Raw genomic sequence first — 459,271 nt, 5'->3', positions numbered from 1 at the left:
CTACTACCGGTGCGATTCTTCCCTTCCAACATTTAAGTACTACAGGAAGCGGTAGTTACCGTTCCCTGAATAGATCTTTTCCTTTACCTTTTCCTAAGATTAGTCCCTATACCTCACAGGAATCGGATCTGGTTGACCAGATGGGCCAAGCAGCCTCTAGTCGGGTGACTTCGGTCCCTGAGGTTCAACCAGAAAAGATCACCCTTCCTGATAACAATCAGGTATCTGATAAATGTGTGGGAACAGAAAACGACCAGACTTTCTCGGATGGTCGGGGCCAGATACCTCTAGGGACGCCTGGTTCAGATTCTATCAGCGCCAGTGGTCCTAGAAATTCTAGGCTGGCCTCCTCAAGCCGGCCTGGCCGACTTGGACATGCTAGTCGCAGACATTCCGTGGGAACTTCGTCTCAGGGAGTGTCTGTGGTCTCAAAGACCAATTTACCATCATGCTTTACAGTCGCTGGGTTTAATGGCCTGGCCATTGAGACCCAAGTACTGAAGGACAGAGGTTTGTCTACTTCAGTCATTCCTACCCTTATTAAAGCAAGGAAAGCGACTTCCAGCAAGGTCTATTATCACACATGGAAGACTTATATTGCGTGGTGCGAATCTTCTTATATTGCGTGGTGCGATTTCCTCCACGTACCTATTCGGTGACTCGAATATTGGCCTTTTTGCAAAAAGGGGTTGAGCAGAAGCTAGCCTTGAGCACCATCAAGGGTCAAGTTTCAGCATTAGCAATCTTCTTTCAGAAACCTTTAGCTACCAAGTCCTTGGTGCGGAATTTCATCCAGGGGGTGCGGCACCTGGCTCCTCCAGTCCGCGCGCCCTTACCGCCCTGGGATCTTAATTTGGTTTTGTCGGTTCTACAGAAACCTCCCTTTGAAAACATCAGGGAGATTCCCTTGCTTACTTTATCCCAGAAGGTGGCCTTCTTGGTGGCTATTACTTCTGCTCGCAGGGTGTCAGAACTGGCTGCATTATCATGCCAGTCCCCATACCTAGTGATTCATAGGGATAAGGTAGTACTTCATCCTAAGCCATCTTTTCTTCCTAAGGTGGTTTCAGATTTTCATCTGAATGAAGATATTGTACTACCTTCCTTGTGTCCTCAGCCCAAGCATCATCGGGAACATGCGTTGCATTCCTTAGATATGGTTCGGGCAATCAGGGTATACCTGAAAGCTACGGAATCATTCCGTAAGACGGATTCACTTTTTGTGATCACGGATGGCCCCAGAAAGGGTTTGCCTGCATCTGCCGCGACCATTGCCAAATGGATTAGACAAACGGTGGTACAGGCTTATTCTATTAAGGGTCAGAGTCCTCCGTTCCCCGTTAGGGCGCACTCCACTCGAGCGCTCAGTGCTTCCTGGGCCTTTCGCCATCAGGCGTCAGTGGTCCAGGTATGTAAGGCGGCCACCTAGTCGTCGGTACATACCTTTACAAAATTCTATAAAATTGATGTGACGGCATCGGCGGATGCCTCATTTGGCCGCAAGGTTTTGCAGGCCGCAATTTGAGGAGACCGGTGGTCTACCTCGAGGGTTTTTTTCTGTTTGAAAAAAAAAAAAAAAATTTTTTTTTTTTTCTCTTTTTTGTTGAGTCTCATCATTAAGGATGAGCATTGTAAACTTCTAGTTGGCACCGGTTGGGCCTTCTAGATTGGGATTTGATTTCATTTTCCCACCCCTCATTTGTGATACTGCTCTGGGACGTCCCGAAGGTGGTGTATCACCGAGGACTACGTCTGTCAATGAGCGCTAGAGAAAAATGGATTTTTGTAAAATCTTACCGTAAAATCCTTTTCTCTTAGCTCATTGACAGACGTAGTCCCCGCCCCTCTGTTTTTTGAGTTGGGTTGGGTTAAAATCTCTAAAGACTGCTTTTTCACATAACTGATTTGCTGAGGCAGAGAGAGAGAGAGGATATACCCTCTGGGACTGCCCCTAGGGTGTGGCCAGAGCTTTTTAATTTCCTGTCTAGTCCTGCTCCTGTGGAGGCAACATAACCCGAAGGTGGTGTATCACCGAGGACTACGTCTGTCAATGAGCTAAGAGAAAAGAATTTTACGGTAAGATTTTACAAAAATCCATTTATCAGCTCAGAAAAGGGTCATGGGGAACCACTCCTACCATCAGGAGGATGCAGTTTGTCTTGTCTGCAGTGCAAGAGTAATGCTTGTTAACTCTAGGAGTAGAGCAAGAAGGTATAATTACATATACCTTACTTCGAAAGCTGCCTCTGTCTGTACAACTGGTCCCCAGAGCCTCTTTTCTAACATTCTCTGGCCAATGCTGCATGATGCCCTCCCATGTGATTGGACCTGGATGTATACAGGTCCAATCAGCCAAAGTGTAAGGAACTAGAAGGGTTAGAACATGTTAAGATGCAGTCTGTATCTCCCTGGTAGTTCTTTATGGTTGGTGCACACAGGCATCAGCATTGAGGAGGATGTCAAACACTGCATTAATCTCAGGTTGAAATGGTTTGCACTTTGAGATGCATGGATATTGACTTGTATAGAGAAGTAAAAGCACTAATTGATGCAACTATACACTTCTTCACTACTGCTCTTAGTCTTTACCTGCCATCACTCTTAATCCATTGTTATTTAACTTTTTAAACAGGGAGCTTTAAGTGTGACCACCCTTGATTATTACAGAAATTTGGTCCTGCTGCATTTTTTTTTTTGCAGCATATTGTATTACTGTATACACTAAAGAAGCAATAATAACTCCTGAATACAATTATTGCCAGAGACTAGAATAAACTGCATACACCTCTTCAATGGTGAAGTGTCCCTGTGAACTGGATGCCATTTTTGATATGAAGAAGATGATTGCTAGGAAAATGGCAAATCAGATGCTTTTAAAAATGACCTAGATAGTATGTCTCCATCTTTTACGCTCCTTTTCCTTTCCAATTCTACTAAGCCTTTCCTTGGGGGATTACGAACTGAGTGCTATATATGCTTTTCTGTATATTCCTAACTCCATCTCTTTGACAGGGTTCTTCCCCATCTGTTATAATTTTTTCATTGTGGGTTTGATGTACATTCCTCATGACCGTGTGTATGTGTATGTATATATATATATATATATATATATATATATTAGGGCTGAACGATGGTCAATGTGATATCGACTATCGTGCTGTGGGCGTGTGCGATAGTCACATCGCCGAAGATACGATGTAAGGCATAGGCATTAGGCAGGGGAGAAGTCGGGATGACTCACAGTGGTTGTAGCAGAACAGAGCCTGACATCCGTCCCACACGTTCAGTCTGCCTGCCAGCAGATAGCCTAGTTCTCCAGCTGATGGTAATATGATCCTAGAGTGAGGAGTTCAGCTCCTCCCCTGTAACCAATCAGCGGCTCTCAGCACACTGACACTGAAGAACTGGAAACAAGCTTGTATTGTAACAGCTCAGAGTGAAGAGTCGAGTCAGTACGTGTGGGACTGGATTGATGTCATGTCAGGCTGTGTTCTTCTACCTCCTGCCACCACTGAGTCCCGACTGTGCCTAATCCACACTGACTGTCACTGTCAATCCCTACAATAACATTAACCCTGGCCTGCCCTGGCTGTATGGTGCAATCTGCAATTACAATCAGAAGAAGGCTGCGCTGCTGCAATACTTCCATGATTTCCTCTCAATGTCGCAATATATATCGTTGGGGAAAAAAATATTGCAATGTACTTTTTTTCCAATATCGTGCAGCCCTAATATATATATATATACACACACACACACACACACACACACACACACACACACACACACACACACACACACACACACACACTGTTTTTATTGATTTATCAAGATGAGCTCTGCTTTCTAGTTCTTGTTTCTCACCATGCTAAGAAGGTACTGCCTTTCCTCCAATCTGGTATAAATATCTGTGACATCTGATGTAAATCTTTTGAATTTTTTTTTTTGTGTTCTTTGAAAGTATAATAAAAGATTAAAAATAAATGTCTCCACCCTGATCTCATATATACTACATAGTTTTTAATATACTACAATGTAAATACCTTTTCGCTTTTGTTCACTGAAGGACACAGCTCCATATCTTCTTAGACCCTTGGGCTTATACTGCTCTCCACAGTAGTAGGACTAGGTGGAAATTATTTTGGGTTAGCCCCTGGGGCAGTCCCAGGGGATATAGTCCCATTTCCTGCTATAGGACTTCAGTTTTTTTCAGACTAGTCAGCAGTAAGAACCTGGTTCCCTGGTGGGATCTGCGGTCCTGGCATTTTTTCCTTTTTAAATTGAATTTTTTTTCATATTATTCTCGATTCCTGTGCGAACTGCAATCAATTTGGTTCCTGTAAGACCTACAATCAACTACTGGACTGGGCGACGCACTGGATACCAGATGGTGTTCCCAGTCTTCCAGTGAGTGCAACCCAACTATTAGCTCTGTGCTAGGTTGGCCGCAACATAGCCCCACTAGATGGGGGCTGGCTAGCGAGTGAAACACCTCGCGAGGACGCATAGCCCTGGTCACGACAATTGTTACGGCCAGAGTCGCAGCGTAGTTCTGGCCCGCAGCACCCCTATTCCAAGATGGCACGGTGGACTGCCAGGAGTGGTGCCTGCTCAGTTCCCAGGTGTGGTGGGTAATGTGTTGAAGGGAGGTGGGAGCACGCCGCGGGCGGCTCTTTTTCTAAAGCTCCTGCGGTGAATGGCTGGGTGGGGGGTCCCTGTGAAGACCACCCCACCCACTGGTGGACTACAAGTACCTGTAGGGCCAGTCTGGGTCCCAGGTGCTGCCATTTTGTTGTGGATGGCTGTATACAGCCTAGGCGGCCATGTTTTAGGATTTTCCCATTGATGTCAATGCGGTGGCCATTTTCTTGTAGCCTGTGGAGCGGTGATGTGGCGGGTGGGCCTCTAGTGGCAGTGACAGTGCTTCCTCTGATCGCCGCATGGCAAGCACATTAGTGCTCTGTATCCAGCTTTGAATAGGGGGCGGTAAGTCGCTGTGGGGTATACAGCTCCTTCCTATGCTATAGCAGTGCCGCTGGTGTGCTGGGTCTTGCAGTACCACAGCGGTAGTGGTGTGAGGGTTTTTTTCCTAGCATACTAAGGGAGCGGCCCCTGAATTAACCATGGAGTCCCTAGAGCAAGTATCGCCACCTGACCCACTCTCAGAAGCTGTGGGACCCTCTGCATGACCTCTGTCATGGCCGCCAGGGCAGACTGAGACCCAGTCACTTGGGTCAAAAGTTAAGACCCTGCAAATGCAGCCTGACAAGAAGTGCCCCCTGCCTTCACCTGTATCCTCTGCCTCCTCAAAGTCTGATGTGGTTTTCTCTAGCGCTCATCGACAGACGTAGTCCTCGGTGATACACCACCTTCGGGTTATGTTACCTCCGCAGGAGCAGGACTAGACAGGAAATTAAAAAGCTCTGGCCACACCCTAGGGGCAGTCCCAGAGGGTATATCCTCTCTCTCTCTGCCTCAGCAAATCAGTTATTTTCTGTCTAGTTAGGAGTAAGGACCTAGATACCTTGCTGGGATCTTAGGTCCTGGCAAGAAATTTTTTTCTAAAAGGATTTTTGGACAGCTTTTTTTCTCCAGTGTTCCTGTGAGATCTTCAAGCAAGAAAGCTGAACTGGGCGACGGGCTGGATGTTGAGATCCGGTGGTCACCCCAGTTCAGCCTACGAGCGCGTGCAGGCCATAGCTCCGCGCTGGGTCGGCCGCGACAAAGTCCCATTAAAGGACTGAACCCGCGAGTTAAACGTCTCGCTGAAACGCCAAAGACCATGAGTCACGGCGTCTGTATCGGTCGACAGCCCTCCCGCCCCGGTGGAGAGGGGTACTGTCAGGAGTTGGTGCCCGCCTGGTTCCGGTATGGTGAGTAGTATGTTCCCCCTGTTTTCCCTGACGGGTTTTGTGGTGAACGCGGGCCCCTCTCTGTATGGTAAGAAAGAGTTTCTTTCTATCCTATAACATGTCACAAATCCTCCTACTTTGAGTGTGATTTTATGTGTGCAAAAGCCAGGAGGCTTGGTTTGGGAGCTAACAATCTATTGTATACATGTTTTAAAGATGTAATCTGTGGCATTCTGGGAATCTTATGGGTTAAGTATAAGCTACCTACCAGTCAGAAGCCATGGACATGTAGACTGCCTTCCAAGTCAGATCTCCAGCTAATAGCAGGCCTCCCGAACGGCCATGCGGTCCGCCAGGGCCGGTACCGCCAACCACGCCATATCCCCATGCAGAGAGAGTGTTGTGTGCCTGCAGCACACCGCTAGTCAGCACAGGCCGCCGCCATTTTTTTTGCTGGATCGCACGAGCCGCCATTTTGGCGTAGCCTCGTGTCTCCAGCATGGGGGCGGCCATGTTTGAGGTGATTCCACACCTCGTGGAGCTTGGGGGAGGCGCCGGAAGGCGTGCAGAGGGGCGGAGCCGCCTCCTTTCTTCCTGGGCAGCCAGCCAAAAGACTTCCTGTTTGTCTAAGACAGCGCTGTAAGCTGTTGCAGTTCAACTCTGAACATCAAGTGGTGAGCCTGGGGGTCTATCTCTCTCTCTCTCGATCGATAGGGATCCCTAGCAGGTAACACTAAGGGGTTTTTTTGTGGCGCTGAGGGTCAAAAAGTTTTTTCTTTACTTTGAATTATATCATCCAGGAAGTAACTGGAGTTATTATGGACCCTGCCACACATATTCCCCCACCTGTTTCCCTCGAGGGGGCCTCGGGACCCGCCGGTGCACAGAGTATAGAGTCATTTACAGCTATTATGGAGTCTATGGTGGCTCGGGTGGAGGCGGCCTGTCAGGGACGGGGGTCAAGGAAGCGACCCCCGCCTACCCCTATATTATCTGACACCTCTGACTCAGATTCAGAGATGGTCACTGCAGTTGCAGGTTCCTCTGCAAGGGCTGTTATCCCAGGTAAAGCCCCCTCAGACAGTGAGGAGGACGCTTCTTCTCCTGCTATAATTCAGGAAGAAGCATTGGTGGACGCACTAGTTGTGGCAGTGCAAGAAACCTTAAAACTTGAGGCTTTACCGGCAGAGGCAACTGAAACAGAAAGGCCTTTTGGGACTAATAAGCCCATCAAGACGGCGAAGGCTTTTCCTGTACCTAAATGTTTTGGTAATCAGATTAAAGGAGAATGGGAGCATTCTAAACGTACCTTTACTATTTCCAAGCGTATTGCTAGACGCTATCCGTTTGAGGAATCCATCATTAAGAAATGGACGGTACCACCAGTCGTGGATCCGCCTATTTCCAGGCTGAATAAAGCCACGGTTATTCCAGTGGAGGACACTTCGTCCTTTAAGGATCCGGTGGATCGAAAGATAGAAGCGGAGTCCCGCACTATCTTTTCTCTGATAGGGTCAGCATTTAGACCAGTAATTGTTATTGGTCTAGTTTCCCAGACACTTACAGAATGGGCGAAAATGGTACGCCAAGATCTTAGGGGAAAAGATATTCCCCAGGAGACATCTGATTTGATAGAACAGATCATACAAGGGCTACGGTTTATCTGTGACGCAGCCTTGGACACCACTCCCTTGTTAGGGCATGCATCTAAGTTAGCAGTGATCCTCAGACGTGTGCTGTGGTTAAAATGCTGGTCAGCTGACCTAGGTTCCAAAAAGACTTTGACCAATCTCCCTTTTCAGGGGAATCGTCTATTTGGAGCCAACCTAGATGAAATCATTAAGGATGCCACCGGGGGCAAGAGTACTTTTTTGCCACAGGCTGCAAAAGCTAAGGGACCTCGCAACAAGCGAGGACCTTTCTTTACTGCCCATAAAGGGCGCCCGGCTGGTACTCCCGGGAAAGGCAAGACTCCTCCAGGAGGGTTCAAGAAGGGCTGGTCGGACAAGCAGAGGACCAACCCAGCCAAACCCGAAGTAAAGGAGTACACAGCCTGAAGGTGCGCCCCCACCCGATTTCAGGGTGGGGGGACGTTTTCACCGGTATTCAGGACATTAGATCGAGCATCAACCACTACTACCGGTGCGATTCTTCCCTTCCAACATTTTAGTACAGGAAGCGGTAGTTACCGTTCCCTGTATAGATCTTTTCCTTTACCTTTTCCTAAGATTAGTCCCGATACCTCACAGGAATCGGATCTGATTGACCAGATAGGCCAAGTAGCCTCTAGTCGGGTGACTTCGGTCCCTGAGGTTCAACCAGAAAAGATCACCTTGCCTGATAACTATCAGGTATCTGATAAATGTGTGGGAACAGAAAACGACCAGACTTTCTCGGATGGTCAGGGCCAGATAGCTCTAGGGACGCCTGGTTCAGATCCAATCAGCGCCAGTGGTCCTAGAAATTCTAGGCTGGCCTCTTCAAGCCGGCCTGGCCGACTTGGACATGTTAGTCGCAGACGTTCCGTGGGAACTTCGTCTCAGGGAGTGTCTGTGGTCTCAAGGACCTATTTACCTTCGTGCTTTACAGTCGCTGGTTTTAATGGCCTGGCCATTGAGACCCAAGTACTGAAGGACAGAGGTTTGTCTACTTCAGTCATTCCTACCCTTATTAAAGCAAGGAAAGCGACTTCCAGCAAAGTCTATTATCACACATGGAAGACTTATATTGCGTGGTGCGAATCTTTAGGATTTCCTCCACGTACCTATTCGGTGTCTCGAATATTGGCCTTTTTGCAACAAGGGGTTGAGCAGAAGCTAGCCTTGAGCACCATCAAGGGTCAAGTTTCAGCATTAGCAATCTTCTTTCAGAAACCTTTAGCTACCAAATCCTTGGTGCGGAATTTCATTCAGGGGGTGCGGCACCTGGCTCCTCCAGTCCGCGCGCCCTTACCGCCCTGGGATCTTAATTTGGTTTTGTCGGTTCTACAGAAACCTCCCTTTGAAAACATCAGGGAGATTCCCTTGCTTACTTTATCCCAGAAGGTGGTCTTCTTGGTGGCTATTACTTCTGCTCGCAGGGTGTCAGAACTGGCTGCATTATCATGCCAGTCCCCATACCTAGTGATTCATAGGGATAAGGTAGTACTTCATCCTAAGCCATCTTTTCTTCCTAAGGTGGTTTCAGATTTTCATCTGAATGAAGATATTGTACTACCTTCCTTGTGTCCTCAGCCCAAGCATCATCGGGAACATGCGTTGCATTCCTTGGATGTGGTTCGGGCAATCAGGGTATACCTGAAAGCTACGGAATCATTCCGTAAGACGGATTCACTTTTTGTGATCACGGATGGCCCCAGAAAGGGTTTGCCTGCATCTGCCGCGACCATTGCCAAATGGATTAGACAAACGGTGATACAGGCTTATTCTATTAAGGGTCAGAGTCCTCCGTTCCCTGTTAGGGCGCACTCCACTCGAGCGCTCAGTACTTCCTGGGCCTTTCGCCATCAGGCGTCAGTGGTCCAGGTATGTAAGGCGGCCACTTGGTCGTCGGTACATACCTTTACTAAATTCTATAAAATTGATGTGACGGCATCGGCGGATGCCTCATTTGGCCGCAAGGTTTTGCAGGCCGCAATTTGAGGAGACCGGTGGTCTACCTCGAGGGTTTTTTTCTGTTTGAAAAATTTTTTTGTTGAGTCTCATCATTAAGGATGAGCATTGTAAACTTCTAGTTGGCACCGGTTGGGCCTTCTAGATTGGGATTTGATTTCCATTTTCCCACCCCTCAGTTGTGATACTGCTCTGGGACGTCCCGAAGGTGGTGTATCACCGAGGACTACGTCTGTCGATGAGCGCTAGAGAAAAATGGATTTTTGTAAAATCTTACCGTAAAATCCTTTTCTCTTAGCTCATCGACAGACGTAGTCCCCGCCCCTCTGTTTTGGAGTTGGGTTGGGTTAAATTCTCTAAGCACTGCTTTTTCACATAACTGATTTGCTGAGGCAGAGAGAGAGGATATACCCTCTGGGACTGCCCCTAGGGTGTGGCCAGAGCTTTTTAATTTCCTGTCTAGTCCTGCTCCTGCGGAGGTAACATAACCCGAAGGTGGTGTATCACCGAGGACTACGTCTGTCGATGAGCTAAGAGAAAAGGATTTTACGGTAAGATTTTACAAAAATCCATTTTTGGCCACTGCGGACACGAGTCAACCCCACTGGGTCTGTGTCCACGCTCCCTGAGTGCTCCGACAGTGAGGATGAATCCTCTTCCACTATGGCCGTGCATGAAAAGACACTTGTGAAGGCACTGATTGTATCTGTGCGGGAAACTTTAAAATTAGAGGACACAGCAGCTCCTGAGTCAGTTCAATTGGCACACACAGCCCCGTCCAAGGTGACTAAGGTGTTCCTCTTTCTTGCCTATTTCGATGAGATTGTTGCTAGTCAGTGGGGGTCCCTGAAATGCATGGTTAAAATTCCTAAGCGTTTCGCTAGGAGGTATCCTTTTTGAGGAGTCTTTTAAAGAAGCTGATGGTTCCACTAGCAGTAGATTCTCCGTCTTTTAGGGACCCTGTGGACATAAGAGCTGAGGCTCTGGTCCGATATCACTTCACCGTGGCGGGTTCAATTTTGAGGCCGGTGTTTGCCATCACCTTGGTTTCCCAGACCTTAACGGGGCGAAACTCCTACGCCAGGATCTGGAAGGGGGTCAACATCCACCTGAGCTGGCAGATCAGTTGACACAGGCACTACAGTATATCTGTGATACATCCTTGGATGCAGCCCCTTTGGTTTGCAGAGTATCTGTGACTACAGTGACCCTTCATGATATGGTTGAAGTACTGGTCGGCTGAGCAGGCCTCCAAAAAGGTGCTGACTGACTTTCCTTTTTACAGGAGACTGTTTGTTCGGTGCTTCTATGGAAGAGATCCGCTAAAGGTCTTACAGGAGGTAAGAAGAGTACTCTGCTTCCGCAGGTTGCGAAGAGCAAGGAGCCTCATTGTAAACATGGTCCTTTTTTTTTTTTTTTACTCGGCTCAAAAGCGCCCCTTTCATCCAGCAGGCTCGCAGGACAAGGGCTTTAAATCCACCCATACCTTCGTGGGAGGCTCCAAGAGACCCTGGGACAGTAAGTCAAAAGCGGGTTCTGCAGCTAAGCCTTCCTCTGCCTGAAGCGGTGCCCTCAACCGCATCTGGGGTGGGAGGACGTCTTTGTTTCTTTCTAGATCCATGGACCTCGCTCATTGAAGACAAATGGGTCCGTGAGTTGATTCGGTTTGGTTACAAGACCGAGTTTCGATCCTTGCCTCTGGCAAGGTTCTTCCCTTCCAACTTGTTGTGTCTGTCACTGGGTTGGAGGCAATGTCCTTATGGGGCGGTGCAAGATCTGTTATTACAGGGAGTGATTGCGCCGGTTCCAGAGTTGGAACATTTTCAGGGATTTTATTCAAATCTGTTTACCCTTCCCAGGAAGGAAGGCAAAGTCCATCCGATTTTGGACCTCAAGGCTCTGAACTACTTTGTGCGGGTTCAGAAATTTCAGATTGAGTCCATTTGCACGGTAGTGGAATCCCTTCATCAAGGGGATTTTCTGGCCTCTATCGATATCAAGGATGCTTACATTCATATTCCAATATATGTTGGACATCTGTGTTTCTTTTGCTTTGCCGTGGGAGAGGAGCGTTATCAATTTGTGGCATTACTTTTGTGAACACCCGCAGAGCCGAGGCCAAGACCAAAAGGTGCTGGACCCAGGGTTGGCCTTGCTCAGGCAGAAGGGGATTGCGGTACTGGGGTACCTTGACGATCTTCTTCTGCGAGATGAGTCTTCGTTGGCTCTAGAGGTCGATCTGGATATCACTGTGCAAATTCTGCACGAGTTCAGCTGGATGCTGAATTTTCAGAAATCAGCTCTGACTCTGTCCACCAAACTATAGACTACCTGGCCCTGACTCAAGATTCAGCCTCAGTGGTGTTTCTTCCAGAGGTGAAACTGCTGAAGTTGCAGGAGGCGATTCGGGTCCTGTTGTCCAACAATCGGTCATCTCTCAGGACTTTCAGGCAAGTACCGGGTTTGATGGTCTCCACCTTCGAGGCAGTTCTGTTTGCTCAGTTTCATACCAGGCTGCTGCAGAATGAGAATTCTTGTCTTGTCTCACTTGGAAAGAATCTCTATCATTGGCCAACCTGATTCAGTTTAGCCAGGATGCGAGGGGGGTCTCTACTTGCTGAAGCACTGAGGAACAGAGGCACCAAAGCAAAGTCCCTTCTTCCCTTGTATTGGACAGTGATTTCCACTGATGCCAGTCTGTCCAGGGGGGGTGGTGTTCTGGACACAGACTCTGTACTCCTCCCGAGTCCAAACACCTGGAGCAGTCTGCCGATCAACATCCTGGAGCTTTGCCTGTCCCAGTGTGGATGGATTGCCTGCAGGGGTGCCTGGTAAGGGTTTAATTGGACAATGCCACAGCTGTGGCATAAGTCACTCAACAAGAAGTTCAGCCAGCATTCTACGGTGGGCAGAACAATATGTTCCAGCCCTCTCTGCGGTGCACAGTCCAGCAGTGGAAAATTGGCAGGCAGACTGACTACCTTAGTCATCAGATGTTGTAGCTGGGCAAATGGCCTCTTCACCTGGGAACCCCTGATGTGGACCTGTTGACCTCTCATTTCAACCTGAAGGTTCAGAGGTTTTGGGGCAAGGTCTCAGGATTCTCTGGCTGACGCTCTGCTGGCCCCTTGGGGTCAGTATTGTCTAATTTATGCTTTTCCTCCACTAAAACTTCTGCAGAGACTGCTGCGCAGAATTGAGGTGGAAGGGGATTCTAGTCATTCTGGTGGCACCAGACTGGCCTCGCCGGTAGCCAATGCTCCTTTTCCTCTCCAGAAAAATGTTTTGTCTCAAGGACCAATATTCCCATCCTGCTTTAACGGCTTGCCTATTGAAAGTCTGAATCTGACCAGTCCTCTGTCCTTCAGCACCTGTGATTCCTACGCTGTTAAAAGGTAGAAAAATATACTTCAGGGAAGATTTATCATCGAGTTTGGAGGGCGTACAATACTTGATGTGACTCTTAGGGGGTGTCCCCATTCCTTTTGCGTGTCTGCCTGCTGGACTCTACGAGAAGTGTATACACTGTACTTTCTCTATCGCTCATTGACAGACGTAGTCTTCTTGATTCTCAAGAGCTGGGTTATGTTGTCTCCGCAGGAGTAGGACTAGGCAGAAAGACAAAACGTTCTGGCTCCACCTTAGGGGCAGTCCCTGAGGGTATATCCTCCCTCTCTCTGCTACAGGGAATCAGATTTTTTTCTGTCTAGCCTCCCTGCATCCAGGGGATGTCCTAGGGTCCATAGACATCAAGGACGCATATCTTCACATTCCCATTTTCGCAGGACATCAGCGGTTTCTACGCTTTTCCGTAGAAGAGAACCACTATCAGTTTGTGGCGTTCCCTTTCGGTCTCGCCACGGCTCCTCGGGTCTTCACGAAGGTGTTGGCACTACTGCACCAAAGAGGCATATCGATTCTAGGTTACCTAGACGATCTTCTGCTTCATGCAGAGTCTCCTCAGACCCTGCTACAAAACATAGAAATTACTATAATTTCTTTACAGGAATTTGGGTGGCTGGTAAACCAGCAAAGGTCATTTCTGGTTCCCACCCAGAGGCTCGAATATCTGGGTCTAATTCTAGACACACTCAGGACAAGAGTTTTTCTTCCGGTAGGGAAACTCCGGAAGATTCAATTAGCAGTCCAGTTGTTACTATCCAACAGCTGGTCTTCTCTTCGAACTTGCATGAGGGTTCTGGGGTTGATGGTGGCTTCCTTCGAAGCAGTCCCATTTGCCCAGTCCCATACCCGAATTCTTCAGCAAGAGATTCTTCTCAGATGGAATCGGAATCCAGAATCCCTGGACAATCAGATCCGATTGAGCAAACCGACCAGAGAGTCTCTGGTCTGGTGGCTTCGGTCTCCGATGCTCAGCCAGGGAAAGTCATTTCTGCCAATATATTGGACGATAGTGACCACGGATGCCAGTCTATCCGGATGGGGAGGAATTCTCGGTCAGTTATCTGTCCAGGGACTTTGGTCCCTGGAAGAATCCAGGTTGCCGATAAATGTATTGGAACTGAGAGCGATCAGACTTTGTCTGATTCACTGGACCGAGCAGCTCCAGGGCAGCCCGGTTCGGATCCAGTCGGACAATGCCACGGCCGTGGCTTATGTCAATCACCAGGGGGGCACCAAGAGTGTCCGAGCGGCCAAAGAAGTGGCTTGCATTCTTCGCTGGGCGGAACGATTTGTTCCAGCTATCTCTGCGGTGTTCATTCCGGGGGTGGAGAATTGGCAGGCAGATTATCTCAGCCGTCAGACTCTGGATCAGGGGGAATGGTCCCTCCATCCAGAAGTTTTCCACCAGTTGTGCCTACGGTGGGGCACCCCGGATGTGGATCTGTTGGCATCACGATTCAACAGGAAAGTACAGAGATTCGTGGCTCGCTCCCGCGATCCTCTAGCAGAGACCGCAGACGCACTGATCGCCCCGTGGGGGCAATACCAGCTAATATATGCCTTCCCTCCTCTCGGGTTACTGCCAAGACTTCTTCGCAGGATAGAGGAGGAAGGAATTCCAGTAATCCTGGTAGCTCTGGTCTGGCCTCGCCAAGCTTGGTACGCCGACGTGGTCAGACTGGTGGCGGACGTCCCGTGGAGACTTCCTCTCAGGAAGGACCTACTGTCTCAGGGACCGATCTTCCATCCTGCTTTACGATCGCTGGCTTTAACGGCCTGGCTATTGAGACCCAGGTGCTGAAGGACAAAGGTTTGTCAGCTTCAGTTATTCCTACTCTAGTTGAAGCAAGGAAAGTGACTTCCAGAAAGACTTATCATCGTACATGGAAGTCCTACATTGCATGGTGTGAACCTCTGGGATTCCGTCCACGGTCTTATTCGGTTAGTCGAATATTAGCTTTTCTGCAACAAGGGGTTGAGCAGAAACTGGCCTTGAGTACTATCAAGGGTCAGGTCTCTCAGCCTTAGCTATCTTCTTTTAGAAGCCTTTGGCTACTCATTCCTTGGTGCGGAATTTCATCCAGGGGGTGCGACATCTGGCTCCGCCAGTGCGCGCGCCGTTACCACCCTGCGATCTTAATTTAGTATTGTCGGTTCTTCAGAAACCTCCCTTTGAAGATATTAGGGAGATTCCTCTACCTACGTTGTCCCAGAAGGTGGCCTTCTTGGTGGCTATCACTTCTGCACGCAGGGTGTCAGAACTGGCCGCATTATCTTGTCGTTCCCCATATCTGGTGGTTCATAGAGATAAGGTGGTTCTTCGTCCGAATCCATCCTTCCTACCAAAAGTGGTTTCAGAATTTCATCTGAATGAAGAAATTGTATTACCTTGCCTGTGTCCTAAGCCCAGTCATCCTCGGGAGTTTGCTTTACACTCCTTGGATGTGGTCCGGGCGATCAGGGTATACTTGAAAACGACAGACTCGTTTCGTAAGACGGATTCACTTTTTGTGATCCCGGATGGACCCAAAAAGGGGTTGCCTGCATCTGCCGCGACTATTTCCAAATGGATCAGACAGACGGTGGTACAGGCTTATTCTATTAAGGGTCGGGAGCCCCCGTTCCCTGTTAAGGCGCACTCCACTCGGGCGCTTAGTGCGTCATGGGCCTTTCGCCATCAGGCGTCAGTGGTCCAGGTGTGCAAGGCGGCTACCTGGTCGTCGGTGCATACCTTTACAAAACATTATAAAGTTGATGTAATGGCATCATCTGATGCCGCGTTTGGCCGCAAGGTTTTGCAGGCCGCCATTTGAGGAGACCAGTGGTCTGCCTCGAGGGTTTTTTTCCGTTGGAAATTTTTCATTTGAGTCTCATTCTTTGTTTATAATGAGCCTTTAAAACTGCTAGTTTGGCACCGGTTGGGCCTTCTAGATTGGATTTTGATTTTTGTCAATCCCACCCCTCATTTGTGGCACTGCTTCTGGATGTCCCAGCTCTTGAGAATCAAGAAGACTACGTCTGTCAATGAGCGATAGAGAAAATCGGATTTTTGTAAGATCTTACCGTAAAATCCTTTTCTCTTAAGCTCATTGACAGACGTAGTACCCGCCCCTCTATCATTGGGTTGGGTTGGGTTAAATTCTCTGTTACTGCTTTAGAACAGAACTGATTCCCTGTAGCAGAGAGAGGGAGGATATACCCTCAGGGACTGCCCCTAAGGTGGAGCCAGAACGTTTTGTCTTTCTGCCTAGTCCTACTCCTGCGGAGACAACATAACCCAGCTCTTGAGAATCAAGAAGACTACGTCTGTCAATGAGCTTAAGAGAAAAGGATTTTACGGTAAGATCTTACAAAAATCCGATTTTGGATTTTATTTGAAATGTGGATGAAATTCATTTCTAGTAAATAAGTAATGAGCTCTAAAAAAAAAAAAAAAAAAAACATTTGGCTCTGGGCACCATCAAGGGCCAGATTGCCGCCTTGGCAATATTTTTCCAATGACCGTTGGCTTGTAAATCCTTGGTCACATTTTCGTGCAGGGGGTTCATTCACCATCTGTCTCCTCCGATGCGATCCCTGGTACCTCTGTGGGACTTCAATTTGGTACTTTCGGTTCTTCAAAAAAATAAATAAACCACCTTTTGAAAATATGAATGGCTGTGTTGTCCTGTTGGTCACCTTATCTGGTGCTTCACAGGGACAAAGTGGTATTATGACCCTGTCAGGCTTTCCTTCTAAGGTCCTCTCAGGGTTTCACTTAAATGAGGATATTGTGTTACCTACCATCTTTGTGTCCCTAAGCCAATTATTCTAAAGAAATTGCTACACTCCCTGGAAGTGGTTCGAGCGATCAGAGGTATACCTGGCCGTGACCGAGTTGATTCTTTACGGATGATTCTCGTAAGCGGAAGGCCAACTCTGCAGCGACCACTTTCATATGGATCAGGCAGATGGTGATGCCGGTCTATTCCATTAAGGGCCAGGTTCCTCCTTTCCCTGTCAAGGCGCATTCTACAAATGCACTTAGTGCCACCTATCATCAGGTGTGCAAGGTGTCTCTACATGATCCTCTGTATACACATTTACAAGTTTTGTAAGGTAAAATGTACTTGCATCTTATGGATGTTGCTTTTGGTTGCAGAGTTTTTGCTGGCTGTGGGGTTGCAGAGGCTTCTTGAGAGGTGTATTTTTTTTCCCTGGTTGGCTACATTTAGCCCTTGTTGGGGAATTATATATATATATATATATATATATTGTAACAGGAAGTCAGCTAAATCTGGGAATGTAGTCACAGGAAGGAGATACATTTCTACCTGATTTAGAAAGTCCATTAATTAATTTAGGGTGTTGGCTACAGAGCTAGCCAGCAGGAAGTTGAAAGGCCTTCACCTGTTCAGAATGAGGGAGTTAAGGCTCTATAATTTGTTCAGAGAAATTCCTATTGTTTGCTGCCTCCAGAAGCTGCATCCTGAAGCCATGTGGGCTGGGACCAGGAGGACAGTCAGCGTGTGCCTCCCGACAGGATGTGTGGGCCTGGGAGAAGACCCCCCGGAGTGATGTGTGCCCGGGACGGTAACCAAGGGTGAATACGTCTCAAAGGTGAGAAGACGAACTGTTGATGTGAAAGAAACAAAAGGACTGTGTTGCCCTGTGAAGCTATTATAAAAGGACTATTGAGTGTCCGCTGTAGGACAAGGAAGTCTGCCCGACGGTAGGTTGGAGACAGACACTTAGGCAGGTTCCAGTTGTGAGAAGGTAGCCGCCCACAGAGGCAAGGATTTATTTTCTGTTTTATTTTATTTTGGATGTTTTGCTGCATACAGCCTGGTGAAGAAAACACCATTTAATAAACCACACTGTTTGTTTGCAAGCACTTGTCGGCTACCTCTCTGGGAAAACGCACCCCCCAAGGGGTCATCCACACCCGCCACCGAGCTAATCCCTCACATATGGTGGAGGTATGCAGTGGGCATAAGCAGAGATCCCTGCAATGGAGTGCATATGTTTGATGAACTTTGTCTGGTGCATGAGATTGCACAATCTATGTGTGCAGGAGAGAAGATCCTGACAGAAAAAAAAAAAGTGTTTTAAAGAGACAGCGGTCTCAAAATTATTTGATGAACTTTGTTGTGTCTGGTGCAAGTGACTGCACAAACTGTGTGTGCAGGAAAAGAGATCCTGCAAGAGAGAGAAAAAACTACATGTGTTGAAGAGACAGTGGTCTGAAAATTGTTTGCTGGACTGTGAAAAATTTGTTTGTGGAGTTATTGAAGATGGGGCGGTCCAAACGCCTGAAAAATGCAAAGATAGATGAAATGAGAGACCGGATTCTATGGATGGAGGGGATGTTGCCGTCTGAACCAGCCCCATCCATGCCTAAAGAGAGTCTACTAAAGAGGAAGGTTGTCGTCCCTAGCAACACTGATGAAACTGCTATGGAGACGCAGTGTGCTCAGATGAAAAGTAAACTCAAAATGGAGGAGATGTTGAAACATCTGATTATATCAAATGCAGCTCAACAGCAAGCAAATGCAGCTCAACAGCAGGCAAATGCGGATTTTCAGCAGAGCTTTGCAGCTCAACAAAAGGCTCATCAAGAGAGCATGGCAGGCTGGAAACAGAGACGCCAGCAGCCAATGGAGGCCATCGGTTTGGAGGAAACCGAGTATGTGTGCAGGGCTGAGTTGGATGCCTTGCAACGGAAAATGGAAGAAAAGGAACAAGCCTTGGAATTGCTTAAAATGGAGCATAGAAACTTGCAGGAAACAAATGAACTACTCAAGTCTCATGTGTCACAGTGGGAAGAATCCACTGCTCTTCTTTTGGTCGAGTTGCAAAAACGCAGAGAGACTATAATGGAGAAAGATACCATCCTCATGGAAAAGGAAAGTGAAATTCAGACTTTGCAGAAGCAAAGTATGGTTGATATGTTGGAGTTGCGTAATCAGCTGGAAAAAAGTCTTCAGTGTTTGGAAGTTACAAAAATAGACCTGCAGGAGTCGCAGGAACAGAATGTCGCTCTGAAAACGACATTGTCTCTCAGCGACAACGAGAAAAGTGAAAGAGAGGCTAAATTACTGAGTACTGTGTATGAGCTCACTACTTTGAGCAATGTGGTAAATGAATGGCGTGCGGACTGTGAAAGTTGGAAAGGGGAAGCCCAACGTGTCCAGCAGCAGTTAAAGGAGAAAGAAGCCTGTGTGGCAGAATTACATTCTTATTCCCAGATGCTAGCCAATGAGGTGAAGGCTCTTATGCAGGGAAAAGGAGATTGTGAACATAAGAGGGAAAAAGTAGAGGCACAGCTTCTGGAATCGCAAGTCAAGGTGTCAGAAGGTGACCGATTGTGTACTAAGCTGTCAGAGAAGGCAAACCGACTGCAGGTTGAGTTGGACAATGTTACAAATCAGCTTTCTCAAGCAGACAGCAAATCTAGAGAAATTGCGGAAGATTTTTCTATCTTGGAATCGCAGCTGCAAGACACGCAGGAACTCTTACAGGAAGAGAGGTGTCAAAGGCTGAGTTTTAGCACAAAGCTCAAACAAATGGAAGATGAGAAAAATGGCTTCCTGGAACAATTAAAAGAGGAGGCGGAAGCAAAGAAAAACCTATCAGAGCAAGTCGCAACATTGCAAGCTCAGATAGCGGTTATGAAAAAACGCATGGAAGAAAGCGTTGGTTCATTACAGTGTGTTGAAGATGTGAAAAAGAAGTTTGATCAGATGCTTGGTGAAGAGAAGAATGTGTCTGCAAAATATGCAGAAGAACGCGCACGTGCAGAAACGGAGGTGCGTGATAACGAGAGCAAAGCCCTGTTCTTGGCTCGCTCTTTGGAGGAAGCTCTAGAGTGTAAGGCTGAACTAGAAAGTGTTAAACAGCTGCGTACAGAAATGGAAGAATTGGTCAGCTCCAAGGATGATGTTGTGAAAAGCGTTCAGGAGCTAGAAAAGTCTAAGCGAGCCTTAGAACAGCAACTAGAAGAGATGAAGATTCCGTTGCAGGAACTGGAAGAGGAATTCCAGGCAACAGAGGATCTGTCCCAAAGAGGGGATAGTGTGCCTGATGCAGTTTTTAAAAGGATCAGTGTTTTGGGGTCTGTCCTGAGTGAGCCTCAGAAATGTGACGACATGTGGCTTGAATCACCCCTTTGGAATAAACCGTTCCTTCAAAAACTTCAAGCATTGGAAAATGTATCATTAGAGCTTCAGCAAACAAAGGAGCTGAGTAAGAAATGTGGTGATTTCTCAGTTCAGGCTGAAAACCTAGTGGAGAAAACTAAGGCTGTTGGTGAAAACGTGAAGCAAATGAATAAGTGCCTTTCAGGGAGTGTTTCCAAAATGGAACTGGTGAAAGACGGGTGGCAGAAGTTTGATCGTGATCTTGAGATGCATTCCATGTGGAATTCAGATAGAGAAAAAGAACTAGGTGACCTTGAGCGGTCAAATAGTTCAGCAGAAAGTGCATTGAAGAAACCTGTAAAAGAATGTGTTGCAGTTCCATGCTTCTTCACTGATGCAGAGAGGAGGTCTATAATGGATACCACCCAGATCGCTGGGTTCAACTGTGTTGTTGCCTTTGACCCCTATGTTGGTGGAAGGAAAGTTGATGATGTTCTGGTTGGCTACTTCTGTGAAGAGTTTGGCAAGAAATATAAACTGAATATCAAATCAAATAGTAGGCCTTTACTGCGACTCGCTCAGGAGGGCGAAAAGTTTAAGAAGTTGATGAGTGCAAATGCTTCAGATCTGCCTATGAATATGAAATGTTTGAATGATATTGATATCTCTGGGAAAAGGAACAGGGGTCACTTTGAAGAAATGTGTGACAGCCTGTTGTCTCAATTGGAAAATCCTCTGCACAGCATCTTAGAGCAAGCAAAGCTCAAGAAGGAAGATCATTCCCTTTTACAACAAAAAGTCAATGATTGTGTACAGCTGTATGGAGAGGCAACTCAAGTCACAGAGGGATGTCAAGAGTCCCTACTTGGAACAAAGCTTAGTGAAGCAAAGGTTCTCAAAGTTTTGTGGAAAACATTTATGGATTGCAGAGAGAGGCGTCTTAAGAATGTTGAAGACATTAAGACTAGCCCAATTGAGTTGCCTATGGATCACGGTCCTCCATGGTGGATTGGACAGACGGTTATGAGGGACAAGCTGTCTGACATTTATGAGAAAGCTGTCAATGAAGATGACAGAAACGAGAAGGAGCGAAATGATGCCAAAAATGCAGTTGAAGAATGTGTATATGAGATGAGAGACAAACTGTGTGGCATTTATGAGAAATCCGTCAATGAAGATGACAAAACAGTTTCATCCGGAAGCTTGAGGATAATAGGAGGCTTATCAGTGAGTCAGCAGTGCTTGACACATGCGTGCCTGGAAATCTGTGTCCCAACCCTAGGGTTGAAACAAGAGGGGGGGGTATGTAACAGGAAGTCAGCTAAATCTGGGAATGTAGTCACAGGAAGGAGATACATTTCTACCTGATTTAGAAAGTCCATTAATTAATTTAGGGTGTTGGCTACAGAGCTAGCCAGCAGGAAGTTGAAAGGCCTTCACCTGTTCAGAATGAGGGAGTTAAGGCTCTATAATTTGTTCAGAGAAATTCCTATTGTTTGCTGCCTCCAGAAGCTGCATCCTGAAGCCATGTGGGCTGGGACCAGGAGGACAGTCAGCGTGTGCCTCCCGACAGGATGTGTGGGCCTGGGAGAAGACCCCCCCGGAGTGATGTGTGCCCGGGACGGTAACCAAGGGTGAATACGTCTCAAAGGTGAGAAGACGAACTGTTGATGTGAAAGAAACAAAAGGACTGTGTTGCCCTGTGAAGCTATTATAAAAGGACTATTGAGTGTCCGCTGTAGGACAAGGAAGTCTGCCCGACGGTAGGTTGGAGACAGACACTTAGGCAGGTTCCAGTTGTGAGAAGGTAGCCGCCCACAGAGGCAAGGATTTATTTTCTGTTTTATTTTATTTTGGATGTTTTGCTGCATACAGCCTGGTGAAGAAAACACCATTTAATAAACCACACTGTTTGTTTGCAAGCACTTGTCGGCTACCTCTCTGGGAAAACGCACCCCCCAAGGGGTCATCCACACCCGCCACCGAGCTAATCCCTCACAATATATATTGGTGTTTTTGTTTTTTTTTTCCCACACCCCTCATGTTGATACTGCTTTGGGACTTCCCAAGTGTTTAAGAAGATATGGAGCTGTGTCTGTCAGTGAACCTCTCAGTAAAAAGGATTTTACAGTAAGACAAAAATCCAGTGTTTTTTTTTTTATCCCCTATTTACTCTGACTAGGATCTGCTTCTAAAGTGTGTGTGTAACAGTGTTAAATTCGTAGACTCACCACACACAATCTGATGGTAGATCTAAAAGAAAATGTACAAACCTGTATTTTAGTGGCCTGCTGTGTTGGATACAAATTGATTGGGTCAGCCTATTAAATAGTTTTGGTAAATGTAATCTTGTACAAGTTCAGCCATATCATGATGTATATGGGTAAGCCTTAGAGCTTGGGGGATGGTGTCACTGCTCTAAGACTTTTTTTTACCCCACAAATATTTCACAGCCAAGGACACAAACAGAGCTTTACATAAAAAAGAATGTGTCAGTATATGTGTTGTTGTTTCTCTATGCCCCCTGTATCCACTCCTGTTAGAAATGTTGCATCCACAACAGTACACAAAGGGCAGGTCCTGCCTGAGTTCTCTGCTGATCTACAGCATACTTCTCTCTAAAACAGGGAGGTGTTTTGTAGTCCAGCAGTGGTAAACTCAAGCATAGATATTGGATGTGATTTACTGCATTTTTTTTTCCTTTCATCAAGACATACATGAATATTTTTTGTATGACCAAAGTTTACCTCTGAAGAGTCAGATCCTCCAACATAAATTTAGCAGCATTAAATTAATAGCTTCCAAAATATTTTATATACTGTACAAAATAGGCTGTACAAAATAGACCATACAAAATATACAGATATACAAATAACACAAAGTGCTTGTGCAGAGGTCTGAAAAGCATTGTCCTGCAATTATATCTCTGCAGACAAAAGTGTAGGCGATTGGATTACGAGTGGTATTTCTGTTTGGCCCCAGTCTGGAGTATTAGCGGATCAAACTGATAATGAAGGTAGCGGTAGATCTCCTCAGCCTTCTGCTGGCTCACTTGTCCTTTGGCGGAGAGCACATCTACAGAGCTGTGGAATGAAAGTAACATTACAGTAACCCATAACCAAACTGACACGAAGACATTGCAGTATGTTATTTCATTTGTTAAGTTAGATGAATAAAGTGCTAATTACCAAAGCATCTGAAAATAACTAGCTGGGTTGTGAACAGCAGGTGAAAAAGCATGCCATGTTATGGTGAGGCCTCATCATGCACATGGGAAGCTTGTAGCTATTTTATATTCCAAACCTAAAAATCCTTAGCTGCAGCTGTGGGTAGCAGGGAAGGCTCAACCGCTCCATGTCCAACCATTACTTGTTATTTTTCCTATCCCTCCATTTCTGCAAACGTCAGGGTGCATGAGGACTAAACAGAAAGGAACTTACACATTAAGGACAGGTTCACACCAGAGCATACACGCTTTTGCGCATTCCTGGCTGGTGCATTTTTTCACAGCCTATTAATTTTGATGGTCTGCCAAATGTGTGGGGAAAGTACAAAGACTAAAAAGCAGGTGTGAACTGAAACTGTGCCACAGCAAACTGCCTTGTATGGAGATGCCATACTGTTCAGTGGCTAAAGACACACAGTTTTTGTTAGCTGCATTTGGGGGCACCACCATTAACAAAACACATTTTTCTCACACCACGTATGGGTGTGAATGGGCCCTTAAACCCCAAAATAACATTTTGTTTTCTACAACACTCTGCTGCAGGAGATCAGCAGGAGTGAAATGAAAAAACTGGATTTTTGACTTACCGTAAAATCCTTTTCTCTTAAGCTCATTTACAGACGCAGAATACATATCTTGATATCCATAGGGTTATACTGCCCCCTACAGGAGTAGGAAACTAGGCAGAAAAAAAAAAAAAGTTCTGGGCAGTCCCAGGGGGTATATCCTCTCTCTCCCTGCTATAGGATGTCAGTTATGTAACAAAGCAGTGTCAGAGACTCATACCAACCCAACTCAAAATAGAGGGGCGGGTACTGCGTCTGTCAATGAGCTTAAGAGAAAAGGATTTTACGGTAAGTCAAAAATCCGGTTTTCTCTGTCGCTCATTGACAGACGCAGAATCCATATCTTGATATCCATAGGGACGTCCCAAAGCAGTGCCATAAATGAGGGGTGGGATAACAGAAAAAAAAATCCAATCCAGAAGGCCAAAACAGAGCCAACCAGAAGAACAGAGGACTCATCGAAACAAGAAGATGAAATCCACCTGAAAAAAAACAGAACCCCCGAGGTAGACCAAAGGTCCCCTCAAACAGCAGCCTGCAAAACCTTGCGGCCAAAAGAGGCATCCGCCAATGCCAGCACATCAACCTTATAAAATTTAGTAAAGGTATGAACCGACGACCAGGTAGCCGCCTTGCAAACCTGAAGCACCGACGCCTGATGGCGGAAGGCCCAGGAAGCACTAAGAGCCTGAGTAGAGTGTGCCTTAACAGGGAACGGAGGAACCTGACCCTTAATAGAATAAGCCTGCACCACCGTCTGTCTGATCCATCTGGAGATAGTCGCGTCAGACGCAGGCAACCCCTTTCTAGGGCCATCAGTGATCACAAAAAGTGAATCAGCCTTCCGAAAAGAGTCAGTAGTAGTCCAAGTACACCCTGATCGCCCTAACCACATCCAAGGAGTGTAACGCAAACTCCCGAGGATGACTGGGCTTAGGACACAGGGAAGATAACACAATATCCTTGTTCAAGTGAAGTGACAGTCGGAAACCACCTTAGGAAGGAAGGATGGATTCAGACGAAGAACCACCTTATCCTTATGAACCACCAGATATGGGGAACAACAGGACAACACAGCCAGTTCCGACACCCTGCGTGCAGAAGTGATAGCCACCACAAAGGCCACCTTCTGGGATAAGGTAAGCAAGGGAATCGCCCTAATATTTTCAAAGGGCGGTTTCTGGAGAACTGACAACACCAAATTAAGATCCCAGGGCGGAAAGGGCGCGCGCACCGGAGGAACCAGGTGCCACACCCCCTGGATGAAATTCCGCACCAAAGAATGAGTAGCCACTGGCCTCTGGAAGAAGATCCCCAATGCTGAAACCTGACCCTTGATAGTGCTCAAGGCCAGCTTCTGCTCAACCCCCTGTTGCAGGAAGGCCAATATCCGAGCCACCGAGTAAGAACGTGGAGGAACCCCGAGGGACTCACACCACGCAATATAGACTTCCATGTGCTATGATTGATTAAAGCGAGGAAAGCGACTTCCAGGAAGATCTGAGTAGGAATAACTGAAACAGACAAACCCCTGCCCTTCAGCACCTGGCTCTTAAAAGCCAAGCCGTCAAAGCCAGCGATCGTAAAGCAGGATGGAAGATCAGTCCCTGAGACAGCAGATCCTCCCTGAGAGGAAGTCGCCAAGGAGCGTCGGCGACCAGCCTGACCAAGTCGGCGTACCAGGCCCGACGAGGCCAGTCCGGAGCCACAAGGATGACTGGAATTCCCTCCGCCTCTATCCTGCGAAGAAGTTTCGGCAGCAACTTGAGAGGAGAAAAGGCATCAGCTGATACTGCCCCCACCGAGCAACCAGTGCGTCTGCGGCGTCCGCCAGAGGATCGCGGGATCGGGCTACAAACCTCTGCATCTTCCTGTTGAGCCGAGATGCCAACAGATCCACATCCGGGGTGCCCCAACGAAGGCACAACTGGTGAAACACCTCTGGATGAAGAGACAATTCCCCTTGATCCAAGGTCTAACGGCTGAGAAAGTCCGCCTGCCAATTTTCCACGCCCGGAATGTGAACTGCGGAAAGAGCCGGAACAAACCGTTTCCGCCCAAAGAAGAATGCCGGCCACTTCCACGGCCGCCAGAACACTCTTGGTGCCCCCCTGGTGATTGACATAAGCCACGGCCGTGGCATTGTTGGACTGAATCCGAACCGGGCAGCCCCAAAGATGCTCGGTACAGTGAACCAGGCAAAACCTGATCGCTCTTAGTTCCAACACATTTATCCGCAACCTGGATTCTTCCAGGGACCAGAGCCCCTGAGCAGACAGCCTGCCGAGAACCCCTCCCCACCTGGATAGACTGGCATCCGTGGTGACAATCGTCCAATAGATCGGAAGAAAGGACTTCCCCTGACTGAGCATCGGAGACCGAAGCCACCAAACCAGAGACTCCCTGGTCCACTCACTCAGCCGGATCCGATTGTCCAGGGAAACGGGATTCCGGTTCCATTTGAGAAGAATCTCCTTTTGGAAACTGAGCAAAAGGTACTGCCTCGAAAGATGCCACCATCAGCCCCAGAACCCTCATGCAAGTCCGAAGAGACGGCCAGTTGGCGGACAGTAACAACTGAGTCGTCGACCGAATCTTCTGGAGTTTCTCCGCAGGGAGAAACACTTTGGGCCTGACTTTGGATGCGTCCTTGGCCAGATAGTCCAGCCTCCTGGAGGGAACCAGGGATGACTTCTGCAGGTTCATGGTGATCTCCAAGTTTGACAACAGAGCTTGTGGAGACTCCGCACGGAGGAAGTCATCGTCCAAGTAGCCCAGAACCGATATGCCCCGCTGCCGCAACAGCGCCAGAACTGGGGCCAAAACCTTTGTGAAGACCCGGGGAGCAGAGGCGAGACCAAAGGGTAACGCCACAAACTGATAATGGTACTCTCCCACAGCAAAGCGCAGAAACCGCTGGTGTCCTGCGTAAATGGGAACGTGAAGATAGGCATCCTTGATGTCTATGGACGCCAGAAAATCCCCCTGATGCAGGGAGGCCACCACTGTGCGAATGGACTCCATCTTGAATTTTTGCACCCGGACAAAACAATTGAGCGCCTTTAAGTCCAGAATTGGACACACCTTGCCCTCTTTCCTGGGCACTGTGAACAGGTTTGAGTAAAAACCCTGAAAACTTTCCGCACAGGGAACCGGAACCACCACTCCTTGTTGCATCAAGTCCCGCAATGCCCTCAACAGAGCCTTTAGGCGATCCAGGGACAGTGGCATATTGGAAAGGAAGAATCGCACCGGTGGAAGCGATCGAAACTCGATCTTGTTTCCCGACCGTATGACCTCGTGAACCCATTTGTCTGGAATCCTGGAGAGCCACGGGTCCGGGAACCGGCGAAGACGCCCCCCCCCCCCCCCCACCCCTGATATGGGTGGGGGCGCACCTTCAGGCTGAAGTGGTCTTATCCTCAGGTCTGGAAGGACCGGATTTTTGCTTACCAGACCAGGGTCTCTTGAAACCCCCTGGGGGGGCTTTGGAGGGCTTCGCCTTGTCACCCGCCCCGGAGGAGCGAAAAAACTTCTTGTGAGCTGAAAAGGAAGGTCCCCGTCTGCAACGAGGTTCCTTACCCTTAGTAGCCTGTGGTAGAAAGGTGCTCTTGCCCCCAGTGAGACCCTTGATAATCTCATCCAAGGTAGCACCAAACAGGCGATCCCCCTGAAAAGGGAGATCAGTCAAGGCTTTTTTTTGGAAGCCGCCTGATCCGCCGACCAGCACTTCAACCAGAGCATGCGCCGGAGGACCACCGCCGAGATCGACACGCGCCGCAGTAATGGAGCAGCGTCCAGCGCAGCGTCACAAACAAACTGTAGCCCCTGCACCATCTGCTCCAGCAAATCTGCCACGGCAGGGGGGAAGACTTCTCCCCTCCAGGTCATGGCGTAACAGCTTGGCCCATTCCGTCAATGTCTGTGAAACCAGAGCAATGGTAAACACTGGCCTCAAGGCTGACCCTGCTAGGGAGAATATGGAACGGGACACAGATTCCGCGCTACGATCAACCGGATCCCAGATTTTAATGATATCGTCATGGCCGCCGCCATGAGCCACACGAGGGACTACAAGAAGGGGGGTCCCCACATCACTAAAAGACGATCGATCGGCAGGTAGGCCCTGGGAAGCCAGGGAGGAAGCCGTCCGCACCGTCGGGACCCCCCCACCCCCTTAGCGGCCTGCACGAACAGCCAGCCACCCCACACAAACACCCCCCCCTGGGGGGGGATGGAGGGGGGAGAGAGACACCACAAGAGGGGGGTGCACAGGGGAACAGAAGGGAACCCAGATTAGTGGTGGTCCGACCGTCCCAGGGAGGGGCCCGGGTCCACCCCAGAGTCAGCCATGAGGAGAAAGGGGGGAAGCATTTACTCACCATACCGGAACAGAGCGGGCACCACTCCAGACAAAACCCCTCGCCGCCCAGTGAGGGGGGGTGTCGGCCAAAGGAGATGCTGCAACTTGGCCGTTGACCGGTCGTATGCGACTCGGCGGAACGTTTAACCCGCGGGCCAGTCCCCGTCCAGCGGGACTATGTCGCGGCCAACCCAGCGCGGAGCTGGGCCTGCACGCGCTCGTAGGCCGGCTGGGGTGACCACTGGATCTCAGCATCCAGCCGTCGCCCTAGATCCGGCATAATTGCTTGAAGATCTCACAGGAACAACTGGAGAAAAAAGCTAACTAATAAAAGATCTAAAAAAACTTGCCAGGACCAGAGATCCCAGCAAGGAACTTAGGTCCTTACTCCTGACTAGGCAGAAAAAAAACTGACATCCTATAGCAGGGAGAGAGAAGGTATACCCCCGGGACTGCCCATAGGTGTGGCCAGAACTTTTTTTCTGCCTAGTGTCCTACTCCTGTAGGGGGCAGTAGAAATCTATGGATATCAAGATATGCATTCTGCGTCTGTCATGGAGCGACAGAGAAAAGGTTACACTGTATATCCAAAAGAAAGATGTCTGTTTCTATACAAATTCTTGTCTACATCCATGTACTCCATCGACCACAGTGGAATGGCTGTGTATGGTCTTTACTGAGAAAGACGTGACAGTGTCAACAAAAGGGATCAACTGCGAGATGGGTAGAGTGTTGTGACCTAAGGACAGGACCTTTCTATATGCTATGGTAGGCTGCCGATTGAAAACAAAAACCGATTGATATGGACCTAGTAGACCAGAGGAACCCCCACCCCAGACCAGTACAAGTCTGTGCTCTGTTAGGAGCCGGGCCATACAGCAGGAGTCTTGATCTGTATTAGTGAATTCACATAGAAATTGGGAGCTGTCCGTTCCCAGCTGCGGTAGTGAGGCAGTGTGGTGTGTGATTCAGCACATCACGTGGCACCCTTTTTGTTTTGTACAAACTTTTTTTTAAGTGTACAAAACGTACAGGTCATGCATGGCGATATACAGTTGTGTTCGAAATTATTCAACCCCCAATGCTGTAAAGGGTTTTAGGGAATTTAGTGTACATTTGTAATTGTATTCAGAATGAAATCCTACAAGGACTTCTTAAAGAACCATATGCAACTTTTGTAATACAGTAGTAAATGTTTCTTTTGTGAATTCTTCATTGACACAATTATTCAACCCCTTAAAGACTACCACTCTGAAGAACAGAGGTTCATTGAAGTGTTTTCAATCAGGTATTGAAAACACCTGTGGATGTCAGGGAGCAGCAATAAAGCCTAATAAGCACCAATTAGGCAGCTTTAAAATGACTGTGATACTCAGCTCCTTCTAGACATTTACTGGTGTGGTTACAAACATGGTGAAGTCAAGAGAATGGTCCAGGAAGACAAGAGAAGAGGTGATTACTCTTCACAGGAAAGGCAATGGCTATAAGAAGATTGCAAAGATGTTAAACATACCAAGAGACACCATAGGAAGCATCATTTGCAAATTCAAGGCAAAGGGCACTGTTGAAACGCTACCTGGTCATGGCAGAAAGATGATGCTGACTTCGACTGCTGTGCGCTACCTGAAGCGTAGAGTGGAGAAAAGTCCCCGTGTGACTGCTGAGGAACTGAGAAAAGATTTGTCAGATGTGGGTACTGAAGTTTCTGCTCAGACAATACTGCGTAATGAAGGCCTCCATGCCAGAACTCCCAGGCGCACCCCTTGCTGTCTCCAAAGAATAAGAAGAGTCGACTGCAGTATGCCAAAAGTCATGTGGACAAACCACAGAAGTTTTGGGATAGTGTTCTGTGGACTGATGAAACAAAATTAGAACTGTTTGGGCCCATGGATCAATGCTATGTTTGGAGGAGGAAGAACAAGGCCTATGAAGAAAAGAACACCTTGCCTACTGTGAAGCATGGCGGGGGGTCAATCATGCTTTGGGGCTGTTTTGCTTCTGCAGGTACAGGGAAGCTTCAGCATGTGCAAGGTACCATGAATTCTCTTCAGTACCAGGAGATATTGGATGACAATGTGATGCAGTCCGTCACAAACCTGAGGCTTGGGAGACGTTGGACCTTTCAACAGGACAATGATCCCAAGCATACCTCCAAGTCCACTAGAGCAGTGGTTCTCAAATCCGGTCCTCGGGACCCACCAACAGGCCAGGTTTGCAAGATAACTAAATTACATCACAGGTGATCTCATTTGCTTCTCAGTGATTGCAGTATTCTAGTCTGCATCCCCCAAGGTAATACTTAAAATCTGGCCTGTTAGTGGGTCCCGAGGACCGGATTTGAGAACCACTGCACTAGAGCATGGTTGCAGATTAAAGGCTGGAACATTTTGGAGTGGCCATCACAGTCACCAGACTTAAATCCGATTGAGAACCTCTGGTGGGACTTAAAGAAAGCAGTTGCAGTGCACAAGCCTAAGAATGTGACTAAACTGGAGGCTTTTGCCCATGACGAATGGGCGAAGATACCCGTAGATCGCTGCAAGACACTTGTGTCAAGCTATGCTTCACGTTTAAAAGCAGTTATAACTGTAAAAGGTTGTTGTACTAAGTACTAAGTTTGAATGTCACTTGGGGGTTGAATAAAACTGATAATGATGTGAGCACAGAAAAGACATTTGTGGTTATTTCATTATAAATGTTATGTTATATTTGTCTGACCTACACGTGCCTCTTTGATTTAATTGTAAGCAGGATGACTGAATGATCAAAATCAATGTCAAACTGGCCAAAACAATCAAATTCAGTGGGGGTTGAATAATTTTGAACACAACTGTACATCGCCGCTGTACATTACCATGCGATTCGGCACAGTGCGCTGCGTTAAACAACGGCCAAGACAGTGGAGCCCTGTGGGCGGCAATTTCGGCGGAGAGAGCCCCTCCTAATCCCCTGGTGGTGACTCCTGGATCCTTTCACTTCCTGATCGCCGCGTGTGTAGTGCAGATTATCCTCGTGGCTGCAGGTGCCCATTGCTGCTGGGTGGTGAGTCTGGTGTGTTCCTCTCCCTTTCTGCTGAGGATTGCTTGGTGCTTGTGCCTGGCGACCGGTTGGTGCTGCCAGCCCAGTGGGGGTTGTCCCTTTGCAGTGTTTTACACTTCTTGTGGAATTCCCCTGGTGACCCATTGAGTCTTGGAGCACATCTCCCACCTGATCCCCTCTCTGAGGCTTCAGGTCCCGACCATCCATCAATGCACTGACGGTGGTCCTGGAGTCCTTTGTGTTCCGGGTGGAGATGGCTTTCGGGCGACTGGCTGGCAAAAAGCGCCACTCACCTTCCCCTGCCTCATCTGATCCTGAATCTGATTCAACTGCCATGGACATGGGTCACCCTGCTGGGTCTGGAACCTCTTGCATTGAATCCTCTGATAGTGAGGATAATCCTCCACGTCTGCAACTGCCCACGAAAAGGCGCTGGTGGAGGCACTGATTGGATCTGTGTGAGAGACCCTGAAGATGGAGGTGCAGTTTACCTTTGGCACTCAAAAGCCATCCAGCGTGGAAAAAGCTTTTCCTTTCCCTACCTATTTTGACAGAATTGTTGCTAAAGAGTGGGGATGACCAAAGCGCTTTACTAGGTGTTACTCCTATGAGGAGTCCCTTCTTAGGAAGTGGACTGTTCCACCGGTGGTGACCCCTCCAGTTTCCAGATCAAACAAGGCAACCATGATTCCGGTTGAAGAATGCCCGGCCTTTAGGGATCCAGCTAACAGGAAGGCGGAAATTGTGGCCCGCAATATATACACTCTGGCTGGTTCGGCATTGAGGCCGGGATTCACCATTGCCCTGGTGTTCCAAACTCTGATCGAGTGGTCTAAGCTCTTACGCAGTGACCGGGAGGGAGAACAGCTCCCCCCTGCCTTTGCGGAGCAGGAGTCCCAGCTGGGCCAGGGGCTGCCATTTATCTGTGATACCTTTTTGGATGCAGCTCCCGTAGTGGCTCAGCTCTCTGTTTCGGCAGTGGTCCTTCGGCGTGACTTTTGGCTTAAATGCTGAGCTGCTAACCAGACTTCTAAAAAGGCCTTGATTGATCTCTTTCAAGGGGATCACCTGTTTGGGGCTACCCTGGATAACATCATTAAAGGTCTCACAGAGGGAAAGAGTACTTTTCTTCCACAGGCTACTAAGGGCAAGGAACCCCATCAGAGACATGGGCCCTCCTTCCCGGCTCAGACGTTTTTTCATCCCTCAGGGTCAACTGACAAGGGCTCGAAGCCTTTCAGGGCCTCCTCTGGAGGATCCAAACGAACATGGCCTGGCAAGCAGAGATCAGCCTTCTCCAGACTTGCAGCAAGGCTCCTTCAGCATGAAGAAGCGCCCTCACCTGTATCGGGGGTAGGGGGACATAGTCGCTGGTTTCCGGACCCATGGACATCCCTGGTACGAGACAAGTGGTCCACAAAGTCATTCAGTCCGGCTACAAGATCAAGTTTCGCTCTTGTCCCCCGGTAAAGCTTATATCATTCCAACTTGTGCCTGTTTACAGGGTCTGTTTGGGGCAGCCCAAGCCTGTTACTTCAAAGGGTAACTGTCCCAGTTCGGACTTCGGAAAACATTTTCGGGGTTTTTACTCAAACCTGTTTACAGTGCCCAGGAAGGAAGGCAAGGTGCATCCAATCCTGGACCTGAAGGCGCTTAATTGCTTTGTATGGGTGCAGAAGTTCAGAATGGAGTCCATTTGCACGGTGGTGGCATCCCTGCCTCTATCAACATCAAGGATGCTTACCTTCACATTCCAATATGTGCCAGTCACCAGCGCTTCCTTTGCTTTGGCATAGGAAAGGAGCATTATCAATTTGTGGCGTTACCCTTTGGTCTCCTCTGCTCCACAGATCTTCACAAAAGTATTAGCCCCAGTCGGTGCTAGCTTTGCTTTGCCAATGGGGGATTGCAGCACTGGGCTACTTGGATGATCTCCTTCTGCGAGCGGAGTCGCCTTCTGCTCTGGTGGAAAACCTAGAGATCACAATACGAACTCTGCAGGAGTTTGGCTGGATTCTGAGAAGTCTGCCCTGGTTCTGTCCACAAAGCTGGACTACTATTTGGGCCTGACTCTGAACTCGGCCTTAGCCAGAATGCTCCTTCCTCTGGACAAACTCCAGAAATTGCAGGCTGCAATTCCTCTCCTGCTGTCCAACAGATGGTCATCCCTCCGGACTTGCAAATGGGTGCTGGGTCTGATTGGGTCTACCTTTGAGGTGGTTCCATTTGCACTGTTCCATACGAGGTTCCTGCAAAGGGAGATTCTGACCACATGGGACAAGACTCCACAGTCTTTGGACAATCCGATCCGGCTGAGTCGGGGAACAAAAGTCCCTGATATGGTGGCATTGTTCTCCGGCACTTCCAGCTGGGCAAATCCTTCCTGCCCTTGTATTGGACAGTGATCACCACGGATGCCAGCCTATCTGGCTAGGTAGGCGTCCTCGGCAAACATTCTGCTCACGTGATCTGGACACTGGAACAGTCCAGACTACCAATCAATGTCTTAGAACTCTGAGCGATCAGACTGTCTGGACCATTGAACAGATCTGCGCATTCATTTGGACAATGCCATGGCTTATGTCAATCACCAAGGGGGCACAAGAAGTGTCCCAAAGTATTTCAACATAACGACCCCAAACACATCTCCAAAACGACCTCTGCCTTGCTAAAGAAGCTGAGGGTAAAGGTGATGGACTGGCAAAGCATGTCTCCAGACCTAAACCATATTGAGCATCTGTGGGGCATCCTCAAACGAAAGGTGGAGGAGTGCAAGGTCTCTAACATCTACCAGCTCCGTGATGTCGTCATGGAGGAGTGGAAGAGGACGCCTGTGGCAACCTGGTGAACTCCATGCCCAAGAGGGTTAAGGCAGTGCTGGAAAATAGTGGCGGCGACAAAAAATATTGACACTTTGGGACCAATTTGGACATTTTAACTTAGGGGTGTACTCACTTTTGTTGCCAGCGGTTTAGACATTATTGGCTGTGTGTTGAGTTATTTTGAGGGGACAGCATATTTACACTGTTATACAAGCTGTACAACTTACTACTTTATATTGTAGCAAAATGTAATTTCTTCAATGTTGTCACATGAAAAGATATAATAAAATATTTACAAAAATGTGAGGGTTGTACTCACTTTTCCTGAACCTCCCAATGTCAGCTCCACCCTCTGACCCCTCCAGGACCTCCTCTTTCTTAGCCTATAAAAGGCGACTGTCTGCCGAAGGAAGTGTCGTTGGTGCTAGGAATAGCTGCTATGCAGTTTAAACAACTGCCTTTAGAGAATATCCAGAAAACGGGCTGATAGTATAAATTACTGTCCGTTTTTTTACTATGGGTCCCCCTGGAGTGTACCTGCTTCCATGGGCTGGCTGGCACCTGTAGTTCCACGGCAGCCGCTGCAAGCATTTCACTATCCGGCCAGGTGACGTGGCAGAGGAGGGCCCGCTCAGTAGCTGGGGGGTTGCCTAGCAACCACGGGACGCTCACCGCTGATTCACAGCTGTCTCTGTCTAAAGGCGGTTCTCCTCCTCCCCCTCCTGCCTTCAGGAAGTTGGCACTGGCCAGTCTCCTCTCCAGCCTGTGTGTGTTCCAGCCTGCATGCTCCAAGTCTGCTGACTCTGCCCTGTGGTTCTTCCCTTTGCTTACAGAGCTTGGCTTCTAATCTTTGCTTCTTCTGCTTTCCAGCTGCCCTGTTGGTCACCCTGCCTTCCTTTTTAGCACTGAAGACTTAATGAAAAAGTATTTTTTTAATACTTTTTTTTGTATGCATGTTGATTTTTTTTTTTAAGTAAAAGAGAGCAGCACTTACGCTCTTCTCCCATAAAAAAGATGAAGGGGATAATGCTCAAAAGCATAAGGGGGCAGGACATGCCAAGTTGCAAAGTCACCATGTACTGGAGGGATTGCCTGTCTGAAGGGTCCAGGTCGCCTTCACCTTTACCTCATTGTAGTCGCTCAGTCCTGAGCCAAGAGAGGTTATGGCGCATCGTAAGGCCTCCAAGAAGAGTAATTCAGGGCGTAAGCACAGAAGATACTCTTCATCTTTCAGACGTCTTCACCAGACCAGCCTGAAGAGAAGACCTGTTGGGCTTGCTTGGCCCAGGTTGTACCAGGAAAGCTTGTTTGCGCTTGCGGCAAGGAAGCTGCGCAAGACAATGCGGTGGATGCGGGAAAGGTGAAATCCTATATTAAAGGCAGCTGTCAAGGAGGGGTTGAAAAGGGTTTCAAGGAAACCAGCTCACCCCACTTTGTCTTCAGCTTCAGGGGATTCAGATCCTGAAGCCTCAGTCCGTGTCAACTTGGATTGGGAGATGGGCTCTTATTCAGAATCAGAGATTGGCCGGAATCTCATGTATTTGAGTTCTCGTTGGTTCCTGCTTTCGTGGAAGCAGTGAAGGTGGCGAGGATGAGGCCTCCCCTCCGATGAACAAATGTTTACCTGATTTTAAAAAATCCGTTCCTTCCATTCCCCTCATTTCTGTAATTTAAGAAGTAGTGGAGGATAAATGGGCAAGGCTGGACAAGAAGCTGAATATCCATAATAGGGTCTCAAAGCTTTATCCTTTCAGCTCTAAAGATGTGGAGCAATGGGACACTACTCCTAGGGTGGATGCTTCGTTGCAGAAGTTGGCCCACCATATTACACTTCCACTGGAATATTCGGTCTTTTAAGGATCCCATGGATCACAGAATTGACACAGATTTAAAGAGATTGTATATGGTGGCAGGAGCAGCATGTAGACCGGCTATGGCGCTCACGTCTGTGGCGGCGGTCCCTAAAGTTTGGGTTTCAGAGTTGGAGGCCGAGTCTTTGAAGTCTTTTCCTAAATGGGACTTTGGTCTTGAAAGCCTTGTTGGCTCCTCCATTTAATCCGGCTTCCTCCTGCTCCTTGTTTTATTTGACCTTAAGGATGGTTTTCCTGATGGCCATTGTCTTGGCCAGAAAAGTCTCAGATTTATGTGCCTTCTCCGCTAGGGAGCCATATTGTCTGTTTCTCCAAGATGGCGTGGTGCTCAGACTGGTACCAAGTTTCCTTCCGAAAGTGGCATCTTCTTTTCATTTAAATTGGGAATCAGTGCTCCCAGCCTTTACGGTGGATAAAGCTGATGAGGAGTGGAAGAAGCTGGATTTGGTTTCCTCCTTATCCCCTTTACCTGGACCGGACTAAAGAGCTCCGCAGGCAGGATCTACTCTTTGTTTTCCCCGTTGGTCCAATGAAGTGTTTGGCTTTCGTCAAAAACCATTCAAATTGCATACAAATCTTCCCCCACCCTCTGAAGTTAAGGGACATTTGACTAGGGGTATGGCCGCTTCCTGGGCAGCGTATGCTAAAATATCGCTCGAGGTAGTATGCAAGGCAGCAAGCTGGAGCACGCCCAATACCTTCATCCGTCATCCGTCATTACAGAGTGAATGTGTGTCTCTTCCGTCTTCGGAAGCCTTTGGTTCTACTGTTATTTCGGCAGCTGTTGGCCATTAAATATATTAGCAGCATCAAGTGCTGGACTCTGTTTTTTTTTCCTAAATTGACTTCCCTCCCTTAAGATGATTGCTTGTTACGTCCCATGGTAGGCTGGCATGGTGAGGTCCAGGAATACGTAAAATGGTTATCCTTACTGTAATTTTCCTTTCCTGGATCCTCCCCATGTCAACCGAGGTTTCCCTCCCTAATGGTTTTCCGTCCCGAGGTGGGATATTATGAACACTTCTTTAGGCAGACAGCCAACCTTTATAGGCTAAGAAAAAGGTGGTCCTGGAGGAGTCAGAGAGGGCAGAGCTGACCCATGGTAGGCTGACATGGGGAGGATCCAGAAAAATAATTTACGGTAAGGATAACAAATTTCTGTATTGGGAGATACTGTACATGTATTTTCCCTTTGTGAATTATATTCTAAGACAGCACACTTCGCTTATACATTGAAAGGAGAAGTATAGCCAAAGCTCGTTTGGCTGTTCTTCTCCTGTGGATACTTCTGCACTCCTGTGACCAGTTTTCAGCAGACAGTGGGCTAAGGTCTGCTGTCGTCCCAGAGCCGGTCCAGGCTCGGGCAAGATTACAACAATCGGGATCCGTCCACATGCCTGGACCAGCACCCGGCTCAGCGAGCCGCTGAGTGCCTGAGTTGGTAATGCCTGCTCCCTCCATAGCCCAGCACTCCAGTGAGCGCTTTGGGGCAGAGCAGAGACTGACAGCAGCTCTCTGCTTACGGAGCTGTGAGAACCAAGTACATATTACAGCAGGTACCTGTCGGGAATATGAAGTGTTGGGGTAACAAAATTTAAATATTAAGGCTGTACTACATCCACACATAAAATGCACACATTAATGCAGCTCTGTAACCATTAATACATCATTGTGTGTAATATATATGTGGTTCAAGTATCTGAATTTGACCTGCATTAGCCTCTTGCAGTCTACTGTATAGCATAGCTAAGAGAAGCCAAATAGTGTGTGCAAAAGCAGAGTGCCAGATAAGCTCATTGGTGTTCTGCTTCTCTTCTCACTGGCTTGGGCCCCCAACTAAAATAATAAAAAATAAATGTTATACTTACCTGCTCTGTGGAATCGTTTTGCACAGAGCGGCTCCAAACCTCCTCTTTTGCAGTCCCGCTGCCGTTGCTCTCTTCTTTGTGTGCCATCAGAGCAAGCCACTTGCTATGTGGTCTTGCCCCAAAGCCAGTGCATCCACAGACGCACACACAGCATGGCTCGCCCCTTGCTCCCTCCTCGCAGGATTTGACTAACCGCAGCAGAAACCATGGGCTCAGAGCAGCCCCGATCCTCCTCTTCTCAGGTCCAGGCTCCTCCTTGGCAAATGCCCCCCATAGAAAGCTGCTTTTCATGGGGGCACCTATGCATGCTTGCTACCAAGCCACCCTGTCTGCATCCACTGACACAGAGCAGGTGGCTGACCCCCCCCCCCCCCCCCACACTTGGTACAGCATTTGCCAATGGCTCCTGCTGCTATCAATCCGCCCAGTGAGGGGGGAGACAGAGCGGCGAGAGCACACCACTGGGTTGAATCAGACTCAGGTATGTTTGGGGGGGGGGGGAATGGGGGGTTGGTTGGAGGAGATTTTGCTGCACAGGTGATTTTTCACCTTGATTGATGCATAAGGTGCAAAGCCTTAAGGCTTTAGTACTATTTCAGGTGAAAATGAAACTGCAGCAGAGAACGACCATGTTCTGTCATCTATCAGATACGGCAATGCTGTGTAAGTCAGAGCATAGCCAACGATTCAGCTTTTTAAAATAAACCCGTTTAGGGTTCTTTTTTGCTAACCTGTTCATCTGATAACCATTACAGACTCACCTGTTAGCCATGTGTCGGACTGAGCTGAAGTGGTGGCAGAGGTTGAGGGCGGTGATGTAGCTGACGTTGGGGATAGACAGGTAAAAGTTCAGTGCTTCTTGCTTGTGACTGGTCACCTGAGTGGGGACTGTGATTGCAGTGTTCTTTCTCCTCTCCAGAGAGGCCAGTTCCTTCAGTAATCCTGCTGTCTCCTCCTGACTGCAACTGAAGAGGATCTGGACCCCGGCGCTGATTAAAGAGGACAATAGGCTGTCATAATACTTTGTTCTCTGACACGGCCGAGATGTTTCTCCTGCAGATCAGAAATTAACATTACTGTCAGATGATAGTGCAAGAGTTGTGCTCCCTTAGTAATTTAACTAACTCAGCAAAGCCAAAAACCAAGAAAAACAATGGGCTTACAGGAAGTACAACATTGTAGCAGTTCTGTAAAATTACACATTGTAGCAAAGTACAACACTTAAATCACAAAAATTCGCAGTTTAGCATATTCGCAAATAGTTTTTTCCTTTGAGCCACCAGGAGGCACTTTAGGCTACCTTCCAAGTTTTTTCTCCTTTGTTTCAAAAAGCCTGTCAGAGCTCAATAGCTCAAGCTTATAAATTAAAAAAGTGTATTTTGTCCCTTTTCAGATGGCTTTGATTTTTATATTATATATATATATATATATATATATATATATATATATATAGATAGATAGATATATATAGAGATAGATATATATACATACATACATACACAGTGCCTTGCGAAAGTATTCGGGCCCCCTTGAACTTTCGACCTTTTGCCACATTTCAGGCTTCAAACAAAGATATAAAACTGTAATTTTTTGTGAAGAATCAACAACAAGTGGGACACAATCATGAAGTGGAATGCAATTTATTGGGTATTTCAAACTTTTTTAACAAATGAAAAACTGAAAAATTGGGCATGCAAAATTATTCAGCCCCCTTAAGTTAATACTTTGTAGCGCCACCTTTTGCTGCGAATACAGCTGTAAGTCGGTTGGGGTATGTCTCTATCAGTTTTGCACATCGAGAGACTGAAATTTCTGCCCATTCCTCCTTGCAAAACAGCTCGAGCTCAGTGAGGTTGGATGGAGAGCGTTTGTGAACAGCAGTTTTCAGTTCTTTCCACAGATTCTCGATTGGATTCAGGTCTGGACTTTGACTTGGCCATTCTAACACCTGGATATGTTTATTTGTGAACCATTCCATTTTAGATTTTGCTTTATGTTTTGGATCATTGTCTTGTTGGAAGACAAATCTCCGTCCCAGTCTCAGGTCTTTTGCAGACTCCATCAGGTTTTCTTCCAGAATGGTCCTGTATTTGGCTCCATCCAACTTCCCATCAATTTTAACCATCTTCCCTGTCTCTGCTGAAGAAAAGCAGGCCCAAACCATGATGCTGCCACCACCATGTTTGACAGAGGGGATGGTGTGTTCAGGGTGATGAGCTGTGTTGCTTTTACGCCAAACATAACGTTTTGCATTGTTGCCAAAAAGTTTGATTTTGGTTTCATCTGACCAGAGCACCTTCTTCCACATGTTTGGTGTGTCTCCCAGGTGGCTTGTGGCAAACTTTAAACGACACTTTTTATGGATATCTTTAAGAAATGGCTTTCTTCTTGCCACTCTTCCATAAAGGCCAGATTTGTGCAGTATACGACTGATTGTTGTCCTATGGACAGAGTCTCCCACCTCAGCTGTAGATCTCTGCAGTTCATCCAGAGTGATCATGGGCCTCTTGGCTGCATCTCTGATCAGTCTTCTCCTTGTATGAGCTGAAAGTTTAGAGGGACGGCCAGGTCTTCGTAGATTTGCAGTGGTCTGATACTCCTTGCATTTCAATATTATCGCTTGCACAGTGCTCCTTGGGATGTTTAAAACTTGGGAAATCTTTTTGTATCCAAATCCGGCTTTGAACTTCTCCACAACAGTATCTCGGACCTGCCTGGTGTGTTCCTTGTTCTTCATGATGCCCTCTGCGCTTTAAACGGACCTCTGAGACTATCACAGTGCAGGTGCATTTATATGGAGACTTGATTACACACAGGTGGATTCTATTTATCATCATTAGTCATTTAGGTCAACATTGGATCATTCAGAGATCCTCACTGAACTTCTGGAGAGAGTTTGCTGCACTGAAAGTAAAGGGGCTGAATAATTTTGCACACCCAATTTTTCAGTTTTTTATTTGTTAACAAAGTTTGAAATATCCAATAAATTTCGTTCCACTTCATGATTGTGTCCCACTTGTTGTTGATTCTTCACAAAAAATTAGTTTTATATCTTTATGTTTGAAGCCTGAAATGTGGCAAAAGGTCGCAAAGTTCAAGGGGGCCAAATACTTTTGCAAAGCACTGTATATATACATACACACTAGAATACCAAAAGTATCGGGGCGCCTGCCTTTACGCAATGCATTTTAATGGCATCCCAGTCTCTGTCCGTAGGGTTCAATACTGAGTTGGCCCACCCTTTGCAGCTAAACTAACTATTCTGGGAAGGCTGTCCACAAGATTTAGGTGGGTCTCTATTGGAATGTTTGACCATTCATCCAGAAGTGCATTTGTGAGGTCAGGCACTTATGTTGGACAAGAAGGCCTGGCTCACAGTCTCTGCTCTAACTCATTCCAAAGGTGCTCTATCGGGTTGAGGTCAGGACTCAACACCAACATCAGTGCCTAACCTCAGAAATGTGCTTCTAGAAGAATGGTCATACATTCCCATAGACACACTCCTAAACCCTTTGGACAGCCTTCCCAAAAGAGTTGAAGCTGTTATAGCTGTAAAGGGTGTATAAAGGCAGGTGTCCCAATACTTTTGACAATATAGTGCGTGTATATATATATATATATATATATATGTGATATCTGTACACACACACAATGTACATCACACCTGGTTTCAGGCGGTCCTTCTCCACGATCAAACAGACTCTGTCGAACATGCTCCGTAGATGCTGGATCCGTTCGGCCAGTTTACTCCTGTTCGTGCAGTTAGAGAATTCTGACTGGGATTTCCGTTCTACAGACAATCTGTTACTGACAATGTAATCGCAGCCCCCCAGGGAGCAAATTTCCACCTGTACCCCATGTGCACTCTTCAGGCAGGAGATGACCTCAGGCCCGGAGGAGATTTCCCGGCTGTCTGCTAGGATGCAGAGCCCACGGCTGGTCATTGCTGATCCGAGAACCTTCCCGATGGATGAGTCATTCATAGAGGAGGACATCAACATAGAATCGCCACCAGATTTCACAGAGGTATCTTCCAGCTGTGGGGTTTTATCATATAAAATTACTAGTGTTAGAAAATCAACCTGCAAGTGATACTTAGAGAGTTAACAGCAAAACCAGTACGCTGCACATCTAGGAAACTACAGAGATGTATAGTAACGAAGTAGAACTACTTAAGTACTGTACTTAAGTACCGAAATGCGGTATCTGTACTTTCCTAGAGTAGAATTTTTTTCTCCTACTTCTACTTTTACTTCACTACATTTTTTCGATGATTTCGATACTTCTACTCAAGTATTTTTTTTTTGTGCTGCATAGTTACTCGTTACTTTTAAAAAAATTACCACTGCCAGAACAGTAGATGGCAGGTTGCATAAAGCTCAAAAAAATGTGTATAATGTCATTTGTAAATCAGCGCATACGAAAATAAAGGCTGTGTATAATAAAAGCTGCTATACCAAATCTTTCCAATAAAAAGAAAATATGAAACAAACAAATAAATGGTGCTACAGCGCTTAAAGTGCATCAAGAAACTACTAACAAACACAGGTTAATCATTTGAATAAATCATTTGAAATAATAAAAACAATATGATGTTCAAACTTTTGACTTATTTCTTTAATAACTACATAACACAGTACTTGTACTTCTACTTTCAGTACTTGAGTAGAATTTTTTTTTCAAAACTACTGGTACTTTTTACTTTTAGTACTTAAGTAGCAAATTTTTTGAAAAAACTACTTGCAATACTTAAGTAAAAAAAATGTTGAATACTTTAGTACTTCTACTTAAGTAACTTTTTCTGCGAGCACTTCCACTTCTACTCAAGTAATTTTTTGATCGAGCACTTGTACTTTTACTCAAGTAGAAATTTCGAGTACTTTATACAAGTCTGGGAAACTATTTACTTTAGTTCAAGAGTGTAATGTTTCCCTTGAGATTTTATAAACATTATGCCCATTTTTTTAAAAATCTTTAAAGACATTCGCCTAAATTTCTGTAACATTGCTAACATGTAAGAACACACAAAGCGGAACTAAGCCTTTCTCTCCTTTACAGCCAAGGAAGCGGCCATCTTACATTCGGTTTGATTTGCTGTTGCCATGGTGCAGCACGTGATCAGTAATGACTCCAGGCATTAGATGGCTTGATAGTTCAGTTGAGAGCAAAAGCAACAGTGATAATCACAGCATAGCCTGAATGTAACTGGTTTAGGAAAAGTAAGATGATGAGTTTAGTTCCACTTTAATGCAGACTTTCCATAAAAATAACAGACATGCTTTATGCTCAACCAAGTATTTTAAAGAAGGTCTGATTTAAGACCAGAGTCCAGCTAAACAGCTAAGATAACAGCAGAAATATATAAATGTGAAAGGTTTAACCTGCCAGAATATGTGTGATTCTGTTCAGCCAGTCCTGTGATTCACACACCCCTTCCTCACTGCACAGTCAGGAGGGTGGAACCACTACAAGGAAAACACCTTTCTTTTGCAATGTTTATAATCTAAACAACTCATTAAAGATGCACCAGTGAGCTTTTACAGCAACCAGCACCAGAAATGAACACTCCAGGCCCTCCTCAGAGACCCAGTTATTGTCCCACTGGGTGCCTCTATATTGGCTCTCACACAGCATACAGAAATTGAAGTCAGGTTGTCACTCATGGCCAAATGTCAGTCATGTGACGCTGCTCTCTGCAGAAGTAAGAGGAACAGATTGGAGAGGACTTGCAAAAAGTCAAGTCAATCTAATTACCAGGTACAGCACTGTTTAGTGTTTTTGGGGTGTGCTTTGGAAACAGGTGAAGATGCAGATTATGAGGGTATCACACTGTTGATATACTTGGAGAATAGAAAGGTTCTCTTTAAAGAATAAAGGAAAGGAAATAAATACACTTGAAGTCATCTAGCAGTGACACAGAGCCTGACTGGCTGTCACTGTTAACCCATCCATAGTCTCAGTTTTGCCAAGCAGGGGATAACTCTCCCAATGCAAAAAGTAATAGTAGGAACGTTTGGATGGAAAAAAAATAGAGTTTTTGTAAGAACTTACTGTAAAACTCTTTTGTCTGAGTCCTCTGACAGTCGCAGTCTGTTCAGTATTCCTTCACCATTGGGTAATGGCGCCCTCTGCAGGAGCAGGCTAGGCAGTGAAAAGACTTCACAAAAAGCTTTACACATAGACACCTAGGGGGCTGTCCCTCAGACATTACCCTTAGCCACTCAGCGCTGCTCTTCAGTTTCGTAGCAAGCAGTACAGGAAGACAACTAACCCCAAAATAGAGGGGCGGGGGCTGCGACTGTCAGAGGACTCAGAGAAAAGAGTTTTACGGTAAGTTCTTACAAAAACTCTATTTTCTCTTACGTCCTCTGACAGTTGCAGCCCGTTCAGTATTCCTTCACCATTGGGATGTCCCAAAGCAATGCAGGTGTGAGGGGTGGGAAAGACGCAATCAAAGAAAAACGGCAACGTGTCAATAAGGCCAGAGAAAAAAACGGAGCCAACCGGGCAACAGAAGCTCAACAGGAGCCAAACCCAGAACAAAATTCACCCCAAGAAGAGACAGAACAACACGTCTCTTCAACAAACCGCCGCGCTTAAAACTTTGCAGCCAAAGGAAGCCATCACGTCAATCTTGTAGAATTTTGTGAAAAGTGTGCACAGATGACCAGGTCGCAGCTTTGCACACCTGAGCCACAGAAGCCTGATGGCGAAAAGGCCAAGAGACACTCCTGAAGCTAGGCAGCAAGAAACTGAAGCGCAGCACTTAGTGGCTAAGGGTAATGTCTGAGGGACAGCCCACTAGAGGTGTGTCTATGTGTAAAGCTTTTTGCAAAGTCTTTTCACTGCCTAGCCTGCTCCTGCAGAGGGCGCCATTACCCAATGGTTAAGGAATACTGAATGGGCTGCGACTGTCAGAGGACGTAAGAGAAAAAGCAAATTATGTGTTGATTTAGGCCTCATTCACATGGGTGAACTACAGCATACACTTCTGAGTTCCATGTTAACCCACACAGGAATGCACAGGTGTCACATGCAGGCAGTCCCATTCATGTCAACTGGGATGAATTAGCGGCATGGACACAGCTGCTGCTCTCAACTTGACAGCTGTGCAGGTGCATATACCCAAATGCAGACATTGTGCATTTGGGGACACACACCTGCACGGCTGTCAAGTTGAAAGCAGTAGTTGACATGAATAGGACTGCCTGCATAGGAATACACTGGACACATGTGCATTCCCATACAGGTAAACCCAGACCCTCAAATGGGTGTATGCCAAGTGTGTCCATGTACTTTAAGGGATGCACCGATAATTTTTTTTTATCGGTATGATCCAATGGCAAATACAGACACTTTACGGTGCGATTTGCGTCCATACAAAACGAATGAAAATAGGCAAGTATATTAGGGATGCACCAATACCAGTATCAGTACCAATACAAATTTATTTATAAGTAAAGCATAATAGCATGGTACATCTCATATAACCCAGAAGGTATATATAAAAGGAGGTTGAGGTTCAACAATGTTACAACAATAGTAACTATACGTGTATTATTTCCATTGATATTTGCAAAGCATGGAGAACATAGTTATATTCACGATACTAAATATTTGGTCCCTTAGAATGTTTTAATGTCTGCTTGTAGCAGAGATATTGGATGGTAAGATTTGGGGTAGTGAGGGTCTTTGCCAGGTTTAGGATTTACAATAATCATAGTTTCCCACATGGATTCTGGTAGGTAGCCAGTGTCATAAATGTAATTGTAGAGTGACAATATTTCAGGGATCAACACGTCAGAATATGCAGCATAAAAATCCAAAGGTATACTGTCAGAACCAGAAACTTTAGCAAAAGCAAATGAGGCTTTGGCAGTGGCTATTTCATCTGCGGACAGGGGAGCCTCAAGATCTGCCACCTGAGTCTCGGACAACTGCGGCAAAGTAATTTTCTGTAGGAAGGCTCTGGTTTCTAGTTGAGAGGTATTAGTTTGTGAGGAATACAGTGTAGCACAGAAAGATTGGAACTCTGCAGCAACCGAGGAGTCAGTAACACAGGCTCCCTGTGCATCAAAGATACTACAACTGGTGGTCCAGAGTCCTGGTGAGCCAGATATGCCAGAAGTTTAACTGCCCATTCGCCCAGTTCAAACACCCGTTGCCTACAAAAGAAAAGTTTCTGTTTTGCCTTCTCATAGTGCAGTTGGTCAACGATCCGAGTTTGGGATTTAAGTGCAGAAATATTTGCAGGCGTGGGGGGTCTAAGGTACAGGTGTCAGTTAGTGAGAACAGCTGATCTGATGCTTGTTGAAGGAGGATCTGAGATGATGCCTTCAGGCAGTTAATGCATCTAGAGAGGTTAGCCCGAACGTGTAATTTGAAGGCCTCCCAAATTATGTCTATGGTAGCAGATCCATGATTGGAGTTAAAATACAATAGCCATTCATGTGGCAGGTCATCTTGATCGGATAAGGCAGTAAACCAGAAGGGTGTAGATGCCAAGAATGGGGTATAATCTGTGGGGCTAGGCGGAACATCACCAAGTATAGAGCCTGGTTCGAAAGGGTTCTAGGGTGCAAGCCTGTCTCCTCCAATAGGGGGAGCAAAGATTCAGACACCACTAAGAGGTCTATACGTGACATTGTAGAGTGCGTTGCCGAGAAACATGAGAAGGCCCGGGTAGTAGGGTGTTTATATCGCTATGTATCCCTTAGTGCAAAGTCTTTGAACATCTGGCTGAGGCGGGTATTAGTGGGTGGCATAGGGAAAAGGGTCGGGTGTAAGCGATCTAGGATAGGGTTTAAGACCATGTTGAAGTCCCCTAGCCATATGGCCAGGATGGTAGGGTGCTGGGGCCATAAACAGGACACCCTCGTTGAATACCGCAGAGCTATATGGGGAGGGGGGAATGTAGCTGGCCAGAATCAAGTACGGTGAATCGTTTGTAAAATGCAGAGTGGATGTAAGTTTTCTACCTTTTTTTTTTAGTAAAGTCCTTCAGTGACGTTTTTTACACTATGAGTAGATTTCTTGTTTTCTACGGTTATCTGAGTTCCTAAATATTTAGAGGAGATTTGATGTGATAAAGGAGACATTGACAGCCATCCAGAGACTACTATATGCAAAGTGCCAGCGCTTAGGAAAATAATATACAATAAAATAAGCTGCTGCTGATAAAGGGGAGATACCTTTTTTTAAAATGATAAATAGAATATGTATCAGCACTGCTCAAAAAATATGTGCAAAGTTAAAAGTGACTCAAATATAAATAAATTATTATACCTTGCTATCTCAAAAAATATATTATTGATAATAATGCAAAAGTATTATATGCAGTGTCAACTGCGTGCTATCAATCAAAAGTGTCATACAGTGTTACTATTATAAATAATCATCCAATTAAATAAATATCCTGTGAACTCATATCTTATATAAATTATTAATGTACATCACTATAAAACAAAATAAATTAAAGTGTCCAGTGCTTAAGTGACTAAATCAATAGATAAATTCTCTTCCAAAAAGTGCTCAGTGCCAGTCTCTACAACAATAAATCTTCAGAAAAAGTGCTCAGTGCTTGTCTTGTAAACAAAAGACATCCAAAGTGCTGGTGCTTTATGGTGCGATCAGGTGCTCCCCTACTCACCAGACAGACAACGTAAAACAGCCTTATTATTGTATTCCTCACTGGTTTGGATCGCAGGTGGTCACCAGATAGCAGCACCATACACCGTTATTACTAAAGCAATCTCCAACTCAAAGATTAACAAAGAGAGAGAAAAGCCTTCATCGTGCAGTATATTCCAACTTTATTTTCAAGCTAAAACAGGTTACACTTACGACATTTCAGAAGATCATATGCGATTAGATTTCCTGGTGAGGGACGCCAAACATGGCCGTGCGTTCCACCCGCAAGAACCGGAAAGGACGTGGTACGTAAGATTGACGGCTTGACGCGTTTCGCTCTGCCAATCAGAGCATTCTCAATATATTTATTGAGATAGCAAGGTATAATAATTTATTTATATTTGAGTCACTTTTAACACTGTAACTTTGCACATATTTATTGAGCAGCGCTGATACATATTCTATTTATCCAGAGACTACTGCCTAATTGTGGTTTCATCAGCTTTAGCCTGAATGACCCTTTGCCGCTGGCAATAGAGTCCATTAACTCTGGTGAGCGCTTTTGACTCTCCCCTTTGGTGGTGGTTACACCTATTTGGGAACCTTCCATTCTGGACACGGAATCCCTTTTTGGAAGCGGACTTTATCTTCTGTTTGAACACATATTACTACTCGATATTCACATTTCTGAGGACTTTACTTTCATTTATACAGTGGTTGCACATTTGCATGGTTATGCATTTTTACAGTTATTTATATACTGAACACTGTATGTTCATTATATGTAGTACTTTAAATGCATGATAATTGTGTGCATCTTTATGTCAATTAATTTACACATAAGGTATATGTATTTAAGCATGTCACTTTTCCTCTTTTGCTTTAGACAATATTGCTGTATTGTAGTGCCAGCAGCTGTTTCCCATGACAGTAACGCAGTCATTTTCTATATATTTTCTCTATTTTCAGGTTGCTCCAGTCCAGTCATGTGATCTCCCGTGTCAGCCAGCAGTGGCCACAGGAGAGAGGAGAGAGTGCTCCAATGACGACAAGCAAAGCCTGCAGAAGTGACGTCACCCATAGCCTTCAATAGTCCATCCGTTATCAAGCATTTCCTCCTCTCTCCTGATGCCCTGTTGGCTGACACAGTGAAACGGGATGACATTAACAGACCAGAGCGGCCTAAAAATAGGCAAGTATATACATCTTTTTTTACACAGGTTAGCTAGTGTATGTGTTAGGAGGGGCAGGTTTTTTTTTTTTTTAATCTTTCTAAGGGGAGGGGCAGTGTTAAGAGTAGTAGTTGGGCTTAAGCTGGAATTACACTTTAAAGCTCATTGACCCCAGCCCCCTTAAGATAGATAAGCTCCAGAGACACTCAGGACATAATGTTTCTTTAATTGCAGCATGACCAAAGCTGAAAAAAAAAAATGTAAAAAGTTAATTTGGCCAGCAACTGTTTCTTATGTATTCATGATGCTTTCTCAAGGCATTCAGATGCTTTTCCGTAAGTGCTCACATCAAATTTATTGCTGATAAAAAGAAAATGTAGAAAAAGCAAGCCCTACGATGCGTTGTAACAATGCATGCATTATATGTGCGACATGCTACTGCTGGTGTGAACGGCCCCTACATGGTTACTCTTGGCAGCAGCCTTGTTTTCTCCATGCGGCAGTTTTCAAGAATTAAAGTAGAACTTCAGACAATCTCTTATTTCCTAGTTTTTGGCAGTGTGGGGGGAAGAGTCAGAACCTTTGCTGTGTCTCCAAGGGGAGATCCTCCGGCACTCCATCCCGCATTTTCCCTGGTATTTTATCAGAAAGTAAAGGGAAATTGAAAATGTTACATTTGACATCTGAACAGGAGATGAGAAAAATCTCTTTATAGAGGCGTCTGTTTCGGTGTTAAAGCGGAGTTCCGCCTTCCCCTCCACCCCCTCCAAAAATTAAAAGTCAGCAGCTACACATACTGTAACTGCTGACTTTTAATATTAGGACACTTACCGGTCCTGGAGTCCAGCGATGTCGGGACCGCAGCTGATGATTATATCGGCTGTCGGGTGCTGTCGCCGCCATTGCCGGTAAGGGAACCCGGCAGTGAAGCCTTGCGGCTTCATGGGCAGGCTCCTACTGCGCATGCGCGAAGCGCGCTGCGCATTCCTATTGGCTCGTGGCGGGGGGAAGGAGGAGTGGGCAAATCTTCAGAGGGACGCCGCCATATCCCGGAAGTGGGGAAGGGTACCTGTCAAAGACAGGTACCTGTTCCCCCCTCCCCCCTAAAAGGTGCCAAATGCGGCCCAGGAGGGGGGAGGAGCAAAATAGCAGAAGTTCCGCTTTTGGAACTCCGCTTTTGGGTGGAACTCCGCTTTTGGGTCTCCTGACCAGAAGAGGAAATTTACCTAACGGTTCTACAGACCACACTGAAATTCTGACAGAGGTTTTAATTCTTCCCCACTCTATCCAAAATAGAAAAGTGTTGTCTGGATTTCCACCTAAACTTTCATGACTTTAGCAAAAAGTAGAAGTAAAACATGATACTACCTTGTCTGGAGAGAGATTACTATTTGATGTCCGAAGTTTAGTGGTATTAAATGAGGACTGAGCTCCTGTCTGGAAGTCCAGCTCTTCGGACAGGGAAGCCTGAGCATTAATTCTCTTTTGGCATCGATCCTTCAAAGGCAAATCAAAGAATTCCTTCTTATTTAAAGCATCCACAGTCTTCAAGGAAGAGCTGTCCAGCAGCGGTTTGGCAGAAGAGGATGTATAAAGTGACTTTAGACTTGAAATGTTGGCTTTGGATGTTTGATGGTCAGAAGTTGCTTTGGTTTCCTCATCACTGGAATCATCATGGACAATAATTCTCCTCCTCTTTTCAGCAGGTCGTACCTTGTTGGTTGGTTTTGACTCTGTACCTTTAAGCTTTAACTGGCGCCTGGTGCAGTACTGTCTACGGCCACCAACAAAGCTGTCCTGCTGCAAAAGGTTTAGGTCCATTGTTACTTCCTCTGTGCTGGAATCCTCTTCCTCCTCTTCGTCATCGTCCTCTTGGACACAGAAACTGTCCTCCATGTAGTCCTCATCTTGTTCAGGAATCTAAGAGGTAAAGACAGAAAGCATTAAAGGACACATGCACAGAAGGATTTGCCATTGCGGACCTCCTCCTAAATACTAGTTGCCAGACCATTTGTGGCTTCTGTAGCTTTCTACTCACTGACTACTGACCTGAAACAAGCATGCAGATGAAAATGGTGATCGAAATCTAAACTGGTTGTAAACCTCAGACATAAAACATGAACACAACATCTCTCTCTATACTGTGTACTTGTCTCTATCCAGAGCACTAAGTGTTATTTCTGTCTAATGCCTCGTTCTTCTGCTATAAGTATGAGTAACGTCTGAAAAGTTTTCCTGACACCAAGAGAAAAATGGTGACAGGGGAGGGAGCTCCAGCTGAATGACAGCCTCAGCTCTGTTCCTGTGTGAAGGTAGGCGGGTATCTTCTCTTCAATCAGCTCTCCTCACTACTTCACTACCGCCCCCTGCTTAGCGCTGGGAGATCGTGTGTAAATTCTGCACTTTGAATAAATATAGGGGCTATATGGATGTAGATAAACAGCCACACCTTATGTAGGAGCATGTGTTTCATCTCTATGTATCACCTGAGGCCAGTCACTTCATGGGGTATATGTAAGAGTTTAAACTCTGATTTTTAAAAAAAAGAAAATTCTATTTACCTATGTATTCTCAACTCTAAAAAGTCCATTCTCCGGCTCTCAGCCTCCTCCAAATTTCCAAATTATTATTTTTTTGCTGCTGTGATCTGTCTCCCTGTTAGAGAGTGATTATGTTTATTCTCCATGGTCTCACTGTATGTAGGAACACCCTTCTCTTTTTCATGCTCCCAACATGGACTCTAGTGTGCATAGAGCCTGGCATGTGACAATAAATTGCACTGCTCATTCCAACCAAAGTTAGAGGAAAAGGAAAAGTTTGGAAGCTTTCAGAGGATGTTACAAAGATGTAGAAAAACACATTATGAAACGGTTTCGTAAAAAATAGAGTATAAGACCATTAAGTAGTGGATGTGTACAGTTTTTTTTTTTTTTTTTTTTAAGAATAAAGCTATTTTTTAGTGTACTTTTAAAGTTACCAGAATTGTATTGTTTTCGGCAGTTCATATCCATGACATATTGATTTTAATACAATAGACATGCACCTTTGTGGTCCAACTACAGTCGTCAGTTATCCATGTGTAATGCGCCTAGCAACTGCTGCAAAGCAAGGAATTCCAGGGGCCATGTCCACTGGCATAGGTCACATGATCAGTTGCAACTTAGGCTGGACATACACCAGTAATGGTTTTTTCTGTTCACCCAGTGGGATAAACAAATGAAAATGACTAGATTCCTCCATCTGCACACTGAATATAGATGGGGGAATTCCTCCCGCACTATTGTATTCTGACAGCAAGGACACATCCACGCGGTGATAAAACACTGAACAGCTTGCTGGTGGTGCTGATAGAGAGAAAATCTTCCAACAGTCTGGTTGTACATAAGTAAATTGATTGATTGACTTGTGTAAACCAGCCTGCGCATACATGGATCGGAATTCGACCAGTCCCTGCTGAAACGGCTGAATTTAGATCCATGTATGGCCAGCTTTAACCTCACAGCTGTCATTGAGTATCTATGGCCTGGGTGATAATCACATGGCTATAGAACCAGTCCAGTTCTGGTGACAATGCAAACGTTTCGATCTCTTATCACTTTCGGTCTGGGTGATAATGGACTTCTATAGGGTAAACTTCCCTAGCGGGGACACAGATAGAAATAAAGGCCTAACACTTTATCCAAAACTAAAAAATAAGTTAGGCTTTAGATGCATTTTTAATGTCTGATTTCACCTGGAAGGTGTTTGCTCACATTCTGTCTCTGACACACAAGGCAACAAATTGGGCTTCATGCATACAAGTGGTTTGGCCCATCAGCGTCAAATCACAGTGTTTTCGGGCACTTGGGAGGCAGCATCTAGTCCGGCCTGCCAAAATCTGACAAGCTGAAATGCATGGTGAATGGACGCTGTACCAAGCAGTACCTGCCTTAAAGGCCACGTGTGTTCAGTGACATATGTTTTGAATGGAGGAATTCTGATTCGAAGCATAGAACCCTAAACCTGAATACCGATCAGGGGAAAGTCCAGCTGCTGCATACTTCAGCCGGTCATAGAAGGGCTGGACAGTGTGCCTCCCCAGTGCCTGAAAAAGCCAGGACTTGACATTAGCAGACCAAACTGCCTGTGTGCACATAACCTAAGAGGGATGTAGGTCACCAGGACTTGAAGGAACAAACCATAAAACGGATAAAAAAAATCCCCCCAAAACCACCTAGATTAGGGATCTTCAAACTTTCTTAACAAAAACCAGTTTACCTTCCTTCAGATTTAAGGGGACGGGACATTATCCAATGTAAGCAGAAAATGCCCCAACATCAATGGGAATACATAATGCCCCATCATTTGTGTCAGTGGGAGAAAGATTGCCCCATCGTTTGTGTCAGTGGGAGAAAGATTGCCCCATTGTTGCTGTCAGTGGGAGAAAGACTGCCCCATCGTTGCTGTCAGTGGGAGAAAGACTGCCCCATCGTTGCTGTCAGTGGGAGAAAGACTGCCCCATCGTTGCTGTCAGTGGGAGAAAGACTGCCCCATCGTTGCTGTCAGTGGGAGAAAAACTGCCCCATCATTGCTGTCAGTGGGAGAAAGATTGCCCCATCGTTGCCGTCAGTGGGGTGGGAGAAAGATTGCTCCATCATTGCCGTCAGTGGGAGAAAGATTGCCCCATCCTTGGTGTCAGTGGGAGAAAGATTGCCCCATCCTTGGTGTCAGTGGGAGAAAGATTGCCCCATCCTTGGTGTCAGTGGGAGAAAGAGTACCCCAACCTTGGTGTCAGTGGGAGAAAGATTGCCCCATCGTTGGGGTCAGTGGCAGGAGATATGCCTCACTGTCAGGAACGTGCTGCCCACAGTACTGTTACTTGCCAAAGGCGGACACAAATGCGCAATCTCGCAATTGCCCAAAAGTTTTAGATGTGCTAATGCACGCATGCGCACAAATATTGATGTTGGCGCCAAAACAACATATAAAAGTGCAGCAGTTGCACTAAAGCTTTGCTGTCTGATCTGCAGCTGTACCTGAGTTCCTGAAACCTGATCCTGTTTCTTCTGTGGCTTGCCTTTTACTCCGCTTGCATCTCTCCCACCTTGACCTTGGCCTGTATCTGGACTTTCCTTAGGTCTTTGCCCACTGCCTGAATCCACGCTGCCGATCTCTGCCTGAATCCTGGATACTCTCTGCCTTCTGTCTTTGCCTGCTATTGATCGTCTGTCACCGACCTGGCTTGTCTGACCTCACTTCCTGTGTCTCTTGCTCTGCATGCACCTGCCTGCTGTCACCAGCCTGAAGTCTGCCAGTTCTACCTATCTGCTGTTACCTTCTGGTCCACCCACCATTTGGAAGACGATCCAGACACCCTTACACCACCACGCTCTCGCAGCCACTGTCACAACATCGGTGGTCCCGGAGCCGGGGTTGTATGAGAGGCCTTCCCTCTGCACATCGGGCTCAGCCATCAGGTACGTGACACTCACTCTTGGTGTCAGTGGAAGAAATAGTGCCTTGTATTTGTGGGCAAGGGCCAGATAAAGGGAAGCCAAGGGCCACCCCCAGGCCGCAGTTTGGAAACCACTAACCTAGATAAACCAAGTTAGGGCTGGCCATACATTATACTTATTCAATTTCCTTTAAATTTACCTTCATCTATGTAGTGCAAGGGCGTGCCTGGTTGAATACAAATCAAGTGTTTAGGTTTGACCTCATTATATGGTTTTGGAAAATCTAAAAGAAAACTGAAGAAAATTGTATAATGTATGGCTAGCCTAACCCCTGCTTCAACTCATTCTCACTACACGTGAAAAGGAAAAGTAAACTTATTGCTCAAAATTCCCTCCTCGGGGTGAACTCTACTCACCTGGGAGAACACGGACAAACTGTGTCTCTTATGTGTCAGTTTAAATTTATTTCCAACTGCTGGACTGCGTATGGATTTCATATATATTCCGTGCATCTCAGAGTCTGAAACAGAAAACAAATCATCCAGTTATCACTTGAAACTAAAAGCAGAAGGTTAAGGGGTGAGGAGTCTGATGGCAGTCTTCAAAGTCCTTAGCAAGGCAGGAATAGAATTGCTTTTTCTCTCAGCTAAAAAACCTCAGCCACCAGCTAAAACATATGCACCATGAGATTTTAAGTCCCGCTGACTGGCTCAGGTAACCAGCACTACTGACCCACCAAATCTTCTGCCTTTACAGCAAATACTTCAACATTCATTTATTTTAAGAGCACAGACATGGATGAAAGTAAGAATTTGCTTTGCCAGATGAAAGCAGCCTAATACACGACACCTTCACAAGTTACACCTCTTGTGTAAGCTGTGCTTTTAATGAGGAGAACAAAGTAAACCAATGGAAAGAATCCATTGCATCACGGGAGTTGAGCTTTATGTTGCTGGTTCACATGTGCTCACCATGAATGGAAGGAGAAGTAGTCACACACAATATAAAATGAAACTTATGAACATATAATGGGTAATCAGAGACACAATGGAAAAGGACCTAAATGTTAAAAATTACACTTTAAATTAGGTTATTTGACCATGTTAGGTGCTCCCAGGGTCCTTTTATAGGGAACCTAAATAAGGCAGCCAGTGCTGACATCTTCCTAATTTAAACAGTAATTGCATGATTGTCATAAAATGGTCCAGAGGCTTTAGAACTTGCGTCACCACATGGCATCAACAAGTAAGCAGATCATCAATCCTGGCTGAATGCTCATTCTGGGCCAGCTACTCAAAAGTATTGAAGCAGCCAATCACAAATCATTTTCACTAAGGAGACCATCAATACCAGTCTTCATTTTCAAGAAGAGACAGCAGTGGCAGCCTTGACAGAGGCTTCCTTTAAAATAAAGCAGCAAATAACCAAGGTGGAATAGGAGACAAAAAAAACTGTCTAAAAACAAAACCCTGAGGACACCTGACCTGTCACTTGCCCAGAGGACACTTTCATGTCTGACTTACCATTTAGGGCCTGGGACAGCTGAGTGTTGTCATTGAAAAACTCTACCAAAGATGTGTCCTGCGCATTGTCAGATTCCACACACTCATCTGATGATACATTATCTGCATCTTCTGAGGACAGCTCAGCCTCTTCATCAAGAAACTGCCTGGCTGCATGCTGGTAGTAAAAAAGAAAAAGACAATGAATACCTGGAGTTTCTATGAACATTGTAAAAGAAAAGCCAAAACCAAGATTGCTTGACATAAATGGGATCTATCACTGTCTCAGTCACAGCCATCTTCGTGTTCAGAGGGCATTTCCATCCCAGGGCAGGTAAGTTGCATCAGTGGGGTGGATGTACAGTTGCATATGGCTTCCCCCCCCCCTCCTTTTTGTATTTCATTTCGAAAGTACTGGCATTTTTTTTACTTTATATATGCACTGAAAGAACATATCTGGATAAGGAATGGTTAAAAAAAAAAAAATGGATTTTTGTAACAACTTACCGTAAATGCCTTTTTTCTTAAGTTCATCGACAGACGCAGCTCTATCAAGTCAGAGACTATAGGGTTGTGCTCCTACTATGAGAAATAGGCACTAGGCAGGAAAAAAGCTTAACCACACCTATGTGGGCTGTCCCTGCAGGCATAACCCAACACACCCTGCTATCATCAAATAGTTTAGTTGCAAGCAGTATTTAGAATAGAAAAAAACCCATTCACTCAGAAGTAGAGGGGCAGGTGCTGCGTCTGTCGAACTTCAGAGAAAAGGATTTTACGGCAAGTTCTTACAAAAATCCAGTTTTCGCTATCGTTCATCAGCAGACGCAGCTCCACCTAGTCAGAGACTATAGAGATGTCCCAAAGCAGTATATTCATGAGGGGTGGTAAGACAACGCAAATGGAAACTTAACTCCAAAGGCTAAACTTAGCCAACCAGGTTACATGGAGCTCAACCAGGAACAACTGGAGCTCACCCTGAAAACACAATACACCCTCAAAGAGAATCAAGGAAAAACAATTCTCTTTAATCAGCAGCCTGCAAAAACCTTGCGGGTCAAAGGAAGCATCCGAAGATGCCAACACATCTACTTTGTAGAATTTTGTAAACGTGCACAGATGACCAGGTTGCTGCCTTGCAAACTTGCAGCACTGACGCCTGATGGTAAAAAGCCCAAAAGGCACTCGGCGCTCTTGTAAAATGCGCCTTCACCAGGAAAGGAGGAACCTGACCCTTCAGTGAATAAGCCTGAACTACCGTCTGCCTGATCCATCTGGATATGGTCGCCGCAAATGCAGCCAATCCCTTACGAGATGCTTCAGTAAAAAAAGTGCATCTGATTTTCTAAAAGACTCCGTGGTCTCCAGATAGACCCTGATCGCCCGAACCACATCCAAAGAGTGCAACGCAAATTGCTTAGAATGTTTGGGCTTAGGGCAGAGAGAAGGCAACACAATGTCTTCATTCAGATGAAAATCAGAAACAACCTTAGGAAGAAATGACTGATTAGGTCGAAGTACCACTTTATTCCTGTGTATGACCAGATAAGGTGAGCGGCAGCACAATGTCGCCAGTTCAGATACTCTGCAAGCGGAAGCGATAGCCACCAATAAGGCAACCTTCTGGGACAATGAAAGCAGAGAAATCTCCCGAATGTTCTCAGAAAGAGGTTTTTGAAGAACAGAGAAAACCAGATTGAGGTCCCACTGAGATAGCGGGAACCTTCTCGGAGGAGCCGTATGGCGCAGTCCTTGTATAAACGTACGAATCAAAGCATGCGTAGCTAACGGGCGTTGGAAATATATAGCCAAAGCTAACACTTGGCCTTTGATAGTGCCCAAAGCCAACCACTGTTCAACTCCTTTCTGCAGAAAGGCCAAGACCCTAGCTATCGAAAACAAGAGAGGGTGCACCCTCAGTGATTCACTCCATGAAATATACGATTTCCACATACGATTGTAAATCTTCCTAGAGGTCGACTTCCTAGCCTTCAACAACCTAGGAATCACAGAGTCAGAAGGACCTCTATCTCTCAACACCTGGCTTTCAACAGCCATGCTGTTAAAGCCAGTGACTGTAAAGCAGGATGGAAGATTGGACCCTGAGACAACAGATCTTCCCTGAGAGGAAGTCTCCAAGGAGCATTGGCGACCAACCTTACTAGGTCTCCGTACCAAGACCGGCGAGGCCAGCCCGGAGCCACCAGAATGGCCGATGTCCCTTCCACCTCTATCCTGCACAGAAGCCTCGGCAGGAAGTTTCAAGGGAGGAAAGGCATAAAATTAGCCAATATTGACCCCAAGGTGCGACCAGAGAGTCTGTGGTGTCGGCCAGAGGATCTCAAGACCTGGCTATGAATCTCTGAACCTTCATGTTGAGGCGAGAAGCAAACAGATCTACTTTGAGAGTCCCCCACTGAACACACAGGAGATAAAACTTCCGTGTGGCGTTGTCTGATTGAATCTGAATGGGACAATCTTGCAGACGAGTCGTCCAATGGCTCAGACAAAGCTTTATTGCTCTGAGCACCAAAACATTTATCGGTAGTTTTGACTCTTCCCTCGTCCAGGTACCCAGGGCACAGTGCTTCCAAAGCACTCTGCCTCAGCCCGTTAGGCTGGTGTCCGTGGTCACCACTGACCAAAACAAGGGAAGGAAGGACTTGCCCTGGCATAGCGCTGGAGACTGAATCCACCACAACAGGGCAGACCATGTGTTGTGGCTTAACCGAATCAATGAGTCCAAGGACTTGGATCCTTGTTCCATTTGACAAGAATCTCCCGTTGCAAAGGTCTGGTATGGAACTGAGTAAACTGAACTGCCTCGAAGGTTGATACCATCAGACCCAAGGCCCGCATGCAAACTCGAAGAGAGGACAGATTGTTCGCCAAACAACAACTGAATCGCCTCCTTTAATCAGAGCTTCCACCAAAGCGCGTTCCCGCTCCGCGGCTGATGAGGACAGGTCCTCGTCACCATCAGAATGCAATGACACCTACCCCTCAGGGTGGTCTGCATCTGCGACGGCCATGTCTATCTCAGAGTCCGAAGACCCTGCAGTTGGAGGTGAGGGCGTTTCCAGCTGGCAGCAATAGCCATGACAAAATCTACCTTAGACATCAGATTTTGCAAAACTTTGGCTGAGATTGAGAACCAGAAGGTCCCGCAAATCGCTCCCAGGGGGGCTGCAGGTGAAATATTATCCTGGGACTCCATTTTAAAATAATTAAGCAGTGTCGCTTTAAGACAGCCAAAAACGCGGTCCCACTGCTATAAGTGTGGGCTCACAATCCCTGGTTATTATAAGATATAGCAGAGTGAATGAAGAAAAACCCACAGGGATCCCCAGGAAAATGTTACCAGACCACAGAGGAGACTTCCAGCACGATCTGTGCAAAAACGAAACTGACACTGACTGTACAGGAAGAGGAAGAGATAACTCAGCCTCTATATTTTAAATAACCATGCCGCATGCCTGTCTAGCCTATAGACCTCAGGAAAATGGCCGCTCATGCATTCTCAATAGGGGAATTATAGAAAATGGCTGTCCATATAAAAACTTATGGGAATAAAAATCATGATCCACAGCAAAAAAGCAGCCCCGTGGCGCACCATGCATTCTCCAGGACCCTCAAAAAGGGGGCCCAGAATAGGCATCGGAAGGTCCAAGCCCGGTAAAGCCAGTGCGGGGCCACTAAGATGCCCGGAATCCCTTCTGCCTCGATCTTGTGGAGAAGTCTTGGCAGAAAATTGAGAGGAGGGAAGGCGAAAATCAGACGATACTGACCCCACAGGCCACCAGCGCATCTGTGGCGCCCGCCAGAGGATCCCGTAACCAAGCAACACACCTCTGCACCTTTTTGTTGAGCCGGGAAGCCAACAGATCCACCTTGGGGATGCCCCACGGGAGACACAACTGATGAAACACCTCTGGATGAAGGGACCATTCCCCTTGGTCCAACGCCTTTCAACTGAGGTAATCCGCCTGCCAGTTTTCCACCCCGGGAATGTATAAGGTGGAGAGGGCTGGAACAAACCGTTCTTCCCACCTTAGAATGCCGGCTACCTCCAGAGCCGCCAGGACACTTCTTGTGCCCCCTTGGTGACTGGCATTAGCCACGGCTGTGGCATTGTCCAATTGAATATGTACTAGGCATCCCTGAAGATGATCCGTCCAATGTTTCAGGCACAGTCTGATCAGACAGAACCTCTCGCCATTGGAAGAGGGGGGCTGTCGGCCAGGAGGTATGCAGCGACTCAGGCCAAGACCTGGTTGTATGCTTCCTCGCGAGGCGTTTAACTCGCAGGCCAGTCCCTGTCCGGTGGGGCTTTGTCGTGGCCGACCTAGCGCAGAGCTGAGGTCTGTGCGCGCTCGCTGGCCAGACTAAGATGACTACTGGATGTAGATTATCCAGCCCGTCGCCCAGTCCGGCAGTTGATTGAAGATCTCACAGGAAAAAGCCAGGAGAAAAATTTCTATCTAAATAAAAAATTGCCAGGACCAGAGATCCCAGCAAAGATCTAGGTCCTTACTCCTGACTAGGCAGAAAAAAATTGAGCACCTAAAGCAGAGAGAGGGAATATACCCCCTGGGACTGCTCATAGACATAGCCAGACTTTTTTTCTGCCTAGTGTCTTACTCCTATAGGGGGCAGTTTAACCCAATGGTTATGAAGATCAGGAGCTGTGTCTGTCAATGAAAGAAAATAGCTTTTCTTTTTTATATGACTGGATTATATGCAGCTACAACACCCACTCCCAGCTACAGCTAGCTTAAGTTTTGTAGCAAACAATAGGGAGATCATATGAATAAGAATAGGGGCATGGGGTGTCCTGAGTCCTCTACTCTACCCCAGGAAACTGGTTAACTGGCAAAGTCAGAAATCCTACTTTCCTGATCATACAGTACAGGACACAGGCTTCTTTAACCATTTCAATACTGAGCACTTTTACCCCCTACCTGCCCAGGCCAATTTTCAGCTTTCAGTGCGGTCCCATTTGGAATGACAATTGTGAAGTCATGCAACACTGTACCCATATGAAATTTTTATCTTTTTTTGAGACAGATAGAGCTTTCTTTTGGTGGTATTTAACCGGTTCCGCACTGTCCAATGCATATATAGTGCGGCAGGTCGGCCCTCCTGCGGGAACCAACGAAGGGCTACTTCGGTCGCACGCCTGCAACTAGGGAGTGCTCCGATTGCTGCCTGACACCCGCGCCCCTCAGAGAGAAGAATGGTCAGCTATTGTAAACACAGCTCACTGTTCTTCTCTCTGGAATGATCACAGAGCGCCTGTGATCCTGCTAGATAGGATCACAGGTGTCTGATCATTTCACAAGCAATGCCACCATACAGTTACAATCACTCCCCTAAGCTCACATTTAACCCCTTGATTACCCACAGTGTTAACCCCTTTCCTGCCAGTGTCATTAATACAGTAACCGTGCATATTTTTAGCACTGATTACTGTAGTATTGTCACTGGTCCCCCCAAAAGTGTCAAAAATGTCAGTTAGGGGTCCGATCTGTCTGTTGCAATCCCACTAAAAAAAAATCACAGATCGCCATTATAAGTAAAAAAAAAAAAAAAATTACATAAATCTTTCCCATAGTTAGTAGACGTGATAACTTTTGTGCAAACCAATGAAAATACGCTTATTGCGATTTTTTTTTTACCAAAAATATGTAGCAGAAAACAAATTGGCCTAAAATGTTAAAAAATTTAGATTTATACTTTATTTTTTGGGAATGATATATAGCAAAAATTGAAAAATATTGTGTTTTTTTTTTTTTCAAAAGAAAGCTCTATTTGTGGGGAAAAAAAGACATCAATTTTATTTGGGTACAGCGTCGCACGACCGCGCGATTGTCCGTTAAAGTAACGCAGTGCCGAATTGCAAAATATGGCCTGGTCTTTAAGGGGGAAAATCATCCGGTCCAGAACTGGTTAATCACCAATGTTTTTTATTTTTTTTTGCTAAATGAAAAAAGACCGCAAATTTTGAAAAAAAGAAAGCAAAAAAACCCAAAAGTTTTGCTTAGTTTGTGTTAAAATTTTTTGCAAATAAGTATTATTTACTCTTCACTGTTGTGTGCTGATGAGGCTGCACTGATAATCAGGGTACTGATGATCGGGTGCCCTGATTATCAGTGTAAACAGTGTGCTGACAGCCTTGCCAGTTATGGTCAATCCTTTCCTTGCACAGACAGCGTGTGAGGAAAGGCCTGTCGATTAGCGCCAAGTCTGTTTACATGTGATCGGCTGTGATTGGACACAACTGATCACACGGTAAAGGGCCGCTGTTGACAAAAACCTCCTCCTCTTCTCTCAAAGACTCCTGGGACGTACAACACCATTTACCTAGGCCTGTGGTTTTAACTTTTACCTACAGGTTAAGCGTATAATAAAGCTTACCTGTAAGAAAAAATTATTATCTCCTACACCTCCACTGTTTCGCTTGTTTTTCAGCCAGTGACATCATCAGCGCATATGCATTGCACTCTGAATTGAGGTCACAGTCAATGTGACGTCAATCCAAAGCTCTGTGCCGCAGGTGCAACTCCCGTGCGCATGTGAGGGAATGATTTAATTGTGGACAGTCCTTTCAAAGGGCCAAAGCCTGCAAACCCAAAAAGACGACGATCTGGTAGACAGATTATTGAATGGGGCTGGGGAGGACCCAGCTGTCTTGGGACACTCGGGTACCAATGACAAAGTTAGAGGGAGATGGAGAGTACTAAAAAAACTATTTCAGGGACTTAGGAGCTAAAGGAGTAGGACCTCCAAGGTAGTATTCTCAGAAATACTACCTGTAGCTCAAGTCATGCAAGAGAGGCAGTGGGTGATTAGGGAAGTTAACAAGTGGCTGAGGAGCTGGTGTAGAAAGGAGGGGTTCAGGTTCCTGGAGAACTGGGCAGACTTCTTAGTCGGCTACCGGCTCTAGTAGGGATGGACTGCACCTAAATGGGGAGGGTGTAGCCGTACTGGGAGAGAAGATGGCCCAAAGTAAAAGGGGCCTTTAAAATAGGTGATATGGGGGGGGGGGTCCAGATGTAGAGCTAGCCAGCAGGAACCAGAGATCCAAAACCCAAGGTAGGTAGGCTGACAAATCGAAAGTGCAGCCTCATAACATCTAACAAGGATATACAGTGGGTACGGAAAGTATTCAGACCCCCTTAAATTTTTCACTCTTTGTTATATTGCAGCCATTTGCTAAAATCATTTAAGTTCATTCTTCTTCCTCATGAATGTACACATAGCACCCCATACTGACAGAAAAACACAGAATTGTTGACATTGTTGCATATTTATTAAAAAAGAAAAACTGAAATATCACATGGTCCTAAGTATTCAGACCCTTTGCTGTGACACTCATATATTTAACTCAGGTGCTTTCCATTTCTTCTGATCATCCTTGAGATGGTTCTATACCTTCATTTGAGTCCAGCTGTGTTTGATTATAATGATTGGACTTGATTAGGAAAGCCACACACCTGTATATATAAGACCTTCCAGATCACAATGCATGTCAGAGCAAATGAGAATCATGAGGTCAAAAGGAACTGCCTGAAGAGCTCAGAGACAGAATTGTGGCAAGGCACAGATCTGGCCAAGGTTACAAAAAGATTTCTGCTGCACTTAAGGTTCCTAAGAGCACAGTGGCCTCCATAATCCTCAAATGGAAGACGTTTGGGACGACCAGAACCCTTCCTAGAGCTGGCCGTCCGGCCAAACTGAGCTATCGGGGGAGAAGAGCCTTGGTGAGAGAGGTAAAGAAGAACCCAAAGATCACTGTGGCTGAGCTCCAGAGATGCAGTCAGGAGATGGGAGAAAGTTGTAGAAAGTCAACCATCACTGCAGCCCTCCACCAGTCGGGGCTTTATGGCAGAGTGGCCCGACGGAAGCCTCTCCTCAGTGTAAGACACATGAAAGCCCGCATGGAGTTTGCTAAAAAACACCTGAAGGACTCCAAGATGGTGAGAAATAAGATTCTCTGGTCTGATGAGACCAAAATAGAACTTTTTGGCCTTAATTCTAAGCGGTATGTGTGGAGAAAACCAGGCACTGCTCATCACCTGTCCAATACAGTCCCAACAGTGAAGCATGGTGGTGGCAGCATCATGCTGTGGGGGTGTTTTTCAGCTGCAGGGACAGGACGACTGGTTGCAATCGAGGGAAAGATGAATGCGGCCAAGTACAGGGATATCCTGGACAAAAACCTTCTCCAGAGTGCTCTGGACCTCAGACTGGGCCGAAGGTTTACCTTCCAACAAGACAATGACCCTAAGCATACAGCTAAAATAAGGAAGGAGTGGCTTCACAACGACTGTTCTTGAATGGCCCAGCTAGAGCCCTGACTTAAACCCAATTGAGCATCTCTGGAGAGACCTAAAAATGGCTGTCCACCAACGTTTACCATCCAACCTGACAGAACTGGAGAGGATCTGCAAGGAGGAATGGCAGAGGATCCCCAAATCCAGGTGTGAAAGACTTGTTGCATCTTTCCCAAAAAGACTCCTGGCTGTATTAGATCAAAAGGGGGCTTCTACTAAATACTGAGCAAAGGGTCTGAATACTTAGGACCATGTGATATTTCAGTTTTTCTTTTTTAATAAATCTGCAACAATGTCAACAATTCTGTGTTTTTCTGTCAGTATGGGGTGCTATGTGTACATTCATGAGGAAGAAGAATGAACCTAAATGATTTTAGCATATGGCTGCAATATAACAAAGAGTGAAAAATTTAAGGGGGTCTGAATACTTTCCATACCCACTGTAGTATGCAACCAGACAAAATTATGAGGTTTGTATGCCAATGCTAGAAGTCTGGCTAACAAGATGGCAGAACTAGAGCTGCTTATGTATAAAGAGGATTTCAATTTTGTGGAAATTTGTTTTTTCGTTTTGAATAGAGTGGGGAGGGATTAGAACCCATCAGGTTGTTATTGCTGTCTGTGCTCTGTTAGGGAGATTCGCCCTCTCTATTTGTCCAGTGTTATCATTGAAGGTGAAAGTAAAAGCAAACCCCACAATTTGGGTTGTTTCCAGAAAAGAAAGAAAGGAAATATTCCAATGGGAACACGAACGGGGACACTGGTTCGTGTGACCTGGGGGTCCCCAAAAGATTCCCTACTTAGCAGGGATTTTTTTATCACTTCCTGCTTTGCCTATGGGACAGGAAATGAAGGGAATGCTCCCCAATAGCACAAAGATGGATAATATAAACCTTACAGGGGTTACAACCCTCCTTTCCTAAACATTATGCTTTTAGTTCTGCTTTAACTATCACCTACCCCTTCCAGACTGACAATATTGCTGTCCAAAGATGCCCCCTGTGCTCCTTCATCCAGAGTGAGGGCACTCTAATACAAGTAATGTGTTACTGGCCAGAGCATCAGGTAAAAACAGAGGGGGGGGGGGGGGAAGCCTTAAAAAATAAAATAAATGCAGCCACCACATCCAATGATTGGTAAGATGCAATATATTACATTTTAGGTTTTGGTTTAATACTACTTTTTAAACCCAGTAAGATGACTCCTTACTGCAATTACTGCAAAATTGCTGAATGCCTCATCATTCTAGTTACTGCAAAGAGACTATCCTCGAACCCTGGACACAACTTTCTGCAAGAAGAAACGCAGGTCATTGCAATCAGGAATACATTGCTAACACAAACCCGCTTGCCCTTGTGCTTAGGTCTTCTGGCATCTCTCTGGTGCACCCCATGCAAAACTTTAGATTTATGAGCAACTGAAGGGGGCTCTGGTTCTTCATCATCTGAGAACACCTGCCAATACAGAAAAGATTAAAGGATTAAAAATCACAGGTTAGGTGCACTTGATGTTTCTAACAATTGAGCTTTATTAGCAGCAGCAGAAGACCACAAATCCCTTTCTAGTAGCAAAGGGAAAGCTGTAATCAAAGTAAGATAAATAGGAGAACCCACCCAGAGGACAATGTTTGCTGCCATTGTCCACCAGGAGAACATTTGGGGTTTTTAGGTGGTGATCCCCTAGCTTGTAATATGGTGACCTGTTTAAGGCCAGCTACAAAGACACGTGCAGCCTTTCAATATCCTTGAAAAGCTACAGAAAATTACTATTCTGAAAGAAGCGCTGTTGCTTAGCAACATCCAGCTATTGACAAATTTATTTTTTCCCACAAATTGCATGTATTTTTGTCTTTTATATCCTTCCTTTTCATTCCAAACCCCCCAGCTTTGTCTGCAATACACATCCTTAGATTTTGGTCTTTTAATAGAGTCACTCAGGTAATTGTTAAGACAACAGGATGGCACTCTTCCTTCTTCACATGGGAGGTGAACAAAAGGCAAATCCTGCCGTGAATTATTTAGTATTCATTCACAGCATATATGATTGTACTCAATTATATAGTGTTTGTACTACAGCATGTATACGTGTCAGCATACAGCAGATAAGGATAATATATAAAAAAAAAAAAATAAAAAAAAAAAAATAATCTATGTAGTTGTAATGTAGTTCACATGTGCAATGTTTGCGGTAAATGCCAAGGTGCTCACCCACAAAGAAATCCATACAAATCCAAAACCGGTATAGAGACACTCACCGGTCTTGTAGAGTTGATAGATCAAAACCACAGTGTCCATGAAGCTCAGTCCAGCTTTCTCAAAAACGTGTGTGTACTTTAATATTTATTTATGAATATTTATATTAGAAATATATTGGAAAACCAGTGTAAGTTGATTCTTAAATCAGAATTTTTTTTTTTAATATACAGGGAGTGCAGAATTATTAGGCAAATGAGTATTTTGACCACATCATCCTCTTTATGCATGTTGTCTTACTCCAAGCTGTATAGGCTCGAAAGCCTACTACCAATTAAGCATATTAGGTGATGTGCATCTCTGTAATGAGAAGGGGTGTGGTCTAATGACATCAACACCCTATATCAGGTGTGCATAATTATTAGGCAACTTCCTTTCCTTGGGCAAAATGGGTCAACTTGGGACTTGACAGGCTCAGAAAAGTCAAAAATAGTGAGATATCTTGCAGAGGGATGCAGCACTCTTAAAATTGCAAAGCTTCTGAAGCGTGATCATCGAACAATCAAGCATTTCATTCAAAATAGTCGACAGGGTCGCAAGAAGCGTGTGGAAAAACCAAGGCGCAAAATAACAGCCCATGAACTAAGAAAAGTCAAGCGTGCAGCTGCCAAGATGCCACTTGCCACCAGTTTGGCCATATTTCAGAGCTGCAACATCACTGGAGTGCCCAAAAGCACAAGGTGTGCAATACTCAGAGACATGGCCAAGGTAAGAAAGGCTGAAAGACGACCACCACTGAACAAGACACACAAGCTGAAACGTCAAGACTGGGCCAAGAAATATCTCAAGACTGATTTTTCAAAGGTTTTATGGACTGATGAAATGAGAGTGAGTCTTGATGGGCCAGATGGATGGGCCCGTGGCTGGATTGGTAAAGGGCAGAGAGCTCCAGTCCGACTCAGACGCCAGCAAGGTGGAGGTGGAGTACTGGTTTGGGCTGGTATCATCAAAGATGAGCTTGTGGGGCCTTTCGGGTTGAGGATGGAGTCAAGCTCAACTCCCAGTCCTACTGCCAGTTTCTGGAAGACACCTTCTTCAAGCAGTGTTACAGGAAGAAGTCTGCATCCTTCAAGAAAAACATGATTTTCATGCAGGACAATGCTCCATCACACGCGTCCAAGTACTCCACAGCGTGGCTGGCAAGAAAGGGTATAAAAGAAGAAAAGCTAATGACATGGCCTCCTTGTTCACCTGATCTGAACCCCATTGAGAACCTGTGGTCCATCATCAAATGTGAGATTTACAAGGAGGGAAAACAGTACACCTCTCTGAACAGTGTCTGGGAGGCTGTGGTTGCTGCTGCACGCAATGTTGATGGTGAACAGATCAAAACACTGACAGAATCCATGGATGGCAGGCTTTTGAGTGTCCTTGCAAAGAAAGGTGGCTATATTGGTCACTGATTTGTTTTTGTTTTGTTTTTGAATGTCAGAAATGTATATTTGTGAATGTTGAGATGTTGTATTGGTTTCACTGGTAAAAATAAATAATTGAAATGGGTATACTGTATATTTGATTTTTTGCCTAATAATTATGCACAGTAATAGTCACCTGCACACACAGATATCCCTCTAAAATAGCTAAAACTAAAAACAAACTAAAAACTACTTCCAAAAATAGTCAGCTTTGATATTAATGAGTTTTTTGGGTTCATTGAGAACATGGTTGTTGTTCAATAATAAAATGAATCCTCAAAAATACTCATTTGCCTAATAATTCTGCACTCCCTGTATATGTCCAGTTACTTTAGCATCCTTATTTGTTAAAATTTTGACATACACTATATAGCCAAATTAAAAGAAGACACAAGGGGGCACCAAATGCAATATTAGAGGGTATTTAGGGCTCCTGCAGAAAAAACTAAAAAAGTCAGCAGCTATAATAACTGTAGCTGCTGACTTTTCATATCAGGACACTTACCTAGGACGCTGAATCCAGCGGTGTCTCCACCTATGCTGATTTTTCAATTAGCTATCGAGTGCTGCAGCCGCCATCACCTAAGGAAAACTGGCAGTGAAGCAATGCGGCTTCACAGCCAGTTCCCTACTGCGCATGCCACGACAAACTCAGCCGGAAGTGGGAGCGGGTACCTGTCAAAACCAGATACTCGCTCGCCCACTCCCCCCAAAAGGTGCCAAATGTGGCAGGGGGTAGGCAGTTATAGGGAGCTTCCCCTTTAGGGTGGAGCTCCGCTTTTATTCAATAAAATAAACAGACAAATGGAAACACACAAGGATAAAAACAGGGAAAGCTTATCTGCAACCATATGGATGGAGTATGGCTGGTCCTCCTAGATGTAACTGCTGACAGCGTGTGTCAATGTGGAATCCAGTTCTGCCAATCCCAGAAATAGGAAAAACCACCCTGGAGGGCAGCATCCGGATGGGACACCATTGGTTTGAGATAGGAGTCAATAGCAACTGCTCGGCCCGCGTGCAAGAGGTCACATCCGGGTCCACTGCTCCAGGGTGGTTCTTCCTTCTTCCAGGATCAGCAGAACTGGCTTCCCCATTGGCAGACACACTGTAAGCTGTTACATCTAGGAGGACCAGCCACACTCCATCCATATGGTTGCAGATAAGCTTTTCTTGTGTTTCTAGAGGTTTGTTCCTATCTCAGGTGGAGCTGCCTATGAAGCAATACTTATAATAATTCATTGAACTGTATGAACTTAAAATATAGAATTAGTGGATCCGTACACTCTTGGACATTTTCTTGGACTTTCCACTGTTGGGGCTGTATATGTGAATAGGGTCTATAAACCATTCCTTGCGCCATAAATATACTTTTATTTGGAACACCATGGACATTAATATGGGGCCAACCCCCACCTTCCCACTTTGCAGCTAGAACAGCCCCAACTGTTTTTGGAAGGCTTTCTACGGGATTTTGAAGTATCAGTAGGAATTTGTGTTCATTCATCCAAAAAAGCGTTTGTGAGGTCAGGTACTGATTTTACTTCAAGAGGTGTGAAATCGGGCTGAGGTCAGAGCTCTGTGCAGGTGACTTGACTTTCTCCATACCATGCTTGTAAAACTAGGTGTTCCTGGAGAAATTTGTACATAGGGGCACAGTCATGCTGAAACAATGTTGCCCCAAAGCTGGAAGCACACACCTGTCTAAAATGTTTATGTATGCTGTAGAATTTACTAAAAACACCTGAGCTCAATGTGGAGAGGTGTCCACATACTTTCGTACATATAGGTTAGGTATGATATCAGGTGTCCATAAAATTTAGCCATATGTTGTACAACGCCTAAGCAGACAGATTCAGTTTGTTGGATAGATCGGTTTGTTGAATTAACATGTTAAAAAAAAAAAAAACAAGACAGGGCCCACACTGGCAGAAAATTGGGTAATGAGCTGGCTAAAAGGATAATACAATGTGAAGATCAAAGGAATAGCAAGAAATCTAGCAAAACCTCACAACATACAGAGCTTTTGTTAAAGCACGATCACTTATAGAAGTAATCTTTTCCTAGTGGAAGGACATCTAGGTTGTGTTTCTGTGGTTACCTTGTCAAGGTGTCCTGGTGTGGGCAACAAGGTGACAAAGATGTACTCAGTGATGAGCTCAGACTCCAAATGAGTATAAAGGACCCAAAGCATATTGCCCAGAGAAGGGTTAAATAAAGGGCTGACTGTTTCAGATCATAATATGTCCACTATTTGTTAAAAACAGCTTTTGGGGTAAATCGTCAGACTTGAATGGTTGAGTTAAAGCGTTTGTGACCCCAACACTTCATATTCCTGATATGTGCCTGCTGTACCATGTACTTCTATAAGAAAGTATCCTGTTCACTTTGTATTGCTTCCCTAATGTGAAATCCCTGGTGTTCCTGCCAGTCCCTCCACTCCTACTAAAAATCTGACAACACTAAGCAGGAAAGCACCCTGTGGTCAGTTCTCTAGCTGTGCTGGGAACTCAGCCTGCTCTCCAATGATCAGACTTGTCCTGACACCCCCCCCCCCCCCCGCACAGCCATTCACTGGGAAAGCTCAGTGTGCGGCTGCTTCTCCTCCCCCAGCTCTTATGCAGCTGAGAACAGAGGGAATGTGATATCATTTAAAAAAAAAAAGTATTTATGATGTTTTTTTTTTTTAATCTATACAAAAATGTTTTTGCCTTTCATTTCTATTTTAAACTGAATGGGTTGTTTTACAAGGTGATCATTTGAAATTACTTCAGGAATGCTACGAAGGGCAAATACTATTCTGATAAAGTGGTCAATGCTATTGTCAGCTTTATAGCTCAGTTATCTGAAAGCACTGGACTCAACTGCTGCATTAAGTTGCATAATTGTCCCATATCAAGGACACTTTGTATATATTGAACAGAACCTGTATTCCAGGTGAACACTAAGCTCAAAAACGCTGTCCAAGTCCCAGCTGTTTACATTAGTCCCAGTTTGTGTGCAGGTAGCACACGAACTACAAAGGCACCCGCCGCCCCTACATTGAGCATCTATTACCTCTAAATGGAAAGTTGGGCTGGCTACAAACAGGAAACCACATGGCTGAAGTCAAGGCAGGCTCCATCATGTACTCTAGGTAGAATTCCAGGAGCCAAACATGGGTGTAAATTGGCACCATGTATCCTTGACATCTTGCTTGGTTACTTTGCTTTGGTAACAATATAGCCAATTCTTGACTGTTTCACAGGAGCATGCCGCTTCTGCAATCAATCAGTTGGCAGGGCATCCTACTGAGAATCAGAGTTTGCCCTGCCATTTGTTTCACTATTCAGAGAACTTGGTAGCTTGGCTGCTTTTGGGTTTCAAAGTAAAATAGCTGGTACGTGGCAGGTAAATTCATCAAGGCTTTGCACTCTGTATCCGGGTAGAATCTGTTACATAATTCTTAGTAGCCTCCCTCTAAAGAAACAATGTGTACAAGTGGGACTGCAACATTTCAGGTGGTGCTGGAAATCGTGAACACAACGACCCAAATGTTTGAAAGGTTCAGTTTCAGAGATATTCAAAAGATAAAACAACCAAAAAGAACTTAGCCCATGGGACGTTTAGGAGTGGTGCATGAGAAAAATTAAACAGCGTATATAAAAAAGTACAAAAATGTAATACAGCATATTAAAACAGACTAACAAAAAATATGTAACATTGATTTAGCTCATAATCATGTCATCAAACAGGCCTAGAGAGGGAAGAGTGTCATCCCTGAGTCAGGATCTCTTTTGCCTGCTGTGAGCAGGGGTGACGCTGTTTCCTCTCTAGGCCGGTGGCCACTCTTTTCAAGGGGGTTTGTCGCAGCTTGGAGCATCCTTTGGTGTCTGGTCCCAGGTCCACCCTATTCCTTCAGCTCCTGGTGGAACCATCCCTATGGATTTTGCTCCATAACATTGGGATCCTGCTGCCTACACATTTAGATTATTTTATCTACATTATTTTTTATAGAGAAATTGGTAAAAAGGCGCTCGTGACCTAGGATGTTAAATGAATATTTCATATATTCATTATTTTTCATATATGATTTTTACAACATTGATATTTACTCATACAAAAAATCATATCTGGACTGTCTCCTGAAGCGGGCATTGCCACATGAAACGCGTAGAGCTTAAAAAGTTTATATCTTCATGAATGGTGCTTTGTTTCATTTTAAATAATCATGATCGCTACATGTGAGCTTACATGTCGAATATGTGGATACTGATGACATGATTCAGTAACAGAAGCAGTGCGCGGTCAATCCAGAAGGAAATGGGCAGGACAATTGACAAGCTTCAAGCTCATGAATCAATGACAAAACTGACAGCCACACCCCCTGAAACATTTTATCATCCCACTGTAGTGCAAGCAGGCACAGCCTCCATGAAACTGGAAACTGAGAAGCAGTGCAGCATCATTGCCACAAGATCACAGGAAGCTGCATTAGGTGTACTTCACTGGCAATTATCAATGGGTATTTGTGGGGGCTTTTTAGAAGGTCTAAGAAAACTAAAATGCAGACTCCTAGTTTGGTGCTGCAGCACATTTTTATGGGAGACCAAAGTTTTACTTTAAACAAGTCAATACAAGGTACTTTCACCCCCTTCCTGCTCAGGCCAATTTTCAGCTTTCACACTTTGAATGACAATTGCGCGGTCATGCAACACTGTAGGCAAATTACATTTTTATCATTTTTTTCACACAAATAGAGCTTTATTTTGGTGGTATTTGATCACCACTGGGTTTTTTTTATTTTTTGCTAAACGAATGAAAAAAAGATCAAATATTGAGAAAAAATACTTTTTTATGTTATAAAATTAAAACACTTTTCTTTTTTTCTGTTAAGAAATTTCGCAAATAAGTTTCCTCCTTCACTGATGGGCACTGATGAGGCTGCACTGATATGGGGGACTGATGAGGAGGCACTGATGGGCATTCCTGATGGGCACCACTGATGAGGCTGCACTGACTATCAGTGCAGATCCCCCCTATCAGGAGAGCTGCTTATTGGCTCCCCTCTACTTGCACCATGTCAGGGAAAATAGAGGAATGCTGATAACGGGCACTTCCTAGTAACGCTGTGATTGGACACAGCTGATCATGTGGTAAAGAGCCTACTTCATAGGCTCTTTAACGAGAACGGAGATGTGGTGTGTCAGAGAAACGCACCACACTACCGATCACCGCTGCGTCCATGGGGGCACGCGTGCGAGTGGCATATCCTGATGGACGTCCTATGACACCCAGTCAGGATAATGAAACCCCCCCCCCCCCCCCCACCTAGCAGTCATTCTGCTATAGGCAGCGCAGGATGTGACTAAAATTAAAGGAAGGTAAACTTACTGTGTTAAGCCTCCATCTGCGCTTTTTTGCTCCAGGCATCGGCGAGTCCACATCACACTCGCTGCTTGCATTCTAAAAAGTAAGAGTTAAATTAAAAAGGAGGATATCTACTGTGGAAGCTGTGACCACAAAGCCAAGCAGAGGGGACAGAGTCATCAGTGCGGCTTGTATGCCATTTCTTTAGGCTCTTGTAGATCTTTTTTCTACTACTAATTTACCATGCCATGTTTCAAACTGTGTTGAAGTGACCACCTTGATAGAGAAGCAGGGCTTTGCTTTGTCATGGTAGAGCTGCCCTCCTTCTCTTGACTGGTGATCTGAGGACTGGTGGGGTAATGATTAAGAATTCGGAGAGGTGGAGGAAGCACATATCCACAGAACAAATAAAAAGCAGGTTCTCAGATAGATTTCTCGCCAACTGAACAGCAAAGCAGTGACATCCCCAAATCGCACCCTAAATCTCAGACTAGCAGTAAGCGAAGACAATACTTAAACCCCACACTGTATATAGCAATGAGACAGAAGGTCTGCTATTTTTCAGGAGGACTTTAAGACAAAAACCTAGCTTTTCAGGGTTTTTTTATATAGTTTTAGATAAAGTGGAGAGGGATTAGAACACCTTTCCATGTTAAAATAAGTTTTTGTTTTTTTTGCTAGAAAATTAGTTAGAACAACCAAACAAATTATTTTTTGTTTTTAAAGTAGAGGCCGTAGAGAATTGGTGGGTTTTGCAATTGTTTTGTGACACGGTATTTGCACAGACATTTTTCAAACACAGTTTTTGGGAAAAAAAATACACAAAATTTTAATTAAAAAAAAAAAAAACACCACAATACATAACCCAATTTTTTTTGTAAAATATAAAAAGAGGTCACCCCGAGTATATAGATACCAAACATAATCTGATGTTCGCGGCAATACCGCACGTGTGGGATAACAGCCGTGTGTGTCCGACGCACGCATTCACCTTTGCGCGCTAGCACGGGGGATCGAGGGCACTTCATTTTTTTTTTTTTATTAACCGCTTCCATACCAGGCCAATTCTGGCACTCCGCTCCTACATGTAGAAATCCTCATTTATTTTGCTAGAAAATTACTCAGAACCCCCAAACATTATATAGGTTATCTGGCAGAGACCCTAGGGAATAAAATGGCGGTCATTGCAACTTTTTAAGTCACACGGTATTTGTGCAGCAGTTTTCAAACCTCTTTTTGTATAATGTGAAAGATGATGTTACACCAAGCAAATAGATACCTAACATGTCACGCTTTAAAATTTTGCACACCCGTTGAAAGGCGCCAAACTTCTGTACTTAAAAATCTCCATAGGCAAAGCTTTAAAAATGTTTACAGTTTACCAGTTTAGTGTTACAGAGGAGGTCTTGGGCTACAATTGTTGCTCTTGCTGCAACGTTTGTGGCGATACCTCACATGTGTGGATTGAGTGCTGTTTACATATGTGGGAGCGACATACGTATGCGTTTACTACTGCAAGCGAGCATGCGGTGATGTGTTTAATTTTTTTTTTTATTATTGTTTATTTTATTTTTTTTGTTTTTAAACTTTTTAAACTTTCCCTTTATTTTTTTAATCACTTCTATTCCTATTACAAGGAATGTAAACATTCCTTGTAATAGGAATACTGAATGACAGGTCCTCTTTATGGAAAGATCTGAGGTCAATAAGACCTCAGGTCTCTCCTACAGGCTGGAAAGCCTGAAATAAAAATGATCTCGGCAGTATTTACAACTGCCAGGCTGGGCGCGACATCGCAGCCTGGCCTCCAAGAGTCAGGCTCGGTTCACATATATGCGATGCGGGAAGGCTGCGAATTCGCAGCCTTTTCCCGCATCGCACACGCACCCCGGCAGTTCACACTGCCATATGCGATACGCTGGGGGTGTCAATGTAATCTTAACGACACCCCCAGTTTGATCGCATATCGCAGTGCGATCGTGCAGTTCGCACAGGATCGGATCGCACAAGTGTGAACCGCTGTGCGATCCGATCCTGATGCGGCTAGAAAAAAGGGTCCTGTGCGTGTTTGGAGCGGCTGCGGTGCGAATTTAGCCATACAAACCGTATGGCTAAACTCGCACCGCACAGCCGATCGCATGTAATGTCGGAGCAGTGCGCTCCGATATTACATGCGAACCCCGAACACGCACAAGTGTGAACCGGGGCTCATAGAGACTGCTGGGGACCATCTGGTCCTCGTTATTCTCTATGGTGTACTTCCGCCACTGGTGGATTCCTTCACCAGCTTGCCGATTGCACGAGAGAGCCGGTAGAGGCACTAGAGGGAGGCGGGAGGGGGGGGAGTTGACGTCCCCCCCCCACAAAAAACAATCAAGCGGCTGAACAGCCGATATGATTGTTCTTATGGTAAAGAGAATTGCCGGCTAAAAAAAAAAAAAAAAAAGCTGCAGGCATCATTCAGATATCCCCACTCAAAGCCCAGGCTGTCATATGACTCCATCGGCATGGAAGTGGTTACATTTATTTTTACATTTTCATTTTTTTTTTCTTATCGCTTTTATTGCTGTCACAACAAACAAAACAGCAATAGGAATGTATCCAGGTACTCTTAATGAGGATCTGGGGTCTAAAAGGACCCCAAATCCCACCTATGCACTTGGAAGCATTCAAAACACCAAGATCCGCATTTTTGAACACTTTTGATTTTCAATAAATGGTGCCCTCAAGATGCTGGTAAACTGGAAGTAATGTCACGTCGTTGCTTCCGGGTTACCATAGAGGCAACCCGATTCTGACTTTCTTCAAGTCTCCGACTAGCGCGATGTACATCCCCTCCCACTGCTTGTAATAACTGAGTGGTTGGTTAGCCGCTCCAGTCGTTATTACAAGAGAGCCGACCGCCGGCTCTGAAAAACGATACAGGGGTGATGCCAAGTCAAATGACGTACAGGGTACGTGATTTGGCGCCAAGTGGTTAATTTGCAGGAATTTCCTCACTTCCTATCTTGGCTATGGGACAGGAAGTGAAGGGAAATCTCCTCAATGGGACACAGATGGCAAAAAATAGTTTTGCCTTTAGTTCTACTTTAATATTTCTAGATGTTCTCTAAAAGGTGGCAAATTCAAACTTGTTGATTTTAGGTTCACTTTAAGTATTTTGACATAAATTAACAATCATTTACAGGGACAAGCATTTATTTGCTAAAAATAAAAAGGCAGACTTACTGTATTAGGCTCCCGTCTCCGTTTTTTTGCTCCAGGCTTCGGGGAATCGAAGTCACTCTCGCTGCTTGCTGACTAGGAATTAAAATTTGAAACAAATCAACACCAGCTGCAATAAGTCTATTGCTAATTAAAGCCTGTATGTTAAAGATTCTGGCCTGTATTATGGCAAAAGATGTTATGCTGCTTACCTCCGGTGACCTGAAGACAGCTGCTGCTGCCAATTTTCTTTTCCGCCTGAAAACAACATCATCCTCTTGCTCGGGGCTGCTGCCTGCGGAGAGATGGCAAACATCCCAGAACAAACCATGAGAAGCAGAATGAAAAGCTGTCGCTGCGGAGGGCAGCCACGATTAAACACAAAACCACCACCATGCCCTGTGGCTGCGCTAACAACACATCAACCCCAGGAGACAATTTGAACATGCGATTATTTCAAAGGCCTCCGCTGTTTTGTTTGTATCTGGAATCAAACAGTCCCATTCTATAATAGAACACATGTAAAGGACTAATAAGCCTACAATAAAAGTGTCAAATATTTATGATTTAACAATATTGAAGCTGCTCATGTAGTGATGTAAGGTGAATAGTGGCTTATAGCATATTTTCTAACAAAGCTGCCAAAACTATAGTTTTGTAATGTACACATTTATAGGCAAACAATGCTGTTGGGGTCCTTTCACACGGCACAATCCATTTTTTTCTTTCCGCTCAGGCACTTTTTTTTTTTTAAAACGGACACAAATGACACTTTTGTAGAGTCCGTTCCGTAAGTCCGTTTTTCATCCATCCGTTTGCGGATGAAAAACAGACATAATGTATGTCTATGGGATTGCAGACGTTAGCGGATGACATCCGCTGACATTCGTTTTTGCGTCCGTTCGATAGGGCATTCATCCGTTCCAAAAAACAGACATTGACGGGAGCGGATGAAAACAGATGTTAACAGATGATCATCCGTTTTTACATAGAGATGCATTGATATCCGTTTTTCATCCGTCAACGGATGGATGAAAAACTGACATACGGACGGTATGTGTGAAAGTGGCCATAGAGTTCTCTTCCATCTCAAAAAATGAAACTGAACGGAATGGACGCAAAACAGGTGTCAGCGGATGGTCATCCGCTAACGTCCGCAATCCCATAGACATAAATTATGTCTGTTTTTCATCCGCAAACGGATGGGAGGAAAAACGGACATATGGACGCCCGTGTGAACGGACCCTAAGGAGGCAAGTAATTATACAAAAAGTTACGTGTTTGATACAGTATCTGCAGAATTAAAGCTTTTGTTATCTGGCGCCTAGCATGAGATTTAGTCCGCTATGTTGAGTTACCACTGGCATTAAAGGAATAAAAGTGAGTAAGAACACCAAACTGTTAGGGATGAGTAAAGAATCTACAGCTCTGTGTTGTGTGACAACCAACATGCAGGAGAAGCAAACTTTGGAAAAGGGTTTTCTTTACAGAAGACTATATAGTAGCCAATAAATCCCTGCACTTTCATACATGGCTCTACTATGTTGTTAGACCAGGGCTTCCCAAACTTTTTTGGGGTCGAGACCCACTTCTTAATACAGTTATTTTTCAGGACCCACTTGCTTGTAATTGAGCATTGTAAAGCGCTACAGAATTTGTTGGCACTATATAAATGCAAATAATAATAATAATAATGCGTATTTTAAAGGGAGGGAGGTGTTGTAGTAAATTTATATTTTTAATTTACTACTTTTCAATTTATTACTGATACACTTGCCAGATGTTCTAAATGAGGGGTCAGAAACCTGTGGCATATAAGCGGAGTTGTCAGTAATCAGCACCCTCAGACCGTATAAGGCAGGCAGAGGATAGAAATCAACCACCCCAGGACAGTGATCAGCAGGCTATATGGCACTCACCCTCTTTCCTCTCCCAGCGGTCCACAGTGAAGGTGAAGCCCCTGTTTGCCCTATGCAGGGCCCAGCACACCTCACTCAGAATCTCCATGATGAGGAACTCTATGCTGGTCTTGGTGTCCCGGCTCTTCTCCTTCAGATCCTCTACTGGGGTCACAGAAGGTGCCATGAACTCCTGATACCGCCGGGCCACCTGGTCCCTCCTATGACACCAAGGCTGCCGTCTCTTCCCACTATAGCTGAGAGAATCCCAGTCTAGCCACCACCGCTGTCACCAGCAGGACCGAGGAGCTGGCTCTGCACCCCATGAACATATCCTACCTACTACATAACAGCCCCCATACGTACTCACTGATGCAAGTATCCTCCTGCAGACCAGTCTCCGTAAACTGTGTGGGTGGGGACCTGAATCTATCGCCATTTGACTGCTCTGGCTCTCTGTAATTTGCGTAGGCCCGCACTTCGTGATTTCCAGCTCAGCGCAACCCACAGTTTGGGAACTCCTGCACTAGACTATTTAATTACATCTACCTGCAGTAGCATGGTCTTTTTATTTAATCGAATCCCATCAGTCATCTTTTATGCCATGAACGTCTATTTACTTACACATGTAGAACCCTGGCTTAGTCACCATTCTAGGTACTATTTATTTTAATATTAACGTCCAGGTATATGGCCATTGTCATTGATGTTTTATTGGCTATACATGAGATGCAACACATTTAGTGCTCACAATCACTTGTTCCATTTACTAAATATTATATATGACAACCCTTATGTCCATTTGACCTCCACAGTTCTTCATATTAGAAAATCTAGACCACCTGTTCTATCTCTGAGGCTCCTATTTTGGCCGACCCCGTGTGTCAGGGCGCAGACGTACTTGTGCCCATCCGTCAGCGCACTTTCTCTGCAACTTTTGAGGGGATATGCAGAAGCTTTTCCAATTTTTTTTATTCTTGGTTGTGGGTTTGTGTTACTGTATACAGTATATAAGGTCAGTGTATAGATTGTTAAACTACTTTGATGTTTGGAACGTGACAAAGTCTGTGATAAATATATATCGTACTTTTTCATGTGTATGTATGTATTTATAGAACAACATTCAGCCAATGTGCCCCTGAAGAAGATGAAATCAGTTTTGTAGTATTTGAAACGCGTCGGGCCTCCCATACCCAATCAATCCCTCTTGGGATCTGGGCCCCCTTTGGTTGTTTTCCCTTTGGACTGTGTATTGTATGCCTTTTACTCCACAACCTTTTTTTATCGTGTACATTTCATTGCTTTGATTGTTTTGTATAATAAAGACTGTGCTGATTCCATTGTAGCCCCTTAAAGTCCCACAGAGGGTTTTTCTCCTATTTCCAATTGTTCTTAAAAGAAGAGGAATACACAAAAGAGATCTTCTGCAGGATGTGACACACCTGTCTTTAAAAATAACTCTGTGGACCTGGAAAGTCTAGAGATGCCTGCATGTGTACTCGTATCTTATATTGCTCCAGCAGACCCAAACTGCAGCTAAACTGAAATTCAAATGGCAACTTTAAGAACAGAGTTTCACTTGGCATTGCCAACCCCCCTACTGCACTTGACATTGCCTTTAACACCTCCTGTGTCTCCCTTTTGGCCCATTACAAACCTCTTAAGGGAGAAAAAAAATGGAGGCTACCTTTGTGTTTACATATCAAGTTCCCTGGAAATTGACCCAGACCAAGTATGCATATTTGGAAGTCTGTCTTCACTATTACTTTCCTCATCTAAGATTGTGCCAGGTCAGAGACTCAAAATATTAGGATAAGTTTACGCAAGCCTGGTCTTTCTGTTAAACAGATGTACATTAACAAATGCATCCATTTGAATTGGTTACTGAAGGCTGCCAACCAAAAAGCTGTGCAGCATTTTCAACAGCCCAACAGCATTTAGCGCAGTGCTATGCTTTGAGCCGCACTGAAAGTGTGCTGGGCGGGTGTGCTGGGATTCTATTTAGAATTAATAGCCCCACATTGCACTAACGTGTGTAGCAAGTGCTTCCACTCAACAATGATGTGAACAAGCCATTAAAGTCAGACACAAGCAGGCAGTTAGAAGAAGAAACAATGGCAACGTTAATTTTTTCCTATAGTGCAGGTATATGGCGTTAAACGGTAACCCCACTTTTGTGGAGAAAAAAAATAGCCAATAAAGAAAAAACAATCTAGTGTATACAATTGTGACACAAATCATATTGCAACTGAATGTTATTAAAGCGTAACTCCACTTTTGTTGAGAAAAAAACATTCCCCTCTAGGTGATCTCTGTACATTAACAAACTTGTTGCAGATTCCTACCTTTTGTTATTCTGAAGACATCATTGTTTGTTCCTCTGCGCTGAGTGGGTCTAAAGGGAGTGGTTTCAATTATCTATCAGCTGTAGGTCTCCAGTAAGGAAGGTCTCCAGCTGGGCCTACATCCCTTTAGACGTGCTCCTATTGGGAGTATCTCCCCAAAAATGACATTTTTATTGCATGTGGATGCCAGAAATCTGACTTGTTTCTTAGGCAGACTTCTGGGAAAATTGGCGAGCCAATCACACAAGCAGGAAATTATGTTTCTGGGGTGTGGTCAGTATACATTCTGTGTACAGAACAGCTCCAGGTAGCCATATTGCATTGCAATTTCAGATATTACAACAGCTGCAGATTGAAAAGGAAAGGTTATTTTTAATAACATTCAATTACAATATGATTTGTGTCGCAATTGTATACGCTATATTGTTTTTTCTTTATTTGCCATTCCCCCCCCCCCCCCACAAAAGTGGAATTTTCCCTTAAAAATGTCCTTTCCTTTTCAATCTGCAGCTATTGTAATTTTCTGAAAATGCAATGCAATATGGCTACCTGGAGCTGCTCTGTACACAGAATGTATACTGACCACACCCCAGAAACATAAATTTCTGCTTGTGTGACTGGCTCACCAATTTTCCCAGAAGTCAGATTTATGGCATCCCCTGCAACAAAACTGTCATTTTTGGTGAGATACTCCCAATAGGAACACATCTAAAGTGATGCAGGCCCAGCAGCTTTCCTCATTAGAGCCCTGCAGCTGCCACAGCTGATAGATAATTATGAAACCACTCCCATTTGACACACTCAGCACAGAGGAACAATGATTTCTTCAGAACAAAAGGTAGGAGTCTGCAACAAAGTTAGTTAAAGACCCTTGTGATGTACAGAGATCACCCAGAGGGGAATGTTTTTTTTTTCTCAACAAAAGTGGAGTTACACTAAGTATCCACAGGAAAGTGGAGTGAGCAGGGACAAGTGTGACATCAGTTCCTAGTGTTATAAAATATGTGGACACACATGCAGTCCATGTACCTACTTTACATCACAGACGTGCTTTAAGCCATTTTAAAGTGACTTATTAACTAGGAGATTCAAAAAAGTACCACATTATTAACAAGGTGAAGTAAAAAAAAAAATGCTTTTTTGGGATATATAAATATGTTGCCCTTTGTTAGGTTACATGAATTATTCAACTGAAGGATACCCAATTATAAAATTCTTAGTCTAGATATACAACACTCCTTTCACCCGATCCAATATGCAAGGTTGGCAAGGCTCCCTCTAGGCTCCCTTTTAGCTACCCCTTAAAGAGCAAAGGTACAGCCGAGGGGACACATGGGCCCTTGTCAAAGGGCAAAGTTTACACAGCAAAAGTAAGTGTAATCTGAATTTGAAGGTGTTTTGCGTTTTTGCTGAGCAGACCAAGTGGCTGGTCAGTGGTGATATGATAACAAAGGGAGAACGGTGGAAAACACAGCTGAGTAATCAGGCAATTCCAGAAAAATTTTTAAATATGTCCCCAGGCCCTTGAAGCAGACCTGGGTAACCTAAGCTACCTATGTATTGCTATAATTCATGTGATCGGATATATGCAAGTAGTTTAGACTAGTCTATTATTGCAACTATGGGCACCAGCATTTTAATAGTTTAATTTTTTTAAGTGATTACCTCTTCACAGTAGTCAGATTCCTGAATGGGTCTTCTATCTTTAAAAAGTCTTTCAGTTGCCGTAAATCCAGACCCTGATAACATCAGCGTAGATATTATAGAGAGCAGCACTGTGGTCATGTCGACACTTTGGTCTACTCTAGGCCATTTACAAAATGTATGGCTGCAGGCTATGTTTGAATGGCCAAGCATAGATGGGGGCAAAGATAGGATGCCAGCGCTGTCTACCAAACATACAGTTTGGTAGACTGTATGTTTGGTCTACCAAACATACAGTACTGTGCTGTTTTTGGCAGGGGGCGGCAGAATTACAGTAGAAGTTGTAATATCTGGAGAACTGATAGTAGTCTTTGAATGAATCCGGAATTAAATACAATGAAAAGGTAAACATCTATAGCTCTGAAATTAATAAAATGCTGGTGTCCAAACATAGGCTTTAGGCAATTAGAAAAATATAGTACGTACTAATTGTTACAGAGTGGTCATTCTTGGCTAAAGGTGGATTTGTGTCAGATCTTTTCTTATCCGATAAAGGTGAATTAATTTTCCTTGGCCCTGACTCTGGAGTCGAGTGGGTATACATTTCATGTTTAGCCACGGAACTGCAAGGAGTTTTGACGCTTTTGACTTTTTCCATTACTGGTGTTAAAAATGAGGAACCCATAGACGTTTCAATTTCCAAGATAGGGTTTTTAAACCCAATGGTCACTGGGGTTGACATATTTCCTCCTCTGATACTACTTTTAGGGGGGCTTGGGACTTTGAAATGTCCGGCTTCTTCTACACATCCATTTCGTGGCTGTACCTCTTCAGAGTTCTCTTCTTCTGAATGATCATCATCAAAAGAGAATCCAAGGTCAAAATTGACTGAAAACAACTCACAGGAGCCAAACTCCTCTTGATCCTCGGCCTGCTCCAAGTCCTTGGAGGACAAACAAGTCTCGTTTTCAGGTTCTTGTTCTGTATGGTCTTCCATTAATAAGGATGGATCAAACATATTAAAATTAACAGTGGTTAAATCATGATTGTGGTTAATATTTGTGAATGCCTTGCTTGAATTAGGTTTATCAACCTCAGAATATTTTTTATCTTCAAATAAGTCAAAGCTGTCCTCGAGACAGTCAGGAACAAAATCCAGCTCTGTTCCATCTTTATGCTGATGTATTACATTATCATTGCTCTGATAGGGGCTACGAGTTCGAGTAGTTTCAATGTCAGTCTCATCACTTTCAGTAATCTCTTTGCTGAAAATAGAACTCTGGACATCCACTTCCCCAATTTCTACTTTGCTGTTTTTACTTTGACTGCAAGTTTTAGGCAATTCATATTTTTCAGCACTCTCTTCCTTGCTATCGACTTGATTTTGGAAATGGGCAAAGGCATGTGTTTTAGGAGAGTCAGGGTTTTCAATATAGGTTTCATCCCCTTCAGTGTCAAAAATGTCATCCCAATGACTATCACTTTGAGCCTCTTGATCTTTGAGTCCATTTTCCTCTACAGTCTCCACATGATAATTCTCTTGAGCTGACAAAGCAGATAGCCCAGTTTCACAAAGCTCTGCTTGGGGAATAGAATTAGACTTTTTGGGAGGTGAAGCTGGTCTTTCTCTCAAGAATAAATTCTTTATGTGATTGTGGGATCCCTGTGCACTGCAATGTGCCTCCATTGATGCATCAGTGTTCGCTTTTTCACAAGGTAAATTTCTGCTTATGAAGGTATTCCTAGAAATGTCTACATCTTCTAAAGAATCAAGTTCATTTAATAAAGGAGGGGAACAAGTCAAGAATTTCTTTACACGTGATAACATATGGCTTAAGACCTGAGAGTCTTTTCCAATAAACTCTGAAACTGGATGATTATTTTGTGTATACTGGGTATAAAACAGATTATGTAAACCGTCCGAGGTGTCTTCACTGAAACTGTGGTACCCAGAGTCAGGCTTATTTGGAGATGCTCTGCTATGACCTTTAGTTGCAATTTTTGGAGACTTCAACCCCAGTCCATCAGAAGTTCCAAAAAAGCTGCCAGTTTCCATTTCATCTGCCACATCTAGGGCAAGATCTTGATCAGGACCAATCTCAGCATCACTGCTCACTTCCATTGCTGTGGCATGGCCTACTAATTCTGTATTTTCATATTCAGTGGAACAGGAATTAACTTTTTTAGAAGACTTGTATAGTGGCTGAAAATCTTCATCGTTTTCAATCAAGGAAAATGAAGTTGAAGTCTTGCAAGTTTTAGTTTTGACAGTAGACAACTTCTTTGAAGGTTTGGAAATTATAGTGGGGCCATCGCAACTATCTTGCTTAGACTTATGTGAGGGAAGCACATCAGCTTTATCCAAGAAAGCATTCATTTCTTTATCATAACTGCATCCATCCTGCAAAATATATGTACAAAACAGTTTTAAAGTACATGCAAAGCAATATTTTACACACGCAAAAAAAAAAAAAAAAAAGCTATATTCTTAGTTTTGTACCCCTGCCAACAAACCTATAAAAACGTAATATTTGTTATGCTATTCTGAATTCTCGTTTTAATGATTTAAAGTTTTCTTTTAACATTTCACAGTAATGCACATTTTTCACCACAATCAGGGGAGGACTGGGCCAGGGGGCAGGGAGGAAATTGCCCCCTGGGCCACTCTGGTGCTCCGTAAAAAAGCTGCACTGCTTCTGCCACAGACATGCCTAAAGGATTCCTGTTGAAGAGGAGTAAAAAGTCCCCACCGCTGACCTACTGAGTTCAGGATGAAGACAAGGACACAGCGCAGCCCCCCCATCATGGATGGTGTAAACTGTGTCTGAGCAGAGGCCGGTTCCATGCCCCACTGGAGACTCTTCTGCCCCAGCCAGCCCCAACCAGGCTGTCCCAGCTCCCCCCAACCGCCCCCTGCTGGCCAGGTCAGGAACCCGGATTCAGCCGGTAAGTAGAGAGTATCTAGAGCAGGGCTTCAGCTTAAAATGGGGGTCAGGAGGAGTGTTGGGAGAGTGTGAGGGAAAGTGGGAAGGGGGCCAAGTCGCTGCACCATGGGCCTCTGGTTTGTCCTTGCCTCCTGGGCCGAAAATCGCCAGTCTGCCCCTGACCACAATTATATAAATGGAGGATTAGGATAAAGATTGTTCAATCAGGTTTCACTTGTAAAGTGCACTATGCTGTTAGTAGTTCGTAATAGAAGAAAACATGGATGGAGGAGTTTGGGGTGGAGAAACTTGACTGGCCTGCATAGAGTCCTGACCTCAACGCAATAGAAAACCTTGGGGATGAATCAGAGCGGAGACTGCGAGCCAGGCCTTTTCGTGCACATCAGTGTCTGACCTCACAAATGCACTTCTGGAAGAATGTTCAAACATTCCCATGGACAGACACCTAAACCTTGCGGACAGCCTTCCCAGAAGAGTTGAAGCGGTTTTAGCAGCAAAGGGATGGCCAACTGAATATTGAACCCTACAGACTAAGACTGGGATTCCATTAAAGTTAACGTGTACAGGCAAGCGCCCCAATACTTTTGGTAAACTAGTGTACTTTGGAGGGAGGGGAGACATTGGGGTCTATTAGACTCCTAATATCTCCATAAAGAGTATCGGTCACCTGTCCAAGGCTATCTCGCTTGGGTTTGGTAACCCCTTGGGATAGCAGAAAAGTTGAATAAAAAATTAAAATGGATTAAAAACCAACAAACATTTATTGCCCTGTACACACTCACAAATGCAAATGCACACCCAGGGAGCGCATGTGCATGTAAATCATGATCACCCCACATGAAATATCGCCAAAAAAAGTTGCAGTGAGAGCAATCATTCTAGGGCCAGAGCTCACAGTTACCTCTGAACTGATGAGCTGTAAAGGCTTTTTAAAGTGTTGCCTATGGAGATTCTTGGGTACCATAGTTTTTCATAATATCATGGGCGCACACAATTTTAACACTTGATAAGTTTGGTAATGTTTTGCATGATATACACTCATCTATTATATTTTATCACAAAAGGTGTTTTTTCTAATGCGTTTGTGTGCACTAAAGTTTATTTAATATTTTTCCTGAAAACATGCTTTTGATAAACAATTGCACAAATATCAAAGAACAAAAAATGCAACTACTATCCTTATTCTACAAGACCCCTGCTTTTAGAAAATATATTATGTTCTGGGGATTTAAATTAATTTTATGTTCACAAATGCAGGCTTTTGGGTGTGTGCAATTAATTACAAAATTGCTCTAGTTACATAGTAGTTGAGGTTGAATAAAGACAATGGTCCATCCAGTTCAACCTGTGTAGGTGTGTGTGGCCATAATCATCTCTCATACCCCTTAATGTTCTGATACTTGAGATGTATGTCCAAGAGTCTTTTGAAAGTAGCCATACTTCCCGCAGAAACCACCTCTTGTGGTAGAGAATTCCACAATCTTGTAGCCCTAACAATAAAGAACCCCCTGCGTTGCCTGAGGTTAAAACGCTTCTCCTCTAATCGCATTGTATGTCCTCGCGTCTTCATGCAATACTTGCGACTGAATAGCTTCTTTTTCTATGCGGAGATCACCATTGAGGCATTGGTAAATTTCTATGTCCCCTCTCAGGCATCTCTTCTCCAGGGAGAAAAAATTAAGCGATTGTAGACGCTCTTCATAATTAAGGTCCTCCAAAATCTCTGGACTCTCTCCAGCTCCAACACATCCCTCCTGAGGACTGGCGACCAGAACTGGACAGAATACTCCAGATGCGGTCGAACCAGAGTTTTATAAAGTGGTAGGATTATAGTTTTAACTCTGGAATACATCCCCTTCTTAATGCATGCTAATATTCTGCCGTTTTGGCAGCTGCCACTTAACATTGCATGCTATTGCCTAGACTATCCTCTAACAAGACTACCAGATCTTTCTCCATTTTTGATTCCCCCCCCCCCCTAAAGTGTATTGTGCTTTTATGTTTTTAGTCCCCAAGTGCAAAACCTTACACTTCTATACATTAAACCTCATTTGCCATGTCGTTGCCCACTCTGTTATTTTGTTCAGGTCATTCTGTAGGATATCTGCCTCATGCTGTGAAGTTATTGCCCTGCCCAATTTTAGGTCATCTGCAAAAACTGATATAGAACTAATGATCCCGTCCTCAATGCTGTTTATGAATAAATTGAACAAGGTTGGTCCCAGGACTGAGCCTTGGGGGACTCCACTTACCACCCCAGACCAGTCTGAGTATGCGCCATTTATTACCACCCTTTGGATACGGCCTTTTAGCCAGGTCCATATCCAAGAGCAAACCTTGTGGTCGATGCCTGCCGACCTTATTTTATAAATTAAGCGCTTGTGGGGGAACTGTATCAAACGCCTCAGTGAAATCCAGGTACACCACATCCACAGGTCTCCCAATATCTAGCTCACAGCTCACCTGCTCACCTCCTCGTAGAATGCCAAAGTGGATATCAGAAAACAACAAAAACAAGCATACAGTGGGCTGGTATTTTTCCCTAGTATTAAGATTTTACTAACTGATTCTTTAGTGTCTTGATGTTTTTCTCAAACTTGGATGGGGATATTTACACTGCCTGGATCTTTGTGCACATCATTATTGCACTATATGATTTATCCTGATATATTCACTATGGCACCTTCTAAAATATCCAATGCAGTCATACCACATTACTTGCTTTTACTTACCACATACTTTCTCTGTTTTTAGATGTATAGATTAAACCCATATAAGCTCAAGTGGGGAATCTGACCCCCAGGACTGGCCCGACAGAAAAAATTTACACTTTAGAAATTTGTCAATATATTTCAGCCAGTTCAGTGTCCTTCATACAGATAGGATATAGAACCTGTATGTTTCTAGTGACATTTTTAATTCCCTTACATTCCAGGGAACTTCCTTCTTTGGATTTCGTTAAATATTTCACGCTATGCCCATTATAAATTTTCTTAATAAAGGAAAAGGAATTGGCAGCACTCCAGGTTGAGTCAAAATCTTGTCACGATTGTCATATTTGGATGTCCAGTCAATAAATCTGGATTTTGACTCAACCTGGAGTGCTGCCAATTCCTTTTCCTTTATCAAGTTTTCACGGAGGCGAGCCGGGGCATGCACCGGTGTGAGTGATCAGGCAATTACACCACCCTGAGCAGTGAGTTCTTGTCTCATAAATTTTCTTATTTGAGGTTTTCCTTCAACCATAGTTTGATATTCATTTTTATCTTTTCTGGGTGCTCGGCCCGAGTGGTGCCCTTCAATATTCCTTTGCCTTACATACCCCCACATAAAATCTTACTACTGTAAAATCTATGACTAATTTTAGATATTGTTAGTAGTTCTATTGGAAGGTCAGTTCCCACTGCCTTCCTCTTTTAGGAATTTACAGTTTTTTATAGATGTGACAACTCCGGTCTTCCTTCAAACTGTTGTCGCTCACTTCAGGGCGCTGAATGAACCCTGTAAGATCTCATATTTTTTTTAATCTTCACAAATCAAGGGTTAGAATAGCTTTTTTTCTAGGCAACAGATTTTAGGAAAGATCACACACCCAGCCAGAAAAACAAATAACTTCAATACAGAATACCAGAGTATTTTGAACACTCGAAATCGATGGGCTCTCTATAGTTTTTTATATATCAATTGAAAGACACAAGATGTGGCCCTGAGGGTAGATCTCTAGTCGCAAAATTCTTCCTTGGAGGCAAGACATACAGTACATACTCGCTAACTTGTACACTCCCAACCAAGATCAAATTAATACCATTATCCACTACCTTAGTGGCTAGGAAATGTATTTCTGTGCTAAACTGGTCTAGACTACTCACTGGTTTGCCGCTCCCACATCAATGGACTTTAATATATCAACCCATAACTTTATATTCCTGATATGTGCCTGCTGTACCATGTACATGTATAAAATAAAAAAAAGTATTCTGCCCTCTTTGTAGGTTACCTTTGTGTGAAACACCTGGGGTTCCTGCCAGCCCCTCCCCCCAGTTTCCTATTAAAACTGGCCACACTAGGCATGCGAGTTCAGTGTGGTCAGTTTTTTTTGGGTGTGCCGAGAACTCAACCTGCTCTCCTCCAAAGATCAGGCATGTGTTGACAAGCTTCTTCCCACGCACAGCCATTAGTTTCACCTGCTTCAGCTCTCAGAAAGAAGAGAGGGTATGTGATCACGTATAAAAAAAAAAGGGGGGGGGGTATTTATGTTATTTATGTTTTTTATTTGTATACAAAATGTTTTGCCTTTTGTTTTGTTTTTTTAAACTGAATAGGTTGCTCTATACGATGAGGGTTTACATATACTTTAGGACTTTCCTGTGCCAACCTAAACGAGTCAAGGTGTGCACACTCTATTCTTTGCATAGCGACTATACCTTTTTTTCCTCCAGCTCAAAAATCCTACAGCCTATCAACTGGTTTCTCGTTTGTCAATACACTCTGACACTTCAATTCTTTAGTTCTATCAGTAATATCCTCTGGTTTAACAACGGTATTGTAAATCAATCCCATTACCTGAACTCACACCTCACCGGACATAGAAACTAAATGAAAATCTCCTGCAGGATACTCTGTTTCAGCTATATGTGAAGCTTTAGCTCATTTCATCACCCTGATAATATTCCCCTTTCTCTACAATAGAAGGCTCTCAAATGTGTGTTGAGGAAGGGTTTAGCATGACACTAGATTGAAGTAATGTTGTTTGACCCAAATGTCCAAGCTTTTTGATCTGATTGCGCAACTTGAAAGGATTCCTGAATAAACACCAGTCTGCAGACATACTCCTCAAGGCTCGTACACACAAGTCAAAATTCGGCCGTAATTTTTCGTCTGCCCTGCCGATTTTCGGCTTGTTAGTATGATGCTTCCGACAACCGACTCCGACTTTTCGGCCAAATAAAATCTGGTGTGCAGGCTATAAAATTTTTGTCCTCCGTCAAAACATGTCCGATTTTCGTGCAGTCAGTACAGATTTCGACAGGGAAAAATCTTATGAGCAAGACTGGGCATGCTCAGAGAAGAAAGAACACAAAGAAAGCAAACCAACACATGACATCACTTCTGAAGTAGAATTTTGTCGTGCGGGAAAATTCGTGTGCAGTCTAGTCACATTCCAACCAACAAAACACCACTCTGGACAAAAGATGGACGACCGGTCGGCGGAAATTCGTTGCGTGTGTACTAGGCTTTAAACTAATACCAGAAAGACCTTGTTACAACTCCTAAACCAGGGCCTAGTCTCTAAGGGACTGTGTGCCAATAAATGTCCCTTTGACTTCAGACTATTGGCCAGAGCACTAATAGTATAGCCTCAATATTGATACTGAAAGATCCCAAAGGGGGTTCACACCACCCAAATGGAATAAGCCATTCAAATCATCTCATTAGAAATGTTATAATGTATTGAAACCCTTAGAGTTCACCACTCTTTTCTAACCTTCCTCATATATAGAGAGGGCAAATTGAGAGAACCGCTCTCCCAAACACCTCTTCCTCAGAAATTGCCATTTTAGAACAACCCTTCTTGGAGAAAAATTAAAAATATTATATCCCCTTTGTAATATGCTAACAGCCTGGGCCCAGATGTCTTTTATTCATGCTTTTATGCAGTTTTTTTTCATGCTTTTATGCAGTTTTTTTCAGATGCGCTTATCCCTTACAAGAGCCTTTATTGACCTCATCAGATGAGCCATTCCCCACACAAGCCCTTGAGACTTAGATTGTTGTAATCCTGAAATTAGGAAAAAGATACCTTTGCATGCGGCAGCTATCGCCCAGTATCCCTAACCAACACTGACATCTGTTTATTTAAAACCACTGCTACTAGACTAAGAACTTATTGCTGGTCTTATTCACTTGGCTCAAGAAGGATTTCCCCCTGGCACGAGGCCCAGGATAATACCATTAAGACCATCTCTCTCATGAAGTATGCCAAAGGTCCCTACATTTGTTATATCTGTTGATGCCAAAAAGGCATTCAGTAGAGTAGACTAGGACTTTACCTTAGCAAGATAGATCTGAGCCATACATCTTCCAAAGAAATGTTTACCTTCTATCCTTATCCTTCCACTTGCATAAGGGCTAACCGACTTCTCTCTGATCCTTTCTACATTCGCAATGGTAACTGTCAAAGTTGCCCATTGTTCCCCATGCTGTATAATCTTACCATGGAACATCTTGCAAAGGCACTATGTTGTAACCCTAAAGTTAGGGGGATGTCTAGCTGAGCATCAGTATTGTCATTTATGCCAACAATTTTTTACTTTATAAATTGAGGGAATGAATGTATGCGAGGAAGTCACAAGAAGTTTGAGCTCTTTGGAAGCTTAAGGAATACGGTTAATTATGATAAAATAAATTGTTTAAACCTTTCCCTATCGACATGGGAAGTTTTAGAATAAAGCTTAACTTCACTTCTATTGGCAGGATTGTGGCAGTAAATACAACCCCAATTCCAAAAAAGTTAGGACGCTGTGTAAAATCTACATAAAAACATAATGCAAGGATTTGCAAATCTCAAACCCATATTTTATTCACAGCAGAAAACAGAAAACCTATCAAAGGTTTAAACTGAGAAAAAGTGCTATTTTAAGAAAAAAAAGAAAAAAGGTAATATTTTAAATTAATGGCAGCAACACATTCCAAAAAAAGTTGGAACAGGGCAACAAAAAGCTGGCTAAGTAGGTGGTACTAACAAGGAAGAGCTCAAAGAAAATTGTGCAACTAAGCTAATTGGCAACAGGTTAGTAAAATGATTGGCTATAAAAAGAGCTTCTTGGAGAATCCAAGTGTATCAAAAGTAAAGATGTGAAGAGGTTCACCAATCTGTGAAAAGTTGCATCTAAAAATGGAATAATGTTCCTCAACGTGAAGTTACAAAGACTTTAAAATCGAATAATCTACAGTACATAATATCAGCAGAAGATTCAGAGAATCTGGAGAAATCTCTGTGTGCAAGGGACAAGGTCAAAACGCGATATTGGATGCCTGCGATCTTCTGGCCCTCAGATGGCACTGCATTAAAAACAGCCACGATTTTGTGATGGACATCACTGCTTGGGTTCAGGAATACTTAAAAAAATCATTGTCTGAAAACAGTTTTCTGTGCCATCCAAAAATGCAAGTTAAAGCTCTATCATGCAAAGAAGAAACCATATCTGAACATGATGATTCAAAACAATGCCATCTTCTTTGGGCCAAATCTCATTTAAAATGGTCTGTTGCAAAGTGGAAAACTGTTCTGTAAGTAGACGAATCGAAATACAATCTAATTTGACATTCTTTGTGGCAACTGTGGGCACCACATCCTTTCAACTAAAAAGGAGGGGGGCCTTTTGGCACACAGTTCAAAAGCCTGCATCTCTGATGGTATAGGAGTGCATTAGTGCATACAGAATGGGCAGCTTGGGTATCTGGGAAGGCACCATCAATGCTGGAATGCATATGCTCCCATCCAGACGTCTGCTGCCATCAATTTCAAAATAACCTTTCTTAAAATGGCAAATTTTTTCAGTTGAAACATTTGATATGTTTTCTATTGTGAATAAAATATGGTTTACGAGATTTAAAAAAATCATTGCATTCTGCTTTTATGTTGATTTTACACGGTGTCCCCAACTTTTTTGGAACTGGGGTTGTATCTGGGCATGTACATACCTTTGAACCGAACATTCTTGCCGATTTGAACTACAGCCATTTATTTGGATACGGGTGAGGACGCACCTTCATGCTGAAGGAGCCTTGTCCACGGGTCTGGAGAAGCCCGCTCTTGATTTTCTATACCAAGTTCGCTGGGATCCTCCAGAGGAGGCTCCGAAGGGCTCCGATCCCTTGTCAGTCGACCTTGAGGGCCGAAAAAAACTTCTTATGAGCCGAGGAGAGCCCATGTCTACGAGGGTCCTTGCCCTTAGTAGCCTGTGGAAGAAAGGTACTCTTCCCCCCTGTAAGACCTTTAATGATGTCATCCAGGGTAGCACCAAACAGGCGATCTCCTAGACAGGGAAGATCAGTTAAGGCCTTTTTAGAAGTCTGGTCCGCAGACCAGCATTTGAGCCAAAAGACACGCCGAAGACACGCCGAAACAGAGAGCCGAGCCACTAGGGGAGCCGCATCCAAAGACATCACAGATTAACTGCAGCCCCCGGACCAGCTTGTCCAACAGCTCAGCAAATGCAGGGTGGAGCTACTCCCCCCTAAAGCCTAGCCCATTCGGTCAGAGTCTGCGACACCAGGGCAATGGTGAATATCGGCCTCAGTGCCGAACCAGCCAGGGTGTACAAATTGCGGGCCACAGCCTCGCCTTCCCGTCAGCAGGGTCCTTAAAGGCTGGGGACTCTTCAATCGGAATCATGGTTGCCTTGTTTAATCTGGAAACAGGAGGGTCAACCACCGGTGGAACAGTCCACTTCTTACGAAGAGACCCCTTATAGGGGTATCACCTAAAAAATTGCTTAGAGACCCCAAGGGGACACTTTGGTCGTCCCCACTATTTAGCGACAAATCTGCCAAAATAGGAGGGGAAAGGGAACACCTTTTTCACTCTGGATGGCTTGTGAATGCCAAAAAGGAACCTGCCCCTCTGCCGCAGCTTCAGCTCCATCCTTCATCTTTAGGGTCTCACGCATAGCTACAATCCTCCTAACTATCTGAGGATTCAGGGAGCGTGGTCGCAGACTCAGCAGGGTGGCCCACGTCCGCGATGGCTGAATCAGATTAAGGATCTGATGAGACCGATGAGGCATTTTTATGCCAGCCCATCGCCCAAAAACCACCTCCACCTGGGACACCATGGACTTCAGGACCGCCGTCAGAGCATTGATGGATGGATGGATGGGACCCGGAGGGCCCCGCAGCCTCAGAGAAGGGATCAGGTGGGGAGCTGTGCTCCAAAGACTCCAGGAGTCACCAGAGGGACCCCACAAAAAAGTGTAGAACACTGCTAAGGGACAACCCCCACCGATCTGGTAGCCTACCCAGTTGCCAGCCACAGAGCACCAATTGATCTTCAGTAGATAGGGAGAGGACCCCACCAGAATCACTACCCTGCAGAAACCAGGCACAGCAGCTGCCAGGAGAATCTGCACTGCACGAACGGTGATCAGGAAATGAAAAGATCCAGGAGTCAGCACCAGGGGATGGGGAGGGACTCCCATGGCTGAAATCGCCGCCCAGAGGGCTCTACTGTCATGGCCGCTGCTATTTTCAATAGCAAACCACCGCAAAATGGCTGCCGGACTACACAAACATGACCATTATGCAGGAAGGCTACAAGTAAATGGCGGCCTCATGTGGCTCCCAGGGACCCAGGAGGGATCCCCAGGCCTCAGAAAACAGCACACGAAGGAAGCGGGGCCCTGGCAGGAGCCCCTACCAGGTACAGCCCCTCCCACAGCTGATCGCCGGCTGCGCACCCCCCCCCCACCTCCCCCTCCCTTTGCCAGCACTGTACCTTGCCCCACCCTAGGCAGTGGACAAGGCCACCCCATAACCGCAGCATCAGTGAATGGGGGGGGGGGAGATAGTCCACAGGAACCACCGGACCGATGAGGGGGTTGCCTAACAGGAAGGAGGGGAACTCAGGGGTCCGACCGACCCATTGAGGGGCCCACGTCCACCCCAAAACACACTGGGGGGGAGAGGGGGGACAGTTACTTACCATGCCAGAAACCAGGAGGGCACCGCTCCAGACAGAACCTCCTCTCCATCGAAATGGGGGGCTGACGGCCAGGAGGAACGCTGCGTCTTGGACCAAGACTCGGTCGGATGCGACCTCGCGAGGCATTTAACTCGCAGGCCAGCCCCTGTCCAGCTGAGCCATGTTGCGGCTGACCTAACGCGGAGCTGAGGTCTGCACGCGCTCGCTGGCCAGACTGGGGTGACCAATGGATCTAGATTATCCAGCCCGTCGCTCAGTCCGGCAGTTGATTACAGGTCTCACAGGAAAAAATCCAGGAGAAAAAAGATTCTATCTAAAAAGAAAAAATTGCCAGGACCAGAGATCCCAGAAAGGAATTAGGTCCCTACTCCTGACTAGGCAATAAAAATAAAAACCGAGTACCAATAGCAGAGAGAGGGCGTATACCCCCTGGGACTGCCCATAGGTGTAGCCAGACTTTTTTTCTGCCTAGTGTCCTACTTCTGTAGGGGGCAAAATAACCCAATGGTTAAGAAGATCAGGAGCTGTGTCCATCAATGAACGAAAGAGAAAATAATTTTGCCAGCTTTTTCACTTCTCTGGAACAGCTCATATCCACAGACAACAATGAAGTAGGGCGGAACAAAGATTTTTGTACTCAACCTGTGTCCCTGAGCTTCAAGAAAATTTTATTGCGACTACAAAAAAGTTTCCTCATCCATTTAGAGACACAGGAAACCCTTCACATTTAAGATATCCAAAAGGAGTCCAGCTGAGGGGTGAGCAACACAATTTCTAACAGGCTTAAGAACAGAACAGTATTTTCTTGCTCATGAAGGAACACAGAATTTCAGAGATTGTAATGACATTCAAAAGCAGTCCAGCTGAACGGTGAGCAACTAAACACTTACAGGACCCACTAGGGTCTAGCTGTAGCTCAAAGAGACATTGAATAGACCTTACGCCCAAAGCTGGTACCAGATGACACCTCCTCACCACCTGTTTTAACATCCCTTTCCACTGTGCCGCAGCTGCATTGCATGAAGGTGCAGGGCGGTTGTGCCACGGCCCTATTAACTTGAATGGATTGCGCTCGGTGGCATTAGTTCCCACTGAACACAGAAAGGGGCTCAATTTTTGCTCTGGCATGGGTATGGCCCTGAATGGCTGCATGTTTTTGTTTAGGTGAGCAGTCTGGGGAGATAAAACTGCAGCTCCACCTTCTTTTACTGCCCCCTGGCCACCCATATGAATAAATCTCATACAGGACCCATCCAGATTAGCAAATAGGAAAAACTGAATTTTTGTAAAATCTTACCTGTAAAATTCCTTTCTCTGAGTCCTCCGACAGTCGCCGCCTCTTCATATTCGTCACTAATGGGGTTATTGACCTTTGCTCCGTAGGAGTAGCTAGGCAACAGAATATATTAATATCAAAGCTTTTAGCATATCCCACCCCCAGGGGGTGGTCCCCTCAGTCAATACCTCCCTGCTTCCTGCACACCAACTCAGTTTCAGTAGAATAGCAGTAGAGTACATAAACAAACCCCAAAAGAGGGGCGGGGGCGGCAACTGTCGGAGGACTCAGAGAAAGGAATTTTACAGGTAAGATTTTACAAAAATTCAGTTTTCTCTTACGTCCTCCGACAGTCGCCGCCTCTTCATATTCGTCACTAATGGGGACGTCCCAAAGCAGTGTAGACATGAGGGGTGGGAAAAACAGCAGCAGCGCCTAAAGCAACGCAGTACCCACATCAGAGAAAGGAACCTTACCAAAGTAAGAGAACCAGCTGGGCAACAGGAAAACGTGCTCAACAGGAGCAACAACCCAGGAAAAAACAAGTAACCCAGGGGTAAAAAAGGCACCGCCGCACTAAGAACTTTACGGCCAAAAGAAGCATCTGCCGATGCCTGAACATCCACTTTGTAAAATTTCGAGAAGGTGTGAACGGACGACCAAGTCGCCGCCTTACACACCTGGGCCACAGAAGCCCGATGATGACAGGCCAAGACGTACTCAGAGATCTGGTAGAGTGCGCCTTCACAGGCACGGGAGGAACCTTCCCCCTCAAAGCATAGGCCTGCTCAATGGTCTGTCTGATCCATTTGGCGATGATAGAAGCTGACGCCGCCATGCCCTTCCGAGGTCCCTCAGGAAGGACAAAGAGAGAATCCGACTTGCGAAATGATTTAGTCGATGACAGGTAAACCCTGATCGCCCTAACAACATCCAAGGAATGTAAAGCCACCTCCTTCGGATGCTTAGGCTTCGCGCAAAGCGAAGGCAAGACAATGTCCTCATTGAGGTGAAATTCCGAGATCCTCTTCGGAAGAAAAGACGGGTTAGGTCGCAAGACCACCTTATCCAAGTGAATCACCAAATACGGAGACTTGCAGGACAAGGCCGCCAGCTCAGACACCCTGCGAGCCGAAGTGATCGCCACTAAGAAGGCAACCTTCTTGGACAACAAAGACGAGATCTCCCTGATATTTTCAAAAGGAGCATGTTGCAACACGGACAGAACAAGGTTCAAATCCCATGGAGGCAAAGGCTCCCTCCTAGGAGGGACCAAATGTCGCACCCCTTGAACAAAGGTGCTAACCAAAGAGTTAGACGCCACAGGACGTTGAAAGAGAACGGCCAGCGCAGAAATCTGACCCTTAATCATGGCCAACGCCAAACGCAGGTCCACGCCCATTTGAAGGAAAGCCAACACTCTCGATACCGAGTATGAGCAAGGAGAATACCCCCTGGACTCACACCAGGCAAAATACGCCTTCCAAGTATGGTAGTAAATCTTCCCTGAAGAGGCCTTCCTGGCCTTGATCAAAGTGGGAATGACCTCAGGGGAGAGACCCCTATCCTTCAGGACCTGGCTTTTAAACAGCCAGGCCGTTAAAGCCAGCGACTGTAAAGCAGGATGGAATATCGGTCCTTGAGACAGAAGGTCTTCTCGAAGAGGCAGACGCCACGGAGCGTCGACTGCCAAATTCACGAGGTCTGCGTACCAAGACCGGCGAGGCCAGTCCGGTGCCACCAGAATCACCGTTTTCGGTTCCGAGGCCAACCTGCGAAGGAACCTGGACAGCAGCTGAATCGGTGGAAAGGCATACATCAGGCGATACTGATGCCAGGGCGTCACTAACGCGTCCGAGGCGTCTGCCCGAGGATCGCGCGTCCTTGCCACGAACCTTTCCACCTTGTGGTTTAGACGAGACGCGAACAGGTCCACATCTGGGGACCCCCACTTAGCGCACAACATCTGGAAGACATCCGGGTGAAGGGACCATTCCCCCTGGTCCAGGGTCTGGTGGCTCAGATAATCCGCCTGCCAGTTTTCCACCCCCGGAATGTGAACTGCAGAGATCGCCGGAACGTGCGTCTCGGCCCAAGACAGAATGTCGGCTACTTCCCGAGCCGCCCGGGCACTCCTGGTGCCCCCTTGGTGGTTGATGTAGGCCACCGCTGTGGCATTGTCCGTCTGCACCCGAACTGGACGGCCCTGAAGCCTGTCCGTCCAACGCAGAAGACAGAGATTCATCGCTCGCAATTCCAGAATGTTGATCGGAAGGGAGGATTCCTCCTCCGACCAAGTTCCCTGGGCGGACAGAACGCCCAGAACACCACCCCAGCCCGACAGGCTGGCATCCGTGGTGATCACCGTCCATGACAAAGGACGGAAGGACTTGCCCCCCAACACCGCCGGGGATTGGAGCCACCACAAAAGACCCCTTCGGGTGAGATGGCTGAACGACAGCCGCAGATCCAGGGATTGCGGACGCCCGTCCCACTTGGCCAGGACCTCCGCCTGCAGCTCCCGCGTGTGAAACTGGGCGAAGGGGATCGCCTTGAAGGCCGAAACCATTAACCCCAGACACCTCATACACGTCCGGAGGGACGAGCACTGATTGTCCCTGAGGGACCTGACTTCGCACTGAAGCGTCCGAAGCTTGTCTTCCGGCAGGAAGACCTTCGCCTGAACAGAGTCCAGAATCATCCCCAGGTAGGGAAGACGAACCGACGGACACAACGTCGATTTTGGAAAATTTATCGTCCAGCCGAATTCCTGCAGAGTCTGCATCGTGATGGACAGGTCGTTCACCAGGCCCTGACTGGTCGCGGACCGAATCAGGATGTCGTCCAGATACCCCAGGACAGAAATGCCCTGGGCCCTCAATAAGGCCAGAACCGGCGCAAGCACCTTGGTGAAAACCCGCGGAGCCGAAGCGAGACAGAAGGGTAACGCCACGAATTGATAATGATCCTCCGCAATGGCAAATCGAAGGTACCTCTGGTGACCCTCGAAAATGGGGATGTGTAGGTACGCATCCTTTAAGTCAATGGAGGCCATGAATTCCCCCGGAACCAGGGCAGCCACCACCGAGCGCAGGGATTCCATGCGAAACTTGCGAACCCGCACAAAGCGGTTCAGAGCTTTTAAGTCCAGAATCGGACGTACTTTGCCCTCCTTTCTGGGCACAGTGAACAGATTGGAATAAAACCCCCGAAATCTGTCCCGATGAGGCACCGGAACCACCACTCCCTGGGCCCGCAGGTCCCGCACCGCCAGGTGCAGATCCTGCAAGCGCTCCGGAGGCAGCTGAAGGTTTGAGGGGAAAAATCTGCCCGCCGGCCGAGAGAGAAAACTCGATCTTGTATCCAGATCGAACGATTTCCTGAACCCACCTGTCCCGAATGCGGTCCAGCCAGGGTTGAAGAAAACCGAGCAAATGTCCCCCCACCCCAGAAACGAGTGAGGGCGCCCCTTCAGGCCGCATTGTTATGGGCAGCGGATCCGGACTGGCCGGACTTCTGCTTACCCGTCCACGGCTTCTTCTGGGAGCCTTGGCCTTTGAAGGGCTTGCCCTTATAGTGCAAACGAAAGGCACGAAAGGACCCCTGAGAGGGCCTAAACGAAGCATTCTTCATACCGCGAACAAACTTATTCTTGTGAGATTGGGGCAAGAGAGTGCTCTTACCCCCAGAAAATACCCTTTATCAGAGTATCCAAAGATTCGCCAAAAAGGCGAGATCCCGCGTAGGGCAAATTCGCCAGAGTCTTGCGAGAAGATTGGTCAACCGACCAACATTTCAACCATATCAGGCGACGGTTCAAGACCGCCACACTAGAGAGGCGCGCCGCCAAAGGGACCAAATCCAAGTCCGCATCACACAAATACATGACACCCTGATGAATCTGATCCACCATAGCCAAAGTTGTCGGCGGGTCAGAGTCAGCCACCAGAGTGCGCTTGAGCACCTGCGTCCAATCCGCAATAGCCTGGACTGCCATAATGGAAGCAAAAATAGGCTTCAGCATAGAACCAGCAACCGTATAGGCATGACGGGCCAGAGATTCCAATCTCCTGTCAGTCGGGTCCCGAAACACCGGGGTATCCTCAGCAGGGATCGCAGTTGATTTATTTAAAATCGCCACCGCGTGATCCACCTGAGGCGGTACACACCAACGCTCATCAGTAGCCGGTGTAAAGGGATAACGCAGCTTGAACCTACTCGGCACAGCAAAAGGCTTTTTTTTTTAAAATTGCGCCATTGCTCATCAACCGCGCGCTGAAATTCCGTAGAGCAAGGAAAAACCTTCGATGTTTTGCGTTTCCTCTGCGTCCCATAAGAGGACATCAAAGCAGGAGGATATGGTTCATCCTGCAAATGCAGCGTTTGCTTGATAGAAGCAACCAACTCATCCATGAGTGCAAGCTCTTCAGACGAGCCAGGGGAAGAATTATCAACCCCTTCCACCTCAGCCTCCCTGTCGGACCCCACAAGGTCCAGGGATGAGTGAGACCCTGAGAAGGGCACTCCAGCCATAGCAGCCCCATCGCCCTCTGAATCAGAGGAAATAGACACCCTGGGCCGTTAGTGGATCGATCAGCCACCAGCATCTGCACCTGAGCAGCTAAGTTAGCCACAATAGTGGCCAGATCAGCCCCCTCGGGGGAAGCAGCAGCCCCTTGGCCCCCCACCAGGGTGGGAGGAAACTTGCAATCCTGAGAATCCATGCACCAGCAAAATAATTAATAAAGGGTACTGCCCCTTTAGGATCGCGGCGAGCGCTGCCCACCGCACCCACTGAGTACACTGACCCCCACAGGGACAAGAAACTGGGCAAGGAATACAGGAAAAAAGGAGATATAAAACCTGGAGAGCTCACACAGGCTGCTGCACCGATCGCTGTCCCAGAGGAAAAGGAAGTGATGCAAGACTGACCGCCCCTATGAAGCCTCTGCAAGGCTACACAAACATGGCCGCTCGGCTGAGGAAAAAACCCTGGGCAAATAGAACATGGCGCTGACATGTGGTGATCGATCGCCGGTCAAAATGGCGGCGTTTGGCGCCAAAAAACGCTGTGCAGTACCTCACAGGACCTGCCACCATATTTTTGCCCCAGAAAAACGGCGGATCGCCGCACAGCATGCCGAAATTCTAACTGCTTCATATAACACCCAGCAGAGCGAGAGAGCCCCCCCCTCACAGCCCACACACAGGCAGCAAGTGCACACAGGAGCTGACAGGTAGCACAGCAGCCACACAGACATGCAGGGTCACACAGTCCCAGACTGACACCCAAAAAAGACAGGTCCCCACATAGAGTCACACTTACCAGTCCGGATGGCGTGGGGAGCCTGCTCCAGCGACCAAACCGCAGTACTGAGGACAGGGAGTGTCGCAAGCATGACGCAGTGGAGTTGCGGTGCGAAACCGCAATGGCGTCCAGTGAGGTAGCCACCTCACCGATAGCATCCCTGCAGCGAACAGGGATGGGTTGTTCAATGTGCCAGGGCAAAACCTAAGCTGAACGCTCAATGGCAGGCTGGGAAGCCCCTGGCCCTGAGCCCTGGGATCCAGGGTGGCCAGACTGAGACCCAGCGCCACACGATCATCTTCATCAGAAGAACTATCGCTGAAAATAAACAGCTAAGTAAAAGAAAGAGAAAAAACTTCAAATAAAATCAAAAAAGAGAAAAGTGGCTGAGACTAAGAGCCCCAGCACAGAAACAGCCTGCATACTCCTGAGCTAGGCATATGAAACTGAGTTGGTGTGCAGGAAGCAGGGAGGTATTGACTGAGGGGACCACCCCCTGGGGGTGGGATATGCTAAAAGCTTTGATATTAATATATTCTGTTGCCTAGCTACTCCTACGGAGCAAAGGTCAATAACCCCATTAGTGACGAATATGAAGAGGCGGCGACTGTCGGAGGACGTAAGAGAAATACGTTTTTGTTAAAGAAGCCGTGGCTGAGAGAGACACTCTCACAGACCAAAAAAACATCCAAAACGACCTCAGCCAAAAAGGAAGCCCGAGTCTCAACACCACCTAGATCTTATGTAGAAGCAAGAAAAAAAAAAAAACACTTACAGAATCAGGCTAACTAGTTCAGACACTCAAATCGCAAAAGTAATGGTTAACACTGGACACCTTTTAAAAAATAAATAAATAAATATCACAGACTCCGATGCCTGTCCCTCAGAACCTGGGCTTTAGCTGCAATTCCGTTAAAGCCAGCAACCATGAGGCAGAATGGAAAATCGGTAAGATTGACAGTCTAGCAGAATCCGTGGAACATCTGTCAGGACAGCAAATAAGGGTTTGATGGCCAGAGTGATAGTCCCTGTAAGTGGGCAGCAGGAATAAACCAAAGACTGGAGTACCATATTGCTCTTTTTAAGCAGGAAAAACAGCATAGACACTCCACACAGTAGATCATGTCAGATCAGTCTCACAGTACTAACCCTTACTGTGGCAAAAACAGCTGGAACTGGGAATAAAGTAACTGAAGCAGCTCCTGATGCTCTTGCCAACCTTGCCAAATAACTACGTGCGTTTTCAGAGACAGGACAAGCGCTGGCGTCTCGGAACCCTGAAAGCGCTCCACAGATAACCTACCAGAACAGAGCATGCAAAGAGCCCTACATGGATCCCAGTGCCCACAGGTCACTTCCAGGTTCTCCCTGCAGCATCCAGTTCACCAATGTCTGGATGTGGTACTCCAAAAAGACAGGCTGAGGTTGACCAGCACAAGGGACAAACTTCCTGCAGCTATGTAGAGACTAATCTTGATTAAAGAGATTGAAAAAAAAAAAGTGTAAGTCATTAACACGTCAGAGCTGCAGAAAAGACATCTGTCCTTTTAGGACCTTAGCAAAACTGGAAGCATGTTAGTTTTATGCTTTGTGTTGCTGAAGCCACAGACTAGAACAAGCTATTTCACAGAACAAAATAATTAGAGCTTCTAAATTTCAACAGCCTATATAAAAAAAAAAAAAAAACATTTTTTTCATGAACAATACCAGACCCAACAAAGAAATCGTTTGTTTTCAGTGATGTTAAAACATTTTCACAATTTAAGGGCTACCCCAATGCAAAGGGCAGACACAACAGGGCTTTTCTATTGTTAAACACAAAAACAGCAATTTGTTAACAATTTCCTCCCTCATTCACCTTGAACACGGAAAAATGAGCAAACAAGACCCTGTTGGCAGATGGATGCTGACAAAGCCTTCACCAAACCTAACAATTTTGCACTTCGCATTGTATAAATTATACAAAAAATGTAAACAGCATTAAAAAAAAAAAAAAAATGAAGGACTAAAACACACACTGTCCATCTTAGGGTATGTTAAATATACCCATACAGAAAAAAATACCTCATTCACTTTAATTGTGGCCCCACTAGACACACTAGTACATATTCATCTTTCCTTACCTTCCATGTGACAGCAGTGGTGTTTGAAGACTGGCCACTCCTCCGACATATGGGCTAGAAATACTAAGACCTGTGTAAATTTCACAAGCTTTGCCCAATGGAGTGGCTGATTGTAGGCCGGTGCAGGTGGTGCTCATCCACAGGGGCAATGCAGGTGGAGGAGGAAGTCAAGAGGAACCTCAATCCTCTAAACTCCTCGGCCACATTGAGGCAGCATCCAATTGGATGCTGGCATCTCATGTGACTTGGGGGCCATCTTGGGTCAGGCAGAGTCTATTTAAGGGTTTGGCATGCATTTCGCATGTGGATAGAGTAGGGACAGGTCACTCTTCTGTCAGGGACAGTGCTTAGCATCAGGGAGAGGTTCCAGATGAGTAGGGAAAGTGCAGGGGCAGGCCATCCATCCTGGAAGCCTCCCCACTTGGGTACAAATCGGCAGGCTACATTCCGCCCCTCAAGACCGAAGCAGTCAGCACACTTAAGACCTACTGCTACTACTAATCGCTGTACATCCTGTGAGTGCACCCAATCGGGTTGTCTTTCCGCCAGACATGTTATGAATTATTGAACTTCAATTTCAATGCAGTTCTGTGTTCTGCAACTGGATTCTAAATATTTACTGCCACCGCACCACTCTGCACCTACCCACAAGGACTGAAAAAAGAGAAAGTATGCACAGTTCGTGGAATGTCATTTAAGCAGACCTGTTGCTTTGCAACATTTTATTTTTCCTTTTAAGACCATACAGTATATTAAAGAACACCCAGTGCCCAATATGGAGAGGTGGACAAGCTATCACACAGAAGTGTCAGACGGCAGCAAAACCCAGAGCTCTGCAAAACAACAAAGAATTCCCTCACTGACTGCCAAACAGTTAAGTTTACAAAATGTATTCTTTTCATTGGGCAGTTGGTGGAATGAGCGATAGACATGCTTAAGACAAATTTGCTCTATTAGGTACCTGACCTTTAAAAAGTGCCCAAGGTAACAGGGCTGATTAATGGGCACCTTGTAGTGCCTGAGAGACCCGTGTTAGTTTTCAAATCAATCCTTGAATCGTGCGGAGCCTCTCTTGAATTCTAGTCCCAGACCGCACATGGGGCCTCAAATTTAAAGTTAAGATTAAACCCTGTCCTTCCATTATACTATTCTTTGCGCTGTCAAAAACTCTCAAAATAGTAGTGCCTCTACTACCCACTAAAGCTAATCACCAGCTGCCCAAGGCAATTTTTACTTTTTTACACGTTAAAACCCAGCATTTTTTGCTAGAAAATTGCTTAAGCCCCTAAACATCATATTTTCTGAAAGCAGAGATCCCAGAAAATAAAATAGTGGCTGCTGATATTTTTTTTTTATGTTACACGATTTTTGTGAGGTCATTTATCAAATGTAAATATTTAGGAAAAAATACACTTAAATTTTAATGCACATAAATACCCATTTTTTGGCAAAATATAAAAGATAATGTTGTGTCAAATAAATAGATCCCAAACATATCAAGATTTAAAATTGCGCACTCCCATGAAATGGCAATAAACGCCAGTAATTGAAGGGGTTATAAAGTCAGAAGGTTTATCTTAATGCATTCCATCTCAGCCGTCTGGGAGCCCCCTCTTCATTGGCTAAGACACAGTAGCAGCGCCATTGGCTCCCTCTGTTGTCAAAGTCAGTTAGCCAATGAGAAGAGCGAGAGGGTGGGGCCAAACCGCAGCTCCGTGTCTGAATGGACACATGGAGCTTTGACTTGGCTTGGGTGCCCACATAGCAAGCTGCTTGCTGTGGGGGGCCACTCAAAAGGGAAGGAGGTGGAAGGAGAGCCAAAGAGGGACCAGAGAAGAGGTCTGCCCTGTGCAAAACCAACTGCACAGGGGAGGTAAGTAGAAGGTTTGTTATCTTTTATTGAAAAAAAAAAAAAACAAGACTTTACAATCACTTTAAACTGTCCATAGGCAAACCTTTAAAAGCTTTTACAGGTTATTAGTTTAGATTTAGTCATGAATTATGGCCCTAGAACTATTGTAATGAGAAATTTGTGGCATAAAAATCAGCATTTACGTGTGTGTTGGATATACGCATTAGGGGACAGGGATGCTTTTCATTTTTTTTTAATCATTTTTTTTATTAAAAATAAAAATCTACTTTTTTTTTTTTTAAATTTAACTTAATGGTTATCACAATGGGGCAAACAATCTGCCTTGTGATGGCTTGGGCAGGTGACAGGCACACTTTATCCAGACATGAGGGGTCTATTAGACCCCCAATGTCTCCCCTGCCCTTCAAAGCAGATTATCAAACACAGATTGCGTTACAGCCATCACAGAGGAGATAGGGGAATGGATGTTCATCTCCTCTGCAGGAAGCCGCTCTAACAACTTGCCACAGGGTCATGGGCTCCTTGGAGAGACTGGAGAGCCAGGAGCCACATCCGGCAGCAGTGGACAGGTCCATGCCAGTCCTTTAAAGCCAGCTGGATCACTTTTACCCGACAGCTGATTACTGGGTTAAAAAAAGATATTTCCAAGATCATAGCTGCAGCCATGATACTAGTATTAACCACCTGCCATCAAAATGTTTATATACATATGTTGGACAGCAAGTGGTTAAGTAATAACTTAGGGATGAGGTTTATGGTTAAGAAGAGGCAAGGTTTAACCTCAGTGTTCAAAAAGTCAACTGCATTTTACCATTCTTAGTGTATTTTTTATGTGTAAATCTAAAAAATTGAAACATACTGCCTTCACAGCACAAAATATTGGTGCATTGGACTGCGCTCCGCTTACCTCCTCCCCTCTCATCTGCTCAATTAGCTGCATAACAGCAATGAAATTTTTACTCCGAACAGAGTGATCCACAAAGTGCGTTGGAAAAGCACGATTCTGCCACAGTTTCCACTCTGATAGGGACAGCTCATGGACACTTCCTGAGACTTGTTCCTAGGTAAGCAATCGTAGAAATCAAATTAGTATCTCACAAATGACTTCAGTATATTACATATGCTTGCATTGGTGTTCAATACTACAGCTACCGATATATGACAGCAAATTTGACCAATCTACAAAAAATAAAAAAAAAACAAGAGCTTCTGCTTATCAACACTATGTAGTTGTTTTATAGGTTCTGCCAGGTACCAATCCTATTAGAATATAAATCTGTAATGGTTGGTGAAAAATAGATTTTTGACTTACCGTAAAATCAATTTCTCGGATGTTCATTGACGGACACAGCTCTTGATCTTGATAACCATTGGGTTATAATGCCCCCAACAGGAGAAGGACACTAGGCAGAAAAAGAATCTGGCTTCACCTTTGAGAAATGGAAATGGACGCAAAGGAAGCAGACAACAGTTTCCGAGGCCCATCCGTGAGCACAAATAGTGAGTCAGACTTCCTAAAAGACTCCGTAGCTGCCAGGTACACCCCAATCGCCCGGACCACATCCAAGGCAATTTCCTTTGGATTTTTAGGCCTGGGACACAGGGAAGGCAACACAATGCCTTCATTCAAATAAAAATCAGAGACAACTTTTAGGAGGAACGACGGACAGGGACGAAGAACCACCTTATCTCTTTGAATCACCAAGTAGGGTGAACGACAAGATAACCCTGACAATTATGACACCCTGCACACAGAGGTGATAGCCATCAAAAATGCCACCTTCTGAGACAGCGCAAGCAAGGGGGATCTCCTGAATTTTCTCAAAAGGAGGCTTCTGGAGGACCGAAAGCACCAAACTGAGATCCCAAGGCGGCAACGGGGACCGCACTGGGAGGAACCAAATGTCTGACAAGGGTCGCTGGAAGAAGACCGCCAACACCTGGCCCTTGCTGGTACTCAAGGCCAATTTCTGTTCAACCCCCAAGGTCAAAATCCGAGCCACCGAAAAGGAGCGAGGATAAACACCAAGAGACTCACACCATGCAATGTAGGTCTTCTACGTATGGTGGTAGATCTTCCTAGAAGTAGATTTTCTAGCTTTTAACAGTGTTGGAATCACTGACTCCGGTAAACCTCTATCCAGCACCTAGCGTCAACAGCGACGCCGTCAAAGCCAGCGACTGTAAAGCAGGATGGAATATTGGTCCTTGGGACAGCAGATCCTCCCCAAGAGGAAGCTTCCAAGAAATGTAGGTGACCAGCCGCACCAGATCGGCGTACCAAGCCCAGCGATGCCAGGCCGGAGCCACTAAGATGACCAGAATCCCTTCTGCCTTGATCCTGCGTAGAAGTCTTGGCAGAAGCTTGAGAGAAGAAAATCGTAAATCAGAGGATACTGACCCCACAGGGCCACCAGTGCATCTGTGGCATCTGCCAGAGGATCCCGTGACCAAGCCACAAACCCTTGAACTTTTATGCTGAGCCGAGATGCCAACAGATCCACCTCAGGGATGCCACACCAGAGACACAACTAATGAAACCCCTCTGGATGAAGGGACCACTCCCCTTGATCCAACGCCTGCCGACTGAGGTAATCAAATCCGCCTGCCAGTTTTCACCCTGGGAATGTACAAGGTGGAGAGGGCTGGAACAAACCGTTCTGCCCACCTTAGAATGCTGGCTATCTCCTAAGCCGCCAGGACACTTTTCCTGCCCCCTTGGTGATTGACATAAGCCAAGGCCGTGGCATCGTCCGATTGAATACGCACTGGACATCCCTGAAGACGATCTGTCTATTGGTCCAGGCACAGTCTGATTGATTGGCGTTCCAAGACAGTGATCGGTAGTCTGGACTCTTCCAGTGTCCAGATCCCCTGAGCATCCAGAGACTGCAAGGTCTTGTCCAATTTGACCAGAATCTCCCTTTGCAGGGACCTTGCATGGAACTGTGCAAATGGAACCGCCTTCAAGGTAGACACCATCAGTCCCAGCAACCACATGCAAGTTCAGAGGAATGACCATCTGCTGGACAGCAGGACACAAATTGCAGCCTGCAATTTCTGGAGTTTGTCCAGAGGAAGGAGCACTCTGGCTAAGGCCGAGTCCTGAGTCCGACCCAGATAGTCCAGCTTTGTGGACGAAACCAGAGCAGACTGATGAGTCAGAATTTAGCCAAACTCCTTCAGAGTTTGTATGGCGATTTCCAGGTTTTCCATCAGAGCAGTAGGGGACTCCATTCACAGAAAGAAGTCGCCCAATTAGCCCAGTACCGTGAACCCCCATTGGCGTAACAACGCTAGCACCTGGGCTAACACTTTTGTGAACACCCGAGGAGCAGCGGTGAGACTAAAGAGTAACGCCACAAACTGATAATGCTCCTCTCCCACGGCAAAGTGGAGGAAGCGCTGGTAACCGGCACTGATTGGAATGTAAAAGGTAAACAACTTTGATGTCAACAGAGGCAAGAAAATCCCCCTGATGCAGGGAAGCCACCACCGTGCGACTCCATCCTGAACTTCTGCACCTGCACAAAGCAGTTCAGCGCCTTGAGGTCCAGGATCAGACGCACCTTGCCTTCCTTCCTGGGAACTGTAAACAAGTTTGATAAAAACCCTGAAAATGTTCCGAAGTCAGAACCAGGACAATCACTCCTTGAAGCAACAGGTCTTGTACTGCCCCAAATACACCCTGTAAACAGTCTGGAGACAGGCACAAGTTGGAAGGAAAGAACCTTGCCGGGGGAAAAGAGTGAAACTTGATCTTGTAGCCGGACCGATTGACAACCAGTGTCCACGAGAAGTCCACGGGTCTGAAAACCAACAAAGACATCCCCCCACCCCCAATACAGGTGAGAGTGCACATTCATGCTGAAGGAGCCTTGTCTGTGGGTCTGGAGAAGCCCGCTCTCTGCTTGCCAGAGCAGGCTCATTTGGATCCTCCAGAAGAGGCTCTAAAAGGCTTTGAGCCCTTGTCAAGTGACCCTGAGGGATAAAAAAAAAAACTTCCTATGAACCGAGAAGGAGTGCACACGTCTACAACGAGGTTCCTTGCCCTTAGCAGCCTGCGGAAGAAAAGTACTCTTTCCCCCTGTGAGACCTTTAATTATGTCATCCAGGGTAGCTCCAAACAGGCCATTCCCTTGAAAGGGGAGATCAGTCAATGCCTTTTTAGAAGTCTGATCCGCAGACCTGCATAAAAGACACGCCTAAGGACAACTGCCGAAACAGAGAGCTGTGCCACTAGAGGATGCCTTCAAAGAGGCATCACAGATAAAACTGCAGCCTCTGGACCCGCTGGTCCGCCAGCTCAGTAAAGGCAGGGGGGAGCTGTAGCTCTAGGTCACGGCGTAAAAGCTTACCCCATTCGGTCAGAGTTTGCAATACCAGGGAAATGGCCTCATTGCCAAACCAGCCAGAGTGTACACATTGCGGGCCACAGTCTCAGCCCTCCTGTCAGTCGGATTCTTAAAGGCCGGGAACTCTTCAACCAGGATCGTGGTTGCCTTGTTCAATCTGGAAACTGGAGGGTCCACCACTGGTGGAACAGTCCACTTCTTAATAAGGGACTCCTCATAGGTGTAACACCTAGTAAATCACTTAGGGACCCCAAGGGAATGCTTTGGACTTCCCCACCCAATAGGCAGGGAAAGGAAACATCTTTCCCGCTCTGGATGGCTTGTGAGTGCCAAAGGAAATCTGCGGCTGCATCCTCCATCTTCAAGGTCTCACGCGCAGATACAATCAGTGCATCCACCTTTTCATGTGTGGTTGCAGATGTGGAGGAATCAGCCTCACTATCTGAGGGTTCCGGGTGCAGGGTGACCCACGTCCGCGGCGGTCAAATCAGAGTCAGGATCTGAAGAGACAGATGAGGCAGGGGGCACTTTTTGCTTGCCCGTCGCCCAAAAACCACCTCCACCCAGAACACCAAGGACTCCAGGACTCCCGTCAGTGCATCAATGAATAGTTGGGACCCAGGGGGCCCCACAGCCTCAGAGAGGAGGTCAGGTGGGGAGATGTGCTCCAAAGACCCCATGAGTCACCAGGGGGACCCCACAATGTGTAAAACGCTGCACGGGGACAGCCCCCACCACGCTGGCAGCATGACCAGGCACAAGCACTAAGCAATTCTCAGCAGAGAAAGAACCCACCAGACTCAGGTGCCAGCAGAAGCGATTTAGGCCAAGACCCGGTCATATGTGACCTCACGAGGCGTTGAACTTGCAGTCCAGCCCCTTTCCAATGGGGCTATTTCAAGGCCCACCTAGCCCAAGGCTGAGGTCTGTGCGCGCTCGCTGACCAGACTGGGGCGACCACTGGACCTAAATTATCCAGACCGTCGCCCAGTCCAGCAGTTGATTGTAGATCTCACAGGAAAAAACAGGAGAAACAATTTTTATCTAAAAAAATTAGCCAGGATCAGAGATCCCTGCAAGGGACTAGGTCCTTACTCCTGACTAGGCAGAAAAAAAAATTGAGTACCTATAGAAGGGAGAGGGCATATACTCCCTGGGACTGCCCATAGGAGTAGCCAGATTCTTTTTCTGCCTAGTGTCCTACTCCTGTGGGGGCAGTATAACCCAATGGTTATGAAGATCAAGAGCTGTGGCCTTCAATGGACAATAGAGAAGTGAGGTTTTTGGGGATGTGGATACCAATCAAATTGAGATCAACATAACCTTTTCTACTTTTAATTCAGTATTTATCTTCTTTAATCCGAAACCGATGTAACAGAACTGCCAGCTCCATTTTTAGACATTGAAGGAAAAAAAGTACCAGACCAATGAAGTGTCAAAACTGATTTTTAGTTATTTCATAAAAACATAAAATATCCAAACGCATTTGGGGGGAAACTCAGCGAGCTATATGGGGTTCAATAGGTAGGACTCTGTGGAAAATTATAGGGTTTGTGAAATTTCTGACATTAGCCCATAACAGTATCTCAATAGCTAGTGGCAAAGCATTTGGCTGTTTGTGCCTAAGCGATTTGGGAGTCACTGAATCAGAGATCTACTTTGGCAAAATTGCCCTTACCATATATTCAGGAACTTTGTGTGGCTATGGAATCCTATTCAGCCTGCAGTTTTCACCACGTTAATGGAGTGAAACTCCCTCAAAAACCTCAGGAGACGGAAAGGTCTCTGAATTCAAAGGTCTCACAGGCTCTTGAGAGATACATCAATTAGGATATTGATGGCTGCTCATACCCACCAGCTTTTGCTTAAAGCTAAAATAATTCAGGGTGAACAGACCCCTTCATTACCAGTTAGATGGTAAAGTGACTGGTCATACCCACCATCCTGGTTTCTGAGTCTCTGAAGAGCTCAAACTGCGTTCTGGGTAGAATGACATCGGTTACCCTATCTGACTCTGTCAAACGATATAAACGGTTCCAGGTCTCAAACTCTGTATGTGTCAAAAGCCAGCCTTCTTTATTGGTTTCTTCCCGGCTAAAAACAGAAGATTTACGATGAACCAGGCTGGAACGGCGGTCCTTGGAGATGGGCCTTGCGGGGTCTTTGGCATCATAGGTTCCTTGAGTGATGTACATTTTATGCAAGGTGGGGGTTAATCCTTTTGGAATCATGCGAGGGCTTTCCTGGTTGAGATGAAAAATGGTGTCATTTCCCAGGATGGCCTTGTAGATGCTTCTCTTATTGCTCTGACTTTGGTTATAGGTCTATGTAGAAAAGAAAAGCAAGTTAGATTTAAGGAATCATCGAAACTGTAAGTGCAATTCTTATCTTTATTGAAGTGTTTTTAATAGTAATGCACTTTCCAGCCTTTCATTTCTTTATATGTGGACCCAAACATGTTTGGAGTGCATTAAAGGAGTACAACAGCTAGGGGAATATATGTCTCCAAGGGCTCATTCCATCTGAGTATCAGTGTCAAACACACCGTTCAAGCAGTGATCTGTGGTTCACTTCCTTGGATGTGCATGTAGTGTATTGAGCTGGAGATCCTTGGTCCATAAAGATGTTCTCACTATCTACTGGAGTTATATTCATCTTGGGGCTCATGATATACAAGCGTCATTAACGTCATTTTCTGGTAAGCTGCCACCTATCCTTGTGTGTGGACACTGTGGGGTTGCATGCAGCACGGGAATTTCCCAGGTGGTGTGAACTTATTCATTACACACCCGAAATTTAAAGACACAGAGACTTTATATTTATTTACAATATTTTTATTTTAGTGCACTTTGAAGCACTACGCACTTTGCACAGCCCATGTGTTGTCAACTTGAATTTATTGCATAGCCACTTAGCTGCTATTATATAGTCAAAGAGACTGTATGTGTTTCACCTTTATGTCACTAAGAACCTGTTCTCTTCACCAATTTTATGGTATATGGATATATTGATTATTCTTCATTGTTATCTGTTCATACTTTATATGTATGTTTACTCAACTGTAGAGCGCATTAGTATACATTTTTTCACACTTACCAGCTAGCATGCAAAACAACCAAATTGAACCTAACAATTCAATTTAAAATTACACATATATTTGTAAACTTTTGCAAACAAAGCCCTCTGTTTTAACATGAATTGTAAGACAGTGACAATTTGGTTGTTTTGCAGGCTAGCTGCTAAGTGTGCTGGGAAATCTTGGTTTGTGATGTGCTTTGCCCTTCCATGTGCACCGTACTGCAATCGCCAATTAAGTGAGTAACCGTTAAGTGTGCTGGGAAATCTTGTTTGTTTGTGATCAACCTGGTTCTAATGTCTACCAGGAGTGTACAAATCTGGGCAAACTGCTATATCAGTAGATAAAACACCTTCCACATGAGTATTTCAACAGTGTGCTTGGCCATTTCCCTGGGATTCAGTGGCAACATTTCATCTAGTGTCTAAAAGCCACATTTTTCTTTTTTGCTTTGTTTGCCTGGAGATCTTCCTGAAATTCCCATGTAGAAAATACTGCGCACCATCTTACTACAGTACATAATGTGTTAGTAGCTGGAATGTTAGTCCTACTATGAAAAAAAAAGCAGTGCTTTGTTAAGGCTACATAAAAACATTCTGGAGCTATGGAGGTGGCCAGTTATACAAGCAGCTCCTTTTATTAAAAAAAAAAAAAAAATGGCATAATACATTTCTTGCCTTGAGGCACTGTCCATATAAAAAGCCTGTCTTGTTTATACCAGTAAGGGGTCTACTTCCTTTTCACTAGCTCACATCACCTAGATTTTAACCACTCAAAGTACGAAGATCTGCTTTCTAGGAAGTGCTGTTTAGCGGCAAGAAATCCACTATGACAACACAACAAGTGACCAGTTAATTTTTATTGCTATAGGAATTGAGCTGTCATGTGGCTGAAATGATAAAGTCCTCAGTCCCTTGTGCTTTGTTATTAGACAGGAAGCACAGCATGCATTTTTAACAGATTAGTGTGGGTGCTTCCTCAAAGACATTGTTGCAAACAAATTTTTAAAGCCTGAAGGAAACAAGGTTTTTAAAGCAGGAAAAAAAATTGGAGCCACAGTTGACAGCAGCACAAGGAGCCATTCAGTTGTGCTGCAGTGCAAGGTGTGGAGTAACAAAGATTAATGAGGTTGTAACACTAAGAAAAAAAAAAAAGAAGATTCTGTTCCTTTCAAGCATGTTAAACCGCATAGTGCTTGTGTAGGTGTCATTTGTCCCTTTCTATGCTGATCCTGCCTGTTCCTGTGTCCCCCCCTGGGTGTTCTGACCACTGTTATCATGGCTGCTGATCCAGGGTATTGTGGTCATTTTACGTGCCTCAGTCATCCCACTGTGTTTAGAGCCTCTCCCTCCCCCCCCCCCCCATCACCCCCTCCCACCCCCATCACCCCCTCCATCCCCGTCTCTTCCTAGTGTGTGAGCCGATCTCCAAACCCGCCCCTCCCCTCCCCTCCTGGCTGTGAAGAAGAGGCGCTGCCTCGAAACGCGTAAGCCTGTACAGCTTCAGGGGACGATCTAATCCCGATCTTGTTGCTGAGGATTTTATATCTATTTGATGTGCTTTTTATAAAGAAACTCGTTTGTGAGTATTTTTAATCCATCATTTTAATAAACCTGTCTAAGAGATAATGCACTAGGCCGGTGCGCCCTTGTGTTTGTTGTCGTTTACAGTGTTATCCGGACCACCCTGGTCCAGCGAGGGGCTGCAAGGCTGAAGTATTATCAAGTTGCCGTGTCATCTGTTCTCATCTACAAGCCTACAGTCAGGTTGGATAAGAGGATTGCAGAGCGCAGGGAATAGGTGCTGCATCGACAGTACATTTGCTTGTTTGTTTCCTCCTGCCACTATGCCATGTTGCAGCAAAGTTAGTGCCAGCCCCTCTGTTATCACAAGATATACTACACAGTGTATGTATTTTTTTTTTTTTTTTAATTATGCAGCTAAATACCTTTTTTTCCACATCGCAGATGTGTTGTCATGTGACTGCCCAGCTGATGTCAGAGGGGAACCTCAGCACCCCATTCCCCCCCCCCACACTAGAGTTCTTAGATCAGGGAAGGAGTGCGGGGGTGATGTGAAAAAAAAGTATTTAGCTGCAGATTTTAAAAAAAATACATACACTGTGTAGTATAGCTTGTTATAACAGAGGGGCTGCCAGTAAATGTAATCTCTAACTTTACAACTATTTTACCTAAAAGATTAAGCCCGACCTACCCGCTCTTCTCGGCCTTTGCACAATATGACTACTATGCGGCCTTGACGTTTCCTTCCTGTTCTTCCCATTCTCTGCACCAGGCGGATTGGACTCTTCTGAGCATCAAAACAAATAATGAGATCTACTTCTCCAATGTCTAAACCTTCTTCTCCAACGCAGGTGGAGACCAGAGTATTATATCCACCTTCCCGGAACCGCTTCACCACCTGAGAAAACAAAATGGTTCTCACTGGCTGTGACAAATGCTTGATATAAGTTGGCCATTAGCAATCAGAACAGAAAGTGGTCATGTGACCGGTTATAAAATAAAAACAAAGAAAGATTCTACTGCTAATGTGATCACATGAACATATCTTTTAGACCTGCTCTACAAAAAACTATGCCCATACAGTCCAATCCTACAGAAAATTTATGAAGGAAGCTAAAACTTCGAGTTGCCAAGCAACAGCCAAGAAACCTTAAGAATTTAAAGAAGATCTGTAAAGAAGAGTGGACCAAAATCCCTCCTGAGATGTGTGAAAACCTGGTAACCAACTAGAAGAAACGTCTTACCTCTGTGGTTGCAAACAGTGGTTTCTCCACCCAAGTACTAAGTCATGTTTTGCTTGGGGTTTAAATACTTATTTTATTTACTGAACTGCAACTTAATTTATAGAATTCTTTTATGTGTTTTCTCAGAATTTCTGGTTGATATTCTGTCTATATCAATTAAAATACACCTATGATAAAAATGATAGAGCCTTCATTTCTTTGTAAGTGGGCAAATTACAAAATCTTCAGGGGATCAAATAATTTTTTTCCCTCACTGTATATCAGCAGTGTTTACTTCTCTCTCTAAAGCTCCAAGTGTCGTTTCTCTCTGGTGCTTATTCCGGTGTTAACAGCAGGAGTCACTTCTGAGAAGTTTTTTTGACAGGTGGATGGAGCTCAGCATGGAGCTCGTCTATTCACAACACAGCTCTGTATCCTCTTTTTGCTCCGGTTTGCTGTGTGGAGGGGGTGTGTGTGCGCCTTTTCTCCAATCAGCTCTCACACAGTAACTGCAGCTCTCTACCCCTCCTCTGTGATAATAACAGATGGAGAAGGATTTTAACACGATTCTGTCCTTTTTATGGGGTGTAGGAAAGAGAAGATTGCAGATAAACAAGTAAAACGTATGTAGAAGGATTTGTTTGATCTCTGTGTATCACCTGAGGCCAGTCACTTTATTGGGTATATGAGAGAGTTTACAACCATATTAATGCATAAAATGCATTAAGGTAAAAAAAAAAAAAAAAAACCTGCCTATAGAACCACTTTAAATAAGACATAATTCGCTGGTTATGGTCACTATCCTGACTCAATAACTCTTTTGCAAAAATGTGTGCTTCACTTTTCTCCTGATGTGAGTGGTTGCAGCTGCAAAACATGTAAAGCACTTTTCCAGAACGGGGATAGGAGGACTTTCCAGAGCTGGATTCCTGGGGCCGTCAAGCCAGTGACAACCTGAAGTAACTCCTGAAGAAGAAGTCTTGTCTGAGCTGTGTCCAGGGCTAAACCCAGAGGCTCCAAACAACTCAGTTCGAGGGCAGATTTCTGAAGGTTCAGAATCCATCCAAACCCCTATAACTTCTAGACTGTCAAAGTCACATTGTCCAACAGAGCCCACAATGGCTGTTACCTCAAGGGGCAGGCCCAAGTATAGGGCCCCACAGCAAAATGTTGTCCACAGTAGCCAGAACTTTCCTATATGCAGAGTGGTAATAAGAGACCTGGTAGTTTCCATGAGAAATTTCTGAGTTCAAAAGACCTTCAGAGGTCAGAGATTCAAAATGGGGCAGATGTACCCATTGGGTGTGGGAATGGTGAACAAGCGGAGAGTGCGGAGAGTGGAGAACAAGCTTGAAACTGTTCTATTACAGGTATACAGGCGGACTTTAACGACACAATTTGGAGATCAAAAAGTAGTATAAAATTGTAGTTTATTTAATCAAAAATAAGTATATAAAAAAAAAAAAGGACAAAACACAGTTGTCATCATACATACATATCCACAATATATATAAAGCAAGCACATTACAAAATATAAAACCAGTAGAACAGGACATGAAGAAACTGGAATAAAGGGACACTTGCTCCTGGTGGGGAGACAGGGGTGGTCGTATATCCCCCCACTTGATTACAATGAGGTAACCCAGTTCCAGCGATGGAAAATTGATACAGGTAAAGGGTCGACGCATTTCGAAGACCTTAGCTTTATCAAGACGAGGCTGTAGGTCAATCTTTATTTAAATTTGTCATTTGAGACCATTGTATGGGGCTATGGTGCAACTACCCCCCCATCGCCAGTCAATCGCCTGGTCGCTGGATTTGGCAGGGGGGGGGGGGTGCCTGCGGGAAAGAGGGGAACCTGCAGATCTGACCGTCCCAAGGAGGGGACCACTTCCATCCCAAAACCCTCCAGAGGGAGAGGGGGGGGCAGCTTTTCACCGTAACAGGGACAAGGCGGCACTGCTCCAGACAGAACCCTTCTCCTTTGCAATGAGGGGGATGTCGGCCAGGAGGAACGCTGCGACTCGGGCTGAGACCCCGGTCGTATGCGACCTCACGAGGCGTTTAACCCACAGGCCATTCCTCATCCAGTGGGGCTATTTCGTGGCTGACTTAGCACAGAGCTGAGGTCTGCGCGTGCTCACTGGCCAGACGGGTGACTACTGGATCTAGATTATCTAGCCCATCGCCCAGTCTGGCAGTTGATTGTAGATCTCACAGGAAAAATCCAGAAGAAGAAAATTTCTATCTATAAAAAAATACCAGGACCAAAGATCCCAGCAAAGAACTAGGTCCTTACTCCTGACTAGGCCCATGGGTGTAGCAGAATTTTTTTCTGCCTAGTGTCCTACTGAGCTGTGTCCGTCAATGAACGAAAGAGAAAACTAATTTTAAATATTCTCCTCTATAACCAAAAAAAAAACCAGTGTGTACCAAATTCATTTTCATACTCCTATTACCTTGTTAACCACTTTAGAACCGCTCACAGTAATACTACTGCGGCAGAAGGGTTCGTTATCGTCCAGCGACGTAGTATTAACGTCGTTGGACACTCCCCCTTCTGGGCGGCGCTTGCGCGCCGCCGGAGGCTCGCTCCCGCTGTTTTCATTCACAGCGGGAGTCGGGCCAGGGGAGGAGCAGCGGCGATCGCCGCTGCTCTTACCCGATCGTCGGGGATCGAGTCTGGAGATCCGCCCGCTGTGTGTAAACACAGCGGGCGGATCTCCATAGTGACAGGGAATGACAGATCGGACTGTTCAGCATAGCTGGACATCCGATCTGTCCATGACTCACACAGTCACCTCCCCCCCTACACGTCAGTAAGCACCAGGCATACATTAACCCCTCCCTCTCCAATAAAATTAACCCCTTCCCTGCCAGTGTCATTTTTACAGTAACAGTGCATATATATAGCACTGATTACTGCAGTAATGTCACTGGTACCCCCAAAAGTGTCAAAAATGTCAGTCAAGGGTCCGATCTGTCCGCCGCAATGTCGCAGTCCCGCAAAAAAAAAATCGCAGATCGCCGCCATTACGCGTTAAAAAAAAACCACCAAAAATGACAGAAATCTTTACCTTTGTTAGTAAACGCAATAACTTTTGCGCAAACCAATCAAAATACGCTTATTGCGATTTTTTTTACCAAACATATGTAGCATAAAACAAATTGGCCAAAAATTTTTAAAAAAATTGGTTTTTACATCTTTTTTGGGGGGAATTTCATATAAAAAAATGTTAAAAATATTGTTATTTTTTCAAAATAAACGCTCTTTTTTTGTTTATAGCGCAAAAAGTAAAAATCGCACAGGTGATCAAATACCACCAAAAGAAAGCTCTGTTTGTGGGAAAAAAAGGACGTAAATTTCGTTTGGGTACGGCGTCGCACGACCGCGCAATTGTCAGTTGAAGTCGCACAGCGCCGAATCGCAAAAAGTGGCCTGGACGGAAGACAGCAAAATCCTCCGGTGGTAAAGTGGTTAAAGTAGCGATATCACTTTGCTGTACACAGCCTGTGCAGACAGCAGAGATGTGGGAGGGGGCCCAAAAGCTCCACCCACTACAGTCTGCCTGCAAAAAACTAAGGAGCACAAAAACTGCTCCACTACACAGGGGAGAAAGCAGCAGTGACTGATATTTATTAAAATAAACTCGTGTACAGAGGAAAAGTTTCACATTGGATTATTGTACAGATCTGGAGGAAATGCACAGAGCACACCAAAATTTAAATATACATAGCGCATATAGTTTGACAATATTTGCTTATCCTTAAAGAACGACAGGTAAAGCAGGAATGGAAATGTTCGGCAGTACAGTACCAAAAAAATCAGTACCAGAGTGATAAAGGAAGAAGTTGCCCAACGCATAGGGCGGAGCCCTTGCTACCAGGCACAAAATCGGAGTTGAGGAAAGCAAATTTCCGCTTGCAGCCTGACCTGTCCTGTCATCGGACCTGTCATTTGGACATTATATGTGGACTGATGTGAATGTGCAATGTATATGTAAAGCGCTGTGTAAATTGACAGCGCTATACAAGTACCTGAAATAAATAATATTAATATGGAAAGGTGAGCCGCAGGATACAAGCCCGCTCTGTGTATTGTACAGCTTGCTTGCATTTATATTTGTGAGTGCTGTTTTTAAGGAAGTTGAAAATAACGCACTGTGGGGTGAATACAGAGAGCACTAGTAGTGTTTCTTTTTTATATACTAGTGGACAACAATTGCATTTTGAATACTGGAGCCGCCTCTTCTTAAATAGTTGAGAATAACAGAGTGCCAGTCACCTTAGGCAGATCCTAGCTCTTAAAAGGGGAAAAAGTGTGTTTGGACCTTGGTAATGCAAAGGTCCATCAGAAAAGGTGAGCGGTCATCTTTTGTCAATCTGGTGGTGGAGCTTCCCTTTATTTGCACTTGGGACTCACAGTGAAGGTCTTTTAGCGTGAAGATTGAACATACCATGTTGGGATGTGGACTTACATTTTGATGAATTTTGAACTATCTTAGTTTGTTGTGAAGACCACAATCACACTATCACTTTTGGAGATGTTTTTGTTACAGATGCCCTGGTCTAATTATACTTGGCACGGTTATTATAGCGCAGCACTTTCGCAATAATTTTAAAAGATCCTGAAGGCACACGACTCACCTCAAGCTGCTCTTTCTGAGTGTAACCTTTTACTCCTTTTCCAGTAGACGAATGCCCCACAAAGGTCATGACCCGGACTGTGGGTCGATGGCGGTTGAGCATTTCCGCAATTTCTTGGACACTGTCCCTGAATGATGAGAAGATCATGATCCGAGTATTTTCAGGAGATTTTCCAGAAGAGTTCTGCCCTGCAAAACAGTGAAAATATCGGTTTAGGTTCTCATTTATTTAGGTGATGGTATATATAGTAAAAGCCAATGTGTTTTGGGGGCTCAGTACTCTTTACCTCCCCCCCCTTCATATCTGGGAGTCCGTTTACATCAGAAAGCCTATAGGGCAGAGTGGGCTGTGCCCGTGTCTGCTCTGCATAAACGTTTGCAGGCAATGATGTAAATCGTTGTTTGTATTCTTTATATTCTAGATAAATAAACTGGCACTATAAATTAAAAGGGAAAGCAGGTAAATCTAGGTAAAAAAAATAGTGGAAGAGTGGCTGCCATGCTGCGTTCGGAATACAGGTAGGCCGCTTGGCACAGGTGCCATTCAGGGAATGCTTTACATTCACCTTCCTGCCTCTCCACCTCATCCAATCAGAGAACACATCCAGGGTCCTCATCCTGGTATGGTACATACTGTACATAATTACATTGTTCCAAGTTAGACCTGTTACCTACATAAAAATATACCATGCCTGGAATTCTTAAAATTCTTGCTTTCAGAGTCTTACTACGAATATAAAATGTAACTACCATCAGAACTTGTCTTTTAAACTCACTATAATACAGCCTAGAACAGTGGTCTCCAAACTGCAGCCCCCAAGGCTGGAAGTGGCCTTTTAATGCTTTTATTCAGCCCTTGGGGAACCATTCTATCTACTGACACCAAAACCTGGGCACTATTCCTCCCTCAGACACCAATGATGTGGTACTATTCCTCCCACTGATCTCATTGATGGAGAGCCATTCCTCCCACAGACACAGTTAGGGTACTATTCCTCCCTTAACTATCAACAATGGCGCACCATTCCTCCCACTGGCATCAACAATGGAGCACTATCCCTTCTACTAATACCAACGATGGAGTATTTTTTACTCACTGGCCACAATCTGGTCCCTTAAAACCTAAAGAACAGTAAACTTGCCCTTTGTTTAGAAAGTTTGGAGACCCCTGGGCTGGAAGATAGTTAACCTTGAAGCTCTATTCACACTTGTACCAATCCAAAATTGCGCTGACTTTGGAGTGAAACTTTGGATGGTTGCAACTTTGATACGACTTTGGCATTGACCAATGAAATTGGACAACTGTTGCATTGTATAACATTTAAGTTAGACTTTCATGCAACTTTTGAAGGTTAACATTGAAGTCTATGGCCCTCAAGTTGCATGAAAGTCAGACCAAAGTAGCGCATGAACCACTTTGAAGTCTCTACAACTTTAAGTTACACATATATGAATAGTTATCATTGGGGAAACATGGGGGAATGACTTTGATGTCCAAAGTTGCAAGACAAGTTGCACAAGTATGAATGGGGCTTTACAGCTATATTTTGACCACTTGCCGACCACGCTATAACCGAATGACAGCTACAGTACATTCGCCCAGCTCTGGGAGGGTGTCCTATGATGCAGCTCATCACAGATCAGGGTAAAGAGCCAATCACAGTGGCCCTTTATAACGTGATCAGTTGTGTCCAATCACAGCTGATCACGATGTAAACACAAGCCGGTTATCTGCATTTCTTTCCTCACGCTGACAGCTTGAGAAGAGGAGAGCCAGTATCCTACTTGTGTGAAAGGGACATCTGCACTGATAGTCAGGGCACGGATTATTGTCCTGATTGTTTGTGTAGTCCCAACAGTGGCCACCAATGCTGTCAATCCATGCCCACCAGTGCCGCTTATCAGTGCTGCCTGTGCCGCCTATCAATGCCCACCAGCGAAGAAGAAAAATTACCTGTTCGGAAAAAAAATGTAACAAACGATAAAGAAAAATATATTTTCAGTCTTTTTTCATTTAGCTAAAAATGAAACACAGTGGTGAATAAATACCACCAAAAGAAAGCTCTATTTGTGTGATAAAAAAAATGATAAAAAAAAGTTTCATGTGGGTACAGTGTAGCATGACCATGAAATTGTCATTCAAAGTGTGAAAGCGGCAAAAACTGAAAACTTGCCTGGGCAGGAAGGGGTAAAAAGTGCCCAGTAGGCACGTGGTTAATGAGAAACATCAATATTTTGTAAAAACTTGACTATTGGTCTTCTGGGAGGCTATGAATATGGCTTACCCTCGTAAGCGTGCCTTAGGTTGTTAACTCCTGCTTTAGAGATTCTACCACAAAGGTTCTGAACTGAGGAAGCGTCTGCCAATTAACAACATTCTAATTATTCTGCCCTCAGTCCCCTCCATAAAGGATCAATAGGAGCCAGGAGTGAGCGCTCTTTCTGTACAATTAACCATCTCACATGACACAATGAACAGATAATACAAATCGATTCCCTGAAATTAGCAGCTGTGAGCTGGCCTAGATAAAAACCTATAGTTCAATATTAGCCACAACAGACAAGCTTTGAAAGCACTATACAGACAAAGGATAGATGTTGTTTGAGTGCCGACAATGCCTTACAATTAGTGTACAAAACAAGTTAATTTTAAAAACAGGCATTTTAGAGTTTGTTGGGGGACGGGGGGGATCAAAATGTGTGATTACTACATTTTTACTCTTTATTGACTGATGCAAATTAGAGCATAAGAGACCATTCACATAAAACCTAAATATAGAAACCTGAGATGGAAATAATAACTTGCAATAAGGCCTAGATTACTTAAAACTTGATCAAATGTGAGACAATCTCTAAAGATTGACAGATCTACAAAATAAGTACAATATTTTTTTTACATGAGATATGTAGTATTTTTTTATGTTTCAAAAGTAACTCAAATCAAGGGAAAGACCCTTTCAGGCTGTTAGATTCTCCACACTCCTGTTGTTTTGCACTCACAAGGACTGTTAAGGAAGCCTTCCTGGGCACACTCCCTTGTACCTGGGCTGGTTCAGGGTGCTAGTGTACGTTATTCATTCACAGAGGTCTGTGAATGAACTACAAGTCCCATCTGCCACTGCGGCAGACAGACTTTTAGTTCTCAATGGAACACAAGTGCAGTTATTTTTGCATTCATAGTAGTCCATTGACATCTTCTCAAGCTCTTTAACTGAAAGTCCATATCTCCATATCTAGACACAGAGCCTGCAGGAGTCTGTTATTGCATCTGTGATTCACTGATCACTGCTGCATTATTTTGCAGGCTCCTGCACAAAAAAATTCTAAATAAACTTTCCTGCTGCAAATTATATTTTTTAAATGTGTACTTAACCTTTGATATTCATGGACCTATTGAAGGTGCTGCAAATTACAAAAAGAACCTTAGTGGTTTTCGAAATTAAATAGTGAAACAAGCAAAAACCGATGGTTTGTTATAGACTTTCAAGCATCTCCAAACAAAAGTAAGGGGAAAGACATTCGGGGCATGGTCCGAGCATGACAGACTGAGGACCTACTTTGCTTGGGCTCCGATCTCCCAACCAGCCCATCTCAGCAGTACAACAACATATGCCAGAGATATGATCACTAGTAAAAAACACAGAAGGAGAAAGACACACAAGCCTCCTACCTGGTCAGAGATCAAGCGCATCTTCCCTGGACATCCAAAGCCCAACACCTGGACTTGCATAGCAGCTCCGTGAGGAGAAGCACAAAGGTACTCCTCTCAACATGCTACTTCAGCTCAACCATCCCTCTCAGGAGCGTCAGATTCCTTTTCTAAGATACTGGAGATGCCCTGCGCAGCACAATCCCCCTCACCACTACCCATGAGTCTCGCTATACCATCTGAGTCTCGCTATATCATCTGAAGATGACACTGATCCCAGAGCCCTGATAAGAGCGCGGATAAAGGGCGCCCCCTATCAAAAGAGGACATTGAGGAGTTCTTCCTCAGGCTAGAAGACACACACAAATGAGATCCTTCAGCTCCACACCAAAGTGCATCAACTCCATGACTGGGTCCTCCACAGGGGTCACCAAAACAATTTGCCTCATGCCTTCTAGGACACAATTATTCATGAAACCCACTTTTTCTAACTTGTTCTTCTGGAACTTTCTGACCTCTCTACCATTGGCGGCTCCCTTCACACGCCCTCTTTCTTCCTTAAGAGCACCTCTGTACTGCTCAAACCTCACATGCCATGCAGTCTTCTCTGACCTATTGGATGCTCCTTTTTCTTCAGGAGGAGTTCAAACTGCTCTACCATCTACAAATAGGAAATTAATCTTTGTATTACTCTTAAATAGAGAGAATACACTTATTCACATATAAAACATCAATATGCTCTAGATATCAGGAGTCGGGATTTAAATTCCTGACTAGATGGTATTATACACCCAGACAAATCCATAAGATGTTTCCACATAGTTCAGAGACATGCTGGGGATGTGGAGAGGAAATTAGAGACCTGCTCCGTGTCTTCTGGTCACCCCTGTAGGGATGGTATTGGCCAGGTGATGAGCGGTGCCTGGTTTCCTCCAGATATGATGCTTGCCATTCAGGTCAAAGAGTTCAATCTTTGTTTCATCAGACTAGTGAATTTTGTTTCTCTAGGTCTGAGTCTTTCAGGTGCCTTTTGGCAAACTCCAGGCGGGCTGTCATGTGCCTTTTTACTGAGGAGTGGCTTTCGTCTGACCACTCTACCATACAGGCCTGATTGGTGGAGTACTGCAGAGATGGTTCTTCTGGAAGGTTCTCCTCTCTCCACAGAGAAATGCTGGAGCTCCGACAGGTGTAGCCATCGTGTTTCTTGGTCACCTCTCTAGGGCCCTTCTCCCCCGATCCCTAAGTTTGGCCTGGCGGCCTGCTCTAGGAAGAGTCCTGGGGGTTCCATACTTCTTCCATTTACGGATGATGGAGGCCACTGTGCGAATTAGGACCTTCAATGCTGCAGAAATTTTTCTGCACCCTTCCCCAGATCTGTGCCTTGATGTAATCCTGTGTTGGAGGTCTCAAGACAAATCCTTGGACTTCATGGCTTGGATTATGCTCGGACGTGCACTGTTAACTGTGGGACCTTATATAACAGGTGTGTGCCTTTCCAAATCATGTCCAATCAACTAAATTTACCACAGGTGGACTCCAATCAAGTTGTATAAACATCTCAAGGATTTTGGGTGGAAACAGGATGCACCTGAGCTCAATTTTGAGTGTCATGACAAAGGCTGTGAATACTTACGTACTTGTGATTATTAGGTTTTTACTGTTAATAAATTTGCAAAGATTTTAAACAAACAATATGTGAAACATATTTCACTTCGTCATTATGGGGTATTGTTTGTAGAATTTTAAAAGAAGATAATGAATTTAATCTATTTTGGAATAAGGCTGTAATATAACAAAATGAAGCGATTGTAGTAGATCCTCAGTACACCTTAGTAGATCCTCAGTACACCTCTTTCGAGAGCCGATTAGGACAGATCATGCAAAATTGTACAAAAACTTTTCCCGATACCACATTGTAAGATTCGAAATAGAGACTAGCATGCAAAAAAAAAATGGACGATCATTTGTTCGATAATCTCATAGTGTAAAGCAGGCTTTAGACACATTTATATTCTCTATGTGAAGATAGTACAAGCTCAGGTTTGTTCTGATGGTTCTGTACCCATGGCAATATACCTTGGAGCCTTGGCATGCTCTTCATCATTGTCGGTGTTGCAAATGTTCTCTGTATTCTGACTTTTTGATAAAGAATTGACAAAAAAAAATAAAAAAAATAAAAAGGAACACATTTTCAACTAACATGTTTTTGCCAGCACATTTTGATCAATGCCCTTGAAAAAAAAAAACCCACGTAAATCAGACAGGGCAAAGGCTAAAATCTGAACATTTTTTCTGTTTATAAAAAGTCAAATAGCAGCATGCGGTTGCTTAATAAACAGAATGAAAAAAAATACAAAGCTGTGAGCAAGAAATCTGCTGTGGTGTGTGTCATTTGCACTCTCAATTATAGTTTCCCCCTCCCCACCTACTGTGCATTTCAACCTCTCGTCTAAATGGATTAGAAAAAATACAGGTCGCGCCTGTGTTATCGGCACACAAAGTATTTTCTCACTGAATGCCTTTGTCAATTTGCCACAAAAGCCATTTACACAGCACAAATGATTCCAGAAAACTGTTTCCATCTTAAAACATATAGTTTCAGCTAACCTGATGACGAGGACAATGTGGTGACAAAAATGTATGGTGTCTAAAGAGTGGCGGACTAGAACTGCAAATAGTTTGGAAGGTAAATATGAAAGTCATGAACATATCAACATACGATTCCAGTCTCCAAACTGCCAATCAGACCTATTTTATCACTCTCATTAACAACTTCTCCTCCCGTCCCCGGCAACTCTTCTCTACCTTCAAATCTCTACTTTGTTCTCCACTGCCTCCACCCACTAACTCACTCACTACCCAGGAGATCGCCAATCACTTCAAACAGAAGATTGATACAATTCGTTAAGAGACCTCTGCTGCTCAGATACCGTCCACGCTTCACACTTCATGCCCAAAGGTACAATCACTACTTCCCTCATTCAACCCCACCACTATAGACGAGGTTGCTAAACTACTTACTAACGTCCAGCTAACCACCTGCCCTCTGGATCCTGTTCCCTCGCAAATGCTATGTTCACCCTCTGGCTCTATTCTACACACTCTAACCCACATCTTCAATCTCTCCCTCTCTTCTGGCATCTTCCCCAACTCTCTAAACAATGCACTAGTCAGCCCCATACTTAAAAAGCCTGGACCCAACCAGTCTTAACAACCTATGCCCTATTTCCTTGCTCCCCTTTTTATCCAAACTCCTTGAACGTCTGGTCTACAACCGACTGTGCGACCACCTTGCCGAGAAGTGTCCTCTTGATCCCCTTCAGTCTGGATTTTGGCCTCAACACTCCACAGAAACTGCTCTCCTAAAACTAACAAACAAGCTACTGATGGCCAAAACCAATGGACACTATTTTGTACTCCTACTCCTGGACCTTTCTGCTGCCTTTGATACGGTTGACCACCCCTCCTCCTCAAAAAACTCCATGCCTTTGGTCTCGGTGACTGTACTCTTCACTGGTTCTCTTCCTACTCATCCAACTGCACCCTTTAGTGTTACTTACAATTCTACTTCCTCCTCTCCTCTTCCCTTCTCTGTTGGGGTCCCCCCAAGGTTCTGTTCTTGGACCTCTCCTATTTTTCAATCTACACTTCCGCTCTGCTGTCAACCTCCAATACCATCTATTTATCCACCCTTCAGCTCACTCCCTCAGTCTCCTCACGTATCACTAATTTATTAGCAGATATATCCGTCTGGATGTCACACCACTTCCTCAAACTCAATCTATCCTAAACTGAACTTATAATTTTTCCTCCACCACATGCCCCTTCCCCTGATCTCTCTGTCAAAAATCGATGGCACAACTATCAGCCCATCCCTGCATGCCAAGGTCCTAGGTGTAGTCCTGTACTCTGAACTCTCCTTCAAGTCCCACATCCAATCACTGTCCAAATCTTGCCGCCTCAACCTCCGCAACATCTCCAAAATATGCCCCTTTCTAACCAATGACGCAACAAAGCTGCTAGTTTACTCCCTGGTCATCTCGCGCCTCGACTACTGCAATTCCCTTCTCATTGGCTTACCTCTACATAGGCTACCCCCTCCCCTTTAATCCATCATGAATGCTGCTGCCAGGCACATCCACTTTATCAACTGCTCAGTATCTGCTACTCCTCTCTGTCAATCCCTCCACTGGCTTCCACTAACCCAAGGAATAAAATTCAAAATACTAACAAAAACTTACAAAGCCATCCACAATTAAAACCTCAGCTACATCACTAGCCTTGTCTCAAAATACCAACCTAATCCCTCTCTTGGTTCCTTACAAAACCTCCTGCTCTCTAGCTCCCTCATCACCTCCTCCCATACTCGCCTCCAGGACTTTTCCAGAGCCTCTCCAATCCTATGGAACTCCTTATCCCAATGTGTCCCACTAGCTTCTACTCTATTAGCTTTTAGACAATGCCTGAAAACCCTCCTCTTCAGAGAAACCTATACTACTTACACCTAACAACTGTAATTCCATTTTCTCCATCAACTCGTCCCCCACAGTTAATGCAGTTAATGCCTTTGGTTTCACTTGATCCTCCCTTCTAGATTGTAAGCTCTATCGAGCAGGGCCCTCAAATTCCTCCGGTATTGAATTGTATGGTCTTCCCTCATATTGTAAAGCGCTGCGCAAACTGTTGGCGCTATATAAATCCTGTATAATAATAATCATAATCAGTCAAGTAGTTAAATACATAGTTAAAATATATACATGTAAATGGTAAAGAAAACAAAAAAGGGTAATTACATTCCACCAGTCTCGTAAAACCACACAACCCTGGCAGGTCTGTGACCTCCATTTTCACCACTACAGTAACAGTAGAATTTATAGTGGTTGTAAAGGCTAAATATTTTTTACCCTAATGCATTCTCTGCATTATGGTAAAAAACCTTTTGGGTACCATTGTCCCCTGCTGTCATCAATCAAATTCAGTGACAAGGGAGAGGGGCCGAGCCACACTGTGTGTTAAAGTGGTTGCAAACCCATACACATGAAGTGACTGGCCTCAGGTGTAAAACAGAGATGAAAGAAATCATCCTACATTAATTGTACTTGTTTATCTGAAGCCCCCTCTGCTCTACAGCCACTCAACGTCCAGAATTTTTAAAGCTTGTCTGAGCTGTCAGAGAAAAAAAAAAAGAAAAGGGGGACAGAAAGCTGAAATTACACACTGCATAACTCAGTGAGGAGGGCTTTGAGAACTGATTGGAGAGAAGGGGCACATCTGAGGCTGTCAATCAGCTAGAGATCACCCTCGTCACCTTTTTTCTTTTGGTGTCAGGAAAACTTGTCAGAAGACATAGAGAGAGGAAAGAAACCGCAGACAGAAATGACACTAAAGCCCCGTACACACGTACTGATTGTCGGCCGTAAATATTCGGCCACCGAACGATCGGCCGATTGTCGGCTTGTTAGTATGATGCTTCCGAAAACCGACAGCGACTTTTCGGCCAAACAGAATCGGGTGTGCAAGCTATACAATTTTTGTTGGCCGTCACCAGAACGGCCGATTGTTTGCCAGTCAGTACAGAATTCGGCCGACAAACAGCAGATTAGCAAGACTGGGCATGCTCAGAAAAGAAAAAACACACGGAAAGTTAACCATCACATGACATCACTTCTGCAGTCGGCTGTTGTTGGCCGACAAAATTCGTGTGCAGTCTTTCACTTTTCAGCCGACAGGACAGCACCGGACAAAAGACGGCCGATCGTTCGGCCGACATTCGGTACGTGTGTATGGGGCTTTAGTGCTCTTATTTGAAACAAGTACACACTTTAGAGGGATATGCTTTGTTCATATTTCATGTCTGAGGTTTACAACAACTTTAACAGACGCACACTGTGCAGCTCAGGATTGAGCCCGCATGAGTACTCCCCTCTAGCAAGCTGCTTACTGGTTGGGTGTGGGCAGGCAAAGGCAGGAGGAGCAAGGAGCGCCAGGGGGGAGGGGACCCCAGAAATGAAGGATCGGGGCTACTCTGTGAAAAAAACATTGCACAGAGCAGAAAGCAGAGCAGCGATAATAATATAAAGTCCTAACAATCATCTAATCAAGTGAAAAGGCTGTATGTATCAAAAACCATATGTGCAAATAGAAATGTATTGAAGAGGGTGCATCAATAGTCCAATCAGGTCCATAAAAAAAAAAAAGTGTTCTTGTGCAAAAAGTGCATCACTTGTGTGTTCTCAAAATTCTATGCTCCAGAATGGATAAAGAATTCTTCACACCCAACAGTTCACTGCCCGCTCACAAGCTGCTTACCAGTCTCTTCTGACCCCAATATGGAGGTCTGGCTGCACATTATTCCAGTATCCCCATAGGATGGAGATCAGGAGCGGAGATTCCAGGATGGCTTACCATACAACCAGGGTGATCAACAGACTCAGTTGGAGGGAGAGACAAAGGAAGAACTCCGTTTAGTAATTAAAGGTTCAGACTTTTAATGAAGGTTAAAACTACTTAAAAAAGGCAGGAGTAAAATTGCATAATACAGTCAAACACATGTAGACACCGCTGCGTTTGTAATAAGGAACAACGGACAGGGGCGATGAACCACCAGTAAGGTGACCGACTGGATTATGCCGTCAATTCCGACACCGTGCGCGCAGAGGTGAAAGCCACCAAAAAAGGCCACCTTCTTGCACAGCGTAAGCAGGGGAAACTCCCGAAGAATCTCAAAAAGAGGCTTCTGGTGGACTGAGCATCAAATTGATGTCCCAAGGTGGCAACAGAGACAGCACTGGAGGTGTCAAGTGCCTAACTCCCTGAAGAAAAGTATGCACCAGGGAGTATGTGGCCATGGGCCTTTGAAATAGGACCGCTAAGGGCGACACCTGACCCTTGATAATACTCAAGGCAAGGTTCTGCTCAACCCCTCGAAGAAAGGTCAAGATCTGAGCCAACGAACAAGAACGAGGATGAACCCCAAGAGACACACCACGCAATGTACGTCTTCCACGTATGATGGTAGATCTTCCTAGAAGTAGATTTCCTAGCTTTTAACAGTGTTGGAAACACCGACTCAGATAAAGCTCTATCCATCAGCACCTGACGTTCAACAACCAAGCCCCCAAAGCAAGCAACAGTAAAGCAGGATGGAAAATTGGTCCTTGGGACAGCAGAACCTCCCGGAGAGGAAGCTTTCAAGGAACGTCGGCAACAAGCTGCACCAGATTGGTGTACCAAGCCCGGCGAGGACAGTCCGGGGGCCACTAAGATCATTGGAATCCTTCCTGTTTCGATTTTGTGTAGAAGCCTTGGCAGAAGCTGTAGAGGAGGGAAAGCATAAATCACACAATACTGAACCACAGGGCCACAAGCGCATACGTGGCGTCTGCCAGAGGATCCCATGATCAAGCCACAAACATCTGCACCTGGAAGCCAACAGATCCACCTTGGGGATGCCCCACTGGAGACACAACTGATGAAGCACCTCAGGATGAAGAAACCACTTCCCTTAGTCCAACGCGCCTGCCGACTGAGATAATTCATCTGCCAGTTCCCCCCCCCCCCCCCCGGGAATGTGTACGGCGGAGAGGGCTGGAATGAACCGTTCTGCCCATCTTAGAATGCCGGCTACCTCCAGAGCCGCCGTGGCATTGTCCGATTGAATACGCCCTGGACATCCCTGAAGACGATCCGTCCAATGTTCCAGGCACAGTCTGATCGCTCAGAGTTCCAAGACATTGATCAGTACTCTGGAAAGGCTGGCATCCGTGGTGACCACTGTACGATACAAGGGGAGAAACCAGAGACTGCAGAGTCTTGTTCCATTTGGCCAGAATATCCCTTGCAGGGTCCTTGTATGGAACTGTGGAAACGGAACCGCCTTGAAGGTAGACACCAACAAGCCCAACACCCACATGCAAGTACGGAGGGATGACTATCTGCTGGACAGCAGGAGACGAATTGCAGCCTGTAGTTTCTGGAGTTTGCCCAGAGTCAGACCCAGATATTCCAGCTTGTGGACAGAACCAGAGAAGACTTCTGAAAATTCAGAATTCAGCCGAACTCCCTTAAGTTCGTATGGTGATTTCAAGATTTTTCACCAGAGCAGTAGGAGACTCGTTCACAGAAGTACGACGTCCTAGTGGCATAACAGTGCTGGCACCGGGGCCAACACTTTCGTGTTCGTGAAGATCCGAAGAGTAGAGGCGAGACTAAAAGGTAACGCCACAAATGATAATGCTCCTCTCCCACAGCAAAGCGGAGAAAGTGCTTGAGACCGACACATTGGAATGTGAAGGTAAGCGTCCTTGATGTCGATGGAGGCAAGAAAATCCCCCTGCAGAGAAGCCACCACCGTACGCATTGACTCCATTCTGAACATCTGTACCCACACAAAGCAGTTCAGTGCCTTGAGGTCCAGAAGTGGGCGCATCTTGCCTAACTTTCTAGGGACTGTAAACAGGTTTGAGTAAAACTCCTGAAAAAAACCCTGAAAAAACGTTCCGAAGTCGAAACCGGGATCATCACCCATATAGTAAAAGGTCTTGCACCACCCCAAAAAGAGCTTGAAGGCAGACAGTTGCAAGTAAGAACCTTACCGGAGGGTAAGAACAAAACTCGATCTTGTATCAGGAGCGAATTACCTCGTGGAACTTCTTGTGCTTGTACCGGGGAGTCTATGGGTCCAGGAACCAGCGAAGATGTCCCCCCCACCCCAGATACGGGTGAGGGCGCACCTTCCTGCTGAAGGGGCCTTGTCGCTGGTCTAGAGAAGGCGGCACTTGACTTGCCAGACCAAATTCGCTTGGATTCTCCAGAGGAGGCTCCGAAGGGCTCCGATACCCTGTCATTCGACCCTGAGGGACGAAACTACTTCTTATGAACCAAGGAGGACGGCCCACATCTACGACGAGGGTCCTTGCCCTTAGTAGCCTGTGAAAGAAAAGTACTCTTTCCTTCTGTGAGACCTTTAATGTCATCCGGGGTAGCACCAAACAGACGCTCTCCTTGAAAAGGGAGATCAGTCAAAGCTTTTTTTTTTTAGAAGTCTGGTCCGCAGACCAGCATTTGAGCCAAATACACACCGAAGGACCATTGCCAAAACAGAGCCGAGCCACTAGGGGAGCTGAATCCATAGAGGCATCACAGATAAACTGCAGCCCCTGGACCAGCTGGTCCACCAGCTCAGCAAAGGCAGGGGGGAGCTACTCCCCCTCCAGGACACGGAGGCAGAGTCTGCGACACCAGGGCAATGGTGAGAATCAACCTCAGTGCCGAACCAGCCAGGGTATACAAATTACGGCCACAGCCTCCGCCTTCCTGTCAGCCGGGTCCTTAAAGGCCGGGGACTCTTCAATCGGAATCATGGTTGCCTTGTTTAATCTGGAAACTGGAGGGTCCACCACCAGTGGAACAGCCCACTTCTTAAGAAGGGACTCCTCATAGGGGTATCGCCAAGCAACTCGCTAAGGGACCCCAAAGGGACGCTGTGGTCGTCCCCACTCTTCAGTGACAAATCTATCAAGGGGAAAGATTTGAGGGATAGGGAATTCCTTTGCCGCTCTGGATGGCTTGTAAGCTGCCAAGGGGAAACTGCACCTCCTTCATAGCCGCAGCTGCATCCTCCAACTTAAAGTCTCAAGCACAGATAATCAGTGCGTCCACCAGCACCTTTTCCTATGCAGTTGCAGAAGCGGAGGAATCATCCTCACAATCTGAGGATTCAGGGCATGTGATCACAGACCCAGCAGGGTGACCTCCAGGACCACCGTCAGTGCATTGATGGATGGGACTCAGAGAGGGGATCAGGTGGGGAGATGTGCTCCAAAGACTCCATAAAATCATAACTACCGAGACGTCCAAAAGCAGTGTCAAAAGGAAAATGAGGGGTGGGGGAAAATAACCCAAGGCTAAACATAAGAGCCCTTAACTAGGACACTGGAGCCTTAACCGAGTCCCAGGTGCCCCGTCTGAAAAATAAAAGTTTAAAGAAAAACTCCCCTCAAGAAGGAACAGCCCCTCTTAAACAGCAGCCTGCAAAACTTTGCGGCCAAAAGACGCATCCGCCGATGGCAAAGTACCATATTTTTTATATTCCATAAGACGCACTTTTCCCCTCCAGAAAATGGGGGGAAATGTCTGTGCGGGCCTTTGAAATAGGACCGCTAAGGGCGACACCTGACCCTTGATAATACTCAAGGCAAGGTTCTGCTCAACCCCTCGAAGAAAGGTCAAGATCTGAGCCAACGAACAAGAACGAGGATGAACCCCAAGAGACACACCACGCAATGTACGTCTTCCACGTATGATGGTAGATCTTCCTAGAAGTAGATTTCCTAGCTTTTAACAGTGTTGGAAACACCGACTCAGATAAAGCTCTATCCATCAGCACCTGACGTTCAACAACCAAGCCCCCAAAGCAAGCAACAGTAAAGCAGGATGGAAAATTGGTCCTTGGGACAGCAGAACCTCCCGGAGAGGAAGCTTTCAAGGAACGTCGGCAACAAGCTGCACCAGATTGGTGTACCAAGCCCGGCGAGGACAGTCCGGGGGCCACTAAGATCATTGGAATCCTTCCTGTTTCGATTTTGTGTAGAAGCCTTGGCAGAAGCTGTAGAGGAGGGAAAGCATAAATCACACAATACTGAACCACAGGGCCACAAGCGCATACGTGGCGTCTGCCAGAGGATCCCATGATCAAGCCACAAACATCTGCACCTGGAAGCCAACAGATCCACCTTGGGGATGCCCCACTGGAGACACAACTGATGAAGCACCTCAGGATGAAGAAATTACTTCCCTTAGTCCAACGCGCCTGCCGACTGAGATAATTCATCTGCCAGTTCCCCCCCCCCCCCCCGGGAATGTGTACGGCGGAGAGGGCTGGAATGAACCGTTCTGCCCCTCTTAGAATGCCGGCTACCTCCAGAGCCGCCGTGGCATTGTCCGATTGAATACGCCCTGGACATCCCTGAAGACGATCCGTCCAATGTTCCAGGCACAGTCTGATCGCTCAGAGTTCCAAGACATTGATCAGTACTCTGGAAAGGCTGGCATCCGTGGTGACCACTGTACGATACAAGGGGAGAAACCAGAGACTGCAGAGTCTTGTTCCATTTGGCCAGAATATCCCTTGCAGGGTCCTTGTATGGAACTGTGGAAACGGAACCGCCTTGAAGGTAGACACCAACAAGCCCAACACCCACATGCAAGTACGGAGGGATGACTATCTGCTGGACAGCAGGAGACGAATTGCAGCCTGTAGTTTCTGGAGTTTGCCCAGAGTCAGACCCAGATATTCCAGCTTGTGGACAGAACCAGAGAAGACTTCTGAAAATTCAGAATTCAGCCGAACTCCCTTAAGTTCGTATGGTGATTTCAAGATTTTTCACCAGAGCAGTAGGAGACTCGTTCACAGAAGTACGACGTCCTAGTGGCATAACAGTGCTGGCACCGGGGCCAACACTTTCGTGTTCGTGAAGATCCGAAGAGTAGAGGCGAGACTAAAAGGTAACGCCACAAATGATAATGCTCCTCTCCCACAGCAAAGCGGAGAAAGTGCTTGAGACCGACACATTGGAATGTGAAGGTAAGCGTCCTTGATGTCGATGGAGGCAAGAAAATCCCCCTGCAGAGAAGCCACCACCGTACGCATTGACTCCATTCTGAACATCTGTACCCACACAAAGCAGTTCAGTGCCTTGAGGTCCAGAAGTGGGCGCATCTTGCCTAACTTTCTAGGGACTGTAAACAGGTTTGAGTAAAACTCCTGAAAAAAACCCTGAAAAAACGTTCCGAAGTCGAAACCGGGATCATCACCCATATAGTAAAAGGTCTTGCACCACCCCAAAAAGAGCTTGAAGGCAGACAGTTGCAAGTAAGAACCTTACCGGAGGGTAAGAACAAAACTCGATCTTGTATCAGGAGCGAATTACCTCGTGGAATTTCTTGTGCTTGTACCGGGGAGTCTATGGGTCCAGGAACCAGCGAAGATGTCCCCCCCACCCCAGATACGGGTGAGGGCGCACCTTCCTGCTGAAGGGGCCTTGTCGCTGGTCTAGAGAAGGCGGCACTTGACTTGCCAGACCAAATTCGCTTGGATTCTCCAGAGGAGGCTCCGAAGGGCTCTGATACCCTGTCATTCGACCCTGAGGGACGAAACTACTTCTTATGAACCAAGGAGGACGGCCCACATCTACGACGAGGGTCCTTGCCCTTAGTAGCCTGTGAAAGAAAAGTACTCTTTCCTTCTGTGAGACCTTTAATGTCATCCGGGGTAGCACCAAACAGACGCTCTCCTTGAAAAGGGAGATCAGTCAAAGCTTTTTTTTTTAGAAGTCTGGTCCGCAGACCAGCATTTGAGCCAAATACACACCGAAGGACCATTGCCAAAACAGAGCCGAGCCACTAGGGGAGCTGAATCCATAGAGGCATCACAGATAAACTGCAGCCCCTGGACCAGCTGGTCCACCAGCTCAGCAAAGGCAGGGGGGAGCTACTCCCCCTCCAGGACACGGAGGCAGAGTCTGCGACACCAGGGCAATGGTGAGAATCAACCTCAGTGCCGAACCAGCCAGGGTATACAAATTACGGCCACAGCCTCCGCCTTCCTGTCAGCCGGGTCCTTAAAGGCCGGGGACTCTTCAATCGGAATCATGGTTGCCTTGTTTAATCTGGAAACTGGAGGGTCCACCACCAGTGGAACAGCCCACTTCTTAAGAAGGGACTCCTCATAGGGGTATCGCCAAGCAACTCGCTAAGGGACCCCAAAGGGACGCTGTGGTCGTCCCCACTCTTCAGTGACAAATCTATCAAGGGGAAAGATTTGAGGGATAGGGAATTCCTTTGCCGCTCTGGATGGCTTGTAAGCTGCCAAGGGGAAACTGCACCTCCTTCATAGCCGCAGCTGCATCCTCCAACTTAAAGTCTCAAGCACAGATAATCAGTGCGTCCACCAGCACCTTTTCCTATGCAGTTGCAGAAGCGGAGGAATCATCCTCACAATCTGAGGATTCAGGGCATGTGATCACAGACCCAGCAGGGTGACCTCCAGGACCACCGTCAGTGCATTGATGGATGGGACTCAGAGAGGGGATCAGGTGGGGAGATGTGCTCCAAAGACTCCATAAAATCATAACTACCGAGACGTCCAAAAGCAGTGTCAAAAGGAAAATGAGGGGTGGGGGAAAATAACCCAAGGCTAAACATAAGAGCCCTTAACTAGGACACTAGAGCCTTAACCGAGTCCCAGGTGCCCCGTCTGAAAAATAAAAGTTTAAAGAAAAACTCCCCTCAAGAAGGAACAGCCCCTCTTAAACAGCAGCCTGCAAAACTTTGCGGCCAAAAGACGCATCCGCCGATGGCAAAGTACCATATTTTTTATATTCCATAAGACGCACTTTTCCCCTCCAGAAAATGGGGGGAAATGTCTGTGCGTCTTATGGAGCGAATACTGAGTCTCCCGGCAGTGTCCCCTGAGTCCCGGCTCAGCCGTCACTTACTGGCATGGAGCCGCTACTTCCTGTATAGGGCCAGCTCACAGGCGGAGTGATATCAGATGCACTCTGCCTGTGACAGGATGAGCCATACACAGGAAGCAGCGGCTTTGCTCTATACTGCAGCCGCAGGCTTCCTCCCGGGCTCAGCCACAGACAATGCCTACAAGCAAATCTCTGCATATATATATGGGTCAGAATATATTTTTTTTTCTTGTTTTCCTCCTCTAAAACCTAGGTGCGTCTTATGGAGTGAAAGATACAGTATCTAGCCTATAGAATTTTGTAAAGGTATGCACCGACGACCAAGTGGCCACCTTGCAAACTTGGGCTATTGATGCATGATGATGGAAGGCCCAAGAAGCACTCAGTGCCCGAGTAGAATGCACTCACAGGGAAAGGTGGAACCTGACCTTTAATGGAATAGGCCTGAGTCACCATCTGTCTGGTCCATCTGGAGATGGTAGCCAAAAAAGCAGCCAGCCCTACTCTTGGTCAGTTCCTAACCACAAAAAGCGAGTCTGACCTACAAAAGGACTCTGTAGCTGCCAGATACACGTGAATCGCACTAACCACATCAAAGGTATGCAAAGCAAATTCCTTGGGAAGCTGGCTTGGGACACAAGAAGGCAGCACAATGTTCTCATTCAAATGGAAGTCAGAGACAACTTTGGGCAGGAATGATGGACAGGGAAGAAGAACCAATTTATCCCTATAGACCACTAATAGGGAATGCGGCAGGATAATCCTGCCAATTCCGATACCCTGTGGGCCAAGGTAATACCCACCAAGAATGTCACCTTCTGGGATAACTTAGGCAAAGGAATCTCCTAAATATAATGGAAAGTACTAAATTTAAATCCCATGGCGGCAAAAGAGACCGTACAGGTGGAGCCACATGTCGAACCCCCTGAATGAGGGTACGAACTAAAGAGTAAGTGGCTAGGGGTCACTGAAAGAATATTGCCAGGGCAGACACCTTTGCCCTTGATGGCACTCAAGGCCAACTTCTGATCAATGCCCTGTTGAAGAAAGCTTAAGATGCGAGCAACAGAAAAGGATTGTGGATGTGCGCCAATCGACTCACACCAAAGAAATGTACGCTTTCCACATACGATGGTATATCTTGCTGGAAGACGACTTCCTCACCTTCACCATAGTAGGGATTACTAATCTAGACACACCTTGGCTCAGGTGGAGTGGTGGGCGGACGGTCTGCTCCCGTGAATTCTGGTGGCTGTGTCTCCTGCTCTACTGTTGCGACGTCTGGTTTTCGGAGAAACGGAGGCTGGCTGGTTCCGCCCGCCTGGCGGGCGGGTGTTTGCATGGCTGTCCGGCCCCCTCTTTATGCTTTGCACGTCCCGGCTCCTTGGGTTAGCTGGCCGGCGAGCTTGAGATTCAGGAAGTGATGGGGGGGAAACGCAACCCCCTCACTTGGGACCTGTGACGTACCCATACTCAGCGGGGACCGACCTGCATGCTCACACACACACACACAGTTTTTTTTTTTTTTCTCTCATTGCAGAGACGTTTACATCTGTTCAACTGTTGATCATTAAACTGGGATATCATTTGATTTGATTTTATTGGGGTTATTTGTCTCAGTTCAATTTATATTTTAGTAGGTGTTGCGTTGACACCACTCCCATTTCCACCCATTTTTGGGAGGGGCTTTGAGACCATGTGACAAGCCCCTTCCTCTAGATCATATGCATCAATGTATTACTGTACAGTGGCTCTGAAGAGGGGATCTCCCCTCGAAACACCTCAGCCATTTGGAAGGTCCTATGGCGTGCTGGACACTGTCCTGATGACCTGGTTGCTTTGGGTTCATTGTAGAACGAAATGCTTTCAACAATTTCTCTGTTTGGGAGTATATTTCTTCTTATTTCATTTTAATAAACTCCATTTGGGTAATGCACAAAGTCGGTGCACCCTGTTTTTGTTCTTTATACAGTGTTCCTATTGGGTTTCCCCTGACCCCAGGAGGGCAGCAAAATCTGTGCTTATACCCGGAGCCATAGAGACCTACCGCCGCCACATCTGTGTTGAGCGCAGGAGAATTTATTTGTTTGTTCACTCTATCCCTCAGTACCTGGCTTTCAATAGCTAAGTCATTAAACTGCAACTGTAAAGCAGGATGGTAGATCAGCCCTTGGGAAAACTGGTCTTTTCTGAGAGGAAGCCCCCAAGAGACGTTTATGGCCACCAGACTGATTGGAAGATCCTCGCCCTTGATTCCTCACAGGAATTGCGAAAGAAGCCTGAGCCGAGGATGATACCGCCTTAGTGTGGCCCTTGGATGCCTGCAGCATCTGCCAGAAGAACCCGTGATCTCGCCACGAACCTCAGTATCCTTCTGTGGAGCCGAACCTGCTAAAGGAGCTGCATCTAGGACTGTGCAAGCAGAACTGTCTTGAAGGTAGATACCACCAGACTAAGAACCTGTATGAAAAATGGCAGAGAGAACTATCTGTGTGACAGCACCCGGTGAATCACGGCATGTGGTTCCTTAAGTTTGTCCAGAGGAAGGGCCACCCTGGTCAGAATTAGAATCAGACCTAGGCAAATAAATTCCCTGAAAAGGGATAGGGGGGACCTTAGGTAGTTCGGACATCACCTGAACCCATGCAGGAATTAAATCCGCACAATGAGACTCAGGACCTAAAAAAAACCTGAGAAGGACAAGCTTTGTCCCCCTTTCTGGGTACCCCCAAAAGAATAATTTTGTGGATCCCTTGACGCTCATGAAGGAGGTCCACGAGCATGCTGCCAGGATCTTCCCTGTGCCCTCTGCAATGCTGCACTCTCTGCAAAGGGACTCTCTCCTGAAGGTAGGACACACGTTAGGGGAGACTCTGCTGCGCACTCATGCACCTAGGGGGTCTCCTACACTGGGACCCCTCCAGACTATCAGGGCAGGACACATTATCCCCAGGACCCTTACAGAGTGGGGATAGCGGGGGAGACCCCAGGGGTCTCTGCTGCATCCACTGCCCTGGGACCCCCACACTACTCCAGGTCCAGACAGGGGGGGAAGGGAGTGGGGGAAGCCCAGCTCACTGAGGGATTTTTAAGGATGGGAGGAGGAAACCTGCAGGCAGGTACGACTGTCCCTGGACGTTACCTGCATCCACCCCAAACAAAACGCCAAAAGGGGAGAGGGGGGACTGTGCTTATCCTTCCATGGTGCGGGTAACGCTCCAGACAGAATCCTCGCCACCACCAAAGTAAGGAAGCTGTCGGCCAAGGGACTGCAGCGACTCCAACCCAAGCTGGTTGTATGCGACCCTGCAAGACGTTTAACTCGCGGGCCAGCCTTTGTCCATGAGGCTAAGTCACGGCCGACCTAGCACGTAGCTGTGGTCTGTATGCGCTCGCTGGCTGGGCTGGGGGGACCACTGGATCTAGATTATCCAGCCCGGCAGTTGATTGTAAATCTCCCAAGCGAAAAAACAAAAAAGATGTAAGGAAGGAAAAAACAATTGCTAGGATCAGAGATCCCAGCCGGGAGCCTAGGTCCTTACTCCTGAAGAGAGAGATAAGGACTCACCTTACCGATTGGAGGAGCGCCGAGAATTTGGACCCAGCATCACCATGGACACCATCCCTGTTCATATAGTTCAGACTAAGGGAAAATGGCCCCTGTGACGTTATCGGGCTACACAAACATGGCCCCCAACTGGAGACCAGCCAGACTAAGGGAAAATTACCGCCATCAGCTATACTAGACAAATTACCTAGAGCAGAGAGAGCTGCTCATGGGCGTAGCCAGGTGTTTTTGTTTTGCCTAGTCCTCCTCCTGGAAGGGGCAATATAACCCAGTAGTTGTGATTTATGGAGCGATGTGTACGTCGATGAACGAAAGAGAAACCACTATTAAAGAAACCTGGGCTTCCATAACACCTCAGCAGTGCCACAGGCTGATCAACTCCATGCCACGCCGTATGGATGCAGTAATTCATTCAACAGGAGCCCCGACCAAGTATTGAGTGCATACTATACTGTACATGGACATACTTTTCAGTAGGCCAACATTTCTGTAATATTCTAATTTTCTGAGATACAGAATTTTGGGTTTTCACTAGCTGTAAGTCATAATCCTCAAAATTAAAAGAAAGAAAGGCTTGAAATATATCACTCTATGTGTAATAAATCTATATAATATAGGAGTTTCACTTTTTAAATTAACTTCCTAAATTAACTGTTTGATGATATTCTTATTTTATGAGATGCACCTTTACATACACACCTGTAGCTCATCTTTATGCACAAACATCTCAATTAATGATGGTGAAAACTAAAAGCATTTTAGTGAGGTACTAGAAACCTACCCTGCTTATTCCAGGAATTAAAATGCTGTATTACAACTTCTTCCAGTTTCTTCAACTTCGGATGGCTGTAGATAAATGGCTTTACAACATCAAGATCTAAAATAAATAAAATAAAAAAATTAGATATGACCAAACATGTTCAAGTAGTGCATATAACTCAATCTAAATGCAGAACTAGCAGAATATTAGATATGCTATATGAAGAAGATTTGCCAGCTATGCAGTCAGCTGCCACTAGTACATGCAATTCTCCTTGATATATTAACACAGCAGAATGAATGCAACTTTTTCAATGTGTGCTGCCTCAACTGCAATATGTTTGCTGCGTCAAAAGCAGTATTTCTAGATGAAAAGAACAATCAGCCACTGGAAAACACTTTAAAATGCTACATTATTAGTGTAGACAAAAATTTATATAGAAAGCAGCAAAATTGTATTCTCAAGAAAAATATTTATCTGGGAATCGAAGGAGGAAGCATAATGATAGCCGTCTTTTTAGCCAGAACACATTGCTATAGATTAACGGAGCACGGGACAATAAACCATTCCTTTTGAAAAAGTGCAAAAAGACTTACATTAACTGTTTACATTCACATTCTCAGTCTTCCTCTTTGCACTTGGCTTACATGTACTTCAGTTCAGAGAGATCATTCTAAATGTAAAATACAAAGGCACCTACTCACATAACACAGGACTATATATGTTCCATCATTCAGTGCGCCAGCATGCCAATTTATTGGGAAAAAATAAAAAAAATAAAAACAGACATGACGACGAGGTCTATGCACTGACATAACAGAAATTAACAAAAAAAAAAAAATTCTGTAAAATTTTTTTGAGTACTTCAAAAATGGATACAGGATAGTAATTCAGGTACTTGCAGAGTAATCTGAAGAACCTTGGTCTCAAGGTGGCACCAGATAAGGCCTAACAACATTGTAAAACTTAAAACATTTACAGAAAACCAGACTATTGCAATGTAGGTCTTAGAAACAGATTCATGATGCTGAAAAGCCCATAAAACACTTACCAACCTAGTGGAGGGCACTGTGACACAGAAATGTAGAACCTTAGTCAGGGCTTTTTTTCTCAGAAAATAAGTGCAGGAACTCAACCATGACCCCCCCTCCCCCCCCCCAGCCCCAAAACCTCCTCTCCAAATTGGTCAAACAGTGGGAGGGTCTTAAAGGGCATTAAATACCAGGAGTGCATTATGTACAGAGTGCAGAGTTCGGCGGGGGTTACACACAGAGGGCAGAGTCCGGCGGGATTACCCACAGAGGGCAGAGTCCGGCGGGTTACCCACAGAGGGCAGAGTTTGGCAGGGTTACCCACAGAGGGCAGAGTTTGGCGGGGTTACCCACAGAGGGCAGAGTCCGGCGGGGTTACCCACAGAGGGCAGAGTTTGGCGGGGTTACACACAGAGTGCAGAGTTCGGCGGGGTTACACAGAGTGCAGAGTTCGGCGGGGTTACACAGAGTGCAGAGTTCGGCGGGGTTACACACAGAGGGCAGAGTTCGGCGGGGTTACACACAGAGGGCAGAGTTCGGCGGGGTTACACACAGAGGGCAGAGTTCGGCGGGGTTACACACAGAGGGCAGAGTTCGGCGGGGTTACACACAGAGTGCAGAGTTCGGCGGGGTTACACACAGAGTTCAGAGTTCGGCAGGGTTACACACAGAGTTCAGAGTTCGGCGGGGTTACACACAGAGTGCAGAGTTCGGCTAATCAGTTTCGTAGCAAGCAGTACAGGAAGACAACTAACCCCAAAATAGAGGGGCGGGGCCTGCGACTGGCAGAGGACTCAGAGAAAATAATTTTACAGTAAGTTCTTACAAAAATTCTATTTTCTCTTACGTCCTCTGAGTCGCAGCCCTTCCATATGTTTTGCACTATTGGGATGTCCCAAAGCAGTGCAGGTGTGAGGGGTGGGAAAAGACGCAGCCAAAACAGCACGGCAACGTGTCAACATGGCCAGAGAAAACTGAGCCAACGGGGCAACAGAAGCTCAACAGGAGCCAACCCCAGAACAAATATCACCCCAGGAAGAGACAAAAACATGTCCCTTCAACAAACAAACTTCCCCTATATATTGTTAGATTTTCTGAGGAAGCAGTGGTTTTTAGGGGAAAAAAACACCCAAAAAGCATTAAAAAAAACCTTAAGCGATAGAGACACATAGTCTTATACCATGTGATAGTTGTAAGGATTTGGGCAATGGTTCTAATAATGGTTCTTGAATAAGAAATCTTTTGAAGAAACGGCTTTGAAGAAGAAGGTTTTTCAGAAAACACCTTTGAAATAACAGTTTTGAAATAACGGTTTGGGATTACCTTTTTGATAATAGAATTTTTGACATACAAATTTTTGACTATGCACTATTATACACTCTATTCATTCAATTTTTCATTTTTATGAAAAGGCTACATCTGACTGGGTCATTGATGTTCTATTTGAGGGGAGAGCATAGATAAAATATTTATGGCCGATATACCAAATATATATATATATATATATATATATATATATATATATATATATATATATATATATATATATATATATATGATATGGATTAAATATGTATTTATGGATCGCACAGGTATCGGCCAATATTTTCATACATTTAAAAAAAATTATAATTTTTTTTTTTTTTTTTTTTTTTTTTTTTTTTTACTTGACAGGTACTCTTGTGGAGGGATCTGGGGTCTAAAAGACCCCAAACCCCTGCTCTGCACTTAAAAGCATTCAAAACGCCAAGTTTGGCTGTTTTGAATTCTGTAATTTTTTTTTCATCTGGCGCCAGTACCCAGAAGTGATGTTATGACATCACTTCATTGCTTATATCTTTAATTTGTACATATGTGAGTGGCATATTCAATAACATTTGTAAATGGAATTATGCTATGTGACATCATTTTACCCTTACATGAGCAATGATTGGAATATCGGCAATTTCGGCCAATTCCGAGGCCGATACAGATATATCGGCAAAAGTCAATTATCGGCCCTCGATATATTGGCCTTGCCGATAATCAGTCGATCCCTATTATGTATATTATGAACATGCATCTATTAGACATTGTTCTATTTATATTGATTTATTCATTTATAATACATACATTTATTCAGTGACAATTTTTTACTTTTCTTGTTTTTTCAATTTTTCTCTTTTCATGAACGCTTCCTCATTTTTCTATATGAAATTATATATAAAAATGTTTAAAAACTCTTCACATTTTCATTTCATTCACATTATTAAAATTCTCCTGGTCACATACTTATTATATATATATATATATATATATATATATATATATATATATATATATATATATATATATATATATATATATATATGGTGGAAGACTAAGTCTTATTTTTCTATCTTAATTTCAACTATTTTTTAATGTTCCCCTTTTTTTATTTATCTTTTCTGTTTTCGGTTTTATTAATTTTTCGGCTTCATTTCTCAATTTCATTTTCTCTTTTGTCATTTTTCTTTTTTGCTTTGTGGAGTATCTTGCTGCAAGAGGTATATACAGTTGGGCAAAAAAGTATTTAGTCAGCCACCAATTGTGCAAGGTCTCCCACTTAAAAAGATGAGAGAGAGAGAGGCCTGAAATTTTCATCATAGGTACACTTCAACTATGAGAGACCGAATGGGGGAAAAGAATCCAGGAAATCACATTGTAGGATTTCTAACAAATTAATTGGTAAATTCCTTGGTAAAATAAGTATTTGGTCACCTACAAACAAGCAAGATTTCTGGCTCTCACAGACCTGTAACTTCTTCTTTAAGAGGCTCCTCTGTCCTCCACTCGTTACCTGTATTAATGGCACCTGTTTGAACTTATTAATATAAAAAGACACCTGTCCACAACCTCAAACGGTCACACTCCAAACTCCATTATGGCCAAGACCAAAGAGCTGTCGAAGGACACCAGAAACAAAATTGTAGACCTGCATCAGGCTGGGAAGACTGAATCTGCAATAGGCAAGCAGCTTGGTGTGACGAAATCAACTGTGGGAGCAATTATTAGAAAATGGAAGACATACAAGACCACTGATAATCTCCCTCGATCGGGGGCTCCACGTAAGATCTCGTCCCGTTGGGTCAAAATGATCACAAGAACGGTGAGCAAAAATCCCAGAACCACATGGGGGGACCTAGTGAATGACCTGCAGAGAGCTGGGACCAAAGTAACCAAGGCTACCATCAGTAACACACTACGCCGCCAGGGACTCAAATCCTGCAGTGCCAGACGTGTCCCCTTGCTTAAGCTAGTACATGTCTGGGCCCGTCTGAAGTTTGCTAGAGAGCATTTGGATGATCCTGAAGAGGATAGGGAGAATATCATATGGTCAGATCAAACCAAAGTAGAACTTTTTGGTAAAAACTCAACCCGTCGTGTTTGGAGGAGAAAGAATGCGGAGTTGCATCCAAAGAACACCATACCTACTGTGAAGCATGGGGGTGGAAACACCATGCTTTGGGGCTGTTTTTCTGCAAAGGGACCAGGATGACTGATCCGTGCAAAAGGAAATAATGAATGGGGGTATGTATCGTGAGATTTTGAGTTAAAACCTCCTTCCATCAGCAAGGGCATTGAAGATGAAATGTGGCTGGGTCTTTCAGCATGACAATGATCCCAAACACACCACCCGGGCAACGAAGGAGTGGCTTCGTAAGAAGCATTTCAAGGTCCTGGAGTGACCTAGCCAGTCTCGAGATCTTAACCCCCATAGAAAACCTTTGGAGGGAGTTGAAATTCCGTGTTGCCCAGCGACAGCCCCAAAACATCACTGCTCTAGAGGAGATCTGCATGGAGGAATGGGCCAAAATACCAGCAACAATGTGTGAAAACCTTGTGAAGACTTATATAAAACGTTTGACCTCTGTCGTTGCCAACAAAGGGTATATATATATATATATATATATATATATATATATATATATATATAACAAAGTATTGAGTTGAACTTATTGACCAAATACTTATTTTCCACCATAATTTGCAAATAAATTCTTTAAAAATCAGACAGACAATGTGATTTTCTGGATTTTCTTTTCTTATTTTGTCTCTCATAGTTGAAGTATACCTATGATGAAAATTACAGGCCTCTCTCATCTTTTTAAGTGGGAGAACTTGCACAAATTGATGGTTGACTAAATACTTTTTTTCCAACTGTACGTTACTAATTGGTATCATTGTTTGCAATTTACATTGATAGCTTTCAGCTGTTGGATACTATTTATGCAGTCATTCCATATGCATGTTCATAGTTATAATTAAGCAAAATGTAACTTCGTGAAACTTGTCAACTATTTGGCTTATGTCCCTGATTTCTTTGTCTGTTGTCACTTATGAATAAATTGTCAACATTTTCAAGTCGGATTGCAGTCTTTCATCTTCTATGTGGAAATTGTTACGGGATTGCGGATCTGACATGCACCGACCTCTGATCATTGGATTGAATACACCTAAGCGGCTTCCTCCTTGTGAATCTAAAGTCGGAAGTCGGGCGGCTGTGTTCCTCGGATCCTGCCGATTAAAAGTGCTGTTTGTTCTTTTAAAATGTAAGTGTTTTACCGTTTACAATAAATGTTTGCCTATACATACTTCACCATGGCGGCTATTATTTTTTCATGATCATTGCTGGATTGTGGATTGTCCGGGCTCTCTATGTTGCGGTGTCTACTATCTTGCTGGTCTGAAGTTGAGTTGTCAAGGGTCCTGGTTGAGCTGATTGGATATATATCTCTCATGAGCCATATATGCCTGAATACAGACTTTTTTTGATAAGCGCAATAGCGTGATTTTTGCACCTCAACACGGTGGAAGGAATAATTACTTATTTAGCGGTGGAGGATTCTGTCTCTGTGCACCGATCTATACACCTTTGGACTTTTTATTTCTTTATGGACTCTGTGTTTTAATTCAATTTATTTACATTTTGGAGCCATTTATATCTGTTGTTTGCACGTTTGATTATTCATTAGCTTGACAGCTCATTTGCTATATACTATTTGCACAAATATTTTTTGCACGATTATTTAATTATTCATTAGCCTGATAGCTCATTTGCTATTTTTTGGGGTATTTGTTTTATTACATGTATCATATAGCGCAGGTTTGATAAAAAAAACTGAAAACGTTCTTAAGTCGGAACCGGAACAATCACCCCTTGAAGGAACAGGTCTTGGACCCAAACAGACCCTGCAGGTTGGAAGGAAAAAACCTTGCCAGGGGATAAGAGCGAAATTCGATCTTGTACCTGGACCGAATGACATTGTGGACCCACTTGTCTTGTACCAGGGAAGTATACGGGTCTGGAAACCAGCGAAGACGTCCCACCTTAATGCAGAAGCCTTGTCCGCGGGTCTGGAGAAGCCTGCTCTTGGATTGCCAGACCAGGTTCATTTGGATCCACCAGAGGAGGCCCTGAACGGCTTTGACCACTTGCCATTCCACCCCGAGGGACGTAAAAACTTCTTATGAGCCGAGAAGGATGGCCCATGTCTACGACGAGGGTCCTTGCACTTAGTAGCCTGCAGAAGAAAGATACTCTTCCCCCCTGTGAGACCCTTAATGATGTCATCCAGGGTAGCTCCAAGCAGGCGATCTCCTTGAAAGGGAAGATCAGTCAAGGCCTTTTTAAAAGTCTGGTCTGCAGACCAGCATTTGAGCAATAAAATACGCAGAAGGACCACTGCTGAAACAGAGAGCCTAGCGACTAGGGGGAGCTGCATCCAAAGAGGCATCACAGATGAACTGCAGCCCCTGGACCAACTGCAAATCGATTGAACAGAGCAGGTAAGTATAAAAATTTTCATTTTTGTAAAAAAAAAAAAAAAACAACCTCTAATAGAAACCTTGAAAATGTTCTTCTGAATGAACTGGTACAACCACTACTTGTAGAAGGCAAAAAAGCAGAAATAGAAATTATTTTGTACATTTTCAAATGACAGATTGGATCAGGAGTTTCAGAATTTCCTGGAATAAGACTGGTGAAAACACCAACTGAATGTAAACCCCCACCCCACACAAACCCCTCATTGTGAGGGCATCTTGGCAGGCTTAGTTAGACTTTGGAGTCTATAGCTTGCGCCAAAATGGAGGTGTGGATGTATTAAGCCTTGATTTGGAAGTTGACATCTTGGGAGAGAAAAGAGATCCCTTTGGCTAGAGGAAGTAGCCGTGGGAGTAGGAGACTTAGGCTTTTTCATATGTGGTATAAGTACTCCAGTGACTTTCTTCATGAATTCATTAGGAATTCCCCAAATAGGCATTCGTTACCAAAAGACATGCATAGAAGATGCTTTTTACAAGTGGGTTCAGCAGACCAAGCTTTTAACCACAAAATCCTGTGCCTATTGAATAGAGATGAGGGACATTTAGGAAACCTGAGCAATTACATTCTCTAGAGCAACAAAAACAGTGCTGAGGGCATCAGTTGTAATTGTTCTAAGAGCAGGGTCCTCAAAGACCGGTTCCTGGACTCTGTTTATTTGTCTTGTCCAGTCAGCAATAGTCAGGCAAATAGACAGGGTAGCAATAGATGGCTACAGGGTGCAACCTGCAAGGGCAAAGAAAACCTTTAAAAGGTGTTCCAGAGGCAAATTCTTAAAAGATGGAACAGCCTCAATATGAATAAGGTGTTTGAGAACTGAAATGCCCACTACCAAACAGGTCATTTAACATTGCATTTCCATAGGATACATTTAATTAAAAAGATGAATAAATAAATTTCAGCAACATTAAGAGTGAATACCCTTAAAAGTATGAGCCAATCTTCAAATTGCACAGAGTGTATTAAAAAAGGCCTAGCGATTTAGCCAGCTTTGGTGCCAATAAGGGCTTACCTAGGCTGTGGAGAGTCCGGTGATGTGAAAAAAGACTAGCATGCAAAGAGTTAATTGGTTTGTCCACAGTAGAGAGAATTTAGTGCAAAGCTGTAGCCTGTAGGTCATAAAATGCAGGAGAGGAAAAACCTATTCTATCTCTGCTACAAAAGGGTGCTCAATATTTTTCTAATATCTACAAGTAAATGAGTTTCTGCTTCAGATTCCTGAACAGGGTGGGGGGAGAGAGGACATGCAGATTTTTTGGCCTCTGAAAACTGAAGACTCTAGAAGTATTGAGAGTTTTCGAAAGCAATCTGACATTGTGGCAGAAAAATCTTTTTTTCAGACAGGCTGTATGGTGCATGCCTGAGAGGGAGCTAGAGTCCAAGGGAAGCCGTGTTCTAATTGGACTTTGCTTGGGGACAAGGACAACTATCACCCTAAAAAGGTGGTTCGCATTTCCTGTAGGCCATCTTCAGAATGTATGCTATTTGTCAATTTGAGCCGGCTCCCTTGCACTCATGATCTGTCATTGCTAAGTGAGGGGATTTCCAGTGTGGTAATCACAGATAGGAATAGATGGAGATTTCCGTTACTAGATACGGGATCACTGTAATCCAGGTGCTGACTCTTCCCGTGTCTGTATAGGTTGAAGCAGGAGTGCAGCAGCATACCTGGTGTGTTTTTGGCAGAAAAGCTGGGTGGGAGTGCATCATCAAGGAGAAGTCCAGATAAGAGGGGAGAAACCACTAATTTTAAAATGGTTTAGTAACATCAAAGACAACATGGCAGGGGTTACCATAACTCTCAAATCCTCTGCCTATAAAATGGCATAGTGTTTTGGTCACTGTGGATTTTTTTATTAAAAGCCAGGAAGTGGTGCCAACATACAGGAAATCCCTGCCTTACTTTATCCACGACGTTGGGCCTACTAAGGATCCAGTACATGTCAAGGTAAATACCTAACGGAGGATCCAGTGACCGAAGTAAACATTACAGGCCAGCCCCACATAGTGGGATCCAGGTAGGAGGCCCAAGGTATAGATTGAAGTTAACCAATTTAGAAACAGCTAGATAGCCCAGGGCAGTAAGCAGTCAAATCTTGATAGGAGCTAAAGAGAGAAAAAAAAACTAATAGCTAAAAAGAAAAATACTTCTCCAGAGTCCATCACCTAAGGACATTAGCAAAAACTGAAGTCCCAAGGAGTGGGCAACTGTGGGGAGCTGCAAGGGTGGCCCTAGCAAGGTTTTTGCCAGTGTCCAGTCATGGGACAGTAGCCTGCATATACGCGTGGTCTATGAACACAAGTCTCATGTCCTGAACTGTACAATTAAGATAATCCCCTTTTCATAGCATTCATTAGGACAGACAGGCAGAAGTCTCCTATAGATAGGTCAACCAAAAGCAGTCCAGAAAAAAAGGAAAGCTGGGCAAAAAACAAGTGTCATGGCAACCCTCAAGAATTATTGCATCCAAAACTGAAATCTGCTGATGTTGCAATATGCATTGGCTTAAAAAGTCTTGATCCTACTTACTCAGGACACTAAACCAAACTATGATGATGAGAAAACCTACCATTAGCAGTTGTCTTCCAGAGCAGGTTTTCCCCGATTAGATTTCCCTCATCTCATGTTTTAGTGACAACTTTTTAATTCCCTTAACATTCTGTTCCAATGACAACATTCAAAAAACAGAAAGTGAGAGCAAATCTCTCAAAATGGGGATGTAGAAGGCAATAAAAACCTTACAGAGTTTAGAAAAAACAGTTTGGCAAATTTACACTTCGAAGGGACTGAGTTGCAGGAAAGAAATTTGCACCGTGTATGGCCGGGCCTTAGGGTTTTTACTAGGCTGTCAATATCCCTGATGAAATTTCTCATTGTTTGTCTCAAAGATCTTTGTTACTCATTGAAGGCATAGACAATTAAGACCAAACAAAAATCTTATCACTCTATTAATGTCTGTGTCCCAGGCCGAGGGCTCTCCCTCCCACCCCTGACATCGCACCCTTTGAGTGTATTATACAAAATAATATATTGGAAGGCATATATTAGCTGGTGACACAAGTAGCTCAGCTGGAAAGTTTTCAAGCTGTCACTGCTGAAGCAGCAGTGGGTGGAGATTTTTGCTGGAGTCCCAGACTACAGTCAAAATCTAGCATAGGGTCAAACTCTGCTCCCGCTCTGACCCTAAGAGATGTCTGTACTTTCAGGGAGTGTTTCTGCAGTACCAAAGTCAGTCTGTGACTCACCACTAGAAGCAGGGAACATGGATTCCAGGTGCTGGTAAAGATTCATGAAGTCAGCATTTCGACCAAGGTCATTTCGTGCTCGAGACATACCTGACAAAGAAAGATTACCAATGTTACTGCTCAAGTATAGTAATGTCTGCAAAAAAAAAAAAAAAGAAGGACTGACCAAATAGAAGTAGACCCTATATGAGGGGGAAAAAAAAAAAAAAAATATGAAAAATTGGATTTTTGACTTACCGTATAATCCATTTCTCTGAAGTTCATTAACAGACAAAGCTCCTACAGGAGTAGGAAACTAGATAGGAAAGAACTTGACTACGCCTATCAGGCACTTCCAGGGAGTATATTTCCACTCTCTGCTATAAGTACTCAGTTACAAGCCGCGTCAGAAGGAAAAAACCGAAACTCCATAGAGGGGTGGGTGCTGTGTCCGTCAATGAACATTAGAGAAATGGATTTTTCGGTAAGTCAAAAATCCCATTTTCTCTTTCGTTCATTGGCGGACACAGCTCCTCCTCTTCTTGACTACGTGGGATGTCCTAAAGCAATGTCAAACATGAGGGGTGGGAACATACTTCCCAAGGCTAAACATAGCCAACCAGGCAACATGGAGATCAACCATAAAACAACTGGAGCTCACCTGAAAACAAAATGAAAACACCCTCAAAGAGAACCAAGTCCTTTAAACCACAGCCTGCAAAACCTTGCAGCCGAAGGAAGTATCCACACATGCCAACACATCCATCGTAAAAAAAAAATGTGAAAGTGTGCACAGACGACCAGGTAGCCACCTTGCAAACCTGCATCACTGACGCCCGATGACGGAAGGCCCAGGAGGCACTAAGCGTACGAGTAGAGTGCGCCTTAACAGGGAAAGGAGGAATCTGACCCTTAATGGAATAAGCCTGAACCCAAGTCTGTCTGATCCATCTGGAAATGGTCGCAGCAGAAGCAGCCAACCCTTTGCGATGTCATCCGTGAGGACAAATAGTGAGTCCAACTTTCTAAAAGACTCCGTAGCTGTCAGGTACACCCTTATTGCCCAAACCACATCCAGCAAAGTTATTTCCTTAGGATGCTCAGGCCTGGGACACAGGAAGGGCAACACAATGTCTTAATTCAAATGAAAAATCAGAGATGCCCCTTGGAAGGAATGACCGACATCGACGAAGAACCACCTTATCCCTATAAACCACCAGGTTAAGCGAACGACAAGACAGCGCCGCCAGCTCTGACACCCTGAGTGCAGTATTAATAGCTACCAAAAGGTCCCCTTCTGGGACAATGTAAGCAGGGGAACCTCCCAAATGTTTCCAAAGGGAGGCTTCTGGAGAACGGACAACACCAAATTGGAGGTCCTACGGCGGCAATGGAGACCGTACTGGAGGAACCAAGGGTCTCATTCCCTGGAGAAAAGTACGCACCAAGGAGTGTGAGGCCAATGAACGCTGAAAGAAAGCCGAAACCTGGCCCTTGATGGTACTCAAGGCCAGGTGCTGCTCAACCTCTCTTCGGAGGAAGGCCCAGATCCAAGTTAACGAAAAGGAGCGAGGGTGAACCCTGAGGGATTCACACCACACAATGTACGTCTTTCAAGTACGATGGTAAATCTTCCTAGAAGTAGATTTTCTAGCTTTTAAGAGTATAGGAATCACGGAGTCAGACAACTCTCGATCCTTCAGCACCTGGTTTTCAAAAGCCAAGCTGTCAAAGCCAGCGACTATGAAGCAGGATAGAAGATTGCCTGAGAAGGAAGTCTCCAAGGAGCATTGGCGACCAGCCGTACCAGATCGGTGTACCAAGATCCGCAAGGCCAGTCTCGAGCCACTAGGATGACCGGAATCCCTTCTGCCTGAATCCGGCACAAGAGTCTCGGCAGAAGCTTGAGAGGAGGAAAAGCATAAATCAGACGATACCAACTCCAAGGATCCACAAATGCGTCTGTGGCGTCGGCTAGAGGATCCTGGGACTGTGCCACAAACTTTTGCACTCTCCTGTTGAGGTGAGAGGCCAAGAGATCCACCTCGGGAGTACCCCACCGGAGACACAACTGATGAAATACCTCTGGATGTGACCATTCCCCTGGTCCAATGCCTGTCGACTGAGGTAATCCGCTTGCCAATTTTCCACCCCTGGAATGTTTACAGCAGAGAGGGTACAAATGAATTGTTCTGACCACCTTAGAATGACGGCTACTTCCCGAGCCGCCAGGACACTTCTTGTGCCCCCTTGGTTATTGACATAGGCCACGGCCGTGGCATTGTTCAATTGAATCCGTAAAGGATACCCCTGGAGACGACATGTCCAAAGATCCAGATACAGTTTGATCGCTCGGAGTTCCAGTACATTGATCAGGAAGCCTGGGCTCTTCCAGAGTCCAAACCCCCCTCTTTGGTGAGGGAGCCTCCCCAACCGGACAAGCTGGCGTTCGTGGTGACGATCGTCCAGTACAGGGGAAGAAACTATTTGCCTGACAAAGTACCAAAGAATGAAGCCACCAAACAAGGAACTCCCTCGTACTCTGGCTCAACAGGATAAGATTGTCTATAGACTGAGGATTCTTGATCCATTTCAAAAGAATCTCTTTTTGCAGAGATCTAGTGTGGAACTGTGCAAACAAAACAACCTGAAAGGTAGACACAATCAGGCCCAGTACCTGCATGAAGACAAAAGAGATGACCCTCTGCTGGAAAGCAGGAGCTGAATTGCCTTCTGCAATTTCTGAAGTTTTCCCAGAAGAGTCCAGAGTCAGACCCAGATAGTCCAGGCTTGTGGACGGAACCAGAACAGACTTTTGGAAAAGATGCAGAATCCACCGGAACGCCCTCAGAGTTTGCAGAGTAATCTCCAAGTTGTCCAACAGAGCATTCCAAGACTATGCTCGCAAAAGCAGACGGTCCAGATACCCCAGTACCGCTATCCCCTGCTGACGCAGCAATGCTAGCATCGGGGCCAACACTTTTGTGAAGACCCGAGGAGCGGAGGCGAGACCAAAGGGTAACACCACAAACTAAGAACGCTCCTTGCCCACTGCAAAGCAGAGGAAGCGCTGATGGCTGACACATATTGGGATGTATAGGTAGGCGTCATTGATGTCGATGGAGGTGAGGAATTCCCCATGATGTAGGGACGCCACCACCATGCGAATGGATTCCATTCAGAACTTCTGTACCCACACAAAGCAGTCTAGCGCCTTGAGGTCCAGAATTGGACACACCTTGCCTTCCTTCCTGGGAACTGTAAACAGGTTTAAGTATAAACCTTGAAAACATTCTGATGTCGGAACCGGGACAATCACCCCTTGAAGTACCAAGTCTTGCACTACCCCAAGAGATCCCCTAAGCGATCTGGGGACAAGTGCAAGTTGGAAGGGAAGAACCTGTCCGGAGGATATGATTGAAACTCAATCTTGTAGCCGGAGAGAATGAATTTGTGGACCCAATTGTCCTGTATCAGAGAGGTCCAGGAAACCATAAACCCACGAAGATGCTCCCCCACCCCAGATATGGGTGAGGGCGCCCCTTCATGCGGAGGTAGCCTTGTCCGCAGATCTGGCAGAACCCGCTTGTGGCTTGCCGTACCAGGTCCTCTTAGAACCCCCAGGGGAGGCTCTGAAGGGCTTAGATCCCTTGTCTTGAGACCCTGAGGGAGGAAAAGGCTTCTTGTGAGCCGAAAAGAAAGGCCCCCCACCTGCCAAACTCCTTACCCTTGGAACCCTGAGGAAGAAAAGTACTCTTTCCCTCTGTGAGGCCTTTGATGTCATCCATCCAAGGAAGCTCCAAACAGGCGATCCCCACTGTTTTGTGACAATATTGTCAAAGAAGGCGGGAAAGGGGAACACCTTCGCTGCTTTGGAGGACCTGTGGGTGCCAAAGGTGACCTGCGCCTCCGATGCTGCTTTAGTCGCATCCTCCATCATTAAGATTTCCCGCCCTGATACAATCAGCGTATCCACTAGCGCCTTTTCATTTGCGGCTAGAGGAGCAGAGCAATCATCCTCACTCTCTGAGCACATGGTTTGCGTGGATGTAGACCCCAGCGGCCAAATCATATTCTGGATCTGATGAGACAGAGGAAGCAGGTGAAAGCAGGGGACACTTTTTGCTAGCCTGTTCACCCAGGACCAAATCTACCTTGGACACCAAGGACTCCAGGACCGCCACCAATGCAGTCAGTTGTTGGGACCCAGAAGGCCAGACTGCCTCAGAGGGGATCAATTGGTGAAATATGCTCCAGGGACTCAATGAATGGAGAGGAGAGCCCACACAAAGTGCAGAACACTGCAAGGGACACCCCACCGTGCTGGCCGCACCACAAGTCCCAGCACAGAGCACTGCTGCAACAGCAGAGAGAGGGAGAGAGGGAGAGAGAGAGAGAGAACCCCACAGACTTACCACCTCCAGTTAGGTACTCACAGTACCGAACTGCACACCATGCGGCGATCAGGAAGAAAAATATCCAGGGATCAGCACTAGAGGTCGAGGAGGGGCTCCCACCGCCAAATCACCGCCCATCGGGCTCCAAAAACATGGCTGCCGCTATTTTCAACGGGAAACCACAAGAAAATGGCCGCCAAGGCTACACAAACATGGCCTGCCGACCAGTAGCATAAAAGGCTACAAGAAAATGGCGGCACCATGTGGCTCCTGGGGGACCCCAGAAGCTCCAAAAAATGATCCCAACAGGAAGGGTGGCTATGGCAGGTGTCCCCACCAGGCCCATCCCCTCCCAAGGTTTGATCATTCGGTCGCTGGTGGTGCGCTCCCCCACCCCCAAAATCGCCAGCTTAACACCCTCGGTTGACCTAAAAATGTATGACCAAATGCGGGGGGTGGGCAGATAGGGGTGCAAAGGCCTGCAGAAGACCACTGAGAAAGGGAGGAGAGAGGGGAGCCCGGGGGTCCTACCATCCAAGGGAGAGGGGGGATAACTACTTACCACACCAGGAACAGGGTGGGCACTGCTCTGGACAGACCAGCGCTCCATCGTTCGTAATGTGGGGGCTGTCCGCCAGGGTGAAACACAGACTCAGGCCGAAGCCAGTTCGCATGCGACGTTTAATTTGCAGGCCAGCCCCCGTTCAGTGGGGCTATGTCGTGGCCGACCTATCGCGGAGCTGTGGTCTGCACACCCTCGCTGTCCAGACTGGAGGGACCCTCTGGAGGGGGATCATGCTCTGCTTCAGTATGTCACAGTACATCTTGGCATTCATGGTTCCCTCAAATAACTGTAGCTCCCCAGTGCCGGCAGCACTCATGCATGCAGCCCCTAGACCATGACACTCCCACCACGCTTGACTGTAGGCAAGACGCACTTGTCTTTGTACACTTCACCTGGTTGCCACCACACATGCTTGACACCATCTGAACCAAATAAGTTTATCTTGGTCTCATCAGACCACAGGACATGGTTCCAGTAATCCATGTCCTTGGTCTGCTTCAGCAAACTGTTTTCTAAAGATAATGCACAAGAAAGCCCTCAGAGGCTTCCTTCTGGGACAACAGCAATGCAGACCAATTTAATGCAGTGTGCAGTGAATGGTCTGAACACTGACAGGCTGACCCCCAACCCTTTAACCTCTGCAGCAATACTGGCAGCACTCATACGTCCATTTCCCAAAGAAAACCTCTGGATACGACGCTGGGCATGTGTACTCTGCTTCTTAGGTCGACCATGGCGAGACCTGTTCTGAGTGGAACCTGTCCTGTTAAACCGCTGTATGGTCTTGGTCACCGTGCTGCAGCTCAGTTTCAGGGTCTTGGTAATCTTCTTACAGCCTAGGCCATCTTTACGTAGAACAACAATTCTTTTTTTCAGATCCTCAGAGAATTCTTTGCCATGAGGAGCCATGTTGAACTTCCAGTGACCAGTATGAGAGAGTGAGAGCGATAACACCAAATTTAACACATCTGCTCCCCATTCACACCTGAGACCTTGTAACACTAATTAGTCACATGACACCGGGGAGGGAAATGGCTAATTGGGCCCAATTTGGAAATTTGGGGTGTACTCACTTTTGTTGCCAGCGTTTTAGACATTAATGGCTGTATGTTGAGTTATTTTGAGGGGACAGCAAATTTGCACTGTTATACAAGCTGTTCACTCACTAATTTATATTGTAGCAAAGTGTAATTTCTTCAGTGCTGCCACATGAAAAGATACAATAAAATATTTACGAAAATGTGAGAGGCGTACTCACCCTTGTGAAATACTATATATATATATATATATACAGATATAGATAGATAGATAGATAGAAGAGAGAGAGAGAGAGAGAGAGAGAGATAGAAGAGAGAGAGAGAGAGAGAGAGAGAGAGAGATCTCCACATACACACACCTCTCAGGGAACAAAACAAAGTAGGCAGCCAATGAAAATTCAGCTGAGCCTGGGATCTGATGAACATATGCCATAATGTTACATGTATGTATATTTTATGTTCACATGCATATTATTACAAACTTACCTCACCATACCATTTGCAGTTTTCCAGCGATGACAGCTCTGAACTCTACATTGTAAGGAGACATCTCAGTCTCCACGTCAGAATTGAGAAAATGGTTAGTGTTCTACGAATGGTGCTGAGCGAGCAACCTGTGTTCACCAAGCTTTAGGGCAGCTAATCTATTATAGATAACAAAAATTACATTTCATATCCTATAAAGTGACTATAATAATTTGGGCTGGTCCTAAACTTACAGGCCACACTGCCTGAACAAGTTTGGGATTATACTTGGGTATTCGAATGTTTACCAATTCTGATGGTGGAAATTTATGCCAAGGGAGCAAATGTACAACTGGATTTACCATCTTGCTCAAAAAATACTTAGTGGATAGAGAAAAGGTAGGACCATCAGGGCCAGTCTTTACAAACACAATGGTATACTGCCATTTAAGTGTACAACCGTCATTGCCGACATTCAGAATGTGCAACGGCACCTTAACAAAACCACTACTGTTAAGCCAAGAATGGTGCCAATATGAATCACAAATGATAGCCTTAAATGTATCTTACCTTTGGACCCATCAATTATTGATCGTAGATAGTAGAATAAAGAGCGTGTTCCCATCTGTAATAAAAGCTCATAGCCATGATATAAGCTTATACAGAGAGCAAAATCTCCTTCCATCACTCCCATCTGTGCTCCCTGCATGAGAAAAATATTCAGTTATTATTGAGTATATACCCATTATCTTCACAATGGAAATGTATAAAAAAAAAAAAAAAATCTTCAAAAGCTGCATTACAGAACTGTCTTTTTGTGGCACAGGAGAATTTGCTAATTTGGCCAGAACTAATAAGATGTGGAGCTGGTGCCCCTGAAGATAAATAATCACTGAAACATCAATCAGAGCATCATCAACAATCGGTGACATGATGGGACCTATATATAGCTATCTGACCCCAGTTTAGACCTGCAATAATAGCATCTGGTAGAGGAAAACCGGAGTTAGACTTACCGGTAACTCTGTTTCCACGCGTCTTCCAGGAGAGCCCATGAGATATAGGCACCTCCTCCAACATGAACAGTAAATGCATCACCAAGTACACTTTAACAGGAAGTCTCTCTGCCAAACTGATCAGTTTTAAACAAGAACTAGAAGGACGAAACCTAAATAAAACATCATAAAACAAGGGTGGGAATCTGGCTGTCCTGGACTCATGGAAACAGAGTTACCGGTAAGTCCAACTCCGTTTTTTCCATTATGTCTTCAAGGACAACCCATGAGATAAGCAAGAACTTACTAGATTAGGGGAGGGTCATTAAAAGCCCAAAGACCTTTACCACCCTCAGGATTTTCATCAATATCATAGATCTGGTGGACCCAGTTATATTAAATTCTCAATAGAGAGAAGAACCAAGGTGGGGACCTGGTTGCAAGAAAACTAAGCCATATCAGTAAATAGGAGCTTAAAGTTACATAAGACTGATTCCAAACAAAAAAAAAAAAAATAATAATATCTGTAATAAAAAAAGAGTCAGCTCTAGTGAGGCCTTGGCCACATAAGGACAGATGAACACCCCAAACCCTGTGTGGCCAAGAAACTGGTTAATTAAAGAACACTGTAGGTGAAGACTTGACAGCAAAGTGGAATAAGACCAGCCCCAACAGACCCTACATGGAATGACTAAGTCCAAACTTATGATGGAGGTATAAAACCACCACTTTATATAGAATATAGGCACAAAAGGCTCTGCTACAAAAGCATACGTCTATTGACTTTCCACCACCTACATCCTTGTACATAAAATGTGACAAGACCCTGTGCCTTGACACATACACTATCCCTTCAGGGATCCATTTTAATCTCCACTGTGTAAGAATAATATTCTATATACAACAACTTTGTTATATGGAGACCACACTACCCCCCAAGCTACTGTGCACCTATTGCCCCCAGCAAAGTCTAAGCTGAAGCGTGTTGGCCCAAAATGCTGACACACTACGGTACGCAAATATCCACTAGAACAAGCCTCTACACGCACCCCTCTTTCTGCAAGTTGGAGCATATGCACGTCTAATTGCACACGTGCGTATTTATTTGCGCTTGCAACCACTACCACCTCACTTATTACAATCATGGCTGAAGATGAGAAGGCGTTGCTGCTGAATATGATTGTCAGAGCCTTATGTAAAGCCACAGAGGCGGCAGGCAACTAAGTTGCTGCCCTTACGATCCGCCTTTGCCAACCACAGCTTTTAGTACCACTTGCATAATTGAAAACATGATGCCATGGTTGGATTTGAACCGATGGCTCTAGTGCTGCAAGGCTGAAGTGCTAAACACAAAGCCACTGTGCTGCCCATGCAAACATACCCCTGCACCAACATTTGTTGTAGCACAAGGACACACACTTCATAAATGCAGCAATATAAACTATCCCACCATCTACACATGAAACCATGGAAGAGGTATAACATTGCATAAGTACAACGCATGACATGCAAAAAGGACTTAGGGTTGTAAAACTAAATTTGCTGCAACATTCCATACTAAGTTACTCACTCAGTTTCTTTACAAGCAGTGTCAGAAGAAAAAAGCCAACTCCACAGAGTGGTGGGTGCTGTGTCCGTCAATGCACATCAGCGAAATGGATTTTACAGTAAGTCAAAAATCCCATTTTCGCTTTCGTTTATTGACAAACACAGCTTCTGATCTTCATGACCATTGGGACGTCACAAAGCAGTGTTAAACGTGAGGGGTGAGAAAAAAGCAGAAACAAATATCCAAGGCTAACCATAACCAACCAGGTACATGGAGCTAAGCCATAAACAAGTGGAGCTCACCTGAAAAAAAAAAAAAAAACAATACACCCTCAAAAAGGAACAGGTCCCCTAAAAAGCAGCCAGCAAAACTTTGCAGCCAAAAGAGACACATTCGCAGATGTCAACACATCCACTTTATAAACATTTTGTAAAAGTGTGCACCAACGATCAGGTGGCCGCCTTACAAACCTGCATCACTGACGCTTGATGACGGAAAGCCCATGAGACACTAAGCACCCTAGTAGAGTGCGCCTAAACAGGGACAAGGAGGAACCCGGGGCCCTGATGCAATTGGCCTGAACCACCATCTGATCCATCTGCAAATGGTCGCAGAAAAAGCAGACAACCCTTTGTGAGGTCCGTTCGTGAGCACAAATAGAGAGCCTGACTTCCTATAAGACTCCATAGCTGCCAGGTACACCCAGGTAAGGAAACACAATGTCTTCATTCAAATGACAGTCAGAGACCACCTTAGGAAAGAATGATGGACAGAGGCAATGGACCACCTTATACATGTGAATCACCATAAGGTGAACAAAAGGATAACACCGCCAATTCTGACACCCTGCATGCACAGGAGCTAGCCACCTTCCGGGGCAGCGCAAGCAGGGAAAACTCCCGAAAATATTCAAAAGGAGGCTTCTGTAGAGCTGAAAGCACCACATTAAGATCCCAGGGTGGCAACGGAGCCCGCATTGAAAGAACTAAATGTCGAACACCCTGAAGAAAAGTACGCACCAGGCAGTGTGAGGCCAAAGCAGGTTGGAAAAAGACCGCCAAAGGCAATACCTGGCTCTTGAAGGTACTCAAGGCCAAATTTCTGTTCAAACCCCCGGTAAAGGAAGGTTAAGATCCAATCCACCGAGAAGGAGCGAGGATTTACACCAAGAGACTCACACCATGCAATGTACGTCTTCCTGGTACAATGGTAGATGTTCCTAGAAGTAGATTTCCTAGCTTTCAACAGCATAGGAATAACCAACTCGGACAAACCTCCATCCTTCAGCACCTGGAGTTCAACAGCCAAGCCGCAAAGCCAGCCACTGTAAAGCAGGATTGAAGATTGGTCCGTGGGACAGCCTATCCTCCCTGAGAGGAAGCCCCCAAGGAGCATCAGGGACCAGCCGTACCCAATCAGCATACCAAGACCGACAAGGTCAGTCTGGATGAAATCCCTTCTGCTTTGATCCTGCGCACGAGTCATGGCAGAAGTTTGAGAGAGGATTGGAACGAATCAGTCAGCCCACCTTAGAATGACGGCTACTTACCCAGCCGCCAGGATACTACTTGTGCCCCCTTGGTGATTGACATAGGCCACGGCCGTGGTATTGTCCAAATGAATTCATACCGGACACCCATAAAGATGAATTGTCCAATGAGCAAGACAAAGGCTGATCGCTCTGAGTTCCAGAACATTAATCAATGTGGACTCAACCAGGGTCCAGACCCCCTAAGCACATCTATCCAGAGGACGCCTCCCCACCCAGACAGGCTGGCATCCGTGGTGACAACAGTCCAGTACAGGGGAGAAAGGATTTTCCCTGTCGAAGTGCCAGAGAACGAAGCCACCTCTAGAGACCATGAATCCTGGTCACATTTCACCAGGGATCTTGTGTGGAGCTGTGGATCTTGTGTGGACACCACCCAGAGGACATCCCTGCCCTAGTCACCAACCCCCAGGGTGGCAGGGAGCCCTGCTCAACCCCCCATTGCGCACTAGGAAAACCCTGTCAGCAGCAACTCCAGCCAGCCCCCCCTTAGGAGCATGTGGAAACAGCCAGCTCATAACCTCCCTTGTCCACCCCAAAACCCTCCAGGAGTAGAGGGGGGACAGCTACTTACCATACCAGGAACAGGGTGGGCATTGCTCAGGACAGACCACTGCTCCATCGTAATGTGGGTACTGTCAGCCAGGAGAAAACGCTGCAAATCCAGCCAAAGTTAGTTTGTGTGCACCCTCACAAGACGTTTAACACACAGGCCAGCCCCTGTCCAGTGGGGCTATATGGCAGCTGACCTAGCATGGAGATGCAGTCTCCATGCACTCGCTGGTCGGACTGGGGGGACACTAAGGATCTAGATTATCCAGTTAGTTGCTCAGTCCGACACTTGATAGCAGATCACACAGGAACAAAATAATAAAAAGAGGGGAAAAAAAGAAAAAAATGCCAGGGCCAGAGATCTCAGCAAGGAACTAGGTCCTTACTCCTGACTAGGCAGAAAAAAAAACTGTGTACCTATAGCTGAGAGTGGGTGTATAGTACCCCCTGGGACTGCCTATAGGCGTAGTCAAGCTTTCTCCTGCCTGAGTTTGCATTATAGAATTCAAAATGCAGTATTACCTCCTCCATCTGTAGCATCCTGACAGCTCGTGCTTGAAGGAAACGCTATTAAAAAGGCACCAGCCAGCCTTTTTCCTTCCCCCTGCGCCAACAATGAGGCTTGGAACCAGAGCCTCTGGCGTCTGGAAATGACTTTACCAATAATGGGATTAATGCCCCTGCATCATCTGGTCAAACAGGAACCCAGATAGGCCACAAACCCAACGCAGCTACTGCGCTAGCCCCCGCCAAAAAGTGCACACACCCAGACTCCTGGACTGAGAACTCACGCTGCCTGTGCCAGTCCCTGTCAAGGGGGTATGATGCTTCCAGAAATGGCCTTCCCTAGGTACAGGAGAAAGGGAACCAAGCTACCTCAATCCTGTACTGAGGAGTGGTCTTGGGGGACAATCTTGCAAAAAATCTTACTAGCTGCTCCCAGTGGAACCAGGTAGATAAAGATGTGGGTGGAAGCAAAGGATAGCCAGAAAAGCAGAGGTCTCCCTCACCCAGGATCCAGGTGATGCATCTCCTCCCGCTGGAGGAAAAAAAAAAAAACTGACCAGTTCGGCAGAGGGACTTCCTTTTAAAGTGTACTTGGCAATGTGTTTCCTGTTCCTGTTGGAGGAGGTGCCTATATCTGATAGGCGGTCCTGGAAGATGATTTGATTTGGGAAATTATTTTTTCACTGACTTCCTTTGCGGCTCTTGGGATTGTCACATGATGTTTCAAGACTGCAAAGGAGATTGATGCTGGATGAAGGAGAGGTGTATCACAATAAACCATGTTCTTTGGGAACAACCACCTTTTACAATGTCAGTAGCAAAATGGCACATTTACTGTCCCTACCATGAAAGGACCACTTAGTCAATGATGCAGAAAGCAATTAGGCCAAAGTATGATGACAGCCAAGCAACTAGCATTTTCAGAAGGGTACCAGTAATAGCAACCTCATTTTCTCTCATGGCAGGTTCGGTCAAACACAACCCTTATGCCCCATACACACGTGCAGATTATCTGCAGACTTTTGTCTGCAGACTTACCTTTTCTATGTAGTGCAAGGGCCTGCCGGATTGCATACAAATTGAAAGTGTTTAGGTTTGACCTCATATTATATGGTTTTGGTAAGTCTGCAGACAAATGTCTGCAGATAATCTGCACGTGTGTATGGGGCATTAGAGTTAATGTAGACTGACGTTTGCAGGTGTCAAGGCCTGTCACCTCAAATCTGCTTCTTTTTCAAAAGAGCCAGGGGCAATCAGAATTTAGATGCACCACATGTGGCAGTCCAGAGCAGCCCTGTACATAAATTTGGTGGTCGGTCTGCACAAGATGATTTAAGAACACTTGCCACAATATTGGAAGGTGGGTTCTTCCGGAACTGATCTCGAAACAGAATGATCTGATATTTTGTTAGGCTGGGGATCTCTCTCCGTGTAAACACGTTATTCTGTATCAGACGACCCGCAAACGTTTCTAGAACCTGGAGAAAAAAACAAAAACTATATCAACAAGTTTGCAAATTACTAATAAAAAATAAAATTACATGTGGACAACCAAAAATTTACTTTTTCGGCTATGATTTTATTACATTACTCCCAACAAAAATACAAACTTAAAATGGATAGACAAAACACAACACGAAATATAAATGAACGCCAAGAGTTCGCCATCTAAGCTTTCATGGCACTTCGATAAATAATCGCAAACTTCCATAGCTACTCGTGTCATCAAGATCATGCAATCTGCAGTCACATATACAGCAGATCCACGGGATTCAATTACAGTTACAAAGCTGTTGGTGTCCCATGCCAAAACATTACGTGGAGAAGTATGGTTTAAAATAAAACTGTCCCAAACTGCCGTAGGACTCCTCATCAGGGTTCTTACGTTACCGTTAAAGAATACAAAAAAAAGATTGGTTCATCCCATGCCAAATTATGTGAATCAAAAATGCAACCTTGGCAAACTGAGTACATCAAGAAAAAACATCAATCAAGAAGGTAACCATCGGGGGGGCGTGGCCGAGCAGGGCATGTGAGCGGACGCACATCACGGAGCTCCCGCACATTACCCTGTAACTGATCCTTCCTCCGGTTACTGACCCGCCGATACCTGACGCAGCTCTTTTCCTTTCCTCCCGGGGATACGCCCGATATGATCCGCACACCAATCCGAGCCATGATGACCCGGAAAAGCCGGGAAGACAGTGCGGCCCAGGAGGCCCAACATGACACCGCGGCCGTGCTGAAGGGGCTGCCGCGCACCACAGACAAGGGGAAGGACCAGGGCGGTAAGACGGGCAAGGCCCGCAAGGAGGGCACCAAAGATATGCTGTATTATGCACAGTAGCTCACGTATGTCCAGGTGACCTGTGCCCATAATGGAGGGGAGGAGGGAAGCTCTGCAGTGCCACAAATGGAGGCAGGCCTGGATGCTGACCCTGCTTCTAATGCACCCCCTGACGGCATGGACCTGAGGGTTGAAGGGGGCACGTTGGAAGGGGACCCCCAGCCCACCCTGGGCCAGATACTGGCAGCGGTGCAGCAATGCACGGCCTCGGTTAACACAGTGAGGGATCGGCTGGGGGGGCTCACTGAGGAAGTTTCCATGTTGCGCCATGACCTTCAAAAAATGCGGCGCATCAGTGAGGTGGAAGGTAGGCTGCCCTCTATTATTACTGAGGCCCGTGCGACCACATCCCTTGCCAGGGCCATTCAGGACAAAACTGATGACATTGAAAACCGCCTCAGGCGCAATAATATCAGAATTGTAGGGCTTCCTGAGAAGGTGGAGGGTTGGGACCCCACAGAGTTCATTGAGAACTGGCTCCTGGAGACCTTTGGCAGGGAAGCCTTTTCCCCTTTATTTGCTGTGGAGCGGGCTCATTGCACTCCCACGCAGGCAATTCCTGGCAATGCGCCCAGCCCTGTATTGGCACATCTGTTGCATTACCGAGACCGTGAAAAGGCCCTGCGGCTGGCTAGGGAAAAGGCTGTACTCAAGTATAATGGGGTTCGGATGTCTATCTATCCGGACTTCTCGGCGGAGGTGCAGAAGAAACGGGCCAAGTTCCAGATCATCAAACAGCGCCTGCAGAGGGTGCAACTGCCGTATGCCATGCTTTACCCTGCACGCCTGCGGGTTACTGCACGGGGTCGAACCCACTTCTTCAATACTGCTGGTGAGGCTGCGGAATGGCTGGATGTCAATGAACCGTCCATGAGGGTGCGTCAGCGTGAGGTGGCTGACCCCTGAGGATTTCATCTGTTGCTAACCAGGAGCAAGATGTCTGTTTGGCTATTTACCTGCATGCCCTCATATCAGGGGTGTCCTTATTTGCCTTACCGGAGGCCTTTACCGTTTGCCTATTTAGGCAGGATGGCTCTAATTAGAATGCGATGGAGATATCTACATGTGCTTTGCAGCACCTAGTGTGTTGCCTGAAGGAGTACACCCACAACTTGACTGAATCGTGGATGACTCTTGTGCCACGTTGGCACTGTGTTGTTTTTCCTTTGATTTATCCCTATTTGGCCCCGGATGCCCGGATTCCGGGACTTTTTGTTTTGCCCCTTTTTTTCACACAGGCTTTGCTACACCTTTTGCTGATCGCATCTCCCAGAGGAGGACAGATTCATGATATGATGGTGGTCCAGGGTGCTCTGTCCCTTTGCGCCCCTGCGGGTTGCTTTTTTGTTTTCCTTACCCTGTATATGATTATGCACAGTGTGGACTATGTCTAATGTACCTTTGGTTTCATGGAATGTCCGGGGGTTGGGGGATCCCTTGAAAAGGGCTATGGTGAACTCTGTCCTGCGCAGGTACCACCCGGCAATTATCGGTCTTCAGGAGACGCATCTCACTGCAGACACGATCGGCTGTGTTCGGTATACCTGGGCACGACAGATTTATCACTCCACGCATACCTCCTTTTTTAGGGGGGTGTGTGTCCTGGTCCATAAGTCTGTTGATTACCAGGAACTGTGTCAAAACTGTGTGATCCGGAAAGGTAGATTTAAATTCCTGCATTGCACCCTGTATTCACGTATATGTGTGCTAGCTATGGTATATCTCCCACCTCCCTTCTCACTCCATGTGTTGAGGGAGCTGGTGAAGTTCACGTTAGACAAATCTCACGCATTGCTGTATGTTCTGGGGGACTTCAATGGGGCGCTGGACCCCACCAAGGATAGACACCCGCCTCCTAGTGTAGGGCCGGGCGCTCATGGCACCCCGCTGGCCCGTTTTCTGAGTGAAATGTCTTGGGTGGACGTATGGCAGATCCGGCACCCTGTTGCAACCTAATTCTCTTGTTATTCGAAGACTTGTTATTCGAAGACACATGGGTCTTTGTCTCGCATAGACCTGTGTGTCGGTACCCCCAATCACTAGAGACTGTCTCTAAGATTCAGTATGCCCCTCGGGATGTCTCTGACCACTCCCCTCTGGTATGTTGGATTGAACTGCGACCTAAGTCATCCCTGCCCAAAGCCCCCTTGGCGTCTTAATGCATACTGGTTAAAACTTTACCCCCCCTGATAGCAACCTACCTAGAGCCATGACCCATTTCTTTCTAGATAATGACATATATCCAGATAGTCCACTACAATGGGGTGCGTTTAAGTGTTATCTGCGGGGGTATTCATTGATACTATTAACAAGGTTAAGACTTCTACCCGGGAGTGGGAGGCCCACCTGACTACGCACAAGGAGGAGTATGTTGGCCAACCCACTTAGGCGTCCAAGGCTGCATGGCTGTCAGCACAGGATGCGTTGACAAGCTTGGTCTCGTCCAGGGCGGAACGCAAGCGGTTCTTTTCTAAAGTTACCTTTTATGAGGAGGGGGGAACAGACTGGCAGTCTCTTGGCGAAACTTGTAAACGTGCGCCCTGCGGCTCCTGCCCCCCGGGCAGCCTCGCCAACTCTTCGGAGCTATTTATGGCGGAGTTGGTTTGCTTTTATACCGAGCTATACTCCTCCAGAGCTGCCTATGGCACTTCGGAGCTGGCTGAGTACCTACAAGGGGTGGATCTCCCCACTTTGTCGGCCACGCATAGGGCTAAATTGGATGCTCCCATTACCCTGGAGGAGCTACGGGAGGCGGCCAGCTCTTTTCCTACCTTTAAGGCCCCAGGAGACGATGGGTTACCTATGGAAGTATATCAGACCTTCCCTGACACCTTATTGCCACGACTGCTGCAGGTCTTTAATGAGGCTCTTCGCTGTGGTGATTTGCCTCCATCTATGTCTGGGGCCAGTATCATTCGGCTTCTGAAGCCAGATAAACCCCCACTGGACCCTAACTCCTATAGACCGATTTCCCTATTACAATCCGACATTAAAATCCTGGCCAAAGTTCTTGCTCGTTGGCTGAACATGGTGGTCGCTACCATTGTCCACGATGACCAAGAAGGGTTCATGCCCAACAAATCCACAGCTGTCAATCTCCGCAGATTGTATGTTAATATGCAGACTAGAGCGGACAACGTGGGCTCTAGAGCCCTCTTGTTCCTCGACGCTAACAAAGCTTTTGATAGTGTGGAATGGGAATATCTCTGGGCGGTGTTAGAGAAATTTGGCTTTTGTCCCACATTTATAGCCTGGGTTCGCCTCCTTTACCAGGCACCGCGGGCGGTGATTCGGGAGGGAGTCAGGCAGTCAGTACCATTTCATCTGGAGAGGGGGACTAGGCAGGGTTGCCCTTTGTCCCCTCTACTGTTCGCCCTGGCCATAGAGCCCCTGGCGGCACAGATTAGGGCCAGTGCCTCGGTGGTGGGCTTTCAGTATGGGACCTAGCATGAAAAGATGTTATTGTATGCGGATGACATGCTGCTGCTCCTGGGGGACACGGGACCCTCTTTACGAGCTGTGATGCATATCATTACCGTTTTGGTGGCTTCTCTGGGCTTACCATCAACTGGTGTAAGTCGGCCTTGTTGCCACTGGACCAGGGGCTGGATCCCCAGTTGGCCACATTTTGCCCGGTGCAGCAATTCAAATACCTAGGTGTAGTGATCTCGGCTACCATTACAGACTATTGTCGCTTGGAAATATTCCCACTCCTGACGGGATTTAGAGACAAGATGGCTATCTGGTCTAAATTATGGCTCTCGGTGGCTGGGCGGGCTAATTTGGTGAAAATGATCTTAATGCCACAACTCCTGTATTTTCTCCATAATACTCTGGTGGTCATCCCGCTGAAACAATTTCGGCTGGTGAACTCCATCTTCCGCTCCTTGCTGTGGCGGTCGGGTGTTGCTAGAATTCGGTTGGAACTATTGTATAGGCCCAAGGATAGGGGAGGGCTTGCCTTTCCTAATCCTTGGATCTACTATTTGGCGGCACAGATGCAGCACCTACTAGGGGCCCTCAGGGTAAGGGACCGGGTAACCGGGGATTCTACACTTGGGGTCATGCTTCATGAGGTTGCTGCGGACACTGTCCCTGGGGCCTTGGAGTCGCAGGTGTTTCTGAAGTCCAACAAAATGTTTCCCACTTATAGATTAATGCATAAAATTTGGGCTAAGGTGAAGCAGCTACAGGGGGTTACTGGCTTTACAGACTACAGTCCGCTCTGGGATAATTGAACTTATCCGGAGTTGGCTAAGTTGCAATGTGCGGCTCGGTGGAAAGTGAGGGGGGTTACTCGCCTTAGACAGGTTCTTGACCGTGGCCGCCTGCTGGACTTCGACTAGCTCCGTGCCAGGTATAACCTACCCCCGGGCATGTTCTTTTCCTAAATGCAGTTGAGACATGCAGTCCGGGCCCAGCCCTCTTTGCTGTGCCCGGAACTGTCCCAGACTCCGGTCTTCGATATGATGAAATGCTATGATTCGACTAAAGGGTTAATTTATGAGTGCTATTCCATGCTACTAAGTGACTATTTAGATAAATTTCCTAGCCCGGCTAAAAATTTACTGGGAGATGGATGTTGGGGTCCTTACCAACGATCTTTAAGCATTGCGCAACAGATCTCGCAACTGTACATACTCCTCAGGGTGCACCGCACCCCCCTCCGACTTCATAGGATGGGTCTCAGGACAGACTCCTTGTGTACCAGGTGTAGTAGGGATTGCGGGGACCTCATTCACCTCCTATGGCGTTGCTCCACAAGTACTGGACGGCGGTGGTCCGGACCGTTAATGCTGCATTTCTCCTGTCCCTACCGGTAGATCTGAAGCCGTGCCTTCTTGGTATGGTGGAGGAATATTCGCCAGACGTCAACGTTCGGTTGGCAATGTCTAGGGCACCGTTTCAGGCCCGGAAGCTTATTCTTCAGCACTGGACGTCCCCGTCCCCTCCCACGCTGGAGATGTGGGTGCACGCCATGGGGGTTACTCTACGCTGTAAACGCATGATATATCAACATAGAGGTGCACTGATAAGATATGAAAAAATATAGGGTGGATGGCTGGCACAGCCGGGCTTGGCCCCCGCAGACTTGATTCTCGACCGTCTTACAGTAATGCCCTGCCTTTGTCTGTGCGGGGGGAGCGGGATTGCATAGTATGCCATGGGGATATAACGAGGTGACTGAATGTATTTTGCTGGGGATGTGTTCTTTTGGGAATTACTTATACTATTTTCTTTTCAATGATTTTTATTGAAAGTTTTCAGCATACAAACGTGTGTTATAACAAAATTGCAATAATTGAAAACGGTACGTAACAGTATAACAGTCCCAGTGGTCAGGTAGTACAGTCCGGGATAGACAAGCATAAAAATACAGTAGGAAACTTGTTATTTCCCAGGAGGGAGACCTTGCGAAGTGAGGGCTCGAGGACTCCCACACACGTGGAGATATAGACGTCCCTCCGCAATGCGTCAGAACTCTAGTAACAAACAACATCAGCCATCGCTAATTGATAAACATATAGGCTACTGCTAGATAGCTGGGCTGAAACCAACCTAGAAGATTAAACCACAGCCGATGACCACCGAGAAATCCTCGTCAAAAAAAATAAAAGAAAAAGGCTGCTGAGAGACAAATATAACGGATAAAGGAAATGGAGAAGAAAGAAGAAATGGAAAGAAAAGGCAAGAGAAAGAGGAAGAAATGGACCCAACCCCGCCCACCGGACCCCCACCTCCAGACCCAAGCGGTCTGCTCATTCGTTCCCATACTTATACTATTTGTCTATTCTCTCTTTGCAAGGGAGTAGGTTTTGTGAAGCCTGCAAGTTGTTTTATTTAATAAACTTTGTTTCTGATTTAAAAAAAGAAGGTAACCATCAATGAACTTCATGTGAAATTCAATAGATTCTGAGATACTTGCAGCTTAATATATTTTCAAATCTTAATTTGTTTTCCAAAGAGTCAAGCCAGGTCCCAACTAAATCTGCCCTCAAGCCACCCTGTTGGTATTTTAAATTTGACAGGCAACCTTATCAGCAGAAAACTGGGATTTACATTTTAGATGTTTACCTTTAGATACCTATTTATATTGATCATTTTGACCTGTATTTTTTACTGTTTTTTTTTTTTAATTGCCCAAGTTGGTGACAAATTAACTTCAATTGGAAATCTTGGCATTGGGACACATACCGAACACAAGCTCTTTTATGCATGCAACAATCATCTTCACCTAGCCCTGTAATACACATTCCCTTGCCGTACAGCATGTCCTGTGCCCGGACAATAATTCAGCAAGGTGATGATGCCTATTCATTGTCCACAGAGCAGAATGCAGGCAGAGAGATAAGCTGAACCAGGAAACAGGAGTCTCACCTGCCTTTCTTTGCCCTACAAAGGGGACATTTTTTGAATTATGTGATTACCAGAATTTTTAGTTCTTGGTTAGTGTACTATTTGACACCAGGAAGCACTAGCAATATTAGCCATTAAAAAAAAAATAACTGTTTCAGTGACAAATTGGTTGTCAAAGTTGGTAAGAACTCTAAAAATATTGATCTATTGGTTAGAATTTACATGTACTGATGAATATACACAACTCTTTTCTGTCTGAAGACCTTGTCACACCAGGTATACATGTACTGAATTTAGGGTTCTGCATTCTGAAAGGTTTATTGGCACTGCCCTTTTTTGGTCTGAGAAGGGGGGGGGCTTCCCACCTGGCAGATTCCCAAAGGTTTCTCAATCCCTCTTCTGTCTTTCTGTGCAGGGTTTGGCCCCACCCTTGTTAAGCAATGGCTACCACCTTATTAGATATCTTCTCTTGGTTATTCCTGTGGTTAAGCTTACCTTTGTCCTTTATTCTCCTGGCCTTATGAATATCGGGTGTCCTGTTTACATGTATTTTGTATTCACGATTATTATATTGTAATCGCTCTACACATTTTTACACTTTCCTATACAGTACTGTGGAAGGGAGTCATTTTATTTAAAATGCTGGGGAACTTAATTTTAATTAGTTTTTCTGCTTAGAATCCTATGCAAATGTCCTGCTTATAATCTAATGCAAATTACCAGTTTAGGATTTATGTGCATTGCATCTGTTCCTTTGCTCCTAATTTTGGCAAAGTGAAATTTCAAAATAAAACAAGCAATTGTTGGTGTTCCACTATAGGCCTCTGCAATGTCCCAAAAATGGGACCACAAAAATAGATTCCTGGAAGAGCATAGCTCAATGACTAAAAGATTTAGTCAGTGAAAGTGACCGTTGGACAGTTGAATACCAGAAACCAAAAAATGCGGGGTGACAAACCGTAGTTCGACACTCCCACCGAGAGACCAACTAAGGGCACTACAAACAAATTAAAAAAAAAAATAATTTTATTAGGCACGTATGCCTGTGTGAATTCAGAAAGGACTCAGGGTGACATAAAGGACACTACACGATATCATGTTAAAATACAAAATTTTAAATAACACACAGCACATATATGAAGTGGACTCCGGTCTAAAACCTCCACTCATTGATCACCGTCAATTAGCAACAGAGGTGGCTCAAAACATTGTAATAGTATGTATAATGAGCACTATCCTCTGCCTGATGACTCAATGTGCGGGCGGTATAGATTCACATCACCAGACATGTACCAACACTAGTGTAGGTCGGTAACCTTGCCTAGTGATGTGAGAGGACCTCACAATTGGTGCGCTGAGTTCAAAACCCCAGGGTGTACCCACTTTGATGTATGTCCAGACAGCCTGTGGATAATAGACCATGAATGGCCTCAATGAAGTGGAAGGACAGTGGTTAAGTCCAAGGTGGCATAACCCTATATTAGATAGGGATAGGGAACAGGTTGGTGACCCAAAGATGGTCTGTAAATAGACACTCCTTCAATAGGGCTATAGGTCACAATGGGAAGATGACACAGATCGTGAGTCCAATATCTGGATCAAGTGGATGAAATAACACTATATAAATAGTATATCCGCTGAGTATATGGTAAATTAAACTCCAATAATGTGAATAGAGCCTCCCATGTTGCGGTTTACCTGTGTCGGTTCACCATGGTAGAGATTGAGTCCAGGGAAGAGCCCGGGGTTGGAGCTGCGGAGGTCCAGGGCTCGGTCCGTTGCCCGGGTAGTGTAAGCCGTCCGGTACGGAGTCTTGCTGATGCGGCGTTCAGACCCTGCGTTGAGCTACCTCGGCGTTGGAGCATGTACTTCCAGGTCAAAGTTGAGCGGCCAACGTCACATCCGGTGAGCCGGTCCGCCGGGTGCGAGCAGGGGAACAGCCTTAGAGCAATCACAGTTGACAGTCACGGACACTCGGGCATGGAAGGGCACAATGTGCTGTGTGCCAAAACGCCAAACGCTGACGCGTTTCACCGACAGGCACGTCGGTTTCCTCAGAGCTGGTGTGGATCCCGGTGGCGCCATGTTATATAGTCCCAATGATTGGTTGCAGTCACTTAACCAATTCGGGTACCGATGTATGCATTAAACTCATTTTTAGGGAATGCCCATTATGTTTCTTCCCCTTTACAATGGATATTGCTGCACCATCATGACAAATGGGTATATTGATATATATATATATATATATACACAGCGCCATCAAGTCCGCCGGCGTTGTAGCTATCACCCAGTATGGCAATGAATATATACAATAACTGTCCACAGGGACTGAAACGAATGTCCTTTTACCACTGTGGATATATTGCCAATGCTGTGGGGCGGCTACCTCATTAACAGAATTGAAGTAAAAGCACTACATTTATGACCAAACTATAATGCAAAACACACACTGAAACAAATATATAAATATCTGTACATTGCTGTCCACATTGGGACCGGATATTGTTAGACTATGAACTCGCAACCATTAATTCCCTTAAACAGACAGGTAAATATCGATATCAAGTTGGAGCTTAGGGAACAGACCCTCTATTACTATAGACAGAGCATGTCTGTCCCCATACTAAGAGACCAGTGGAATTGAGAGGGAGGATAACCTAAGGTTCCACCAACATATAGTGCCGGAGGTCCCAAGGTAACTGAGGTTATCCTTAAAATAAGGGGATAGAAAAATGACTACATCACAAGGCTCAGATATCAGTCTAAGAAAGTGGGTTAATATCTCCAAGGCCCCTGGATGAACGGTAAGGTGTCATAAATGGTATACAGACAAATGGCCAACTGAAGAGTTCTCCTAGACTGAAAAGCAACAGAGCAAGACCATATCCTCATACCACCCATTAGAGCGACCACGACGTCAGGGGGGTAAGATTATGAATTTAGAAAAGGCTGTAGATTGAACTCGACATTTAATCCCCGGGGTGTAAGGGACCCCATTTTGTATATCCACATCTTTTCCTTCTGTAGAAGGACATTGTCGAAATCCCCTCTTCTCGCTGGTAATTTTAATGCATAAATACCTCTTACCCTGAGGCCCTCTGGATTGGCGTCGTGGTGCTCAAGGAAGTGGAGGGGTATGGTCTTGTTGTCTACCTTTTTCCTAATGTCTGTGATGTGTTCAGAGATACGTATCTTCAGTTGGCGTTTTGTTTTGCCAATGTATGATTTATTGCAGGGGCAAATTAGTTGGTATATTACGCGCTCGGTCTGACAGTTGATAAAACTGAAAATGAAGAATTCCTTTTGTCCATCACAGCTGAAAAAGGTTTTTGATTTAACCACCAATTTACAAATGTTACATCTCCCAAGGGAACATCCCTTTCAGTCGAGGCAGGGACGTTAGCCAATTGTCGCCACCTCTAGAGCGAGTAAATTCTGAGTGACAAAGATTGTCCTTCAGATTTTTTGCTCGTTTGGCAGTCAATAGGGGTCGTGGACCCACAATTCGCTCTATAAGTGGCGACACTGTCAACACCTGCCAGCGCTTGGACAAGACCTCTCTCACCTGTTCCCACTGGGTGCCGTAAGGTGTAATGATTCGCGGATGAGCCATTTCCTTAGATCCTGAACTTACTACCGTGTCATCCCGACCACCCAAAAGGGTTGTTCTAGGTTTAAATGCCACTTTCCTGCATGCCCTTCTGATAGTTTTATGTGTATACCCCCTCTCTCGGAAACGTTTATGTAGTTGTTTGGCCTCTGTCTGGTAGTCTGCCGGGTCTGAGCAGTTTCTCTTTAACCGGAGAAACTGCCCTACAGGTATGCGCTCTATGAGGGGTCTAGGGTGATGACTATTTGCTGCCAATAGTGTATTGGCAGCCATATCTTTACGATATGTTGTAGTTTTTAATTTTCCATCCTCAATAGAGATCAGCAGATCTAGAAAAGGTAAATGGTTTGGGGTCACAGTATATGTGAGTTTGATGTTATGGTTGTTCTCATTTAGTTCGTGAATGAATTGATCCAGTTCAGAGGGGGTACCGCCCCAGAGGAGCAGGACATCGTCAATGTACCTCAGCCACATGTGGGAATGGCTGAGGTACATTGAGGATGGATATACAACCTGCTCCTCCCAGAGTCCGAGATGGAGGCACGCGTAGGCCGGAGCCCACGGAGCCCCCATCGAGGTACCCCTAATCTGTTGGTAATATGAACTTAGGAATTGGAAAGAATTGTGATGTAGCAGTGAAATTTCAATTTACTGAGAACCGCTTTTGTATAATTTGTTATGTTCTAGCCATACATTCCCCAATTAAAAAAAAATAGATTGCAAAAAAATGCAATATTGAAAATCTAATTCTCCATTCAAAACTGCAGATCTGAAGGAATACTTCACTCGCAGAGAACCATTTCAGAAAGGCTAGTATAGTATGGCTTTGTTCCAGCTCTCAGGGAGCCAAAGAGTTACATTTTAATTTCAGTTTGTGCCATTTAATTTCAATTTGTGCCAGGGAGGAGGAAATCAGTTATTATGATAAAAGCATTGATTATTAACATCGTTTTTGACAGTGGTATCAGTACAGTTAGCGCTCTTCACTATACATAATTTGATGTTCCGCCATTAGTACAGAAAATAAGGCTATTATGAGGCAAAAACTAGGTTAGGTCTCTTGAACACTGCATTAACACATTATATACGTAATACAGTAGATTATGGTAGGTGGTTTTGGCTGTTGAATTACATGGACAGGAAGTAAACGATGCATGAAATTCTTATAAGTCATTCAAGCTAAAGACTAGCTTCCCAACCGACCCCTCCCTCAGCCTCCCCCATTCCCTGATGCCTAGGCCCTTTCAGCAGATATACGATCTCTTTCCTGCAGCTTTCAGGCCACTCCAGCTTTACTCTCTCAGCAAGCGTTACTATCAATCTATCTACTGCACACTGCATACTGTTACCCAGTGGTTCCCAGCATGCGGCATACTTGCATTAATTTGACCCTCAAGCATTGTTTACTGCATGCCACTAATACAGCTGCATTATACATGCATGGACTCTGGGAGCTGAGTTAGGGTCTGCTAAATATTTCTGGTCTTCAGCTCTGTAGGTGCCCAGGGGGGTGGGTACATCTAGGCATGCCTTATTTACTGCCCATTGTAGTCTGTACACTTGAATGGTTGCCTATTGGACCCAACTATGATCAACCGTTATACACGGGTGGGACCAGGGAGGGGTGTCTGGAGGCTCAGATGGGGCTTGTGTGGGGGTAGGGGGATGGCCGAGCTTCTGCTGGGGGCAGTCCAATTTGGGTGGATTGGGTGTAGGTGTGCTCTAGGGTATTTGGGGAGTGGCTGTGTGTGTGGTCGGGACTGGCGGGGGGGGGGGGGGACTTGCAATGCTATGATTTTTAAATTTATACAGAATAAATAATTTTTTAGTGGTAGATGTTCCTTCTTTTTTTTTTTGCTTATATGTTTTTTTTAGGTCCCACCCATCTTGCATTGAATAAGGAAGCACCGCCATATTTTTTGCCAACACTCCAGCAAGAACACAGGTTCTGGGAAGGCAGACCACCCATTACCATCTGAGTGTGAGCCATACTTAATCCAGTAGTATTGTGAGACGAGGGCAATGTGATAATGCACCCCCTTCCCTAGTGGGTATGTTCTTTACAGCTTGGGCTCTCAGGGAGTGAGTTGGTGACATTCAACCAGGGATGGAACTGGTACTGGGCATGTAGACAGTTAGGCGACAGTACGGTAGAAGTAAGTCCAAGAGAGCTGCTTTTGTTTAAAATGGTGGACAACTTAATTTTAATTATTTTTGTTCTGTTGGAGATTAACTTAAAGTGGAGTACAAGGCTGCCAAATTATTCCTTTAATTACGAAAACAAATGATCATTTGGGTTCTGTGGCTAGATAAATGAAAGGAAGCCAATTAGCCAGAAATGCTTCTGATGTTAAGCATTGCTTGAATTTTTTCATTCTATTGATCTTGCCAATGCTTGCAATTCACCAGCATCAATATCGATAAAGAGAGACAAAGGAACAACTGGCCTGTTTTTAGGGTGACATTCACTGGCTAAAATGCTGTAGGATTTCACACCAGGAAACGCACCTCGTTTGTCCAGCCAGCAACACTGTAGAAACTGGCAAGTTGTTTTTTTGTCTGGTCTAGTGATCCTTTCACTGTGGAGTGGTTGCCAGCAACAGTAATTCTAGTGGAAGCCTTAGTGGATGAGAGACCCAAGAGCCCCTCTAGCAGTGAAAGGCATAAGTGTCACTAGGAAAACTACCAACCTATTGGAAGGTCTTTTCAATAAGCCTGAACCTGAACCTTTACTACAAAGTACTGCACATAAACCACTGTCACCATCATACCAGAAATATGGTAAACCCCAGAACTTAACACCTTGAATTTGCTCTAGTGTCAGGACCCCCAGCAATGGTGACAGAACCTTATGTTTTTTTTTAAATTTAGGACCTTTTGGCATTTTATTTTTTTAGTTTTGCCAAAGCTTCTAAACTCAACTCCATAAAAGCCTGTGTGTCAATGTACACATTGGCTTTTAGCAGTGTTTAGGAGCTGCTGCAGTTAGGGGAGCTTCAAGCTCCCTCTCCTGAACGTGAAAGAATTGCGATCAGGATAAGAACATTTTGACCGCTGGCTGTAAACCTCGCCAAAATCATGCTGCATTTTCCAGTGGTCGCGGCAGTGGTATATGTAGCGTACGTGAAGCTTAACAGACCATCTATGGCTCACCCAAGTTAAAGAACCAGTTGACAAAAGACAAAACTTGTTAGGTTGGGAAATAGGTCTAGTGCAATAGACTGTCCAGAATAAATTTTACCAAACCATTCATGCTTGGTTATGGGTAAACGCTATTTACAATGTGAAACATGTGAACAGTTTATGTGATGCTTTACAACAAAGGTTTTGAGGAGTGCAGCAAATTCCAAATGTTTTCTTCACATGTATAAGCAGACAAGCACCCTCAAGAGTAATCCCCAGCAGACGCGGTTAGTTCACCTTGAGGGGCATAGAATGCTTGTTAGAGAATTTGCACAGATTCTTAAATAGATAAAATAGTTAACATTAAAGCTGTATTTCTGTTGATCAACATGTTGTTTCAGGAGGTGGGAAGTAGCAGATTTGACATAGAAGGCAAAGTTGAGATTTGCATACAGTATATGCTGTCTACATCTCTGGATTCACTAGTTCATTTGACATTTCTTTTAAATCCCAACTCCAGACTAACATTTTTCCACTGCTTGCCTAGTGTTGTCTAGGCGTTTATTTTCTGGGCATCAACTTTAACTCAGCCTTCAATTTTCATGGGGAATTCAAACTTTATATCTATAAATAAATAAGAGTAATGTAATTTGTACTGGGGCTATGTGGACCTAGATAGTTTGTATGATCATAAATTACTACACCAAACATATTGTATCTTGGTGGTACCCAATTACTATCATTTTAACTATTTACTTACCACCTTACAAGGTGCAGGTGGTGAACTCACTAAGGATGGAACAAGAGCCCAGATACCTGAAAGAATGTATAAGAGTATTATTAGAGAAGATTAGGCATAGGGGACTAGTTTAATAATGAAATGTGACAAAGGACCATGTTCGATAGATAACTGTATTTACTTTCATTTCTTTGTTGAGGCTGTGTGGCACAAAAGTATTTAAAGTGTAAGTCTCCATTCACACTGGTACAACTTATCAGGCGACTTGGTCAGCCTGACAAGTCACGCACCGTCGCGTCCCATAGTGTAGTACAGGACCCGTTCTAATAGTTGCTCCGACTTCGAAAAAGGGTCCTGTACTACTTCAGGGCGACCTGGAGTGACTTGCATAGACATTCATTTTATGAAGTCCGTGCAAGTCGTGCCGAAGTCGCGGTGCACGCGACTTCATAGGTCGCCCCCTAAGTCGGATCGCCGTAGTGTGAACCGAGACTAAATCTAAAAATTTTCTTGTTTACATAAACGTGAAAAACGTTCAGCTGGTGAATATTTATCTGGTATAGACTCAATCTATACCTGTAGTTCAGCAACAGCTTTCGCATGGTGTTCAGCATAACAATGTGGGACACTAGGTTTAGAACTGCCTTCCTGGACAAACGGCTGGTGCTCTCCGAACGCCACCAGTAATGTCCTAATGGTTCTCCCAACAGAGCATACTGCACGGACAGGATAGGTAATATACAACATATGTTGTAGAATGAGGTAATGGTAAAAGTTCTACTATTAGTTGTAAAGGTTTTTTTTTTGCCATGAGGAACATGTGCACAGGTAAGACAAAGATTTTTTGCAAGAAAACATAACTACCAATGGGATGAGGGCGAGTTGTTTAATAGTAGTAACTTTAGTTTGAGATTTGATTTTGCTGGGCGCAATTTTACTCTTGACACTGGGTGCCTTTCTATATGCAAAGTTGGGAAGTGTAGAAATGGAAGATGTCAAATGGGGGGGGGGGATCATGGGTCAATGGACATGGACCGATGTATTTTGAATAGGTTTTCCATTTTACAACACACTGCATGATACTGGGTAATAAACCTGGTGGTTGGTGCTTGGGCCTTTTAGACAGAGAAGGAAATGTTGTCATATAGAAAGAACATGCCTCATCAATCAAATTGGAAGGATAACCTTTATCCAAAAAAATGTTTCAGGGTAAGGCTCTGTTCCTTCTAGTCCTCTAATCTGGTACAGTTATGTCTGAGGCGGTGGAACTGGCTTTTGGAGATATTACGGACCCATCTGGGGTGATGACAACTAGAAAAATAAAGAAACGAGTTCCCAGCTGTGGGTTTGGTGAAATATTTTGCAGTGATTGTGAAACCAATATCAAAAAGCGCCAGATCTAAAAAAGCATAAGGATAAGGGCTCAGCCACTGATGTAAAGGACAGGCAAAAAGTGTTGGAATTACAAATCGGCAACAAAATCTAATACGGAGCTCATGGTGCCATCCCAGATGATAATATTATCAATGTGCCTATCATAGAAAACCAGGCATTATCATGCACCAGGAGGAACCCAGGACCCACTGCACCAGCACAGGGTCTGGCAACAGATCCAAGGAATTTACCCCAATACCTAATGCCAAACCAGTTGCCATTGTCTAGCTTGCAGAGGTCTGTGGGTCCCTCCATGGATATTGCAAAAAGTGGTCACCTCCCCCACCTATAACTGGTCTTAACAGTAAGGAGCACTGGAAGGGCAAACGCAGATCAAAAAGCAAGGGGATTTCCAGTCACTACTTACCAACCAGCCAGCGACCAACCACACTGACACCTTTGCTGCCATTGTGCAATGTGCTGGGTGTTCAATGTGACCTTGCGCCTTTAAGGAGGGGTGGGCTCCCTCCAGTCACCTGTCCTCCATCTATCTCATCAGAATGCATGTGCTCCCATTGTGGAGACTCTTTAAAGGTAGAGTTAGGGTCTGCAGATATCAGGGTGCCTTGCCGTGGCCTGCAGCTTACGCATGTATTTGTAAATGTGTGGAACTAAACCCCTGTCTTTAACGCATACTGTTAGACAGGTTAATTCGGTTGGTCACTGGCTGGTTGGTAAGTAGTGACTGGAAATCCCCTTGCTTTTTTGCCCTCCATGGATATGCCTCCCCAGACCATCACTGACCCACCACCAAACCGGTCATGCTGAAGGATATCACAGGCAGCACAACATTCTCCACAGCTTCTCCAGACCCATAATTTCTCAATCTATCACATGTGCTCAGGGTGAACCTTCTCTAATCTGTGAAAAGCACAGGGCACCAGTGGTGGACCTGCCAATTCTGGTGTTCAATGGCAAATGCCACTCAAGGGCCACGGTGTCAGGCAATGAGTACAGGGCCCTTTAGAGGAAGTTGAGCCCTCCAGCCACCATCCTGAAGTCGGTTTCTGATTGTTTGGTCAGAGACATTCACACTATTGGCCTGCTGGAGGTCACTTTGTAGAGCTCTGGCAGTGCTCATCCTCTTCTTCCTTGCACAAAGGAGCAGATACCGGTCCTGCTGATGGGTTAAGGACCTTCTATGGCCCTGCCCAGTTCTCCTAGAGTAACTGCCTGTCTCCTGGTATCTCCTCCATGCTCTTGAGACTGTGGTGGGAAACACAGCAAACCTTCTGCCAATGGCACGTATTGATGTGCCATCCTGGAGGAGCTGGAATGCCTGTGCAACCTCTATAGGGCTCAGGTATCGCCTCATGCTACCAGTAGGGACACTGACCCTAGCTAAATACAAAACTAGTGAAAACAGTCAGAATAGATGAGTAGGGAAAAAAAATTCAGTGGCCTCCACCTGTAAAACCATTCTGTTTTCTGTTACCTACCATAGAAAACCAGGTGTACCGCAAAGGGATTATGATCCCAGACACACCTGGTTTCCCACACCCCCATGGTCAGGTTTGCATTGCTGTGGGCAAAATTTGCCCCCAAAGCTGTGCCACGCTTTTGGAGATAATCCCCTTCAAATAAAAAATAACTGTGTTCCAAGCAGAACTTGGGTAGCCTGAAAAATAAATTCAGTTTGCTCGGTGTTAGGAAAGGGGTCCTCACCAAAAAAACATGAAACAGCCTGAAGGCCAACTTCACGAGGTATTGAAGTATATAAGAAACAGACATCCAATGAGACCCAGAGATAGGAAGACTCCCAGATGTAGGGACGCAGTAGTTCTAAAAGGTGAATGCCATCCCGAATATATAAAGGCAGGGCCTGTGCTAGCGGTTGGAGAAAAGATTCAATATATAGAGAATAGCTGGATGTTATGCTATCCATAGAGGCTACAATTGGATGCCCTGGTAGGTTGTGCAAGTTTTTGTGTATCTTTGGCAGATGGTAAAAATAAGGGACTTTAAAATGGCTTACAAAAAAATGATGCCTCTGTTTTACCAAGTATACCATCTGCTTGCCGTCTGCTACTAGTTTATTGAATTTCTCAATAAATTTGGGTGGGGGGGGGGGGGGCACCTCTCAGTCTCTCATAGGTTTTAGAATCAGAGAGAAGGCGTAGAGCTGAGAGGCAATCTGATTTGTTTGCAACACAATACCCCCTCCCATATTGGCAGGTTAGATTTTTAAATTTATTTTGGCCTAGAAATTTTAATGCTAGATGTTCATGAGGAGTTAGGTTAGGTGGGGCCTTGAGGCTTCTTGTTTACACATGCTGGAAAGGTCCCTATAAACCACCTGATAAAAGGTTGTCTAAATATGGTCCCTTAGCCTGCATGTAGTTAAAGGCCGATTTAGGTCTGAAGGAGGTATTTGTGATGGGTAGATAGAGTTATGCCTCGTACACACGTTCAGATAATCGGACGACTTATCGTTTGCATTTTGTTGCACGATACTAATATCGAATTCAACAATGCATATAAAACTTAGGATTTTTTTCGTATGATTCTGGAAAAGCTTCCTGGTTGCTTAGCTACGTATCAGATGGTGCAAAACAAAAACAATGGCATCCAGGCTTTTTCCTTGCTATTTTTGTGTTTCTGATCATGCGCGATCTTTGTCAATCGATTTTTAGCAGACGCATACTGTACTGATTAAACGATTGTCGTTCGTTAGGTTATCGTACGACAGATGTTTTCGTGTTCGTCCCTTTGTATTTTGTTGGATGAACTGTCGTGATCGGCTGTCGAAAGCTGTGTACTAACGATCAGATTATCGTGCGATCAAGTCGAAAGCGATTATTTTCGTACGATTATCTGAACGTGTGTAGGCGGCATTAATGGTATTGGAACCAAGCAATCATATCTTCTTCCTCATTGATATCCCATTGTTCACAAAGGACCTGAATGGCCCATTTTTCAGTGGATGTGTCTAATATAGGATGAGTATTCTCTATGGGATCTATTTCAGTGGTACTGGCCTTACTAGCTTTTATGCTATAGTATCTCTTAAGGGTCAAATTGCGGATATATTTATTAGGGTCCTTGAATATAGTAAAGGAATTGAACAGTCTCATAGGGGCAACATTGAGGCCTCAAGCTAGCAAGGATGTCTCCCGTTTGTTTAAAGTGTGTGTTGACAAATTGTAGATTTTACCGGCTTCAGCAATTTGTCAGGATTCTTTTATATTGGAATGGATGGCACTATGAACTGAGGTACTGGGTTTGGGCATGGTACCAAGAGATTTACCATTGGTACTACCCTAAGAAGTGAGATTAAGAGGGTTGGGAGTCATCCTCTTGGCAATAGTGGGTAACGGGTGAGTCCTGGTTGGATTGTGATAGGTCCTGTTACTTGAACTGTTCCCTGGGGAAGTGAGGAATGGGCGTAATGGCATATTGTGCGATAGGCGTTTTCTTTTCCAGCTAAACACTCTGAACACTGTTGAAATTATAATCATCAAGGTCCCTACGTAATTTTGCACATTGGTACGGATCAAAAAAGCCAAATTTTTTGGTATGTTGCTTAACCATTCCATAGGTAAATGAGAATGAGTAGCAAGTAGCTCTTGAATGTTCGTTTACATTTTTTGGTGGAGAATCTGGTATCGTCACTCCCTATAGGTCGTCAAGATCTGGATTCACTTCTGGGTGCAGAACTCCAAAACGCTTTCCCACTCTATGCAGAGGTCTGCATCCAAAAAGTAACAGCCCTTGAGGATGAGTAGTTGGGATGGGATGGGATTTTTGACTCACCGTAAAATCCATTTCTCAGATGTTCATTGAAGCATAGCTCCTGATTCTTCTTAACCATTGGTTTATGCTGCCCCCTACAGGAGTAGGACAGTAGGCAGGAAAAAAACTTGACTATGCCTATTGGGCAGTACCAGGGGGTATACTCCCACTCCCAGCTATAGGCACTCAGTTTTGTTACAAGAAGTATCAGAAGAAAAAAGCCCAACTCCATAGAGGGAAAGGTGCTGTGTCCGTCAATGAACATAAGAGAAATGGATTTTACGGCAAGTCAAAAATCCCATTTCCTCTTTCGTTCATTGAAGGACACAGCTACTGATTCTTCTTAACCATTGGGAAGTCCCAAAGCAGTGGGAAACAGCAGAAAAAAAATCCCAAGGCTAACCATAGCCAACTAGGTTCATGGAGCTCAACCATAAACAATTGAAGCTCACCTGAAAAAAACAATACACCCCCAAAGAGGACCAGGTCCTCTAAACCGCAGCCAGCAAAAACCTTGCGGCCAAAGGAAGCATCCGCAAATGCCAACACAACCCCTTTACAAACACTTTGTAAAAGCGTGTACTGACGACCAGGTAGCCGCCTTGCCAACCTGCGTCACTGATGCTTGATGACGGAAAGCCCAGGAGACACTAAGCACCCTAGTAGAGTGCTCCAAAAACGGGAAAGGAGGAACCTGACCTTTGATGCAATAAGCCTGAACTACCATCTGATCCAGCTAGAAATGGTTGCAGAAGAAGCGGACAACCCTTTGTGAGGTCTGTCCGTGAGCACTAATAGAGAGTCTGACTTCCTAAAAGACTCCGTAGCTGCCAGGTACACCCTAATTGCCCGGACCACATCCAAGACATGCAAGGCAATTTCCTTCAGATGTTTAGGCCTGGGACACAGGGAAGGCAACAGAATGTCTTCATACAAATGACAGTCAGAGACCACCTTAGGAAGGAATGACGGACAGAGGCAAAGCACCACCTTATCCTCGTGAAGCACCATAAGGTGAACAAAAGTACAACGCCGCCAGTTTTGACACCCTGCATGCAGAGGTGATAGCCACCAAAAAAGGCCACCTTCCGGGGCAGCACAAGCAGGGAAACCTCCTGAATATTTTCAAAGTGAAGCTTCAGTAGAGCTGAAAGCACCCCATTAAGATTCCAGGGCGGCAACGGAGGCCACACTGAAGGAACAGGTAGGCACCAGAGAGTGTGTGGCCAAAGGTCGTTGTAAAATGACCACCAAAACCTGATACCCGGCCCTTGATGGTATGCAAGGCCAAATCCTGTTCAACCCCCCCCCCCCCCTTAAAGGAAGGTTAAGATCCGATCCCCCGAGAAGGAGCGAGGATGAACCCCAAGAGACTCACACCACGCAATGTACATCTTTCACGTACGATGGTAAATCTTCCTAGAGACAGATTTCCTAGCTTTTACCAGCGTAGGAATCACTGATTCAAACAAACCTCCATCCTTCCATCACCTGGCGTTCAACAGCCCAGTCGGTAAAGCCAGCGCCTGTAAAGCAGGATGGAAGATTGGTCCTTGGGACAGCAGATCCTCCCAGAGAGGAAGTCCCCAAGGAGCATCGTCGACCAGCTGTACCAGATCACTAGAATGACCGTAATCTCTTCTGCCCGAATCCTGCACAGGAGTCGTGGCAGATGTTTGAGGGGGCTGGAACGAATCAGTCAGCCCACCTTAGAATACAGGCTACTTACTGAGCCACCAGGACACTACTTGTGCCCCCTTAGTATTTGACATGGATCACAGCCGTAGCATTGTTCAAATGAATTCGTACCGGACAATCCTGATTGTCCAATGACCCAGAAAAAGTCAGATCGCTCTGAGTTCCAGTAGACTAATCAGCAGTCTGGGCCCTTCTTAGAAACCTAGTCCGCAGACCAGCGTTTCAGCCAGACAATACACAGAAGGACCACTGCTGATACAGACAGCCTAGAAATCAAAAAGAACCGCATCCAAAGAGGCATCACAGACAAACTGTAGCCCCTGGATCAGCCAGTCCGCCAGCTCCACAAAGACAGGGGGAAGCTTTTCTCCCTCCAGGTCCCGGTGTAAAAGCTTAGCCCACTCAGTCAGAGTTTGCGACACCAGGGCAATAGTAAATACCGGCCTAATTGCCAAACCAGCCAAAGCGCACATATGGCTGGCCAGAGCATCCACCCTCTAATTAGCTGGACCTGTAAAGGTCGCGGACTCCTCAACCGGAAAGAAGGTAACTCAATTTGACCTGGAAACTGGCAAGTCCACTACAGGTGGGATTATCCACCTTTTACACAGTAAATCCTCATAAGGATACCGCAAACAAAAAACGCCTAGCAACCCTTGCGTTTTGGACAACCCCACTGTTTTGGGACAATGTTGTCAGGTAAGCGGAAAGAGCGCGGACACAAACAATGCATCCACCAGCACCTATTTAGATGTGGCTAGAGGAGCAGAGGAATCCTCCGCACTGAGCACTCAGGGTGCGTGGATGCACACCCAGTAGGTTCACTATATACGGAGCTCACCCCAAAAACATCAGGTGAGGCCGCCGACTGCAATCCCGCAAAGGGGTTGCCAGCCAAGGGTCCACAAATGGACCCCACAAAAAACAAGGCGGTCACCTTCCAAGCCCTCCATAGAGGATATAATAGGACATAGCCCCCATCAAAAGGGGCCACCCTCCGTGCGCAGCCACGCAGGCAGGGTACCCTCACTAAAACACACAATAATGGATGCAAGACTGTCATTAAAAATGAAGCTCCCCCACAGTGCCAAGCTGACTATATGGCCCAGCAGGCCACAAGCCGCGGCCTAAATTTTTTGCACAGGCAGATGCCCAAAGGAAGAGTGGGGGCTTCAGCTTCACGCACTGGGGTCACCCCCCAACAGCGGCACCCGATTCAGCCGCACAGTCAAAAGTTTTGAGGGCGCCTGGCCACCAGGACGCAGGCCCCAGCAAAGCTGCCCAACCAGGAGCAGCGGAGGGTAAGGCAGATGCCCAAACGGGAGGCAGTGGCTTCAGCCATGCTCACAGGGGCCACCTCACGTAGTTACTGAGTAGTAGGCCTCAAAGCCGCGGCCTAAATTTGCGGCCGCGTTAGGCCCGCAGATGCTAAATTACCTGCTCCCCAGCCCAACAACCACCGCAGGGAGCCCAGAGGACATCCCTGCCCTAGTCACCAACCCCCAGGATGGCAGGGAACCCGGCTCAACCCCCTGCTGCGCACCAGGGAAACCCGGTCAGTAGCAACTTCAACCAGCCCCCCTAAGAGCATGTGGCAACAGCTCATAATCTCACCCAGGGAGGAGGGGGGCGCCAAAAGACCCAAAGTAACCAAAATTTTAGAGGGGCTGGGGGGGAAGCGAGAGGAACCCGGGGGTCCGACCATTCCAGGGAGGGGCCCTCGTCCACCCCAAAACTCTCCAGGGGTAGTGGGGGATAGTTACTTACCACACCAGGAACTGGGCGGGTACCGCTCCATCGTAATGTGGGTGCGGTCGGCCAGGAGGATACGCTGCGACTACGCTGGGGCTATGTCGCGGCTGACCTAGCGCGGAGCTGCAGTCTGCATGCGCTCGCTGGACAGACTAGTGGGACCCTAAGGATCTAGATTATTCAGTTTGTCACTTGATTGCAGTTCTCACAGGAACAAAATAATAAAAAGAGAAAAAAAATGTATTTAAAATGAAATAATTGCAAGGACCAGAGATCCCAGCAAGGAACTAGGTCCTTACTCCTGACTAGGCAGAAAAAAAACTGTGTCTAATGCTGAGAGTGGGTGTATACCCCCTGTGACTGCCATAGGCTTAATCAAGCTTTTTCCCGACTAGTGTTCTACTCCTGTAGGGGGCAGTATAACCCAACGGTTAAGAAGATTTAGGAGCTGTGTTTGTCAATGAACGAAAAATAAATTTAATTTAGTACATGAGGTACTATGTCAAACACTGGTTGCAACTCCCTTGAGAGTGCAGCAGTTCACTGAAAGGCAAATGAAAGACAACACGGTGCGCTCAAAAGAAATACTATAGTAGATCCCATAGAAAATACTCATCCTATATTAGACACATCCACTAAGAAACAGGCCATTGAGGACCTTTGTGAACTATGGGATGTCCATGAGGAAGATGATATGATTGCTTGGTCCCAATACTCCAACTCTTCTCTGCCCATCAGACATACCTCATTCAGAACTAAATCGGCCTTTACCCACACACAGGATACGGGACCATATTTAGACACCTTTTATCAGGTGGTTTATATGGACCTTACCAGCATGTGTAAACAAGAAGCCTCCAGGCCCCACTATTTATTGGACAACCTAATTCCTCAAAAACATCTAGCATTAAAATCTCTGGGCCAATATACATTATAATATGAATGTATGTTCCTTATATAACTCAATACCTCATGAAGTTGGCCTTCGGGCCGTATCACATTTTCTTGGTGAGGACCCCTTTCTTAACGCCGAGCAGACTGAATTTATTCTTCAGGCTACCAAATCCTGCTTGGAGCACAAATATTTTTTATTCGAAGGGGATTATTATCTCCAAAAGCAAGGCACAGCTATGGGGGCAAATTTTGCTCCCAGCTATGTAAACTTGACCATGGGGGTGTGGGAAACCAGGTGTGTCTGAGATCATAATCCCTTTGTGGCATACCTGGTTTTCTATGGTAGGTACATTGATGATATCATCTGGGATGGCACCATGAGCACAGTATTAGGATATTGTTGCCCACTGTAATTCCAACACTTTTAGCCTTTCCTTTACATCAGTGGTTGATCCCTAGTCCTTATGCTTTTTAGATCTAGAGCTTTTACATATTGATTCCACAATCACTGCAAAATATTTCACCAAACCCACAGCTGGGAATCATTTAATTTTTCTACACTGCTCAAAAAAAATTAAAGGAACACTTTTTAATCAGAGTATAGCATCAAGTCAATTCAACTCCTGGGATAATGATCTGGTTAGTTTAGTAGCAGAGGGGGTTGTTAATCAATTTGATCAATACGTGCCATTGCCAGAAGGTTTGCTGTGTCTCCCACCACAGTCTCAAGAGCATGGAGGAGATTCCAGGAGACCGGCAGTTACTCAAGGAGAGCTGGACAGGGCCATAGAAGGTCCTTAACCCATCAGCAGGACCGGTATCTGCACCTTTGCGCAAGGAGGAACAGGATGAGCACTGCCAGAGCCCTACAAAATGACCTCCAGCAGGCCACTGGTGTAAATGTCTTTGGTCAAACAATCAGAAACCGACTTCAAGATGGTGGCCGGAGGGCCCAACTTCCTCTAGTGGGCCCTTTGCTCACTGCCCGACACAGTGGCTCTCGATTGGCATTTGCCATTGAACACCAGAATTGGCAGGTCCACCACTGGTGCCCTGTGCTTTTCACAGATAAGAGCTGATTCACCATGAGCACATGGGATAGATGTGAAAGGGTCTGGAGAAGCCGTGGAAAATGTTGTGCTGCCTGTTATATCGTTCAGCATGACCGGTTTGGTTGTGGGTCGGTGATGGTCTGGGGAGGCATATCCATGAAAGGACACAGACCTCTGCAGGCTAGACAATGGCACCCGGTTCGCCATAAGGTATTTGGGTGAAATCCTTGGACCTATTATAAGACCCCACGCTAGTGCAGTGGGTCCTGGATTCCTCCTGGTGCATGATAATGTCGGGCCTCATGTCCTGAGAGTATGCAGCCTGTTCCAGGAGGATGAAGGCATTGATACCATTGAATAGCTCCCATGCTCGCCTGATCTAAATCCAATAGAACACCTCTGGGACATCAGGTTTTGGTCTATCTGAAGCCACCAGGTTGCACCTCAGACTGTTCAGGAGCTCAGTGATACCCTGGTCCAGATCTGGGAGGAAATACCCCAGTACAACATCCATCTCAAAAGGAGCATGCCTTGACATTGTCAGGCATGCAAACAAGCACATGGGGGCCATACATCATACATCATGCATATAGAAAAAACTATATAGAAAAGGCACCCGGTGTCAAGAGTAAAATCAAATCTCCAACTAAAGTTACTACTGTACTATTAAACAACTCCCCCTCATCCCCTTGGTGGGTATGTTTTGTTGCAAAAAATCTTTATGCCTTACCTGTGCACATGTTCCCTGATGGCAAAAAAAAAAAACGGAATTTTAGTAAAATCTTACCTGTAAAATTCCTTTCTCTGAGTCCTCCGACAGTCGCCGCCTCTTCATATTCGTCACATATGGGGTATTAGACTTTGCTCCGAAGGAGTAGCTAGGCAACAGAATATGTTAACATTAAAGCTTTTAACATATCCCACCCTCAAGGGGTGGTCCCCTCAGTCAATACCCTCCTACTTCCTGCAACCATATCTCAGTTTCAGTGGAATAGCAGTAGAGTATACAACCAAACCCCAAAAGAGGGGCGGGGGCGGCGACTGTCGGAGGACTCAGAGAAAGGAATTTTACAGGTAAGATTTTACAAAAATTCCGTTTTCTCTTACGTCCTCCGACAGTCGCCGCCTCTTCATATTCGTCACATATGGGGACGTCCCAAAGCAGTGCAAACATGAGGGGTGGGAAACGCATCCGCGCCGAAAGGCAACGCAGTCTCCGCATCAAAGAAAGGAACCTTACCAAAGGAAGGAAACCAGCTGGGCTACAGGAAAAACAAGTGCTCAACAGGAGCAACAACCCAGGAAAAGACAAATAACCAGGGGATAAAAAACTTATCCCAACAGCCAGAGATCCCCAACAAGGGACCCTAGGGAATTGCCGCACTAAAAACCTTGCGGCCAAAGGAAGCATCCGCCGATGCCTGAACATCTACTTTGTAGAATTTTGTGAAAGTGTGCATGGTCGACCAGGTCGCCGCCTTACACACCTGGGCTACAGAAGCCCCATGACGACAGGCCCAAGACGTACTCAGAGATCTAGTAGAGTGCGCCTTCACAGGCACAGGGGGAACCTTCCCCTGCAAAGCATAGGCCTGTTCAATGGTCTGCCTGATCCATTTGGCGATGGTAGAGGCCCGACGCCGCCATGCCCTTCCGAGGACCCTCTGGAAGAACAAACAAGGAGTCCGTCTTTGGAAAAGACTCAGTCGATTTAAGGTAAACCCTTATCGCCCGAACAACATCCAAAGAATGTAATCTCACCTCCTTTGGATGTTTAGGCTTCGCGCACAGCGAAGGCAAGACAATATCCTCATTAAGATGGAATTCCGAAACTCACTTCGGAAGAAAAGAAGGATTAGGTCGCAAGACCACCTTATCCAAATGAACAACCAGATACGGAGACTTGCAGGACAAAGCCGCCAGCTCCGACACTCTGCGAGCCGAAGTGATCGCAACCAAAAAGGCGACCTTTTTGGACAACATAGACAACGAGATCTCCCTGATCTGTTCAAAAGGAGCACGTTGTAACACAGATAGAACGAGATTCAAGTCCCAAGGGGGCAGAGGATCCCTCCTAGGAGGAACCAGATGCCGCACTCCCTGAACAAAAGTGCCAACCAAGGAGTTGGAAGCCACGGGACGTTGAAACAGAACGGCCAGCGCAGACACCTGACCCTTTATCGTAGCCAGCGCCAAACGCTGATCGACACCCGTTTGAAGGAAGGACAGCACTCGGGAAACCAAGTACGTGCGGGGTGAAAACCCCCTGGACTCACACCAGGCAAAATAGGCCTTCCAAGTACGGTAATAAACCTTCCCCGAGGAAGACTTCCTCGCGTTGATCAAGGTATGAACGACCTCTGGGGAGAGACCCTTCTCCTTCAGGACCTTGGTCTCAACAGCCAGGCCGTCAAAGCCAGCGGCTGTAAAGCAGGATGGTATATCGGCCCTTGAGACAGGAGATCGTCTCGAAGAGGCAGACGCCACGGGGCGTCGACCGCCAGATTCACGAGGTCTGCGTACCAGGACCGGCGAGGCCAGTCCGGTGCCACAAGAATCACCGTGCTGCGTTCCGAGTGTAACCTGCGAAGGAACCTGGACAGCAACTGAATCGGTGGAAACGCGTACATCAGCTTGTACTGATGCCACGGGGCCACTAACGCGTCCGACGCGTCTGCCCGAGGGTCGCGCGTCCTTGCCACGAACCTTCTCACCTTGTTGTTGAGACGAGACGCGAACAGGTCCACATCTGGAAGACTCCACTTCGCGCACAACATCTGGAAGACAGCCGGGTGGAGAGACCATTCCCCCTGATCCAGGGTCTGGCGACTCAGATAGTCCGCCTGCCAGTTCTCCACCCCTGGAATGTGAACCGCCGTTATCGCCGGGACATGAGTCTCGGCCCAAGACAGAATGTCGGCCACTTCTCGAGCCGCTCGGGCACTCCTGGTGCCCCCTTGGTGGTTGATGTAGGCCACAGCCGTGGCATTGTCCGTCTGCACCCGAACCGGGCAGCCCTGCAGCCGGTCCGTCCAGCGATGAAGACAGATTTATCGCACGCAATTCCAGAATGTTGATCGGAAGGGAGGACTCCCCCTCCGACCGAGTCCCCTGGGCGGACAGAACGCCCAGAACACCACCCCAGCCCGACAGGCTGGCATCCGTGGTAATTACCGTCCATGAGATAGGACGAAACGACTTGCCCCCGGACACCATCGGGGACTGGAGCCACCACAGAAGGTCTCTTCTGGTGCGATGACTCGACGAGATTTGAAGATCCAGAGATTGAGGTCGCCTGTCTCACATGGACAGGATCTCCGCTTGGAGACCCCGCGTGTGAAACTGGGCGAAGGGAATCGCCTCGAAGGCCGAGACCATCAATCCCAGACATCTCATGCACGTCCGCAGAGACGAGTGCGGAACGTCCCTGAGGGACCCGACTTCCTCCTGAAGAGTTCTGAGTTTGTCTTCCGGCAGGAAGACCTTCGCCTGCACCGAGTCCAGAATCATTCCCAGGTAGGGAAGACGAACCGACGGACTAAGTGTCGACTTTGGAAAATTTATTGTCCAACCAAACTCCTGCAGAGTTTGCATCGTGACAGACAGGTCCTTCTCCAGACCCTGGCTGGTCGCAGACCGAACCAGGATGTCGTCCAGATACCCCAGGACAGAAATGCCCTGGGCCCTCAATAATGCCAGAACCGGTGCAAGCACCTTGGTGAAGACCCGCGGAGCCGAGGCGAGACCAAAAGGCAACGCCACAAACTGGTAGTGATCCTCCGCAATGGCGAATCGAAGGTACCTCTGGTGACCCTCGAAAATGGGGATGTGAAGATACGCATCCTTCAAATCGATGGAGGCCATGAATTCCCCCGGAACCAGGGCAGCCACCACCGACCGCAGGGATTCCATGCGGAACTTGCGAACCCGCACAGAGCGGTTCAGAGCCTTCAAGTCCAGAATTGGACGAACCTTGCCCTCCTTTCTGGGCACGGTGAACAGATTGGAATAAAACCCCCGAAATCTGTCCCGATGAGGCACCGGAACCACCACTCCCTGAGCCCTCAGGTCCCGCACCGCCAGGTGCAGGTCACGTAAACGCTCTGGAGACAGTTGAAGATTTGAGGGAAAAAATCTGCCCTCCGGCCGAGAGAGAAACTCGATCTTGTAACCAGATCGAACGATCTCCTGAACCCATCTGTCCCGCACGCGGGCCAACCAGGGCTGAAGAAAACCGAGCAAGCGTCCCCCCACCCCAAAACTGGGTGAGGGTGCCCCTTCAGGCCGCACTGTTATGGGCTGCGGATCCGGATTGACCGGACTTCTGTTTTCCAGACCAGGGCTTCTTCTGAGAGCCTTGACCTTTGAACGGTTTGCCCTTGTAGTGCGACCAAAAGGCGCGAAAGGACCCCTGAGGGGGCCGAAAATTAGCATGCTTCTTCCCAGAAGCCCCCTTAGCCTTGGGGAAATGGGGCAAGAGAGTGCTCTTACCTCCGGTGATCCCCTTAATCAACACATCCAAGGACTCCCCAAAAAGGCGAGACCCATCATAAGGCAGATTGGCTAAGGTCTTACGTGAAGATTGGTCCACCGACCAACATTTCAACCAAACCAGGCGGCGAGACAACACCGCCACGCTGTGCACACGTGCAGCCAACGGGACTAGATCCAAGTCCGCATCACACAGATACATGACACCCTGGTGGATTTGATCCACCATATCCAGGGTCGCCGGCGAGGCCGAATCGGCCACTAGGACGCGCCTAAGCATCTGCGTCCAACTTGCGACAGCCTGGGCCGCCATGAGAGAGGCAAACAGAGCCTTAAGCATAGAACCCGTAATAGAGTAAGTATGACGGGCAAGAGACTCCAATCTCCTATCCGTGGCATCACGGAACACAGGGGAATCCTCTGCAGGAATTGCAGTGGATTTGTTTAAAACCGCAATTGCGTGATCCACTGGGGGTGGCACACACCACCTTTCATCAGTGGAAGGCGAGAAAGGATAACGTAGCTTGAACCTACTTGGTACAGCAAAAGGTTTGCGTAGATTGCGCCATTGTTCCTTAACAGCGCGCTGAAAATCATCATTGCAGGGAAAAACCTGCGGCGTCCTGCGTTTCCTCTGCGTCCCATAAGCCGCCAAGGCAGCGGGGGGGGACACACTTCATCCTGCAAACGCAGCGTTTGTTTTATGGAAGCAATCAATTCATCCATGATTGCAAGCTCTTCAGGTGAGCCAGGGGGAGAATTATCAACCCCTACAACTTCAGCCTCCACCTCGGACCCCACTAGATCCAGGGAGGAGCGGGACCCCGATAAGGAGGCCCCCGCCATAACAGCCCCATCACCTTCACCCTCAGAATCAGAGGAAAGAGAAACTCTGGGTCTTTTAGTAGATTGAGCAGCCACCAGCATCTGCACCTGAGCAGCAAGGCAAGCCACAATAGTGGCTAAATCCCCCCCTGGGGGGGGGAAACAGCGGTCCCCTGGCTTTCCACCAAGGCGGTAGGAAATTTGCCCTCCTGAGAATCCATTGCCCCAATTACAAATGCCGGATAATAAAGGGTTAACTGCCCCTTCAACAAGCGCGGCGAGCGCAGCCCACCGCACCACACACAAGCACAATGAGACCCCCACAGGGACAATAAAACTGACACAGGCAATGGATAAGAAGGATATAACCTGAGGAGACCCTCGCCGCTGCTGCTGCCTCGATCGGTGTATCCTGGAGAAGAGGAAGTGATGCGGCCAGGGCGCTCTATTAAAGCCTATGGGAGGCTACAAGAAAATGGCCGCCATGCATGTAGAACATGCGGCCGGAGCGAGTGTAGGCAAAATGGCGCCGTTTGGTGCCGAAACCGCCGCTCCACAGTACAGTAATGCACATGTTATCCATGTATAAAAAAACATGTTAGATCGCCGCAGCAATCGCTGTATAGTGCCCAAACATGCCACAAAACATGCCCCACAGCACACAGCTTCTCACACTGACAAGGCTGACACACACAGTGTCACACAGCTCCCCCCCCCCTTGCAGCCCACAGCATGCAGCCGAGTGATAGGGAGACAAACAGTGAGAACAGAGGCAGGTTACACAGTCCCAGACTGACACCCCCCCCCAGACAGACAGGTCCCCACATAGATACACTTACCTCACAATGGCGTGGGGGACCCACACAGGCGAACAAGCCACTGCACATGAGGCAGGGAGAGTCGCATACAAGACGCACAGAATGGGGGTTAAGAAACCGCACAGCGTCCAGTGAGGTAGCCACCTCACCAATCATCCCTGCACCGAACAGGGATGGGTCGTTCACTGTGCCAGGAGCGTTACCTGGCTGAACGCTCAATGGCAGGCTGGGAAGCCACTGACCCACGACCTGCGACCAGGGGGATCAGCCCGAGACCCAGCCCGCATGATCCTCTTCATCCGAAGAACTAACTAATGCTGACAAAAAGAACAGCTAAGTAAAGGTAGAGAGAAAACTCAAACAAAAAATCAAAAAAGAAGAAAGAGTCTGGGGCACAAAGCCCCAGCACAGAGAGAGCCAGCCACTCCTGACAAGCTAGACATTGAAACAGATATGGTTGCAGGAAGTAGGAGGGTATTGACTGAGGGGACCACCCTTTGAGGGTGGGATATGTTAAAAGCTTTAATGTTAACATATCCTGTTGCCTAGCTACTCCTTCGGAGCAAAGTCTAATACCCCATATGTGATGAATATGAAGAGGCGGCGACTGTCGGAGGACGTAAGAGAAAAACCTTTACAACTAATGATAGAACTTTTACAATTGACTCATTCCACAACTGTTCTACAACATAAGTTTTATATTGCCTATCCTGTCTGTGCGGTATGCTCTATTTTGGGAGAACCATTAGAACATTACGGGCGGGGTTCGCAGAGAACCGGCCATTTGTCAAGGAAGGCAGTCCTAAACAGTGTCCCATGTCACTTTGCTGAACACCATCTCAAAGCTGTTGCTGAACTACAGGTATGGATTATTGAGTCCATAACAGATAAATATTCACCAGCTGAACGTTTTTCACGTTTATGTAAACAAGGAAGTTTTTGGATTTACACTTTAACCACTTGCCGACCGCCTGCCACAGTTTGAGGCAGGGGTAGGCGGGGGGCATTTTTTAGTACTTTGCCCCTTAAAGGTCGCCTCCATCCGGGACACAAAAGATTCCAGGACCGCCAACAGTGGATCTATGGATGGCTGGGATCCGGAGGGCCATGCGGCCTCCGAGAGGGGATCAGGTGGGGAAACGTGTTCCACAGGGTCTGTATCAGTTGTGGATTTTTTTACAAATGTTCCCAATACATGTGTAATAATAATAATCTCTCACGCACAGGTGGTTCTAAAATGGCTGCCGCATATTTAATGAACCATGTGCTTGTGGGGGGGGGGGGGGGGGAGGTGCAGCCATGTGTGGATGACCTCACTCAAAATGACCTGTGAGTGGACAAGAGGTATGACCACATCCTGTGGGCGGTCTCTTGTGCACAGTACTATAAAAAAGGGTTAATTTGCATGAGAAAGCCTCTTTTCCATCACCCTCACTCCTTGGAGGGTCACACAGAGAAAACATCCATGATGTATTTTTGCTGGCTTTTGTTCATTTTGGCTGTTTGGAGAAACATGCGGCCAAGACCTTTGTCCTTTGTTGCAGACATCCATTGGAAGCTGTTACAACTACCAAAGCCAAGTACTTATTTATGTTTAAAGTGTATTTGTTCATGGAAACTTTTATGTGTAAGGAAGCTTTATGTATTATGATGTCCAGTAATGGTAACTTTTAAGATGTGTAAGGAAGCTTTGTGTTTATGATGTCCAGTAAAGTTTTGTTTTATGTTTTCTATCAAAACTGCTCTTGGTGCCTGCTTTCATTCTAAATATTCACGAGATATGTCAGTGGCTGTCCAGTATACCTGAATTATAAATTTTGTTGTTATCCACCATTTGATACAGGGTCCATGTCACACCAGGGGAAACCGCAAAAAAAGTTTGAAAATACTTTTTTTTTTAGGAACGCCCAACCGCCCTAACGCGCCCCCAAGAGGTAAGGCACAGAGCACTGAAGACCCTCAGCAGAGAGAGAGAGACCTCCAAGACTCACCACCCACACCAGATATGCACCAGGAAGGCCCAGGATGTCTGTGCAGCACGTGTCTGCAGCGTTCTGGATCAAAAGGAAAAAAACCTGAATACTGAGGGGCACCACCGCCAAAAAAAAAAAAACGCCACTAGGGACTCCAAAAAATGGATTTTTGTAAAATCTTACCGTAAAATCCTTTTCTCTTAGCTCATTGACAGACGTAGTCCTCGGTGATACAGCACCTTCGGGTTATGTTGCCTCCACAGGAGCAGGACTAGACAGGAAATTAAAATGCTCTGGCCACACCCTAGGGGCAGTCCCAGAGGGTATATCCTCTCTCTCTCTCTGCCTCAGCAAATCAGTTATGTCAAAAAGCAGTCTTTAGAGATTTTAACCCAACCCAAAAACAGAGGGGCGGGGACTACGTCTGTCAATGAGCTAGGAGAAAAGGATTTTACGGTAAGATTTTACAAAAATCCATTTTTCTCTATCGCTCATTGACAGACGTAGTCCTCGGTGGTACAGCACCTTCGGGACGTCCCAGAGCAGTATCACAAATGAGGGGTGGGAAAATGGAAATCAAATCCCAATCTAGAAGGCCCAACCGGTGCCAACTAGAAGTTTACAATGCTCATCCTTAATGATGAGACTCAACAAAAAAGAAATTTTTCAAACAGAAAAAAACTCTCGAGGTAGACCACCGGTCTCCTCAAATTGCGGCCTGCAAAACCTTGCGGCCAAATGAGGCATCCGCCGATGCCGTCACATCAATCTTATAGAATTTTGTAAAGGTATGTACCGACGACCAGGTGGCCGCCTTACATACCTGGACCACTGACGCCTGATGGCGAAAGGCCCAGGAAGTACTGAGCGCTCGAGTGGAGTGCGCCCTAACAGGGAACGGAGGACTCTGACCCTTAATAGAATAAGCCTGTACCACCGTCTGTCTAATCCATTTGGCAATAGTCGCGGCAGACGCAGGCAACCCCTTTCTGGGGCCATCCGTGATCACAAAAAGTGAATCCGTCTTACGGAACGATTCCGTAGCTTTCAGGTATACCCTGATTGCCCGAACCACATCCAAGGAATGCAACGCATGTTCCCGATGATGATTGGGCTGAGGACACAAGGAAGGTAGTACAATATCTTCATTCAGATGAAAATCTGAAACCAACTTTGGAAGAAAGGATGGCTTAGGATGAAGTACTACCTTATCCCTATGAATCACTAGGTATGGGGACTGGCATGATAATGCAGCCAGTTCTGACACCCTGCGAGCAGAAGTGATAGCCACCAAGAAGGCCACCTTCTGGGATAAAGTAAGCAAGGGAATCTCCCTGATGTTTTCAAAGGGAGGTTTCTGTAGAACCGACAAAACTAAATTAAGATCCCAGGGCGGTAAGGGCGCGCGGACTGGTGGAGCCAGGTGCCGCACCCCCTGGATGAAATTCCGCACCAAGGACTTGGTAGCTAAAGGTTTCTGAAAGAAGATTGCTAATGCTGAAACTTGACCCTTGATGGTGCTCAAGGCTAGCTTCTGCTCAACCCCTTGTTGCAAAAAAGCCAATATTCGAGTCACCGAATAGGTACGTGGAGGAAATCCTAAAGATTCGCACCACGCAATATAAGTCTTCCATGTGTGATAATAGACCTTGCTGGAAGTCGCTTTCCTTGCTTTAATAAGGGTAGGAATGACTGAAGCTGACAAACCTCTGTCCTTCAGTACTTGGGTCTCAATGGCCAGGCCATTAAAACCAGCGACTGTAAAGCACGATGGTAAATTGGTCCTTGAGACCACAGACACTCCCTGAGACGAAGTTCCCACGGAACGTCTGCGACTAGCCTGTCCAAGTCGGCCAGGCCAGCTTGACGAGGCCAGCCTAGAATTTCTAGGACCACTGGTGCTGACTGGATCTGAACCAGGCGTCCCTAGAGCTATCTGGCCCCGACCATCCGAGAAAGTCTGGTCGTTTTCTGTTCCCACACATTTATCAGATACCTGATTGCTATCAGGAAGGGTGATCTTTTCTGGTTGAACCTCAGGGACCGAAGTCACCCGGCTAGAGGCTTCTTGGCCTGTCTGGTCAACCAGATCCGATTCCTGTGGGGAATTGAGACTAATCTTAGGAAAAGGTAAAGGAAAAGATCTATTCAGGGAACGGTGACTACCGCTCCCTGTAGTACTTAAATGTTGGAAGGGAAGAATCGCACAGGTAGTAGTAGTTGATGCTCGATCTAATGTCCTGAATACCGGTGAAAACGTCCCCCCACCCTCAAACCGGGTGGGGGCGCACCTTCAGGCTGTGTACTCCTTTGCTTCGGGTTTGGCTGAGTTGGTCCTCTGTTTGTCCGACCAGCCTTTCTTGAACCCTCCTGGAGGAGTCTTGCCTTTCCCGCTTGTTCCAGCCGGGCGTGCGAACCCTTTATGGGCGGTAAAGAAAGGTCCTCGCTTGTTGCGAGGTCCCTTAGCTTTAGCAGCCGGTGGCAAAAAAGTGCTCTTGCCCCAGTGGCATCCTTAATGATTTCATCTAGGGTGGCCCCAAATAGACGATTCCCCTGAAAGGGGAGATTCGTCAAGGTCTTTTTGGAACCTAGGTCAGCTGACCAGCATTTTAACCACAGCACACGTCTGAGGATTACCGCTGACATAGATGCATGCCCTAATAGGGGAGTAGTGTCCAAGGCTGCGTCACAGATAAACTGTAGCCCTTGTATAATCTGTTCCATCAAATCAGATGTTTCCTGGGGAATATCTTTTCCCCTAAGGTCTTGGCGTACCAATCTCGCCCATTCCGTAAGTGTCTGGGAAACTAGACCAATAACAATTACTGGTCTAAATGCTGACCCTATCAGAGAGAAGATAGTGCGGGACTCTGCTTCCATCTTTCGATCCACCGGATCCTTAAAGGACGAAGTGTCCTCCACTGGGATAACCGTGGCTTTATTCAGCCTGGAAATAGGTGGATCCACCACTGGTGGTACCGTCCATTTCTTAATGATGGATTCCTCAAACGGATAGCGTCTAGCAATACGCTTGGAAATAGTAAAGGTACGTTTAGAATGCTCCCATTCTCCTTTATTTTTTTTTTAAACTTTAAATTTTTATTGAAAAAATAAACAATTACAAACATAGCCATATCCAGTCCAAATAGGATGTAGCATTAATACAGGCACAGAAATTCAAGTACATCAACTCAGCGAAAAACATTAATCGCAAAAGAAAGGATATTGAGCCATCTGTAAAAACAGTACAAAGAAGGTTTGGATAAACTACCTCCTTGAACTACATAGAAAAAGGGTAGGGGGAAAAAAGAAAAAAAAAGTGGAAGAGGGGGAGGGGAAGAGAGCCTCTTTAGACAATTTGGTAGGGTTACAGTGTCTCAACCAGATTATATTTTGAGTTCCACGTGTTCCAGTTTATTTCAAACATTTTTACCGTTCCGTTCGTCTTTGCAAATGCATGTTCATGGGAGAATTGAAGGTGTACTCTGGACACTACCTCTGCTACAGCAGGGGAAATGTCCGTTTTCCAGTTACTAAGAATAGTCAATCTTGCTGCTATAAAGATGTTCAAAAGTAGGGTACGAAACATGACCGGGACTTTATCAATTCCCAAGCCTAGTAGAGCGAGGGCTGGCGAGGGATGTAGTATACACCCAGTAACTGTTGCAAATAGTTTAAACACCGATCTCCAGAAACTTCTTACAGATTTGCATTGCCATATGATGTGCAGTAAACTCCCTATGTGTCCACAGTGTCTCCAGCATCGATTGGATGTACCCGGGTACATTAACGCCAGTCTGGTCGGAGTTAGGTACCATCTATAAGTAAGTTTAAATATGTTTTCCCAGTGTAGTACACAGTGTGATGCTTTGAAACTATGGTGTAGCGCTTTGCTCCATTCCTTATCTGAGAATATTTGCCCTAAGTCCTGTTCCCAATTAGCAAATGCCTTAGAGCGCAAAGTTTGTGTAGGGCGATTAACAAGGTCATAAAACTTAGAAATACCCCCTTTCTGAATATGATCCCCTTGATATATATGCCACGCAACTCGGGGTACCGTTATATCTTGGGAGGTCAATTTGCTTGCTAAATGAAGTATACGTTGCTTATGGACCCATTCTCCTTTAATCTTATTACCAAAACACTTGGGTACAGGAAAAACCTTCACCGTTTTGATGGGCTTGTTAGTACCAAAAGGAATCTCTGTATCAGTTGCTTCTGCCGGTAAAACCTCAAGTTTTAAGGTTTCCTGCACTGCCACAACTAGTGCGTCCACCAATGCTTCTTCCTGAATTATAGCGGGAGAAGAAACGTCCTCCTCACTGTCTGAGGGAGCTTTACCTGAGGTAACAGCCCTTGCAGAGGGACCTGCAACTGCAGTGACCATCTCTGAATCTGAGTCAGAGGTGTCAGATAATATAGGGGTAGGCGGGGGTCGCTTCCTTGACCCTCGTCCCTGACAGGCCGCCTCCACCCGAGCCACCATAGACTCCAAAATTGCTGTAAATGCCTCTACACTCTGTGCACCGGCGGGTCCCGTGGCCCCCTCGAGGGAAACAGGTGGGGGAATTTGTGTGGCAGGGTCCATGATTATTCCAGTAACTTCCCGGATAATATAATTCAAAAATAAAAAACTTTTTTTTTTTTTTTTTTTCAGACCCCCAGCGCCACAAAAGCCCCTTAGTGTTACCTGCTAGGGATCCCTATCGATCGAGAGAGAGAGAGAGATAGACCCCCAGGCTCACCACTTGATGCTCAGAGTTTAACTGCAACAGGTTACAGCGCTGTCTTGACAAACAGGAAGTCTTTTGGCTGGCTGCCCAGGAAGAAAGGAGGCGGCTCCGCCCCTCAGCACGCCTTCCGGCGCCTCCCCTAGCTCCACGAGGTGTTTGGATCACCTCAAACATGGCCGCCCCCATGCTGGAGACACGAGGCTACGCCAAAATGGCGGCTCGTGCAATCCAGCAAAAAAAATGGCGGCGGCCTGTACCGAATAGCGGTGTGCTGCAGGGCACACAACACTATCTCTGCATGGGGATTTTTGGCGTGGTTGGCGGTACCGGCCCTGGCGGACCGCATGGCCGTCCGGAGGGCCTGCTTTAGCTGGAGATTTGACTAGGAAGGCAGTCTACATGTCCGTGGCTTCTGACTGGTAGGTACCTTATTCTTATCACAGTAAGATTCCCAGACTGCCACTGATTACAATCTTTTAAACATGTATACAATTAGATTGTTAGCTCCCAAACCAAGCCTCCTGGCTTTTTGCACATAAAATCACACTCAAAGTAGGGGGATCTGTGCCATGTTATAGGATAGAGGGGGACTCTATTGTGACGGAATCCGGACACCAACGACTGGGTATCTCCGCCAGTAACCTGCTTCCTAAGCTCTGGAACACGGGATCCGTGATTCTGGCTATAGTTACCCCAAGAACTAGACAGTACAAGTTTTGGAGCAAAACCAGAATGAACTGTTTATTAAAACCAACTCACAGACTTTTATACATTGGAGAAGTATGTCATTGGCCAGTCAAATATTTACACAAAATATCACACAATAGCTACGATAACGAGGTAGGGCTGACCATGATATCATTAACATACCAATTAACTGAGCACTTAAATCAGCCTAGGCGGAATGCACAGAATGCTAGCAGGCAAACAATAGATGACACAATTAAACACCTGAACATTCAGGAATCTCATTCAAGGCCAGACACACCGGCATCGAGATCCCAAAGAACAATAGACAGCATTAAAGTGTAACACACCCCCCCCAGCAAGAGTCTGATTAGTGCAGAGCTGGCCTGACTAGGGTTTTTGGTCACCCTGTGCCCCTTATAGACACAGGGTGATTTACACATAAGAGGGACTGGGGATGCTGGACAAGGGGTCTCCCAACCTCCCTAAAGCAATTGGGGTTCCACAAGCCCCCCAACCAAAGTGTCTCACGTCACATCTATCTTACCATACAGAGAGGGGCCCGCGTTCACCACAAGACCCGTCAGGGGGAAAAGGGGGAACATATTACTCACCATACCGGAACCAGGCGGGCACCAACTCCTGACAGTACCCCTCTCCACCGGGGCGGGAGGGCTGTCGACCAATACGGACGCCGTGACTCATGGTCTTTGGCGTTTCAGCGAGACGTTTAACTCGCGGGGTCAGTCCCTTAATGGGACTTTGTCGCGGCCGACCCAGCGCGGAGCTATGGCCTGCACGCGCTCGTAGGCTGAACTGGGGTGACCACCGGATCTCAACATCCAGCCCGTCGCCCAGTTCAGCTTTCTTGCTTGAAGATCTCACAGGAACACTGGAGAAAAAAGCTGTCTAAAAAATCTTTTTAAGAAAAAAATCTTGCCAGGACCGAAGATCCCAGCAAGGTATCTAGGTCCTTACTCCTAACTAGACAGAAAATAACTGATTTGCTGAGGCAGAGAGAGAGAGAGGATATACCCTCTGGGACTGCCCCTAGGGTGTGGCCAGAGCATTTTAATTTCCTGTCTAGTCCTGCTCCTGTGGAGGCAACATAACCCGAAGGTGCTGTATCACCGAGGACTACGTCTGTCAATGAGCGATAGAGAAAACATGGCCGTCATTGATTTTCAATGTGGATCCATCACTAAATGGCCGCCGGGCTACAGAAACATGCCCGCCGATCCTATGCAGCACATTGGCAACAAGAAAACAGAGGCTCAGCATGGCCTGCGAAGCTTAAGAGGACCCTCCAGCCTCCTGGATGGGATCGACAGTACGGGGGCCCTGGTAGGGACAGGTGAGACCCCCTGCACGAACGATCGTCCGGTTGCCGGCAGTGCACCCCACCACCATCATCGGCATGACGCCCGGTCCCAGCCCCAGCTGCAAGCGCCCCATATCCCCAGGAGGTGAGGGGAGAAGGGGGGAAAGGTAGGGTTGGGAGCGTGACAGGACAGAGGAGAATCCCGGGGGTCCTGCCATCCTAGGAAGGGGCCCACGTCCACGCCAAAACCCACCAGGGGGAGAGGGGGGAACAATTACTCACCATACCTGTAACAGGCGGGCACCATCTACTGACAGAACCCCCCTCCAACGAAGTGGGGGGGCTGTCGGCCAATAGGAACGCTGCGACTCAGGCCTAGACACAGTTGTGTGCGACCTGGCGAGACATTTAACTGGCAGGGCCAGTCGCCATCCGGTGGAACTATGTCGCAGCCGACCTAGCGCTCGCTGGTCGGCTGGGGTGACCACTGGATCTATATATCCAGCCCGTCGCCGAGATCCGGCTTAGTTGCTTGTAGATCTCACAGGAAAAAAATCAGGCGAAAAAAAACTAACTAGAAAATTTTTTTTTGGCAGGACCACAGATCCCAGCAAGGAACTAGGTCCTTACTCCTGAAGACCTGAAGAGGGAGGCCACGCCTCCGAAACGCCTTGTCATAGCAACAAGGGCAGGGTTCCAGGTTGCTTCTCTCAGTCATCTGCCCCGCTGGTATCGGTTCCTTGCTGGATCCAAGTGCACATGCGCGGAAGTGACAGCAATGTGAGCCGGGTCGGGCGCAGGCGTATCAGGTGGAGACGCCGAAGCTTCAGCACACCGCTCGCTCAGGCAGGAGGGGATACTTCAGTTCTACAGGGAGCATTGATCAAGCTTTATGCAGAACTTAAAGAGGCCATACAGGAGAGAGGAATCTTTATATGCCCAGTACTGGTTGTCTACATGTGAGTGCAATCTTATTCATCTGTTTATCAGCTATTAATAAAAACTAGTACAAATTGTAAAATATTGTAAAAATATTACACTAGGTCGGTTGTGCGCCTTGTCTTGTTTTGTTTTTGCACAGTATATGGATCCCCCACCCAGTGGAGTTGACTGGAGCTGCAACGACTTTGTAATATTATAAACTAGGATTTGGAAGGAAGACACACTAGCAACCCTTGGACTGGTATGATTAGCGCACAGATGGTGAAAATCATTGAGTGTTTTTTTCCCTTACTCCTGACAAGGCAGATTAAAACTGACATCCTATAGCAGAGAGGAGGAGTACACCTTCTGGGACTGTCCATAGGTGTAGTCTTTTTTTCTGCCTAGTGTCCTACTTCTGTAGGGAGCAGTATAACCCTACTGTTATGAAGAACAGCATTGTCGCTCTTTTTTTGTTTATAGTTCACATAATAAAAATCGCAAGGGTGCTCAAATACCACCAAAAGAAAGCTCTATTTTTGGGAAAAAAAGGACATCAAATTTTATTTCAGTAGAGTGGCGCACAACCGCGCAATTTTTCGTTAAAGCAACGCAGTGCCGAATCGCAAAAAAATGACTTGGTCATTAGGGGGTAAATCCTTCTGGTCCAAAACTGGTTAAATACTTTGGCGCCACATGGCCTCAACGAAGAAATTGAAGTAAATACAGTTATCTAACATGGTCCCATTTCATTATTACACTGGTCCCCTATGCATAATCTTCTCTAGTAATACTCTCAGGTATCTGGGTGTTGTTTCAATCTTTTGTGAGTTCACCACCAGCACCTTGTAAGGTGGTCCCACCTCACAGGTATGGCATATCAAGATGCTGATTAGACAGCACGATTATTGCACAGGTGTGTCTTAGGCTGGCCACAATAAGGCCCCTTTCACACAGGCGGACCGTTCAGATCCGCCTGTTTGTTTTTTTGGCGGATCTGAACGGTCCCCCCATGCATTCCTATGGGGTGTCGGATGTCAGCGGAGATTCCTACGGTCCGTTCCCATCCGATTTCCCCATAGAGATGCATGGGGAACTGAGAGCTGTGTCTCCGCACACAGCGCACAAACACAGCTGTCATTCTCCTGCTCAGCGGGGGATCGGCGGCTCAATCCACCGCTGAGAAAACCGGGACGGATAGCGTGAAAGAGGCCTTTAGCCCTTTTCACACAGGCGGATCGTTCAGTTTCTTTGGCGGATCTGAACAGATGCCCCATGCATCTTTATGGGGCATCGGATGTCAGCGGAAACATGTCCGCTGATATCCAATCCGTCAATTCTGGACGGATGGAAACCCTATTTTCCATCCGTCCAGCGGATCGGATGAGAATGGACAGACAGTTTGTTCCCATTCGATACCCCCATAGAGAACAGCGGGGACCTGACAGCTCTATCTCCGTACACAGCGCAGAGACAGAGCTGCCATCTGCCTGCTCAGCGGGGGAGCGGCGGATCGATCCCCCGATGAGAAAAACTGAGTGCGCCGACAGACTCCCGTGTGAAAGGGGCCTTAAAGGCCACTCTAAAATGTGCAGTTTTAGTGTACTGGGGGGTCCGAAAACCAGTCAGTATCTGGTGTACCCACCATTTGCCTCATGCAGTGCAACACATCTCCTTCGCATAATGTTGATCAAGTTGTTAACTGTGGCCTGCGGAATGTTGGTCCACTCCTCTTCAGTGGCTGTGCAAAGTTGCTGGAAATTGGGAGGACCTGGAACACGCTGTCGTATACGCCGATCTAGAGCATCCCAAACATGCTCAATGGGTGACCTGTCCGGTGAGTATGCTGGCCATGCAAGAACTGGGAGGTTTTCAGCTTCCAGAAATTGTGTACAGATCCTTGCAGCAAGGGGCCGTGCATTATCATGCTACAACATGAGGTGATGGTTGTGGATGAAATGGCACAACAATGGGCCTCAGGATCTCATCACTATCTCTGTGCATTAAAAATGCACCTGTACTTATTATGGAAAAAAAAAATAAAAATGCACCTGTATTTGTTGTCCATAACATACGCCTGCCCATACCATAACCCCACCGCCACCATGGGCCACTCGATCCACAACGTGGACATCAGCAAACCGCTTACCCACATGACGCCATACACGCTGTCTACCATCTGCCCTGTACAGTGAAAACTGAGATTCATCCGTGAAGAGAACACCTCTCCAAAGTGCCAGGCGCCATAGAATTGGAGCATTTGCCCACTCAATTTGGTTACGATGACGAACTGCAGTCAGGTCGAGACCCTGATGAGGACGACGAGCATGCAGATGAGCTTCCGTGAGACGGTTTCTGACAGTTTGTGCAGAAATTTTTTGGTTATGCAAGCCGATTGTTGCAGAAGCTGTCCAGGTGGCTGGTCTCAAACGATCTTGGAGGTGAAGATGCTGGATATAGAGGTCCTGGGCTGGTGTGGCTACACGTGGTCTGTAGTTGTGAGGCCGGTTGGATGTACTGCCAAACTTTCTGAAACACCTTTGGAGACGGCTTATGGTAGAGAAATTAACATTCAATTCACAGGCAACAGCTCTGGTGGACATTCCTGCAGTCAGCATGCCAATTGCACGCTCCCTCAAAACTTGACATCTGTGGCATTGTGCTGTGTGAAAAACTGCACATTTTCGAGTGCCCTTTTATTGTGGCCAGCCTAAGGCACACCTGTGCAATAATCATGCTGTCTAATCACCATCTTGATATGCCACACCTGTGAGGTGCATAGATTATCTCAGCAAAGGAGAAGTGCTCACTAAGGCCTCTTTCACACGGGGCGTTCCGTATATCACCCCATCCGTTTGCGGGCGATATACGGACATAATGCATGTCAATGGGATTGCGGATGTCAGCGGATGACCATCCGCTGACATCCCATTTGCGTCCTTTCAGCTCTGTTCCGTTTTTTGGAACGGAACAGAACCATATTTTTCTTCTGTTTAAAAAACCGAAAGGACGCAAAATGGGATGTCATCCGCTGACATCCGCAATCGCATAGACATACATTATGTCCGTATATCATCAGCAAACAGATGGGATGATATGCGGACATACAAAAAAAAAAATAAAAAGTGCTGGCGTGGATCGGAATACGGTCCGCTCCGTGTGAAGGAGGCCTAACACAGATTTGTGAACAATATTTGAGAGAAATAGGCCGATTGTGTACATAGAAAAAATGTCTTCGATCTTTGAGTTCAGCTCATGAAAAATAAGGGTGAGTTCAGCTCATGAAAAATAAGGGCAAAAACAAAAGTGTTGCTTTTATAATTTTGTTCAGTGTATATACCCATTATTACCACTCTTTTCGGTTTTACTGTTTTACCTACTAATATTTAGCTATATATATATATATATATATATATATATATATATATATATATATATATATATATATTTTATGGTCTGTTCGGATCGGGCCCCATAAAATTTACTTTACACCTGCTTTACTACTCTTCCGGCTCTCTGCCTCAGTTGAGCCTATATAAAGACTGACAGCTCTAATAGCAATTTAGATCTGAAGAAAAAGCGGTAGCTTTGAAGCGCGTCATATGACACGTCCCAACGTCACATCCGGCACGGCTCAGAGTCCGTTCCACATTGGTTCTTACACTGTGCAACAGGGTCCTGGCCAACTCATCCATCTACCCTGCCCAAATACTGCCTAACATGCTGTGAAAGACCCAGGACCTTCTCGAGTGACCACGGACTTTTATACATATGCCTGTCGATTCTTACATTATGTGAGTAGCCATTTGGCTGACACTTTTAATACATTTCCTTCCTGGTTTTATCTTCTACACTTAGTTTGGGGCACCTTGTTGTCTAATTTTCCTCTCCCATTCCAGCATTCCCCTCCTGAGGACTGATGACCAGAACTGGATAGCATACTCCAGATGCGGCCAAAACAGGAGTTGTGTAAAGTGGTAGAATTATAATTTTATCCCTTAAGTAAAGGAGGTCAAATCTTAAAATTAAAAATTTAGGTCAAATAAGTTTATATTTAAGGTTTTCAAAATATAGGTTACAGCAGTTTGGTATTCAACAAGTGACATAGAGAGAATACATAGATAGTGCAGAAACTGGTGGTAAAGAAGATTTTTCAGGCAAAGACCATCTGTACAGCAAAAGTGGTTAAAGTGAAGCCTCAAGGCTGCTTATGCATTTTATTATTCAATCTCAACAGCAAAGGTTTGTAACAGGTTTACTTTACCAGCAAAACACAAACAAGTTAAAGTGGTAGTAAAGTCTGCATTGTAATTTTTACCTACAGGTAATAATAAGTAATAAGGCTTACCTATAGGTAAAATAAATATTTCCAAATGTGCATTGTTTCAAGGTATTTCATAATGTGCTACTTTGCGATGCATACTAGCACATTATAGTATTTTCAATTTTTTTTTTTTTTTTATCGCAGTATTTTTTTTACCGCTTTAAGAGGGGCATGCAGAACGCCAGAGCACATTCATATTAATTGTCTCAGCTCTGTGCACAGTTCGGTTTAGAAGAAATTCAGACCGCTATGCTGGTTAATTAAAGCTTAGAAAAAAAAAAATCCAAACTTTAAACAAGAAACTGTTTTCCTACCCAAAGACAGAAGCACGATGACCTCCTATTAAGTGCGCAGAACAGCGTGTTCCTAGCAGAGAAGCAGTGTATACAAAGATGGAATCAAAGCTTCTCTCTCTGCTGCAATCAAAAGCAAGCAGGCAATACATCAGGTTTCAGAGAGTTGGCAAAGTGCCACCCAAAGCAAAAAACATGTATTATACTTTAAGGGTCCTTTCACACGACCGCTCCGCTGCTTAAGTCCGCTGCGGGACTTTTTTTTTTTTTCACGGAGCGGATGACATTTGTGTCATCCGCTCCGTGTGCCCGCATATCATCCCATCCGTTTGCGGATGATATGCGGACATAATGTAAGTATATGGCACTGCGGATGTCAGCGGATGACACCGCTGACATCCGATTTTCCTTCCTTTCCGTTTTTTACACGAAAGAAAAAATGGGGTTCTGTTCCATTCGAAAAAACGGAACAGAACTGAAAGGAGGAAAATCGGATGTCAGCGGATGGTATTCCGCTGACATCCGCAGTGCCATTCACTTACATTATGTCCGCAAATCATCCGCAAACGGATGGGATGATTTGCGGACACGGAGCGGCCGTGTGAAAGGACCCTAAGGGGTATAAGTGGACTTGTAAACTAGAAAGCAAATACTAGGCAGAAAAGACAGGACCAGCCTTGGGGCCCATTCATATTTAATCATTTTACAAAAACACAAATACTTTACTGTGAAAAATACTGGATGTAATTACACTTAAAAAGGAACAGTGCATCCGAAAAGTATTCACAGCGCTTCACTTTTTCCACATTTTATTTTACAGCCTTATTCCAAAATGCATTAAAATTGATTTTTTCCTCAAAATTCGACAAATAATATAATAAGGACAACGTGAAAGAAGTTTGATCTTTGCAAATTTATTAAAAATAAAAAACAAAAATCACACCTACATAAGTATTTACAGCCTTTGCCCTGACACTCAAAATTGAGCTCAGATGCATCCTGTTTTCACTGATCATCCTTGAGATGTTTCTACAACTTGATTGGTAAATTCAGTTGATTGGGGGTGATTTGGAAAGGCACACACCTGTCTATATAAGGTCCCACAGTTAACCGTGCACGTCAGAGCACAAACCAAGCAATGAAGTCCAAGGAACTGTCTGTAGACTTCTGAGACGGGATTGTATCAAGGGACAGATCTGGGGAAGGGTACAGAAACACTTCTGGATCATTGAAGGTCCCAACGAGCACAGCAGCCTCCATCAACGGTAAATGAAAGAAGTTTGGAATCACCCCGGCCAAACTGAGCGATCTGGGGAGAAGGGCCATAGTCAGGAAAGAGACCAAGAACCCGATGGCCACTCTGATAGAGCTTCAGCGTTTCTCTGTGGAGAGAGAACATTCCAGAAGAACCATCTCTGCAGTACTCCACCAACTAGGCCTGTATGGTAGAGTGGCCAGACGGAAGCCACTCCCCAGTAAAAGAAAAAGAAGGGAGAGAGGCAGCGCCTCTAAGTGTAGTAATACGAGATTTATGGGAAAATAAGCATAAAACCACTCACAAATGCAGAGGAGTAAGTAGTGACAGTCCTGACTGTCCACCGCAATATCACAGTCCCGTTATCACTGATAGCCGCCATTACAAGATAAAAAAAAATTATCCCATATTTTAAAGACCTTTTGCGCAAACCAATCCATATAAACTTATTTGTATTTTTTTACAAAAAATATGCAGCAGAATACACATTGCCATTAATTGATGAGGAAATTTTATTTACTCAGGATAGATGGGTCATGGGGAGCTTTTTTTGCCAGCCCGTCGCCCAAAAGCCATCTCCACCTGGGACACAGAGGACTCCAGGAACGCCATCAGTGCGTCGATGGATGTATGAGACCAAGAGGGCCCCCCAGCCTCAGAGAGGGGATCAGGAGGGGAGATGCGCTCCATGAGTCACCAGGGGGACCTCACAAAAAGTGTAAAAACACTACTAAAAAGGGACACCTCACCAGTCCCACCACCCCGCAGAAACCACTGCACATAGGGCCCCACTGTCATGGCCAATGCGGTTTTCTATGGCAAACTACTGCAAAATGGCTGCTGGACTACACAAACATGGCGCCCCACACACACACACAGCCGATTGTCCGGTCGCCGGCAGCGCACCCCACCCCCCCCATTGCCAGCATAGTGCCCTGCCCCCACCCCAGGAGGAGGAGTACCAGACCATTCATACAGCCCCAGCATTAGTGGAGGGAAGGTAGGATGGGAGGGACAGGTAAGGGGGGTACCTAATGGGAAGGAGGGGAACCCGGGTGTGTGATCGTCCCATGGAGGGGCCCGCGTTCACCCCAAAACCCTCCAAACGGAGAGGGGGGGGGGAAGCTACTAACCATACCAGGAACCAGGTGGGCACCGCTCCAGACAGAACCCCTCGCCATCAAAATGGGGAGCTCTTGGCCAGGAGGAACACTGCAAATCAGGCCAAGACCGGGTTGTATGCGACCTCACGAGGTGTTTAAATCACAGGTCAGCCCCCGTCTGGTGGGGCTATGTCATGGCCGACCTAGTGCGTAGCTGAGGTCTGCGCGCGCTCGCTGGCCAAACTGGGGTGACCACTGGTTCTAGATTATTCAGCCCGTCGCCCAGTCCGGCAGTTGATTGTAAATCTCACAGGAAAAAAAACAGGAGAAAAAATTCTACCTAAAAAGAAAAGATTACCAGGACCAGGGATCCCAGCAAAGAACTAGGTCCTTACTCCTAACGAGGCAGAAAAAAAAACTTAGTACCTATAGAAGAGAGGGGGGGAGTATACCCCCTGGGACTGCCCATAGGCGTAGCCAGACTTTCTTTCTGCTTAGTTTCCTACTCCTGTAGGGGGCAGTAAAACCCAATGGATAAGAGTATTAGGAGCTGTGTCCATCAATGAATGAAAGAGAAATATTTTTTCCAAAATTGTCGGTATTTTTTGGTTGATAGCGCAAAAAATAAAAACCACAGAAGTGGTTAAATACCACAAAAAGTAAGCACTATTTGTGGGGAAAAAGGGAAAAAAAATTTGGGTACAGCGTTGCACGATCAATCAATTGTCAGTTAAATAACGCAGCACTGTATCCTAAAAAGTGGCCTGGTCATGAAGGGTAGTAAATCTTCCAGAGGGCAAGAGGTTAAGCAAATTTGCCACAGTTTAGAGTGGTTTTGGTGGGGGTGTCTTCTCATGGCTTACCTGTGGGTTTAGAAGTTTCTGTTTTCAACATAACCATGTAACCGTTTAGCTTTTTGGCCGCAGATTAACTTTAATTTGGATAGAAGAATGCTTATCTAAGTTACCACTAGCCACTAAACCCTGTAAGAGATGAAAGGTGACCTTATTTATCAAACTGATTAAGACGCCCTGCATACTGTTTTACGTAAATTCACATTTGTTTCTATTGGATAAATCTGTTCAATACTAATTTCTTCAAATCAGAGTTCATTGGAGCTTCAACTCCAATGGGACCAAAGAATGAAGTGAGAACTCAAAGATCAACTTAGCAGTGTAGGTTAAGGATTTCATTTTGTAATGTTTTATTTTATTTTTTTAACAAGAGATTATATAGACTGGGTACAGAGTCATACAATCCTCCTCCATTTAATTTTAAAATGTTTTTTCTTAACAAGAGATTATATAGGCTGGGTACGGAGTCATACAATCCTCCCCCATACCAGCAGCAGGTGGGTAATACAATCTATCGGGGCCAGTAAACATAACCTAGTTAACCGGGTACATTTCCTAATCAGTAGCTGGGTTATAAAGCACACAGCTGCACAGCTATGCCTCGAGTAATCGTGTAACAAATGAAGGATTCTCTGCAGGCAGAAGGAAACAATTTTTATAATGAGTATGGGGCATGAACTCTTCAAAAAAAGAGGTCAATTTTACAACAAACCCAAATTCTCTCGTAATGCACCCATTCCTTCCTTACCAGTGAGGCCAGCAATTTACTCGATCTTCTTGTTTATTAGGATCCTGCCAATAAACTTTCTTTATTTTCCCCATTCTTGGAGAGTTATACTTTTTTGCAGTGAGGCCAGCAAGCATGCATTTAAAGGGGATGATCAGAGCACATTTCTCATATTAGGCTAGTAAGTCCATATTGAGTGAAAAGTATTTAGATTTTTTGCATTATATTATTTATGTAGAGTTAAAATGTATAAAAGTATACTCAAAACTATTTTCAGTATTGGATTATTGGAGTAGGGAAATGTTATAGTAATATGTAACCCTCAGGGTTTTTAGCTTAAAGCGGTTGTATACCGCTGGCCTTTTTTCTTTTTTTTCCTGCAAGGTAAAGTCATAATATGCTAGTATGCATCGCATACTAGCACATTATGTGAAGCTAACCTTAAAACTCTGTAAAATGTGCATATTTATTATCTGTATGGATTTTTACTGTACTTATGAATGTCGCATTGATGATGTCACCTGCTTATGTTGTGCTCTCCTAATGAGTGTTTTAGACGCTGTGTAATATTAGCGCTGCTGCCCCGACCCATTACAGTTGGGGGGTTGGGCGGATCTTGCTGGCATGGGTAGGTGGCTCTATCATCACCTGCCTATTGACCCTTGCTCCCTATGGGGCGGGTCAGGAGTGGGTGGAGCCAGCCTCCATTTAGCCCCCCACCTGTGCAGCAGCAGAAGTTCTTGGCTCTGAGGAAGGGGGTTCGGCGTTGAAACGCGTCAGCCTAGCCACAGCAGCTCCATGTGGTTCGCTGCATGCCATCCAGCATAAAGCAGTGCCTGGCTATCCTGGAGACTTTATTGATTCATTGATTTGTCGATGTGTGTATTTTCACACCATTTTTGTGAGTATATTTTTTGTGAGCGTATTTTATGCATTTTACCATTTTAATAAAGGTTTTTAGCGGTAAATGCACTAGGTCGGTGCGCCCCTCTTTTTGTTATCCTTTTCCAGTTTTTAATCGGATACACTTGGTCCCGAGGTGGCAGCAAGACCTTCAGTCATACCCATCCAAATTTGTTGAAAACTTTCCGCTTTCTTCCCATTACTGCACTTGAGCGCAGGAGAATTGAACTACATAACATTAAAACTAAGCTGTTCCAGCACCTCGGTGTCCATAGCTCCCAACTGTCCCTGATTTTCAGGGACTGTCCCTGATTTGGGATAATGTCCCTCTGTCCTTCTCATTTGTCTCTCATTTTGGTCTGATCCATGTAGTTGTATATAAAATGCCCTATATATCTATCAAAAGTGCTAAACCTTTCATCCAATTTCTAAATTGCTGCATTTGTATAGTTCGAAATTCAGTATAAAAAAAAATAATAGTGTTAAAATAGGCACCTCGGGGTTTACGTAATCATTTTGTTCGTATAGTTCTCCTTTAAAGGGGGCGTAGCAGGGGTGTGTCCAATGTCTAAATACCTTTGTTACTAGGTGTCCCTCATTCCCATCTCATAAAATTGGGAGGCATTCCGGTGTCAGCGCTGCAGCCACTTCCATCGTCACCCGTCCTGCTTCCGGGTTCGCAGGCTCTGGCTCTTTGACTGGCCGGAGCCGCGATGAGGAGCCACCGTTCATGGCACAGGGCTCGATAGGAATGGCACGGGTGTCGGTTCCTTTAGAGCGCATTCGCCAGTGATGTCACTGGCTGCATGTAATGTAAATATCTCCCTATATGCTGCACGTTAAGGATATATTAATTATCTATAGGGAAGCCTTATTATAGGCTTACCTATAGGTAAAAGTCAAGACAGAAAGTTTACTTCCTTTTCAAAGAGAAGCTCCACCCAAAAGGAAAAGCGCTGCTCGTCTGCCCCCTCCCCCCCCACCGCTGCCACATTTGTCACCTTTTGGGGGGGGGGGGGGGGAGGTACCTGGTTTTGACAGGTACCGGCTGCCACTTCTGGCTTTGTTCACTTCGAAGGTACACCTCCCTCCCTCTTCAGCTGGCCCAATCAGAGAGCTCAGTGCGCTTCAAACATGCGCATTAGGGAACCGGCTGTGAAGCCGCAAGGCTTTACTGCCCTTTTTTGCTTAGCGGAGATGGTGGCAGCAGTACCCCATAGCTGATTAAAAAATCTGCTGGGGTGAAGACACCGCTGGATCTAAGGACAGGTAAGTGTCCTAATATTAAAAGTCAGCAGCTACAGTCGTAACTGCTGACAACTTTTTTTTTCTGCAGGAGGCTGACGCGCCTCTTTCATAAATTGACCCAAAAAAAAAAAGCATTATTCAGTAAAGGATTTGTAAACATTCTTACCCCAACATATGCAGTTGACAGCTTTATCAGTGTTGCTTCCCTCAAGCCCTGGTCATAGGAAGATAGGAAAGGGACAGTGCAGTCTTAAGGCAGTAACTTTGCTTGGAGAGGGGAGGAGGGAGAAGACGGGAGGAGGGAGAAGACGGGAGGAGGGAGAAGACGGGAGGAGGGAGAAGACGGGAGGAGGGAGAAGACGGGAGGAGGGAGAAGACGGGAGGGAGAGGGGAGTACCTTGCCATCCTAAGCTATGGGGCTGTGTGTTTCTATTGATCAACACAGTGTAGGGTGGCACAACTCTTGTCCCTGCATAGAAGAGTGGTTCCATACCCGGGGCAAGAGTCATAGAACCAGCTTAAAGTGGAACTTTACAAAAACAAAAATGGGCGAACAGGCAGAAAAGATCTGCTCTGTCACTTCTGCATTAAAATTACCCACCTGCCCGTCCGCCCCTGTACAGTGAGCTACACATGCACAACTCACTGTAGAAATTTGGCATTGCGGAATCTAACTTTACTCCAGTGCATGTTCGGGAGTAACATATCGGCCCAGCCAAGGAAAGCAGCTGGCGCTCGATACCCAGAAGCTGGCTGCTAAAAGATGGCAGTGGCCGGTGGGGAGCTCCAGGGCACTGCATTGCTGAGAAATAAGGGCAAGGTTTAAAAGATGTAGTAGCTTGTTTATTTTTTTGTTGTCTTCGTCACACTGGGGAGATCTCATTTCACTTTGTTGTGGCCCAGTGGGTCACAGAAAGAAATAAAAACCCGACAGGGGCTCCAGCTCTTCCACACAACCCAAAACTTTAAAAAGGACTGCACATACACTTCCAGTTCTGGCTCTTTTGCAAAACAGTGACGGAAATAGCATGACAATATTAGATTAAACTAACCTAACCTAAAGGCGATCAAGGTTACATCCCTGCTGGAGTGTAGAGCACCTTGTGGTGTCTTCAATTACTTGTGTTAGACTTCAGATCCATCCTTGTCCCCGTAGAGCCCCTTGGATCATCAGTCCAGATTGCATACAGGTTATTGCTTTTCTTGAAATCTAGCTTAAACGTCACCCTATAAGTATTACTCTTTCCCCTCTACCTTTTCATTCAAACTTTAAACATCCATTGGCTGTAACAGTTATGAGATTTTACAAGGTAATGTCCGGAAACAGCTCTTAGAACCAGCAGATATGACAATTACTTGCAGTATAGGCAGACGTTGAAGGCCAGTGAAGCGGCTAAGCCTAGGATAAAAAGGGGCCCCATAGGGACACAGGGATTACGTAGACTAATACAAGTACATTGTAATTCTACAGGGTGTGGGCAGATTAGCATCGCTCTTAGCTTGGCACATTTCACATAACAAAACAGGTTCACAACATTATCTAACCAGTACCAGTTCATAGCGATCAGATTAAAATAGTAAAACCTCCGTGGCCATTTCAAAAATTATTATAAAAAGCGCTATACTGCCCCCCCCCCCCCCATCCCCATCATTATTGTATCCTGTTAGTGACATAGGGAACATAAAAGGAACTGCAGAAGGGAATCAGGCATTGGATATCAGCAAAAAAGTGTCAGACACTGAAGTCTTGACATTTTAAAACCGCACCATAGATAGTGCGATTTTCTTTCCTGCAAATCACATTTAGGGATAATGGGGGAATCCCTCCCGCAGAGCTATTGTGTTCTCCCAGCGGGGGCGAGCCTTCTCTGCCAGGAGAACAGTGTGATTATTGCCAGCAGCTATGGTTGCGGGCAATAAACGCAAGACAAATCTGACAGCCTGGCTGTACCCAACATGAATAAATCGATCAACTTGAGTACAATCAGCCTGCGCATACATGGTTGGAATCTTGGTAGGTCCCTGCTGAACCGGGCCAGAGATTCCAACCAGAGTGAAGATAAGCTGCATGGGGATGCAGGACAGTCCGGTATTTTTTTTCTTTGCACTTTTTAATTTTCAGAACAGCAACCACATTTGTAAACAGCCCTTAAAGGCCAACACCTTACAAAATGAACTAAAAATTAGTAACACATCTAGAGCCCATTATAGAGCCCATAGCAGAACATGTCAAGACACTACCGAAAAACATTTATTGTCGGTTCACATTTGTGCGATGTCAGAGATCGCATGTAATTCGGAGCGCACTGCTCCTAAAATGACATGCAATCTCTGTGCAGTGCAAATTCAGCCATACAGTTTGTATGGCTGAATTTGCACCGCAATCACACTAAAAGACGCACAGGACCCTTTTTTTGATCCGCAGCAGAATCGGATCGCATGGTGGTTCACACTAGTGCGATCCGATTCTGTGCGAACTTTCAGATCGCACTGCGATATGATCTGGGGGTGTCGTTAACTTTTAATTGACACCCCCTGCGTATCGCATATGGCAACTGCCAGGGGTGCGGATGCGATGCGGGAACACGCTGTATATTCGCAGCATTCCCGCATCGCACAAATGCTTCATGGGAAGATCGAATAGATTTAAAAAAAATTTAAAAAACGATAATAAATAACCTTGTATATCACTTTTGTTTTCGTTTTGAGTCACTCTACATTTCTTTATAATAAAATTAGGTTATATATATTATATATTTATTATTTAAAGAAATGTAGAATGACTCATAACAAAAGTGATTTAGACCCCTTTCACACTGGGGCGACCTGTCAGGCGACCTGGTCACCTGACAGGTCGCCATAGGTCGCCTGCCATAGAGAAGCTGTGGACCCGTTCTAATAGGAGCGACACAAGTCGCTCCGACTTAGAAAAAGGGTCCGGAGCTTCTTTGGGGCGACCTGCATTGACTTCAATGTTATGAAGTCCGTGCCGGCCACTCCGAGGTCGCGGTGCGAGCTGCGCGCCGCGACCTGTGAGGTCGCCCCGGCAAGTCGGATAGCCCCAGTGTGAACGGGGTCTGACAAGGTTAGTTATTTTTTTTTTTTTAATTACCACTTGACCAGGCCATTTTTTGCAATATGGCACTGCATTATTTTCACTGACAATTGTGCAGTCTTTCGACGATGTACCCAAATAAAATGTATGCCCTTTTTTTAACCCACAAATGGAGCTTTCTTTTGGTGGCACTTGGTCATCTCTGTGTTTTTTGTGCTATAAAAAAAAAAAAAACTGACAATTTTGAAAAAACTCTATTATTTTACTTTCTGCTATAAAACATATCCAATAACAAAATTGGAAAAAAAAAATCTAATTTCTTTATAAATTTAGGTCAATATGTATTCTGCTACATATTTTTGGGAGAAAAAAAACCCCAATAAGTGTATATTGATTGGTTTGTACAAAAAAGTTATTGTTTTACAAAGTATGGGATATTTTTGATTAATTTTTATTTTATTACTTTACTAGTAATGGCGGCGATCAGCGACTTATAGCGGGACTGTGATATTGCAGCGGACGTTGACACTGACACTTTTTGGGAACCAGTGACTTTAATACAGTGATTAGAGCTAACAATATGCACCGTCACTGTACTGATACCAGCTGGTAAGGTGTTAAACCATCAGGGGCAACAAAAAGGGTTTACTGTGTGCCTAGCTGGTGTTTGTGTGTACAGTGTGTGGTGCTTTTACTAAGTGAAGTAATCGATTTTGTTCCCTGCTTTGCAGGGAAAGTAAATCAACTGCGTCCCCGCTGACAGGATAGAGCTCTGCCTTGTTTACATAGGCAAAACCCTGTGTGTGTTCCGGAAGATCAGCAGGTGCTGGCGGTAATCTATTGGCTGGCACCCGCTAATTGGTATCTGCTGTGTAAAATCACAAAGCCATGTCACCGGCGGCACACATGCACCACCTACCCGGAAGTGCCAGATCACATACTAGGTACATGATCTGGAGCAGCAGGGGCGCTTTGTCACCATAAATCTATGTTACACGGTCGGCATACAGTTAAATAAACATGTTATACCTACCTGCTCAGGAGGAAGGATTTACCTTGCGCGGGTGAATGAAGCCACCAGATCAGGGACCCTTTTGTATCCCGGCTCAGCTTTATTTGGTTGTCCAGAGACTGCGGATTCTTATCCCCTTAGATCAGGATATCCCTTGCAGGGACCTTGTATTGAGCTGTGCAAACGGGACTGCCTCGAAGGGTCGACACCATCAGGCCCAGTACCCACATTCAAGTCCGGAGGGATGTCCATCTGCTGGACAGCAGGAGGTGAATTTGTCTAGAGGAAGAAGTACTCTAAGGCCGAGTTCAGAGTCAGACCCAGAAAGTCTAGCTTCGTGGAAGGAACCAAGGCAGACTTCTGAAGATTTAGAATCCAGCCGAACTCCTTCGGGGTTCGTATGGAGATCTCCAAGTTTTCCACCAGTGAAGTAGGAGACACTGTTCTCAGGAGAAGGTCGTCCAAGTAGCCCAGGACCACGATCCCCCGCTGACGTAACAATGCTAGCACCGAGGCCAACACTTTTGTGAAGATCCGAGGAGTGGAGGCAAGACTAAAGGGTAACGCCACAAACTGATAATGCTCCTCTCCCACAGCAAAGCGGAGGAAGAGCTGGTGACTGACACATATTGGAATGTGAAGGGAAGTGTCCTTGATGTCGATAGAGGCAAGAAAATCCCCCTGATGCATGGGAACCGCCACGGTGCGAACGGACTCTATGCTGAACTTCTGCACCTGCACAAGCAGTTCAGCACCTTGGGGTCCAGGATTGGACACACCTTGCATTCCTTCCTGGGGACTGTAAACAGGTTTGAGTAAACCCCCTGAAAAAGTCCTGAAGTCAGAACCAGGACAATCATCCCTTGAAGTAAAAGGTCTTGCACCGCCCCAAAAAGAGCCTATAAGCAAAGTGGGGATAGTCGCACATTGGAAGAAAAGAAGCTTTCCGGAAAGTAAGAACGAAACTCAATCTTGTAGCAGGACTGCATTACTTTGTGGACCCACTTGTCTTGTACCCGGGAAGTTGACGGGTCCGGTAACCAGCGAAGACCCCCCCCACCCCAGATAAGGGTGAGGGTACACCTTCATGCTTAAGGGGCCTTGTCCAGAGGTCTGGAGAAGCCCGCTCTTGAGTTGCTAGACCAAGTTTTCTTGGATCCTCCAGAGGCCCTGAAAGGCTTTGATCCCTTTGTCAGTCAACCCCGAGGGACGAAAAAAAAAAAAAAAAAAAAAAAGGTATGAGTCGAGGAGGGGGGCCCACATCTACGACGCGGGTCCTTGCCTATAGTAGCCTGTGGAAGAAAGGTACTCTTCCCCTCCCTGGGAGACCTTTAATGATGTCATCCAGGGTAGCACTAAACAGGGGAAAGGGAAGATCAGTCAAGGCCTTTTTAAAAGTCTGGTCCGCAGACCAGAATTTTAGCCAAAAGACATGCCGTAGGACCACTGCCGAAACAGAGAGCTGAGCCACTAGGGAAGCCTCATCCAAAGAGGCATCACAAATAAACTGCAGCCCCTGGACCAGCTGGTCCGCCAGCTCAGCAAAGGCAGGGAGGAGCTGCTCCCCTTCCAGGTCACAGCACAAAAGCTTAGCCCAGAGTCTGCGACACCAGGGTGTACATATTGCGGGCCACAGCCTCCACCTTCTGGTCAGCCGGGTCCTTAAAGGCCAGGGACTCTTCAACCGGAATCATGGATGGCTTGTGAGTGCCAATAGGGAACCTGTGCCACCGTCGCAGCTGAGTCCTCCATCGTTAAGGTCTCACCCACAAATACAATCAGTGCGTCCACCAGTGCCTTTTCGTGTGTGGTTGCAGAAGTGGGGGAATCATCCTCACTATCTGAGGATTCAGGGAGCGTGGTCTAAGACCCAGCAGAGTGATCCACGTTCGCAGCTGCCGAATCAGATTCAGGGTCAGATAAAACAGATGAGGCAGGGGAAGGCGGGAGGCGCTATTTGCTAGCCCGTCGCCCAAAAGCCACCTCCTCCTGGGACACAAAGGACTTCAGGACCGCCATTAGTGCATCGATGGATGGTTGGGACCCGGAGGCCCCGCAGCCTCAGAGGGGATTAGGTGGGGAGATGTTCTCCAAAGACTCCATGAGTCACCAGGGGGACCCCACAAAAAAAGTGTAAAACCCTGCTAAGGGACAACCCCCACCGCTCTGGCAGCACCGCCCGGTTGCCAGTCATAGAGCACCAATCGATCCTCAGCAGAGAGGGAGAGGACCCTACCAGACTCGCCATCCCTCAGAAACCCGGAGAATCTGCACTGCACGTGCGGCAATCAGGAAATGAAAGGACCCAGGAGTCAGCACCAGGGGCTCCCACCACCCAATATGCCGCCCAGAAGACTCCACAGACATAGCCAACCACTGCAAAATGGCCACCGGACTACACAAACATGGCCGCCATGCATTTCAGCACAAGGCTACAACAAAATAGCAGTCCCACAAGGCTCCCAGGGACCCAGGAGGGATCCCTAGGCCTCAAGGACAGGCAGGAGCCCCCACATAACCGATCTTCTGGTTGCCGGCGGTGCACATCCCACCCCCATAGCACCCTGCCCCCACCCCAGGAGGTGGACCAGACCACCCACACAGCCCCAGTATAAGTGGAGGGAGGGTTGGATGGGGGGACATATGAGAGGGGTGTCTGATGGGAAGGAGGGAAACCGGGGGGTCCAACTGTCTCATGGACGGGCCCACATCCACCCCAAAACCCTCCAGGGGGGAGGGGGGTACAGCTACTCACCCTACCAGTAACCAGGCGAGCATCGCCCCAGACAGAACCCCTCAAAATGGGGGGCCGTCAGCCAGGAGTAACACTGCAACTTGGGCCAAGACCCGGTCGTATGCGACCTTGCAAGGCGTTTAACTCGCAGGCCAGCCCCCGTCCAGTAGGGCTATGTCACGGCCGGCCTAGCGTGGAGCGGAGGTCTGAGTGCGCTCGCTGGCCAGACTGGGGTGGCCACAGGATCTAGATTATCCAGCCCGTGCCCAGTCTGACAGTTGATTGTAGCTCTCACAGGAAAAAAATCCAGCAAGGAACTAAGTCCTTACTCCTGACTAGGCAGAGTACCTATAGCAAAGAGGGGGAGTATACCCCCTTAGTTTTTTCCTGCCTAGTGTCCTACTCCTGTAAGGAGCAGTATAACCCAAAGGTTAGAAAAGATCAGGTGCTGTGGCTGTCAATGAACGAAAAAGAAAAATATTTATTTACTTTCAGCCTTAATATTTACTTACACACACGGACACGCACGCACACACACGCACGCACACACACGCACGCACGCACACGCACGCACACACGCACGCATTGTGGTCAGCAAGTGTTAAAAAAAAAAGTTTTACTTGTGAACTGCTATAGGAAATTTCAGGTCTACAGGTTGTATTTGGAAAAATGCCCTGCTGTGAAAGCCTTATTCATTTGCAGCAAATTCAAAAGGGACATTTTACGCGGCCACTATGTGACAAATCATCTGCAGAGGAGGTTGGTGCTGTCCTTGTTTCTTTCAATTAGGAAGACTTTGTGTTTCAGAAGAGGTTTAAAAAGGGCTCCCTTGAAATGGAAAAGTACAATGCTGTGTCAAAATGAAAAGCTGTTGATAGTAAAAAATAAATCCAAAACATTTAGCGTTTATTGTAAAATGCTGTTTCTCCGGACAGGAAAAAAAATCAGCACTAAAAACGTGCAGAGTTTAGCACCGTTTGGGGTTTGGGCGTTTATTCCGTTTGCCATAATTTTAATTCATTCTGGCTAATGAGATGAATAAAACGCTTAAGTGCTAAATGCGTCTAGCACTTAGCAGCAACGAGCGTTTTTTCTGGCAATACTCTGCTCCTGGAAGCACCAGCAGTAGGTTTTTTTTTTTTCCCTGCCTCTAAACGCTGATAAAAGCCTGTATGCACATAGACACTGAAACTAACATGCAGGAGTTTAGAGGCAGAAAAAAGAAAACGCCAGCGGTAAAAACGTCCTGTGTGCATGAGGTCAGTGTCCATGAAGCTTACTTCTAGTCCAACATTTAACATGCTAAAAAAAATTGGGGATCTGTACCTGCCACCTCTACTACATCTGGATGGCTGTCAACACAGATACAATAAGAACTACATGAAGCTACAAAAAATGGGGGGCACAGACTTTTCCTTCCTGGATCTGCTCTGAGGAGATTTGGGGAAGATTTGTCACGCACTTTTTTAAATATTCTACATGTACCCAATTATAAATGATACAGTGCTCAGCATAAATGAGTACACCTTTTTTGAGAAGATTTTAACCAATATCTTAATGAACACAAGAACAATTTTCAGAATTTTGACAAAAGTTAGTTTTATAGAACATTGGTTTAACTCATTATTTGAAAGTAAAAGGTTAAAGCGGAGTTCCGGCCACAAAATCGACATAACCGATTTTGTGACCATCCGCTTGCTTTTCCCCCCCTCAAACAGAAATGGATAGTTAGGATTTTTATTTTCTTACCTTGTTATTGTAGAAAGATATACTCACCTTTCTTCCACTTCCTCCCTCGGCGGCCGCGGCCCGCGCCGTCACTTCTGGTTTGCAATGATTCCTGGAAGCTGAACGTCATCGCTCCCAGGAATAAATGCAACGGCACCGGCCCCGCTCGTCACTTCCGATGCGACGCCGCATTCCTTGCTAAACAGCTTCTGGGCATGCCCAGAAGCTGTGGAGGAATGCGGCGCCGCACCGGAAGTGACGAGAGGGGCCGGTGCAGGCGCATTCTGGGAGAAGAAGACACGGAAGAGGACGCAGAAGAGGATCGCGCCGGCTTCAGCTGCCCACAACAGAGATGGCAACGCTGGAGAAGAAATTTTAAAAGGGAGTATTTCTTCTTGCAGGTAAGTGCGAACCGGGACAGATCAGAGGCTAGCCATTGTGGAATGTACTAGCCCTGACTGTCCCGGGGGTATGTTTGTTGAAATTTTTTTTTTTGTCGCCGGAACTCCGCTTTAAAAATATAAACTTAGTTTACAAAATCTAAAGTTTTACTCAAATTAGCTGATGCAAAAATGAATACACCCCACAACAAATACCACTACATCTAGTATTTTGTATGACCCCCATGAGCACCAAGTCTTCTAGGCATGAAATGAACAAGTTGGAAACCTATTGCAATAATCGTTGCGTGTGTACGGGGCTTTATATCTGTTTATATCTGCTGGCCAATAGACATACAGTACATTGTGGTTCAGTCTGGATCCATCTAAAGTTGACAAGACCGATCGAGACTAAAAGCGCGTGTGAATGGGCCCTTAAGCGTTCCTTCAAAGCAAAGTTTGACGAGAAGAAAATGCAAACCAAGCCATCCTAATTCAAGGCGTTCAAACCATAGAAATACAGAAAAGGATAACTAGACCAAAATCCAATAATACCTGTCCAAGATCATTTTATGTGCTGATAAAAAAAAAAAGGGCTATAAAAACAGCCCAACCTGTTTGGGGCAACACCCCCACTTCATCAGGGCTCAACACATGAACACATTTGCTATTTTATTCACTGACACCAATGAAGGGCACAAATCCTCCCAATATTGGAGCAAACTTCCTACCAATGACACCAACGATGGGGACCAAGACACCAATGATGGGGCATCATTTCTTCCAATGACACCAACATTGGGGACCAATGACACCAATGATGGGGCACAATTCCTCCCAATGACACCAACGATGGGGGATTGTTCACTCCCACTGTCGATGGGACATTTTGTTCACCCGATAGCCACAGTCTGGCCCCACCTAAAATCTGAAGGACAGTAAACCCGCCCTTTGCTTAAAAAATTTGGAGACCCCTGAACAAAATTCAAGTGTCGGATACAAATATTGATGAGCATGGTGGATTGCAGGACTGAAGATGAAGATTTCAGATCTCATCAAGGCACTAATTATATTGAGCCTGCAAGTTCCTACTTTGTAACAGGATCTCTGCAACTTCTGCTGATAACCTTTAACCATCTGCACACAAGATTTGCTTGATCAATATACTTTTAGCCCAAAATAAAACTGCAGAAAGAAAAAAAAAAAAAAAAAGAAAAAAAAAAAAGCTTTTCTGGCATAGATATTTAGATAGTATTAGGCTTTGGGTCCATGTACAGGTGGGACAATTAGATTTTCCACCACTAGGAGGTGCTGTGCTTCAACTCATTACTCAGTAGCATCCGCTGCACTCTGACTTAAAATACGTATATAATAACTTACTCCTAGAAATGTCCAAACCACAAATCCATTTTTTAATACTTTGGACCCTCGGCATCTCTGCTTTTAAGAGCATATTTTAGAGGCATCTGTACCATAAAGGCGGGAAACATTTATATTCTATAAAGGTAGAATTTTACAGGTCTTTAAAGTGGATCTACACAGATGCACTTTCACCAAGCCATAGAGTCAGGATCCAGATGACCGTCCCCAACCTGAAACTCCAGGAAGATGAAAAAAAACTATTCCTTAACACATAATATTTTAATATAAGTAGTATTAAGTACCTGATATTGACCACTTTCCATCTCCTGTACAGCACAGCTCAGACTGGAAGAGAGCAACACAAGGAACAAGCAAGCCTTCTGCAGTTCTTATCTGGTAATAAGGGACATGCTGATAGGAGGAGAGAGCAGAGTGACCGGGAGTTGAGCTCTGTCATCTACCTCACTGTTTAATTATGGGCAGGAGGAGCAGAAAAGACCAGCACTGGTTACTCAACTGCATTGACTGCCAGACAGAAATGTGCTATGTGGCATAGCTGAGCCTATTATGGGAATAAATTGATGGAAATACAAATCCTATGACAGGTAATATCATATCCATACCAATTTTGTGTTTAGAGGTCTGTCATGAGTTCAGCTAGAAGCTTCGAGAGAACGACCACAGAATATTGTTTCTTATAATATGTCATCTGTAGACTTATTGTTTCTAAGTGTCAGGATTCTATGTCAAGATTCTGTCCAGTTTCCAACTGGGGAAAAAAAAATCTTCTAGAGTAATGGTGATCTTACATGGTATATAGGAGGCACAACTGTGGCCTCTGAAAGCTCGCCACCCATAATATTCAACATATGACAAAGGATGGTCAAACTTCAGACATAGAAGAGGAAATGGTTAGACTGCAGATGTAAAGCAGAAGTAGACGGAGACAAAAGACACCGTAAGGAAAAGTCAGGAACTGTGGATGAGCTACAGAAGACTGCTAGAAATTGCTGTCATTACAGCCTCTTCATAAATAAATGGTTCCATTACCACTGCTGGGGTATGCAGTAGGCTGCACAGCAACTATAAAAAGGCCTACATATGGCTGTTGGGCACTGAATCTAGAGCAGGGGTCTCCAAACTACGGCCCAGGGGTCAGATGTGGCCCTTTGCTTGCCTTTATCCAGCCCTTGGGGGCATTACTCCTACTAACGCCAATGATGGGACACCCTTCCTCTCACTGACCGCATCAATGGGACACTATTCCTTCCACTGACACCATTCCTCTCACTGACCACATCAATGGGGCACTATTCCTCCACTGATAGCATTAATGGGGCACTATTCCTTCCACTGACACCATTCCTCTCACTGACCGCATCAATTGGGCACTATTCCTCCACTGACACCATTCCTCTCACTGACCGCATCAATTGGGCACTATTCCTCCACTGACACCATTCCTCTCACTGACCGCATCAATGGGGCACTATTCCTTCCACTGACACCATTCCTCTCACTGACCGCATCAATGGGGCACTATTCCTCCACTGACACCATTCCTCTCACTGACCGCATCAATGGGGCACTATTCCTTCCACTGACACCATTCCTCTCACTGACCACATCAATGGGGCACTATTCCTTCCACTGACACCATTCCTCTCACTGACCGCATCAATGGGGCACTATTCCTTCCAATGACACCATTCCTCTCACTGACCGCATCAATGGGGCACTATTCCTTCCACTGACACCATTCCTCTCACTGACCGCATCAATGGGGCACTATTCCTTCCACTGACACCATTCCTCTCACTGACCGCATCAATGGGGCACTATTCCTTCCACTGACACCATTCCTCTCACTGATAGCATCAATGGGGCACTATTCCTTCCACTGACACCATTCCTCTCACTGACTGCATCAATGGGGCACTATTCCTTCCACTGACCACATCAATGGGGCACTATTCCATCCACTGACACCATTCCTCTCACTGACCGCATCAATGGGGCACTATTCCTTCCACTGACACCATTCCTCTCACTGACCACATCAATGGGGCACTATTCCTTCCACTGACACCATTCCTCTCACTGACCGCATTAATGGGGCACTATTCCTTCCACTGACACCATTCCTCTCACTGACCGCATCAATGGGGCACTATTCCTTCCACTGACACCATTCCTCTCACTGACTGCATCAATGGGGCACTATTCCTTCCACTGACCACATCAATGGGGCACTATTCCATCCACTGACACCATTCCTCTCACTGACCGCATCAATGGGGCACTATTCCTTCCACTGACACCATTCCTCTCACTGACCACATCAATGGGGCACTATTCCTTCCACTGACACCATTCCTCTCACTGACCGCATTAATGGGGCACTATTCCTTCCACTGACACCATTCCTCTCACTGACCGCATCAATGGGGCACTATTCCTTCCACTGACACCATTCCTCTCACTGATAGCATCAATGGGGCACTATTCCTCCCATTATGATGGAGCCTTTCTTGCTTCCACTGACTACAGTCCAGCCAACTAAAAAAACCTGAAGGACAGTAAACTGGCCCTTTGCTTAGAAACTTTGGAGATTCCTGATCTACGGCAAAGGAAGCAATACAAAGATAGAGATCTGGGGTATGTTTTTTGACAAAAGCTTCTCTTTTTTACATATATTTCTTTTTTTGTATATTATATCTCTCCCATTCTTGGTACTTCTACATCCTCTTTCATATATTGGCATCTAGATGGCGTCAGTGACTGCCGGGTGGGGGCTCCTTCTCTTCTCCTTCTCCTTCGTTCCCTCTTCTCGCTTTCACCTTGGTGGTTCAAGAGGAGGAATGGTGACCAGTATTTTTATGTTATGACTGTTTCCATTCCTTTTGCATATTATGGAGTATTTTACTCACATTAAGTCACAATAAGAATGTGATGGAATTTCCTGTATGTTTTCTAGAAAATGTTATTCTATTTTATAGATTGTGCTGCACCACTCCTTGTAATGTTACCCCTGAAGTCGGAGCTTTTTACATCTGAAACGCGTTGGGACAATTGTGTACAACTGCTCCATGTAATATAATCATTTTGATAAGGAGTATTACTACTTAGATGGGTTTTGGGTTTTTTTTCTTTTGGGGGGGGGGGGGGGGGGAGGGGGAGTAAAATGGTCCCCTTCCCCCCTAACCCGTCCCTCACCATTCCCCTCTCCCCTAAATACTGGGGTATGTTTTTATTTTATTTATTTTTTTGTCGTCTTCTTTCGCTCTCTCTCCACTCCCCTTTTTTTCGATTCTCAGAGACTGTTGACCACACATTCAGTGCTACCTCAAATTCTAATCTACTCTACCTTATCTCACATCACACAACAACCTTTTTTACTCTTGTACGGATCCCAATTCTCACTTGATAGGAAATCTGATTACCCCATTCCTGAAACGGTCATTATCCAAATGTTGTCTATTCAACTAAATCTGGATGGCTTATACGATGGCTATCTCAGAAATGCCCCAAGTTCACCCTTCTAGTCTACTGGCCCTGAGCTATTTGCAGAACTAGGTTCCCTTACAAGAGATTTTGGTGGTCTCTGTAAACGATTATCACCCAACGAGGAGCACCTTCTCTTTTTGTTGTTTATCTCTTTGTTCTCAATCTAGATCTCGCTCTCGCAGATATCCAAATAACTCTGGATATTTATGTTCAGTTAATTGGTTAATTTCTGTTTTGATGTTCTGATGTATTGACCCTTGTAACTTTATGTATGATCATGCATACAATGTATACTCCAAAATTTATCTTGGATATTTTTGTAGCAAAAAAAAAAAAGTCAGTACACAAAAAAAAAAAAAAAAAAAAACTGGTTAACCTTTGTATACATTTTTTTATGGTTACTGATGTGAATAATGATTAATGTAACTTTTTTATAATAAAGTTTGGTACATTTTTACCTCTCCCCTAAAGTCCCAATCCATTGGGAGATATGTTCTTACAAGATCAAGAGAAAGGGAGGAAAAAAATGAGGAGGTTAGAGAATACAAGGAGATGGGAGGATCAAGTGGAAGACCATGTGCCAGGCATCATGGGGTGTGGTGTCCATTTAATCAGCAATGGTGGTCTCTGAATTGTTTGGTGCCCCTATAAGTAATCCAGGTGCTCCATGTAGTAAGGAGTTTGAATATCTATCATATAGTAATGCTCTTCTATTTGAATTAGTTGGTTGAATTTGGCCATCCATTCTAGGGATGCACCTATCTGACTTTTTTGGACCCGATAACGATATCTGGCGTTGTGAAATCGCAGATACCGAAACCGATCCGGAGCTACACACAAAGCAAGCGGCTGCAGTACAGAGCAAAGCCGCTGCTTATGTGTGTGGCTCCTCCATTCACAGGCGGAGTGCATCTGATATCACTCCGCCTGTGAGCCGGACCTATACAGGAAGTAGCGGCTCCCATCCCATACTACTACTACTGCACCTAGTAAAGGATGGCTGAGCCGTTACCAAGCAAAAACCAGATCGGCCAGTGGATCGGTCAATGTTACCGATCCATCTAAAATGGCCATATCGGATCGGTGCATCCCTAATCCATTCTTTTTGGTGTGATTTCTCTTCAGGTTTTTTGCAATCATCATTAACAGCCAAGACAAGGAGTTTAAGTGGTCCTTTTTAGCTGCAGAAACTGTTCCTGAAATTATATATAGTAAAAGATGGAATAGGACCTACCTAAACAAAAAATCTCTTTATTAAATACAAAAAAGAAAGCTCAGGTGGGTGGAGTGAAATGTGTTGGGGGCGTGGTGAGGGTCAAGGCTGAGACTTTTATTCACAATCATATAGCAGGTGTTGACCTAATGTGTGACTGCCACGACACCTAGGCACTGTCTACTATTGCCTGGAGCATAGACAATCTCCCTTCATGGCCACCACTCACAGTGGTGGGCACAGGACTTCACTCCCATACAACCTGAGCCGCTCTCACACATATCCTTGGTTAGCAATATATAGATTCCACCACATGGAGATATCTTCAGTAACTGTCAATGTTGTTAGACTCCAATGTGTTTCAACTCAAATCCAGATGAGGACTCTTTAGGAGTTGAAACGCATCTTTATATGTTATACACTATATTGTCAAAAGTATTGGGACACCTGACTGTCTATGGGAATGTATGACCATTCTTCCAGAAGTGCATTTGTGAGGTCAGGTACAGATGTTGTACAAGAAGGCCTGGCTCGCAGTCTCCGTTCTAATTTATCCCAAAGGTGTTCTATCGGGTTGAGGTCAGGACAGTCAAGTTCCTTCCCCCAAACTCGCTCATCCATGTCTTTATGGACCTTGCTTAGCGCACAGTCATGTTGGAACTGGAAGGGGCCATCCCCAAACTGTTCCAACAAAGATCTTGTTATGCTGACGCCTCAAGAGCTCCCTTCACTGGAATTAAGGGGCCAAGCACAACCCTTGAAAAACATCCCCACACCATAATTCCCCCCTCCACCAAAGGATTTGGACCAGTGCACAAAGCAAGGTCCATAAAACACATGGATGAGCAAGTTTGAGGTGGAGAAACTTGACTGACCTGCACAGAGTCCTGATCCCAACCCGACAGAAGACCTTTGGGGTGATTTAGAGCGGAGACTATGAGCCAGGCCTTCTCGTTCACATCAGAGTCTGACTTCACACATGCGCTTCTGGAAGAATAGTCCAAAATTCCCATAGACACTCCTAAACCTTGTGGACAGCCTTCCTACAAGAGTTGAAGCTGTTATAGCTGCAAAGGGTGGGGCCAACTCACTATTGAACCCTACAGACTAAGACTGGGATGTCATTAAAGTTCATGTGTGTGTATCTTTTGTCTAAAACTTTTTTTTTTTGTATTGAAGAAAGAGATATTTTTATACAAATTTTTGCTGTTTTGGGTACCTATATAAAGTTCAAATCCATATTTTGTATATATCGTTTAACCAGGGATAGATTCCCTGTATAATCCTTTTGCTCTCACCTGACTGTGTAGACACACACACACACACACACACACACACACACACACACATATATATATATGTGTGTGTGTGTGTGTGTGTGTGTGTGTGTGTGTGTGTGTGTGTGTGTGTGTGTGTGTGTGTGTGTGTGTGTGTGTGTGTGTGTGTGTGTGTGTGTGTGTGTGTGTGTGTGTGTGTGTGTGTGTGTGTGTGTGTGTGTGTGTGTGTGTGTGTGTGTGTGTGTGTGTGTGTGTGTGTGTGTCTACACAGTCAGGTGAGAGCAAAAGGATTATACAGTTCCGGATATGATGGATAAAAGTGTGCTGTTCCAGGACCTCTGCACTATATTGCCCATTACCTAGTCTGGATGAGCTAAAGATTAATTTAAGGAATATTAGCAATGCAAGGCAATGCCACTTTACATGTAGTATTGTGCCCATTGCTTCCCATCACCACCAACACTGGCTGCAAACTGAAGAGTATATTTTACGGCACAATTTAAAATTTTTTTCTTTAGTTTTGTGATCAGTAATCTTCTAAGAAGGCCCGTTCTTTTCACAATGCCCTTAGCTGCCTTTAAAAAAAAAGCAAATCTTTGTTTTAATTGCCAGCTTATAATTGGAGAACAGAACTACTACATTGACTATGCTGCAATGCATTCAAAACCCAAAGCTTACTATGTGGATTACATACAGGGCAAAATTATATTAGGATTAGTTTTCTTCTATTGAGAGCTCGAGACAGATGGCTACACATAAATCACAAAATACAACTGCAAGTTTAAAGTGGTTCTAAAGCCCTAAGGTTTTTTAACCTTAAAGTGGAGTTCCACCCACATTTTCATCTTTGCATAAATTTCTTCAATCCAGCAAGTTAAAACATTGGGCTTTTTCTCAGCTTTATATACCTTGTTTCCATGGTGTATTCTTCTAACTTCTTGTTCAGGGCGCCGCAGTGAGGTACGTCATATCCTGCGGCGCATTGGCTCCTGGGAGAGGAGTGTCCTCATTCCCAGGAGTCAGTGGTCATCGCCTTCTGTTAGCATCACATTATTTCCAAACAAGCAATGATGCGATACAAGGCGGTGCTAAGCGCCATTTTTAAAAAGGGCAACCAAGTGTTTGTTGCCATTGTCACTCTCTTGTCTACAGAAGAGGCAGCGGCGGTGGCGGAAGCGGCTAGAGTGGGGATCTGTGCATATATACAAGAGAATAACTGCACTTTTATTTGTAAATATCTACGAGGACATCAGACCATGTAAGATTGAGCATTGTGATGTGCTGGGGACATGTCATTCAAATTGTGATGGGAACCAGAGATACAATAGTGCGCTGTCCCTTGTGTTGTATGCGCATGGGTGAGATCGTGAGGTGCATGCTGGGTAACCAGCAGCACCTATTCCCGGAAGAAAACACTTGTGGGCTTCACATGCCCACAATTAATATGGGAGCGCGCTACCGGGGTATATAAAGGTTTGTTTTTTTAAAAAAAATACTGCAATACTACAGCAACCTTTCATATAATTCGCTTTAACATTTAGTAATAAGAACATCTCAGGTTTCTTTGAAAAAAAAAAAAATACCATTGGAACTCGCTTTAATGCATTCTTGAAAGTAAAAAACCTTCTGTGTTGCAGTATTCCTTCCCCAGTCCCCCCCCCCCCCTATACTTACCTGAGCCTGATCCCAATCCAGCACTGTGCACGAGAGGAGCGGCTCTTGGATCTCCCCCTCCTCACTGGGCTGATGAATAGCAGAGGGAGCCATTGGCTTCCACTGCGGTCAATCAAATCCTGTGACAAAAGAGCAGGGGGCTTTGCTGGGCCGCCCTGTGAGTTTATAGACGCAGACATGGCAGACAGCGGCTTTCTATGTGGGCATTTGCCAGAGAGGAGGAGCCAGAAGTGCTGGCGGGGGACCCCAGAAGAGGAGGATCGGGCTGCTCTGTGCAATAACATTGCAGAGAGCATGTAAGTATAACATGTCTATTTTAATTTTAAAAAGATATGAAGCCGTAATATCACTTTAATGTATAAAAATTCCAGGTACTGCACTGCACAATAATTCTAAAAAAACAATCTTGGGATAAACATGCATTTTTTTGGACAAGCATGAGTTCAATGCACTGCACAGAACTAACGGAGAAGGCCTTTTCTTAGGTGAACAATCAAAAAATCAATTTTGGACAATCTATTTTTACACCAATCCTCCCACCCTCAAGACCAGTCAACCAAGGGGGTACTGCCAAAGTCATACACTGCCTACAGAAATATAATCATTCTGTAACTGCCCACATAAAGCACCAGTTTTCTTCTGTCTAGAAGCGTAGAGAGATATATATATATATATATATATATATATATATATATATATATATATATATATATATATATATATATATATATATATATATATATATATTTTTTTTTTTTTTTTTTATTTTATAATAAAGGATTGTTAACAAATTAGTGTTGCCCTAAATAAAATAAAATTCATAATGAATAAACAGTGAGTCCAAGTGTCAAACTCCTAACACAAGTAAAAAAGTCTAAAAAAAGTTGTGATCGAAATGAAATTTTTTTTCCTATGTTCCAAAATCAAATGGGGTCCCTTCACCTTGTGAATTCACCGCCACCGCCACATACAAGATGTACTCTTACCAGAGGGTATAGAACTCCTATTACAGTAGGTCACAGCAGGCTACTGTGTCTCATCCACTCTCATTTCATCATAGAAAACAATATGGGCCGTTCAGGACCATCCCCAGACGTGGTAACACTTGGCTAGCCTTAAGCTGTCATATCAGGTGGTATGTACCCCAATAAAAGAAATGCCAATAGTGTAAAACCTCTTACGAGCTGCAGTATATATAAATTATTGCACTTACATTATTATACAGGATTTATATAGCGCCAACAGTTTGTGCAGCGCTTTACAATGTGGGGAGAAGACAATACAGTTACAATACAATTCAATACAGGAGCAATCAGAGGGCCCTGCTCGTTAGAGCCTACAATCTAGAAATTACTCCAAATTAAATTTGGCATAAAACAAATCCAGTGCATAAGATGACATGGACATGCCCTACCAGTTTCGTCACAAGAGGACTTCTTCCAGGGCACGAGTGTCCCATTCCGTCATCGCTATATATAATCACCTCTTCCTCACTTTCCAAGCTATGCGTTTCAACCAAATATTCAACCTTTTTTTCTCATAATATAAGGATATCACACCCCATTCTCAATGCAAGAATATCTTACTGTGCCCCCAACTTATGAGGGCGGAGATGGTGAACAAGTATCCCTGGAAGAAAGATTGTGGTTAATTCCGGTAAGGATAATCACAATATTATCAGATATGATATAATTTCCAACCGCAGCTTGGAAAATGGAGGTGGGCCGCACTGAAAGAACGTAAATAACATTTATATATACACTGCAAAAGGTAAAAGTATATCATACACAACACATAAAAAATACAAAATTAAAAATATATTATTAAAATTAAGCTAAAAATAAACACTTGGGACATTTACTAAAACACAATCGGTTTAGGAAAAAAAAAAAAAAAATTAACATCCCAGTCTACATTTAACCCATAAGGGGTATAACTTTTGAGGAAATCGATCCACTTGGTTTTAATTTTAGATAATTCCCTAACTTTGTATGCTCCCTCTCCAATGATGAACCAAATTATAAATTCCAATGAAGAGGGTCCCCACTGGTTCCCTCCCATGTACAAGGTCATAGTGTTGCGAGTTTCGTTGAGTCTGACATTTAGCGAGGGAGTTGTGCAGCCCACATATTGTAACCCACACGGGCATTGAAGTAAATGCACTACGTGTGTGGTGTTCCAGGTGATAAAAGGGTCTAACAGTCTATATTTTTTAGGTAATGTTGGAAGAGAATGCAAGTATTTTTCTTGTCATACATTTATTGAGACTGCATGCCTAGCATCTCCGACATTTGTGGAATCCACTAAGGTTATAAAAGTAGTAAGGTCTGGACGGGGATCAAGAATATTTTGTGCCACTTTTAGCAGGAAAAAGAAAATCTGCTCACTTTCAGTAAAATTACAGTTTTTCCACCATTTGCGATTGGATCTTTCAGGAAAATTGTACTCCATTTTCAATTGTCAAATTATTGCCCAGTTTTCACATCACACTCAACCAAATTCTACTAGTAAGTTGCTTAGCTTCCATTGATTACTTATGAATGTACAGTATGTGCAATTCCAGACAAATAAAAAGTGGTTTAACTTGACCAAAAATTGGCATTCGTAGTGCCAGTTTTACCAAGATTTTATTTCCAACATGGTTTTGAGATAAAAAAAAACACCACGACTGGTTGCTAAGGCTTGCAAGCTTTCCTGGCTACAGTTTCTACTGATCAGCTGCAGTGAATTCGGTCATATCTGTGTATTAATACCATTTATTAACGTGTTAATAGATCTGTTTACGTACAATAGTGTTTGCCGACAGAGCAAGTCACTTCCTACGCCAGTACTTCCGCAGAACACAGTTCAGGAAAATCTTTATTTAGCACACCCAAGATATAAATTCCCAGGGACAGAACAATGGAAATGTGAATATCTACCGTGACTTTTCTGATTCCCTGAGAGATATGTAGCTCCTTTTATCTATGAATCAAATAAAATACATCCTTATTTTTGTTTAGATTGCTGTCCATCTATGTTCATCCTTCCCCTTTTTCAGCCGGTCAATGACTCTTGTATCTGGAGGATTCTCTGCAACCTATTAGGCCGTTATATGCAGTATTTAAAGCGGTAGTATCCCGCTTTTTGACACTTTTACCTACAGGTAAGCCTATAATAAGGCTTACCTGTAGGTACAAATATCATTTCCTAAACCGGCACGGTTTAGGAGATATTTGCAGCGCGAGCGGCGCATGCGCTCTGAAGGTCCGGGGGGACCTTCAATTATGTTTGCTGGGAGCTTGCCGGAAAATCACTCCCGCGCGCATTCATCACGCCGGAGCCGTCTCTTCCGGCCAATCACCGCGCCGGAGCCGGCGAACCCGGAAGAGACGGCGAGGGATCATGGCAGCGCCCGCAGCGATGTCCGGGGGTCCGTGTCGGGGCTTCGTTCTAAGGTAAGTTACACATAATGGGCTAGTATGCGATGCATACTAGCTCATTATGCCTTTGTCTTGCAGGTTTTTTTTTTTTTTTTTTTTTATAGGGTTTACAACCGCTTTAAAGAGACTTAGAATAGTTATTGGGGCCTGAATAATACTGCAGGACTTAAAGTGGTTGTAAACCCTTACATATTCCTAGTGAAGTGACTGGCCTCAGGTGAAACGCAGATGAAACAAATCCTCCTACATAAGTTGTACATATTTATCTGCAGTCTTCTCTACACCTGATACAAGTCCAGCATTTGTAAAGCTTGTCTGAGAGTTCAGAAAAAAAGGAGCAGGGAGCTGAAATAACACTCTGCAAAGATCAGTGAGCGGATTGGAGGAAAGCCATACACACACACTCACTACACAGCACACGGGAACAAGCTGACGCTGTCATTTAGCTGGAAATCACTCTGTCTCCTTTTTTCTCTTAATGTCAGGAAAACTTGTAAGCAGTGATTCATGCTGATAGAGGAACAAAGCAGCAGACAGAAATGACACTTAAGGCCCGTACACACGTACCGATTGTCGGCCGTAAATATTCGGCCAACGTCCGATCGGCCCGATTGTCGGCTTGTTAGTATGATGATTTCACAACCGACTGCGACTTTTCGGCTGAACAAAATCTGGTGTGCAGGCTATAAAATTTTTGTAGGCCAACAAAGAACGGCCAATTGTTCGTCAGTCAGTACAGATTTCGGCCGACAAAAAGCAGATGAGCAAGACTGGGCATGCTCAGAGAAGAAAAAACACACGGAAAGTAAAAATATAAAATTATATCATAAGACTTCAGATTCTGGCAGGACCTATACGAAAATGGTAAAGCTATGAAAAGCTGAGTAAAGATTTGCTTTAGCATAACCAGCAAGTGAAGGAGACTGCTTGAACATCCCATATCTTTACATTGGCACTGTAAAGTTTTGGGTTTTTAAACACGCATCATTTTCGGACTCGGAAACATTTCCTAGCTTTGGACTAGCACCTCATTTGGATATGAATGTGGCTCTTTGACCTGAAAGTGCAGTCATGTTCACCCTTGATGGCTGTGCGGTGACTGAAAACAAGGGCTTTAGCTCAAATCTGGGTCACATGCCCAAGGCAGTCCGCCCTAAGAAAAATAGCTGGGATGCCGCTGCAGGAGTTTTAATGACTACATAAAGCTATGAACAGCATACAGCACAAGGCCGGGTTCACGCACTGTTGCGAGGCCAGAAACCCTGCGATTCAGGGCCGATTCCTGTATCACAATAGAATCGCACAGTGATTTACACTGAGATCTGCAAATCGCTGGGGGTGTCAATGTAAAGGTAATGACACCCCCTTCTGAAGGGTTCGCAGATCACAATGCAAACAGAAATAGTGCAGGAATCACATTGCATAGGTGTGAACCCCCATGTTGCAATCCGTGCAATGCCATTTCAGCTATATAAACTTTTGGCTGAAATTCTATCATATTCACACCAAAATGGTGCAAGACCCTTTTTTTGGTTCACACTGGAATTGGATTGCATGGGAGTTCACACCTATGCGATTCAATTCATGCACCATTTCACACGATCCCATCGGGGGGAGGGGGTTGTAACTTTACATTGACACCCCCAGTGATTCACAGATCACAGTGTGAACCACTGTGCGATTCTGGAGCAATGCGTGAACTGGCACTGAACCGCAGGGTGTCCCGCTTTGCACCAGTGTGAACCGGGACTTCAAACTACAAGAAGGTGTTGGAAAGCAACTTAAGGTGACCATCACAGTCAAGCAACAGTCTACAAAACAAATACCTGTGATTGTCCAGGGAGTACAAAAATCCCCATAAGGATTTAACAAGCAATTTTACGAGCAGATTTTAATTTACCTAGTTGACATGCACAACATATAGCTAACTGAGCCAATTCACAAAGACCAATAGCAACCATTGCTATAGGTTACTGTACTACTGTACTACACCAATGTTGCAATACATTACATGATATTAAATCAGAATTCCACCCCAAAGGGGAAGCTCCCCTTGTTTGCTCCCCCCCCCCCCCCCGGTGCCAAATCTGGCACCTTTCGGGCGGGGGGGAGAGGGTACCTGGTTTTGACAGGTACCTGCCCCCACCTTCCTGGTGACTTCCCCATGGTGAAGTCACTCAGAAGTTTGGCCCCCCTCCCCCACCGCCAGGCCATTCACAAAAGCAAGCGCGCTTCACGCATGCACAGTGGGGAGCCAGTTGTAAAGCCGCAAGGCTTTACTGACGGTTTCCCTTGCAAGAAACCGCAGCACCCGAGAGCAGATTGAAAAATCGTCTGGGTTGAAGACACAGCTGGATTTGTGGACATTGATATTAAAAGATATTAAAAGTCAGCAGCTTTTTTCTGAAGGAGCCTGGAGCTCCTCTTTAACCACCTCAATACTGGGCACTTTCACCCCCTTCTTTCCCAGACCAATTTTCAGCTTTCAGTGCTCTCCCACTTTGAATGACAATTACTCAGTCATGCTACACTGTACCAGAATTAAATTTTTATCATTTTGTTCCAACAAATAGAGCTTTCTTTTGTTGATATTTATTCATCACTAGGCTTTTTATTTTTTGCGATATAAGCGAAAAAAGAGCAACATTTTTGAAAAACTTTTTTGACTTTCGCTTTCAAAAGAAATCCAATAAAATCAAATTTTGTCAAATTTAGGCTGGAATGTATTCTGCTACATATCTTTGTTAAAAAAAAAAATCCTGATAAGTGTATGATAATAGGTTTGTGTGAAAGTTATTGAGTCTACAAGCTAGGCTACGTAACAGTGAAAATTGATCAATCCTGATGTACTGATTACCTATCTTATTTCTTGAGGCTCTAAAATGCCAGGACAGTACGAATACCCCCCAAATGGCCCCTTTTTTGTAAAGATGACAGTCCAAGGTATTTAGTAAGAGGCATAGTGAGTTTTTTGAAGTTGCAATGTTTTGCCCACAATAGTTTGGGTAATGAAGAATTCAGTTGGACAGATGTGCGACAGGTGTTTTTTCACTGTGTTGGGGGCACTAGCTGGGTATAATCAGTGTCTAAAAAGCAGAAAGTGCTGTAAACTCACTGATCCCCAGGCTGGAAGCACAGATCCGCTCTCCTTCTCCTCACTGACAGGCTCTAAGTAAGGAGAAGCAGAGCTGATCGCCGGTACAACGGCTGTGTTTACATTACATGACGGCCGTGATTGGACACAGACGTCATGTGATCAGGAGGGCCAATCACAGAGCCCTCCTGCCGAGTGGTGTTGCGCTATGTCTGGGGGATGCGGGCATGTGGCCACACGATCTCGCTCCTTCTGAAGGACGTTTAGGAATGTCCACTCGAAAGGAAAAAGCGCCCACCCGGCCGTATATGTGCAGTGGCCAGGTGGAAGAAGATAAAGGAAGGGAAATAATTAATGAAGTACTGAAAACAATCATGTCCCTCAAAATTCTCCCAGCCTGCTGGACGCAACTATCTCTTGAGCATAGTTATTATACATGTGTGATTCGTTAAGAACTGAAATTAAGAGAAAACGTTATGCGGAGATTCAGAATTATCCAAATCTCAGAATCCCAAAAGTATCAAATTTTACCTAATCCAAAATAAATTTGCTGTTTTCGTTATAATTTATTTGAATTCATTTGTTCCATTCGGATGACAGGACGCAATAGTTTGGGCCATTTGTTAATGCTTGAAACATCATAACGAATGATCAAAAATGGATTCAGATCCATTTGTTTTTATTCCAGTGAGTGTAGCGATAATATTCTAAATAAGAAAAAATGTTTGAACTTGAGAGACCTTTCATTTAGATTGTATGTACGCAATTCCAGTCTATATCATCCAATGAGCTCATTCCATTTCTCTTTGTGGGTTGGACTAGCAGGGATGACTTAAGAGTCCATAAGTAATCCCTAAAATAATAAACTAACACTGTAAAAAGAATTTAGCCAATCTTCCGAAATAACTTTTGAAAAATACGAATCAATTCGGAATATACAAAACAAATCCGAATGTACGAAACGAACTCCAAAAACAAATCATTCTAACATAATGAATAGGAAATAACAAAATTATTAAGGGCTCATGCACACTGCATCCCAAAAGTCAAAGAAGCGGCTCCTACAGGCTTTTGAGTTCCTCTTTTTTTTTGCTTGGAAACTCCCCTCCATGTAAACCAATGTGTCCATGCACACTAATGGACCTTTCACATGGGCTTTCCAATCAGGTCTGCCTGTCAGTTTTTCAGGCGGACCTGATCGGATGCTCCATGCACCTCTATGGAGCAGCGTATGTCGATCCGATCCTGTCCATGAAATCCGGACAGATGGAAACCCTATTTTCCATCCGTCTGGAGGATTGGATGAAAATGGACAGGCAGTCCATTTTCATCCGATCTCCCATAGAGGAGTGCGGGAATCTGACAGCTCCGTCTCTGCACAGTAAAGCTGGATACACACTATCCAACTTTTGTGGTTAGATTTCCTTCAGATTTACCTTTTCTATGTAGTTTAAGGGCCTGCCAGATTGCATACAAATTGAAAGTGTTTAGGTTTGACCTCATATTATATGGTTTTGGTAAGTCTAAAGGAAAAAAAGTCTTCAGAAAATCTTATAGTGTGTGTATGGCCCATAACCGGAGACGGACCTGTTACCCACCTGCTCAGTGGGCATCAGTGATTCGATCCCTGCTGAGCAAAACGGAGTCTGCTGGGCGGAAAGCCCACGTGAAAGGACCCTATGGCTTTTTCAGGCATTTACAAGCATTTGCTCTTCCACGCATATAAAAAACGGTTCGGAATTAGGTTATCATTCACAACTTCTGACAATAGAAATGGCAAAAATTGCGTACCGTACCGCTTAGTGGAAATGAGGAATAATTGCTCAAAAAAAAAAAAAAGCTCAAAAGTGCACACATCGAAAAAAAGAAAAAAATGAATGAGCTGCGGGTAGGGTTTGTGGAGAAAAAAAATACTTATGCTCAAAAAAAGCTCAATAAAAACAGGAAAGAGCACAAAAAGCACAAGCTTCTTCAAGCTTTTTAGTTAGAGAAATAAAAGCTCAAATGCCTAAAAAAAAAAAAAACAGTTCGGTTTTTTTTTGTTGAGCTGCAGTGTGCATGAGCCCTTCTGGATGCATTCGACATGAAACTAATTTTTCTGTCGTGCTCATCCCTAGTTGCTATAAAAAAATTGGAGGAAGAAAAAAAAAAAAAAAGTGCCTGGTTTAATTATCCGGTTAACAACAAGTTTTAATACCTTTCATGAAGATCAAAAAAAAAGGGGAAAAAAATGGCCCATGCATGGACGGCCTTAGTTAATGTTTTGCAATTCAAAGTGCAAAAACTGCATGCTTTGCCACGCCTGGGTATAGGATTACGCGGCACGACAATGTGGTTGGAGGTAGACAGACTATCTACATGTAACCGAAGAGGCAGAACGAAGTTAGGGTGAGGCTGGTCCAGAATCTCCGGTGGCTTCAAGACAAGAAATTCCCCTTTGTATGTTGACAATTTTCAAGTCATGGATTGAATGACAGCTCATCAGTGGCTGTACACAAGCAAGCACATTGCACTGACACAAACACACGTCAGTATCTACAGGGATCTGGCACGAGAACAGTTAAATGTGCAGTTGACAGCGTTCTCCTCCTCCCCCCACCTGACTGAGAGCATGTGTGTCTGTATGTATGTGCCTCTCCCCTCCCTCAAGGGCTTCCTACCCGCCTCCTCTAAGCTCAGCTTTTAAAAGCAAGCTACAAGTAGAGACAGCAGCAGACAAGGCTGCTAAAGTCCGCTTTACTTCCAGTGACCAGAAGAAGTGTGCGGATGAGGTGCTCCAGTATATAGAGCAGTGCCGGGACAACCAAAACTGCAGAAAACTTTTCTGTAGGTTCACCTACTGAGCAGTGCTGCATTCTGGGTAAGCCGAGTCGTTTTAGGCACAGGAGTTTCAAACCAAAAGTTGGCAGCACTGGATCTTTTTGATGGTTTTGGTAGCCTTTAGCGCTCTACCAACACAGCTGTAAACTTTAGTAGCATTTAGCCTGAGCTCCAAGTTGAGACCAGCTCTAGGCTATAGTTGAGTTTAGGGTTCTAGGTGAAGAACTGGATTCCCAGCTAAGCTAGACGTTCATACTTGTGGACCACCATGCAGCGTGAAGGATGCAGGATGAGTGGAGGGGTCCAGGAGCCCCCCATGGCTGGGATGATCACTTTAGATGACCTGGACAACATGGCCGATGATCTGGGCTCAGATTCTGCTTATAACAGTAACGGGAGCGTAGAGGAAGAAGCGGAGCCCATGGAAGATGGCGAACAGGACAGACTACTGAATTACTGGCAAACCGTAGCCAGAGGACATCAGGTGGAGGTGCCAAATGGTAAGAACCATCGTGTCATGTTTTTAGGAACTACTTTGGTGTTTTAGCACATCCATACATTTATGCACTGTTGCAAATACAATGTATTGTGATGACAACAAAAATGTCATCCCTGCTAGTCCAACCCACAAAGAGAAATGGAATGAGCTTATTGGATGATATAGACTGAAGTTGCGTACAATCACAAAGATTATCGTTGCACCGATACCGGTATCAGCGTCAATACTAAGCATTTATACTTGTACTCATGCAAATTTTCTGATTCTAAAGTCGATACCTTCAAGTCCACATATATGCGAATTGGATGCATTGGATCGCATCCGATTCGTATGACATGTGAACCTGCAGCCTTTTCAATGGATTCGGTTCACATATGTGTGGTCCGGTACGATTTTGAAAAAAGGTTCAGGTGTGATTTCCATTGTCCTACACTTTGAAAATTTGTACCTGTTGCTTAACCAAGTTGCACGAGGAGGGGTAAAACCCCGCTGTCAAAACCGGACCGCACATATGTGAACCCAGTACATGACACTAACAATAGGCATCAGTAATTAGTATCAGCGAGTACTTGAGAAAAAGTATCAGTGCTCAGTCAAAAAAACTGGTATCTGTGCATCCCTAACAAATATTTTTTGGTTCTTTACGCAAACACTTTGTCATGTATAAATATTCATGTCGTCTCAACCTGGATTATGCCAAACAGATTAGAGAGCATCAATGGGATGCTCTCTATTCAGGACCACATAAATGTGTACTCGTTGTGCAGTCTCAAGTACAGGATAAAACGGTTAACTGCATTGCTGGCATACTTCTGGTGCAGTGTACGCATGGCATGACAACAGTACCAATGTGTCATTGTCTACATTCCATTATATGCTGGAAAATCATTTCCATGTGATACTAAAGAATTAGATGATACTGCTACAATAAATTGTATTCATGTGACCAGTATATCATAACCCCCAATGTGACCAGTATATCATAACCCCCAACGTGACCGATACATCATAACCCCCAACGTGACCAGTACATCATAACCCCCAACGTGACCAGTACATCATAACCCCCAACGTGACCAGTACATCATAACCCCCAACGTGACCAGTACATCATAACCCCCAACGTGACCAGTACATCATAACCCCCAACGTGACCAGTACATCATAACCCCCAATGTGACCGGTATATCATAACCCCCAATGTGACCGGTATATCATAACCCCCAATGTGACCAGTATACCATAACCCCCAATGTGACCAGTATATCACAACCTCCAATGTGACCAGTGTATCACAACCCCCAATGTGACCAGTATACCATAACCCCTAATGTGCCCAGTGTATCATAACCCCCAATGTGACCAGTATATCACAACCCCCAATGTGACCAGTATATCACAACCCCCAATGTGACCAGTATATCACAACCCCCAATGTGACCAGTGTATCATAACCCCCAATGTGACCAGTATACCATAACCCCTAATGTGACCAGTGTATCATAACCCCCAATGTGACCAGTATACCATAACCCCCCCAATGTGACCAGTATACCATAACCCCCAATGTGACCAGTGTATCATAACCCCCAATGTGACCAGTGTATCATAACCCCCAATGTGACCAGTGTATCATAACCCCCAATGTGACCAGTGTATCATAACCCCCAATGTGACCAGTATACCATAACCCCCAATGTGACCAGTATACCATAACCCCCCCCAATGTGACCAGTATACCATAACCCCCAATGTGACCAGTGTATCATAACCCCCAATGTGACCAGTGTATCATAACCCCCAATGTGACCAGTATACCATAACCCCCCCCAATGTGACCAGTATACCATAACCCCCAATGTGACCAGTGTATCATAACCCCCAATGTGACCAGTGTATCATAACCCCCAATGGGACCAGTGTATCATAACCCCCAATGGGACCAGTGTATCATAACCCCCAATGGGACCAGTGTATCATAACCCCCAATGTGACCAGTATACCATAACCCCCCAATGTGACCAGTATATCCTAACCCCCAACGTGACCAGTATATCCTAACCCCCAACGTGACCAGTATATCCTAACCCCCAACGTGACCAGTATATCCTAACCCCCAACGTGACCAGTATATCCTAACCCCCAACGTGACCAGTATATCCTAACCCCCAACGTGACCAGTATATCATAACCCCCAATGTGACCAGTATATCATAACCCCCGATGTGACCAGTATATCGTAACCCCCAATGTGACCAGTATATCCTAACCCCCCAATGTGACCAGTGTATCATAACCCCTAAAATGAGTAACACATTGGGGGAGATTTACTAAAACTGGAGCACTCAGAATCTGGTGCAGCTGAGTATGGTAACCAATCAGCTTCTAAGTTCAGCTTGTTCAAAAACCTGGAAGCTGATTGGTTACTATGCACAGCTGCACCAGATTCTGAGCACCCCAGTTTTAGTAAATCAGCACAGTTGCTGAGTGATTAATACTTCCGTCTAGCAGCAATAGAGTCATTGGTTCAAATCCCAACCATGAGGCTGAGTTCACACTAATGTCATTGCAGACATCGCATGTGATTCGCACTGCATTCCTGTGCACATCACATGCAATGTGGTGTTTGTATGGCTGAGATCGCATCGCATTCACACCAAAATGGAGCTGGACCCTTTTTTGTCCGCCCTGGAATCAGATCAGATGGGTGTTGAGACGCATGTGATCCGATTCCACAGTTCACACTGTGTTCTGTGAACTGATTACTTTATATTGACACCAGCAGCAGAGTGCAGTGTGAACTGCCTGCGATTCTCATGCGGTGCAGGAACCCGCACCGGAATTGCTGTGGCTCCCACATCGGACCAGTGTGAACCTAGCCTGACACTACCTGCCTGGAGTTTGCATGTTCTCCCTGTGCCTGCATGGATTTCCTTCGGTTGCTCCGGTTTCCTCCCACACTCCAAAGACATGCTGGTAGGTTAATTGGTTGCTGTCTGAACTGGCCCTCGTATGTGTATGTATGACTGGGTTAGAGACCTTAGATTGTAAGCTCTTGAGAGCAGGGACTGATGTTATTGTACAATAGATGTGTAAAGTGTTGCATAAATTGACGGCGCTATAAAGGTACCTGAGAGAAGCAAAAATATCCCCCATTATTTTACATGATAATATACACACAGAGTACACAGAGCAGAACTATGGGACCACTCCTGAGAATGCTAGATGCCTGCCTGACTCTGGATTCAATACTTTGAGTCACTTTATCTGGCCATACACGGTTAGATTTTCATGCGAACATTTACACGAAGATTCTTCATCAGATTATTTGATAAAACGAATCAGCGACTATACACATTTCCTGAAGTTTTGGTTCAGCTGCCATGACAATGTTGCGAAATGTAACATTCAAGTTCAGAATGGACAGAAGTGAATGAGATTCTAAACAGGAATCACATTAAAGTGGTTCTAAAGGCAGAAAGTTCTCTGCATTGAAAAAGGGACCTTTTACAAAGGCTTTCCGACTGTCAGTTCTTCAGGAGGACCCGAATGGATGCTCCATGCACCTCTATGGAGCAGCGGAGGTCAACGGTGACATCACCACTGACACCCGCTGCTATACGATCTGATCTGGTCCATGAAATCCAGATGGCTGAAAACCCTATTTTCCATCCGTCAGGAGGATTGGATGAAAAACGGACAGGCGAGGGGAGCAGAGGATCATAGAAGTGAGCGGAGATCTGACAGCTCCGTCTCACTACAGTGAGCGGAGTTGGACCTATCATACGCTTGCTCAGCGGGGTTTGGCAGATCGATACCCGCTGAGCAAAAACAGAGTCCGTCGGGGCGGAAATCCCATGTGAAAGGACCCTAAGGCAAAAATCCTTCTGCAAGCAGCTTCCCCCCACCCTCATACTTACCTGAGCCTCATCTTGATCCAGCGATGTGCACAAGAGCAGAGGCCCTCTACCTACTCATTGGCCCAGACACAGCTGCAGGAGTCATTGTCTCATGTTGCTGTAAATTACAGCCAGGGAGGAGGGGGTGGGGCCAAGCCAAGCTCTGTGTGTCTTATAAACACAGAGGCGGCTCGGGAGGAACCACACACAAGGGCCCCCATAGCAAGCTGCATGATAGGACTGCACTTGCAGGGAACAGGAGTCAGGAGTGCCGGCAGGGGACCTAAGAAGAGGATTGGGGCTGCTCTGTGCAAAACTATTACAGAGCAAATACAACAGGTTTGTTACTTATATAAAATATATATATAAAGATGTGCAACTTTTGAGTGCAACTTTATTATCATTGGCCAAAGATGCATCAAACAACTGTTACACAACATGTACATCATTCAGGTGCAACTTTCACGCAACTTTTGAGGGTTTACATTGCAGTCTATAGTACTAAAAAAGGAGAAGTACAGTCAAAGCTCATTTGGCTGTACTCCTGTGGATCACATGAGTTTAGTGCTTTCTGCACTCCTGGGACCTGTTTTCACCAGACAGTGGGCTAAAGCTCACTGTCCGCTGACTTCACAGAGCCGGTTCAGGCTCAGGAAAGATCAGGACCCTATGGTCGGGATCTGCCCAAATGCCTAGACCGGCACCAGGCTAAGCCTCTCAGCGAGCCACTGAGAGCCTGAGCCAGCTGCTCCCGCTCCCCTTCACAGCCCAGCGTTGCAGTGAGTGCGGATGACAGTCACCGGCTCTCTGCTCAGGGAGCCCTTAGAATCAAGCGATCGGCTCGGTTCTCAGTGTTAGAGCCAGCGGGGGACCGATGCTGCATCCAGTTTGGCAAGTATTATTCTGAACAAAAAAAAAAAAAAACAATTCCCATACTTCTCCCATAAGTCGTATAAAAGTCAGACCAAAGTAGCAAGTCTCACATATTTAAACGGTTGTCATTGAAAAACATGGGTGCAACTTGCCATGTGACTTTGGACGCTAAAATCACATGACAAGTCGCACGAGTGAGAATGGAGTCTTACCGTTGAGAGCTGAATTCAGGAAGAAAAGCCAGCCAGCCTGAGTAAAATCACCCTGTGCCATTAGTACAGTGACACTGTATTAGTGTCACTGGTGATATCAGAGTCAGTTAGCTTCCCTCCAAGCCAGTGTCAATGCCAGTCCCCGATTGCCCACCACACTATTACAGACACTTTAAGTCGCTGATCACCGCCATTACTAGTCTAGTGTCTGTCCTGGTCTGTATCCTGGTCACGGTCAGAATTATACTAGTTTCCCCAATACTATAGTGTACCCAAAGAGGCAGCGTTGCCAAGATCAGCCCGATCACTGCCAGCACTTGGGACATGTAGCAGAATTCATTTTGGCCTAAATAAATGAGAAATTTGATTTTATTGGATAGGTTTTATAGCAAAAAGTAGCAAATATTGGGGGCTTATTTTCTAAATTCTTTTTGTCGTTTATGTAATCCAGTGGTGATCAAATACCACCAAAAGAAAGCTCTATTTGTGTGAAAAAAATGATATACATTTCATTTGCGTACAGTGTTGCATGACCGCACAATTGCCATTTAAAGTAGCGCAATGCTGAATAGCAAAAAATGGTCTGGTCATGAAGGGAGTAAAACCTTCTGGAGGTGGTTAACTTGGCGTTAATTTGATAAAAGCACCATGTATCTTTTGTATATTTATATTAGGGATGCACCGAAATGAAATTCTTGGCTGAAGCCGAAGCCGAATAATAATAAAATGTTTGGCCGAAGGCCGAATACCGAACGCGGTGTTTCGCATTTTTTCCATTTATTTTGCCAATTTTTTGTCCTCTCTCTTGTCCTCTCGTGTCTCTCTCTCTCTCTCTCTCTCTCTCTCTCTCTCTCTCTCTCGTCCTCTCACTCTCTCTCTCTTGCCCTCTCATGTCTCTCTCTCTTGTCCTCTGTCTCTCTCTCTTGTCCTCTCATGTCTCTCTCTCTCCCTAAATGTTACTGTAGGGAATGGGATTCAGTGCACACTGCAGCCTTGTACCATAGGGTTAATGTTAGTGACACTGTAGGGATTGGGAAGGATGCTGGGAGTGGAAATCAGGAAGCATGCAGGCAGCCTTGTAAATTTTAATTGCAGATACAGGGCACTGGGCAGGTCAGGGTTAATGTGGTAACATCAATTACTCAGTGACAGTCAGTCAGTGTCAGTGTGGACTCGATCAGATTATACAGTGACAGACAGTCTCTCATAGTGGTGGTAGTAGGAGGCTGGAGGTAGACTAGTAGGAGCCTGGAAAGGAGCACAGCCGCATACATACATTACTCACTCGTGCACTGCAGCCCGCCCCACACATTCAGTGAGTCTAAAGCCCCGTACACACGTACCGATGGTCGGCATACAAATGTTCCTCTTTTCTCCCCGGGATGTCGGTGTCTGCTGAAAAGTGCAAAGACAGCACAAGGACAGCACAAGAATTTTGTCCGCCGACTGCAGAAGTGATGTCATGTAATGGTTAACTTTCCCTGTGTTTTCTATTTTCTGAGCATGCCCAGTCTTGCAAATCTGCGGTCTGTCGGCCGAATTGTGTACTGACAGGCGAACAATCGTCCGTTCTGGTGTCGGCATACAAATATTTTCATGTTTGCAAGAAAGACTTTTGTCCGCGGATTGTGCGCAGACATCTGTCGGAGGCACCATACTAACACGCGTACAATCGGCAGATCCCTCGTCCACCGACGTTTGTATGCCGACGATCGGTACGTGTGTACGGGCCTTTACTCTCCTCCCTAGTTTTTTCAATGGCACATTCAGGAAGCCAATCACGCCGTGAGTAGCGGCACAGCGGAACCAATCCGGTGTGCAGGCACGCGTGATTGGTTCGCTGTGCAGCTAATCACGGCGTGATTGGCTTCCTGAATGTGCCATTGAAAAAACTAGGGAGGAGAGTAAGACTCACTGAATGTGTGGGGCGGGCTGCAGTGCACGAGTGAGTAATGTAATGTATGCTCATCGCTGAAGTGTCCCGGCTTCACGGAAGTCTGAGAGTCCTCCTGTCCTCCTCCGAGTCCCTTCCCCCTGTAAATATCGTGACCTCGGCGATATGAATATCGCCTACGGCCACAGAACGATAGTCGATATCATATCGACTATCGTTCAGCCCTATTATTCGGCACAAAATTATTCGGCCTTTTGACTTATTCGGCCGAACACCGAAAGTGCTATTTTTTCTATTTTCGGCCGAATAATGTTCGGCCGCCGAACATTCGGTGCATCCCTAATTTATATATTATTAATTTCCAATAAAACATAAAATTCCAGGTCATTACAAAAATCAGCAATTCTATAAAAACATTATTAGTCTTAGAAGCGCTGCCCAAAAAAAAAAAAAACCCTCCTATTTAAATTCTCCAGTATCCTCCTTCCATCTTCGAAGAAACCCCCTCTTTCCTCCTTCCATCTATGAAGAACCAGGCTCTTATGCTTTATATCTTCTTACCCTAACTCAGACCTCAAGGGTCCAGGAAAGATTTTACTCCTAGGCTGTATCCCCCCGTTGACTGCACTGCAGACACCCATCATCTTTATATAAGCCTTCATTTTTTTTTTTTAAAACGTTATCCAGATATATCCTAATATTTCCCCACAGGAATCCTCTACTGCCGATATAATTTCTTCTATAGATCTCACCCAATCTACCCAATCCCTCATACTCGGGGCTTCTTGCGCTCACCAAAATGCCGGTATCAGGCTTTTAGCAGCATTCAATAGGTGAGGCACTAAAGTGTTTTTATATACGGTCACCTTTTTCCTCCGTATTGTGAAACAAGCATGTCCAAGGTATATGGGGGGTGATATGGCCCACAGGGACCACCAGACCGATGAGGGGGGTGCCTAATGGGAAGGAAGGGAACCCAGGGGTCCACATCCACCCCAAAACCTTCCAAGGGGAGAGGGGGGCAGTCACTTACCATACCAGAAACCAGACGGGCACCGCTCCAGACAGAACTTCCTCTCCATCGAAATGGGGGGGGGGGGCTGTCGGCCAGGAGAACGATGTGACTCGGGCCGAGACCCGGTCGTATTCCACCCTTGCGAGGCGTTTAACTTGCAGGCCAGTCCCCGTCTGGTGGGGCTATGTCGCAGCCAACCTAAGGTCTGCGCACGCTCACTGGTCAGACTGGGGTGACCACTGGATCTAGATTATCCAGCCCATCACCCAGTCTAGCAGTTGAGTGTAGATCTCACAGGAACAAACAAAGATAGGAAAAGGTTCAATTTAAAAGGAAAAAAATAGCCAGGAGAAAAAATTGCCAGGACCAGAGATCCCAATAAAGAACTAGGTCCTTACTCCAGATTAGGCAGACAAAAACTGAGTACCCCTGGAACTGCCCATAGGCATAGCCAGACTGTTTTCGGCCTAGTGTCCTACTCCTGTAGGGAGCAGTATAACCCAATGGTTAAGAAGATCAGGAGCTGTGTCCGTCAATGAATGAAAGAAATCTGCATTCCCGGTCAGTATTTTGTGCCAATATGCGCATATGAGCATAAATGTAAATTTATTTTCCCTAGGAATGTATTGTGTAGGCAAATTCACGCATAAATACGTGCAAAATGAACGCACATTATGAATGAACGCAAATGAAATGAATGCAAAAAAAAAATTCCTGTCTCTGAGTCCTCCGACAGTCGCCCCCGCCCCTCTATTGGGGTTCTTCTAGACTTAACTGCTTGCTACCAAACTGAGTTGGGATGGCTGATTGCAGGGGGGTATTGGACCAGTGGGACAGCCCCCATAGGTGTGTCTATGTAAATGCTTTGTTTTTTAACAAGTCTTATGCCTAGTTACTCCTGTAGAGATGAAGTCAATACCCCATTGGTGAAGACTGTATGAGTGGGCAGCAACTGTCGGAGGACGTAAGAGAAAAGCAGATGCTCAACCATCAGTACCATGTGCAAGAGGCCTTTAAAGATCTAGTTCCCCAGATATAAACAGGAAACATCAGACACCATGAGATCGTTCTGCTTTAAAATAGGATTTCATGCACATCTATTCCCAGTCACAATAGCCCTTTAAGCCTCTTCAAGAACACTCAGAAGCATCAAAGCAGGTAAGGTTGGTTATCCTCTATAGTACCACCGGTCTGTCTGGTAGTAAAGCCTCCTACACACTACAAGTTAAACAGAGGAGTTAAGGAGTTGAACGAAAAAAAAAAAAAAAAAAAAAAAACGGAGCTGCTGTAACTAACAATCTGATGTTAGTACAGCGACCTCCTTCGCTGTGCTATGGTGTTCTGACAGAGGGATTGCCACAACTTAACCCCCCAGGTCAGTGCTCAGCCATTGGCACAGCGCTCTCACCCCATTTTCGCCTTCTGTTGGACTAACTGCCGTACACACGGGCCGAATGTCGGCCACTTTAATTTGAACCTACTTCATGATGCCCAACATTCAGCCCGTGTGTACTAGGCTTAGGGTCCCACATATTATGATGGGCAATTGCCAAAATAAATCACACATAGCCTGTATAACACCATATTGTATAAGCTACATGGGTGGTATGAGGCTTTTACAATTGTGGTAAAGCATACAAACTGAAATATTAGCAAATAGTGGAGCGCTACCCAAAAATTTTAATATACTCTTACAAACTTCCAAAAATTAGGTAAACCTAAATTAACAACAAAATAATGTTATCTTCAAATACACAAATTCAGAAACAAACAATAAATTTAAATCTGTGAGTCCTTGGTAAAGTGGCATCCAACAGGTAGCACAACATCCATATCCATCAAAGCCAAAGTCTTATTATTTCCACTTATCCACAAAATACAGGAAAAGACCCTCCACCCAGTGCCACATAGATCTGCTCACCTCCACATATGATCTCTAAATTACATAAGAGATCAACAAAGCTCTTCCCATCAACAAGTAACTAGATGGTCTGCTCTCCACTTTTAATCCTCCAGCACGCCTCCGCACATCTCATCAAACAGGTACATATTGAACAGAGAAGAAACTTAAAGTGCTCACTGAGTACTTTATTGAGATACTAAAGGTACGTTTTACACACGTAGTAAGATAACCACTAAAAAGCCAGCGTATTCTGCAGCAAGATACTCGATATCCCAGCTCACCACAGACTCCAGAATAAAAGGCGTGAGGACTTTAAAACTCAGCGCCGCTCCTATACACCTTATGTCCAAACTCGGGACCTCATCAGTAGGACCCACAGTAGGGTTATTTTTGACTCTGCGGATGGATTTTGGTTTGTACAGCATACAAACTACCCAACTGCAGCATCACTCCTGCGCACAACCAGCAACTCCAAGTCATGTTCATTCATCATCAGCTTGCCAAATTGGCCAGAGCCATAGTCGTCTCTGTTCTTGGCAACAGTCAATCATCTCTAAAAGGATACATCAGTTAGGAAGGATATCGGGGAACTGGAGAAAGTGCAGAGAAGAGCAACCAAACTGATAAGAGGCATGGAGGAGCTCAGCTATGAGGAAAGATAAGAGGAACTGAATTTATTCTATCATCAGCTTGCCAAATTTGCCAGAGCCATAGTCACCTCTGTTCTTGGCAACAGTCAATCATCTCTAAAAAGGATACATCAGGTAGGAAGGATATCGAGGAACTAGAGAAAGTGCAGAGAAGGGCAACCAAACTGATAAGAGGCATGGAGGAGCTCTGCTATAAGGAAAGATTAGAGGAACTGAATTTATTCTATCATCAGCTTGCCAAATTGGCCAGAGCCATAGTCACCTCTGTTCTTGGCAACAGTCAATCATCTCTAAAAAGGATACATCAGGTAGGAAGGATATCGAGGAACTAGAGAAAGTGCAGAGAAGGGCAACCAAACTGATAAGAGGCATGGAGGAGCTCCGCTATGAGGAAAGATTACAGGAACTGAATTTATTCTCTTGAGAAGAGGAGATTAAGGGGGGATATGATCAACATGTACAAATACATAAATGGTCCATATAGTCAACTCTGTTGAGTTATTCACTTAAAAAGATCATCACAGGAGGACAAGGGGGCACTATTTACATCTAGGAAGAAAAGAGATTTCATCTCCAAAAATACGGAAAGGTTTCTTCACAGTAAGAGCTGTGAAAATGTGGAGAAAATTCCCTCCAGAGGTGGTTCTGGCCAGGTTAGCAGATTGCTTTAAAAAAGGCCTGGATTTTTTCCTAAAATGTACATAATATAGGGTACTAACATTTATAGGTAAAGATGATCCAGGGAATATCCGATTGCCTCTCAGGGAATCAGGAAGGAATTTTTTTCCACTGCTGGAGCAAACTGGGTCATGCTTTGCTCATTGTTGGGGTTTTCCACCTTCTTCTCGATCAAGTGTGGGTATAGGATTGCGTATATGGGATTGCATGGTTGATTGTTTTTTTTATTGGTGGAACTAAAACGGACTTGTGCCTTTTTTCAACCTGACTATGTAAATGCCCTTTACAAACAAGTTACACTTGTCTTTTTTTTTTTTTTCGCCTCACCACACAAACCTAAACGAATATACAAAACGTAACATAAAGCTATGAACTTTGATAAATTGGTCCACAAAGCCCGGGCAGAGCTTGCTTGTTCGTTAAAACTCCATTTACTGCTCGTAAAAGAGCATCTAAACCAAAAAGGTAATACACTGCAGCTAACCAGTTGTTTGATGTGGTTGCTACAATAGTGTTCACTTTTTTAGGCTTTTTCTTCACTTTTACATGGAGATCCTAACACACTTCAGGTCTACAACTATTTCTCTATATTGTGCCCATGGGGGCAGCCATTGTTGTCCTGCCGGTTGAACTTGTTTGTTTTTGTTCACCACCTGTACTGCACATGGTGAAATGAAAGGACCAGCAGTTTACACAATTAGGATAATCAAGTTTATGCTTTTTTCAGTTCCCAGGAAGCAACAAGGACACGGCATTTTTGGCAAGATCAACCAATATATTCTGTACTAGCTGAAAATGCACTTAGCCTGAGAAAATGTAAACTAATACAGCCACCACATTCAAGGACTGGTGAGCTGAAAAACATCACCTCTATGATGTGGTGGCTGCATAAAGCCTCGTAGACACGCAACGAATTTCCGCCGACCGGTGGTCCGTCTTTTGTCCAGAGTGGTGTCTGTTGGTTGGAATGTGCTCTAGACTGCACACAAATTTTCCCGTACGACAGAATTCTACTTCAGAAGTGATGTCATGTGTTGCATTGCTTTCTATGTGTTCTTTCATCTCTGAGCATGCCTAGTCTTACTCATAAGATTTTTCCCCGTCGAAATCTGTACTAACGAGACGAAAATCGGACGTGTGTTGACGGTCGACAAAATATAGCCTGCACACCAGGATTTTTTCCGCCGAAAAGTCGGAGTCGGTTTGTCGGAAGCATCATACTAACAAGCCGAAAAATCGGCAGATCGGTCGTCGGAGGAAATTTCCCGGCCGAATTTCTTCTCGTGTATACGGGGCTTTAGTATTCGTTTTTCAGGCTCGATTATCACCTGGTGATCCTACAGATATCACACTTCCTATACTTGGGTGACTATGCTCCTCCACTGCATCTGTGAAGGGAGCCATGGCTATCGCCCTAGGCTGCTCTTATGATTTGGACAAAATTTAGGTCTCGCTATATTTATCTATGGCTGGCACCGTGGTGCTCAATTGGCATTTCCCATTGAACACCAGAATTGGCAGGTCCGCCACTGGCGCCCTTTTTTTTTTTTCACAGATAAGCGCAGGTTCACCTGAGTACATGTGACAGACGTGAAATGGTCTGGAGAAGCCATGCAGAATGTTATGCTGCCTGTAACATTGTTCAGCATGACCGGTTTGGTGGTGGGTCAGTGATGGTCTGGGGAAGCATATCCATGGAGGGATGCACAGACCTCTACAAGCTGCACAATGGCACCATTTGGGATCAGGATGAAATCCTTGGACCCATTATCAGACCCTACGCTGGACTGGTGCAGTTGGTCCTAGGTTCCTCCTGGTGCGCACGACAATGCCTGGCCTCATGTGGCAAGAGTATGCAGCCAGTTCCTGGAGGATGAAGGAATTGATAGCATTGAATGGTCCCCAAGCTCGCCTGACCTAAATCCAATGGAACACCTCTGGGACGTTATGTTTCGTTCTATCAGATGCCGCCAGGTTGCACCTCAGTCTGTTTAGGAGCTCAGTGATGTCCTGGTCCAGATCTGGGAGAAAATACCCCATCCATCATCTCATTAGGAGCAGGCCCCAATGTTGCCAGGCATGCATTCAAGCATGTGGGGGCCATACAAACTGAGTACCATTTTAAAAATTGCTGCAGTGAAATTTCAACAAAATGGACTGGCATGCTGCATCATCTTTTCACTTTGCTTTTCAGGGTGTCTTTGAATTCAGCTTTCTGTAGGTTAATAGTTTTCATTTCCATCAAACGATGTGGCATCCTGTTGTTCCTAACACATTACCAGTCCATATCAGCATAGAGATCCAGCATGAGATTTTTCCTCATTGATATCTGATGTGTTTTCAAAGTGTTCCTTTAGTTTTTTTAAGAGGTGTGTGTGTGTGTGCGCGTGTGTGTCCATTTTCTGAAGGATCAGGCAGGACGTTCCAAAGCATACATGACAGCCCATCAAAACCCCAAAACCCACAAGACTTCTAACTAGGAATTTACATTGCAGGTTCTATTCTCTGTGCATGCACATGACTGACAGCTAAATCACGTGGAACATGGAAGATTAGTTGCATCTCTTTACACACAGTGACAAGAAACATGGAAACCGAGGCCAGCTGTCACATCACTTCCCACTGATATTTAGACTGTATAGTGGAATGTCGGGGACAGTTTAATAATGCTTGCCTGAGTTTCAATACACAACAGAAAACAAGCATGGCATCAAAAGAAAGAAATGTATGCTGATCCAGTGACTTCAGTACTTTGGGTCACAGATCTGGAACAAATGTGCAGACCAGGAGCTCCAATTACAGTAATTGCAGCCACTTTTATTTTTCATCTGTAAAGTTTGACTATTCGCAGTACATTGCTAATTAAATCCGGCACTAAAGGTGGATGAAGGGGGTATTACTATCTGACACACCTGAAAATGTCCGGTAGAAGTGACACCTAGAGTTCAATAAGGTGGTTGTAAACCCTTACATATACCCCTAAAAGCGACTGGCATTAACCACTTAAGACCCGGAAGATTTTACCTGACCAGGGAGTATTTTGCAATTCGGCACTGCGTGACTTTAACGGACAATTGCGCGGTCGTGCGACGCTGTACCTAAACCAATTTGACATCCTTTTTTTTCCCACAAACAGAGCTTTCTTTTGGTGGCATTTGATCACCTGTGCGATTTTTTGATCATGCGCTATAAACAAAAAAAGAGCGACAATTTTGCAAAAATAACAATATTTTTTACATTTTTTTTTATATGAAATTCCCCCCCAAAAAAAAAAAAAAAAAAAAAGTAAAAATCTAAATTTAACATTTTCGGCCAATTTGTTTTATGCTACATATGTTTGGTTTAAAAAAAAAAAAAAATCGCAAAAAGCGTATTTTGATTGGTTTGCGCAAAAGTTATCGCGTTTACTAACAAAGGGAAAGATTTTTGTCATTTTTGTTGTTTTTTTTTTTAACGCGTAATGGCGGCGATCTGCGATTTTTTTTTTTTGGGGGGACTGCGACATTGGGGCGGACAGATCGGACCCTTGACTGACATTGACACTTTTGGGGTTACCAGTGACATTTCTACAGTAATCAGTGCTATACATATGCACTGTTACTGTAAAATGACACTGGTAGTGAAGGGGTTAACTTTTTTTTGAGAGGGAGGGGTGGTGTGTGTCCCTAGGGGCGTGATTCTAACTGTGATTGGCTGTGGCTTGAGCTGTAGGAACAGTGATCAACGGTCCTACATAGTAGAACCGTATGATCACTGTTTCTACACAGGGGAGAATGACAGGCGGCTTGTTTACATCAGCCGCCTGCCTGTCTCCCTCTCCACCGACGATCGCCGAGTAATCGGCGGACATCAGGTCCGCCGGTCACACGCGCGGGGGGTGTCCGTGACCACGCGGGAGCTCGCTCCCCAGAGCCTCACAGGCTAGCGACGTACCCATACGTCACTTTGCCTGTGAGGGGCTGACCGCCGCAGTATATGTACTTGCGGCGGTCGGCAAGTGGTTAAGTGATACACAGAGATGAAACATCTTCCTACATCAATTATACCTGTATATCTGCAGCCATATTTCCACTACATCCAAAGTGCAGAATTTACCCAGGAATTTTAAGTTCTGAAAAGCGGGGGGGTGGGGAGCTGACATTACATCAGTGGGGGGAGCTCTGAGAGCTGATTCGAGGGAAGGGACACACCCCCTTCACACGTGAACAGAGCTGATGCTGTCAATCAGCTGGAGATCCCTCCTCTGTCACTATTTTTCTGTTGGTGTCTGGAAAACTTGTCAGAAGTGATTCAGGATATAGGAGAGGAATGAAGCAGCAGACAGAAATGGCACTTAGTGCTCTGGATTAAGATAATCACATACTATAGAGAGAGAAGCTTTGGTCATTTATCATGTTTGGAGATTACAACCACCGCCCACCCACCGTATAACAGTTTACGTCGGGCGGGGTGCTCTCTTGTTCTGGGACGAAGTCATATGACGTCGTCCCACTCTCAACCACAGGGGCGGGAAAATCGTGATTGGTGATGCGCTGTGTAACCAACACAAGGTGCATCTCCAATCTCTGTAAAGAGCCTATAACGCGGCTCTTTACCCATGTGATTAGCTGTGTCCAATCACAACTGATCACATGTAAACAAGGAAATGCCGGAATATCGGCTTTCCTCTCCTCACACTGACAACGTGTGAGATGAGGAGAGCTAATCAGTGACATTCCCTCACAGGGAAGACCTGCACAGATAATCAGGGCACTAATCCTCAGTGCTCCAAAACAATAAGGTGTTAACACCCTTCTCCTGCGCTTGGAATCCAAGCCCCCTGACCACACTCCCCACAGGACTCACAACTGGCGTCTCAGATGGCTAAGGTCTTGCTGCCCAAAACAGACTGGGGTAGTCCACCGATACTAGAGGCAAAGAAAAACAAGAAAAGGGCGCACCGACCTAGCGCATTATCCTCATTAACAGGCTTTATTCATGCAACATTTAAAAGTTGCTCTGAGGAAGAGGTTAAGCCTCGAAACGCGTCTGCCGTCATCTTATCGGATATGGACGAATTTATGGACTATTCCTGAAGTTTGAGCAACTGAGCTCGATATGATCTATTTTCACCTATTTTTGTGAGTAGCCATTTTTAAATGTTGCATGAATAAAGCCTGTTAATGAGGATAATGCGCTAGGTCGGTGCGCCCTTTTCTTGTTTTTCTTTGCCTCACTAATCCTCAGTGCCCTGATTATCTGTGCAGTCCAAACAGTGCCGCCAGTCCATGCCCATCAGTGATGCCAATCAGTGCCTAGTGGTGATTAAATACCACCAAAAGAAAGCTCTATCGGTCTAAAAAAAAATGATAAAAATGTAATTTGGGTACAGCGTTGCATGACGGCACAATTGTCATTTAAAATGTGACAGTGCTGAAAGCTGAAAATTGCCCTGGGCAGGAAGGGGGTGAAAGTGCCCAGTATTGAAGCGGTTAAAGCGAAGCTACACCCTTCACCTGCTACACACCAGAAAGGAAAGTATAAACCATCTTTCAGGTTGGTGTTGTGTTATTTGGTTTAGTATGGCAGCATGGTCTGTTTAACCAGTTGAGGTCCTAACACTATATAAAAACGTAGGGGATTTGAAGTGGTTAAAGCAAGCTCAAGGCTCCAACTGCGAGCTAGGTATATATTTTCTTTTTTTGCCATCTGGCTTTTACATAGAATTTAACTGGACAGCTGTGGAGCCACCTTAACACTTTCATGGTAACCCCAGGAGTAATAAAGTTAAATAAGTGTTAAAAAAAAAAAAAACTACAATAAAAAAAAAATTCCAACGCAACCCAATGGCCCTGCATACACATGCAAATGAATGTACATGTATGAACACAGCAATTGTGCCACACAAGTGAGGTCTCACCATGAACAGCAGGGTGCGTGCAATAATTCTGGGGCCATGGCCAACTCTACCACTGATCACCTGTAAAAGCTTTTAAAGCATCGCCTATTGGGTGCCATAGAGTTTCATTTCTTGGGCTTCTTGGGCCTTTTAAGGCATAATATGTTTGGTATCAATTAAAGAAACCAAATCTTTTATACACCGCATATAAATTGATTATATTGTGTTTGTATGGATTAAAATTAATTGTGGATTTTTCCTGAAAATATGCATTGTATAAACAGATGATAAAAACAGCGCAATTGGTACAACAAAACACTGCAGCACTGCCACCGACAACCAATGTTGGGGGGATTAGTCGTACACACAACGAGAATATCGGACAAACGACTGTGATTTGTTTTGCATGCTAGTCTCATATCCAATATGAAGAGGTTACCAAACTTACGTAAATTCTCGTATGACAGAATACAACTTTGGATTTGCAGTAATTTGTTGTAATGTATTCTTTCATTTCCAAGCATGCGTGGTCTTGCTCTTCCAATTTTTTTTTTTTTCGGATGATTACTGTACTGAATAAACTAAAATCATTTGTGTTTATCCCTTCAGATAATTTCGGATTGAATGGTCCTAACGGATCTCGAAAGCTGTGTACTAATGATCAGATTATCGCACGCTCACTTCAAAAGTGATATTTTAGATGTTAGATTTTCTTATCGTATGCAAGAGCCTAATGCTGGTGGCTTATTAAAGCCACCGACAACAATCCTGGGAAGTACCATTTCTGCCAGTGGCACCGATGCTAGGGGTTATTATTGTGGCCACAGACAGCAATGCTGGCAGTTACTATTATTGTCGTCAATGTTGGGGGTTATTACTGCAGCCAGTGACACCAAAGCCAGAAATTACCATGACTGCCACTGACACCAATGCTGGGGGTTATTACTGCAGCCAGTGACACCAAAGCCAGGAATTACCATTACTGCCACCGACACCAATGCTGGGGGTTATTACTGCAGCCAGTGACACCAAAGCTAGGAATTACCCATTACTGCCACTGACACTAATGCTGGGGGTTATTACTGCAGCCAGTGACACCAAAGCTAGGAATTACCCATTACTGCCACCGACACCAATGCTGGGGGTTATTACTGCAGCCAGTGACACCAAAGCTAGGAATTACCCATTACTGCCACTGACACCAATGCTGGGGGTTATTACTGCAGCCAGTGACAGCAAAGCCAGGAATTACCCATTACTGCCACCGACACCAATGCTGGGGGTTATTACTGCAGCCAGTGACAGCAAAGCCAGGAATTACCCATTACTGCCACTGACACCAATGCTGGGGTTATTTCTGCAGCCAGTGACACCAAAGCCAGGAATTACCCATTACTGCCACCGACACCAATGCTGGGGGTTATTACTGCAGCCAGTGACACCAAAGCTAGGAATTACCCATTACTGCCACCGACACCAATGCTGGGGGTTATTACTGCAGCCAGTGACACCAAAGCTAGGAATTACCCATTACTGCCACTGACACCAATGCTGGGGGTTATTACTGCAGCCAGTGACACCAAAGCTAGGAATTACCCATTACTGCCACTGACACCAATGCTGGGGGTTATTACTGCAGCCAGTGACACCAAAGCCAGGAATTACCCATTACTGCCACCGACACCAATGCTGGGGGTTATTACTGCAGCCAGTGACACCAAAGCAAGGAATTACCCATTACTGCCACTGACACCAATGCTGGAGGTTATTACTGCAGCCAACGCACAAATGCTAGAGCTAAAGAATTAATATGATCACTTACACCAACAATGGATCCATTTTTGCTCCAGCTTTATTGTGTTTGCCTTTAACACATTTTGAATTAAAATACAAATTTTGCATTTTAGCAATACTTTTTATTTACGAGTATTTTTTTCACTCTTGGGGCATAGGTTATGGAAGAATTTGCTGGTCTCTTGCCTCACAAAGGATGAAAACCACGGCATTAAAGCAATTATCGACCATCGTGTCTGTAGAAGAACAACATGCACACTTGGGAAATGGCATTGAGTGCATTTAGTGACCTTGTATGTTGATCCTTGAGCCGTTACCATGTAGACTCCGCAAGGCCCAGAGTGTTTTCTATGGCTGCCTCACGTGTAAGCCGCAGTAATAAGAGGATTTATGGGAATAGCAGTAAATCTCCCAGCCCTACATTCAACAAACAATACTGTTGAATTTCATAGGAAAAGACAGCTTGTTGCTTTGATAAGGGGCAGCTAATGTCTCTGTAGAGTGCACTCAACACTTCTGCATTTACACTCCTATCGGAGGGGAGGTAAATATCGGAGGTGAGGTTAAAATGAATGTAGAGTCTGGTTTTATTTTTCTATTAAAATAATAAACATGTTATACTTACCTCCCGTGTAGTGGTTTTGCACAGGTCAGCCCGGATCCCCCACTTCTCGGCTCCCCTCTTCTCTGCTCTTGGCCCCTCCCTCCTATCGAGTGGCCCCATAGCAAGCAGCTTGCTATGGGGGCACCTGAGCCAAGCTGCAGCTCCGTGAATCCATTCAGACACGAACCTGCTGTTTAGACCCGCCCCCTCTCTCCTGATTGGCTGAGTTTGATTGACAGCAGCGGGAGCCGATAGCGCCACTGCTGTCTCAGCCAATCAGGAGAGAGAGTCCCGGACGGCTGAGGCACTCATGGAAATCACTGGATAGAGATGGGCTCAGGCAAGTATTAGGGGGGCTTCTGCACACAGACAGCTTTTTGTCTAAATGCAAAGAATGCATTCAGATAAAAAAAGACCTTCTGACTTTACAACTCCTTTAAATATCAGAGGCGAGGTAAAATATCGAAGGCGAGGAAAATATTTGTGAGAAAAACATTAACTAGAAAGACCAAAAAAGAACCACAATTTTGAAAAAAATATAATAAATACATTTTTTATTTTAATTCCCCAATAGAAAAAAAATTAGATTATTTATTTATTTTTTTAATTGGGAATGTTTTATGGCAGATATCAATTTTATTATATATATATATATATATATATATATATATATATATATATATAAATAAATATCAAAATGTTTTCATCAATTTAGGCCAATTTGTATTCTGCTACATATTTTGGAGGGAAAAAAAATCTCAATATGTGTATATGGATTGCTTTGCACAAAAGGTATAGCGTCTACAAACTATGGGATACATTTATGGAATTTTTTTTTTTTTATTATTGTTTTTACTAGTAATGGCGGCGATCAGCAATTTGTAGTGGGACTGAGACATTGCGGCGGACAAATCTGACACCAAGTGACACTTTTTGGGGACCAGTGACACCAAAAAAAAAAAAAAAATTAAATTACTGTATAAATTACACTGGTAGGGAAGGGGTTAACACTAGGGGTGATCAAGGGGTTAAGTGTGCCCCTAGGGAGTGATTTCTAACTGTGGGGGCAGTGGATGTACTAGAAGAAAAGAGATCTGTGTTTCAGCTTAGCTGAAAACACAAGATCTCTTTTTCTCCCTGACAGAACAGCGGTCTGCCTCGCTTACATGGGCGCCATTTACAGGGCACCGTTCTGTCATTCTGCCGAACGATCAGCGGGTCCCAAAAACCTGTGGCCACCATGCCGCAGTATATTATATATATATATTATATATAAAATACTGCGGCAGGCAGTCTGGAAGTGGTTAACAGCTTGCCGACCGGCTTATAGTAGTTTCTACTGCTACAAATGCGGCAGCGCTGTGCAGGATCACGTATATATGTGATCCTGCACTTCCACCTGCAGGAGCGTGCGCACACTGCTGGCAAGCCGCTTTTGCTGTGATAATCCCCAGCAGCAGTCGATCTGCGGGTGCCGGGCCTAGCATTCATTACTTCCCTTAGTAAAAATAGCACATACAGTGCACACAGTTAACCCTTTGATCGCCCTAGATGTTTAACCCCTTCCCAGCATGTGTCATTAGTACAGTGACAGAGCACATTTTTAGCACTGATAACTATTAGTGTCACTGGTTCCCACAGTGTCAGTTAGTGTCCGATTATTCGTCGCAATATTGCAGGCCCGCTATAAGTCGCTGATTGCCGCTATTACTAGTATACAATAAATAAAAATTACATAATTATATCCCATAGTTTGTAGACACTATAATGTTTGCATAAACCAATTAAAGTGGTTGTTAAGCCACTTGCAGGACTTTGTATAATCCAGTTTGTCTCCTAAGCCTGTGTGCCTCTGTCTATGCTTTTTATAAAAAAAGAAATGCTGTGAATACCTGATTTCAGTGTGCTGCTTGGCGATCACTTGACTGGCTGGCTCTCTCCTCTCCCTGTCTGACAGCTGAAGGGGGCGGGGCCAAGATTCCCCTGCTATCCTCACTTGGGAGGAGAAGAGGGAGAAAGATGGTCGGTCACGTGCTCGCCAAGCAGCACGCTGAAATCAGGTATTCACAGCATTTGTTTTTTTTACAAAACACAGTCACACAGGTTTAGGAGACAAACAGGATTACATAACACATTAACAGTTATTTGAGCAGCAGGAGGTGTGGGCGGGCCATGACACGGAGCTGACAGGAAGGGAGAGGAGGGGGGGGGGAGGAGGACGGAGGACGACACAGGAGAACAGAGCTGTAGATGACAGAGGCATGTACACTGACCACAGTGTCAGGGCTCAGCAACCATGATACACCCTGGTCAGTGTACTGAGGGGAGGGTAGAAACTGGCAGTATCAGCCAGGTTTTTTTTAGGTGATAGAAGGGGCCAAATGACAGCACAAGCACTGTGCTGTATAACATGCTTTAATGGAACAGGATCCATTTTTTTTTTTGGGGGGGGGGGGGGACAAAATGCTTTAATTTACAGTCATTAGGATTTTTTTTTTTTCTATAACAAACATGTAGCAGAATACATATTGGCGTAAATTTATGAGTAAATTTGAGGTTTTACATTTTTTTTTATAGGATAGGTTTTATATTGTCAGCCTATTTTGTTTATAGCGCAAAAAATAAAAAATAAAATTATAAAAAACGCAGGGGTGATTAAATACCAGCAAAAGAAAGCCATTTGTGGGGGGGGGGGGGGGGGAGGACAGGAATTTTGTTTTGGTACAGTGTCACACAATAGCACAATTGTCGGTTAACTTAATGCAGTTCCATAGCGCAATAAATTGCCTTGTCACGAAGGGAGTTTTTTTTACATTTTTTTTTTTAATTTAAAACAACATGTTCTACTTACCTTCCCTGATCCTCCTATTTTGAGGTCCCCCAACAGGTGCTCTAGGCTTCTACTCTTCTCCATGTGCCACCACAGGAAGCCACTTCCTATGGTGGCCCATGTACAGGGCCAATCCTGAGCCACGCTGTGTGTGTGTCAATTAACACACACCGTGCAGCTCAGCCCCACTGGCTTTAATTGACAGAAGCAGGAGGCGATGGCCCTTGGGCACAATGCTGGAAAAAGTATAAAGTAAAGAGTAAAAATACTAATATAGTAACTCAGTGACGGGTTGGAGAGACTGATGAAATCCCAAAGCCAAAAGAGAAATGAAGGCAAAAGAGACCGATAAATGCCGCACAAAATGTGCGTACAGAGAATTTTTCACAACTTCCGAATCCAATCCTATTATAGAAATCTCAGTGGACGGACAATTATGGAGATGGTTATCCCTACAGTTACTATGATTTTCTTACTGAATCCCTACCATTTACCCCTATGCGTGCCTGGTATGGCTCCCTTAGCTCCTGGGTTGGACGGTTTGGGAGGACCTTCCATTACAGGTCTCATGAGGCAACAGCTTGAATCAATTTGTAAGCTATTTCATGTATTGTGGTAGACCTTGCTCAATATGGGCGTTTATCTATAAAAAGGATGTGTAGAAAAAAACAATGCATATAAAAGTATAATCAAATGCACCAGCTCCTGAAGAAGTGTACCAACACGAAACGCGTAGAGAATATATGATGCGATCTCTATGGATGTGTTTATTATGTTATACAATGTTTTTGTCTCTACTACTATTTTAATACCTTTGTTATACTCATTTGTATAGCTCCCAACATGCTCTGGTTATCGGGACTACATGTATGATATTTATTGCCTGTATTATGTTACAATTTTTGCATTCAATTAAATCAATTTACATTTTGAGGACACCTCATGTCTATTGTTTTAATATGCATGCACATTTTATAGTTCATGGTCATGGATGACCACACGCCTCACTCAAAGTCCCATACCCTCTCCTTGTTCTCAATATGATGGTCCAAGAACTTAAAACTTTAAAAAGTCAGCCAGCAATAGAAGCTCCCATATTTCCATCCCTACACAAGAGTGAATATAAAAAAAAAATAATAATAATAATAATAATAATAATAATTAAGTACAGCTTTAGAGCCCTTATCCTTCGCGGTTTCCCTTTTCTTGTTTAATTGTAATAGGCTGTACTTACTGGAATTGTTCCCAAAAGTTTTTAAAAGAATGTTAGCCCCCCAGCTGTGTCTGAACTGTGCCCCTCATGCATTCACAGCATAGACTGCACTGACTTTAAGCAGTTGGGTTTTCCTCATCTTATGCAGAAATTTGTTCTAAAACAACTTCAAAATGAATCTGTGCTTTAGCGAAACATGGCAATTGTTTTATGCAAACCTATAAAACAAATCGACTTACCTTGCCGTGCGTGCTAAAACTGATAGCTTTGGCCAGGGGTCTCCAAACATCATGAACAAAGGGCCAGTTTCAGACTTTAGGGGGGCCGGACTGTGGCCATTGAGAATAGACATTGTCCTGGCATCAGTGGGAATACAAACAATTCCTTCACCTAGTACATGTACTAGGGGGAAGAATAGTGCTCCATCGTTGGTCAGTGGGAGGAATAGTGCCCCATCATTGGGGTCAGTGGGAGGAATAGTGCCCCATCATTGGGGTCAGTGGGAGGAATAGTGCCCCATCATTGGGGTCAGTGGGAGGAATAGTGTCCCATCATTGGGGTCAGTGGGAGGAATAGTGCCCCATCATTGGGGTCAATGGGGGGAATAGTGCCCCATGATTGGGGTCAGTGGGGGGAATAGTGCCCCATCATTAAGGTCAGTGGGAGGAATAGTCCCCCATTGTTGGCATCAATGAAAGAAATAGTGCCCCATTGTTGATGTCAGAGGCAGCAAGTATGCCCCATTGTTAGCGAAGTGGGAGGAATAGGCCCTTGTATTAGTGGGAGGTAAAGTGCCCAAAGGGCCAGAAAAAGGCAAGCCAAAGGAACGCAGTTTGGAGGCTACTGGCTGAGGTTATGGACACCACTGTAACGCAAATTTGGCCATTGCTGTGACATGGGCGAGTAACATGCTCCCCCACACTCAGAACTACCAGCTATCTTCTTCTGCTCTTGCTACCAAAAGAAAGGCAAATCTATACTGCTGGGGGTTGGGGAAACAAAGCAAACCTGTTGATTGGTCTTACCATAGGTTGAAGGTATTCACCAGAACATGTTGCTTCGTTTGACAAAAAAAGCTAGGCACCATGATTTTCCAGAGCTGTCCTGCCTTGTTAAGAACATATACATTTATACGTGAAATCCAAAATGGATAGAAAAACGAAATCTTTTTAAGGCTTCATTCAATTGGTCAGAGTTTACTACCCCTAGTAGATCAGTTGTAATAGGCAGTTGATCAGCAGTTTTAAAGGCGATCAGATCATACTTCCGCCTCCTGAATGCCTCCCCCTCCCAAAGTGGGATTTTGCTATGCAATACTATGCAACAATTACGTGACTAGCGCATAGTTATGCCACATTCCCACTGACTTTAGTATGCAGTAGCGCCTGTCAAAACACGACATGCTGAGTAAAATTTGCAACACCACAAAGCAAATTATCATTACCGATTAAGAAACCGGCAGCACTGTGATTTTCAATTAGTTTTTGCCACTCTTTTGCCGTCTTTGTGAACGAAGCCTAACGGTGTATTTTTTATCCTGAATTATCAGCACTGTCAAATACACACAGAAAGCATGAACATTTCATTCATTTGAAACACGGGTGTTTCATGTAGATGGCCCCCCAGGTTTGTTGCCACAGACAGGTATTTAAATTCTGAAACACCCTCTAGCCCGAAACAAAAACTTGGGGTATTCCAGGTAACGAGAAGCTTCAATAAAAACCAGTAATTGAGATCGGAGCGTAGCGCTGCAAATCGGATGGGTGTGGTAAAATGTAAAAATGTTAGATCAGTGCCCCCTTATCAGCAGGGGCACAGGAGATGAAGTATTTATAGACAATAAGGTGTCTGAAGCTGCGGGTGGCAAAGATCAAGGCAGCAGATTATAACAAATAGGTGCCCCACCCAACTTAACTGCTCTAACTTTCATAAACAATATGACTAATTCTCTTCCATTAGAGAGATTTTGCAAGAAGAAAATTGTATACCAAGTCGTTACAAAAACATTTAGGAGACACACCAGCTATAATTTTGCCACCATGTTTTATTCCTGTGAACCCCATCTTTCACTTGTGTGTCCGGAACTCCCTTCCTTGGCCAACAAAACTTGTGCCATCTGGAGGATTTTGATAGAAAACGATAACTCGCCTCCTCTGAGGAAAGCGGATGTTGGGAAGTGGTTAATTTCCGTGAATTAGATGAAACTCTCTAGTTATTAAGCAGCACTTAATGCCAGCATGACCTGAATATCTCAATGAGATTAGCAAGCTCCCAGCCAGTCTTAGATGTTCCTGGCAGAGGGTGGAGGCAAAATTACTGGATGAGGTTTACCAAATGCCCACAGTTTAAAGAAAAGCACAAATACAAATAGGAATAAAACAGCACTTAACAAAGGAGTGGCTACGAGACAACTCTGTGAATGTCCTTGTGTGACCCAGCCAGAGCCCAGACTTGAACCTGATTGAATATCTCTGGACAGATCTGAAAATGGTGGTGCATCGACGCTCCCCACCCAACTTGATGGAGCTGGAGAAGTCCTGCAAAGAATGTGAGAAACTGCCCAAAAATAGCTGTGCCAAGCTTGTAACATATTTAAAAAAAAAGGCTGTAATTGGTGCTTCAAAGTATTGAGCAAAGGCGGTGAATAATTATGTAGATGAGATTTTTTATTTTTTAATAAATTAGCAAAAATTTCAAAACAAACTTCTTTTATGTTATTTTAGGGTATGGTTTGTAGAATTTTGAAGAAAATAATGAATTTAATCAAATTTTGGAATAAGGTTTAAAAACAACAACATTTGGAAAAAGTGAAGCCCTTTGAATATTTTCCAGATGCACTGTAAGTGTATGGGCTTGTATAGGCTACATGGACAGCCACTTGTCTTAACTTGACAGATGCACATGTGAGCGGCACAATGAGTTCGGGGCCACTCACCTGCACTTATGTATGTTACAAATTAAAGAAAAACTATAGGCAAAACTTTTTTCCCTTTTGGATAGAGTAGGGGAGATCTTTTTTTCCGCTATCTGTATTACATTGCAGTGATTTCCCTTCACTTCCTGTCCCATAGCCAAACAGAAAGTGAGAGGAAATCTCTGCAAATTAAGGGAATTTCTTAGGGTCCCCTCAGGTCACCAGAACTAGTTGACCAATTGGAAGATTTTCCCTCTATATCTTTTCTGGGGACAACCTAAAATTTATGGATTGTCTTTTACAGTCACTTTCAATGATAACGACAAACAAGACAAATAGAGAGGGTGTATCTCCCTAATAAGGGCACAAACAACAATAAAAACTCACAGGGGTTCTAATCCATCTCCGATCTATCCAAAGCTAAGCAAAAAAAAAAAAAAAAAGGTTTTTCCTTTAGTTATACTTTAAGACAAGCAGCTATGTCTGTGCAGACTCTGCATCCCCATGCACTTAGAATGGTCTGGCTGCACGCATCGCCTGGCAGCTCAAAATGCATAAAACACACGGCCCACTCAGTCTACGGGACTCAGCACACATATGAATATAGTCCTTTCCTTCCACTTTATCCAAGGGCCAATACACACTTTGCCATTTTTTTTATTTTTTTTGCATTGTGTCACATGCTAACATGTTGCAGTAAGGCAACTCATTTATTTCGAACGGTCTGACAAACCACAAGAGTAGAACAAAGGTGGACATGCATTTTTTTTCCAAAGCAGCCAACCACAAAAGCATGACAGCATTTATTGTCATATGCTGTAATAGACATGCATCAGAAATTGATTGCCTTCGATGTGTCATTATCGCACCATATCACAAACGTGTTTTGGTCTAAAAGAAACTCAGTCAAAAAGAATAGTGGCTGTCACTGTGGACATCTTCTCAAAAATGCTAGTTCCATGGTAGACATGGTTTAGCTTCAGTGATGACAGTTACTGTCCCAGAACAAGTATAGAGATCAGGAATTCTGATACTTTTCATATTTTGGGTCTGTAATGCAAAGTACTGAAGCCAAACCTAGTCAGGCAACTAGCATACTCAAAAAAAGCCCACCAAAAGCAGTCCCTATTCTTCCGTTTTTGGAAACTTCAAGCACGTTTAAGATGAATACAATTCACTGACGCAGAAGCCAAGTCCACCAACATGCTGTGTTCTTATTTCAGAGATGGCAGAGCCCATTCAGCAGCTGACAAGAAATAACCGATCAGAGGAACGGCAGACGGTTCCCTTCCTACTTCTCAGCTGCAAAGAAAAGGTAAAAAACAAAATCTTGGCATTTGCAAAAGTTTTACTTAAAAGAGCAATGTAGGAATTTGAAATGAATAAATCAGCCAGGGTTTGAAGTTCGCAAACTGTAGTGAGCTTAGGTGTGTGGGGGGGTTGGGGTTGTTCCTTATCGCTCACCACTTGTAGGGTTAAAAGGAAAGTTAATTGCCAACAAACAGGCATAGTAATGCTCCGTACACACGCATCGAAAATTGGCAGGGAATTTTCGGCCAACGTCAGATCTGCCGATTTTCGGCTTGTTAGTATGATGCTTCCGACAACCAACTCCGACTTTTCGGCTGAAAAAAATCTGGTGTGCAGACTATAAAATTTTTGTTGGCCGTCAACACAACGGCCGATTTTCGTGCAGTCAGTACAGATTTTGACAGGGAAAAATCTGATGAGCAAGTCTGGGCACGCTCAGTGAAGAAAGAACACAAAGAAAGCAACCCAGCACATGACATCATTTCTGAAGTAGAACTTTGTTGGGCGAGAAAATTAGTGTGCAGTCTAGGCACATTCCAACCAACAAAACACACCTCTGGACAAAAGACGAACGATCGGTCGATAATCGTTGCGTGTGTACGGGGCTTTAGCCAGGAACTGCTGATGTGCCAATGCCAAAAATAGGGGATAAAATCTGCCTACAGAGAATGGCTGGCCTTCCCAAACCATTCCATCACATCACATGCTGACAATATGGCATCTGTGAGCCCATCCTAAGAAAGGTGGCTGGGTTATCCATTCTGTCAAAATATCGGCTTTTGTGAGTTATCTTAATGTGAGCAAAGTCTATGCATTGCATGGCAGACCTTTCTCATTTCTGATAGTAAATATGCAAGGTTTTGGGCCAGACATTCATGATTCGTGACCTTGCAGATCGCAGGGATTTGTCACAAACCTATGGTGGCAGTGAACACAAACCTGAACCCTAGTAGGAACCTATTAAGTTTGCAGACTTTCTTATACACTATGCAGATACTCTTCATTTAACTTCTGCCACACACCATCATGCCACCCAGAGGATTATTTTTCCCCCCCATCTTTGCCAATATTCCTTGGTTCTCTTCAAAACATACTCATCTGCACTGTGAATCCAGCATTGCCCTACTGCAATTCACTGTTGGGGTGCCATACATCGGGTCCCACACCACAAACTTGGTCCTCTTAAGCTGGCTGCCTCTTTCAGGAGCAGGCAACCAGCTCAAAGGATGCACCAGGCCAAGAGAAAATACAGCGCTGGAGGGCTTCATTCCAAATGTATTTCATAATGTGCTGGTATGCGATGCATACTAGCACATTATGCCATTACCTTGCAAGGGTTTTTTTTTTTTCTTCTTTTACATCCGCAGCTTACAACCGCTTTAATAAAAGACGACTTGCCTGTCCAGGGATCCTGGGCTGTCCTCACCTAGCGCTGCCATGTTTACTAAGGGAAGCCAGCTGTGATTCCTTGCGGCTTCACACTGCACAAGCTGCTCTACGTGGTGAGAATGATCCTACAGCCTTCTGGGGCCTATGAGGTGTCCCAGAAAGCTGCGGGCAATGAGGAAGAGCTATCACCTAGGTCAGGGGTGTCAAACTCAATTTAATTGCGGGCCACATCAGCATTATGATTGCCCTCAAAAGGGCCGGTTGTATCTGTAAGACTAGATGTCAAGAGCATCCACTACCCTTACATAAGACGTCAAGAGCCTCTCCACCATCAGAAGTGGAGTCCCCCACCCTCCCTTACATCACAGTGCACCTCTCTTACCTTGTGGTGCTGCTGGGAAGAAGCTGGAGGCATTGCTGGAAAGCAGAAAGTATAAGGTCTGGAGGAGGACTGGAGCTCTCCTGCAGCTACAGGAGAGGTGTGAGGGCCACATAAAATGGCCTGGAGGGCCGGATTCGGCCCGCAGGCACATTGTGTTTGACACCTGTGACCTAGATGATCAGAGTTGAAGTAGGAGCAGTTACCTATTAAAACTAGGTACCCGCTCCCCATAAAAAATATTGTGCCAAATGTAGCAGAGAAGAAGGGGGAGGGGGGGACAAGGGGACAAAGTGGAACTTCCTACTTTAGGGTGAACTTCTGCATTCCCTATTAAAGGTGTTCTAGGGACTAAACTTTTCATCCAGCCTCTGAACAATTTTCTTTGTTGTTGCTCATCAAACAAATGGAATGTAGTGTTGCAAAAAAAAAGCCCACAATTTAAATAATTCATTTTGCATAGGATATCTTTATAGTCCATATAAATAGGTGCATGGCAAGGGTGCATCCTTTTCCTATACACGTCATACTAAAAAGGTGTTCACCATCCTCATCTCAGAAAGTTGGAAGAGATGCATTTTGCAGGCAAAGCCCACTGTTGTCACTGTCGGAAAACCAGCCTTTGGAAATACCATGCAGCAATTATTGGCTGCAAAGAGGCTGAAAGAGATCAGCAGTACTGAGATGCAAGAAAAAATGAAAATTATATTGTAAATGGGCCAACTCTCCAAGTACTAATCCCGAGAAGATCTACTGAGTGAATCCCCAACTAGGTTAGGCTTAGCTGGGTTTTATAGACCTGGAACACACATTGCCTGGCTACTGATCCACATGGCTTCTCCTGCTAGAGAAGACATTCAGAGAGTGGAAGAATATTTTCTAAACATGTAATCCTCTTTCCATCTAGCAAAACAGAAGTGACAAAAAACCTGCAGCTAGTTGTGTACTTAGCAAACCGAAGATGTGTCCTGGACTGTGTGCTTCTGCAGGCGCGTGTTCTGTAAAGCAGACAGTGCCTTGAATTTGCTGCTTTAAATCAAAGCCTGCCAAAAACACAGAGAAACCACAAGTGAGTCACATGTTATCAGGTCCGTATGTACTCTTCCAATCTGTGATAATCTGATTTTCTGCTCACAGTTTAATCCCTTGCGGAGTGCTTGCCTTGTTTCCCCAAGTACAGCCCACAAGTCAGACAACTGCAATAAGTAGCTTTAAAAAGAACCTACCATTTTGAAGAAATCCTATTTGTACTTGTTTATTGTATACAGTAAGTTACAGAAAAAAATTGGAGCATTTTTCATAGCAGTTAAGTGCCTGCTGATAGTTTCAGGTGATGACAATAAGGCTGTTTTATCAGGTCGCTTACCATGGCTGATCAATAATATTCACCCAAATGTCCAAATTTTTTATTTTTTTATTTTATACTCGACTTTTTCTTTTAGACCTCATTAATATTTTAAATGTAATAAGAGCAGGGCAATTCCTCCTGTATTAATTGTATTGCAACTGTATTGTCTTCCCTCATATTGTAAAGCGCTGTGCAAACTGTTGGTGCTATATAAATCCTGTATAATAATAATAATAATAATAAATGCACCAAGATGATTTTAACATTAAAAACATTACATGGCTGCAATACGTTCACATCTATAATTTATACAATACGTTCAAATCGCATATTTAGTACAGCAATTTTTTTTTTTTTTTGTAGATTGCCGGTGTGTACCGGGCTTTAAGTGGAGGTTCAGCCTAAAATTAAAATCTCTAAATCTACTGGAAGCCACAATCTAAGACTAACCTATCTAGCCCTGTAATGTAAAAGTGGCTATACATACCTTTTCTGAAGCCGCTTTGATCTGGTCTCCAGCGGTAGATGCTGCGTAGAAAAGATGGTCGGCAACGGCAGGGAAATGCATGAGAAGGGACATCACCAATAGAGTTACTATGGGACTTCTGTTTTTGGTTGCCTCCTCTGCACCCATCTACAGTTGTGCTCATAAATATACATACCCTGGCAGAATTTATGATTTTTTTGGCCATTTTTCAGAGAATATGAATGAGAACACAAACTTTTCTTTCACTCATGGTTAGTGTTTGGCTGAAGCCATTTATCAATCAATCAATCAACTGTGTTTACTCTTTAAATCATATTGACCACAGACACTACCCAAATGACCCTGATCAAAAGTTTACATACCCTGATGATTTTGGCCTGATAATATGCACACAGTTGACACAAAGGGGTTTGAATGGCTATTAAAGGGAACCATCCTCATCTGTGATCTATTTGCTTGTAATTAGTGTGTATAAAAGGTCAATGAGTTTCTGGACTCCTGACAGACCCTTGCATCCTTCATCCAGTGCTGCTCTGATGTTTCTGGATTCTGAGTCATGGGGAAAGCAAAATAATTGTCAAAGGATCTGCGGGAAAAGGTAGTTGAACTGTATAAAACAGGAAAGGGATATAAAAAGATATCCAAGGAATTGAGAATGCCAATCAGCAGTGTTCAAACTCTAATCAAGAAGTGGAAAATGAGGGGTTCTGTTGAAACCAAACCAGTCAGGTAGACCAACTAAAATTTCAGCCACAACTGCCAGGAAAATTGTTCGGGATGCAAAGAAAAACCCACAAATAACTTCAGATGAAATACAGGACTCTCTGAAAATATGTGGTGTGGATGTTTCAAAATGCTCAAAAAGGAGGCACTTGAAGAAAGATGGGCTGCATGGTCGGGTCGCCAGAAGAAATCCATTACTACGCAAATGCCACAAACTATTTTACTTACAATACGCCAAACAGCACAGAGACAAGCCTCAAAGCTTCTGGCACAAAGTCATTTGGAGTGAGGAGACCAAAGTTTAGCTTTTTGGCCACAACCATAAATGCTACATTTGGAGAGGAGTCAACAAGGCTGACAAGAAACACAGAGGTGGATCACTGAGGTTTTGGGGATGTGTGAGCTACAAAGGCACAGGAAATTTGGTCAGAATTGATGGCAAGATGAATACAGTAGCTTATCAAAAAATTCTGGAGGAAAAATTTTCATTATCAGCCCTAAAGCTGCGCATGTGACAGGCTTGGACATTCCAACATGACAACGTTCCGAAACACAAGGCAAAGTCGACCTGTAATTGGCTACAGCAGAATAAAGTGAAGGTTCTGGAGTGGCCATCTCAGTCTCCTGACCTCAATATCATGGAGCCACTCTGGGGAAATCTCAAACCTGCAGTTCATGCAAGACAGGCCAAGAATTTACAGGAACTGGAGGCTTTTTGCCAGGAAGAATGGGCAGTTTTACCATCTGGGAAGATGAAGAGCCTCATCCACAAATACCACAAACGACTTCAAGCTGTCATTGATGTTAAAAGGGGGGCAATATACGGTATTAAGGATTGGGGTATGTAAACTTTTGATCAGAGTCATTTTGGCAGTTTCTGTTGTCATTATGATTTAAAAAAAGTAAACACAGTTGATTGATGATAAATGGCTTCAGAAAACACTAACCATTAGAAAAAAGTATGTGTTATTCATATTGTGAGGGGACTAGCTCGGTGGCGGGTGTGGATGACCCCTTGGGGGGGTTAGTTACACAGGGAGATAGCCGAGAAGTGGTTGCAAACAGTGTAAGGTTTTATTCTTGCAATTTTCTTCACACAAGTGTAAGCCTCAAAAACATCAAAATAAAATAAAACACAAAATAAATCCTTGCCACTGTGGGCGGCTACCTTCTCACACACAGGAACCTATCTAATGAAGTCTGTCCCCAACCTACTGTTGGGCAGACTTGGCTGATCATACAGCAGACTCTCAATAGTCCATTTATTATCTCTTCACACAACAAATGTCCATTGAACATGACCCTTTTCTCTTCACATTGAACATGTCCCTTTTCTCTTCACACAGCACATGTTCATTGGACTTTCCTTTCACATAGAAAACATCCATTGGTTTTTCTCTTCACACAGAAATAGTTCATTTTCTCACCTTGAGAAGTCTTCACACTTTTTACCCTCCTCAGCGCACATCGCTTCAGGAGGTCTTCACACTTTTTACCCTCCTCAGCGCACATCGCTCCAGGAGGTCTTCCCCATGCTCACACAGCTTCAGGGGGCATCCCTTCTCCCATGCTCACACAGCGTCGGGAGGCACACATCTGACTGTCCTCCTCTCCCCAGCTCACACAGCGTCAGGAGGCAGCAATCCTTAGACTTCCTCTGGACAAATTATAGAGGCCTTCATTTCCTCATTCTGAACAGCTGAAGTCTGTTCAACGTCCTTAGACAGTTCTGGCTACCTTTGCAGCCGACACCCTATAGTAATTGGTGAATTTTCTAAACCAGGTGGAAATGTATCTCCTGTCTGGGACTACATCCACAGATTTACCTGACTTCCTGTCACAATATTCTCTGAAAAATGGGCAAGAAATCAAACATTGCCAGGGTATGTAAACTTATGAGCACAACTGTACACAGAGAAGCTACCGCTTCAGTGGTGGGACCAGACTGAAGAGGTTTCAGGAAAGGTACGTATTGCAGTTTTTGCTTTACAGGGCTAGATAAGTTAGTCCTAGATTGTGGAGGCAAGTAGATTTAAAGATTTTAGTTTTAGGCTGAGCTTCTACTTTAAGCCTTAGAATGAGTGACCACAATCACTGACTGCTCAGTTCTTGATCATCTGGGAGAACTCCGCTCTGCCTCTTGACCGCTCACTGGAGTGCCTGGCTGGCAAGGGTGCGGGTGCAGCTGGCATTGGATCTAAGCCGCATGCTAAGAGCTGGACCCAGCTGTCACTCAGGCAGCTGCGTGGATCCTGACAATATGGTCGGGATCTTGAGAGCCTGGAGTGGCTCCGACGTCAGCCAACTGCAGACTTTAGCCCACTGTTCGCTGATTCTGATTACTGTGACCCACACATGAAGCATTGCCAAAAAAGCTTTGACCATACTTCACTTAAAGACAATTCCTGCTATGGGCTGACAGGTTATTTTGCACGTGTCATCCCTGTCCGGTTTTCTTTTTGATAACTCAAACCCTCCCTTTATCACACACTTTTTTTTTTTTTGGTTTTGTTTTTTTTTTATTATTCCAAGTGAGCAACGCAGTTTAAATGTGAGAAAAAAATGTATTCTTTTTCCCCATTCAAAATCCATTTTTTGTTTCTTGCTCAGTGCGGCGAAATACTGTATGAGAAAAGGCAATATGGAACAGCCAAATGGGCCTGCATTAAGATGAATGAGGAGAAATATGAACAAAGTATCTGCATGGGGTTCATGAAGCTTATGAAATACATCTGTGAGCAGAATTCTTCAGGTAAGAGATGTCTCACGATAACACGCAACACTCCCACAACCTTCCATTCATTTCATGACAAATGTTCCATATACAGGCGATAGGTCTATTTTAGGTCTGCTGCATGTACAACAGTTTGATAAAGTAATCATTTGGTTTTATTTTCTGCTACGACACAAGGGAGGGAGGGAAACCTTTCTTCTATATCCTACAATCTAAGAAGAGAGGAAAGAAAAGATATCCTGCATACATTTCATAACTTGCTAAATCCGAGTGCTTTTATTTTTAAGTTTTATTTTATTAACCACTTAAGCCCCAGCCCTATTTCGGACACTTTTTGTTTACAAGTTAAAAGCAGTATTTTTTCCTAGGAAACTAATTTTGAAAAAAATCACATTTCACTGCATTTAAAAAATACTAAACAGTAAAGTTAGCCCATTTTTTTAGTTTATTGTGAAAGAGGATGTCACGCCGTGTAAATAGATACCCAATATGTTACAGTTTAAAATTGTGCACACCCGTGGGATGGCGACAAACTACGGTCAATAGAGATCTCAATAGGCGACGCTTTAAATTTTTTTAACGGTTACCAGTTTAGAGTTAGAGTGTAGCTCTTTTTTTTTTTTTTTTTTAATTATTGCTCACGCTCTGGCGATCGCGGCGATACCTCACATGTGTGGTTTGAACAGCGATTTCATTCGCGGCTCGACTTGGGTATATGTTTTTGTTTGTGCGCGAACCAATGGTGACAGGGCAGCTAAAATTTTTTATTTTTTTTCCTATTTATTTTTTTTTTTTTAACTTTATTACAGGTTTTTAAAAAACCCCTGTAAGTAGACCCCTCCACTACACTTCCATGTATGCAAAATGCCAAAATCGGAGACCCGATCGAAGCCATTTCCGGCTTTGATCGGGACTCCATCCAGCCGGCGGACGTGCCGGCTGGGTGCTCGGGGCTCCCGGTGGGACGGGAGCCCCGAGCAAAGTCATAGAAGGTGGCGGGGGGGGGGGGATGTCCCCTCCCGCTCACCCGGGTAACGATCGAGAGGCTCCTGAGCCGCAACGGTCGTCACCGACGGAAAGCCGACCCGTCGGCTGTTAACCACGGTACCGGGATGGTGCCTCTAGCTAGAGGCATCGTCCCGGTTTACCCCCGCAAAATTTGCCGACGTACCCATACGTCACTTTGCGGTAAGTGGTTAAAGTAGACCCAAACACCCCCCTCCCAAGTATCCTATCTTGCCGTCGTTAAATGACACAAGGTGGGGGGGGGGGGGGGGGGAGGAGATGTAATAATGCCAGCTGCTCTAAGGCAGTGTTTCTCAACTCCGGTCCTCAGGGCACGCTAACAGGCCAGGTTTGCAAGAAAACTGAAATACATCATAGGTGATATAATTTGCTGCTCAGTGATTGCAGTATTCTAGTCTGCATCTTCCCAGGGTAATACTTAAAATCTGGCCTGTTAGTGTGCCTTGAGGACCGGAGTTGAGAAACACTGTTCTAAGATAACGTGCATTCTATATTAGTGATCGACCAATATCATTTTTTATTGCCGATACCGATATTTTGGTCATTGCATATCAGTATCAGCCGATATTTTCGGACATTAAAAAATGTATTTTTTTTTATTTTATAGGTACTTTTGTGGAGGGATATGGGGGTCTAAAAGACCCCCAAACTCCTCCTCTGCACTTAAAAGCATTTAATCGCCAAGTCTGGCTGTTTTGAATGCTGTCATTTTTTTTAATTTGGCACCGAGTACCTGGAAGTGATGTCATGACAACACTTCTGGGTTTTTACATGGGTTTTTACATGGAGACCCGATCAGATTCGAATGCGGCTTTGATCAGGTCTTCTCTTCGGCGGCCACGCAGGTAGAATGCCTGGGTCTCCTGGTGGCCCTCGATATATCGGCTTTGCCGATAATTGATCGATCCCTACTCCATATATTAAAAGTTGAATCCCAGGTATGGCAATTTATAGTTACATACTTCTAGTATATTGGTCCAATCTGGACCAATGTGTGTGCCATACCCGTGGGATCCCGCTGGAAATCACTGTATATGGCACTACTACCTCAGCGATCTCCATTTGCTTCTGCATCCTGTCCTGAGCAGTGGCCTTGCTGCCTTGAAAACAGAAGAAGCTGCTCACTTTGAATGGGTGCCAGTCAGGGAACACTTTGCATTTTCTTAATGCATGGAAAGTGTTCTCTGGTTGGACAAGGTGGAAAGGCAACCAGTGGCATCACAATCTCCACCTCATTACAAGAACACTTTGCATTTATTGAGAATATGTAAATTACCGTTCGGCAGAGAATGTCTGCCTGACAGTAGAAGTAGATTATATCCAAACTCACAGCGCTGCCCCTTTAAAACTACCCTAATATATTAGTGCAATAAACTAAACTAGACCTATATTGTCCAAATATGATAAGTCTCCAATATCATCCCTGCAACATTCTGCTGGTGCAAAAATAAAATCGGTGCAGTCTTTTGCAATCACTTGAGCTGGTGCAGCTGCTTTTCTACATCTGGTGCAAAAGCCGCAGTGCCGTGCTCCCCTCTGGTGTTTACACAATTACCAAAAAGCATGGACTCTATGCATAAGCATTCAGAGTTTTAAAGTGTTACTAAACCCACAACAGTAAAATCAGCCTGTATATGCAGTAAAGCACGTTTGCCATGACTGTTCTTGAATTTTCATTTCTAGGCTCATATTTAGGAATGACCATTCCAGTTCTCACAACCGTGCACACAGATGAAACGCACACAGGAATCACACGTGCCGTCACCGTGGCATATTATATCCCTTCCCACCTTCAAGCCAATCCACCTCAACCCACAGATCCAGACATTGTCATAGAAGAGTGGCCACCCACTGTGGTCTTCACCAGGTAATTATAAGTTAACCACTATATTTATTTACAGTGCCTTGAAAAAGAATTCATACCCTTTGAAATTTTCCACATTTTGTCATGTTACAACCAAAAATGTAAATGTATTTTATTGGGATTTTATGTGATCGACCAACACAAGTGGCACATAATTGTGAAGTGGAAGGAAATGATAAATAGTTTTCGAAACGTTTTACAAATAAATATCTGAAAAGTGTGGCGTGCATTTGTATTTCTCCCCCTTTACTCGGATACCCCTAACTGAAATCTAGTGGAACCAATTGCCTTCAGAAGTCACCTGATTAGAGTCCACCTATGTGTAATTGAATCTCAGAATAAATTCAGCTGTTCTGTGAAGCCCTTGGTGCACAAACAGCATCATAAAAAGGCCAAGGAACACACCAGACAGGCCAGGGATAAAGTTGTGGAGAAGTTTAAAGCAGGGTTAGATTCTAAAAAAATCTCAAGCTTTGGACATTTCACGGAGCACTGCTCAATCCATCATTTAAAAAATGGAATGTATGGCACAACTGCAAACCTACCAAGACATGGCGGTCCACCTAAACTGACAGGTCGGACAAGGAGAGCATTAATCAGAGAAGCAGCCTAGAGGCCCATGGTAACTCTGGAGGAGCTACAGAGATCCACAGCTCAGGTGGGAGAATCTGTCCACAGGATGACCACTAGTCATGCACTCCACAAATCTGGCCTTTATGGAAAAGTGGCAACAAGAAAGCCATGGTTGAAAGAAAGCCATATGAAGTCTCGTTTACAGTTTGCAAGAAGCCATGTGGGGGACACAGCAAACATGTGGTAAAAGGTGCTCTGGTCAGAGGAGACCAAAAAATTACGTTTCTGGCCTAAAAGCAAAACGCTATGTGTGGCGCAAAACTAACACTGCACATCACCCTGAATATACCATCCCCACCGTGAAACAAGGTGGTAGCAGCATCATGTTGTGGGGATGCTTTTCTTCAGCAGGGACAAGGCAGGTGATCAGAGTTAATGGGAAGATGGATGGAGCCAAATACAGGGCAACCTTAAAACCGGAGTCTGCAAAAGACTTGAGACTGGGGGGAAGGTTTACCATCCAGCAGGACAACGGCCCTAAACACACAGCCAGAAATACAATGGAATGGCTTAGATCAAAGCATATTCATGTGTTAAGGCCTGTACACACGAGTGGAAATTCGCCCGGGAATTTTCGTCCGACGACCGATCTGCCGATTTTCGGCTTGTTAGTATGATGCTTCCGACAACCGACTCCGACTTTTCGGCCGAAAAAATCCTGGTGTGCAGGCTATATAATTTTTGTCGACCATCAAAACACGTCCGATTTTCGTCTCATTAGTACAGATTTCGATGGGGAAAAAACCTTATGAGCAAGACTAGGCATGCTCAGAGATGAAAGAACACAAAGAAAGCAATCCAATACATGATATCACTTCTGAAGCAGAATTCTGTCATGCGGGAAAATGTGTGTGCAGTCTAGAGCACATTCCAACCAACAGACACCACTCTGGACAAAAGACGGACGACCGGTCGGCGGAAATTCGTTGCATGTGTACGAGGCTTTAGAATGGCCCAGTGAAAGTCCAGACCTAAATCCATTTGAGAATCTGTGGACTTAAAAATTGCTGTTCAGACGCTCTCCATCCAATCAGACAGAGCTTGAGCTATTTTGGAAAGACAAATGGGCATACATTTCACTCTAGATGTGCAAAGCTGGTAGAGACATCCCCAAAAAGACTTGCAGCTGTAATCGCCTGTGTTGATGGGGGAACTGAGTGATTTTCTTTCCTGCAAGCCATGGTTGCAGGAAAGAAAATAGCTCTGTCTATGGCCAGCCTAATGGGCCATACACACTATACCCGGGGTCCTCAATAGGCGGACTCCGGGCCGCCTCCGGACCCACACGGATTAAAATCTGGACCGCCGAAGCGGTCTGCTTGCTTCTGTCTCAGCGGGGGACAGAATGGAGAGGATCGGGAGGATCGGAGTGGCTGTGTTTAGCACTGCATGATTACAAAAAGCCGAGTACAAGTTCTTCTGCGGCGGAGAGGATGTCCTACAAAGTCCCGCCTCCTGGGCCGGCTCTTACCTATGATAGACAGAACACTGGTGACGTCTATCATAGGAGCCAGTGTCCAGGAGGTGGGACTTTGTAGGACATCCTCTCCGTCGGGTAAGAAGAACTTGTACTCGGCTTTTTGTAATCATGCAGCGCTAAACACAGCCACTCCGATTCTCCCGATCCTCTCCATTCTGTCCCCCGCTGAGACAGAAGGAAGCAGACCGCTTCGGCGGTCCAGATTAATGGGGGCACGCACACTGGTCACTGCATTATTGGGGGCACGCACACTGGTCACTGCATTATTGGGGGCACGCACACTGGTCACTGCATTATTGGGGGCACAAACACTGGTCACTGCATTATTGGGGGCACGCACACTTTTCACTCTGCATTATTGGGGGCACACACACTGGTCACTGCATTATTGGGGGCACACACACTGGTCACTGCATTATTGGGGGCACACACACTGGTCACTGCATTATTGGGGGCACACACACTGGTCACTCTGCATTATTGAGGGCACACACACTGGTCACTCTGCATTATTGAGGGCACACACACTGGTCACTCTGCATTATTGGGGGCACACACACTGGTCACTCTGCATTATTTGGGGCACACACACTGGTCACTCTGCATTAATGGGGGCACGCACACGGTTGCTCTGCATTAATGGGGGCACGCACATGGTCACTCTGCATTAATGGGGGCACGCACATGGTCGCTCTGCATTAATGGGGACACGCTCTGCATTAATAGGGGCACACACATGGTCGCTCTGCATTAATGGGGGCACACACATGGTCGCTCTGCATTAATGGGGACACCCTCTGCATTAATGGGGGCACACACATGGTCGCTCTGCATTAATGGGGGCACGCACATGGTCGCTCTGCATTAATGGGGACACGCTCTGCATTAATGGGGGCACACACATGGTCGCTCTGCATTAATGGGGGCACACACATGGTCACTCTGCATTAATGGGGGCACGCACATGGTCGCTCTGCATTAATGGGGGCACGCACATGGTCGCTCTGCATTAATGGGGGCACGCACATGGTCGCTCTGCATTAATGGGGGCATGCACACTGGTTGCTCTTCATTAATGGGGGCACGCACAATGGTCGCTCTGCATTGGATGGGGGCAAGTTTTGGGGAATGCCTTTTTTTGTTGTTGGCGTTCTGTATTTGGAATTTGACGGTCACTTTTCCGGACCTCGGACTGAATGGAAAATTTGTAAGTGGACCTTTCAAGTTTACATTTGAGTACCCCTGCACTATACAATTGTCTTTAGATTTTTTTCTTTAGATTTACCAAAACCATATAATATGAGGTCAAATCTAAACACTTTCAATTTTTATGCAATCAGGCAGGCCCCTGCACTACATAGTTGAAGGTAAATTTAACAACAAAAGCTGTATAGTGTGTATCCAGCTTAAGCCTCGTACACACGCAACGAATTTCGGCCGACCGGTCATTCGTCTTTTTGTCCAGAGTGGTGTCTGTTGGTTGGAATGTGCTCTAGACTGCACACGAATTTTGTCGTCCGACAGAATTATACTTCAGAAGTGATGTCATGTGTTGGATTGCTTTCTTTGTGTTCTTTCATCTCTGAGCATGCCCAGACTTGCTCATATGATTTTTCCCTGTCGAAATCTCTACTGACTGCACGAAAATCGGACGTGTTTTGACGGTGGACAAAAATTTTATAGCCTGCACACCAGAATTTTTTTCGGCCGAAAAGTTGGAGTCGGTTGTCGAGAGCACCATACTAACAAGCCGAAAATCGGCAGATCGGTCGTCGGACAAAAATTCCCGGCCGAATTTCGACTCGTGTGTACGGGCCTTTCACTGTCAGCTGACCCATGTCCTCCAACCCTCCTCATCTCCCTCATAACCTTTATGTAGCTGCCAAGAGGAGTACTGTAGGGGGTGCATAAAATCTGCTGGGTATGCCAACATCCAAGATGGTGGAACCCAGCAGCAATCTCAAGGCTGTTGAAAATCTACAGGAAGGATTTTACAGGTAAATAAATAAGATACATGCACATAACTTATGGAAGGATTTTTATTGAAATGGTCTGGCCACATGATTTCTATAAATCTTTCTAAACACATCTAGAAATCGATAGCATTTGGCAGATCCTTTGCACATTCATTAAAAAGCAAATCAAGGCTATGAGCCTTCCTACCAGGGTTCCCTTTAAATGTTTCATTCTATCTGCGCTCCTGGATCACAGCATACAGAGCCCATTCATGACCTGTGAACCCAAGAACAGCATGGACAGATTCATCCTTTAGCTGCCCACAGAAATCACTATTTGATCTTAAGCTCTCTCGTTTCTTTTCAATTATTATTCGAATTGTTCAATTATGAAAAATTGAGGCATTTAAATCTTGCAGGATTTAAAACTTACAAAAAAAAATGCCTAACAATGTATTTTTTATAAAAGAAATGTAATCCCTTTCAAAATCCGTGACGGCAAACCAACTCAATCATTTAGTGCAGCTTAGTCCTAATAACTCATTTTAAATAAGAAAATTCACCTTTCAGAAACCACTTCCCTTGGTCTTCAAGAGCCTCACTTCCATATTACAAGCAATTATTGCCTTTCAATAACACGAGGGTCTAAGTGACCTGACAGGACGGGTTCCTATTCAGGCCTTATACATTAGAACAAAACACTCCCGACCATGATAATAAAAGAAAAAAAACACATGGGGAGAGCAGTTTGGCCTGACCCAGCCCACCCCCCATAGTGCCGAATATGTCAAGTGGCATTAATAAGAATGACATGGCTTCAGCACAATAACTCTGGAGGACGTCTATCTGCAGGTTACCAGTATCTTGTCTAATAATATGTCCTATTGAAAAAAAGTGTCCATCTCCCCCTGAATCTAATCAGAATGTGCTATAGCTGTTAAATACCTGCTAACCATACTAGGAAAATCTAATATAACAGGCTTTGTATTACTTGAAAAGCAGCAAAAGCAATTGACCTAGTTCAAAGCAAACAACTGTTTTAATGCTAGTTTTTTGTTTGTTTTTTTAGACTTGGAGAACACTTAAGACTATGTACACAAAGACAGGCAGGTACCTAGCAGTAGGGTAAAACTGGCCACAGACGTGCCAACTAATGGCACTTTTCCACTGAAAGTACCAGCTCGGCTCCACTCGGCACTGCTTGGCCCAGCTCGGCTCAGTTTGCTTTTCCACTGCGTGGTACGAGTCGGCGCGTTTCAGCACTGTATAGGCTCTACTCGGCTTGGTTTGCTTTTCCACTAAAGTAGTAAGTGGGTGGGATTACAACGATTCTCTGACCAATCAGTGGCTAGTAGTGACAAACAATCAAGGCGGCATGCAAAGGATTGTGGGATATGGTATAGGCAGAGTTGTATAAAGTACTCGAAACCCATACTTGAGTAAAAGTACAAGTGCTCGATCAAAAAGTGACTTGAGTAGAAGTGGAAGTGCTCGATCAAAAAGTGACTTGAGTAGAAGTACTAAAAGTATTCAACATTTTTTGTACTTAAGTATTGCAAGTAGTTTTTTTTAAAAGTTTGCTACTCAAGTACTGAAAGTAAAAGTACCAGTAGTTTTGAAAAAAAAAATTGCTACTCAAGTACTGAAAGTAAAAGTACAAGTACTGTGTTATGTAGTTATTAAAGAAAGAAGTCAAAAGTTTGAACATCATATTGTTTTTTATTATTTCAAATGCAGCTTTTATTTATGCATACAGTAGCATTTATTTTCGTATGCGCTGATAATACACATGTTTTGAGCTTCATGAAACCTGCCATCTACTGTTCTGGCAGTGGAAATTTTTATAATTGTAACGAGTAACTATGCAGCACAGAAAAAAAATATCGGAGTAGAAGTATTGAAATGATTGAAAAAATGTAGTGAAGTAAAAGTGGAAGTAGGAGAAAAAAAAAATTCTACTCCAGGAAAGTACAGATACCGCCTTTTGGTACTTAAGTACAGTAGTGAAGTAGTTCTACTTAGTTACTATACATCTCTGGGTATAGGTACGGCTCGCTTGGGACCCCAACCGAGGTGGTACTGATTAAGCGAGCCGTACCATGTAGTGGAAAAGCGCCGCTGTACCGAACCGTTCTAACACGTACCATGCGGTACCATGCAGTGGAAAAGCGCCACATCGAGCCGTACCATGCAGTGGAAAAGCACCTTAAAACCCCTTTTGGTCAACCAAGTTATCTACCATAGACCTCTACCATACACGAGTTCAATCAATTGAACTGGGCTATAAAAACAGACAGCTTCATTACAGTTTAAAAAAAAAAAAAAAAAAAATTAACCAGCTCTTTTTTTCAAAATAACTAGTCTTAAAGATTTTTACCCTGGGTTCAGTCAAGGCAATTTCTATGCTTTTTCCTGGTGGTCAACAGAGACCACTAGTTTCCATGTTCGATCTTTCAGGATTTCAACTTCAGCTCAATTGAAAGAGGTTGAAATTGCTGGAAAGTTGCCACTCCTATCTCCATCTTAAAGTCGAACTCCACTTTTTAGTGCTGGTTCATTTCAATGTGATTTCTAATGAGAGTTGGATAGCACTGAATTGCATGACAAGCGAAATGGCATAAATTCAATGTCACTGCGATCCGATTTTAAAAAGGGTCCTGTGTGAGAGTTTGGTACAATGCAGCAGGATTTCCTGGTCCACAGCCTTCAATGGACACACATCTAGGTCACATCTGCATGCTTTTTTGATCTGTTTTACAGCGTGATTTGTGCTGGTTGTTAGGAGCCGGCACCCTCTGGCATCCTATCAACCAATGACTGATCCCTGCTATTGAGGAGTCATTTGTTAAGGAGCCCAAAAAGGAGTCATCCCTGTTATCAGTGCGCAAAAGAGCCAGCACGGTTTAAAAAAAGAAAAGAAAAAACAAAAAAAACACACACAGCGTGTCCCCACCAAAATCTATTCCAGGCCCTTAGTTGGTAGGGATTTTCAGGGGAACCCCCACACCAAAAAAAAAAAATTGCATGGGATCTCGCCCAAAATCCATACCAGGCCCTCATCGGAGCATGTAGTCAGGCAGGCCAGCAAGGGGGGTGGAGGAGCAGACAAACCATACCAGGCCACATGCCCTCAACATGGGGAGAAGGCACTTTGTCACAGACCTGTGTTCTACCCATGGGATGGGACTCCCAGAGCACAATGGATACAGGCTGGGCACTGAATGAATGAGGAAAGTCTTGTATTCATTCATAGAATGCAAAACTATATGTTCAGTTTGACTATTTGGTTCCAAGAGTGGAATGGGTATTCCCCTTTCCACTTCCAGAACACAAGGCTGCAAACTGTATGTAGCTAAGGCTATATAGAGAATACAGCATGCTTATAAGAGACCTTAAACGTGAAATTAGGCTTAAAAGGAGAAGGTATATGGGCAATCTGAAAATCCTCCTGCTGAAACATTCGAACACTTGTAAGCAGTCACTCCCGTAAGGCCTCTTTCACACGGGCGTTCCGTATGTCCGTATATCACCCCATCCGTTTGCGGGATGACCATCCGCTGACATCCGATTTTTGTCCTTTCAGTTCTGTTCCGTTTTTTGGAACGGAACAGAAGCCTATTTTTCTTCCGTTAAAAAAACGGAACGGATGCCAAATTGGATGTCAGCGGTGTCATCCGCTGACATCCGCAATCCCCATAGACATACATTATGTCCGTATATCATCCGCAAACGGATGGGATGATATGCGGACATACGGAGCGGATGACACAAGTGTCATCCGTGTCCGTGAAAAAAAAAAGTGCTGCAGCGGAAGAAGAAATTGGAGCGGCCGTGTGAAAGAGCCCTTAGGCTGGAGCTTCAAATGAAAAATTGAATAGCTCAACAGTGCTCAGAGCAATTACTTATTAGGAGTAGCAGTGGAAAGCTCATTAGGCTTTGGCTCCCTATACAGTAAGCTTCAGCAGTAGCATGCATTAGCATCTTGTAGCATTCAGTCACACAGAACTGGAATAGTGTGCGATTGTGCAAGTTTGATAGCTTATACAGTTTGGGCAGCTTGTGTAGCTTACTCCGTAGGGTGTAATTTAATCCAGCTGACTATATAGACATAGCCTGCTTCACTTTTCCCAGCCATTAACAGTAATCCAGAGAAAATAAAGATGGAGGCTGCATCGTGGCGTTCAATCCTGGACAAAAGAAAAAAACTGAGCCAAGAGTCCATCACAGCATACTGGAGATCCTTCTTGGTCTATGACCCTTAAATGAACCTCAACAATCTTCCCATACAATTTGTGCATTTTATGCATGTCCTTTATTTATAAAAGCCTCTTTGTGTAGACATCCAAAAGTTCCAAAACTGCTACTGAAAGCCACCATCTTGGATTTGAAGCCAGCAAGATAATAAAGATACAAATTAGGAAGTGCCATGCCTGCCTCTCTCTTAGGCCCGGGCATAGACGGTTACCGAGATTCAAACTGTGGGGGCAGGCTAAATGTACCAAGTTGTTCGATTGAGCGATCAACTTGGGTAAAACCAGCCTGCTGGATTTACTTGCGATTAATGCTAGCGGCTGCTATAGCTGGGATTCCTTGGCAAAGTTATTCAAAATTGCTGCAAACTGCCCAAAGTTGAACAAGCCTACACGTGGCTTAAGCCTATTTTGTTACACATAGCCACAGGTTTTTATTGTGCAGCATTGCAATCTTGGGCACTGTTCGAGCAAGCTGCTGGCACCTGAACAACCGGTGACATCATAGGGTAATAAGAAGGTTGTTGGGCTCCTGCACAGCATCCTTGTTTGCCGCCCTCAGTTAGCACTGGGGTCACATTAGAGGAGTGAGGGAGAAGAGAAATGCTAGACACGAGTCAGTACCAGTGTGAAATGGTAAACTTGCTTTGTAAAAATAAATCACCTCTAATGTTGGGGGTCCTACGTGTTCTGCGTTTTTTTACATTGTAGAATAAAATGCCTGAGATTGTGTTTCAATTTTAAATAGTGCCTTGACAAAAAAAAAAAAAAAAAAAAAAAGTTGGGGAAAAAAAAAAAACTGGTATAGAGCCTGGAGGCAGAAACAGCAGATGATCAGCTGACTGCCTTGTGTGGACCATGGAATTTGAGATGAACATTTTCTTTATCTCACTCCTTTTGTCTGTTATTTCAGATTACAGAGGACACTCGCCTCCATTCCATCGACGTGGTTACTATAAAAAGATCCAAATTCAACTTTTTTCACAAGTCAAAATTTAAAAGCTTTTCCACTGCTTGCTTTTTAAATATTACATTAAAAGGGTAACTCATGGTGTAAAAAAATAGCAAAGAAAAAATATTATAACGTATACAATTGCAAAACAAATCATATTGTGATAGAAAGGTAATTTTTAATTAACCTTCAATTTCAGCCTGCAGCCGTAGAAATTTTCTGAAAATGCAATGCAATATGGCTACCTGGAGCTGTTCTGTACACAGAATGTATACTGACCACACCCCAGAAACATTTCCTGCTTGTGTGATTGGCTCACCAATTTTCCTAGAAGTCTGTCTTAGGCTAGCCATACATGTTCAATTTTCTTGTACAATTTTCTGTTAGATTTACCAAAAACCATATAATAGGTCAAAACTAAACAACACTTTCAATTGTATCGTATTAGGCAGGCCTTTGTACTATATAGTTGAATTGTAAGAAAATTGTATAATGTATGGCCATCCTAAAGCCCCGTACACACAATCAGATTATCGAACGATCTGTCGTCCGTTTTTTGTCTGATGTGGAAAGTGAAGAGGTTATTTTCATACGAATTTTTCCGTACGACAGGATTCTACTTCAGAAGTGATGTCATGTGTTGGATTGCTTTGTACGAGTTCTTTCTCTCTGAGCATGCCTAGTCTTGCTCTTAAGATTTTTTTCTGTCTAAATCTTTACTAATGAGACGAAAATCGGACGTTGTATTACGGACGACAAAAATTTTATAGCCTGCACATCAGGATTTTGTCAGCCGAAAAGTCAGAGTTGGCTGTCGAAAGCACCATACTAACAATCCGAAAATTGGCAGATCGGTCGTCGGACGAACTTTCCCTACAGATTTTCTTATCCTGTGAAGGGCCTTTAGATACAAGTCAGATTTCTGGCATCCCCTGCAACAAAAATGTCATTTTTGGTGAGATACTCCCAATAGGAACACGTCTAAAGGGATGCAGGCCCAACAGATTTCCTCATTAGAGCCCTGCAGCTGCCACAGCTGACTCATAATTAGGAATCCACTCCCATTTGACCCACTCAGCACAGAGGAACAAACAGTGGTTTCTTCAGAATAGCAAAAAGGTAGGAATCTGTAACAAAGTAGGTTATAAACCTTGCAATGTACAGAGATCACCCAGAGGGGAATGTTTTTTTCTGAACAAAAGTGGAGTTACGCTTTAATCCTCCCCAAAACAGGCAATAGGATCCTAAAGCAAGGACATTGCAGAATTCTTACTAAGAAACATAAAACCCGTTCCTAATGGCTGCAGAAGATGAGCAGGACAAAATGATTTGGCACAAGGTTTGACTGGCTATAAGACTCCATTCACACTAATACGACTTGTCAGGCGACTTGGTCAGCCTGACAAGTTGTGCACCTTTGAGGTCCATTGTGGGGTACAGGAACGGTTCTAATAGGAGCGACACAAGTCGCTCCGACTTAGAGAAAAAGGTTCCTGTACTACTTCGGGGCGACCTGGAGCGACTTGCATAGACATTCATTTTATGAAGTCCGTGTAAGTCGTGCCTAAGTTGCGCTGCACGCGACTTCACAGGTCGCACCCCAAGTCGTACCGCTGCAGTGTGAATGTGTGTAAGGCATAATTCATGACACTATCCCAAATAGAGGGCCTGCCCAGGGAAGCAATAAAGGGGTGAAGCTGTAGTTTAATCTTATATCAAACTTATAAACTAAGTAAAACCTATTTTATACCTTATTTAATAACTAGTGTTTGTTAATGGGTCTCTGTGCTTCTCTATGAAGCACAGGTATATAAAAGCTGGTGGTAGGGGCCTGCAGAATTCTGTATATGACTGAAATAGTTTCCCTTTATCAGTACTCCTCTCCAGAGCCCTCAGCCCGGATTAAAGTAGGGGACTGGTTCTTGCAAATATTAAACTGTCTTGATGGGTGGATGTCACCCTGGAGCAGTGGGGATTCCTAAGCAGGCTGCATTAACATGCAGACCACACTAGGTAATGCCCAAAAAGTGATGCGGAACGTTCATGATTTAAAGAACTGAAATCCAATGAATAAAAAGGGTGAGCCAAGGACATTCAGACTGGGGAGGAAATGGATGGATGCTCTCCAGTCAGCAAATGAGACAGGCTCCCCCTTGCTAAAGCATCTAGGTCATACTGTAAGCAGCACACAGTAAAATCAGAGTAAGCAATTTCAATACAGAAGAACAGACTGTACAACAATGCAGGGCTGAAGATCGGCTTTAATGTGTAACAAAGATGTTTTGTCCCAACAGAACTTTTTGGGGTCTGTATGGTCAGAGTATAAAGGAAAGGATGACATTTGTACCCTGGGCACGGTTTGGGTTGCTATAAAAAGACAACATCTTTTACCTTAGACATCATTAAAACGTGGTTGTAAAGGCTAAAGGTTTACCTTAATGCATTAAGATAAAAAAAAAAAAAAAAGTTTCCTTTTTTTGGTGCAGCTTTCCACCTGCCCCCCTTGATCAATCTTGATGTACTGACTACCTATCATTTCTTGAGGACATTACAAATACACCCCCCCCCCCCCCCCCCAGATTACCCCTTTCTGTAAAGAGGACAGCCCATGGTATTTAGCAAAAAGCAGTTTTTTGTCCACAAAGGTTTGGGTAATGAAGATTCTCCCCACCCCCCTCCCCCACTAAATTCTCATATTACCAAGTTATTTCTTACACATGACATAGATAAACTTGCAATTACACCCCAAAATATAGTCTGCTACTCCTCTTGAGTATTGCGATACCACTTGTGAGTCTTTTCCACAGCCTGGCTACATACAGAGGCCCAACAGCCAAGTAGCACCATCTAAAGGCATAAAATACACATTGCATTTCCTGAGTACCTATCACATGCTTGAAGGCCCTGGGGTACCAATACAATGGAATTACCCACAAAATGACCCATGTACTTGGCATGTACATACTAAGAATGACACCCTAAAACACATTCTACTACTCGTCCCAAGTATAGCTATACCACATGTGTGAGACTTTTCCAGACTGGTCACATACATAGGCCCAACATAGGCTTCTAACACATAGCATGTACATAACAAGAATTACACCCCAAAATACATTCTCCTGAGCAAAGGGGAAAAAAAAAAAAAAGAAGGGGGGGGGGGGTGGCAAGAAGGATTACCTGTGGTTTTAGCAGGCAGGAATACGGTCCCAGCACAGGAAAAGCACTGGTCCAGATGGCCAATGGAAATGTCCAGGAATTGTCCAGGCAGCAGGCAGAGATATGCCAAAGTATTGGTTCTAGCAGTAGTTTGGGTAGCAGGCAGAGGCATGGCCAGTTCAGGTGGCAGCACTATAAGGCTTTGGGCCTTGGTCAGGTAAGACCTGAGGACAGGGGTAGAGGCTTCTCCCACTCAAATTTCTCTAAGCTTCCGAGTATCTAGACCCTAACCCAAGAAAACTCGGAGTAAAAAAATAAAAAGGATGTCTCCACTCGGAAATTCTATGCTGGAGCCCCTCACATATGCGAGACTCCTGTGCAGTCTTGAATCCCACTAATACAGTGGCAGGGCAAACGCTCAGTTCAGGAGGCAGGCAAAAAGAATATTCATTTAACAGGCTGAGCTCAATTCACGTGTAAGGCAGAAACATGGTTGGCAGAGGCATTGTCGATAAACAGTCCAGGTCATACACAGAAATAGCAGATAGTGGAAATTAGAAAAAGGTCTTTACTTCAGCAATAGTGTTGTGAAGTGTGATAAATCCGATAGCCCTCTCCAATACAGAGGCCTGGCTGGGAGGGACTTTGGGGACAGTAGTATCGGGTGTCACGGCAAATTCCTCTACTTGAACATACACAACATTTTTTGGGGGGGGTTGCGGCTTGTGTGGGTAGGAGGGAGGATTTGGGGGGGGGGGGGGGGTTAGTGCCATTCATGAAGTCTGGCTAATGTATCGGATCAAATTTGTTCAGGGTCATGGCCATGGGGATAGAGAAGGGCTGTGATAAACGGCCTCTTGAAATTTTAGATAGGATAGGGATCTTTGGGTGCACTTGGAAAAAAGAACATATGAATTGAACAGAGCTAGTTGAATCAAATAAATGGTGACTTTCTTATACCAAAACAGTGATCTCCTGGTGGCCAAGTAGGGCTGCCTCAGCTGGTTGTTCATAGCCACCAGTTCCACCAAGGTGTCATGGATTGTGGAAAGGATGTAGAGGTCTATTTTATCTCTCTACTTTAGGGAGAGTACCTCTTCATTTCGAATGCTGGCTCTGTGAGAAGCCCTTGCAATTGGACCGTGCTGTCCCAAAGGCCACAGTCTTCTTTAGGAAAAGATGGCGAAAAGTGGGAGACTTGTGTAGAAAATGGTCTACATATAGGTGGTAAACTTCTCAAACAGTGGTTCTATCAGCTGTCAGACGATTTTGCCACTTGTCCCCATATAGGTAGGGCATCAAGGGGGGTTAGCTAAATTTTAAGTTAAATTTTTTAAATCATATGTGTAACCCGTGGCTCTGTCGCATGCCTTGTAAAATTTGGCCTGTTTACTGGGGAGGTATTGCTTGATGCAAAGGTCTTCCGGAGACGTGGACTAGGGATTCATCTACACAAATATTTATAAAATCGGGGGTAAACATTTGCTTTAAACTGAAGCAGAAAAAAAAAATGGATTAGGGGCCGAATTGTGAATAATTTATCATAATCAGGATGATTTTGAGGGAGGCACTGGGAATTGTTGAAATGTAAAAACCTTATTATTTTGTAATGGGTTCTGGGCATCAAAGAGAAGTAGACTGGCATATGATGGATAGGTTGGGTAGACCAGTAGGAATGGAGTTCGTTTTTTTTTTTTTTTTTTGTCAGCCCCATTGTGAGGGTTAGTCCAAGAAATGTTTAAATTCTTCCAAGGTGAGGGGTTTCCAAACAGAAGGGCGGGCATAGGAACAATCTGGATTGCTGGCAATATGTTGAGTGGCGTACAGATTACACTGATCCACGGTGTAGTTCAGCAGATCATCCGTGAAAAATAAATGAAAATAATAAAGTGGGGTTACATTTTCTGATTGTATTTGAGGGCCTGGCTGTGCTGTAAAAGGGGGCAGTCATGGGAGGCTAGTATGGACTGTGCCTCGTGGTTGATGGGATGACCCATTATAGCATCTGGCCTATCATGTAGGAATGTTGACCTGCTTGTGCTTGCCACTGCACAAGGACTTGCAGAACTGCTGGTGGATGCCTGCCTATAATCTTGGAGTGCTGCACTGCTGGTGGATGCCACAGGATTTGTTGCGCTGCTGGTGGATGCCTGCACCTGCTCAAATCTCCTGAGCCTCTTTGTTAGGATTCTGACCGCCTCAGTTTCCATTTTAGAGCCACTGCTTTCTACTGGCTCATGCTCACTTTGAGTCTGGCGGAGAGAGTTCCCCGCTACGCTCGTCTGACATACTCTGGAGTATATGGAAAGCCTCCTCGCTGCTAAATAACTTTTTAGCCATGTGGACCAATGTGTGCAGATGATTCCTGGGACAGATGTGTGACAGATGTTGATCACTGGGATGTGGCAGATCACAGACGGATGTGGCAGATGTTCACTGGGACAGTTGTGGCAGATGATCACAGACAGGTGTGGCAGATGATCACTGTAACAGATTATTTTACTGGGACAGATGTGGGAGTTCTTTTCACTGTGTTGGGGGACACTGTTTTGAGGACACTAGCTGGGTGATCAGTGTGAAAAGGCAGTAAAAGTGCTGTAGACTCACTGATCCCCAGGCTGGCAGCACAGATCCGTTCTCCTTCTCACTGACAGGCTCTGTGTGAGGAGAAGCAGAGTCGATCGTCGTTACAACGGCTGTGTTTACATTACATGACATCATGTAATTAGGAGGGCCAATCACAGAGCTCTCCTGCCGAGCGGTGTTGCGCTGTGTCTGGGGGGACACAGGCACACAGGGATCGTGCAACTGTTTACACATCTTGGAGAACCAACCACAGATCTTCTATAGATGTAGGCTGTCTCAAATCCTCTCTCTTGATTATATCCCAGACAAACATGTTGATATCAAGGCTCTGTGAGAGCCATGCCATCACATCCAGGACTCCTTGTTCTTCTTTACGCTAAAGAGTGTTAATTATTATTATGAGGATACTGGATTTATTTAGCGCCAGTTGCATTGGCTGTATTTTTTGGGGTTGTTGTCCTGCTGCAGAATAAATTTGGGGCCAGTCACATGCCTCCCTGATGGTATGGCATGATGGAGAAGTATCTGCCTGTATTTCTCAGCATCGAGGACACCACTGATCCTGACCAAAATCGCTAACTCCTTTTTCAGAAATGCAGCATCAAACTTGCAATGAACCTCCACCATGCTTCACAGTTGCCTGCAGACACTTATGTTACCGCTTTCCACCTACAGCCCAAAATTTTAAATTTAGACTCCTCAATCCAGAGCACCTGCTGCCATTTTTCTGCACCCCAGTTCCTATGTTTTCGTGCACAGTTGAGTTGCTTAGCCTCGTTTCCACATCAGAGGTATGGCTTTTTGGCCTCAATTCTTCCATGAAGACCACTTCTGTCCAGACTTCTCTGGACAGTAGATAAGTATAGCTGGGTCCCGCTGGTTTCCACCAGTTCTGTGCTGATGGCACTGCTGTACATCTTCCTGATGTCTAAGGGAAGTAGGCATGAGGGGTCATTAGACTGCTGCATTACGTTTCCTTGGACAACCTCTGCGTCTACGGTCCTCACAACATTGCCGGTTTCTTTGTGCTTCTTCAAAAGAGCTTGAACAGCACACCTTAAAACCCAAGCCTGCTTTGAAATCTTTGCCAGAGAGAGCCCTTGCTGATGCAGTATAACTACCTTGTGTGCTTGCCATGGTGTATGACCTACGACCCAAAACATTCTTCCACAAACTCACATTAGAAGCAGAGTTTGGCTGTTCCTCACTCAGTTTTATGCCTCCTACACAGCTGTATCTTGTTAAGTTAATAACTGTTTCTACCTACATATGAAATTGAAGATCATTAGCACCAGCTTAGTATAATTGGTTAATCATACAAAATCCTTGACTTTATGCAAGTGTGCAAAGTACAAAAGTGTAAGAATTGATGCTGGTTTGAAGCCAAAGGGTAGTCACACCAAATATGGATTAGATTTAGATTTTTGTTCTGTTCACTCACTTTGCATTTTGGAAATTAATAAAAACAATTAAAATATACAGTATATTAAAGATATATTTTTTGACCGCATTCTTACTTTACAGCATTTATTCACACCTGCCTAAAAAACTTTTTCACAGTACTGTGCATATTTCATATGGCTCTACCCAGATGGGCCATGGGCCTCACTACACAGGATGAGTATTTGAAAGCTTGTGATCCTAGAGTGCATCTAGCAATCCTGTTTGGAAATCCCGAAACGCAACATGAATCATTAATTTAGCCACACGAGAATCAAACTGCCTAAAACTTATTCAGATCATCAAATACAAAAAAAATAATACTATTCAATCTTCTCTTGACAGGGAATTTGCTGGAGTCACCAATGAGGAGTCTATTATGCGAGAAATTTCCCTGATGGCAGAGCTTCTAGACTCCCCTGATCTGTGTTTGCAGGACACATTTGTAGTAGCAGGATATACAAATCCAGCAGCGGCCAACAGGAGAAATGAGATCTGGTACTTACAGAGGCCATGAGTCCTGCCAAGGTGAAATACACCTCATACTCCAGTGGAGGAGGAAGACATGAGACCCTTCAAAGACTAGCACTGAATGTATATGAAGACATCAACCCACAAACTTCAGTTTACAATGACAGGATTGGTTGTGGACTGTTCATTTTACCTTTACAATTTAATTGTACTGGGGGGACGGTTGTCAGTTGTTATATCACACTGATGGTTCCTTATTGCCCAGCTCCCTTTGCCCTTTTCCCTACTGTACCTGCTCTATTCTGGCATCAGTCCAGGTGAAGTGACCTCTCACCCTCTCGGTCAATTACGTTTCTTCAGTCCCCCTGAAAGGGTCCCATTCATTCCAGTCACCTCTGCTTTAAGCAGAGTACACTGATGTCACCTCACCATTCATTGGCAAGGTTCCGAGATCCTGCCCAGAAGCTGTTACACTTGAATTGGTTCATATTTCAATCACGATAAACTGTAAATTATTACTATAAATTGGGCAAAATATTTAACAAGTGAAAGGTTTTTTTAAACTAGCACCATCAAATCCATTACCTTTAAATACCTCTCTTGTCTCCTTACATTTGAATATGCACCTGAACTATCAGTGGGCCCAAATGAAAACATTTTAGCCATAGGGCAGTGGTCCTCAACCCTGGCCTACAGGACCCACTAACAGGCCAGATTTTAGGTATTACCTTGGGGAGATGCAGACTAGAGTACTGCAATCACTGAGCAGCAAATGATATCACCTGGGATGTATTTCAGTTATCTTGCAAATCTGGCCTGTTAGTGGGCCCTGTAGGCCAGGGTTGAGGACCACTGCCATAGGGAACTGAAAACACATGGAAAGCTATGATTATGGAAGTATTTCACCGACAACAGCAACCAAGGCAACAAGCACAATCTGTACATTTTTCAATGAGAAAATTATTACAACATCCATTACATTCTTGAAATAAAAAGCTTCACAAACCTTGGCAAATAAACTATTTGCATAAAAAATACATAAGCTGAAATTAATTTCAGCCAAAACCATTTGTCACGTAGATTCAGACCTAACGAAAACTGCAGTTATATGCAGATCTTTGCATTTCCTGTAGAAGTCAAGCCAAGCTTGGCATACTCATACATGAGCTGTCCTATTGGTCTGACTAACAATGGTAAATCAGATTAACTAGAAAGTTGAGATTCACATTCAACTTCAGCTGCCTTAGATCTTTAGATCAATTTTACAAACCCCTGCATTTTTCTTCATAAGTGCCAGTTAAATCCCCCAGGATTTATATTGGTCTATTTTAATGGAACAAGATTACCAACTATATATCCGTTTACAGATTTGTAGAGACTCTCCTGGCCTGTCTAAAGTCTAGTACACACTGGCTGGATGTTGGCCGACATCCAGCTCGTGTACATGGCAGCCGGGCAGGCTTCTGTCGAAGGCTCATGGTGGAAAAAGGTCTGCCCTCCGGCTTCCAATCAGCGCTTTCAGCCAATGGCTGGGAGCGCTGATCAAAGTCGTCTGGCGGGGGGGGCATCCCCACAGCTGTCAGTTTTATTCCGGGTTGAACAAAAAAAAAAAAAACTAGTAGCGTGTACAAAGCTTTACTCTATATCAGGGGTCTTCAAACTATGGCCCTCCAGTTGTTAAGGAACTACAATTCCCATCATGCCTAATCATGTCTGTGAATGTCAGAGTTTTACAATGCCTCCTGGGATGTGTAGTTCCGCAACAGCTGGAGGGCCGTAGTTTGAGGAACCCTGCTCTATATGACCAAAAACACATGGATACCCCTTCAAATTATTGCACTGAAATGCACAGAGACAAGTCCATAAGAACATGGAGGTTGATTTAGTAAAGGCAAATATACTGTGCAGTTGCTCCACAGCTTAGTAAATGAGGTAAAGCTTACCTTTGCAAAGAATACCCAATCACATGCAAAAAAACAAAAATAACACAGCCTTTTTGCTTGCACATGATTGGATGATAGACATCAGCAGAGATTCCGCTCCTTTACCATTATCTATTCTACTTGCAGTGCACAGTATATTTTCCTTTATTAAATCAAACCCCATGGCTTGATAAGTATGTGTATAGAAAATTGAGTGATTGCACAGAGTCATGACTTCAAGCCTATTAATTAGAAAGCCAATTGAAAGCCAGGTCTTTGTCCCATTGGTACCCAACCTCAAAAAACACCCTTTTAGGCAAACCTTTCAGGAGACAACAAAAAATGTAGTATAAAGCGTTCCTAAAAGAGTGGAGGCTGTTATAGCTTCCAAGGAATAGGCATTCCATATTAATGCCCATGATCTTGGAATAGGATGTCGAGCAAGCTCACAGATGTGCTGGTCAGCTGTCGAACGGCCATATGGTCTACACTATCATGTTTGACTATGTTAGACCTTGATGACGAAGTTCTGTGGATAAGGTTTCTAAAATTTTTTGTGAGGAAATTGGTCATCATGGAAAGACATTTTTTTACCTGTTGACATGAAAACATAAATAGGGTTTCCCACTAAGTGGAAAATCCCTTTAAATACAGATTTAACAAGGGTCAAAATGTGCTTCTTGTCAGAAACAGACCTCACCTAAAAACAGAAATTGTAGGATTAAATCTACGCTTTGTCTGTGTGAAAGGGGTTAAAAGTTTAACCCAATATAGCCAGTAGACTTGGCTTATAAGTGAGAAAAAACAAACTGTTTGAGGGTGGTAGAAGACTTTAGACAGGAGTGGCGCTGATCCAGCCTCTACCCATTGGGGGACCGTGGGCAAAAGGAAGTGGCTGTAAAGAAAAAGACGTAAAGCACATGACCCTAATGATCGGTGTTGGAAGAGAACACTGTGTTGCAACTAGCAAATACATTTTTCCTTATGTAAAAATGAAGAGTAGAATCTAAGGACAAATCTTATGGGACAAGACATATACAGCTAGAACCATTTACTCCTTCAAAACCTTTGATAAATATATCTAAAAAAATAATAAATTGCAAAAAACAAAGGTGCAAAAGGTAAAAAAACCCTGTGTTATATAGTTACATGTACAGCTATAAGTGTGTACTCTTCTTACTAACTGCATGACCTAAACAGCCTGATATATGGTAATAAAAAAAAATAAGTATCCTGTTCCCTTAAAGCAGGTGTCTCCAAATTATGGCCCTCCAGTTGTTCAGGAACTACAATTCCCATCATGCCTAGTCACGTCTGTGAAGGTCAGAGATTTACAATGCCTCGTGGGATGTGTATTTCCACAACATCCCACGAGGCATTGTAGTTTGGAAATCCCTGCCTTGAAGCATGTTCTACAGCACAGTGCTTGTGCTGTGTAATTTGGCCCCCTGTTTCACCTGGCTGATCCCACCTTGTTCTGCCTCCCCCCTGTAAACTGACCATGGTATATCATGGCTGCTCAGCCCTGACACCGTGGTTATCCGCAGCTCTGCTCTCCTGTGCCCCCCCCCCCTTCCTGCCTGTCAACTCTGTCCACTCCACAATCCTCCCCTCCTGCTGCTCTCATATCTATAGTATAAGCATGCCCTCCCCTCTGTTATAAAATGCTATGCGTCTCTGTGCTGTAAAAAATAGATGCAGATTTTACCATATATCAGAGTCTCCAGGCGCTCATGGAACTCCTCAGCTCTCTCCTTCCTGGCTCGGCCCCGCCCCCTATAGCTAGTAGTCGGGCAGAGGAGAGAGCTGAGGAGTCACGTGAGCGCCCAGGGAGGCTCGGATATAAAAAAGGTAGAATCCCCATTTTTTTAATACAGCACAGGCACATAGGCACATATCGTTATAAAACAGAGAGGATGACATGATCATAGTATAGTGGATTTAAAACCATTCAAAATCAAATTAATGGGGTCATTTTGACAGAATTTTACATACATAGTAAATACAACCGGTGTGACTGCAGCCTCATACAATACAGCATACTATATAAACAGTGGTTAATTTATGCTGAATAAGGGTTTTTAAGCCTTTACAGATGTAAGGTACATGAAGTGGGTGGGGGCTTGTTAAGACAGACCCCAGGCAATGATTAGTAGCTAGCTGCTTCTTCAGGAACTTTGACTTCTAGTCCTGTGCTGATATAAATACTGCCAGAGACTAAAGTCACTAAAGCTGATGCGGCTCGCTTGCATGTGCAAAGTTGGGGGTATACACATGCACAGATGTGCCGCAGGGCTCTGCCAGGGCCTGAAAGCTGGGCAGAGCCCTTCAGCACATGTAGCAAGAGAGGTAACCACCAATAAGTTATTAAATTGATTTGTAGCAGGAGATTAAAATCTGTTCACTATAGCCTGAAAGCTGCCCACAAGCTTAACCGGGCAGTCATCTGTGCTGGCAACAAGGGATAATAACTCATCAAGGTTTCTATAGTGAGAGCTATGGAAGCATGGCAGCTAAGACAAACGAACTCTAGAACAAAAAAAAAAAAAAAAAAAACACTCAACTTTGTCAAACAGATGGACCAATGTTTTAACCAAGTGCTACACTTTGGGCAGCTAATCGTATCTCCCACTTCTCGTGAAATATGTACAAACAAGCTAAGTCTTTAGATTTAGGCAAATTTTACTTCCCAGCATGCCCAGTTCAGGTGCAGTTAATGTGCTAGGATAACCCACCTACCTCTAAATCATCATATGTGGCCACAGAGAATTAAGACTGCCTGGGCATACACATTGAGGTAATGCCAGAGAAAGCCATTACTTATTTCTAGATCAGCCTGGAACTTGGAGCAATTATTTTAAAAGATGCCAGAACTGGTGCGATGCGCCAAGAGGTCAAAACTGTTTGCATCTGAGACCTATACAGTTTACCATTGTAGTTTAGGTCTACAGCAAAACAGCAAAGTATTACTTAAAGCCTATTCCAATCACCATACACTTACAAAAAAATGTATGGGGTGCGTCTACACTACTACAAGCCACTGCCTCATTTATATAAGATATTAAAAAAAATTGTGCTAAATAAGTATATTTTAGTATCTATGTCTAATGAAATTATATTTGAATAAATTTGTGGATATTGCTTTATTTCAAAACAAAAATGATTTCTGTGCTTCAGCTAGAACGATTCTTTGTACTGTGAGAGTTTAATAAGTTTCTGCAAATCAAAATGATTTGTGTTAAAACAATTTAATATTCCATAAACGTGAGTTTAAAGCCAAATACTTTTTGTGTTTTCTGTAGCACTGCCCAAAAACATTAAATGACCTATGTTGCGGTACTTACCATGGCAGAACTGATGTATTGGAGCTTGAGAGAGTACAGAGAAGGGCAACAAAACTTATTAGGAGGTTAGAGGACCTTAATTATGAAGAGCGTTTAGAAGCACTAGATTTATTCTCCCTGGAGAAGAGACGCGTGAGAGGGGACACGATAGCGATTTACAAATACCTCAACGGTGATCAGAGCATAGAAAAAAAAACTATTCAGTCGCGAGGAATGCATGAGGACACGAGGTCATTCAATGCGTTTAGAGGAGAAGAGATTTAGCCTCAGGCTACGCAGGGGGTTCTTTACTGTAATGGCTACAAGACTGTGGAATTCCCTGCCACACCTTACCACTTTCATAATGGAAACACTCAAAATAGTGTACCGTACCGAACTGACCCGAACCGATCCGCTCAGTGAAAACGAGTGCTCTTAATTGAGACGAGTACACACTATTAAAAAACGTTATGAGCACAACTGTATGTACTGTGAGTTCCAAGTTTACATATGTTGGCAGAATTTATGATTTCTTGGTCATTTTTCAGAGAATATGAATGATAACACAAACTTTTCATTCACTTATGGTTAGTGTTTTGCTGAAGCCAATTATCAACTATGTTTACTCTTTTTAAATCATAATGACAACAGAAACTACCCAAAATGACCCTGATCAAAAAAGTTTACATACCCCAGTTCTTAATACGGTGTATTGCACTCTTTAACATCAATGACAGCTTGAAGTCTTTTGTGGTATTTGTGAATGAGGCTCTTTATCTTCTCAGATGGTAAAGCTGCCCATTCTTCCTGGCAAAAAGCCTCCAGTTCCTGTAAATTCTTGGGCTGTCTCGCATGAACTGCACGTTTCAGATCTCCCCAGAGTGGCTCAATGATATTGAGGTCAGGAGACAGAGATGGCCACTCCAGAACTTTCACTTTATTCTGCTGTAGCCAATGACAGGTCAACTTGGCCTTGTGTTTAGGATCATTGTCATGTTGGAATGTCCAAGTACGTCCCATGCGCAGCTTCAGGGTTGATGAATGCAAATTTTCCTCCGGTATTTTTTGATAACATACTGCATTCATCTTGCCATCAATTCTGACCAAATTTCCTGTGCCTTTGTAGCTCACACATCCCCAAAACGTCAGTGATCCACCTCCGTGTTTCACAGTAGGAATGGTGTACCTTTCATCATAGGCCTTGTTGACTCCTCTCCAAATGTAACGTTTATGGTTGTGGCCAAAAAGCTTAATTTTGGTCTCATCACTCCAAATGACTGTGCCAGAATGTTTGAGTGTGAGAATGTCTCTGTGCAGTTTGGCGTATTGTAAGCAGGATACTTTGTGGCATTTGCGTAGTAATGGCTTTCTTCTGGCGACTTGACCATGCAGCCCATCTTTCTTCAAGTGCCTCCTTATTGTGCATCTTGAAACAGCCACACCACATGTTTTCAGAGAGTCCTGTATTTCATCTGAAGTTAGTTGTGGTTTTTTCTTTGCATCCCGAACAAATTTTCCTGGCAGTTGTGGCTGAAATTTTAGTTGGTCTACCTGACCGTGGTTTGGTTTCAACAGAACCCCTCATTTTCCACTTCTTGATTAGAGTTTGAACACTGCTGATTGGCATTCTCAATTCCTTGGATATCTTTTTATATCCCTTTCCTGTTTTATACAGTTCAACTACCTTTTCCCACAGATCCTTTGACAATTCTTTTGCTTTCTCTATGACTCAGAATCCAGAAACGTCAGTGCAGCACTGGATGAAAGATGTAAGGGTCTGTCAAGAGTCCAGAAACTCATTGACATTTTGTACACACTCTAATTACAAGCAAACAGATCACAGGTGAGGATGGTTCCCTTTAATAGCCATTCAAACCCCTGTGTGCCAACTTGTGTGCATGTTATCAGGCCAAAATCACCAGGGTATGTAAACTTCAAGGTCATTTGGGTAGTTTCTGTTGTCATTATGAGTTAAAAAAAAGAGTAAACACAGTTGATTGATAATAAATGGCTTCAGCAAAACACTAACCATGAGTGAAAGAAAAGTTTTTGTGTTATCATTCGTATTCTCTGAAAAATGGCCAAGAAATCATAAATTCTGCAAGGGTATGTAAACTTATGAGCACAACTGTATCTGGCCATATGCAAAATAATCTACATCCCGGTCCACTGATGATAGCAAATCAGGGCCACTGGAGGTGCTCACAGGGTTGGAGGAGAAGTTCCGGAACCCTGTTGGTACAGAGCGGAAGGGATGTTAACTTGGGGGCGGACCACCTCTACATCTCCTTCCAGTCCAGTGCGCACCTCCATGCGGCCCCGATTTGCTACGATTGGCAGATCAGGACACCTATGTAGATTATTTTGCATGTGGCCAGATATGTACTGTAAATTCTAACATTTTTAAACTGCCCCCTAGATGGCGCTTTAATCCCTTTTAAATATATATATATATATATATATATATATATATATATATATATATATATATACACACACACACACACACACACACACACACACAGGAGCTGTGGGGAAATCTAATGTCATTCGGACAAACTGCACCGCATGCTTGTTCACATTGCATACGATTCTTTGCAGTACGATTTAAGCCCATTGATTTTGTATTGGTGCAAATTGCATCGCAGAAGGATCAGCTTCAGAACCGGGAGCATTTGGGAGAGTACCGATACTCGCTCAAATGCTTGGCATCGGCACTGACACTGATATCTGTGCATCCCTAATTATATATTGTGCGCAACGAATATACCTGGGGATCCTGGCAGTCCCCATTCTTTAAGATTGCATAATCGCCACAGCAAGCACAGAAGCAGGCGTGGCCACAACGTTTTCCTGGAATTTCTGCTGAGAGATACCGGCATGGTGTCCATCATTATGGGGTGTCGCTATCTCCGGCATGGTGTGCATCAATATGGGGTGTCGCTATCTCCTCCTGTAGTCAGTTTAGCTGCCATGTCCCCCGCCCCTAGCCTATTTAGCCACGAGACCAGTCACACTGCACAAGAACAGAGCAGCACTGACCTGCCATTATAACAGGGAGATCTTGCATATGTGCAAAGGACAGAAATGTATGCAGGTTTACTACACCGATATGGAAGAAATCAACAAATAACATCAAGATTCATGTAGGATTACACAAAAGTTATTGTATTTAGACCCTGCCAAGCAAAAGTTTGTGAATGCATTAAGATAGGAGGGCAAATATAATGAATTTACAAGAATACTTGGCTCCATCTAGTGGAAAAATATGTTAGTTTATGTTTTAAATCAATATTTAGCCTATTTAAAATTAGGACAAATGCACATACCCTTTCACTGGGCGAATGGCAATGCTAATTCTTTATAAATTAGCCCCTGAATGTACCCCCATTTATTACCCATAGCCTTATATCAGAAAACAGAGTTCATTCAAGTCCTCTCACACGCTGCTGAAGAAAGACACTCCCTGCTACATACACCGATATAGGGTCGTTATTAAAAAAAAAAAAAAAAAAAGTCTGGCACGTACGCTTGTCTCTTTTTACATTGAATTATTATTTTTTCATTAAGCTGGATTTTCGTAATGCCTTGTTCTCTGTAGTTTAGGGTGCGTCTGCAGACAGCTATAACCCAGAAGCTAGAATGCTTGGTCTTCCCTAGTCACAGAGCTGTTGCCTGGAGCTCCAGGTTGCACAATGTAACTATTAACATCAATCTTCTCAAAGGAGGCAACAAAATGTTTGTTCCACCCCTTCTCCCATGCAATCAAAAACAGTAGTCTGTATTTTTTTTTTTTTTGGAAGAACTAATAAGTCTGAAGGGTCTAATTTACCAAGGTCAAGCTATACCTAGTATTAGTTAAACTGGTAATAGACGGGGAATTTTTTTTTCCTGCAACCAAGGGGTTGCAGGAAAGAAATTCACAAAATTTCCCCATTAACACAGGCAGTTTTGATGTGGGAACCCCTCCTGCCAAGCAATTGTCTTCTCCCGGCAGTGACGGGCAGTGGAAGCTGCGAATACCGGTAGTGGCTATAGCAGAGAATCTGGCAGGCTGGTTATACCAAAGTTGATTAATCAATCCACTTGTTACATTAAGCCTGCCTATTAATGGTTAGAATCTCCGCTGGTTCCTGCTGAAGATTCAAACCGTCCATGGCTGGCCTAATGCCTCGTACACACGCATCGATAGTTGGCCGTGAATTTTCGGCCAACATCCGATCGGGCGATTTTCGGCTTGTTAGTATGATGCTTTCGACAACCAACTCCGACTTTTCGGCCAAACAAAATCTGGTGTGCATGCTATAAAATTTTTGTTGGCCGTCAACAGAACGGCCGATTTTGCATCAGTCAGTACAGATTTCGGCCAACAAAAATCAGATGAGCAAGACTGGGCATGCTCAGAGAAGAAAAAAACACACGGAAAGTAAACCAACACATGACATCACTTCTGAAGTTGGTTGTTGTTGGCCGAGAAAATTTGTGTGCAGTCTAGAGCACATTTCAACCAACACAACAACACTGGACAAAAGTCGGACGATCGGACGATCGAGAATCGTTGCATGTGTAGGAGGCTTTAGTCACATTTACCTGGCCTTGTTCTGTAATGCTTGTAAGATCATTCCTAATGAACTGAAGAAGTGGATTGGAGAAACTGCGAGACATTTTCAACATTACTGATGTCCAGGTGACGTCAGACAACTACAATTGGCTACACTGATAAGTCACTTTCATTTTCTAAAATACCAAAACTAGGATTCTGCAACATATCCAATAGCAAAGCCCAACTAACGCATACATTTAAAGCCTTAAGACATATTCCAAAATAGCTTAAAAGGGTAACTCCACTTTAGTGGGGAAACAAATAGCAAATAAAAGAAAAAAAAAAGACAATATAGCGTATACAATTGTGACACACATCCTTTTGTAATTGAATGTTATTAAAAAATACCTTTCCTTTTCAATCTGCAGCTGTTGTCAAATGCAATGCAATATGGCTACCTGGAGCTGTTCTGTACACAGAATGTATACTGACCACACCCCCAGAAACATTATTTCCTGCTTGTGTGATTGGCTCACCAATTTTCCCAGAAGTCTGAACTAAGATACAAGTCAGATTTCTGGTATCCCGTGCAACAAAAATGTCATTTTTGGTGAGATACTCCCAATAGGAACACATCTAAAAGGAATGCATGCCCAGCAGATTTCCTCATTAGTGCCCTGCAGCTGCCACAGCGGATAGATAATTAAGAAACCATTCCCATTAGACCCATGTAATGTAAATAGATCACCCAGAGGGGAAGTTTCTTACCTCAACAAAAGTGGAGTTGCGCTTTAACTGCATGTGAAAAAGTAGTGAAATTGCTCCCCAGAAGCAGCCTAAAGTCTAAAGCCCCGTACACACGTACCGATTGTCGGCCGTAAATATTCGGCCAACGTCCGATCGGCCGATTGTCGGCTTGTTAGTATGATGATTCCGACAACCGACTGCGACTTTTCAGCCGAAACAAAATCTGGCGTGCATGCTATAAAATTTTTGTTGGCCGTCACCAGAACGGCCGATTGTTCATCAGTCAGTACAGATTTCGGCCGACAACAGTCAGATGAGCAAGACTGGGCATGCTCAGAGAAGAAAAAACACAGGGAAAGTCAACCATCACATGACATCACTTCTGAAGTTCGTTTCTGTCGGCCAACAAAAGTCCAGTGCAAGTCTAGAGCACATTTCAACCAACAAACAACACTGGACAAAAGACGGCCGATCGTTCGGCCGACAATCGGTGCGTGTGTATGGGGCTTAAGCCCTCATTCACATTGTCCTCCATATTTTTTAAAGCAGTGGTGTCACACCTTTTGAACTCCCTGACCCATATAGGAGGAAGAGGAGTTGTCTTAGGCTGCAATTTCTCAGGCACAACAGCCCATTCACTTGAATAGGCTACTGTGCCAGCGTTTTATGCAGGAAAAATGGTCCTGCAACATTTTTGAAGTGCAGTGGCCAGGAAAAGCGCACCATGCAATTTCCCAGCGGTTTCCGCTCCTGAGAGCACGTTGCATTTTAAGATGCTTGGGGTGCCGTTAAGAATGACTGATAGGATCACAGATCTGTCAGAGCAGTGAGTTTTGGCTGCGGGTGGTTTTGGGAACAGCTGTGATTCCCGCATCTGCAACCCCCCGCCTAAAATTCCCCAAGAGTGTGTAAAATCCGTTAATGTCCATTATGGATATTCACAGACAGATGTAAAAATCATGGATTTTACAAACGGTCATTGAATTTAATGACAGTTGGCAACCCTGGTATGTGCTATTTGGGCAGGGAGAAGGGAGGTTGTGGGCAGCAGCACAACTAAAATCTGGGGACGAGCAGCCCACCCCAGCACCCCCTGATACAGCCAAGTGGCATTTACTTGCCAGGGATGGAATCCCTTCACTCACTGTTCCTGAAACTGCACCTCCAGCATTCCTTTAGCTGTGCCTGTTCCTGCATTCTCTGTGCTGCCGTGGCCTCTGTGCATAGCATACCCTGCATTCCTCCATACGTGTCAGCCACCATGGTTTCTATTCTTTGACTGCATTCCTCCAGACAAGCAGGCCGCAAGTTGGACAACACTGGTTTAAATTGAATCCCGACTCAAAATTTTGTATTACTTTAAACCATTTTGGCCAAATTGGCCCAAACAAATGTTATCCTTCACTAAGAAATGCAGCCACAGTCAGCGCTGTATAATCTGTATATAGCATCGGGTGTTCTGGTAATGGTAAAGGGACTTCCCATCTGTGGTCGACAAAATTGTGTAGGGTTGAGAGCTTTTCAGCCATACACAGGAAGCCTTGTATTTATTTTATCAAGTAATACAAGGCTTCCTCTGATTGGCTGAGGTGGAGATCAAGACGTCATCCACCCAAATCTTCACCTCAGCCAATCAGAGAAAGCCTTGCATTTATTGGTAACAAGTACAAGGCTTCCTGTGAATGGCTGAAAAGCGCTCATATGAGACATAAAATTTAAAGTGGAGTGCCACCCAAAAGTGGAACTTCCGTTTTAGGTAGTAATAACCCCCTGACATGACACATTTGGCATGTAATTTTTTTGGGGGGGGGGGGGGGGGGGAGGGGGTACCTTGTTTTGACAGGTACCCGCTCCCACTTCCGCTCAGAGCGCCGCGGCGCCCTGAACGGAAGTTCTCCTCTCCCCCTCCCTCCCTGCAATCTTCTGGGACATGTCAGAGGTCCCAGAAGATTGCCGGCCAATCAAGACGCCCAACGCAACTTGCGCATGCGCAGTGCGTACCCGGCTGTGAAGCCGCAAACTGTCACAGCCGGGTGCCCACAGCAGTGATGCCGGCGCCGCCGAGACCAGAGGGAAGAGGATCGAGGCTTTGGGGCGGCCGCATCGCTAGACCGTGGGATAGGTGAGTGAAAAGGCTGGAACTCCGCTTTAATTATTTGGCCTAAACACCAAACTATATATCTAGCAGAGATCCATTACAGCTCACCATCCAAATAACACCATTCCTACAGTAAAGCATAGGAAGTGATAATATCCAGTTATGGGGGTGTTTCCATTAAATTCTTGAGGAAATCCTGCTGCCTATGCCAGAAAGTTGTCAATGGGGAGAAGGTTTACCTTCCAACATGACAATGACCCAAAGCACAGAGCAAACATAACCACACAGTGGTTGAAGGATAAAATGTGAATGTCCTTGCATGGCCTAGTCAGAGCCCAGACTTATACTCCATTGAAAACCTGTGAAATAACTTGAAGGCTGCACTCCACAAAAGGGCACCATCAAAATTTAACTAAACTTGAGCAGTTCTGCAAAGAAGAGTGTTCAAAGTCTAGATGTACAAAGTTAGTAGAGACAAATCCCAACAGACTAAAGGCTGGAATTAAAACAAAATGTGGCCCAACAAAAAACTGACATAAGGAGGGTGTGATCCTTTTTACAACTTTTTACTTCCTTTTTTTCCCTGACGTGTTGGTGTTTTATCTTTCCCTTGGATGTTATAAGTTGCACTAGTAAAAACAGCTGGATAAAAAACAAAAACTGCGTCTGTCTTCATTTTAGGCTGCGAAGCAACATGTGATTATTTTAAAAGGGGAGTAATTATTTTCTATATCCACTCTAAGTTTGCCAACATACAGTAAACATCACTCAGAGGGGATGGTTTTTATCCCAACAAAATTTAGGGCATTTGCTTTGCCCATTTTAAGTATTAGCCACCCCAACCCTTTGATACTCCTCTATCACCCACATTGACAACCTCAGTTCATACCCAGATGTTCCGCATATGGAATAGCATGGGACCTCCTAGGATTAAGTGCTTGGACCAGAGTGGCTAATTGTCAAGCCCTAAAATCATCATGTGGAATGTATAGAAAATAGAAATGGATAAGCGCACATCGAAATTATAACACCAACTTCTTTACTGTGTAAAAGAGAGAAATGCTCCATGGAAAAGCCTGTAAACACGTTTCACGTCACTAGGCGCTTACTCATAACCAAATGCTATAAGCAAGCAGCCATTGGCATGCGACGCTGTGATGTCTGATGTTTTAATACAAGAAGCTGAAGTTTTATATGTTCGGTGTGTGGTTATCCACTTCCATTTTCCCTGCATGGGGGGGGTTATTGGCACCTTAGGCGATTAGGGACACAAGAGGGATGGACTGACCTGGAGCAGGGTTTACACTTAATTAGTAAAGTGGATGCCCAGGACGTAACGCGTATGGCGATTGCAGCCTGCTCTTTGATGTCACCCCACGGCCATCCTGAGTTACATAGCGGCAAGCCGATGTGATTAAACAAGCCTTTACCGCTAGCATGGCTAAGTGCCATTTATGTGAGAGCATATCGGTTTACTTTTTATTGGAAGCTGGTTTATATTCTATTTGGATATATCACGATCATGTATTTGCACCAGTGAAGCGAGGCGTTAAGCAAAGACAACGGAATACAGATCTGAACACATTCATATTAGGGAACAGCTTGCTAGGACTCACTGGTAAAACAGGGGTCTTTGCATGAGGCAAGTAGCCAGTGAGCACTGGTGGAGGATTGCACAGGCACTTTATGTACAGTTGGTTTACTTTAATCACTTTGTCATGCACGGAGGTGGAAGAGCATTATTTATAAACTATTTAACCAGCTCAGCTCTTTGGGGCGTACTATGTACGTCCAAAGAGTGAACCTTTGATCACAGGCTGGTGGCTGCAATAGCAGTCATCAGCCTGTGCGTGTTTTGTAAAACCGGCTTTAAAGTTAAGGTGATCCGGAAGCTCCATAGTTCCTCCCGCCCACGGCCCACCCTCCTCCCTTGGTTCTCAGGCTGTCCAGTGCTTACCGACACCCGGGAACACATCCACCGGGGGAAAGGGGAAGAGAGGCTGCAGTGACACCGAGGCAAATCCATGCCTCAATCAACCTGCAACCAATGAAACACTTCCTGGCCAGTACAGCCGGGGACACATCTAACCAAGCAGATCTGTGCTTGGTTAGATGGTGTGAAGGACAGGGGAGATATTGGAGTCAATTAGACCACTAATGTCTCCAAAAAGTACCTGTCACCTGCATAGGGGTTTATTAACCCCTCATTAAGGCAATAATGTAAAAAAAAAATACCCATTGCCCCGCACAACCTGTGCAAACGCAAGCCCAGGGTGCGTACATGTATGTAAACCACGGACGCACCACACATGACATATCGTCGCTAACTTCAAAGTGAGAACAATAATTCTAGCATAAGAGCTTCTAGTTAACTCTAAATTGATGAGCTATAACAGCTTTTAAAAGCGTCACCTATGGTGATTTTTTTGGCGATATTGCGGGCACAATTTTAAAACATGGAATGTTAGGTATCTATTTACTCGATGAAACCTCAAATTTTATATTTTAACCAAAAATGGGTATTCTATGGTGTAATTTTGAACTAAAATTCATTATATTTTATTATAATTATTAATTTTATATTATAATTTTCAATATATTTCATCTTTAACCACTTCTGGACGGAAAGGTTTTCCCCCTTAATGTATCTTTGCAATACAGCATTACTTTAACTGACAATTGCGTGGTCGTGCGATGCTGTAACCAAATAAAATTGATGTCCTTTTTTTCCCCACAAATAGAGCTTCCTTTGGTCGTATTTGATCACCTCTGATTTTTAATTTTTTTTGCACTATAAACAAAAGAAGACCAACAATTTTTTCAACAATTTAGGCCAATATGTATTCTGCTACATATTTTGGTAAAAAAAAAAAAAAAAAACACAAAAAAATCGGACCCTGATACTTTTGACACTTTTTGGGGACCAGTGACAGCAATACTGTGATTAATGCTTAAAAAAAAAAAAAATAATGTACTGTCACTGCACTAATGACACTGGCAGGGAAGGGTTTAACTTCAGGGGTGATAAAAGGTTAAATGTGCCCCTAGGGGGTGCACAAGATCTTTATCTTTTCCCCTTGCAGAACAGTGATCTGCCTTGTTTACATAGGCAAACCAACGTTCTGCCTCTCCCGGGGGTTATTAGCAGGTGGACCCGCTGATTGACATCCTCTCTAGCCAATCAGCGCCTCCAGTGGCGCGATCCCGCCATCTAGTGGCTATTGAACGAAACGACGTACAGGTACATTGTTTCGCGCAGCAGTAAACACACCAGCAAGTGGTTAAAAAACAGTTGCGCAGATATCACGTGAAACAAAAATTTGCAACCATCACCTTTTTATTGTACAGGGCCTCTGCTTTCAGAAAATATTTACCGTAATTTTCGGGGGTTTTATGTAATTTTATAGGCAAAAGTTTGGATTTGTACATGTACGCGGCAAACAAAAATTGCTCCAGAGCTGAATTGGTTATATATATATATATATATATATATATATATATATATATATGAGAGAGAGAGAATTTGCACGAGTGATACAATTTTACAGATTTTTTTCAATATTGATGGGATATGAGATTTTGTTGCACATCCACTCTATATAGATTCCAATTTATGTTGCGCTGCACTAATATTCAGTTTATTGAGCTGTTGGAAGTGGGGTGAAAACACTTTGAGTGCAAGCAGCAACTTGCATTTAGTCGTAATAATCATATTGAATTATATTTAATTATACTTTACTAAGCACGTTTATCTTGTAAGTGGGAGGTTGCGCTGATTAGGATTAATTGTTGTGCAATATTGGAAAAAAATCTGCAACTTCTTTTTTGCATGCCCCAGCACACTTCACTCCCTAAACCTGCTTAAAGCTTGTTGAAAGTAAACCTGTATTCATTTACAAAATTCTGACTCCCAATGTGCTTGCCATTCACTCGGAGTTTCTTTGTTAGTGCAAGTGTATTCTAAAGCTACAGCTAGCAATCCCATCAAGCTTTTCAACACTCGCTAGAAACAAATGCTGATTTGGAGGGGGGGGGGGGGTTAAGAAAGCTGCTCAAAGCTTGTTAAATGTTGTCCTTCAGGGGCGTGGCCTGGCGCAGCATGTGAGAGGACGTGTGTGAGAGGAGCTCCGCCGGACCGATATCCTTCACCGCTAATCCTGCAGCCCTTCGGGCACGATAATCCTTCCTTCACCTCCCGCACACCCGCGGCACCGACCTCCGCATGTCTCCGCCGAAGAAAGGCTCTGAAGCTGCGGCAAAACTGGCTGCATTCCGGAGGCTGGAGAAGGAGGCCCCGATCCAAGATGGCGCCGGCCCGTCGCTCATGGTGGAGGAGCCTGAGAGCCCTGCTACATCCAAGGTTTTGGAAGCGATTGCTACTTGCCAGACCATGCTGACTACTAAAATCGAGGAGGTGAAGGTAGATATATCTTTGATGCGTCAGGATATGCAGAAGCTGAGGGACAGAGTTGGTGAGGCTGAACACAGAATTAGTGAGGTGAAAGACTCCCTCCCCCCATTGCAAAGCTCCTCAGACAGGCTGCAGCAACAAGTACACCTTATCCTCCAAAAACAAGATGACATGGAGAATAGGCTGCGCCGCTGTAACCTGCGGTTCATTGGCCTCCCGGAGGGCTCTGAAGGTGCTGACCCCTCATCATATTTGGAACAATTGCTCACTCAGACTTATGGCAGAGAATCCTTTTCACCCACTTTTGTTGTGGAACGTGCACATCGCCTCTCAGGGCGCCCCCCCCCTCAGGGTGCACCCCCCCGCACGTTCATCGCTAAATTCCTGAACTATCGGGACCGAGATGCCATATTGCGCCTGGCCAGGGTTAAGGGGAACATTCCATTTGGAAATCACAAAATAGCGATTTTCCCCGACTTCTCTGCTGAGGTCCAGAGGCGCCGCAAGAGCTTTTTGGAGGTCAAACGCAGACTGCGTATCAAGAATATCAAATACTCCATGTTGTATCCGGCCCGTCTTAGAGTGGAGGGCGAGGACCGAGCCCACTTCTTTGAGGATCCGGAAGCCGCCATCTCCTGGCTAGAAGGACTGGAAGCTAGAGCCTGACCACCTTGCCCTGGCGACTTCATGATACTTTCTCCCTGATGGCCTATACCTTAAGCTGCTGCAAGGGTGGAGGAGGGGTTTTGTAGATCCTGTGGAACTCAAGACTTTGCATCCCCCTTCCCCCCCCCCCTCCCCCCTCATTTTCCTGCACTATTGCTCCTGTGTTTGACCGGCGGAGCGCCCTAGCTCCACAGATGGAACTGATTTCTCTGTTCTCTTCCTATGGACTTCCACCTGCCCATAGGCTTTGCTACCCAGCGATACACCTGTTGGTTTTCGCCCCCTACACCCGCTAAGGCGTGTGTTTGTGCCCAACTCCCCTGTTGCCCCCTGCGACTTCTGCTGGACCTGGGCCCCCGGGCCCCCTTGTTTATTCTATTTGTATTTTGCTGTATTTTTGCTGCATACCTTGGGGGTCCCTGGCCTCCTGATCTTGCTCTTTCCCAGTCGCATGTGGGCCTGTTCTGGTTGAGGCACTTGTTTGGGAACATGCCCGCACAAGTTGGGGTTGGTGCAGGGCAGGGAGGGGGGATTGGGGTGTTACCATTGTTTATGGTTTATATTTGGTACAATCTCTATACTGTTTCTGTTTTATGCACATTGACCTCAAGTAATAATTATTTGCTCTTTTGCTGCCGTTTATCGCCGCTGGTGTGTGACCGTGGACTTGTTGGTTCCGCGGCCTTACTGCCTGAGATCCTGGGAGCCTCCGCTCCGCGCTCTGTACTACCCCTGCCATGGCCGCATTGAAATTGTTGACGTGGAATGTCAGGGGTATGCGTGATAAGATTAAACGAACGGCTGTCTTTAATGTCCTACGCCGTGTACGGGCTGATATTATAGTTCTGGTGGAGACACATTTGGAGGGCCGTGTACAACAGTCCCTCAAACGTCCCTGGGTTGGTTGGGTGCAGCACTCTGCTTATAGCTCACACTCCAGGGGTGTGGCGCTACTGGTGGCCAAATCGGTACATTTCCAGCTCCTAGGATCTCAGGTCGACCCAATGGGTAGATATGTTTTTCTCAAAACGTCAGTCTATGGGGAATTGATGCTACTGATGGCTTTCTATGTGCCCCCCCCTTACTCTGCTGTGATTATTATGGAGGGACTGGCGTTTATGGCACAGAGCCCAGGGGCCCCGGTGATCTGGCTGGGTGACTTTAACAATGTGATGGACTCGGGTCTGGATAGGTCCGGTGGCACCTCCCAGGTGCCGCCGGGGTCGTCCCCGACCAGGTTCTCCCGATTGTTGGAGAGCTTTGGTTTGGCCGACTCTTGGCGCAGCAAATACCCCGCGCAGCGCGCGTACTCCTGTTTTTCGGCTGCACACCACTCTATGTCACGCATTGATCTGATATTGCTGTCTCGAACCCTGCTCCCCAGGTTACTGACGGCAGGCTTCGCCCCACGGACTCTGTCTGATCACTGCCCTTATTGGATACTGTTGTCCTTGCCCTGCAATAGACCTCCCCCGGCCTGGCGCCTGAATCCCGCCTGGCTCCCCTTGGTGTCGGATGGGAACGACATTGAGGGGACCTGGACACAATTCTTTTCTGACAATGAGGGCACTGCCTCCCCGGCTGCGGTGTGGGAGGCGTTTAAACTGTTCGCCAGATCCACTATGATTTCCAAAATCAAGGCTGTTAGAGCGCGGGCTGCCGAGGAGATCTCCAGGGCAACGACAAATCTAATTGAAGCTGAACAGGCCTTTATGGGGGACCCGACTCCGGCACATGAATCTCAGTATAAATTGACCTCTAAAGTCCTTTCCCAACTTGACTACGAGAGGGCGAAATCTAAGATGTTTTTTCAGAAGCAGAATCTGTTTGCACATGGTGAGCGGGCGGGGAAACTCCTCGCATACTTAGTTCATTGTGAGGATAGGCCCCCGGTAGTTATTACTTTGAAGGATGACCTGGGTAATGAGATCGCTGATCCTGCTGCGGTGACACAGTGTTTCCGCTCATTTTTTAGTACTCTTTACACCTCTAGGGCTCCCGCTGACTGCACTGACATGCATGACTTTTTGGACTCTATTGACTTTCCCACTTTGACACCCGACCAGTTGGCGACCCTCGAGGCACCCATCTCTGTGGAAGAGATTGCAGCAGCCGTGTCCAAGTTCCCTAGGTCTAAGGCCCCCGGCCTGGACGGCCTCCCGATTGAATTTTTCTCCCAATATTCGGAACTCCTTTCTCCTAAATTATTGGCTTTGTTTCAATCTCTATTCAAAGATGCAACCCTACCCCCTTCTATGCGGGAGGCGCTAATTGTGCTCATTCCCAAGCCGGGCAAGGATGTACACGCCCCAGAGTCTTACCGTCCCATCTCTTTGCTCCCAGTAGACACTAAAATCCTTGCGAAAATTTTATCCCTCCGCCTTAACAAGGTGATCCTTTCACTCATACACTCGGACCAGGCCGGGTTCATGCCTGGGAGGAACACCTCCTTTAACCTTCGCCGGTTATTTATGAATCTCCAGGCACGGCACGACGGAATGGGTGGCAGGGTGGTGGTCTCATTGGACACGGCTAAAGCATTTGACTCGGTAGAGTGGCCGTTTCTGTGGACCTGTCTGGACCGGTACGGCTTTGGACCTAATTTTATTAAGTGGGTCAAACTTCTATATAGCGCCCCGGTAGCTAGGGTCCTGGCAAATGGCTGGCAGTCGACCGCCTTCCCTTTATCCCGTGGCACTCGACAGGGGTGCCCCCTCTCCCCCCTGCTGTATGCCCTGGCCGCGGAACCTCTGGCGATGGCCATTAGAGCACATCCCGGGATTCGGGGCCTACGTAAGGGACCGTTGGAGGAGAAGATCAGCATGTATGCAGATGACACTTTGTTATATTTGGAAGACTCTCGGGAATCCCTACTCACGGCCCTTTCTTTAATTGAACGGTATGGACGATTCTCCGGTTTTCAGATAAACTGGGATAAGTCACAAATTCTCCCGCTTGACGAGAGCCCACGGGCAATCACCCCCGCAAGCCCAGCCCTACAATGTGTATCCCGCATTAAATACTTAGGGATTCAAGTGACAGCTAACTCAGCAGATTATGTCCCGGATAACGTTCAACCCCTGTTCCCTCTGCTTAAGGCTAAAATTCAAGTATGGTCCAAATTACCTCTGGGAGTGATGGGTAGAGTCAATTTAATTAAAATGATTCTCCTTCCCAAAATACTTTATGTTGTATGGCACTCTCCTATTTACCTGCCACTCAAGCTGTTTAAGCAGATGGAATCACTCCTCAAGACCTTTGTTTGGGGTGCTGACCGGCACAAGATCTCCTGGCGCAAACTCAAGAATCCTACAAACCTAGGGGGATTGGCCCTGCCGGATTTTAATCTGTACTATCTGGCAGCTCAGTTGTCCCAGTTCTTTCACATAGATAAAACGGATAGAGAACGTTTTTTGACCCTGCTCTGCCCTGGGTGGGCTCATCCCCTCGGGGACCCCCTCCTAGTTATCCTTAGGGGTGTCAGGGGCTCGCCGGAGCCCTTGTGCCCCAGATCTCTTCTATACCACTATTGTCGGATCTGGGAGGTGGTAGCGTCCAGGCTTCGGTGCCCTCCATTTCACACATTCACCCCTCTGTGGCATAACAGCGCATTACGCGAGTTCCTTTCCATCCCTGACCTGTCGATATGGAGCGGGAGGGGTATTCTTCTCCTTAGCCATATCTCCACGACCACTGGTCTGCGGTCTTACGAGGCCTTGCAGGATCAGTTTGCGATCCAGGGCCCCATGCACTACAGATACTTACAGCTCTCCCATGCCTATAGATCTCAATTCCCTGATGGCCCTCCTGAGCTAGAATCGGTTACCACCCTTGAGATTGTTAAAAGTACAGCACCCAGTCACCTTATTTCCATGTTCTACTCTGAACTTCACACACCTTCCTCGACCACCTTGGCTTTTGCACTTAAGGCCCGCTGGGAGCGCAGTGTGGGGGCCATGGAGGATGAGGAATGGGAGGATGCCCTGGAGACGTGCCGCAGAGTGTCGCCAAAACTGTCGGATCGCCTAACTCAGACCTTTATAATACACCAGGCTTATCTCACCCCACTTAGACTGTCCAAATATCACCCTGACTTGGTCCCTTCTTGTCCTATGTGTGGAGACCCTGACGCCTCCTTCTTTCATCTCTTGTGGAGCTGTCCCCAATTACAGACTCTATGGCAACAAGTAGTCACATTCCTCCATGACAAGATGGGGTCTCCTCTGCAACTCTCCCCTAAGGAGTGTCTCCTGGGGGTTTACCCAGATGGAGAGATGCCCAAATCCACTGTCATATTTCTTCAGGAAACTTTGTTTATAGTACGTAAACTGATAGCCAGGAGGTGGATGAGACCTACTCCTCCTACTCTAGGTTTGTGGATTAAGGAGGTTAATAGTGTCATCCCATTTCATAAACTTTTATATAAACATAGGGGGTGCCCTCAGAAGTTCAACAAGATTTGGGACAAATGGGTGCAGTGCCCTGATACGGCTCGGTAATGCAGTGGGTAACTATTCTATGTTGACCGCCCCTGGTAAATCAATATTTTCTGTTCGAGGGTTGGATCGACGGAGAGCCACTGACTACTGTTTTGTTTTTTTACTATGTCTGTTCTGTCTCTCGGTGCTGATCATTTTGTATATTTGTATTTTTGTACCCCAATGTGTTATGAACCTGATTGCAGTTTCAATGCACGGTTTATTTTTGTATTGTACCAAAATTTCAATAAACCTCACTGTTTTGAAAAAAAAAAAAAATGTTGTCCTTCAAATTTGCACTTACAAGCCAAGATGAAAAAATGCTGCTGTGTTTTAGGATCTAATGCCAACACAATTCATGAAAATTCAGCTATATTTGCACAACAAAACATTATAGTAAATATATATATATATAGAACTTACCTGCAAATAGGACTTTTGTACAGCTTCTAGCTCTTTACCAAGAGGTACCACAAATTTCTCCAGCTGCCTGTCGTGGGAGTATGGTGTAATGTCGGGAGAGTCCTCGGACCGCAGTTCTATGTGGCCAATCAGCAGGTTGGACACCACTTGCTGCACAGACTGAACAACAAACACTTTATTTAAAAGAGAAGAACAACATTGCTCATTTTAACCTCTCTAGCTGACACTTGTGTTGAAGTCCGAAACCGAATTCTCCCAACCTAAAGTGGTTGTAAACCTTACATATACCCAGTAAAAGGGACGATCCTCAGGTGATGCAAATCCTCCTACATAAGTTGTACCTGTCTATTTGCAGTCCTCTCTCCTTGATATCTGTTCAAAGTTCTAAATTTTTAAAAGGGGTTGTAAAGTTATCAGCTTTTTCACCTAAATGCATTCTATGCATTAAAGTGAAAAACCTTCTGTGCTGCCCCCCCCCCCATTTCTCTTACCTGAGCCAGTCTGTTCCAGCGATGTGCACGAGCCCAAGGACTCCAGCCGCTGTGTCCATCTTCATTGGATAGATTGACAGCAGCAGGAGCCATTGGCTCCCGCTGCTGTCAATCAAATCCAGTGACACGAGAGCGGGGGGCGGGGCCAAGTCCTGCTGTCTGTGTCAATAGACACAGCAGCGGGACTCATGAGTGTGCCAGCATGAGTGCCCCTATGAAAAGCGGCTTTCCGTGGGGGCACCAAATAGAGGAGGAGACAGGAGGGCCCCAGGGGCACCCCAGAAGCAGAGGATCAGGGCTGCTCTGTGCAAAATCCTTGCACAGAGCAGGTGAGTATAACATGTTTTTTTTTGTTTAACAAACCAAATCACATGAACCTTTACAATCACTTTAAGCTTTTCTAAGAGTTCAGAAAAAGGGGGCGGACAACTAAAGTTACTCTGCAGAGCTCAGTGAAGACAGGTCTGGGAGCTGATTGGAGGGAAGAGACACACCCCCCTACAAAAACAGCACACCGGAACAGAGCTGAAGCTGTCAAACAGCTGGAGGTCCCTCCCCATGTCACCATTTTTCTCTTGGGTGTCAGGAAAACTTGTCAGAAGCGATTCATAATGATAGCAGAGGAACAAAACAGACAGAAATGATACCTCGTGCTCTGGATTGAGTACACACTATAGAGGGATCTGCTTTGTTCATAATTCATGTTTGAGGTTTACAACCACTTTAAGTCGGACTTAAAATGCACAAACATTAAATGTCTGCCCAATCCTATTGATTTAAGGATAATTTAGCCTTCCACCCTTTTCACTATGGATGAACCCTTGAAATAATTTATATTCTCAATGTACATTAGCATCATCATTAAGCTGTAGATGTAACAAAGGAAAAAGCAATATACTAATCAAGACCCAAAACCATCAACAATGGGCAGAAAAGAAATGCAGGAACAACTGTAGTATCCCTTTAAATTCGTGATCAGTGGAAAAATGCCCTCTTGGAAATGGTCAATGGTGTGCCCCTTTATATTGGAGGTCACTAGAAAAAAGTGCCCTTTGCCGTGATCAGTAGAAGATTGTAAATTACAGGAAAAGTTTCCCTTATTAATAGAAGCCAGAAGAATGGTGGTCAGCAGAGGGGAAGCCCGCTTACATTTATGATCATTGGAAGGTATGCTAGGAAAAGCTGGGATAATGCAATAACTGTGATGTCAACCAAACAGCCCTGCCAATAGGAGCCGCTCTGGAACAGGCAAATAATTTCTGCTATTAAAAAAAAAAAAAAAAAAAAGGTAAAACTCCATTTCCATAGTTTGCACTGGGGCATAAAAAGGTGTGATCTGCACAGCTACACCCACCTACCTTAAGGCTCCGTTCACATGTTAGCGTATGGATCGCGGGCAGAACCGCCGCGATTCCGCCCGCAATCCGGAGATTATTGCAAATCGCGGGACGCCTGTGCGTTGCCCGTTGATTTGCAATAGCCCCCCAAATGCTGAGCGATGTTGCCGCGATTTCCGCCTGCCGAATCGCTGTAACATCGCGCAAAAAAAAAAAATTGCGGGACGCATTACGCCCAAAAAAGTACAAGAGCTTCTTTGGAGCGTATTGCGTCCCGCAATTTTTTTTGCGCGATGTTACCGCGATTCGGCAGGCGGAAATCGCGGCAACATCGCTCAGCGTTTGGGGGGCTATTGCAAATCAACGGGCAACGCACATGCGTCCCGCGATTTGAAATAATCTCCAGATCGCGGGCGGAATCGCGGCGGGTTCGGCCCGCGATCCATACGCTAACATGTGAACGGAGCCTAAAGGGCCTGAGTTGAAACATTATCTTGATCTGGGACAGAGGGGTTGATTTACTGAAACTGGAGAGTGCAAAATCTGGTGCAGCTCTGCATAGAGACCAATTACCTTCCAGATTATTTTGTCAAAACTAAAATTTAACAAGTTAAAGTTAAAAGCAGATTGGCTGCCATGCACAGCTGCACCACATTTTGCACTCTCCGGTTCTCGTACGTAAACCCCAGTGACGCTGAACCTTCTGGAAGTTATGGCTGTGTGTGAATGTAGCCATCTGATAGCCACAAATGTAGGTTTAGGTTATCTGAATCCTGAGCAGGTAGTGACTTCCTATTCAGGTAAGAAAAGACTGTAATCACTAATGATATGTGATAACATTACAGGCTAGCATTGCCTCTTGCACATGACAAATGAGAAAGTTAATCTAATGACCAGATCATGGAAAGTTTTCTCACCAGTGGTATTCAGTGCACACTGAGAAAGAGGATATTATATACACTCACTGGCCACTTTATTAGGTACACCTGTTCAATTGATTGGCAACACGAATTCAGCCAATCACATGGCAGAAACTCAATGCATTTAGGCATCTAGATATGGTGAAGATGACTTGCTGAAATTCAAACCGAGCATCAGAATGGGGAAGAAAGGGGATTTAAGTGACTTTGAACGTGGCATGGTTGTTGGTGCCAGACGGGCTGGTCTGAGTATTTCAAAAACTGCTGATCTACTGGGATTTTCACGCACAACCATATCTCGGGTTTACAGAGAATGGTACAAAAAAAAGAGAAAATATTCAGTGAGTGGCAGTTGTGTGGATGAAAATGCCTTGTTGATGTCATAGGATAATGGGCAGACTGGTTTGAGATGATAGAAAGGCAACAGTAACTCAAATACCCACTTGTTACAACCAAGGTATGCAGAATACCATCTCTGAATGAACACCACTTTGAACCTTGAAGCAGATGGTCTACAGCACCAGAAAAAACACACTGGGTGCCACTTCTGTCAGCTAAGAACAGGAAACTGAGGCAACATTTCACGCAGGCTCACAAAAATTTGACAATAGAAGATTGAAAAACGTTGCCTGGTCTAAGGAGTCTCGATTTTCAGCTGCGACATTCAGATGGTTGGGTCAGAATATGGGGTAAATAACATGAAAGCATGGATCCATCTTGCCTCGTATCAATGCTTCAGGCTGATGGTGGTAGCGCAAGTGTGTGGGTGGCAGACTTTGGGCCTCTTAGTACCAATTGAGCATCGTTTATCCACCACGGCCTACCTGAGTATTGTTGCTGACCATGCCCATCCCTTTATGACTACAGTGTCCCCATCTTCTGATGGCTCCTTCCAGCAGGATAATGCACCATGTCACAAAGCTCCAATCATCTCACCACTGCTTTCCTGAATAAGGATCTGCAGCTGACAAATCTGCAGCAACTGCGTGATGCTATCATGTCACTATGGAGCAAAATCTCTGAGGAATGTTTCCAACACCTTGTTAAATCTATTCCATGAAGAATGAAGGAAGTTCTGAATGCAAAAGGGGGGGGGTCTAACCCGGTACTAGCAAGGTGTACCTAATAAAGTGGCCGGTGAGTGTAGTTACAGTGCTCAGCATAAAATGAGTACACCCCAACAGATTTGTCAGAAAACCTTTACTTTCCTTTTAGAATCAACATTTTCTATGGGACAATATACTACAAAATACTCCCACAATTGTGGGCCATTAACTGCAACCAAGATTTGGTAATTTTCACACACATAAAAAGTAATTTTCCTATCAAATTCATTCAAGACAATGTCTGGATACACACTATACAACTTTTGTTGTTCAATTTCCCTTAGATTAAAGGCCCATACACACGATAAGATTATTGAACGATCTGCCGTCCGTTTTTTGTGGCATGCTAGTCTGATGTGGAAAGTGAAGAGGTTATTTTCACACTAATTTTCCCGTACGACAAAATTCTACTTCAGAAGTGATGTCATGTGTTGGATTGCTTTCTATGTGTTCGTTCTTCTCTGAGCATGCCTAGTCTTGCTCATAAGATTTTTTCCCCGACTAAATCTGTACCAATGAGACAAAAAAAAAAAAAAAAAAAAAAAAAAAATCGGTCATTGTTTTGACGGAGGACAAAAATTTTATAGCCTGCACATCAGGATTTTGTCAGCCGAAAAGTCGAAGTCGGCTGTCGAAAGCACCATACTAACAATCCGAAAATCGGCAGATCGGTCGTTGGACGAAATTTCCCTTCCGAATTTCTTATCGTGTGTACGGGCCTTTACCTTCAACTATGTAGTGCAAGCAGTGCTGTATCTTGGCCTAGGCAAACAAGGCCCAGGCCTAGGGCAGCACTTTGCAGGGGGGGGGCAGCAAAAAAGCTGATGGGGCTGCACTGATATACTGCCCTGATGGGCACTGATATGTTGCATTGATGGGCACTGATGAGGCAGGACAGATAAGCTAAACTGATAAGGCTGCACTGATAAGGCAGCACTGATGGGCACTGATATGATGCACTGATAGGCTGCACTAATGGGCACAGAGAGGCTGCACTGGTGGCCACTGATGGGGCTGTACTCATGGCCACTGATGAGGCCACACTGATATGCTGCACTGATAGGCAGTAATGAGGCTGCACTGATGGGCATTGATGAAGAGGAACTTATGGGAACTGATGAGGCTGCACTGATGGGCACTGATAGACTGTGGTTGTGGTCTGTGGTTTACAGATGACAGGGCAGGTCATAAACATGAAAGGGTGTGGCCTTTACAGGAAGGGGTGGGTCATATTTAAATTAGGAGTGCCCAGGTTTAGTCAGGCCTAGGGCAGCACAAAACCTAAATACACCACTGAGTGCAAGGGCCTGCCTGATTGCATACAAATATAAAGTGTTTAGGTTTGACCTCATATTATATGATTTTGGAAAATCTAAAGAAAAAAATCTAAAGAAAATTGTATAGTGTGTATCCAAAGCTAAATTTCAGACAACAAAATCTTAAATAACAATTCAACTACAGGGGAGTCTAATTATTCATTAAACAGTTGTCCAGCATACAGTGGATTATAAAAGGATGTTGCCTAACAATGAAAACCCCTTCCTATTTCATGCTGTCAGCAATGACACCACATAGAGGAGAAATGTCACAAGGCCTGAGAAAGAAAATAATTTATTTACACAAGAAAGGTGATGGCTACAAAAAGATCAGCAAAGCTTTACTTATCGTCAGAATACTGTAAGAAGAGGGATACAAAAATGTAACAAAGATGGATCTGCAACCATCTCACAGAGACATCCAGGCCATCCACAGAAGTTAACCGGTTGCCGACTGAGCACAGTATATTTACTGTGGCAGTCAGCCCCGGCCAGGCAGATTGACGTACATCACTGTCACTGCTATTAGAGCCAATAGCGGGCGAGCGTGCGCCCACTGAGGCACGCGCCCGCCTCAGCTCCTTCAGGGAGGAGTGCGGGCGTGTGACCGGCGGACCCGATGTCCGCCGGTCACTCGCCGATCGTCGGTACAGCGGGAGAAAGGCAGAGCGGCTTATGTAAACAAGCCGCCTGTCATTCTCCCCTGTGTAAAAATGGAGATCAGACGGTTCTACTATGTAGAACCGTTGATCTTTGTTTTTACACCAATAGCCATGTCCCACTACAGTTAGAATCACGCCCCTAGGACACACTTAACCCCTCCCTGTCCAATACAGTTAACCCCTTCCCTGCCAGTGTCATTTTTGCAGTAACAGTGCATATATATAGCACTGATTACTGCAGTAATGTCACTGGTACCCCCAAAAGTGTCAAAAATGTCAGTCAAGGGTCCAATCTGTCCGCCGCAATGTCACAGTACCGCAAAAAAAAAAAAAAAAAAAAAAAAAAAAAAAAAAAAAAAAAAAAAAAATCGCAGATCGCCGCCATTACTCGTTAAAAAAAAAAAAAAAAAACCCAAAAATGACAAAAATCTTTCCCTTTGTTAGTAAACGCGATAACATTTGCGCAAACCAATCAAAATACGCTTTTTGCGATTTTCTTTTACCAAACATATGTAGCGTAAAACAATTTGGCTGAAAATGTTAAAAAATTTTGATTTTTACATATTTTTTGGGGGGAATTTCATATAAAAAAAGTGAAAAATATTGTTATTTTTGCAAAAATTACGCTCTTTTTTTGTTTATAGCACATGATCAAAAAAAAAAAAAAAAAAAAAAAAAAAAATCGCAAAAAACCCCCTGGTCAGGAAGGGGGTAAAATCTTCCGGGGCTTAAGTGGTTAACACCTCGACAGGAGAGTCTTCTGATGAGAAGGGTTGAAGAAAATCGGCATGCAAGTTCACTGCAGTTAGAGCAGTAGAAAGCCAAACTGAGGTGACTGTTTCCTGTGACACAATACCGCGTACCCTGCAGAGGAATGGCATGCATGGGTGTCGTCCACAAAAGGAAGCCTCTCCTAAAGGCCATGTACAAAAAAGCCTGCCTAGAATTTGCCAGGGCCCATGCTGAAAAAGAAGACTGCTACTGGGACTCTGTACTCTGGAGACAAAGACAGGGGCGTAACTACAGGGGTTGCAATCGCTACCGGGCCCCATGCTCCAGGGGGCCCGGTAGCAAACCAGTGGGTGAACTTCTAGGACAGTGATGGCGAACCTTGGCACTCCAGATGTTTTGGAACTACATTTCCCATGATGCTCATGCACTCTGCAGTGTAGTTGAGCATCATGGGAAATGTAGTTCCAAAACATCTGGGGTGCCAAAGTTCGCCATCACTGTTCTAGGATCTCAAAGGTCACACTTGCGACCGGGCCCTGGCATTTCACCACTGTGGGGAGGCCCCAAGATTGCAGGAAGGGGGCCCGCTGCAGAACTTGTGAAAGGATCCTGATGCGGGACCATAATAAAAGGCCATGCAATGAGATTAAAGAGCCCCAGGATTAGTGGGAAGAGCCCCGGGCTTGAAGGGAAGGGCCCCGGCCAGGGGTCTGGGGGGCCCTTCATGGTTTCTTGCATCGGGGCCCTGAAGGTTCTAGTTACGCCTCTGGACAAAGATAAAAAGGTTTTTGAAACTGATGGCTTCAAAACTGTATGGATTCGCAAAGGTGAGGAGTACAAAGAAAAATGCCTGGTGCCTACAGTGAAACATGGTGGTGGCAGTGTCCTTCTGTGGGGCTGCTGGGGTCGGGGAGCTGCATTTCATTGATGGTATCATGAATTTACAGATCTACTGCTCTAAATTGAAGGAGAAGATGCTACCAGCTCTTGGTCATCGCACACTTTCCCAACATGAAAATAATCCAAAACACACATTTAGGGCTACGTTTACATTTCTGAAGAACAGGGTGAAAGTGATTCAGTGGCCAAGTGTGTCTCAAGATCTGAACCCATTCAAACACCTATGGGGTATTCTGAAGAGACAAGTTGAAGATCACTCTTTATCCAGGCTCTAAAAGGGGACATTCATGAAGAATGGAAAAAGATAAAATGTTGCAAAATGTCGCCAACTTGTTCATTCCATGCCTAGAAAACTTGGTGCTGTCCTTACAAATCATGAATGTCATACAAAATACTAGATGTAGTGGTATTTGTTGGGGGGTGTATTCATTTTTGCATCAACTAATTTGAGTAAAACTTAAGATTTTGTAAACCAAGTTATAGTCTTAACCTTACTTTCAAGCAATGAGCTAGACAAATGTTCTAGAATACCAAATTTTGTCAAAATTTTGGAAATTGTTCTTGTGTTCATTGAGATATTGAATAAAATCTTACTTTTTTTAAAAAAGGGGTATACTCATTAAAGCTAAGCACTGTATATGGCCAGATCAACCCATCTTTCCACAAACCCCAGTAAGAAATTAAATTCAATTTCTTGAAACACTGTGGCTAGGACTGCAGTGATAACAGAATATAAAGGTTGCCATAGACTAACATTTCTATTGTTCAGTAAGTGGGCAAAAAACAAATCTGATTCCTCCATCCATGTTAAACAGCATGGATGGAGGTCTCCCCTCTGCTGGGTATTGTATTCTGACAGTCACGGCACTTGCAACTGTCAATACCCCACTGCATCTGACTAAATGCACACACAGTAACAGTTTTACAACCGCTCTTTGAATTTTTCAATCTAGTGAGGAAGGGCTGCAATGCCAGTGAATGTTTATAGTGCTGCCTAGAACCATGCTGGGGAGATTTCCCCTCACTTCCTGTCCCAGGGAGTGGTGCCACTGGGACAGAAAGTGTTGGGAAATCTCGGCAACGACTGACTGAGGTTCTAGCCCTCCTCTACCATGGCAAAGAGCTTTAAAAAACTCCTCATGTTCTATGTACATGAAAAGAACGTTCACTGGCTTACCTTTGTATCACTGCCTGGAGTGGCACTAAGTGCTAAAATCCGAAACTGCCTTGTATAGTTGCTCAGCTCCCGGACAACCTGGAAAAGAGGGAAAAACAAAATCAATCAAAAACAATAAAAGGTCACCAGTTCATGCGCTGATCAAAAAATCCCATCAAGGCTGGCTGATAGCCCTTTTGGAAGAGTCTTCCAATGCCAGATCCTTGCAGCTCTCCTAAATATCCACTGGGTGGTGGAAAAGCATATCTGTAAAATGAATCAAAAAGAGAAGAGCGCACGGCCGCCCTAGCATAATACTGCTTTATTGAAAACATACAGGAAGCTTGATAAAATTTGCACTCATATTTAGAAGGACAATCGTGGACGTATACAGGATAGAGATAGATAGAGAAGTTTGGAGCCGACAAACCTCCAGACCAGATGGCAAGTTCTGGGTCCTCCTGTACAGAGCTCTAGCGTGCTCGCTAGAGTGCGCACCTACGCCCGGACCAGCAAGCGCTGTGCATGAGCGTGGGGAGACTCCTGGAAGACAATGGGTGAGAGAGAAAAAGAGAGAGAGAGAGAACGAGAGAGAAAAAGAGAGAACGAGAGAGAGAGAGAACGAGAGAGAAAAAGAGAGAACGAGAGAGAGAGAGAACGAGAGAGAGAGAGAACGAGAGAGAGAGAGAACGAGAGAGAGAGAGAACGAGAGAGAGAGAGAACGAGAGAGAGAGAGAACGAGAGAGAGAGAGAACGAGAGAGAGAGAGCGAGAGAGAGAGAGAGAGAGCGAGAGAGAGAGAGCGAGAGAGAGAGAGCGAGAGAGAGAGAGCGAGAGAGAGAGAGAACGAGAGAGAGAGAACGAGAGAGAGAGAACGAGAGAGAGAGAACGAGAGAGAGAGAACGAGAGAGAGAACGAGAGAGAGAACGAGAGAGAGAGAACGAGAGAGAGAGAACGAGAGAGAGAGAACGAGAGAGAGAGAACGAGAGAACGAGAGAGAACGAGAGAACGAGAGAGAGAGAGAGAACGAGAGAGAGAACGAGAGAACGAGAGAGAGAACGAGAGAACGAGAGAGAGAACGAGAGAACGAGAGAGAGAACGAGAGAACGAGAGAGAGAACGAGAGAGAGAACGAGAGAGAGAACGAGAGAGAGAACGAGAGAGAGAACGAGAGAGAGAACGAGAGAACGAGAACGAGAGCGAGAGACCGATGCGTAACTACATAGGTTGCTATGACAATGCGTTTCGGAGGCGCGGGCTCCTTCCTGAACCAGGAACCAGTGAATAGAACTTGAAAACAACCATAAATACATCATAATAAAATAATTTCAAATTCATTTTTAAAATATTAGGAATAAAATTTAAAAAAAAAAATTATTTTAAGTACATTTCATAACTGACGAGCATAGAAAATTCTCCTTAATCTAAAAAACTGGCCCTATACCCAATGGATGTAGGACCATACCTAAAACCAATAATAGAACTTAAAGGGGTGACTGACTGAACCTTAAATAAGAGTACTGACCTCTAATTCTTTATTCAACCCCTCGGGGGACATAGAATTAAGCGAAAAGATCCAAAAGGTCTCTGGCATGCATAGTCGCGAGAACCTCTCCCCCTCAGGGAGGGACACGGGTATAGCCTCAATACCAAAGAGCTCTAGGCCTTCCGTACTACCTCCATGCACCTGACAAAAATGCTGGGGGACACTATGTTTGTCCTTTTTTTGCCCTATGTAGCAACGATGCTCGCCGAACCTAGTACACATGGCCCGGACCGTCCTACATACATAGAGCAAACCACATGGGCACCTCAGTCCGTATACTAAGAATTGAGTACTACAGCAATCTCTCTCCCTTCCCCTTTGTCTTGCCGGGTGTCCAGGTGCAGTAAACACACCAGAGCTCTGTACAGGAGGACCCGGAACTTGCCATCTGGTCTGGAGGTGGAGGTTTGTCGGCTCCAAACTTCTTGCGGCAGCGATCCAGGAGAAGGGAGTACATACATACATACATAGCTATATACACTATACGCCCACGATTGTCCTTAATGTGAGTGCAAGTTTTATCAAGCTTCCTGTATGTTTTCAATAAAGCAGTATTGTGCTAGGGCGGCCGCTGTCTCCCTGCAGCACTCTGACAACACCATTTCACTGCAGTACAAACTTCCAGCCAACTTATTGGAAAATGAAGGAACAGCATACACTGGTGGGGTCATGCCTTCATACACTCTGGTGTATCCTGTCAGCAATTTTATTTTATGTGCACTATACCAGGAGTTCCCAAACTGTGGGTCGGGACCCACTGGTGGGTCGCGAGATGCGTTTGAGTGGGTCGCGATGAGCCGGAAATCACTGAGAGCGGGCCTGCTTAAATTGTGCTGTGTGGGCCCCTGCAAATTACAGAGAGCTAGAGAAGTCAAACTGCGATGGATTCAGGACCCTGCCCACGCACTTTATGGAGGCTGGTCTACATTTCCCACGTGTAGGATACTAGCATCAGTGAGAATGTATGTGGGCTGTTATGTAGTAGGTAGGATATGTTCATGGGGTGCAGAGCCAGCTCCTCGGTCCTGCTGGTGACAGCGGTGGTGGCTAGACTGGGATTCTCTCAGCTATAGCGGGAAGAGACGGCAGCCTCGGTGTCATAGGAGGACCAGGTGGCCCGGCGGTGTCAGAAGTTCATGGCAGCTTCTGTGACCCCAGTAGAGGATCTGAAAGAGAAGAGCCAGGACACCAAGACCAGCATAGAGCTCCTCATCATGGAGACTCTGGGTGAGGTGTGCTGGGCCCTGCATAGGGCAAACAGGGGTTTCACCTTCACTGTGGACCGCAGGGAGAGGAAGGAGGGTGAGTGCCATATAGCCTGCTGATCACTGTCCTGGGGTGGTTGATTTCTGTCCTCTGCCTGCCTTATACTGTCGTGGGAGGGTGCTGATTACTTACAACTCCGCTTATATGCCACAGGTTTCTGACCCCTCACTTAGAACATCTGGCAAATGTATTCAATAATAAACTGAAAAGTGGTAAATTGATATTTTTAAATTTAACATCCTCCCTTTAAAATATGCATTATTATTATTATTTGCATTTATATAGCGCCTACAAATTCTGTAGCGCTTTACAATATTCAATTAAAAGCAAGTGGGTCTCGAAAAATAACTGTATTCAGAAGTGGGTCTCAGCCCAAAAAAGTTTGGGAAGCCCTGCTCTATACGACTTGTGCCTAGTGCCACACCTTTCTCTAACAGTCTGAGAAATAACTGTATATTTTGTTTTTTGTGAAACTATAACTGTAAAGCCTAAACTTCCCCAATAGCACACTTTAAAACACACAAAAAGTGTAGCTGCTGACTTTGAATAAACAGCCACTCACCAGTCCCATGATCCAGTGGTGTACTCACACCGGCATCTCTACTATGGGCACCTGATTGTGACAGCTTGCGGCTTCACAGCCGGGTGCCCAGTGCACATGTGCGAGCAGCGCTGCTCTGCGTTACTGGTCCCAAAGTCTTCTAGGACGTGTCATGTCCCAGAAGACTTTGGGAAGGAGAACTTCTGCTTGCCTAAAGTGACTGGAATGGAAGTGGGAGCAGGTACCTGTCAAAAATCGGGTACCTGCTCCCCCCTCCTCCCCAAAAGCTCAGTTTCACAAACAGGAGCGGGGGGGAGGAGGCCTTAAAGTGGAAGTCCCACTTTTGGGTAGAACTACGCTTTAATTCCATTGCTGGCTTTAATGATTTAAACTAAATGTGCTTGTTTAGGATTTATTTTTTTAACATATTTACATGACCTCCTCTCCTTGGCAGGTCCTAGCACTGGGCAGTTGGTGGGCGCATTGAACTGAGCAGCTCGTGTCACTGATGGAAGTGATCTAGGCCTGGTTTTCCCAGAGCAACAAAATGCCAGGTCCTAAACAATTACAGCGAATGCACACCACAAAGTGCTTTTTGTACGCATAATGAATCATGCATGCAAAAAGTGCTGGACATTTCAGACACTTTGTGGAGGTGCACATGTGCTGTCAATGTTTACAGCCCAATGCCATGTTTGCTGTGACTTAATATAGTTTTGTTTGGGCCAAGCAAATTTTTTTCCTGACAGATGAGTTTGCGGGCTGCGCTGTAGAAAAAAACTGACAATCTCGGCTACAGTATACAGCAATGCGTTTCATCAGCAGTGCTATGGGGACTTCCTGTCCTAATTCCAGGACAAAATAAAGTCAGGCTGAGTGCTGCTCAGCCATTCACAGGGATCTTTGTATTCTTTAAATCATTGGTGGCTGGTGCTCAAAATTTTTGGGGGAGCGCAAACAGAAAAATGTAATAGGCATTGCTTTGCGGCAAAAAACACTGTAAAAAAACTGCGTGACTTTGAGGTCACAAAAGTGTGAAAGGGGCCTTCAGTAATTAAGGTATAGTGTGCCCCCTTTCAATGCACAGAGACCACCGTGCCCCTCTCAATGCACAGAGACCAGCGTGCCCCCTTTCAATGCACAGAGACCAGCGTGCCCCCTTTCAATGCACAGAGACCAGCGTGCCCCCTTTCAATGCACAGAGACCAGCATGCCCCCTTTCAATGCACAGAGACCAGCATGCCCCCTTTCAATGCAGTGACCAGCGTGCCCCCTTCCAATAGAGATGCCAGCGTGCCCCCTTGCAATGCAGAGATGCCAGCGTGCCCCCTTCCAATGCAGAGATGCCAGCGTGCCCCCTTCCAATGCAGAGATGCCAGCATGCCCCCTTCCAATGCAGAGATGCCAGCATGCCCCCTTCCAATGCAGAGATGCCAGCATGCCCCCTTTCACTGCAGAGATGCCACCATGCCCCCTTTCACTGCAGAGTGAGCAGCGTAAGCTTGTCTCCCCCCCCCCCCCCTGCGAGACCAGTGCTCTGTGTCTGTCTCCTGCCTGGGCAGCAGCAGCAGCTCTCGGCTTCCCTTCCGTTCCCCAGCCTGGCGGCTTCTCTTCAGTCCTCCCGGCTCCGCCTCCTCCCCAGCCAATGGCATGGGGTTTGCCTTTTTCGGCACATCAGGAAGCGTGTATCGGCCAGGAGTAGGATCCGTGTGACAATAGCAAATTTTCATTCGCTATTGTCACACAATGGGTGGGCTCGGGGCGCACTGCTCTGCGCCCCGGGTCCACCCTTTCCTGAAGCCTATTAGAGCCTTTGGCTCTAATCCGGTGATGTAAAAAAAAAAAAAAAAAGCCCCGTTGAACTCCATGCGTCCGGCGACCCGCATGTAGATTAGGGGGCCGGACGCATGGATAGATAGGGGGCCGGACGCAGTGGCGGCCGGTGCGCCCCCAACACACCGGCCGCCACTGCTTTAAATGAATACAATGCTTCTGCTGATTGGCTGAGGCAGAGATTTGATGTCATCCATCCGCCTCCACCAATCAGAGGAAGCTTTGTATTCATTACCATAAAACAATGGTTCCTGTGAATGTCTCAGCAGTATTCAGCCCAACTCCATTTTACTCCAGGAGTGGGATGGGAAGTCTCTTTTTCACTGCCAAATAGAGCACTGTATATAGCGAATACAACATAATTCATACAGCGCTCCCCAGCAGGCACATTTCTTAGTGTAGAAAATAGTTTGAGCCAGCTTAGCCCAAACAAAACTATTTGGAGTCATAGGAAACAATTTAGACTTTTAGGACCTGCCATTCTGTTTCCTTGGAAACGTCTCACAGTGATATAGGAGCTATTCCGCTAAAAGTCCACCAGCCACACATTGTCAGTTATAAAGGGAAATTACAGCGCAGGTTCTTGGTGCTGACGATTGGGGGATAAAACATTTGAATAGTGGCTCAATAGCATTGTCGACCCTGAACTAGAACTACAGATCATAAGTAGCCAAATGACAGGATCACCAAGTAATTAATAAAAATAACATAGATCAAGTTAAAGAAGACCTATTGTAATTTAGAATATATCTGAACCTTACAAAAAGAAAATGTGTTATTTTTGCCTGGACTGACACTAATTGGTGAAAACAAATTGTTACCCCCAGCTCTCCTGCTAATGTGGAAGTCCATGAACTGTAATACGGTGCTCTAGCCAAGGCGTCATGTCCCAAAAGAAAAATTCTTAAATCAGGAAGGCTGGCAACTAGGATGCTCTTAAATAAAAGTACTTTTATACATGGGTACACAGGTACAGGCTATATGCTGATGCAATTCGGCTATGGAGCCTTCATCAAAGCGCCAGCTTTGATGAAGCCACCATAGCTGAAACGTATCAGCATATAGCCTGTACCTGTGCATCCATGTAACAAACAAAATACTTTTACTTAAGAGCATCTGAGTTGCCAGCCTTCCTGATTCAACACTAAATGGTGGCTTTGTAAATCTAGAATTTAGGTGTAAGGCTGAACTCCTCCCCGAGGAATCCACGTGTCCCTGTGGCGTAACGCGTAGGGCAGGGGCAGTAGGACAGCATGGCGCCTGTACCCAGTGTGGAGAAACTTGCATTGCGGCTTCTGCGGTGTCCCGGATATACCAAATAAAGCATTTTAAGCGTTTTAGAGTGGTGTTCTGGAAGCACCTGAAATATGCGAGCATATATCTTCTGCATTTTATTAAAGATGAGTTTTTATAGTACAAGCACTATTTCTCTCTGTACATGCACTTTGATGAGACTGACAGGCTATTAGGCAGCGGCAATAAAGGAGGAGGAATGAAGAGATCTAGATAACCTTTATCTCAGGCCTGGAGAAGCTAAAAAGTGCAAATTAACCAAAATTAATTGTAAGGGCACATTTAGCAAACTAAAAATACACCCAAAAGGGGGGAGCACAGGTGTGGTGATGCACTGGCATTGTTTTTGAGTACCTCAAGCAGCAAATGGATTAAAATATCACAGATGTGGTGGATGGTTGGTGGAGCGCAATACGGCAACAGTCAACAGACTTGTCACCGCATTCGCTATATGGACTGCACTTTTAATTTAACATTTAATTAAATGAAATTGTAATACATTTTATCAAATTGTTCACCAAATTTTTTGAGTGCAATAATTGCATGAATTCACGTATGGTTGTCACTTTGGACATATTTGTGTGAGGATACACGGTATATATCTTTTGGAATATTTTTGATTCATTTCTGAACATAAAAGAAAATATACGGATATAAATTGTTTAGGGCAACACAGCGCAGTACAGGGAATTATTTGCCGTGACAGTTTGTGACCCTCCTAGCCAGTGTGTGTTTGCCAGATTGGCCGCCACACTACAAGTTGGCCATTACTAGAATAGCTGCATAAATTCCATTATAAATACCACAGTTTGTAGACGCTATAACTTTCGCACAAACCAATATTATAGAAACGTATTGGGATTTTCTTTTTTTTTTTACCAAAGACACGTAGCAGAGTACATTGTGGCCTAAATTTATGAAGAAATTTGATTTTTTTTTTTTATTTTTATTGTATAGGTTTTATAACAAAGTAGGAAATCATTTTTTTTTTTATCTTTTTTTGTTTATAGAATAAAAAAGAAAAAATGGGATCAAATCCCATCAAAAGAAAGTTCTATTTGTGTGAAAATAAAAAAAAAAAAAAGAAGGATATACAATTTCATTTGCATAGTGTTGCATTACCACGCAATTGCCAATTAAAGTAGCACAGTGCACAATAGCAAAAAATGGCCTAGGGGGTAAAACCTTCCAGTGGTCAAGTGGTAAACCTGGCTCTGACTTACCTGGCAATACGCATGATTGCCGAGAGCCTTGTGAGCTTCATCTATGACCAGACACTTGATTTCAGCAGCAGGGCAGGCACTTCGGGTGAGATCATTCACCATGATCTGCGGTGTTAGGAAAAAGACCCTGTGGGAGTGCCACATGTCTTTGCGGTTCTGCGCTTGAGTATTACCTGTGAACATTAAATAACACTTAGAGGAGTCACATGATAAAAAAAAAATACAAAAAAAAAGCAACAAGTAAATATTCACAAGTAAAGCATAAAGCTTTGATAAAGAAAAATGAACACAACATTGGGATACTGGGCTAGACCAAGAAACGCAAAGCTGTTGCAATAACTTTTAGGCTCCATGTACACGGGACGTTGTAAATGGCCGTTTAGGAGCAGTTGGGCGTTTTTTTCAGAAGCCCCTGAACCCACCTACATTTTATCTTATCTGTCCATGTACACCAGGTCGTTTACAGTCATTTGCAGGCAGTTGAGTTCAGGGACGTTTTTTGGAACGCAATTATTTGCATTCGAACGTGTGTTTCCCGGCGTTTCAAACGCAGAAACGCGGCCGAACGTGACCAAACGAGATGAACCTACGTTCAGCCACGTTATAAGTTTTTTTTCTTCCATTCAAAAATCATTGGTTCCCTATGGGAGCCTATTGATTTGAATAGAAGTTGCACCGCGAGTCGGATCAGGATGATCCGACTTGCGGCGCGACTTGCACTGTGAGAATCTTGAGGGGGAACTCCACGCCAAAAATGGGAAGAAAACTGCGTGGGGGTCCCCCCCAGGTTCCAGACCAGGCCCTTCGGGTCTGGTATGGAATTTGAGGGTAGCCCCACGGCGAAAAAACTCACGGCGAAGATTCTCACAGTGCAAGTCGCGCCGCAAGTGGGATCATCCTGATCCGACTTGCGGTGCGACTTCCATTCAAATCAATAGGCTCCCATAGGGAACTATTGATTTTGAATGGAGGCAGAAAAAACGCTGCTAAAAGCAATGTGGCCAAACGTGCAATAACGCAAATGGAAAAAGCTACTAAAAGCACTTTTAACAGCTGCTTTTTCCCGGCGTCAGAACTAGCTTTGCAGCACGTTTTTTCTAACGTCCCGTGTGCATGGAGCCTAAAGCAGTAATAAACCGCAGCTTAAAAAGAAAAAAAAAAAAAACCCTGCAAAGCAAAGTCATAATGTGCTATACATGTCCGCTGCAGTCCGCATCCGATCCTGTCCATGAAATCAGGACGGATGGAAACCCTATTTTCCATCCATCCAGGGGATCGGATGACAGCGGACAGGCGGTCCGCTCTCATCCGATTCCCCATAGAGAGCAGCGGGGCTCTGACACCTCCCTCTGCGCACACAGTGCGGAGACAGAGCTGTCATCCGCCTGCTCAGCGGGGATCGGCGGATCGATCCCCGCTGATTAGATAACGGACCGCAGCAGGCAGCGCAGTGTGTGAAAGGAGCCTTATTGTTTATATGCACTGTTTATTGCTGAATTTGCCGATTCATTAGTTAATCCCAGTCTAGGGGTACAGAACTTTCTATTGGCATAGTTCTTACATGGTCTAGCATATTGTATCCAAATCTACCTTCTGTCTGTTCATTCATACTAAAACCACCATTTAGTCTAACCCCTACCAATATATTTTGTTCATTTTCCCCTAAACAGTGTCTATTTACTGGTAACTATTCACAGCCAAGTTAAAGGGTAAGTTCACCTTTGGGAACATGTTAAATGTTCCATGTGTTTTTAGGGCAGAACATGTTCCCACTCCTACAGCCTCTCGCTGATCCCCTCCCTCACTGTCACAGCGGGCCGAGGATCTTCTCCGCACACCCGCTGTCACAATTTGAAAAGAATGCGGCTTTTTGGGGCTCCACCCACAAGGCCCTGTCATTCATTCACAGAGATCTGTGAAAGAATGAACTACAAGTACCGGCGGCCTTTGTGGCCGACGACTTGAAGTTCTCAATTACCTACCAGGGCACTAGTGAGCGCTCTAGGTAGGTAATTCAGTATTCCTGTCATTGTATAACTGCCTGCCCATTTGAGGTACGACCAGACAGCTTACACGGACAGTGTGCAGGAGCCTGATATTGTACCCATAATCTGCTGATCGCGGATACAATGCTGAACAGGCTCTTAAAAACAAAATAATAAATGCACATTTTTCTTACCTGCAAGAAAATGTGCATTCGGTTTTTTTTTTTTTTGAAAGGTGAAATTAAAGAGGGAGTAAACTCCCCTTGTTTGTATCTATAGGTACTGTAAATATATCCTAAACTTGCACTGCTTAGGAGATATTTTCTGTATACTGCGCAGATTATGTCATTGGCGCATGTGCTCTGAAGAAATGGCCACCCATGCAGTTTCTTCACGGCCTGTTCTGTAACCGGCTGCTCCTGCATGCATGAGTGATGTCATCGGGGCTCTGGCCAATCACAGCGCTGGAGCCCAGAAGAAACACCAGGGAATATGTCAGCAGCGTGCTAGCGCCGCTTCAGGGCTTCAATCTAAGGGCTCTTTCACACGGATGTTCCGTATGTCCGTAAATTACCCCATCCGTTTGCGGGTGATATACGGACATAATGAATGTCTATGGGATTGCGGATGTCAGTGGATGACCATCCGCTGACATCCGATTTTCATCCTCAGTTCGGTTCCGTTTTTTGGAACGGAACAGAATCCTATTTTTGTTCCGTTTAAAAAACGGAACGGATGCAAAATCGGATGTCAGCGGTGTTATCCGCAATCCCATATACATGCATTATGTCCGCATATCATCCGCAAACAGATGGGATGATATGCGGACATAGGGAGCAGATGACACAAGTGTCATCCATGTCCGTGAAAAAAAAAAAAGTGCCGGAGCGGATCGCAATACGGTCCGCCCCGTGTGAAAGAGCCCTAAGGTATTTCATAATGAGCTAGTACGCGATGCATACAAGCTCATTATGCCTTAGCATTGCAGTTTTTTTTTTTACTTGGTTCAAGGGGGTTTACAACCTCTTTAAAGGGATATGAAAGTTTGTTTTTTTTTAATATAAAACAACAAATGCTAAACTTACCTGCTCTGTTCAGTTGTTTTGCACAGGGCAGCCCAGATCCCCCTCTTCTTGGGTCCCTCGTTGGTACTCCTGGCCCCTCCCTCCTGTCAAGTGCCCCTACAGCAAGCAGCTTGCTATGGGGGCACACGAGCTGAGCCACTGCTGTGTGTATCCATTCAGACACTGAGCCACGGCTTGGCCCTCTCTCTCTCTCTCTCTCCTTATAGGCCAACTGACTGACAGCAGTGGGAGCCAATGGCACCCACTGCTGTGTCTCAGCCAATCAGGAGAGAGAGTCCTGGACAGCCGAGGCTCTGGAGCAGGGATCCTCTAACTGCGGCCCTCCAGTTGTTGTGGAACTACACAACCCATGAGGCATTGTAAAACTCTGACATTCAGAGACATGACTAGGCATGATGGGAATTGTAATTCCTGAACAACTGGAGGGCCATAGTTTGAAGACCCCTGCTCTGGAGCAACATTGCTGGATTGAGATGGAACTCAGGTAAGTATTAGGGGGGCTGAGGGGGGGAGCTGCAAACAGTAGGTTTTTAACTGAATGCATAGAATGCATTAAAGGTAAAAAACCTTGTGCCTTTAGAATCACTTTAATCTTTACGCATATTCTTAAAAGTGCTTGCAATTACTTTAATTCAACCAGGTGTGTCAGAGGGACTGTCGATTGTCCTTTAATTGGAGGTGCAAAACAGAGAACCAAAATTCCAAAGCAGTTCCTGCAGGGAACACAAAACCTGAAGCATTCCAGGCCAGCAGTTTCCTCTCTTTGTGGACATCACCAGCGGAGGAACCACTCAGAGGACATCAACCCACCAATATAGAACATGACCATATGCCCCAGCAGCATCATGACCCCCGGAGTGTAGCCATGGTGAGGGTACCTGTCATCACCACCGTGTGCTCCTGAGGAATACCCATGACCTTGTAGCAGGCTTCGATCTGCTGGGCCACCAGAGGCTTAGTGGGAGCCATAAAGACGATCTTCCCAGACGGGTACCAGCGGTAGAAGTTGTACATCACCACGGCGGCGATGAAGGTCTTGCCAAGGCCGGTGGGCAGACACACCAGGGTGTTGTCGAAGAGGGAGGTGTGTGCCATCGTCATCTGGTACTCCCGGATGGGGAAGTTGGTGGGATAAATCCACACGCTGCCGGCTGACAGGTCAAAGCCTGGAAGGTTCTGGATGTCAGGATGGTGACTGGTGCCCGGCGGGTCAGGGGCACCGGGAAGATGGTGACTGGTGCCCGGCGGGTCAGGGGCACCGGGAAGATGGTGACTGGTGCCCGGCAGGTCAGGGGCACCGGGAAGATGGTGACTGGTGCCCGGCGGGTCAGGGGCACCGGGAAGATGGTGACTGGGGCCCGGCGCACCAGTGCCCGTGGGGTCAGTCTCATTTAGCGCTTTCTCAGCCTCATACACAGCAACCAGCAGTACATCATCATCCTCATCTTCACCCAGCTGGGGCGCTGCCTGCCAGGCTGGAGGTGGTGCAGCCCTATTGGGGCCTTTCTGGGAGCACACACCCTTCCTCTTCCTTACAGTCTTGGCTTTGGCCTTCTTAGCTTGGGGTTCAGGAGCCACACCGGACCCCCAAGCCTGAAACAGGGTCCTCTGCTTCCCATTCATCTCCCTTCCGCCATAGGAAAGTCAGCAGCTTCAAAACAGGCGCCCAGCCGCAAAGCACAGGGAGTGACGTCAATAATCCAGCGCCTGCCCTCACTGATTACGTACGCCTGTCTGCCCACACTTAACATGGCGGCGCCACATAATGCGTGCATCCGCTCTCATCTCCATTGAAAAAGTTTCTATTTGGGGGGCGGGGTTACAGGAAAAAAAAAAAAAGCACATGTCATGGCTGCCGCAGTGGAGCAGCCGAGCCGAGAGTGGAGCGAGGAGCAACTTCACAGCGATGATCTGCCCAAGAAGGATGTGATCGCCTTCCTGCAGCAACACGCTTCGGAGTCGGTATGTAGGGGGAGGAGTCCGGCGAGTGATGGGCAAGTAGCCCAATTGTCGGTCCAGGATTGGGGGGTGCAACTGTCCTCCGCACCAAAACCATCCTCATCAGCCATGAATAATGTTGGGGGAACGGTCCGTTCAGGGAACACCCGAATTTAAAGTATATTCGCCCTACTGAACGCCATGCAGTGCATTCTGCGCTCTGATTGGGCAAAGCAAAAGCTATTTGTTGGAAGAGAAGTTTGGGGTTTGGTTCCCTCCCCCCCCCCATTAGGCCCCTTTCACACTTGGGCGACTTATCCTGCGATTTGGGACTGCAAAGTCGCACTCCAAGTTTTCCAGTGAGTAGCGCTCATATCTGTACGACTTCAAAGTAATCCCTGCACCACTTTGGGAAGATTTTGATGCGTTTTGAGGTCCAAGGACAAAATTGGGCGACTTTTAGGTCGCATAAGTGTGAAGGGGGCCTTCTACTTACCTAGGTGGATGCAGCATTGGACTGCATCCTGCCCCCCCCCCCCCCCTGGCACCTTTGCACTGAGAACTGAGCGATCAAACACTGCTGATCGCTCAGTTGTGATAGCTCCCTGAGCAGAGAGCTGCTGACTGTCAGTCACCGCTCTCCGCTCTGCCCCTCCCCCCTCACTCACTGGAGCGCTGAGCTGTGGAGGGGTGGGGAGCAGCTGGCTCAGACTCTCAGGCTACGTTTACATCTTGGCATTGCTATTTACAGGCGTTTTTAGGTTGACAAGTGACCAATGGGGGGGAAAAAAAAAAAAAAAAATGCCTGTAATCTGCCCAAAAAGAAGCTCATGTACTTTTTTGAGCGTTGGGCGTTTTGCTTAAAACGTCAAAACGCTCAGATGTGAACAGGGGCCATTGAAATGAATAGGATTTGTCTTGTTGGGCGTTTTTTTGAGCTGATCCTAGAGCAGAAAAACTCCCCAAAAATGCCTACATGTGAGCTTAGCCTAAGCGACCCGCTGAGAAGCTGAGTCTGGTGTCGGTCCAGGCACCTGGCGGATCCCGACTGCGTGACCATGATGGCGCGGTGCCTGGAATAACATCAGCAGAGAGCGGCCTTCAGCCCATTCTCCACTGAAAACGGGTCACAGGAGTTCAGAACAAACTGCACTCCTGTGCTCCATAGATGTAAAGCCACACTAGCTTTGGCTATACTTCTCCTTTAAGGAGCAATGCTGAGAAGCCATCTGCGGCGTCCTTAACAACTGATGAGTCATCAGCTGTCAGTGCGGTTCCCCGCTAACAGCTGAAAAAAAAAATTACAGATAAAAAAAGAATCCCGCGTGGGGTCCCCCCCAAAAAAAAAACCATACCAGAACCTTATCCGAGCATGCAGCCTGGCAGGTCAGGAAAGGGGGGGGCGAGTGAGTCCCCCCGAACCATACCAGGCCATATGCCCCCAGCTCTGCCCCCTCCACCCCAAAGCACCTTGTCCCCATGTTGATGGGGACAAGGGTCTTTTCACCACAACCCTGGGTTGTGGGTGGTCTGCGGGGATCAGAATTTGGAAGCCCCCTTTAACAAGGGCCCCATATTGCCCCCCTATGTGAGTGAGTAGGGCATACTATGTTCCCCTAACCATTCACCAAAAAAGTGTCAAAAAGTAATAAAAAAACAGTTTTTGACAATTCTTTTATTAAAAAAAAAAGTCCCCCCAATTTAAATCCATCATCAATCACGCCACACCTGCAAAAGAAAAAAAAAACACAGAATGCTAAATGCCTCCGCCATTGTTTGACGGTTCTTATATAGGTAAGGGTGGGGCCACCTGGCAACATCACCTAGTGGCACCGCCCCCTTGTGATGTCACCGACCCAGCATGCACTGGTCCATGACGTTTTTGTTTTTTAGCAATTTTAGCATAAGGTTTCCCTTAAAATCTATACCAGAACATTCCGGGGGGATCCCAAGCTGTTATGTTTTTTTTTTTTTTTTTTTTTCTTCAATGCCGGCAATTGCAACCACAAGTCATTTTAACCACTTGCCTTCTGTGCACTTAAACACCCTTCCCATCCAGGCCAATTTTCAGCTTTCAGCGCTCGCACACTTTGAATGACAATTGCGCGGTCATGCTACACTGTACCCATATGAAATTTTTATCATTTATTTTTCACACAAATAGAGCTTTCTTTTGGTGGTATTTAATCACCTCTGGGTTTTTTATTTTTTTACAAAAAAAAAGACAGAAAATTAAAAAAAAAAAAAAATTTCTTATTTTCTGCGAGTAAATTTTGAAAATAAATTTTTCTCCCTCAAGGATGTGCGCTGATGAGGCTGCACTGATGGGCACTGATAGGCTGCACTGATGGGCACTTATGAGGTGCCACTTATGGGCACTGATGAGGTGGCACTTATGGGCACTGATGAGGAGGTACTAATATGCCGCACTGATGAGCATTGAGAGGTGGCACTGAGGCGGCACTGACGGGTGGCACTGATGGGCACTGACGGGTGGCACTGATGGGCACTGACGGGTGGCACTGATGAGCACTGATGGGCAGCACTGATGAGCACTGATGGGCAGCACCATCAGTGCCCACACTCAGTGCCCATAGTGCTGCCAGTCAGTGCTCATCAGTGCCTAGATGAGCAGGCACTGACTGGCAGCACTATGGGCACTGATGGCGGGCACTGATGGGGGGCAATGTGTGGTTTTTTTACCTTTAGTAATCAGGGCACTGGTGATCAGTGCCCTGATTAAATTTCTCTGTGTCCCCAGCGGCTGTCGGCTCCCCCTCCTTCCTCACACTGCAGTGTCTGTGTGAGGAAGGAGCGTCGGCGATGAGAGATGATCTCATATGTTTACATATGAGATCATCTCTCATTGGACGGCTTGATCACGTGGTGAATGGCCGCTGTGATTGGCCATTCACCACGATCTGTGATCGGCCGTGTCCAAGGGACACGGCCGACACAAATTCTCCCCGATGCATGCTCGCGGGAGCGCGCGGGGGGCGTGTCACTGGAGGCCGTTTAAAAACGGCCTCCCGAAAATTCGAGTCCGCGCTGCAGCCGTATATAGGCTGTAGCGCGGATGGAAGAAAGTTAAATGTGATTTTGTTTTTTATTTTTTCCCTTTAGAAATCCTATTTTTGCTTTAGCATGTTCTATGCATGCTACAGATGCGCCACTTTACAGGCAGACCAAGGGGACCCTCCGGTCACTATATTCAAAGGAATTTTTCGTTTTTATTGTCACACTTTAGGCATCATTAAAATCACTGCTCCTGAAAAAACAATTGTTTTGAAAAAAAAACTTTTTTTGCCCTTGAGGCAATACCTGGACCTCCATACCCCTTTTATGGCCAATTACTTGCATATAAGCCTTCAACTCAACTCCATTTCAGACTTTTGATTTTTCCTGTTTGGCCCCAATAGACTTCAATGGGGTTTGGGTTAGAACTTTTCCCCTGTGGGCGATCTGCTGCCACCCAAACAGGGGGGTGTTAGGCCCAACTCTAATTAAAAATGGTCTCCTCCAATATATATATATATATATATATTACACTGGCCACTTTATTAGGTACACCTGTCTAATTGCTTGGTAACACGAATCACATGGCAGCAATTCAATGCATTTAGACATGGTGAAGACAACTTTCTGAAGTTCAAACCGAGCATCAGAATGGGGAAGAAAGGGGATTTAAGGGACTTTGAACGTAGCATGGTTGTTGGTGCCAGACAGGCTGGTCAGAGTATTTCAAAAACTGCTGATCTACAGGGATTTTCACACAAAGCCATCTCTGGGGTTTACAGAGACTGGTCCAAGAAAGAGAAAATATCCAGTGAGCGTTATTGTGCAGAGGAAAATGCCTTGTTGATGTCATAGGAGAATGGGCAAACTGGTTCAAGATGATAGAAAGGCAACAGTAACTCAAATAACCACTCATTACATCCAAGGTAGGCAGAATACCATCTCTAAAGCATGGATCCATCCTGCCTTGTATCAATAGTTCAGGCTGGTGGTGTAATGGTGTGGAGGATATTTTTTTGGCACACTTGGGGCCCCTTTAGTACCAATTGAGCATTGGTTAAACCCCACAGCCTACCTGAGTATTGTTGCTGACCATGTCCATCCCTTTATGACTACAGTGTCCCCATCTTCTGATGACTCCTTCCAGCAGGATAATGCACCATGTCACAAAGCTCAAATCATCTCACCACTGATTTCTGGAACATGACAATGAGGTCACTGCACTCCAATGGCTTCCACACTCACCACATCTCCATCCAATAAAGTGCCTTTGGGATGTGGTGGAATGGGAGATTTGCATCATGGATGCGCAGCCGACAAATCTGCAGCAACTGTGTGATGCCATCATGTCATAATGGACCAAAATCTCTGAGGAGAGGAATGTTTCCAAAACCTTGTTAAATCTATGCCAAGAAGAATTAGGGCAGTTCTGAAGGCAAAAGGGGGTCCAACCCGATACTAGCAAGGTGTACCTAATAAAGTGGCTGGTAAATGTATTTTACACCCTTAGATCAGAGTTGGAGAGAAGTGATGGGTGCTATTAATAGTGGCATAGGTAGTAATCAACATGGGGCTGATTGGTGGTTGTAGCTAAAATATGCCAAACGTGGGAGGGGCTTAAAACTTGAGCCTACATGCATAGTGTAGGGGTCAGATGTATGCAATGTACAGAGAGCTGGGGTCAGGCGTATGTAATCTATAGAGTGGGGGTCTTAGGTGCATGTGGCACCGAGTGTGCGGGGTGTCTCGGGTGCATGGAATGCATAAAGAGCAGGGATCAGAAGTATATACAGCACAGTGCACTTCACCTCCTGTGATTCTGTTCACCACCACCCTCCTAAGGCCCCTTTCACATGGGCTTTCTGTCCGGCGGACTCTGTTTTGCTCGGCGGCGATCGATCCATACGTTTTTTTTCCGGATGCTCCAAACTAGAGATGCACCGATCCGACTTTTTTGGACCCGATACCGATATCTGGCGTTGTGAAATCACTGATACCATTACCGGAACGGATCCGGAGCTACACACAAAGCAAGCGGCTGCAATACAGAGCAAAGCCGCTGCTTCATGTGTACGGCTCCTCCATTCACAGGCGAAGTGCATCTGATATCACTCCGCCTGTGAGCCGGACCTATACAGGAAGTAGCGGCTCCCATCCCATACTACTACTGCACCTAGTAAGGGATGGCTGAGCCGTTACCAAGCAAAAACCGGATCGGCCAGTGGATCGGTCAATGTTACCGATCCCCCGATCCATCTAAAATGGCCATATCGGCGCCGATATCCGATCCGAATATCGAATCGGTGCATTGCTACTCCAAACAATCGGAAAGGGGATTCATCAGAGAAAAGGACTTTACCCCAGTCCTCAGCAGTCCAATCCCTGTACTTTTTTTGCAGAATATCAGTCAGTCCCTAATGTTTTTCCTGGAGAGAAGTGGCTTCTTTGCTGCCTTTCCTGACACCAGGCCATCCTCCAAAAGCTTTTGCACTCAGATGCACTCACAAATGTCTGCTGCCATTCCTGAGAAAGCTCTGCACTGGTGGTGCCCCGATCCCGCAGCTGAATCAACTGTAGGAGACGGTCATGGCTAGGGTTGCACCGATACCGGTATCAGTGCAGATACTTGGCATTTTGCAAGTATCAGCACTCGCGAAAAATCTCTGATACCAGAAGTGATGTCCATGCAAGAGCGGAACGCCTCCTCCCCTCTGGCCGGCTGTCTTCTCCGGTGGGTACCATCCCTGCCACCTCCTCCCAGTGGCGTCGCTAGGGGGGTGCTGACCACACCTGGGTGACACCCAGGGCCATCTTTAACTTGGGATAAAAGGCTGCACCAGTGGCAGAACTCCCAGCTCGTCCAAGCCTGCCTGTCACTGAGCAGGCGGATGACAGGTCTGTCTCTGCCTACTTTGCAGAGACGGACCTCTCAGATCCCCACTCTCCTCTATGGGAGATCAGTTGAAAATGGAACTCCTGTCTGTTTTCATCCGATCCTCCAAATGGATGGAAAATAGGGTTTCCATCCATCTGGATTTCACGGACAGGATCAGATCGCAGTGGGTGTCAACTGAGATGTCTCCACTGACATCCGCTGTCCCATAGGGGTGCATGGAGCAGCTGATCACGTCCGCCTGAAAAACTGGCAGGTTGACCAGATCGGAAGCCTGTGTGAAAGGACCCTAACGCCCCTTTCACACATACGGTCCGTTCAGATTTGTCTGTCAGTTTTTCAGGCGGATCTGAACGGATGCTCCATGCATCTCTATGGGGCAGCGGATGTCAGCGGTGACATGTCTGCTGACATCCGATCCTGACAGAACCCTATTTTCCATCAGTCTGGGGGATCGGATGAGAACGTACAGGCGGTCCCTTCTCATCCGATGCCCCCATAGAGAACATCTGAGATCTGAGAACGTACAGGCGCTCCAGATGACGTCGTATGACGAAACGCGTAGGGCGTGGTTCACGTACGTCAATACGTCACTTCCGGGAACGGTGGTTTGAGCCGGTGGAACGCGGAAGCGGTCCGGCGAACACCTCTCCAAGCTGATAGTGAACTCCCTAACTGTGAGTGGATGCTACGTTTGTTTGTCTGGACATAACATATGCTACGCAATGGAGGCTTATCCTTTATTTTAGTGACCGAAGAAGTGTCGAGGTATCGGCCAAAAGAGTGTGGTAAGCAGCGGTGTTTTCGGTGAATCACCTACCGACACCATACTTTGTTTGATTTCTTAATCACTACACGGGGTTTTGGCAATATCAGCACTCGGCACTTTATTTGTATAAGTATATGCATAACATATGATGTTTACAGTATGGTACACAAGGCACAGCCCATAAACAGCACGTAGCACTTTATATATATTTATATTCATTGCGTGCACCTTTAGCACTATATGCACTTTCTATTTTGCACATGCACGTTTTATAAGTGGTAGCGCCGGTCCCAACATTTTTGCAATTCTTTCTATTTTACTACCTCAGAGGTAGGTTGGAGGCAGCTTACACCACCTTTTTAAACCTTTTAAGCCTGATTCAGTATACGGAAAACTCCATAGCGCTGGTATACATTCCTTTTTTCTATATCAGGGATCTGACACCTAAGTCGCCGCACACAAAGCGAAGACGGAGCTGTCATCCGCCTGCTCAGCGGGGATCGGCGGATTGATCCCCTGCTGAGCAGAACGGCTCCTTCGACGGAATGGAGCCGTGTGAAAGGGGCCTAAGGGCTAATTCTCTCTATCTCTCTGCCCATCCCCTGTGCAGAGCCACTGGCAGATGTCTGCTTCCACCTGGGAGCTGTGTGCAGGCAAACCAAACAAGTGGATGCACAGACACAATCATATGACAAAGTTTGATAGGCGGGTTTCTGTGTAGGGAAGTTGACAAAGCAGTTTTACTTACCTGATCCTCTGCTCCTATATGGTGTGCGTATTCTGGTGTGAACCGGGCCTGAAGGTCCATACTGACCTAGAGCTGGGGGTAAACCATGCATTGATTAAGGGTGCAGTGCTCTGTGGGTTTCATTTTTTTTATTAATGTGGTGCAATAATTACATTTTTGCAAAAGTTGAAAATGTCTTTTTAAAAAGAAAAGCAAAAAAAGACGAAAGGGGTTGCTGGTAGCTTGTATAAAGTGAGGTCACCTACCTGCTTCATCTCTTATTGCCCTCTGCTACCAAATGCCAGCCCTACTGAATAGTCAGAGCTTCACCACTTTCTTCAAGTCCTAAAGCCCCGTACACACGAGTCGAAAATTGGCAGTGAATTTTCGTCCCGAACGACCGATCGGCCGATTTTCGGCTTGTTGGTATGATGCTTCCGACAACCGACTCCGACTTTTCGGCCGAAAAAAATCTGGTGTGCAGGCTATAAAATTTTTGTCCGCCGTCAAAACCCGTCCGATTTTCGTGCAGTCAGTACATATTTCGACGGGGAAAAATCTTATGAGCAAGACTGGGCATGCTCAGAGAAGAAAGAACACAAAGAAAGCAAACCAACACATGACATCACTTCTGAAGTAGAATTTTGTTGGGCGAGAAAATTTGTGTGCAGTCTAGAGCACATTCCAACCAACAAAACACCACTCTGGACAAAAGATGGACGACCGGTCGGCCGATAATCGTGTGTGTACTAGGCTTAAAGCGGAGTTCCACCCAAAAGTGGAACTTCCGCTTTAGGGAGTCCTGACCCCCCGACATGCCACATTTGGCATGTCATTTTTTGGGGGGGGGGGAGCGGGTACCTAGTTTTGACAGGTACCCGCTCCCACTTCCGCTCGGAGCGCCGCGGCACCCTGAGCGGAAGTTCTCCTCTCCCCCTCCCTCCCTGCAATCTTCTGGGACACGTCAGAGGTCCCAGAAGATTGCCGGCCAATCACGGCGCGCAGCGCGACTCGCGCATGCGCAGTGGGTACCCGGCTGTGAAGCCGCAAACTGTAACAGCCGGGTGCCCACAGCAGTGATGCCGAGGGAGAGGATCGAGGCTTCCGGCGGCCGCATCGCTGGACCGTTGGACAGGTGAGTAAATGGCTGGAACTCCGCTTTAAGTTCCGTCAGCCCCCCTTCTACCTCGCATACATTCCTATTGGACAAGGAAGCAGTCCACCATACCAGTGTGAAATATTTAGGGGTGGAAGGAAGCAGGCCAGCACTGACACTACCAATCAGGAGGGCTCGGGGACATAAATGTACAAACGGCAGTAAAACCATACAGAGGTCCCCTTTCCATTGTACTAAAAATGTCCCTGTACCATCTCCAAAGAAAAAAATGTTTTCCTTTTGAATATCCGTCTGTTTCACTGCTTTAGTAGTAGTTTTGTACCATCAAGTAATACAGCTGATCCATGTTTTCTGATTTTCCAGTTCCTGGCAGAACTCAAGTTGCTTGGCAATGTCAAAAATGTGGCAAAAACCGCCAAGAAGGATCATCTCATCACAGCCTATAACAAATTATTTGAAACAAAGGTAGGTTTGATATGTTAACACTGGATTTATTAATGTGTACCTGTAAAAATGATACAGAATCGGAGTGTGTCTATAAGAGACATTGGCCATGGAGTACGTGTAGAATCGCTATGATGAGAAAGTAAAGCACCTCTATTTCAGGCCTAAATACAGCAATGGCCAAAAGTTTTGAGAATGACACAAATCCTAATTTTCACAAAGTCCGCTGTTTCAGTGTTGTTAGATCTTTTTGTCAGATGTTACAATGGGATACTGCAGTATAATTGCAAGCATTTCAAAAGTGTCAAAGGCTTTTGACAATTACATTTAACCACTTGCCGACTGCCGCACGACTATTTACGTCTGCAGTCAGCCCCTCACAGGCAGAGCGACTTAGGGCTACGTTGCTAGCCTGTGAGGGTCTAGGGAGCGAGCACCGCCACGGATTCCCCCCCCCCCCTGCGCGCGTGTGACCGGCGGACCCGATGTCCGCTGGTCACTCGAGATCGTCGGGTGGAGAGGGAGAAAGGCAGGCGGCTGATGTAAACAAGCCGCCTGTCATTCTCTCCTGTGTAGGAATGGTGATCATACGGTTCTACTATGTAGGACCGTTGATCACTGTTCCTACACCTCAAGCCACAGCCAATCACAGTTAGAATCACGCCCCTAGGGACACACATAACCCCGCCCTCTCAAAAAAAGTTAACCCCTTCACTGCCAGTGTAATTTTACAGTAACAGTGCATATGTATAGCACTGATTACTGTAGAAATGTCACTGGTAACCCCAAAAGTGTCAGTCAAGGGTCCGATCTGTCTGCCGCAATGTCGCAGTCCCGCAAAAGAAATCTCAGATCGCTGCCATTACGCGTTAAAACAACAAAAATGACAAATCTTTCCCTTTGTTAGTAAACGCAATAACTTTTGCGCAAACCAATCACAATACGCTTTTTGCGTTTTTTTTTTTTATGGGGAATTTCATCTAAAAAATGTGAAAAATATTGTTATTTTTGCAAAATTGACGCTGTTTTTTTGTTTATAGCGCAAAAAGTAAAAATCGCACAGGTGATCAAATACCACCAAAAGAAAGCTCTGTTTGTGGGGGAAATAAAGGACGTCAAATTTGTTTAGGTACAGCGTCGCACGACCGCGCAATTGTCCGTTAAAGTCACGCAGTGCCGAATCGCAAAATAGGCCCTGGTCAGGAAGGGGGTAAAATCTTCCGGGGCTTAAGTGGTTAAGTTTATTTGCAGTTTTGATCCTTCTTTTTTTAAAGACCTCTGCAATTAGCCCTGGCATGCTGTCAATTAGCTTCTGGGCCACATCCTGACTGATGGCAGCCCATTCTTGCATAATCAATAGTTTGAATTTGTCAGAGATTGTGGGGGGGGGGTTTGCACATGTCTCTTGAGGATTGACCACTAAGTAAGGTCTGGGGAGTTTCCTGGCCATGGACCCAAATTTCAATGTTTTGTTCCCAAAGCCACTTAGTTATCACTTTTGCCTTATGGCAAGGTGCTCCATCATGCTGGAAAAGGCATTGTTCTTACCAAACGGTTCTTGGATGGTTGGGAGAAGTTGCTCTCAGAGGATGTTTTTGTACCGTTCTTTATTCATGGCTGTGTTCTTAGGTAGAATTGTGAGTGAGCCCACTCCCTTGGCTGAGAACAACCCCACACATGAATGGTCTCAGGATGCTTTACTGTTGGCATGACACAGGACTGATGACAGCGCTCACCTTTTCTTCTCCAGACAAGTTTTTTTTCTTGATGCTCCAAACAATCGGAAAGGGGATTCATCGGAGAAAAGGACTTTACCCCAGTCCTCAGCAGTCCAATCACTGTACCTTTTGCAGAATATCCATCTGTCCCTGATGTTTTTTTTCTGAAAAGAAGTGGCTTCTTTGCTGTCTTTCCTGACACCAGGCCATCCTCCAAAAGCTTTTCACACTGTGCGTGCAGATGGGACTCGCACCTGCCTGCTGCCATTCCTGAGCAAGCTCTGCACCGGTGGTGCCCCGATCCCGCAGCTAAATCAACTGTAGGAGACGGTGATGGCTAGGGTTGCACCGATACCGGTATCAGTGCCGATCCTACACATTTTCCTAAGTATCCGTACTCGCGAAAATGCTCCGATACCAGAAGAGCCGTGCAAGAGCGGAACGCCTTCTCTTCCTCAGCCAGGTGTCTTCTCCAGTGGGTGCCATCCCTGCCTCCTTCTCCCAAAGGTGTCGCTAAGGGGGATGTGACCATACACGGGTGACACCCAGGGTCATCTTTAACTTGGGATAAAAGGCTGCACCAGTGGCAGAACTCCCAGCTCGTCCAAGCCTGCCTGTCAAAATGATTGGTTGCTGGGCCTGTCTACCATCCTAGCAACCAGTCAGGTGAATGGCCCTGGAACTCGGAGGAAGAAGATGTAACTGCCTCTACCTACTTCAAACTGACAACGGAAGGGTTGAGTCTGAGGAGACTTCCTATGTGGACTGGGACACCACTGCTGAGCTGGATGGACTACTGCGAGCGCGGGCTGTCAGTGTATTTTTCCCGCTCGCCCCTCTCTTCGGTCATCAGTTTGGGAGAGGGAGAGAGCAGTTCTTGCAGGGATCGCCGCCCACTCTCATTCCTCCTGCCTCCCCATTGGCTGAAGCCAGGGACCAATGAGGAGCCAGGACAAGTGCACCATGGGACATGTAGTCCCGGAAGACTATAGCTCCTTTTTAATTAATTAAAGAAAAACTACAGCCCCAGCATGCCCGTAAAATAAGAGGAGAGACAGCCTGCAGCCCCGGAGAAAAAATGGGCTGAAAGAGAAGGGAGAGCAAGGGTGAGAGCAGTGTGGAGACCAGATTGAGAGGAGGCTCAGGTCGTTCAGGAGGTAGAGAAAGCCCAAGCCACAACAGCCCCTGGAGCTGAACCAGCCAGAGAGGAGCAAAAAGATGGTGCTGAGAGGACACCATCAAGAGTAAGGGGGGTGATCTAAGGCACCAACAAAAGGAGAAGCTGTTGCCAGGCACACTGACACTGGACGCGGGAACCGGGTGAGTGCTGAATTGACTACAATCCCTCTTGGAGTGTGCGATCATCACCTGGGTGGCTGCAGTTTAATTGCAGTGTTGGCACTTTGAAAAAAATAAGTTGGTTTTGTGATGAAGTTTGGGCACTCGGGCTCAAAAAGGTTCACCATCACTGGTATAGCAACATTTAATTTTTTTAGGGATTAACATTGTGGGAACACAATTTGGTTGCTTGCAGCCACCCACCAGATCTTGATCTATACCACACACCAGAACAGGTAGCGCAGGATAATAGAATTCTTCTTTAATTCCTGTACAGTGATTGCATTTGAAAGGACGCAGTCACTGTTCTGTCTGCAGTTTTCAACGCATGTTTTGAATTTCCACCAATTCTGCAGGAATCAGCAAACATTCAAGCAGTGTATAGCCAGCCTAAGTCCACATTCACCCCTCTGTGTGCTGAAAATGAGGACTTGAGCCTAAAATCTAATTTTACATACAGTGGTTTTCTCCCCCTGCGCATTGTCACAAACCATTCTAAATGCAATGAACAGCATGCGGTTGAGTTTAGGATCTGATGATATTTCATAAATCCTCGCTCTGAGATGAGAAAGAATTGCATGCATGGCCTGAAACCTCAATACTCCTGGACAGGTGGCACGCAATAAAGTCCCAGAATTCTACAATATATGTACATCTCTCTAAACTCTATCGTCTATCTTCTTCCAGCGTTTCAAGGGAACAGATGGAGTTGAAGGTTTGGCAAAACAAGTGAAAGATCTTAAAGTCGATGATGTAAAGCCTGCTGAAACCAAGCCAGAAGAGGTGGTTGATGAGGTAGGTTGTTTGAACCCCTGTCGTGAACCCCCCCCCCCAAGTAGAAATAGTGACCACTATATACTTGTAATGTCATAACTTTTTTCTGTCTTGGTTTACTTCATATCCCTGGTGCTATGCAATTTTTTTTTTTTTTTTTATTAAAGGAGAACAGCCAAAGCTTATTTGGCTTTACTTCTGTGGATCACAGGAGTGCAGTTCGTTTTGCGTTTTGACCCGTCGGTCAGGATCCGCCCACATGCCTGGACCGCCACCCGGCTCAGTGCCTCAGCAAGCTGCTGAGAGCCTGAGCGGCCCACTCCCACCCCCTCCACAGCCCAGCGCGCCAGTCAGCGAGGAGGGGCAAAGCAGAGAGATGTGAGAACTGAGCGGTCGGCGGTGTTTGATCGCTCTGTTTTCAGTGTTTGAGGCACCAGGGGACCGATGCTGCAGCCATATAAATAAGTATGAATCTTAAAAAATATATATATATATATATATATCTCATTTTTTTTGTAGACTAAAACTATTTTTTTTTTTTTTTTTATTTGCTACAAACAGATTACTCCATATAAAATCCCATTTTCCAAAACATCTTAAATTCCACACCCTGCTACTCCAGTGACTGAAATGTGAGGCTGTCTGAGGTTTTTGAAGCTTTAGAGAAACTGGGCACTTTGTCCTTTCCCCCAACCAACTTGTATTCCCATTGCTGTGCTCTCCTTCCTCTCCCCAGCCCTCCAGAGCTCCTGATAAATATCTGGTACACGTCGGTATAGGGAGCATGTGACCGCCAACCATGATGCAGTACTTGGGCCTAGCAGCCAATTGCCAGGCTCAGTGTCACATGATGAAGGGGATGACTGTATTAACTCTGTGTAAGCTCCACCGCAGAGCTTATACAGGGATAAATAGGCAGTATGTTATTTTACATTTTTAATTGTAAAATTGTAGCAGATTTTGAATAAATGATATTTTCTGCTTGTTCATTTCTAAATGTCTTTCCAGATGTACGTATCACATTTGCTTCCTGTTAATCATCTCTATTCAGATAGTACTTAGTTTTTGTTGTTTATTAGGGTCCCCCCAAATACACCAAGGCCACCCTGAAGAAGGGAGACAAGACCAACTTTCCAAAGAAAGGAGACACCGTGCATTGTTGGTACACTGGGTCTTTGGAAGATGGAACCGTGTTTGACAGCAATATACCAGCAAGTAAGAAGCCCTCTGTATGATGTTTGTGTCATTTTGAAGTCATGCATTTATTTTTATTTCCTATTCTAAAATTGTGGCTTTTCAGCAACTAGCTGTGTTTCTGGTTTTCGATAGCATGAGGACCAGATTTTAATGAGGTTTCTCTTAATTTTGTGTCTGTTACAAGTACATGAAACAAAGCAAAAAATATTTAGGTTGCCCTCCAATGAAGTTCCTTTTTTGTTCAATAAACTTTTTTGTAGCAGTAATATTACTTGCAATGCACAGTCTATCCTATCTCTCTTGGACATGACCCCCTCCACTGATGCATTTCACCTCTGGTCGGGCTTCATAGGGACGGGTCATGTTGGCAGGAGAGACTGCACTGCATGCCCTGTTACTGCTCCAATAGAGTGGATTAGCCACTTCATTACCGGGCATTTTTACCTCCTCCCTGCTCAGGCCAGGCCAATTTTCAACTTTCAGTGCTGTTGCAGTTTAAATGACAATTGCACGGTCATGCATAGAATGTGCCAGATAACATGCTAGGTATGTGATCTGGCACAGCAGAGCCGGCTTGGAGACTCCCTGGCATAGAGAAAAGAATTGGAACTTTTAATAGATGTGTATGCATGTTTTTTTTATAGCATTTAAGAAGCCATATTTTATATAAACACAATCTACTAATCAGGAAGTTTTATCTAAAGTGACTTAGATGATTATGAAATATGTTTAAGTAGTTCCTATAACAGAATGCCTGCATCATGGCCTTAGCTCTTCAAGAGCTACTTAAAGTGATTGTAAGCCTTTTTGTTTTTTCAATAAAAATAACAAACCTGTCTATAGTTGCCTGCTCTGTGCAATTGTTTTGCACAGAGCAGCCCCGATCCTCCTCTTTTTGGTTCCCTTGCCTCCACTCCGGGCTCCTCCACTTCAGCGGGTGCCCCCACAGAAAGCTGCTTTCCATGGTGGCCCAGCTCCCATGTCACAGCTTTTGATTGACAACAATCAATTCCCGTCGCTATCAGTCTGTCCAATGAGGAAAGTGACAGAGTGCACATTAGGGATCGACCGATTATCTGCACCACCGATATGTCGGGGGCACCGATATGCACTTTCCACGATATATCGGAATCGGCCCCTGAGGTTACCGATATTTCGGGAAAGTGCTGTACCGGAGTGATGCCTGCAGCTAGAGGCATCACCCCGGTACCGGCGTCCATACCCTGCGGTCGGCTGTCTTGTAATGACAACCGATGCAGCTGAGAAGCCGCTTGGCTGTCATTACAAGGAGCGGGAGGGGACGTCCCCTCCCGCCGCCTTCCGCGGCTCGCCCGGGTCTCCTGTCCCACCGGGAGACCCGAGCATCCTACCTGCACGCCCGCCGAACAGAAGACCCGATCAAAGCCGCATTCGGCTCTGATCGGGTCTCCATGTAAACAACCCGGATGTGATGTCATGACATCACTTCCGGGTACTCGGCACCACATTAAAAAAAAAATGACAGCATTCAAAACAGCCAAACTTGGCGTTTTGAATGCTTTTCAGTGCCGAGGAGGGGTTTGGGGTCTTTTAGACCCCCCCCCCCAGATCCCTCTTCAAGAGTACCTGGGGGGAAATTTTTTTTTTTTTTGGTTTTTTACATGCCCCGAAAATATCTGCCGATATCTGATGATCAAAATATCGGTATTAGCATTAAAAAACGATATTGGCCGATCACTAGTGCACATCGCTGGAACGAATCTGACTCGGGTAAGAAAAAAAAAAGGGGGGGGGGGGGAGCTGTAGCACAAAAGGTTTTTCACCTTAATGCAGAAAGGTGAAAAACCTTAGGGCTTTACAACCACTTTTAGAATACTTGGCATCTGACATTTCTGGGAGTGTCAGGTGCCTGACCCCCCCTCTGTGCCTTGTGGTTCCTCCAGACAATCCTATGTCGCTACAGAACACAGTGACATGGGATAGAGTGAAGGAACCACAACAGTCAGCTGGGATCAGAAAACCAGGATTAGGACAGGTATAAACTCTGTTTTACAGGCACTGTATTTAATAACTGCTTTCAAGGTGAGTTACTTTAAAAAAGTGACCTGGTAAGAAACTGTTTACATTGGTAGCTTGTACTAGGATTGTTTACTTTTGGCTAACCTGGAATGCTGGGACTTCTAGTTCCATTCCATCTGCATAGCCATGGATCATCTAAGCCTGTTGGCACACATAATTTGCTGATTTTTACTTTTTGTGGCAGGTGCAAAGAAGAAGAAAGGTACCAAACCCTTGACCTTTAAAGTCGGTCTTGGCAGAGTCATCAGAGGTGTAAGTAAAGGAACACACAGCCTGTAACAAGAATAACTTTGCGCTAAACTGATATGAATTTCATGTGTTTTAATTACAAAGAACCTAGGCCTGTACAGGCATAATAATATATTAGTATGAAGCCTTACATTTGCTGTCAGTTAAGGCTGGGTGTGATAAATGAATATGTTCTTACATTTTTTTTTTTTTTTTTTAAACAGTGGGATGAAGCTCTTCTCACCATGAGCAAAGGCGAAAAAGCTAAGCTTGAAATCGAGTCTGAATGGGGCTATGGCAGGAGGGGTCAACCTGACGCCAAGTATCTTTTATCGATTTTCCTTTTAAGCGGTTGGTTCCCAAACTTTTTAAAGTCATGGCACCCAAATATCAATTGTTTGATGCGTAGCATAATTTACAGACAATAAGCTTCATTCACAAAGCTGCATCTTACCGCATCCCAGTATGCAATAAGATACCACGCATCGTTTTTCCTAATTTTTTTTTTTTTTAAACTCTCCAGAAAAAAAAAAAATGCTACTAAAATACTGCAAGCATTTTTTTATGAAGTACTGCAGTAATTTAACGCCATCGTCCTTAAACACTGTAAATAGCTGTCTAAGGAGTGGGCGGCCGCCGGCGTACTCGACAACCAGTAAACATGGTTGTTAAGCGGGGGGGGGCCGCGGCGTCTTTAACTGATGAGTTGTCAGCTGGGTTTCCCACCGACCACTGAATGAAAAGAAAAGAATTGCTGGCAATGCAAAATTAAGAGAACCTGGCATGGGGTCCCCCCAATCCATACCAGACCCTTACTCGAACATGCAGCCTGGTAGGTCAGGAAAGGGGGGGGTTGAGCGTGTTGGCCCTTCCATCCTGAACCAAACCAAGCCACATGCCCTGTGAGGGGGGAAGCACCCGCCCCCCATGTTGAGGGCATGTGGCCCGGTATGGGTTTAGAGGGGGGCCCCACGCATTTTATTTTATTTTATTTTTTAAAGCAATTAATAAATGCCGGCGCTTCTTTGCATTCAGATGTTAGCGGGGAACCCCACTGGCAGCTGATGACTCATTGGTTGTTTAGGATGCATGTTGTTAAAGTGGTTGTAAAGGTACAAGGTTTTTTACCTTCATGCATTCTATGCATAAAGGTAAAAAACCTGTGTGCAGCAGCCCCCCACCTAATACTTAAGCCCCCTCTCGATCTAGCAATGTTCACGAGATCCTTGCCTCTCCAGGGACTCACGCTCCTGATTGGCTATGGTCAGTAGTGGAAGCCATTGGAGCACCGGCGTAGGACCTGAGATGAAAAGGGTCCGGGCCACTGTGCAAAACAACTGCACAGAGCAGGTAAGTATAACATGTATATTTTTAATTTAAAAAAAAACAGATCCTGTTCCCTTAAAGCATGATATACAGCACAGTGCTTGTGCTGTGTAATTTGCCCCCCTGTATCACCTAAAATACCTGGCTGATCCTGCCAGTTTCTACCCTCCTCCCTGTACACTGACCACGGTTTATCATGGCTGCTGAACCCTGACACCGTGGTCAGCATAAGTGTTTCCATCATCCACAGTTATCTGCAGCTCTCCTCTGTCTCCCTGTGTCTTCCTCCCCTCCCTGCCTGTCAACTTACTAGCGCCGCTCCCCTCCCAGCTGCTACAAAACTATGTGATCTTTACATCATCCCCTCTTATTAGATTACAAAATGTATCCTAGTGCCTGTGCTTTATTATAAAAAAAAAAAAAAAAAATTCTACCTGTTTTCACAGCGCCGATCGGCTGTCACGTGACTCCCAGCTCTCCTCCTTTTCTTCCCGCCTCCCCAGCTGATGTCAGAGGAAGTTCTTGGCCCTGCCCCCTGAAGATGTCAGGGAGAGAAAAGAGCTGGGAGTCACGTGATCGCCGATGGGAGCTAAGAAAAACGGTAGAAATTGGCTTTTTTTTTTTTTAATAAAGCACAGACACTAGGATACATTTTGTAATCTAACAGAGGATGATGTAAAGATCACATAGTAGCTTACAACCACTTTTTTGATGCTTTACTTTTCCAATCAGTTTTGGATGCCGGTGGCTGCCTGTTCCTTTAACTATCACATGCCGGGACCACTAATTGTTCACCGCATGCTTTTATTTATTTCCCTTTTATGAATTGTGCAACTTTGTTTTTGTTTTTGTTTTTTGCGGTATTTACCAAGCGTTTTTGTTCTATGCAATAATGAATTGACATTTTCAGGATTGTATGTGGTATTTGGGAAAATGCCTAAATACTGTATGCGATCTGCTTTTGTGAGCACCGTATTCTGTGGCCCCCACCCCCTGGGGAAAAATAAAATCTGCTTCTACAGGTAAGTGAGATTTGGGATCGTGTACCTCCTTACCAGAAGATTACCAGTGAGCTCACCCTTGCACTTAGGGGTGAGTAGAGAGAGATTTTAGCTTCCCTCTCAGCTTTAGTCGCATTATTGCACTCTTAAAGAGGAACTGCAGTTTGCTCACCTAATTTGTAATAACATCTTTGCCATTCTGAAGTTTCCCTCCAACCACTTTGCATATTACCCAGTTTATGTACTGTGATTCTGTACTTGCCAAATATGCTGCAGAAATCTCCCTCCATTAGGTCTGGCTGCAGCCATTTTAACTGTGGGCAGCTGAAGCTGCTGATCACTTCCTGGATTTATCTCTGCCCTCATCCAGCCCCCTCTAGCTCTCCTTGGCTTTCCTGTGACTCATCCTTCCTCCCTTGCTGGCAAACTCTGAATTAAAACGAGAGTGGGCTGTATAAGGTATTTACTGGCAGAAACAAAAATGTTTTACTCTCCAAAGTTAAAACAAGGGCAGAGAATTTAATAGATGGAAAGATGAAAAAATGACTGAAGAGCCGCTTTAAGTGGATGGTGGGGGGGGGGGGGGGTGGTTTACAAGGTCCATTGATGGGACACAAGTCCCACCCGTTGTGTTTATCATCATGCTCTCAGTACTGCTCTGCTAAAAGATCGAGGCATACTGATAGTGGGAGGAGTTGTCTTATAGTTTTTGCCAGTGGCCAATCCTCCTGTAGGCAGCTATATGACCCAAACGATTTTAAGACTTCGTCCCCTCAGTGAACTCCAAGGAAAGGATTTTCTAGGGGAATACAAGAATCCTATTTTTTTGCCAACCTCAGCAAAGCACAGGTTTACTTTAAAACACATAATGCAATTGATGTAAGCCCAAGACTTCATACTCCTTTGTGCATGCTAAAAATTTTCTTGAAAAGGTTTGAAAGGTTTTAGGTTTTTTTTTTTTTTTTTTTTTTTGCATCCATAAAATGTTTTACTGTAGATATTAGTCACATGTTATCAGATCCTTGTGTGTTCGCCAAGTTGAGTCAGCCACAGGTGTCAGGATTATACCCATAGGCTAAAAAATTGAATAAAAATATGGCTTGTTAACAGAAATCCATCACGTGGTAGTCATGACCTGTATTTCTGGCATCTCCTTAGGGAAATTCACAAAATTTAATTTACTTTTTTTAGGATCTTTTTTTCTGGAAATAGTTATTTTGGTGCTATACAATTTTTATACTGAGAACATTTTTTTAAGTCTGTACATTTTACACATTATTTGTCACAAACTAATTTTATTAGATAAGCCTAGTTTGACAGGAGGGAGAGAAGGTCTAGATCCACTCTGCTGCTAAGGTTGGTTCTACTTAAGTGACCTACAGTGATTGATTGATTGATTGGCTCCCTCTCCATCAGACAGCAGGCAATGTAACCACAAGCCTCAGATGTTCAGTAGGAGGTTACTGTGACAACGGGGTTCCAGCATTAATGCTGTGGTGACCACACTGTACAAAGTCCCTAACCAATTAGCGATGCTTATGCCAGCCTAAAAGTTGCCAAGAAAGAGCAAGGCAACGCTGTCCAGATGTTGGTTATATAAATTGCAATAGAAGCAGCCCGTGAGTGTAAACTACATTTATTAAGAAAAATTATGGTTAAGAGTTTAAAAAGTATAGGACACAATCTAATAAAAAGGATTCTAACCGGTATGGTTCCTGGCCGTATCTGCTGGTGATGACCTACTGGGTGGAGGGTCCAATGGCCCGGTTGGCATCTCTTCAGCCCATCCCGGTGATCGGACCCTCCACCCAGTGGCTTTGTAGGTCATCACCAGCAGATACGGCCTGAAACCATACCGGTTAGAATCCTTTTTATTTGATTGTGTCATATACTTTTTAAACTCTTAACCATCATTTTTCTTAATGTGGTTAAACTCATGGGCTGCTTCTATAGCAATTTATATAACCTAACATCTGGACAGCGCTGCCCCTCTCTTCCTTGGTAGGAGTTTACTGACCTGATGTATTGCCAGTGCCCTATGGGACATAGACAGGTACAAGTTATTAGGATAGTGAAGATATCAGTCAAACGCTGGTATCTTTGTGGTTGGTCAGTCTTGGCTACCCTTCCAGGCTGTACTGGTCCATTTTCTAAACTGACTATGGAGCTACTATGGTTTCCTTAACTACATTACTCAGAATCCCACCCAACGCCAAGCTGATTTTTGAAGTGGAACTAGCGGACATCAACTGAAAAATAACAGCTGTGATCTTCAACTACCAGAATGTGACGGAAATAAATGCTTTGTTTACACCTCTGCTGCCAACTACCATGTAAATAAACTGGACAAATTGATCTTTTGGTTTTTCTTCATTATTTCCTACAGAAAATGCCTTGCGACATGTCTGCATGGGACTGCTATGCATGTATTGAAGAGCTCCCGCTTAGTTTTATGTCCCTCTACCAGTTAAATTGTTTTTTTGTGCTCCATATCTGCGGACCCACAACTTATGGTAGCAAGGGGCAGGATTGAAATTCAAGAATATTCTAAAGTGTGTATCTGGAATTGGGGGGGGGGGGCGCTTCCATGGGATGCAGGGGAGACTTTGAGCCAATTTAAAAGTATATGATGCAGGTAGATCTGAATTCCTGTGTTCTGGGGTACAGGTTGAGACGAATACACAGTAATAAAAGCTCTGTAGTCCAACCTTTGCGTGGAGGATCGCTAGATTGTAACCCTTTTCCTAGGGTACACGCAGTAACTACCAAAATAAGCAACCTTAAAGCGAAGTTCCACCCTATTTTTTTACTTTGCACCTTCAGTTAGATTAAACGATCCTGAAAAAGAATTGGATAGTTATAATTTTTTTTTTTTTTATTTGCCTGATTTTTTTCTGAAAATTAACTTTACCTTCCTTCCACTTCCTCCCTCTGCGGCCTACCATGTCACTTCTCCCTTTGCATTGACTCCTGGGAGATGAGCGTCATCAATCCCAGGAGTCAATGCGCCTGCACTGGTGTCCCTCGTCACTTCTCTGCCGATAGGTAGAGGTACAGGTAAGTTAAACAGGGGACAGTTCAGAGGCTATCATTGCTTAAATGCACTAGCCCTGACTGTCCCGGGGGTATTTGTATCTAAAAAAAAAAAAAAAAAATGTTTTGCCCGGAACTCAGCTTTAACACAGTGCTCCCTCCAACAACCCACCCTGTGTTAGGGTTCCATATTTCAGGTGGTGAAAGGTAGACATGTTTACTTTAAATACACAGGAATTACTTTAGAGTTGTTGTAAAGGCTCAAGGTTTTCGTGCATTCTATGCATGAACGTAAAAAAAACCTGTGTGTGCAATGGCTCTCCTAATTCTATACTTGAGCCCCATCTCATTCCAACAATGTCCACGAGAACTGCGGCTCTCCTGGGTCTCTTCCTCATTAGCTGGGACGGCAGTGGGAACCATTGGCTCCCGCTACTGTCCATCACAGCCAGTGGGCCAATGAGGAGAGAGCGGGGCTGAGCCATGCTTCATGTGTGAATTGACAAAGAGGAACTGCTCGGGAGTGAGTGTGTAAGCTGCTTGCTATAGGGCCAGGAGCGCCGGCGGGGGACCCAAGAAAAGGATTGGGGCTTCTCTGTGAAAAATAATTGCATAGAGCAGGTATGTATGTTTAAAAAAAAAAAAAAACTTTTAATATCGCTTTAAGGCCCCTTTTTACACTTGTACAACCTGAAAGTCGTGCGACTTGGAGCAATGCCTGTCTAATCTTGAGGTCTATGGACCTCAAGTCACATCAGTCAGACCAAAGTAGTGCAGGGACTACTCCGAGGTCGCACAGATATAATTTGTACTCATTGGAAATCATGGGATGTGACTTTGCAATCCCAAAATTGTGAAAGGGGCCTAAGGCTGCATTCACACTTTCGCGTAGCAGAAACGAGCGTTCCAGCTCGCAATTTTGTCCGAGTGATTCCCACGATTTTGCGTGTCACATGGGGCCAGCCCGGTATGGATGCTTGTCACCCAAAAAAGAAGCTCCTGCTCCTTTTCGGGCAATAGGCTTCATTCAACTTTTAAAGGTGCGGTTTACTGTGTGACAATTGAAGCAGAACTGCATCTCGTTTGGTGTGCCATTGAAGGATAATGGCACCCAAATGTACGTTGTGCAGCAACTGCCATGTGATTTGGAACTGCAGTGATTTAAAATCATGAAACGGGAATGGAAACGCCTTCGTTTGCTAGAACCCTGTGTCTGAATCATTGGTTGCATGACATTTCTAAAGGTGGGTTTCTGCATAATGATATAAGTGGGGCCATACTTGCATGTGTGTCGAAATGGCCACTTATCTCCAACAGAAGTTAATGGGACAAGATGACCATGCAAAAAAACAAATGGGCCATTGTTGGAGTGTTACCCTAGGGTGTCTTTCAGATGGCCTGGACCTGGTTTTTCTCAGCATGGAGATCTGCCCAATAATCTCCTGGTAAGCGGAGCGGCCAAATGATAGGTCTGTGTCCGCTCTGCTTATTCAGAGCAGACACTGACACAGCTTGCTCTGCTCTATGGGCAGTTGGATGTAAACGGGCCGGCTGTCCATTTACACCCGACTGCCTGCCAATCTGATCCAGCCAGACCCTCCTGTTTGTTTTTGCTGGAATGGATTGGAGGTAGCTGTGTGTAAAACTGACACAAGTCCATTACATTTTAATACCCATTGAGGCGAATGAAAAGTCCCATCAGGTCTGCCTGAAAAATGAACAGGTGGGCCCGATCGGACCTCTTGTAGGAAAGGGGCCAAATCCAAAAGTACTGAACAGAGAACAGATATTGAAAGCGGGCATGAAGAGGTGCCTTCCTACGTACTGTCATAGCAGGGAGATAGGACAGAAAGACCTACATTCTAAGGCACTCTGCTATTCTTACCCAGCTCCACCTATGTACTGGCCCATAATGCTGTTATATTAACTCTGTATAAGGAGCATCTAAAGAAGCAAAAAAATGCGGGAGATTCTTCTTTAAAGTTGGGGTTCTGCTTTAAAGGGATCCTTTAAAAACATATTGGAGATGCCCTTTTGGTTTGGATTCTTTTAAAGCGGTGTACCTTACCAAGATGGCCACTTCCACATCGGAGGAACAAGGAATGAGTAAGTAATAAGGAAAAGATCTGTTGGGCAGAATTTAAGTCCTCTTAAAGCTATGCAGATGCTGGATTTGCAAACCCAATCGGGTGGTTCCAGACACCTACTGACTCCCCAATATGGTCTCATAATATGTATATTTGTACTCTTTCATGCATCAGTAATTAAGGACGTGCTTTTCTGCTCTGAAAATAAAGAATGCTTTATTAAATAATTTGATAGGATTACAAAATCGGCAAAAAGTTATATTCAAGTCAATAGGAAATCAGTTTTCCTGGCAGTCCTGTGCCAGGGAGCGGAAAGCAAATCTGGTCTAGGAATTGGCATTGGGACCTTTCTTCTTGCCGAAGGTGGGCACCACATTGACAAACCTGCGGTTGTACTGCATGCGTCTCTTGGCTCGGCCAGTTTTCTTCTTCTTCTTTTCTTGTTTTGCCACCTAATAATAAAAAAAAAAAAAAGATCACCAATGCAGGGAAGGAAGTCATCTTCGTGCTCTTCAAGTCGATTTTATAGTTCTGAGTTACTAACTTTTTTTTCCTGAAGATTGAGTACTTCAATCCTCATTTTTATAAAAAAAAAACACATACCTGTCTATACTTACCTGCTCTTTGTAATAGTTTTGCACAAAGCCGCTCCAAACCACTTCTGGGGTGCGCCACGCCCCTCCTCTTTATTGGTGGCCCCCATGTGGGCTCACTCCCGAGTCCCGCTACTGCGTCCATTGATACAGCAGGACTCCGCCCTGCCCCCCACTCCCGTGTCACTGGATTTGAATGACAGCAGTGGGAGCCAATGGAGAAAGACAGCGGCTGGAGTTGCTGCACTTGTGCACATCGCTGGATCATATCGGATTCAGGTAAGAAAAAGGCGGGGGGTTCTGGGGGGAGCTGTAGCACCGGTGGACTTTTACGCATAGAATGCATCAGATTTAACCCCCTTGTTGCCTTGCTTGAAATGTTTTTTTGTTTGCTGTAAGCAGGATTTGCATTCCCTACAAGTCTAAGCTCTGGTTGACATCAATGCGATTTTCAAATCTCGCTACTTCAGCGTGATTTCAAAGCTGCAGATCAGTGCGATTTGCCCCTCCGATTTCATTGCGGCTTGTGATTTCATTCAGCAGAAGTCTAAGCAAGTCGCAATGAAATCCCAAAACCGTAGTGCAGGAGTTTTTTTTAAATCACTTGCCAACCGCCCCATGCAAATTTACTGCAGCAGGGCAGCTCGGCTGCGCCTAATCACGCAGATCTACGTGATTATGTGCGCGCGGTCTCGGCCGCGCTCCCGCTATGATTAGACACAGCGAAGGCAGACCGCGGCAGGAGCGGGCTCAATCGCCGCCGGCCTCCCAACGATCTTCGGCTAGACTGACAGGAGAGCCGTATGGAATGTAAACAATGTAAGATGGCTCTCTTGTCAGAGAGGCAGGGAAAGATCGTGTGATTCAGCTAAGCTGAAACACCAATCTCTCTCTCTGCCTCTGGTAAATCCATCCCCCACACAGTTAGAAAGCACATCTAAGGAACACATCACCCCTACTGTAAATCCCTTCCAGTGTCATTTATAGAGTAAAGGCCCGTACACACGTACCGAATGTCGGCCGAACGATCGGCCGTCTTTTGTCCGGTGCTGTCCTGACGGTTGAAAAGTGCTAAAGACTGCACACGAATTTTGTCGGCCAACAACAGCCGACTGCAGAAGTGATGTCATGTGATGGTTAACTTTCCGTGTGTTTTTTCTTCTCTGAGCATGCCCAGTCTTGCTCATCTGCTGTTTGTCGGCCGAAATCTGTACTGACTGGCGAACAATCGGCCGTTCTGGTGTTGGCCAACAAAAATTTTAATGCTTGCATGACAGATTCTGTTCGGCCAAAAAGTCGCAGTCGGTTGTCGGAAGCATCATACTAACAAGCCGAAAATCGGCCGATCGGTCGGTGGCCGAATATTTACGGCCGACAATAGCTACGTGTGTACGGGGCTTAACAGTGCATATTATTTAGCACTGATCACTGTACATACAAGTATAAAAATAGAAATGTTTAGCACAAACTTCAGATACTGTTTGTGCTAGTTCGAGGACAACTGTACCTTTTGGTTCAAGTTGTCCTTTAAGGCATGCCCCCCTCACCCCACTGACTGCAGCTCACACAGTACAATACCCACCTCTGTCCCTGTTCCAATGATCCTATGCAGCACAGCTTTTCTTCAAAAAGTGCCCAAGCATTGTCTTCATCGTGCAAATGTATTCCACAGCACCATTTTTTTCAATAGGAAGCCATATACATTATGGCCTCCAGTGGTCCTGTGGACTACATTCCGTGCACACTTCCTGTGTTATTACAGGAGCTGCAATAACCCCTCCAAACTCCTCTGTTTGGCTACAGAACAATAAAACCATATATAAAGTCTATTTTTTTCCTACAAAAAAAAAAAAAAAAATGCTTAGCTGCTCTGTGCAATGGTATTGCACAGAGCAGCCTCACACCTCCTTCTGGTGTCCCCCGCCAGCACTCTTGGCTCCTCTTCTGCGTGTGCCACCATAGCAAGCTGCTTGCTAGGGGCACGCATGTACGGGCTTGCTCCCAAACCAGGATGTGTACCTCCATAGACACACTGCCCCCCCCCCCCACTCCCTCCTCACAGGATTTTATGGACAGCAGCAGGCTGCCTCGGTCCTGTGAGGAGCAAAAATACCAGCGCTGCAGCAGACGGGCACGGCACTGGATCGAGAGAGGACTCGGCTAAGTATAAGGGGGGCGATACAATTGCTCGGACAGATTTTAGCTTAAAGGAGATGTAAAGGCAGAAGGTTTATCCTAATGCATTCTATGCATTAAGATAAAAAACCTTCTGTGTGTAGCAGCCTCCCCAGCACCTCCTAATACTTACCCTAGCCTCCTTTCTGTCCAGCGATGTCCACGTGTCCCTCGGCCATCCAGGACTCTCCCTCCTGATTGGCTGAGACACAGCCATGGCGCCATTGGCTCCTGCGGCTGTCAATTAATGTCAGTTAGCCAATCAGGAGAGAGAGGGGTGGGGCCGAACCGCAGCTCTGTGTCTGAATGGTGTAGGTGCTGCCTTTTAAGAATATAAATGGGGGATAATGGCGCAAACAGATAACCAGTAATGCTCAGGCAGTCCTTACTGGGATGGGGGATGGGGGGTATTAAAAGTTCCAATGCAAGTTCATGTCCACTGAGATGGCTGCTGGCGGTGGAGAGAGAAGCGGCTCTGTCATAAAATATAATATTTTATGACTCGCCTTTTAATAATAGAACACTTACCTGTCCACGAATCCAGTGGTGTCTTCACCCGAACAGATTAATCAATCGGCTTTTGCGTGCTACTGCAGCCATCTCAGCTAAGGGAAACCGGCAGTGAAACCTTCTGGTCTCACAGCCGGTTCCCTGCTGTGCCTTGTGAATGGTCCGGCAGCGGAGTGGGGGATGGGCGCAACTTCCGGCTGAGGTTTGCTGCGGCAAGGTTCAGCCAGAAGTGGGAGCGGGTACCTGTCAAAACCAGGTACTCACTCCCCCCCTCTCCCCCGAAAGATGCCAAATCTGGCAGCAGAGGGGAAGGCAAACAAGCAGGGCGCCGCTTTAATTTTCTATGCTGTGGACATTGAAGATACTTTGAAATTTTCAGGAATTTAGCAAAAGACAACAGAGCATGACTAATGCCATTCAGTCCACAAAAATGCTGAGTTTCTCCCATACATGTCTGGCAGATCAAGTATTTTTCTGTACAGGAGCATTTATAGGAATAAGGCTCGGTTCACATTTATGCGATGCGGGAAGGCTGCGAATTCGCAGCCTGTTCCCGCATCGCACACGCACCCCCGGCAGTTCACACTGCCATATGCGATACGCTGGGGGTGTCAATGTAATCTTAACGACACCCCCAGTTTGATCGCATATCGCAGTGCGATCGTGCAGTTCGCACAGGAGCGGATCGCACAAGTGTGAACCGCTGTGCGATCCGATCCTGATGCGGCTGCAAAAATGCCTCCTGTGCGTGTTTGCTCCGGGTGCGATGCGAATTTAGCCATACAAACTGTATGGCTAAACTCGCACCGCACAGCTGATCGCATGTAATGTCGGAGCAGTGCACTCCGACATTACATGCGAACCCGGCACTCGCAGAAGTGTGAACCGGGGCTAAAACCTGAGTAAGTGTGCATGAATTGCTGAATATTTTTTCCTGACATGCACTTTAAAAAACAACTTGTGCAAAAAGTTACAACTGTTTTTTAATGTAACTTTCTCCAAACAAGCCTGGAGCTGAAAGACTATTGGGTCTAGTAGTATATGCCGATATACCTAACCTCTCCTATGTCCTCAATGTACACTCCAGAATCAAAAAACACAGCTCTATAATTGTTACATCCCTTTTATCTATTGGGTTCAGTTATTTCATATAAAATAAATTACAAAAAACAAATTACTCTTTCAACAAATAAATAGGTTATTCACCACTGTTATGCATGGTCAGGAGATGAAATGTGTTATCAGCATGCCATGCAGTTGATAGGGAAGCGATTTCCATTTTCAAGTGGTTCGAAAGGCAGGTTTTATTTACCCTAAAGCAGGGATTCCCAAATTACGGCCCTCCAGTTGTTCAGGAACTACAATTCCCATCATGCCTAGTCATGTCTGTGAAAGTCAGAGTTTTACAATGCCTCATGGGACTTGTAGTTCTGCAACAGCTGCAGGGCCGTAGTTTGGGAATCCCTACCCTAAAGCATTCTATACATTAAGATTAAAAAAAAAAACCCTTCTGTGAGCAGCCCCTCTAAATACTTACCTGCGCCCAATCTTAATTCAGCGCTGCTCTCTCTCTATCTCCTTAAAGCACTCAGATGCAGCAGTGGGAGCCATTGGCTACTGCTGTCAATCACAGCCTATAAGGAGAGAGTGAAGGGGCAGGGCTGAGCTGCACTGTGTGTGTCAATAGAAGGCAGGAGCACTGGGGGAGGGCACAAAAATAGGAGGATTGGAGAGCTGCTCTGTGTAACACCACTGCACAGAGCATGTAAGTATGACGTATTTGTTTAAAAAAAAAAACACTTTAAACCTCTCGTTCTCTGTTCCATAAGTCATATTTAGTAGTGGTAAGGCCTGATTCCCACTGCTGCAACTTCAAAGCCGACATACCAGTGCGACTTCGGCATGGCTTCTTTAACAGAAGTCATTGCAAGTCGTGCAGGAACTTTTTCTAAGAGGTTCCTATTAGAAGGGTTCCTTTGCATTTTATGGGGTGTGACTGGTCATGCGATTGGCGCATGTAGCACCAGTGTGAAACAGACCATAAGACAAATATGGGCCCAACAGACTTATTTCACGTATGGAAATGAACCTCCTGAAAAAGCATGATTAAATAGCTGGGAAGGACATCTATAAATTGGAAGACTTACCTTAGGAGTCTGTCCTCTCACTTTCCCTGCACGAGCCAGTGACCCGTGGACTTTACCTGTGAAACAAAAAAAAAAAAAAAAACAACAATAGAGAAAAGTTTATGTACAGATCATTTATCCATAAGAAATGACATTGTCATATTGAGTTTAAAGTGAAACACTCCAGTTTTGTACAGTACATATTAAATGCTAAAACACACAAAAAAAACGCAACTATCTCTTATCTCAGTGCAACTCTACCAGACAGGTCTATCTGTCTGAAAACAAACTTTTCTCTAAGGCTCCGTTCACACTATGGCATTCCAGATCGCGGGCGGAATGACTCGCGATTCTTTCAAAAAATAACTTATTTTGGGCGACAGGCGTCCCGCAAGTCTATTTGTGATTTTACTGTGATTCGTCGGGCGACAATTGCGGCAAAAATCATGCCTCAATTTGAGTGCTGTTGACGGGGATCGCACGAGTGTCAGAATCACAGGCAGAATAACAGTGATTCCGCACACGTCCTGGAACCCCATAGTGCAAACAGAGCCTAAATATAAAAACATTTTTTAATTTCATCCAAATCCCCAAAAATGATATATTGTGTGCAAGAGCCCCTAACGGAAGCATGTGCTGATAGAAATACAGTCATTCATTTCAGACTTCCTACTGATAACGCTTGTTGCCTGGCTGCCCTTGGCTTCAGTACATTCTAAGGCAGGCCATAGACGGTGCAAATTTCTACTAATGGGTTGCAGGAAAGAAATTTGCACGATTCCCCCATCAATACAGACAATGCTGGTTGTACCCAAGTTGATTGATTAACTTGGTGCATTCAGTCTGTCCATACACTGTTCGAGTCAAACTGTGTATGGCCAGTCACTGTCTGGAACAAGCATTCAGCTACAGAAGGCACAATGTCTGGCGGCCATGAATTTGTTCAGGGTCAGTAACTTAAGGTCTTTTGGATTCAAATAAGAAAATTAGGATTTTAAAAAGGATTCTTTAGTACTGGCAGCCTACTTATCTTCTTGGTGCAACTATTCTTCATGTTTCTGGAATTTTTACAAACAAGATGGCAACCACCCGAACATGTAAACTAGCCTTTGCAGTAAGAAACACATGGAATGGCAACACACATTAAAAACAAACAAATTCCCAGCCCACTTACCAGCCAGCCTGCAACAAAACAGTTTACAATAAAACAAGGGCTTTATTTGCACACATTTGCAAATATATGTGTAAGCTGCAGTGACCACATCAAGGCACCCAGTGAACTGCAGTTCTAACTCTAAAATTTTGAGAGTCTCCCAAATATGAGCACATACATTATATTGCAGTAGGATAGAGTAAGGGCAAGTGTGCCTGGAGGGAGCCCACCCCTTCTTAAAAAGGTACACGGACGCACAGAACGCCCAGCAAGAGCACAATGGCAGCTGACAGTATCCTGTGCATCCCCTCACCGACTATACAAAAAGAAGGCAAACAACCCCAACCAAGAACTATCCTTTGCAGCATGGAACACATGGAAGGGCAACGCACATCCACGCAAAACAAACAAAAATACCCAGCTCACTTACCAGCTAGCCTGCAACAAATCCAAAGTAACCCTGTCTAACAGTTCACATTAATACAAGGGGTTTAGTTACACACATTAGCAAATATGTATATAAGCTGCAATGGCCACGTCAAGACAGCCCAGTGTACTGCAGTCCTAACTCTATAATTCTGAGTCTTCCATATTGGAGCACATATATAGCAGGAGATCCATTAAGGGCCGGTGTGCCTGACAGCCCCCCCTACTTAAAGGTACAGGAGCACATGGGACACCCAGCAATAGCACAATACCAGCTGAAGGTATCCCGTGTGTCCCCCTTTTTTTAACATGAACTGTTAGACAGGGTCAATTTGGTTTTCATGGTAAGTGACCTGGGATTTTGTGTTTATTTTTTCTGGAATCTTTGCCGGAATTTCACAGGGTTTTTGGGGGGTTTTTTTTAACTGCCTAAATCCTGGTATATGAACGCAAACCAGCTGAAATACTCACCTCCCAGAAGTCTGGCTGCCAGGTCCAGCGTAGACTGGTCACCAACACCACTCTGTGACAAAACCGCATCATCCTCCAGGGCCGCTCCTCCATAGGACAGCACCAGATCACAATCCACGAGGCCCTCAAGTTGAGCTACACGAGCCTGAAAATGATAGAAATAAGACATCATGGGAGAAACAATGTTTTATTAGAGATTAGTCATTGTGAAATATTACTGTAGTGCTCCATTGCAGGAGTCACACAAAACCAATCTTCATCAGAGAACCAAATAAAACAGTGAAAAAAGCACAATATAAAATAATGCCTTGTAAGCTGCTAGGTTTGATTAGATAGATCTGTTTTTTTATCATCAATGTGATACTACCACAATTGGGGTTGAGCGAACAGTTCGAGCCGAGCAAAAGTTCAGCCTGAACATCGCCTGTTCGGCGAACATCCAAATTTGTGGGGCACTTGGCAGGATGTTCGCCCGCCGAACGCCCCACAATGCACTGCGCGCTGCACAGTGCATTCTAATCCCTGATTAGGCAAACCTTTGCCCAATCAGGGCACAGTGAATAGTGTGACGGGAAGCTGGCCGCTGCATCCTTAACAATGGATGGGTCATCAGCTGTCAACAGGCATCCCAGCTCACAGCTAAAGCTAAATTAAAAAAAAAAAAACATTGCCGGCAATAGAACCCCCCCCCCATCCCAATCCATACCAGGCCCTTTGGGTCTAGTATGGATTTTAAGGGAAACCCGAAGCCAAAATAAAAAAAGCATGGGGTTGAGCGAGTGCCTCCCCCCCAAACCATACCAGGTCACATACTCTCAACATGGACGTACCCCCCACCCCAAAGCACCTTGTCCCCATGTAGATGGAGACAAGGGCCTCTTCCTGACAACTTTGGGCGGTGGTTGTGGGGGTCTACAGGCAGAGGGCTTATCAGAATCTGGAAGCCCCCTTTAACAAGAGGGCCCCCAGATCCTACCGCCCGCCCCCATGAGAATGAGTATGGGATACATTGCTCCCGTACCCATTCACCAAAAAAAAAAAAAGTGTCAAAAATAAAGATAGGAGGCAGTTTTTGACAATTCCTTTATTTAAAAAAAAAAAACAATGTCCCCCGATGTAAAATTATCATCAAGCACAACGTCAACAGGACTCAGAGAAGAAAAAAAAACCTCTTAAACCACAATGAAGGCTAATGGCCGAATGTCTGCTCTGCCGTTTGACAGCTCATAAATAGGTAAGGGTGGGGCCACCTTGTGACGTCACCGACCCATATGGTTCCAGCCTAATTAATGGATTTCCAAAAATAGCTGCTCTCAGTATTCCCCTGTGCTTTCAGAGATACCTTCTCCTTGTTCCACTGCTCAGCAAAAGGAAGAAATAACCAAGAATAGTGTTTTATCCTTTAAAACACCTTTAGTTCCCGTACAAACCCCTCAGAAACACTCGCTTGTTTTTGGTGCTACATCACACCAGATATTCCCAGCATTAGATAACAGAACAGTCAGGTATCGGCGTTCTCCGATATAAACATTGTGATGTCATCCAGCCCCTCCCCTACATGTTACACCACAGGGTCATGTGGCTTCATCAGGAGTTATGATCTGCTCAGTGGTGGAGCAAGGAGAAGGTATATCTGAAAGCACAATGAAATACTGAGAGAAGTGGTTTATGGCGATCCATTAACCAGGATTAAAGGCTGGAACCATATAGTCCACATATGAGGGACACAAGTGAAAAAAGCAAGCGGTCACACCCAGAGAAAGAGCCCTCTGGCTGACCGGTAAGCATTTAGGGGCACTTAAAAAAAACAGGGCAGCTGTGTCTGCAATACTTGGCTTCAACCCAGAGCGGTCTCCTACAGTACCTCTCATTTTCCGACAGATGCAATCAGTCTTCAGGGTTGAATAACACCCAGCAATACTCAAGCTGAAGACAGAGGAAAGACTGTTTGTTGGTGCAGAGTGGTATGGTCCCACCCCTAGGCCCGTTCACACTAAAACGACCTGAAAGTCGTGCGACTTGAAGCAATACATTCTTCAGATATATAAATGAAAAAAGGAAATTAAAACAAAGAATAACTAAATTAAAAACAAAGGACGGAAGGTATGTAGAAGAGAATAAAGGGCTAGCCGACTGCCTTAATGAATACTTCTGTTCAGTTTTTACAGAAGAAAAAGAAGGAGAAGGACCTCCACTTGAAAGGATGACTAATGAATCATTTGATGCATGTGTCTTTACAGAGGAAGACGTTCTAAGATTGCTGTCTAAAGTGAAGACAAATAAGTCACAGGGTCCTGATGAGATACACCCAAGATTATTAAAAGAGCTTAGTGGTGAGCTGGCAAAACCATTAACAGATCTATTTAACCAATCATTAGTAACAGGAGTCGTCCTGGAAGATTGGAAATTGGCAAATGTCGTGCCCATTCACAAGAAAGGTAGTAGGGAGGAATCGAGCAACTATAGACCAGTGAGTCTGACATCAATAGTAGGCAAATTAATGGAAACCCTATTAAAGGATAGGATTGTGGAACATCTTAAATCCCATGGATTGCAAGATGAAAAACAACATGGGTTTACTTCAGGGAGATCATGTCAAACAAATCTTATAGATTTTTTTGACTGGGTGACTAAAATAATAGACGGTGGAGGTGCAGTAGACATTGCATATCTAGATTTTAGTAAGGCTTTTGACACTGTCCCACATAGAAGACTTATCAATAAACTGCAGTCATTGAGCATGGACTCCCATATTGTTGAGTGGATTAGGCAGTGGCTGAGTGACAGACAACAGAGGGTTGTAGTCAATGGAGAACATTGAGAACAAGGTCATGTTACCAGTGGGGTACCTCAGGGATCTGTACTGGGACCAATTTTGTTTAATATCTTCATAAGTGATATTGCAAAAGGCCTCGATGGTAAGGTTTGTCTTTTTGCTGATGACACAAAGATATGTAACAGGGTTGATGTTCCTGGAGGGAAACGCCAAATGGAAAAGGATTTAGGAAAACTAGAAGAATGGTCAGAACTCTGGCAACTGAAATTTAATGTGGATAAGTGCAAGATAATGCACCTGGGGCGTAAAAACCCAAGGGCAGAATATAGAATATTTGACACAGTCCTGACCTCAGTATCTGAGGAAAGGGATTTAGGAGTAATTATTTCAGAAGACTTAAAGGTGGGAAGACAATGTAATAGAGCAGCACGAAATGCCAGCAGAATGCTTGGATGTATAGGGAGAGGTATAAGCAGTAGAAAGAGAGAAGTGCTTATGCCGCTGTACAGAACACTGGTGAGACCTCACTTGGAGTATTGTGCGCAGTACTGGAGGCCATATCTCCAGAAGGATATAGATACTCTAGAGAGAGTTCAGAGAAGAGCTACTAAACTAGTACATGGATTGCAGGAAAAAACTTACCAGGAAAGGTTAAAGGACCTTAACATGTATAGCTTGGAAGAAAGAAGAGACAGAGGGGATATGATAGAAACTTTTAAATACATAAAGGGAATCAACTCGGTAAAGGAGGAGAGCATATTTAAAAGAAGAAAAACTACCACAAGAGGACACAGTTTTAAATTAGAGGGGCAAAGGTTTAAAAGTAATATGAGGAAGTATTACTTTACTGAGAGAGTAGTGGATGCATGGAATAACCTTCCTGCAGAAGTGGTAGCTGCAAATACAGTGAAGGAGTTTAAGCATGCATGGGATAGGCATAAGGCTATCCTTCATATAAGATAGGGCCAGGGACTATTCATAGGATTCAGATATATTGGGCAGACTAGATGGGCCAAATGGTTCTTATCTGCCGACACATTCTATGTTTCTATGTTTCTATGTAATACCTCTGCAATCTTGAGGTCTATGGACCTCAAGTGGCATCAACGTTGAGCCAAAGTAGTGCAGCCAGGGACTACTTTGAAGTCACACAGATATGAATAGTACTAATTTGAAATCATGGGGTACGCCTTGTCATGCAACTTTGCAGTCCCAAGTCGAAACAAGTGTGCAAGGGGCCTAAAGCATTGCGCTCTGCATCATCCAGGAATTTCAATTGCCATTACAAAACCAAACAGAAAAGAGCCCTATCAAATGACCAACTTGATTAAATAAAAAAAAAAAAAAAAAAAAAAAGCAAAGCATACGGCTTGCTGATGCCTCATGGAGCCTAGAATTGGGCCCTAACCACTTGCCGACCGCCCACAGTATATTTACTGCGGCAGTCAGCCCCGTACAGGCAAAGTGACGCAGTACTACGTCGCTAGCCTGAGAGCCTCTAGGGGGCAAGGATGCGCCACCGGAGGCGCGCTCCCGCCCCGTCTCGTTCCCTAACATGTCCGCGCGTGTGACCGGCGGACCCGATGTCCGCCGGTCACTAGCGATCTCCCCATGGAGAGGGAGAAAGGCAGGCGGCTAATGTAAACAAAGCCGCCTGTCATTCTCCCTGATCTAACTGCAGAGATCATACGATCCTGCTATGTAGGATCGTATGTCTCTGTGGTTACATCACTAGCCACACCCCTTTACAGTTAGAAGCACGCCCTTAACCCCTGCATCACCAATAAAGTTAACCCCTTCCCTGCCAGTGTCATTTTTACAGTAACAGTGCATATGTATAGCACTGATTACTGTAGTAATGTCACTGGTACCCCCAAAAGTGTCAAAAATGTCAGTAAAGGGTCCGATCTGTCCGCCGCAATGTCGCAGTCCCTCAAAAAAAAAAAAAAAAAAACAGATCACCGCCATTATTTGTTAAAAAAAAAAAAACAATAAAAATGACAGAAATCTTTCCCTTAGTAAACACAATAACTTTTGCGCAAACCAATCAAAATACGCTTATTGCGATTTTTGTTACCAAACATATGTAGCAGAAAACAAATTGGCCTAAAATGTTAAAAAATTTTGATTTTTACATTTTTTTTGGGGGGGGGGAATTTCATATAAAAAATGTGAAAAATATTGTATTTTTTCAAAATTGTCGCTCTTTTTTTGTTTATAGCGCAAAAAATAAAAATCGCACAGGTGATCAAATACCACCAAAAGAAAGCTCTGTTTGTGGGGAAAAAAGGACGTCAATTTTATTTGGGTACAGCCTGGCACGACTGTGCAATTGTCCGTTAAAGTCACGCAGTGCCGAATCGCAAAATAGGCCCTGGTCTTTGGGCAGCCAAATCCTCCGGGGCTTAAGTGGTTAATGGAGAAAGAGGGTGAACAGAGCATTCATATCTACTAAAGGAAACCTGTACTGATGTACATGCATGTTTATGCGTGGTGATGTGTGTTTTCATGTCATCCATTGTGAAAAGAAGATCCCTGGAAGGGTAAAAAAAATAAAATACTTACAACATTTTAGTTTTAAATTGTAACTTTCAGTCTGCATTGCAGTAAAATGCAAACAGGTTGCATTTTAACGAATCGCACATGCACACAAAATTGTGGTGTGAACAAGGCACATAGAAAGCCATGATTTCTCTGTGCCCTTGCAGTGACCTGTGCTGATCCGATGCTGGAAATTATAGGTCACTGTCAATGAGCCCTTCCTATATCATTAATCCAGAGAAAGTATCCTTCAGTTCTGTTCTGGGTGTCATTCAACCCAGAGGGCTGAGGACATCTTCTGGTAAGGAAGAGGTACTGCAGTAAATCAGCTGACTAAAGTTCCTTTGCTTTTCCCATTTTTAGCAATGTATTTTTACAATGCTTGGGGAACTAGATTATTAAAAAATATAAAATTTAGCCAGAGACAGGCTTGTAATATAAACAGATTCATACCTTAACATCCAGAACTGTGTCCTGGTCCGACACATCCAAGGTGTGCAGTGATTGGCCACTGATAAAAAGCTGCATGTTTGCTCTGAAAACAAAGAAAATCTATTAGTGTCTTCATCAAAGATCCCAGCAATGGTAATGAGTCTTTAATCACAAAAGGACCGCGGTTCACTAAAGGAATCAAGTACCGATAGAAATATAGAAGCTGCCATTGCTGACCACTTCAGAAATTTAATAAAATGCTATGTGCCTGGCTGACTCTGGCTGTAAAAATTACCTGATACAACATACAGATTGGAAAACTCAAGACTGACGTTCATACACTAAATCTGATTATGCAACTCCGGGAACCAGAAAGTACATGAAGCCATTAGATCAGCTTGTCAGTTGGGGGAACTCATTTTTCCAGAGGAACAACAAATATGGCTGCCTCCACACTTCAACTCCATATGTGCTACAGGCAATAGTGAGGGACATGCCACTGTAGATGGTCAGGGCCCTGTGGGGGGAAAGGATGTTGGAGACGGTCAGGGCCCCGCAGACAGACGTGATGCTGGAGACGGTCAGGGCCCTGCGGACAGACAGGATGCTGGAGACGGTCAGGGCCCCGCGGACAGATGTGACGCTGGAGATGGTCAGGGCCCTGCGGACAGACAGGACGCTGGAGACGGTCAGGGCCCCACAGACAGACAGGATGCTGGAGACGGTCAGGGCCCCACGGACAGACAGGACGCTGGAGACGGTCAGGGCTCCGCGGACAGACAGGACGCTGGAGAAGGTCAGGGCCCTGCAGACAGACAGGACGTTGGAAGCAGTCAGGGCCCCGTGGGCAGACAGGACGCTGGAGACGGTCAGGGCCCCGCGGACAGATGTGACGCTGGAGACGGTCAGGGCCCCGCGGACAGACGTGATGCTGGAGACGGTCAGGGCCCCACGGACAGACAGGACGCTGGAGACGGTCAGGGCCCCACGGACAGACAGGACGCTGGAGACGGTCAGGGCCCCGTGGACAGACAGGACGCTGGAGAAGGTCAGGGCCCTGCGGACAGACAGGACGTTGGAAGCAGTCAGGGCCCCATGGGCAGACAGGACGCTGGAGACGGTCAGGGCCCCACGGCAGACAGGACGCTGGAGACGGTCAGGGCCCCACGGACAGACAGGATGCTGGAGACGGTCAGGGCCCCACGGACAGACAGGATGCTGGAGACGGTCAGGGCCCCACGGACAGACAGGATGCTGGAGACGGTCAGGGCCCTGCGGACAGACAGGACGCTGGAGACGGTCAGGGCTTTTTGGAATTTTTTTTTTACCAAAAACATGTAGCAGAATACACATAAGCCTAAGTTTATGAAAAAATGTCTTTACGTTTTTTTTTTTTTTTTTTATTATTGGATGTGTTATATAGCAGAAAGAAAAAAACTTTGTTTTTTTTTTTTTTTTTTTTTCAAATTTGTTGTTTTTTTTTTTGTTTGTTTATAGTGTAGGGGAAACCCCAACACTCATGGGTTTCAGTAACATTTTGACTGTTGAAGCCAGATTGAAAAATATATTTATTTTACAAACACGGAGGTAGAGATGTTTGCAGAGCAATACAGTCACATTACATAGTGTTGGTTTCAAAACAATTGCTGTACCTGGCTACAGACTTGTAATACAATTTATATGTTTTACAAAGTGTGGGACCCATCTATCTAAGGTTTCTTTGAAGTCAAATATTGATTGAAATGCGGAATAGTTTTTCACATAGACTTGTTACTTCCAGTAGTTGTTAAAGTTGGGTACACACCAGTAGAAAATCTGCCGAAAATTCCCGTACGATTTTCGGCTAGTGTGTACACAACTTTCAGCAGCCGAAGCTGACATTTTCCACGAAAAAAAAACGGAGGGACAAACGCCAAAATTTTTATCATCCGTCCCCAGACGACCAATTTTCGTTTAATGTGTATGCAGTACGTCCGCGAAAAATCAAATACGTAAGACCGCGCATGATCTGAAGTTGCTGACAACTTGGAAGTCTAGGAACAAATGTGCCGAAAAAAATAAATAAATAAATCGGACGAGAAATTTTGTGAACATTTATGCACTGTCAACTAAAAATGGTTATGACCGCTGAGCAAGAGAGAGAAAAATCGGAGGATATTTCCTTAAAGCGAAACTTCCACATTTGGGTGAAACTCCACTTTAATGTTAACTTGCAATGAGAAGCGTTGATGGATGAACAGTGCGCTATAGAAGAAGTCTTCCCATCTCTATCACTGTATATATTACACTGCAGTCTTCCCAGACATGTCCCAACCTGCCCAACTACACTGCCTACCTACCTATACTGTACAACCTATTTATACCACACTGCCTACCTACACTGTACAACCCAATCATACCACACCCCCCACACTGCTCAGTACACAATACAGATATCACTATAATAATATATTACATATATTCCCCCTCACCTGTCTGCTCACCTGTTCGTTTCTCTTCCTCTTCTACAGACCACGCCCATCATCTATGGGAGGCCCAAACCCTCCTATCAATCATCTATGGGAGACCCCACCCCTCCTGTCCATCATCTATGGGATGCTCCACCCCTCCTGTCCATCATCTATGAGAGGCTCCGCCCCTCCCGGCCATCATCTTTGGGATGCCCCGCCCCTCCTGACCATCATCTATTGGAGGACACGCCCGTTCATCATCTATGAGGCCCCGCCCTCATCTATGGGAGGCCTCGCCCCTCCTGGCTATCATCTATGGGAGGCCTCGCTCCTCATATCATTCATCTATGGGAGGCCTCGCCCCTCCTGGCTATCATCTATAGGAGGCCTCGCCCCTCATGTCAATCATCTATGGGAGGCCCCGGCCCTCCTTTCCATCATCTATGGGAGGTCTCCCCTGTACATCATCTATAGGAGGCCCCGCCCCTTCTGTCCATCATCAATGGGGGTCTCCCCCGTTCATCTATGGGAGGCCTCGCCCCTCCCGTCCATCATCTATGGGAGGCTCCGCCCCTCCCCTATGGGAGGCTCCGCCCCTCCTGTCCATCATCTATGGGAGGCTCCGCCCCTCCCGTCCATCATCTATGGGAGGCCTCGCTCCTCCTTGCTATCATTTTTGGGAGGCCCCGCCCCTCCTGTCCATCGTCTGTGAAGGCCCCGCCCCTCCTGTCCATCATCTATGGGCGGTCTCGCCCGTTCGTCATCTATAGTAGGCCCCGCCCCTGATCACATGACAGGCCTAATAGGCGCTAATTTATAGTGATATAATTCAATGACGAGGTGTAAGTGTACCGGATACACCGCCTCTGTGCTCCCCGCGGAGTCTCACACCCTTCCTCCCTCTATAGATATAGTTGACGTACTTTGGCGACTATTCTGCGCTCTGTTACCGCCCCCTTTCGGATAATTGTATCTCCGAGCCCCGTTCTCTGTGCCTCGCACGATATATTATTGCTTGTTATGAGTATATTATTGAGTAAAATATTGAGTTTTTCGGTCCGCACGGTCTGTGTTAGGACGGATATGATTGGTTCTAGTACGCGGAAACTCCGCCGCAATGTGCAGCCCCGCCCCGCACTTCCACAGACGAAGCGTTCTCTTCAGAGACACACAGTGACGGGTTCTAATAACGGCCCCACCGCATGTCGGAAATAGCTTGTGGTGAATTGGATCTGTCCATTAATAATTCAAATCTAAAGCAGGAATCCAGAGCGCTTTATCTTGTACTCCTATAGATTTTATTTATTGCGTGTTAGGTTTTGCGCATGCGCAGTGGCACCTCTTCCATGGTGGAACGCATTGCTTCCTGGCCTGTCCACCCACGTGACAAGAAGACGCTTGCGCGATGTCAATTCTTCTCTTGTGGAACGCACTGCTTTCTGGCCCGCCCACCCACGTGACAGGTAGACGCATGCGGACTTCCTGCGCCCGCCCACCCGCATGACACGCAAAGACGGAAGCGGAAGCCCGCGCTGCTTGGTTAACGCATGCGCAGTGTGGCGGAAAGCCTAATGCTGCGCATAGACGGGCAAGTTTGAAAGGTTTGGGGGGAGAGAGCTGAGTGTTGGGGGTTGTCAGTTTTCAGGGTCACCTCACACTGTTAGTTGTGTGTTCTTCAGTTCGGGTGAGTGTGAGGCACAGAGCTCAGAACAGGGTTCACCTGGGGGTCCCCCTGTCAGGCATGTGTTAGACTGGTGGCCCCCCCATGGCTGCCTATCACTGTTGTGTCCCTTTCTGTAACAGTGATGCCAGGTACAATGCGGACAAGAAGATCTCCTTCCATAGAATCCCAGCCCTCCATGTGGAGCCGCAGAGACACCGTGCCTGGCTGACCCGCATACGCCGAGAGCCGGGGCCCAACTTCAAGGTAATCGCATTGTTATATCGGGGGAGGGGTATAGGTGGTCATCGATATAATCGATCGTTCCATGTGTCCAAAAAGATGGAGGGTGCAGAGGTGACCATTCATGTATCAACTTGAGCAATCCATGTGTCTAAAAGAATGGGGGTGTAGAGGCGACCATACACGTATCAATATGATCAATCGTTCAATGTGACTGAAATAATGGGGGTGTAGAGGCGACCATACACGTATCAATATGATCAGTCAATCGTTCTATGTGACTAAAATAATGGGGTGTAGAAGTCACCATACACTGATCAATCGATCGTTCAATGTGACTAAAATAATGGGGGTGTAGAGGCGACCATACACGTATCAATATGATCAGTCAATCATTCCATGTAAGTAAAATAATGGGGGTGTAGAGGCGACCATACACGTATCAATATGATCAGTCAATCGTTCTATGTGACTAAAATAATGGGGTGTAGAGGTCACCATACACTGATCGTTCGATGTGACCGAAATAATGGGGGTGTAGAGGTCACCATACACGTATCAATGTGATCAGTCAATCATTCCATGTAAGTAAAATAATGGGGGGGGGGGGGTAGAGGTCACCATACATACATCGATTTGATCAATCGATCATTCCAAGTGACTAAAATAATGGGGGTGTAGAGGTGACCATACACTGATCAATCGATCGTTCGATGTGACTGAATCAATGGGAGATGTAAAGGCGGCCATAGGTGTATTAATCATTTATTAGACATTCCATGTCATGAAAATTATGAGGGATGTAAAGGGGAACCATACACACATCAATATGTCGATCGTTCCATACCACTGATCTCATGGGAGGTGTACAGGTGGCCATACATCAATTAATATGATCAGTATAGTGGCTTTGAACAATCAATTGAATGATCGATTGACAACCGAAAAATGCACACTCTTTATTCCATCAGTTTGGCGAGCACTCAATTGATTTTGACTCTGGCATGTCAATCAGCCATGGTGGAACCTTGTAGATTAGTCTGATCAAATGTCAGAGAACCGATTAATATAGGGATCAGTTGAACATTTTTAGGGATCGTTCACACCAGCCCGCATACAGGCTAGTCTACCAAGAAGCAAAGGGTTGTGTTCCAGAAATTGGCCTAATCAATATCCCAATATGGGGAATTAATGAAATTAGTCCCTAAAAATATGTAGCTCAAAAATTAAGTGATAAATAGTGACCGTTGGACAATATAATACGAAAAAAAATAAATATGAGATGACAAACCGTAGTCTGTCGATCTCAAAAATGGACCAACTAAGGGCACTGAGGACTCAAATTGGTATAAAATGTAAATTTTATTGGGCACGTATGCCTGGGAAAGCAAAAATGGGTGGAGAGAAATCAGGGTGGTGTGGGGGACACTGAATGACAATACAGTATAAAAACATTAAAATACACAAAAGCACATGTGCTGTAGGAACTCAAAACATATCTAAACACATTGGAAGAAGCAACAATAAGTGCAATGATAGCTCAAAACGGCTTGTACAAAGAGGCCAGAAGCACAACTAATTGCATAGTGACCCAATGTGTGGAAGATCTCTGAGGAAACTGACGTTGTAGTCGGTGAAACGCGTCAGCGTTTAGCGTCCACCACATTGCACAGCGTGTTACTGCCTGTCCTTGTGTCTGAGGATTTCCGTCCACTCATCTCTGGGCTGTTCCCCTGTATGCACCCGACAAACCGGATGTGACGCGAGTTGGTCACCTCCGACCTGGAAGTCTATCCATCGGTGCTGGTGTAGCTCAATGCACGGGTTGAACGCCTCATTGACGGCACCACGGACCGGACAACTTGGGCAACCGGACCATACCACGGACCTCCGCAGCCTTTATCCCCGACCTAGCGGCTGAATTTATCTGACTCACCAAGTCATTAGCTCATCATTGAATAATGATGGGTGAATCTTGTTTATAATTAGAATTTTAAAATGCTGTATACTGATGGGAGAATCCTCTATAAAAGTGACAGGCAAATAATGAATCCTCTAAAAATGATCGCAGATCAGATCTCTTATGAATCTTTCTTGAGTGATTACTGCCCACATCAGTCATTTTCTTCTTTCAGCCTTGGCCTAAATAAAGGATTGGAGCCTAAAAATATGCTTTTGTAGTAAATAACTTCATGGAAATATTAAATTTTTGCTGCTTATTGAGACTTGTTAGCTATTTATTCATGCAGGCTTGTAAAGTTCTAGAAAGAAAGGTCTACCGTTGCTTCATGAAAAATGAATCCAGGTATCACAAGACATATAGACTCTAATAGATCTTTCCTCTTCTTCCAGATATCAAGTTGCACCAGGGTGTGTTCTAAACATTTTCTTCCAACGGACTTCGTAAAGACATTGACGGGTAAAAGGAATCTCAAGCCCTATTGCGTGCCGTGTATATTTCAGTGGACAACAAATGAGCAAACGGAGGAACCTATGTCTATATTAAAGAAGAACTCTGGGTAAATCACCTTGAATGTAACAGCTTGATATATATTTTTTTTTAGTTAATTGCCAGGATTCTAACAGTGTTAATAGGAATCGGGAGGGTTGCAAAGGGTCCTTTTTTTTTTTTTTTTTTTTTTTTTTTTTCCTTCGTATTACCAAACCCACAACAGTAAAATCAGTCTGTATATGTAGTAAAGCATGCTGGTTATACACACTGTGGAGCCTAAGGGGTTAATCCTCCACATTGTGTCTAAAGGCTGGGTGATCCTGTCTCTGATCCTCCTCCTTCTTTAACTTACACCAACCCATCTGCTGATAAAACAAAGCATTAGGTGTCAGGCTGCACATGCTCAGTTTGGTGTGCATTGCTTTGCTAGTCTTTTTTTTTTTTTTTTTTTTTCTCATGGGTTTTATTCAAACCTGTTTACAGGTCCCAGGAAGGAAAGCGAGGTACAGCCAATATTGGACCTCAAAGCTCTGAACCGCTTGTGTGGGTATGGATGTTCCAAATGGAGTCCATTAGTACGGTAGTGGCCCACATCAGGGGGATTTTCTGGCATCTACCGATATCAAGGCCGCTTAGCTTTATATTCTGATATGTCGGTCATCTGCGCCTCCTCTGCTTGCCTTGGGTGAGGAGCATTATCAAGAGGTCTTGCCTCAGCTCCTCGGGTCTTCACAAAGTGTTGACCCTGGTGTTGGCCTTGTTGCGCCAGCGGGGGATTGCGGTACAGTACCTGGATGATCATCTTCTGCAAGCAGAGTCTCCTACTGCTCTAAAGCAGTGGTCCTCAACTCCGGTCCTCGGGGCCCACTAACAGGCCAGGTTTGCAAAATAACTAAATTGCATCACAGGTGACCTCATTTGCTGCTCAGTGATTGCAGTATTCTAGTCTGCATCTCCCCAAGGTAATACTTAAAATCTGGCCTGTTAGTGGGCCCAGAGGACTGGAGTTGAGGACCACTGCTCTAAAGGACAACCGGGAGATTACTGTGCAGACTCTGCAGGAGTTCGGTTGGAAATAAAATTTCCAGGTATTGGTTCTGTCCACCTGGTTGACTATCTGGTTCTGCTCTGGATTTGGCCTCAGCCAGGGTGTTCCTCCCATGGGACAAGCTCTAAAATCTGCACAATTAATTTTGGCTCCTGTTGCCCAGCAGTCAGTCGTCTTTCAGGACTGGCATGCAGGTGCTGGGTTTGATGGTGTCTACCTTCGAGGCGGTCCTGTTTGCACAGTTCCTCATGATACCTCTGCAAAGAGAGATTCTTGCCATGTGGAGCAAGAATCCACTGTCTCTAGACAATCTGATCCTGTTGAGCTGGGGTACGAGAGGGTGTCTGATTCGGTGGTTTCGCTCTCCCCTCTACAGGATTTTATGAGTAAGACAGAAATCGTTTTTTTTTTTTTTTACTTTTTGTTCTAAAATGTACCCAATAAAAAAAATAATTTTTTTTTTAAAAAAAATATTTCCTTATTTAGGCTTAAATGTATTCTGCTACATGACATCTACAAATTATGGTGTGTGTGTGAGATATATAATATATTAGTGTGTATATATAATTTTAGAACAAAAAGTAAAAAAATATATATATTTGAGTAAGGTAGTAAATCTCAGTAGTAACATATATACATAAAGGTATGCACCATAAATTGAAATAGGCATTTCACTAATATAACCAGTATTACATCCATTATATATATATATATATATATATATATATATATATATATATATATATACCCGACGCTATACTGTAATGGTGGTAATCACCAACTTATAGGGGTACTGCGATAGGGTGGAAGACAATCTGGCACTAAGTGAGTCTGTATCTGGGAGGGTCAGGGACACTGACATTGCTAGTGACAAAAGGTGCACCGAATGGAAATGTTGGTGCCAAAACCGAAAATGCAGGATGCACTTGGCTGAAAATGACAGTTTTAAAAAAAAAAATGTTATATATATTATAAAATTGTATTCCACTTTTTATTAATATCATGTATTAAAATAAATATGAATTTATCGGCACCTTTAGTGCAAGAAAAGCTAAATTAAAATTGCATTCCTTTTAAATTCTACGTAACGTATGTCTTCACACTGATCCGTTGTGGTGTTAAAAATCCTGCTTGCTGCATTGGTCAGTTAAAAAAAAACAAAAAGGCACCTCCCTATTGAAAACGCAGCAAGAATGCATCCACAACGCACCCTTGTTGCATCCTTGATGCGTTTGAGTCACATGACCTATGAAAAACGCACCAGAAACGCAGCAAAATTGCGTGCATTTTCAGCGCCATTATCGGCACCTTTTTTCTCTTATCGGTAAAATTCCTGATTTAACACCATTTTTGGCCACCGAGATTTTGGTGCATCTCTATCAATTATAGCATAAGTTGGCAGGGGCATGCGCCCCAATCACGTACATGATTGTGTCTATACCTGCCGCAGTATATTTACTGTGAGCAGTTGGAAGGTGGTAATCCAAACTACAGCTTTATGTAAAAATAAAAGCAAACACCCTTCAACACTAACTTTTTTTTTTTTTTTTTTTTCTTTTCATGTTACTAGGTCTGCAAAAAACACTCTTCAGCCTATTTTGCCTTCACAACCCACAGTCCAAAATAGCAAGCCATCCCAGCCAGTGGATACAACCGCATCCATTCTGGACCACTGTTATGACCTTCCCCCAATGACAGACACTGAAATGCTGCACGCGGCTCGAGAAGAGATAGCAAGGTTGCAGCAACGCAATGCCGCTTTGGAGAAAAACATGTTCTTCCTAGAGCGGTTTTCCACAGACCCAAGCCTTATTAACTTTTACACCGGCTTTAAGGATTATTCCACCTTCAAAGTTGTGTTCTCAACATTGACTGAAACAGAAGGTAGCTCAGAGAAATGGAAGCAATGCCAACAGGAAGGGAATGCAGGTTTCAAAAAGCAGACGTTGGCTGAATATGAGACCTTGCCACAGATTGACCAGTTCTTCTTGTTTTTATGTAAAGTCCGGCAAGGATTTCATGATAAAGACTTAGCGGTTCGTTTTAACATATCACAAAACCGGGTTACCAGGATTGTCCTCACATGGGCTCATTATTTATACCTTGTCCTTGGAGAGATACCACTTTGGCGTAGCCGTGAAACTGATTGCCAAGATGTGCCAGAGTGCTTCAAAGCTTCCTACCCTCGCGCCCGGGTGACCTTACATTGTGCCGAAATTAAAGTGCAGACAAGTAATACGGACAGCACAAGTTCTCAGATATACTACAGTCATGCGTCTTACAAGGGTTTACTTGGCATAGCACCCCATGGAGCTGTGATATTTATAAGTCCCCTGTATTCTGGCTGTGCATCAACAAGAGACATTACAAAGTCATCTGGGATCTTGGATTTGTTAGAAACTGGTGACAGGGTCATCACAGATAAAGATTTTGGTATACAGGACCTGGTGGAATCTGCTGGAGCATTTACAGTCGTCCCCCCAATTATAACAGCCGCCCTGCCTCGTGAGTGCCGTGAAGCTACAGTCATGTTAAGTCAACCTTCAGAAGATCAAAATACCATGTACATCTTGGCATCATCTAATGAGCAAGGTCAAGAAACCTTAGTAGTGACAACCTCCACAGGTGTAGAGGATGCAGTTGTGGAATTAGACCAGTCAGGGGGTGAGGAAGAAATGGTAGAGGTTATAACTGAAGAAAAAGTGGTGGAAGAAGTGGTGACAACGTCTGACCTTGTAGTTGAGATTTCTGATGACGAGGATCCCAAAATGGAGACAAAGGAGGCCTCAAACACACCCAGAAACAATAAAAAAGAAAAGCATGACATTCAAGAACAGGTGGTCACTTCTACTCCACATTCTGAAAAGCGCAGAGAAGAACCCACAGGACAAAGCACTGATATAAATTCCCTCGCTCGTCTAAGAATTTGCATCAATCAAGATATTGACAGAGTTCGTCAGTATCATCTTTTTGATCATGTTTTGCCATTTGCCTTAGCAGGCATAACTAATCAGCTCTGGGCAGTGTGTGCTATGCTGACCAATATCAATGGGTCACTGAGCTAGAGTGGACTTCTCTGAGGGGGAAAAAAAAAATGTCTTATACTGGGCTTTGCATTTACTACAGTAACAAGCTTCTTTGTTGAAAAATGTTTTTGTTGGCTTATGTTGCAGGCGCAACCATGGAACAATCAACCTACTTTAAGGGGAATAAATACTTGCTTTACAAGCCTTAGACCCTGTTCACACCTGAGCGTATTTCAGCTCGTAAAATGCTCATCTCTGAAGTCTCAAAACGCCCAACAAGGAAAATTACATTCATTTCAATGGCCTCTGTTCACATATGAGCGTTTTGTCTCCTGAAGCAAAACGCCTGAAGCTCAAAGTACATGAGCTTTTTTTGGGCAGATTTCAAGCATTTTGTTAGATGTCAATGGCTGCCTCCAAAAATGTCTGAAAACGATATGCTCCAGTATGAATGGAGCCTCAAGCCCCGTACACACGCCTCGATAATTGGCCGTGAATTTTCGGCCAACGTCCGATTGGCCGATTTTCGGCTTGTTAGTATGATGCTTCCGACAACCGACCGAAAAAAATCTGGTGTGCAGGCTATAAAATTTTTGTTGGCCGTCAACACAACAGCCGATTTTCCGTCAGTCAGTACAGATTTCGGCAAACAAAAATCTGATGAGCAAGACTGGGCATGCTCAGAGAAGAAAAAACACACGAAAAGTAAACCAGCACATGACCTCACTTCTGAAGTAGATTTTTGTTGGCCGAGAAAATTTGTGTGCAGTCTAGGCACATTCCAACCAACAAAACACCACTCTGGACAAAAGTCGGGCGATCGGTCGGCCGATAATCGTTGCGTGTGTACGAGGCATTAGGTGTACACTGCCATTCTCAGAATTCTAGCAGCCTACTGAGTTTCTGCCAGTAAACGTTGGGCTGCATTCGTACATGCATTTAGCCATGGTGCAAATCCCAGTAGCTCGAATTGCTGTGGCTGACAGCTTGTCATTACTATCTGGATGCATCTTTCACACCCAGCAACAGGAATCCATTAGATTCCTGCTGCTTGTATTTGCACCCTGGTTATGCAAATGCTGCCTCAAGCACTCCTTCAGCACCACTGTGATTGAGGTGACCACCCCAGAGAATCTAAGAAAGGCAGATGAAAGTATTCTTAAAGTGTTTCACTTGACAACAGGTTCTCTTTAAATGTCTACATTTTTATAATTGTGTAAAATAAGTAAGAAATAACAAGCCACATCAGGCTAAATTATTTTATTTTAAGTTTTTTAATTTAGGTTTCTTTTCTTGTGTGCTTTGTTTTGTACTACGCAGCTAGTGCATGAAATACACACCTTTTTGTCAAAGTTAAGTGTACATAAATCAAGTGATGGGCTCTCTGTGCAGAATAACCTTCACTAAGTTTCTATATGGTTCTCCCCCAAAAAAAAAAAAAAAAAAAAGGCTCCATATAATATATATACATATCCTATTATTTTATTTTTATATTGATGCTTAAAAAGTATCTTAAGGGCACTATAACCCTTTTTTCGACTAAGAGGCAGGTATGGTCAGAATCACCAACTTAAACATATATTTTCTGAAAAGTTGCAGCTCCCAGTAAATACAATATTTGATTGCACCTAAATAAAAACTAAAGGCACATTTCCACTGCATGGTACGGCTCGGTTTGGTGCTTTTCCACTGCATGGTACGTGTTCGAATGGTTTGGTACAGCGGCGCTTTTCCACTACATGGTACGGCTCGCTTAAACAGTACCACCTCGGTTGGGGTTCCAAGCGGGCCGTACCTATACCATATCCCACAATCCTTTTCATGCAGCCTAGATTGTTTGTCACTACTAGCCACTGATTGGTCAGAGAATCGTTGTAATCCCACCCACTTACTACTTTAGTGAAACAGCAAACCGAGCCGAGTAGAGCCTATACAGTGCTGAAACGTGCCGACTCGTACCACGCAGTGGAAAAGCAAACCGAGCTGAGTAGAGCCTATACAGTGCTGAAAGATGCCGACTCGTACCACGCAGTGGAAAAGCAAACCGAGCTGAGTAGAGCCTATACAGTGCTGAAACGTGCCGACTCGTACCACGCAGTGGAAAAGCAAACTGAGCCGAGTAGAGCCTATACAGTGCTGAAACGTGCCGACTCGTACCACGCAGTGGAAAAGCAAACTGAGCCGAGCTGGGCCAAGTAATGCCGAGTGGAGCCGAGCTGGTACTTGCAGTGGAAAAGTGCCATAAGAGATGCTGGAACTTGTACACAATTTGTGGATGTCTATGCACAATGAAAGTAGAATTCAAGCCTAAACCTAGCTTGTCTTAAAAATGTTCCTTCCTCCTAACACCTTGACTAACGTGTGTATAAAAAAAAAAAATAAAGGTACACACTTATTTTCAGCCCTCTTCAGTCCGATTATGTGACTACCTGTGTTAGCCAGCTGCGGCTGCAGGATAGGGGAGAAAAAGCTCAACAACAGTTAGGAAATCTGGGAGCAGTGACATCACTAATAGGCTCCCATGTCCCAGTCATTGTTTGCTCCCTCCTCTCCCCTGCAGCTGCTGCTGGCTGACAGGAGTTAGATCGTCTGCCAGGACCAGAACCAGCTGAAAATAGAGGGGTGTGTAATAAAAAAAATATATATATATGTGCGTGTGTATGTTTGTATGTACATACAATTTTTTTTTTTTTTTTTTTTTTTACACAAGTTACTCAGCATAGGTGTTAGGCTGTGGGAGGGAACATTTTTAAGACTAGGTAGGAATTCTGCTTTAACCTCCCTGGCGGTATGATTATGTCTGGAATTACATACCAAAAGCGGTACAATTCTTTTCATGGAAATTTGGCGTTATGTATTATAGGCCTATAATTCTTAGTAATTACTGACTTAAACCTGACCAAAACAAGAGTCTAGTAGACATCCCAGATGTGATCAATTTGAAACACAAACGCATGAATTATAATCGAATCAATAATATTATTTTATTATTTAATATATAATATATATAATAAAATTATATTATTGATTAGATTATAATTCATGCATTATATATTATAGATATGTGTGTGTGTGTGTATATGTATGTATATATATATATATATATATATATAACGCATGAATTATAATTGAATCAATAATATAATTTTATATATATATATATATGTGTGTGTGTGTGTGCATAATATATATATATATATATATATATATATATATATATATATATATATATATATGCATATATATATATGTGTGTATATGCATATATATATATATATATATATATATATATATATATATATATGCATATATATATGTGTATATGCATATATATATATATATATATAATATAAAGTGTGTTTTGTGCAACGTTTTTTTTTTTTTTTTTGAATTTCCCTCCCTAGTTCCGCTCCCATGCAGCATTGCTGCTGCAGGGAACGGAACTAGGAAGTGATCGTACCGACGGAGGGACGGAGGAGCGGCGGGACTCTCGGCTGGCGGTCGCAGCAATGAGAGATCATCGCTGGATCGCCAGGAGAAGGTAAGAGAACACCGCTGCGCTCTCTGCAATCCACCCCGAGCGTGACTCGGGGTTACCGATCCTGATATGAAAAATCAACCCCGAGTCACGCTCGGGATTACCGCTAAGGCGGTTAATGTACCAGCCACAAGCACCAAAAAAAAAAAAAAAAATGGCTATATAAAATCAGATAATTCGGTACAGAAGGAAAATCCAATTCCCAACACCCTCACCCTGGCTGTGGTGCCGTATGGATTCCCTGATATCACAAACAAGATAAAAATATTGGATAAGATATCATAACTGCTCATAAAACACATTATGCATACAGCAATAATTACAAGCTCCAAATATTAAAGCAAATCCCTGGTTTCAGTGCCGTATAATTCAATGCCCTTAGATGCTGCACAGCAAACAGACTGCTTAATTCACAAAGCATGAACTTCAGAATAAGAATCATCTAAAAAAAAAAAAATTATATATATATTTTCAGCAAGTCTAGTGAGAATTGACATTACCAGTCCCATGACTAACCATAAAGATCCTTCTGCCTGGTAGGAGCTCTGTGAATCCAATCTAATATAAAAGATAAAAAGAAATGTATTTCCTCTTTTTTACAATCAGATTGGTTTAACGCCTACATTTTTTTTTCGATGGATTGCCACAATCCACCTGTGCTGCCTCAAGAACTTGGGTGCAGGTTTGTGAAGACACCACTATACCCCGATTACATTCGTAAAAAAAGATGGTTGTACTCTGATGACATCATCTTTTAAAAATATTTTATTTAAAAGCGGAATATGGACACTGGGACCATAACAGTTCTGCCAATAGACTGCCCTACTCTGACATGTTTCCTCCCTCTCATGGGGCTTAGTCATGATGGAGGGGGGGGGGGGTGTTTGAGGCATTGACAGTCTATGCGGGGGACTTTTTTTTTTTCACCTATTTTTACTTGCATAGTATCTTACCAAAAAGAAAATGCTGCTTTACTTCTATGTATGTCGGTATAGCCTCGCTTTACTTATACTTCCTCTTTTCTGTAAGCTCGAAAATGGATGAATTTTCCTGCTATGCAGAGGGGCTATTGCGTTAATGTTGACCATACCTACTCCTGTTTTAACTGTGCTGGCAGATCTCATCACTGGTTTTAGGCAGACCACCTGCATTTCATGTTAGTGGAAACACAGTTGGTCCCCCTATCAATGGGACAGATTGAGTTTCCTCTCATTTCAAATTGTTCAGAGTAGCTTCTGCCCGAGACCTGATCCAAACAAATTATTGTTTAGGTATGATGTGTGAAAGGGAACACACACCAAAACATTATTTAATGGGGTTTACTCAAAGTTCACAGCAAAAGTGGAAATTCAGACTTCGTTGTGAACATGACACCTACAAGTGAAGTTGTAAATTAGGTGCCCAGCTTTTCAAGCTCCATGGCAGGTGACTTTCCTGGTGCAAAAAATGCCAGAATATTTTCACAGGAATGCTGCCATGGATTGGCAACGTGGAAGGAAAATTAGGGTAAGTATTTGATACGTCTTCCTGCTAACTATAGCCGAACTCAAAACCAAGAGTCAAGCAGGGATTGAGGAAGTATCAGGAATTCACATGCAGCTCCAAGATGAGGGGTTATTGTACTACCCCCCCCCCCCCTTCTATCTTATGTTCTTACTTCTACAGAAAGCACTCAAATGTAAGACCTGGCTGAGAATCTTTATACATAAATATTAAAATTATCTACTTAAGACCTATAAGTGCTAGGTCAAGACCTAAACTAACGCATTGGAGGGTGATGATTTGCACCACCTCTACTCACAGCTTTATAAATTGAGGTCCATTGAGACATCAATCGTGATGTGAACTATAGTTTTTTTTCAGGGCGATGATTGAGGCGGTGCTTTGCACTGTTCTTTTAAGTGAAACGTAATTTTTGGCTTTTGAAATGAGGTCATTTTAAAGTGGAACTAAAGTATAAAATATTAAACTGGGGTCAAGCAGACTGGTGTTGCAGGAGAGACATGCAATGTCTCTTCTGCTAAAACAAATAAAATAAACCTACCTACCTGCTCCGTCTTCCATAGAATGTACACAGCTGTGTATGTGCAGTGGAGTTTACATTTTGGCACAACGCTTATGTGCTGAGATGACTTCAACTCTTCTGTATGTGTGGGAGTGGCATCTTCCCGCACCAGCCAATCAAGATGGTCAAAGACTGATGCCAGGAAGAAGATGCCAGTTAAGGCCAGTACACACGAGTCGAAATTCGGCCGGGAATTTTCGTCCGACCGATCTGCCGATTTTCGGCTTGTTAGTATGATGCTTCTGACAACCGACTCCGACTTTTCGGCCAAAAAAAATCTGGTGTGCAGGCTATAAAATTTTTGTCCGCCGTCAAAACATGTCCGATTTTCGTGCAGTCAGTACAGATTTTGACAGGGAAAAATCTTACGAGCAAGACTAGGCATGCTCAGAGAAGAAAGCAAACCAACACATGGCATCACTTCTGAAGTAGAATTTTGTCGGGCGGGAAAATTCGTGTGCACTCTAGGCACATTCCAACCAACAAAACACAACTCTGGACAAAAGATGGACGACCGGTCGGCGGAAATTCGTTGCGTGTGTACTAGGCTTTAGGAACAAGGGATCCAAAAGCGTGGGATTGTTTAAGCTTAGGTAGGTATTCTGTACTTTGGTTCCACTTTCAGTAAGCACTTTTTTATTATATTTAGCTGGCAGTTTACTTGACTGCTTAGCTTTTTGTCTATTACAGCAGCAACAGATTTTCGTGCCCTTTTCCAGTATATGCAATGGTTGTGCTGAAATATACATTTCTGTAAACCTTTAAAGTGAGCCATAGCAAGCATATAGATCTAGTGTTGTCGTTACCAACCTATTTACTGAGACATTTACCTGAAAATCAATTTTCAGTGTGATCTTGATGTATTATCAGCTTTTTTGCTCCCTATTTTTATGATAAAGTTTTATAGTCAAACCTGCAGCTTCTCCTACTACTGGCTCTGTCATACAGTAGAATCTGTATGCTTGCTGAACAACTGCCAGGGGAAAAAAATTAGCTATCTAAGGCCCCTTTCACACGGGCAATCCGATCCGCCTGTCAGTTTTTCAAGTGGACCTAAACGGATGCTCCATGCATCCCTATGGGGCAGCGGGTGTCAGCAGAAACATCTCCGCTGCTATCCGATCCGGTCTGTGAAATCCGGACTCATGGAAACCCTATTTTCCATCTGTCTGGAGGATCGGTTTGGATGAGAACGGACAGGCAGTCTGTTCTCATCTGATCTCCCCATAGAGGACAGCGGGGATCTGACACCTCCATCTCTGCACACAGAGCGGAGACGGAGCTGTCATCCGCCTGCTCAGTGGGGATCGACGGATAAATCCCGCGCTGAGCAGAACAGACTGTCGGACGGTGCGCCCGTGTGAAAGGTGCCTTCCCCATATACTTTACATAACCGCATTGAAGTGCAGTGACTGTGTTCCATTACTTAGCAGAAAGTACCTAATTCATACATAAATTCCCAATAGAGATAACCTCTTTCAATAGATCAATAAAAACTTAGCACATAGCTTTTGGTTTTTAGCATACAATCATTAGTGATTAACACTGATGTTCAATGTATAAAAGTACTACTAGTTTCCCTTTGATAAGATGTCATAATTAATTTGATAAATTATGCCTTCAACATACTGGAATTTTAATCCTTCAATACAACTGTGCTTTAAACAATACCTTCCAGATTAGGGATATGGTTGCTACTCTGAGCTCCAGGGCTGTCCCTATGCTTGGAATGCTACTTAGTGAACCTAACTAGTCCCTATATAACAAATTAGTCTTAGTTCACATCTAGAATTTGTCTATACCTTTTTATGATTTTTTTTTTTTTTTTTCTGGGTTCATGGGAGGAGAGTGTTTTTTTTTTTATATCCCTAATTCAAATCTACCCTACTATGAAAAAGCAGACTAGATTGATCCAGGATAAGCCCTATTACTAAAAATCCCTTAAGTTTGTCTTTTAGAAAAATGAAACTAAGTTATTCTCTCACAATAAATGTTAATATATTTAAAGAGGATTTGTCTTGGTTTTAGTCTGGATGCAAATTGTTTATATCTTTAAAGTTTAGAGTGCCTTTGAATAGGTATTCATTTCCGGAGGGTGTTGCCTACTAGCTGTAAAAATATAGACTTCTATGTTTGATGTCCTTTTATTCTTGCAGACAATCTTTTATTGTTATATTGTATCAATATGAAATAAAAGACTTTTCTTTTTTCAAGATTCAATTGCTTTTGGTTTCTGGAATAATTGTTTGCATTTATATCAAAATCATATCAAATTCTTGTCAAAGTTGTGTAACATACAGTAGACCATGTTTCCAAGTAACAAAGATCTTGTAAAGTATCGGAAGACGGAAGCCCTCCAGCTGTCTTCAGCATGCTTTGAAAGCCAGTGCAGGTTACAAATAGAATGAAGACTTCTTCAGTGAAACTAGAGACAAGTAGCAGGAACTGAGAGTAACCAAAATGGCAATCTGTTAATAAAAAAAAAAAAAAACTCACACCTGAATCCAGGTTGTATATGTAGACACCTAGAAAAATCCAGAAACCAAGGCTTGCTCCCATCTATTAGTATCAGTCACTAAGGTGATGGACAACCATCCAGCCACCTGAACCTTAATGGCTACCAGCTGTTTGAGTTCCAGGAGTGTCTAAAGCCTTGCCTCTTGAGCTTTAATTGTATTATCCCTGTGAGGTCACAACATGTCAGTTTCTGGATCCAATATTATGAGAAGACTCTTCAGTGTCCAATATGACTTACACATTTTGAGAGAAAGCCTCTGCTCTTCAGAGCCAAAAGCATGTACTACTATATACACTGCTCAAAAAAGTTAAAGCAACACTTTAAAAACACAACAGATCTCATTGGAGAAAAAAAAAAAAAAACCTCCCTGCTGGAGATAGAGAGAGAGATAGATATATATATATATATATATATATATATATATGGACTGGCTAATATGTTAGGAATGAAAGGATGCCACATCGTTTGGTGGAAATAAAAATTATCCCCCTACAGAGGGCTGAGCTGCAGGGTGGGAAATGACCTGGCCCACAGCTTGTTGGAGTACAAAAAACAGAAATTGGGCATTTGAGTTTGAAATGAGTTCAGAGGACACCCATGCTCATCTCTTACAGAGATCAGAACGTTGGAAGACACCTAGCAGGTCCACCCAGTACAGGCTGCCTTCCGAAAACACTACATACAGCCAAATATCAGACCAGTCACACTACACAAGGAATACTGGAGTGACCAGTATTTATTATAGGAATCAAAGTGCAGGAGTTATTTCATGCTGGATTACAACACAAATCTGAAAGAAACACAAGGAGCTTTTGTTCAGAACAGGGGTATCCGAACTATGGCCTGTAGGCCACAGGTGTGTTTTTATCTGGCCCATAGCTAGGGTCAGTGGCATATCCTGAGACTCAGTGCACAGACTGACATTTCAGATTAGTTGGTCTCTGCTTCTGACCCTGATGTAAGGGAGGTAGACACCCACGATGTGCTCCACGATGCCAGGCAGTGAGCACAGGGCGCACTAGAGGATGTTAGGACTTCAGCCCACCCTCATGAAATAGGTTTCTGATTGGTCAGAGACATTTACACTAGTGGCCTACTGGAGATCATTTTTTTAGGGCTCCAGCAGTGCTCATTCTGTTCCTCCTTGCACAAAGGAACAGATACCAGTCCTGCTGATGGGTTAAGAACCATATTCGGCTCTGTCCAGCTCTCCTAGAGTAACTGTGTGTCTCCTGGAATCACCTCCATGCTAGAGACTAAGTGGCAATGAGGCCTGCAGAAGAATGCTGCAGAATCTGTCTAACCATGAAACTAGGAAGCTCATTACCCTGGTGCATTGAAGCATTAACAGCTGAGGGGCAAGGGATAAGAATTTTAGCCAAAAGGCTAGGAGCATTTACTTTAATAAAGGGAGGACAAGGGAAGGAACCTGAGGGACCTTCCCTAGGAGGGTGCTGGTCTTCCAAGACAGTGAAGAGGTCATACAAATTAATTTCTTTTGTATCCAGAAGAAACCTGCCACCAGAAGCTAGTGAGTTTCACCTATAAAAATCCAAGCACGGGGCCCTTCAGCAATAAAGTCTGCTCTTCAAGGAGGATCTGAGGCACCCCCAAGTGTGCACACCTAGTGTCTGCTACCGGAGCAGACATTACTGGTTGAAGAGAGCCATATTCAAAGGGATTTTCCTTCAAAAGAACAGCGTGAGGGAGGAGAATACCCTCATCAGCATCGTCCAGCGCAGGAATCAGCCAACTCTCTCATTCACGGTGGGGAGAAACCCATTTCTTCCCAAAGACAGGAGTGGTGCAAAACCTAAATTGTGTCCAACAAACGCCGATGTAGGCATTTTAATAAAGTCGAGGTGCCTCCACATGGAGGGAAAAACTGTTCAAAGGAAGCAGTTGGTAGTCCCAGATATGAATATGCTCCAGCCGACAGAACAGCCCAAGAAAAGGTTGCAGACTACAATAGTTACCTGTAGAGGCTGAGGAATTATGGCAAGAACTGCCCAGTTCAGAGAAAAGCACTGCATACCAGCTCAGAACCCAAACTCTTGACTGCTGGGAAGGGAGCTAAAGAGCACCAAGAGGGAGGCCATTTAACAACTGAGGACTACAGTTTCAGGTATCTACTCCACCTGCTCTTTGTAATCGGTGTCTACCCCGCTGAAGGAAAAAGAAAAAAAAAATCTCCTCGGAGGTAACTATACTCTGATCGATGGGGGTCACTGCCAACACAGTGTGGAGGGCAGCAAAAGCCAGTTCAAACTGGGATACGAGTATTGTTACTTTTTGCCTGTTAGTAGAATCTTTATAAGGAAAACATTTGATTTTGTTTTACCGTAAAATCCTTTTCGCTGAAGTTCATTGACAGACTCAGACTCTATTCTTCATAACAGTATGGTTATGCTGCCGCCTACAGGAGTAGGACACTAGGCAGAAAAAAAGTTCTAGCTACGTCTATGGGCAGTCCCAGGGGGTATACCCTCTCTCCCTGCTATAGGATGTCATTTTTGTATCAAAGCAGTGTCAGAGAAAACAATACCAACCCAACTCAAAATAAAGGGGCGGGTACTGCGTCCAATGAACTTCAGAGAAATGGATTTTACAGTAAGACAAAAATCCAAATTTTCTCTATTGTTCATTGACATTGACGGACGCAGTCTCTGTTCTTCATAACAGTAGGGATCTTCCAAAGCAGTGCCTTTAAGATGAGGGGTGGGAACAGCAGAAAATAATTCCCCAAGACTGAAAATAGCCAACCAGGTAACACAGGGCTCATTAGAACAACAACAAGATGAGTCCCACCTGAAAATACATTAAACACCCTCAAGGGAGACTAAAAACACCCTTAAAACAGCAGCCTCCAAAACTTTTGCGGCCAAAGGAGGCATCTGCAGATGCCAGCACATCCACCTTATAAAAAAAACTTTGTGAAGGTATGAACAGACGACAAAGTAGCCACCTTGCAAACCTGAACCACAGATGCCTGATGGCGAAAAGCCCAAAAGCGCTTAGCCCCCGAGTAGAGTGTGCCTTAACAGAGAAAGGTGGAACCTGACCCTTAATTAAATAAGCATGCACAACAGTCTGTCTGATCCATCTGAAAATAGTGACAGCAGACGCAGTCAGCCCTTTCTTTGGTCCATCCGTGAGTACAAAGAGCGAATCTGACTTTCGAAAAGGCTCAGTAGTCGCCAAATACACCCCGATTGCCCGAAATACATCCAAGTATGCAGTGCAAATTCCTTAGAAATTTTAGGTTTAGGACACAAGGAGGGTAGCACAATGTCCTCATTTAAGTTGAAACTAGAAACCACCTTCGAAAAGGAAGGATCCGGACGAAGCACCACTATATCCCTGTGAACCACCAGATACGGAGAACGTCAGGACGCCGCCAGTTCCGTCACCCTGCGCGCAGAAGTAATATCCACCTTCCGGGATAAGGAAAGCAGGGGAATCTCCCAAATATTTTCGAAGGGAGGTTTCTGTAGAACCGCCAGCACCAAATTAAGGTCCCAAAGTGCCAACGGGGGTTGCACAGGAGGTGTGTCGCACCCCCTGGACAAACTTACGCACCAGGGAATGGGTGGTTAGTGGCCTCTGGAAGAAAACTGCCAAGGCCGAGATCTGACCCTTGATAGTACTCAAGGCCAAATTTTTGATCAACTCCCTGTTGAAGGAAGGCCAAGATCCGAGCCACCGAGTAAGAGCGAGCGGGAACCCCAATAGACTCACACCACGCAATATACGACATCCACGTACAATGATAGATCTTTCAAGATGTCGCTTTTCTTGCTTTAAGCAGAGTGGGAATCACTGAAGCAGACAATCCCGTCCTTCAGCACCTGGCTTTCAACAGCCAAACCATCAAAGCCAGCGACTGTAAAGCAGGATGGAAGATTGGCCCTTGCGACAATAGATCCTCCCTGAGAGGAAGTCTCCAAGGAATGTCTGCGACTAGCCTGACCAAGTCAGCGTATCAAGCTCGTGAGGACAGTCCAGAGCCACAAGGATGACCGGAATCCCTTCCGTCTCAATCCTGCAAAGAAGTCTTGGCAGCAACTTTTGAGGGGGAAAAGCATACATCAGCTGAAACTGACCCCCACGGAGCCACCAGCGCGTCTATGGCGTCTGCCAGATCGGGCCGCAAACCTCTGCACCTCTGATCCGAGACGCCAACAGATCCACGTCTGGAGTGCCCCAACGAAGGCACAGCTGTTGGAACACCTCCGGATGGAGAGACCATTTCCCTGGAGCCAAGGTCTGCTGACTGAAGTAATCTGCCTGCCAATTTTCCACTCCTGGAATGTGAACGGTGAAGAGAGCCAGAAAACAAAGCGTTCCGCCCATCGAAGGATGCCTGCCACCTCCAAGGCCGTAAGGACACTTCTGGTGCTCCCCTGGTGATTGATATAAGCCACAGGTGTGGCATTGTCCGATTGAATGCACACCGGACAGCCCTGAGGGTACTCCGTCCAGTGGCCTAGGCAAAGCCTGATTGCTCTCAACTCCAGAACATTGATCGGTAACCTGGATTCTTCCAGGGACCAAACTCCTTGAGTAGAAAGCTTGCCGAGAACACCGCCCAACCCGGACAGACTGGCATCTGTGGTGATCACTGTAATATAGGGGGAGGGAGGATTTTCCTTGTTTGAGCGTTGAGGACCGAAGCCACCATAACAGGGACCCCCTGGTCACCTGGCTCAGCTGGATCTGGTTGTCCAGGGTTTTTGGATCAGTTCCATTTGAGAAGGATTTCCTTCTAGAGGATTCTGGTGTGAAACTGAGTGAAAGGTATCGCCTTGAAGGACACCACCATCAGTCCCAGAACTCTCATACAAGTCCGAACTAGGGACGACCATTTGCTGGACAGCAATAGCTGAATCGCAGTCTGGTGCTTTTGAAGTTTTTCCCGAGGAAGAAATACCCTGGCTGAGGAGGAGTCCAAAGTAAGGCCCAGATAGTCCAGTCTCATGGAGGGAACCAGGGATGACTTCTGAAGGTACAGAATCCATCCGAACGCCTTCAGAGTTCTCATGGTGATCTCTAAGTTTGTCACCAGCGCCATGGGAGACTCCGCACAGAGAAGCAGATCATCCAGGTAACCCAGGACCGATATCCCCCGCTGGCATAATAAAGCCATGACCGGAGCCAACACCTTTGTGAAGACCCCGAGGAGCAACCAAAGGGTGACGCCACAAACTGTTGGTGTTCCTCTCACGGCAAAAGAGAAACCATTGATGTCCTACACATTTCAGGATGTGAAGGTAGGCATCTGATGTCTATGGAGGCCAAGAAATCCCCCTGGTTTAGGGAAGCCACCACCGTGCGAACGGATTCCATCTTGAATTTTTGAACTCACATGAAGCAACTCAGTGCCTTCAGGTCCAGAATTGAACACACCTTGCCCTCCTTCCTGGGGAGCATAAACATGTTTGAGTAAAAGCCCTGAAAACATTCCGAGAACAGAACAGGAACTATTACTCCTTGTTGTAACAGGTCCTCTACGGCGCTAAAGAGAGCCTGTAAGCGATCCGGGGACAGTTGTACATTTGAAGGGAAAAATCTTACCGGAGGGACAGATCGAAACTCGATTTTGTAACCGGACCGTATCACTGAGTAAACCCACTTGTCTTGTATCCGGGACAGCCACAGGCCTGGGAACCGGCAGACATAACCCCTACCCCAGATACAGGTGAGGGCGCACCTTCAGGCCGAAGGGGTCTTATCTGTAGGTCTGGAGAAACAGGATTTCTGTTTTTCAGTCCAGGGTCACTTGGAGCCACCCGAGAGGGCCTTGAAGGACTTTGATCCCTTATCACTTGTCCCTGAGGGATGAAAAAACAAATTTTGTGGCCAAAAGGAGGGACCCAATCTACGACGAGGGTCCTTACCCTTGTTAGCCTGTGGGAGAAAGGTACTCTTACCCCCTGTAAGACTTTTGATGTCATCAAGGGTAGCCCCAAACAGGTGATCACCCTGAAAAGGTAGATCAGTCAAGGCCTTCTTAGAGGTCTGATCTGCAGAGGACCACTGCCGAAAGACAGTCGGGCCAATATTGCAGCCGCATCTGGCGAGGCATCGCAAACAAATTGCAGCCCCTGCACCAACTAGTCAGTCAGCTCCGCAAAGGCAGGGGGGAGTTGTACCCCCTCCAGGTAACGGCATAGTAACAGCCTATTCAGTTAAGGTTTGGGACACAAGGGCAATAGTAAACACCGGTCTTAGTGCAGACCCCACCAGGGAGTACATATTACGGGCCACAGACTCCACCTTTCTATCCACCGAACCTTAAAGGACGAGGAATCCTCCACTGGGATCATGGTAGCTTTATTTGGTCAGGAAACTGGAGGGTCCACCGTAGGTGGCACAGTCCACTTTTTAATAAGGGACTCCTCAAAGGGGTAGCGTCTAGCAATCTGCTTCGGCACCCCAGGGGGAAGCTTTGGGCGGTCCAACTCTTTTTTGACCATGTTGTCAAAATATGCGGGAAGAGGAAAAACCTTTGCCGCTCTGGATGGCTTGTGAGTGCCAAATGTAACCTGCGCCTCAGTCGCGTCCTCCATTTTTAGGGTCTTATGCACGGAAACAACCAATGCGTCCACCAGCGCCTTTTCTTGCGCGATGGCGGAGGGAGAGGTGTCATCCTCACTATCAGAGGAGACCGGGCGCGAGGTAGTGAACCCGGCAGGGAGACCCACGTCTATGGTGGCTGAATCAGATTCCGAATCAGACACCTCAGATGAGGCAGGGGTAGGTGGGGGGGGGGGCCACCTGGTGTACCAACATGGGCGCCGATCTTTCTCAGCACATGGGCTACAAGAAAATCACAGCCCCCCCGCTGGCCTTACGCCCAGCCCCCGGGAGTGGCTTCAAGCATAGTGGGGGGGGGGGGGGACAGGTAAGGGGGGTGTGTGACAAGACAGAGGGGAACCCAGGGGTGCGAGGGTCCACCCATCCTAAGGAGGGGCGTGCATCCACCTCAATGGGGGGGACATTTTACTTACTATACCTGAACAGGCGGGCGCCATCTGCTGACAGAACCCCTCTCCCCCAAAGTAGGGGGGCTGTCGGCCAATAGGAACGCTGTGACTCGGGCCTAGACCCGGTCATGTGCGACCTAGCCAGACGTTTAATTTGCAGGGCTAGTCCCTGTCCGGTGAGACTATGTCGCGCCTGAACTAGCGCGCGGCTGGGTCTGCGCGGGCTCGCTGGCTGGCTGGGGTGACCAATGGATCTATATATCCAGCCCATCGTCCAAATCCAGCATTGTTGCTTGTAGATCTCACAGGAAAAAAAAATCCAGTGAAAAAACTAATCTGGAGAAAAAAAAAATTAATTTCCAGAACCAGAGATCCCAGCAAGGAACTTGGTCCTTACTCCTGACTAGGCAGAATAAAACTGATATCCTATAGCAGAGAGAGAGGGGTGTACCCCCTGGAACTGCCCAAAGGCGTAGCCAGAACTTTTTTCTGCCTAGTGTCCTACTCCTGTAGGGGGCAGCATAACCCTGGTATGAACAACAGAGACTTTGTCCGTCAATGATTGATAGAGAAAACATCTTCCCCCCGATTGGTCGTGTTCCTGTTAAAATGGTATGGTTAATCCACAATGGGAAATTCGCCTCTTAAAAGGGAACTTCTCAAGTACACTCACAGGTGGGGCCCAGGATCCTTCAGGGTGCTTCCTGTCAGCTAAGAGGGAAACTTAAAATAGCCCATAAAAGGAAGTCTTTGCAGCAACAGAAGCTCTAAAAGACACAGACTTGACACAGCAGGCTGATTCTTCAAATACAGTATACTCCAGTGCCTCAAAAACTCTCCACAGAAACATTACTTAAATTCTGAATCCGAGTCAGACAGTTACAGGGGCCAGTGCCCTGTTCCAAGGGCTCTAGAGCAGGGGTGTCAAACTCAATATCATCACAGGCCACATCAGCATTATTGTTGCCCTTAAGGGCCAGTTGTATCTGTAAGACTACATGTCCAGAGCACCCCATCAGAGGATAAGAGCCTCCCACCCTCCCTTACATCACAGTGCACCCCCCTTACCTAGTACTGCTGCTGGGAAGCAGAAAGTGCAGGGTCTGGAGGACTGGAGTCAGTTGCCGAAGGGGAGGTGGTGACAAGGTGTTACTGCCAGTGCACAGAGGTGCAGGATCTGTAGGGGTTCTCTCCTCCTCTCTGCTGCTGACTGTTTAGACAAGGTGGGAGCAGAAACGAGAGGGTTGTCATACCTGCAGGAGTGTGAGGGCCACATGAAATGGCCTGGTGGGCTGGATTTGGCTCGCAGGGTTTGCGTTTGACACATGCCCGAGAGGGTCAGATACTCTGCTGACGTTTATATCCTCAGATGCAATAATTTCTTCTTGTACCATTTACATAGGACATGAATATGTGATGGCACTGATATTCGGTGTACCTTCTGTCTAGTAATAAAAATTTCTTTAAAAAAAAAAAAGACACTGCAGTGGATGGCACTAAGTGTTAAGACAGTTGAGAGTTAAAGGAAACAGGAAGAAGTATTCAGTTATATTGGGTAATGCTTCTACCATCTTCAGAGGAATGGAGGACACAGGCAAACTAATCAGCCTCAAGTTTTGTAGCAAGCAAGGAATGGCAAAACAAAGCTGTAGTGACAGTCCAGTATAAACCCCCCCCCAGCTATGCCTCAGGTTTTGTTAGCAAGCAAGAGTAGGAGTGGCTCATAAGAACAGAGTGGAGAGACCTGTGTTCTGTACATGTTCCAAAAAAATCAAAACTCATTTTACTAATCTAATTACGGAAGATAGGTATACAGGGAAGTCCAAAAGCAGTCCAACTGATGAATTAACAGAGCAAGCAAAAGGATAATACCCCATTGGGGTTTTTTTGGGCCTAAGAGACATGGTTCAACTGAGCCTACAAAGCCACCTAAAGAATCATACGACTAAAGCCAGGTAGAGGAGGCTGAACACCACCCTGGCAGAAAAACAATTGTAAAGACCCAGTGGCAGCCTGACAAATTTGAAAAACCGATGCCCAATTCCAAAAAGCCCACAAAGAACTAACTGATCTAGTTGAGTGCACATTGACCGGGAAACAGAAAACTTGCCCTCAAGGTAGCAAATTAGTCTAGTAGATAAGAGGAACAAAAAGCAGGCTGTTCCCTACAGGAATGGCAACAGAGTCAGACTGTCGAAAAGAAATCTGTAGTCGATAAACTTACTACCCCATTAGGGGTAGTATTAGAAACAACGGTGGAACATTGTTAAGTTGACAGGAAACTACCTTAGTGGAAAGAAATGTTATGTGAATAAAGCCGGCACACGAAAAGTCTTCTTCCAAGTAAAATACTTTATTCCAACATGGATAGCGGTGACATGGCAAATGCTGACGCGTTTCGGCTTTACTCTTTCCTCATAGCATGTACAATAAAATCAAACTTATATAATGTGAAAACTGCTCCTAAAACTAGGGACGGTGCATACTTAATTGCAATTAACATCAATACATAACACCAGGAGAGAGGTGGTGTGTTCAAGTCGGTCAAGAATCAAGGAAGGTGTCCCATAGGAAACGTTTGACTATTTTCACTATCTGATCATATTGTGCTGAATAGGATCTTACAAAATGTATGCCTTTTTTGTTTCTACGAGAAGGTTTTCTGTCTTCGAGGACTGGGTTAATTAACATATTACGTTCTCTCATTGGCTAACCTATTACCCCTATTTATCTGTTTATGGAGGGGATAGGGACAATGGACTTTATTGGCACTGACAACTAGACCGTTACGTCGTAAAAATAAAGATTTTATTGAAAAATCTTTAAAAGACATATATACGTATGTGTACCACCACAGGTGCAAAACAAGAAAAATAGATCAAAAGACATTCACATTCAATTCAAAGAACACACATTAAAAGGCATATATAACCTCAATAGCCATAGCCTCTAAAACCCTCTACATAGACCAAGTATACCATGATGGAGCTATACAAACTGGAAGCTGTGGAAAAGCCCTAGGGCTATTTCTGGTATGGTAGTATGAAGCTTGTAGACAGGTTCATCGACAGTAGAGGTAGAGAGGCTTGGTATTTGGGTATTGAATTCAGTCAGAAACAAACTCTACATGTTTCGCGCGTTTAGCGCTTCTTCAGGAGTTTAAGTATTAGCTGAACAATTCAATATAACAATGTTGGTAGCATAGTGCACAAAGGGCACTATTCCCAATTAAAAAGGTTCAAATGCCTGTGCCTGCAGAGCAGACAGAGGAGCAGCCGTCCGAAAAATTGCCTCAAGCCACACCCCAAACACAACGGAGAGGGGTATGTATGAAGGAGGTGGATTGAATTGAATGTGAATGTCTTTTGATCTATTTTTCTTGTTTTGCACCTGTGGTGGTACACATACGTATATATGTCTTTTAATGATTTTTCAATAAAATATCTTTATTTTTACGACGTAACTGTCTGGTTGTCAGTGCCAATAAAGTCCATTGTCCCTATCCCCTCCATAAACAGTTTGAATAGGACGTGGCACGTATTAATTCAAGTGTCCACAGTGTCATCCTGTGTTGACACTATTCCTCCTTCGATATTACCCCTATTTATCAACTTCACTATAATTACGTTCTTTTAATCTATCTGATATAATTCTGCATTCTTGTAGGTAATCTTTGTCCTGGGAACAATTTCTGTGTCGCACAGACATTGCGTGTGATTGTAGGAGCGGTGCGCTCCGAGTCGCATGCGGTGTTTCATCGCATAAGTGTGGACTGGAATTTAATGTTTATTTTCCTATGGGACACCTTCCTTGATTCTTGACCGACTTGCACACCACCTCTCCCCTGGTGTTATGTATTGATGTTAATTGCAATTAAGTATGCACCGCCCCTAGTTTTAGAAGCGGTTTTCACATTATATAAGTTTGAGGAAGGCGTAAAGCCGAAACGCGTCAGTTTTTTGTCATGTTGTCACCGCTAACCATGTTGGAATAAAGTATTTTACTTGGAAGACTTTTCGTGTGACGGCTTTATTCACATAACATTTGGACGTTGAGCCTGAGCACCGACACTTAGCTCTTTATCTTCCTACAGTGAGGTGGAGCTTGGGTGAGTTACTTAGAGTGGAAAGAAGCCCTGAACCTCACAACAAACTTGTCCTTTTTGTAGTACAAGAAAGGGTTCATTACAGATGAATGCAACCAACTCTGAAACACGCCTAAATGAATGAGAAAGGTAACCTTGCAAGAAAGGATAGTCAAAGCGCACAAATAGGTTCAAAGGGTCTTTAACGAACAGACAGAACTAGGTTGAGATGCCAGTGTGACTGGGAAACACAGGAGGAACAATGTGACAACCTGTTTAAAGGCCTTTAACTGAGTGAGGTGGAAAAACCACAGCTAAGGCTGAGAGTAAGCTACAAAAGAAGTTTCAGAGGAAGAAAGGTGTGAACTAATCCTAGATTCACCAAGTCACTAGAAGATGACCTGTGAAAGCTAGAGGATCCATGGATCTTGAGACAAGCCCATAACCAAGATCTTGAATAACTGCAGGGTGAAGATGCTATTAGGATACTGTGAAGATGCTATTAGGATACTAAGGGATTCAGGTCTGAGAAAGTCTGTCTGCCAGTTTTATACGCCTGGGATATGCACAGCAGTGAGGTCTGGATGGTGAAGTTCTGCCCAAATCAGAATGGTGTAACTTCAAGTACCTTTAAGAGGAAGGTTTTTCCCAATTCCAATGCTCAGCTAATGAGCCACCATGCTAGAGCAAGCATGTTCCTGTCAGGCATATGGGAGGACCCAGACTGTTTTCTTTTAGCATGCTGCCAGAATATAGACTTGCCCTTTAAGGGTCAAAGTGAAATCAGGCACAGACCAGCCTTGAAGGAGGCAACCATTAGGCCCAAAAACCTTCACCTAAAAACCAAGGGTCTAATGGCTCCTGGACTGCAGTTTCCAAAACATTGGACTGCAGATGCTGGCAATTCACCAGGGGGAAGGCTAACCTTGAACAGGGTCATGTCTAGGATCAGGCCCAGATACTCTTAAGCTAGGAGACCATTTCAGTGACAATTTCTGGGAATTCAAGGTCCACCCATATCTATGTAGGGTGTGCACAGATTTGGCTGACAGTCAGTAAAAAAATGTCATTCAGATCCCCCACTATGGTGATGCCCTGAGAGTGAAGCAGAGTGATAACAGAGGCTAGCACCTTGAAGACCCGAGGTGCAGTGGTCAGACCAAAATAGATTGTTAATGATGCATGCCCACAGCAAAATGCAAGTAGCATTAAAGCTCCATGTGACTAAATGTGTCAGCAGATCCTAGAGATGACATCACGACAGCTTTGTCGAGCAGGGCTGCTTTACATGCTGTGTCTGTTATACTGTTTGTAAGTACCTTTCTTTACAATTTTAACTCTTACACTATTGAAATTCTATTTTCTTCTATACCAGTTTGACCTGGCTGAAAAAGCTTTAAAAGGCAGAGATCAATTCATGCTACAGTTTGAATTTTTCCGATTCATTCATGGAATGTCAGACCCACTAAATGCTAGGGGTCTAATTATCTGGTAAGCAGTGGAAGTGTGTATTGGTGGTGGAGCACTGAATGAGTCAAACAGAAACACTGCACTGTTTTTGTTTGGTAATTTGCTCACACTTCTATTACTGTGTTAAACATGATTATTTTATGTGATATGTTTTAAAGGGGACATTGCAAAATTTTTCATTTTAGGGTTACTTATTTTGAAATTCAAATATACAGGAGCGCTGTTGTCCAATCTGTTTTTTTATTATTTTTGCATTAAGAACGAAAACTTTTTTTACATACCAATACATTAAATGTTTTTAAAAGTATGCAAGTACCTCAATTTGTCAAACTCTTGCAGTCCCTGTACAGCATGGCTCCAGTGTGGGAATAAGCAGTAACAAGGAGCCAACCAGTTCAAGTTCTGACAAGAAGCATGCCGATAGCAAGAGAAAGTGACAGATGAGCTCATCCCTGTGCAGCTTCTTTCATTGTCCAGTAACAGGCTGGTGAGGATCCAGGATGACCTAGGCTCAGAAGCAGGTTGGATGATGCTGGCCAACAGACAGAGGACATCTAGTGGTAGAACAACTACTGTGTGGGAAATCTCTGGATTTAAGACTCATATTGCATCAAAGGATGTTTTTTTTACTTTGGCATTTAATAGTCTATTCATTTTTATTATTTTTAGCTTGCGATAACCTATAATATAGCTTACAGAGGAAAATGTTTAAGTTTTATCCAACTGTTTATTGGCAACAAAACATGACCAACTGTGGTAAAAAGAAGATACATACAGATGAATAGCAATACAGAAAAGCTTCTATAAATCCAGATGCTTCTAAAAAGAAAACACAAATCTGCACATATAACATTTAACTGGAAAATTTCCCCAGACAATGTTAGCTATACATTTCAATTGTGCAGGGATGTCCCTTCTTTAACACTTCTTTGTAGAAAGGCTTCTAACAGAAAGACTTTTTCCAGAACAAAGTTATTTCTGTCAAATTTACACAAAATATAAAGATTGAGAAAAAAAAAAAAAATCATGTACTGAATATTTTCCAGCAAGTGGAAAATAAACAGAGAATGTTATTAAAGGGAGAAATGTTTTCTTTTTTTCTGTATATTTCAGAAACAGAATGAGATCACGTTCAGTGCTCAGAACCTGGATACTCTCAGGTACCATAAACCTTCCCCCAAAGTGAAAGACAAAATTAGCACACTTTATAACTTAGGTCAACTTCTGTTGTGAAAGGGATTCGTAGTTGAAATGGTAAGTCATCAGGTGGAAGGAGGATGGTAATACTGTCCATAGTTCCAGGCACCAGCGTTCTGGTAGTTGTACTGCAGAAACAGAAAAGACAATAACATTATTACCAATGTGAAAGATTCACAAGTAGTTACTACTACCTCACTTAACATTGTGTCCACACCTCCCAACCTCTCCTAAATAAACCCTACCTATACCAATTACATTACAAAATTACATCTTTTCCTTTAAAATTGTAAATTCTCAGCAAAAACATTTCGTACTGTCCTGGTGCCAAATCAAATACTCTCCAAGGTTCATACCTGGTACCAGTTATAGTTATAAGGTGATGGCACAGTTCCTGTTGCTGTTGCTGCAGCGGCCACTGGAGCAGCAGACACCACTGCAGGATCCTCAGTATGCAACCTCTTCGTCTCAGGCTGTTCTAACCTACAAAAAAAAATATGATGTAAAGTCAGTCAGTTTTTTTCTTATTAAAAAAAATAAATGAATAAAAGTATTCAGTGGCAATGCAGTCATAACGTGAAGTAATCAGAATGGATTCACTGTGGATAAACATTTTATTATTGACAGAGTACCAAGCTTTACATGCAATTTTTTTCCTAAATGAATAGACAAAAACTTGCAGTCACTAGAATACTCAAGAGTCCACTTCCAAGTTCACTAGAAAACAACCAGGTAGATCGCAAATGTAGTAGAAGATTACAAACAAGTTTAACAAGACAGGATTAGAAAATATTAGACCGCCAAGTAGCTATGCATCATGAATTCAAGAGGTGGTTAAAAAAACTTCCAATAAAGGAAACAGCAGCATCCGGTTACATATTGATCAAACTTTATTCCCTTTTCCTGCTCAGAGTTAAGCTGTATGGAGTACTTTCTTTAAAAGTAAATTTATTCAATATGAAGACCTTTCGTTAGCGTTTTGGTTTCTTTCAGAACAGCAGTAGAGAGGATTCCACACAAAGTATCCTTTTAGTTAGAGTCTAGATCCATCTAAAATAAATTCTGTAATTCAACAGGAGGCAGCACAGGAAAGAAACAATAAGTCCCCACGTCGTCAGAGCCAGGTGGGATATGTTCGATATTTATAAAATGTAAGTGCAAAGAGAAACTTTGGAACTAATTTATGTAAAATTAAGCAGCTGCAAAAAAACAACCCTTCACCATACTTTATTACCTTTTTACTGACCACGTTATGTCATACATCGGCGGCAAGCGGTGGGTGGAATGGGGTATACAGTTTACACTAAGTGCCAAGCCAACTTAAGGGTGTACAACCGCCAGAGATCCCCATTAGCTTTGCGATTTGCCCCACTGGCTACAGTGGAGTGCAACCGAGTCATCAGGTGTCAAATAGAGCCAACGTCCTTATAAAGAAAACCTGTCAAAGTAAATACACTACAACATAGGGGGCTATTGGACAACATTTCTTTAACTTTCCTTGGGACCAAGGGCCCAATTATTCCCAAAAAATGTATCTCTAAAAGCTGGCTGTAGCTCCACTCCCTTTTGAAGCCCAAATTACAGGCGTTCCTATGGGGGTAGGTAAAGTCAGCACACTCTCCTTTAACCACTTAAGCCCCAGCCCTATTTCGGACACTTTTGGTTTACAAGTTAAAACCAGTATTTTTTCCTAGAAAACTACTTCGAACCCCCAAACATTCTATATATTTTTTTAGCAAAGACTCTGGAGAATAAAATGTCGGTCACTGCAAAATTTTTTGTCACGCGGTATTTGCGCAGCGGTCTTTAAAACGCCATTTTTTTTAAAAAAATTAGAAAAATCACATTTCACTGCATTTAAAAAATACTAAACAGTAAAGTTAGCCCATTTTTTTTGTATATTGTGAAAGAGGATGTCACGCCGAGTAAATAGATACCCAACATGTTACAGTTTAAAATTGCGCCCCCCCGTGGGATGGCGACAAACTACGGTCAATAGAGATCTCAATCGGCGACGCTTTAAATTTAACAGTTACCAGTTTAGAGGTAGAGTGTAGCTCTTTTTTTTTTTTTTAATTATTGCCCACGCTCTGGCGATCGCGGCGATACCTCACGTGTGGTTTGAACAGCGATTTCATTCGCGGCTCGACTTGCGTATACGTCCCCTCCCGCTCACCCGGGTAACGATCGTGCGCTCCCGAGCCGCATCGGTCGTTACCGACGGAAAGCCGACCGTCGGCTTTAAACCACGGTACCGGGATGATGCCTCTAGCTAGAGGCATCATCCCGGTATAACCCCGCAAAGTATGCCGACGTACGGGTACATCAGTATGCGGTAAGTGGTTAAGCGGCGTGATCTGTTGCCAATATGAACAATTCAGCATGTTTATTTATAATTGCAAAAGATCATTCAGAGCTTTGGTTCTGTGTAAGGTGTCGGCCCTGTGTGTGTACAAGCAGATATATTACAGAGCTATAACTTCAAATCATCTTTTATTTATCACCAAGCAGCGCTGCTGGTACATTTATAACAGTGATGGATCACTCAGAGCTGTGGTTTTCTGTGAATCTCTCAAAGCTGCATTTACATGTGAACAGCCCAGGCGATGGACAACACTGACTGCACACATCCCTCCCCCGATCCAAGCTCAGCATTCCCTTCAGTGTTCTAACCTTGTGTTTGTTACCTGCTCACTTGCAATTACCTGCAGTAGACTGACTTATGTGGAGCTCCAGTGCTCAATTATGTGCAAGAAGCCTGCTTGCTACAAGTTTGTATTGAGGAACTGTTTTTTACATTGCATCTCATTCCTGCATCTCATTCCTGCCGTAATCTTTATTGACTGCCATCAACCTATAATGCCAATTTCCTTTCACTCAGGAGTCTGATTATAATATATCCACTTCCAGTTGGGAACGATACATAGAGCATACTGTTCAGACTGTCGGGATTGTTATGGGTGTGTGTTTGGGAGATTTAATCAAGCAGTGCAATACAATGATCACTAAAACCAGATAGTGGTACCTTTGGCAGTGTGGGCAGGTGCCAAGTCAAGCTGGAAAATTAAATTAGAATCTCCATAAAGCTGGTCAGCAGAGGGAAGCATGAAGTGCCCTAGAATTTCCTGCTAGAGGGCTGCACTAACTTTGGACATAAAAAACACAGTGGACCAACACCAGCAGACATGACTCCCTAAATCAGAGACTGTGGAAAGCAATTCATTTGGATAATAAGGTCCCAGAGTCTGAATGAAGAGTGGAGAGGCACAGAATCCAAGTTTCATACGGTCCAGAGTAAAGTTTCCACAGTCAGTCATGATATGGGGAGCCATGTCACCTGATGCTGTTGATCCACTATGTTTTATCAAGTCGAAAGTCAGCGCAGCCCTCTACCAGGAAATTCAAGAGCACTTCATGCTTCCCTCTGCTGACCAGCTTTATGGAGCTGCAGATTTCATTTTTCAGGACTTGGCACCTACCAAAAACACCAATTCCTGGTTTAATGATCATGTTATCACTGTGCTTGATTGGCCAGCCAACCCGCCTGACCTAAAACCCATAGAGAATCTGTGGGGTATTGTCAAGAGGAAGATGAGACACACCAGACCAAACAATGCAGATGAGCTGAAGGCTGCTATCGAAGCAACCTGGGCTTCCATAACACCTCAGCAGTGCCCCAGGCTGATCGCCTCCATGCCACGCCGCATTGATGCAGTAATTAATGCAAAAGGAGCCCCGACCAAGTATTGAGTTCATACTATACTGTACTTTTTTTGCAAGCCAACACTTCTGTATTAAAAATCTTATTGGTCTTGTGTAATATTCTAATTTTCTGAGATACTGAATTTTGGGTTTTCACTAGCTGTAAGCCATAATCAAAATTTTAAAAAGACTTAGGGCTCTTTCACACGGTCCGCTTCGTAGGCAGATCCGTGTTGCTCAGCAGGGATCGATCCACGATCCCCGCTGAGCCGGGCGGATGACAGCTCCGTCTCCGCTTGCAGAGCGGAGAGGGAGGTGTCTCAGCCCCCGCTGCCCTCTATGGGGGATCGGATGAGAGCGGACCGCTCGTCCGCTCTCATCAGATCCAATCCGCTCCGATTACTGAACGGATGGAAAAATAGGGTTTCCATCCGTCCAGATTTCACGCACAGGATCGGATGCGGATGGCAGCGGGTGTCAGCGGAGGTGTCTTCGCTGACACCCGCTGCCCCATAGAGCTGCATGGTGGATCCGATCAGATCCGCCTAAAAAACTGACAGGCGGATCTGATCGGACCGCCCGTGTGAAAGAGCCCTTACTAAAAAAGTCCATGTACTACTAGTATAGTATGCACTCTCATAAGATTAAAGGCAGCCCACCTCCTTCTATACAGATCTCGGCCATTTTTAGAGGAAAAACTCCTCTGTTCTCCCTCTGAGAACTGAAGTTGCTCTGAAAACTACAGAGAACTGAAAGCAGAAAAATACCTCCATTTAATAAATGTACACCTTTGCGAGGAATAGGCTGTGTGATCTGTTTTTGTGAATGGCAGCACTGGTCTTTAGAGAAGCGCTTTCTGGTGCACAGAGCTGTCCATCACAAATTTTGTCTCCTTCCTAGCAGCGTAGTCAGAAGAGGAAGACCTATAGAAACATCCTGCTAAGAAAACGAAGGGATGTGTTTGAACCAGACCAAGTGCCTGTCACCTACAGAGTACTAATATATATATATATATATATATATATATATATATATATATATATATATATATATATATATATATATATATATATATATATATATATATATACACACATACATCATACACACACACACACACACACACACACACACACACACAAAGACGTATGATAACGGACCAAATGTAAGTGAGAAAAAAAAAAAAAACACTTAATTACCCCCACAAAAGAAATATTTAAAAAAATTGTGGCCTCCCCAGCCCCACATATACACCTTTAAAACACACACTTCGAGGGGTTTCTACATACAAAAATGTTGATTGAGCTAGACAGGTTACCCATCGCCGCACACATTCGAGTGTAATAATTCTAAGACCATTATTCATGATTAACTCAAAACTGACCTGGTTACCAAAATGTGTTGTCTTTTCACAAGCGCAATTTTAAGGGTTGATATATTAAATATACATTTACTCAAAACCTAATTTTTTTTTTTTTTTAACTAAACATTTTTGCTTGACGAACCACTGCCATTATTGTGGAACTATGAAAATGGAACTACCACCATTTTATTCTCCTACGTTTTTGCTTTCATGCCATAAAGTGCTCGTAAACCTCGTAATGCAAAATTTCTCTAATACATGCACCATTTTATAGTTTGTTTTGTAAAAATCGAAACCGCTGTATTACTACCTCTCTATTTTCATCTCCAAGTCTGTCTCAGCTCTGAAAAACTCTAGTCCATGGGCGTGTCTATGGACTGGAGCTCAGGAGGCAGAGTTATGACATCACTGGCCCCACATCTCCGCTGTACACACACGCTAACGTCAGCTTAACAGTGTGCATAGTGCTGAAGTGTGTGCGTACCTCACTCCAGGGCCAGAGATGTCACGATTCCACCGCCCATGAACCAGATATTCCCAGAGAGCTGTGATAGGCTTAGAGATGAAAATACATAGGTAATACAGCGGTTTGGATTTTTATATAAATTATAAAATGGTGCATGTATTGGAGAAATGATGCATATGAGGTTTAAAACAAACACTTTTTCCAGTGGCAAATCAGGGAGGATTAGAGGACAAGCTGCTCGCATCGCTGTCAGACTGTGCACAAATGAGTTGCGGCACTTTGCTGATTTAGCTAAAATGTTTAGTTGAAATTTTTTTTATTTTTTGATTTGTGCAAAAAAAAAAAAAAATTTGTTTAGCAGAGGGGGAACACACTGGGGTGCAGTTTAATTGCACACACGGTTTTCGTTTTATTCTGTAAAAATTGCACAAACCCTTTTGTTTGCCCTAGACTTCTTTGCTCAGGTTATTGCAATCCACCCAAGGGGTGCATGAAAAGCCATATTCATACCCATTTTCAGATTTCCTCTTCAGATTTTCTTGCTCCTTTAAAAGTTTCTGATGTTCATCGTAGGTAGTCAGCAATCTAAAACCAAGCAATGAAATGATCACATATACACATATATATATATATATATATATATATATATATAGCTATTCAAGAGACAAAGATAAGATTTATTTACTCACTTGTTGATATCTGATCCAAAGTCCTCCAAGAACTCCACTTTCCTCTGTGAAAATAAGACTCGTGTAGCGATTGGCATTGAGCTCTTAATGACTTTGTCAAAATGGGACAGGATGTTGGCTTCATTTTGTTTCACATCTCCATTGAACTCCAAATCAATCAGATTGAGGTATAACTTGGTGTTTTCCTGCTCAGACACAGTAAAAGACTTAGTAAAAAAAAAAAAACTCTCCAAGGAAAAAAAAAAAAAAAAACACAAGTACAGTACTACAGGCAATGTCAGTTTAGAGGGACTGTTGTCTTCAGAAATGACATACAGAAGTCTTATTTGTCATCATTATTGCCTGAATGTTGTGTCAGCAGAGAGCAACTTAACCCATCAGAGAGACATGAAAGCAGGTATTCTGTGATCTGCCAATTACACTCCTGTAACCACCCCAATGATTCAGCTGGTTTTTTTCATCAAGTATATAGAATCTAAAACATTTAAATCAAATAATTTGTAGCACATTCCTGAAATATCAGTAAGTCTTTAATTGGCTGGCCATCAATGAAATCACATATTAGCAAGGTGAATTTACAGGCATTTCCTGTCCTAAGGTGACAACACTGTTGTAACCCTTATCTACGCATTGCGAAAAAGGATTACAGGCAGCAATGCCAACTCACAGTGCATCCAATCACACATATGGACAGATTTGCTCATCTATAGCGTTATACAATAAAATCTGCAATATACAGGAATCCAATAAATTTAAAGAAAACATTCACTTCACTTTAGATAGGTCACACACTATTACCCACACACTATATTACCAAAAGTATTGGGATGCCTGACTCTACACACACATGAACTTTAATGGGATCCCAGTCTTAGTCTGTAGGTTTCAATATTGAACTGGCCAACCCTTTGCAGCTATAACAGCTTTAACTCTTCTAGGAAGGCTGTCCACAAGGTTTAGGAGTGTGTCTATGGGAAAATTTGACCATTCTTTCACAAGGGCATTTCTGAGGTCAAGCACTGATGTGGACAAAAAGGCCTGGCTCGCAGTCTCCACTCTAATTCATCCCAGAGGTGTTCTATCGAGATGAGGTCTGGGCTCTGTGCGTACCAGTAAAGTTCCTCCACCCCAAACTCACTCATCCATGTCTTTACAGACCTTTTGTGCACTGGTGCGCAGTCATGTTGGAACAGGAAGGGGCCATCCCCAAACTGTTCCCAAGTTGGGAGCATTAAATTGTCCAAAATGTCTTGGTAGGCTGATGCCTGAAGAGTTCCTTTCACTGGAACTAAGGGGCCAATCCCAACCCCTGAAAAATTATTTGGACCAGTGCAGAAAGCAAGGTCCATAAAGACATGGATGAGCGAGTTTGGAGTAGAGGAACTTGACTGGTCTGCACAACCCGATAGAACACATTTGGTATGAATTAGCGCGAAGACTGAAAGCCAGGCCTCCTCGTCCACATCAGTGCCTGACTTAATAAATGCACTTCTGAAAGAATGGTCAAACATTCCCATAGACACTCCTAAACCTTGTGGACAGCCTTCCTAGAAGAGTTGAAGCTGCAAAGGGTGGGCCAACTCAATATTGAACCCTACGGACTAAGACTGGGATGCCATTAATGTTCATGTGAGTGTAAAGGCAGGCGTCCCAATACTTTTGGTAATAGTGTATTTAAAGTGCATGTCAACAGCTACAAGTACTATCGCTGCTGACTTAATAAAAGGTCACTTACCTGTCCAGGGATCACAACACATTGGCCCAATCTGAATAAATGGTTACACTATTTATAAGCAGCCAGTATAAATTTAAGCAAGTTCCCTGTTTAAGTAACAATATTCTTAATTCCATTCGGCCATCTCTGCCTTTTGCGCTATGCAGTGTGTAATACCGGTCAGACCTGAGTTCTTCCAAATGATAACTCTTCCAGTAGAACAGCAGCTAACACCAAGGAAAGAATATGCCATCCTATCTCTCCTTATCCATTTATCTCCATATATCACAACAGATCTTTCAAGCAACTCCAAACAACTTTGATTTGAACAACTTTTAGTTGCAATTTCAACTCACTTTATCTCTCTGAATGGCATCACTTAATACTTTCTTTGCCTTCGCGATATTCTTCTGAATTTTGACATAGTGGCGGGAAAGCTTTATTGCATAAAATGATAATTCGCTGTTGGATTTAGCATTGTTCATGGCCTCGGTCAACAGATTTTCTGCTTCACTTAAGTTTCCATGTCTTCTTTCAAGGTTGACTCGCCTCAGCCGAACCATCGCCAGACTTTCTACAGACTCTAATGTTTTCAAAATATTCTTGGCTTCTTCAACGTTACCTAGAAAATCAAGGAAAATTAAATTAAAGCTGAACTTGCACATAGCTTAAAGCGGTGTTCCAGCCTCTTCCCCCCATCCCTCTAAAAATTAAAAAAGTCAGCAGCTACACATACTGTAGCTGCGGACTTTTAATATTAGGTCCTGGAGTTTAGCAAGGTCGGCACCGCAGCCAATGTTTCCATCAGCTGTCTGGTGCTCCCGCCACCATTGCCGGTGGGGGAAGCCGGTAGTGAAGCCTTGCGGCTTTACCGCGGGTCAAAAAACACGCATTCGAGAAGCGCGCTGCGCATTTGGATTGGCGGCGGGGGAAGGAGGAGGGGGCCAAACTTCCCAGGGACGGGGCCATGGCGCAGTCTCCCGGAGGTGGGGAAGGGTACCCGTCAAAAAAGGTAACCGTTCCCCCCTCCCCACTGAAAGGGGGGGTAGGAGGAGGAAGCAAATGAGCGTTAGTTCCACTTTAGGGTGGAACTCCACTTTAAATATAATTGATACCATACCCCACAGAAGCGGTTTCATTTCTGGTGAGATACTTTGGGAGTCCCTTTTGAAGGTTTTACGCTGAACAATTCTTTGGCTTTTGCCATAAAGCTTTAAAATCTTTTAAGCAAATTGCACACAGAAATTTGCCATCCAGGCTTAAAGCAGAACTTTACCCATAACAATTAAAAATTCAATGTTCTTTAGCAAGGAACATACATTCCACATTAATAATTACGGTACCAAAATTAGTGAGTGCTGTAAACTGCCTCCAGCACTGTTTCCTCATGTCAGGGGTTGCCATTTTGCTGAAGCCATAAAGAGGAACTAAACCTTTAGATCTAACGGTTTCATAAAAAACGTTACATTCCTGGAATGCCAGGATTGCTAAATGTTCCATTTGCCTGTGTCAACTGTCAAACCATAAAATGGTTGGTATCCCAACAGATCATGTGCAAGCACAATGGCAGTTGCAGATCAAACAGAAGCAGGTTCCTTGGCTGTAAAGAATAGAGGGGGGTTTAATTGCGCTTTGAGGCTGTCAGCAGATTGCCTCTACAAACTCGGAAGTGCCTAAAAATGCCTTAAAAATAGAGAACAAGCATGAGCAGGACGAAACAGTATTAATGGATTTTGAACAGTATAGATACTTCCACTAAACAAAATTATAAACGCAACACTTTGTTTTTGCCTCCATTTTCATGAGCTGAACTCAAAGATCTAAAGACATTCTATGTACACAAAAGGCTTATTTCACTCAAATATTGTTCACAATCTGTCTAAATCTGTGTTAGTGAGAACTTCTTTGCTGAGATAATCCATCTACCTCACAGGTGTGGCATATCAATATGCTGATTAGACAGCATGATTATTGTACAGGTGTGCCTTAGGCTGGCCACAATAAAAGGCCACTCTAAAAGTGCAGTTTTATCACACAGCACAATGCCACTGATGTCGCAAGTTTTGAGGGAGCGTGCAGTTGGCATACTGACTGCAGGAATGTCCACCAGATCGGTTGACCGTGAATTGAATGAATGTTCATTTCTCTACCATAACCCGTCTCCAAAGGAGTTTCAGAGAATTTGGCAGTACATCCCACCGGCCTCAACTGCAGACTACGTGTAACCACACCAGCCCAAGACCGCCATAGCCAACATCTTCACCTCCAAGATCGTCTGAGACCAGCCACCCAGACAACTGCTGCAACAATTGGTTTGCATAACCAAAGAATTTCTGGACAAACTGTCAGAAACCGTCTCAGGGAAGCTCATCTGCATGCTCGTCGTCCTCATCGGGGGTGGCCAAACCTGACTGTAGTTCGTCATCGTAACAGACTTGAGTGGGCAAATGCTCACATTTGATGGCATCTGGCACTTGAGAGGTTCTCTTCAAGGATGAATCCTCCCGGTTTACACTGTACAGAGTAGATGGCAGACAGCGTGTATGGAGTCGTGTGGGTGAGCAGTTTGCTGATGTCAACGTTGTGGATCGAGTGGCCCATGGTGGCGGTGGGGTTATGGTTTGGGCAGGCGCATGATGTGGACAAGGAAAATAGGTGCATTTTATTGATGCCATTACGAATGTGATACCGTGACAAGATCCTGGAGGCCTATTGTTGTGCCATTTATCCACGACCATCACCTCATGCTGAAGCATGATAATGCACGGCCCCCCATGTTGCAAGGATCTGTACACAATTCCTGGCCAGCATGCTCACCGGACAGGTCACCCATTGAGCATGTTTGGGATGCTCTGGATCAACGTATATGACAGCGTGGTCCTGGCCAATATCCAGCAACTTTGCACGGCCTATGAAGAGGAGTGGACCAACATTCCACAGGCCACATTCAACAACCCGATCAACTATGAGAAAGATGTGTTGCACTGCCTGAGGCAAATGGTGGTCACAATAGATACTGACTGGTTTTCAAACCCACCCACCCCAATTACAGTAAAACTGCACATTTAAGGCCCCGTTCACATTGCCGCGATCCGACTTGGGGGGGGCGACCTCCGAGGTCACGGTGCGAGCAGCGCGCCGCGACCTCGGAGCGGCCGCCACGGACTTCATAACATTGAAGTCTATGGCGGTCGCCTCCGGGTCGCCCCAAAGAAGCTCCGGACCCTTTTTCTAAGTCGGAGCGACTTGTGTCGCTCCTATTAGAACAGGTCCGCAGCTTCCCTATGGAAGGCGACCTACGGCGACCTGTGAGTCGACCAGGTCGCCTCACAGGTCGCCTTATGCCCCATACACACGTGCAGATTATCTGCAGACTTACCAAACCCATATAATATGAGGTCAAACCTAAACACTTTCAATTTGTATGCAATCCGGCAGGCCCTTGCACTACATAGAAAAGGTAAGTCTGCAGACAAAAGTCTGCAGATAATCTGCATGTGTGTATGGGGCATTAGTGTGAACGGGGACTTAGAGTGGCCTTTGTGACCAGCCTAAGGCACACCTGTGCAATAATCATGCTGTCTAATCAGCCTCTTGATATGCCACACCTGTGAGGTGGATGGATTATCTCAGCAAAGAAGAAATGCTCACTAACACAGATTTGTGAATATTTGAGAGAAATAGGACTTGTGTACATAGAAAAGTTTTAGGTCTGAGTTCAGTTCATAAAAAATAGGGGCAAAAAAAGTGTTGCATTTATAATTTCGTTCAGTGTATTTTTAATGGCTTACATAGCTATAGCTGCAAAAGGGGCCAGCCTGGAGTGAACTAACCAGGGCTTCATTTTCTAATGTTCCACTTTAATAACTTTCAGGTTTCAAACAAACTGTATGATCGAAACTGGGGAACAAATTAGCTGAAAATCCATTTCAAATGTTTTAGTGATTGCTTGAATTGTCATCTTTTGAAAGAAAGTAATTGTAACAGCAAGGGGCAGTTTCCAGTAGACTGATTGGTTATAGGGCGCTCAGCATAAAATGAGTACACCCCTTTTGAGATTTTAATATCTCAATGAACACAAGAACAATTTGCAAACTTGACAAAACAGTTTTATAGAACATTGGTTTAGATTATTACCTGAAGGATTAATAATAACAGATTACAAAATCTTCAGTTTTACTCAATATTGTTGATGCAAAAATGAATACACCCCACAACAATAAAACTACTACATTTAGTATTTTGTATGACCTACACGATTAGGACAGCACCAAGCCTTCTAGGTAAAGAATGAACAAGTTGGCAACATATTGTAACATCTATCTTTTTCCATTCTTCAAGAAAAACCTTTTTTAGAGCCTGGACGGTGGATGTAGAGTGATGCTCAACTTGTTTCTTCAGAATTCCCCATAGGTGTTTAGATTCGGTTCAGATCAGGAGACATTCTTGGCCACTGAATCACTTTCACCCTGTTCTTCAGAAATGCAACAGTGGCCTTAGATCATTGTCATGTCGGAAAAGTGCACGATGACCAAGGGCACGGAGTAATGGTAGCATCTTATCTTTCAATATAGAGCAGTAAATCTGAATTAATAATACCATCAATGAAATGCAGCTCCCCAACACTAGCAGCCCCACAGAAGGGCACTACCACCACCATGTTACACTGTAGGCACCATTCATTTTTCTTTGTACTCCTTACCTTTGCAACACCATACAGTTATAAAGCCATCAGTTCCAAAAACATTCATCTTAGTCTCATCACTCCAGAGTGCAGAGTCCCAATAGTAGTCTTTTTCAGAATGGGCCCTTGCAAATTCTAGGTGGGCTCTGGGAGAGGCTTCCTTCGTGGACAACACCCATGCATGCCATTCCGCTGCAGTGTATGCCGTATTGTATCACGGGAAACAATCACCCAATTTGGCTTTCTACTTTAGCTAACTGCACTGAACTTGCATGGCGATTTTATTCAACCCTTCTCATCAGAAGACGCTTCTGTCGAGGTCTTGACTTCCGTGGATGGCCTGGAAGTCTGGGATGGTTGCAGTTCCATCTTTGTTAAATTTTTGTATCACTTTTGCTACAGTATTCTTAGGCATGGTTCACACTCGTGCTCCGACTTTGGGAACACGTCGCAAAATGTGTACAAATCAATGGTTCCCTATGAGAGCCATCTTGGCTGGTCCGACACAAGTCGGTCCAACTTTGAAAAAGGTTCCTGCACTACTTTGGTCCATTTTAAGCCAATTCGATTTTCATCCAAGTCAGATCCTCGTCCTAATCATCCGACTTCTGACATGGGGATTGCAGCAGCATGGAAAGGAATTTATGTCCCACTGGGACTGTTTTGATTGGTCAAAGGACAAGTCGGGCTATCTCAAAGTCAGAGCAAAAACACATGTTCATTCAAGTCGCATGGAAGTAGGAACGATGTAGGACCAATGTCGCAGGACAAAGTCGGATTGACAGTTGTGTCATACCAGTGTGAACCTGGCCTGATACGTAAAACTTTGCTTATCTTCTTGTAGCCTTCGCCTTTGTGTAAAGAATCCTCTCAGGCCTTCGGACATCTCTTCCATGTGGTGCCATTGCTGACAGCATGAAATAGGAATTGTTTTCTTGGTTAGGCGACACCCTTTTATAATCAACTGTCTGCTGGACAAATGTTTAATGAATAAATAGACTCACCTGTAGTTGAATTCTTGTTAATTAGGATTTTGTCTAAACTTTAGCTTTGCTCCTAATGCCCCGTACACATGCATCGATAGTTGGCCGTGAATTTTCGGCCAACGTCCGATTGGCTGATTTTCGGCTTGTTAGTATGATGCTTTCGACAACCGACTCCGACTTTTCAGTCGAATAAAATCTGGTGTGCAGGCTATAAAATTTTTGTTGGCCGTCAACAGAACGGCCGATTTTCCGTCAGTCAGTACAGATTTCGGCAGACAAAAATCTGATGAGCAAGACTGGGCATGCTCAGAGAAGAAAAAACACACGGAAAGTAAACCATCACATGACATCACTTCTGAAGTTGGTTTTTGTTGGCCGAGAAAATGTGTGTGCAGTCTAAAGCACATTCCAACCAACACAACAACACTGGACAAAAGTCGGCCAATAATCGATGCGTGTGTACAAGGCATAAGACTTTCATTTGAGTGTATTCATTTTTGCAACATGGTCTTGAATGAATTTGTTATAAAAAAAATACTTGTGTGTGCAAATTAACAAATCTTGGTTGCAATCAATGGCCCGCATTTGTGGGACTATTTTGTAGTACAGTGTCCCATTGAAAATGTTGATTCTGAAACGAAAGTAAAGGTTTTCTGACAAATCTGTTGGGGTGTACTTGTTTATGCTAAGCACTGTATGCGATTTCTTTTTCCACTGTAAACAAAAGCTAATGAAAATCTTCCAAAACGACCAAAAGTATTGCAGAAATGCATTCCATTTTCTTTTTAACATGGGTATCTATGGAAAACCTTCACATCAATGCATTTTTGTGCCTCTGTTTTTTTTTTTTTGGAAAGGACCGGGGACTTTTTTTCCTGCAGCGTTTTGCATGTAATAGACTTCAATGGACCTGCATCCAAAATGCAAAAAACAAAATTGCGGCAAAAACCCATGGAAAGCACAGCAAAGCACTACAGATATGCTCAAAAGCAACAGGCATAGCTGTAAATCAAGCCTAAGAGAATGACGAGTTTACTACTATAGGGAAGGAAAATTCACTCTTGTTTTAAACCCCAAATCCCAGCTGCTTAGGTGCTGATCTGCAGATCTCCTTGTTTAGCAATTTGTTTCAGAAAGGATACAGTTTAAGGATTGAATTAATTTCTGCAGAACAGGAAGGGGTAAAAAGATTGCAATTTGTTTAGAAAAGAAAAAAAAAAAACCATTAACAATAAAAAAAAACACTTAAATACAAGGATTTTACAGTGGGTACAGAAATTGAATTTGCTTTCATGTGCATTGAGAGAGACAGACAAGACATTTGTGGAAACTTGAAGGACCTTACGCCCAAAGCTGGCATCAGCTACATCTGGTAGACCAGGAGCAGGAGACCAGGTGGTATTCCTACAAATCTGGGGAAACTGGTTGCCTAAGCCTAAAAAGCACAGGAGCAGCTCAGACGTTGTGGGAGGGGGGGGACCTGATCCATGGCAGATTACAAGCGTTTTTGTTAGATGTCAATGCAGGACTCCAAACACCTGAAAAAAGCGAGAAAAAACGCCTGAGAAAAGCCCAAAAAAACACCTGAAAAAGATACGCTCAGGTGTGAATGGAGCCTTAGGGCCCATCCAAAATTACAAGGGAACTAGTCTCTGGAAAAAGCAGTGGCTGGCAAAGACTTCACATGGGAGAACTCCTGCATTATGGTTTTAAAGAATAAGAGGCAGTCTCTGAAACAGAACAGGATTCGAGAGACTTGACTATTTGATGGCATCGACAAGTCAAATGGGAAGTAGGCCTTCAACATACAATGATAGACCTTGCAGGAAGTGAACTTCCAAGTCTGAGTACCATAGAAATCACAGAGTCCGATGCTTCTGCCCCTTAGAACCTGGTCTTCAACAGCCATGCTGTTAAAGCCAGCGATAACAAATCAGTCTTTGAGACATTAGATTCAGAGTTTGGCAAGGCACAATGTATCTGCCAGAATTCTTAAAGGTCGGCCTATTACATCCACCTGGGATAATCCAAAGCATTGGGAATCCTCAGAATGCCCCTAAATCGCAATCCTTCAAAACAGGCAAGAAAGAAGTTCCAGGGGAGCAAAGGCAAAGATCAAGGTGAACTGCTTTTATCAGTGGATCCCTGCACCTAACTACAAGCCTGTCCAGTTAGCTGTTGAACCTGGAGGTCAACAACTGGTGTCCCCCATCTGTGGTGCAGTCCTGGAATTCCTCCAGCTACAGCGTTCCCTGCATGGACAAGGTGCTTATAGATTTAAAAGGAACCCATTCAAGGCTTTGAAATCAAGGATGTGGTAAATGCCCTCGAGTTTTGAGAACGTTGGGGTTAACTCCCTTAAACTGCTCTGCAGGCAGAAGGAGTTATGACACCTTGGTCCAGAAGGCCTGACAGTCTAATGAAAAGCTGACAATCTGATCAGATATAGGAAGGTCTGAAAGGAGAAAAAGTGAGGAAGGGGCAGAGAGAAAAAAAAAAACACTGGTTTGTAACTCTAGGACCCCTATATTCACACCCAAGCATTTGGAACACAAGATGCCCAAGCATTGGCAAAGGCCAAGTGGGGGGTGCACCTTCATACCAAGGAATGCTTGTGTGAGGGTCTGGCAGACTTGAGATGCCAGACTCTGCGGGTGGACATGAAGTCATGCTTCAGTAAGGGGGAAATCTTGACATCAAAGTTGAGGTAGTGAGAAAATGAAAAAGTCACTTGGTCAGAAGGAGACTGCAACTTAGGCTTCTTCTTCTGGGGAAGACGAGTGATCTTACTACCAACATCTTTGAAAGTTGCATTGTCCCTCTAAGGGCAAGTGGATCGAACACTTCCTACAAGCGCCATCCAGCAGACCTGATCCATGTCCAGTAACCCCTCAGGAAAGTCTTACACCCAACCAGCCTACTGACTAGTTTTCTTCAAAAAGACAGGGCAAGTGCAGAAACGCCAGGATCTGAATAGCACTTGCAGCCAGCAACCAGAACGAAGTCTGGAAATCAATATGAGCAGCACTAATGGATGATTATAAGGTAGCCATTGACGAACCCTAATAACCATGTGTAAATTTCATATATGAATATAATCAAATGTTAAATCAATGTGAAAGGAAAAGTCTTAATATCCGTGTAAAAACAAATACCTTCAGTAGAAGTGACAACACATTACAGTGAAAGTGACATGACATTAAAGTGAAAAATGTGCAATGAAATAAAGGCCATATATAAATTCCAATAGGTGTATATAAAACCGATCTTCAAAACTTGTTCCAAAGTGGGTACTGAATGAAAACCTACGACCAAAAGATGTAGTGAAGAAATCCACCACCAACATACAGAGAGGCTTACCGGAGCAAGTGGACCCAGTTTGGCGTACGCCTAATGGGTCAACTCATGCCATGGTGTATGCACACCTGATAGGCAAGGGGAGAAAGATATTGCAGTTCTCCACACCACTCTCCATGCAACTCTTTCTACTCGAATACTCCTTATCCACCCTCAATGGAAGGATTCAGTAGGAAATGGCAACAACACTCTTGGAGAAAAATGTGTGCCTAAGAGTGTTGTTGCCATGTGAACACATGCCAGAGTGAAAGCAAATTTTTTAGCACCAGACCTAAGTAAAACTCAACTGATGACCTATAGGAGGGTTTTAAAGTGTCGCCTATGGAAAATATAGGGTACTGACATTTGCCACCGTTTCACAGGGGAAAGCAAATTTAAGGTTGGGTATCTATTTACTCGGTACAACCTCATCTTTTAGATTTAAAAAAAAAAATGGAGAATTTACTACATTTGTGTGGTCCAAATATTAACTTTAGTGCATTTTTTACCAAAATTTTGAGTTTTCTAGACCTTTGCGGTAATGTGGGGCATAAAAAATTTGGAATTACCTCTAATTTATTCTCTAGGGTGTCTGCTTTCAATAAAATATATAATGTTTGTAGGTTTTATGTAATCTTCGGGGGGCTTAAATGATTTTATAATCAAGCGTGCAAAAAAAAAAAAAAACACCCAAAAAACTGCTCTGGCAGGGAAAGTTAACCCTACTGCTAAATATCTGGAAATCTCGTGACCCCAAATTCATACTGGCCAGAGACCATAATGTCTCAGGGAATGCATGGGAGATGGCCTCAAAGACGAAGCTTTCAAACAATGTGTAGTTTTATCGGTGTTTTTGGTATCTTACCTTGTTGCTCCTCAAAGGCAGCCCACAGTAAATGAGCTAAAGGCTTTTTCCGTAGGTGGATGGTGCAGGCCCGGGTGTAGACATGTCTTGCTCCTTCAGCACTGTGACGTTCCATATACTTGGCATACTAGACAAGAAATGGACACACACTGTTAATTTCACCAAGAACAAAAGAAATGTAAAACGTGAACAATAGAATTCTTGTTTTAAACCCATTCAGCACCTTTATTGAACCACTAGACTAGATTCTGTAAGGAAGGGCGAAGGGAGGCAACGCTGTTGGCATATGTAGCGGTCAAATCTGGTTGCAAGCAGACCATCCCCCTAATGCAATAGATACAGTTATAGATAAACAAAATTCAAAGAAAGAATACAGGGTTAGGCAGGAATTCAATGTGTCAGAATTGGGAGGACATAAGAGGAGAGGATGGCAGGAGGCTTACCTTGATCCAAAACTCCTCATAGAGGGCGCAGGCAATGACACATCTCTCAAACAGGATCACCACACGCTCATGTGCCCCATTCTCCATCTCAAATTCCAAATATTCTTTCCAGTTATTCAGCTGGATTTTCTCTAAAGCTTTCACATGAAAGTAGGGACGTTTAATCTACAAAAAAAGAAAAAAAAAAAAAAAGTTATAACAGGCAAAGAGTGGAAGATGTATAGTCTGGAGAGTCTACTGACTGCTGCCCCCCCCCCCCCCTCCTACACTTGTTCAGGTCATAAGTTTCAAGGCAAGGAACTCTGGAACTCTGCCATGACGTTGAGGTAAAATGAGGGAAACCATGGCAACAAAGAAGCAGCATCTGTATAAAAATCAAATGACACTTCAACTATACCAGTAAGGACATATTCCTTAATGACAGATGGAAGGGGTGTGCCCCGAGTACATAAACGTCTTATTATTCCTGTACTCCACGCTATAATTTGACAGATTGTTGCTTATAAACACTTTAAAAGATGTATCTTTTTTTTTTAATCATATCTATCTAGGTGGATGCAGCAATGACCTGATGCTACATCTGTCCCCCGCCAGCTCTAATGCCTCGTACACACGCATCAATATATTGGCCGGGAAATTTCGGCCAACGTCTGATCGGCCGATTTTCGGATTGTTAGTATGATGCTTTCGACAACCGACTTTTCGGCCAAAAAAAATCTGGTGTGCATGCTATAAAATTTTTGTTGGCCGTCAACAGAACGGCCGATTTTCCGTCAGTCAGTACAGATTTCGGCAGACAAAAATCTGATGAGCAAGACTGGGCATGCTCAGAGAAGAAAAAACACACGGAAAGTAAACCAGCACATGACATCACTTCTGAAATAGATTTTTGTTGGCGGAGAAAATTCGTGTGCAGTCTAGAGCACATTTCAACCAACAAAACACCACTCTGGACAAAAGTCGGACGATCGGTCGGCCGATAATCGTTGCGTGTGTACGAGGCATAAGACTTAAGAACCAAGTGAACACCCCAAATCGCTCAGTTCTCAGAGTAACCTGAGCAGAGAGCTGGTAAATAGTCACCTCCATCTGCTCACGCCCCCCCACGCTTACTGGAGAAGTGGGCTGTGGAGCAGGGCGGAAGAAGCTGGCTCAGGCTCTCAGCTGCCCAAAGTCTGCTAAAAACCGATCACAGGAGTGCAGAACAAACTACACTCCTGTGATCAACAGGAGAAGTACAGCCAAATGAGCTTTAGCTGTATTTCTTCTTTAAAACAAAATGCTGCTTCTGGCTCACACCACAGTAATCAGTGCTGGCAACAGTAACACCCTTTAGCATGCAGACTTTCAAAAAAAAGAGGAGGGGCATGTCTACTCCAGTCTCTTAATATGTACCAATTCACACTATCGTTTTTCTGCTAATTTCCCAATGCCCGACTATGTGCAACATGCAGAATTTTTTTTTTTTTTTTTTTTTTTTTTTTTTTTTAGTATAATCAGGTGTTTTTGGCCCCAAAGAATTTAATGGGAGCAAATGTAAATGCGCCATACATACATTACTGCACATGTTTTTATATGTTTTTAAAAAAAAAAAAAAAAAACGCTTGAAAAATGCCTGTAATATGGCTGAACAAAAAAAAAAAAAAACAGAATACATTCTGCTAGTGCTCTGCTCAGGTGTGCCTGCAGTCTTACAGATTTCTGGTGCCTAGTACACCGCAGAGTCATATTTAACAAACTGCACAATTGCTGTAACAGGAAAGACAAGGTAAGACAAAAAATGATTAGTACAATGTTTGACTGCATAGCTGTTTCTGTGACTGATTATCCTTACCACTCTCGAGGAGTGCTGGGACAACATACATGGCATGTTAGACACCACATCACACGTGTAAGAGGTTTGGGTCTTAAGCGTTAAGAGTGCAAACTTCTAAATGTGGTAAGCTATTGCAGCCAATGAGAATGCCATCTGCTCAAATCAGAGCAATATCTGATGGATCTAACCAGTTTCTATGGGTAACTACAAATAAGCATAAGGTATATTTATATCGAGCCTGTCTGCGCATATCTTAATACCCAACATTTTAAGACATTCTTCACCAGATTGGCCATATGCAGGTTTTCTGTAATCCAATACACACAAGCCTCAAAGAACAGTCATTCTCTCACCAGCAGTCTATGGCACTAAAGGTGAACTGTGTGTCCCTACAAATGGTCTTAAAGCAAGGCCTGGGGCCAAATAGAAAATTACTCTATGGACCTAGTTAAGGATATCGGGTTGTTTTTGGATATTAGCACTCCCAGCTTCAGAAACAAAAAAAAACAAAAAAACTAACTATTGATAGGTTATCTTGAGGGAACTGAACACATTAAAAGCTACAGAAAAAAAAAAAAAAAAAGCAAAAATTGATTGAGCGATCTCAGACAATATCATGACTGCAGGACAATATATAATTTCCAACCCTGGATGACTGAGCAGAAGACCTTTATTCTCGTAAAAATGTTTATCCTGCATGTAAACCTGAGCGATTAGAACACAGATACCCTTTTAAACAACAAATACACAAATATATATTTGCACGACAATTTAAAACATTTTTTCTTTTTTTTTTTAACTTTTACACAGTATCCCAAAGGGCATTTATTTTTTTCTTATTTTGAACATGTGACCATACTGGGGGGGGGGGGGGGGCTAGAAACTCCTGCTTAGGTTTCCCTGCAAACAGGTTGGAAAAGATCTGGGTCATGTGACAGCTGTATATCGATTAAGGGAAAAAGAAAAAAACAAACAAACCAAAATCGAAGTACCTTTAATAATTACAGTGCCATCATCCACATATAGAAATAGAAGGAAAGATGTAAATTAAACAGTGTGTTTTTAGTATCACTTTAAGCTCCAAAAGAGTAAATTCTTAAACAAAAATGTACTAAAAACTTAAAATTGTTACTTACTCCTTCCTCAAAGGTCCACCTCTTATGGACTTCATTTTCATTGAGGTTAAAGATTTCTTGATGCACCTCAATAATTCTATGTCGCATGTTTTCGACTTCTGTTGTGCGCTAAGAAAACAAAACAGATCTTAATACAGATGATAACATGTCACTTTAAAAACGCAAACTTAAAGTAATAAAAAAAAAAAAGATGGCCTAAAAGTTAGTTCATCCAAAAATCAGGTTTCAGTTCTGGACACAGATGCGAAGCAGGTTGCAAACATCCATCAGCTTTATATATGTGGGCTTAATTCTGAGAATTCAGGAAGCTGAAAAAAATTCCGTTTTCTGGCTTAAAAGGTGTAATGCATTGAGTGAGAATGCAGTGTGGAATAGGATTTTTGCAGTCACTAAGATCCTTTTTCTTGGATTGGAACACAGGGTTATAGGTCTATATGCCTCGGTCTCCACTAGTGCGGCTACGAAGTCGTGCTACTTCTAGCACGACTTCGTAAACTGCGGCTTCAGTGAGACTTGTCCCTCATATATAGAGGGAAGTCGCACTAAAGACGGCTCAAAAGGAGTGCACAATCTACTTTTGAAGTTGCCGCAACTGAAGCCGCGGCAGTGGAAACGGGCCCCATTGAAAACAATGGTTTTTGACTTGCTGTGCGACTTGACATGTGTCAAGTCGCACTAGTGGAAACCGAGCCTATTAGGTTAAGTGGCTCTGCAGCTTACGCATGCATTTGCAAAATGTGTGTAAACGAAACCCTTTGTGAACGCAAACTGTTAGACAGGAAAATTCGGTTGGTTACAGGCTGGTCGGTAAGTTGAGCTGGGAATTTTCTTTTTTTTTTGGTTTGTTTGATCTTAGAGGAAGTAGCCTTCCTAGCTGTTAATATCACAAGAGTCACAATTCAGACACATCCAACTCAAAACCTGGGCTTAAACAGCCATGTCATTAAAGCCAGGGACTGTAAAACAGCACAGCCAATTGATCAATCCAACAGAGCCCACTGAGCATCCACCAGGAGTCTAGTATTACCCAGGTCGGGGGATCACATCTGCCTGAATCAGTCTGGAATGCCCTCCATTGCAATTCAGTGAAGCAGACAGACATTTCAGCAGAGGAAAGGCATAGCTAAAGGTGTACTGATCCCACAGAGCCACCAGAACATCCACTGCTTACGCGCCAGGATCCATGTACCTGAAGGCAAACTTGAAGAACAGATCTACTACATCCAGTGTCCCCACACCAGAAAAAGGTCCTGGCACACCTCCACGTTTAACTACCATTCTCCCAGGTACAGAAGTTGCTGGCCGAGTTGGACTGCCTGTTGGAATATAGCGTTCTGCCAAAAACAGAATCTGATATAGCTTTCTTGCTGCTGACCAGACTTCTGTTTCTTTGTTGATGGTTGATGTATCCCACTTTTATAGCATTGTTCTATGGAATCCACTCAAACCACTCTAATGTCTGGACAGTAAAAGACACTGTCAAAAAGTCCACAAAAGGGTTATCTAAAAATCCCACAATGGTAAAGCCAAGAGAGTGTAATAGGTAAACTGCAAACACCCAAGATGCCGGGGCCAGGACAAAGGACAGGGTCAAACTGGTAGTGGAGGGTTGCCACAGCAAAATGTAAGAACACTGATGTCCACAGAAACCAGATCTAGATGAGGTGGCTGAGGGATGGGAATATTAAAGAAAGGATGCTTTACAGTCAGAAAAAGTAAATAATTCAGACTTCTTATGATGAGGATTGGTGCTTTGTCCACTGCTAGCATCCTTACAAATAGTATCAAGGTGATCTGAAAAGACAGTGTCCATTGAAGGCCATGCAAAGACGCATATTGCAGGTACTGCATTACAGCACTTTAATCAAAGTAACCCGCATGTGTGAAGGAACAGCAGAGCCATTAGAGATAAGCCAGTAAGCTCCCAGTGAGTTGTCCCAACAAAGATGTAAAGCAACAGTTATGTGCTCCACACCTTCTCTAATCATGGGATCAACGGTAGCAGTGGGCTAATTTGAGCTTAGTCATCCATGGTTTGGCAATGTAAAGTCCTAGTCCGATTACAGAGGAGGACAGGGCCTGTCAGTGAGAACCAAGTTCTAGAGGAATTCCAATTGCTTATCAGTTGGGTCCTTAAAGGAAAAGTTCACCTTTCATAACATGTTACACACCAGAAACACCCCCACCCCGGTGTGACAGTATTCCTTCCCCCTGCTAGCTGTCAACATTTATTATTTTTTTTTTAAAAACGCAGCGATGGGGTTGTTCACAGAGTCTACCAGTCAGAATGTATCGGCTTCCTCGTACAAGGTACAAGCAAGCCAAATACACTGACAGATCAGCAAAAGACCTGCATGACCTAAGCGATCTTCGGATCGTTGGTGCAATGCTTTACAGGCTCCCAAAATAATAAATGCACTTTTTTACCTGCAAAAAAGTGCGCATTTATTTTGTCAAAAGATGAACATATGCTTTAAAGACAGGCACGTCTTTCACAGTAATGGCAAGCATTGTTAAGGTGGGACACTACCAGCTCCGCAGTGAGGATAAACCACTTTTGTAAACAAATCCTCACTGAACGGGTACAATGGCAATACATGCTTGAGGGGGAGCAAACAGTTTTTTTTTTTTTAGAGTGTCTGAAATCTCCATAGAGTTGGAAAAGTGGGTGCAATGACAAAGCTTTGCTGCCTTAGAAGCTATAAGTATCCAAGGCTGGAAACAGGAAAGGGAGAACAGGTCCTCTATTTCCAAAGTAGTGAGCACTGCCTGCATCGATAAGATCCTAAACAAGTTTCCTTTCATTTGGAAGTGATAAAAGTAGATTGGCTCCTCAAGGGCAAGCTCATTAGTCAGACTGGATTAATTGAAAATAATGCCTCGTACACACGCATCGATAGTTGGCCGTGAATTTTCGGCCAACATCCGATCGGCCGATTGTCGGCTTGTTAGTATGATGCTTTCGACAACCGACTCAGACTTTTCGGCCGAACAAAATCTGGTGTGCAGGCTCTAAAAATTTTTTTTGGCCGTCAACAGAACGGGCGATTTTCCGTCAGTCAGTACAGATTTCGGCAGACAAAAATCTGATGAGCAAGACTGGGCATGCTCAGAGAAGAAAAAAAACACACGGAAAGTAAACCAGCACATGACATCACTTCTGAAGTTGGTTTTTGTTGGCCGAGAAAATTCGTGTGCAGTCTAGAGCACATTTCAACCAACACAACAACACTGGACAAAAGACAGCCGATCGGTCGGCTAATAATCGTTGCGTGTGTACGAGGCATTAGACAATGACTCAGAAGCCACCAGAGCAATGAGAAAATTAGATCACCTGCAGGGAAAGGTGCAGGAGTGTGCCTGTGACCCCCTGCCTGACTGCAGGAAAAATCTCGGCTGAGAGGGAAGAGCAACAGTCCATATCCAAAAGAGCTAAAAAGAGGACTCTGATTATGAATTAGACTCTAGGGGAGGACAGCACAATTCTGGACATCCGCACCATCAGCAGGCATATTACAAGCAGCCCTAGTGAAATAAAGTGAGGTGGGAGTATTTAATACAGCTTATTACATTTGTTTTAGGTTTTATTGTGTTTGTAACAGACATGTTGGTTATCTGAATTTTTATGTACACGTATGACCGCCATGTGAGGTCATTCCTCCCCCCTGCTTATCCTGATCCGATTAAGCCGCGTTCAGGTAAAACACGTCAAATTATGGAGGGTCTGGGTGGATTCTCTGATTTTATCCTCGACAACGTTTTTGCTACTGCCAATGTCATTGGGGTGGTGTTGGCTGGCTTCTTCTGTTTATCCCACAATGCAGTGCTCAGGCCTTCAGGTCAATTGCCATGACAAGAAAGGGGGGTAAATAAGAGCTAAGGATGAAGGTATGTATATATGTGACTGGCTGCCATGACAAGGTTATTAAACCTACATAAGCACAAACGCTAACCTATTTCAAAGCTTACACAGGCTTTGACTAGGTGCAATAGATCAATAGGGAAGCTTGAAGAAGTGAATACCAGTGGGTCCGGGGTGAACATTTAAAGACTATTTTACAAACCTTGATAATCCTTAATTCACCCAATCTCCCTTTCTCCATAGGAGAGCGCTTTATTAGGATAGATTTTCCAGGTAGGAGTTCCTTTCCGCTACTGGGAGGCCACTTTGCATAAGTGAAATGAAAACTTTTACCATATACTACTTTAAAAGCAGAGTTCCAGCCTTTTTCTGTGTTTATTAATAGTCCGTAGCTACAAAAAGCGTAGCTGCTGACTTAACACACACTCGCATGTCTCACGATCCAGCGATGCGCCTGCCCGAAGCCTCGATCCACTACCTCTCCTCTTGGTGTCATCACTAGTGTGGGCACCAGGCTGTGACAGCTTGCGGCTTCACAGCCCAGTGTCAGTCACACTGCGCGTCCTGAATGGCCGGGCAATCTTCTGAGACCTCTGACATGTCCCAGAAGATTGCATGGAGGGGGGGGGGGGGGGGCGGAGAGAGGAAAACCTCAGCTCGGGGCGCCGCAGCGGAAGTTCCACTTATGAGTGAACCTTGGCTGTTAAAGGGTTTTTCTTTTTATTAAAATTAAAAACGTGTTATTCTTACCTGCTTGGTGGAAAGTTATTGCACAGAGTGGCCTCAAACCGCGGCTAGGCCCTGCCCCCTCCTCACATGATTTGAATGACAGCAGCAGGAGCCAATAGAATCCTGCTGCTGCCTCTATGTCCTGTGTGGAGAGGAAAACTGACCAGTGCCGCTGCAGTTGGGCATAGCACTGGATCAAGATGGGTCTCAGGTAAGTATTTAGGAAAAATGAGGGGGAAATACAAGTGGTGGGCTTTTTTTTACCTTAATGTAGGGAATGCATTAAGCTAAAACATGTTTAGGCTTTAGAACAACTTTAAAACCCCATTATAAATGACCAATTTTCGGACCTAACAAATGTTATTTATACATTTGACACGACTGGATTAGCAAATGAAAGCATGTCTGATATGGTCCACCAGCATTTATTCTCAACCAGAACCACATTTTTAATACGTTACATACGAAAGGTCACAGCTCACCTTTGCTGGGTCAGTTATCTCTTCCAGGCCAGTTGGATATTCAATTTTCACTCCACATTGCTGGCTCATTTCAGCCAGCTCTTTTCGCATTTCGACAAATTTTTCAGGCGTTAAAAAAGCTCTAGGAAGACTACCTTGAATGTGTTCTTTAAACCTAGATGGAGAACAATTCAGTGCAGTGTTTGTGTCTATACAAACCAATTATACATATCGAATAAAGGAAGGAAGGTTTATACAACCTACTATTCACTCAATCTGTAAAGCAGCATTTCATGTCCAGGGGACTCTCCTTCACCCCCCATGAAAATGAACTCTGCAATCTGTTAATGACAGCGGAGTGCACAGTTAGATTGCCAGCAAGCTCAGCTCAAGTACAGTTCTCTAAAACAAACATTCTTTTTAAGCAGGCAAGGTAAAGGATAGATATCCACAAATCTAGGTGGCTGGCCTAGTAATGTCAGCTATCTTTTCTGGAGTTTTTAGGAATCTCATTAGCATTATGCCTGACGTTTGACCTGCCAATGAGACCTGCCAATAGTTTTCTAAAAGAATACCCAAAACCGTTGTCTATGCCAGGTAATGACCTTTGTCCCATTGGGGGTTGATTTACCAAAACTGAAGCGTGCAAAATCTGCTGCAGGTGTGTATAGTAGCCAGTTTCAAACTTCAGCTTATTCAATTAAGCTTTGACAAAAACACAAAAACAAAAAAAATAAACTGGGAAGCCGATTGGGTTCTCTGCAGAGCTGTACCCGTTTTGTACTGATTTTCGTAAATCAACCCTGTTTTATCTGGCAAGGAGAGCAGCCAGGGCGTGCAACACTCGGTGGCAGCTGATCAGACGCAACCCTATTGAAAAAAGGAACTCCAAGCAAACATCTAAATACATATCTGAAATAACTTTCTTTGTCTTGTAAAGGACTTCGCATTCTGCCATTTTTGTGATTTACATACTTTCACAATGCAAAGCCAAGTATTTCCCAAGTACTGAGCTACACAATTATAGGGAAATTGAGCCTCTATCAAACGAAGAACAGCTGGGGGCTCAGTTTGTAATCCTAAACCAATAAGGCCTGCAAGCACAAAGGAAGCATGTGCCCCAAACAACAGTTTGACAAGCTTGCTGAATCAGTTTGTGAATTTAAAGTAAAAGAAAGGGTTAAGTAATAAACATTTCAAAGTTACCTTAAAAAAAAAAAAAAAAAAAAAAGCACATTTCAACTGTCTCTCTCCACCCCCCCCCCCCCCTTTTCTCCACATGGCCCTGCATACACAAATCTCAAAGTAAATACCCTTTATAGCATGGGTGTCCAACCTTTTGGCTTCCTATAGTTAAGGTATGTGATAAAATGCCGCTGCGCCCTTCCCGCGCCACCGCGCCCCCCCCCCCCCCCGCACTAATTTAACACAACTAGAGGATGATCAAATGAAATGGAATCAATATACAGAGGTTTACTTCTTCTGAGAAATAATAAAGAAACACTCTAACCATGACCACTTCAGTGATTTGAAGTGGTCATGGTGGTAGGAGTCAGAAACACTGCACATGCTGGCCTCCCCGTCCCCTCCGAGGCAGCCTACCATTAGTTGGAAGCTGCTGTGGCCGTGCCCCCGACCCAACTTCCTTTCTCCCCAGCAAAAAAAAATTGTCAGGGGGCAGTGGGCCGCATTGCCTGCAGCTCTGGGCCGCAGGTTGGATATGCCTGCTTTATAGCATTTCTATGCACTCACATCCACGCAAGGCTTCAACCCCCAAATACTTCTAGTGTGGGAACTCCCATCCCCTTCAACAACTGGAGCAGTGGACATAGGCCAGGGACATCAATGCAGTTGATCACAATTTATATACAGCTGAGAAAATTCCCCTGCCTATTTTCGGTCTTGAATGAACACAGTGGACAAGGCTGGAACATAAAGTTCTGCCCAGAACAGGTTCCAATCACAGTCTTGCTGCAGTGAGACTGCTGGGTTCTCCCTGATTTTTGATGTAGATCATTGCCATGACCATCACCGTGGCTTTAGGATGATCCTCTAGTACAGTGGTTCTCAACTCCAGTCCTCGGGACCCACCAACAGCCCAGGTTTGCAAGATAACTAAATTACATCACAGGTGATCTCATTTGCTGCTCAGTGATTGCAGTATTCTAGTCTGCATCTCCCCAAGGTAATACTTGAAATCTGTCCTGTTAGTGGGTCCCGAGGACCAGAGTTGTGAACCACTGCTCTAGTTATGGTCCAATGCTGCAGAGACAGCCAAAATGTCTAAAATTTGAAGGACTTCTGATTCCAGAGCTGGATTCCTTGTCCTTGGTGACAAAAGAGGTGGTCTGTCTAACACAGCAGAGCTGAAAAGACAACTATCTTCCTAGAGCAGTGGTCCTCAACTCCGGTCCTCGGGGCCCACTAACAGGCTAGGTTTGCAAGATAACTAAATTACATCACAGGTGATCTCATTTGCTGCTCAGTGATTGCAGTATTCTAGTCTGCATCTCCCCAAGGTAATACTTAAAATCTGGCCTGTTAGTGGGCCCCGAGGACCGGAGTTGAGGACCACTCTCCTAGAGTACCAGCAAAAAAAGTGGGCCACGCTGGTAGAAGGGGTAAATCTGGGCTACTTTTGTTTGCCCTTGTACAATCCTCCTGGAAGCAGCAGTATAACTCAACTTCGGACATGAAATATGAACAAAGCATAGGCCTGTATAGTGTGTACTGGTCTCAATCCAGAGCACTAAGCGTAATTTCTGTCTGTGACCTGTTATATTGCTTTTAGCGCCGCTCAAAGTAGAGGTGACAGCATATCCCTGTGGTCCAGAGCATGGGGTGCAGGCTTTTCCTGATTCCATTGGTGCTGGTAATATAAAGAGGAAAAGAAAGTCGCTACTCACAACCAGCCCAGGTGAAAGATAAGCAGCCGCCTCAGCCTAATTTTACTCCACCAAACCCCACACCCCATGATGCATTACGCCCTGCCCACCAAGGATTAATCACAGGAACCTTATGACTAAGCCCAGTGGGTGGAGCAAGATGCATCAGGGTGCGGTGGTTTGGTGGAGACATGTAGGCTGAGGTCACTCTTACTCACCTGGGCTGGTCTGGAATAGCAGTGATCCTTTTCCTGACACCAAGAGAGAAAAAAAGGTGACGGGGGGATGGTGTCCCTTCCCTCAAATCAAATCCCCTCACGTAACTCTACAAAGTAACTTCAGCTGCCCGTCCCTGCATTGTGGGAGCTTAGACAGGCTTTAGAAAAATAAATAAATATATACACTTTAAATGGCTATAGAGGGGGCTGCAGATAAACAGGTACAACTTATGTAGGAGAATTTGTTGCATCTATATCACCTGAGGCCAGTCACTTCACTGGGTATATGTAAGAATTTACAACCTTAAAGACTTCATATGTCCCTCAACAAATTACATTTTTGTTATTCGGTATAGATTAGGAAATCAATGCTCAGCAACTTAGGAAAAACATGAAGAAAAAAAAAAAAAAAAGTGAAAACCAAGCCATACCAGTATTTTCAAATTCTAAAAAAAAAAAAAAAAAAAAAAAAAATCAATGATCCAAGGAACAAAGTTTCAGAAGATTACAGGATGGTTGCAAGAAGTGGCATCATGATGTCAACAGCCTTTGCCTCATATTACACATATGTATTTTGAGCTTCAAACAGGTTCTTAGTTATAGATGCCACATCGAGATGGAACAGGTGCAATCCAGACATAAGGAACAGCCAGATTAAGATGTAGGAGCTATTTCGGTTTTACAAAGTCCAGCAACCTAATAAAAACATTGCCAAGTCTTCAAAATGTATGAGTGCCAGCTGTTTGAGTCAACTATGCTCTGCAATCTGATGTAAAATGCTTTAATCACTTCAATACCGGGCACTTTAACTTCATTCCTGCCCAGCCCAATTTTCAACTTTGACAATTGCGCTATCATGCAACACTCAAGCCATATGATTTTTTTTTTTTTTTGGGGACAGATGAGCTTCCTTTTGGTGGCATTTAATCACCACAGTTTTTTTTTTTAGCTAAAAAAATAACGAAAATTTAGAACAAACGTTTTTCTTAGTTTGTTATAAAATTGAGAAAATAATTCTTTTTTCACTGACATGCGCTGATGAGGCTGCACTGATGGGTACGGATGGGGCTGCACTGATGGGTACGGATGGGGCTGCACTGATGGGTACGGATGGGGCTGCACTGATGGGTACGGATGGGGCTGCACTGATGGGTACGGATGGGGCTGCACTGATGGGTACGGATGGGGCTGCACTGATGGGTACGGATGGGGCTGCACTGATGGGTACGGATGGGGCTGCACTGATGGGTACGGATGGGGCTGCACTGATGGGTACGGATGGGGCTGCACTGATGGGTAAGGATGGGGCTGCACTGATGGGTACGGATGGGGCTGCACTGATGGGTACGGATGGGGCTGCACTGATGGGTACGGATGGGGCTGCACTGATGGGTACGGATGGGGCTGCACTGATGGGTACGGATGGGGCTGCACTGATGGGTACGGATGGGGCTGCACTGATGGGTACGGATGGGGCTGCACTGATGGGTACGGATGGGGCTGCACTGATGGGTACGGATGGGGCTGCACTGATGGGTACGGATGGGGCTGCACTGATGATCAGCACACCAGTAACCTTATTCAGTGTAAGCAATGTATTCACAGTGCCCTGTCAAGACTTGCCGGTTATTGGCTCTCCTTTCCTCACACAGACACCCACAAAAAAAGGAATGCCGATAACCAGCAAGTCTGTTCACATGTGACCAGCTGTTATTGGACAAAGCTGATCACATGGTAAAGGGCCACGGTAATGGACCCTATACTTCACTCAGAAAGGACATAGTATAGTGGTCACAGAGCACGCCCAATGTGCATCCCAGGGGATGTGTGGGGGGCACACGCATGAAAGGACATCCTTCCAGAACTATAGAGCCACGCCGTAGCCGTTGTTTCGTTATAGCATAGGCATAAACAGGTTAAAGAATCTACTTCAGAAAATTAAGCCCTGCTAGATCACTTCAGGCAGCCCCTTTTGCAGGTATAGTTGTGTAAAAGATAAAAAAAATAGTGCTTATACTGTTTAAAATCTAGTAATACACTGTCTCACCCTGCACTGCACATGCTCAGTTGCTCTCTATGTTTAGGCATTGCCAAATTTGTAGAGGCTGTTCTGACAGCCCTAAAGCGGAATTAAACCCTCTGTGCCTTTACAACCAAGGAAGCTGCTTCAGCTTGATCTGATGGACATGTGATCAGTTATGACACCAGCCATTTGATGGTTTGAGTTTGGTTGAGGACAAAGAAAAAATGTGACATTTAGCAATCCAGAAATGCACTTTTTTTTCCCTTAATTAGAATCAAAGGAAAGAGTTCCACTTTATGATTTACTGCTGTTCATGGGCTCTGGGCTTCAGCAAAATGGCAGCCTCCAGCAAGAAAAAGCAGGAACAATGCTAGAGGCATTATACAGCACACACATTTTGAAAGCATATTTATTAATGTGGAATATATTCTCCATGCTAAAGAACTATCAAGTTATGGGTAAAGTTCTGCTTTAAAATTCTTCACATTTACATGTCAAACTAACTGTCCAGAAAAAGTGACAGCTACAGCAGTTGGGACCAACCACATAACACTCCCGGGGATGCCATTCGGCAACTTTGTAATTTAGCCCAAATGCAAAAAATACTGCCCTAGAACAAAAAAAAAAAAAAAAAAAAAAAAAAAAAAAGGATTTTTGACTTCCCGTAAAATAAAATTTCTCTGATGCTCATTGATGGATACAGCTCCGGATTGTTCTAAACCAGGGGTCTTCAAACTATGGCCCTCCAGTTCAGGAACTACAATTCCCATCATGCCTAGTCATGTCTGTAAATGTCAGAGTTTTACAATGCTTCATGGGATGTGTAGTTCCACAACAGCTGGAGGACCATCGTTTGAGAATCCCTGTTCTAAACCATTGTGTTATACTGCCCCCTACAGGAGTAGGACACTAGGCAGAAAAGCAGAAAAGCTTGACTAAGTCTATGGGCAGTACCATGGGGTATACACCCACACAGCAATAGGCACTCAGTTTTGTTACAAGCAGTGTAAGAAAAAAGCCAACTTCACAGAGGGGTGTGGGTGCTGTGGCCATCAATGGACATCAGAGAAATGGATTTTTACCGTAAGCCAAAAATCCCATTTTCCCTTTCCCTTGACAATTAGGACGTAACAAAGAAGGTTAAACATAAGGTGTGGGAAAACAGCAGAAGAAATTCCCAAAGCCAACCAGGTAACATGGAGCTCAACCAAAACAACTGGAGCTCACCTGAAAAAAAAAACAATACACCCTGAAAGAGGACCAGGTTCTCCAAGCAGCAGCCTGCAAAACCTTGCGGCCAAAAGAAGCATCCGCAGATGCCAACACATCCACTTGATAGACTTCTTGAAAGTGTACAGATGACCAGATGGCAGCCTTGAAAACCTGCATCATTAATGCCTGATGGAAGGCCCAGGAAGCGCCAAGTGCCCGAGTGTGCCTTAAAGAAGTTGTACACTCAGTTCAATTTTTTTTTTTTTTACAAGCTGAAAGAGAAACACATAATGAGCTAGTATGCATCGCATACTACTAGCTCATTATGAAAAACGTACCTTAGAACGAGCCCCCGCCTTGCCGTCTGCTCACCTCTATGACGGGCAACCTGTCCAGTCGCCCGTCTTCCAGGATCGCGCCATCCGGCCATCTGATTGGCCGGAGCCGCGGTGACGTCAATCCCGTGCGCGGGAGCCGACAGTCAATGCACGGAGCTCTGAAGAAACGGCACCAGCGGCCGTTCCTTCAGAGCGCATGCGCCAGTGACGTCACTGGCTGCATGTAAGGTAAATATCTCCTAAACGGTACATGTTTAGGAGATATTTACAGTACCTATAGGTAAGCCTCATCATAGGCTTACCTATAGGTAAAAGTGTCAGAGGAGGGTTTACTTCCTCTAACCGGGAAAGGAGGAACCTGACCTCAAATTGAACAGGCCTGAATCCATCAGGAAATGGTCACAGCAGAAACGGCCAATCTTTTTCAAGGTCCAAGCGTGAGTAAAATAGTGACTTCATAAAAAAAAAAAGACTTCATAGCTGCCAGGTACACCCTGATCACCTGAACCACATCCAGGGAATGCAAAGCAATTTCCTTAGGATGTTTAGGCCTGGAAAATAGGGAAGGCAACACAAGGTCCTCATTCAAATGGAAATTAGGGACGACCTTTTGAAGGAACAACCAACAAGTTTAACGGCAAGACAATGCCGCCAGCTCTGACACTCTGCACGCAGTAATCGCCACCAAAAAGGCCAACTCTAAGACAACGTAAGCACGGGAATCTCCGATTTTTTCGAAGGGAAATTCTTGGATAACTGACACCAATTTGGGGACCCCCGGCCGTAACGGAGACAGCACTGGAGGAACCAAGTGTCAAGCTACCTGGATAAAAAGGTACGCACCAAAGAAAGTGTGGCCAATGGACGTTGAAAAAAAAAAAAAAAACAAAGCCGAAAACCTGGCCCTTGATGGTACTCAAGGCTAGGCACTGCTCAACCCCCCATTGGAGGAAAACCAAGATCCAAGCCACCGAAAAGGAGCGAGGGAGAACCCCGAAAGACTCACCACGCAACGTACATCTTCCAAATACTATGTTAGACTTTCCTAGGAGGTAGATTTTCTAATCTTGAACAGCATAGGAATCACCAATTCAGATAAACCTCTATCCTTCAGCATCTGGCTTTCAACAGCCAAGCTGTTAAAACCAGCGACTGTAGGATGGAAGACTGGTTCATTGAGAGGAAGTCTCCAATGAGCAGCCATACCAGATCGGCGTACCAAGACCGGCAAGGCCAAACTGGAGCCACCAGAAAGACCGGAATCTCTTGCTGCCTCAATCCAGCACAGGAGTCTTGGCAGAAGTCTGAGAAGGGGAAAGGCATAAATCAGACGATACTGACACCAAGGAGCCACTAATGTGTCTGCGGCATCAGCCAGAGGATCCCGAGCCCATGCCACAAACCTCATGGAATGCATACAGCAGAGAGGACTTGAACGATCATTCTGCCCACCTTAGAATGCCAGCTACTTTACGACTGGCCAGGACACTTCTTGTGCCCCCATGGTGATTGACATAGGCCCCAGCCGTGGCATTGTTCCATTGAATTCGTACCTGACACCCCTGAAGACGAATTGTCCAATGATCCAGGGAGTCTGATCGCTCGGAGTTCCAGTACATTAATCGGCAGTCTGGACTCTTTCCGAGCCCAGACTCCCTGAACACAAGTTGTGACGAGGACGTCTCCCCATCCGGACAGGCTAGCATCCATGGTGACAACCACCCAGTACAGGGGGAGGAGGAGTTCCCTGTCAAATTGCCGGAGAATGAAGCCACCTCTAGAGATTGGATTCTTGTCTCATTTCACCAGAATCTTTTTGCAGAGATCTTGTGTGGAACTGTGCAAACGGAACCGCCTCAAAAAGGTAGACGCCATCAGGCCCAGCACCGACATGCAAGCCTGGAGGGATAACTGCCTCCTGAAATTCCTGGAGTTTTCTAGAGGAAGAAAACTCTGGCTGAGGCCGTATCCCAGAGGAATCTCAAAAGGTATCCATCAAAGCATTCAGAGACTCTGCTCGCAGAAGATCGTCCAGGTACCCCAGTACTGCAAGATCCCCCACTTGACGCAACAATGCTAGCACCGGGGACAACACTTGTGAAGACCCGAGGAGAGACCAAAAAAGGTACACACCACAAACTTATAATGCCCCTTGCCCACGGCAACGCGGAGGATGCGCTGATGACTGGCACATATTGGAATGTTAAGGTAGGCGTCCTTGATGTCGATAGAAGTGAGAAAATCCCCAAATGTGAAGTCCAGAATTGGACATATCTTGCCTTCCTTCCAGGGAACTGTAAACCAGTTTGAGTAAAACCCCTGAAAGCCTTTCCGAAGCCGGAACCAGGACAATCACCACATGAAGTAACAAGTCTTGCACTGCCCCCAAGTGACCGCGTAAGCGATCTGGGGACAAGTGCAGGTTGTAAAGGGAAGAACCTTTCCGGAGGAAAAGACTGAAAATCAATCTTGTAGCCGGACCGAATGACTTTATGGACCCACTTGACCTGTACCAGAGAGGTCCACTGAGCTGGAAATCAGCCAAGAAGTCTCCCACATCCCGGATACAGGTGAGGGCACCCCTTCATGCAGAGGAAGCCAAGTCTGGAGGTCTGGAAGAGCCCCTCTTGGAACCTCCAGGGGAGGCCCTGAAGGACCTTTTATCTCGAGGGACCAAAAAATCCTCGTGAGCCAAGAAGAATGGCCCACGTCTACAGACGGGCTCCTTGCCCTCGGTAACATGCGGAAGAGTACTTTTCAACCATCTAAGATACTTAAAGATGTCATCCAAGGAAGCTCCAAACAGATAATCCCCCACAAATAGGAGATCAGATAAGGCCTTCTTAGAAGTCTGGTCCGCAGACCAGCACCGTCAGCCAGATAAGATTCCGAAGGACCACTGCTCAAGGACCACTGCTGATAGACAGCTTAAAATCAAAGGAGCCGCATCCAAACAGGCATGACCATTTGTAGTCCCTCGATCAACTGACCTGCCAGCTCTGCAAAGGTAGGGGGAAACAGTTTCCCCTCCAGGTCCCAGGGTAATAGTTTAGCCCACTCGTCAGAGTTTGGACACCAAGGTAATAGTAAATACCAGCCTAAGCCGAACCAGCCATAGTGAAACATATGGCAGGCCAGAACCTCCACTCTCCCATCAACCGGATCTTTAAAGGCCAAGGGCTCCTCAACCGGAATTAAGGTAGCTTAATTTAACCTGGAAACCAGCAAATCCACTACAGGTGGGACCGTCCACTTTTTAAGGAGGGAATCCTTATAAGGATATCGCATAGCAAAATGATGTAAGGACCACAAGAGTGCATTTTGTACAACCCCACTGTTATGAGACAATGTTGTCAAAGTAAGCGGGAAGGGGAACACCTCCGCCACAGTGGAGGGAGGGGGAGGGGGGGGGGGGGGGAGTAGGGGGGATTGCCTTTAAACCCGCGGTGACAACCAAATTTTTAAAGGGCTGGGGGGAACTCAGGGGTCCTATAGGGGGGCAGTATAACCCAATGGTTAAGAAGATTTAGGAGCTGCGTCCGTCAATGAACAAAAGAGAAAAAGAAAATGTGTTGCAACTGAAACCACTTTACTGATCTAAGGAAACATGGTCACTGCTGACTATCAAAGAGCAAATATCTCACTTTAACCACTTTAGCCCCGGAAGATTTGGCTGCTCAAAGACCAGGCCCTATTTTGCAATTCGGCACTGCGTGACTTTAACGGACAATTGCGCGGTCATGCGACACTGTACCCAAACACATTTTTTCCCCACAGAGCTTTCTTTTGGTGTTATTTGATCACCTGTGCGATTTTTTTTGCGCTATAAACAAAAAACAGAGTGACAATTTTGAAAAAACAAAATTTTTCACATTTTTTTTATATGAAATCCTCAAAAAAAAAAAAAATTAAAAATCAAATTTAAGATTTTAGGCCAATTTGTTTTCTGCTACATGCCCCAGTTTTTTGCTTTTTTTTTAGATAAGGGAATAGATTCACAAGCTGAAATAGCTCTAGAAAACTAAAAACGGATCAAAATTTCAGTCAAAACACAATCTGCTTTTGCAAGTGCCCACCAATTTGTGAAAATGGTTACTCACAGTTCAAACTGGCATATGCATTTCCAAGCATTGGGGTAAATCCCAAGTAAAGAATCACATTCATTGATTTGCAGCAATCAAAAGAACCAGCATGCTCAACTCTGCATTCAAATACCCTAGAACTTATGTAGAACTGAAAGTAGTAACCTACAAAAATAAAACAAACTGCCAAAGCAAGGCATCAAACAGCAGGAGAATTGGAGGAGCTAGGAGGGGGAACACGAGTTGGCGATCTTCAGTGTATCGACCAGAAGGATAACTATAAGGATAACTGTCTACTTGACGCTGATTTTTCTGCTTTCATAAGATTGCATTTGGAAAAGTCTGCTATGCAACTCTCCCAGGCACCATGAACAAATGACAAAAGCTCATATAAACCTAATTGTTGTCAGCAACTTAGAAAAAGAAGGGAATGACCTTTCCTTCTGTCATTAAAAACTGCGAAAATATCACATAAAAAAAATTCAATGTTAGGCAACATGCTCCATGGCACAATACAAACACTCAGGAAAGCAGCAAGGAAGGATCATAAGTAATAGCCAAGTACAAGCTGTCAGTAGGATAGGGGCTGCACCACATTTGTATAATGCTGTTGTCTGACATGAGATTTATGAATACAGGTCAAATATATACTACTTCAATAGACACAGCTAAACAGTGGAAGCAAAACTCAGCCTTCCTCAAATTAAGTGAAAGTAAACAAAAATGTAACCCGATGTGCTGCCATTTAGTCTTAAATATACAATTGAAAGCGTTCAGTTATATCCGATATCTGCAAACACCTTTTGGAAAATTAGTCATCTTACAAGCGTGCAAACTGTGCTGCTTGCCTTTAACTCACTGTCATCAGTTTGCATTATTCCCTACACCCTCCGTGACCTACAGCACACCCTCCCCCCACCATGCGAGAGGAAAGGAGGCCTGTAGACACACTTTCATACTTTTTGTTTTAGGGCTCTTTCACACGGACGTTCCGTATGTCCGTATATCACCCCATCTGTTTGCGGGTGATATACGGACATAATGCTTGTCAATGGGATTGCGGATGTCAGCGGATGACTATCCACTAACATCCGATTTGTGTCCTTTCAATTATGTTCCGTTTTTTTGGAACGGAACAGAACCCTATTTTTCCTCCGTTAAAAAAACGGAACTGATGCAAAATCGGATGTCAGCGGTGTCATCTGCTGACATCCGCAATCCCCATAGACATACATTATGTCCGTATATCATCCGCAAACGGATGGGATGATATGCGGACATACGGAGCGGATGACACAAGTGTCACCCGTGTCCGTGAAAAAAAAAAAAAGTGCCGCAGCGGAGATAAAAAACTGAGCGGCCGTGTGAAAGAGCCCTTAGGATGACAGTCTTGTTCCCCCAAAGAAAGATGAGTAAGAACTTTACTGACAGGATCACCACACTGGAGGAAGCAATTTAGTTATTCTGTCCCAAATAGAATCTATATCAAAATACTATACAAATGTGGCCAGCAAAAGCAAGCAGTAATGCACAAGACCTCTGGTCTATCATCACTTACCTCTGAAAATGGTGAGCATAGAGTTGTGTAGGAATACTAAGCAGGCGACTGTAAATGGATGTGACACCACTTAGATTTCCCTGCTCAGTCTCATATGCAATATACATCTCCCACAGCTTGTCAGATCGAAAATCTAAGCCTGCAGACATGATTGCATGCTCAAATGTCCTGAAAGAGAAACATATCTGTGAGATAAAGTGTATAGGAAATATTTACAAGACTAGTTTGTGTGACAGAGGAAGAGTCATTATTTTAATGCCTGGCTATTATCAGGAACTGATTTCCCTCTGGTCAAAATTTCCTTAAGCTGATGCTACCTAGCGTTAGAAAAAGCTGCTTCATCTGTGGAAAACTGGCGTTTCTAGTAAACCACTCACTGTGAGAGCAGGAGGGGGTGCGGGTTGAGACGCAGTTTTACCTCTCCCCTTCAACTTCAGAGGCAGACTGGGTTGTACATGTCTTGGTGTTTTGCAACACTGTTCAGCAAAGAGTATACCCCCACTGCATTGGCAGTCAAAAAAAAAAACACCACAGGTATTCAGGAGGTGGCAGTATTGCAAATCAGCATAGACTGCTTTTCACAAAACGCAGTTGAAAACCAGTCATTACCATTAGAATTAGTATTGTAAATTTGCCAGCTACCAAGCAAATCTCAAACACACTATCATGAAACTGCCCAACTTAAACTAAACATATAAAGAAAAATCTAGATTCTGAGGTTACCATTACCAAATCTACATGCTCAAACTCCTCTCTGGCCATTAAACCCCCAACTGATGACCTGTGATCCAGTGCTGCAGCCCGGGCTTGCTGTTGACCGCTCTTATTGGCGATGCTCACCATCGCATTACAACAGGAAATGCCCACATCACACAGACATTGGCACTAAAAAAAAAAAAAAAAAATGACCCTCATCCTCCACAATGAAGAAATGAGGACCTGAGACTGTCGAATGATCACGGATTTACGTTCGTAAATGGGACCCTTATATTTGTTTTTTTGTGATTAGAGGGAGGTGGGTAAAAAGGTAGGGTGTGGAGGAGAGTGAGCTGGAGTGCAGTTTTAAAAGGTCAGGAGATCCACACATAGGTAGCTTTTGTTATATGAAATTTTAAATCCGTTTGTATTTTGACCCTGATAACATAGGACAGTCAAAGCACCTAAAACATGTTGGCTGTTCAGAGACCAAAATTGTTTGAATCAGTTCATATTATTTGAAGTTGGTCATTGGTGTGAGGCTCTTAAGACCTCCTCTCACCTTAGGACTTTCACTCTGGGTACCAAATTTAGGGACACCAAGTTTTATGAGTAGCCTGACCGGAGCTAGAAAGCTCCATACATTGATCGGTTTCTACTCAATCACAAAATATCAATAGCTGAAGATCCATTGCCTCGCATTGGCACACTTTAACCACTTATGCCCCAGGCCCATTTCTGACACTTTTTGTTTACAAGTTAAAATCAGTATTTTTTTCCTAGAAAACTACTTAGAACCCCCCCCCCCAAAAAAACACACTATATATATATATATATATACATACATACACAAACTTTTTTTTTTAGCAAAGACTCTGGAGAATAAAATGGCGGTCATTGCAATATTTTTTGTCACGCGATATTTGCGCAGCGGTCTTTAAAATGCAATTTTTTGGGAAAAATTAAGAAAAATCACATTTCACTGCATTTAAAAAAAAAGTAAACAGTAAAAAGTTAGCCCATTTTGAAACTACGGTCAATAAAAATCTCAATAGGCGACGCTTTACATTTTTTTAACGGTTACCAGTTTAGAGTTAGAGTGTAGCTCTTTTTTTAAATTATTGCTCACGCTCTGGCGATTGCGGCGATACCTCATGTGTGGTTTGAACAGTCATTTCATTCGCGGCTCGACTTCCATTTTTTTTTTAACTTTATCACAGGTTTTTAAAAATAAAAATCTGATCACTTATTGCTGTCACAAGCAATGTAAACATCCCATTGTGACATGTACTCTTTATGGAGGGATCGAGGGTCTAAAAGACCCAAGACCCCTCCACTACACTTCCATGTATTCAAAACGCCATTTTTTAATACACTCGTTTTTTAATGTTCCGCCTTTAGCAGCAGAGTAACCTGGACGTGATGTCATGGGCGCCGCCTCCGGGTTACGTCATCGGAGACCCGATCGAGGCCGCATCCGGCTTAGATCGGACTCCATCCAGCAGGCAGACGTGCTGACTGGGTGCTCTGGTCTCCCGGTGGGACGGGAGACCCGGGCAAAGCCGCGGAAGGTGGCGGGACGTCCCCTCCCGCTCGCCAGGGTAACGATCAAGCGGTTCCCGAGCCGCATCGGTCGTTACCGCCGGAAAGCCGACCGCTGGCTCTAAACAACGGTACCGGGGTGATGCCTCTAGCTAGAGGCATCATCCCAGTATAACACCGCAAAGTCAGCCGATGTACCCATACGTCACTTTGCGGTAAGTGGTTAACATGGTTTGCGATAGGCTCACATTGCAAAGCCATCAACCTAATTGTACAGCAATTCTCAGTTTATAAATATTCCTCATAAAAAAAAAAAGTATCTCACCCTCTTAAAGTATTACAAGTCTCCGGATCGGCGGGATCTAAAGTTTCTTTTAAGAACTGGAGATAATGTATCCAAAGGTCAACACTTAAAGTGATAGCCTGAATTCCTCTTCGGTAGACCTACAGAGCAAAAACAAAACAAAACACACCAAAGAATGATAGATATCGTGCTCCATAAGAAACACAGGTATCCGGTCAACCTTACAAATGCTAAAAATTTGGAATTTCATTGAAAATCTGCCATTACCATTGAAGTGGAGGTTGGAAAGAACATGGCTCATGTTCTGAGCTCCACTTGCAGGGTTCTTGGTCTTCAATGCGCGGCTGTATTCTTAGCAGGAGCTGAGGGCTGGCTTTGGGGTACAGACCATAAGGCACAGACCCATTAGAATCTCATTCACAGCGTCTGAGCATATATTCAGTTACATGTATCAAAAGTATAACTGCATGGTTAAATCTACGCCACCACACAACGACTGGCAGAAAAGCCCTGTCCTATGTGTTAAGCTGCAGTGTAATAGAGGCTTGCACTGCACAGCTTGACAAGCTGTAGAGATTTAATGCACCTGTCAACAAAGAAAGGAGATATTAGCACAAATGTCACGCTGAGTGACAAATGTTGCAGTAATAATCCTGCTATGACCTTATGCAGGGCCTGAAGCAGTCTCCAACACGACTATAAAGTCCAGCCTCCCCCCATCTAATGCCTACTCCACATCAAATTACCTCATCAGCTTCCATGATGTTGTTATTGCGTCTCTCTAGATCGGCGTACTTTTTCCAATAACCATAACAGTATGGATAATGAGCAAGAAACATGTCAAACACTCTTCGGGCAGCATAGATGTGATTCTAGGGAAAAAATAAAAATACATATTACATTTGGAGACGAGAAGATAAAAGGATTATCCCTCATATGACGCCTTGGGAAAGATCCCTTTAAGGCTGTTAAAATGGGCACATAAATGGTAAACTAAAAATTTAAAGTGCATTCAGGGGACCAAGCGCAGGGAACACTGCCAAAAAAGCATTTTTTTCTCTCAGGTAGGGAGGTTTGCAGGCCACAAATTGGTTTATAACACAGGGCAACAATGGCGATTGAAGGAGATACAGCAGCAAGATGAGGGAAAGTTGTCAGTTGACGGCAGCATCCCCTCACTGCAATGGATGAAGAAGCCTTTCTTCTGTGCTCCACAACCAAAATGGATGTTTCCTTAGCCTGATATTGGTAAAACATAGTGGAACACTTTGGCCGAGTCAATGTAGTAGGCTGTGCTCAAGCCAGAGGTTTTCCTAGACAACGGAACCCCCGCGTTGCCTGTCTGCTATTGTGGTGAAAGGGACTAGTGTAGTAGCTGCCAGCTTGTTTTATTATGAATGACAGTGCTGGTGTTCAGCCACCGTCCGTCACAAGACAAGCCGGCAGCTATTACCTTTGTACTTCTCCCCCTACAATAGAAAGGTGAACAGGTTTGGGGCAGCTTTTCATCTTGTATAGGAGAGGATAGGAGACACGGGGCTGCAGATGCCCCTCGGCTCTGTGAGAGCCGTCACCGCCCCCCCTCAGCTCAGTGTTTGCTGTCCATCATCGCCCCCCTCCCCTCTGTCACAAAATACTTGCTAGCAGTGTGGTGAGACAAATGGGGGGGGGGGGGGGAGTATAGTGGGCTCAGAAACAGGGGGGCTAGATTGCAACAGGAGAAAGTTCTTCCTGCACTAGGTTCCCTGGGGGGATTCCACATGAACTTAAAGCAGAACTACACTATCTGAGCACCACAAACCAAAAACAATCATTTTTAATATTCAAAAAACATACCCCCCCATTTCATGCTTTATTTTGCTGAGAAAACTTTAAAAATTTCCCCCATTTCTGGCCCTGGCCATCTTCAGCAAAGGCAGATGAGTCATGTAGCATTTACTTCCTGAACTTCATCTGCCCTTAGCTCAGGCATGCAGGTAGGAAGGGTGTGCTTCGCTGAGAAAACCCCTCTTCTCCTGAATACTCCTGGGATGTATGACAGCATTTGCCTAGGCCTGGAAACCAGGAAGTAACTGAAATGTAAAAAAACATTTTAACCACTTGCCTACTGGGCACCTAAAACCCCTTCCTGAAAAAAAGGCCAATTTTGAAATTTCAGTGCTGTCGCACTTTGAATGACAATGGTAATGCAACATTGTATCCAAATTACATTTTTATAATTTTTTTTTCACACAAATAGTGCTTTCTTTTGGTGGTATTTATTCACTACTGTTTTTTTTTTATTTTTTTGCTAAAAAAAAAAAAAAAAAAGACTGAAAATTAAAAAAAAAAAAAAAAAAAAGTTTTTATAGTTTGTTATAAAATGTTGCAAACAGGTTTGCAGTTGCAAGTTTTCCCCTTCATTGATGTGCGCTGATGAGGCGACACTGATGGGTGGCACCAATGGGCACTGATAGGTGGCACAGATGTGGCAGCAGTTGCTCTCCCTCTTTGGGACCGATATCCCTCTGACAGCAGCCAGTGATCGGCTGTCAGCGTGGAAAAAATCAAAAAGCGCCGATTACCGACTGTTTACATCACGTGTTCAGCTGTCATTTGGGTGACAGCTGATCAGATGGTAAGGGGCCAGGATCGTACCCTGACTTTGATCTGTGATCAGTTGAGTCTAATTGACTCGCTGATTACAGAGCGAGCCGTACGCGCCCAACAGGCAGCTCATGCAAGGGAGGACGTAAATGGACGCTCCCACCAAGCAATTTAGACCCGCTCTGTAGCCGTCTTTTGGCTATAGGACGGGAATTAAAACAATGCCCCTTCCTATCTGTTTTCTTATGGTAGCATAAGGATTAAAAATAGTCAATATTGATTGGGAGAGAAGTTCCGCTTTAAAATTATGATACTCCTTTAAAGTTTACCTCAGCAGAATCAGTTATTTTAGAATCTATCCATCAACCAATAACTAAAGAATGTGTTCATAAGTAATTAGAAATAAAAACCTATGTGCAAAAAAAAAAACAACATGCAGATCAGCCATAACTTTATGACCACTGACAGGTAAGGTGAATAATGGATTATTCCAAGACAATAGCATCTTAAAGTTGGTGGGATGTATTTGGCAGCATAAAAAAAAAAAAAAAAAAAAAAAAAAAAAAAAAAAAAGGGGGGGGGGGCATCGCTGTTTGTGGTGTATGGGGCTGCGTAGCTGCACATGGGTCAGGGTGCCCATGCTGATCTTTGTCCACAGCCAAAAGTGCCTACAATGGGCACGCAAGCATCAGAATTGCACCAAGAAATGGAAGAAGGTGGCCTGGTCTGATAAATCGAGTTTTCTTTTAGATCATGTGAATGGCCGGGGGACATCCCTTACCTGGGGAAGAGATGGAACCAGGATGCAGTAAGGGAAGGAAGTGTGATGCTTTAGGCAATGTTCTGCTGGGAAAACTTGGGTTTTATTCATGTGGATGTTATTGACACATAACACCTACCTAAAAACATTGTTTCTGACCAAGTACACCCCTTCATGGAAACAGCATTCCCTGATGGCAATGGCCTTTTCAGCAGGATAATGCCATTCCACACTGAAAACAGGTTCAAGAATGGTATGAGAAACACAAGTTTGCTGTATTGACTTGGCCTCCAAATCTCAATGCAATCAAGCTTCTGTGGGATATGCTGGAAAAAGTCCAACTCATGGAGGCCCCACCACGTAAATTACAAGACTTAAAGGATCTGCACCTAATGGCTTGGTGCCAGATACCACAGCATACCTTCAGAGGTCGAGTCATCGATGCTGAGACAGGTCAGGGCTGTTTCAGCAGCAAAAGGGGACCTACTCAATATTAACTGGGTGGTCATAAAGTTAAGGCTGATCAGTTTATATACACACATGGAGATATATATGGTATGTATGAAATTATAAAAGCACGTTTGCTATGTGCTGTGCAGTTCTTATATTCTCTGGTGCTCTATATGTTGTCACTGAAAAATGGCATTTACTCCCTGAAGATAAAGAAATGTGAGCTTTGTATCAGGCAGGACACACCCCACTTTCTGCGCATAGCAGGCGCTAGCTGTGGTGAAAGTACAGAGTCAGGATTATACATTCAGTTCATTTTCCTTTTTCTAATCTGCAAATAGCAAACTCTCCCTACTGTCTCTAATCTTAACATTTTAGTTTTCCTAGTCTATCCATTTTCTGCTAGCAGAAGCTGCAGATGGAGGATCATGAAAAATAATGTTTTAAAGAGGTTGTAAACCCACATTTTTTTTTTTATCTTCACCCTGAAAGAGAAACACATATTGAGCTAGTATGCATCGCATACTAGCTCATTACGAAATACTTCCCTTAGAACGAGCCCCCGCCATACTGCCCGCTTACCTCTATGACGGGCGACATGTCCAGTCGCCCGTCTTCTGGGATCGCAGCATCCGGGCATCTGATTGGCCGGAGCCGCGGTGACGTCACTCCCGCGCACGCACGTGGGAGCCGACGGTCAAGGCACGAGCGGCCGTTCCTTCAGAGAGCATGCGCCAGTGATGTCAATATCTCCTAAACGGTACATGTTTAGGAGATATTTACAGTACCTATAGGTAAGCCTTATCATAGGCTTACCTATAGGGAAAAGTGTCAGAGGAGGGTTTACTTCCTCTTTAATACAAGTCTAACTCAGCATCTGCCACACAGACAGAGCAGAGGCAGCTGTTCTAATGAAATATTTAGCCAGTAAATTAAGAAATTCAGGACATTTGTACTACAGAGACACTCTGGATAAAGTTTCATACAGAAAAAGGCAAAATGCAACAAGCACAAAAGTTTCAGCTTCCCAAAAGACACATTTTCGACAAACCTCTTGTTCAATATAATGCAGCAGATAAGTCCAAGTTGTAAACTCCTCAGGATTGGCTTCCACAGCCTTCCAGTACTTGTCAAACTCTGGGGGGAGAGGTGGTTCTGGCTCTGTTTTTGGAGGGGGTTCCGCCGCCTCTTCCACATCAGGTAATGATTCCTGTTCTGGAGATTGCTCCATTGCTGTGACTTCTAGAATGTCTTTACTGGCCTGTGATGTCTCCGCTGAGGCTGCTACATTGTCTTCTGAACCCTTCGTCACAAGACTCTGATCAGACTTTGAATCCTGCATTTTGGCAGTTTAATGCCACAGACTTAAAAAAAAAAAAAAAAATGAGTTTAGCCGACATCATCAGACCATTTTATAACCCTTAAATACTTTATCTGGGAAGTTGTAGAGAATTATGAAATAAACTGTTCAGATGCAGATGAGCCCAGATGTAGGAAATATTACCTATAGCAGTGATGGTGAACCTTGGCACCCCAGATGTTTTGGAACTACATTTCCCATGATGGTTATGCACCATGCAGCATAGTGGAGCATCATGGGAAATGTAGTTCCAAAACATCTGGAGTGCCAAGGTTCCCCATCACTGACCTATAGGAAGGGCCACAAATGGGCTTTTCCCTAATTGGCTGTGGGATAGCAGCATCGAGTAACTAAAAACAAAAACAGCACAGGGTGCACTTACTGTTTAGCAAAAAAAAAAAAAAACACTTGTTTACTACCCCCTCCAGAGACTGGAAGCGACGTCATGAAGTTGCTCTGGTCCTCCCAAGGCCATAGTGGCAATCAGAGACTATCTCCTCCTGCCACTCCAGAAAGCGATCCAGCGGCTAATGATCCACTTGGACCGCTTCCATGAGAAAGCCAGCCACCTGCATAGGTGTCAACCTACCTTTAGGTCTGGTTCACACCACACTTTGGAGGTGTTTCTGAATATATTTGTTTTTACTGTGGTCCAGTCCCATCCCCCTTCCCGGTGAAAGCAGTACAGGGAGAAGTTCCCCATTACAGCTGTCACTTTCT

General features: G+C 44.9%; 6 protein-coding genes across 8 annotated transcripts; 3 read left to right on the top strand and 3 right to left on the bottom strand.

Annotated features, from left to right (window-relative positions):
- Positions 1-22,921: 22,921 nt before the first annotated feature.
- FANCM (FA complementation group M) lies at positions 22,922-341,914 on the bottom strand. Of its 3 annotated transcripts, none has more exons than XM_082275430.1 (23): positions 341,561-341,914; positions 337,613-337,785; positions 329,934-330,011; positions 321,293-321,451; positions 164,486-164,621; positions 158,562-158,690; positions 151,549-151,638; positions 141,448-141,543; positions 119,976-120,163; positions 114,797-115,003; positions 111,447-111,830; positions 106,059-106,211; positions 82,410-84,324; positions 76,249-76,331; positions 76,061-76,132; positions 72,857-72,928; positions 65,160-65,270; positions 55,502-55,658; positions 54,395-54,498; positions 49,912-50,463; positions 41,406-41,778; positions 38,503-38,794; positions 22,922-23,069 (listed from the first exon to the last, which is right to left on the bottom strand). In XM_082275430.1, exons 1-23 carry the CDS (start codon positions 341,781-341,783, stop codon positions 22,940-22,942), a joined length of 5,877 nt encoding a protein of 1,958 aa, XP_082131556.1. In that variant the 5' UTR covers positions 341,784-341,914; the 3' UTR covers positions 22,922-22,939. The 3 variants fall into 3 exon arrangements, with proteins under 3 accessions (XP_082131556.1, XP_082131557.1, XP_082131558.1); XM_082275431.1 differs by having other exon boundaries at positions 111,510-111,830; XM_082275432.1 differs by lacking the exons at positions 151,549-151,638; positions 158,562-158,690; positions 164,486-164,621; ... (2 more) ...; positions 337,613-337,785; positions 341,561-341,914 and having other exon boundaries at positions 119,976-120,158; positions 141,448-141,525.
- On the top strand, positions 243,471-298,812 carry LOC309569556 (heme-binding protein 1-like). Its single transcript, XM_082275433.1, has 5 exons — positions 243,471-244,138; positions 271,718-271,809; positions 278,742-278,883; positions 281,575-281,758; positions 298,556-298,812. Exons 1-5 carry the CDS (start codon positions 243,907-243,909, stop codon positions 298,725-298,727), a joined length of 822 nt encoding a protein of 273 aa, XP_082131559.1. The 5' UTR covers positions 243,471-243,906; the 3' UTR covers positions 298,728-298,812.
- Positions 341,915-342,493: 579 nt separating the features above from the next.
- FKBP3 (FKBP prolyl isomerase 3) lies at positions 342,494-363,580 on the top strand. Its single transcript, XM_082242766.1, has 7 exons — positions 342,494-342,644; positions 351,505-351,606; positions 355,329-355,436; positions 356,495-356,630; positions 358,855-358,922; positions 359,123-359,220; positions 363,424-363,580. The coding sequence occupies exons 1-7, from the start codon at positions 342,531-342,533 to the stop codon at positions 363,476-363,478; spliced, it is 681 nt and encodes a 226-aa protein (XP_082098892.1). The 5' UTR covers positions 342,494-342,530; the 3' UTR covers positions 363,479-363,580.
- A 2,954-nt stretch (positions 363,581-366,534) lies between these two features.
- On the bottom strand, positions 366,535-379,652 carry LOC309543137 (ubiquitin-like FUBI-ribosomal protein eS30 fusion protein). The gene is made up of 4 exons (XM_082242518.1): positions 379,570-379,652; positions 373,800-373,944; positions 371,771-371,826; positions 366,535-366,797 (listed from the first exon to the last, which is right to left on the bottom strand). Exons 1-4 carry the CDS (start codon positions 379,642-379,644, stop codon positions 366,672-366,674), a joined length of 402 nt encoding a protein of 133 aa, XP_082098644.1. The 5' UTR covers positions 379,645-379,652; the 3' UTR covers positions 366,535-366,671.
- A 3,896-nt stretch (positions 379,653-383,548) lies between these two features.
- Positions 383,549-390,481, top strand: LOC309569934 (uncharacterized protein). The gene is made up of 3 exons (XM_082275927.1): positions 383,549-383,925; positions 386,254-386,420; positions 388,972-390,481. Exons 1-3 carry the CDS (start codon positions 383,764-383,766, stop codon positions 390,464-390,466), a joined length of 1,824 nt encoding a protein of 607 aa, XP_082132053.1. The 5' UTR covers positions 383,549-383,763; the 3' UTR covers positions 390,467-390,481.
- A 21,314-nt stretch (positions 390,482-411,795) lies between these two features.
- PRPF39 (pre-mRNA processing factor 39) lies at positions 411,796-458,550 on the bottom strand. Its single transcript, XM_082275760.1, has 13 exons — positions 458,243-458,550; positions 454,142-454,267; positions 453,417-453,535; positions 450,854-451,021; positions 438,559-438,712; positions 433,486-433,593; positions 430,534-430,698; positions 430,091-430,217; positions 420,576-420,841; positions 418,506-418,690; positions 418,327-418,401; positions 412,642-412,768; positions 411,796-412,413 (listed from the first exon to the last, which is right to left on the bottom strand). Exons 1-13 carry the CDS (start codon positions 458,531-458,533, stop codon positions 412,351-412,353), a joined length of 1,974 nt encoding a protein of 657 aa, XP_082131886.1. The 5' UTR covers positions 458,534-458,550; the 3' UTR covers positions 411,796-412,350.
- Between the last annotated feature and the right edge of the window lie 721 nt (positions 458,551-459,271).

This window comes from Pelophylax lessonae, assembly GCF_965119305.1.
Source record: "Pelophylax lessonae genome assembly, chromosome: 13".
Classification (NCBI taxonomy): domain Eukaryota; kingdom Metazoa; phylum Chordata; class Amphibia; order Anura; family Ranidae; genus Pelophylax; species Pelophylax lessonae.
This window is presented reverse-complemented; position numbering and strand designations above follow the sequence as displayed.

Excerpts from the sequence above, each read along its gene's own strand:
- LOC309569556 (XM_082275433.1), top strand. The coding sequence starts at position 243,907 with ATGCAGCGTGAAGGATGCAGGATGAGTGGAGGGGTCCAGGAGCCCCCC. Across the intron at positions 244,139-271,717 it reads TCAGGTGGAGGTGCCAAATG|AGATGGCAGAGCCCATTCAG; the intron begins GTAAGAACCATC and ends TTCTTATTTCAG. Across the intron at positions 271,810-278,741 it reads TTCTCAGCTGCAAAGAAAAG|TGCGGCGAAATACTGTATGA; the intron begins GTAAAAAACAAA and ends TTTCTTGCTCAG.
- FANCM (XM_082275430.1), bottom strand. The coding sequence starts at position 341,783 with ATGACGATGGCACACACCTCCCTCTTCGACAACACCCTGGTGTGTCTG. Across the intron at positions 158,691-164,485 it reads ACCTTCCAATATTGTGGCAA|CACAGATGGGAGTGATGGAA; the intron begins GTGTTCTTAAAT and ends TCATGCAGGGAG. Across the intron at positions 38,795-41,405 it reads GAAGGACCGCCTGAAACCAG|GAGAAACATCTCGGCCGTGT; the intron begins GTGTGATGTACA and ends TCTGATCTGCAG.
- FKBP3 (XM_082242766.1), top strand. The coding sequence starts at position 342,531 with ATGGCTGCCGCAGTGGAGCAGCCGAGCCGAGAGTGGAGCGAGGAGCAA. Across the intron at positions 356,631-358,854 it reads TGACAGCAATATACCAGCAA|GTGCAAAGAAGAAGAAAGGT; the intron begins GTAAGAAGCCCT and ends TTTTTGTGGCAG. Across the intron at positions 358,923-359,122 it reads TTGGCAGAGTCATCAGAGGT|TGGGATGAAGCTCTTCTCAC; the intron begins GTAAGTAAAGGA and ends TTTTTTAAACAG.
- LOC309543137 (XM_082242518.1), bottom strand. The coding sequence starts at position 379,644 with ATGCAGCTTTTTATCAGTGGCCAATCACTGCACACCTTGGATGTGTCG. Across the intron at positions 373,945-379,569 it reads ACACAGTTCTGGATGTTAAG|GCTCGTGTAGCTCAACTTGA; the intron begins GTATGAATCTGT and ends TATCATTTTCAG. Across the intron at positions 366,798-371,770 it reads TGAGAGGACAGACTCCTAAG|GTGGCAAAACAAGAAAAGAA; the intron begins GTAAGTCTTCCA and ends TTTTATTATTAG.
- LOC309569934 (XM_082275927.1), top strand. The coding sequence starts at position 383,764 with ATGGCTGCCTATCACTGTTGTGTCCCTTTCTGTAACAGTGATGCCAGG. Across the intron at positions 383,926-386,253 it reads AGCCGGGGCCCAACTTCAAG|ATATCAAGTTGCACCAGGGT; the intron begins GTAATCGCATTG and ends CTCTTCTTCCAG. Across the intron at positions 386,421-388,971 it reads ATATTAAAGAAGAACTCTGG|GTCTGCAAAAAACACTCTTC; the intron begins GTAAATCACCTT and ends TCATGTTACTAG.
- PRPF39 (XM_082275760.1), bottom strand. The coding sequence starts at position 458,533 with ATGCAGGATTCAAAGTCTGATCAGAGTCTTGTGACGAAGGGTTCAGAA. Across the intron at positions 451,022-453,416 it reads ACTTGTAATACTTTAAGAGG|GACATTTGAGCATGCAATCA; the intron begins GTGAGATACTTT and ends TTTCTCTTTCAG. Across the intron at positions 433,594-438,558 it reads AGATAACTGACCCAGCAAAG|CGCACAACAGAAGTCGAAAA; the intron begins GTGAGCTGTGAC and ends TTGTTTTCTTAG.